Source organism: Stegodyphus dumicola, chromosome 8, assembly GCF_044657685.1.
Source record: "Stegodyphus dumicola isolate Sdum_Otavi_A_Nest chromosome 8, ASM4465768v1".
Lineage (NCBI taxonomy): Eukaryota > Metazoa > Arthropoda > Arachnida > Araneae > Eresidae > Stegodyphus > Stegodyphus dumicola.
In genome coordinates this window covers 152,640,904-153,217,619 of record NC_140775.1, presented here as the reverse complement: position 1 = coordinate 153,217,619, position 576,716 = coordinate 152,640,904, and the positions used below count along the sequence as shown (strand labels likewise).

At 32.9% G+C, this 576,716-nt stretch overlaps 2 long non-coding RNA genes across 3 annotated transcripts; both read left to right on the top strand.

The window, feature by feature from the left end:
- Window positions 1-109,977: 109,977 nt before the first annotated feature.
- On the top strand, window positions 109,978-373,848 carry LOC146996003 (uncharacterized). 2 transcript variants are annotated; one of them, XR_015042903.1, is made up of 5 exons: window positions 109,978-110,036; window positions 169,470-169,530; window positions 247,479-247,533; window positions 313,605-313,671; window positions 373,725-373,848. It is a non-coding gene; the product is annotated as an uncharacterized LOC146996003 (long non-coding RNA). The 2 variants fall into 2 exon arrangements; XR_015042902.1 differs by lacking the exon at window positions 373,725-373,848 and adding an exon at window positions 314,693-317,497.
- Window positions 373,849-392,394: 18,546 nt separating this feature from the next.
- LOC146996002 (uncharacterized) lies at window positions 392,395-513,609 on the top strand. Its single transcript, XR_015042901.1, has 3 exons — window positions 392,395-393,120; window positions 461,671-461,763; window positions 513,373-513,609. It is a non-coding gene; the product is annotated as an uncharacterized LOC146996002 (long non-coding RNA).
- The last annotated feature ends 63,107 nt before the right edge of the window (window positions 513,610-576,716 follow it).

Sequence of the window (576,716 nt, the reverse complement as noted above, 5' to 3'; positions counted from 1 at the left end):
GGTGCACCAAATGTAAAAACATCCTTGAAGTTGCCTACCTGCCAGGCGTTGTGTCAGATAAATAAAAAAATTATAACTTTTGTGCAATGGCAAAATGTGTTAGGTCATTTATCTGACAGGAAACTTAGCCAACACGGATATTTAACTGATAGGATATTTAGTCGATAAGACATTTATTCGACACGGATATTTGAATTTTTAGCCGACAGGACATTTTTTGAATGTACTGTGTGATACTTTTAGAGTTTATTATAAGAATGATATCAATAACCCGCAATATTTCGCATGTTTTAAGGATTTTCCTTATTTCTGCGTTCTTCTTGAGTTATTTACAACTATTAGATTTACTGTATACTCCTATTAATTGTAATAAATTGTTAGTTCTTGCTTATATGGGACAGTTATTTGAAGAGATCTCCAGGAACCTTTTCAGATTGTTTGGCACTGCACGTACCTATGGTTCGTGGAATCTACGCAGAATAACATTACTACCACCTACGCTTATTTAAAGCATACTTATACTTTTTAATTTTTTAGATTCTTTATGAAGAAAGATATCGTTGTTTGAAAGGCATCTGCAAAACGGTACCGATTCTTTTAAGAAACGCCCACCGTCACCATTGTTTCCCAAGGTAACAATTCTGTGACTATATTTTCCCATTTTCAATTCTCAACTACGCTATAATGTCATAATTTTGAGAAAAAAAATTAGTCTTAAAAACTTGTCGAAAAAACTCCAGAGAAATTTACCGCAAAGTAAGCATAATAAATGGTGTCAGAAGCATATTATATCAATTATGTAAGCCGACTGAACAAACCTGAGACAAATTCTTTTATTTAGAATCAAATTGTTCTGCATGTTGTGTATTTTGTTCTTCCTGTTTCAAATCTAAACCCTTCACATTAGCACTTCAGAATTTCATAAAAAAAAAAAAAATCCTAAAACTGAGACAGAACACATTTGCGATATTCTTTTTAGTGCAGCTTTTTCGCAGGGTGTTTTTCATTTCTTGATCTGATGAAAAACTCTTTTCACATAGGTACAATTTCAATGTTGAAAATGCCTAGAAATTATATGTCCCTAAATCCAGGCTATATATAGGGTGATCCAGTTTACTGGTGCGAAACTAGTGTTAATAAATTTTAATTTTGTTTTTTCTTAGCTTTTGTAGCTATGGTCGGAAATTTGTCACCTACTTGTATTCTGTTTTTTAATGAGCTACAGAGTTCAAATTTTGTACATGCACTTCTTGTTGATGATAATGCAATGCGTGAAACGATTTTTTTTTAAATTCGATTTACACTTTTTTAATTTAATATTTAAACAATTTTTTACGTGTATCTTTGTTTAACGAACGTACTGAAAATCTTAGAAACTTACTGTTTGTACCATAGCACAGAGAGAAAAAAAATCTTTCAAATGAATTTTGTATAAAATTTACATTGTTATTCTGATTTTTTAAAACTTGAGCAATATTCGATGCATAATATCAAAATTTCAGCATCTAAATATGTACTGGTTACAAAGTTTTTAACATTTCACCGATTACAAAACAAATTCTTCTCCCTCCTTTAAAGCAAGAATAATAAAGAAATATTATTTGGGCAATTATCTAGACTTTTGTAAAAAATTTGCAACAATGTGACACAGAATCGCTTCTTCCTCCGATATACTATGAAACACAGTTTCAAGGTTTTGATGCTACATCATCATAATGAAATCTACCACGTCATTTAAAAATTTTATAGGTTTATATACCCTTTTCTCAGTATTTCGAGAGTTGATTTTCTTAGTTTCATTGGAATAAGCAATATTACATTATTTTATTTAAATCAATACGGCATTGTTGCATCTAATATTGGGAAAGACAAAATAAAAAGAGTTTCAAAATTTTTCAGTCAATCCTTGTGTAATGAAATTGTATAATGATCATAAAATTATTAACAAAACATTTTATAAATTGAATGTATTTGAATATATATTAATTAAATAACTTGTTGAAAAAGAAAAAAAAAATTAAATTAAGTTAGGGAAGAAGAAGTCTCAAAAGAAAACTGTAGTAATAAATTATTTTTTCATATATATGATCATGTCAGAATGAAACTGCGTTATGCCAATACCGAATTGTGTCAAGGTTGCTTGTCTAATTTCGAGGCATTTTTTTTTTTTTTTTAAATTTTTGCGCGATGTCGTTACCTAATAATAAACAAAATTTTGATATTGTTTTTGACTCCCCATTCGTGCGAATTAGAAGCTTCTGTAGTAAAAAGATAGTAAAATTTAAACAGAGAAACTCATTAGTATATTTTCAAAATGATTTGGATATTCATTAATCACATACATTTTTAATTTACCTAATTCTTCTGTGCATGAAGATATCGGAAGGAAGGGAATGGAAGAAAAAGGAAAAACTAAAAATCCCAATTTAAAAAAAGTTTTAAATAGTAGAAAACATTCTGAATTTTAACTTCTTCAAATAGGAATCTTCCGAGTGAGTGGTTTACCAGTGGTCGGATGGATAAGACCACCAAACATAGGTAGTTTCACCTTGGTTCAAATCCTGGCAAAGAGACTGCGTAGGCATTTTCGTAGTTTTCCTTATGTACAAAATATTCATGTTTTTTTGCATGCGAACCAATTTTCTGTATAAATTCCTCCATGAAAGGTCTTTTCTTTCCTTAAGTAGGTAGCCGACTGGCCTACTGGCCACTAGTACTAGCTACTACCTACTTAAAGTAAGACTTTAAGTAGGTAGCCTACTGTAAATACTACTGGCTAACTATTAATTCTTTATCCTCTTAATTCCGCACACAAACCTATATACAGGGTATATTCTTAGATTTAATCCAGTTCCAAAACATTTTTATCGAAATTGACTCCGTGCATGTTATTTCTCATTTCAGATTTTATTATTGTGCAGGAAAAAGATGTGAATATTATATGCCTTAAGCTGAAGATCGTATTCTTCCAGATTCAAAGTAATTTATATCTGGAGAGATAATATTACCTATTTACGCTAAACTTATTCTCCCCTTAAAAATAAAAATAATTAAAACTGTTAAAGTCTAATAAAAGGAAATATATATATATATAAATTTTGAAAGAATGAGTCTATTTTTTTTCCCAAATCAGATCTTACGACTCTATAGGAGGTTTTACGCTTACTTAAACTGCGCGAACACCGTTCAAAAATTTTGCGCATGGAAACTTCGGCTTAAAATTATCACTTTAATCTATCTTTGCACAACTATTAGGGCTTTCGCTGTTATTCTAATGTCTAAAAAGGGTTCTGTAATCTCATCCGAAGTTCAACTACGAATCGCAGCACTGTCCTTAACGAAGATTTATTAAAGAATTTGTAGGCTTTATGTTTATTAACCACTTACTTTATCATGTTTTACTTTACTATCAGTTCTATTTCCGTTGACTATTCTCACCAGGATACAAATTAATAATGTATTTAAGTACAAAATTCTGGAATTTAAAAGACAGCTTCTGGCATCGCTGGCTATCGCGTTACAATTTCCCAGAGTATCTGAATAAACTTAATTATCTTTTGACTTACTAGCCATTGCTCGCGAAAGTTGAGGGCCTGATCCAAAAGTTGTAGAAGCGGTTCTTTTTTTCCCCCGTAAATGCTTTATTTTAACACTTTTAAAGTTTACTTTGTTTCTGAAATTCCCCCAAGCTTCGGAGTTTAATTTCTTCTATTAAACACGTTGCATGCTGATAGATTGACGAACTATCTCATTATTATTGTTCTCTAGACAGAAGTGAAGGATCTGTTCAAATAAATCTGAAGAAGTCTGAATAACAATTTTGGCCTTAACTGTGTCGTGAAAAAGGCCACGAAGTGTACAAGCTCTGTTGGATAACGGTACAATAATTTGCATAAAATTATGTAATATGGTGAATTCGTTTCTGTTCGTTAATTCCTTGACGATATTTTTTCATAATGCATTTCTGAATAGAGATTCAAGAGGTTCTTGCCAGTGTTATAGTTTTAAGACGATCCCTTACTGTGGCCTGTTTCTTCTTCCATTACGTATTGCCAACAACAAAGCGGCAACAATGGGAAGGAGGAGTTGCCATGGAAACAGAAAAACGCTTCTGAAGCATCATTGTCCGTATTTTTCCTCTTTCGGAAAAGTATTCTACCGTAGTGGCGCGAAATCCTACATTCGGCAGTACCTCGCCACCTAGTGAGCATTTGAGAATGCTCCCAACTGAATTTTAGATGAAGCGTGTTCTTCGCCGTACCAATGCTTTCTTTTATGGTGTTTGTACTTAGGTAGAGAGATAGCAGTTTCATAATTGGTTGTCACATGGCTTGATACGCTGCAGCAAGTGATGAGTGAATTAAAGATGAATATTTCTTAAAGGAGCCTTAGTAAGAATGTGTTTTGGAATAACTAGGGAGGGCACTTATGAAAGCATTGTTGTTTAATATGTCAAAAATATATTAAGTTCAGCTTTTTTCTTTACTACATTTTGATTTTTAACATGATTATGGGAAAAATCTAATTATTAATTTTTTCGATCTGCTTTAATCTAAAAGGATTCAAATAGCGCCTCTTAAATAGTAATTATTCTGAGAAAACTGAACTGGATTCGATTATGGGGATATTTGCCTTAAATTCTATGAGAATTCTAATTGGCAGAAACTAATGGAACAAAATTCTAAGATAATATTTTTATTTAGAAAAATGTTTCCTAATGCGTATCACAAAGATGCCACTTGCGGTCAAATTTTCAAAAGCGTTTTCCGAAATTTTGTATCCTGAGAAATCATAAACTGATGAGAGAAGATTGTTAATAAAACTTTTGCTAGTTTGAGAATCAGTCGGAAGTCTTTGATTTTTCGGAGCGTATTGTGTTAAAGCTTTTCGTTTCCTAGTATTAAGTGTAACCTACCAACGGTAGAAATTACAAAATCTCGAAACACTTATACTCCCATTCCAGGTTTAATTCCCAGCTGTAAAATAGGTTAGCTGCTAGATGGTTCTTCATTAGTATACCATCCAACGAGTTCGTTTGGTATTAATATTAAGTCTTACTGATCGTTAATTTTATTCTGATTTCTTTCTTTAAGGATTATTTCGTCAGGTGCTCGCTCACTCTAAAGGTTTATGTAGATTTCTATGGTAAGCGGCCGGCCTAGGTCAAAACTTAGAAAGAAATCACAATTCCGAGCAGATGGGAACGCCTGACGTTGTCATAGTTGGTAAGTGTTGAAAATTAGTTGCGCTTTGCTGTCTGACGCAATTAGTGTTGTAGCTTCGCGTATAGGTTCTGGGGCTGTAACCTAGGTAACGATTTCCAGCTTGTCGATTTCCAAGGAGCACTACCGAACCTCAGGTTACGAACGCTTCATTTCACGAACTATTTGGTTCACTAATAAATTCTTTAAACAATATACCCCTAGGATCCCTAATGGTATCTCGAATAACGAACTGTCAAATCGGCAAAATATGATTTTCGAAGGTGTTTTGAAATTATTTTTGTCACATAATTAATACTCGAGACTTCCAGAAGCATCATTTTAATCTTTTTCGTTGCTTATTAACAAAGCCTGGTAACAAATGACTTACATGACCATCAATGCTACCTGAAAGAAATTATGGACAGCTTGGGTTGTAGGCAAGATATTCTGACATTTCAGCCGTCCTTTTTTGTTATCTATTACGTTTTTAGACCAGCCATGTCAAATTAAGCATCGCAATGGGTCAAATATTTTCACTACTGTCACCATTTTTAGTACATTAGTGAGGGCCGGAGGAAAATCATTTTTATATTTGATGACATACTATAAAAGTGAGTAAGTATGCAAAATCTTCCATGATACTCTAATTCTTTAAAACATACAGTGAACGTAAGGAAATCCTTATGTTTGTTCTGTCTTACTGGCATCCTTCTTCCTGCGATTAGCTTTCAAATGTCTGAGGACATGCTGCTCACTTTAGCGATTTTCAGAAGTCATGTGAATGCCTGTTGACTTGGATATCGTTGATTATTTGTTCCCTTTCATAAATGAGAAAAGCTGATACGTATTTACGAAAGTAGAAATCATGTATAAAACGTGCAGCTTTCTGGAAACCACGCCTGCAGGTATAAGTAAAATTCGGGTATACTCACGTCATTGAATTTTGGCTTTACATTTGAGTCGTGCTGAATTTCCGTAAATGTACACTGACACTTTCTCAACTTGGGTTAAGAAAATATTTCTGTAAAGATGTTATCTCATGGGCCCTTTTAGCACCCGAGTTTGAATAGGGGGTGGAATTTCAATTCTCATTAATTTAGCATAATTTTATACGTTTTATTATTTTTCGAGGTTTTATTATATTTATTCGAGGTAAACCGAAGGCCGTAGAAAAATTAGTCAAGAGACATATGTGTTTCGCATGCCTGCTCTACGCAAAACGCTAAGTTAGCAAATTAACAATAAAGATGTCGAGACGTTGTTGGTAGATCGTAAAAATGAGCTAAACAAGAAGGAATTGCAGCAAGTTCAGAAGCAGCAACAAAAGGTGATTGTGAAATAAGTGCCTTTATAAGAAAACGAAGAAAGAAAAATAACAATAGTGCTCTGACCCGTTAAATTTGTGCAAAACGATGTAAAATGTAAAATTTTTAAGTAATGATACCTGCCTGATAAAGCAATAGTAAATGACAGCATAAGCATTTTCAAATGATAATAACATATCTCACTTTGAAACATTTTAAAATGTAAATAACAATAAATCCTACTTGACAAACTTTGAGTCAAACAGGGGCTCAGTGAGTCCCTGCAGAGTCGATTGGCCCTCAAATACAAAGAAAAGATGAAGGAAGATTTTCCTAAAAAGAGTTATTAGTGAGCTTGATGAAAGGAAATCTTGTCACCAAACGATGGCATCTTCATTGTCATTTTCTATGTATATCGTTTTCTCTGTTCATTTTCTTTTGTACAGATACAGTTATATTTTGTTTATATTTTTTTATTTAATGATTTACATCGGTTTTGTTATCTATTGAACAAAGTACCGTTATAAAATTTAAATGAAAGTTAATCCGTGGTCTTGGAACAAAAACATCCATTTTATATTAATTGCTGTGGGAGAAACTGTTTCGATTTATGAATATTTCAGTTGACGAACGGCCTTTAGGAACAAATTAAGTTCGTGGATCGATGTTTCATTGTATTTCCTTTTATTCTGTCTTTCCGTTTTGGGTTTGGTTTGTTCGTAGCTGCCTTTAGTATCGATAGTCGTGCATCCACATTGTTCTATTTTCTAAGATATTTAAGGAAAATTGAAAATTTTCATCCAATTGCGGTTTTTCCCTCAAAACTCTATCTTCTAATCTTCCTAGAACAAAGCATCTAGATTCAGACCGAGCGCGAGAAATTTTCGATCTTTTGAGAACATTTTAGTTTTACTCTCAACGAATAGAAAATATTTTTCTTGTAATGTTTAACTTGTTAGAATTTATAACATAGAGTATAATTGCTTGCATAAACTAACATTAAAAGACTGTGTAGGGAATTGTCCCTAAGTAATACAAAGCCCAGACAAGGATGGAATAAACCCTTTATTTACTCAAGTTAATGTTCACAGATGGCACCGACTCCCAACTTACAAAAGCCAATATTTTTGGCTTAAATCAAAAGGTAACGAATAACGTAAAATGAAATGGAGTTAAGTTTAGACTAACGGCTTGTTAGGTTACTTAACGCGTAGGCTGGCTCTGACTTGTAAATGTAGGAGTAAACAAGCCTAATAGCAAGAGGGGCTCAACGCCACGGAAATCTAATCGCTAGTATATCAAGATAGCAGCTTGGCCTTCAGGCAGGCAGAACACATTCTAAACTCACTTTTCAAAATTTTTCCTTAAATACTGACTTTTTTCTACCTCGTTTTGAATACACGCGCGTTAGATCATTTACATTCTGGCAAGAAAGCGTGGGTTGAAAGCAATAGCGATACGAAAGGTTGCTTCAAAATAAACTTAAGTGTGAAATAAATTTTAAAAAATTGATTCCTTAAATAAATAACTATTAAAAAACACGTTCTAAGCCCAATGCATTGCTCGAGAAAAAAATTATTCCAGTCGAAATCGCAAAGAATAGCAAAATTTAAAACATGGCATATATCTTGGATGAGTAAATTCTATTGCCATGTGAATTAAAGTCCGCATTTGATTCCGAAATTAAACGAAAAGTCTTCACATTTCTTTCATCATTGTTTTTGATGAATAAAAGTATTATTACATTTTACAAAATATTAAACATGCCTCAAAACAATACGTGCCGGATTTCAAAACCATCATGATAAAGTATAAAATTAAATTAAAATAAATGGACTATAAACGAATTTAAAATTTACTTTACAAAAAGCTCGACTAGGAGTTCCTACGCAGCATTCGCAAGTATGGCCATTTCTACTTAATGCATGGGAAAGATAATCGAGTTATAAGGATCTAAAACACTGATTTTTTTTTCTCCAAAATACTCACTATGTAAATGTTATGGCAGCAAATGCATTTTCCATATTTCCTTTTTTCGATGAAAGACCAAGTTTTTAGCAATTTTACCCACTGTGCATCAGCTAGATTGATATTTTTTATCTCAATATTTGAAATGTATTGAAATTTTAAGAAATTTTCTTTTGTCCTTTAATGATGAAATTAGAAACCGAAGATGATATTGGTTGTCATAATAACCTAAATTTAGATTTATTGTCGGTGTCGGCAGGAACGCAAAGGAAAGAAAATATGCTTTAAAAATGATAATGTAATCAACAGATTTGACTGTCAGTGCCATTTACTAAGTATTCAATATAAATTTTAAAATTAAAACATTCTGTTGTCCGACAGCTGTTTGCACAGTTTCTGGCTCTGATGAGAGCAATCTTAGGAATTACAAATGAAAAATACGTTGACTGAATATGACATAGGAGGAAATCAGAGAAGAGAAATACATTGAGCTCAACTCTTTAATTCACATTTGTTGTAATTAACATTATTATAATTTGAAACAAAATAAGTATTTCATTTTATTTGTTTGCATAAAAGTATTCCATTTGTTAGTGAGTACAGAAGTAGAACACTAAAAATTAGTAAGTTGTACTAGATTTAATGCGAAATGGTCATGCTATACGTGAAGCTACAGAACAGACAGACAGTTACAGTCTTAGTTTAGAATACACACTTGTAGAGACATTAGGTTATTTCGAAGCACAACATGACATGAAAAATTAGCAATGCCTTCGCCGGAACCCGAACCTCGGACCTCTCGAGTACGCGCTTCGCGTGCTGACCATCACCACGAAGGGATGCTATGAAGGCGGGAGAAATACCTTACCCCTTTTAAAGGGCGGCTGGGGATTAAGGGACTCAATCGCCAAACCTTGGTGGTGGAGAATCGTCATCCACCACCTTTCAGTTCGGGCGCCACTATAGAGTCATCACGATTTTTTGAAGCAGAAGAAATGAAAATTGCGGGACTCGAAGCTCGGAACTCTCGATACGCGCCGAGTGAGCTGACCATTACATCGCGAAGGCATGCTAAGAAGGCGGAAGAAATACCTTATACACTTCAAGGTAATTTCTCCTTTCTAGCTTGCCTCGTAACCATAGTAGATAGTCGTAGACAGTCGAGTCCTCTTATTTGCTAAAATCCCATAATCCTTTCTGTGCAGTAAAGGCGATATAATGACATTTCCATCGTAAATGAGGGGATGATCTTAAGTATGATCTTAAGATACTTATTTTTAAATAAAAGAGTATAGCATTCCATTTAATTTAAATTTCAAGTAAGTATATTCGTCGTATAGGTACATATTATTTATTAGTTAACAAATAAATAATATGCATAAATAATATACATATAAACTAACATCACAAAATTAAGGAAAGTTTCAGTTGCAATGTTGCATGTTCTTAAAGTAGAAGTCCTTCTAATAGGGGCCCACCAGCGGCCGAGCGGTAAAGGCCGCTGAACACTGGTAGTTCGGTCCGAGGTTCGAATCCCGCGAACGGGCTGGCTGCATGGGCGTTTTCGTGGTTTTCCCCATGTGTAACGTGTATACGAGCCAGTTTCCCTTAGAAAGTCCTCCACGAAAGGCACCCATCCCCTTAGGCAGATAGCCCTAGTATGCTTTGGCATAATTAAATACACCACACCACCACCACCACCTTCTAATAGACCTATCAATTAAAAGATTAAATTATTAGATAAATATAGTTTTAATTATAACATGATTTTTGCAGATGCTGGAATCTGCAGCATGCTGTTTTCTTTCGTTCAGATGGTTTTCTGTCCTTTTCATTATTAAATCTTTTTAACATTGTTACGAATTTTGCATTTAGGTAACTAATTTTAGTAGAATTATAATTAAAACTATTGTATTTTCCCGTGCAATACAGCGTGAGATAAATTTTAAGAGAAAGCTATGCCGAAAACGTTAAAAATACAGGAACACGCGCATTTCACATTGAATAAAAGTAATTGACCACTATGTTGGCTGTAACCGTAATTCCATCCTTTTATTACTTTCCAGAAATCTCGAGAAGCAGAAATTACAAGAAATATCTCGCAACAGTTTGAAAGCTATAAAAGTTGGAGAGAGAGCATTCGAGTTCAGTTGCTTAGTTATTGTTGTTGCGAGTTTAGTTCTGCGTGAATTGAGACATCTGAATTAGCTTTCTCTTTTAGGTACGCTTTGAATTGTGTTGTGTTTTAGCGTTTTTAGTAGTTAAGTATAACTACTGCTTATACAGCGCGCTATTGTGAATACTTTTATAAATATCTCTGAGGAAAATTCCAGAGTTCTGACATATTTTTTTATAAGAATAAGTTTTACTAACCTATTATCGGACTTGTGAATTCAATCTATTACGAACCCGTACGCACGCAATAATATATTTTCATGAGTTTTTCGATGTTCCACCTTCCCGGGAGAAGAGATGTGTAATGCTAATAACAAGATAAAATGAAATGCTTCTGCTCAAAAAATAATTTTTTTCTGGAAAATTATAAATTTCGTGTAAATAGTATTAACATATAAAACAGCATGTAAAAGTTCCTAATTAATTCTGAAACACCAATCATGTTCTAAGTTTGGTCTTGTAAATCTTAGAGAAAGGAATAAATTGAGACAAGATATTGGAGTTTTATTTCCAAGTACAGATCTTTCCACTGAAAAAAATTTCACAGATACTTAGTACAGAATTTATAAAAATCTGCCAAAAGTTCAAAAAAATAGAAATAATAGACTGCGAAAATCAAGTGGAAGTTTACGTAAAGAGCCACAAAGTTAAACATAATTCGCACTTAAATTAATCAGTAGTTTAATCTTCTCCTTACTACCAGACGATTTATCGTCCTCGTACTTTAACTTAATATATAAAAAAAAGAGCACTAATGAATACAAGACTAAAATCCAGGCTTAAAGATTATACTACAAAGTGTAAGCACAAACTAAAATTGGCGTTTTTTTAAAATTGACCTTAAATTTTAATTATTGCTCTTTTCGGGATCTGAAAATACAATTAAGTTTTAAAACACGCCTAGCACAAGAAGTAAATTAAATAACCAGCAACTTAATTCCGCAGTTTATGTAGGTAAATTCTATGAAAAGGCAGAATGCACTTGCAGATTTCAATTTGGATTACAAGTGGACGGAAAAGAGAGATAAACAGTAATGCTGGTTGCGTTGCCAATTTCTCTCTGCGACTTACACTTTACTATGTAAAACCCGCTCGCTAGCCTTCATTTCTGATGAAATTGATGGATGAAATAAAACAGAACAGGCTGAACTTAATTTAAATCAAACTTAACAAGCGTGTTCGAAACTTCTCTCGTTTAATGGTATTTAGCGCAGAAGACAGAAGTCAGCATGCGTTTCTTAATATATATACATATATATATTTATAATACTTTAAATCAATAATTGATACTTTGAATAAACAAAGCTTAGGCATCAGTAGTTTTAACAGAAAAATAATTCACTACTGTTAAATTTTGAAACGTAAGTCTCTCTTTTGTTTCAAATACACTTGTTGCAAAAGTTAAATCCGAAATGCAAGTTACCAATTTTTGAAAGCGTAGCTGAATTTCAGTGGCTGAATCGCCGCAGATGCACGTGGTAGTATGCAGATATCATATCATACAGGCAATCACGACTGACTCTCTAAACATATGTTAATGATGCAGTCGCCATTATTCTGAAAGGATTGAGAGGTTCATTTAAATGCTGATACAAAGTGTTTTATAACTTTCGTTTCATGATATTCGTGTTTCTATGACTGAAAGGAGATGAATGACAGGTAGTAAGATCTGACGTACTGTCGGAAGCCTTGAAGCGGGAAAGTCAATCAAAGATGTCGATCTTTTCTTTCGCACTGCGCTTCTAAAAAATGGAAATAATTCCAAACAAGTCAGACAGTCGTTCGGAAACCTATGCCCGGTCGACCAGGGGTTACCACCCTTCGAAAGACGATTTTATTGCTAAGAGGAATCGATGAGGGACCTCCACAACTGTTATATCAATATTTGACACTTAACAAGACAATATCTTGACAGTACTATGCGCCGAAGGCTTCGCATGAAGGGATTTCTCCCCAGAATACCAAGTGTTTGTATTCCATTAACCATCCTTTCCAGAGTGGCAAGAATTAAAATGATACCGTCAACATCTCTGTTGGGCTGTCTCAGATTGGCGCAAGTCCTGTTCTAAGCCGAGCCAATATTTGCCCTGGAAAGACGATAAGCTTGTAAGGGTCTGGAGAGAATAAAATGCGTGGAATCAACCTCAGAACATCGTTGAACATTACCCATTCAGAGGTGGCAGCATCGAGATGTGGGCTAGAATTTCAATGAGCTACAGCAAACAGTTCAGATCTTTAAACGATGGTTCTGTGACGGCTGCGCGATTATTGGACTGAAGTCTTACACCCCATTGTGAGACTCTGCATTGCAGCAGTTGGTCCTGATTTCCTCCTGATGTATGATAATGGCCCGTCCATCGAACAAGTATCGTTGATGAGTATCTGGGAAGTGAGGCATTTGGTATATGGAATGGCCGTCGTATTTCTTATTCCTTTGACCTTAATCCACTGAAGATCTTTGAAATCCTCTGGAGTGCTGTCTCTGAACGTTTATCTTCTTCAGGTTTATATGAAGGTCCGAGGAGGTCACATACTTTATTATGTAAGATTGACTGTTTGCTTTTAGCTTTATATCAATATGTTAGTGACCCAAATATGACATTGTAGAGTGATTACGTTTTTTTATCCTGGGGACATGAAAAATATGCAGCACCCTCGCAGAGACTCGAACACTGAAGCTCACGAATATGCGTCGAGTGTGCTTCCAGTTACACCACGAAGGCATGCAGAAATGAAGTAGAAAATACCATACCTCATAACTTCATCATATAATTCACGAAAATTAAATATTTTTTTTTTTTTTTTCATTTTTATACACGATTGTTTTCTTTCATGCAAAAGCTCATTTGTTAACTTCAGGTGCAATTTGGTGTTAATCAAAGCTTTTTTGGTTCTGGTGATTTAACTAGCGTGTGCGTAACTGTAGGAAGCCAGCGTAGCACAAATTTGAATAACACGGACTTCTTTAGAAATCCAATGAAACTACTATGCGACGATTATCTGTAATTCCCTTCTCTTTTGAAGAGAATGTGGTGAAATAAAATATTCTTGAAAACGTTAATATTAATAAACGTTTTACATGTATTCATGAATTAATTGCGTAAAATTGGCTATGTTTTAACATAATTAAGTTAACGGCTCTCTTCTAAAGATGTGTTAGCTGTCAGTAGTCGTCTTATTTCCAGGCATCTCATACTGCATTCTATTATGTAATTATTTAACGAAGTACTGGATCGTAGAAGATAGTCTCCAGATTATAAAAATAAAGTGTTTAAAATTGTTAAAGCTGATGTTTCTGTTTTACTTTGGCACAAAAAATGTATAAAAATGTTTTAAAGCAACACTACAGTGGCTCACATTTATTTTCAGGAACACTTGTGTTTTCCAGTTTTATTTGCAGTTATTAAGTACTATTTTATATTTTAGTCACATGCAATATACTACAAGAACTTTATATTTTATTCACATATATCTAAGTCGCCTTTTTTAAAGCCTGCTTGTTTTGGAATAAGTTATTCCAAACGCTTTTGGTTTAAGAAAAAACAAGCAGTTTATATAGAAGGTGTTTTTACATTTTTAGTGATTTCGCGATCGTTTAATTAAAGTTTAAAAGAGTATATATTTTAAATATTTGATCTGATAGCCTTTTTCTGGACTATAATACTGCATATATGATATAAGGGCGTTTTGTAAAATTTTCCAGGGGTATTGATTTCCATAATTCTTCCACTCCTTTCCACAATCCATCGATGGTGGGTTTGCGTTAGATCTCCTTTTACGAGATTAGAGGCACAATATCCCGTAGATGAAACATCACGGGACTTAGCAGGAATGCATTGAAAAGATAGATATATACAATACATGTGTCTATCTTCAGTTTTTCCAGGAATGCAGTGGTACTTTCCGAAGTGTGTATGACTTGTTGCTTTCTATGGATGAAGTTTCACTTTTTGAAAATAATTTTGATAATAAAATAGAATATCTTCTGTAAATATCGGACGTAAAGCTTTCCCTTGATAATACGTTGAGTTGATTACAGCATTTTTTGCCACTCTTGTTAGATTTAACTTTCTACTGTAAACGGAGTCCTCTGACAACCATAAAACCCTTAATTAAGCTTCTTTGCATTGAAGGAAACAGGTTTGTAATTTATACTTCTTTGTACGAAGTAAAGGAAGTATCGTAATCACGATATATTTCGGATGTCATACTTAAGCGAAAATACCCATTTTGACCGCTGTCGAATCCATTAGAACGATATTTCTGCGTGACATTTGTACGTACGGACGGAATAAAGGATTCTTTTTTCCAAAACGGATAGTAAAACGCATTCAGAAGCGATTTTTTTTCCGTGATGACTTTGCGTGTACATATTGTTACGAATTTGGTATTTAAAAAGCTAATATTAATTCAATTATAAATGAAATGGTTTTATTTCTCGCGCAGTGCAGCGTGTGACGAATATTAAAAGAAAGCTAAGCCGGAAAATTGAAAATACAAGAGCGCGTGCATTAAATAAATAAATATCTCTTTTTGATTTCGAGAAAGTACTGGAAAATTCTAGCGCGTGATTTTTAAAATCTTATAAAAAGAGGAAAACATCTCAGTTCGTAGTGAGTTGCTTAGTTTGTTGTTGTTTATAAAAATGCTCTTGTTAATTGTAGCGAATTCGCGGATTAGCTTTCTTTAGCTGTTTTGAATTACGTTCTATTGGACATTTGAGTAGTTAAAAGATTACTACTGGGAAATATTGTAATACTGCATGATAATTTGAGAAAATTTAAGCATTATTGTTGTGATAATAATAAATTTTTGTTCATTGTTTTTTCATCGGACTTGTGCGTTCATTTCATAACGAACCCTAACGCACGCAACAATTTTTGGTGTCAGGAGTGGGGTTTGAATGCCAATAACAAGAGCGATGGAAGAACAATTCAGGCAAATGATGACTGCATTCGCTGCTTTCCAAGAAAAGATGGAAGGAGCCGTCAACTCCGTTAAGGAAGAAATGAAATTCGGCCAAGATTCCGTTAAAGGAGAGATGAGATCCGTTAAAAAGGAAATGGAAGACGTTCACGAAAAGTTGGAAGCTGGTCAATTAACGTTTAAAGACGAAATAAAAGTTGTTAAGGAATTTGTTAAAGAAGAAATAAAAACTGTACAAGTAAAGATTGAAGAAAGTCAATACGAAATGAAAAGAGAAATTGCCTGCATAATAGAAACCAAATTCGATGCTATGGAAGGCAGAATAGATGTGGTTGAAAATAAAGTTGGGCATATTGAAGAGAAAGTTTCTTCCGTAAAAGTTCAAATTGAAGAAAGAGTTTCTTCGGTGAAAGAAGAAATAGAAGAAAGAGTTTCTTCTGTAAAAGAACATATAGAAGAGCGAGTTTCTGCCGTCGAGCAACAAATTGATGATAGGGTTTCAGCCGTTGCGAAAGAAGTCGATACTTTAAAGAAATTCGTAGCGACGGCAGGAAGCAGGAGTGATGATTTTAAATTCTTACCGATGCTTGCTCATCCATCCCTGAAGCTATCCACATATGATGGGGGAAGACATCCTGGCAAGTGTATAAGACCCAATTTTCTATAGTTGCGGATGCGAATGGATGGGATTCCCAAGCTAAGGCCTGTCATCTCGCCGCTTCTCTGCGAGTAGACGCTTCCCGAAAACCAAAGACTTGACTTCGAAGCTCTATCCGGCGCATTGGAGCTGCGCTTTGGCGAGAAATGTTTAAAAGACTACAGCAGGCTTCAATTAAAATCCCGTCAACAGAAGCCCATCGAATCACTCCAGGAATTCGCCACGGATGTTGAAAGGCTGTCCCATCTCGCCTTTACGGAGTGCCCGAGAGAAACGAGGGAAATTATGTCGCTGCAATATTTCATCGATGGCATCCGGGACCCTGAAATACAGAAAGCACTGCGAATGGCGGATGTTAAAGATTTGAAAAGCGCTTTAGTGTACGCCATGAAATTCGAGGCAGCCCAGCAAGCCACTCGTCGAGACCGCCACCCAGTCAGAGCTGCTCAAGTCCAAGAGCCAGGGGATCAAGTCAACGCTCGTCTAGACAATCTAACTAGACAACTGAACGCCTTGAGACGGAATATTGGTGACAAGAAACCGACTGTAAAGTGCTGGAACTGCGGTGCTGAAGAACACATACGACGAAACTGCAGAACACCCCAGGGTACGGATGTTAAAACCGCTCCTAACAAACAGCAGGGAAACTAATTTGTGGCCATCTCGCGGGGCGGAGGTTGCCAGATAATGAAAAGCCCCAGTTTAAAGCGCTTCACATTTCTGCAGTGAGAGGCGGCAGTAATAGACTTTTCATAATAGGATATATAATTAGAGTTCCCTGCAATATGACGACAGATACAGGAGCCAACGTTACCATCATCCGAAAAGATGTGGCTCAACAACTGGGAAGCAAACTTATCTGGACGCCGCCCTGCGTTACCCTACAGACTGTGTCCGGTCGACATCGATGGAAAAGTAAATGTTAACATCACGTTTGGGAATGCCGCTTACCATCACACGGCATATGTAGCAGAGATCACTGATTCTTGCATACTCGGATTGGACTTTCTAAGGAAATACAATTTTTCCTTGGACTTTAAAAATAACGAATTGCATTCTACATCTGAGGACTTAGCGTTATTTGGAGTTAATGATGAAGAAGTTAAATCTATTCATAAAATCATAGTACAAGACAATATCACAATACCGGCAAGAACAGAAATTTCACTTCCTGGATCCATAGCCGAAAACAGAAATTTCCGCCACGGCATCATAGAATATCCCAATAACTGTAATAGCCCAAAAGGAGTACTAGTAGCCTCAACACTCGTCGACCTATCCAGAACGGTTATCCCGGTGAGAGTCGCCAATGTAACTGAGAAGGGGAGAATTATTAAGAAAGGTGAAGTGGTTACAGCATGTACTCCAGTAACCAGCGTTGAAAGAAAGAGTAACATCCAAGAATCCGTGTCCTCAGAGAGCATTACATCAGAGTTATTGCAGAATGCGCAATTAAACGATAAAGAGAGGAATGATGCCGATCGCGTCATTAAAGATCTTCAAGTTGTTTTCTCCCGCTCGTCTTCTGACGTGGGTCGAACTAGTTTGACACAATATAGAATAGATACCGGCGATCATCCCCCTATCAAGCAACATCAATGACGTCTACCGTTTGCTAAACACGAACACTGTTAAAGGATATGGAAGAAGGCGATGTCATCGAGCCTTCAGTAAGTCCATGGGCATCTCCCATCGTCCTAGTCAGAAAGAAAGATGGCTCAACAAGATTTTGCGTTGACTATCGCCGGTTGAATGAGGTTACGAAGAAAGACAGTTACCCTCTTCCTAGAATTGACGACATTCTAGACACTCTTTCTGGAAGCAAGTGGTTCCAACACTTGATTTAAAGAGTGGGTATTGGCAGGTAGAAATACAGCCTGAAGACCGAGAAAAGACGGCATTTACTACGGGACAAGGGCTTTGGCAATTCAAGGTGATGCCGTTTGGACTGTGTAATGCGCCGGCAACATTCGAACGTCTTATGGAGACTGTTTTGAAAGGCCTTTCCTACGAAGCCTGCCTGATACACCTGGACGACATCATCATCATCGGAAAGAGTTTTGAAGAACATTTAGAAAATCTTAGGAAGGTGCTTCAGAAACTGAAAGAAGCCAATCTGAAGCTGAGTCCCGCTAAATGCAAATTGTTCCGAAAAGAAGTGACTTACCTGGGATATGTCATCTCTGCAGAAGGTGTACGCACCGATCCTGAAAAGATATCAGCGGTTAAATCCTGGGAACGTCCCGAAAATGTCCATCAGCTGAGAAGCTTTCTAGGGATTTGCACCTACTATAGGAGATTCGTGAAGGACTTTTCTTCCATCGCAAGACCCCTTCACAAGCTGACAGAGAGCAACCAAATGTTCTTGTGGACAAAAGAATGCGAAGATGCATTTAACAACTTAAAGGAGGCTTTCACATCTGCTCCAATCCTGACGTATCCTCAGCTCGACCGACCATTTATTCTCGACACTGACGCGAGCAATGAAAGTGTCGGTGCTGTTTTGTCCCAAGAAATAGACGGCCAAGAACGTGTAGTGGCGTACTGGAGCAAGTGCCTATCTAAACCGGAGAGGAATTATTGTGTCACCAGGAAAGAGTTGCTCGCCATAGTCAAAGCTGTAGAACAGTTCTATCACTATCTATACGGCAGAAAATTCCTGCTCCGCACCGATCATGCATCATTGACCTGGCTTTTTAATTTCAAGAATCCTGAGGGTCAAACAGCCAGATGGATACAGAGACTCCAAGAATATGACATCACTATCCGTCATCGCAAGGGATCATCACACGGAAACGCCGACGCCCTATCTAGAAGACCTTGCCAAGAAAGCTGCCGATATTGTTCCAGGGTGGAAGCGAAATACGAGCTGCTGTCTCCGGTCGCAACACAAATTACAACATCAACATCGGCTGATCGAGAACCGTGGAGTGATGATGAAGTCAGGAAAGACCAGCTGGAAGACCGCGACATTAAACCCATAATTGATTTAATGGAGTCATCAAACAGAAAACCTACCTGGCAGGACATTTCTATCTGTAGTCCTACAACCAAACAATATTGGGCACTCTGGGATTCACTTCACATTCGAAACGGCGTCTTATACCGGAAATTCGAATCGGATGATGGGAAGACGTTCCTATGGCAACTTATACTTCCAAGATCCCGCATTCCTGATGTCCTTAAAGAATTACATAGCAGACCTACAGGAGGTCACTTTGGAATAATGAAGACCTTACACAGAGTTCGTGAGCGCTTTTACTGGAATAATGCAAAGGATGACGTGCAAAAGTGGTGCCGATCTTGCGATACCTGTGCAGGTCGGAAAGGACCGAGGAAACGCAGCCGAGGCAAGCTGCAACGTTACAACGTAGGTGCGCCGTTTGAACGTATCGCCTTTGACATATTGGGACCTCTGCCACGAACTGCTGATGGCAACAAATACATACTCGTTGTCATTGATTACTTCACCAAGTGGCCTGAAGCGTATCCTATTCCTGATCAAGAGGCTGTTACAGTAGCTGAGGTGATGATACAGCACTGGATTCCCAGGCTCGGAGTGCCTCTTCAGTTACATTCCGATCAGGGAAGGAATTTTACCTTGGTAGTAATCAAGGAACTATGCAAACTACTCGGCATTGACAAAACCCAAACGACGCCATTACATCCCCAGTCGGACGGCATGGTAGAGAGGTTCAAGCGAACCATCCTTAATAACCTCTCATTAGTGGTTTCTAGAAACCAGCAGGACTGGGACAAGAAATTATCGCTGTTTTTACTGGCTTATCGCAGTGCTGTCCATGAGACTACCGGCTATTCCCCATCCCAGATGCTCTTCGGTCGTGACCTTCGTCTGCCTTGTGATCTATTATTTGGTCGCCCTCCGAATGCTCCTTCATCGTCTGAGGAATATATTCAAGATCTCCAGGCCCGTTTTGAAGTGATGCACAACTTTGCACGAGAGCGAGTCAACTTGGCGACGGAGAAGGTGAAGACCCGATACGACACAAGAGCTACTGAGCATCAATTCCACGAAGGAGACAAGGTGTGGTTTTGGAATCCGACTCGACGGAAAGGACTTTTTCCGAAATTACAGTCACCTTGGGATGGCCCGTACACAGTCCTAAACAGGCTGAATGACGTCGTGGTTCGGATTCGTAAGTCTTCGAACTCTAAACCTAAAGTCGTTCATTACGACAGGTTAGCTCATTACTATGGCCATAGTACATAATGTAAATTATTGTAAATAGTATAAGACCATGGTCCTTTTTGTTTTTAAATGTGTATTTGATTTGATTTGTATTTAGTATTTGATTTGCATTTGTTTTTTGATTTGTATTTGATTTATATTTGATAGCATTTGCTTTGCTTTATTTATTGCATTTATTGTTCATTTTGTTTATTATTGTAATGTAATGCTTATTATTGCATTTATACCTTTAGTTGTAAGTTTGGCTTCCTGTCCAGGGATTGTACTGCCCGGGACTTGCAATCCTTGGGAAGGGGGCAGTGTTACGAATTTGGTATTTAAAAAGCTAATATTAGTTCAATTATAAATGAAATGGTTTTATTTCTCGCGCAGTGCAGCGCGTGACGAATATTAAAAGAAAGCTAAGCCGGAAAATTGAAAATACAAGAGCGGGTGCATTAAATAAGTAAATATCTCTTTTTGATTTCGAGAAAGTACTGGAAAATTCTAGCGCGTGATTTTTAAAATCTTATAAAAGGAGGAAAACATCTCAGTTCGTAGTGAGTTGCTTAGTATGTTGTTGTTTAGAAAACTGCTCTTGTTGGTTGTAGCGAATTCGCGGATTAGCTTCCTTTAGCTGTTTTGAATTACGTTCTATTGGACATTTGAGTAGTTAAAAGATTACTACTGTGAGATATTGTAATACTACATGATAATTTGAGAAAATTTAAGCATTATTGTTGTGATAATAATAAATTTTTGTTCACTTTTTTCATCGGACTTGTGCATTCATTTCATAACGAACCCGTACGCACGCAACAATATGTATTTATGCATATACCTCGCATAACGCAAAAACGAGTAGTCGTAGAAGGTTGAAATTCTACATATGCGACTGCTATAACATCTTGTTGTGCGTCGCCCTTTTCCGTTGCAATCGACCTAACCAAAGTTATAATTTGTGTGTGTGTCTGTATATATATATATATATATATATATATAAAGCAAAATCTCGATTTGAGTATAATAGCCATTTTTAGTTAAATTTAATGCGTTTGGTTTTCGTTTAGCTTAGTGACAAAACACTTTTGTGATTAAACTCATAAAATTGACGCAGAAACACTGAAACACAGAAAATCGTACACCAAAACATTTTCATAAAATTTCATAAATAAAATCGTCTGCCCGAAGTGTGAATCACCCTTTAAATTATTGTCACCAAATATTATTCCCTTGTATTATATTTAAAGAAATTAAATAATGAAGAATATATATGGATATATGTATATTTCTCGCACTCTGAGAAAACGAAGACACCTAGAGCCATTAAATTCTGAATAACGTAATCCTCTACCCGAGCATGGCACCTGGAAGCCCGAGTTACAATTTTGAATCTGTTTTTTTTTATCTCTTTCCTATTTGTGAAACTTTAATGAATTTTTGATTAACAAACCAAACGATTTCAAAGTCAGCAATGGAAACACAGTGCGAAAAAAAAATTATCTCCAGCACGCGAGACTGTGTATCGAAATTCTAAGGAGATGCTCTTTTTTAATATTTTTTGATATTGCTGTTGAATTTTATGGTTCAAGTGCGAAGAGCATGATATTTAATAAATAAAGGTAACACACAAAATGTTAAAAAAAATGCACCTTTGGGCGTAATATAAAATCTGAAAGCTTTCAGATTTTTTTTTATTTTTGGATTTTGATGACGTTTAAAACTTTGCTTGGCTTTATTCTTTGCTTGCTTACTTCACTATATTTTATTTAATATTTGAAAATGGGTGTCGTAAGGAAACAATAAATATCATTCGAAAATTGATCATTTTTCACCATAAGAGTGGAAAATCGATCAGGGATATCGTTAAATTAGTAAATTTATCCAAATCTTTGGTGCAGTGTGTGATTAAACGATTTAAAGAAGAAAATCGGATCGAAAATGAAGTAAAAGCTGGTCGTCCGGCAAGTTAACTCAATGTGATCAGAGATTTAGAGTTAGAAAATAAATTTGTGAAAAATTCAAGTTCGAGTTCTGTCAAGATTTCTACAGAATTTACAGGAAACTTTTTTACGTAAATTTCACCTGAAATTGTTTGACCATTTCTCAGATCAGTTGGATTAGAAGGGCGGTGGGCTCGAAGAAAACATTTTGCACGTGCAAACAACAGAAAGCTTATCGTTCTTTCCTTCGCAAAATCAATGGTAAATAAGCCAGAACTGTATTGGAACCGTGTCTTATTTGCAGATGAAAGAAAATTTAACACTTTTGTTTCCGGTGGGCATATCATTGTATGGAGAATTAAAAACGAGGAACTTAATCGCAGGAACTTGACTGGAACAGTAAAATATGGCGGTGGAGTTGTCGATGTGTGGGGGTGCAATGTCAGCCCATCAGGATTAAGTAATTTAATATTTTTGATGGCATAATGTACCATACTCTTTATTTAAATATTTTAAGAGGTAATTTAAAATTATCCACCCAAAATTTGAGCATTAGAAATTTATTATTTTTATATCAATATAGCGATCCTAAGCTCATGGCCCTCAACGTTCGCCTTTGGTGCGTCTATAATTGTCCACATATTCTGAAAATATCACCTCGATCTCTAGATTAAAACCTGATAGAACGCACTAGGAGAGAATTAGAGGTTAGAGTACGAAGACACAACATAAAATCGAAAACCGAACTAGAAACAGGAATGATTGAAGAACGGAGGAAAATCCATGCAGATATTACCCCCCGCACCCCCTAAAAAAACTGGTTACCTTTTTGAACGTTTGAAAGCCATCGTACTAGATGCTGCAGGATATCGTACAATATACTACAATATTTACTAATATGCGCAGATTTCTTGAAAATGTACGAAGTCTTTTGTGAGATAACTTTTATGTTACTATTTGATTACTGATTTCCCTCCCCCCCAAAAACATTTACTGTGTTCATAAAACAATTAATGTATTTTTGCTAAGAGAAATTTATAGGTACTATTAAAAAATTCTCAAATATAAATTTTAATTAATAAAAAAAGCAATATTTCACTAAAATTGGTAAGCGTACGAACGCTTTTGGGAGCCACTCTATTTACTTTAATGAATATGATTTCTTTGTACGGAATATTAAATTATATGCATTTTTTCTTGCATTTCATTTAAACTTATTGGATTGAATTAAATTTACTTCGTCGATAGAGCATAAACCGCAATAGAATAAATTCGCTCTTTAAAATTCACTATATTTGTTTACCATAGTGACACTCTGACGCTACGCTAAGTTCCCTTAATAGCGTAACATTTTATTCATTTTATAGCTCAGAATGCACAAAATTTATATGATTTGAAGAATTGTCTAATCGTTGCCACATGTTCTATTCAAATAATATAATAAATCTAAAACGACGTATAAAAAAAATTAAACAAACCAAAAAAAAGAAAAAGAAAAGAAACAGTTTTTCACAGACGATTTAGTATTTCTCATTTAATTAATTCAGTCCTCACTTCTCTACAAGGCTAAAATATATAAAAACTCAAAATATCTATACTAAAAATTAAAAAATAAATCTTAAACACTTATTTCCTCGAATAAGAATGGATTAAGCATGATATATTTCGCAATATTAAAAGAAGGCGTTATGTAACAGAGTAGATATATATATATATATATATTTATGTACTTTTGGTGCGGCCGATTGCAACCAAAATACGAGGTGCACATCTACATGTTATAGCAGTTCTATATACAAAATTTCAACGTTCTGAGGCTACTCGTTTTTGAGTTATGGCAGATACGTACACACGTACGTATGTGCGCACAGACGCCACGAAAAATTCTCTTTAGAATTCATTTTAAATCAGTTTTATAATTTTTTGGGGGAGGAAAGAGTCCTTTATGCTGAACCTTACGTACAGAAGTCACGCAAAATCATCGTAAAAATGGATATTTGCGTTGATGCCTGAAACTTTTCGCGATTACGATACTTCCTTTTTACTTCGTATAAGGAAGTAAAAAGGAAAGAAAAATTATTTAAAAATTTAATATAACTAGTTTGGGAATTCTTTTTTTGACGTTTACTTTCTTGACATTTTGATCAAATCAAATTTCGATTTAAACAGAGTTAAAAAAGTCTTTCGTATAGTAGTTTTAATGCAGTAAGTTTCATTATATTTTACACTTTATTGCGAAGCAAGAAGCTGAGAACAGACTATTGTAATTAAATTTGATGCGATGCTCATACCGTAAGGAAAACGTCAACAAGAACATTGAGTATCCGTTGATCAACGTAACATGTGTTTATAAATCTCCCTGAATTATATTTACTTACTTGGCAGACGAATGCTTAAAATCCCAATAGCATAATCAAAACCGAACGTATTGCAGAAATTCTGCATTAATGATGCTATTCGTTTCCGGAAGATCTTTTCTTTCGTAAAGTCTTTGACGATACAATAGGCAAAAAACAGATATCATAAAGAAAAGAATAAAAATCTAACCCACTCCCCAAAATTTTAGCATAAAAGAAACGATATATGAAAAGCAAAAAAAGAAGTAATTTTCCCACTATTAATCATCTGTGTGCAGCAGACGATTAAGAGTATCATTGGCTGAGTCCATTAATAATACTATGGTTGGGGGTGGAGAGAAGAAAATGTGGGGTTACCTCTTTGTTAAATAAAAGACTACGGGGTACGTTTTCTATTTTCCCTATCTATTATTATTATTGTTATTATTTTTATTTTTATTTTTATTATTTGAGTTACCATGGTAACACAGACGACGCCGTGTCTGAGGCTTGCGCCAGCTAATTTATAAAATGAATTTTTCCTGTTTTGGAAATTGACTTTAAGCAGATGGTTTTTCGAGATCATATTCAGGTTTTTTTTTTCAAATTGCTTCCAGATGTCATAAATTTTCGAAAACGGTAGATCATATAAAAAAAAAAGAAAGATTATTCTTTAACAAGGCTATCCGATACACTTAGCGTAAGGCATTTATTGCTTGCATGCTATTTTAGAATTTCTTAAATCCTATAGGATGCATTAAAAATCTATACGTACTGAAGATTAAAATTAACTCCTATTTTACGGTGGTTCAGCTTATTTGCTATGATTTAAACTTATGCCAGTGCAGCAGTTAGACCGAAGTGAGGGAAAACGTATTTAAAGAATGAAAATCACAGAAAAATATAGTTTTTTTTTATTTTATTTCGTTTTTTAGAAAAGCGCATCTAAATCCTGTTAGCAATCAATTTTCTTTGCGCATATCTTGATATAAACTTATGAAAGATTTTAATCGACTGGCAGTAGAATTCAAAAGGCATATACGGAGGAAATCTCTCTCTATATTATTTACTGAATTACCTACCAAATAATGTCGATTTACCGATAAAAAATTAGGCTACTTTTTACGATTTAACAGAAAATGGCACTTTTTTAAAATTCCATTTAACTAAATTTAGTGTTTTAGGTTTTACTTTATTTTACAATTTTTAATGAAGAAGATGTTTTGAGTTTTTAATGTACTTTTCCCTTGCCGCGAAATGAGAACTGAGTTGGCTAAATGAGAAATATATCTCTAAAGTCGAGGAAATAAGTTTAAATGAAATGCAGCAAAAAATGTGTATAATTTAATAGGCTAAACAAGAAAATCCTCTGTTGTCCACATCAGATATTTTATAAAACGGATTGTACAATGGATGTTTGTATCTCGCATAACTCAAAAACGATTAGCCGTAGGACGGTAAAATTTTGTATATGTAACTGCTATAACATCTATTTAGAAATCTTCCTTTTTAATTGAAATCGACAGTAACTGTAGTGTGTATGTATACGTATAGCCAGCTTAAAGGCCTTTGTTTTCACAATCGTTGATCATAGTTATATACTACCAATTATAGAAGTATTTTAAATGACGAAAATATTTCTGTTCATTGTCAAATTTTAAAAAACATTTTTTTTTTGACAAACAACGAAATCTAGCTTTTAACGCGATCGCCTGGTTCCTGTGCTTATATTTTGGAAAGTTTTATACTCGTTATGAAAAGAAAATTATAAGAAGTTTGATTGCCGTCAAAAATTGATCGAGATGTTTAATTTTAAAATGCGCAATTCTCCATGGAATTTTGAACTTATTTTCAGAAATCGGTTAATTAAGTTAAAATAATTCGAGGAAATAAATTTAAATGAATTGCAACAAAAAATGTGTATAATTTAGTAGGAGTATAAGGAAGTCATGTAGTGTCAACATCAGATTTTTTTAATAAATTATGATTTTAAATTTGTAAAGAATGATAAAAGAGTTAAATTGATATGTTTCAATGCTGGGTAGCGTACAATTTTGCTTTTGCAATTTAAAGTAGTCAATTCTTAAAAACTTCTTTAAGTCTGCTGTTTCTTTTTATGATTGCTTTCATAAAATCTTAAATTTAATCTAGAATGGAAGGTTTGTAAGAAATCGAGAACTGTCTAAATGTAATGATGCAAATATGCTATTTTCAGCCTCATAACGGGAAGAAATTTATAATCGCAGAACTTAGCATTACAGACTAATATGTATGCTAACACTTACACTGGCGAGTAACGTTGCTTATGTGTTTTCAGTCTTTTTGGTAAACTTTTCTTTGACGTGTTAAAATTTTTCTTTTTTTTTACATTTTTACAAATAAATTTATATATATTTTATGTTTTTATCTCTTTATTATCCAAAATGGGTGCCAGTCCAGAAGGGCTATTAGTCTCTAAACGGCATTTAGCATCAAATCACTTTAAATGTCTGAGTCATTTTTAAAACTGTTGCCACTAAATTTTATCACCCTGTATTTCGTTTAAAGGAATTAAATAATGAAGAATCTACATGAATATAAGTATGTTTCTCACATTGTGAAAAACCAACAGTACCTAGAGTCATAAACTTTTGAATAACGTAGTCCGCAACCTAACATGGGCACCTGGAACCCGACTTTGGAATTTGTTTTGGTGTCTATTTCCTATTGTGTGAAACTTTAACGAATTATTGATAAAAAAAATTCAACCATTTCAAATCGAACAGTGGCAACATTGCAGGGAATAAAACATTTTTATCTCCAGTGCGCGAGACTGTCTATAGGAAGTTTTAAAGATATGTTGTTTTTAAATATTTTTAGCCCAATCTGGCGTTAGCCCAAACGCTCTCAAAACGTGTATGTGTCTGTGAACGAAACAAACGCTCTTTCGGGCATTCTATAAAATCTAAAAGCTTTCAGATTTTTTAATTAAAAAAAATAATTTATATTTATTTATTTATTTATACATTAAGGAAGCCAATTTCAGCTTTTAGGTTCCACAAAAAATGTTGCTATTAAAGAAAATAGGAATCTGCGCTAAAAGTCAACCGAGAAACATTTGCTTAGTGAATTCTTCCTGCTTGTTGCATAATCTGTTTCTGTGAAAGATTACATTATTGTAACTGATAACATAACATTACACGGTCTGCTAAGTCCTTTTGGTAGATAATTCAATCAGGAAATGTTATGTTTTACCGCTTTAATTGAAACGTCGATTTAAATCTTTTATAATACCTGTTTATTCTATATGTAGAATAGAATCCCTTAGGGATAATGCAGCCAATTTGAACATAATGCTATCATGCGTAGCTAATTGCTAAAACTATGACTATTATATTCCTAAAAATATGAATATACATCAATCCTAGGTTTGAAATTTAAGCCTTTCAAAATTTAATACGTAATGCTAAGTAAACATTTTCAACTCATTATGGTTCAACGGGTTCTTTACGTATAAAATATAACTTTTTGTCTTTCTCTCGTACAGCAAACAAAAGTCTACAAGTAAAGTTGTCATTAAGTTAAAATGTTTCACTAATTGGAATTTGTGTTTTATGGGGTCAACAAAAGTTAGATTTTATATTTACAGAACTTATTCAGCCATTGCATTTAAAATGTGTACAAGTTCCTCCGTGGGAAATTTTATAACTTGAAGTAAGTGTATTCAATTAACATTGCTGCATGTTACGGTTTCGTACAGATTTCTTTAATAAGTGCGCCAGATGAACAAAAATAAATTGAAAATTTATTACAATAAATAACATCTTATACATCAAAGTTAACAGATATAAATAAACCACACAGAAAACAGAAAAAAGAAAAATTCTATTTAACGCTCGAGAGATACTGCCGATCAAGAAATCACAGGCAGATCGAAATCTAAAGGAATAAACATTCATCGAAATGCTCGCTATCAAAATAGTTGTAGACTCTGAACTTCCTCACTGACTCTGAGCCTCTAAGTGACAGCTACTAACTGATTCTCAGCGCTTTTTACTTATAGGGTTTCGCAACAACAAAAAAAAGTAACCTCTTCTGGAGGCTTCAAGAGCAAATTCTTGCTAGAACTTCAAAAATACGTTTTCCAAAATCAAAATATCACCAGATCGGCAAATATATCACTAAAAATAACCAATTTTATACCTAAAACCTGTTGTCATATCTTTGCAGTAAGTATTTTTTGTCCATAAACGTGATTCTATTCAAGTAATCTTTACCGTTCAAATTTGGTGGGTACAGAATTCGAAGACCTGTAACGTTATAAAGATTTTGTACTGTATACTTCTCATTTGCAGTTGAAAGCGAAGAATCTTAAGAACTAGTACGTGAATAATCGTTTGAGTTCGTGAGATAGAAAAAAACAAGTGAGAAGGGTGAAATAACTCTTTATTATTCCAACTAAAATTTAACAGAACTCCGTCTTGGAGTTTTACAATAAAGCCGACACTCGGGCTTGAACTTAGGAAACTAAGAATTAAAACTTAACTAATCTTAACTAAAATGATATAGTCGAAGCTATCAAAATTCTAACGAAGTTGGCCCCTTAACGCTAATTGACTGCGAAGCTATCAAGTGTCTAAAGTACGGTCGAACGTAATAATAGTTTAAGAGAGAGTAGCCTGAAAATGCGAACGCGTGCTAACCAGAATCTCTGATTCTCTCTGATTAAGACAGCAGAACTTTGCGGATAAATACCGCTCTTCCTCGATTTGCATCCAAAAGGGATTTTAAAACTACGTTCTGGCCGGAAGTCGTAAGTTGAAATTAAGAAGCGATAGGAAAGAAAGTTTAACACAAAATTTAACTGTTAATAAAATTAACATAATCCTTACAACGTATAATACATGAAATAAATGCACAAGTGTATAAACACATTAAGTGGCCATAAATACCAATACTAAAAATACGCAATAAAATTATGTAAAATCTACTAAATAAATAAAAACAATACACAGTAGAAATTCGCATATAGGTATATTGGTAATGATATATGTTGTGTAAAGTACTTCACAAGATTTCGTTCATAAGAAAATAAATTGGTAAATAAATTAATGCAAACTGACATTTGCGAAAGAACATTTTAGTCTAAGAAATTAAAAAATAGATTAGATATGAAATTGTCTAGCGAATTAAGTTGGAACTGGACTAAGTTAAAAAAAATGTGTTAACACTATGCGTTAGAAATAAATGTATATCAATAAAACAAACTTTCAAGAGATGAAATGGTTGCCAATAGGTAAAATCCATTACCCATTAATCTCTGATTCAATATTGGAAATGTTTATCTTCGAAATTTCTTTTAGACCTGTAACGTCAAATTTCATCAATTTCACATGAAAGTCGTTCATGAAGGCAGAAATATCCATACTTAGTGTAGTAAAAGCTAATAAAGTAAAACTTTGTATAGTCGAGACATTTAAAGTGATGTAAAACGCATTCAATTAGTACAAATTACTGAATTAAAAGGTACTGAGCGTTCAAAATAATAAGAAAGAATTTTGTATGAGTACATGAAAGAATGAATATGGTTCTAAAATGATGGATGAAAGTTGAGATTTAATTCTAAAAATTCGGAATCTATCAAACTAGCTTAATGAGAATGAAGATTCAAAACTGAACGTCGGTAACATTGAAGAGCTTAAAAATATATATTCAGATATAAAGGGTATTAAGAATTGGAAATACAAGAATATGCAGGAAATTTTAAAGTATGAAAATGCGAATGACGTTAATAATGAAGTAAAATAGCAAGATAAGTAATGGTAAGAGTACTACAGAATGATAAATTGTAGAATTGGCAAATTAAAATAGTACTATAAAATATGGACTGAGTAAGGGCTATTCAACGAATGGGATATGAATAACAGTTAAAGATTGTAAAATAAAATGCTTAATTGAAATCTATCTGTATGTTTAAGAAATTTAACCATGTTAATTTAGCTGAAATAGTAAAATCAAAAGCGTAATTACAATCAAAAATTATAAAACAGTGTTAAACTTTAGAGTATGTTGGAAACTAGAAAGAAAACCAGTTCCAGAAAAGTATAAAAATTACATCTAATAAAACGTATGAAAGTCGTTTCAAATTAAATGAAAGTCATGTGAAAATATAACAAATTAGTTAAAATTCTTAGTATGTTGGAAACTAAAAATGATAAAAAAATAGAAAAGGAGTTAAAATTTACATCTAGAATTAAATAAGTCAGGTATATGGTAGGAAAATGTAATAAGCAAGTTCCAAATTAAGAGTACTTTAAGAATTACGAAGGTTTAAAATGTACGAACAAGTTAAAAATTACATCTAAAATTAAATAAAATTCATACATATGGTCAGAAAATATAGGAATTAAACTAAAATTAAAAGTATATTTGAAATTAAAAGTATATTTGAAAGTTAAAACGTATGAAAGTAGCTATAAATTAAATGAAATTCATGTACATAGTGTGAAAATATAGCAAATTAGTTAAAATTCAGAGTATGTTGGAAACTAAAAACGTTAAAAAATAGGAAAGAAGTTAAAATTTACACCTAAAATTAAATAAAAGTCAGGTACATGATGTGAAAATATAGGAATTATGTTAAAATTAGGACTATATTGGAAATTATGGATGTTAAAATGTATGAGAGAAATCAAGTAAAATCATGTATATAGTGTGAAAATATAAATTTGGTTAAAAATTAGAGTATATTAAATATAATGAAGGTTAAAATGTACAAAACAAGCTATAAATGTGAACCTAAACAAGCTAGAAATGTTATACCTAAAATTAAATACAAGTCATCTATATGATCAGAAAATATATGAAATAAGTTAAAATACAGAATATGTATTACGCTACGTTAAAAGAACAAAAAAAGTTAAAAATTACATCTAACATTGAATAATATAACACACAAAAACGCGAATTTTTAGTAATTACACTCATAAAATATAATAAATAAGTTAAAAGTATGGCTAACAAGTATGAAAAAACTCTGGGTAAAATGAATTTAATAATAAAAATGAGTAATGTAATTAAGATTACGGAAAGTATATCTGATATCATGAAAAGAAGATTTAAGAAATAAGGTAAAATTCTGAGTGTATAGGATCACGCAATCATTAAATTCGAAAATAATCGTCATTAAGGGTACCTAGGAAATAACCATCATATAAGTAGTAAAACAGTTGGAATACGAAGAAAAAACACAAAAGCTAAAAATTTATTAACGAAGGAAATCACCTCCGTTAAATCAATAAAATATAATTGTGATGACATGTAGCAGTTTTGTAGATATTCAGTCATAGGATAAATATAAGTAAGAACATAATTATCTTCGAAAGAGGTTATACTGCGAAGGAAACATTTTATTATATACTAATATCTGTTTCAAGAAAATTAACTGTATCAGTCACTTAAAACCCCTACTTGATATATGTTTTTAAGAATTCAATATAAATAAGCAAATTAACACATTATCATATAATTACTAAATGCCTAAATCACCAAATTAATAAAACCTAAGCACACGTCTTTTTTCTGTGACGTAGCAACTCTTTAAGCCTCCCTCCCACGGCTGACCATTTCTTCTCGGAAGCTCCCTCAACTCCCGCTCCCGCTTCCTAAGCTCCCTGACCAGAACTATCCTTTTTCCCTCTACTCTTACATTTTACCGAATGACAAATGACTCAATGAAAAGTGACTCAAAGCATTTACAGCAGACGGCATTTAAAAGAAATCAGCGCAGAGATATATTCGAGATAATATCTCGTTAGGGCTAATTTTTTTTTAAAAAAGTGTTAATAAAATAATTGTTTATTTAAAACTCATTAAGTAATTAATAAACTAAAATGAGAAAAAATAATTTATAATACAGTTTAATGAAAACAAAATGATAAATAATTCCTTTTACAAAATTCATCTACAATTTTTTGCAGCGAATAAAAAACGTGCCTTTGATAAATTTATAAGGAATAATGGCTTCAATGCAATTCGATTAACAGATTTCGTTATTTGGGCGCCCACTCTTTTATTATTCGTGATATAAAATTACAGACGAATTTTGAAAAGAGAATTATTTAATTTCTTGTTACCATTAAACTACATAATAAGTTATTTTCCTCTTTTTAGTTCATTCACTCTTTTACTTTCAAAAATTATCCTTTTCGCTCGTTCACACTTTTACTTTAAAAAATTATTCTTTCAGTTCATTCACTGTTTTACTTCAAAGAATTGTGTTATGTCAAATGGATGAAAAATAAAATAACGATTTTGCTCCAAAATAAAAATTATTTCAAAGATATCATATATGATTCCTTTAAAAGATTTTTCCCGCTCTATATGATGATGCAAACAGTAAAATTTTACGTGTTTTAGTTTATTCTTTAAATGAAGTTATGTGCGAAAAATAGCTTCAACACTGAATTTAAAACAAAAGATTTAAATCGAATTTTGAAAAAAATCGTTTCACCACATCGTATTGTCATCCAGAAATCATGTATATGCAACACTTGAGCTCCCGTAACTTACCTGGAAGTAGTATAAAAATCGATGATAATCTTCTGACCTTAACGACAAGCATCATGAGTGAGCTAAATTAAAGGTTATAATAACTAAGACTCTAGATAAAGTTCTAATTAAGTTCTGTATAATATGTGAATATAAAAATGTATAAATACATAAAATAATACATAAAGATATAAGTACACTGCGAAAAAAAATGGGGCAGTTCTATATCTCCCGTTCTACTGGACCGATCGACGAAATTCAACTTGGGTTTTTCATGCCTCGAAAGCGCAACTTAGAATATGTATTATATTTATATATAGCGTTGTTCTAATATAGGTATTTTGACACAAAATCGGACTTTTCTGGAAAGACATGCCAATTTTTTTCCATATTTCGATTCTACGACTCAAATGATGCCAAACTCCCAAGTTTTGTAAAAATCGCACGAGTAGTTGTTTTCAAAAGTTAGCTCTCAAAACTTTAGCTCCTCAATGTTAATATAATTTGGTATATATTTATTAATCTCTCTTTTTTTATTAAACTTATTTGATTCTTCCTTTGAAATTTCGAAATTAAGGTTCATTCAAATAAAACTCATCCATTTTTAGTCCAAAGGGATTTGAATCCCGAAGGACTATTAGTTTCGTTTTGGCATTTTGCGTCGGACTCATAAATGTCGGTTCACTTTTCAAACTGTTGCCACAAAATGTTAGAGTCCTGCATTATATTTGAAGAAATTAAATAATGAAAAATCTGCATAAATGTATGTATATTTCTCGTATTGTGATAAAACAACGGTACATAGAGTCATCGAATTTTGAATAACGTAATCCTCCAACGAATATGAGCATGTGGAAGACCAAATTTGAAATTTGAAATTTGTTTTATGATCGATTTCCTATTTTTTAAAACTTTGACGAATTTTTGATTAACAAACTCAAGGATTTCAAAGCGAGCAATGGCAACGTTGTGCAGAAAAAACATTTTTATCTCCAGCGCGTGAGTCTCTGCATCGGAATTTCTAAAGATATGCTCGTTTTAAAACTATTTTGCGATATTGCTGTTGCACTGGATCTTATGGTTTAAGTGCGAGGAACATGATATTTAATAAAGAAAGGTAACACACAAAATGTTAAAAAACGCCCCTTTGGACGTAATTTAAAATCTGAAACATTTCAGATTTTTTTTTTTTTTTTTTTTTTTTTTTTTTTTTTTTTTTTATGATTTATTTTTAAAATTTGTATAAAAATAACTACCATAAATTTTTCGAAAAACATTTTGAATTATAATCTATAAAATTTTTACCATGATCTTACAGTATATGTATTTTTAAGCATACCTGCAAAGAGTTTTTTATTCAAAATTTCCGAAGATATACGTGAATTTATATATAGGCGCGTTTTGAAATTTGGCATATTTGCTGTAAGCGATAATAACATCAAATGTGGTTTAGGCGCTTTGAAATTATTTTAAAGCAGTAACGATGTGACTTTTTTTCTGCTCATGCACAATCTTAAAAAGGGAAAGGATGTTTCCGTATATTCCGTATCCGTATATTAAAGGGAAAGGATATTTCCGTATATAATATGTTTCCGTATATTAAGAAGTTTGCCAAGTCAATTATTCTTGGCACAAACTGAAAGAAAATCGAGAAGATAAATTTTTGAATTTCTCCGTACATTGCGCACCAAATTTTACAAAATCTAACATTTACGCATAATTTGAGTTGTAGAATCGAAATATGGAAAAAAATTGTCATGTCATTTCAGAAAAAGTCCGATTTTGTGTCAAAATACCTATATTAGAACAATATGTAAATATAATACATATCTTAAGTCGCGTTTTCAGGACAGAAAAACGCAATTTGAATTTCGTCGGCCCAGTACAACGGTAGATATAGAACTGTACCCCCCCCCCCCCTTTTTTTTTTCACAGTGTACATAAAATATCCCATACACTGCTGTGTGCTGGAATGAGTTTGAAGTCAAAAATTATTTTTGTTTTCTGTTTCAGGTGTTCTGAGGAATCTTCTTTGACTAGGTGGATGACACTGTTTAAATACATGCTGTATTGTCAGTGTTTGAGACAGTAATTTAAAGAAAAATTACTTAATTTTGAAGACTAAATACTAAAATTCAAATCTTAAAAACATTAAAATCTGAAACAATGTTAATTTGGAAAAAATACTAAGATTTTTCCGATACTTCCTTTTTAATTCTTATTATAACTCTTATTCTTGTAGATCGCGTACGTAACAAAAGCAATAAACGGAAATGAAACAGAATATTTCTTATGTTATTTTGGTCTTTACTTTTCATTTCGAATATTAATCTAGCTAAAATATCATAGTAAGATTCAAATAAGTAAAAACTTTATAAGCATTCCAAGGAAATACTGAATTTTAATATTCTAAATAGCATTCAATAAAATACAAAAATTGGTCCGAATTTCTATTCGTTCTGTTACGTGAACTAATATTTCTCAATACATCCTCTTAACTATTCTTTTTTATCATATTCACATAAAATACATCTATTTTACATTAACGAAACATTCTCATTTACCCCATTCTTTCCCGCCATTCTCCACTTTTATTCCAAAAGAAAATGGGCAGACGGTCGCGGGAGTATTGCCACACGAACTCATACATAAATTTCTCGTTACGGACTCAGTGACTCGGGTACAAGAAAAATTTTTCCCCGAGATTAAAAAATTCTTTTTATTTTATTTTATTTCTTCCCCCCTTTCGCTGTGAGGCAGTAATATATAGAGGAAAAAGTCTGCAGGAAAATCTAGGTGCAGGGGGGTGGAGACACTTCCAATATGGGACATTTATCTGCAAGAAAGAGTGGTAGAATAAAATAGGGGAGAAAAAAGGAAAAAGAAACCTACTACAGGAATGGAGGTACCAAAGGACAGTCGTCTGCTCGGCATTGTAAATGCGACATGGTTTCTAATCATGTATTAATCATCCTTTCGGTCCTGCAGTTGGCCGGCATCCTGGTGCAGTTGGTAGGAAAGGGGGGATTGACTAGGTGTAGATGTTGAGTGGTCTAGCAGAGGTTTTCTTGATTGCAGAATATTAGGCACGAATATCGATTCATGTGATGTTTCAGCATCAATTGATAAAGTATTATCGATTTCGTCGATTCTGTTTGTTCGGAAGATTTTGATCCAGCAACGAAATAGTTATTTCGTTCATAGCAGATACTTTTTAACGATCTGTTTTATAATCTCTCAGTAATTTAGAACGAAATATCAGTAGAATGTTTTTCTTTTCACGGAAATAAAATATAATTCAGTTTCTTGAAACTTTTTTTTAACTTTTCAGCAAGACATATTCTTCTCTTTATTTTCCATCTCAATCTTTTTCAATAAAAAGCTGATCTTAAACTCATGCTTTAGATACCATATACAATGGCAATGTCGGATTTTAGATTTCATATTTTACATTAATAAAAACCTAGTTTTTGGTACCAGTTTTTAGAGCCAGTTTAATTTTTTATTAATCTCGATCCTCACTTTTTGTCCATATCATTTTCCATATAAAATGATGTTGCCCCCAAATGCTGTCGCCATGAGTTATTTTAAAAGCAATAAGATAGAAAATATTTAAAAAAATGTATGGCAACAGTTCTGTGAATAAATCTCTGTGGATGTGTATTTAGTTTTTTTAAATATAATACATAAAAGCTAACCTGCTTTTAAATATTTTGGATTTTGCTCTTGAATTTTATTGGACATATATGCGAAAACAAATGATGTTTAATAAATAAATTTAAAAAGACGAAATGTTATGTAAAACAACTTACTGAGAAACTAGATTGCTTGTGATTTTGCTGTTGAATTTTATGTAGAGTAAGTGCATAGAAAATTGTACTTAATACTAAAATTAAAAAGATAGGGAGAAAAAATTGTGTAGATCATTCTGTTTAACAAATCGAATACTGCTAGGAAGAACTGAGAAAAGGCTGGGGGGGGGGGGAAAGAAAAGAAAAATGTACGAAAACAGTTAATAGTCTATTGGGAATTATCTATTGGGAAAATATGCTGGTTTTAAAAATTTTTTCATTCTACTGTTTCATTTCCTGCGAATTAAGTGCAAAGAAAGCGAGTTGATTAAGTTAAAATTGTATTTAAAACAAACAGAATTAAAACAGAAAAAAAAATTAAAAATCTGAAAGGTTTCAGTTTTTTTATTAATCCCAAAAGTATGCTTTTTAACGTTTTGTGGGGTATTTTTATTTATTAAATATCATATTCTTCGCAGTTAACAATTCAGTTCAACAGCAATATCACAAAATATTTAAACATCGAAATAGCATTTCTTTAGAATCTCCGATACATATTGTGAAGCGCTGGAGATAAAAATGTTTTTTCCGCACAGAATTGCAGTTGCTGGTTTTGAATTGTAGTTGTTGAGTTTGTTAATAAAGAATTTGTTAAAGTTTTACAATATTTGAAACAGGTAATAAAACAAATTCAAAATTTGGGCTTCCAAATGCCCATGTTCGGTTGGAGAACTACGTTATTCAAAATTTTATGACTCTAGGTATCGTTTTTTTTTTTCACAATGCGAGATCCATTCATGCATTCATGCAGATTCTTCATTATTTTCTTTCTTTAAATATAATACATGGCGATAATATTTAGTGGCAACAGTTTGAAAAGTGAATCAACGCAGAAAGTGAAACGAATCTAAATGCCGTTTTCAGTCTAGTAGCCCTTTGTATCTAACGCCCCTTTGGGCTAAAAAAGAAAAAAAAATCAGAAAGCTTCTAGATTTTATATTATGCCCAAAAGGGTGCTTTGTTTTTCATTTATACACCTATACACGTTTCGATAGCATATGGCTAACAGTCTTTTGGGCTAAAAATATTTAAAAACAGCATACCTTTAAAATTTCTGATAGACATTCTCGCGCGAAGAAGATGAAAACGGTTTATTCCGTACAGTGTTGCCACTGCTCACTTTGAAATCGTTGCATTTTTTTAACAGAAATTCGTTAAATTTTCACAAACTATGACATAGACAATAAAACAAATTCCAAATTCGGCTTCCAGTTGCCCATATTCGGATGGAGGATTACGTTATTCAAAATTTGACGGGTCTAGGTACCGTTGTTTTTTCACAGTGATAGAAACATACATATATTCATGTAGATTCTTTACTATTTAATTTCTTCAAATATAATGCAGAGCGATAATATTTGGTCTCAACAATTTGAAAAGTGATACAACGCTTTTAGCGTTTCACTGCAAAATGCCTTTTCGAGATTAATAGCCCTTCTGGGCTAAAACAATGAGAAAACAAAGTTTTGGTAAAATTATATTTTATTAAATATTCGCAAAATAATTAGTGAACTGAAAGGTAAAATTTTGTTAGCATATAGCTTAATGGGACTAAGAAATTAAATAGTTCTCGTTTCAAAATTCGTCTACAATTCGACAGCACGAATCATAAAAAGCTTGGGTGGCTAAAGAACGAAATCGAATAATCGAATTGCATTGTCAAAAGCATAAGCCATTATCTTTATCATTTTATCAAGGGCTATGCTTTTATTACTCGTGATATGAATTAATTATTTCAAGTAAAAACTTACTTACTAACAATTGACTCTGAAAAGATACAATAATTAATAAAACTTTGATACCAAATTTGACATCATGAACAGTTTTTTCACAAAAACACAAAGCTAATAAATGGTAAAAGCGAATAATTAATAGATATAAGCAGACTAGTGCTCACACTTCTCGTGCATTCTATAAAGAAGCCACCTAAATAAATTATTCATTTCATTAGCTAAACATCCCAGGTATACGCGGAATGCAATCTCAGAAATATATTCTTCGTATAACTCGTTCTCCGCCGAGATGAAACTTTTCGTTCATAGACATTCAAATAGGATATCGAACTCTCTCGTCTCGGTCAGGTCGGATGGCGTAGAGAGTCGATAACGGTGCTTCAATGCTGTAATCAAAAACCCTTGTCGGAGCCATTTAACAACGGTAATCAAGGGCCTCTCTCCGTCCCTCCCGACATAGAAGCAACCAAATGGAAATGACGATTAATGTCTGATTAGGAGGAACTACGTTGAGTGGAGAAGTGCTGGAGATTCGGAAGCTCTTTCCGTTTTGTCAGTTTTTCTCTCTTCGCGTTCGTTCGGAAAGTTTATTTTTAGGGTAAACTATAATGCATTAGTGTTAAATAAAACATATGAATTTTGTTATTTTTAGAAGACATGTTAACATTAGATTTTATTCACTGGGCTTTACGGGACTATCTTCTAAATTTGCTTTCTAGTTTCTCTTTTCGATATGATTAGTGGGTGATTAAAAAAAAATTGCCTCGCATTGCTTTGGATACTGATATGTCATGTAATTAACACACTTAAGGCGTTTGAATACATTATTTTCTATTTAGCACAATTTTTTTAAAGAACTATAGTTAGAATAAATATGAAATCTTTATTAACAGGTTAGAGAGTTTGCATAACTCAGATAGAACACAAGTAGAAAACAAATCAAAGTTACAAACATTTAAATCGAAGTGTTGAAAAAGAACTTACAAGGGATTCATTTATAAGTAACTTCAGGCTTATCTATTAGGCAATATTATCAGGAGTATATTCTGTAAAAAGAAGGGAACACGCTGAAAAGAATGAAGCACAAGTAAAAAAAAAAAAGTCTCAAAGCTTTCAGATTTTACATTGCGCCCAAAGGGGAGTTTTTTTAACGTTTTGTGCGTTACCTTTATTTATTAAGTATCATGTTCTTCGCATTTAAACCATAAAACTCAATTCAACAGCAATATCACAAAATAATTTTAAAATTAGCATATCATTAGAATTTCCGATATAGCCTCGCGCGCTAGAGATTAAAATATTATTTTTTTTTTCATACAGAGTTGCCATTGCTCGCTTTGAAATCGTTGAGTTTGTTAATGAAAAATTTGCAAGTTTTACAAAATCTATACATATAAAGAAGAATGTCTGTTTGTGTGTTTGTTGTTTGTTCGCGTTATTGATTTCTGATTAATTATGATCCATTGTTTGCCACATTTAATCGACTAAAATTGCATATAGGTGAAAGAAATATTGGATGGAACTCGAGCTTTTACGACCATTTGATTAGAAAGACGAAAATCATGAAAACTGTAAGCCATTATTGCTGATATTATAAGAGAAAATAAGCTTATTTTTCTATCGAAAATTTTTATGTGGCTTCCATTTCGCATCAGACTGAAAAATGTAAGACTATGAATCTTAAATTTCTGCATCGTTATTAGAGAAGGATTACAGCGGTATCGTTCGCTCTGTTGTTAAATACATTATTCTTAACTGCCATCGGGTACTTTCGACAGTGATTAAATAAATATGTTAAAATTATTTGAAAAAAATGTTAATCTCAAAATTTTAAATTTAACTGTCAATATACCTATTTGAATTAAAAACTGTTGCAAACAAAAATGTCTTGCAGTTACCAAGCTTTAGATTTCAAATAGAAAATTATCGTAAATTTGAAATCTTTTACTTTACGAATTATTAACATTAATTGTTTATGTATGTTTTCGTAAATATTTAGTGAGCGAAATTTAAAATATTTTTAAATTTGTTAATGAAAAGTTTTCATTTTGTAACAAAAAGTAGTAATAATTCTTTTCCATCAGCAGCTTAGTCTATGTATTCGTCCCACATGCAATTTGGGTTTGAAACCACTGAAACGACTCTAATATATTTCTAAACGAGTTTCAGCTGTTTATCTCTATTTGGACAACGAACTTGAAAAATAGTAAGTAAACGTTTTTATCAGTTCTAACGCAAAATGTACACAAAACTCGTTAAAATTCTGCTCTTACGTGTATTTGTTAGCTTTTGCTTTGAAACAAATCGGCAATATTTAGTTTTTCTTGTAGCAACTTGATCCAAATCTCCGTCTTGTCGAAAACACAGCCGCGGTTTGGAACAACTATTGGAATAGAAATCACAATACTGAGTTGATAAAAGATTCTACCTAGGGTCAAACAAAATTTCAAGACAACCTATTTTTTCAAGGTTTTGATATCTAATTTACAAAGTTTCAACAAACAGGATTTCAACTTAAGATCTAGGAGCGATATATACTAAAAAGACTGAGATAATGTAAGCTTTTTTTCGTCTTATAATCTAAACTTATTAGAGCTGGGAACATGATGAAGGCATAGTACCTAAGCGGGAAGTAATGTATACTGTGATGCACACTGCGGGGAAAAAAAAAAAAAAAAAAAAAAAAAAAGAGAGAGACCTATATTTTCCGTTCTACCGGGCCGATTGACGAAATTCAACTTGTGTATTACATGTCTAGCACGTCTGGAAAGCGAGACATAGGATATGTATTAGATTTATATACAGGGTGTTTCATAGGTAATGGGACAAACTTGGAGGGGTGGTGGAGCGTACTAAAACATGCATTTTTTGTATAAGAATGTAGGGTCTAAAGTGACGGGTTAAAGCAGGAACGAAAAAAAAGAAAAGAAAAAAAAAAAAAAAAAAGACACGAGAGGAAAATGTGTTTATGTATAAAATCAATGCAAAGTACTTCTTTGCAGCAATACAGGTGATAGGTGACGGAGGGTGGGGACGCTTGGCGTCTAACAGAGGTAAACAGGCAGATGTCCCACGCCTTCCCCTATCCAGACGCAATAACTCCCTGGGGCCCAATAAGGGCGCACCGGGAGTTTATTGATACTTCACAAAAGGTGTACATGGCCGTAGAGGGGCTATTTCTTTTCAGTTACATTGGCTTACATGTTGGTTGGTTTACATAAGTTACATTGTTGATATGACATAAGCATAAAACTTGCATGATATATTTATGTCATATCAACAATGTAACTAATGGAAACCAACCAACATTGCAGCAATACAGTATTCAAAATAAATGTTCAAAAAAAGGGAACACTAACAGTAATAGGAACTACAGCTGTGATTGGCTGGCAATGCAGCGGTAGAGGACGGTAGTGAGCCGGACTAACCACGCAGAGGATCATTCGCAACTCTGATGTCGAGCGTGATGGGTGAGTTTACGCACAGGGAAAATGCTGACATGCATCTCATGTATGATACTGCTAATGGGAACCGCAGAGCAGCGCTACAATTGCACCAGGAACGGTTTCCGAACAGGCGTATGCCGAAGCACACAATGTTCGAGAGGTTGCATCGGTCTCTGTGTGAAAACGGACCATTTGAAGTGTACGACAACCTTGCACTGAAGAATCCATCTTGAACATTGTGTATGAATCCCCTCAGACAAGTACAAGAGCTATTACACATCGTCTGAAGCTGAGTCATTCCAACGTTTGGCATGAAAATGATTTGCACCCATACCATCAGCAGAGAGTCCAAGGCCTTGCAAGAGACATATTACCTTCTTCGAGTTCATTTCTGTCATTGGTTCTTGCAGCAGTGTGCGGCGCAGGCGGATTTCCTATCGGATTTGCTATTCACGCACGAGGCAACTTTCTCACAGGACGGCATCTTCAATAGCCACAACATGCACGTGTGGGCAACTCATAATCCACACGGCACACGTCCACATGCATTCTAAATCCGCTTCTCCGTGAATGTGTGGGCGGGTATTGTTAAGGACTACCTATTAGGCCCATACCTCTTACCAACACGTACAAATGGCTTATGTTATCACATTTTTCTGCAAGAGGTGCTACCGGAATTGCTGCAGAATGTTCCGGCTGTCGTTCGTGAGCGCATGTGGTTCCAGCATGATGGTGCACCAGCCTATAACCACGTGCAGTCCGCAATTACTTGGATGGGACATTTCCGGGCCGATGGATTGGCCGTAGTGGACCCGTTTGCCAGATTTATCCAGCTTGGATTTTTTTATGGGGCCATCTGAAAAGCATCATTTACGAGACTCCCGTTGACTCACTGGAGGATCTCGTTGCACGACTATCCATTGCGGCTGCAAGCTCGCGCGAAATGCCTGTCATTTTTCAAAATGTTCGTCAATCCCTTCTGCGACGTTACCAAGCATGTATTATTGCTGGTGGTCGCAATTTTGAAAATTTATTGTGAATACTGTATTGCTACAAAGAAGCACTTTGCGTTGATTTTCTACATAAAAACATTTTCCTCTCGTGTCCTGCTTAACCTGTCACTTTAGACCCTATATTCCTATAAAAAAATGCATATTTTAGTACGTTCCACCACCCCTCCAAGTTTGTCCCATGATCTATGAAACACCCTGTATAGCATTGTTCTAATATAGGTATTTTGACACAAAATCGGACTTTTTTTTAAACGACATGTCAATTCTTTTTCCATATCTCGATTCTACGACTCAAATTACGTCAAACTGCTGAGTAAAAATCGCACGAGAAGTTTTTAAAAAAATAGCCCTCAAAATTTTAGCTCTTCAATATTAATGGAGTTTGGTATCATATTTATAAAGATCTCTTTTTTTATTAAATTTGTTAGATTCTTCCTTTCACATTCCAAAATTTAGGTTCATTCCAAATAATATTCGCCCATTTTTTATGATTCATTTTTTAAAGTTGTATTTTTAAATAATTTTTATAAATTTTTCGAAAAATATTTTGAACTATAACCTATAAAATTTTTACCATCATCTTAAAGTAGACGTATTTCTAAGCATACCAGCAAAAAAATCAGAGTTTTTTATTGAAAATTTCCGAAGACATACGTGAATTTATATATTGGCGCGTTTTGAAATTTGTCATACTTGTTGAAAACGATAATAACATCAGATTAGGCACTTTGTTAAAATTATTTGAAAGTAAGAACGATGTAACTTTTCTTCCGCTCATCCACAATGTGAAAAGATTGGAACGATGTCACGTTTTTTCGGGTCCTGCACAATGGAAGGAAAAGGAAAATAGATTGTCATATATTAAGAAGTTCGCCAACTGAATTATTCTTGCAGCAAACTGAAAAAATACTCCAATTTTTGAATTTCTACAGAATATCTGAAGCTGAAAATCCAACCAGTTCCTTTGAAACTTGTTCCACCAACGGTCGAGTGGAATTCTTCATGGCTTTGAATCCAGGAAAATGGACGTTGACACACATGGGCATGTTTCATGTTTTTCCCATGTGTAATGTGAACACGAACCAGTATGCTTCAGAACGTCCTCCCCGAAGATACCTTTTCCCGTAAGCAGACGCTTCTGAAGTGCTTTACCATATTCAAGTAAGCCAGTCTAACCCTTCTTCGTAACTTTTTTAATTGCCATTCTCTAAGACTAAACATATCAAACAAATGAAATCCCAAAAAGGTTAATTCTTCTTCGTTGCCCCCCCCGGGAAAAAAATTATAGAGATTTTTGTCCGGGTTGTGGGTCATTTATGCGCCTGCCATCAGGTTCATTTAATCAAAGTCTGTTGCAATATTTGCAAAGATAGTGTGTTGATATATATTTTTAATGATTTGAGCAACTGGCTGCATGATTGTGAGTAACTGGCCGATGAATAGTACACTTATGCTCTAAATTCCTACTATAGTTTCCTCTGGGAATGAGGCGAATCGAGCAGATGTACCAAAGACAACACGATTTGGAAGAAATGAAAACAACAATCAGCACTATACTTTAAAATGCTTTGTTGACTTTTCTACAATCGGCAATAAGAAACGCTTAAAGGAATATGCCAGGAAGGCTGAAACTTGCGTGGAAAAGGATGAGAAATAAAACCTGAAAGGATACAGTGCATAATAACATTAGTTTAAAAAAAACAGGTTGATAAATGAAGAAACTGCAATTATTTACAAATAAGGAGTGATTTAATAGGCATCTTGTGAAACTACATATGATCGAATTTTTTGGAAAACCTCAGATATAAATGAAAAAAATTTACGCCAATTTTACACCATTCTTCTCAAATTTAAAAGCATCTTGAGAGCTTTATGTTTATACTTATTCATCAAGGGTATAGAAAATAGTCTGACTTATTATATAGCTTTCGAGTTGATATAGCGGTGCTGACTACCGCACCGTTGGATTCGGGTTCGAATTTCGAGGAATGCATGGATGTTTCTAAGAATATAGTATCTGTGCAGCAGGGAGACATTCAAAATACACGGTGAGCGGAAAGTCCTCTCAAGAGATTGATAGTAACGAAAGAGAGTTGGGAGACCTTAGGACTGCAGTCTGCAGTCTCCCTCTAAATTGGAACTGCACGGTTAGAACTACATCTGTAGAACCAGTGGTGAATTTCTTTTGTCCCACCCACTTCTACCTGTGCCTGATATTTTACATAAACAAGCCGAAAATGTAAAAAAAAAAATATTTCTTCTTATACGCGCATATCTAACTCGCGTTAGCGTGCACAATATTTCCGAAGCAACGGCCCTTCGTTTATCTTTCAAATACTAATATTAAATTCATACATTTCCAATTGTAAAGACAGCTTAGATTATGTACAGAAATCAATTACGTTACGTTCAAAAGTGTAGCAAACTTAAAATTAAAAATGCGGTGAACAATCTTTAATGCAGGTTCTTAAGAGAAAAGTTCTTTCAGCCGAAAACCTGCGTTAAAACCTGTGTAATTTGAAAAAAAAAAAAAAAAAAAAAAAAAAAAAGCAATGCGACGATTAACTGAAAAAATTTATAATGATAATTTGTTATGAAAGAATTCTTTGAAAATGAATGGCTTGTAAAAATTCAAAGAATTTTTATACTTAGTAGATGCATATTCTGTAATTTAAGTAAATTATTTCTTGCAAATTTTAAAATGACCCTTTAAGCTTTCGATATTTTCTCTAGAGAAACTCGTAAAGGTTACACATTTTTCACCTCACAGTAACCCAGAAAACTGTTGATTAGTACTTTGATTACACGAGTTTTACTTACCGTATCAGGCTCCCGTAATTTTTGACATTTCATTGTTTGGTATCAATTTCGACAATGAGGCGTTATTTAAAATGTAGCTGAATGCGCCAGACGTGAACAACTGCAAAAGACCAAGAGACTTTTTCTGTCCTTACATCATTAATATTTAAGAAAATTTTTTATAAGCTTGTAGAGTCATTAGATTGTTTTGAAGCAGGAGACAGGAAAAATGAGTAATGCCCTCGCCGGGACTCGAACCTGGATCTCTCGAATACGCGCCCATTGTGCTACCGCTACACCACGGAGGAATGTCGAAAGAAGGGAGAAAATACCTTATAAGCTTTTGTTAGTTAATTCACCTCGGTATGGTGGGAAGTATGTCGAATTTTAATTTATTTCCTGATAAGCGATCGAGTTCATATTTTGTGCACACGCTGTTAGTCTATGCCAAACCAAAGGTGGTGAAGTGATTATTTCCAAAATTCGATTTAGATTTTTTTAAATTTAAAGTTTAAATGAGAGTTTGCACATAGCTTCGTATAACAAGAAAACTAAAATAGTTCATAATTTTACTTTTTACACTATTAATAAGCATAGAGTGGAAAAAAAAAGTCTTTTAAATGAAAGTTATATGAAATACTAATGTAATTTCTGGCTTTTTGGCAAAATCGCTTAAATGTTTTCGAGTATTTGACGTAGCAGAATTGCTGGACATAAAGGAGTAAAAAAACGATTTTTCAGTTGAATAACTGGGTTGATAATATATCATTGAGAATAAAAAGTTGAAAATTCTAAAAAAAACCCCGAAAAAGAAAAGTTTTTGTAAAATATTTATATTTAAAACTCATAATTAATGAAATAAAAGAACAAAACCAATTTATCATATAGTTTAATTAGAACAAGATTCTGTGTAAAAAATTGCTCTAAAATTTTACACCACGAATAATACGAGCATGGGCCGTTAAATAACGAAACCTAATAATTGAATTGCAACAGCAAAAGTATAAGTGAATTGTAAAGAGACTTATTTAATCTCTTGTCTTGTTAAATTGTAGATGAATTGTAACGATAATTATTTAGTTTCTTGTTCTAATTAAGTTATATGATAAATTATTTTTTAACTCGTTGATTTTTCTGTGTTTTGAATGATATCATATTTTATAAAATCTTTTTAGCTCAAAGCAGCATCAGCCCAGAAGAGCTATAAGTCTCAAAACGGGAATTTGCGTTGAATCACTGTACAAGTCCGAATAACTTTTCAAATTGTTGCCACCAAATATTATTGCCCTGTATTATATTTAAAAAAATTGCATAATGAAAGAATCTTCATGAATGGATGTATGTTTTCCGCACTGTGAAAAAACAACGGTACTTAGAGACATCAAATTTTGAATAACGCAGTACTCCACTCGTATATGGGCATCTGGAAGCCCAAATTTGGAATTTGTTTTATTGTCTGTTTCATATTTTGTAAAACTTGAACGAATTTTTGATTAACAAACTCAACGATTTCAAAGCGAGCAGTGGCGACACTGTAAGGGAGGGGGATTATCTCCAGCGAGAGACTCTATCGGAAATTCTAAAAATATGCTCGTTTTGCATTATTTTGTTATATTGATGTTGAATTGAATTTTATGGTTTAAGTGGGAAGAACATGATATTTAATAAACAAAGTTAACACACAAAACGTTAAAAAAACACCCCCTTTAGACGTAATTTATAGATGAGTGTAATATGAAAGCTTTCAGATTTTTTTTTTTTGGTACTTTTTTTTAATACAATGCACTAAATGTAGCAATAGATAATCTTTACTTTTTGAAAATAATTTTACTGGTAATGGTAGAATTATGCACTGATTTTAATGCTGATGTCTGTTTTGCATTGTAATAAACTGTCATAAAATGCTGTTTTCTAACCAACTGATTTACTTGATAATTCCTTTTTATTCTGGTTGCGAGTATCATTTAGTCCGCTTGTGTAGCATAATCCGGACACTATATTTTAAACACAGATCAGAATTTGGAATAGAAATATAAACATTGAATATCAATCTTCTATTTACGTTTCCTGTTTCTGTAATTCAATACGAATAATTCAGCAAGTAAATTTTAGTTCTTAAGTAAATAAATAAATAGATAAATAAAACAAAATGCCTTCTAATTCCAAAGTAATTTTTCAATAAACGGAGTAGTATAGAAAAGATAGCAAATGAGAATTTAAAGCAGTTTTTTGCCACTAGATGGCACTCCTATAGCGCTTGAAAGCAAACCACCGCGGATCTGAAAGTGCGGTAGCAAGATGAAAGATCTTTTCCGTTGCCATGGAAACCAGCTCTTGCTCCTCTGGTTGCTACGGTGATGGCGTGTATGTGGAGACGAGCCCGAGACATTCTACGATGCTTCCAAAACACAGGCAAGAAGAGTCCAAAGAGTAGCGTCAAGGGGGGTAAGGTTAGTTCGGTGCTGCTGTACCAAGGTCTTCCGTCAATGGAAAAAACTGTAAATAATGAAAGAAGCACGTTCCATATTACACACAAAACTGTCTCAATAGAATTTCGTGTTTTATTAGTAGAAAATAACCTTAGATTTGAAAATTATACTTTACTGAATTTCTGGTCTTACGTTTATTTATTTGTTTCATATACTGATTATGCTACATACTGTTTAATAAACAAAGCATATACTTCGATTAATTATATATGCATTTTAAAAACAACTCCTTTATTTAATTCCTTAGCTTTGCTTTTATATCATTATGGATTCGAATAGCAAGAAATAGAATTAATGCGAATTTCATTTTATTTGACAAGTTGACATCAATCTTAGTGTAGCCTGCATATAATCTTTAATTTTAGATATTTAAGACTAAAATTTAAAATATTATTTTCTAAATAAAATTTTGATTTTAGATGCATATAAAAATTTTTTTAATATTTTTTCGTCGCAATTTTCATTGTTCCCTTTCTTTCTCTTTCTCTCTTTTTTTAAGCCCAAAGGGGACTATTTACACTTTTCAAGTGTTGCCACCAAATATTATCGCTTATTTTTAAGAAAATTAAATAATGAAGAATCTGGATGCATGTATTTGTGTTCTGTGAAAAAACATCGGTACTTAGCGCTATCAAATTTTGAATAACGTAGCCCAAAAATTTGCATCTTGGAGCCTGACTTTTGACTTTCGAATTTATTATATCGTTTATTTATTTAATTTTGTAAAACTTTAATGAATTTTTGATTAACAAACTCAACGATTTGAAAGCAAGCAGTGGCAACACTGTTCGAAATAAAGATATTTTTATCTCCAGCGCACAAGACTGTTGCAATTCGAAAAAAATGTAAGATGATATTTTAGTTTTAATTAACAAACTCGGCTCTATGAAGGCAATGTGTTGTCGTGGCTGGAATATACTATTTTTATCTTCTCCGCGCCAGCATGTTGCCATTCCGGGAAGTCTAAGATTGCATCTTATTGAATAATAAACTAAGCGACTTAAAAGCAACAAACACAGCTTTTAAAAAGAATTGTTGGTTCTTTTAAATATGATTGACTAAAATAAACATGTATCAAAATGAGAAGTCTAATTAGAAATATTCGATATTTTTATGAAATTACACTAACTGGACTTATCAAAATCTTTATGCACTTTTTCTTTTTTATGATAACTATTTTAGGTGGCTGGATGAGCGAGCGGCTAGGTTTTAAAAAAATAATACAATGAACATAAAAAATGTGTATGGCAACGTTTAACACTCTATGAAGGCATTCTAAAGATTTGTTGTTATTCACTATTTTCGTAATTTTGTTGTTGAATTAAATTTTGCGTGGCTTAAGTGCAAAGAACGTAATATTTAATATATATATATAATTAACACATAGAAGGTTAATAATAAAAAGACCAAAAAATGTTTTCTTAGCCATCTTACTAAGAAACCTGAATATTGGTATGGTGAACTAAAACTAAACAAATTATACACTTACTCCCACATCTAAAATTGTAAACATATGCTGTTATATAGCTTTTAAAAAATGTATTATTTGCTTTTGAACAGTATGTGGCGTTCAATGGTATGTGGAAACTGTATGTGTGTTGAACTCTATGTGGAAAATTTTGTGATTTTGTTTTTGAATTGTATACGGCAGAAAAACTATGCTTAATAATAAAGCTAAAAAGACAAAAAAAATTAGAGTGAGCGCAAGAGCAGACTGGTAGACTGCGAGCTCAGTGAGAGCGTAATTCCATAACAAACCGTTCTGAGCGACAGTTAGAATCTGAAACATTTCAGATTTCTTTTTATTGGGGGATTTTTAGATTCTCTCCAGAGACTGGTAGTAGCAGCTAAAGACACTTAAATATGAGTTTCTTTATACCTTCAACTAAAAGAGGCAGAACATTAAATTGGGAAGATTTTCCGTACAATAAATTAAGATAAGATAAATAAGAAAGAATTAAACATTTTTTTTTGAATCAAATATATATGGATAAAGCAGTTCTTTCCTGTTTAGCTTTCTAGGGGGTTCTTCCCCGTTTCCTGGCAGTTCTAGATTTATTTGTTTAAATTATGTTGGATTCGGCGACATCTGTCTGCAAGGTTCATCATTCCGTCTACGTTATCAACTGTTTCTACAACATTATCAAATATTTGTAGTTTAGCACCACATAATTGCAGGTTTTGTATTGTTTATTATCTTCTTGTCATCATTAAGTTATTTTGACGTAAGCATTCAAAGAAAACATTTATTCGATAGGGATAGTCCTTTTCTGAGCTGGTACCCTGGTGCTACACCGTTCCACTTGGCTATTTAACTTGCTTCTTGCAGAATGATAACAAACTTGAGTTTTCTGATTCCTGATTGCAGAATTTTCCGATTAAATTTAGAGTATAAATGTCTGACGGTTTGCCGGGTGGCAACACAAATCTTTCATATCGCTGAGTTTTCATCAAAAGCTCTTTAAAATTGGGTAAAATATGAAATAAATAAAAAAATAGTTAAAACAAATCTGAAAGCTTTCATCTGAAACCTTGTATTACGCTCAAAAGGGCGTTATTTTTAATGTTTTGTGTGTTACTTTTATTTATTAAATATCATGTTCTTCGCATTTAAACCACATCAAATTCAATTCAACAGAAATATCATAAAATATTTTAAAACAGCGAAACAGCATATCCCTAGAATTTCTCGTATACAGACTCGCGCTCTTGAGATCAAAGTGTTTTTTTTTTTTTTCCTTCTTCTTCTTTTCTGTACCGTGTGTTGCCATTGTTCGTTTTGAAATCATTGACATCGTTAATCAAAAATTATTTAATATTTGACAAAACATGAAAGGTAATAAAACAAATTCCAAATTTGGGCTTCTAGATACCCATATTTGAGTGGAGTTTTTTTCACAATACGAGAAACATATATACATACACAGATTCTTCATTATTTAATTTCTTTAAATATAAAGTGGGGCTCTAATATTTGGCAGCAACAATTTAAAAAGTGAAACGCCGTTTATAATGGACGTCGCAAAATGCCAAAACGAAATTAATAGCCTTTCTGAGCTGACGCTCCTTTGGGCTAAAAATTCGAAATTCAATGTATGTGTTACCGTGAAAGACCGAAATTGGAGAATGTCGACTTTCACCGGAGAATGTCAACATTCACCAAATACGTCGGTGAAAGATCGAATATTGCGTTGCATTCTTGTACTTTCGGACCCTCACCGGTGCATGTTGACAATCACAGATATGCTCTGGTGTAGGTTGAAAGAGAGGAGTATATGTACGCGCTGACATTGCAAAAGGAAGTGTTCCACAAATAAATGCAGTTGTAAAAGCAAGGGCCTCTTGTGCAATTCAAAGTGTCATAATAGTTTAAGTTGTTGCAATAAATAAGATTTGAATCACATAATTTAGTAAGTTTTTAACTTCTATTATTTTTCTTTCTCATTTTGAATGTACTGTGTGTTTTAAGTTCTTATGTTTTTAAGTTCTTATTTTTTTATATTTAAGTCTCAAGTGCGTTTTTTCGCGACTGAATGACGGAGAAAAAAATATAATATTCTTATATGTTCAACATTCACCATTAGTACATGGTGAATGTCGACATTGACCGATGTAAGTCAGAAATAAGAGTATTTGGAAAATATTTCGGACGTACACCAAGCGACTATGTGAATGTTGACATTCACCGGTTAAAGTCGACATTCTCCAGATTTCGGTGTTTCACAGTAACATATACATACATAGAGATTCTAAACTGTTTAATAACAAAGGCTGAGAGAGAGCTTTGAAAGATTGATATAGTTCATGGAATCTGAATTCATATACCAATTCGTGTATTTCTGTATTTAGTTTCTTTTTCGGGGGGGAGGGGTATATGCTTTTTTTTAATTTAAGAAATCTGATCTGTACAAATATGTAGCATTACTGTAGCTATATACAAATGTGTAGTAGGCTTTTGTTCATTAGATTTATCATTTAATGTGCTCCCTATGTCCGTTATTAGTCCAAATCAATTTCATATTTTCTAAAACTTTAAGGAATTTTTGAGTAACGAAATGAACGATTTAAAAGCGAGCAATGGCAACACTCTACGTCTGGGGGAAAAAAATTTCATCTCCAGAGGGCGCGGAACGGTTTATCGGAAATTCTAAAGATTAATTTTTTCTGTTCATTTTAAGTTGTTCATTTTCAACTGTTCATTTTAAAATTATTTTGCTACATTGCTACTGAACTGAATTTTATGGTTTAAGTGCAAAGAACATGGTATTTAATAAATAGAGGTTACACAAAACGTTAAAAAAACGCCTCTTTGGACGTAATTTAAAATCTGAAATTTTTCAGATTTTTTTTGGGGGGGCGGGGCTCGTTTTGCGATATTTCTGTTGAACTAAATTTTATGGTAAGTGCGAAGAACATGATATTTAATCAATAAAGGTAACACACAAAATGTTAAAAAAACGCTCCTTTGGACGTAATTTTTCTTTTTAATTTTTTAGATTTTCTTTTCATTAAGGATACGTACCCAGATTTTCTATTTAATTGATTTGATATTATGAAATTCATCCTGTTTTCGCATTGCATAGAAGAAAGCACAGAGATCATTTACATTCAACAAATCGAAAAATTAAGAATTTGATTGCCGGCATCATCTGATAAGTGCTATAACTTACTTCTATAAGCCTCGTGGTATACTTACATAGAAGAAAGCACAGAGATCATTTACATTCAACAAATCGAAAAATTAAGAATTTGATTGCCGCCATCATCTGATAAGTGCTATAACTTACTTCTATAAGCCTCGTGGTATACTTTAGGGAATACGAGGCGTTGAAATTAGCCTTAAAAATTAATAGGGTCATTTTGACAGAATCTTAAACTCCTCTTCACTCAGTTCTAAGGGTAGCTAGGAAATATTGATTTAGCCTGCACGTGGATTGCACCCCTTGGAAACACTCAAAAAAATTCTAACCTTTGATAAAAACTTCTAAGGAATCATATTCTGCAGAATAACACCATCCCTATCACGTAAGCTTTTAACTTCTGACGTGTGGAATATCTCAAAGTGGTCAAATACCATCTGTGGAGCTTGCAAAACCACATTTGATCGCACCGCAGAAGATACCAGGTTTTTCTCTAAGGCTTCTGTTGCTGTAAAAAAGGGGTTAAGCCTGTTTAAACACAAAGGGGAGCTGCGAAAGTACCTGTGGTCTAGACATTAAAAAAAAAAAAAAAAAAGAAAGAAAGAAAATAGAATGACCTCCAAATAGTGCTGATTTTAAATTTCAGGCTATCTTCTGGATTAGACAAAGGAATACAGTGAATAGTTTTTTCTATTTTTATTTTTTCCTTTTATAATACCTCCACTTCTTAATACTTTTACCGTAGTGTTAAAACTTTATATGGCTTCGCTCTTTTTCAATAGGCACAGAAGCACTAGGTGTGCCTACGCAGCAAGATTACGTCGTGAAGTTCTAAAAGTATTTATCCACAAATGGAAAAAAGGTAGTCAATAATAAGAAAAGTGTTACAGAAAGAAATGTGGACCAATCAGGTTGGAGTAGACAAATGTAGTGTTTTATAGAGGAGCAAGCTTGACAGGAATAATCATTTGGTTGGAAATTGTTACAGGAATAGTTGTGCTCGTAAAGGAGATGAATTGTGGAGGTAAGTTGTCGTACGTAAAACTGTTAGCTTAATTATTTGTGCATATTAAATATTTTTATTATTATTTTAAATAGTAAAACAATATTTTCTGGATTTGTTTTCTATTAAAATGTTCATTAGTAAATCAGAATTTAATCGAACTATTTAAACATCTGATAAAAATATGGATTTAAGACGTCTGATTAAAACTGGATTAACTGAAAACTGAATTGAATTTATCCAATTTTAAGATGGATTAAACAGATTATTTTTCTGAAACCTCATTAAACAGACAATTGCGTAAGTAATATTTGGACTTCCAATATTTAAAGCTTGAAATTAATTTTAAATAATTAAAGACGATCCGAAACTCAAAATAAATGATGTTTATTTCGTAAGCAGTGATTTTAAATATCAAATTATATTCTGAATAAGAAACTGTATAAGACATTTCTGTAACAAATGACGAAGTTAATCCATATTTTAATATATTGTAACCCTGTTATAAGGATTCTTGACGTATTGTAGCCTCGGCTATTATATAATTATTGCCTAAAGCTGCATGTAAACAACTTCGGCCACGATAATACGTCTAGCAATTAAATATTAGTTGCTCCGATATTAAAACTTTTTTCTACGAACAAACGCCTTCTAGATATAATGCTTTTAGGTGTCAAAATCTAAAAGAATTTGGATAGCATTAAAATTTGAGATTGAGATTTTAACTTAATATTTGCAGTCAAAAATAAAGCCAAGTATGTCTGAAAATTTCAAAATACTTTTTTTATTCTTTTTATAAAACATACTTATATAAGTTCAACCGCATTAAGAAAATACATATGTAATCAAAAGAATATGTATGAATGAAAAATATAAAATATATATATATATATATATATAATTCAAATATATTACATTATGATAATATTTACCTAGATGTTATGCGCATATTAATGTATTTGTTTGTTTTCCTGTGTAATACGGATTGTGTTCTGTATTCTTTTATTTAAAAAAATGCATAAAATTTATTTTGAAATTTCTTTATTAAATATTTAAATACTTAAATTTTTGTTACTCAATATTGCGGCTAGGATTTTTTTCCCAATGAAATGTGAATGACGTTTTAAAAAGGGGTGAATTTTAATTTGCCTTTCTTTCTTGCGTCATAGCAGAGCAATGATGAACTAGCATTTTCTCAAACTTTATTTCGAGTACACTTATATTTTTAAAACAAAACTAATTAAAATTCATTTAATTTTATATTGCATTAATTAATATTGTATATTAAGAAATCAAACTAACAGAAAAAAAAATCGCATTTGTTTTTAATGTTTAAACGCTATTGGAGTTTAGATACTATTGAATTTTTTTTAATAAAAATTAAATAAGTGTTGGTACTCAATTAAATAGCATAGATCAACAATCCTATTCTTTCAAAGCTTTTATATGTTTGGATGTATGCTGGTAAGCTTAGGCCTAACATCGGCACTTAGATCAAGTAGATTGCTAGCCTTTGTTTTTATTTGAGTGAGTGATAAAAATCCTTTCTGATGCAGATCTGTAGAAGTAAGCTGAATTATAATTTTTAGAGCGTCATTGTACAGTTCACTACATTTCGTTTTCTTTAATAATGAGGTTCAGATATTATCCATAACCATCTGGTTAAAATTTCATTATAAGTCCAGTGTCATTAGAGAGTTGAATTAACTGTTCTCTTTCATTAAGAAATTTAATTTGTTATTTACAAAATCACAAAGGAGAAAATCAGGAACTCACGAAATTTCGTTACATTTATCACTTGAAAAATCTATTAATACTATTAAAATCTGTGCGTGTATGTCTGTTTGTTTGAGGCATCATCTCCTCCGCAACGGCGAAGAGTTGAGTTTCGAGAAAGGTAACCGGATTCTAAAAATTCGTGGGAAGCCATTCGACCATTCTTATTTTCGTACGACTTATTATTTAATTAAAAACTATGAAAACGACAATTTTCTCCCTCATTTTTCCGAGTGGGAACAGTCTCGCACGCTGGAGATAAAAATCTGCTTCATTTCGAAAAGTGTTGCCACTGCTCGCTTTCAAATCGTACAGTTTATTAATTAAAAATTTCTAAGTTTTCAGAAAATATGAAATAAAAATAATATTGCCAAACATTAAGTGTATTATAATTATATAAGGTCCTGTTCTAACGTAGTGGCGAAAAGCCTAAAAATGGCTAGTGCCCGCCGTAAGAGGAAAAAATTATTCTGACGTTGAAGAAAGCACACGATTTCATGTGACGTCATTGTATGTTGAAAATGTTTCGTTAATGTCATCATTTTAAATAAATAGCTGCTGTTGGCAACTTCTTTGTTTCAGCCAGACAACTGGTACGGTGTGTTACAGCCACATTAATACTTTTATTGATCTTGAGAAAAAGTTATTATTAGTCCAAAGGGGCTTTGTCCCTGAAGAACTATTGTTTTCGTTTTGCGATTTTGCGTTGAATCGCTATAAATGTTTTCAAACTGTTGCCACCAAATGTTAGAGTCTTGCATTATATTTGAAGAAATTAAATAATGAAAAATCTGTATAAATTTATGTATATTTCTTGCATTGTGATAAAACAACGGTACATAGAGCCATCGAATTTTGAATGACGTAATCCTCATACGAATATGGGCATATGGAAGACCAAATTTGAAATTTGGAATTAGTTTTATTATCGATTTCATATTTTGTAAAACTTTAATGAATTCTTAATTAACAAATTCAAGGATTTCAAAGCGAGTAATGGCAACACTCTACGGGGGGGGGGGTGAACTATTTTTATCTCCAGCGCGTGGAACTGTGTGTATCGGAAATTCTAAAGATATGCTCATTTTAAAATTATTTTGCGACACTGCTATTGAACTGAATTTTATGGTTTAAGTGCAAAGACCATGATATTTAATAAATAAGGTAACACGCAAAATGTTAAAAAACGCCCCTTTGGAAGTAATTTAAAATCTGAAACCTTTCAGATTTTTTTTTACTACATTAAATTTAAATTCTGACCTTATATGCATACCTGAAATGTCAATTTTTTTTTTTTTTTTTTTTTTTTTTTTTGTTTCCTGGCTTCGCAACAAAAAAAAATTAATTACGAATTGGTCATTCCTTGGGAAGAATGAGCTGATTTCATTCATACTGAATGGTTTTTATGTACTTTCATTCCAAGTGAACATAGAACTCATAAATTTTGCTTTGGTTGCAGCTAGCACCTTTGTATACAATACATTAAATGAATACTTCATTTTATTTTCAATTTTTCAGTATATATAACTTATAAATATTGCTTTGGTCCGCTAGTAAGTTTTAAATTGCGACCTCAGAGATTCGAGATTTGTGTCTTTTTCAGTAACGATATAATTTTCTATTAAAAAGATTCTAAGTTTAGAAATGATTTTTACTTTACGCAACTAACCTATAAACCGAGTTTACTCTCTAGTCCCTTAAATTTTTCATGGACATAGAGAACAGTAAAAGAATTACTTTGTAGATAGACATTTAGCTCACCTAGCTTTGAGAATACATCTGAAAGATATGTCGGTTTACTTAGACACATCATTAACATGAAATGAAGTAAACTTTTGTTAAGTTTGTTTAGACATTACAGGACATTTTTGAAACTATAGGAGGCCGCAATTTTCTTAATCAAAACAAACAAATGCTTTACAAAATATGAAAGAGAATTATTATTATTATCTATTTCATATTTTGTAAAGCATTTGTTTGTTTTGATTAAGAAACTCAACGATTTCAAACCGAGCAATGGCAACACTGCACGGGGGGGGGTCATTTTTATCTCCAACGCACAAGACTGTGTAAAGTGCAAAGAACGTGATATTTAATAAATAAAAGTAACACACAAAACTTTAAAAAAGCGCTTCTTTGGGCGTAATATAAAATCTGAAAGCTTTCAAATTTTTTATTTCTTCTTCTTTTTCTTTTTAATTTTCTTTTTAATATTATCTTGGAAACCTATACACTGTTCTTACATCAGCGCTTTTCTGGCATGAGAATGATTCAAATTCTTTCTGAATTCCTCAGAACTCACACATTTTTGTTTTGATCTGATAGGAAACAATAGCATTTGTCTTTTACCAAGTGGTTACTATGGAAGACTTGAAAACCTCGGAGGTCAAATTCCAGCGCAAATTCCGAAAGGTATGGCGTTTAACACTCAGCCAGACGTGCACTGAAATGCATTGGGCTGCATAGGATTGTTCGCGCAATTAGATACGCCAGGCTTCAAGAAGGAAACATCATAAACTGATATGCAAAATGCATTTCTCAAGCGTCAGGGGCTTTTTTGTTTTACCTCTAAAAGAGAAAGAATAAAATGTCATTTTCCCGAGATCCGGGTATTCGATAAGAAATAAACGTAAAATGCCGTTCTTTAACGAGCCCGCTCCATTTGAATTCCAAATATTCTTTTCCATGTCCGGTTCGTTTACGACACGTGAAGACTAAAAAAAAAAAAAATCTTAAAAAAGAGTTAAATGAAATATTCGCTGAACCAAATCTCCGAATTAAGTCAGTGGAAGAACCAGGCGAAAGAATTTCGTGAATTTTTTGTTGAAAAAGAATCGTCTTTTCGAGCGGGTTTCGCAGACGAACGGAGTAGTGTGCAAGCGGGCGTTGGTTGTATGTAGCAGCTACGGGTCAATAGCCGTCTGACGGTCGATTCCATTCCTGGAAAAGGGGTCGGTTAGTCTTTTTCCGCGAAAGAGCGAGGGGTTTCGAACGTTTTGCACCTGGAATTCTCTGAAATAGGAACCCTCTAGAAGAGAATGCCAAGTCTACTTCTTTTTGCTTTTACGTTTTATTTATTTCCGAATGCACCGTCGTAGCTGTTACTGTAACTAATGGTTTTAAGCACCCACCGGGGTCGGCGGAGCCGGTACGCTTGTATGTGCTGGAGCATTCGAAGTTCATTGGATACAGAAAAGGAAGTTACCAGGGCCGTACGAATGTAATAATGTATTCCGTGTATTCTAAGCACTGAAGAAAAAAAATGCATATTTCAGTTATTCTAAGAATTTACATCACTCATGGTTACCTAGAATTTCGAAGAGATTCTTATGTTTTTCATTCTTTCCACTTTTTTTTTTTTTTTTTTTTTTTTTTTTTTGTTGTTGTTGTTTGTTTCATGAAAAATCTGTCACAGAAATGTTTTGCAGAATTTTTTTTTTTTTTTTTTTTTTTTTTTTTTTTAAATTCAGACGACAAGGTAGAACTGACTCATAATAATTGTGCGACCGTCTAAACGAGTTGCTCATCACAGCAATTCTTAAATACAATGTCTCACAAAAGTGATGGGACACTTGTGCTTTACAAAAGGAAACTGTAATAAAATAAATTAAAAAAACATGTAAAAATTTTTTGTGGGTGTGTTTCATACTTAAATTTAGTAACAATTATTACATAACATACATTTTCTCTAAATATTAAAATATTAATTTAATAAAAATACAATTGTTTAGAACGGAGCAAAAAATGGCTCACATAAGTGATGGGACACCATTAGATACTACTACGTACTACAATAAAAATATTGTAGTACGTACGGGGTTTTTATTTTTACTCAAAAGCAATTGGCAATAATTTATAAAATCGTCTGCAGTATTTCTCTCCAGTTTGTTTTGGAATTTTTGTGTTTTTTAGCTCTGTGCAGTCATGGATGCTAACCGAAAATTTGCCTGAAATTCGAAAATTAATTATTAATTTGCACATTGAACGTGAAAAATCTATTAAAAAAACTGTTGAAACAATTAACTTGAGTTATTCAACAGTCTTCAATATCATCAAATGATATAAAGAGAATCATATGATTCAGAATAAAAGACCTGACCGACCATCAAAGCGATCCAATGGAATAAAGCGAATTATCGTTCGAAACATTAAAAAAAAAATCCAAGAATGAGTGCTCCTAAAGTTGCTGCCTGATTTACAAGCATTATATGGAGTAATTGTTAATCCTGAGACTATTAGAAAAGTAATTCGATCTGCTGGATATCACGGTAGAGCAGACAGGAAAAAATTCTTCGTAAGTGAAAAGAATAGAACACTCAGACTGGCTTTCGCAAAATCCAGCATAAATAGGAATTCTGATTACTGGAATAAAGTTATATTTGCTGAGGGTAAATTTATTATATTTGGTTCTGACGGTAGAATCTTGGTGTGGAGAAAACCCAGGGAAGAAATTCGCAAGGAGGAGTTATGGTATGGGGGTGTGTGTCGTCCGCTGAAGTTGGTAATCTTGATTTTATTGACAGTATAATGGATCAGTACAAGTATATTGACATTTTAAATCAAAATTTGAAATCTTCAGCACGGAAATTGAACCTTCATAACGATTTTAAATTCTGCCAAGACAATGACCCCAAGCACACTGCTTTGAACGTTAGACTCTGGCTGCTGTATAACTATCCTGAAATAATAAAAACACCACCACAATCTCCTGACTTAAATCCCATAGAGAATATTTGGCAAGAATTGGAATCAAGAATTCGCAAACACACCATTTCTTCAAAACATCAATTAAAATCGGTGCTTCAAGAAGAATGGAGTAAAATCACTCCAGAAATCACAAAAAAATTAGTCGAATCCATCCCAAGAAGATTAAATCATGTTTTAAAAGTAAAAGGAAATCCAAAAAATATTAAAACCTTTAAAAAGTAAAATTTTTTGATAAATATTTGATGGAAAAGTAAATGTCCCATCACTTATGTGAGCAATTTTTTGCTCCGTTCTAAACAATTGTATTTTTATTAAATTAATATTTTAATATTTTGAGGAAATATATGCTATGTAATAATTGTTACTAGATTTAAGTATGAAACACGCCCACAAAAAATATTTACATGTTATTTTATTTTACTACAATTTCCTTTTGTAAAGCACAAGTGTCCCATCACTTTTGTGAGACACTGTACATTCAAACCTCAGAAATGCAGTGACTCTTGTGGCGATTCTAAATACAGTCACTTTCGGGATTAACTGCAAATCATGAGAACTCTGCAGCTCAATTAAAATGTGACGTATTTAAAGGAATGACTTCTAAAGTAGATTTAAGAGCAAGAACTAAATTTCTCTTTCACTTTTCTGATTTAGAAAAATAATTTTAAAAAAATGTACAATAGTACCTCGTTCTTGTAAGGAAAATTTTTGCACGTACCATTTAACATTTTTCGTTCCAAATGGATATGTTACCATTAAAGCACGAAATCTGTTATTTCGTAGAATATTAGTTATTTCATGAAATAATCAGTTATTTCATGAAATATTTAGTTATTTCATGATCAAATCAGTTAAATAAATTTAAAATTCCACACTTCCATTGGTTATTTCATAGAAGAAAAAAAAAAAAAAAACCTACACCCCTTTAAAGAGTAAAATAACACAATTCATCCCGCTTGTTAGTATTATGTACTATTATATTCCGATACAGAGGGCTATCGATTTTAATTAAATTACTAAATTTAAAAGGCTGTCAAGTCAGAACCATTTGTCGGCACCTCATTTTTAAGTCATTGTACAATGTTATATATTGGTAATGATATTAACTTTTATGTGTTATTTAAGAGTATGGAAAATATTATTTTTATTTACAAATAGCATTTTGGTAATTAACAACAATTCGTTGAACTTGTAGAGTTTTTATTTCGGGGCAGAAGATACGTTCGTTAGTTCGTAATTCTTCGAATGAATGCAATTTTGTACAATGAAAATGTATTATTGAACTATAAACTGTAAGGCAAATAACATCTTTTTTTAAAGCCATAGAAGTAAAAAGACAGATATTTGTTACATCAATGAATTTGTAATAAACATTGAGTTTTGCATTTCGAATGCTATGTTAAATGTATGCGAAGTAGCTGAGTATGTGAGAAAATAGTCTTAACGCAAATGGCTTTGAACCTTTTTCACGTCTAAGGACTGTTTTTCAATTATACTGCGATCGCTGCTTTTTGGTTAATTTTCTAATGACATATATACAATAATTGTTTTTATTTGAGACTTATGAATAAAATAACGCAAACTAGACTGAAGAAAATTCTCCAGAATGAAGTTAAATAATACTGAAAAATACATTATTGATGAACCTTTTGGTTTTATATGTAGTAGTTTAATATGGAATCTTTAAATTATATATATCTATGTATAGGTATACACAAACGGGACAAAATATAGTATAAAATATCAAAGAAAAATATCTTTATTATACAATGCTCATTACCATACGTATATTTACGTAATATCAATATATATGGTTAGTTAGGTTTCGTAAATAATAATTTAAATATATAAATTATTTTTATATTTTGTATTATACGTATCTGAAGTTTAATTTTACTTTTCTCCTTTTGGGTTACGAGTTTAAGTGGGAAAGAATTGTTAGGCCTTTCATATGGATTAAATCATATACAATCAATTACGATCCGACTTTTCCTTTCTTTTAATAATTATATATATTTATATACTATTTTAGAAGTATACATAAAATATAGCAGTTTGTTAAGCTACATATTTATATATCTATTGTTTAGTTTGGTTTGTTCGATTATTTCGACGGCTATTTGTTAATTGGTAAGGATGCCTCGTGGAGAACTTTCTAAGCAAAAACTGACTAGTATGCACGTTACACATGGGGAAAACCACAAAAACGCCAATACAGACTTCCCGTTCACCGGGATTCGAGCCCCGGATCGAACAACCAGAGTTCAATGACTTGACCTCTCAGCCGCTAGTAAGCCCCCCCACACACACACATCCACACATATACATTAAATCATATTATTTACATGTCGTTTATAAAGTATAATTGAGTGCAATATAATCATAAAGAGTTAGAAAATATTCTACGGAATTACTTCGCTTCGTAGACTTTTTGTAAGCTTCACCATATTTCTTAAAAGAGAATCTCAATGCTAGTTCCATTTCCAAGCTTTCCTATTTTGTAAAAGCCCACCAGTGGCCGAGCGGTAAAGACGCTGGACCCTGGTAGTTCGGTCCGAGGTTCGAATCCCGCGAACGGGCTGGCGTTTTCGGGGTTTTCCCCATGAGTAACGTGTATACGAGCCAGTTTCCCTTAGAAAGTCCTCCACGAAGGCATCCCTTCCTTTAGGCAGATAGCCCTAGTGTGCTTAATTAAATAATCCAATCCTATTTTGTAAAACTTTAACGAATTTTTGATTAACAAACTTAGCGATGTCAAAGCGAGCAATGGCACAGTGCACGGGATCCCCCCGCCCCCCCCGAAAAAAAATTATCTCCAGAGCTCGAGACTGTGTATGAGAAGTTCTGAAGATATGCTCTTGTAAAATTATTTTGTGATATTGTTATTGAACTGAATTTTATGGTTTAAGTGCGAAGAACACGATATGTAATAACTTAAAGTAACACAAAAACATTAAAAAAAAAAATAAAAAAAAAACGCCCCGTTTGGGTGTAATATAAAATCTGAAAGCTCTCAGATTCCCTCCCTGCTCCGTCAGACTCTTAGATTGGTGTATTGAGAATATGGCAAAGCACACTAGGGCTATCTGCCTAATGGAAGGGATGCCTTCGAGGAGGACTTTCTAAGGGAAACTGGCTCGTATACACGTTACACATGGGGAAAACCACGAAAACGCCCATGCAGCCAGCCCGTTCGCGAGATTCGAACCTCGGACCAGTTCGGTCCCCAGACTCTTAGAACCATCATCTCAGAGTATGTTAATGAGGTGCTGGTTGAAATAATAAGGCTAAATAATATATATAGTTGGCTACAAAAATGCAGTGATGTAACTCATGATCCTGCCTATATAGTATATTTAAAGAACATTACAGTTTGCAAGACAGAATGGTACAGAAGATCTGCAGGTCGTCTTTTAATGAACGGAATGCTTGTAGGGGGGGGGGACTCTACGGACTGTTTGGAAATTCAAGCTAAGGAAAGGAAATTAATGTCAGATGAATCTGTGAATCATTCTAAATTATCTGAGGCCTTAGAGTCCGCATTCTGGCGCCTGAGGATGACAAAGGAAGAGGTAACGGCAGATTTATTTAAGTTATTATCAGGAAAGTAACAGAAGAAAGATTTTGTTAATTGAGAACAAAAAACGACTGCATAAAACAGCTACGTTCCCGGTCCCAGTTTAGTACGTAGTGAAGCAAAGCTGATTACGATCGAAGAAGTGGCAGGTATAGAGAAATCGTTCTGGTCGTTTGCTACAGCTCAAAATTTGTAGGTACCGGTCTGATAATTCGAAAAATGCTCATGTAAAAATCAAGGTGTCAATGAAAAGTGTATTTGTTTTAGAAATAATGTTTCATGCTATTCCAAGGGTCGTTTTAGTAATCCTTGTTGTAACAAATAATTTTATTGTGCTTCTGTGTAAATAGTATTTTATATCCTGTATAATTTGTTCAAACTGTTTATTTTACATCTAACTGTCTATCATTAAACTATCCAATGAAATAACTAGTGTAAGTGCATTAATATTATTTCTAGCATTAATATTAATTTATTACACAATTCACAGTTACTTCTTGAAACAATTAAGTATTCTATGAAATAACTGCATTATACACTTTAATGGTAACAGATACATTCCCCCCTTCCCGGCGGGAACTTGCCTTTCTAGCATTGACCATTCCTAAGGCCGAAAGTGTGGCCATTTTATTGTGGAGGCACCTAATAAGCGGCCACCGTTAGGCGGCAAACATGAGAGGACAGACAATTTACATTCATGCCTTCTCCGGGATTCGAATCCGGACCCTTCAGTATCGCAGTCGGCTCCCCTAACCACTGCAGCGTTTGGGCGTCAAAATACATAAATAATGTTATTTATTACCTACAAAATTATTACATTACTTATTACCGCATCATAAATAAATTTATTTACCGTTCTTATTATCGTTCCTATGTAAATAACGCTATTTATTATGGCATCCATCGTTCTCCAATTTATCGTTATTAGCTCATTAAAATTGATTCACAAACGCTTTTAAATTACGTTCCAGATGTGGCATGTATTATGCCCAAATAGGCGTATTTTTCCTTTACACATACATGCAGTTTCGAGAGCATTTGGGCTAACGGCCTTTTGGGCTAAAAATATTTAAAAACAGCATATCCTCAGAATTTCCGAAAGAGACAATTTCGCGTGGTGGAGATAAAAATGATTCATTCTCCCACCGTTGCCACTGCTCGCTTTGGAATTGTTGAGTCTTTTTTTTAATCAAGAATTCGTGAAAGTTTTACAAAATATAAAGTAGCAATAAAACAAATTCGGACTTCCAGGTACCCATATTCGGGTGGAGGATGTCATTCAATATTATTAAATTATGTTTTTATAAATTAATTAAAAAATGTATTGAAAATTATATTATTCAAAATTTGATGACTCTAGGTACCGTTGTTTTTTCACAGTGCGGAAAACATACATACATTCATGCAGATTCTTCATTATATAAATGAAGGGCGATAATATTTAGTGGCAACAATTCGAAAAGTGGTACAGCCGTTTAGAGTAATTCGACGCAAAATGATGTTCCAAGACTAAAAGGCCTTCTGTACTAACACCCCTTTGGGCTGAAAATTCGAAATTCCAGTTTCAAGGTGCACATGTTCGAGTGAAAGACTGCATGTTCAAATTTGGTGTCTCTAGTTTATGCCGTTTCTCCACGATGGCATTAAATTTGAAAATTGAATTCTACGCTCTGCTGAATGGCAATATACATTTTTTTATATCACTTATTTTTCTCATTAAATTGAAAACAATTGCTAGTTCGTAACAGTTTATACAAACCGGCAAATTTAAAATAATCGTCTCCCCAGTGCTATTAAATTCGATACAGTATTGCAAAAGAAGGGTGGGAGAAGATTTAGTATTCTAAAAATGCCGCTTTCATGTTAAAGTTGCTTGGATACAACGTGCTAAAGGTAGAGAATAAAGGAATTAAGATTAGGGAAGCATTTCATGGTTTGTCAAAAGAGAGTGGTTGAATAGAGTTTAGAAACTAAATGTTTTATAAAAGAAGAATAAAAATAGCACTTGAACTGATATGGTAGGGAATATTTCTGCTGCGGAAAATGGACTCAGATATACGGATGAATGATTGAGACATTTTGGTACGTTGAAGAAATGAAGAGGTAGAGGAGGTTTATATTATTAGACTATATTTATTCACTTATAGAGTTTCGTTCTTTTGAGGATCATAAACTAGCGAGCTCTAAAAGACTGTGTGAGGAAATATCCTCAGGTCTTTGAATTACAACAGAAAGGCAGAAGAAGGGTGCGAAGAACCCTTATTTCATTCAACATAATTGCACAGACCAACACACTTGAGCTTAAACAAAGCCCAAGTGGACTTAACTCAAAACAGATATCGTTGAACTTAAAAATAGATTTTAATAAATTTAGCCTAAAGGCTCATAGGTATTTAATGTGAAGGAAGGCTCTGGCTCGTAGAAGCCGGCGGAACACGTCTAATGGCTGGAAGCCCTCAACGCCACAGACTCAAATTGCTGTTAAGCCAAGGTAACAACGTAGCCTTCAAGCAGCATAACACACTCTAAAATCAACATCCAACTGACTTGGAACTTTAGGGTTACGGTGGTTTTCAGCAGTCGATGTATTGGCCTGCTCTTGTCAGTTCCTTGATGTATCCCAAGTTGGGCCTGACGGTTGTGAATCCGTAGGGTGATTTTCTTCCGTAGAGGTACATCTGAAATGGGAAAGAAAGTGAAGCCTCTTGCTTTTGGATTTTAGCTGCCAGGATGGTGTGTTCAAAGAGGGAGGTACTCCTGAATGGTCCGTGATCTTATTATAGGAGATGGGTGTCAAAAGAGCGGCATATTTCTTCTTAAAGAGCGGCATTCTCTTATCTTCTGCTAGAATCTCGTATGCTAGGATGTCTTCAAAATTACCAGAATTATTGCAGATGGATATATTGAAGAAATTTTCATTCATTATGGAAATGAAGTCCGGAATGGTTTCCATATTCAAATCAGAGTACAGAATCTTATTTCTTACGTAGTACGGTGCATCGGTGATGATGCGTAACACCTTGTTTTGAAGTACTTGCAGTTTCTTAACGTCACTGTCACTAGCTGTTGCCCAAGCTGGGGACGCATACGTGACTATCGGGGGGGGGATGATCAAGAGATGAAGTTTCTTTTTAAGGTTGAGGGACATATGTTCTCTTTTCAACAGAAGAAATACTAATCTGAATGCTTTGCAACTGACTTAGCTTGTGATCGGCCCATGTAATATTTTTATTTAAAGGCTGACCATTAAATAAATTGCTTTGTCAGCCCTAAGGCTGAAATCATCTTCCAAAACCTCTCCAATAGCACCTCTGTCTACCTCATTTGAATACACGCGCGTTAACATTCTGGCAGGAAAGCGTAGTTGAAAACGAGACTGAAAGAAAACCTGCTTTAGCTAAAAATTAATTGTTAATCAAATTAAAAAAATTTCCATATACTGCTTATTAAATATTTAAGGCAGTTTTAAAAGTAACTACTTTGTGTGATAAATCGTCACATTGTCGCCAAGTTGCAAAAAATTTCAAAATATGATATCAGCCGGAACATTAATTTTGAACTAACACAAAACTTTGAATACACAGACAAAACAGTTTTCAATAAATTTAATAATTAATTAAATAGTTTTCAATTCGTAATATTTACGTAATAATAGCAATAGTTTAGTAAATATTTACGGAAATTTTCGACCGAGATGCCAAAAGAAAAGATCGCAATTGGTCGGTACAAAACCTCCGCCTATTCCATGTTTCAGATAGCATCGAGCTCTAAGTAAAGAATCACTTCCGACTGATCGTTTGTAAATGAAATCTAATTTTCGTTCCAATAAATAGAAAGGTTTGTAATACTAAATTTTTGATTATATTTCATTAGGCGTAATCGGCCATGCGTAAAAATTGGTTTCTCTAACTTTATACCAACATAATCAAATGTTTGATTAATTGTTTGTTTATATTATTGTTTATTTATTTGTGTACTAAAAAAAAGAAATAGTATTTGTTTTTATTAAAATTGTATTTTATTAGGCAGTTGATCAACATATAATTTAATTCGTTTTTTATTAAAGAAAATTAAATATTTATAATATATTAAAAATAAATATTTTGAAATAAACAGCATAATTTAATTGTCTTCTCTGCTATTTCTCTAAAATCAAACAAGTCTAAATAAAGTTTGATCTACTCGCATATCTCCGCGGCTTTTAGATATCAGTAAACAATGCTTGTTAGTTTTTAGAATTAAAATTATATTATTAACATATTTTTCACGAAAATCTGTTTGGAGCTCAAGTAAAGAATGACTTCTGGTTCATCAGTTATAGTCAAAATCTAACATATTGTTCCCATTGATATAAAAATCTTAAATACTGAACTTTAAACGTTTTGCATTATAGTTTAATAATGTTTTTCGTTATAAACTTATGCTCTTCAAGTAAAGTACAACTTCCGGTTGTTCCACTTTAACCAAAATCTACTCAACTCTTTATATAAATGCAGAAAATAAGAATTGGGAGGTTTGATATATGGGTTATTGTGGACAAAAGAATCGTGTCGTAGTGTTGTGACTAATCTCGCTTCTCTGAAAGACAGTTAACACCAGAACAAGGCTACGAACTATATCGTGGCAAGGAGAGCAAGATTGCATCTGCCGTTGGCAACAGCCTTGAGCACCATACAGGTCAGGAGACAGTATGACTTCTCACAGGTTCGCCTTCAGTTTTGAAGGAGACTCTGGAGAGGACGGGTCCGAGAGTCTCCTATTCTTCTTCCCATACTACCAGCCTCTCGAGAGGACTTTCGGCTCGCCGCATATTTAAAATGCTCCCATGCCGCACAGGCACTATCCATTTACAAACAGCCAGGCCTTTTCCGGAATTCAAACCTGTGCCCTTCTGTATAGCAGTAGGCTACACTAACCACTATACCATCTAAAAAATAAATCATTAGACACAAACATACAGACATCATTGTAAAAATAAAAAAACGGGTACTCACTTGTTACAGCAACCAACTTATTAGGAATCGTCAAAGCTTCGGAATACACCAAATTCTGGTAACAACGTGCATTAAAAACTATCCAGTCAACAAACGCATGATAAATATTCAGTTTTCCAACGTCGCCATTTTCGCGTGCGTTATTTTTGTTGTATTCCAAGTTCCGATAGCTTTTATAAAAAAATTACGATTATTTTTTCCCTTAAACTCGATTTAAAAACTTTTTCTTGTGGAATTTTTCTATAATAGAAGAAAGAGAGGTGAAATTTCTGCTGGAATACGTCATTTTTGCCGAAAAATTTGTAAAGTAGCAATTCTTCGAATTCTTTCTCAAAGCGATCGCTACGAAATTTCCACCACAGCAGAAACAAAAACCCATTTGTAACTAAGTTTACTGTGTGTCTTTTGGGATAAATATATAGTTGAAATGTCGTATATGTATGTATGTATGTATGTAATATATAATTTTTTTAAATAAAAGTAAATGTTCTTTTTCTTCCATAAAATTCGCCAAACAGGGCCAAGGTTGTTGCGATAATACGCAAGTACCTAAAAACGTGTCTTGCGCCCTCCAATTTGTGCTTATTCATTGAAAACTTACTATGGAATTTTTGAACTGAAAACATTATCTGTATATGTAGGTTGGGGGGAGGTAAAAACAAATATTTATACAAACATTAGTGATGATTCGTTTTCAAATTAAAATTCTTTCATCGAATCCGGTTTCTTTATCCCCCACGAACCGTTGCTCATATTTTCTCGTATAACTCTGGAGAAATTTAAAAGCGGCAATATGAAGCTGAAAGGACAGCTTGTTACCAGCTGCAGCGATTTAATAACACGAAATATCGCAGTTAAGAAAATCATGGCACAACATAAAATTTTAATAAGGAAAATATCGAAGGAATGACTATCAATAGATTGGCAAATTTAATTTAGTTTACATGGAAAATCATATGCCCGCAGTTAACGGAGAGGATTAAGAGGAATTATAACTAAGAAGATTAATTTAGTCTTCGGTTAGAATTAATTTTTTAAAAAATTGCATATAAAATACTTTCTGAAAAGATGCTCTAGTTCAATGAACATCAAGAATTGTTTTGTTTGTTTTATACTTATTAATTAAGGGATGAAACTTCACGGCTCAAATTGATTTTAAGTTCATGGGAGAAGAACTAAATATGACAAGTAAAATAACAAGCGAAAAATTAAGTAAAAGTTGGCAAATGGCATTCTTACATTATCATAGCGCATGTGTTTTATACTCACTCAGTTTTTAAAAGTAGTAACTGCTATTTATATGCGTTTGATTCATTGTTTTATTTAGAATTTTAGTGACTTTGAATAGACGTGAATAGACTTTCATTTTATATGATGCTATATTTTAGCTACTATGTTAACTAAAGTGGGAATTATGAGTAAAGGGGAAACAATTCAGCATCACATTTCGAAATGTTTGGCTCAAAATACTCAAATTTGAGAATTGACTAGAAAAAAACGAAAACAGTTAAGACAAAAGCTTATTTATTACAATGTATGTTAATGTGAACTGGCAAAATATACGGCATTTTTTAAAGAACGTCATTTCATCTGAATTGTTCAAAGTAACTGAAATTACTAAATCATCATTGGATCAATCTACAAATATTTCACATTGTAAGCATTTACTCTGCTGTGTAGATTATTGTAATAAAAAGAAACCATCGACATAGTTTTTAAGATTAGCTGAAGTTGTAGAGATTTTAAATCAGATTGTAATAACGCCAGCCTTTTAGATAGCAACAAAATTGAATTTGGTACCTATCACTCAATAAATAAGCTTGCTTAAAGTAATTTTTGTTTGTTTCGTTCTGGCAGAAAATTCGTGACGGTCACTTTAGGAATGAATTATAAGCAATTTTTCCTTTAAAAGAGTGTATGGCAAATTATATATTCCTGCAGAAATTATGGAGTAGTTTTTTCCACTTCAGGGTAATCACACAAGCGCATTTTTTAAAAGTGAGTTTAATATGAAAAAGTAACAATATTTCTATAAAAGCTTTCAAGTGCAGTTAAAAAAAGGCATCGAAAATAGCAACGTTGCTTGGCAAAACTGAAAAAGTGTTACAAGCACGATTTGTTTGGCGCATGTTGAAAATTTGGCGAGGTGATCGAGTTAATACATAAATATTCAGAAATTTAACAGTGAACGACCGTAGCAATGCTTTCTGGAAGACGAACTAAAATATGAATTATGTAGCAGAACACTAAAAGTTAAATAAAGAGGTTCCTTTTAATATTTCGATTGTAAGTAAAGTTGTACGAAAGTGTTAATGCATTAAAGTGTTAGCCTGGTCCTTCTAATCCATGACGACACACCATTGCCTATCCCCCTCTCAGAAAACATAACAGTCTTTCTCTTCGTGATAGACTAATATTTGTGAAAATTGCAAAACCATAAATAAATTATCTAATTGAACCAAACTTACAGAAAATGTAAAATTTAATGCAAATGATTGGAATTACAAAGCGACTAGACATGAGTGGAATAAGAACAGCCAATTGTTCCTTGTATATAAAAGAATGTAAAGTTGCGTTGAAATCTGTTTTGTATGTTTAATTACGGCAACAGTGGAGTGTGCCGTATTAGCAACTAACGGAGTTCGAACGAAGCTGAATCGTTAGTACGCGAGAGGATGGACTTTCGTATTGAGTAATCGCAGCCCTCGCTCAGTGTATTGCCACAACAGTGATGCGTGTTTGGATGAAATGTACAGAAGAGAACTAAATAAGGCGAAATCTTAGCAGTGGGGCAGGCAGAGACGATAGACAACTCAACCGCATGACTGTAGCGGATCGTACAGTCATGCGCATTTTCGTGTGTTAGCACAACGTTGGAGCACGGTTACAAGGATTGTGTTGTCTAGCTCCATGGTTAGTTGCCATCTGCTGCAGCATGAACTGCGTGGAAAGGTTCATCTGCTCCCTTGTCACTGTATGACGGGCGCCTCCGACTTCAAAGGGCGAGGCAACACAGTCGCAAATCGTTTTCTCCGCTGAACCTTGCTACAATCTGGAGTACAATGATGGAAGAGTTCGTTAGACGTTACAAATGGGAACGTCTGCTCCTACAGTGTGTTATCCAGCGCAAATGCCAAGCATCATGGTGTGAAGAGCTACTGGGTATAATTGTCGATCCCCCATCTAGTGCAGGTTGCCGTCAACCTCTGCAGATATCGCTACATGAGGGAAGTTGTGGAGCCAGAGGTCATTCTCATTCTTTGACGGATTCCGAGCGCTGTATTTGAGCAGGATAATGCTCATGCACATGTTTCTCAGACTGCACAAGCCTTCTTTAAACTGTGGCGCTCTCGTTTAAGAGTGCGCACCGTTTCGTGTCGCCAGAATCGAGCCATGACAAGTATATTCGTCAGTCACAGAGTCAGAGTAAGTTCCATGTGTCAAGTCGAAGCCATATGAAAAAGATGGGTTTATTTTATAAAATTGAAAATTTTATTACTAATATTTAATTATTTGGTTAACATAAGCATATATTACATACATATTAAACTAAAAATGCAATGAATTAAATTAAATATTATGCATATAAAAGTAAGAATTTAAATTCCTGCTGTGGGGTGATATACAGCGAAACAGGGTACTATATACAATGGGACTTTGCAAATCGAAACCAGTAACGCGATTCCTTCCTGATCTTACGCTTGTAGCAATGCGAACACCTTCGCGTAGGTTTTTTTTTTTTTTTTTTTTTTTTTTTTTTAAATTTCGGATGTTCCGGGTGTATAATCCGGAACCTGATTTCCACCTAATTGGCTTATGTTAGGTCTAAATGGCCGAGTTTATGTCTAGTTATTTCTTTCATTTGGATACGTCGCAAAAGTGTCTTCAATAAATTTGAGCAAAAAGGTGATGCGCGATAAGGTTCCATTATTTTTACTTCCTTGTACGAAGTAAAAAGGAAGTATTGTAATCGCGAAAAGCTTCAGGTAGCATATTTCAACGAAACTATCCATTTCGACCACTTTCGAATGCAATTTAACGATGTTTTTGCGTGATATCTGTACGTAAGAACAGAATAAAAGACTCTTTTCCTGCAAAAAAATAAAAAACTGCTTTAAAATGAATTCTGAAGAGAATTTTTCGTGGCGTGTGTACGAACGCATGTACTTACGTACGTACGTATCTCGCATAACTCAAAAACGAGTAGCCTCAGAACGTTAAAATTTTGTATATAGGACTACTATAACATGTAGATGTGCACCTCGTATTTTGGTTTCAATCGGCAGCACCAAACGTATATATATATATTTATATATATAATTTATTTCCTAAACAGTATCGATTAATTGATTATATTATCTCCTAAGTTTAATTAAAGTAGAATTATTTTAAAAGTGTGCATCCATACTGGTAAGTTATATTTTGAAAGATGTTTTGAAGTAATTTGAAAGTAAAATGTTAATAATGTTTTAACGGGGACTGGAGTTAAATCATCACGAAGAATAATATTACAATTGTAAAAGTAAAAATTAAAACATGTAATTATTGTCATTGATCGGAAATCAGTTGACTTTTCAAGGGGAGCAAACCAACTCCCGTTCAATGATCAATAATTGATAAAAATACGTAAATATGAAAGTGTTTCGTCTTTACTCGAGTTATAAGTTAAAGCCAAACCGGCAATTCTAGTCAGGCCAAATATTTCCGCGAATAGTTGTTACTCAAAGAACTTATTCTCATGAAGCATTTTAGTCAATTCAATTTGGAGTAAAAATCAATTACTGTAGAGAAATCCTGTAAAACTCGAGTAACCGCCCCCGACACTATCATCTTTATGTATTTGAGTACTATATTATTTGTAGAAATTAAACATTGGAAATTGTCATTATGAAATCGAAATCAAAGTAAAGTTGAAATAAACATAGAAGATTATAAAAAAGATAAATAATGCAAACTTTGTAAAAACAAATCAAAGAGAACATAAAAATAATATAAAAATAATATAAAAATAAAATAGAAAATAATATAAATAAGATCAGTGAATGTACATGAAGATATAAAGGCCAGAAAGGTATTAAGTAACTTACATTCTTTCTAGTGGGGGAGTTGGCAATGTGTTCTCTTCGTGTCCGACTCAGAAGTGTAGAGTGTCCGAAAATTCTTAGCGGCAGTAGGGGCTTTGAATTATATCAGTCGGTAAGACTTGGGTGAAGAAATTTATGGTAGTGGGTGGGACTTGGAATTCTTGAGGGATGTATTTTGTGGAGTTCTTATCTGAGAGAGACCGTCTGTTAAGATTTTTTTAAAAATACTAGTGAATGGAAATTAATTAATTTCTGGCTAATTGTCGTGTCGCAATGATTAAGAATTTAAGAAAGGAAAAAGGCATTTTCGCTGTCCAAGAGCTAGTAGACAGTCTAAAGGCAGGAAATAGGCCCATTTTTTTAGTAACAGTATAGTAACAGTATATGTCTGAAGACAATTAGCTTTTTACAATATATACAATTGAGTAATTACACTATACACAAATCTTTCAACTGACAGTCATCCAACTTATACCGCCTTCTCAGGTTTAGGAATAAATTATCATATCCCTATCAGTTAAATGATTTAGAGTGAGTATTTAACGCCTGCTCTTTTAAGGCAATGGTTGATAAATTGAAAGGGAATTAGATTATTTTTGAGAATTTTGATAAGGATCAAAATTTCGCGTTGTAAATCTATTGTATCTGTGCATATAGTTTTAATTCGTTGTATTTGATTAATTATAGTATTGTTAATTTTTTTTGGATATGTTGGAGTTCCAATTTATTAATTTGTTAGTATTGAAATTGAAGTTTCTTGTTTTGTCAAAAAGTAAAATTTTTTTAGTAATAATAACTTATATTCGCACTAAATGGATTTAAGTTCATACAATATTTATATATATATATCTACTCTGTTACCCGGCTCAGTGATCTCAGTTTATTTACCCTTATATGTTTGTAAATTGTACATTTTTTGCTTTAAAAATGATTGTATTATGTTGATTTTATCTTCCGGTTAAGGTTTTTATGCCTTTAGTGGATCTGTGTGCAATATTTTTAGAATTATCAACAATTTTAAAGTAGTCTAAGTGCCGCTAAGCCTTTTTTTAATGGCGACCATTGATGTTTACATTTGAAACAAGAGACTAGTGGATTTGTTGCCAATATAGAGAAACGTAGCTTCGCAACAACAAAGATAAACGCCTTCATTTATTATTGCGATTTAAATCATGCTTAATCCTCTCTGGAATTTTTGCGAGGAAATAAGTGTTTAAGATTTACTTAATTTTTAATAATTTAATTTTTAATAATTAGTAATTTAATTTTTAATAATTAGTAATTTTTAGTAGAGATATTTTGAGTTTTATGTATTTTTGTCTTGTCGCGAAGTGAGAACTGAATTAATTGAATGAGAAATATTCAATCGTCTGTGAAAAACTGTTTCTTTTTTGTTTTGTTTTCTTAATTTCTTTTATACATCGTTCTAGCTTTATTATAGTACTTGAATAGAACATGTGGCAACGATTAGATAATTCTTCAAATGATACAATTTTGTGCATTCTGAGTTATAATATGAAAGAAATATAATACTGTTAAGTAAACCTAGCGCCAGACTGTCGGTATGGTAAACAAATAGAGTGAATTTTAAAGAATGCACTTATTCTATTGTGGTTTATGCGCTGTCGGCGCAGTAGATATAATTAAATCTAATAAGTTTAAACAAAATGCAAGAAAAAATGCGTATAATTTAATATTCCGTACAAGGAAGTCATGTGGTGTGCACATCAGATTTTTTTATATAATATGAATGCATTCAGACACACAATGTCTAAGAAATGGAGAAATATTTTTTGTAGTACTTTTTGAGTCGTTTTCTTGCTGTGGAGTACGCTATGATAATTCCATCGCTCATATCCACTCCACCCATTTTTTTATTATAATCAATCACTAGCTCCGGTTTCTTTGTTATTATTTTTTTTTCTCTTTTTCTATTACGTTGTCATTATGTACAGTACTTACTAAATAAACCTTTCTCTTATCTTTCCATTTAATTAACATAAATATACGCATGACGAGTATACTCGTGAATACACAAAATCGTGTCGTTTCTCCATAACGAGTATACTCGTCAATCACAGTTAACTGGTTAAGGCACAACAGGTTTCACTTCTCCCATGGCCTGTTTATTCCCCGGATATATCGCACATTTAGCATGTCAGGAATTTCATCGGTCGGCGACTTGCAGGTATAGCTGGTAGAGCACATACTAAGACTGAACTTTGGCGTCAAGTCGAAGCCATATGGAATGCCATTCTCCATGATTGCAAGCAGAACCTGTATGATTCAGTGCCACGACTTGTACAGACTCTCATCGCTCAGCGTGGCAGACACATAAAATGCTGATTTCTGACGCAAATTTGATCGCTCATTGATTGTATTATCAATATATGTATTAAGGTGCACAATTCTGTTAAGCATTGTAATGAGTTAAGCCCGTGAAAACACCATCACTGGCGCTGAAAATTGTTTGCACCAACTTTGTAATCTCAGGCCAGATGCGAAATTCGATTTGAGCCTAAAACAATTTCTACATTTATTTGTTATAAACCTATTTTAACAGATACATCATTTTAACATATAAGCGTTTTACGATATGTTAATTTTTTTTTTTTAAATCATAAGGTGTAACAGAAGGAAACATACAGTAGCAAATATTTCCCCAAATACATCAATTTTAGTCTCAAAGTATCCTCAGCAGCAACAAATTTGCAAAAAATCGCATTATCCTACACTGTTTGACTGAACGTTTATGTGCGTTAAAAATTTGTTGGTTGTAAGTGTTGTATTTTTCCACAAGGCGAAAAGCATATATGCAATATACTAGATTATTCACTATTTAATAAATGAGATGTATTCCTTTGTTCCGTTTTTAAGGGCCTATTTTATTTCAGTGCAATTTATAGCATTTCTTATCAGCATGGTTTAAGCCAAAATTACTCTTTGAAGAATATGAATTTTAATTTAAATATGGTAAGGAAAAACAGATAATTAAATTTTATAGTCCTAATTATATTTAGTCTTTTATTCCCCCCCCCCGCCTTTTTTTAAAATTCTTATAAATAAAGTTTTTCTGAAAGATTTCGTCAGTCATCCATGATTTTAATTCCAATCTGTTTTACCCAAAGTGGTTGAAAACTTTATATAAAACTACTTATATTTTCAATACTTTTATTTCTATTTTTTCGGTAGACCTCCGCAGAATTACCTCTTCTTTTATTATTATTTATATATTTTATCGCGTGTATTTAAGTGACATGTTTTCGGCAATGGCGCATATTCTTTTTTGTCCTCTCTTCTATATAGAAAAGGAATGAATTTCAGTTTCCGTGCAAATATCTAAAGACTTTTTTTCCTTCCCTTTTTAGATAATTTTTATTTCTTAATTTTTTTTTCTGGCTTCCCCACCCCCGCAAACATTGTTTGTGTTGTGTTGGGAGTTTGACAATGTGAGGTACCTACATGATATTCTCGTAATCACGTTAGTTTTCTAAACCACTAAATATCTCCTTTGTTTCAAGACTGCATAACGTTTCTTTTTGTTCTGAATTTTTAAAGGAACCGCCATCAAACGATGAGAGAGACAGTTGTTAAATTATAAATTATGCGTCGTAATAGATGAGAGCCGGCGACCCCTCTCGGCTGCTCCAGAAATAGCCCTCCCTTGACTCCTGGATCCGAAATGATCGGGGAAAATGCAGAGAGCATGCGTATGAATCATTTCATTCCTGATTAATGATTTCACTGGGAAAGCCGGTGCGACTTCTCCGTAGTTTGAGCAAACGAAATACTGTTTCGGAGTTAAAATCGGATTCTCTGGGTTACCATTTTAAATCTAGGTATCGCATCTTTGGCAATGCATGTAAAACTTTCCGATTTATTTTTCATTTTAAAAACTGCAAAAGAATTTTGTCTATCCGAAATAACTGGGGTGATACCATTACAGATCACCTTTTCTTAACACCTTGAAAACTTTTTCGAAATGTCTATAATTTTCAGTTAGCAGATTTCTTGTTTTGAAGAAATAAAAACTATTGTCATTTGAGACAATATTTATTGCAAGTCTCTTGCACAAACGATTCAACAAAATGAGATAAATCCTCAGCTGTGTGTTGAAAAATTAACTTTTTTACTTTCTTGTACAATTGTAACTGCAAAAATTTTCGGATATCATATTTCAAACAAAATATCCATTGTGACCGTTATCGAATGCAATTTAACGATCTTTTTGAGTGACATCTGTACGTAAGGACAGAATACCCTCTCTGTTACTTGGCTCCGTGAGCAAAAAATTGTGCATTTTTTGCTTTAAAATTGATTGAATTATGTTGTTCTTATCTTTCGGTTAAGGTTTTTATGCCTTTAATTACTCTGCATGCAATAGTTGTAGAACTATCAACAATTTTAAAGTCGTTTAAGTCCAGCTAAGCCTAATTTTTTACCATAGCAGCCATATTTATTTACATTTGAAACTTAGCAGAATAGTAAATTAAGTCTGATTCTGCACCTTCCGTGTCTTTTTGCCAAGTGGTATCAAAAGTAAACTTTCAGTTTTGTACACCAAAAATTCTGTCTGAAAAATCTTGCCCTCTGGCCGAATAGTTTGTTTTTGCGTAAAAACTCTAATTTTAATTGTAAAAATTGTTTGGTTAATTGTTTTAATTGCATTTAATGTTCTATATTTTTAAATGTTTAATCAGGATAGGTTTTGTGTATTTTTGCCTTTCGCGAAGTGAGAACTGAATTAATTGAATGAGAAATCTATCTCTAATGAAATTCGATGAAATAAGTTTAAATGAAATGTAGTAAAAAATGCGTATAATTTATTATTCCTTACAAGGAAGTCCTGTGGTGTACACATCAGATTTTCTTTATTAAGTGTACAAGTCTTCAGGGATGGATTGGACTTTTTGTTTGATCATGGCAAAGCAAACAACGGTTTTTTATCTTGTTTTTGGGAAGGACTTCCTAAAGGAAAAGAATTTGTATTTAGGATACATGTAAGAAGAACTATAAAAACGCCTATATAGATAATTCTTTAGCCAGTTTTTGGATTCAACTCAAGATACCAGCTTTCAAAATGTACTACATCCATTCTGCCACTGATAGTGTATACTTAGCATTAACTTGCATAACTAATAATAAAAATAAGTAAACAAAAGTTAATAAGTAAATAAAATCATAATACATTTTTTCTCCACCATTTGGCACTGTTGGTTTTAAATTTATGTTCTTCGAACTAATTGAAACTGCTTAAATTATTTTAGGCTTTGTATAACAGCGAATTTTTTAAATTTTAAAGATTTTGATGTGTTAAACTGCAATCTAAAATTTTCCGATTAAAATTTTTCAAAAGGGGAGAGAGAGGATAATGAATGCGCAAGCTTTATTTTCGTAAAGAACTAGAAATTTCTGAACTCAATTATTTTCGCCAGTAATGTTACTTTTAAAAATATTTTGGATAAAAAAAATTTCAAAATTTTCGCTTCATGTTTATTTTATTTAAATGACATAAAGAACAGGAATCGTTTATTAAGATAAAAACATTCTTAAGATTTTATTTAACACTTCATTATTTTTGGAATCTTTATGTAATATTCCACAGACAATACAGAGAAAATTTTACATCAAAAGAAAAACCAGTTTATGAAAATCATAAAATTAAAATAGTGTTAACAATACTGTTATGTCTACAATATTGTTAACATCAGTGATTATATATTAACAAATTTCTTTGTATATTAGAAAAAAATTCATTCCAGTACTGCTGAATATTTTAATTGATATAGTTATTTTAAAAATTATTGTCTAATGTAAAAAAAGTTATAAAAAAGAAAAAAAAATTAATGATTTAAATGAATTCCAACTAGCGTAATTTCACTGATTCAGCTATTAATTAATAATTACTTTATTCCTTTTAAATCGCTTATTTTGGTAATCAATAACAAACTGATTAAATCGGAAGAAAAATTAAATAAGAGAAAAGATTTTACATCACGCTCAAAGGGGAATTTTTTTTCATTTACACACATGAAAATGTTTCGAGAGCTTTTGGACTAATGTTCCTTTGAGCTAAAAGTATTTAAAAACTGAATATCTTTAGAATTTTCAACAGACAGTCTCGCGCGCTGGAGATAAAAATATTTTTTTCTCGTACAGTGTTTGCCACTACTCAATTTGAAATCATTGAGTTTGTTAATAAAAATTCGTTAAAGTTTAACAAAATATGAAACAGGTAATAAAATAAATTCAAAATTCGGGCTTCTAGGTGCTCATGTTCGGGTGGAGGAATATGCTATTTACAATTTGACTGCTCTATGTGTCGTTGTTTCTTCACAATGCCAAAAATATACATACATTGATGCAGATTCTTCATTATTTAATTTCTTTAAATATTACACAGGACGATAATATTCGGCGGAAAGAAATTGAAAAGTGATACAGCTTTTTATAGTGATTGGATGCAAAATCCCGTTTCGAGACTAATAGCCCTTCTGAGCTAACAATTAACATTTTTCTGAATGGCAACAGCATATTGACGGATGAAAGATAAAAATACTTTATTTCGGCAACCATTTCTTTTAAATCCCTAAGTTTGTTGATTAAATTAGAAAATCAATTATCTTACTCTTTGTTGAGTGATAACACATTTCTTTTACATAACTGAGTTTTCTAATTAAATTTGAAAAACTTATATAATAAAGTTTGCCGACTGGCAACACATTGCTTTAAATCGTCGAGTTTCTGAATCAAAATTTCATTAATTTTGTACAAAATATTAAATCAAAAATTCGCTGAGTCTGTTAATCAAAAATTCAACGAATTTTTGATTAACAGACTCAGCGATTTCAAAGCGACCAGTGGCAACACTGCAAGGAAAAAAAAAAAAAACTTTTTTATCTTCAGCGGCCGAGATTGTAAATCGGAAATTCTAAAGATATGCTCATTTCAAAATTATTTTGCGACATTTCTATTGAACTGAAATTTAGGGTTTAAGTGCGAAGAACATAATATTTAATAAATAAAGCCAGCACACAAAACGTTAAAAAAAAAACGCCCCTTTGGAAGTAATTTAAAATGTGAAACTTTTCAGATTTTTTTTTTCCAAACATGAAATGCGCTCAATAATTTTCGACATCCTTTATATGAAACAGCTTTCTAATTAACATGGTTTTAAGTATATGCATTAAAATGTACTAATTGTGTAATTAGATCAGTGTTTTTGCTCATTGTGAACAAAAAATAAAGTAGCAGCATGCTAACAATTGCCGATTTTTACATCAAAATTCTAAAACAGAAATTTAAGCAAATTGATTACAGTCATGTCTGTGTATGTTTTTTTTTTTTTTTTTTTTTTTTTTTTTTTTGTCACTTCTGATATTCCTTGGAATTCTATTAAGATGCTAATATAATTTCTAAGCTGCAATCTCATGACTTTCAGTTCCATCTAATCAAAAATATTATAGATAATAGCTTTAATCAAGTGAAACAAAAATAAACTGAGAACATAAATTTAAAAGTTACTTAGAGGACGAAGGTAGCAATCCTGTGGTGAAAAATAGCAAACACAGCCACATATACACCGACTTTTTTACTCGGCTTGGTGATTTCTGTGTTTTTATTCTTATATATTGGAAAATTGTGCATCTGTCTTAAAAGAGATTGGATTATATTGTTCTTATGTCCGGGTTAAGGTTTTTAATTAATCTGCATGCAATAGCTGTAGAAATATCAACAATTTAAAATTATAAGTGAAGCTAAGCATAACGTGGCTCGAATTTGTTTACATTTGAAACTCTTAGAGGAATAGTGAATTAAGTCAGTTTGTGCACCAGCTTCAGAGTCTTTTTGTGCAATGGGACGAAAAGTAAACTTTCAGTCTTGTGCACCAAAAAATCTGTTTACCTGCCCGCTGGCCGAATTGCTTGTTTTTGAGTAGTAATTTTTATTTTAATTGTCAAATATATATTTTTCCCAACCCGTTTTTAACGGTATTCGGTGTTTTAGGCTTTTCTGTATTTTACAATTTTTTTTAACGTGTTTTGAGGTTTTTATGTATTTTTGACTTGCAACGAAGTGAGAACTAATTAAAGGAATGCGAAATATATCTCTAATGAAATTAGAAAAAATAATAAGCTAAAATGAAGTACAGCAGAATATGTGTATAATTTAATAGACAGTAGAAGGAAGTCACGTGGTACCCACATCAGATATTTTTCTTATTTTAAAGAATGAAATAATGTATTTGAATTAAGTTTTAGGGGTATCTGTTTCTGAAATCATTGATTCAATGATATTTTTTTGTACCGTTTCTGCTAAACGAGAGTTTACGGTACGGGAATAACTTTATTTATGAAATTTTTTGGAACGGACGTTTGATTTGTAAATTTAAAAAAATCTAATATTTTTCTTTAAACTTGGATTACTATAGTTTTTAACCAAAAGTAAATCCTACACACCTGATCTCTAGCTGCCTTATGGCCGGGAACGAGTAATTCTGTGTTTAAAGGATTCGTGACCAAGATTACTCCTTTCGCCATCTCTAATTCAAAGAAAAATCTGTTTTAGATCACTCTGAATTATGTCTATTGTAAATACTAATATATAACATAAAGCATTCAGCAAGCGATTGTAGAAATTCTACAAGTATTATAGTAGCAATGTTTTCGCTTCTAGTTTGGTACAACTGTCGTAAAATAACATCAGCAGGTTGAAGATTAGACACATTTGTGAGGTAAAAGCCTTGATCTTTAAAACAATCGTCCCGTTTTGGGCATTAAAAAACGAATTCTATAAATGTACTTTGGCGACTTCTTTTGGCGACCGAATTTTAGATTATGACTTTAGCAACCCTCGTAGAAAATCCCTCTCTCTTTTCCCTTTGGAATTTCTGCACATGACCCACTCCTTCCCGCCGTTTGCTTCTCACATTCTATGCACCACGATGGTGTTGATGACGGTATCCCTCTTCAGTCACCCCTCCCTCGGACGTGACCGTATTACGAAGAACTGACCACTGGTCACTTATCATTCGATAGTTCAAACGATCGATTTTCTATTATTTATGGAGATAAGAAAGGAGAAGCCGGAAATTTTTTGCATACATTTCTCCTTTTTCTTTTCCATTACTTTCGTCTTGATTTATTTACTACAATTGTGACAATGATCTCGGATTTTTCCTACCAGAAAGCGTGAAGAAAAAAACGAAAAGAAAAAAATTACTTTCTAGTCTGATTTTACCAGTTTGATGAAAGTCTTGTAATGCAGAAGTTGGAACTACACGATCTAAAACTATATAAAATCAGAAACAAATAAAAGTCGAAAACGATAACTTCAAATAAACCGGAAACTAAATCATGCTCTGAAAATTGCAGTAATTTGGTGGTAATAATTTTAAATTAAATTAAATTTCAGTGTAAATTCAAATGTAATATTCAGATATAATAAAATAAAACCAAAAGGGATGAGTATAAAATAACGCATATAATTACTACACAAAATTGATACAAGTAAAACATCTTTAAAAATTAAATAATTTTGTAGCAAAATTAAAATTAAAAACAAAAGCTATTTCGAAAAGAAAAAAAAAATTCACATGCACCAAAGCTGGACAAAAACAAAATTCGATCAAAACACTTCCAACGATCACTTAAAAAATTCTACAAACGTGAAAAACAAAACAAAATAAAAATTTATTTATTTATTTATTTGCTAAATAAAAACAGATTAGTTTTCCATCTTGCATTTAACACATCTTCGTCAGGAAAGTTGGTGTCTCGAGAAATGTAAAAGAAAATAAAGCTATTTAGGAGCTAAACGATTCAGAAATTTAATTAATATTTACAAAAATTGTAATTAGGAAAAGAAATTAAAATGCACATTAGCAACACAACCCGTACAGGCCTTAATCGGGGGAGAAAAAAACAGTTGGCTTGAATTGCTATAGTAGCAAGAAGTGAAAGATGAAAAGATTGTTGACATGTAGTAAAATATGTTAAAAATAAGAGTAATAAATCTATGAAACTATGAAAAATAAAAGTATAAAGAAATAAAACTATGAAATAAAACTACAAAAATAAACATGCGAAAACAATAAACTATGAACCAAAATTAAGATAAGCTGCTATTAGGAGTAATAAAACTATGAATTTTCAGATAACAAATACTGAGATATGTTTGCAAAGAATTTTAAACATTCTCTGATATTAGCTTTGTACTAGGCTGCCCTTGAAAGTTTTTTTTTTTTTTTCGCATAGTCCGTATCACTTATTATCTGGATCCTGAATAACATTACCAATTTATATGTAAGTAAACAAGTTACCAGAGTGTTTAGGAAGACCACTGCCACCGGATGAAAACTTAATTTCCCAAATTAAACTAACACGATAATCAGGCACAAATAATTTCATTTTCTTCCGCCCTCTAAAGCTATGCTATTACAATTGAACAAACAGGGACTTGTATGCTGGCTTGAATCGATTAAGTCTCGTATTTGCATATGCGTGACTTTTAATCGATTGAGCCCAATCGATTGTGACGTCTCATTTGAATAATATTGCGTTTCTAAGGCCCCGGAGAGAAGTTTTCTGTCGCTCGTAGGATTTATTCGCTCCTATTCTAGCGTTCTTTTCTTTAATTGATATTCTTTTTTTGATTGCTATAATTATTTTATTTTGTTCTCAGTGAGTTCTGGTTCTGAAAGTACATGAGTTTTCGCACTGCAGAAGTTATGATAAATTCGATCCAAAATCAAAAGAGACGTTATAAAGTTAATCGGAACCTTCACCATATAAGAGAACAGTTTAACTGCAAAACAAAACAGTTCAGATTGGATTATTGGATTATTTTAATTATGGCAAAGCACACAAGGGCTATCTGCCTAAAGGGAGGAACGCCTTTGTGGATGACCTTCTAAGGGAAACTGGCTCGTATACACGTTACATATGGAGAAAACCACGAAAACGCCCATGCAGCCAGCCCGTTCACGGAATTCGAACCTCGGACCGAACTACCAGTGTTCAGTGACTTTACCGCTGGGCCGCTGGTGGGCTTCAAACAGTTCGGTATTATATACGTCATAGATGACGTCAGAAACATTTCTTGATTATAACAGGACTGCAAATATTCATAAAAATATCACTTAGATATGTTACCGTGAAAGACCGAAATTGGAGAACGTCGACTTTCACCGGAGAATATCAACATTCACCAAATACGTCTGTGAAAGACCGAATATTTCACTACATTCTTGTATATTCGGACCCTCACCAGTGTATGTCGACAATCACAGATATGCTCTGGTGAAAGTCGAAAAGAGAGGTCATAAAGTGCCATAATAGTTTAAGTTGTTGCAATAAATAAGATTTGAATCACATAATTTAGTAAGTTTTTATGACTGTTATATTATTTTCTCATTTAGAACGTACTGTATAATTAAGTAAGTTTTTAACTTCTATTATTTTCCTTTCTCATTTTGAATGTATTGTGTGTTTTAGGTTCTCATGTTCTTAAGTTCTTATTTCAAGTTTCAAGTGCGTTTATTCGCGACTGAATTACGGAGAAGAAAATATAATATTGTTATATGTTCAACATTCACCATTAGTACATGGTGAATCTCGACATTGACCGGTGTAAGTCAGAAATAAGAGATTTCGGACATACACCAAGAGACTATGTGAATGTTGACATTCACCGGTGAAAGTCGACATTCTCCAGATTTCGGTATTTCACCGAAACAGATATATTATAAACCACGTATATTTCAGTTATACGAATTAGATACCTTAAATAATGAAGAATCTATATGAATGTATGTTCCTCGCATAGTTAAAAAACGGCGGCACCTAGAACTACCAAACTTTGAACACACATAGTCCTCCACCCGACATGCCCACCTCAAAGCCCGAATTCTGAATTTGTTTCTTTATTTAATTTGCATTTCAACCAATTCAATAAACTTCTGATTAAGAAATGCAGGGTTTTAAAAATGATGTGTTACAATTCATCAAAGCATTTATCTATCTATCTATCTATATATATATATATATGTGTGTAGGAAAAATAAAAAATATGTGAAAGATAAATTATAATTTAAATTAACAACGTAAATTAATTTCCCCTCTGTATTCTAAAAATAGTAATCTCTATTTGCACTGCGTCATTTCGAGATTAATCCAAGTCATATGACTCTTACATAATTCTGATGATGTAAATAGAACTAAAGCAGACAATAATAGTTTTACAGCAGAGCTAATTATCCAATCAAAATGCATTGAGAACCAAAACTAACTCAGTCTGAATTGAGATTTCACTCTCAACATGCCCGTACTTTGGTCTAGCTGGACTGCTGTCTGCTGCTTCCTTCTTGCTGCAAAGTTATCAAAACTATAAACATCTTGGAATAGGCACAAATAATATGCAAGTAGTTTGTGGTCGCAATGTGTTTATTGAAAGTAAAATGAAGATTTAATGTACCTCTGCTGCCAGTCTTCTATTCATTATGGATCAACGAAAGTCTAAAAATTTGCAGGAATGATTGGCGCAACTTTACAGATATCTCTGAAAACTTTCATGTGTTTTAACGGTAGCCGACTTTCATGGGCGACGGGATAACACGTAAGTATCAAATAATATAAACTGTCATAAGTTATAGATTTGTAAAGGACTGCACGATTGTGTTTGAAGCACTGCGAGTCTGTGCACTAATTGTATGAAATCCCTTCCAATAGTGTAATAATCTGATAAAAGAAAAATCCCATGCGAATGGCTTATATAGCAAAAAACAAAATTTAAAAATAGCTTTTTGAAAATTTAAATAATAAATAGAATATTGATGATAGAATACTTTGAAGATACTTAATACTACTATTCTTTCTAACATCAAATTGACAATAATGAAGAAGTTTAAAACATTAGGGAATTAGAAGTATATATATATATATATAATTTAATTTCTTTTTCAAAGTTTGAAATTTTGTTACTCATGATTTACTTCAAGTACCCGTAAAACATTTTTAACAATTTACATTCAAGTTACTTTAAAACAATTTTCGAAATTGAACTTACTAAGTATGGATTCACTCTTTTAAGATAATTCAACAAAATTAATCTTAGGAGATAATATAATCTATTTCTTTAGTAAATATATATATATATATATTCTTTTACAATGTGCGGGAAAATGCAAAACGAGAAATTACGATTAGTAAACTTTCACTTAAGGACTGAATCGATGCAAAATTATCACAAATCTTTCATATGTAAAAACATTCAACACCTCTGATAAAAAAATTAAATAAAATAAACTCAGGGCAGTAAAAAGAGATATATCTTCAAAAAAAAATCTGAAAGGTTTCAGATTTTAAATTACATCCAAAGAGGCGTTTTTTTAACGTTTTGTGTGTTACTTTTATTTATAAAATATCATTTCCTGCATACTCTAACTATAAAAATCAGTTCAACAGCAATATCGCAAATTAATTTTAAAATGAGCATATCTTTAGAATTTACGATACAGAGCCTAGCGCGCTGGAGATATTTTTTTTTTCTTCGTACAGTGTTGCCATTGCTCGCTTTGAAATCCTTGAGTTTGTTAATCAAAAATTCGTTGAAATGTTACAATATCTGAAATCGATAATAAAACAAATTTCAAATTCAAATTATGGTTTTCATATGCTCATATTCTATGGAAGATTTAGTTATTCAAATTTTGATGGCTCTAGGTACCGTTGTTTTATCACAATGCGAGAAACATACATACATTTATGCGGATTCTTCATTATTTAATTTCTTTAAATATAAGACAGGGTGATAATATATGGTGGCAACGATTTGAAGAGTGATACAGTGTTTTAAAGTTTTCGACGCAAAATGGCAAAACGAAATTAATAGTTCTTCAGGGCAAATTGCTCCTTTGAACAAAAAAAAAAAAAAAAAAAAAAAAAAAAAAAAAAAAAAAACTGTGCAGACTTACTGTAATTTCTTCTTTCTTAAGAACAGGAAAATTATTACTGGTATATTCTAAATTTCGATACCATCTTTTCTGCACGAAAATAATGTAGTCTTCAGGGATATACGGAATTTCATTAAAGAAAAAAAGGTGATGTTATTACTACAGATTGGCGTCATTTTAATTCTTAACGCCATATTTTGATGTCAAATGATTCGATATTCGAATAGTATTGTTGGCTTCGGGCGATGTTCAGCAATCCCGACGCACAGCAAACAATGAAGATATTAAGTGAATTGTTGAATGAAAGGGTTACTGTGTTACTCTACCGTTGCAGACATCACTTATACAATCTGATATGCTAATAGCCATCGTATTATGCCACGAACCAGGAGTTAATATGCAAACTCAGTACATAATAGATCTATTTGGCAATTCTGAGAGCCGCCACACTCTTAAGGTTACAAATGCAAATCGCCTATTCGAATGCGAATGTTTCGAAAACGAATATGAACTAAGTACCGTCAAGTTATTTTGCAAAGAACTTTTCATTTTTTATAATAGTTTAAGCCGAAGAAGCAGAACCTAATTTTAAACTATTTCAAACCATTGAATATGATAAATATAAAGTAGTAAATAAGACTTATTTCGCTCTTCTTAAGCCAAATATATGGAAATTTAAATGAATCTCATTTTAATACATATGTTTCCCGGAATTTTTTTATTTCTCTACAGTCGAGATTAATTAGTGCATTTCAGATTCGAGATTCTTATTTAGAAGTCTATAAAATGTTGATATTATTAAAAAAAGTGTTTCTGTTGAGGGGAGGGGGTATTTTTAATATTAAAAGAATGAAGCAGATGATATCATGCAAAATGTATATAAAAATATTAGGTTAAACTACATTTATTATTATTACCTGATCTTTCGATTACGATGAAAATCAAATAGCACGTGTTTTACATTTACTGGCATTCTCTTTTATTATTTAAATAAATTTTCATGAGATGTAAAGAGGCAACCGTCTTATCTGCTAAGTTCTGTATCTGTATATAAAAATTCCAGAAATGAAAAAGGTCTTCTCCTTTCTTCAGCCAATCGATGGCCAAAGAGTTAAGAGCGCTGAATAGTTCGATCAGGGTTCAAATTTTCGCGATTGGGCTAACTACCTAGGTCACTTTCACGTTTTTTCCATGTGTAACATGAATGCAAACCAATTTTACACATTGCTTAATCACTTTCAAAGTGATTATTGAAAATCAAACCTGATGAAATACTGATAACGTTTTACCCCTGTATGGGTGTTTATAAGTTGAATGCCTGTAAAAGTTGCTTATAAATTGCGTTTATGTTGAATGTCTATGAAAACCTCATGATTCTGAACTGAAACAAGTTACTTGTTTATATATATCATTTATAATAAAGACTTTATGAGACTTATTTATATATTTTTGGATTTTTTTACGTATGAAATGGCAGCCCTCATGTGACTGGCCATATCCAAATAAATAAGAAAACTATATATGGAATTTCGCATAATATAATTTGATTCAATGATTGCAAACTGTAAAGAGTTAAAGTATATTTCATATATTTTTATCGTTCATATTACGTTCTCTCGTATGATCAAAACTCATTGCAGACTTTTTTGTGCATTTCTTTGAGAAACAAACCGTACAGAAGATAAAAATTGCTGCTTCTTTTAAAGTCTTCGCATTGTGTTCCTACCAACTGTTAGGAAAAAATACATATTTTAACTGGATTTAAATTGTAGCATAATAATTCAAATTATGAATAATAAATTTATAAAATTCAATTACTTAAATTAAAGTGGAACGCCGTTAAGGAAATAGAATTTTCTGATAAGTTATATTCCAAAACTCAGTTCTCATGAACACATTTCGAGTGACAAGAATCCATTTCCATCTAAAGAATCCTTTACTCGCAAGAATTTACCTTTGTTGGGAATTAATCAAGGAAATAGTGTAAATTATCATTAAGGTATCATTTAGCACCACTTGAAGAATCCCTTTTGTCACTTTTAACATTGATTCTGGGAAAGATTAGAAAGTAGCAACTCTCTCAAAACATGTGCACTGCTTTATCTCTCGTAACATTTTCTTCTTTCTCGCTACTCGAGCGTGCTGTTATTATTGTGGACTTTTCCTGCGTTTAGCAAAGAGATCTTAAATTCTCAGAAGATTTTTAGGTGTTCTTGTATTGTTGAAAACTTCGTACTATAATAAAAAAAGAGGCACACGTACTGCTAGCAGCGACAGGTGATCGATGTCGACCATGTTGTTCCAGAACCTATCTTTTGTAATTTTTCATTTACTCCGGAAAACTTGTAATGCCGGAAACTTTACTTATTGTGAAAAAAAAAAAAAAAAAAAAAAGATGATGAAACAGAAATGTGAAACTTTTGCTCATACCGTGCCATGCATTCTTTCCTAATAAAAAGCTGCAAATTTGTCACAGTTTATATATTTTATTAAAATTATTATTCAGAGTAGTGAATCAAAGGTGGCTGACAAAATTAAGAAACATGTAGACAAGTCTGAATATAACTGTTTTCGAATAGGATTTAATCATCTTCCTTAACTAGCATATGTAACATCAGCGGACAATTTTTTTTACTAAAAAGAAAATCTTGTATTACAGGCCAACTTTTCCACAGCCTTTCAGAAATTAAAAAAATGTCAGCAACCTGTAATTCTACTAAGGTACCAAAAATGCACAAATTAAAAATGTTTTTAGTCCAAAGGAGCGTTAGCTCAGAAAGGCTATTAATTTCGCTTTGGCATTTTGCGTCAATTCACTATAAACGGCGAATCACTTTTAAAATTGTTGACACCAAATATTATCGCCCTGTATTATATCTAAAGAAATTAAATAATGAAGAAACTGCATCTCGCACTGTGATAAAACAACGGTACATAGAGCCATCAAATTTAAAATAACGTACGTCTCCACCCGAATGCGGGCATCTGCAATTTGTTTTATCATCTGCTTCATATTTTGTAAAACATTTATGAGTGTTTGATTAAGAAACTCAACGATTTCAAAGCGAGCAATGGCAACACTGTAAGGAAAAGTGAAACATTTTTATCTCCAACGCGCGATACTGTGTATCGGAAATTCTAAAGATATGCTCTTTTAAATATTTTGCGATATTCCTGTTGGATTGAATTTTATGGTTTAAGTGCGAAGATCATGATATTTAATAAATAGAGGTAACGCACAAAACGTTAAAAAAATAAATAAATAAATAAAAACCTGAAAGGTTTCAGATTTTAAATAACGTCCAAACAGGCGTTTATTTTACATTTTGTCTGTTACCTTTATTTACTAAATATCCCGTTCTTCGCACTTAAACCATAAAATTCATTTCAAGAGCAACATCACAAAATAGTTTTAGATTGAGCAGCATATCTTTGGAATTTCCAATACAGAGTCTCGAGCGCTGGAGATTAAAATGTTTTTTCTGTACAACGTTGCCATTGCTCGCTTTTAAATCCTTTAGTTTTTTAATCAAAAATTCGTTAAAGTTTTACAAAATATGAAATCGATCATAAAACAAATTCCAAATTTTAAATTTGGGCTTCCACATGCCCATACTCGCAGTAGGATTACGTCATTCAAAATTCGTGGCTCTATGTACCGTTGTTTTATCACAATGCGAGAAATATACATACATTTATGCAGATTTTTCATTATTTAATTTCTTCAAATATAATGCAGAGATCTAACATTTGGTGGCAACAGTTTGAAAAGTGAAACGGACATTTATAGTGAACCAACGCAAAAGTTAAAACGAAAACAATAGTCCTTCAGGGACAAAGCCCCTTTGGACTGAAAAACGCCTCTTTGGGGCGTAATATAAAATCTGAGAGCTTTTAGTTTTTTAAATATTTAATTTAATTTAATTTAATTTTTCATTTGCGAATTTAGCTTTAAAAATTGTTTACACGCACTTTTGGAAGAATATTTCCATCCATTTGAGACTTTAACCAATAAATCTAATTTCATCCCATTCTGAAAAAGTGGGAAAATTATTAAAATTAATTTGGTTAATAATTACAATAGGTTAACTACCAAAAGTATTAGTACATCATGAAAGAGTACAGTCAGTTTTGAAAAATTCTCTCTTTCCTTTTAGTTGAATTCATCAAAATTCTCATGCAAGGCAGCAGGATTTATTTTTTACAATTACCGAAAAGTCAATGCACCTAAATTCTGAAAAATTATCATACCTCTGTAACAGTCTTTAGTGCCCATTCAAATTAGTTCATAGAAGTATTAAAAAACAACGCAAAAAAACTTTCAGGTGTAAAATTTCGTAAGCATAGCAACTTCAAAAAGGTGGGAAAAAGCTACCATCACCAGTTTTCTAAATGACTCAAAATAAAAATTTCAAATGAAGATGTAGCAAATGTTAACGCATAAAAGTATCATCACAAAACATTAGCGCTTTATAATATGCCACAAAAAGATAATTTATGTTGATACGTTTCGTATAACCAGCTAAAGGTTTCCAAAAACAAACACTATTTTTACAAACATATATATATCACACGTGTCTCTTGCTTTTTGATTCAGCTTGTGGCAACAGCAAGAAAGCCCTTTCTACTTCGGAGTACGTAGCACGCAGTGGAAGTTTATGTGCAAGTCATCATTCCTAATGATTCGTATAACATCATTAATAATTTTTGTACCTTTCTTTTTTCTTTAAGCGACCATGAAGGGAAAAAAATATTCCGTTTTTGCGTGACGGAAAACATGCGAGAATGTGAATATAGTTATGCTTTTTATACCATTGATATAGCGAGACACGTACAAAAAAAAAAAAAAAAAAAAAATCTCATATATTTCACTTAGTATGCACTTAAGGCTAAACGCTAGTATCTCAATTAACAAACTCATCATCGAATCGTCAATAAAAAGAAATATATTTCTTTGAGCAGGGAGGAAAATATATTTTCACCTTTTAAAGGAAATAATAATACTTCTATGGAGTACTTTTATGTATACATAAATACAGGAACGTTGGAGGTGGAATTTGTGGTTTGCCTAGAAATTTGGTTGATTATTTTATATTTATAGAAAGACTGAAATTTATAGAAAGACTCTTCATAAACTTCGGAGGCGTTGTTTTGGATTAAGTTCATTAAAATGGAGACTATTTTTATTGAATTTGGCAACCCACAAATGAGAAATTGTTTGAAAAAGAACGGAAATAAGAAAAATGCAATCCATATAAAGTTTTTATTCTTAGCTGGTAAATTTTAATTAAACAAATTTTTATTTAAAAAAAAATATTTTTATTGGTTTCCAGCTTACTTTATTGTATTTGCATTCAATAGTTTAACTAGTTAGAATTTTTCAAACATTTCTTCTTCCGTTTCCTGCCCAAAGAGACAATTTTCCCAGAAAGGCTATAATTTCATTTTAACATTTTGCGTCGTCCCCGATAAATAGCGCTTCACCTTTCAAATTATTGCCTACAAATATCAAGCCCTATATTACATTTAAAGAAATTAAAAAATTGAAAATCTGCATGAATGTGTGAATGTTTCTCACATTGTGAAAAAAAAACAATGGTACCTAGAGACAAAACATTTTTAGTAACGTAGTCCTCCACTCGAATATAGGCATCTGGAATCCGAATTTAGAATTTGTTTTATTATCTATTCGTGTTTTGTAAAACTTTACCGAATTTTTAATTAACAAACTCAAATTTCAAAGCCAGCAGTGGCAACACTGTACGGAAAAAAAGGAGGGAAAAAAAAAAAAAAAAAAAAAAAAAAAAAAACACCTCCAGCGCGCGGGTTTGTGTATCGGACATTCTAAAGGTATGCTCTTTTAAAATATTTTGCAATATTACTGTTGAATTGAATTTTATGGTTTCAGTGCGAAGAGCATTATATTTAATAAATAAAGGTAACACACAAAACGTTAAAAAACGCACCTTTAGGCGTAATATAAAATTTCAAAAGCTTTCAAACTTTTTTTTATTTTTGTTTGTATTATTATTTATTAATGTTTTTAAAGCTATAGTTGTTTTGGGGAAGTGTAGAAATTTTGAAAAGTTTTTTTTAAAAAAAGTTACAACGATTTAATTAGTGTTGCATATGCTCTTATTTATTTATTTGAACATATACAATCTCCCCGTGCATCACAGATGTACAACACGGGGCTTACAGAAGTAAGGTAACTAGCATTAAATGTTGCATGCATAAATAAAACGAACAAAAGGAGAGAACAGCAGTCTGGAATTCACGAAAACAGATAGGTTCACTCGCCAAGTCACTCCGAACATTTTCAAATCGTTCTGCAAGCATAATCTAGAGCCATCAAATGCAGATCATGACAAAATGAAATGTTTCACATCTTGAGGTACACTTTTTGAACATTACCATAAATTATTTGATCTTAGACTGAAACGAAACAGCTAAGTTGCAAATTTACCGTGACCAGATAAAAACTGAGATACTTTAAAATTAATAGAAAGACTCGGAATGCAATCTATGGTAAATAGAAAGAAAGAACCTTTTGCCCTCAGCATTACAAGATGAAATATATTCCTCATTCCACTTAGCTAAAAGCTTCTTATAATAAAAGGACTTCGAATAGCTCTTGGAATGCTAATATTGATATCTATCGGTAAATTTAAGCATCTTTAACTAAGAAATCATCTCCTTTATATCCATAGGATCCGTGATAAGCACGCACATAAGTAAAGCGGATATCAATTCTCCTGTTTCTAAGCGAACTGACAGTTAATAGGATTAATTATTATTTATTGTATGACTAAATCTGTGCTAGGCTTGGTAATTTTATCAACCTAAAATTTTCAATATTGATTACAATTATGAATACAATTTTGACCTTAACTAAAACTGCCAGTTTGGCATCATTAATTTACTTGAGTAAAAGACGAAACACCTTCGCATTCATTAATTATTGTTTACTGAACCGGGGGTTGGTTTGTTTCCTTTGAAAACTCAACCAATTTCCGATCACTGACAATAATTACTTGGTTTATTAATTTTCATAGTAAAAGTTTGCATTTCTATTTTTCATGATTTAAATTCAAGATCTTTTAAAATTGGGATTAAATTTCATACTTCTGGGTTGCTTCATTTAGATACATTCTACTAAATTTATATAAAGAGATAATATAATCAATATAACTTTAGTAAATAAATTTGTTTTAATCTAGATATTTTGACACAAAATCAGACTTTTTCTGAAATTGATACCAATTTTTTTCCATATTTCGGGTCTACGACTCAAATTATGCCAAACTGCCAAGTTTTGTAAAAATCGCACGAGTAATTTTTAAAAAACTAGCTCTCAAAATTTTAGATTCACAATGTTAACTGAATTTGATATATATTTATAAATCTCTCCTTTTTTACTAAACTTACTTGATTCCTACTTCCAGAATTCGAAATTTAGGCTTAATCCAAATATATTTCGAACATTTTTTATGGTTTCTTTCTAAAATTTGTATTTTGAAATATTTTTTATAAATTTTTCGAAAAGAAATTTGCATTATAGCCTATAAAAGTTTTAACATCATCTTCAAGTAGATGTATTTCTAGGCACATCTGCAAAAAACTATAATTTTTTATTCAAAATTTTCTAAGATATACGTGAATTTACATATTGGCAAGTTTTGAAATTTGGTATCTTTTTTGAGCGATAATTATCGCTCATACTTTGCTAAAGTATGAACGATCCCATTTTTCCCGCTCGTCTGCAATGAAAAAGACGAAAGGAAAATAGGTTGCTATGAATTAAGAAGTTTGCCAAGTGAATTATTCTTGGCGCAAATTAAAAACATTGCGCCAAGATAAATTTTTGACTTTCTCCATAACTTTCGCACCAAATTTTACAAAATTTAATATTTAGGCGTAATTTGAGTCCTAGAATCCAAGATATGGCAAAACATTGGCATGTTATTCAGAAAAAGTCCGATTTTGTGTCAAAATAATTACATTAGAGCAATGCTATATATAAATCTAATATATATCCTAAGTCACGCTTTCGAGACATGAAAAACGCAGTTTGAATTTCGTTAATCGGCCCAGTAGAACGGGAGATATAGAACTGTCCCATTCCCCCCTCCCCCACAGTGTACCTCGCATTATGGAAAAACGGCGGTATCTAGCGCCTTCAGATTTCGAATAAACGTAGTCTTCTACTCAAACATGTGCTCCTTGAAGTCTGCATTTTAAAATTTATCTGCGATTTGAACGAAATGTCTTGCCATTGCTTGAATTAAATTATTGTTATCTTCCTAGGGATGTACTCCAACTGCGCGAATGAAAATCCCCCCTCGTCCTGGTATAGTTCAACTGCGCGAATCACAATTTCTTCCCCTGTTGCCTATAGGGTAACAATTTTGCTTTTCGAAGCCAATTATAGCCAAGAGGAATATAAAAATAAAGAAGTAGAATTACATATCACAATCACAAGAACAAGTAAAGAATATTTAACAAGCAGGCTAATTACTTGAATAACAGTAATAAATGCGAGAGCTAACAAAGAAAATAAAAGGTATTAGTAAACATACATATTAGCATTACAAACATCTTTCATTAAAAAGCATACAAATTGTGTTTTTTATAAATGATATCAATTATAGTCATGACGTCTGAACTAGACTGGAATATTTAGTATAGCTTACTGGCGTGCAAAAGATTTCTCCGTATCAAAGTGTGCTAGAAATATTTTTTGTTAATTAAAATAATCATGTAAATGTTTGCAAAAATTAATAGTTAAATTTAAAAAAAAAAAAAAAAAAATGCTTAGCATGAAATCTATTATAACAACACTAGAAGCCCGGCGGTCATACGAAATGATCGCTGTTCTAGCTATTATATATTGTAATTAAAATGATTTGTGCAAAGATATCTGGTAATCCAAACTGAATTATCCAGGGTAGGCGGCGAGGACGCCCCTTTGCTTACTGCCCCACGGGGTTTCCCCTTCTACTTGCTTAATTGCTTAAAGTAGAGTGCAATAAGGGAAACCACTGGCGGTACATTTCTTAAGAGCCAATGCTAGCTCAATAAATAAAGGTGATTTAAATAATAAAATGTTAATTCACATGTCAAAGATCTCTTTGGACACAACATTTCTTGCGTAGATCTTTCCATCATTTTTAAGCTCCCCTTGCAGAAGACCATCCATTATTTTTAATTTTACGTCCGTTCTTTCACGAACTCTTCTATAGGCAACATAAAGTTGACCGTGTCCAAATGCAGGCTCAGGTAAAAAAATGCCAACACGCTTAAGCGTTTGGCCCTGAGACTTATTGATGGTCATAGCAAAGGCAAGTTTTACAGGAAATTATCTCCGTCTCAATTGAAACGGCAACCCTGTGCCGTGGCAACTTCACCCCATTGGTTAGTCCAGTTACGCAAGCAACCAATAAACTATCGGCGACAAGCAGACACTTAAGCCGCATAGAATAAAGATATTTGTTTATTTCATTTTATTTGTTTTTCATCGTTGCCGGTTTTTGCCGGTTGCATATTTTCGAATTCTATTATATATGGATCTGAAATTTATTTATTAAATGTTAAATGCACGTGCTCTTGCATTTTTTATTTTTTTAGCTTAGCTTTCTCATAATATTCGTCACGCGCTGCACTGCACGGGGAATAAAAAAATTTACAGTTACGCAAGCAACCAATAAACTATCGGCGACAAGCACTTAAGCCGCATATACAGTATATAAGATTAGTATGCGTTTGGAACTCTGACGTATAAATTTTAATTATTATCATAACATACATATGAAACTGGAATACAGTGCAACAATATGTGAAAAAGGAATGGATTAAAAGGGAACCGAAAATCACAAGATATGAATATAAGGAAGTTCGATAATTTTTTTAATTATGAAAATTCTGCAGACGCTCATAATTATCAGTTTATTAATTAAATGTGCATTAGAAATTAAATGTACGCCAAAGTACATCAGGTAGAATAACCGGAAAACAAAATAAATATTTAAACGTTTCTAGTATTAAAATATGGAATTTGTAAGAAAGTTAAACTTACAATAACCATAAATAATAAACCATAAATAGTTAAATAACTTCAATGACTAAAAATGAAAAGCTAAATACGGCAATATATTGCAATAATATTAGTGTGAATTTAAAACCACTTAAGAAATCCAGTTTTTAGACTTAATAAAGAGAATTGTTTAAATTAAATTAGAACTGTTTACCTAAAATGGTAAATTTGTTAGTTAAAATCATTCTGCTATCTAAAATGATTTACTAATATTTATTTAGACAAGAAACTTACTTAAGGTGCGCTATAAATCCGATATTTGATAGGTTGACTGATATATAATATATATATATATATATCAGCGACTAAAATCTACAACTTGGAAAGTTTTTATTTCTTACAGAGAATAAAAAAAAAATCTGTCTCATCATTCTTTTAAGCATCATAAAACTTAAAAATGAGTGTAAAAGAAATTCATTTTTACTTTAGCACACGCCAGACTTTAAATTAATATTTGTTTTGTATGCACAATTTTTACAATACTGATAAATGAAAATAGAGGCTTGCAGTCTCAATAAAATGTCCCATTAATGGCGATAAATGACTTTATGTAGCACCCAATCTTCTTGGTAAAGAAAGAGGGGACAGGAAACGTCGCGAAGTTCGTGGATTAAATATTAGGCGGGAGGGAATTTTCGATCAAATTTCGCACAGTTCGTACACCACCCTTCCACGAGCCAATGTGTTGCCATTAAGCAGAAGGTAAGGTGTCAAATTGTTCTTCCGAATTTAATATACTCGTTACTGATTAACAAACTAAGCAATTAAAAGCAACAAACGCAGTTCTTCATGTCTGTTACTAATAACTGGCTGAATCCGTGAAATTACACTAAGTTGATTCGTTGTACTCATTAACCATATTTCTCATTTTTATAATAACCATTCAGGCAGTTAGCCCCACAAGCAACTAGTATATATATGTGATGTACCAGCTTTTGTCCGGAATAAATAGATTGGTGAAGAATCATATACATAGTCGAAGCTCAAAGTATCAGACGATAAATTTAAAAAACAGGATCCATTTATTATTCTTCAGTAGAAATAGCAGTTACAAAAATCAGATCTCCGGAGTAAATAAAAAAGAACTACTAATAACTTTTTGTATGAAGTTTACTGCATCGTTACATTAAAGAAAAAAGACCCCGATATTCCTTTTGGGAGTCCTTTTATAGCCTCTGGAAAGGCGGAGCTTCCAAGAAATGACGTCAGCCTCGTCAGCCATTCCAGTTCGCTTTAAATATCTCCAGAACATTCTTAACTGTACGTGTAGAAAAAGGCGGGAAAATCAACTTGACTACGGGGCTGTGGATTTAATTCCACGTACTTTCAACTAAGAGACCGTCGCCATTAAAAAAGAAAAAAAAAAAACATACAGTTAGAATTTTAAGTGTATTTTTGACTATGGAATTTTATTATTACATATATATATATATATAAGCCGCATACACAATACAGTTTTTGAAGTCATTCCAATATTTTGGTATTCAGTAGAATTTCTTAAAAACGGGGACTGTATACATAAGAAATCCTAATTCTGTCGCTTTCGCATTATCGCAAACAGAGGGCGTCGTCACCATTTATGTGATTTTGTCGAATGAAAAATAAATAAATATTTTTTAAGGTATTCTGGAATTAGGAGAAAAATACATTAATCTTGCAGATGCTTAATTACTTAAGGCTACAAACTGCTTTTCAGAAATTAATTAGTATTGCAGAGAAGAATTTTTTTATTTATTTATTTATTTTTTTTTTTTTTATCTGACGTAAAATAAAGAATCGAAAACGTTCGACTCCCATGACAATCCTATCAGTTACGCACTCCAGATTCCGGTTGTTATTTTGTTGTTAACATTATCTTCTAAAATTTTTTCCCCGCTGTTAAATATTCTTGCGATACGAATGCAGTTGCTTTTGGTTTATGACGTAAAGCGCGTAACGCCATTGAAAAGACGTTGACGCAATGAGAAAAAGTTGTTTTGTTGCAGCCTACTCTACAACGTGAAAAATGTGGTCGAATGGAAAGATAGGTTGGAAGTATTTAGCAGTCTCGAGAGGTGTTTCATTGTGCCCTTCGATGTTATTCGATGTAGCAGTTTATGTTCACCTCCCTTCCATTAAAAAAATATGCAGACTTTTTTTTCCTCTCCTAGCCTTTTTCATTAAGAAAAATACTCTTTTTAATATACATGAGGCACATAATGTAGCAACGACATTATGAGATTGGTTTTATGACTAGAAAGAAATGCCCATCGGTGGAGCACGCATGCCATCAAAATGGCCAATGGCATGATCTGTCACCATTCCATTGACATCCACTAAGCATGATGAGAAATACAAATTTCGCTTAATAGTGTGTAACCACTGTTAAATAAGCACAGTGGAACAAAAACCAATGAGTTAAGTTTGGTTAAAATTTCAGAAAAAGGCGCTAATTCAGCAGAATTTATAAGGAAAGTTACAGGGATAATTGTTTACTCCGTGCACAGATACTCAAGTGGAATGTTTAATCCCAAAATGATGTATAAACGACTAGGGTTAAGCTATGTATAGAGATCCGAACTTTGTAATTATGAACGCAAAGCAGAGAGTGGCTGCAGGAAGATGCGCAGAGATTAGCTACGTTATTTGACTGTGAGGACCATGGAAGATGAGTCTGATGCTAGTCTTAGACAATTCGTCAAATTTTGATAGCAGACTTATCCAAGAAACATTGATATCTTTGCTTGTGTCACATTCTTTTTCTAATGGTTAATAGCTTATAGTCATTCTCTGTATTCGAAGTTTCAATTATCCGCAGTTTACAACGAAGTCCTTTGAAGTTTCAAAATGCCTTCTATGTGATAAATAACCTGTGTCCAAATATCAAATACAGTTATTCATATTATAAGGTATTTTCTCCCTCCTTTCTGCATGCCTTCGTGTTGTAATAGTCAGCACACTCGGCGAGTATTCGAAAGGTCAAGGTTCGAGTCCCTGCGAGGGCACTGCTAATTTTTCACTTCTCCATCATCAAAAACTCTTAATGACTCTACAGTAAAGCCCGAACTGAAAAGGTGGTGGATGATGATTCTTCATCACCAGGATTGGGCGAATGGGTCCACTAATCCTCATTCGCTCTTTAAAAGGGGGAGTATATAGGTACCAGAAGGGGCGCAGACCGACCCACCTAACCAAACAAGTTCGTATTATGGTCATAACAGGCCACGCCCTTAGTATAGCAGGTATTTTCTCCCTCCTTTTAGCATACCTTCGTGGTGTAACAGTTAGCACACTCGGCGCGTATTCGAGAGGTCCAGGTTCGAGTCCCGGGGAGAGCATTGCTCATTTTTCATGTCACCTGCTTAAAAAAAACCTAATGACTCTACACTATAATCCCAGTACTATATTTCCATAGAAATCACTACTATATGAACGTGTATGCGCTCTACTGGAAAGTTCAACTAAATCGGTGAGAGATGAAAATGGTCATCTTCGAAATTACATCTTCGAAATATTATTAGATTACAGGTTACTCCTTAGAACTGGCTTTTCTTAATTGATCTTTCCCCCATGATGGCTATAAAAATGTTAGCACAGAACTACAGCTATCAATGGTCAAAACATCTGACTCCTCCCCCTCTCCCACATGCACAGAATTTCCGGTTAAATTTCTCTCAATTCTACTTTTAATAGTTTCTCTGTTCTCATTAACGACATTCTATAACAGGTGTAGTCGTCAGAAATTTTTTATGTACATTACAATGGTTTACAATTGTTTTCCGTAAGTATTAAAAATGTTACCAGTGCTTCTAACTACTAAAGGGAAACCGTGATGTGTTACTAAAGAAAAAAAATTAGTAAAATACATTAGCTATAAAGTATGTCAAACATTGTTTTACACCATTAGAATATTTTGCAGACCACCTTTCCTTTTTTCCCTTCAAAAGCAATATATTTAGCATATGTTACTGTACATTGGAGTTTTGAAAATTATAATTCACTTTGTTTCTGTCTGTCTGTGTTGGAAAGCAAATTATTCCTTAACTCAAAAAAAAAAAAAAAAAAAAAAAAAAAAAAAAAGCTCATCTATGTCATTAACCGAGCCAGGTAACCAATAAAGTGAGTTTATGTAATTTTTAGTTAATAAGAGAAAGAGTATCCAAGCTTTAATAGATTTGAATTATTAAAAACAAATATAATTTTTCTTCTATTAACTTAATTGATTAATACATAATTAATTAACTTAATTGATTATAATTTATTATAAATAATAATAATTTATTAACAAATTAAATTTTATTAATCGTGTTTTAAAACTATACTGATAGTTATTGTGTTATTATTAATCCTTTACGATGCTTTTCTTTGAAAATGTTTTGCCCTGGAAATCTTCGTCATATACGTATCCTTCCAACGCCATTTATGGTTTTTCAATGCGCTGATCAGTTTGCGCACGGAGAAAGGGTTTGTTACATTCGAAAATTCGAAATTTTGTCACTATCACCTTAACCGTAAAAGCTTTATTGTTGTAAATCATCACAATCTCGAGTACATATCTTTAAATAACACTATCTGAAATTTCGATTGGTTGAGGGAATTGACCGCTAGGTGTTCATATGCCGAAGATTTTATGACCACCCTATACTCCTATTTAGTGACCCAAAAGTAGAAGTAAAACGCACTAACGTTGCTTAAAAGTGTAGAAGAGATGATTTTCCTCTTTCGTCGGAAATTATGAATAGCCGCGACCGTAGTAAACAACAACTTCCTCCATTTAGAGATAAGGTTCTTGTTGTCGGAAGAACGGATGGGGAAGCATCCTGTTGTTTTAAAAGACGCGCTTATAGTAACAGAAGTTGTACGTCCGCCATTCTTCACCAAAACCACCCGCTCAGAGTGAAACCTTCGACTACTTTCATTCATAACTGCAAGAATGAATGAAAAACTCTCACTAGCTCCTTTCTTTTTCAGAGTTAGTTATTAGTACGTATTTCGGAATTTATCCTCACTTTCTTTTTCTTTTGAAAATAAGAACTGACATGCAAGATTTTTAAAATGACTATACTAACTACCGAGTTAAGATAAATTTTTTAACACGCGCATCGAGTAATTTTATCAGTTGCTTTCGTCTGGAAAAATTGTGATGCATTTAGAATATTAAATGCGCATGCGCAAAAAGTTAAAATGATACATATTGAGCTGTTTTTTAAATTCCAATACATAATGCTAGGCAGAAATTTTGTTTGACTAGCGGGCATGCATATGACGTCGATTTGAACTAATAACAACTTTTTCTCAATATCAATAAAAGAATTAACATGGCAATAACATATTGTGCCATATATTCTAACCTGAAGCAAAAAAAGTTGACAATAGCAGCTATTTATTTAAACTGCTGATATTAATGAAATATTTCTGGCATTCAGTGACGTCACATATACAATCGCGGGTTTTCTGCAACATCTGAATACGATCTTATATAATAATAATATATTTAATGTTTGGCAATATTATTTTTATTTCATATTTTGTAAAACCTCGAATTTTTATTAACAAACTCTACAGTTTGGAAGTGAGCAGTGGCAACACTTTTCGAAATAAAGCAGATTTTTATCTCCAGAGCGCCAGACTGTTGCCACTGGTAAAAATGAGTATGAAAATAAAAGCTTTTACAGATTTAATTAATATCTCGGCTGAGTCGTACGAAGATAACAATGGTAGAAATGGCTTTCTACAAATTATCGGAATCGGGAAATAATATATTGAATGTTTGACAATGCTATTTTTATTTCATATTTTGTAAAAACTTAATTCTTTTTTTATTAATAGACTCTACCATTTGAAAGCGAGCAATGGCAAGATTTTTATCTCCAGCGTGTAAGACTGTTGCCACTCGCCAAAATAAGGGCGAAAATTAAGTTTTCAGAGTTTTTAATTAATATCTCGCCTAATTAAAGTCGTACGAAGATGAGAATGGTTGAAATGGCTTCCCTCTAAATTTTGGAATCCGGGGCGTACCTCTGTCGAAACTCAACTCCCCGCGATTCCAGAGGAGATAAGGCCACAAGCAAACAAGCAGAGAGACACGCACATAGATTACAAAATATTAATCTAATTATTTGTTGATTACTAATCTTATATTATTCCATACTGTAAGTAAAGTCTGGCAGGTAAGGTGTTTACAAAAATCTTCACGCGGCCTTTATTTTCGCAGCTGTTGGTCGCAGACCCTAACATTTTAGAAAGATTTAACTAAATATTAACAGATAGAGTTAAATAATAACATTCATTTGAAGATTTAAATAATAAATGCAGCAGAAGTTATTGAACGTACAAAAGATCCTCCTGTATCTGTAATTTGATTTAAATTCGTTTTAACAATATGTGAATATATTTCGGAAATTTCGAAAAAATTATTCTCTGCACCACGCAGAGATACAGAGCCAACTAGTAACAAAATATCGTCTTTAGAATAATTCGAATACATGATTACACTGAGCATTAAGGGGTCATACCTCCCTTAAAATCCTAAAACATCGAGTAAATTGGACTATTTCAAGCTACTGTATCTCATAATATATAAACAGGAAACAAATAAATTTTTTACAGAAGACACTTAAAATACTACTCTATCTGAAAATGTGACTAAGCTTATAAAATAGAAAAAAAAATTATTTAATAATGCTGAAAACTATATGGCACTTTATGTAATCTGAAAATGTAATATCAGCTTGCGCGCAAGATTACTCTTAAATTATATGCTTTTTCAAAATATTTTCACCTGTAATATATTTATTATAGTCTTATTATAATTTTGAACCTTTAAAATTTTAAATATATATAAATTTTATATTTTTTAAAAACAGTGGTTTTATGTTACTAAAAATAGCATACTTTTTATTACTTTGAGAACCCAGTAAAATAACAAAATATAAATGAAAATTGCAAATTTTAGGTTCAGGTTGTAGCAAATTACATATTGTATCTGTGATACAACTTTCATTCGAATATATTGAATCTTTCAATTGTTATGATGCGCGCAATAATGAAAAATCATGTTTTGAGAAAAATGACTTTAAAGTTTTTTTCACCACATATTAGCTAATAACCATTATTATTGTACCTTAATTTTATATAAAATGAAAACCTTATCACCTGATATTGTTTTCTTTACTTATTTTGTGTTTGATAGAAATTTCAACTGTTTACACAACATTCACACTAACACGACAATTCATGTCATGATGTGAAATTACACCGAATAGCAAAAATGCACAAAATATATCAATACAGATTCATCATATAATAATTATACACACACTATTAGCATTAAAATGCTCCTGAAAGGTATGTTACTCCTTCAGCTTTATGAGTCTTTTTAATTTCATGCAGTTTTGCATGACGCTTAGCGCGACGAGCATCAATCGTACGAGCTATTACTCGTTTCTTCGAAGAAGTTATGTGTTTATAGTCACTCCTGAATTGTGCAGTAATGCAATTAATTCCAGGGTGTATATTCAGGTATCTCAGAGTAGATAATCTACCCTTTCTACCATCTTTAAAAAGAGTAACTGCTTCATGAACTGCTATTTCTGAGATGATTCTGCCACTACCAGATGTCTTTGGACATATTTGCGAAATCAAGGAGTTCAGTGACTCATTTGGATTTTGAGTATGAGCTCCAAAACAGCGTTTTAGGAGGTTTTGGATGCGACAGTGAGTTGAAAACTGGTTTGATCACACCCATGACTGCCAGTGGTAAGGTTTCTTTATGGCGAAAATCATTCACAACCCCTTTCGCCGAAGCAATTTGGTACTTGCACCATGAGGACTCACCAGTTGGACAAAAAGTATGTAATGGGTCACTGTCTGTAGATCGAGTATGAAAATACAAAGCCCAGATAGCATTTCGCATATCTTTCAGTGAATCTGCATGTTGGCGAATTGCGTTTCCATAATACAATGACAGTAGGCTGATTGCACTATCTGTAAGTCGACCTTTTCCAGATAGACTTTTGCCATCTGAAAGCTTTCGTCCCTTATAATCAGCTTTCAGTTTATGTAAGCGAATGCCCATCCTCTTCTGGATGTGCCCTACACACTCTAGTTTTGACACAGTCACACCTTCATATGGTTTGCTTTCTATTATGAAAAGAAATGTTTTTGAATCACCATCACCAATATAATTGATGTATCTCACACCCCTTGCACTTTGAGACCTCTGAAAATTTTTAACCATTCCGTCAGCTTCCATTTTGGCAGATGAACTGAAATGATTTCTCCTGCAAGTGCGAGAATGGGTTTTCTGCCACTCATCAAAGGCTTCACCAGATCGAGGACCCTTCCACAATTCGCATCCTTTACATGGGGCTACGGATAAAACCTCTACGTCGATAAACTTTTCCACTCTCAGCACCAATAACCGTACATACACCAATCTGAGATGTATGGCCTCTTGTTTTCCAGGTGCCATCAACACTTACACTTATGTCTGTAGAATTACTGAGTGATATTTCTTCTGCTGCTGCATTTTTCATGCTTTCAGTTGCAGTAATTTTTGTTGCACTATTGATTAAGTTACAGATTCTGTCATAAGTTTTTTGCATCACAGGAGGATCTTAATCCATTATTCCACAAAATGTTTTCAATGGTTCAAGACCTTGACCAATACAACGCATTGAATAAATAATACGACGATTAATTTCTGCAATGTTTCTTTTCTCCCCAACCAGTTTAGTGTTGCTTGTCATCACAACATTTTTGCATCCTTGACATGTCAAGATCATTCTGGAACACAGACCTGCAGATCTTTTCGCAGTAAATTTTAATTTACCATGGCATACCTTACACACAGTGTTTTCTTCCAAAAAAGAATACAGAATATTTTTATCGACAATCATGTTGCCATCAAATCGATTGCTTTCACTTGAAAAATCAATGTCTGTTACATTTAACTTTTTACAAGAAGCACTTGTATTTAGTTCATCTGAATTTCCAGGGAAACTATGTGCAGCTGTAGTTTTACAAATAACAGCTTGGTTTGGGGAAGAAATAGAAAATCCATTATTTATTTCATTTGAAACTGTCGATTTACCAGTTCTGGTGAACTGGTTTCCATGAAATCGGCGCTTTTTTGAACGCTTTCCAGAAGCACGTTTATAAGCATTTTCAGCCATTTTACGGAGCAGTGCACAGTAAGATAATAAAATGCTTTAAAAACTTACAATTATATTTAAATTCACCCACAAACTGTTCTAAAATCACAACTGAATGATCATAAGTGACGGAAATAACGAGTGATATGAAACACTACTAAAATATAATGAAATGAAAGGAAAAAAGAGCAATAAAAATAAAACGCAAGAACGGTTAAGAATGTAAACAAACTACCGAAGAATTGAGAATTAACATTGCTACTCCATAAATAGATCATTAAAAAATAAATCATTAGGCTTGCCACATAACACTTCGAGTAGAAACTGCTGACGCTTTTCGCTTGGACCTTTAAACCTTGTTTACATTAGTTCAGCTGGTACATTTTCCTTCATAACTCATGAAATTGTACGAATTTTTGCTTGGGGTTTTTTTAAACTGCGCAGAAAGAATGAGGCTATAACATATATTTTTTTTCAAAAAATCAAAAATTCTGATGGTTTAAGGGAAGTATGACCCCTTAAGTTTTAAAAATTCTGATGGTTTAAGGGAAGTATGACCCCTTAAGTTTTAAAAAATACAGTATATGCAAAACTGTGTAGAACGAATTAAGTTTGTATCAATGACCGAAAAACATTTGAAAGATGCACATATGCACATGAGTTCATCCCAAAGCTGGATCAGTAGGTTCATAAAAGCTGTCTGAAAAGCAACGACAAGTGAGAATAAATACTTGTATTTCCTGGCTTTCTCGTTAAAAAATTAACCACTTCTGATAAGAAATTTAAGGCACGATGATAAATGAGTACTTTACCATAGTATCAAACATCGAAGAACTGTGTTTTGCGTAGCAAAGCTTGATCCATCCACTCCAAAGAAGGATTTCACCCGAAAGGATTTTAAACATAGTACACGCCGTGATATATGAAGAGAAAATCCACTGCGAACTGCTATCATATAACCAACAACTCATGTTGAAATGTACTACCAACGACTGGACAGACTGAGGCAAAAACTAGAACATAAGCTGTCAGCATTTGTCATTCGCAAATGTATTATTTTTTTATATCAGAACACCAGACTTCATGTTGCTTTAAACGAAAAAAAAAAAAATATATATATATATATATACACATTTTTTGCTGAATTTCATTTAAACTTATTTCCCCGAATTTCATTAAAGATGAAATTCATTCAACTAATTCAATTCGCGGCAAAGCAAAAATACATAAAAATTCAAAACATCTTCATTGAAAATAGTAAAAATACAGAAAAACGTAAAATACCAAATACTGTGTAAACAATAAAAAAAAACTAATTTCTGTAGTTAAAATTAGAGTTTCTACACAAAAACAAGCAATTCGACTAGCGGGCGAGAAGGCAGATCCCTCGGTGCACAAAACGGAAAGTTTACTTTGGGTCCCATTCGGCCAAATGACATTGAAGGGGCAAAAACTGGCTTAATTCACTATTCTGCTGAGTTTCAAATGTAAACAAATAGAGGTTCATTAGGCGTACCTTGCTAGTTTTAAATTGTTGATAATTCTACAACAATTGCATGCAGATTAACTAAAATCATTAAAAAAACCTTAACCGTAACATAAAACTATATAATTCAATGGCTTTTAAAGCAAAAATTGCACAATTTACCAACATATAAGAATATATATATTTATATATGATTGGTGCAGCCGTTACAATGAAAAAGGGATTTGCACAACTACATGTTATAGCAATCGCATATATAAAATTTCAATTACGGCTACTCGTTCTTGATTTATGCGAGATACACACATACGTACCTACGTACATGACACAAAAACTTGTTCTGAATACATTTTAAATCCACTTTACAATTCTTTATTCTATTTGTACGTACAGATGTCATGCAAAAAGCATCGTTCAGATGGGTTCGAGAGCGGTTGAAATGGATATTTTCATTGAAATATGATACCTAAAATCTCTCGCGATTGCAATACTTCCTTCAATTCGCACAAAGAAGAAAAATCACTCTGCTTGGGATATTGTAACTCATCCGTCTTATTCCACAGACTTTTCTCCTTCATATTACAGACTGTTTCGAGCATTACTTGAATTACTTGGCTCTTCAAACCTTTGATGACGTGCCTTGTGTGAAAACAGAATTACATATATATATATATATATATATATATTTTTTTTTTTTTTTACTCTGGACTAGAGCTATTTTATCCATGAGTAATTATTTTTACTGCAAAGCAGATGGTAGGATTTCGTATCAAATTATAATCATTACACGAATGCATAAGTACTTTACATTCTATTTCCATTTTTGTTGCACCTGAAAAAGGCCTGTAGAACTTTTTCGTACACATCTAGAAATCATGGTTAGAAAAATAGAGCATGTGCAACTATACATAAAAATATGTTAAAAAATTATAAGGACTAGATAATTTGAATCATTTTATCCTTTTTTATAGGAAGGAGAGCTTCAAATATATTGGGAAATCACAGGAAACGAAGAAATATCATCTCAGGTAAGCATCATTTCATTACGATAAGATAATGCAAAAGAAAAGAAGTTTTTGAAAGTGAAAGCCGTACTGTGAAAATGCTGTGTAAACAAGCGATTATTGTTCTTTAAAAACAAAACTGCTCCCAGAAATTATTGATTCTCAAAGTTAAAAAATAAATAAAAATCTATATGTAAAAAAATAATTAAAAAATTAAAATAAATTAAATAAAAAATTTAAAAAAAAATCTGAAAGCTTTCAGATTTTAGATTATGCCCAGAAAGCATTTTTTAACGTTTTGTGTATTGCCTTTATTTATTAAATATCATGTTCCTCGCACTTAAACCATAAAATTCAATTCAACAGCAATATCGTAAAATAATTTTAAAATGACATGTCTTTAGAATTTCCGATACACAGTCTCGCGCGCTGGAGATAAAAGTGTTTTTCTTGTTCCGTATAGTGTTGTCATTGCTAGCTTTGAAATCTTCGAGTTTCTTGATGAAAATCTCATAAAGTCTTTACAGAATAGGAAACAGATAATAAAACAAATTCCAGGTTCCAAATTTGGGCTTCCATATGTCTATATTCGGTGGAGGACTGCGTTATTCAAAATTTGATGGCTCTAGGTACCGCCATTTTATCACAATGCGAGAAACATGCATATAATTACGCAGATTCTTCATTATTTAATTTCTTCAAATATAATACAGGGCTGTAATATTTGGTGGCAACAGTTTGAAAAGTAAATGAAGGCAGAATCAACGCAAAATGCCAAAACGAAATTAATAGCTCTCCTGGGCTAACGCCCTTTGAACTAAAAATAAATAAATAAAATAAGAAATTAAAATAAATCAAATTAATAGTGTAAATAAATAAATAAAAACATATTAATACTAAAAAAACATTTTTATAAAATAAGCTTTTATTTAAAACTCATAAAATAATTAGATTAAAAGTAGAAAAATAAGTTATCATATAACATATATATCATATAGCATATCTCATATGCCAACAAGAGATTAAACAATTATCTTTACAAAATCTATAATTTTTTATCATGAATTATTTTCCATCTACAATTTTATAGCACGAATAGTAAAAGCATGGGGCATCCTTAATAAATGTAAGAAGTTAATAGCTTATACTGGTGCCACCAGTGGTCAAGTTGTGAAGACCAATTCATTCTGATTCGGGCACACCAGCGGCGAGCGGTAAAGTCGCTGAACACTGGTAGTTCAGTCCAAGGTTCGAATCCCGCGAACGGGCTGGCTGCATGGGCGTTTTCGTGGTTTTCTCCGTGTGTAACGTGTATACGAGCGAATTTCCCTTATAAAGTACTCCACGAAGGCATCCCTCCCCTTAGGCAGATAGCCCTCGAGGCTTTGCCATAATCACAGACACACAATTCATTCTGATTCGACCCCAGACAAACTAGCTGGCTGCATGCTTGATTTTTGAGGTTTTCCAATACTTAACATGAATGCAAGTCAGTTTCCTTTCGATGGTACTCACTTGACGAAGACATCCCTTCCCTTGCAGAAAACCCTCATGAACTTTTTATATTCTTATAATTTTAGCGCTTATACATTTGAGAAAGGAGTTCGATTTTTAAGTTTTGTTATTCTGGCGTGAAAGCTTTGATTATATGTGTTGTAAAATTGTAGATGAATTTTGTAAAGAGAATTATTTAGTTTCTTGCTACTATTAAACCATATGATAAATTATATTTCCACTTTTAGTTCGTTAATTGTTTTACGAGTTCTAAATAAAAGCTTATTTTATAAAAATTTCTTTTTTACATTTTTATTTTCATCTTTACTTTCTACGACACGCTGTTAATCAACTTATCAAACTGAAAAATCCTTTTTCAAGTATGAATAGTCACTCTTTTACCTCTAACAAATTTTTATGTCAAATGATCGAAACATGCGGCAATTTTGCCAAAAGAATCAGAAATTATGTTGAGATTGCTTATAAACTTCGTTTAAAAGGCTTTTCTTCTGCCCAATTGGATGCTGCAAGCAGTTAAATTCTGAGATTTTTTTATTTATAAAATTTTGTAAGCGGTACAATTTTAGGTGCCGAAATTTTAAACTCGTATACGCTAAATTAAGGTCTTTAACCCGTGGCCCGTTGAAGGCATTTTCGTAGCCCCACATTTGAATTCGAAGAAACATTGAAGAATTTTAACAAATTTTGATTTCAAGAAAAATTGCTTTGTCAGCTTTTTGTCATAATTTTTTTTTCCTCTTATTCTTGATATTTAAAACATTTTATTGACATGCCTGATATTATTTGAGATAAAAGTTTCTGAAAATGATCTCAATGATTTGAACTTCCGTTTACTGGAAAAAGATCTACTTGTTCATAATCTTTATTACCTTATGAAAGCTTTTCAGACAAAATTAATCCTGACTGTAAGTTGCTAAATAAGAATTCAGTTGCTAAATGAGAATAAGTTGCTAAATAAGAATTCAGTTGCTAAATAAGAATTCCACTCACTTTCTAAAATTGATGGAGTGTGTGAAGAACTCTACAACATGGAATTCAAATAATTATGTACGATGGCATTTTAGATTTGAAAGAAGGATTCAAAAGCAGATTTTCCGATTTTCGTGAAAATGAAATTTTTATCAGAATGCTATCCTCGCCGTATTCAGTAGACGTTGGAAGTATTCCACCTGAACTTAGAATTAGAATTTATAGATTTACAGTGTAACTATGCAGTAAAATGCAAGTTACTTTAAAATCCAACATTAATTGATTTTTATTCGAAGTACGTGACCGAAGACAAATTTCCAGGAATTCGTAAACATGCACTCTCCATGTCTTCTATTTTAGAAGTACCTACATATGTGAACAGCTTTTTTATGGATTGCAACAACACAGATTAAACCGGATATTGAAGCTTTAATTAAAAACAAACAATGTCAAATTTCGCATTAAAACTAAAATAATTACCATCTCCCGCCAGTAATGTAAAATTTTTTTTTTTTTTTTTTTTTTTTTTTTTATCGTGAATGCATTTTGTAACACCGTTCTGGACAATCATCTTTATACTTTTTTCCCTTATAGTTTAAAAAAGTTGCAAAACATTTGAATTCGGTTTCCATTTGACTTTTTGGAACTTATACAAAACTGTAACACTATTATCCTCGCTTAGAATCAATTGCAGTCTTGCAAAACAAACCTCCCTTTTTTATATAAACTTTCTATTTCTATTCTATTATATAATATTCTTTTTTTTGACAGACTTGTGGCCCGCGGGTTTGAATTTATTGATATGGCCTTCGAGCATGAAAGATTGAAGACCCCTACGCTAAATAGTCGAAAAAAACATATCGACTTCCGAAAATTCGCGGAAAAATTAAAAGTGACGTTAAAAATTTGATACAAATATCATTTAAAAAAATTTTTTGCGTTCTGTCGGATAATGCCAACAGTACCGTTGCGAATTGCCCAGCTGCGGGAAAATACTTTCCCCGCAAAGCCTATTACCAAAAGGTGGAGTGTAAAGCAGGGGCTGCTAGATTTGGCGCGAAATTGCAGATTTGGTGACAAAATTGGTGATATGCCATAGACGAAGCGAGAACACTTAGAAGGCATTCTTGGCGGTTTTCTTCTGTAATGTTCTTGAAAGTAGGACAAAACTACATATATATATATATACATACATACATACATACACATGTACCCTGCCTGTACGGGGAGAGAAGCTTATGCTAAGTTCAATAGTAGTGTATTGAGTCCAGAGATTCGAGAGCGATCGACCAAGTCGGGAGCTGTACTTTAGTGCTTTGCCGTGAAGCTGGCTTCACTAAAGACTGTGTTGCTGATTATTTCAGAGTGTTTATCGTAGTTTTTTGACGACTGTAAACGTCTCCTTAGAACTGTCCTGTGCAATACTGTCGAATAAATTGCGTTTTGAATCTTCATCAGGTGTTGTCATCAGTCACCCAAATCCACAAACTCGTAGAATGCAACAGTACATTTCTGAGATTTTTAATATTTGTTAAACGCAGATATGTTCGAAAATCCGTTTCAACGTTCGGGAAAAAAAGTCTAAATCGAATTTTTAAAAAAAGGGGGGGTCCCACAAACAGCATACTTTCGAAATTTGATCTTGATAGCTTATCAGAAAATAGGTTGAAAATGATGGCAAACTTTCGACCATAGCGACAAATACAACGAGTGAATTCAATAAAAACTTATAATTGCATTTTGCTTTTTATAGTCTTCCTTGCTTTCAATATCGAGCGTGCTTTCCTAAAACCCGATTTTTAAGAAACTTTCCATCTAAAAACTTACATACAGAATCAATAGTTAAGGGAAAGAAGCTTATTTCCACCTTTTCCCAATGCCTTGTATATTTAGGTACCGAAGAATCTCCCTTCCAGAACATTATGTTTAATGGTGTACATCGAAAATAACCGAGAGAAAAGCATTATTTGCTACGGTTCCTGGAAGCAGACCCATTCTTCTACTTGAATGGAAAGCGTGTAAATATCACGGCATTTTGTTCGCGAGTAATATTTGTAATGAAGCGAATCGGAATCTTTCCAATAAGAATTTCTCAGAATCTCTAACCTCCCCCCCCCCTGCATATTAGTTGCTTCAGTTTTCATTCTTACGAAAGTTTTCTGGGAGTCATCGGTGAGTTCTGTTGTAAGAATGCATAGCTGCAGATACAAGAAAAATGATCACTTCTGCGAAGTGAAATACAGTAGAATCCCTTTTAACCGGCAGTAACGTGACCATGTCGATTCTGGATAAGAGATTTTTCCGAATAATTGAATGTATATTTCCAGAACTTATTTGCTCATGTTTTGTGATGCCCTTTGTAGATATTGCAGCATACGAAGTCCGTCTGTAGTGTTTTTGAACGATAGGTCAAAATTAAATAAATAATATTGAAAATCGTACAGATTGTTTAAAATTAAAACACATTAAATGATGTTATATTGCCAAAAGACAAAATTAAACAACATTTTAAAATTACTGTATTATTAATGAAATTTACGAATTTCTTACTATGATGGCATAGAAAGCTGATTTGTCGCCAACTCCCTTCGACGTAAAATTCTTGATCTGCATGTCGTTGTTTGTCTTCACCTTTTCTCAGATAAACAAATATGAGAAAAATATACACGAATATGATGGTACTTACTAACAACTATTTTAAGTAAGGCTATATTGTCCCCTCCTTAAGTTGCAGAGCCTTTTTTTATTAGCTGCTACACATCAGTGGTCTCTTGTTCGTCATCTTCCATCTTTCCCAGTACATGTCCGATTATTTCTACGTCATCTTGAGAGAGTGCAATGGAAATATTATTATTATTTTTGTTTAGTTTCAAAGTTATTTAATTATTTAACGATCAGTTAAACGTATTAAGATTATTATTGAAATTAATACAAATTGGGACCACTGATGTGTAGCATCTAATAACAAAAGGCCTCTGCAACTCAAGGCGGAGAAAAGATAGTCGTAATGCATTATTTGTAGAGTACTTACAAATAGTTGTTAGTAAGTACCATCATATTCGTGTATATTTTCCTCATATTCGTTTCTCGGAGATATTTTTGGAAGAAAATAACATAGAGTACTTTTGCATGAAAAGCATACATTAGAGACCATCTAAATGAATAAGTGTTGGAAGTTGTCCAAGAAGGGTGAAACGATCTGAGAGTAGAAACTGAAGGTTCATCATGAATCTTACACCTAACTGGTGTTTCAATTAATAAACATTTCAAAGATGGATTCTAAATGTTTTACACGGAGTGGATGGCCTCTTACAAAAACGCCTTATAGAATAGTGTAAAAGAATCCATTGTTAAATTTGTTTAGAAACTTTTAGAATTATGCCTCACTTTTTTAAAATTTTTGGTCAATGATTTTTAATAGAATTCTATAAAATTTTAGGTATAGTTTCTACGCAGTCATATATAGAGATTTGTGGGAATATAGAGATTTGCGTGATAGGTGATATGAAGATTCTATAAAACTTTTATACCATTTCCAAAGGTCTTACTTATGCAGTGTGTATAGAAGAAACTAATAGTAACCATTGAAAATATAAGATCCAGTTTACAGAAAATTAGACACTAATTCTACAGAATTCTAAATAAGTTTCTTGGTTTTAATTTTCTATAGAATTTCTTAAAAAAGCTTATGAGCACCTAAAAATACTACAAAATCAATAAAATGAATTAAATTTCAATTTTTAATGCAGAATTTTAACGTAAAATTTGAAGTGATCTATGACGTGGAGAGGGAGATATAAACTTTCGAAACGAATATGATTTTTTAACAAAAATTTCCAATATTGTTTAAATTTCAAAATATATTTGATAAGAAAGGAACACATCTTAAATAACTGTTAAATTTAATTGAAATAAAAAACCATTTGTTTTATCAGATTAAACATATACAATAACTAAAAGCATTTATTTCAAGAACTAAAACTGTATCAATTATTAGCATAAATTTAATCTTTTAACTAATTTTATCATTTAAATTCATTTTGTGCTTTTATAACGAATAATTTTTCGTATAGTATAAACAATTCTGAATACAAAATTGCACAAATCTTACATAAGGGAAAACGTTAAGCTGTAGAGACATTAGGTAATTTTTGGAAGCAGCAAAGATGAAAAATATGCAACGCCTTCGTCTGGAATCGAACTGCGGCCCTCTCAATTACGCGCTGAGCGTGCAGACCACTACACCACGAAGGCTCGCTAAGAAGACCTGAGAAATACCTTATAAAGCTAGAGGGAAAAAGACAAAAATTTTCATTCAAAAATTATTACACACGTATGAATAAAAAGTGTTAATTTTTGGTCTTCTATATTCCATGACAAAAAATAAAAATTCGCTTTGCTTAGACTTTGAAAACTCTGAGATTCCTGTAGGATTCCATTCTATAAATTTTCTATATTATTTTAAAGGAAAGCGAAAATTTTTATAAAAGCTTTATAAAAGTTCTACAAAATTTTATATAGAAATGATTCTGTAGGAAAAAAAAATCTGAAAGGTTTTAGATTTTAAATTACATCCAAAGGGGTATTTGTTTAACATTTTCTGTGTTACATTTATTTATTAAATATTACGTTCTTCGCACTTAAACCATAAAATTCAGTTCAACAGCAGTATCGCAAAATAATTTTAAAATGAATATAATCTTTAGAATTTCCGATACAGAGACTCACGCGCTGGGGATTTTTTTTTTTTTTTTTTTTTTTTTTTTTTTTTTTTCTGTACGACGTTGCCTGCCATTACGCGCTTTGAAATCCTTGAGTTTGCTAATCAAAAATTCGTTAAAGTTTTACAAAATAGGAAATCGATAATAAAACAAATTCCAAATTTCAAATTTGGTCTTTCACATTCCTATATTCGTAGGAGGATTACCTTATTCAAAATTTGATGGCTCTATGTATGATTGTTTTATCATAAAGCGAGAAACATACATTCGTGCAAGATTATTCATTATTTAATTTCTTTAAATATAAGATAGGGCAATAATATATCGTGGCAACGATTTGAAAAGTGATGCAGCCTTTTAAAGTTGTCGACGCAAAATGCCAAAACAAAATTAATAGTCCTCCAAATTACCCCTTTGAACTAATAATTACGGATAGTTCTATAAAAAATTCGGTAGATCTTTGTCAGTCTTTATAAATAATGTTTTACTTGGGAAAAACATCACTTAATGCCTATTGATAAAGTACAGCAGGTAATACCAGACGGAAAAATTTTATAATGGATGGAGCCATAAAAATTAATTTTATCCAAATAAATTAAGAGAGTTTTAAGAATTTCTGCATTTTCAACATCATAGATGGTTCCAGGTCCGATTAAGACCGTTGAGCTTTAAGGTACAGCAATCTTTCAAGACCTCCCACTACTCAATGTCCTTGATTTGCGCATTAAAAAAATAAAAGTATTTTGAGGAAATCCGGATGATATGAGCAACTGATTATGATTGCATTTGGCAAGACGACGTCTATGAATTCATGCTTCAGATAGTAAAACTCAAGAGCATTAAGAATTTATTAATATTTTGATTTAATATAGAAATCGGCAGAATTAATTACCCTATTTAATGATTAGCATTTACTTTTCATAGGTTCTGATCACCGATTTTAATAAATAAAGCTTATAAAAAAAATTTATACAGGCTGATAGATCTATAAAAAAATTTCAATGAAAATGTATAGACAATCTTCTGTAGAAATGCTTCTATATAAAATTCTAAAGAAATTTTATAAAGCTCTCACAGAGTCGAATTAGGCAGAAATATTGTTACGTAAAATCATTGAGTTGCGATTAATTTTCCTGATCCAGACTTAGTGGAAACCTCGTGCACAAATTCGTGGTTGCCAAGATGTTTGGTTTTACGCCTGCTCTTGGTGGAGGCTTTGGGTATGTCAGGTAAAAAAGTAAATATGATGAACTCTTTCCCAGTTTTGATGAAGAACATTGCGCGCGGAGAAAATTGATCTAAGATTCTCCTTGCCTTCTTCATCTTCCATCAGCTTCTCGAGACGACTTTCGGTTCCAAAGTATAAGTGAACCGTTTCGTACCAGTGCCATCCCTCTTGTTGCTTTTCGTACCAGAGCCATGCCTTTTCCGGGATTCTAGCTCATGCTCGACGATATAGCAGATAATTACCAAATTGAATGCTACGATTTTATTAATTTCTATTACATTTTCATTTATTTTTTCCATATTGATTATTTTTTCCATATTGAAGAAATTCATTTTATTACATTCAAAAGTGGTTCTCTAATTGCAAAGTTGTTTTATATTTTTTCTTTAGCGTTTAGCGCAGTGTTTTCCTGAGGTGTCTATATTCATGCCCTGGGAGTCGATGAAATTTTAAAGGGTCTCAGTTATGATCAAAGGGTCGACTGAAGTTTGACGTCGAATGTACACCGCATTATTGGCATAATCAAAATCCCACTGATAACATAATAATAAAATCGATAATTAATTATTTAGTGTTATATATTGTTATTTCTTTCCAGTGGCAGACTCTAGTCATTATAGGCGTTGGCCACTAGTAAGGCCTGAATCGGTGGTCAGTTTATTATGGAGGCACATAATAGGTGGGTCATCGTTGCCTCCTATGAAGGGACAGACAGTTTGTATCCATGCATTCTCCAGGATTCAAACCCGGGCCCTTCTCTTTAGTACGGTAGTCAGAATCACTCACCGCTTTCTCGTCTGGGCAGCTTGTTTATTGTCACTAAATTCACGATTATCTTCGGTTTCCGTTCTAAAACTGACTTGTTTTTATCGCACTGAATCAAAATAAATTCCATAATTTTGATAACTTAAGCGTTGATAACTTAAGGGTTGAAAAGGGTTACATTTTCTGGGACGATATATTGTTATATACAAGCCACTTTCAAAATTTAAAAGAAGATTTTAATGTTCTTTCGCTTCCAAGACATTGGGTATTTGAGTATGCTAACATGGCTCATAGAACCGCTGATATATCTGACCTGCGGTATATCTGATCTTGATATCATGATGCAAGAAGAGTTGATTGCACTAAAAGGATGTTGTATTAATCTTATTCAAAACACATGGGTATGCTATGTTTTAAGAATTAGAAGCTATTCGAGAGAAATATCCCAAAATAAAAGCTGTTACCAAACCAACATTAATGACTTTTTACTCTTCTTACATAATAGAAGCGGGCATTAGTCAAGTCAATAATTTACTAGGTAAAGAAGGAACAGGTTGAGTATTTTTGAATGAGGAGTTTAATGATAACGTTAAGCATATTCATGCCAAATATTAAGACATTGCATCCAATACATTAAGCGCAGACATTATATTCGTTAATATTGAACTCTTACGCAAATAGAAACTGTGATTTTGTTTCTGGAAACTTGTTTATATTTGTAAAATTAAAAAATAATAATAATATTACAAAAAAACATAATAATCTGAAAGCTTTCAGATTTTATATTACTCCCAAAGGGGCGTTTTTTTAACGTTTTGTGTGCCTCTTATTAAATATCATGTTCTTCGCACTTAAACCATAAAATTCAATTCAACAGCAATATCCCAAAATATTTAAACGAGCATATCTTAAGAATTTCCGATACACAGTCTCGCGCGCTGGAGATAATTCCCCCCCCCCTCTGTAGTGTGTTGCCATTGCTCGCTTTAAAATCATTGAGTTCGTTAATCAAAAATTCTTTAATGTTTGAGAAAATATAAAATGCATAATAAAACAAATTCAAAATTCGGGCTTCCAGATGCCCATATTCGAATGGAGGACTATGTTATTCAGAATATGATGCCTCTAGGTACCGTTGTGTTTTCCCAGTGCGAGAAACATACATACATTCATGAAGATTCTCTATTATTTAAATTCTTTAAATATAATACAGGGCTCTAATAGTTGGTGGCAATAATTTTAAAAGTGAACCGACGCAAAATGCCAAAACGAAATTAATATTCCTTCTGGGCAAATTTTCTCTTTGGGCTAAAATAGTAAAACATAAATCTAATAAATCAAGTTTTAAAATTGTACTTATATTCTTTACCTAATCGTTGATTTTTTTATGTGCCATTGTTTGTATTATAATTATGCTACATATATTATTATGCTTTCGTTGTGATTATCATTATGTATATTATTATGCTGTTATGGTTATTATTATGTATATTATGGAGAAACGTGTAAGGGGTCGATGAAGAAAACGTCTCTTTTAAAAGAGGTCGACGCAAAAGAAAAAAGTCTTTCTAATCGTGATTTAGGCTTACTATGTGCAAATATTCGTTCTAAAAAATTCCGTATGCGTATTTTTGGGAAGGGTGGGAAGGCATGTATTGAATATTTTGATGCTTCCAACAAACTTCTCTAGCAGTTCATAAAAAATATTTTATGAGACATTTCAAAATACATACATTTAAAAAAGAAAAGTAAAGTGGAGACGAGGTTCTGTTAACTTCTTCTTTATGTCGTCGATTCGAGAACAGCGGAGTTAAATAGATGAGTGACAGATTTTTCGCCAAAGATAACATCTTTTGGCATCGTACTGGATGGAGTCTCGTATTCAAACACGACGACAAACAACTTCAACACTACTAGTTTCTTTATTTATTTGTATATTTATTTGTAACACAAATGTATTGCGCCATTTTTTTCCTCTCACCCTTTGCTTTTGCATAAGCCAGACAGCAAAGAAGTCGTATTTGTATCGGAGAACTCTTCAAGAAAGAGATACGTAGGTCATTTATTAAGCGAAGAGGACGCAATGTGTACGTTTAAAGTTTGGTCTTCTTTGGCTCCTTATTAAATGAAAAATTTACAGTCCAACTCTTTGCGTTGCCCAAGTTTCACAATTATTTCTTTCTTCAACAAATGAAAGCTTTGTGGCAGTTCTTCACAGAATCCAACGGCACCATTTTGATAAAGGCCCTTACCACTTAAAGGTTTTTCCGTTTGCAACGGTTAATTTTTACAATATTTAAAGTGTTTCATTAGTGTTTTATCCAAATTAAGCCTATACAGACATTAGCTGTTTGGAAGCAAATAAGATGAAAAATGAGCATGTCCCCACCGGAACTCGAACCACGGACCTCTCGAATTCGCTTCGAGCGTACTGACCACTACACCACGATGACATGCCAAGAAGGCGGGAGACATACCTTGTATACTCCCCCTTTTAAAAGACTACTGGGGTTTTACGGGACCCAGTCGTCAAATCCTGGTGGTGAAGAATCATCATTCACTACCTTTTTAGTTCGGGCGCCACTGTAGAGACATTAGGTTATTTCAAAGCAGGAGAGATGAAAAAGAAGCAATGCTCTCGCCGGGACTCGAACCACGGGCCTCTCGAATACGCGTCGAGCGTGCTGACGAAGGCATGCCAAGAAGGCGGGGGGAAATACCTTATAAGCCAATTAATCATTATTCAGTGTCCTCTAAGTATAGAAGGAAATATGTATTTAAAATACCTACTTTCATTGTTATGTATTGAATATATCTTGAATTCACCTACTTTCAGGTCTTCTGTGAGTACTGTTTCTTAAATTGTCCACCTGAATTTTTTTGGCTTTGCTTTGTTTGTTTAGTATAATACAAGATTTGAATCTATGGAACAATAGAACCCAAGCAAATGTTTTCTAGAGTGAGTTATGGGAGAACGCGAGCATCGTCCTTCTACCATATGGTTAATTGGTGCAGCGCAGCGTGTAACTTTATCCTTATAACAAATACACACATATATACATACATATGATGGTTTAAATACAATGGTAGTTGACATCGATAAACATATGGCTGTTGTACCAGGTTCTACAATGACCCAAGTAGCACAGCAACGTCGTAACGACGTTGCAAACTCGTCGCGGATGTGGTTGCAATATGTCGTTTTTAAGACACCCAGATGTCCTCGAACATCCACTGTTTTGCAACCGTTGGAAAGACGTCTTTATTACGTCTTTGCAGAGGAGATTTTTGTCGCATACACCTCTTTATTGCGTCTTTCGCAAATGATATTTTGGTTGTGAAAGCATCGTATCACGACGTCTTAAAGACGCCTAAATGTTCGCAAAATTCCACCTTTTTGCAACAGTTGTGAAAATGTCGTTGTTATGTCCTTGTGTTACATATTGATTTATGCAGAAAAATAAGCTTAGTTAACTAATGTATTTTCTTCTTTTTTAAAATTTTGTATTCCTTGTATTTATCTAAAGTTTAAATATTTTATCATTTCCTGAAAACCAGAAGATAATATAATTTTTTCTCTTTAGACAAAATATGCATAATTAATAATAGCCTTAATTATTTTCAGTACTTTAAACTATAGTTTTTAAATAACTTAAATTCTAAGTTACGATTATTTAAGATTTCATCATTTTTTCCCCTTAAGTGAGAGTAGTTATGAAAATGGTTATTATAAATATATAACATTAATAGTAGGTTTTAAGTAAATAAAACTCGATTAGACATAAATAAAAGTAAAGATACATATGTGCATGTGGGTAAAAAAAAAAAGAGCGTTTCTGATAATAGCATTATCACATCTGTTAAATCTCAGAGGCATTGAAAATTGCCCCTGTAATGATAAATTCGGAAGCGGTTCTTAAGGTAACATAATCAGTATTTTACCTGAAGTATAAATTTATTCGCTTTTCACAGTAAAAAATATGACCATTAACTTTTATATCTCCAGGATATGCAAATGAAAGATACCTAAATCTAATAACCTCCCATATTCATATCTAAAATGAAATAATAACCTAACAAACAACATACATGACAGCACTATTTAAGAAAAAGCATGAACTAGTAGTGTTTGAAAGTATAAATAGCAGAAGGAAGATAACAGAACTAAAATTTCCTATTAATATAAAAATATTTGTGTTTTTTAAATAGCAAGCAATTAAAAGTGCAATAATTATGGATTGCACTATTTACTAGTAATGCGGATGTTTCTTAACACCATTTCTTTCGATCATATGTAAATGTATTTACTTATCTTTAGTTTTTACATTTTATAATAGTGATAGATTACAATGATTATTTCACTTTTTATGTACTGTTACTGTACAGAAATAATTTAAATAATATTGTATACGACAGTAAGCTAAGTACGTTAAAGTAAGATCTTCGTTAAAGAGCACACGATGAAACTTATTCTTCTATTTATTATGAATTTCTTTGCTATCACAAGCACATAAAATGTAAGCAAAGAAAATAGAATAAATATACTTAAATTTAATAAAAAATAAAACCTGATTTCCAATATTCATTTATTGAGATAATCTAATAAACATACATAACGGCATAATATTTAAAAAAACGGGGATTACACAGTGTTTGGAAGAATAGATGCCAAACGAAAAGTAATAAAACTGCAATTTGCAATCAATAAAAAATATTTAGTGTTTTTTAATATTACTCAATTAAATATCACATAATTATAGATTACAACATTTCATAGAAATGCTAATGTTTCTTTAACACTAGTTTTTCGATCATACATTTCATACACTGTATAAAATCATTAACCTTTTCTGCATACTGTACAAAAGGCAATATGCTATAGAATGTGCATTATTATTAATTTTAATAATTAATTAATTGCTTATATTATGCATATATATAATTCATCTTCAGCAGTCATATTAGGTACTGGTACCAGTCCAATAATTTCTTTGTATTTTGAAAATAATGAACATACCATAACAGCATGAATTGTTATTGCTTCTGTATTGATGGCATTTTCAGCAAAACCAGAAAGTGGCTTACCGTTGTATGTTATTTTTGGTTTTATATGAATTAATTCTAAAATCCAACAGGACGTGATAACTTGATAACGTCCAACAGGACGTTATACAAAGCTAGTAAGCTTATCCAAATATTGCACTGCTGGAACCACAGTAATTGGAGACAGATACTATTTCCACAGAGACACTATTTCACGAACCACAGAGAGACTATTTCACGAACACTATATTCCAAGACCACTATAGACCACAGAGGCACTATTTCACGAACACTAGATTCACAATTAGTATTGTGGCACTTCTTGTAGAGCACACACAAAATAAGCACAAATTCAGCATTCTCAGGAAAATTTCACTCGCTGAAGGTACTTGAAGCAAGTAGATACAGAACAATGAGAAGCTTCACAATGCTTTCTTTGATTGACAGTGCATTATATTTACTTTTAATATAAGCAATATTATTTATATCAGTCATTGCTTGATTCAATTTCAAACATGAAGTAAGTCTTTTCTTACAGATGGCATCTTTACCAAATCACTTGAAAGAACAGCTAAAATCTGAATTAATTGCGCAATTAAAAAAATTAAAGCGCGCAAATCTCGAATTGTTCGTTTATATAGTACGTAAGCATCTAGTAAATAATGTACACGTCTGCTTCTCCTTCCACCATATATATTGGACAGCAGTGAATTCGCCCTTACTTCAAAAATAAGATATTTCAGTAGTGAAGTAATTGCTAACATGTGATTTGTATTCATTTCGGAAATATGATTTTTTAAAGTATATAAAATGCATAACTTAATGACTTACTTTATAGATTAGTTTCATTTTTAAATATTTTGCTATAATATTTTTAAAAAATATTTTAAGTATTAATTACTTAAACAAAATTTTAAACAATTATTTAGCACGTATTTTTAGTATTAATTAAATTTAATAAATCAAAAGTATTTATATTAAATTTACATTTCATTAGATGAATCTACCTTAGATTAATATATTTAGATGAAATAAAGTAATGAAACATTGCAAAGTAAAACTTATGCGGATTTCAGATTCTTGAAAGGGCAGATTTAGTCTCTTTTCATTCTAAAAATAATGCTGATGAACTAAAAAAAAAAAGCTAAAACGACCACGTCTAAAAGCGGTCATATCATGACGTTTCAGCAACGTCGGCAAATTGCCAAGATGCAACGGCAAATATTTTGCGTCTTCGCAACGTTGTAAAGACGTCGTAAAAGTTACCACAGCCACTTTGCAACCTCTCGGACCACTTTTCAACGTCATGGGGGTATATAATATTGCTAAACATATTGTTGCGTGCGTACAGGTTCGTGATAGATTGAATGCACACAGGTCTGATGATAGATTAATAAAGTTTATTTTGTCAAAATAAACACATCAAAGTTCTGGAATTATCCTCAAAAATATTCGTACAGGAGTCCAGAGTATCACAGAGTACAATTAGTAGTCAAGCATCAAACTACTAAGAACGTTAAACAAAACATAATGCAAAGCTCATCTAAAGAAAAAGCTAACTCGGATTATCTCAGCTCACGCGGAACTAACACTCGCAACAACAATAACTAAGAAACTGCCTCTATTCGGTCTTAAATAGTTTTCAACCGGCCGCCGAGATATTTCTAGTACTTTCTGCTTCTCGAAGTTACTGGAAAGCAATACGAGGGCGGATTTACGGTTACAGGTAGCATAGTGGTCGATTACACTTATTCAATTTCAATACATATTACGGTGATACAGGGATCGGACCAAAATATCTCGCCAAATTAGATTTCTTGCCAATTTTAGAGATAAAACAACTCGTCAAAACAGTTGTCAGCTTGGCGATATCTCGCCAAATTACCGAGATGTTATGTTAAATGCACTTGCCCTCTTTACTGGCATAGCTTGTCTTTAGATTTTTCAGCTTACAAAAAAAAAAAAAATATAACAGTTTTAATTTTAATTTTACTAAATTTACAAAGTACAATATTCGTAAAAATATTGGTTGTATTCTATAATAAATATTTGGTCAAATACTTAATTTTAGTAAAATGTATTTGGTGATTATAGTTTAGGTGTAGTATTAATAATATTGGTATAAAAGTTTAAATATAGTTTATAATACTTAGCATGCCTTCATAGTGTAGTGGTCAGCACGCTGGGCGCGTATTTCAGAGCTCCGTGATTCGATTCCCGGCCAAGGCGTTGCTCATTTTTCATCTCTCTTGCTTCGAAAATACCTAATGTCTCTACAGTGGCGCCCGAACTAAAAGGGTTTTGGATGAAGATTCTCCTCACCCAGGATTTGGCGATTGGGTCCCCTAAAACCCCAGTCGCCCTTTAAAAGGGGGAGTATAAAAGGTATTTCTCCCGTCTTCTTAGCGAGTCTTCGTGGTGTAGTGGTCTGCACGCTCAGCTCTACACATTCATACATTCATACAATACAGATGGTATAATACAATACGCTTGATATTTTATAATATAATTTTGATCCAATGATAACAATTTAGGTACAATATTTATTGCAATACAATATTGATAATATTTACAATATAAAATACTATTCACACACAACTATTAAATAATATTATATTTTTGTTTGTAAGTATGGTTTGTATTTTTTTATCTATATACATTTAATTAATTTTAATAATTACAGTTTCTAATGCAGTTAATTAATTTTTAATTAATTTTCTCTAGAATAATAGTGACAAACTCCTCACTCCAATGAGAAAACGTGCTTTCGTTATTAACTCCTTTCGACTGTCGTAAAAGTTTGCTAAACATACAAATTTTATTTTTCTGGTTAGTTATCTGAATAAATAAAGAAAACACACACTTAGAAACTTTCAGTTTGTAATACAGTCAACATCCAATTAGCCAAGCAATACCAGAAAAGCTGTCCATGCGGAAACTCAGAATCTTGGTTAATTTGACAGCAATTAAAAAACTCCTGGAAAGAGGAGTAACCCTTATTATAATTAACAGAAGACTGCTATTAACACTTCCAGTAGTTATCATGCAGTTCCAATTGCTAAGTTCATTGTTTACTTAAATTAAAACAATATTGAAAAAGACAACAACACGTTGTAAGTAGCTTACAGGTGAAGACATTGCGGGCTAAAATGTCGCGGAGAAAACAACACAAGAGAAAACGTCGTCGTACAGAGCATTGTGGGAGAAAAGAAAGTAAGGAGAAAATACCTCAGTTCTAAAACATCGTGGAAGGAAATGAAGTGTTTCAGAAACTTCGCAAATTTAAAATAATATCGTACAGAATACCGTGGTAAAAAATGAAGCACCTACCTTTTTTTGAATGCTTAAGTTTCTTCCTCGCTTTACCAATAATAATTTAATAGTTAATTAAAAAATATGAAATATAAAGGGAAAAATAAAATTCTTGTGATGATTAGACCGAGTTAGAAGAAAATCGAATCACTAGACCGAAATTCCCGTAAAATGTGTACTATAGTTAAAAAAAAAAAAAAAAAAAAAAAAAAAAAAAAGCATTTCTTTGTTGTTATCATCATGTGATGATTTGTAGGTGTTTTATTTTTTACCACGATATTTCGTATGACGATTTTTTTAAGACTGCGAAGATTTTGCGCAGCTTTATTTTCTACTGCGATAGTTTATACCACAGTGTTTTAGAACTGCGATATTATTTCCTTCCTTTCTTTTCTCCCCCAATGATTTGCACGATGTTTTCCCCTTGATTTTTTTCCTCCAAAATATTTTCGTTCGCGATGTTTTGGACAGAAATTTGTAAATAATGGAAGAATAAGCCTCATTAGAAATGAAGTAATTAAATTATGACTGGCCATTAAATAAGAACTCTCTATTACTGTCTTTAATTTGTTCTTTTTATTACTGTATGCTGTACATTTTCTTCAGTATTCTCATTTTAATTTTCTTGTTCGCATTAGGTTGAACAACTTCCTTGAAAAGACCTAATTATAAATTTAATTGTAACATCTGATAGCATATGGGGAAAATTTGAAAAGATTTTTAACTGTTTGCAGTGTTCCTCTCTTTTATTCTACTAAACTATGTGTTGAGGAACCTGCTGAACTGCTAAGCAAATAAACGCTTAAGTCCAAGAACAGTAACGTAAACTCAAGACGCGTTAATTACCCTTTAATTGCTCCAAATAAAAACATGCAGTCGGCCCCTTTCTCAGGGCGTACAACTAAGCCCCCACTTAAGCTTTAACTCAAAAGTAGGAAATAAGAACTATCTAATGACTAACTAAAGAAATTTATCCGAAGCTAACGCAAATTCTAATGTAGTTGGTCCAGAATATAGCCAGCCGAACCTATCAAAAGGCACGTAATCCGGCCGAGTGTAGTAACAGTTAGAGAGACGTAGCCAAAAGGCAAACGCGCGTTTTTCAGGAATCCTAACTCTTTCTCTCGAAGTCAGGGGAACTTTGACTTAAATACTTTCTACTTCTACCGAAGTCCGGACGTAAAATTTTTTACAAACAGAAAATCTTTTTTTGTTTTTCAAAGCAGGTGATTCTACCTCTACGAAATTAACCTACCCTAATAAGTTACTGCAAACAAAATTCGGTATTAAACGAATTAAAACACAGAAGATAAAGTAAATAAATAAAAAAGATTTTTCAATAACTATTACCACCGAAGTGGAAAGTATTTTTAGTCTTTCTAAACTATCCCCAAACACATTTATTACAGGCAGTTAAGTTCGAATTAAACAAATACAGCGATTTTAACGCGTAAACAACGCTCATAATGCAAGCTATAAACGTAAAAGTGATCAAAAAGTAATTTCGTTGCCATCATAGAAGTAGAAACTTAATCCTCTGGAGCAATAAAAAATAAAAACGGTTCATACTTCCTATCATAAAATGGGCCGTAATGTGACGATGAATTGGAACGCGTATAAAAGTAATTTAAATCTAATTACGAGAGATATAAGTTATATTTAATTGCTTTTTTGGATTTCAGGAGGATGTTTTGTGATGTTTTGCATGTGGAAACACAGCTATTAAGGGATAAACTTTGTTGTTTGTGTTGGCATTCTCTAAAATTCTGTACTCAGTTTGGATGGTTTGAACGATTCTTGAAATGGGAGAAAGTTCTGTAGCAGTTTTTCTAAAGCTTAAAACTTCGAAACGCAAGTTAAAATTTTAAGATTAAAAGAAAATATTTTAAATAGAATAAGTACTCGTAAATACACTGATTATACACATTTTTTTCCCCTACAGAATTTTTTTAAAATAAGATTAAAAGAAAATATTTTAAATAGAATTAGTACTCGTAAATACACTGATTACATATAAACTTTTTTTTTCCTACAGAAATTTTTAAGTACCTGAAAGAAGTATTGTTTTCATTCCGCAAAATAATCCCGTTCTGAAAAGATAAGAAGTTTTTGAAGCTTTTTACATATCCTGTGAAAACTTTTCACGTGTTATACGGTTTTTCTTACTCGAAGTTTGCTAACTTTGAATTTTCGATAAACCGAAGTGAAGATTTCGACAGATAAAACTTAACAAAAAATAAATATAGTTATTTTTGGAAAGGCGAATTTCTTAATCCCAAATATTCGATTGCTCAAACTTTTTTCGAAAGACGTTGAAATTATATTTCTATCACACTTCTGGTTTACAGGGTCAAGCAGTGGATCTAATTTTTTTTCGGACACTTATTCTTTTTAGTTTTATTTGTAAATATCAGTTAAATAAATATTAGCGAAACGACATTGTTTTTCTTTTAAGTACACTAACGATAATCTTTTTTAAAACATGTTTGTTTTCGAAAATGTTATTCGAGAAATGTGTTTGGTTTAAAAAATAGATTATTCAGAAGGTTCTCAAAATGAACTCTCATACCTATACCGACACTTTGAAGAAGCAGTGATATTCAATTAAAACAAGGAAAGAAAGAAAGAAAAAGAAAATCTGAAAGGTTTTCAGATTTTAAATTACATCCAAAGGGGCGTTTTATTAACATTTTGTTTACTATCTTTATTTATTAAATATCATGTTCTTCGTTATTGAACCATAAAATTCAGTTCAATAGCAATATCGAGAATAATTTTCAACTGAGCATATCTTTAGAATTTCCGATTCACAGTCTCACGCGCTGGAGGTAAAATGTATTTTCTGTGCAACGTTGCCATTGCTCGCTTTGAAATCCTTGAGTTTGTTAATCAAAAATTCGTTAAAGTTTTTTACAAAATATGAAATGGATAATAAAACAAATTTGAAATTCCAAATTTGGGCTTCCAGATGCCCATATTCGAGCCGAAACGTATGTTATTCGAAATTGGATTGCTATAGGTTACGTTGTTTTATCACAATACGAGAAACATGCATAGATTTATGCAGATTCTTCATTATTTAATTTCTTCAACTATAATACAGGGCGATAATAATTAGTGACAAGAGTTGCAAAAGTGAAACGGACATTCAGAGTAATTCGACGCAAAATCGCAAAACAAAAATAATAGTCCCTCAGGGACAAAGACTGATAATGGGATATCCAGTATTTTGCTCGATATTTTTAAGCTAGAATTACATTTTTCCTGCAATTTCACGTGGATTTAACTTTTTTTTTTTTTTTTTTTTTTTTTTGAATAAGGATGTTCTATTTCTCCGTAAGAATGACTTAACTAGAACCTTCGAAGAAACGTCATGTATACTGATCCTTTTTTTCAACTCACTCCATGCCTATTCCAAAGATTTTAAGTCCAAAGAGTAGGGAAGAATTTTGATAACTTCAAGATATCTGTGTAATAATCACAAGCGAACATTTATGGCTGTATGTTTAAGATCGTTGTCCAGATAAAATTTGATTGTATTTTGCTTTCCCAGTTTTCCTGAAGATTATTTCAGGTTTTCAAGCAGAATATTTATGTAATTACACTCCTCATATTATTTTCTATAAAAAGTAAATTTCCCATTGCAGAGGCAGCGAAGTTTACCAGAACTATTATGCTTTCTTTACCTTCATGCTTAACAGTAGGCAATAGGTTTTTCGATTCAAGTCTTAAATTAGCTTTCACTTCAGAACAAATCGTTCATCGAACACAAATACATTAAATTTGACACGGTTTGCAAATATAGTATTATTTCAATATGATAAATCTTTGCTTATTATGGATTTTGCGTACGCTAGACGTATTTTCATTATTATCTTGGTCGATGAAGTTTTTTTTTTTTTTTTTTTTTTTTGTTGTTGTTGTTGTTGTTGGCCGGCCATTAAATCCATGTACCTTAATGACTCCTCTAACAGCTTCAGGGTTTACGTTTACTACAAGTCATTCTTCTAACCCGCTGCAAGTTTTGCAGCACTAACTTTTGAGTTTTGTTTGATTTTTTCTAGGATAAATCTCTGATTCCATTGTGTTAGCTGGAAATGTGATTCAGACTTCAATACATCACAATTTTCCTTGTGTTAAGACAACAAAGATAACTGAACACTTGACACAGTTGAAAATACACTGAAGTCTGGAGCACATTCCAGGCTACAAGGAACTGGAGACTTGTTTTATGAAAAACCAAATAAGACACAAAAAGTAGTGCTGTAAAACTTGCAGTGGATTTAGAAGAACAATTTGCAGTAGAAGTTAACGCTGACACCTTTAGAAGGGTCATTAGGGCATGTGGACACAATGCAAGCTTCGGCAAGGAAGAGATACTTCGTTAAACTAGGACAATACGCCTAGCGTTTGCAAAATATCCATGGTAAGCAAAGATTTATCATGTTGGGATAACGTTATATTTGCATACGAGTCAAAACTTTTTTTTAATCGAATGGCGGTAACATTTCAACATTGGCAACTCCTTAAGGCTATTAGTGGTGGCCATTTTGTTGTGGAGGCAGCTAACAGGTGGCCACCATTATCCTCTTGAAGATTTTTTTTTATTTTTAATAAAAACAAGGGACAAACAATTTATATTCCTGCCTTTTCCGGGACTCAAACCTGGCCTTTCGCTATGGTAGTCGGCTCGCCTCTGGGGTGAGAAATATACTTTTTATGGAAAATAACATGAATCCATACAACTATAAATATTCTTAATGAAAACCTGAAAGCATCTGCAAGGAAACTTTGAATGCAAAACACAAAATGCCAAAACGTTCAAATTCTGCCCGGATAACGATCCTAAACATATGGCCTTAAGCGTTCGCTTACAGTTATTATATATAATTATCCTGAAGTTATCAAAGATCACCCTATTATCTGAACTTAAATACTCTCGAACATATATGGAATTACTTGAAGGAAAAAATAAGGGAACATATTACTTTTCGAAAACTCTTCTAAAAGCAATTCTTACATATATTCTTACACAAAAAAATTAGTTAAATCTATGTCAAAAAGCATAGATTTATAAGATACTCAAACATGATGCTTTCAATAAATAATAATTTGTAAATTAAAAACTACCTGATCATAATCTGACTAAAGAATTTTAAATTTCAGCTCATCGTTATCCTAATCTAGTATCCTCTTTGAATGTTTTCTTAAAATGTAATGAACAAGAAAACTAAACTAGGCAATGGAATTAACTTTATAGCCAAAATTTATTAAAAGATTTCATCTTTTTATTGAGTTAAAACTTAAGAGTAAATGATATGGTGAAATATCTTATGTACAACGGTACAATAAGCAAAACAAATTCATCAGTTATAGAACATTATAAAACATATTAATGCTTGTTTTAAGATGATATCGTATTATTGATTGTGTTTTTGTTTACTTAACATACAGCTAAGTGCAACAAAGCAATTCTGAATTTTAATATGATCAACATGTTCTGTAAAAACATTAACAAGTTCTCCAACAGCACTATTTTTAATAAAATCTATGAAGTAAATTTCATTATGAAATTTGTTTAAATAAAACCCCATAATTTTTATTTTAAACATTATTTATATTGACAGACGATAAATAATTTGGATGAAGAATTATTTGCGATTCTTTTTTTTCTTCTGTCTTTTATTTTTTATCTTTCTTTATTGTTTGCCTACTTTTATTGTGCAAACAAACATCGATTAAAGATATTCGATACAAAATAATATCTCACTAGACGCATTTTCAAAACTCATTAGAGTAAAACATGTATATTTCTATATTTATTTCTTGATAAATTCTTTACTGCCTAAGAACCATTTTGGTGCTATTAAAATGACAGAACTGTCATGAGATAAATAATTTATTTTGCAAAAAAACTGAGACATCGTCCGCAGCAGAACTAACTTTACGGTGAACTAAATGAAATGAAGCCATTTTGGAGCCCCTTCGAAATCATGATATCAAGTTCATTTCGTCAAAAAATGGCAATGGTTATTTTTTGTACATATTATATGAAAATGAGCAAATGTTTGTAAGAAGAAAAAAACAGAGCTACAAAAATCAATGCAACAAAATATTTTTCTTGTTAATTCAAATAGCATTAGAGGGGGGGAAAAACTGAGCTTTCAGATTTCATGGGCGTTTTTTTACCTTCATTTATTAAATATCACGTTCTTCGCACTTAAACCACCTAAAATTCAATTCAACAGCAATATCACAAAATAATTAAAAAGAACATATCTTTAGAATTTCCGATACGCAGTCTCGTGGGCTGGAAATATATATATATATATATATTTTTTTATATAGTGTTGGCACTGCTCGCTTTGAAACCGTTGAGTTGTTAATCAAATATTCGTTAACTTTTAACAAAATATGAAACAGATAATAAAGCAAATTTGGGCTTCCAGATGCCATATTCGAGTGGAGGATTACTTTATTCCAAATATGTTGTTTCTAGGTACCGTTGCTTCTTCACAGTGCGAGAAGCATACATACATACATTCATGCAAATTCTTCATTATTTAATTTCTTTAAATATAATGCAGGGCTCTAATACTTCGTGGCAACAATTTGAAAAGTGAAACGCCATTTTATAGTGCACGACGCAAAATGCCAAAACGAAATTAATAGCCCTTCTGGGCAAATTGCCCTTTTGGGCTAAAAAAGTCGATTGATAGAATTTATCTGACAGCCGAAAAATTTCAGAACCCTTTTTCAGTTTATATGAAAATAATGTGTTTTTGTCTACAAATGAAAGATGGAACATTAAAACACGGGCGATTTGAAGGTGATCTAAAAATAGACGCAATTGAAACACACGTAATTATTGACATACTAATCTTAGGTTCCATCAAATTGCCTTTATATGTGTTGATAACTAACTTTAATAACGTGCATGAAATTCACAGTAGGGATAATTGTCTGTCTCCAACAAAATGCAGATATTTCACTTATTTTAGTACTAAAGTATCGAAGATTTTAGTTATTGAATTGTTAATAGAATTATTGAATTGCATTTTCTGTATTACTTCATTCATTTTTAAGAATAATATGACAGACTGCGGCTGCCAGAGAAAAGGACGAATTTGACTGATTTTCCTTCATTTTTTCCCCATATTTCTTTTATTAGATCAATATCCAGAGATAGAAGAAGCTCAACTAACCTGGCGCTTTCTTCTACATCCGTTCATTTCGCTGATGATGCCAAATTTTAACGTTTCCCGAAGTCGGCATTCAGCGCTGATACGATGGAATTTTGCTTTACGTGTACTGTTCTCGTGTCGAGAAAAGAATAGAGTAGACGAAAGTTTTTTCGTTGTCAGATATTCGCCCACCCGTCACTCGCTGCCTACTTCACTCTCCCCCCTACAAGGTACCGAAACGGCGCCAACTGCAGGACCTGCCTATAAATAAGCTGCCCGGCCCTTAAACATTAAGTAAACAAGTCATAAAAAACAGCAGATGAACATTTTGTAACTTAGTGTTTACTACCTTACCGATGAATGTTATTCCTGTGGAAATTTTCGGCGAGGGATTTATTTTGATGAAGGCTTCGACATTTTTTATTTGGTGGGTGGGGGGTGTTGTTATACAAGACGTGCAGCTGTTTGGCAAACGTTCGAAACTGACTTGCTTACAGTACTCTCAGATGTTACGGGATAATGTTGTCTAAATTCGATATTCTTTCATTCCATTTGGCTTATATGATACATGCCATTAAAATAAGTATAGGTATTAGGCCTTTGTATATAAAACGACAAGCCGTGCATTCAAGACGCTTTTCAAAATCGTTCTTACCAGGGTGACCGGAAAAGTGCCCACAGTAATAATGCTCACAGAATAATGCTCACAGGTATAAAAGCTCACAGGAAAAGTGCCCACGAGGAAATATGCCCTTATAGAAAAAAGCTCACATGGAAAATGCTCACATAGAAATATGCTCACATGGAAAAATGCTCACATTAACCTTCTCAGGAGCGGTAAATAAAAGCATGAAAAACTGTAGTAAAATTTTGCAGGTGCTGTAATATGTTTATATCACTGCCCCTGTACAACATTTTTTTTCCCTGTAATTGCCAATAATTAATTTTTGCTTTTTTACTCGATTTTTGCATACTTTTGATGTGTATCTATACAAATTGTTGTTTGAATATAGTTATTTAAGCTTAGAGACAAAACATTTGTAAAATTTCTGCAGAAATTTAAAATTTTAGAAATAGAGGCATTTTTAGGCACTTTGAGAATGCCTCTCAATCGAACATTATGAAGCAGCCTTCGAAAAAAATCTAAAATCACAAATTGTTGCGAAGGCTTTCATAACGTACTAAAATCATCATTTAATTATCGTATTTGACGGCACATAAGACGCACCCTTATTTAGGCCACACACAAGGAAAAAAAAGTTTCAATAGTCCGCGCTACAATAACTTAAAATGTGGTTTCTTTCTCTTTCATCCATATTTCCTATTTGAACGAGCTCAAAAGAAGATTTCTTGCGTGCATTTATAACAAACGTATGAAATGCTAGTATTTTTTCTTCATAATCTGCTGGCATTTTCTGTGCAATAGTTGTTTTTGTGCTTATTGATAAGCCTTGCCTTTTCATGAACCTGTAGCATCAGCCCTCAGGCCCTGAAAAGTTCTGATTCCCATGTTTTTCTGCAAATCCTTTGGCCTCATTGATTATCATTTTAGTTGAAACACTTATCCCAGATTTCCTCTTATCTATTACCCACATTTTTACGGCATTTTCAAGTTCAGGCCAAGATGGAGCTGGGCATCGAAGGTTATATTTTTGTTTTTTAGCAGTATTCCTTTGATCTTCCTGCAGTCGCTAATTTACGTGTCATTTTTTCGATAGGTGCCGAAATGCCTTGCTGCTGCTCTGTTTCCATGCACTTTGGCGTAGTTTATACTGAATTGTATAGCTTAATCTCTTGTTTCCTGTAGTCATATTTTCCAGGGTATTTTTTTAGACAAATAGTTTTAAGCACCGATACCGACACGTGTGTCGGTTGAGTCAAAGAAAGTCTATGTAAAGAAGGAAAGGCTCCATAGACGTAACGCGACCGTCGAACCTGTTCGAACTTCGACATCAGCTTCGAGCTTTGGCGCTTTTTGGCGAAAGATATTTCACGCATGCGCAAAATAATTATGGCAGATGTAGAAAACGTTATGTGTGCCTAGACCTTTATCCGGGCTAAAAATAGCATTCAGTATTGAAAGTCAACCTGTGTCCTTCACGTGTAAGACGCAGGTAACTTTTTTGAGTACAAATTTAGATAAAAAAGTGCGTCTTATATGCCGTCAAATACGGTATAGCCATCCTAGTATGCGGATTTTATTTAACAGACTGGAAAAAGATGTACTGAAGTAAAAAAAAAAAAAAAAAAAAAAAAAAAAAAAAAAAACGAAAACTTACATTTGGTAATCGCGAATCATGTAAGAAACTATCATGACATCGATGAAAAAAATTAACTATTTTACGTAATTTAAATAAAATTATTTCTATTTGCTTATTCTGCTAAATGATTATAAAATGTGTAACTTATATTTATTATTTTATTTTTTTAACAATTAAAATTGTAATAATTTTTTACTGTATATCTCTTTGATTTTTACTTCCTTCTTCCTCTCCTTTTCTTAATTCAAAACGGCCCGTAATTAATAGCAATCGATACATAAGTTATACAGTTTTTGAAATATATACCATATATGTTTTGGTAATTTAAATAGTTTTTCTTTAGAAAATTAGAGTAGGTGTACGATGTTCAAATCTATTAATTATTGATTCATTAATGTACGGATATTTCTACGTGAATTATTTATCAGTGGGCTTATTTCCATGTGAACATATTTCTATGTGAGCTTTTTTTCCGTGTAAGTATATTTCTAACTCAGCATTTTTCCATGTGAGCTTTTTTCTATGTGGGCATATTTCTGTGTGGGCTTTTTTCCTGTGAGCATTTATACCCTGTGAGCATTATTCCTGTGGGCTTTTTTCCGTGGGCTTTTTTCCTAGAACCTCACCTTACCAGATATATGATTCTATTTTTATGAAAAACGGAATTTATTATTTTCTTCAAATGCATTCATTTCATTGCACAACAATTAGTTTTACAAACATGTATATCATATGCATGATTTGCCTGTTTGCGGGGAGCAGCTGCCCACCTGACCACAAGTGGCTGTCTATTTTAATTAATATCGATTTTATATACTAAGTCATAGAATCGTTATTTCTCAAACGGTACTATGATTCCTTCCCTCCCCTATAGTTTTACCACTGCAAATTTTTACATTTAAACTAATCCCGCCGTGTGGAAAATGAAAACGGTTTCTAGAAAACATTTGTTAGCCATTTCTTTCAATTTTATTAAATATTAAAGTGTTAAATGCTGACATTTCTAACTGATTCGTGAGCAATCATCAACATATCATCATCTTTACCATCTATCATTAAATAATAAAGAATCTATATGTATGTGCTTGGTATTTTCTTCGCGTTGTGGAAAAAAAACGGCACATAGAACCATCAAATTGTGAACACATGTAGCCTTTCATTCAAACTTGTGTCCCTCGAAGCCCGATTTTGAATTCTGAAATTATTTTTCTCTTATTTTACATTTTATCTGAATTCACCGAATTTTCGACTTATAATACTGACGACTGAGTTTCGACCGTTAACGGGATGGCTGCATGGCGTTTTTATGTGTAACGTGTATACGAAACAGTTCCCCTCAGAAAATCCTCCATGAAGGCATCCTTTCCCTTAGGCAGATAACCCTCATGTGCTTTGCCATAATAAAATAAACCCTAAACCAAATGTCAGTGATTTAAAAGTAAGCACTGGCAAAACTGTACGTTTTATTGCTAACGCGCCAGACTGTTGCCATTTTTAAAATGCAAATTGTTTTTACTTCCAGAATTGTTAATCAGCAGTCTCATATATTTAAAAGCAATGTAATGCCGCTGCCTAAAATAAAATATTTTTACCTTCCAAGTGCCAACATATTGCCATTCGACAAAGCGTAAGATATTTAATTTTCAAATTTAATTTCTACTTTTTAATCCGTTCGATTTAAATAAAAAAAGAATTTAAATCATGAGATGTCAAGGTTAAATAATGCCATTAGTAAAATATACACAGAGTATTCACAATAATGTAACGAGGCATCACGTTCTAGTTTACTACGTTCGGGAAGATAAAAGTTGTACAGAAGGAAGGAGAAAATGCCTCCTAGTTTTAGAAGCAATGGCTCTATGTTTCAAGTGCGACTTTAATAGTTCCTATTGTAACAAATGATTTTAGAGTGTCTTTGTATGAATAATATTTGTATGCTGTGTAATTCAGTTAAATTGTTTATTTTACACTCTATGTTTATACCGTCAGTTAATTTATAGAATTAGTTAAAGAGTGGTATTATTGATTTATTATAAACTTACGATCAGTTATTTCCCAAAATAACAAGGTACTCTATGAATTAATTGAAATGATTATACGCTTTAACGTTAATGTACTTATTATTATTATATTATTTCCAATATATTAATAATCCAAATATTAGTTTCTGCAGATCGCAATTGGGGTTTCAAGTCGATATCATCGATATCATTCTAGGCCAATCCTTATTCGAATATTTTACTTCTCTATTTGAAATAAAACTAAATCCTTCTGTTTCCATAGTCTTTACCTTTCGTATAAAATTAAGGGAAAAAAAAGAAAGAAAATATGAAAAGGTTTCAGATTTTAAATTACGTCCAAAGGGGCGTTTTTTTAGCATTTTGTGAGTTACCTTTATTTATTAAATATCATGTTCTTTGCACTTAAACCATAAAATTCAGTTCAACAGCAATATCGCAAAATAATTTTAAAATGAGCGTGTCTTTAGAAATTTCCGAGATAAAAATGTCTTCCCCCCCCCATACAGTGTTCCATTGCTCGTATTGAAATAGTTGAGTTTGTTAATCAAAAATTCGTTAAAATTTTACAAAATATGAAACCGATAATAAAACAAATTCCAAATTTCAAATTTGGGCTTCCAGATGCTCATATTCGCAGGAGGATTACGTCATTCAAAATTGGATGGCTCTAGGTATGATTGTTTTATCATAAAGCGAGAAACATACATTCGTGCAAGATTATTCATTATTTAATTTCTTTAAATATAGTACAGGGCGATAATATTTTGTGGCAACAGTTTGAAAAGTGAAACGGACATTCAGAGTGATTCGACGCAAAATTGCAAAACGGCTAACCTCTTCCTTGTTTTAAAATTTTATCATTATTAATAAGTTTTATTTTGGATGCAGGCATTAGTGTTTAGATAGAAGAGTTAAATCATTGTCTAAAATCTAACATATGGCACCATAAAAGTCTTTATTAATCATATTAATGTATCATTCGGGCACTAAAATAAATAACCCTCTTTCAAAAGTCACGAGCCTATTGTAACAGCTTTAAATAATATTAAAATCTTGTAGAATAAATAATTTAAATAGATGAACATTAAGGTATTTGTGAATGGCAATATTTGAAACCAGACTCGAGTGCCTCGTGCGACTCTCGCACGAAGAATGTAATTTATTTTTAAATGATAGAATATGTTTTATCTTCTTGTTTGTATGTCGCCATTTTGGAGTGTTAAATAAAAGTTATTGCTGTGTTCCATCATTGGAGTTGCTTCATATCGCCAAAGAGCATTACACTATTTACAAGCGATAATGAAACAACTACATGGAATCAAACGTCGACGCATAGCGATATAGCTGTGCGTGGACTGTTAGAATCATGCTGCAGTCATTGTCATTACCACAATCCATTGTTATGACTGCTACGGCGTACTTCTGCCATGTTTCCTTGGAAAGATATCAAGTTGCATTGCGTTTTACTGGCTTATTTTGTTCATTTTCATAAATAATCCATTATTTTAATTTGGAAGAAAAATGAAAAAGTTCATATAACAACCTCCCATTTGTCCGGACTGAGTTTCCTTTGCAAAATGAAAACAGCGACTCCAGTAGTCATCAACATGAAAGATTCTTATGCGGCCAAAATGCGGTAAATTTCAGAAGTTTCGCATCCATCGACTGTCGAAAAATAACCGTCAACGCTCTTCAGCTGTCCATGGGAAACCGCAAAAGATGCAAAATTCTAAATTCCAGCTGAAGCAAATTTCTAAACCACAACAGATGGATCTTTCTGAAACCGCAACAGATGGATCTTTCTAAAAACCACAGCTTCTAAAATTGCTGGTAACTGTAATGAATTTGCATTTTGGAAAACCCGGTCACGTGTCTTGCCTCAATTATGTACAGTTAAGCATAACGATCTCAGGAATTTTAGAATATCACAGCATCGTAACGGAGAGGTATAGTGGGGGATAACGGAAAAAGAAATTTTTTTTTGACAATCTGAAATTTGGGTTTCTGTGCCCAGGTTTATGGCAGACAGGCGCTACTTATTTTAATTCGATTAAATATCGAGGTAACAAATTTCAAAACCTCTGCCTATCTCAGTGAGTTGCCCAACTACTGACTGCTTTGCAGCTGCCAGCAACAGACCACATCCTGTTTGGAAGCTTCAGTCACCGGACATAACATGATTTTTTGTCAGGGCTACGTTCTAAGGATCAGATGTTTGCGCAATTCTTGTTCTCAGATTAACCGGAATTGAAACACTACATTAACTGGTCTATCATGCAAGAGAACCACAGAAAACTGGGTAGGAGGGAATCCAAATATTCTGTTTCCGTGTTTTCCGGCAGTTTTTACAAATCAAAATTCAAAGCTACGTGAATTTTTTCGAGGATAAAATCCATTCTGGTAACTAAATATTACAGGTTATCTTCATTAACAGAAGCATAATTTCATATCGCAGCTTCGAGGTTTAAGAAGGAACATTAATCATCCGAGAGATGTAAAATTTTGTTCGGTAAACAACACTTAAATACTTCTAATTTTGTTTTTACATTTAGGCACGCTCTTGAAGAATATATATGCAAACATTTGTATAAAAAATGGCATTGTATCTATGGAGGGAAAGAAAATTGGCTCCAAATCTAGAAAATCCGCAAGAATAATTTTTATTTTAAATCTGAAAAAGTTCTTTTTAAGCTTATTATTTTAGTTAAACTAAATACGCAAGTAATAATATGCTAAATTTGAATTTGATATATCAACTGCTTATTGCTAGAAATGGGGTGAACATTGTGGACATTATCTTCTTTCGCCTATTAATGAAATTTTTCTGTGATTTCTTGAACAAAACCAGTATGAGTTTGCTCTGATGCTGATGCTTCACTAGTTTTACTAATGAATTCAGTTATTAATATTGCACTCGTGTTTTAACTAGGCTGTCACAAATTCTGTGCAAGAGGTTGTCAACAACTACGGTTTATGTTAGAACTTTCCAGAGAGTTCCTCATTATGTTCTTGTTCGACAAAATGATAACCCACTTTTCTGGCCGGTTTCAAGCCTTCTTTAATTAAATCTGTATTTAGAATTGGATCATTTTCTTCATTATCACAAGGAAAACCTCTAATATTTCATCTTCACTTAGGGCTTTCTCGACTAACAACTCATCAGCATCTTCAAACGATAGATCAACGAATCCTTCTCTATCAACTATGTCTGCCACTGTAGTGATGCTGTGAAATTCGGTCGTGTTAGGAATGGTGGTATCTTTGTTTTATTTTCCTCAGTTAGGAAATCTATTCGTGCGGGCCTGTAATACTATGCAACAAATGAAACCATTTTTCTTAAAATTTAAGCAAAAGAGAATTTTTTTATAAAATGGCTTGGCCCGTTTGTAATAAATCAAAATGTTTCTCGTAAAAAGACCATGAAATATTTAGTTAGAATGTGTTAAATTAAATTCGTGTAAAACTTAGTGTAAAAATATACTTTTTTGTAGTCAACTTTTGGTGTGAATAAGATAAAATTTAAAATAAATCTCAAAGCTTTTAGATTCTGTATATTATGCCCAAAGAGGCATTTTTTTTTATTTACACAAATATATACGTTTGGAGAGTCGTTTCGAGAGCATTTGGACTCATTTCCCTTTGGGCTGAAAATAACTAAAAAACAGCATAACTTTAGAATATCACAGTCGCCAGGGGGGGGGGGCTGGAGATATTAAGTGTTTTATTCCGTGCAGTGCTGTTACTGTTCACTTTGAAATCGTTGAGTTTTTTAATCAAAAACTTCTTAAAGGTTTACAAAATATTAAATAAGTAATAAAACAAATTCGAAATTCAAAATTCAGTTTTCCAGGTTCCCATATCCTGGTGAAGGACTACGTTTCTCAAAATTTGATGGCTCTAAGTACCGTTCTTTTTTTACAGTTCGAGGAACATAAATACATACATGCAGATTGTTCATGATTTAATTTCTTTAAAAATATTATAGGATGATAATATTTGGTGGCAACAATTTCAAAAGTGATTCGACGCAAAATGCCGTTTCGAGACTAAACATAGCCTTTCTGGGCTAACGCGCCTTTGGGCCAATTAAAGGAGTTAACGATTAAACAGACACGTATCTAATGGAAATCAGAACAATAGTTTCCGCTATTCTCGATTTTTAATAAATGTAATCATGAATTTTTAATTTTCTTGGTTCGTTATCTGATGCAGAGATATTATTATATTCAGCATCGTACTCGATTAAAGAATAATCCATGGCATCGGCAATTCCGCTTTTCTTAGAATTCTTTAAGTTATTATCGGTGAAACTAATTTGCATGTCAATTTGATGGATCCACAGAGTATTTTTAAAAGAAAAAAATTACAGGCATTTTATTTTATAATTAGGCTCCAAATTTTTGTATTTTACATAAGTTACCTCCAGCCATTCACTCTGCGTAAATCTTTGAATGCCATCTTTGAAACATATACTATTAATTAAAAAGTTAACTGATTCTAAGATTGAAGTTAAGCATTCAGGTATGCCTTCGTGGAGGACTTTCTAAAGGAAACTAGCCCGTATACACGTTGCACATGAGGAAAACACAGAAAAGGCCAATGCAGCCTGTCCGTTCGAGAGATTTGAACCTCGGACCAAACTATATGTTCTCAGGGACTTGACTCCTCGGCCGTTTGTGGGCCTTTCAGTAATGCAAGAAACCGCGCTCTGAAGAGAACAACGAGGACATACGTTTGGTAAATAGCCGATGTTGCCAAGAAGTGTTTGCAATTCTGTAAATTTTTTAAGCAAAAACAGATCGCCGTGTACTTTGGGAGAAGATCAGCGCCAAAAATTATAGTAAAATTTGGAGAAGAATGTAAGTGTTTTGTTTTTTAATGTATCACGTAGTTCTTATTTAATAATTAAAATTTATACATTAAGTTGCTAAGTACATTTTATTTTTATATGTTGATTATGTCTGCTGACTGACAATTAATATAGATAGTTTCCGAATTTTTTTTTAAAAAAATGTCGCGAAAATCGCCAACATGTACACTCACATTTAATTTTCTATAATAAAATATCCCCCATTTGCCCCAAGGTGGTTGCGTTAATACGCAAATGCCAAATTTGAGTCACTTTGTTACTGTTTGTAACATAACACTGCATTTATTAGGAAAATTGTTTATTCCCTCGTATTTCGTTTTCAAGATCTCTGTTAACATACCGATAGATGGCGTTCTCAAATCGCAAAACTTAAACAACCGTCCTTTTGTATGATGGATTAGATGAAGGCATCCGAAAAAACGACTGGCGAATTCACTCCCAGTTTATTGTGCAGTGAGTAAACTTTCGTTTTTTAGCGGAAATCGCGTGATTTACTTTACAATAGTTCGAGAGGGGGGAGCAGAGAAATCGAACTTTTTACTGCGTTGCCCTAACAGATGAATTTTTAAAAAAAAGTTACGGAAATGTTATTTATTCATATTACATGTTTTCCTATACGTATATATATATATATTTATATATAGGTACTCATACAAAAATACATGCATGAGAAATAGCTCGAAAAATTTTATAAGGAAGCAAAAGGATCTATTGAAAAATCGGCGATAGATTTTTTTGGGGAGGGGAGGAAGAATAAATGTTTTTGGAAAACTTTGGCCTTTTATCACATTCTGAATTTTTTTTTCAGTTTTTATTTTTTAACCTTATTCATTCATTCATTCGATGGTCGATAAAAATTGAGATTTTCCGTGGAAAAAAAGAGTCGCAAACAGCGGAGGAATTTTTTTTTTTTTTTTTTTTACCTTTTGCGGCTCGAGATGTGATCGACAGTCCTACGCATGCTCCAATATCATCGATGGTTGGAACGTCACATGATACTGTCGCCTCGAGGTAAAGGTGAATAAGATTAAGTAATGCATCGATTCTGTGGTCAGGATGTGTTGCGGAATTCGTAATAAAAATGTAAGGCATCGATTACTGTAAAAGTCGCAATAGATGCAGCATCTCTTTCCGTTACCTTATAAAACATATTAATCAAATAAAAGCTTATGTATCCTCAATAAGAAAAAAACTGTATTACTAAACTGTTAAAAATAAAAGAAAATAAATAAATATGTAAAATATGTTCTTCTCACTTGAACCATAGAATTCAGTTCAACAGCAATATCGCAAAACAATTTAAAAATGAGCATATCTTTAGAATTTCCGATACACAGTCTCTCACGTTGGAGATAATTTTTTTTCCATACAGTGTTGCCATTCCTCGTTTTGAAATCTTTGAGTTTGTTAATCAAAAATTCTTTAATGTCTGACAAAGTATGAAACAGATAATAAAACAAAGTCCAAATTCTAAATTAGGGTTTCCAGATACCCGTATTCGGTGAAGGATTACGTTATTCAAAATTTGATGTCTCCAGGTGCAGTTGTTTTATCACAATGCGAGAAACATACATATATTTATGCAGATTCATCATTATTTAATTTCTTTAAATATAATACACAGCTGAAATATTTGGTGGCAACAGTTTGAAAAGTGAATCACCACAAAATGCCAAAACGAAATTAATAGCCCTTCTAGACTAACGTCCTTTGGTCTAAAAATAATATATTACGCTGTAAAAATTTCTTATATTATAATGTAATAATATAATTTATATTAAATTGCATTAAACCTGGTATATTGGAGCTTTTCCTAAGCCCTTTGTTTCCTTTGAATAATATTTCATTGTGTCTAAAACTGAAAAATTCTTTAAATGAACCCATTTAAGCAATTTTTAATAGACTTCATTTTTTTTTATAGTTCCAGGTTAAGAACAAATTAATAAATTTGTAATCACATATGCCTTCTTCAAAAGCCATAATATAATGTTAAAATTATGTAAATTCTAAGAAAACTTTCATTGAAGAGTTCAAGCAGACGATTTTTAAGATATTGACTGCATTTGTTTCGACGCAAGCCGAATGTTTTATACTTAGGAAAAAAAATCTGTTATAAAAAGGAAGTTAAATAAACTCTTATCTTAAAGAAAATAACATTTTTGTGATTTTAATTTGATGCATTAAAAGTTTTGAAATACTAATTTGTTACCCTTTCCTTTTATTTATTTATTTATTAATTTTTTGGTAAGGCACATAAACTGCAAAGCTCATCACCTGCCAAATTATATTCTTTTCATAATTATATTAAATGGTCACATTAAGTATATTTTGTAAGGTTTTAAAAATGTGTCCTATTTCTGCACATTTTTTTTTAAACAAAAAGAGGAATAAGACAAACCCAAGAACATTCAAAACTGAACATCCTTTTTTTAATTAAGTTTCAGTTTCAAATAACAATGAAGACCTACTAGTTTCATCAACTCCCATCGTTAGATGTTCTTTTAATTTACTTAAATGCAGTATCCTTTCTGAGGTGTCCCACTATTGTCTAAAGCTTCCAGAAAGAAGTTAAACACTTTGTTTTAAGAATTTTTCTGATGTACAACTTTTCTCTGCTTTAAGCCTCGCTTTTTCCAGAATAAATATCATCAAAATATTCCGCGTAACAATAATTTCTTCAATAAGGGTTAATTAGTAATTCACATAATAATTCCGACCAGCAAAATTTTATTGACGTGTTCTGGAAGACAATGCTTCTTGTCATAAATTTTTATTCTAAATTACAATACATCACAAAAGTTATCGTCTGCGTTTGGAAGTTATTACTTGTTTAGCAAAATACTATATTAACAATTCCTTATCTGAAATGAATATGGCAAGACGCTATAACTAACATCAAGCTCTGTTAGAAATTTCATTATTCATCATTTTGAAAAAGGTAGAAGTATTCGAAATTCCCAAAAAATCCTTCTTGTAAAGCATTTAACTATTTTTGGTGCTATAAAATGAGTGAAATTGCGTAGAACTCTTGAAAATGCACTGATGTTTAGACTATATTTTAAGCTAACACCAAGGACTTCAAGATCTGCAAAACTTGCAGCAGGTTTAGAAGAAAAGCTTGTAATGAAGGTTAACACTAAAAGTGTAAAAAGAATTATTAAGGCATATGGATTTAATGGGCTACTATCAAAAAGAAAATTCTTCATCGAAAAGAAAACAATGAAAATACGTCTGGTATTCATAAAAACCCATTGTGAGTAAAGATTTATCATATTGAAATAGCGCTATATCTGCAGACGAGTCAAAATTTAATATATTTGCGTCCTATGGGCGAATTTCTGTGAGGAGAAAGCTAAATGAGAACTTGAATCGAAAAACCTATTGCCATGCATGCAACGGCAATAGGTTAAGAATGTAGGTGAAAGCATAATAGTTCTGGTATACTTCGGTGCCTCTGGAATGGGAGATTTACTTTTTATAGAAAATAATAAGGATTATAGTAATTGTATCAATTTTATTAATGAAAACCTGATGTCATCTGCAAGAAAACTTGGAATGAAAAATACATTCAAATTTTATTAGGACAAACGATCTTAAACATACAGCCCTAAATGGTCGCTATTATACAACTGTCTTGAAGTTATGGAAACGCCTCCGTATTCTTCAGACTTAAATCTTTTCGAACATGTATGGAGTGATTTGAAGAAAAGAAAACATGAGAGATTTCTTCGTAATTGCTATTCTTTGCAATTCTTATGCAGGAATGGAACAAAATAGGACATTCCTCCACGAACAATTAATTGAATCTGTGTCAAAGACTGGGAAAATTAAAACTTTAACTAAAGCAAAGATATCCAAAGAAATACTGAACGCACCATTATTTATGTATACAAAAAGTTTTTCAAAGTATCGACTACTGAGTTCCATTTTCTGAATCCTGAGTTCAATTTTCAGAATTTTTAGCCCAAAGGGGCATTAAACCGTGACCTTACCCAAAGGGCTATTAGTCTCAAAACGATATTTCGCGTCGTTTCACTTTTCACACTGTTGCCACCAAATATTATAGCCATGTATTATATTAAAAATATATGTGAAAACTAAATACTGGAGAGTCTGCATGAATATTTCTCGTATTGTAAAAAAAAAAAAAAAAAAAAGTACCTAGAGCCTTTAAAATTTGAATAATGAATAAAGTAGTCCTCCAACCGAACACGGGCACTTGAAAGTCCGAATTTTGAATTTCGAATTTGTTTTATTATGTATTTCAAATTTTGTAATGAATTTTTGATTAAAAACTCAACGATCTGAAAGCGAGCAATGGCCACCCTGAACGGAAAAAAAAATTGTCTGCAGCGCGCAAGACTGTGTATCGGAAATTCTAAAGCTATGCTCATTTTAAAATGATTTTGCAATATTGTATGTTGAATTGAATTTTATGGTTTAAGTACGAAGAACATGATATTTAATAAATAAAGGTAACACACAAAACATTAAAAAACGACCTTTCGGGAGAAATATAAAATCTGAAAGCTTTCAGGTTTTCTTTTTATTATTATTATTTTAATCGAAAACATTTTGAATAACTTTCTTGAATATAGATGATCAATATTATATGTGAAAGAAAAATTAAGTCATTTCGTTAATATTTAGAGAATATATAGAATTGCGTTATAAGTTCTACTAAGTTCCGTTATAAACGAGAGAACGGCAGTTCATATTTCAGCTGACATTTGATTTCGCTTGAATGGCAGCATCCTTCAGACTGGCGACTCAATTTGTGCTCGGTTCCCTACATCCAAATCTCGAGTCTCAGGTACGTAAGGTAGTGACGGAGCTCATAACTAACTACTTTTATGAGCCGCCCATTCATAATTTGAGCAGCGTAGAGTGTGCTAACTGGTGTATTGCCTTAGCCGATCTACTAACTTTTTGCTTTCGTTGCGTTCATTAATGGCTCATTAAAATGCCGTAAAATGTTTCGTTCCGACTTTCGTGGTAATGAGAGGCAGAAGTAAGTTCCTTTTCTATTTACCCAAGCGCAGGTTGGGTTCATCGCACGCGTCTGGGTACCTTTTCCAAATTGAAGAGGACCGAAAACGATTTAAGCGAAAGAATGCAAATCCTTCTGGAAAAGTTTAGCTAATTTACAATAAATACCTCAGTAAAGAAAGTTGCTTAATCTTCTCATTTGTATGTTACATTCCTTAAAAAATGCCTCTGTAAGTTCCATACAAAAATAAAGTCTGTTATAGCAAACAAATAATTAGTACAAAAATAATGTTATGTACGAAAAACTAACAAAGTTGCTCTACTTTCTCCATTTACATTTAATTATTTTTCAGATTAGTCGCTTGGTGACCAGTCGCCTAAAATAGTTTTTCTAAAAAGGAAGAACTACATACTGGTTTCAATGAATTCATAAGCAGGCGAGACGTGAAAAATGAGCATCGCCTTTGCCGGGAATCGAACCAAGGACCTCTGGAATACGCGCCCAGTGTGCAGGCCACTAAACTACGAAGGCATGCCAAGAAGGCGGGAGAAATGCCTTGTCAAGTTAGTAGTTAATAATAATAGAGATGAAGAACTTGCTGCTTTTAAATCGCTAAATTTGTTAATCAATAACAAAATGATTAAATTCGAAAGAAAAATTCAATATCTTATACTTTTCAAATGTCAACATACTGGCAAGTCAAAGATAAAAATGTTTTATTGCAAGAAGTGGTAGTATATGTTTGTTAAATCACAGAGTTTTTTGATTAAATCTGAAACCAATGACAATATATTTCTTTTAAATTTACAAGTTTTCTTATTAAATTCGAAGCCTAAATAATTTTATACTTGGCTACGGTCAACACTACTTTTAAATCGTCAATTTTATTAATCAAAATATCATTAAATTTGTACAAAATATGCAATAAATATATAAAAAAAATTCCGAATTAGGACTTCGAGGTGGAAATGATCAATCGCGGATTACGTATGTTCAAAATTTGTTGGGTATAGGTGCCGCCACTTTTTCACAAAGAGAGTATGATAATACTACATGCATACAGAATCTTCATTATTTAATAATAGAAAAATATAGATAATAGAAATAATATAAATATTATAAATAATAGATATAATAGAAAATAATAGAAATATTTAATAGGAATATCAGTAATTGATAAAAAAATTGTTTTGTTTTTAGGGATTTCCCATCACTGCTAAACAGTTGTAATATCATTTTATCAAAATGTTTATTATGTGTGTTCTTTCTGAAGTTTCTGAAAGATAAAAACAGCAAAAAACAGGCAAGTGCCTCTTAGAAAGTCTCCCACGAAGGCATCCTTTTCCCTTAGGAATGTATCCTCATGTGCTCTGCTGTGCCCCAGTAAACAAACAACCAAAGGCAAAAAAATCAGCTGATGTCCACTTCTAGCCGTGGATTTTGATCCAGAAAGAAAAAAGTGGATTCTTAACCACCCCACTTAAGAAAACGTGCAAGTAACCCGATTCCTATCAGCTGTGGCCTGAACAAACCGTTTCCGCTACTCCATATGCAAAACTGTACATTTGGCGATAACTTGCTAAACTTGGCTTTTATTGAGAGGTCGAATAACGGTAAAATACAATTTATATGAATTCAACCATATTTAAAATTAATTAACCAAAAACAAAAAATAAGCTTTCAAATTTTATATTACGCCTAAAGGGGAGTTTTTTTAACGTTTTCTTTGTTACCTTTATGCACTAAATATCATGTTCTCACTTAAACCATAAAACTCAATCCAACAGCAATATCGCAAAATATTTAAAACAGCGTATTTTTAGGATTTCCAATAAACAGTCTTGCGCGGTGAAGATATTCCCCCCCCCCCCCGTATACAGTGTTACCATTGCTCACTTTAAAATCGCTGAATTTGTTAATCAAAAATTCGTTAAAGTGTTACAAAATATGAAATGGATAATAAAACAAATTCCAAATTCAGGCTTCCAGATGCTTATATTTGAGTGAAGACTACGTTATTCAAAATTGGAAGTCTCCGGGTACCTTTGTTTTTTCACAGGCCTGGAAACATACATTCATTCATGCAGATTCTTCATTATTTAATTTCTTTAAATATAGCAAAGGGCTATAATATCTGGTGGCAACAATTTGAAAAGTAAAACAATGCTTATTGTGGATCGACGCAAAATGCCAAAACGGAATTTATAGCCCTTCTGAGTTAACGTTCCTTTGCGCTAATAATTTAAAACTAAAGAGGAAGATAAGAAGCAAATTTTGATCCACTTTTTCAAGCATGAAATCCCCCGCACCCGATAATGGTCAAATAAAATTCACATGGATTTGAAATTGATTAACAATAAAATGTAATTTAAACTTAAATTGAAAACAAACATCTTTCACACAGATTCACTTAAAAGTGAGATACAGAAAAGACCTTGCATAGCCTGGCTAATTGGTCCACCCTTTACCCAGACTATTTAAAATCGGAGTAATTCAAAAATTAAAACATACAGAATAGGTTAAAAAATCTTTTTCCCTTTCCTGTTTTTCAATAAATAAAACGCAATTTAAAAATTCAAATTTCTTTAATATGAGTAATTTTTAAAAACGCCTATTTATCGCAATTTCATTACCTAGAAATTTCAAGATCGATGTCTGCAGATGTTTGTCCTTTTCACTTTAGGTTATTTCTTTGTAGCAATTAATTGTATCGTTTATCGTTCAGCTTTAAAATACATTCCTATTACATGCTCTGACAAGGTTTCAATCATTCCAGTAAATTTTTATAGCTGTTCGGCTTTATAATGATAATAAGGATAGTTATTCAACGGTGGGCCATAGACAGCTGTTGGAGTTCAAGAACGAGGCCTTAGCATAGGTATACACATAAAAAACGGAGAATCGCAGAAAAAAATGTGAAGGATTACGTTATTCAAAATTTTAATGTCTCTGGGTACCGTTATTTTATCACAATGCGAGAAACAGACATACATCTATGCAGATTCTTCATTATTGAATTTTTTTTTAATATATAACAAGGCTCTAATATTGCTGGCAACAACTTAAAAAGTAATTCGTCGTTTATAGTGAATCAACGCGGTATGCCAATTCTGTATAGAGTGTTGTGTTGAATTCCAATTTGGGTTTCCGGATGCCCATATTTGATTGGAGAACAACGTTATCCAAAATGGATGCCTCTAGGTAACGTTGTTTTTCCACAGTGCGAGAAAAATATACATCATGCAGATTCATTATTATTTAATTTCTTTAAATAAAATGCAGGACTGTAATATTTAGTGGCAACAATTTGAAAAGTGAAAAGCCATTTATAGAGAACCAAGGCAAAGTGCGAAAGGGAAATTAAAAGCTCTTCTTTGTAAATTGCCGCTTTGGCCTAATTATTGGAAATAAATAACTTAAAGATAAAATTTAGGCCCAGAAAATTAATAAAGGTTTTTCAAAAAAATTGTTTATCAGATTTATATTTACTTATTATTAATTTTACAATTACAAACATGTTTTTAGAAGCAAAATTCCAGATTCTAATCGGACAAAAGTCCGATTTTAATTAATGCGATCCCTATTGCTTGAATGAAATTATTTTAATATTTGGCATAAAAGCGCTTAATTTTTAAATCATCTCGTTCAAAATTATTCGTTTCGTTTCTTGTTTTCCATTCTAGTTTTGTGTGTTTCTTTTATTGCATTTGTTATGTTCTTGTGTTCTACTTTTGTTACATTGCACTTTAAATTTATATATTTAAGGAATATTAAATTTTATGTAATTAAAAATTAATAGATTCAAAATATTGAAAAAATATTATTGATTTTAAAAATCTAAGATATTTAATTTTTCTTTTAAATTTTTTCTGTTGGTAATTAACAAACAGCGATTTAAAAGCAATCAGTGCAGGTTTTGATTTCTATTATTATTTCTTACTAGCTGCACCGGTGCAACTACACAAGCTGGATTAATTAAAATCATGATGTATATTTTTCTTTTTCATAAATACCATTTTAGGCGGTTGGCCCGCTCAAGTGGCTAGTATATAAAAAGTAAAGGCCATCCACACTCTCTATTCTTTCACGTGTCATAAGAAAATTTCACAAACACATTAATGCAAATAACATTCATGGAATTTTAATTGTTGCGAAAAAAAACAGTCAAGAATTTCGCCCAGATGTTGCTACACTGGCAAAAATATAACGCAAGATTTTTTATATAATCTTAGATTATAAATCTGTCACCAAACGCGTAATTACGGTATTGCAGATGCGGGAGGTATTTATGGACTGCGATTATTTGAATAGTTGAGTATTCAGGTATGAGAAAATAATGTATAGTAGATGGAAGACAATGCTTAGAAAGAAAGGTCTTTGTTTTGGAATATATTTCAGAATTTGAATTTTGATACTTTCTAAGAAGAAAGAAATTCTCACGCTTAGGTTGAATAAGTTTTAGTGCCGAATAAATTTATTTGAAAGCTTCGCATGGCTTCAAACAAATAAAGTATATACTTAGGATAAAGCATTTACTTACACATGGTTTAGTATGGTAAATGAAGTATATATTTACACGTACCGAGAATTTATTAAATTCTTTATCACTCTTTTTTAAAATCATTTTACACACATTTAAATATTCGTATTAATTTAAATAGTTTTAAAAAATTCAAAATTTTTAAATGTATTCCCCTCCCCAACTTGCAAATTAGTTTTTTCCTTAAAATTAAAATGTATATATATATTTTTTTAATTTAAATTCCCTCTTTTTCATTTATTTTTAAAATTGAAAATTTATTTACCCAATTTAAAACATTTAATTTTTCATTTTTAAACCATTCCATTGCTTGAATGAAATTGCGAAATCTAAGGAGGAAAAGGTTTTAATTCAATTAACATGTACAGTGATTCTACAAATAATATTCAAGGATTGAAACATATTATTAAAAATACCTAAAGAATATGCATAATTTTATATTGTTAACCTGTTTATATTTCGAATGTGTATTGGTGTACTACATGGGAAAAAAAAGAGAACCATTGAGTCTAAATATTCTGTATACCTTGGTATCTTTACAGTCCTTTTTTGATACCAATAATAATAATAAAAATAAATAAAGAAAAGAAAATCTGAAAGGTTTCAGATTTTAACTTACGTCCAAAGGGGCGTTTTTTTAACATTTTGTCTGTTACCTTTATTTATTAAATATCAAGTTCTTCACAAACCATAAAATTCAGTTCAAGAGCAATAGCGCAAAATAGTTTTAAATTGAGCATCTTTAGAATTTCCGATACAGAGTCTCGCGCGCTGGCGATAAAAATGTTTTTTATGTACAACGTTGCCATTTGCTCGCTTTGAAATCCTTGAGATTATGAATAAAAAATTCATTAAAGTTTTAGAAAATATGAAATCGATAGTAAAACAAATTCCAAATTTGGGCTTCCACATGCCTATATTCGCAGTAGGATTATGTCATTCAAAATTCGATGGCTCCGTGTACCGTTGTTTTATCACAATGCGAGAAATATACATACATTTATGCAGATTTTTCATTATTTAATTTCTTCAAATATAACGCAGGACTCTAACATTCGGTGGCAACAGTTTTAAAAGAGAATTAAACATTTATAGTAAACCAACGCAAAATTGAAAAAAAAAAAAAAAAAAAAAAAAAAAAGGGCTTTTTCAGGGAGAAAGCCTCTTTGGACTAATAAAAATCTGAAAGCTTTCAGATTTTATATTACGCTGTGTGTTACTTATTAACTATTATGTTCTTCGCACTTAGATCATAAAATTTAATTCAACAGCAATATCACAAAATATTTAAAAGAGAAGAATTTCCGATGCACAATCCCGTGTGCTGTAGACTTTTTTTTTCCGCACAGTGTTGCCATTACTCGCTTTGAAATCTTTGAATTTGTTAATCAAAATTTCTTTAATGTTTCACAAAATATGAAATAGATAATAAAACAAATTCCAAATTCCAAATTTGGGCTTCCAGATGCTACGTTATTCAAAATTTGATGTCTCTAGGTACCGTTATGTTTTTAGATTGCGAAAAACGTACATACATTCATGCTAATTCTTCATTATTTAATTCCTTTAAATATAATGCAAGGCTCTAATATTCGGTGACAACAGTTTGAAAAATGAACTGACAATTATAGAGAACCGATGCAAACTGCCAAAACGAAATTAATAGCCCTTCTGGGCAAATTTGCGCCTTTGGGCTAATAAGTTACATTATAAAAACCTCAGATTGTCATCTAACACCTCGAAAATAATTATTTTAGCATTAAAAATTTTTAATTACTTTTAAAAAATTGGAAAGCATAAAAAAATCGAACAAATTATTTCACTCCTCTTCTTGAATAAAATTACCAGCTCTTCCATTCAAAAATAATTAATCCATGATATTATTAGCGTTATTTATTTTATATTATTAAATGCTTTAATTTTATTTAAATGGTAATTTGTTCACTTAATATTCCGATTTTTTTCTGTTTATACCACTTCGCATTTAAGAAAGAAAAGCAGAAACAAATGCCAAAGTTTTAATTTTAACTTCAACAAAGATTTCGTTCTGTGAATTGGCAACAATGAATATGAATTTTAAGAAAAGAAGAAAAATGATTGCATGATTTTTTATGCTTGATCATCTTTCGCATTTTCAAAGTTAGTTAAACATTTTAGTGTCAATCTTTTTCTCGTGTTACTTGTAGTCTAAAGTTTTCAGACAGGAAATTAATTCTTTATAGCAAAAGAATAATAAAACATACTGAGCTACAGAAAATATTAAAATTTAACGGTTCGATTTTCTCCCTTTTTTGCATTCTTCCTTTACTTTCTTTCTTTTCTTTTCTTTTTTTCCATAATAATTAATGCTACACATGCTGGAACTGACGTTAAGGTTGGTATGTCATGGTGCTATGAACTTGATCCGATATACGCCCAATATCAGAATTTACCATCTGCGATTTCTAGATTTCCTGGAAAAGTGCTATGCCGATCGAATGAATATTTTGGTAATAATAAACTCTTTCCCTTTCGCGGCGCTTGGCAGCAGCAATTTTTTTGTTATCGTCTAGCTGCCGCTGCTGCTGTCTTTTGTTCGCTAAAAGCAGCTGCCGTCAATAACTAACAAAAAAAGCAAACACCAGACATAGGGTGCGGTAATTTTTTTTTTTCATTCTGGTGTCCATTTCCATTGTTTTTTACTCTTTATTCTCTTTTTTTCCAAAGCTATTTAGACTTTCTACCCCCACTTCTTTAGTTACCAACGGAAACCCACCAGACACCTCGAAATTTTTTTAGTTATTATATAAGCAATTTTTTCTTCCTTCCCCCTCAATTTTTTTTTTTTTTCATTTTTCTTCTTTCTTTTTTTCTTTTCCATTTTTTTTTTCCACTCAAAGTGCTTGTCTTATTTGTTCGTTTTCATTTATGCAGTCTATTCTCTCTCTGCCTCTGTTCCACTTTTGTTCTTTGCATCGAATTTTTTATTTGCTTTAGAAAAGTGCTTGATTCGAACATCACTACTTTTGGGAAGGCTCGGTAATTTAAAGGAATCTGAGTCCAAAATCCAAACAGTAATCTCAAAATATAATTTTTTTACCCTATCAGTAAATCATAAATTTTAATTTCACTTATGAGTTTATAAAAAACAAACTCCCTTCTGGAACGAGAATGATAAAAAAAATATTAACATATTTATAAGGTATTTCTCCCGCCTTCTTAGCATACCTTCGTGGTGTAATGGTCAGCTCACTCGGCACGTATTCGAAAGGTCCGAAGTTCGAGTCCCGACGACGGCACTGCTCATTTTTCACGTCTTCTGCTTCGAAATAACCTAATGTCTCTACAAGTTTGTTAGCAAATTAGTATTGTGTGATAACTTGATATAAACATTTGTATTTAGATTTGTTATCTCATATTTTATATAAAAATTAAATTTAAACGGGAAATATAATAATTATATCTAGCTCTATTATTAAATAAAAAGGAATCTGTGCGTATGTACGCATCTGTTGCCAGACTCGATGTGAATTTCATTCATTCAATCGGTTTTAAAGCAAAAATAAGTTAAAAAGGAATAAGTAATCAAAATTAAACAGGAAATTCACCTCAGTACGAAGACATGGCGTATTACGGCCTTTTCTTTTAATATTCTAAACATAAAACTAAAAAATATAGTGTTGCCAAGCCATGAAAAAAATAAAAAATAAAAGTTTTCAGATTTTATACTACATTCAAACGGGCGTTTTTTTCCATTTACACACACATACACGTTTCCAGAACATTTAGGCTAGCGCCACATTGGGCTAAAAACAGTAAAAAACCGCACAACTTTAGAATTTCCAATAGAGAGTCTCACGTGTTGGAGATAAAAAATTTTTATTTCCTACAGTGTTGCCACTTCCTACAGTGTTTCACTTTGAAATTGTTGATGTTTTTTTATCAAAATTCGTTAAAGTTTTACAAAATATCAAATAGACAATAAAACAAATTCCAATTTCAGTCTTCCAGGTGCCCCATGTTCGGGTAGAGGACTATGTTATTCAAAATTTGGTGACTCTAGGTACCTTTTTTTTAACAGTGCAAGAAACATACATACATTCATGTAGATTCTTCGTTATTTAGTTTTTTTAATACACCCAGCTAATATTTGGTGGCAAAAATTTAAAAAGAGACATGGCCGTTTATAGTGATTTGCTGTTCGAGAATCCATTTCGAGACTAATAGCCCTCCTGGGCTAATAACTTGTACGTTTACACAACCATTGAATTACTCCTGATAATATCGACGTATATAGGGTGTCCCGTAAATGTTGCGACAAACGAATGTAGGACACATTATAAGGTGTAAGAATTGCATAGGAACATATGCCTGGGAATATAATTTGTAAGTGGTAGCAGAGGTCGAAGATGAGAAAGGAAACAAGAGTGATTAATTTGAAGCATTTATTGGACATGAATACAAATGGTTACGACAGCTTGATATTACAACAGATGCTCGAAGTTTGAACCATCAGACGCCAAACATGCTTGACACTGATGGACCCTTAATTACTGGACATATCCAAACGCACCGGGAGTTTCTTTGATTGTAGCAGCTGCGCAGGCAAGTCTTGCCACGAGATCCATTTCAGACACAACAGAATTGTGATGCATGACTTCCCACAAAAAGAAGTCAAGGCTCGATAAATTCGGGAAGAGTGGGGGCCAGGGAATCGATTCACCACGCCCAATCCATCGAATGATCTGTTCAAATGGCCACGAACATCCAGTCCAAAATGAGCAGGCGCCTCATCATGTTGGAACCACATGTTGCGCCTCACATTTGGTGGAACATCGTGAAACAAGTCGGGAAGAACCTGCTCCAGAAAGATCAAATAGTTCATGGCATTAAACCTGGATGGTAAAAGGTACGGCCCAATTTAGCAGTTGCCGACCAAACCCACCCGCACATTAACTTTCGTGTTGTGCCGCATGGTGTCGCATACCGTGCGGGTTTTCTTGAGCCCAAAAAGGCTGATTGTGGTAATTGAATGCACCATCCCTATTGAAAGTGGCCTCATTCGTGAACAACACATAAGCTGGGAAATTATCACCACGGACACTTTCCTACAGAAACCACTGTGCGAAACGCAGACGTTCTGGATGGTCATCGGGGAGCAGTAATTGAACTCTTTAGAGACGAAAGGCGTGGAAGGACTCGGCGTTCGAGACTCGCTGAACACTGGCATGACACATTCTTAATTGAGAGGCAATTGCAAGTATGCTGGTCCTTGAATTACTCTCCACCGTATCCAACACATTTTCTTCCCTAACGACCGAGCTAGTCGATTCGTGGCCTGTCCCCACTTGTCCTGCCACTTCTTAATGACCCTTTAGTTGCACAAATTTTGATGCAGTCGTGCAAACAAACTGTGGTATGGTTGATGCCTGTCGGAGAAGGGTTCTCGATAAATGCGTGCAGCGGTTCATCCATTACTCTCAGCTATTCCATACACTAAGTGCATGTCTGCAAGCTTTCCGTTCGTATAGCGTTCCATCCTCTTCGTATGGTACCTTCCGTTCGAATTAGGCAATCCTCATTTTCCACTAGCACTCTCCTGTACAGCACCCCCTGGCGGCGTACAATGACGTTTATGAGCATGGGTTCCTATGCAATTCTTAATCCTTATGATGTGTCCTATCTCCCCCAGAAGTATGTATACCCTGTATATGTTCCCCGCATTGGTAAAGTCGGCTGCATCTAAAGCCACCAAAGTTTAAATACACGTTGTCTTCGACCATAACACTTCGAAGAAACCCGAATTTTGATTTTTTTTAAAAATTTATTTCGTATTTTGCGAATTTAATGAAATTTTTTCATTAAATACTCAGCAATTTAAAAGCTTTGTTTTGCCACACTGCAAAACGCGTAATATGTTTCAAATTTAATCAGAAAACTCAAAGATGTAAAAGAAATGTGATCCTACTGCCAGAAATAAATTATTTTCGTCTTCCACGAGCCGCTGTAATATCATTCGGTAAAACATAAGACAGTTAGTTTTCTTTCAAATTTAATCTCACATTTATTGATCAATAAACTAAGCGATTGATAATCAATAAATAAATTCTTCTTCTCTATCATTCATTATTAGCTAAACCTGTGGAATTACACTAGCTAGATGTTTTTATTTTCTTTTTTCCAGTTAAAAAAGAAAAAGATACGAAATTATTTGTATTTACAGCTTCATATTTAGCTGGTTAGAAAGCAGAATTTTCACAATTCCAATTTCTTTATAGATTGCATGTATATAAGAGTGAAACGTTTTGAAGTATAAGAAAGTGCGATTATATTTTTTAAATGGAAGTTAATTTTGTTTATTCTACTATTGTCAATTAATGACACCTATCGGTGTTAAACTAAAATATTATTTTCTGTTGGTTTTTTGGTTTGAACCTTGATTTTTAAATGCACAGCTTAATTCTTTTTTTACAAGTGTCATCTATCAATGAAGAAACAGTTTTTTCCTCTGAAAGCTAGAAGAACATTAAAATTACTTAGTCTATCTTTTTTAACTGCTAATTTTAGAAGAAATGTGAGGCTAGTAAATATTATAATTTTGCTAAACAATGTTAAAGTTTTTTTATTATTATTATTTCTATCATTAACTGAGGTATTTAGCCCTGAACGTTCAAAAAAATTTTTCAGAATAATTTCGCTCCAATTAGCTCGAATATTTTGGAAATTTACTATAAATTTACTGCTGAATTTCATACAAGTTTGTTCAGTGTTTTATAGAAAAACTGTATAATAAACAGATATATTTCCCTTTATGTATAACATCATAAAATAACTTTAAATCATTGAAACGGTGCCTCCTTGTTGCACCAAACTAATAAATACTCAAACTTTATGATCTTCCCGCCCTCATTTCAACCCATGCTTATTGTCACGTGACCTATTACAGAGCAGTGATGTGATCTTTTATGTCACAATAAAAATTGAGATGTTTGAATGAAGAGCCATCGTAAAGAAAATATAAAATCGAGTTATACATAAGGAAGAGAATAGGCACTAAATATTGAATAACAAGTGAGAAAGAACAGCAAGAAGTATATAATTCTTGCATTGTGGTGTTATAAACATGGCAAAGGAAGTTATGACTGTTGTTAAGTAGTGCGTTTTGTTGCTAAAATCATTTACAAGCATTGTATTTACCTGCGTTTTATTGATAAACGTATACAGTTGATAGAATGAAACAGAAGCAGTAAACAAAAATTGCAATACTAGTACCGGTGTAAACAAATTTAGCTGTTAAAATACATATGTTTAGAATCGAAGTACAATAAAATTTTCCGTTCGCAAATTTAATCCGTTACACTGTTCGTCAATCAAAATGCTTGCAAACCGAAAAACGTTTCTCCACAGGAATTAATGTAAAATGGATTAATTTATTTCTCGACCACAGACGATTGTTTATTTACATTTTACAATAGTACACTGTGCATAGTTTCATAAGCTAAAACCAATGGAAATCTTTAAAACTACTAAAAAAGGAAGAATCTGTTTGTATGTTCCTCGCATTTCGGAAAGAGCCACCAAATTTCGAACGCATTTAGTCTTCCACCAGAACATGTGCAGCTTGAAGATCGAATTTTGAATTTCGAATTTTCTTTTGATTTATTTCGTTTTTTATATGAATCTAATGAATTTTTTGATTAAAAAACTTAGAGATTTGAAAACGAGCAGTGGCAACACCGTTCGAAGTAAAACCAAGGAGGTTAGAATATAAGGAGGGAGGGTTCGCAGTTTCCTCCACTATCGGTGAATGAAATTCCACCGAACAAGCGGCGTCCATGTTTGTAACTTCAAAACATTGCATTACGGCAGTGAAACATACGTGTTTTTAAGCTGTTCCGTGCATGTATTTTCCACTAAAAATATGTAAAATTTATAATGAAATACATCGCTATTGTTAGTTTTTTGTTTCAAAGTTATAAAGATGATATCCGTAATTTACTACGTACAGAAAATCATTAAGAAATAGTTCGAAATCTAAATGCATGTGCATAACATTAAAGCCTTTAAAAATAGAATTTGTTTAGGTTTTATTAGCAACCTGTTGGGTGTACTTTACATTTTTTTAAAATGAAAGTTTGAGACTCTTTTCACAACTAACAACCTTATAACAAAAAGAAAATAAATATTAATAAAATAAAACAGATTTATGTGAATTCAGTGATTTCAGTTTATGAGCGTTTCATATTTATGAATCTCAAAGAAATTGCCTTGAATTAAGCTAAATTAGAGAAATATACCTATATTTTTGGATACATCTTTCCACATGTTCAGTTGTGTAAATATTTTACTTACTTTTATCGCTATACTGCCCACAAATTTGTAAATTTATGCAAAAACATTTTAACAACAGAAAAGTAAGTTTATCTTGATCAAATGCACAAATTATATTCTTAACAGTTCAAAAACTTTAAACTGAATAATAATTAATACATAAAGAAAAACATTACTTTATTTAACACCTTTAAAATTCATAAAAATATTAACAATTGGTGTCTTACTTTTCATGGAAATTATCAAACGAATTACCTAAAATGTTCAAATTATACAGTTTAAATCCTAGCATACATCATTGTATGTTAAGGAACAAAAAGATACCAGCTATAAACAGAAACGTTAAAATGTATTTAACATATTTTGATTATTATTAAGTCCCTTTTTTTACATCTGGAAAGAAAACAACATGACATTGTGATATTTTTTACCATAGTTATCAAATTACATAAAAAAAAAAAAAAAAAAAAAAAAAAAAATCAATACTGACGCGTGAAAAGTAATCCCAGGAATCTTTTTCAAAATCTGTTTGTGCATCCATATACAACAAAAGCTGACATGCTTCAAAAAAAAAAAAAAAAAAAAAAAAAAAAAAAAAATTGCAATTACAGACTTCCTTGCACAAGTCACAGCGATAACAGGAACATGGCAGCCAAACTTCACCGTTTGAGTTGAATCTTCCCTCCTTCTATTCTAACCTTCTTGAGTAAAACATTTTTATCTGCAATCATGATACTGTTGCCATTCGGCACACATTTAATGCTTCACATTTAATGAACAATTTCAGCTATTTAAAGGCAATGTGTTACCACTGCTTTTAAATATCCTAGATTGCCTGAAATACAGTATTTTTCTCTTTCCTGCATCAGCGTGTTCCATTCAGTAAAGAATAAGATCATTTTACATTCAAATTTAATAATCAGTAAAAAACCAAGCGATTTTGAAGCAATAAACTTAGGTCTTGATATTTTTTCTATATTTTATTCTGATTGGTTTAAATAAAAATGTATTGTAATCATAAAATAGGTAATTTTAAATGCTAAATATTTTTATAAAATCATACTAACCTGGAGTCATCTTTACATATTTTTTTTCTTTTTTATGATAATTACTTTAGGCCTTTTTTTATGCCTTAGCCTTATTTGCTTTAGCCTTAGCCTTATTTGCTTTATTGCTTTAGCCTTTTTTTACTTTTTTTATGATAATTTCTTTAGGTAATATAAAACAAAGAAAGATAAACACAATATTAAATTGAAAAAATACATGAACATTTAATTTAGTTTTCCTGTGTCTGAACCAAGAGTAGACTGCATACCTAGAAAATGATGAGGAATGTGTTGTTATATGGATGAAGCACCCCCTTTCCATAAAAGCATTAGGTAACTTTCTTTAAGAGATATTTTCTTTGTTTTTTCCTTAAATATCATTCGACTTAACTCATTAAGCCTCCGTTTCACTTCAACTTTTCCCATTGTAATTTGTTGTTACCTATGTTCTAAAATGTTTCTAAAGTTAGACATGGCTTTCTCATTGAAAATGCTTATGCTGTAGCTTGCTATTGCTTTATCAAGATGATAACGTTACGTGAAAACTTCGCATCTTAAACTTTTGCACAAATTTCTCGGATTAGAGGATTTGGAAATTTTTCTTTTTTTCGGATAATGGAAGATATTTCTTCCATTTTCTCTTCTGAAAGTATTTCTTCCATTTTCTCTTCTGAAGATATTTATTATATTTTCTCTTCTGAAGTTTCGGAAGTTCTTCCTTGTTGAGCACAGTGTATTATTACCTTTTATGATCCTCTCGTAACTTCTCCAAGTCTTTATTATTAACCTGTCTGTGCATGCGACCCAATCTGACCATAAATCCGTACAGGCTGAATCTGTAGTTCTCTAAATATCTTGCTGCTAGGTTTTGTTAATGATCGTTGACCAATAGAAAATATTATATTGTATTTCTAGAAGTCCTTGGCTTTAATTATGTAGTATATTTTAAGTCAAAACAATGTTGCCAGATCGTGCGATTTTTCGCAAATTAGCAACTTTTGACAATTTGCAACTACTAAACGTTTAGTATTTGTGATTTTGCGAAATTTTTGCGACATCCATCATTTTCATATACTATTTTTTGCGACTTCAAAGATTTTTTTAATATATCGTATAATACTTTTATGTTAAAATAATGTATTAATTAAAAATAATTTATATATATATATATATATATATATATATAAAAACAGTTTATTTAGGCTTGAATAGAAGAAATAGGCTTAAATAAGAGAAAGAAAAAAAAAAAAAAAAAAAACTGTTTCAGGACCTCTCACCTTCCTCCCTCCTCCCCGGTGCGTTTTGTTTTTCAGTCAGTCCCCCCTTTCCCAGTTCTATGGCGATATTGAATCGAACAAAAGAACTTGCAGCTTGCTCGGAATACATTGAATACCCAAACAGAGAAAGAAAGGAAATTCATTCTCCTGAGTATATTATTGCTAAGAACTAAGCAATGGAAATAACTTAAAATCAAAGCAACGGCATTTTTCTAAATAACAACATAAATATACTTAACAATGAAAGAACAAGGTTTTTTTAAGTAATCAGAATCTGAAATAAATCCATCACGTAGAACGGAAATCTCACTGAAAAGCATTCCTCAATTAAAATGTTCACAATTAAGCCAAAAAAAAAAAAAAAAAATTAAAGAATTAACTGCCAACTCAAAAAATTTAGTACAAAAGCGTTAACAGTCTAAACGTGAGGAATTTCTTAAGAATGAATATGCAGAAATTAATTTAAAAATAGGAACTTGAATTAAATGAGAATTAATTAAAAAAGATAGGGATATTTAAATAATTGAAAATGAGCAATATAGTTTTAAAATTTTTCGTTAAAGCTAAGATACATAGTTAAAAAGACTAAGAAGCGAATACAGTAATTTACGGAACAATAGATAGTAAATTTGTTATGACGTCAGAGGTCATGTGAGCCTGCGAAACTATGACGTCACAAAATCACGTGATCTCTAACGTTATTTGAGATTTTTTGCGACGTTTTAAGTCTGCTTTTGCTACTTTAGCTGAAAAATTACTGGTCAAAATTACATGTTATCAGCTTGAATGTTCATAAGTTGAGACTTCGTGATTCGAGGCGCTTTTCGTTCGAATAGTTGTTCGTGGCTTTCGTGATCCGAGGTTCCACTGTACAATTGTAAAAATGGTATTCTATACCTGTATAAATATTGAATGTACTTATTTATGGTAATTATAGGATCCTAAGTACAGAAATCTATGGCTACTTAAATTATTAATTATTTTCTAAAAGTAGATCACCTTGAGTTTTTTTATTGTCTTTTGAGTTTGTTTGGTTTTTGATTGTTTTTCCTGTCAGTATTTGTTATGTTTGAAGAACGTTTTTTAATATGCAGCGAACTTTACAGGAAGGTCTTTCTGTTTTTGATGTAAAATGTTTTGTTTTATGCGAGCTTCATTTTTTTAACTTGTTTTTTTCTTCTACTTTTAAATTACTTAATTCGAAGCAAAATTTTTAAAGATATAACGCCTTGATAGATTATTTCCAGAATTAGGCAATACCGGATTCTCATCCTCAGAACGCTTCCTCATTTCGCATTATAACGTTTCACGAAAAATGAGGAAATAAGTAAATAATAAAAATATACCTCCAAAAGTTTTTCAGAGCCTTTTGTATTTTTCCCACGTTGGGCATTAATGCTAGAAGCAAAATATTTGCAATAGGAGAAGAAAACAACTGTAAAGCAATTTTATATCTTATTCTTTTCAAATTTACTTCTCATTTTCCTCTCTAGAAACATTATCGGAGCAAAATAAATCGTTTTCCTCCCTCCTCTCGTCAGAGGAATTGTTAATGATAGAGAAATATCACAAAATCTGGAAACTGCTCAGATAAATCATTACGGTTATGGCCAAACATAACGAAATTGCATATCCAAACATGCTTCCGCAGTCCATTCTATTGTTACAATAAGTAGGGAATAGAGCGGAGCATCATCGAACAGGGATTTTGCACAACAAAGCCGATTTCCCACCCAAATATGCTGCCAATTATGCAGCTCCCGGTGGATTGAATCCATCGAACATCTGCCGCAGGAGCAGGTGAATACGAATATAGCTGGTGAGGGAGGTGGTGAGTGAATGGGGTCCATCCAGTGATCAATTGACGTGACTGATTTCTGTAAGAAATGCGTAAGATGGTTCTAAAATGGCAAATAACTCCTAGAGAAGAATATCGTCTCTTTTTGATTCCTATTCGTTTGCCGTATTTTTTTAGCCCAAAGGAGCGTTAGCCCAGAAGGGCTATTAGTCTCGAAACGGGACTTTGCGTTGAATCACTTTTCAAATTGTAGCCACCAAATATTATCGCCCTGTATTACATTTAAAGAAATAAAATAATGAAGAATCTCCATGAATGTATGTATGTTTCTTCCGTTGTGGAAAAGCGACTGTACCTAGAGCCATCAACTTTTGAACGTAATCCTCCACCCGAGCAATGGCACCCGAAAGCTCCAATTTCGAATTTGTTTTATGTATTTCATACTTTGCAAAACTTTAATGAATTTTTGATTAACAACTTCAGTGATTTCAAAGAGAGCAATAACAACACTGTACGTAAAAAAAAAAAAAAAAAAAAAAAAAAATTTATCTCCAGCGCGCGAAACTCTCTGTCGGATATTATACAGATATGCTGTTTTTAAATAATTTGTGATACTGGTGTTGAATTGAATTTTATGTAGTTCAAATGCAAAAAACATAATATTTAATAAATAAAGGTAGTACACAAAACGTTAAAGAAAACGCCATTGCGTGCGCAATATAAAATCTGAAAGCTTTGAGATTTAAGGAAACAACAAAGTTTAAAATGTTTTTACTCTTAAGAACGTTAATGCAATTTCATAAGTAAATACTCATATGATTCTTATATTTCTTAAATTCGTGTATCTCCTATAAATAAAGAAAATGGTTTTACAGTTTAATAATTAACAAAGAAACAAATGGTAGAAATGTAAAGTGAATTTCAATTCTGGAACAAAGGAATTCATTATACATATCTCAATGTTAGATAATCTCTTTTAAAGTGTACACTGTAAATAATTTTTAAATCTTGTTTAAAAACCGTCCATATAAGCTGACGTTATACTATCCTGGTAAGCTTTTTTTTTTTTTTTTTGTGCTGCATGAGGAGTCAGTAGATTTCCAGAGGTTGAATGGATCAGGTACGAATCCCTGCGAACAAATCGACTGAATGGGCTCTTTTGTTATTTTTCTCTAATTTAACTAGGCTATGAGACACTTCCTCCTAAAAAATCCTTCACGAAAGCATCCATCTCTTAGGCAGATAGGTCTGGGATGTATTAGCATAGTTAACTAAACAAGCAAGTTATGTAACTCATACTAGCTGGACTTTCGAATTTATATGGATTTACAGTCAGCCCCCGATTAACCGAGAGTGGATTATTCGAAATGCGGATTAACCGAACCCGCATTTCACGTAATAGTAATTTATAATCACGTAAAGTTCTTTTGTTACGGAATGATAGGAAAATTACTATCACAATTCATTAAATTTGTAACCAAATGAATTTATTCTCCGGATAAAATTGCTCAGAGACACATAAATTGTACATAAATTTTTTTTCTGTTTATTAAATATGTGTTATTAAATTTTCCTATGCTGCTTTTTAAATACCGTCGGATTAACCGCGATATTGAATTAACCGTAGAAATCGTATTTGATTATATGAGGAAGCACTCTGCCTTCTTCGGTATTCAAAATGGTGAGATAAAGACAGCATTTAATAGAAATCGCACTTCATATTTTAAATCGTGATCTTTATCGTCCAATTATTGCGCATTGCAATGGATTGCAATTTTAAATATCGCGGATTTGAATATATGCGATTAAGGCATATTCGGTTGCCATCGAATAGGCATTGTTAAAAAGAATTCCGTCTTAGAACTGCAGATTTTTTCCAATTATTAAACATTCCAAAGCAATATTTTTTAACTGCAAATTTAAATTCGAATATTATTTTTAATAAATAGAAAATAATTATATTAAAATGTTATTTGCTTTATTTTCTGCAATTTATTTCACCTATTTTATTTCTTTTAGAACCAAAGTCCTTTTTATTCCAAAAGGTGCTATTATTCTAGAAATGGGATTTTGCTCGAATCACTATTAATGCGCCGTTTCACTTTTCATGTTTTCATTCGAAACTATTGCCGTTCGGCAAAGTGTAAGATATTTATCTTTCAAATTGAATCTATCTGTTGTGGATTAACAAATTAAGTTGTTTGAAAACAACAGATGCAGTTCTTAAGAAGATTTGTTCCTTACTTTTGAATCAGATTAATTTAAATTAAAAAAAAAATTAAAGCTTTCAGATTTTACATATTTTACATTACGCTTTTTTTTAACGTTTTGTGTTATGTTCTTTGCACTTAAACCATGAAATTCAATTCAATAGCAATATCGCAAAATAATTTTAAAATGAGCCTATCTTTAGAATTTCCGATACACAGTTCCGCGGCGCTGAACATAAAAAGGTCTTTTTTTTTTCGCCATAGAGTGTTGCCATTGCTCGCTTTTAAATCGTTGAGTTTGTTACTCAAAATTCATTAATGTTTTAGAAAATATGAAATCGATAATAAAACAAATTCCAAATTTCAAATTTGGTCTTCCACATGCTCATATTCGTAGGAGAATTACGTCATTCAAAATTCGATGACTCTAAGTACCGTTGTTTTATCACAATACGAGAAATATACATAATAAATAATGCAGATTTTTCATTATTTAATTTCTTCAAATATAATGCAGGAGTCTATTATTTGGTGGCAACAGTTTGAAAAGTGAAACGGACATTTATAATGATTCAACGCAAAATCGCAAAACGAAAACAATAGTCCTTCAGGCACAAAGCCCCTTTAGACTGAAAAAAATGTTTGCGGGCCTGAGTGCAAGAAAAATCTGGTAGACTGTGAGCTTAGCGAGAACTTAAAAAACGTTAACAAACCTTTCTGTGTGACCGTTAAAATCTGAAACTTTTCAGATTTTTTTTCCTGTATTGATAGTTTAAAATTAAAGGATGTATCTTAGAATTAATAGCGTATCAGAACTAAAGATTCTTCAAATAAAGTCTTCAAGCTGACAGATATTCATAAATATGTTTGTCTCCAGAGCTGCTGCGTTGGTATTACCACTATGTGCTATATGCATATTACGTGCTCGCAAAAGAAACGCTACTGTTAAAAAATTATGTTGTTAGAAAACTGATATACTTATTAAAGGTTTAAAATGTAAACCTTTTTAGCCCAAAGGGCGTTAGCCCAGAAATGCTATTAATTTCGTTTTTTTCATTTTGCGTCGATTCACTTTCTGCGTTCATTCACTTTTCAAACTGTTACCACCAAATATTACAGCCCTGTATTATATTCAAAGAAATTAAATAATGAAGAATTTAGATAAATGTATATATGTTTCTCGTATTGTGATAAAACAAGGATACCTAGAGCCATCCAATTGTGAATGACGTAAGTCTACTGCAAATATGGGCACGTGGAAGCCCAAATTTGAAATTTGGAATTTTTTTTATGATCGATTTCATATTTTGTAAAACTTTAACGAATTTTTATGTATGTTTTAACACAAAAAAAAAGGAGCAAGGTGTTAACAATACTATTTTATTCTTTCCTTTTAGATTCCAAGTCCACTCGAGTGGAGGAAAAAAGGCTCTGAAGACGTTGTAAAGCATTGGCATGGTAAGTAATTTCATCTTCTTATGCACGAAATACACCCACCTCACACATTCGAAGAATATAAATATTTTAGCACGTCTATAGAGCATAGTTTAGAATGACGTATATTAGGAAGATTTCAGCTGATTATTGAGAAAGCACATAAGTTACTTGAGTCCCAGAAAGCAGACGCTGAAATCCTTACAAAAGTGTTTGCAGCTTTTTTTAAACATGTTGCCAACTGCAGAAAGATTTATGAAGGTAACAAAAACTAAATGTGCAGACTTAAGAGCTTCAGTAGGACTAAATTAAAGTTTTCTTTAAGTTGCGGGGTTTGCGTGATATGTGTGAAGCTGTACTGACGCTTTTGCTTCACACGCAAACGGAGGAGTACAAAATATCAGTGTGCAAAATATTTATCATCATTCAAATGTCAAGAGAACTATTTTTGCAGTTTAGTTATTAAACAAATTAAAGAGAACATCCAACATTTAGGGAAAAGGGAATCCTAGTCGAATGGAAATATTCTAATATTCTCTTCCTTATCCGCTGGCGGAAGAAAGTTTCTTATTTAAATGGCAGATTAAGTTCACAGAGATCTCCTTAAAAACTACGCCAGATGTAGAAGAATAAATTGACACTTCATTGTAAAAAAGCTCAGCTAACAAAACAAAGCAAATTAAAGAGAAAAACATAGATAAAGGGAATTCTCCTTAACACAAGAGAAATATAACACAGATTACCAAAATGTCTAAAACAGTAATCACGGCGCAGAAGCTCATCTCTGAATAACTTAGTTAACTGACTCACAACTCCAATGTAGCCGATATAGTATAAGATAATAGATATATAAGATTGGCCAAACGCTACTAGAAGCTTCGCAGAAAATTGCTCCTAGGGCTTCAAACGTGCTTTCTCGAAGCTTCCGGAATGTCACCAAACGCATCTGTCGAGAACTTCGAGACAAAGTTTCTCGCTGAAGTGCGTGAGGAGAAGTTCTAAACATATTTTAGGTTCTAACTGAGCTATCTTTACAATTCAAATGTCAACTGATTCAGAAATAAAATGTCTATAAAATAATATATACGAAACAAACATATACAAATCAAACAAGTGACCACAAATTCGAATAAGCAAACATGTGCAATAAAACCGTTATGCAAAATGCGCCAAACAAATAAATATAAATAATACATAACGCTACAAAAATAATATAAAAACCCCAAATGCAATGAAATAAAAACAAATATTTATTTACATAAATCTGTAACATTATTATAACATGGGGGTTGGCAACATTCCTTATTTTGACAGAACATGATTTTCTTCTGGGGAAGAAAATAATAATCAGCTTCCATATACTATGTAAAAATTTGATGCGGGTTCCAAAACAACTGTAGAGTGGGTACTGAATTTTATATTAATTTTTGTCCTGCTTTACCAATTATAATCATTATTATTCTTATTATTAGAAGATTATTTATACATTAGAATACTATTTTAGCGAAAAATGGTTCAATATGTACAGCACTATTTCATTTTGTTTATTTATTTATTAGATTTGGGGGGAGACAATTGTTTTTACAGTGTGCAAATATACCGGACTTTCAAACATTTGGACTCATAATAAAACATCACACCCCAAATCTGTTGGCTAGCTGAGAATCACCTGTAGATGGTAGACGCATTCAGGTTAATAAGACAGATTAATATCCTAAAAGAAGGCGGAGACTTAACGAATTATAGCTGAAAGGCTCCTTTTTGAATAAACTGTACCCATAATAGGCAGGGGAAAATAATGTATTGTAAATACGATTGTTAGCACTATCGAGGATCGTGTGTCGTGATGTTAGCATTATAGCCCTACTTCCCCCTCTTTCCTACTATTTTGAAGGGCTGATCGCTTATTATGGAAGCTATGATTTATTTTGCTGCGGGATCAGTCGTACCAGCATGTCAATAAGAGCCAGGAGATTGCAGGTTCCTCTCTTTCTGGGTCTGACATCTCGAGTAAAGATGTTATGATTTATATGGAATATTTAATATTATTCTGGTTATCTGTTCGTAGCAGGTGTTTCCTATATCAAGTTTTTGGCCCATTAAAATTTTTTTCTTAATATTTTGCAATTATTTCGAGGACCGGGAAGTTGGTGTTCCTCAGCAAATTTAGCTGTAGAATTACGGTCGGTACTTTAAATAATCTTTCTATGCAAAGAAGAGGAGTTTTGGTGCTACCGTCACATCCATACTGTCTGTGCACTGGATGGTATAAAAAACATAGAGCTATAGAATTGATTTGTTGGAGAAAGCGTGCTTTTAACAGTAAATGGTCAGATTTAATCCCAGGCAAAACTTTTCCCCACTATGGGTCTACATCAGTAATTTTATGTTTTAGCTCAACTGAATTCATATAAATATTTGTGTAAAAGTATAATTAGTACTGTAATTATATCTATACAGCTTAGTAAAGTTGAAAATCCATTTTACTCTTGAAAAAAGCAGATCTAACTAGAATTTAGAATGACGGATAATTCATCCGGTATTTTTCAACAGCTATTTCATAGTCTAAGCCCGATGTTTAATGGTAAACAAAAGATAATATATTGAAAAATGTGGTATAATATTTTTTCCCAATAGCTATAGTTACCAAAGCAGTTATGCAAAGATCGTAAACACTTCTTGTAAGGGCCATAGCATGCGACTACGTGTTCTCAGGCTTTGAGATGGAAGCGCGTTATCGATGGTTAGCAGTCAATTTGGTCTTATTGTATTTTAGAAATGTTTTAAGTTTCAGTCATGTGTTCGAATAGCGGAAGGTGGGGTCAGAGTAACTTCAGCAACGAGGCTTTAATGTACTGATCTATAATAAGTTTTACAGGAGAATTATCCTAAGTCCCATTTTTCTGCGGATAGTTTTTTAGCGACAAAACATTTTCAGTGACATTTTGGCTGCCCTTAACTGCTTCTTAACATAGTTTTTGTCTGTAAAAGGGGACATTCTCGGCGACAATCATTTGAATTTCTTCTACGATCTTTATGTACATCAGTCTCCAAAAAATTATCGACAAGAAAAATATCACCCAGGATTATCCATAAGTACCGTTTTACATTATATAGACACAAATATTAATATTTCCTTCCACCACCAATTCAGTTTCAGTTCATTCAGGCCCAGAAGAGCTATTGGTTTCGAAGCCGCATTTTGCATTGTTTCACTATAAATGCCTGTTTCACTTTTCAAGTTGTTGCTACCAAATATCATCGCCCTGTATTACATTTAAAGAAATTAAATAATGAAGACTCTGCATGAATGTATGTATGTTTCTCGCATTGTGGAAGAACGACAGTACCTAGAGTCATCGAATTCTAAATAAGTTAATCCTCCACTCCAACGTGGGCACCTGGAAGCCCGAATTTCGAATTTCGTAATTGTTTTATGGTCTATTTCATATATTCTAAAACGTTAACGAATTTTCGATTAACAAATTCAACGATTACGAAGCGAGCAGCGGCAACACGGTACAGAAAATAACATTTTTATTTCCAGCGCTCGAGACTGCCTTTCAGAAATTCTAAAGATATGCTGTTTTTAAATATTTTGTGATATTTCTGTTGAATTGAATTTTATGTGGTTTAAGTGGGAAGAACATGATAAGTTAGCATACAAAACGTCAAAAAAGTCCCTTTATGCGGAATATAAAATCCGAAAGCTTTTAGATTTTATTTATTTATTTAATTTAAAGCCCCCTTTATTCCATGGTGCGTTTGTTAGGTTCTTCAGAGTCTGCCAGCTAGGATTCTACCAGTTAGGATTCTACTAATAATATTGCTGGGATTGACTGATATGAAAGTATTATTATTATTATTATGACTTCTGCAGCTGAAGAAGCAGGATCTACACTTAACCTTTGAAACAGATTCTGCACATTTACGCTGATTATGAATTACATGCTGATTCTTCTTGCCTTAGCGCTACCAGTAACCGTTTTTCGGCATATTATTTTAACTCAAGATCTGAAAGTATTAATTATTAAAGAAGCTACCGCAGTGGTTCTTAACATATTTTACTTCAGGTGGCCCTTTCACCGTTGCTAGAAGATCATGCTTCTCCCCCTCCTTTCCAAACCTCGAAAAGCATATATTTTGGATAGACAGCCTCGTGCACTGGAGATAAATATGTTTTATTCCGTGCAGTGTTGCCACTGCTAGCTTTGAAGTCTTTGAGATTTTTAATGAAAAATACGTTAATGTTTTACAAAATATGGAATAGGTCGTAAAACAAATTTGAAATTCAAAATTCGGTCTTCCAGGTGCCCATATTCGAGTGGAGGACTATGTTATTCAGAATTGGATTGGCTCTAGGTACCGTTGTTTTTTCACAATACCGTTGCTTTATAAAATTGAATTCAATGTTTTTTACAGGCATACATTCATGCAGATTCTTCGATATTTAATTTCTTTATCTGTAATACATGGCAATAAAATTTGGTGGCAACAATGGAAGAAATGATTCAACGCTTTTAGTTATTCTACGTAAAAGGCCGTTTCGTGACTAATAACCCTTCTGGTTTGGGTCAAAAACACTTATTGAAACAGAATATCATACTTTACAGTAAAATTCGTGAGTTTAGTGAATTATAATTATCTGAAGACATATAGAAGAGTGAAGTAGGATGTTTTATTTACCCATATCTACTGGTAGAAAATTTTATCAACCTTCATATGCAGACCCCATTTTAGTTCTTTGAAAATAATGTCAAAACTAATCCATTCTTCGATTTTTCGACCGAGGCACTGATGTTATAGTTTTATCCAATTAAGGTAATGTTTCATGAAAAGTTCTTGAATTTTTCATCGAAAGTGTCAATAAAGAGATGAAATTTCTTTCAACTTCTTTCCAGTTGAATTTCGTTGAAAGGATTTTATTTTTTAACCTATAATAGAGTTTTTTTTTGTGTGTATTCTTTTATTGCATATTAAATGTACACACGTTATAGGCATGAAGTATGTGTGTACATAATATGTAAACATGTCATGCATATCTTATAGTGTCAGAACATCTGTCGCTCCAAGAATTATGTTCAAAATAGGTAAAATGGAATCCAAATTTGACAGTAATGTTTTCAAATAAAGAAACTCACATATTTTTAAGATCTAGCCTTTTTGGACCACATAAACTAATCTAGATCCTTCTAATGAACCAGGCGGATTCTCGCACAGGCATGAAATAATACGAACAAAGAGGAAGGTTGAAAATAACCCTTTATTAATTCCAACTATTCACAGAAAGGCACATACTTCGTGCTTTACAATAACACCGACTATTTGCTTTGCGGTAGCACTTAAATGTTATTACACAATCAAATTCAAGTCTAAGAAGAATAGTGCTGGATTAGCACGCTAGAGTATGGCTAACTCAGGTTGACTCAGCAAGCCTAACAGACGTGACGATTATCCAAAAGCGTACGCGCGTAACAGTGAAATAAGCAAAGAAACGTGCACTGGCTAGCGAAAACACGTTCTGAATAAACTAGAAGATTCAACCATTTAAATATTCACTTCACTTTAAATTTTCATCCTGGCGAGGAAATGCTAGGGGAAGTTGAGAAGTTCAGGAACGGTAACAAAGATTTGAATAATATGTTAGTTAACTAAAGGAAACCCTACACATTTCGTAATACATTGAAACCTCGGATAACCTGAAAAAAAACGCCTCGGGTAACGAGTGGTGTCTCGAGTAATTAATATTTAGGTCGGTATGGTTTGGAAAGTTGTTTTGAGGTAATTTGTGCCTTTCTGGAAACATTATTTTGATATTTTCTTTTGCTCGGCTCTGATTAGCAAAGCCTGGTAACAAATGACTAATAGGACCATGACTTCGGCCTGGAAGAAATCATGTCCTGACTGGGTTGCAGGCAGAGACTTTAAACGCTTTGACACTTGAGAGTTTATGCGTGATGTTGTCCCTCTAGATAAAACCATGCTCTAGGAAAATAACAAAAAAGACAGGGAAAACTTACCAAGTTACTCGAGGACCATAAAAATGAGCTCAAAGAGAGAGAATTACAATAACTTCACAAGCAGCAACAAAGGCAATTGTGGAAAAAATATATTGAGAAGATGAAGAAAGAAAAATAATTTTGTTTCTCTGACTCGGGAAATTTATGCAAAATAGGAGAAGATGAACATTTTCACGTAACGATAGCGCCTTCATAAAGGAGGAGAAAGGTACAACACAAGAATTTTCAGTGACGATACCATGCCTTATTTCTGAAATATTTTAAAATGTAGGCAACAGTCAGTCACATTGGAAAACTTTTGAGCGAAAAGAAGTGCAGTTAATCTCAAGCGGAGGGGTTCTAATAAAAAAAGAAAAAACTGAAAGAAGCTGAAGTCAAAGACAGTTACCCGACTTTATATGGGAGAAAATTTCGCATTCAAATGATAACAACTTCCTCATCGTTTTCCACTCGTATCATCTGCTTTGTACAAGCACAGTAAAATCAAGTTGTCCTCTTTTATATCTGTTTAATACTGCGTTTATCTTTTTTATATACATATTTAATGATTTCCCTCGGTTTGGGTTATGAAGCTGTGCACAAAGTACTGTCGTAAGGTTTAAGCAAACAATCGTCGTTGGTTCAGAACGAATCAAACCATTTTACATCAATTCCTAGCGATGGAATTTTTTTGATTTAAGAACACTTCGGTTGACAAACAGCTTTCAGGAAAGAATTAAATTCGTGAACCAAGGATTCACGTATTGCAGATTCAACTCGATTCAGTGTAATAAAACGAATATCTCAATGCACGAATTGCATTAAACTTTTGGCTTCCCATGCAGGCTTAAAACTGGTTTCTAATGCATATGAAAATTATGCTCTCGCCATCACACTAAGGCAATGGAACTATTTCGTATTTTTATGATTTGTACATTAGCTGGAATGACATTTTCAGATTCATTTAAGAATTCATTTGAGCTTTTATTTTGGATAAAACGTTCGACTCAAAAGGTCAAGTTTTTTTTTTTTTTTTTTTTTTAAATCTGTCTCGCCTTTTGGCCCATTTTCCTCTGTAAGTTTAATCACTTTTTATCTTACGGTTTAAAATGAGAGACATGTAGTTCTTCTTCGAGGCAACTATACGTCTATTAATAGTTCAGATATTTCAGTTAAAATGTTAACGAAAAACTTTAGCATGTTGCCAGAATTAATTATCTGTATATTAAATGTTTGGAATGCATAAAAGTAGCTGTAGTACTTGGGAAACCGACAAATCCATAAGGCGAGAAATTGTTAGCGGTAAAATAAAATTACGCCTTTAAATAAATAATAGTTCATTAAATAAATAATAAGTAAGGATTTTTTTTAAATATTATTTATTACGTACTCCGCCATTAGATGCTACACGAAACGAGAGAAATGCCCCGTAGAGGATCTTTGGTTTTTATCCACTCTACACACGAGGAAAACCACGAAAACGCCCGTTCGTCGGGACTCGAGCACCAGACCAAACTACATTGTCCAGCGGCTTTTAACACTCGGCCTCTGGTTGACTAAAAGGAATTATTGAAGGAATTTTACAGTTCAACGCGCGGCTGTTTGGCCTAATTTCAATGTTACAATAAAAATATTAGTGAGAGAAAACACACAAAATCACTGTAGCTATCACGATTGTTCGCCGAAACGACAACGTGCGAGTTCGGAATTAGTTAATCCCGAATGCTTTTAGTCTATATGCTAAAGAGTTTCGAAAAAAGGAAGAAAGAGGAAAGATTCCTTTTTCCGTAACTAGAAAAATAAAGGTTCGAGGTTTGATACTGACCGACAGAAACTAAAGAGCTTCTAGCTCTGATCGAAAGATGACGTCAGTAATGTATGTATCTCATGATGAAAAGAGCCTAGACAGGACTCGATATGAATTATTTTTCCAGGTCTCTCCCAACCAAAGAATTTTAATGCGATTGAAACAAAGGCTCCAAAACTCACACTGGCTCCAATCTTGCACACCATTTGCACTCAAGGGCTCATCTAAACTCGCATCCGCACTTTCAGAAAAAGAATAAGAATGGAGATATAGGCATTATCATTGAACATGCTTAGGTTTGTAGCTTGCTACTGCTTTATCAGGGTGGTAACTTATCCTTTTTGCACAAGGGCAAATTTCATACATGATAGAACTCTGATTACTTATCTTTCTTCCTCATATTCTAGAGGCATTTCTTCCACAGTCGCCTTTTGTTGCTTTCAGCTCTACCCTGTTCCCGAAAGACAAAAAGTTGCCATCGCCTCATCAGCACTAAGAGGACAGGCCGCGCTATGGTGGAAAAACATAGGCAAATTTTTATTAGGGGAAGTTGGAAGCCAGACATATATATTTGAAAATTTCAAAAAATCGTTAGTAAAGGCCTTCCCCATAGTGAAAGATCGCGCACGGCTGGAAGCCGAACTATATAGTTTCTATCAACGGGATACAGCAGAATTGACTGACTTTATTCTACGAAAAATCAAGCTAACGGATATGCTGTATGGAAAGAAACCCGATGCGGAGATTATTGAAATAATATTACCAAGATTGTTACCCGCTGTTCAAGACTACTTTGAAATTAGAAACCCAAGCACATTGCAGGAACTTTTCGAATTGGCGGTGAAGTTTCAAAATCGCAGAATAGCGGAAAAAGCGAGAGGGGAAACATATTCTCAAAGTACCCGAAGGAAATCTTCAAAGGAGGAAACCAGAAATGGAAATCGCTCTTATGGGGGAAAAAGCTATCAAGCTAACGCATCGAAACTCGAAGGTCAAGGCCCAAAAAGAAAATTTGAAAATAAGCATCCGCGTACCCAGAAGACACAGATTGAAAGGAAAGCTTTAAACGAGTAGAGGGGCCTGTGAAAGGGAGGGTCCAGACCCCGGAAGTTTTAAAAAAACCCTCAAATAGACATTTAAATACGGTCATCGTAAAAACTCACAGCTACCAATTATACAAGTCCTGGTTGGCGATGTACCAGTAGAAGCCCTCATCGATACAGGAGCAGAAGGAAATTTTATGAGTGAAAATTTCTTCAAAAAGAATTTTTATAGGGTACGACTATTTAAAACCAAAAATCCTGAAATTATAGCGGCGCAAGGAAAAACATGTCACTGCATCGGGAAATTATCATTAAACTTACAGGTAAAAGAGGAAAGTCTCAAAGTATTAATTTTTGTGGTGAAAGATCTGCAACACTCTCTTATTTTAGGTATGGACTTTTTAAGGGCCGCGAGGGCCAAATTAAATTTTCAAGATAGTTCCGTGGTGTTGGAGATGGACCAGACGGTGGTGGGACCTGTGGAGACACCGCAATTGGACCTTAGCCATCTGAATGACCATGAAAGGAAAGCAATACAGCAAGTGGTGAGTAATTTTTCTCATTTGTTTTCAGAAAAACCAGGAAACTGCCAAATAGTGACGCACAAGATTCAATTAAATGCCGAAAAACCTTGTAGGACTAAGCCATACCGTTATGACAAACAAAAAGACTTAATCATCGAAGAACATATTCAGGAGATGTTAAAGAATAAAATAATAACGCCCATAAATAGTGAGTACGCGAGTCCAGTCGTACTATGTAGGAAAAAGAACGAGTTTCCTCCTTCGGATAAAAGGGCTTGGAGGTTTGCTATTGATTACAGAAAACTAAATAGTATTACCAAATTTCCAGTTTACCCTTTGCCGGTTATAGACGAGATCATTAGACAGATCAAATCGACTACTTTGGACTTAACGTCTGGCTACTATCAAATAGCTATACATAAAAGAAGATATACATAAAACCGCGTTTATAACAAAATCGGGCACTTATGCATTTTTACGCAGGCCTTTTGGGTTGTGTGGGGCCCCATCAACATTCCAGAGAGCTATGGACATTGTTCTAAAGCCTGTCCTAGGAAAATCAACTTTAATTTATCTAGATGATATAATTATAACGAGTAGTACGTTGGAACAACATATGAATGATCTAGAACAAGTTTTTAAATTATTAAAAGAGGCCGGTCTTACCATTAACGCCTCAAAATGCAAGTTCGCAACTAAAGAACTTAAATATCTCGGTTATAAAATTTCGCAAAAGGGTATAGAAACGCAAGATTCAAAAATAAAAGCTATTAAGAATTTCCCACCGCCCAACACCGCCAAGAAGCTTTCTTCGTTCCTTGGGTTATGTTCTTACTATCGATCTTTCATAAAAGATTTCGCTAATATTGTTGAACCACTCTTAGTAATCAAAAGAAAAATGGGTAAGTTTACGTGGACAGCGGAAGCTAACACAGCTTTTGAAAGATTAAAAGAAGCGCTTATTAATGCCCCTGTTTTAAAATTCCCGGAGGGGGACGAAAACCTGGAAATTGCAGCAGATGCGTCAGACTATGCGGTGGGTGCGGTTCTTATGCAAAATAACCATCCTCTGGCATTTTTTAGTAAAACGTTGAATCAAACACAAAGGAATTATACAGCTACAGAAAGAGAAACATTAGCCGTATTAATGGCTGTACACAAATTTCGAGTTTATTTCGGCAAATCGCCAGTAACAGTTTTTTCGGATCATGCGGCTGTGGGTAGACTTTACTCGGGGAAAAACCTAACGCCCAGGTTAATAAGATGGGCTTTAAAACTCCAAGAATATAATATCACAATTAAATATAAACCGGGTAAGGAAAACAATGTAGCTGACGCACTTTCTCGTATAAAACTGGACGATGAAGGAAATGAACTTAAATGCACTGTGTTGACTTCAAAAATTTTAGATTCTAGAGATACGGTTATTACTGAACTGAAAGCTGATCCTGAATTTGGAAATATCTATGCTTATTTGAAAGACCCCGAAAGCTTCGAGCACACAGATATCGATGCGATAAGAAATAGAGCAAAAAACTATGAAATAATAGATAATTTATTATTCTATACGAAAACAACAAACGAAAATCTTGAGTATAAGCCAGTCATCCCAGCCTCGCTTCGATTAAGCATTTTGAAGGAGTTGCACGAAGCAAAGCGATAAGCGATAAGCGACGGAGGACGTGGGCACTGTCCCTTTACCATTTGGGTTAATCAGTACAGCACCACGTCCACCTTTATCTTACATTTCATATTACATTATATATTACGATACATGATTTACACATTGCATTATATACTACATATCAAATTAATACCTTATCCTAACATTACATTAACTTCAAATCAACTTATTACATTAAAATTCTTTTCTAATAAACCCTATATTGGTACATTATAAAAGGGTTATTTTGCACAGGATTCGCATTAGACACAGGATACGCATTATATTATCATTATACACTGGGTACACATTACATTATATACGGGGAAATTAATGATACATAGGAACATTATACGCAATAGGGGGTTATAAGCACGATACGGGTTAGATTATTCACATGAAATTAGTTATACACAGGTATTGCATTATACAGGATAATTTATTCACATGATAGGCTTCTCGATACACTGCCTACATCGTTATGCATAATACTATTATAAAGTTTGCATTCACATTTCTTCAGTTGGGCTTTGCATTCTGTGTCATGTTGCTCATTAATCAGTACATACTACATTACATATTACATTGCATATTATGATACATATGGCACTATTACGATTACATTACGTATTACATTATATATTATGATACATATAACACTATTACGACTACATTACATATTACATTATATATTATGATACATATGACAATATTACGATTACATAACATATTACATTATATATTATGATACATATGACACTATTACGATTACATTACATATTACATTATATATTATGATACATATGACACTATTACGATTACATTACATATTACATTATTTATTATGATACATATGACACTAATACGATTACATTACATATTACGATACTTGGCTTACGTATTAGATAATGTACTACATATCAAATTAACAGGATAGTTTATCAGTACATACTACACTACATATTTTATATTGCGATACATGGTTTACACATTACATTATATTCTACACATCAGATTGACAAGACAAAATAACGCCTTACCTTAACATTACATTAACTTCCAAATACTTATTACATTAATTTTCTTTCCTAATATACCGTATACTGGTAACAGATACATTATCATCAGATTGTAATAATGTTGTTTTGCACTGGCTGCGCATTCAACACAAGATGCGCATTAAATTATACACAGGGAAATTAGTGATACGTAGGAAAAACATTATGCACAGAAGGGTGTATATACATGATGCGTGTTAAGTTACACGCAGGGAAATTTGTTATGCACTGGTGAAACATTATGCAGGATAAATTATACTGACTAACTTATACGAAAGTGCATATTACATTACTCCTTATAATTAAGCCGGTAAGCTTTACAATGTTATTCTGTACCGAAGTTCTTTACACTTATAATACATTGCTTAATCATTACATTAATATATTTACCATGTACAAAAACATATAATGGATTACATTAGCATTCCTTAATATACATAGATTACTTTGCATTTACAGTTAGCATATTACTGCAGAATTTTGCATCTGTGCATTTCTCCATTACTTACATTTCGCACCTTAGAATAGGTCGCGGTATATGGATGTGATGGTATTAGTACGCGTAGTACATGAACTGTCCTGCATTGCGTAATTTGCCAGTATTGACACGTTGCTGTTCTGTTGAAGGCAGTTATACGCGCTGCAAAGTACATAGTTATATGCACGATAACTGACCTCAGTGCGTAATGTTCATTACTGACTCAGTTCATTTGCATTATTTACAGTTTTAGTTTGTGAGCTGCTCGTAGCACATCATGCCGATAGTTATATATACATGGAGTTTGTATGACATGGTTTTTAATTTACACGATACATGGCACATGGTAAATGGCGTTGCACACTCCACCTTGCATTTGCATATCATATCTTAGCACGTTTGCTTTAGATTAGACATAAGTCTGTGCCCACGTTCATGAGTTTATCAACTATCTTGTTGATTTTTCGGACAGTACGTTTGTCTTTAACCATAAATCTGCAGAAAGCCTGCGTGTTTGTAGTTGGAATTGGCAGGTGCAGATCTGCTGTAAGCAGGCATTGGGTAACATAATGATCTGGGGTGCCCATCTCACCACATATACAATGTGCATTTTGTGCGATCCCGTGTTTTTCATAGTACACGGGAAAAGGACCGTGTCCGGTAATGTATCGGACCATTTGTGCATGCACTATGAGACGGTCTGAGTCTACCGTAGGGACGTGATAGTGAGCACGGCGTCCTGTCTCACCAGTATCCCATTCCTCCTGCCAAACGGATTTTGCCTTGTGTTTCAGACTTTTCTTTAAATATGAAACTGGCCAAGGGATGGTGATATGTTCCGCATTGATGTTTCTTGCAGCCTCCTTTGCAAGTTGATCTGCTTGCTCGTTCCCCCTGTTGCCGACGTGGGCCTTGGTCCATTCTATCCTGGTGTTAAGATGGCTGTGGTCGCGCAGATGTGTCTGAATCTCTGCAATCAGTGGGGAGATATGCACAGGGTTCACAATTGCATACAGGGAGGAGAGGCTGTCTGTTATAATGAAGCTGTCTCTTTGCCGATGTTGGATTATCGTAAGTAGAGCTTGTTTGATGGCCATTACTTCACTCTGGAACACGCTGTTGTTTGTGTCCAGGTGACCTTTCCATTGTGCTATTGTGCTTTGCTGTCTGAGGGCAACATAGGCGCAACCTGTATTTTCATCTAGTTTTGACCCGTCGGTATAATAGACTAGATCATCTTCCTTTACATTGGTGTTTTGCTTGATGCTAATCTTTACTCCCTGTCCCTGCGTTGAGGGGTGATCGGCAAGGCGTATCATCTTTTGTTCAAATTCGGCTGGTGAGTATAGCTCGTCTCTGAAGGTGGTTAGATTGCCAAGTTGAGTGATCTCCTGATAGGCTGCTTCCTTTCCTACGCTCAGATGGAGCGGTAGCAATCCCGCTAGTACGCATAACGCATTTGTAGGGGATGTTCGGAAGGCCTTGGTGACATTCAGGAGAAAAGGCCTTTGTATGCTAAGTAGATGCTTGACTTTGCGGCCCTGCATAGGCGCTGACCAAACAGCCGCTCCATAAGTTATAACTTTCTCGGCTACTGTTGTGTAAAGCGTTTTCTGGATATAGGGATTGAGACCCCATTTATAGCCCTGCATATATCTTAGTTGTTGGGCTAATCTTGCAGTTTTCTTTTTCAGCTCCAGCACATGGGGGATCCAGTTTAATTTGGTGTCGAAGATAATTCCTAGATATTTCAGCACTGGAGTGATGCGGAGGTGATGTCCGTTTAAAGTTATCCTTGGCTGTCTTGCCAGCGATCCGCCTTTTTTTGGGACGAGCAAAATTTGAGATTTGGCCTCTGCTATTTGAAGTTTTAGGGCTGTGCATCTTTCCTGAAAAAGGGAGCAGGATTCGATTGCATTGGCCTGGAGCTTTTCCCTGGTTCTTCCTTTGACGATTAGGGCTGTATCGTCTGCGTAAGCGATGATCCTTGTATGGTCAGGCCATGGGTTGTTGAGGACTCCGTTGAAGGTTATGTTCCATAGGAACGGTCCGGCGCATGAGCCTTGCGGGCATCCCTGTGTCTGATCTTGTTCTATAATTCCGCTGTTATGTGGAAGGATCAGCCGGCGGTCCGCTAAATAGTTTACGATGGTGTTGTAAATATTGCTTGGGCAGTTAGCGGTTCGTAGAGATTGTAATATTGCTGGCCACCACAGCGTATCAAAAGCGCTCTTGAGATCTATTGAAATGAACGCTGTGTGGTAGCCAGAGGATCTGTTAGCCAGTATTTGGTTTTTGACTTCCATCAGAGCATGTAGTGTTGATTTACCTGGGCTAAAGCCAAATTGAATTGGACTCAGGAACCGGGTTCTGTGCAGATGGTGTCTTAGCCTTGTCATGAGTATCTTTTCGAAAACCTTACCCAGGGTAGAGAGTAAGCAGATCGGTCTGAATGACTCTGGTCTCGTAGGATCTTTGTTCTTCTTCAGGAACAAGACTACATGACCGATTTTGAAACACCTGGGAAATGTCCCGGTACGAAGAAGCTGATTAAATAGCACTTGGAAGATGTTGACATTTGTTCGCACTATTAATTTTATTATCCGGTTGTCGATGCCATCTGGTCCAGGTGCTTTACGCTGCGGAAGCTGGCGCAGGACCTGGAGTATTTCTGCAGTTGTAATATCAGGGTCATCCATGGTATTTATTTCAAGAGGCTGGTTTCGGACGATGGTATGAAAGGCTGTGTCTTCTGTCGGGTTGTCCTTGGTGAAGACTGTCCTTAGGATCTCTGATAACGTAGCCTCCGTGAGATGGTCATTAGTATTTGGCGTTGGCTGGAGGTAGAGAGTTGCCGGCTTGAAGAGTTTGCCAGCTGCGATTTTGTGGTGGATACCAAAGGTGGTCGTAGTTTCTGTGCAGAATTTTCTCCAGCTGCTTATCTTAGCTTCCAGAATCATTCGCTTATAGAGTGCTCGCTCCTGTTGGTAAATGAGCAGGGTGGAGGTTTCTAAGTTATGTCTGCGCTCTTGCTTTAGGCGTCGCCGTAGAGCACGACACCGTTGTTGTTGACTTCGAAGCGTGCCATTCCACCAATTCAGCGTTGTGATTCTTTTGGCCGTGCGCAGGGGAAGATTTTCATCACATGCCTTCTTGATTGCAGTTAAGATGTCTTGGGTGAGGTTCTGGAGGGCCTCTTTGCTGTTGGCCTGTCTTATTGCGGCTGCAAAAGGTGCCAGACGGGCTCTAATGATGGCTGTGAATGCTCGAACTTTCCGTCCAGGGAGATTGTACCGTTTAAGAGTAGAGGTGGCTGTGCTATTTGCTAGATTAAACCGTATATAATTATGGTCGGAGATACTAAGGTTTTCGACGACTGTCCAGTCTTGCAGTATGGGTGCCATCTGTTGGGTGGTGATGGTAAGGTCTGGCCAGCCGCGCGAGTGTAGTCTATTGAATGTAGGCGGTGCATCCGAACGATTGTGAATTACGAGGTTACTGCTGTGAACAAAGTCCTCGAGTATGCGGCCTTTAGGAGCTGTGATTGCATAGCCCCAGGTGGTGCTGTGTGCGTTAAAATCTCCAGCAAATAGTATGTTAGCTATTCGGTGCGATCTCATCAATCGTTGTATGCGTTCTAATGTGGGGTCTGCTTCTTCTGTTGGTGGAGAGTAGATTGAAACCAGAACCACTGTTAGATTTAGTACCTCTAATAGTATTGCTACAAAGTCCCTTTCGGCTGCTATCATTAATGGTGACCATTTGGGGTTGCAGTTTGCTATGAATGCTCTTGGTGGTTGATCGATATCTTCTTTTTGATAAATGCTCCATTGTAAGGGGAAGCCGACTACTTTACCATTCCTGCAGTATGGTTCTTGACCTAAGATTAGGTCTATTCGTTCCTCTGCAGCGTAGAGAGCTGTCTGCGATGTTGCTGCACGTGCATGCTGTAGGTTGATCTGCAGGCACCTGGTTTCTGATTGTCGTTCCGACTGCATTATGTTAAGTGCATCCTTTGTCGTTGATGGATCTTTCATCTGCTTACTGTTTTCACATAACGAGGTCGTGCAAGCTGGTCTGTCATTAATAATCCGTATTGCTGCGGATTGTATCGACTGCCCGCTGGTAGACTGGGCATTCGGTAGCATAAGTCGGGTGAAAGAAGTTGTATCTTGTGCCCCATCTACAGTTTGAGTCCCCACAGTTAATACATGAGGGCTGCTCAGCTGTGCAACATCTGGTTGGATGCGGGCCGGAGCAGAAGCCGCAGAAGATCTTCTTTGACCTGCATGCGTCTTGACTGTGCCCGAACTGCTGGCAGCGATAGCATCGCCTGATGCCAATGAATTCAGAGATGCCATGGGATTGCCATGCAGTGAAGATGCGTCGGGCTTTGGTTGCGGCGGCAAATCCTTCTGCTGCGCATTCGATAATCCACTTGACTGTCTTTGGTCGCCTTTCTTTAAGTCGGTATAGCGCCTTGTAGAGCTTAGACGATGTTCCCGTTGTTGTACTAAGCTCGGAGATGATCTCCTCCGGCTTGGTGCTCTCAGGAACGTTGTGTATGGCAATCCTCGGTCGTCGTCGTTGGCGTCTCTTGACGTCGACATCTATGTTGGCTTTTTGTATATGCTGTTGCAGTTGGTCAAGTTCCTCTGCTGTCTGGCAGAATACCTCTAATCCTCCTTGTGGCGTAGGTTGTATCTTTTCCACTGTGACTGGGATCTTTGTAAGGGGAACTTTTGCTTGTAGTTCTTTCCTTAGCTCTCCAGTGGGTTTCTTAGTGATGGGCTTGATTATGATGCTAGGTATTCTGGATTTACGCAATACCTCAGCGAACGTCGGAATGGAGGTATTGGACTGCGAAGTCAGAGCTGGTTCGCTATTGAGCTGTTGCACAAGGTGTGTGGAGGCGTGAACTGCTTGACAGCACACAAAGGTAGAAGTATTAGTGCCTGTGTCTTCAGTTACTGGCTTTGGTGCGTATGCTGGTCCTGCAAGTGCTAATTCTTGTAGGACGTCTAAAGACTTTTCCAATTGCTCCCTTAAATCTTGGGTTAATAGGAATTTATTTCTTCGAAACGTTGCAGAGATCTGCCGAATGTTTCCTGCTAGGACGGCTACACGTTCTTCGTGCGATAAGTCCGATGCCAATAAAGCTTCAGGATCTAAAATGCCTTGCGACTGGGTATTCTCTGTGTCGGTCGGTTGAAACGAGGGACGCGACATGTCAGAGCGGATACGTTGATTCTTGAAATGCACTGATTAAAAAGGCCCTTGTTATGTCGGACACTAAGGTATGCAAGGTGGGAGAATGCGTGATGTAAGCACTTAATATCACAGTGTGGCACCACCAGTCATATGCTTAATTTGTGATATCACAGGACATTAAAGTAAGTGAATTGGACAGTGAAGATGCGACATCAAGTGGTGAGGATAGCAAAGTTAGTAAATAAGAAAATGCACTTTGAATGTATGCAGGAATGTAATTTCACAAGTATGATAATAGGTAAATGGGTAATTCAATGCAGAATAACAACAGTATTTATCAATTCAATACAGAAAAGCAGCAGTATATATCTTGAAATTCCCAGGAGATACGCCAGAGGCTCGGAAATGAGGGTGGTGAGTACTGATGCGCAAGTCCTACGTTAAGATTGGAAAGTGGGGGAGAATCTACGGAATAATTAGTTAATGTGTTTTAGGGTAAGTCAGGAGGGCGCAGGGGTATAAGAGAAAAGCTGGGTTCTGTTGTGTAGTTTTGAGACTGTTACGAGTGCTGATTAGTGGAAATTAGAAGTGAAAATGAGAGACAAGAGGTTAATTAAACTCATTGAAAAAATATTAATTAGTATAGATATGAGGGGATGGTGGTAGAATGAAGGAGGGAGTTTATGTTGGTAAATAGAAGTGGTACGGTGGAGTTACTACTATTAGTTGGGAAGTTGGAAGAGAAATAAAATGCTAATAAGGAGTGATTAAAAATAGGGAGAAAATAAATTTGAAGGGAGGTTCTAAAGTGTAATATTGTTGAAAACCTGAGGCCAAGCTGAGAGAGAGAGACTGAAAGAATTACAAGACTAAGTGTATTAGGAGGGAAGATATAGGAGAAATAAAAAGTAAAAAACGGAAAATAAAAAGGTAAAAAAAATAAATAAATAAATAAATAAATAAATAAAATAAAAAATAAATATTAAAAATGAGGGAAGGGCTTGTAATTTTGAAACTATTGAGTGATAGGTTTTCAGAAAGAGGAGGAAGAGAGGATTAAGACATTTTAGGTTTGGTTAGTATCTGGGGGTTAGGGGCTGTGAAATAGGAGAAATTAAGTGAAATTAAACGAAATTAAAGCTAATGAAAAAGTATTTTTTGAGGGGTAACTAATAGGAGAGATTCAATGAAAGTTATTTATTATTGAAAGGGGAAGACTAGGGGGATCTTTTATTAGAGTTTGGTGTGTCTAGTACTATAATTAAAGAAGGGGGCTTAGGGTAAAAAGTTGAGATTTAGGCTTAGGAACCTCTGGTGATAATAATAACAAAAGTTGTCTATTTACTTTGTCCGACTCCGGACTTAGAAATTTTTGTAAATGCTGTTGCACACTATAGAATACATGATAGCAGACACAGTATATAAAAGCAAAAATTTCAATGTGAGATCAATGTTAATAGCAATTAAGTGCAATGCAGAATTTGTCCGACTCCGGACTTAGAAATTTTTGTAAATGCTGTTGCACACTATACAATACATGATAGCAGACACAGTATATAAAAGCAAAAATTTCAATGAGAGGTCAATGTTAATAGCAATTAAATACAAGGCAGAAGTTATATCCGAACTACATGGACGGACCCTGCGCAGCTACTGCTCAGATTTTGGCAGGGTTGGCAATATGGCCATCCTGTTGGGGACCTAGAATTTATCTAGATTGTGCCGGCAGTGAATTAAGACATACAACTATTACAGATGCACATAAAAGAAATATATGACTATATATATATACACATAAAAATACAATACTGATTTAAAATCTGTGCAGAAGAAAATTCTAGGATTATTTTAAGCAGAGATATTGGTTTAGGTATTTAGGCAATTTTAGCACTTTGAAAGTATCATACAGTATAACAAATAGCATTAGCGTTGCATGTATACTAAATAAACAAAACACAGAATAATGAAAAAGAATTAAAATAAACACATAATCAGATGGAGCATAAAACAAGGTAAAACTTATTTAGATGAGGATTCTACTGTAATTATTAAACAAGATATGAATGTATTAAGAATTACACATTTTAAAGCTGGTAGATTTACCGCTGAATTGAACGAAGAATTCTATGTCATATTATCAAAATTTGAGATTACACAGTTAGAGGCTATTGAAGTTTTTAGGAGGTAGATTATAAGAACCCTACCTTAATCTTCTTTAGATGGGATTCCTGCGATGATTATAATCCAAAATATTGATTTTTTAAACTTTTAAGCACTTTGTGGCACTGCTGGAAATCACTAGATTCTTATGCCTACTACGATAACCACGTGGTGGCTCCGCGGTACCCTTCCGTCGCAGTGTCGACTTAGTAGGTTGGCACGCTCACCGTAAAATTGCTGCTGCCTGTTTTCCCTTGTTGATGGCGCATAAACACTAGTAACTCAACTAATTCAAATCGCACACACACATATGAGGTATCCAAATGTACAGGGATTGCACGAAGCAAAAACAGCCGGCCACCTAGGGGTCAGAAAGACTTTAAAAAGGGTACGCGAGGCGGTATATTTCCCGCAATTATACAAAATAGTAACGGCGTATGTCAGGTCCTGCAATCAATGTCAGTTAATAAATGATATTAATTACAGCCCGGCCGGGTACTTAAATAGCATTCGCGCTACATTTCCGAATGAAATTTTAGGCGTAGATCTTCTTGGTCCCTTCCCCCAGAGCGAGTTAAATAAAAATCGTTTTCTTTTAGTAATAGTAGATCATTTTTCAAAATGGATAGAAATTGTTCCTCTTAAACGCGCGTCAGCCAAAACAGTCGCAGATGCATTCTTACACAGATACATTTTAAAATACGGTGCACCGATAAAAGTCATTAGCGATAACGGAAAACAATTCATTAGTCAAATATTTGAAAACATATGCAATGGACTTGGCATACGCCATATCAAAATGGTTCCGTATAGACCACAGGCTAACATAGCAGAAAGAGTTAATAAAAACATAGTAAAAATAATTCGCAGTTACGTGAGCACACATCACAAGCGCTGGGATGGCTACATAAATGAATTAGCTTATGCTTTAAGAACGGCACATCATGATACTACGGGAAAAACTCCAGCAGAATTATTCTTAGGCCGAAAATTAATTACGCCTTTAGATAAATTATTCTTTGTGCAACAAAGAGAGCAGGAGTTTAAACAAAAAGATGTGCAAAAGTTGATTGATCAGGCGCTTAAAACCTCGGATACGGCAAGAAATAGGCAGAAACTATATTACGATAGAAAACGCCGTGAAGCAGATTTTAAAGTTGGGGATAAAGTATTGAAGCGGAAATTTTCTTTATCAAGTGCCCCAGACAATTTTACGGCAAAGCTAGCTCCAAAGTTTGAAGGCCCCTATGTAATTCAGGAAATCAAAGGGGTAGTATTATATCTTAAGAACGAGAGAGGGGAAATCTGTAAAGCAAGTCCCGACCAGGTGAAAAAATACTATAATCCAAATGATTTTGAAATCCTTAAAAGTTTCTTGCAGGACTCAAGTCTAAACGAAATAGAAGGTCCAGAGACAACAACAACTATTCCACCACCCAAGAAACAGAGAACTGAAGAGAGACCTAGCACTTCTACAACCCGGACGTCGGTATCAAAAAGAAAAAATAATTTTCAAACTCCAGCGTTTAAGAAAAACAAAAATACAGATGCACCGCGTAAAGAAACCATGGTAAAGAGAAAAACACCACCTACAAAGGATTGCAGGAAAAATTATACATCAAGGAGAACGCGCACACGGCCACAGAGTCAGGTGCCAGCAAGGCCGCCGTTCCGGAAACTGAAACGGCAACAGGAGGCACAAAAATACGAGGAACAAAAGAAATTCAAGAAGGACTCCAGACCGGAGGACGTCAAGACCAGCCGTCCCAGGGATAAACGGAAATGCCAACAACCAGACGATTACTCCGCCAAGAGGCCAGCATGTAGAGGACGCAAAAGAAAAAGTCAGGTGGACGACACTCGGAGGGCAGTAAGGAGAAGATTAACATCCATGAAACCTCTAACTTGGTACCAATTCTGCCAAAAACGAATGACGGAGTTTCAAGCATCGAAAACTCAAAGATAAGTTAAAACCTTCTATAAATTTTTTTTCTCTTTTGTTTCGAAATGTTATGCATAAGTACGAAGTTCTATGTTTTGACGAAAGTCAATATGTCTCGGTTGAGACTTAGTTTTGTTTTACTTTATGTAGCTAAGGCAAAAGTATTATTTTCTTTAAGTGTAAAAGCTAAAAACAAGCATTTTCTGTTGGTCGAAAGATTAATTCTGTTATGTTAAAGCCAAAATTTGGCCGAAGATAAAAATAACTTCGTATTCTTGTACTAATAAGAATTTTAGTTTCAGTGCCGCCAGCTTGGCGAAGAATGAGTAAAGTAAAAATTTATTTTCTCTTATTCATTTTATGGTAAATTGTAAAAAGCATATGTATTAAAATTTTGTAAATGTATGTAAATACTTGAATGTTATGTAAAAGTAGAATTTAGTCTAGAAGCATAAAATTGTAGATGCTAAAAGTGAATGCTTAAAAGCAATGAAGTCAAAATTTAAGTAATAAATTGTAGATAAAGTCATGCTTTAGAGCGAAAGCCTGCATGTTTAAAGATGAATGAGGGGGAAGTTAGAATGAATGTGTTTTGTAGGGTTCTCCACCTACATTTGAATTTTTAAGAATATTAAAGTAGCTCATTGAGTTGTAGAATGTCGAGTAAGGTGTGTCTATTTGGTCGTTGAATTCTAACAAATCAATGTGGTTAGGGGAAGTGTTGTAAGACTAAAACACGAATATTCCCGTTTGACACCACACACGGTGGAGAGCCAGGGTAAAGTTAAATTAATGCTTGAAAAATTGAATGAATGTGAATTAAGCAATAAGTAAGAAAAACGAATCGTTAAAAACAAAAATTTATTGTGTCAAGAAAGTGTAAATTATAATGTATGTAGAAAGATACTGATACTTATTCCTTCCAGATGCTGGAAGGAAAGACCAAGATTGATTGATGAAGTCCAGGAAAAGTTGCTGTAAGAAGAGAGCTTTATAACGAGCAACAGAATTTTAGTATACAAATTGTTACATAAGATTTTTTTTTTTTTGTGTAAACGAGGTTCTCGCCAGTTAGTTCAGAATTAGAGAAACTTACAACAGGTCGTTTGTAGGACCTGCTTCCAAGTTTTCCAAATTCTGGCAGCGGCAAATGTAGGGTTTTTATTTATTTTAACTAACATTTATTTTACGTTAAACTATCTTTCCTGTCAAGCCTTACTTTCCCCTGGAACTGCCAATGCCAGAATATGTAAATTTTAGTAGAACGCGCAAGGATTCAAATTATCAGCGGAAGTATTATGATTTAAATAGGAAGGAAACAAGTTCGGTGTGTGATATTCTTACTTCACGAGCGCGGAGGTAGTTAGCGAGAAATTGAAGAACTCCGCGTTTCGGCCTATGTGCTTGGCGGGAAGTAGTGTTAATCGTTCAAGTGAGCTTCAAGTCTGCTGAATTAGCAGCGGTATTGTAAAACGCGGTGAGTTAAGTATTTTAGAGAGCCTCGTAGTTAGAGTCTTGTCTTTAGTTTCTTTTCAGGTTATTATTTTTATTTGACTGCCGAGTTGGCACAGTCTGTGAGCGTCAAGAGCACGCAATTGTAATTTTTACGTTGAATAAAAAGTTACGTTGAATAAAAAACATGGATTAGTAAAATTAATAGGAAGGACTTTGTACCAGGATCATGTGCTTGTGCGTGTATTTTGATGAACAGTTCATCATAAGAGACGAAAGCAACACGACCTAATGAGACAGTATTAACACTTGAAAGAAAAGGGCCAGTTTTATCAAAAGATGCATATCCGACTATTTTTTACGGTCAACGTAAATATTTATCTTGTCCTTTACCACAAAAGCGAAAGACACCAGAAGACAGGACTAAAGAAATAAAGGAAAGGTGTGAAATTAATTTTAAAAAAAAACTATGTGCTGCAGACAGCATTGCGCGTTTTCAGAATTTTTGAAACTTTACAGTAATAAATTATCAAATACATGGGCAATAATAAAAGCATCTGATTATGTACTTTTTTTGCGTATTGAGGTGGAATATTGCCCAGCAGTGACTGTGTCATTTAAAGTCGAGCATGATTTAACTGTTTCAGTTCTTCGTGAAGATTTAAATATAACAAATATGTTTTAATGGCTTTTGGGAAAAGATATACTATGTAATAAATGGTCAAAATTTGAAAAACCTTTCAAAATTGTGCAGTTATAAGAAAACCTCAAAAATAGTCGAAGATATGCACTTGATTTGGTAACTGAAACTCTTCAGAAGTGTTCTGAAAATACATCAGAACAGATTATGATATAGCGATTAAATTTTTTAGGGAAAAAATTTCATTATTGAAAGCTAAACGCCCAACCTACACAGCTGAAATGATGACATGAACTTGCACATTATTTTGTAAGTGCTATTCTGGAACACGAGAAACCTCGTCCTTGATTTTACGGCATCCTTCGTACTTAAAAAAAAATTAACATTAAATGCTGGGTACTTAAGAGATAAATACTTTGCAAAAAAAATAACATTAAATGCTGGGTACTTAAGAGATAAATACTTTGCAAAAAATTAACATTAAATGCTGGGTACTTGAGAGATAAATAGTACTTTGCAATTAACCCCCGACAACAGGGTTAAATGCAAAGTATTTATCTCATAAATCTTCACAACTACAAAATCATGAAAAGGATGGGAATCTTTTACTTGATGAGATTTGTATTTAACTTACTAAATGGTAAAATTGAAGGTTTGTCCCGTACAGATGTTCCTCAAAAAGCTTCTACAATTCAAACCATTATGATTTCTTCAAGCTTATCTTCAAATAAAGAAGTTGTTGCACTGTTCCCTGTCCATAATATCAAGCCAAACGATTTAAAAATTCAGACTTTAGAGGTGTTAAAATGTTTTCATGATTTTGGCTTCGAGGTTGTTTCCATAATTTCCGACAACTATGTTAACCATAAATGCTATGCAGTGGTCATTATGGTGTCTGCTACTAAAAATGAATTTTGTTTGGGAAAATCTTTTATGTACTATTTGATTTAGTTTATTTACTGAAATGTATAAGAAATAATAGGTTCAACTAAACTGAAGCCAATCAAACCATCTTTTAATGATACAGATAATAAGCTGTATTATGCAAGTCTATTCCATTTGAAAATATATATATATATATCATAGAGCAGCACCATGCTATACAAATAGCTCAAACACTTTCGAAAAAAGTATTATATTCAACCTCTTTAAAAAGGCAAAATGTTTTTACAGCAGTTAAACATTTTGATGAAAAGACTTGTAATACTGCAGAGTTTCCCTTAGTTCAATTAACCAATTATTAAAATTTTTTATGATAATGATCGTTTTAAAAAACAAGCAAAACCCTAGAAATTGAAAAATCAATTCTTATTAGTACATTAATTTAATATTAGTAATCTGGAGTATCTTGTTGAAGACATTTCGGTGAGTGTTTAAATTTATGAAACAAATGTTTGGTTAGGAAAATGAGTATTTCTTAATTGCCGTAAATTTTTACATTGAACATCTTTCTATATGTGTCTATGCATAACAAATGCAAAAAGAATCAATATATCAAAATCTATGTGTAAATCAAATAATGAAGAAACGGAATGCATTTATATCGCTATGTTCCCAGATTAATTTAAAAGTAACATATTTTTATGTTAAAATTATGATATTAACAATTAAATGTAAATATTGATCAATCTTATATCTAAGAGATGCGTAACTCTCTCTTCAATGTCAATTTGTTGAATCACGTTCAATCACCAATGTCAATTCACGTTTAACTTAACGTGAAATATCAATATTTGCAGCTCTAGAATTTCTATGAGAGAGCAAAAACAGATTTGAAAATTATATGTTGCCGACTTGAGTACTCATAACTCGAGACACTGCTTGTCATCCGAAGAGTTTCCTGTCCAGAAAATTTGTTCGTGAAGTGAGGCGTTCGTGATCCGAGGTTCTTGCATTTTCTTCAATTGGAAATAAAGAACGAAAATTTTAAACTTTATTTTATCATAATGTCTTCAAATGTATTATTATTGTTGAAAATGATGTATACGGAAATAAGCCAGTCTTTTCTTTATTTATTTCACAATTTTTTCATCTATTTATTTTTATGAAAAGGAACCGACAATAAGCTATAAAAACAAAACTGTTTGGGTTTTGGCTGTATGCGTTTCAGAATCTGCGCAAAAACTTTTATCTACTACGGTTGAATTTTTTTCTTCGGGTTAAAAAGCTTTACTTGCTTCCAAATGACATTTTGTCTAAATTGCCTTATCTTTAGAATATAGAAAATGTGTATCAAAAAGATAAACATCATTTGCTAAGCCATTTGTGTTAATGCCCTTTATCAGATTTTCTCATCAGGCTAAAAGGTTCAGAATTTTTGGCAGACCCTCACAGATTGATTTCTTTATTTCCGACCATTTTTCATGTCTTTGTCGGCAGCATTTATTAACTACCCTAAATATGTATTATCCAGTCAAAATGAATATGCAAAAGAAAATTATCTAAATTACTGCGGTTATGAATAGTTAGAACAAGGACAGGAAATCTGCAAGCATTTCGATCTTGGAACAATGTCCATCTCTAACTGAATGAAGTTGGTTACATATTATGCACATTGTGTCGGCTTTGGTTTCTGTATGTAATTTTCTTAATGCGTTTCGTTTGCCGAAGAGAGAATATGTTGTCTTTCAGTATGCATACCTAATCCAAATATCCAGGTTTTCTGGAGAAGCTTGAGCTTTCATTCGGCGTATCGATAACGTCCATCAGTGAGATTTATTTTCAAGAAATAATTTCATTATTTGAAATATCACAGAAATATTACAGTTTGTTTCTTTACTTGAAATAAACTTCAATTAAGTTAATCTATACACAAAGAATATTAAAATGATTGTTCTATTAAATATGTTGCGTGTTGCAGATTCTTAAAAGTCTCCTTGATAATTATGCAAGATGTACTGAAAGAAATTCACCTTTCGAAAAGATTTATTTAATTTTACCGGCCAGTTATTTTGTGTTAATTATTTTCACTGCCCTTCTTGCTTTCCGTTTTCTTGCCTGAATGCTAATTTCTAGTTCGCGGGCATTCCGATGAGGTAGAAAGAGACAGTATTTAAAGGGGATTTTTAGATTGTAAACTCACAGCGTGTTCTGCCTGCTGAAGGCCATGTTACTAGTTGAATCTCTTTATACACTGACTACCAATAAGTATTTGGACACCTGTGATAGAAAAGAAAAACTAACTTTATTCAAAATCAATAGTTGGTAGAGCCTCCACGAGAGGTATTTACAGCGTGGACCCTCCGGGGCATACTTTCCACAAGTCTTTGTATGACAATAGGGGTATTTTCTTCCACTCGGTTTGGAGAAGACATAGAAGTTCCTTCACCGATTTTGCAAGGGTAGTGCACCCCTGAATTCGGCGATGCAACTCGTCCCAGAGGTTCTCGATAGGGTTCAGGTCTGGACTCTGGGCAGACCAGTCCATTCGATGAACTCCATTGGCACCATACCAAGCCTTGGTTAACGTCGAAACATGACAACTGACATTGTCGTCCTGAAAGTAACAGGGGTCCAACCCGTAAAACTGCCACAACGTAGAAAGCACATTGCCATTCAAAATAGTACAGTAGGCATCGGAGTTGAGCTTACCATGAATGGGGACCAAGGGTCCAAGTCCATACCAGGAGAAACACCCCCAGACCATAATTCCACCTTCGCCGAACTTGACTGTTGGCACAATGCATTCTGGCAGGAGACGTTCTCCAGGTAGACTCCAGACCCAGACCCTGCCATCCGAACGGTAAAGGGTGAACCTTGATTCGTCACTCCAAAGAACCCGTTTCCACTGATCTACGGTCCAATTTCGATATGCTTTGCACCCCATTAACAGAGCAGCGCGGTTGGACTTTGTGATCAAAGGCTTATGGGCAGCAGCACGACCATGAAAACCAAGCAGATGTGCTTCCTTACGGATGGTATTCATTGAAACAATACTCCCGGATGCCTGTTGAAATTCCTCGCGGATGAGGGCAATCGGTTGGGTACGGTTCTTCCGAATTTCTCTGAACAGCACTCGTCGGTCTCTATCCCCCAGTTTCGTTGGTCTGCCGACTCGGGGCACATTCCGACAATCACCCCTCACCTTCCACTTCTTAATCACATAGGCCACTGTCGATATTGGGTACTTCAGATCGCTAGATATGTCCCTTAAGGATCGGCCACATTTGTGATACCCGATAATTATATTTTTCTCGAAATCAGAGAGCTCCGAACTGCGAGACATCTTACATGCGACTAAAGCCGATGCTGTTTCCTACACCATATATACCGTCGGAGTCCGTAGCGTACCTTGGGACCGCAGATATCGTCATTTGCATAGGTGTCCAAATACTTATTGGTAGTCAGTGTAGCAGTTTATCTGCTGCGTTGCGCTATTCTCGCCATTTTACTTGTCACACCGATATGAGTCTAACTTCGTGTGATCTATCTGTGTAACCTTTCGGCTAGCTCACGGTTTACTTAGTTCAGTTAATTCTTAATTTTGACATGAGCCTTAAATGCGGCTGGTTTTGTAAGCACGAGCTTTGCCTTCTGATAAATTATCTGGGTTAACTAAAAGGGTCTTTTACACCCTTTCCAAGTCTCTGTTGTAATTTCCAAGACATAGCTATAATTCGCTTTCGTCTTCCGGAGTTTCTGTTTTAGTTACGTTACCAACGATGGTGAGACTCTGTTGAAAGAAATAACAGCTCATATAACAAGCTAAACAGCTGTAAACAGTTCAAGGAGAAATTTATTCAATTTAAAACAAAGTAAATTCAAAATCATATTCACCATTGGAATAATGAATCGGGACAAAAAATAACTTTTTGTAAATTCTAAAGTACTATCGTAAAAATAATTAGGTACGTGAGATCTGTTCTGAAATCCCTAGATGATCCATGGTGTGTAAAAACAAAATTCGTACAAAAATTATTACAATAGAAAAATTGAAATAAATACTACAGGCAAAAAGAGTTTTCATTCTGATCAGTGAGTTGGTGCAATGATGAAAGAAGTATAAAAATCTGATGTGTACACCACATGACTTCCTTGTACGGAATATTAAATTATACGCATTTTTTCTTGCATTTCATTTAAACTTATTGGATTGAATTAAATCTACTTCGCCGACAGCGCATAAACCACAATGGAATAAATGCATTCTTTAAAATTCGCTCTAGTATTTTCTTACCATAGCAACACTCTGGCGCTAGATTCACTTAACAGTATTATATTTCGTTCATATTATAACTCATAATGCACAAAATTTATATCATTTAAAGAATAGAATTATCTAATCGTTGCCACATGTTCTATTCAAATACTATAATAAAGCTAGAACGATGTATAAAAGAAATTAAGCAAACAAAACAAAAAAGAAAACAGTTTTTCACAGACAATTGAATATTTCTCATTTAATTAATTTAGTTCTCACTTCACGACAAGGCAAAAATACATAAAAACTCAAAATATCTATATTAAAAATTACGAAGTAAATCTCAAACACTTATTTCCTCGAAAAAATTCCAGAAAGGATTAAGCATGATTTAACTGGCAATAATAAATGAATGCGTTATCTTTGTTGTTGCAAAGCTATGTTTCTCTAGATTGGCAACAAATCCACTAGTCTCCTGTTTCAAATGTAAACATCAATGGCCGCCATTAAAAACAGGCTTAGCGGCAATTAAACAACTTTAAAATTGCCGATAATTCTAAAAATATTGCACACAGATTTACTAAAGGCATAAAATCCTTAACCAGAAGATAAAAACCACATAATGCAATCATTTTTAAAGCAAAAAATGTACAATTTACAAACATATAAGAGTAAAGAAACTGAGATCACTGAGCCGGGTAACAGAGTGGATATATATATAATTACATTTATATACGTTTGGTGCGGCCGATTGCAACCAAAATACGAGGTGCACATCTACATGTTATAGCAGTCCTATATACAAAATTTCAACGTTCTGAGGCTACTCGTTTTTGAGTTATGCGAGATACGTACGTACGCACGTACGTACATACGTTCGTACAGACGCCACGAAAAATTCTCTTCAGAATTCATTTTAAAGCAGTTTTATAATTTTTTTAGAGGAAAACAGTCTTTTATTCTGTTCTTACGTACAGATATCACGGAAAAACATCGTTAAATTGCATTCGATAGCGGTCAAAATGGATATTTTCGTTGAAATATGCTGCCTGAAACTTTTCGCGATTACAATACTTCCTTTTTACTTCGTACAAGGAAGTAAAAAAGCGATATTTCTGAACTGACAAAATAAGATACAACAAGATACTAACAATAAGATACTAAGATGAACAAGGGTGATAACTGTTATAAAAAATCTTAATTAGGTTTAAAAAAATGTTTAAGTTAAATATTTAGAAGCAAAAATTAGGCCAAAAAGAAAAAAAAAAAAAGAAAAAAAAAAATTTAGGAAAAACTTCTGATAAAAATAAAGAAAGTTATTCGAAATGCAGGAAAAATTTTTTTATGACCCCCCCCCAAAAAAAAAAATCTAACTCTAACATGTGCAAACTGAGATGTGGAATTAATAAGTTAAGATTTAAGAAACTTAAGAATGCATCTTTAATGAAAAATATTAGGAAATAAAATTACTCAAGAAAATTTATGGTTGAAAAAAAAAATGCCCCCAAACATTCAGAATCTATCCCAAACATTTGTACAATGCATACATGCCAAACGATACAATGATTTGTTGTAAGTAGTTATAATAATTTTCATTTAAAGAAGTAGTCGTAGTTTGTATTAAAAGAAAATGAGCACGAAAACGAAATGAGTTAAATTGTTTCTTACAGACCACAGATTTCACTCAAGCAAGCTGTCTTGAGACTTTGAAAAGGAAATAGGCCCGTTTAGTTAGTAAAAGACAAGATTTTGAATATAATGTCTAATTCAACTATGATTACTAATAAAGTCTATGTGTAGCTTTTCATGAAATCAACAGTTTAAAAATGCAGTGTATATATATAGAGAGAGACAGAAAGATATTAAGTTAAATTAAACAGGTAAAATAAAAACAAGTAAGAGAATAAACAATAAAATATTAATTGAGCAAATTAATGGTACTGCAAATTATAAACGGAGTAAAATTATTTTTTTAAAATTAAAAACTAAAAAATGAAGTCAAAATAATTTTTACCATATCACATAAATTAAAATAGAGCGGTACCAAATGGAAAAAGTTTACAAATTATATTTTAGCAGCATTATACTCAGGAAATGTTTTTTAAGTCTTTATTGTGTATATATATTTTTTCCAATTTAAATATATATATAGTTTTTAGTACAAAAAGAAATTTGTTTTTAATAGTTTAACTACCTGAGGATAAATGCGAAGGGTAAATCATATATTCTTAACTGGAAGAGAAAAAAAAAAAAATAAGCCTGCTATGTAAACCAATCTTTAAATTGCTATTAAAGCTAGAAAAGGCTATTAATTTCGTTTTGTCATTTTGCGTTGAAAAATTTAAATGTCCGTTTCACTTTTCAAATTGTTGCCACCAAATATTACCGCTGCGTGTTATATTTAAAGAAATTAAATAATGAAGTATCTGCATCAATGTCTGTATGTTTCTCGCATTATGATAAAACAACGGTACCTAGAGCCATCAAATATTGGATAACGTAATCCTCCAGCGAATATTGGCATTTGGAAGCCCAAATTTGGAATTTGTTTTATTACCGATTTCATATTTTGTAACATTTCAACGAATTTTCGATTAACAAACTCAGCGATTTCAAAGCGACCAATGGCAACACTGCACGGAAAAAAAAAAAAAAAAAAAAAATCTTAAATGGCCGAGATTGTAAATCGGAAATTCTAAAGATATGCTTATTTCAAAATTATTTTGCGATATTGCTGTTGAATTGAATTTTGTAATTTTGTGGTTTAAGGGCGAAGAACATGATATTTAATAAATAAAATTAACACACAAAACGTTAAAAAAACGCCCCTTTGGGAGTAATGTAAAATCTGAAAATAATTTATTTCCTAAACAATATTGATTAATTGATCATATTATCTCCTAAGTTTAACTAAAGCAGAAATATTTTAAAAGAGTGATATATATTTCCTTTTTTAAAATATTAGACTTGTTTATAACCGATTTAATAGAATCAGTTTTCGGCCGTGTTTTCTTTGAGCTTCGCAACTAGTATGGTTATACTTCATGTGTCTGATCATCCTTTCTTCCGGCGGTTCTTAAATGTAAAGAATTCCGTGGTTTCTTTCATACTACACGCACTTTTCTCGACCCACTTCTTAACCTCTTTTTAGGTACACTTCTCATTGACCGCAACTTTCCAGGTATTTTTATTCCATTTTCTACAATGAAACTAAGTAGCGAATCAAAAGTTGAGTTTAAAATGAACTTACGGACTACTACACATCTATAGATAGTTTAAGAACCATAGAACATAGTATTGCTGCTTTGCCTTACTTCAGAATGGTTGAGCGACACACATTTCAACGTTTCGAATAACATTTCGAACCTTCGAGTAAAATTTTGCTCATAGAGCAGTACTTCAGATTGGTTCTGGAACATTTGGATCTTCGGGCAAAATGTTCCACGCAGATTGACCTTCAAATAGGTTCTGGAACCGTTAGATTTTCAGATAAAATGCTGTACGCGGCGATCAGTACAAACTGATTCTGGAACATCTCCTTTCTAGAAAAAATTGAAGCTTGACATCCCTAAAAACTTTTGATAAATGCCATAAACTCTTAATCGGAATACAAGACAATAAATTTAGTTTAAATAATCCAACACAAAGACAAAATCCTCAAGTCTTTTGCAAAGATGAACAAAACTGTTTTTTGGGGGCATTAAATCAAAACCGTCAGTCACTGAACTGAAATGCTTCTTTTTTTAATGACTTTCTGCTCACGAACAGTAAATTTTATGAAAAAGATTGGGAACGGGTAGTGAACAAAAAACAATTAGCGAGGAGGGAGCGAAGAGAGGAAAGATTCGAACGAGCAGTGGGATCGGAAGAGTAGACTCAATTGAAAAGCTAACTCTCTTTACTGATTTCTTTCAGTTGTAGTTTTAATATTCCCTAAAACTTCCTTTCTACACGGGATTGACAAGAAAATTCTAGCATTTTTATTTATTTATTTATTTATTTATTTTTCAAAAAACACGGGAATGATAAAAATTAACTCAATGTTAACATGGAAGGATAAACATCGTTTCTACCCTAAAATGGGAATCGAATATTCCTGGCCCGCTCCCAAAAAGGGATCTCCGTAAGTAAACTCTAAAAGAGCTGCCCCTCTTTTCTGAGGAATCAGTGTTCGTTCTCTCAGCAAAGTGAACCGAACGAATAGCAGATCTCTAGTGCTTTGGGGTAATAAATAACTTAACCTTATAATTTAAATACTAATCCTAATAAAGTATCCTGGATGAGCTCGTAAACTTCTTATTCATTACTTACTGATTTAAGCCTTGCGTGTTCGGGCATTGTTGACTGCTTAAGCCCACAAGAGCTAAATATGGAGTAAGATTTTAAGGTTCTCTAATATCCTCCTATTACTGCTTTATAATTTAATCTTACGAATCTAATAATTAAGCCTGCATTCACATGTAATTACTCCTTATATATATTTAATGAAAATGAAAAAGATAATGATAGTTTAAAGTCTGTTTTGTTTTGTGTCAGGATACAGATACGGTCAAGAGTGCAGAACAGTTATTGTTTTCCTTAGCAAAAGTTGCGATATCGAGCGGCGGTAATCCAAAAAGATGTCCTGTCTGTGTTCGTGGATTGTGACATTCGAGTGTATGATGATGTTATGATCTAATTAGCTACAAAGAATACATATTTACATTCGTTTAAGAAGCTAAAAGTAGGCCTTTCCTTACTCAGTTTTAAAAATAAGCGTAATCACCGATTACTCTGCATTCCACGGATACATGAATGTAAATTACATTCCAGAAATGTTTATAGCCCACAGCAAAGTCTCTTCTCCCCCCTTTGCCTTCCTTAATGCCTATGCGATATTACCTGAGAGAAGAAAGCTGATCCGTGGAGGCCACGTGACCTGCACGTGAACCCACTGCGCGAGTTTACTTCCTCCAAGAAAGAGAGGGAAGAAAGAAAAAAAAAAAAAAAAACTGACCCACGGCCTACGAGCCAGCCTAAAAACCGCGTACTCGTGTGCGGTCGTTGGTTCATTGAAGAGAAATGTTCATTCATTCTTTTCGGCCTCGGAGGAATGTAAGGTCACGGTTGCAGTGTGTGATTGGGTAAAGAAGGGTTGTTCGACCTCTACATTCCTGGTGGAACGCGAAGGACCGAAAACCGGAAGGCCTCAATGAGAGAGGCTGACACGAGGGACGGGTTACCTATTACGATGGCTGTTGTTTCTCGTATGAGATTCCATCCACAGGTGATGCAATTACTGGGTGGTTGTCGAACTTTCTTCTATTACTAAGAAAGGGGTCGCCAAAATAAAGCAAGCTGGAAAAAATATTGATGGAAGACTTCTAAGAGTCTCTTAAGACATCTCTAGGACTGAACTAAGTTAATGCTATTTTTAGCACAAGAAAACGACAGTAGAATAAATTATATTTTTTGGACGGTGGATAGCCCCTCTCCTCCCCCCCCGGAAAAAAAAAAATAGTTGGTTTTTAAAGAATCATGTCATACAGTTTATTTAAGTCCTCATTAGTTTTTAAACGCATTTTTTATTTTATGAACTAATGAAAAGGTATGAACAATGTAAATTATGCGTCACTTATTCAAGAAAACAACTCGCACAAAAGTTATACATAAAATAGATTAGAAGTTTTAAAGAAGATTAAAAGGCTGTCAGGAGATTTAAATGTCGACGGTGTAATGTAGTTTGTACTTGTATTTGTATGTTTTATTTCAGTATGAAAAAAAACACAGGAGACAAGTTAACAACGGTTCTACAGTGATGGAGAAAAGTTTCCGCCAAATGACACGTATATTTTTGGGAAATAATATAATAGCGGTAAAATATTTTTTCGCTGTGAAATATATCAGAAGTTAACACGGAAGATCTACTTCTGCTGAGTCATGTGAATATCATCGTCTGATGGATTCTTATGCATTCTTAAATACTTATATATATATTTATTAATTATATTTCATTACCTGCCAGTCTCTAATTTTAATTATTCCTTTGCCTTTTCGGCCCAAATGAAACTATAAGGTAATTCTCCCGCCTTCTCAGTATGCCTTCGTAGCGTAGTGATCAGCACGCTGGGCGCGTATTCCAGAGGTCCGTGGTTCGATTCCCGGCGAGGCCGTGGCTCATTTTTCATTTCTGCTGCTTCCAATTAACCTAATGTGTCTACAAAACACAGGAACTGAATAACTGATAACTACGAAGAAATTTCTATCTCAAAATAAATCAGAAAATGAAGAAAATAATTACATCATTTTTTGGTAGTTATCTCTGCTTTTAAATAATAAGAATCGGTACGTATGTATGAATGAATGTATGTTCCTCGCATTGTGGAAAAACGGCGGCACCTCGAGCCACCAAATTCACCAATAGAGTCTGGCCGTCCCTCTCCACTCAAATATGTGCACCTCGAAATCCGAATTTTGAACTTCGAATTTGGTTTCTATTTATTTCGTATTTTGAGCAATTTTAAGGAACTTTTGATTAAAAACACAGCGATATAAAACTTTTGTCCTGCCGCTTAGCAAAGAATAATATATTTGTGTTTCAAAACTGAATTAGAAAACTAAATGACACAAAAGGAATATATTACTCAGCAAAAACTCAGCATTTCCCTTTCGAATTGAATCGCACTTTGGGAAAATGGCGGCACCTAGATCTATCAAATTCCTCAAAGCCCGAATTCTGAGTTTCGAATCTACTTTTAGCCCAAAGGGGCGTTAGCCCAGAAGGAAGTCGTCTCGAAACGGCATTTTGCTTCGGTTCACCAAAAATGTCCCTTTCAGTTTTCAGATTGTTGCCGCCAAATATTATCACTCTGTATTACATTTAAAGAAATTAAGTAATCAAGAATCTGCATGAATGTATGTTTCTCGCATTGTGAAAAACAACATCAAATTTTGAATAACGTAGTCCTCCACCCGAATAGGGGCACCTGCAAGCCGGAATTTGAAATCCGTTTTATTGTCTATTCATATTTTGTAAAACTTTCACGAATTTTTGATTAACAAACTCAACTATTTCAAAGCAAGCAGTGGCAACAATTGTAGGGAAAAAGATATTTTCATCTCCAGCGCGTGAGTCTGTCTGTCAGAAATTCTAAAAATATGCGGTTTTGAAATATTTTCAGCCCAAACGCTCTCTAAACGTGTAGGTGTGTGTAAATGAAAAAAAAAAAAAAAACCCGCCAGTTTGGTCGTAAATATGAAATCCAAAAGCTTTCAGAATTTGTTTTTTTAATTTCATATTTTGGAAGAATTTAAGGAACTTTTAATTAAAAACTCAACTATGTAAAAGTTTGTGTTGCCATTCTGCAAAGCGTTAAATAGTTATATTTCAAACAGAATTAGAAGACTCAGCGATATAAAAATGTGTTGCCACTCGTCAAAACGCAATATTTTTGACTTTCGAATTGAATCGACCAACTCAGTGATTTAAAAGAAAATATGCTGTCAATACCTAAATTAAAATATCTTTATCCTCTACGCCACGGTGAGCTGTCTTTCAACAAATGATAACACATTTAATGTTTTTTTAAAATTTACTCTGTTATTAATTAACAAACTAAGCGATTTGAAAGTAATAAGCTCTAATTCAGCTCAATTATTATTAATTATTAGTTGGAACCATGAAATGACATAAAGCTGGATTTATTAAAACCGTTATACATTTTTTTCCTTCGTTTCTGGTGAAATATTCCCATTATGACTTGTAAGCTCCTTGGAAACTTTGCACCATCTTTCTTTTATACTTTTCTACAGAGAAAGAATCCGAGACATAAAAATTTAAGATTTTCGTATATTTATTCAAACGGAGTGCAGCTTCCTAATAGTTCATCGATTCGAGCTGTTAAGAATGCTTTTGCAATTCGTATGACTGAACACAAAATATTAATAAAAACAATAAAAAATGTACGAAAAATTTAATATTAAGTTTTTACAGTTCTTTGCTTACTATATAAAAAAATGCTGCCGAACTTTATCAGATTTTAGGCTTCTTGAAGCGCCACTTTGGAAGCACTTATTTGAAGTATTTTGAGGGTGCATTTGCACACCGCCCCTTAATAGTTCCATCTCTTATCGCAGCCCATACAGCGGATGTTCTCGTTTGGGCACTTCCGACTAAAAACTTCTTACTCTCCTCTTACGCCCATCAAGACAGAGCACCATGGAAGGCCCTGTCTCAATCGGTGGGTTATTATTGGTCCATTGTCTGAACGGTGCGTGTGTATATGGAGAGAAAATTATTTTTTTCAGTTTCCCCATTATTTTTCTTCTTTTCTATCCTTCCTTTCAGTTATCAGGCGATAATGGAAGGCGTTTCGCTAAGAGGGCACTGTGATCATTAGAGATGGTCAAACAAAGTGATAAGTTTTAGCGATGGCTTTCATAGTCAAAACTGGAAAGTTTTGAATTTTTAATTCTATTCTGTAGAACAGGCGCAGTTACAGGCACTCAGGTTCGGTTACTTATAAAGAAATGAAACATATGTATAAATACATATTTAATCTTTTGAGAATAATTGGATCTTCTGTTGTACTTGTCTATGCAAAATGGCTAGGGGTGCAAACTGGTTATGAAAGATATTTAGAAATAAACGAGAAGACACTCCAACATTTGAAAGTGCTATTTTGCATTTTTTCTGTAAGCCAAAGTCGTCGATGACATTTTAGAAATTTGTGTCACTACTTCAACACATTTCCTCTAGAACAGCGGCTCTCAATCTTTTGAGTAACGCGTACCACCTAAACAAAAATTGAAAAACTTTAGTACCACCACTACATTTCACAGCTTTTTTTTTTTTTTTTTTTCCAGTTTCTGAATAGAAATTTTTAAAAAAAATATATATTGCCATTTGCACACCCTATTGGTTATTTGTATTAAATATGCACACATAAAAAATATTAGATTAAAAATTGGTTACCATTTTGATTATCAAAATTTAAGTTATACTACTTTAATTCTAAAATTTAGTATGAATTGTGGGTCAGTTTAAGAGAGATCAATTTGTTTATGTCTGAGCTTATTTCACTTAGTTTTAACCGTAGACTAGGACGCGCTTTTAATTTTATTCTGTATTTATTTTTCAAATATAACGTCGATGAACATTCTTGTTCACACAGATAGGTTGTGAAAAATATCAATAAAAATTTTTAATAGCTTTATTTGAAATGCCTTTATTTTATTTTATTTTATTTTATTTTATTTCGTTTCGGTTAAAAGTCAATAAGTGTGTTATTTTTTAAATCTTCAGTTAGAGTTCGATCACAGAAAACTTCTATCAATCGCTTTTTTCCTTCTCGTGATTTTTGAATTTAATAGTTAAAAATACTTTGTTTCTTTGCGTACCACCTATTTTTTTCTTGCGTAGCGTACCACCGATTGAGAATCGCTGCTTTAGACAGTACAGTATTGATTAGATGCAAGATACTCATTTTTAGGCCTCGAGTGCTTCTTAACCGATTTGTATCTAGAAAAACTTCCTACAGCAATTGTGAGACAAATTCCTAGTAGTCTTACAATATTTGGAAACTGTATTTTCAATAAATTATGGAAGTTCAACGCTGTTAACCCTTCTACTTTTCGGTTTCGTCTTCCCAAGAAGTAACAGAAATGAAATTATGAACTATTTCTCGAAATCTTCCTTATTGATGTCAGTAAGATCATAATTTAATTATCTTTCAAAACTTTTAATGGAGTAAGGCATACATAAAATCGCATGTAAGAAAACCATGCAACTAAGGCATGCAAGAAAGAAAAGATACAGAAAATCTCTTTGTAATTTCTTTGAATATTCTATCCGGTAGATAATTCTCTTCTCAATTGGATTTCGTATCGTAATTTTTTTGGCCTCACCAATGATCGAGTCGATAAGGTGGCCGAATACTATAGTAGTTCGAACAACGGACTGGCTGCCTTATATGGTTTGTATTTACGCATGCATGATGTGAATACAGATATTGTCCCTTTCGTAACGTGAATGTCAAACAGTTCTCATTTTTTAAGCCTGTAACGGCGAATTATAATCTCCACACAGATAACTGTAGTGGGTTTTGGCTATAATCTAATAAACCTCAATTACACTTTCTGCTCCGAATATCCATATTGTTACGAAACACCCAGCCGTGGTAAGATAGCTTCCCCGTAAAGCGGATTTAGGGTTGCCAGAAAATGGCTAGGAAAGCTATGGTTGCCAGATTTGGCGCGCAATATCCTATTTGGCGACAAAATTGGCGGTATATTATAGACATTCTAGAATAAATTCTTATCGGTTTGCCCCAGAATGTTCTCGAGGGCGGGCCAAAAACTATATAAACCCTACTTGTACGCGGAGTAGCAATGCATCGTGTGTGTATTGTGTATCGTCGAATGTATCTTGAGTTGTATCGTGGACAGCATCGAGAGTACGTTGAGTTCAGTAGTTCAGGAGTGTCTTGAGCTCCGAGAATGACCGAACCGAGTCGGGAGCTGTACTTCAGTGCTTCGCCGTGAAGCTGGCTTCACCGTTATAGCCTGTAGGCTGTGCTGCTGATTGTTTCAGCGTAGTTTTTTTGACGTGTCTTTGGAACTCTCCTGTGGAATACTGACTAATAAATTGTGTTTTGTTTCTTCATCAAGTGGTGTTATCAATCACTTCAAATCCACGAACCCGTAGAACGCGACAATATGACTAATAGGTTTCACATGGTAAGTGCCTAGGGTAGATCATCTCTTTCTAACAGAGGAATTCGGTAAATCTCGTTATAAGTAGCGATCTAGAAAACACACTAGCAATTTAAAAATCTATTTTTATTAATTGCTTTTGGAACTACTTCGTTGGATAAACGAAATTCTATTCTACTTAATTAATGCAAAAGTTCTCAAAAACAACATATAATCGTATACCTAATAACTAGCTGATCTTCCTTTAACTCTTAAAAATAAGCTCATATGTCAAAGTCAGTGAGTCGCCGATGCATTCTATAGGATTAATTGTCAACAAATTCTGCATAATGAGCTCAGTCGTATTGCATTGCGCTTGGATGATGCGTATCGTAGGATTGTTTACATTAAAGTGTCTTTCTATTAAACTGCATCTTATGAATTTTCCTGAATGACAAATCTGGCATGGAAGTGCCGATGATACTTCGCCTCATCTTGTTAAATATTCCTACCAACTGCAAGCTCCCGAATCGTGAATGCAGGGAATTTGAAAAATCACGAATGCATGAGATATTAGAAATGTTCTCATTGAACATAAGGGATTGTTTCAGACAGGGACCAAGGTTTAGTGTAGACCACAGTGCAGACCACAGTGAAGACCACGAATCACAGCGTGGACCACATGAAAGACCACATAAACTACGCACTACATGATCATGAAATCTCTTTCAGTTCAAAGCGTACCTTGCGAATATGAAGCATATGTACTCTAATCTGCACCGCATTTTAATACACTCACCAGCTTCTCCACCTCATTCGAGGTTGTAGTTGAAGTCAGCCTGAAAAAGGAAGGAGCAAAGCTTTTCATTTTCACGAAGCCGAAACACATTAAATTAAAAGGATGAAGTGGGGGAAGGAAGCAATTAAGGAACTCTTATCACCCGCTGCAGTTTGTAATGGCGTCGTGGCTAAATAAGGCAGCATTTAACAATACGAAACAAACATTTATTAAAATAACATTCAAAGCATGATATTAAACTCAGAGCAGTACATTGCTCCTACAACATAGCAAAATCTAGTACCTTCCTCTTCCGAGGCTAACATGTAATTCTCCTAAAATACAGTAACCCTCCTTGGAGAAGAGGCTACAAGCGCCAAGCGCGCTTTGTTGATCGCCAAACGGTCGCCAGATACTACATAGCTGTCATTACCATGGTTACGAAGTAAGCCGGGTGGAATCAAATGGCAATAAAAGGTCCATTCTAAATAGCAAACTATGAGAAGGAATTGTTTACGTGAGAAATAATTGTATAAGACATATAAATTTGATTGTTAAATGTATATTAAGAATAATAATTATTACGTTATTATTAGTCCAAAGGGATTTGAATCCCGAAGGACTATTAGTTTCGTTTTGGCATTTTGCGTCGGACTCATAAATGTCGGTTCACTTTTCAAACTGTTGCCACAAAATGTTAAGAGTCCTGCATTATATTTGAAGAAATTAAATACTGAAAATCTGCGTAAATGTATGTATATTTCTCACATTGTCATAAAATAACGGTACATAGAGTCATCGAATTTTGAATAACGTAATCCTCCAACGAATATGAGCATGTGGAAGACCAAATTTGAAATTTGAAATTTGTTTTATGATCGATTTCCTATTTTTTAAAACTTTGACGAATTTTTGATTAACAAACTCAAGGATTTCAAAGCGAGCAATGGCAACGTTGTGCAGAAAAAACATTTTTATCTCCAGCGCGTGAGTCTCTGTATCGGAAATTCTAAAGATATGCTCGTTTTAAAACTATTTTGCGATATTGCTGTTGCACTGGATCTTATGGTTTAAGTGCGAGGAACATGATATTTAATAAAGAAAGGTAACACACAAAATGTTAAAAAACGCCCCTTTGGACGTAATTTAAAATCTGAAACATTTCAGATTTTTTTTTAATTAATAATATTAATAATTAAGATTTGGATGCAGACATGAGATACTTAAGTATTTATATTTTAACATTTTGTATTGCATTTTTTATGTAGCTTGTCGCTTTTCAGTTGTTTAATTTATAAACTGAAATTACGACAAAAAGAGGGGTTTTTTTTATGTTCAGTATCGAATACATTTTCCTTCCCCAATTGTATTCTACGTAAATGTATATTATTTTGATTTTTCATTAATAAACCCTTTAGTTTCATTATAACCCAGAAAACAGTGTTAAATTCTCGTTTCACCCCTACGTTATGAGAAGAAAGGAACTGACTCTTAAACATCATTGCGTATTTTATGTCCTGCGTCGCGTCGCCTGCGGCTTTTGGGAAGATGAAGTTCCATTAGCCCCAGGCAGACGACTTCCAGTCGCAAGGCTTACGTGATAAAAACCCACGTAAAATACCTCACTGGCAAAATTTCTCGGCGTGAGTAAGGGGGATGTCTCGCCATATGTGACGTCAGAGCCCGTGGTTCAAGCACCCGACGGCCTATAGCGTCATCCAACTACACCAACTCGCCAAAACCTTATTTTTAGATCCGGAAGGCGAGGCCCTCTTTTCTTATTTTATCTATTTACTTTCTTATTTACCGTCGTGCTTCGACATCGCTTTTTTCGCACCCTTCGTTTTTTTTCCTCCTTCCACCGTCTATCCATTTCCATCCGCGCCACACCGCCCTTCACCCTGTACCGTATTTAGAAAATGGCGGCTCGTGTCTTAAAGAGTCTGGGGCTTTTTTTATTTTTTACGCTAAGTTTGGTTTTAAACGTGTGATTCAGCGACTTTCCTTCCAAGCCCGTCTGTGTCGTGAGTCAGTATCATTTTCGGCACATCTGTCATAGTGAATTTTAGGGTGGGGACAGGTTCGTACGCGTGTCTGAGTAATTTCGGAAGATGTATTATTTGATTAGGTCTAACTTTTACTTGTCAGCTGCTGAATACTTTTTAAGATTTTGATAGCTTCATTAAACGAATATGAACAAGACGCAGTAAAAAGAAAGTCCTTGTCATTTTTCGTTTACATCAGAATGTTATTTAGCCTTAAACATAATTGCTCATTGAAATTTGTATACGTTTTACATTTCCTTGTAACTACTTTTGAGAATGCGCAATCATTTACCATTTTACTACAGTGATCAAAGTTATCGGAAATGATTTTATAAAGCACAAAGTTGCAATTTTATTGGTAAATATTTACTACGTCTCATTCAAAGCAATCTTCTTCGACTACAGCGCATTTTCCACTTCTCGAAACACGTTTTTCAATTTGTTTTCATGAATTTTTTCACGATTTGCACCGGATTTTTTTATAACACCCATAGTTTTCATAAGGTGACTGAGAAGCAGCAAATTTAACTATGGAAGTAAGAAGAAAGTTGCACACTGTCACTTTGGAAGAATGTGGACCTTATAAAAAGGTATTTTTGTAAACCTTCTACTCATGGCGTTTGCCGCTAAGCTCGAAAATTTACCTTACTTCCTGATAAGCTATTGAGTACAAATTTTGTACACTCACTATTTGTAAATGTCAATGCTGTGTGACGTAGTTATAAGGTATTTCTCCCGCCTTCTTAGCGTGCCTTCGTGGTGTAGCGGTCTGCATGCTGGGCGCGTATTCCAGAGGTCCGTGGTTCGATTTCGGGCGAAGGCGTTGCTCACTTTTCATCTTTCCTGCTTTCCAAAAATACCTAATATCTCTACAAAGTGACATTTTCAGAATTCGATTCAGATTTTTTTTTTTTAATTTAATGATTAAACGACTTTTCTCGTATGCCATAGTTAAAAACTAAACTAAAAACTCGGGAATTTATCGTTTGCACAACCGGATAGAGCGAATAAAAAAATCTTTTAAATGAAATTTGTATTAAATTTTTAACAAAATTTCTGATTTTTTGCCGAGTTTTCGAAAATTACTATATTATTTATGATTATTTGACGCTCGTGATTTTAACATTTTAAGGTCTAAAACTGCATCCGTCACAAAATTTTGAACTCTTCACGTATTAGAAAATAAACTCCCTTCTGGAAGAAAGAAAAAATAATGATTTAAAAAATATTAACATATTTATAAGGTATCTTTCTCGCCTTCTTAGCATGCCTTCGTGGTGTAGTGGTCAGCACGCTCGGCGCGTATTCGAGAGGTCTTTGATTCGAGTCCCGGCGAGGGTATTGCTCATTTTTCATCTCTCTTGCTTCGAAATAACCTGATGTCTCTCTCTGCATATTAATTAATCCATTTTCTAGCTTTAAAAAATAAAAAAAGAATATATACTACCATATGAAATAGAAAATATATATAGTGATATATATTTCGAAATAACATTTGCGTGCTCAACATTTTTCTGGAGAAGAAAATCGTTATTTTCAGCAGCAATCACAAAGGCTGAAAAATGTTTTCCGAATCGTTTTGCTGACCACTGGGAAGCATTTAAAATGAGCAATGGAAAAGCGCTCGACCGAGAAGATACTTCAGCTTCTCAGATACCGTATGACGTCAAGATACGGCCATCTTTGGAAATAAAAATAAATAATATACGTTGTTGACTATGTCCCCATCGCTCCACACAGCAGTTGAATCCTGGAGAAGTCTACTTTCTAAATGACCGGAGAAAATACCCAACTTCTTCCTGTTGGATCAGAGTGAAATGAGGTACTTTAGCCCTGCCCCCCTAAAAAAAAAGGGGGGCTAAGTGGAGAGAAGAAAGTAGTAGTGACATTTTCACTTAGCGAATAAAATCCTGGCCAAGCAAAATAAAAAGCTGTTGCCCATCTATAAGATATGAAATCTTTCATTTATCTTCTGAACTATTATAGGACATTGCTTATTACAGTAACAAAACCAGCTGCTTGAATAAGTAATAGATTCTTCTTAAAACTTTATGGTACTTATCGAAAGCAATAAATAAACTTAGTAACACTTGTACCATTAGTGTAATAATTAATTAATAAAAACGTTTTTTGTATTATATAATGTGCGGCGCTGATTTTATTCTAGGCACGGTCACACTGTGATTGAGAAGCAGGAAAAATCTCTTTGGTCCGTTAGATACGGCGCGCATTGCAAGAAAAGTACTTTTTTTTTTTTACTAGAGGTGCTATTAGTCACAATTTTCTCTTTTTTGGCCGCATCAGTTTTTAACTGAAGATGTGTTGCCAGCAAAAATATTATTGTCATATATTTTAAAGAAATAATATGGCAAACATAAAACATTGTATTGACGACACCTAAAACACGCAGCCGAATTCTAAAGAAAAGCTGTATTAAATTATATTTTGTGATTTAACTGTTGGGAATTTTATGTGGCGTAAGTGAAAAGAAAGAGATACTTAAGAACAAAGTTAAAAAGACAAAAAGAGTTGTGCTAGCGGAATTGAGGCCAACAGCAACTGGTAAAAGGCGAGCTCTAACAAATTCCCTGTGCGACGTCCTAATCTGAATCCTTTCAGATTTTTTCTTTCTTTCTATCTCCCCCTTTTTGTTTTTTAAATTTTTTAAATGAAAAAAATCTGTAGCTGCTTTGAGATTTTATATTAGGCCCAAAGAGGCTTTTTTTTTTTTTTTTTTTTAACATTTTGTGTGCTACTTTTATTTATTAAATATTTATTTATTAAATATTATGTTCTTCGTACTTAAACCATAAAATCAGTTCAACCGCAATATCACAAAATACAAAATAATTCAAAAAGAGCATACCTTCACAATTTCCGATACACAGTTTCGCTCGCTGGAGATAAAAAGGTTTTTTTTTTTTTTTTCCGTATAGTGTTGCCATTCCTCGCTTTGAAATCGTTGAGTTTGTTAATCAAAATTTTGTTAAAGTTTTACAAAATATGAAATAGATATTAAAACAAATTCCAAATTTGCTCTTCCAGATGCCTATATTCGAGTGGAGGACTACGTTATTCAAAATGTGATGTCTCTAGGGGCCGTTGTTTTTCACATTGCAAGAAACATACATACATTTATGCAGATTCTTCATTGTTTAGTTTCTTTAAATATAGTGCAGAGCTTTAATATTTGGTGGCAATAATTTAAAAAGTGAAACGCCGTTTATGGTGAACTAACTGAAAATGCCAAAACGAAATTAATAGCTCTTCTGAGCTAACGCCCTTTGGACTAATAAATCCGAGTTAAAATAATTTCATTGTGCGATAGGCATATATTGCAAAAATGGCATAGCATAGAACTACTCATACGTCCGCACTTTAGAATTTAAATGAGGTGAAAATGAATCTTTAGGTTTTCTGCGATCCAGAATTTCATTTCTTATTTCCTATTTATTCTCAAAACTAGATCAGTTACATTTCATCTGACACAGAAAGACAAATTAGTTGTAAATTTGATTAATTTGCTTAAATGATTAGTTAATATACATGCTTGCCGCTACTATGTAAATCGGCTTGATGTATTCCTATATGTTTTAGAAATACAGGAAATAGTAAATTATTATCTTTTTCCTTTTCGCTATGATTTAATTTATATTTATGCTAAATTTATTATCAGATTTATGAGGCATAATATAAATCATTCACAGTGAGTATCAGAATATTCTTTCACATTTCTGCAAATGTGTGATTTAAGAACACAGTAAAATATTCATCAACAAAGGAGCAGCAAATCTTAATACGTTATTATCTTCAGGAAAAGGCCCCCTTCCCCTTTACCCTCTAAAAAACACTCCATTCGTTTTATCTAAAGCCTTGCAAAAATCTGTGCATGCAAACAAAACATTTTAAGAGACTCTTTAGAATAGTTTACTTAATTGTTACAGGCGAAGAGGTGTTGCCAATTGAGCGAGTGAAACTTTACTCGTAAATCCATCATTATCTTTATTTACTAGGTGCTAAAGATAAGAAATTTCCAGGCCAGAAAATGGGATTAAATATGTTACGACCCACGTTGCTGTATTTTAGCGTTTGTGCATTGCGGTCTGTGGGGTTTACTCCCTAATATGAGCAGACGTTATTAAGAACAAAAATCAGAAACATAAACGTTGATAACATCATTCTGAGCAGCAGATAAAATATTCATCTGGGAGCGGGGTTCTTTTGAACGTAATAAATATCTCACGTAATTCTGATTACTGTTGCCTATTAAGGACGATAAGATATAAATATGCTGATCCACCGACCACTTCATTCTAATGCATTATTATTTATTCTTGGGTGTTCTTAGCAACCGCGCAAATCTATTTTAACCAATTGTTTTATACCTGGCATGCTCTCATGTGATTCTATTGTCGTTATAGGTTAAATGCATTGAACAAGGTTATTAACAAATATTTGGTATAACTTAAAAATCACTGCGATTACATTCATGTGACATACTGGTGTTGCAATTTATCATATGATACGGTGTAATAAATACATAAATAGATTCTTCTTTGTGGCATCATCTCCTCCGGAACGACGGGGAGGAGTTTCGAGAGAGGTACTCCCCCCCCCACCCCCACAGATACCAAAAATTCGTAGGAAGTGATTTCGACCATTCTTAGCTTCGTACGAGTTTAATCAGCCGTGGTATTAATTAAAAACTCTTAAAAAACTAATTTTCGCCCTCATCTTTCTGAGTGGCAACAGTCTTGCGCGTTGGAGTTAAAAATGCTTTATTTAGAAAAGTGTTGCCACTACTCGCTTTCAAAGCTTAGCCTTTGTTAATAAAAAAATCTATTAAGTTTCACAAAATGTGAAATAAAAATAGCGTTGCGAAACATTAAATTTATTCTTCCCAATTCCAAAAACTCTCGGGAAGACCATTATCAGCTTCGAACGATTTTAACCAGCCGAGATATTATTTAAAAACTCTGAAAACGCTAATTTTCGCACTGATTTTTACCGTTTGGCAACAGTATTGTGAGCTGGAGATAAAAATTTGCTTTATTTCGAAAAGTGTTGCCACTTCTCACTTCCAAATCGTAGAATTTGTTAACAAATTTTTTTTTAATTTTACAAAATATGAAATAAAAATAGAATTGCCAATCATCAAATATATTATTATTATCATATAATAATAGTCATATTCTGACTTATAACATTATATTCTGACATTGAAGAAAGCACGCGATTTTATGTGATGTCACTGTATGTCGCAAATTTTTCGTTTAAGTCAGCATTTTAAATATATAACTGTCGTTGGCAACTTCTTTGTTAGGATAATTGACACGGTATGATATTAATTCTTTTATTGATATTAAGAAAAAGCTGTTATATTACATTAAATTTAAATCATGACGTCACACGTATGCGTATTAACCCGAAATGTCCAAAGTTTTTGTTTCCTGGTTTGGCAACAACAAAATTACTTACGAATTGGTTGTTGCTTGGAAAGAATGAACTGATTTCCTTCATATTGAATGTTTTCATGCACATTCTTTTCAGGTATACATAGAACTCATAAATTTTGCTTTGGTCGTAGCAAGCAATTTTTATACAGTGCATTAAATCAATAGTTCCTTTTATTTTCCGTTTCCCAGTACATAGAACTTATAAATATTGCTTTGGCCGTAGCCCGCTAGTTACTTAATAAATTGCTTAAAACTGAATATTAGAAGAAGCCGGTTAGATTAGTATGGATTATGTGATTAAATTAAAGTACACAAGAGCTTTATGCCTAAATTTAGTTCAAGCTTCATCAGCGAGTATCCCATAGGTTGGAATCCGTGAATCTTGTGTTCCTCATGAGTTAGCATCGACCTCTAAATAGAATTTTTGGATAGACAGATTTTTCAGTACCCACAGTCTGTGGAATGAATTTTATTGTTTAATAATATTTCCGCTTCACTTGCAGTTTTCCATTAGTCGAGATTATGTTTAAGGAAAGAAAAACTGAAAACATAATTTCTAAGGAAACAAAAGAGCGGAATGTGACAAAGGTTTTCCAAAATCACATTGGTAAAATAGCTTTGGAGGTATTTTGATTTGATATCTCTAAAATGATTTTACATTTATTGAGATTTTTAATGTATAAAGTAGCAGTACTCTTATAAACTATCTTATAAACACTGCCTTTTCACTAACTACACCGGTTCCGATCTTCTTTGAGGTAGAAATAAAAAGTTTTCTTAAATCCAATTTAACGAGGTATCTAGTAACTGCAGGCTTTTCGCTTTTCAGAAATAACAAGCAAGAGAGTTCAAACTAATAGAGTTTCTAAAAATAACACATAAATCTCCGTATGCCATTACGTTACAGTGACTAGGAAGTTGAAGCCGTTTTGGTTTCGAAAATGTATTACGTAGATCATGTACTCTTCTGTCCATTCTATTTCCATCTTAATAACAATTAAATGTTTATATATGATTCCGTCTAGTAATATGTTTTGAGATCTTTAAGGTTTTTAATACCTGTATTTATCTCAAAATTATCAGGCAACATTAATGTAACTGTTGTTAACAGAACGATTGTATCCCTGTATTCTCTGATTCATAACCTGAGGTCTAACATGACCCAAAGGATTACTAAAATATTTAAGAAACATAAGGTTCATAAGTTACGAAAGCATGCCAAGCGAAAACAGCTCACAACAAATACAGCAGCTCAAATGGCCCAATGCTGTGGTAAACTTGACCATAAGCACAAATGTATACGTGCGATTCCGAAATAATAAAGCATTTTTATCCAAGGTTCCTAACTGATCTTGTTTTTATTTCCAGCAACTCTGGAGATTGTTGCTACCTAGAAAAATGAGGAAGAAAATGATCGTTTTCAGAGGTTTTAATTAATATCTCGGCTGGTTATTATAAGTCGAAGATGAGAATGGTCGAAATGGCTTCTTACGAAGTTTTGGAATTCCGGGGTACCTCTCTCAAAACTCAATTCTCCTCCGTTCCGGAGCGAATGATGTTGCACACTAACAAATAAACAGACGGACAAATGATCACAGAATTTAATAGTATAGATGCCGGGGGGGGGAATATATAAACTTACAGAAAAAATTAAAAATGACACACTAAATTTCTTTGCAAACTATTTTAAATGCTAAGCAAGCCTTAAAGTAATTTTTAGTCCAAAGGGATTTGAATCCCGAAGGACTATTAGTTTCGTTTTGGCATTTTGCGTCGGACGGATAAATGTCGGTTCACTTTTCAAACTGTTGCCATAAAATGTTAGAATCCTGCATTATATTTGAAGAAATTAAATAATGAAAATCTGCGTAAATGTATGTATATTTCTCACATTGTCATAAAATAACGGTACATAGAGTCATCGAATTTAGAATAACGTAATCCTCCAACGAATATGAGCATGTGGAAGACCAAATTTGAAATTTGAAATTTATTTTATGATCGATTTCCTATTTTTTAAAACTTTGACGAATTTTTGATTAACAAACTCAAGGATTTCAAAGCGAGCAATGGCAACGTTGTGCAGAAAAAACATTTTTATCTCCAGCGCGTGAGTCTCTGTATCGGAAATTCTAAAGATATGCTCGTTTTAAAACTATTTTGCGATATTGCTGTTGCACTGGATCTTATGGTTTAAGTGCGAGGAACATGATATTTAATAAAGAAAGGTAACACACAAAATGTTAAAAAACGCCCCTTTGGACGTAATTTAAAATCTGAAACATTTCAGATTTTTTTTTTTTTTTTTTTTCCTTAAGTCCAAAAGTGCAATTTGTACCAAAGGACTATTAATTTCGTTTTGGCATTTTGCGTCGAAAACTTTAAAAGGCTGTATCACTCTTCGTTGCCACCATATATTATCGCCTTGTCTTATATTTAAAGAAATTAAATAATGAAGGATCTGCATGAATGTATATATTTTTCTCGAATTGTGATAAAACAACTGTACATAGAGCCATCAAAATTGGGATAACGTAATATTCCATAGAATTTGGGCATGTGAAAGCCCTAATTTGAATTAGAAATTTGTTTTATTATCGATTTCATAGTTTCTAACACTTCCACGAATTTTTGATTAAAAAACTAAACGATTTCAAAGCGAGCAATGGCAACACTGTGTAGAGACATTAGGTTAATTGGAAAAGCCGAAGAGATGAAAAATGAGCAATCGCCTTCTCCGGGAATCGAACCACGGACCTCTGGAATACCGGCCCAGCGTGCAGAACCACTACACCGAGAAGGCACGCTAGGAAAGCCTTTATAACTGTACGAAAATTAAATATTTTTATCTCCAGCGTGCGAGACTCTGTATCGAAAATTCTAAAGATAGGCTCATTTTAAAATTAATCTGCGATAATTGCGATAATGAACTGAATTTTATAATTAGCTTAGTAATTAGAGTGAATAAAACAGGATATTTAATAAATAAATTTAAAATCTAAAATGTTTCAGGTTTTTTCCCCCCTTTATGTTTGCAGATTCTAGCGATAGCTTATGTATAAAAAAGGGAAGCAGAAATAGCATAAATGAAAATGGCAAAAGAAAAGCTGCAAACAATACAGAAAGGAAGTGACTTATGACTCGACAGATTCGGTTTGACGCAGTAACGTAATAACCCTGAAACTAAGTTTCCCCGCAACGCTGAAGGAAGAAACCTTTTAGTTTCATATTGTAGCATATTTTTTTTGTACGTAAAAAATCGCCTAACTAATACTTTTTTAAATCATTCTTGTTTTTAAAAGAGGGCGAAGAGTTTGTTTTATAATTTGTAAAAGTTCAATATTTTGTTACCGACACCTTTTTAGATGCTGAAATTTTAAAATTATTAATTCCAAACTGATAAAATCGAGCGACATTCGAATATTCGTCAAAAAATCTGAAATGACGTTACAAATTTGATAGACATTTCATTCAAAAGAATTTTTTTCTTCGCTCTATCCAATGGTGGAAACAGAACGTTTCTGAAAATTTTAGTTTGTTGGTTGTACGAAGATAAATGCGAAAAATCATTTAAACATTAAATTTAAAAAGGAAAAAAATCTAAATCGAATTTTGAAAAAGTCGCTTCCCCGCATTGCATTGTTATCCCTAAAAAGTCTGTGTACAAAATTTGAGCACGATAGCTTATCAGAAAATAGGTTAAAAATCGTTGATTCAATGAATTGATCTTCCGACCGTAGCGTCAAACACCACGAGTGAGTTAATGAAAGCTTATGAAAAGAATACTTGCTAGCTGGTAAAATAATAACCCTTCCGGCGTTTTTTGACTTTCTGTTTTTAGCATTATCCACATAATATTGTGTACAATTCTTCATTCTTTTTACGCCGGGAAAAGGGCTGTTAACGAACACAGTTGATAAGGCATGAACAAACTTTCATCCAAATAGACGATAAGAGCAATAACTTCTTCAAACATCTTCGTCGGAACTTCTTTCATTCATGAGTTGCGTCAAGGAAAGTACTTCAAAAGAAAAAAAATAATAATAAATGAGAATGAAAGACAAGGGGGGGACCACCCCTGGACGGGGCCTCCGAGTTAACGATGCCACAGCTATGTCAACAATCCCGCGGCCCTTGGGAAATCGGCACCAAAAATTCTTGGCGTTTCGCGTGTCTTCGGGTTCCGCCGTTTAGATAAATCTGGAATTTTCAACCTCTCTGGGAACTGGAATTTTCGTTTTCTTTGAAGCTTGTCTTCTCAATCCCACTTAGGCCGCCCCTTCCCCTCCCTTTTTCCTTGGGAACGACATGCCAATCAAGACTGCATAGCTATTTTTGAGCTTGAAATGCATCACAAGAAAACGTTGGTACTTTTTTCTCAGCAAACTACACTCTTCCAACGGAATCCATTAGCTTTGCTTAATTATTTCGGTGAGTTTAATGCATTTGGCCACACCGATGCGCTTAGCTGGTTTTTCCCAGTGTATTAAAGTCGAAAGAGTAGTTACGATTGGCAAATAATGTTGAAAATGCGGTATATAAATAAAGAAAAGGACCCATAGATTCATCACTCAATAAAAAAAGGAAATGCTACAAGCAACTTTTCTAATGGTACTAGCGGAAGTACCCGATGCCAGTTAAGTTAGATTCAGAGGAATGTATCTAACGATAGGAGGAGGGAACGGATACCGCTGTAACACTTTCTCTAATAACGATGCAAAAAATACTATTCATAATCATACATTTTTCCATCTGATGCGATATGGAACCCACATAAAAAACTTCGATAGAAAAATAAACTAATTCTCTCTCATTATATCAGCAAAAATGCCGCGCAGTTTTTAATGGCTTTAGTTTTTCTAATCAAATGGTCCTAAAAGCTCAAGTTTCATCCAATATTTCACCTATATTCAATTTTAGTCGATTAAATACGGCGACAAATGGACCATAATTGATCAAAAATTAATAACGCGGATAAATAAGCACACAAACAGGCATTCTTCTTTATATATACAGATTTTAGAAGCTTTCACATTTTTGATTAACAAACTCTGCGATTTGAAAGCGAGTAGTAGCAACACTTTTCGAAATAAAGCATTTTTACCTCCAACGCGCCAGACTGTTGCCACTCGGATAAATGAGTGCGAAAATGAGTGTTTTCAGAGTTTTTAATTAATATCTCGGTTGATTAAAGTCGTACGAAGATGGGAAAAGTCGAAATGGTTTCACGGGAATTTTTGTAATTGAGAATAATACATTTAATGTTTGGCAATGCTATTTTTATTTCATGACAAAACTTACAATTTTTTTATCAACAAACTCTACGATTTGAAAGCGAAGAGTGGCAATACATCTCGAAATAAAGCAGGTTTTTATTTCCAGAGTGAGTGACTGTTGCCACTCGGGAAAATGAGGACGAAAATTAGCGCTTTCAGAGTTTTTAATTAATATCTTGGATGTTAGCTTTTTTTTTTTTTTTTTTTTTTTGTGTGTGTGTGTGTGTGTGTGTGTGTGTGTGTGTGTTGTTGAAAAAATGGACATTGACCTTTTTCAGATCCAGAAAAAAATGGTAGAAAGTTTGGTGACGACAGCTATAGTAGTGACTGAATTAATCGCGAACAAATACACAAACACACATTCTTCTTTATATATTCTTCTAGATTACTATAGCTTAATTTTGCTCTCGTACGCCAACAGGATTGTTGACGACCCAAACACGAAACAATTTGTTGTAACCTGTAAAACGCTTCGAGAACAGGGATTCAAAATTTAGATTTGATAGCTTAAAATAGCAAACAAATTTAAATACATTTAAGAAAACTAAGTTTTACTAATATAAAAGTACAATAAATTCTTCCCATACATAACTGCCGCAAAATTTTTTTCACCCGAGAAGATTATAAAAAATACAATGTAATTTTCATTAAATATTTTTAATATGTACAATCAAAGGTTTTGGGGTTAGGTAAGGCTGCATGACACTTACTATTAAAATAATGCTCAAAAGTTCATATAAGTTGCCATTTGGACATGAAATGTCATGTAGTGTTTGCTTTAGTTCAACTAACGTATTATTCAAATTTTTGTTATCTTTCCTGATTTCCTCGTATTTTCTCGCCTCGATGTAAATTTAAAGTTAAATGAAGTCAGTGTTTTAACAGGTGAATCCTGGAGTTTATTCAGAGCGTGTTTTCGCTAACGAGCGTACGTTTCGTTTCTGACTTTGCTGTTACGCTGGTACTCTTTTTGGCTATTTGAATAATTATTATGCCTGTTAGGTTTTTGTCGAGTCAATCTAGTTTAGCTGTAACTTAAAAGTGCTTATCCAGTACTATTCTTTTTAGACTTGAATTGATCTGCGTAATAACGTTATAGGTTCCACCGAAAGTTGTCGGTGTTATTGTAAAGCATGAAGTACGTGCCCTTCTGTTTATAGTTGAAATTAATAAAGGGTTATTTTCACCTTTCTTCTGTGCTGGTATTCCTTCACACTTGTGCGAGAAGTCGTCAGCTTCATTAGTAGGATTTATATTAGTTTATGTGGACAAGGAGAGACAGATCCTATAATGTTACCTGCCAACCTGTACAAAAGTCGAAATTTTTTTTGGCATATTGTTACGTTTTTCTCTTCATTACGTACGGTATGTACGGGGTTCGTGTGAATTTGGAAAGAATAATGACAACAGCACTTAATGAAGTATCGAAACACACTTTATTGGCCAGTATTTATTCAAGACAGCTCCAATAACACGTTTACAGTCGTCGAAGAACTATTATAAACACGCTGTAACAATCAGCAACACAACCTTCAGGCAATCAGGCTATAACGGTGAAGACAGCTTCAATGCAAAGCACCAGAGTACAGCTCCCGACTCTGCTCGATCGTTCGAGGAACTTCACGTACTCTCAAGACTCTCCACGCTACAACTCGCGATGCACTCGACGATACACTAGAGTACAGCTCCCGACACCTCAGTTCCGTCGTTCCCGGAACTCAACACACTCCCTCGACGATACACTAAGAGACTCTTTCGGTGCACTCGAAGACCATCTCAGCACTCACTGATTGACTATCAACTCGATGGACTCCACGCGGACTGACTAACTTCACGTACTAACAGGGTTTATATAGCTTTTGGCTTGCGTTCGAGATCATTCTGGGCTAAATCTGTAAGAATTCGTTCCAGAAGTTTCTCCATCCGTCTATGGCATATCGCCAATTTTGTCGCCAAATATCGCCAAATGTGGCCACCCTGCCTCAACTTGCAATTTTCTGGCAACCCTACACCTGTTTTGTGGGGAAGCTATCTTACCGCGCCTGGACATTTCCTAACAATATACAACGAGCGATTTTGTGACTTTACTTTGTTTCAATTTACTCAGAACTTTACTCAGAACGCATTTATTCGATTAGAAGTAATAAATGTAAAATATAATAAATAATTTTGATTGGCATATCCAAAACAATAATAAATTGCAATAATTAACGATTTACTTCTGATTAACGCTGATTTGAGAATAAATAAATGAAGTCACTCTTCTCCACCAATCAATGTAATGGCATGTTCAGTAGAATTATTAAAAATATAATAGAAATTTAGATTATTAGTAAATGCATTTATTGCTTTAAATTTCTCAGTTTAAGCAATTGTAGACAGAAAAAATTTTAAAGACCAGCCACTTGCCGGGCTAAGCGTTTAAAATAGTTATCTCCCCAAAAAATAAAATATATATAATGATTTGAACGAGTCTAACTTGTCTCATTTCAAAAAAATATTTGATATTTCTAATCAAACATCTCATCATTGAAATGTATTTTTATTTAAACCAAGCATGCTAAAATGTAATAAAAAATATTTTAAGAACTACTACGTTCATTGCTTTTAAATTACTGGGTTTGTTACTCAGCAACAAACAAATTAAATCCGACAGTTAAATGTCTTACATTTTAATAAATGGTAACATGCCGGCATATGGGAGATAAAAGCATTTTATTACAAACAGAGGCAACACATGGCTTTTAATTTTTCGAGTTTGTTGATTAAAATGGAAAGATGAATATCTAACATTTTGCCAAATAAATGGCAACACTCATGAGAGCTGTGTATGGGCGATAAATTAAAAGAAGTGCGTAAGATAAATTAAAGACCATATGCTTCACTTAATGGCAACACCTGCAGAAGACAGTGCATAATTGCGGTGCCGTAACGTAATATAATGGTAAAAAAAATTTTCTAATGTATAAAAAAAGGAGAAAGGAGAAATATAAATTAAATTGCCTGATACCAAAAAATTCTGTACCTTACTCTGTAAATTAAGGCGCAAACCTAGCCAAATAATTCGGGTTTTAGTTTCTAAACATCGAGTTTTGTATTAAAAGTAACATAAGATTCAAGGAAGAACTTCATGATTGTTTTAAATGCTGAAAGAGGAATCTCTAAAAATTAGAAAAAGGGACCAGACTCTTTTGGTTGAATTATGTTTAGCAACTTAAAGAAAAATGAAGAAAAGAAGTTCAGTATATATTATCTATAGAAAAAAATACCAGATTTCTGTTTTTAGCTGGAACCAAAGATATGCTTTTTATAATATGCTGTATGATCTAATTTTCCGAATTTTTTCCATTTCTATAGATGCTAATTTATTTACGAATTTTTTCCTGTTATGATGCCTATCTCTTTCCTATTAAATTCGAATTTACATACTTAAAACAAAATTTTAAATGAAAATTTAACGTTATTTTTATGAATATTTTTTCAGTTACAAACAATGTGTAAAGACATTAGATCATTTCGAAACAAAAGAAATGAAAAATGAGCAATGCCATCGCCGGGACTCGAACCATGGACCTCTCGAATACGTGCCGGATGTGCTGACTACTTCACCACGAAGGCATGCTAAGAAGACGGGAGAAATACCTTATATACTTCCCCTTTTAAAGGGCTACTGGGAATTAGAGGACTCACTCGCCAAATCCTGCTTCGGGACTCGAACCTCTCTAATACTCGCCGAGCGTGCTAACAACTACACTACGAAGGCATGCTAAGAAGGCGGGGAGAAATACAATATAAATTTTAAAAAAGCCTTTGAATTTGTGTTGTTAATAGAAAAAATACAAAGCGTCAGTCAGTACCGGTATATGCAAGCCACACTTGCTGCTATGTCATATTGGCTTTCAACTATCACACACATTTTAAAGCTCTGAGTATAACAAAACTTTGAGTCACAGAGCGCTAAAGTTTGGAGAACCACGTGACGCATTCTCAACAACAGCTGGATTAGTATATTGACCGAACATCTGAGTCAAGAGATCTTAAATGTGGGTTCTAATTCAATGTTAGTATCAACGATTCATTTTGTTATTCCTGATTGCCTCTTTGAAACTAAAATTAAAGCATGGCGCAGATTACAGGACCATTGGAATTTATGATCTTACACCATCTCGATCCGTCTTTGCTGTTCGCACTCTTCTTGTCAACAGACGGTTTTTGCTGTTGGAGAACGACGGCTGTGTATTTAAGGAAGTGCAAGAGGGAAGGACTTGTCTCGGTAGAAGGCTCAGTTCAATAAATATGTCGAACTTTGTCTCCCCTCGCAATAAGAAGTTGGTTGCCAAAAGAAGGTGCTTCATCCTTCACGCAACCGGATGTGGTTCCCCATATTTATCAGAAAGATATCTCTCCAGTTGTTCACTCATCGCATTTGTGGGGAGCTTAAGACTCTGCCTTTATATCATGAAGAAGGAGGGTAAAGGAAATGCACGTTCACTCATATGGTCTGTTATTGCCTCCCCCCCCTCTTGTCGACGCCAAGAGAAATTATGCAAAGGCTAAAGCAGGTGTGAAGTCAGAAAATATTAGAGGCGTGCCTCCTGCATTTTGCAAATACTGCGCTTTTCTACGAATCAAAAGTTTCCATTATCTTACCACGACCTGCCTATTTGGGTCCTTTTGGTAACCTAATTTTTTTTTTCTTGTTTCTGGGTCATATTCTTCTAATTTTAAACAATATCTGAAATCTTTTCCTTATTAACAAGATGAAATTAGAAAAATAATATTTGCACCATGGCTTTTGTTAAAATTGTATTGTGATAAACCCAATGCCAGTTAAGTTAGATTGACAATAATGCATCTAACAGCAGAAAAAAACGATACCGCTGTAATCCTTCTCTAATAACGATGAAAAAAATACCATTCATAGTCATACATTTTTCCTTCTGATGCGATATGGAAACCACATAAAAAATTTTCATAGAAAAATAAGCTAATTCTCTCTCATTATATCAGTAACAATGCCCCCCAGTTTTTAATGATTTTCGTCTTTCTAATCAAATGGTGATGAAAGCTCATCCAATATTTTACCTATATTCAATTTTAGTCGATTAAATGTGGCAAAAAATGGATAATAATTGAAACACAAGCATACATTCTTCTTTATGAGTATAGATATTGTAAAATAAATTTTTTTGATTAACAAACTCTACGATTTGAAAGCGAGCAATAGCAATACTTTTCGAAATAAAGCATTTTTATCTCCAACGCCCCAGACTGTTGCCACATGGAAAAATGAGTGCGAAAATTAGCGCTTTCAAAGTTTTTAATTAGTATTTCGGCTGATTAAAGGCGCACGAAAATGGGAATCGTCGAAATGGCTTTCCACGAATTTTTGGACTCGGAAATAATGTATTTAATGTTTGGCAATGCTATTCTTATTTCATCGTAAACCTTAGAAATTTTTTATTAATAAACTTTAGGAATTGAAAGCGAGCAGTGGCAGCAACTTTCGAGTTAAAGCTGATTTTCGTCTCCAGCTTGCGAGACTGTTGCCACTGGGAAAAATGAGGACGAAAATTATCGTTTTTCCGAGTTTTTAGTTAATATCTCTGATTTTAGCTACTTCTTTTTTTTTTTTTTTTTTTTTTTTTTTTTTTTTTTTTTAAGTGGACGCCGAAAAAAGTGGTTCTTTCTCAGGACCCAGAAAAGAATTATTGAAAGTTTGATATAATAGAAAAGAATATTGAAGTGACGATAGCAGTGACTGAGTTATTAGAGGACAACCAAACACACAGACTCTTCTTTACGTAAATATATAGTGCTATATTTTCCTTTAAGATTATTTAATTTAAGATTATGATTTATAATAAAGATTATTCTGGTCTTCGCCAACTACCCATCTTATGAATTTCTCTCCTTTGAGAATTTTACATTACTGGATTACTAAAAATTTCTTACATTTAGTGCTTATTGAATACGTGTTTTTATACATTAATCTATATTTTTAATTCACACAAAAATATTTCAAAAATTTTCGGTAATAACGTATTAAATTTAAAATTATTAAAAATGGGCACTAGCGTCTCAGATTTAAAAAACAATCCAATGATTCTTATTTTAAGTTAAAGTTAGAAATAAATTCGTTTTGGAAAGGAAAAACATGCCAAATGCAGAGACAGTTTGAAAATTAAACATCTTGTATCAAACAGCTATGCGAGTTGCGAATGCAAAAGTAATGTCCTTGAAATAAATTTAAAATGCTGTCCAGCAAACACTCGAAGGATAAAAAAACGAAAAGACTTTACCGTATAAATATATATTGTTTAAATTGTGACTTTTAAATGCACTGGTAAATAGAGAAATTCATGTCATTTGTTTATTGTGATTCGTTTTATTCAGATTCATTAACCAAATCTATACTATTCAAAGATACGTTTAGAGAGTCTTTAAAAAGAAATGAAACCATAATAGTAAACAGATTTGTCTTTCTAATTTCCAGTCTTCTTTTCTTTCGGGGGGGGGGGAGGCTTAAAATTCTATAGGCTTTGTTTCCTTTTAATTTAAAAAGAAAAAACACGATATAATAAAAGTTCTTAGATCTTCATATTAAGTAATGAAATGCAAGAATTGAAAAATTACGTGCTTCTAGGACGGAATTTTTTATATAAACTATTTACTTCGGAAGAGAATATTTACACTGGTGCTGCCATCTAATGACAAAAAGAGATACTTTAATCTCGGTATCAGAAAATAAACAATGGAAACGTTCGAACTGCTCATACGAGGTGTGAAAGAAAGACTTTGTTGTAACAATGGTAGAAAAAGCTACCGCCGGCTAAAGAAAATTAACACGCGTTTTCTTTCTTGTACTATACTGTCAGTAAGTTAATTTAGCTCTAAAATTTCTAGGAAATTTTATAAGCATTTCGAATAAATTAGGAAAAAATAGACCCCCCTTTTTCTTTTTTTTACATAATGAACAGACCGGCGTTTTTTTATTGTATTGAATGCAGACTTTTATTTCTTAAACTTATTAAGGTCGAAATTTAATTTTATTATTTCGAAAATGGAAAGAAAAATGTTTATCGTCTGTTTTATCTGTTTCATACTGTGTTTATATTTTTCGCTTTATATTTAATTATTAATGAATTCCATTGATTCCAGTTTTTTTTTTTTTTTTTTTTTTTTTTTTTGTAATTTTCGTTCGTTCTGGAATTGTAAATTTGTGCAAGGTATTTCGAAGTATAACTAAGCAATTAATTATCTGTGGTCTAAGAATGGATGAAGCCTTTTTCATAAACTCCTACGAGGAAAACTGTTTCGGTTTATAAACATTTCGATTGACGAACTGCCTTCCGCAACGAATGAAGTCCGTGAACCGAGGTTTCATTGTAATCATAAAAATTAATTTTACCAAAAGAAAAACTTCGCAGTGCTGGAACTTTCTCCAAAAATAACGCATCTAAACAGCGAAGCTAACACGGATATCTTAGTAGAATTCAGCTCTGAACTAAGAACTGAGAGCAAATGCTCTCTCCGCTCTTACAAAGTTTTCACCCGGCCGCCGAGAAATCTCTAGTACTTCTCGAAATTATTGGAGAACGTATGAGAGCCGGATACGGTTACAGCTATATATGGAATTAATTATAGTTTTTCAGTTACAGTACACATTATGGTGATACAGAGACCGTACGAAGATATTGCCAAATGGCCGCCAAGTCTGGTGGCTTTTGGTAATGTCTCGCCAACTTTGGCGACTAAATTAGTAGCCAAAACCATCGCCAGCTTGGCGATATCTATGCCAAACTAACGACTGTTACAGCTATATATGGAATCAATTACAGTTTTTCAGTTACAATAAACATTACGATGATACAGAGACCGGACCAAAATAAAAATATATACGTAATATTAGCTTTAGATAAAAAAACTAATAATTTAAATCTGGTCGCATTTTTTTTAACCACCAAAAATTTTCAGTTCTAGTTTACATTTTTCTAAGATGGCGATATCTCATTCAGCAAGCAGGGTCGACGCTAGACATTGGTCTTTCCAGTCCAATCTCGTTAATTCTACCTCTCGGTCTCGCCCTTAAAAACCTGCCTTTATTTGTACCGGCTCTGACCCCGATCCTGTCAGCAACTGAATGTTCCACGCAGAGTTGGAGAGGGGGCAAAGAGACATGCTACTTCGAGCGCATCTCTACGAGGTTCTTTAAGTTATTTATAGCGGCATAATTCAGAATTTAATTCACAGCTTCGGTAATAAATGCGATTAGCTGATCTTCCCCTTGCTGTTAAAAGGCTGTACGATTTCGACTGCATGAAGTTCCGCAAGAACCTGCATGGAATATTTTCTATTTAGTATTGTCGAGCAGTCCCCTGCTGGCATTTTCGTATGATGGATGTCCGATGGCGCCAACCCCTGCTTCCGGTAGGTGACAAGCTTCCCCTTCTCCTAATATTTGATGGGGGAACTAAAGGGAAGTTTTCCCCCGTAAGAGAAAAGTAGCAATCTAAACACAGCTGGGAACAGTGCTCAATAATACAAGCAAATCTTTGGGAGATGTGGGGAAGTTGTAGGAAGTGCTTTTGTTCTGCAATTAAATCACCAATGCGGCATAATGTTTAAACAGCTCTTAAGTAATTAATTACGTTGTACGTTCAATTAACGAGAGCATGAACAACATCAATCACATGTATTCAGCCCTTAATAACGTAAAGTAACCTCAGCCTTCTTAGGGTGAGGAAAAAGTTACAATCATTCTCAGCTTTCAAAGACAGCTCGTGCAAAAGTTATAACTAGAGTTTTCAGCATTTGACTCATAACCAGGGCTTAATTGCTAATATTAGTAGGGCCAGAGCCATAGACCATCAGGAAAGAGGAACAAGAATAAATAAATAAATAAATAAAATGGTTAATAAAATAATTAATAATTAATAATAAAATTTGAAAACTTTTTTTACGTTTTGCGTGTTACCTTTATTTATTAAATATCATGTTCTTCGCACTTAAACCATAAAATTCAGTTCAATAGCATTATCACAAAACAGTTTAAAAAAAGCATAAATTTAGAATTTCCGATACACAGTCTCGTACGCTGAAGATAAAAGTGTTCTTTTTTTCCGTACAGTGTTGCCATTGCTCATTTTGAAATCGTTGAGTTTGTTAATAAAAAAATTCATCAAAGTTTTACAAAATAGGAAATAGATAATAAAAAAAATTCCAGTTTTGCTTATATTCGAGAGGAGGACTATATTATTCAGAATTTGATGTCTCTAGCTACCGTTTTCTCACAGTGCGAGAAACAGACATATATTCATGCAGATTCTTCATTATTTAATTTCTTTAAATATTATACAGGGCGATAAAATTTAGTGGTAACAATTTGAAAAGTGAGACGCCGTTTATAGTGAAACAACGCAAAATGCCAAAACGAATTTTATGGCCCCCTTCTGAGCAAATTGTCCCTTTGGGCTAATAATTAATTATTAAAATAATTAAATAATTAATTAATTAATGATTGAAGTTAAATAGTTAAAAGTAAAATTTGAAATTAATGTAAAGAGATAAATTGAAATTTAATAAGCGACTTAGAATATAATTTTATTACTAAAAATTAAATTTTCGAAATTAAATATCTATTGAAATTGCTGTTTGTTACATAAAAAGGGACCGGAGCCTTCTTATTTAGGACTCCGTTGTGCTCCAACTAGAATTATGATTTATCGTGAAAACTAAGAAGTTCAGGAGAAGGGCAATTAAGTTCATAACTATAGTTCACATCTGTTATTAGTTCACATTTATCATCTGTTCATAACTATAGTTCGAAGTGTAAAAGTTTACAGTTGCAGTCATAACTACAGACAAGCAGGCGATTAGCTTGTTTACAAGTTGATTTGGTGGAGAATATTTCAAGTTGCGTTTTCTCATTTCCCTTTGGTTTAGACAAAAAAAAGAACTAAAGTTTATCCTTTTTTTTTTTTTTTTCCCTCTCTACACCGTGTCCACAAAAGTCATCCGATTTTTGCTTTCGCAACCGTTGGTCCTACGCATATACATACAAAATTGTTTTAAATGACACAGTCATCCCTGTTTTGGTATTCTTAAATTTAAAGAAATCAATTTTATAAAAAATACAAAATCTGGCTTTTTATAGGTCTCTCTAGTCCCTAGTCTCAGGAGAAAATTATACTTGTTATAAAAAATTAAACTCAAATCGGTTGTCTTATGATCGAGACTTGATCTAGATATATAATGTTAAAATCGATTATCATATTTAGAGGTCGTGCACAAAGAGGAAGTAAAGGTTTTGTTCATTTGGTTATGGCAAAGCACTCGACGGTTATCTGCCTAGGAATGCCTTCGTGCAGCATTTTCTATGGGAAACTGGCTCGTATACACGTTACATATGAGGAAAACCATGGAAACGCCCGTGCAGCCAGCCCGTTCATCGGGATTCAAACTCCGGACTGAACTACCGGCGTCAAGCAACTTCGCCTTTCGGCTGCTGGCGGGCAGCAGGTGATAAAATACTTTCATTTGTACGGTGCCAAAAATAAAATATTATATTAGGAAAGGTTTCTGGTGTTAAAAGATAGAGTGACAAGCATTTCCATGCAGATTGCTCTAAAAAGTACTGATCAATATAATTTTTATCAAAACGGAAATCTTAAACACAGAATTTGATAGAATTCGGTTTCTAGGAAACAATGGCACGATTCAGTATTGGCACTCAGCCAAGTCGTAATTATATGCGTATATGATTCCAAAGTAATAAAACCAGAGCTTAAATTGCGCCGGAGCCCGGCTGCGGTACTTCTTAGTTTTTAAGATAAATCATAATTCTAGGCGGAGCGCACGGGAGACCTAAATATGAAGGCTCCGGCACTTCTTTTATGTAAATGAACAACAATTTTAGTAGAAATTTGATCTCGAAAATTTTCTTTTTTACAATAAAATTCTATTAAAAAATCACTTATTAAATTTTAGTTTTATCTCTTTACTTTTTATTTTAATTATTTATCTTTAATTATTTAATTAAATAAAAATGAATTAATTTTTATTTAATTAAATAATAATTGATAAAATTTAATTAAATAATCATAAATTAATCTCATAATTCTTAATTATTATAATTATTTTAATAGTCATTTTATTTATTTATTTACTTTTGTTCCTCTCTGTTGACTGGTCTTCCGTAGGACTCCGGCACTTCTGATTTTAGAAATTACGCCCTGAATAAAACTTCTTGAGAATATTAATAATGCAATCTTAGAATCTGAAAACATAAATTACTTACGTGAATTTTTTTTTTCAGAGTAATAGATGTAAGTAAATTAATATTAGTAAATCGCAAAAGAATATCATTTAATGACAGTTAAAGGGTATATGAACTCAAATACAAATTGAAGTCAAATATTGCAAATTTTAAAGCTGAAGAAACACCCCAGCCAGTTTTCGTTTGACGGGAGACAAACTTTAGTGTTACAGTTAGCCCAAAGGGGCAATTTACTCAGGAGGGCTATTAATTTCGTTTTGGCATTTAGCGTTGATTCACTATAAACGGCGAATCACTTTTTAAATTGTTGCCACCAAATAGTAGAGCCTTATGTTATGTCTAAGGAAATTAAATAATGAAGAATCTGCATAAATGTAAATATGTTTCCCTCATTGTGATAAAATAGCGGTATCTAGAGTTATCAAATTTTGAATAACGTACGTCTCCGCCCCAATATAGGGACTTGGAAGCCCAAATTTGGAATTTGTTTTATTATCTATTTCATATTTTGTAAAGCATTTATCAGTTTTTTTATTAAGATACTGAAAGATTTCAAAGCGAGCAATGGCAACACCGTCTATAAAAAAATATTTTGATCTCCAACGCAAAACACGTTATCATAAAATCCACGAAACATCAGCAGAAGAGACACGGGCTCAATAGACCTTGGAAATAATTTCATTTATAGACTAAAAATAAGACGATGTCTAAAAACTTTCTAGATATATTTGAGGCCTACGCAGACGTATGAGATGTTTAATGAAAGTGAAAATGGATAAAATCATATTTAATTACTTAATTTTTTAAGCATGTTTGTGCTACTAGATTCAATCAAATTGCTAGTTTCTACTAGTTTCAGTCAGCTGCTACTTTCAAATCACTCCTTTTTTCCGCATCACTTTTCAAATGTTGCCACAAAATGTTATCGCTATGAATTATTTCTAAAAATAATAATAATAATAATAATAATAATATGAGCGAATATTAAATAAAAAATATTTGGCATACCAAATAAAATGAGTTTCTGCCAAATGTTATCGTTATGTGTTATTTTTAAAGAAAGTATTAAACAAGGGGAGCACTCTTAACACTTTATTAGGAATTCTAAAGATATCTCATATAAAATATGTTTAACTTCTACTCGCCAGTTTGTTGCCATTTGGCAAAGTGTAAAATACTTGTATTTAAGCTTTCTTTTAAATTTAATCTACCTATTATTAATTAACCTATTAAGCGATTTAAAAGCAATGAAAGCCATTCTTTATTTCTTTTATTAATTACCAGTTGGATCCGATAAAAGACACTAGCTGGATTTATTAAAAGCATTATATATTTTGCTCCTTTTCATAATAGTAACTATTTTCGGCTTTTTATTTGAAAAACGAAACGGAAAAAAAAAAAAAAAAAAAAAAGTAAATCGGCGCGAAAAGGAAGCTCGAAGAATAGAACTTCTAGACTAAAAATTGTGGAGCGGCAATTAAGCTGTATCTGAAAAATCTAAATTCTTAAAAAAAAAAAAAAAAAAAAAAAAAAAAAAAATTAGAGAGAAAACTGGGATTTTACTGTTTACTTTTACGTGGCGTGATTGAGTAAAAAGTGATGTTTAATAATAAAGACCAATATATACTGATATTATTCAAAGCCCCCACTGCCGCTAAGAATTTTCGGATACACTACACTTATGAATCAGACACGAAAAGAACACTTTGCCAACTCCCCACTAGAAAGAATGTAAGTTACTTAATACCTTTTCTGGCCCTTATATCTTCGTGTACATTCACTGTTCTTATTATATTTTTTATATTGCTTTTATATTTTTTTTATATATTTTATTTGTTTTTACAAAGTTTGCATTATTTATCTTATTTTGTAATCTTCTATGTTTATTTCAACTTTACTTTGAATTCTATTTCATAATGACAATTTCCAATGTTTAATTTTTACAAATAATATAGAACTCAAATGCATAAACATGAGGGTGTCGGGGACAGTTACTCGAGTTTTTTCGGATTTCTCTACACAAATTGAATTGGCTAAAATGCTTCATAAGAATAAATTCTTTGAGTATCAGCATTGGTTCGTAATCCCTTCTATTCGCGGAAATATTTGGCTTGACTAGAATTGTCAGTTTGGCTTTACCTTATAACTCGAGTAAAGACGAAACACCTTCGTATTTACGTATTTTTATTAATTATTGTTCAATGAACGGGATTTGGTTTGTTCCCCTTGAAAAGTCAACTAATTCCCGATCAATGACAATGATTACATGTTTTTAATTTTTCCTTTTACAATTGAAATTTTGTTCTTCATGATGATTTAATTCCAGTCCCCGTTAAAACATTATTAACATTTTACTTTCAAGTTACTTCAAAACATCTTTCAAAATGTAATCTTACCAGTACGGAATCCCTCTTTTAAAATAATTCTACTTTAATTAAACTTAGGAGATAATATAATCAATTAATCAATGTTATTTAGGAAATAAATTATTATTAACTAACTTTGCAGCAATTGCGCAAGTAGTAGTAACTTGTTTTCGCACTAAATGAATTTAAGATCATACAACATTATATATATATATGTTAGCAGGAATGAGACACAAAGCAGACAGATAAATTGTGAGCTCAACGAGAACATACAAATTTTAACAAACCTTTTGGTGCGACGCTAAAATCTAAATCCTTTCAGGTTTTTCTTCCCTCCCTCCCCCCTCCCTTTAGTTCACGAAGAATTTCTTTTTCATTTCAAATGCAAATTCACTTTAATACATTTGCATTGCATATTAAGTATTTTCATTATCTTATATTGTTATTAAATTGTTCACATTTGTATATTTTGTTAATATAAAATAATTAGCTTAAAACGAATATTTTCCGAGTTCTTTAGAACATTCTTTTTGCTGATTTATTAGATCCGGAACCAATTTTAGTTTCCTCCGTAGATGTATCCTTTTTTTTTACACTTATTCTTCAGAAATGCATCTTAAACGATAAAATATAAACAAAACAGAATTAGGTATATAGACTTACTAGGATAGCATATATGAAAGACTAAAAAATAAGAAAGTTATTTCTTTAATTTTTCGATTTTGTAGGAACTTAGTACTAAAACGCTTTAATCGCATTCTTATATACTCTCTACTCAATATAAATAAAAAGCATATTATATGCATAATTAGTACATCTTTTAAGTGTTGTTAATGATTACTATCTACTTCAAATAAAACCACTGGAATATTTACTTATCCAGCGACATGATTAAAACAGTTCAAAGGCCGGAAATGTTTAGAAAAGCTGTTTGAACAGTTACCTTCACTTTCCAAGAAAATCGTACGACTGGTAACACGGTACAATTCTTTCTCTAAATACCGCGAACAACATTTAATAATCTCATTCAACAATAGGAAAAGAAACAGGAAGTTGTTAAACAGACTGACATGCTAAAAATCTTCGGTCAGATCTTGGAGATTCAGACAGCGGCACCTGAAAAAAAAAAGGGGGGCGGCTTCCTCTACGCATGCGCAATGGTGAGCCACGAGAGTGCCACGCGACTTTAAAGATTCCATCCCTTTTTCCGCCACCCTGGGTGGCCCCTTATTATTTTTCTTTGCACCTGCATTAATACAGGCACCAGGTGTCTTCCTGCAGAAGGTCGACAGCCTTCGGACTTCCCATTATTCCAAGATAAATATCCCTCCCCCCACTTTATCAATCTATGATTTAGGATGAAGATAAAGCTGATAGAGTCGAATCCAGCTATAACGAATCTCAAGATATAACGAACAAACGTTTGCGTCCTATCCAGTTTCCTATTCACTTAACGTTATTTCTATAGTGAACCTTCCAAGGTATAGAAATCGAATGCAGGAAATTATATCTTCGACTGAACAATTGTTTCCATCCATTTTTTGGCTCTAAGAGACGTTAACCCAGAAGGGCTATTAGTCTCGAAACAGCATTTCGCGTTGAATCACTTTTCAAACTGTTGCCACCAAATTTTATCGCCCTGTATAATATTTAAAGAAATTAAATAATGAAGAATCTGCTCGAATGCACCTATGTTTCTCGCATTGCGGCGTGACCTAGAGCCATCAAATTTGAATAACATACTCTTCCACATGAATATGGGCACCTGGAAGCCCGAATTTTGAATTTGTTTTATTATCTAGTATTTCATATTTTTTTAAAGCATTTACGAGTTTTTAATTAATTAACTCAACGATTTCAAAGCGAGCAATGGCAACATGGTACATTTTTTTTTTTTTTTTAAATCTCCAGCGCGTTTAAAAAACGTCCCTGTAAGTTGACGTTATAATATTCCGGTAAGTTCTTTTTGTGCTGCATGAGGAGTCAATAGATTTCCTGAGGTTGAATGGATCAGAAGCGAATCCCTGAATCGACTGAATGGACTCTTTTATTATTTTTCTCTAATTTACTAGGCTATGAGGCATTTCCTCCTGGAAAACCATTCGCGAAAGCATCCATCTCACTGTGTATCAAAAATTCCAAAGATATGTTTGTTCTTTTAAATATTTTGCGATATTGCTGTTGAATTGAATTTTATGCCTTAAGTACAAAGAACGTGGTATTTAATAAATAAAAGTAACACACAAAACGTTTTTCAGATTTTTTAGATTTTTTTTTTTTTTTCGCATTTTGTGAGATAATCCATTTCTTTTATCAGACTAGATATATATAACGAATCACCAGTTAGCGAACTAAACTTCCGGTTCCTTGAAATTGGTTATAAAAGGATTCAACTGTATTTGGAAACTCGTCTAAGAAATTCATATCGGAATTCTTTGGAAGATATTACTCACAAACTAGCAGGGTGCGACCAAAGCAAAATTTACAAGTTCTATGTGCACCTCAAAAGAAAATGTATGAAATCATTTCATTGTCAATGAAATCAGTTCTATATACGCCTGAGGAAAAAATTTAATAAGAATGAAATAAGTTTTGTATTCTCAAGCTATTTCAATTTCATATTGACTTGACTCGATCCACTTTATCTTAGTCTCGCAAAAATCTCAAATTATTTCAGCTTTATGTTGGCTTGATTCACTTCGCTTTGCAAAAATCTCATGTTTCAGGTTTATGTTGGTTTCACTAATTTTAGCTTTTTAAAAAAAAATTCACAAAAAACATTACTGTCAACAAACAGAGAAGATGTGACGGAGGAATAAAAGGGCCTCGTTACTGCCATAAAAAATTTTACTCTACCTCTGTTTAGAAAAGGTGGATGGCAATTTTAAAATTCCACTTGGTACACTGCGGGGGGGAAAAATAAGGGGCAGTTCTATTTCTCCCGTTCTACTGGGTCGATTGACGAAATTCAAATTGAGCTTTTTGTGTCTCGAAAGAGAGACTTAGGATATATATTAGATTTATATATATCATCATTGTTCTAGTATAGGTATTTTGACACAAAATCGGACTTTTTCTGAAATGACATGTCAATTTTTTTTCATATTTCGATTCTACAACTCAAATTATCTCTAAATATTAAATTTTGTAAAATTTGGTGCGAAATTTACGGAGAAATTCAAAAATTTAACTTTGCGGAATTTTTTCAGTTTGCGCCAAGAATAATTCACTTAGAGAACTTATTAATTTATAGTAACCTATTTTCCTTTCCTTTTTCCTTATCAAAGTCTTTCTAACATTTCTGGACTGCTACGTTACGTTCCATTGCGTTACCATATCTATATCATCCACTCTCATTGCCAGAATTACGAGATATCTAATTATTCTCGCCTATCGGCTCACTATCCAGCTCTCAGAGTACTGGAATTCGATAAAACGTAAAATTTTAAATTTGTATTCTAAATTTAATTGATCTATAACTGCTTATTAAGCAAACGATCGAAACCAATAAAAGCATTTCTTAGCAATTTAAATCTTCATTTTATTTTTGAGTAATTTAGCTAATTTATACAGTTTTAAATAAATTTAATGTACAATATATCCAAACATTGTTTTTTATTAACATGTCTTGCTTTATTCTGTTCAATAGAAGAAGTATCTGATGCCATCATTTGGCTCATTGTTATTTTTCTACCTTCTAACTCCATTCAAATGGTCCTAATTTGAAAAATCTATGATTGATTTCAATTACAAGAAGTGTTTTTACTACTAAATTAATAAATTAAAATTATTTTTGAAAAATTTGAAAGCTAATGTACCCACTCTGTTGCTCCGCTACTTGAGCTCAGATTTTTTATTATTATTATTATTATTCTTGTATGTCCGTAAATTGCGCATTTTCTGTTTTCAAAATGATTGAATTATGTTGTTCTTATCTTCTGGTTAAGGTTTTATGCCTTTAGTTAATCCGCATGCAATAGTTGTAGAATTATCAACAGTTTAAGAGTTGTTTAGGTGCGGCTAAGCCTAATTTTTTTTTACCTGAACAGCCTATTTGTTTACATTTGAAACTTAGCAGAATAGTGAATTCAGTTTTTGCACATTCAGTGTCTTTTTGCCGAGTGGGACCAAAAGTAAACTTTCAGTTTTGTGCCCCGAAAAATCTGCCTTCTTGCCTGCTGGCCGAATTGCTTGCTTTTCCGCAGAAAATATAATTTTGAATGTAAAAACTGCTTTTTTTATAATTTTCAATTTTTAATGAAGATATTTTGAGGCTTTTATGTGTTTTTGGCCTTACCGCGAATGAGAACTAAATTAATTGAATGAGAAATGTATCTCTAATGAATTTGGAGGAAATAATTTTAAATGAAATGCAACAAAAAATGAGTATATTTTAATTTTCCGTACAAGGAAGTCATGTGGTGTCCGCATCAGATTTATTCATTCATAGGTATGTACATGTTTCGAGAGCATTTGGGCTAACGTCACTTATGGCTAAAAGTATTCAAAAACAGCCTGTCTTTAGAATTTCCGATAGAGAGTCTTGCGCGTTGGAGATAAAAATATTCTATTCTCTACTGTGTTGCCACTGCTCGCTTTGAAATTCTTGAGTTTTTTAATCAAAAATTCGTTAAATTCTTACAAAATATGAAATAGACAACACAATGTGAGAAACATGCACACATTCATGCAGATTCTTCATTATTTAGTTCCTTTAAATTTAATACAGGGCGATAACATTTGGTGACGACATTCTGAAAAGGGATATATCGCATTTAAGTGTTTCAAAGCAAAATTTCATTTCAAGACTAATAGCACTTTGGACTAGCGCTCCTTTGGGCTATTAAATAAAAATTCAAAAATTGATAATATTAAATAAATTCTTTGGAAAAAACACCTTAATTCGATTTGTGGCAGCTTAAATGAGCTTAAAAGATTTTTATTTTCTTTTTACTGCCTTCTAACTAAAATAATTTATTACAGAGCATCAGATTTCGCAATAACTAATTTTATTTCCCTATAAGCCACTTAACTAACTTCATCTTTTATAAGAATTATTCCACATCTTTGTAACAAATTTAATTAATTCAGTATTGTTTACTATTTTAATGCAATTTTATATTAAGTTTTTGCAAATTAAGACTATTTTAATGCAGCAGAAATTTACCTGAATCTTTAATAAACAATGAGACATAATATTAAATGATTAGCTCATTTTCAGCCATTAATTTAATTAACTGTTCTGGAATTTATGCACATTATATTTGATAAGGAAGTTGCATGTCTCATCGGCCTATATTTCTTTTAAACGATTGACAGTTGTTTTTGAATGCCATTTCTCAAGTTATTTCCTGGAATGCAAAATTATTTTACAAGTTTTTGCTTTCAATAATTCCTTTCCTTTCAATACTTACCGGGTTCAAAAGGTACGTATAATGAACTTTTTGTTCCACGAAGATTGACATAGTGATTAAAGAAATTATGGTACAAAAAAATTAAGTAAAACACGAATAAAAGCAAACATCCCAAATAACCAAAAACTGCAATAAAGAACGGTGTCCCAAACTGTTGCCATTTCAGCAGTCCAATTTTTAAAAAGAAGTTGAGTGTAGAATATCTTCTTTCTACCTACTTGAATAAGCGCAGCTACTGACAACTGGCCTTCTTTTGAATTTCGAAGGGTTGTCAGTCGTCTGTCAAGTATTTACTCTAATCCTCTATTATCTGCTAATCATAAGAGAGACCATTTTTAAATATGAATAAACTGCGGCTGCTATCCAAAGGAAAGTAGCTTTTCTTATCTTTTTCTAAACTTATATTGTTAGTTTTATATATTTAATAGGTTACGTATCAACTCCGACTCTTTTCATTTCAAATTTGTTCTATTTAGATCATTTAATACACACCGCTCTTTTTTTCCCTTTAATGTGGAAGTACAGATCGTTCCATCGATAGAACACATCCCTTTCCCCCTCTTACAGCTTGAATGGGCATTTTATTCTTTCAACCTTTTTGACGGTTAAAATGGCGTATTTCGTCATCACGGTATTTTGAGTGACAAGTAATTTACGAAGTTAGATACAAAATAACGCCTTTTATGCTTTATTCTTTTCTGTGGTGGGGGGGACAAAAAATGACGTTGGGTGAAAAAAAGATAAAAATAAAAGAATGCGGAGACAAATGGCGTAAGTCGATCCGGAAAAATTTGTTTTAGAAAAGAACTTTCTAAATAAAATGATTTTTCTGTAGTAAGTGGCAACGATTTAAATAATAGGATTTTGACTAGAATAAAGAATAACTTAAATCTTACTATTTTATTCTTCTTGCTTCTTCTGTTATCAAAAGGAATATCATAGCACATTCGAACAGGGCTGGTGCTAGATATTTTTGCTGCCTGGTGCAATCTCTGCGAATCCTATATTCTGCAGCCTTGCCTATACCTAAATTCAAAACAGTTTACCGTTCTGCTGCTTTGCGCCTTGCCTAAATTCTAAAAAATTTATAATTCCTAAATTTTGTTGTGTGTTACTTTCTAAATTCTAAAAATTTTGCCTCTTCTAAATTCTGCAGCCCCGGTGCGATTGCATAGCTTGCAACGGCTCTTGAGCCGACCCTGTATTTGTGTGTTTTAACAGCATATAAGACGAAGATTATTCACACACAGCAACTAGTTTAATACAGTTGATTAAACTACAGCTGAACTTTAAGATCCAACTGTAAAGCGCCAGTTTCATGAACAAAATCACGTGCAATGGCGATATGACCATCTGTAGCTTGTCGGAAGATTAGTCCATTTAATCGCAATTAATAAATAACAAGTAGTTTTAAAATAATAAATTTAAATAACAAGTTTTGAAACATGTTATTCAGCCAACTGATGGTTTTAAAACTGATGTCTTCTTATTTTTGGTCAAAACCCTCTTCTACTGGCTTCTTAGTGCGTCCATCATCTAACGAACATTTTCATTCACCCTAATATTTATTGAAACTCTTTTAAAATAATATGACGTTATAACTGGTGATATTTTACAAAGGTACACCGTAAACTAAGCGCCCTGTTCCTTGGTCAGTACCTTGTGACATACAAGATACAGAAGGGGTCCACGCATTTTTAAAACAATTTCGAGGCCGTTTAATTACTGTTTAAAATGTAAAGATTATTTTTTAAACATTCGATTTGATAGTTTTTCTGAACTAGTCTGCAACATGATTTCCATGATTCTCGTAAAATTTCCAGAGATATTGAATTCCATTCCTTTCCAGAGTCTATCAATCGTGGTGGTTTGTGCTTAAAAAGAACTCTTTTGAAGAGACTAAGGGCACAGTAGTCCATATGTGAAACGTCAGGGAACTTCGCAGGAATACATTAAAAAGATATATATATATGCAATACTTGTATCAGTCTTTATATTTTCAAGAAATGCGGTGGTACTTTTCGAAGTATGACCTGTTGCTTTGTCTAGATGAAGTTTCGCTCTTTGAAAGTCATTCGGATAAAGAAATAGAATTTCTCCTGTAAACATGGGTTGTGAAATTTCTCTTGATAATATTTTTCCACGCCTCTTATTTTTAATTTCCTGTTGTAAAAGAACCACTTGATAGTCAAACCCTTTACCGAAACTTTCTTTGCATTAACAGAACCAAGTTTTGAACATTTATTCTCTTTGTTCTTCACAGTGTCAGCATTTAGTTGGTTTTTGTTTTCGCTTGCTCACACAGTACTTTTATGGCATACTTGTTCTGTTGCAGTACTTTTTCCAAGTAATCGCAGTCAGTATTACTTGTTTTACTCGAAGTATTTACAAAAATTGCAGCGACTATCTATACAAAGTTTAGTGCAACAAAATGTGACAATGCCAATAAAAAACATTACACTAATGCTCACAAAACAGAACAACAAAGAATTATACATTAGATTACAGTACAATAAAACATGCCCCCCCCCCAAAAAAAAATCTCTGCCATAAAAGAAATGTACAATAAGACAAAAACTAGTATGGGGGGAAAAATGCTTTTATACAAATTTACAATAATACTGAGGAAACTCCAAAACCATCATAGCATCACACCGCTATGCCTCTAACCCCTATATTATCCAATTCTCATAGAAAATAATAATAAAAAACATTATTAAACGTATCGTAAAGGGAGGGTATGAACAGGAATCAAGAAATATACATGCTTCAACGAATACATTCTACCCCACCCCTTTTTTCCACTAAACACCTTCCTAATACAGTGTTATTTGGCGGAGAATGCTGAATTTTGAAGTCTGTCTCATTTCCGTTTTGAGATGGGATAGTAGCTTATTTGTTTATTGCATATTTCCTTTTTTATATATTTTGGGGGGGTGGCTGTACTATGTAGAATGGAGGGGTGTCCTGGAGATTTCTCTGGATGCAAAGAATACGTGACAGCTGAAAATCGAGTGAGAGAACATTATTCGAGTAGATATTTTTAATAGGTAACTGCTAATGAATTTCTTTTGCCATGAAAAATGTAATCAGTAATGACATGACCTTAGTAAAGAGCTACCAGGGAAATAATTCGCTAAAATTCTGTGTTTAATTTTACCACAGTTGCAACTGTAAAATTGTGAAACCAGAACAAGAAATTTTGTTTTTACTATAAAACAGAATTTTTTTAAGGATCAAAGAAATTTTTTAAGTATGTGATTCAGTCATAACATTAAAAATGAAGCAATGTAATCGGAAAAATAGAAAAAATCACAAAATTTTGCTATTCAAACTGCATTATTTGAAGCAAGCAGAAATTTAGCTTCTAAGTCTTTATTCTTCAGAGGGGGGGGGGGGGGTAAATGGTGCAAGAAGGCGAATGACGAACCTAAAGAAAAACAAAATCTGAAAGCTTTCAAATTTTATATTACGCCCAAAGGGGCGTTTTTTTTTTTTTTTTTAACGTTTCGTGCGTTACCTTTATTTATGAAATATCATGTTCTTCGAACTTAAACCATAAAATTCAGTTCCAGAGCAATTAGGTTTTGTTGAGTCAACCTAAGTTAGCTGTAACTTAACGTGCTAATCCAGCATTATTCTATTTAGACTTGAATTGAATTATGTTACAACATTTAAGTTTCACCGCAAGTGGTCGGTCTTACTGCAAAGCACGAAGTACGTGCCTTCCTGTTCTGAAGTTGAATTAATAAAGGGTTCTTTTCACCCTTCTTCTATGCTAGTATTTAATTCACGCCTGGGCGAGAATTCGTCACGTTCATTTGTAGGATCTAGTTTAGTTTACGTGACCTAAAAAGGCTAGATCGTATCAATTTATTAGCTAATTCAAGAACATGAAATATAAAGAGACAGAAATTTTCTTCATTCTTTCTTGCGCTCATAAATAATTATGTGAACATGTATTTAAAAACGTTTCAAGTCCGAAAACACATGTCTGCGATAATCATCAGGCGATGATTTGGGTGTTTTATTTTTTGCTACGATATTTTCTTCGGCTATATTTAAAAATTGCGAAGTTTTCTGAAAAAAAGTGCTTTATTTTCTACGACGATGCTTTAGATCACAATGCTTTAGATCTACGAGGTTTTCGCCTTGCTTTCTTTTCTCTTACGATCTTTCTCCTTTACATTGTTTTCTTCGCGACGTTTAACGTTGATTGATTACATGTCTTTGAAAATGGTCTTTAAATCGAAATGGAATGCAACTTGAAATTAATTTCCTGCATCGCATAGATTAAATATAAATATCGTAATGGAACTTATAGATTACAGGAAACACATTTAAAGGAATTGCTGAAAGAAAATTTCAGATACATCTAGAATTCCTCTCACATATTTGATACAAAGAGCTTCGTTTAATTAGTTTAAAATTGGTTACTCAAGGTTACAGGTCACCTTGTTTGCATTTGCAACATACGTCATTATTTCTGCAGAAAAACGAATTTTCCCACTCCATTTAAGACAAAATTATACGAATAAACTTTTTATTCATATGCTTATTTATACGCACCCGCTTTAACCGTAACTAAAGAGGGATCTTGAATTCTGGAATTCGAATCTCTTCAGCGTGATGCGTTACCACGGTTGAGAGAGAATTTAAAAGGGGAAAACTTTTCTTTTTAGACGTCTGTTTTCAACTAATAAGTATCCACATAGAAAAAATCTGATGTGTGCACCACATGACTTCCTTGTACGGAATATTAAATTATACCCATTTTTTTCTTGCATTTCATTTAAACTTATTGGATTGAATTAAATCTACTTCGTTGATAGCGCACAAACCACAACAGAATAAATACACACTTTAAAATTCACAATATTTGTTTACCCCAGCGACACTCTGCCACTAGCTTCACTTAATAGAGTTACATTTCTTTCATATTATAAATCAGAATGCATATAAATTTATATCATTTGAAGAATTATCTAATCGTTGCCACATGTTCTATTCAAATACTATAATAAATCTAAAACGATGCATAAAAGAAGTTAAGCAAACAAACAAACAACAACAACAAAAAAGAAACAGTTTTTCACAGACGATTCAGTATTTCTCATTCAATTAATTCTGTTCTCACTTCCCGACAAGGCAAAAATACATTAAAACTCAAAATATCTGTATTAAAAATTATGAAGTAAATCTTAAACACTTATTTCTTCGAATAAATTTTACAACGGATTAAGTACAATTTAATTCTAAATAATAAAACTTGCTTACGTACAGATGTCACGCAAAAACATTGTTAAATTGCATTCGATAGTGGTGAAAATGGGTATTTGCGTTGAAATATGATGCCTGAAATTTTTTGCGTTTACAGTACTTCTTTTTTACTTCGTACAAGGAAGTAAAAAGTGATGATACCACAATATTTCCTGATGATACCACAATATTTCCTGATGCAGTTAACATTCTATCAGACTTTCTAAATCTAATTTTTTTTTTACCATTTATTATATGTATGCATTTGTAATTTTATCATGATATGTCAGTAAAGTGACTTATTTTTTGCAGGTGAAATTTGTCAAGATGAGAAGGAATCTGAAGCATAGTCTCATCCCTCTAAGCGGTAAGTTTTTAAGTTCCTCCCCTTCATTTTCTTTTGTTTTCTTTTTCACATTAGAAGGGCTACTGGTCTCGAAACGCACATTTTATCCGAATCACTTTTTTAATGGTTGTCATTAAATGTTATTGACATGTGTTATTTAAAAGCAGAAAATAACTGATGAAGAATCTTTATGTATGTATGTATTGCATGTACGTATGTTCCTCACACTGCGGGAAAACGGCAAGCTACCGAATTTTATATATGAGTATTCCTCCAACCGAACATGGGCACCTCGAAGTTCGAACTTTGAATTTCGATTTGTTTTCAAATTATTTCATATTTCGTACAAATTTAAAAAATTTTTGTGTAAAAAATTTAGCAATTTGAAAGCAAGAAGCGGCATACTGTTCGATATAAAACATTTTTACAGCCAGAGCCAGATTGTTGCCATTGAATATTTATCTTTATCAGTTTTAGGCCACAAATTCGGCTATTTGAAAGCAGTGCTCTGCTTCTGCCTCATATAAAATAATGGTAATCTCCACTCGTTTCTATTACTAAGTAATAAACCAAGAGAATGAAAAGCAATAAACGCAGTTCTTCAAAATATATTTTCTGTGTTTTAATTTGATTGATTTCAATAAAACTGCATTTAAATCAAGAAATATAAATATTAAATATTTTCATGACATGACACTAAATGGACTCATTAAAATCATTATATACTTTTTTATGATAACTCTTTTAGACGGCCGGCCACTCGAGTGGTCAGTTTTAAAAGAAATAATATCACGAAAATTTAAAAAAAAAGTATGGCAACCCTTAACACTCTGTCAGAAATTGTAAAAATATGTTATTTTTAAATATTTTGTGATTTTGCTCTTGAATGGTATGCGGCGTAAGTGCGAAGAAAGCGATGTGTAAAAATAAGGCTAAAAAAATAAAAAATTGCGTTAGCAAAATCGAATCCAAGGACAGATTGGTAACCTGCGATGCTCAGCGGGAGCATAAAAAACCTTAACAAATCCTCTGATGCAGTGTTAAAATCCGAATCTTTTAAATTTTCTTTCTTTTAACTTTTTTTACTTTTCACTTTTGTTGTTGTTTGTTTACCTTTTAATAATGCAGCGAAATTTCGATTTTTCAAGGAAAATTGTACATTTGGGAAGAAAGTTAAACCTAGAAACTCTTATGTATTGTTAAGTAATTAATATGATGTTAATAAAAAGTGTTTATTACCTTCCCTATAAGAACATTATATTAAAAAACTAGTTTTTATCTCCCTCCCCCCGAAAAAAAAGGCTGTCTGTGTCGTTGACTACTTGGCTGAATTTTGTTTCAACTGAAAATACTCGAGACTTAAAATGTGTTTACGACTCACATTGCTTGCCGTTTCACATATAAAAAAGCTTATACTTTTTGTAAAGCTTTGCCAATTTCGGCGTTTTCTTCTGCTCTTTTTTTCCTTCTACATCTTCTTCCATTTGAATTCCTTGCAAATTCAAACTGAGAACTAACTCTGAAGACCCTGAAAATAAACAGAGATAAACTTATATGCGATTGCAACGGTAAAACATTCGCAAACGAGGCTAATAACTTACACGTCGACCACATGCGAATATTTACTGTGTTGCCAGTTTTATAGACCAAAGAAAGGTAACACAGATCTTTTTTTTTTTTTTTTTTTTTTTTTTTTTTGTATAAATGCCAATTTATGAATTTAGGAGGGAAATAGTGCGCTGCAGGAAAACGATAATTCTAGGAACGGTTGATGAAGGGTTACACAATTATTATACAGAACATTATTTAGATTACATAGAACTAATTATTGCATAGAATATAGTATCATACTAGCGGGTAAGCCCGCCAGATGAGCGGGCTGCAGCCAAAGCAAAATTTATAAGTTCTAATTTACCCCTGAAAAGCAAATGTATAGAAACGTTTCGGCATGAATGAAATCAGTTCGTTCTTTACAAGAAACAACCAATTCACAAATATATTTGTTTTTTTTGTTGCCAAACCAGGAAACAAAACTTTTGACACCTCAGGTTAATACGTATGACGTCATAATTTAAATTTAATGTAATATAACAACGTTTTCTCAATATCATTAAAAGAATTAACGTGGCAATAATACGTCGTGACAGTTATACTACCCTGAAACAAAAAAGTTGTTAGCAGCTGCTATTTACTTAAAATACTAACATTAATGAAAGATTTTCGACATACGATGATGTCACATGCAATCGCGTGCTTCCTTCAAAGTCAGAATATGACCTTATACAAGTATAATAATAATATGTTTAAAGTTTGACGATGCTATTTTTAGTCCAAAGGGATTTGAATCCCGAAGGACTATTAGTTTCGTTTTGGCATTTTGCGTCGGACTCATAAATGTCGGTTCACTTTTCAAACTGTTGCCATAAAATGTTAGAGTCCTGCATTATATTTGAAGAAATTAAATAATGAAAATCTGCGTAAATGTATGTATATTTCTCACATTGTCATAAAATAACGGTACATAGAGTCATCGAATTTTGAATAACGTAATCCTCCAACGAATATGAGCATGTGGAAGACCAAATTTGAAATTTGAAATTTGTTTTATGATCGATTTCCTATTTTTTAAAACTTTGACGAATTTTTGATTAACAAACTCAAGGATTTCAAAGCGAGCAATGGCAACGTTGTGCAGAAAAAACATTTTTATCTCCAGCGCGTGAGTCTCTATATCGGAAATTCTAAAGATATGCTCGTTTTAAAACTATTTTGCGATATTGCTGTTGCACTGGATCTTATGGTTTAAGTGCGAGGAACATGATATTTAATAAAGAAAGGTAACACACAAAATGTTAAAAAACGCCCCTTTGGACGTAATTTAAAATCTGAAACATTTCAGATTTTTTTTTTTTTTCATATTTTATAAAATTTACAAATTTTTAGTCCAAAGGCCAATTTACCAAGAAGGACAATTAATTTCGTTTTGGCATTTTGCATTGATTCTCTACAAATGTCGGTTCACTTTTCAAGTTGTTGCAACCATATATTAGAGCCCTGTAACGAAGAATCTGCATGAATGTATGTATGTTTCTCGCATTGTGATAATACAACGGTACCTAGATCCATTACCTTTTGAACAACGTAGGTTTCCACCCGAATATGGGCATCTGGAAGCCCAAATTGGAAGTTTGTTGTATTATCTATTTCATATTTTGTAAAACTTTAACGACTTTTTGATTAACAAATTCAATGATTTCAAAGTGAGCAATGGAGAAACTGTACGGGGCCGAATATATATATATATATATATATTTCTAGCCAGCAAAATCTGTGTATCGGAAATTCTAAACAAATGCTCATTTTAAAATTATTTTGTGATATTGTTTTTGAACTGAATTTTATGTTTAAGGGCGAAGAACATGATATTTAATAAATAAAGGTGACACACAAAACGTTTAAAAAACGCCCCTTTGGACGTAATTTAAAATCTGAAACCTTTCAGATTTTTTTTTTCCTTTAATAACAAACTTTAAGATTTGAAAGCGAGAAGTAGCAAAACTTTTCGAAATAAAGCAGATTTTTATCTGCAGCGCACAATTTTTATCTCCAGTGATTTTTGCCAATCGGGAAAATGAGGGCGAAAATTAGCGTTTTCAGAGTTTTTTTATTAATTTCTCTTCTAATTAAAAATCGCTCGAAGATGAGAATAGTCGAAATGACTTCCCAAGAATTTTTGGGATCCGGCGGTACCTGTCTCGAAGCTCAACTTCCCGCCTTTCCGGAGGAGATAATAAAACAGATAGGCAGACAATTACAGATTTTAATAGTGTAGATTACTTAAAATATTTATTTTTATATTTTATAAATTATTTATATGGAACTTCATCGAAGACTACTTTTCCTGTGCAAAATCTTTAATAATTCTTTTTCCTGCAGTCTATTTTAAATCTCTATTGGTTTCTGACTAACACATTTCACTTGCATAATGATAACTCTGGTGTAAAATCAAGCTAAAATTTAAGGGAACCTTGTTTAAATTATATTAAAAAAATATTAGGACAATTTATCTAATTAATTAAAAAATTTCGTAAAGCTAAAGTTCCAATTGTCTGTTTCGGCGAAACGCGTAATGGAGTTAGCTTGGTTCGACGTTTAGCCAGAAATTTCTCTTGAAAAGCCAGGTTGGACCTCGAATTGAGCTAATTTACCATTTTCCGCTTTATAATTTTTATATTTTTTTATTTGTTTTATTTGTTTTTACTTGTTCCATCGATTGGTTTTTATATGTTTTAAATTGTCACATCGATAGATTTTTAATGTATTTTTTGCCTTTAACTTGTATCCAACGATTGTATTTTACTGTGTTTTATAATTTTATTTCGCGTGTAGCCTAATTTTTCACCCTTCAATGTCATTGTTTTTTAAAAAACTGTGTTGAACTTTTCCTTGGAGCCACAACTCCTGGTAACTTTTTGGCGAGCTAACTACAATTTCTCTTCTCATTTCCTTAATTTTTCAGCAAATTGCGCAAAAGTTTTTGACCAAAATTGGTCTTTTTAGTATTGTACTTACCACCTAGCTTATTAATATTATAACAATTAATATATCCTTGGCATTACAAACGCATATACAGGGTGCGACAGCGTTCATAGTAGGATATTAAAAACACACCATAAGGCAGTAACTGTAATTTATTTATTACCTCTTATGTTAATTAACAGTTAAAGGTATGCCATTCACTAATGTGTAAGTCATTGCCCATTGCGTGGATTACTTTTTGAATATGATGCCTGTCAAATGATGCCCACTCTGTACAACACATTCATCTAGGCGGCGTTGGAAGCTTGCCATAACTCGGCGTGATGTATTCTCTGGGACACTGCCGACGGCAGTTCTGATGCGATCCTTCAACTCAGGAATGGTGGCACAGCGTATTCGGAAAACTTTTTGCTTCAGGTGGCCCCAAAGGAAAAAGTCTGCACATGAAAGATCAGGTGAGCGAGGTGGCCAGGAAATGTCACCAAAACGGGGAATTACTCTACCTGGAAATGTCTGTCGCAATGGTCTGTCCATCTGGAACTTTTCCATGACGTCCCAAGTTGAAATGTTGCCGAAATAGACGCTGGGTAGCAATAACAGAGTAGTTATTCTTGAAATAACTTTCAACAGCAAAGGCACGATGATATGCGCTTCACCGATCCATATCATTATCACATTCGAAATGGCAGCTCATTAGTACACGAATTCGGCATGAGCTGTCGCGCATTCATACAGTATGTCATTGTATACGCAAGTTAAATTACGCTATGAACGCTGTCGCACACCGTATTAATGAAATATGCCCGTGTCAGTTCGGATATAATCGTATATGCCTGTGCCAGATAGGGTTAATCCCAAATGGGAATATCAAGTGGGAATGTGCCAAAAATAGAAATGGGAAAATGCCAAAATACTTCCAAATATTTATATGACTCATAATATTTTTTTTACTAATCAGATTATAATGGAAAATAAAATATAAATATAAATCAATAAAAAGCAAAAATCCAACTGTAACTGAATTTGGCATACAAATGCACAAGATAATACATACTTAGCTGTCATTTAAAAAATTCGCCTCAGTCTGCTTAAAGCAGATCTAATGCTAAAATCTTATACTTTATCTGATAATAATGCGGATGAATAAAAAAGAATATAAAACTCAGCGCATTCAAATTACGATGAAAGCTAACTGAGTCTCGCTTGAAAGCTTCAAGAAAAGAAAAATAAATGTACGTTACGAACTGATAGAAAAGTTGTAAAACATGAGGACAAACACAATTAAAAGAAAGTTACAAACTTATCCCTTCGCTTAAATTCCTTCACTCTAGCGACTACATTACATTTCAGAATCGTTAAGCACTTAATTAAGATAAATTTCTACGCATTTGTGTCTTTAGCTTTGCTAATCGATCAGAGTAAAGTAACCGTTGCCAACACATACTCGTTAAACATTACTGCGAGTTAAGCAGCAGGAAATGCTTTCACATTTTTATAAACATTTGAAAACCAACAAATTCTAAATAAGTCTGTTTACTTTAAACTTCCGTTCATCTTAAGCAATTTGGATTTTAAAGCTCTACTTCGGTAGTAATTTAAATCTGAACTCTATTTAAAACATTCTACGATTTGCACTTTCGATAATCGGCTTAAATGTCAGATAAAGTAAAGATTTCTTTTTCTAAGCATATATCGTGACTGGAATAAATAGGAACTTACGATTTAGGTATCAAAACGATCATAAAATTTACGAAGTACGAAGAAAGCCGAATCTCTTTATTAAAAAAATACCCTATTTTTCACTTTAGGAAAGATCATAGTTATCTACTCGTATTTTTTGCTTCTTATTATGTTGCTTTACTTTATCACAATAATAAAATTATTTTTGATAGTCGAATTAACCAAAATTTCTTTTATAGTCAAATTAATAAAAAATAAATTCCTCATATGATTAAATTTACACGAGGTGTACTGAGTGATTAAATGGTACTTAGTGATACATGAGGTACTGAGTGATTATAGAGGTATATTGTACGCACATATGCTCTAACATTGCAAAGTATGTTGAGTTTTCGAATGAAGATTTAAAATATATTTACATCCCCCCCCCAAAAAAAAATAAAAGCATTGATTCAAATTACCGTTTTTAATAATGTTTAAGTCTAAAATTCTATATTTGATGAAATTCAGTATTTATGCGACCTTAAAATGAAAAGTACGTTTCTTGTGTATTTTATCGAGAAAAATGACTTAACCTCTTACAAATTTGGTATTTGGTAAACGTCTCAGTAAAAGTTTTCAGAGTCTGAATTACTTAATGAATTACTGAGTAATATTTTGGGTATAAATTATTTTATTGCAAAGAATATTTTGATGACATTTGTTTTGTAATAAACGGGACTTAAAATAGAGAATTCGATTTAACAGCAAAATCGTAAAATTTAAAAACATCATATCTTTAGAATTCCCAATAGACAGTCTCGCAGGCCGGAGATAAAAGTGTTTTATTCCGTACAGCGTTGCAACTGCTCGCTTCGAGCTTCGAAATCGTTGAGTTTGTCAGTCAAAAATTCGTTAAAGTGTTACAGAATTAGAAATAGATGATAAAACTAATTCGAAATTCAAAATTCGAGCTTCTGCCCAGGTTCGCTTAGAGGACTATATTATTTAAAATTTGATAGATTGTGTTTTATTAATGCGAGAAACATACATACACACATGCCGATTCTTCATTATTTAATTTCTTTAAATTAAATATCGTTTCGTGACTATTATTTCATTCGAGAATAACGTCCTTTTGGACTATTAAAAAAAGAAAAAAAAAAGAGGTTGGGTTCAAAATTCTCTTAATTTTATTAAGTTAATAATACACCCACTTTGTTAACGAGAGGTCAGAGACTTCGGAAATATTACCTTTCTAGATGTGTACTCACCTGCGGAAACCAAAAAAGCAGGAATTTTTCAAAGGTGTAAATAAAGTTTCATATTTATTTTTTGGAAAGGGGTTTGGCTTTCCCTCGCCTCTTTACAGGAAATATTGTTTAAAAGAACGTTCATAGCCTGGTGAGAAAACAGTTCAATTCTGAGTATTACGCTCTGTTTGAAGGCATTCTTCGTCCTTGATTTTTAGTCCTTGCTTGTTATTTTCATAGTGAACTTTTTATGTGTAACCTTAACGGTAGGCACAGCAAACACTCTACTTTTCAGTGCTGCTTGTTATTGAGAAGGATTCAGGAATAAGTTAATGTAATTACTAAGCATCTAAATAGAGTAATGTACACTGCGTAAAAAAAAAAAAAAAAAAAAAAAAAAAGTGGTTCTATATCTCCTGTTTTACTGGGCCGATTGATGAAATTCAACTTGCGTTTTTCATGTCCCGAAAGTGCAACTTAGGATATGTATTACATTTATATACAGCATTCTTCTAACATACGTATTTAACACAAAATCGGACTTTTTCTGAAATCACATGGCAATTTTTTCCATATTTCGATTCTAAGACTCAAATTACGCCAACCTACCAAATTTTGTAAAAATCGCACGAGTAGTTTTTAAAAAATTAGCTTTCAAAATTTTAGCTACTCAATGTTTATATATATATATTTATTAATCTCTCTTTTTTTATTAAACTTATTTGATTCTTCTTTTCACATTTCGAAATTCAGGTTCATTCCAAATTAAATTTGCCCATTTTTTATGATTTAATTTTAAAATTTGTAATTTTAAATAATTCTTATAAATTTTTTCAAACAAAATTTGAATTATAATCTATAAAAATTTTCCTATCATCTTAAAGTAGACGTATTTCTAAGCATACCTGCAAAATTAAAAATTTCCGAAGATATACGCGAATTTATATATTGGTGCGTTTTGAAATTTGGCATATTTGTTGAAAGCGATAAAACATCAAATGTGGTAGGCACATTTGATCTTCACTCACGCGCAATGTAAAAAGGTAGGAGCGAGGTGCCTTTTTCTTCCGCCTTCTGGAAGGGAAAGGAAAATAGGTTGCCATATATTAAGAAGTTCGCCAAGTGAATTGTTCTCGGCACAAATTGAAAAAAATGCGCCAAGATAAATGCCTGAATTCCTCCATAAATTTCGCACCAAATTTTACAAAATTTAATATCTTGGCATGATTTTAGTCAAACGCGAGATCTTATTCCAATAAATTCATGCAATACTTGTTATAGAAAATACTGCAGGCCTTTATCGCTTAGCTGTTCACTGGATTCCTCAACACTCAGTTATTAGACAAAAGGGAGGAACACTACAAAACTTCTAAATCCATTACATCTAACTTCCAATTCGGAACGGTGAAGGTAAAGTGAAATTCATGCCCTTTCTTTTTTCTTCCTTCTTTGATGATCTGGGGAAACATTATAACTTATTGAACATGCATACAAAACACAACATTCATTGACAAGTATTAATATTATACTACCCCCAAACAAAATGAGGGAAGGGATATGTATTTTACACTTCTTAAACTTCTGCAAAGTCTACTAGAAAAACCAAATAAACATTAACACTAACGCCACGTATCAGGACAGTTCTTATCAATCAATCTGCTTCAGCTAATAACGCAAGAATCTAGTATTGTATTTTGGACTATCTGCACATGTACAAATATTTCTGGTTTAATATATTGTCCTAAGAAACGACTTGAGGTCCAGAAATAATAGAAAATAAAGAGTTCATTTGGCAACAGTAGAATTCGAGACCTACTTAACTCTTCTGATGTGTTAACTGTTACATCATAAGAACGAGTTTCGTTCTGTCAAGGAAAATAAACCTTCTCTACTCAGCTTATTATACAGTTATTCCTTATTCAGTATCAGTCAATACTACTAGTTTAATTCTTGAAAATTTACCTTTTTCTGGGGTGTATCAGTGTTATATGAAGTATTTTTTATGCTGTCTGCCTTCAATTAAACTGAACGAGAAGGGAAGAAGTGTTTATGTCTGTTTTACATAAAACTAGTAAATAGAAGTTTAATATGCAAGCTTTTGATAAAATTTGGAAAAGTCCTCTTGTTGGGAGACATGAGGTGTGAAAATGATTCTGTTTTCAAGTATGTATGTGTGTATGTGTGTGATTATGGCAAAGCCTCGAGGGCTATCTGCCTAAGAGGAGGGATGCCTTCGTGGAGGACTTTCTAAGGGAAACTGGCTCGTATACACGTTACACGTGGGGAAAACCGCGAAAACGTCCATGCAGCCAGCCCGTTCGCGGGATTCGAACCTCGGAACGAACTACCAGTGTTCAGCGACTTTACCGCTCGGCCGCTGGTGGGCTGATTCTGTTTTCAAGAGAAATGGTGAAGTTTCTCTGCAGTGCCAGAAAAGAGTTTGGAATTTTACTTTAAATAAAATAATGTATTGGTAACATTTTTATTTGTTAAGCGCTTAAGGACATTTGGACATTTTTAAAAAGTTCTTTAAAGAAAAAAAAAGTCCTAAAAGCAATGATGCACATTTTTATCAGAATTCATTAAAATCTACTATGCGATGATTTTATTCGACCGTACACTTTGAACTCGAAGCAACATATAAGCTAAATTTACAAAGTACTGCTCAATGAAATTCAATAGATGGATATAAGGATAAATTAGGAAAAGTATATTTCCTGTACCAATCAAATCCAACACTGACCATTCTTTTAAAGATTTTTTTAATATAGAAGAAAATGCATTAAATATTGGGAAACAACAAACTTATCAAATGTTTTCATTTCTAGATTAATTTTTATATCAGCATTTCATTAAAAAAAAACACTATATGCGTTTCTGCTAAACTTGATTATAGTATGTAAACTGATTGAAAAAGTTTGGTCTACCTGCATAATTTTTAAGGAGTTTTAAAGGAAATACTGCAGGAAAAAGAAACTCTTTGTACTACAATTTCATAGATTTCTATAGAATAGCTACACATATCTCTATAAAATCTCTTTACGTAACTCTAAAGAAACTACATCTAAAATTTTATTGAATTCCATAGAGATCTTTGATCCAGCTATAAAATACTGGCCATAATTCTAAAGAATTCTGAAGAGGTTCGATATTGGACACTTTACATTTATATAGATATAGATATATAGATATATAGAATTCTATAAAGCAATTTAGAGAAGAGCCCGAAAGCTCCCATGTAGCTTGCTCGTTTGCGAGGATTTGAAGTCGCTCGATCTTACTGCTTTGTCCCTTGTGATCACGATTAATAAAAGATTTTAAGCCGAAGTGATTAACGTTTTTCCCAGGATACATTTTAAGAAATTTAAAAAATAAATACATAAATAAATAAATAAAATAAAATAGTACGTCCTGAGACTTCGTTTTAAAGGAAAAGTGGTGGCTAACAATTTATATATGTACCCTTTATCCTCCGCCTATTTAAAACAATCGAGTTGTTGCGGAATTCTCTCTTCCCGAGGTCAAATCTCGGGATGATTTGCTGTCCTCCTCTTGGGCGAACATCCAAGTGTTCCAAAGTGGAGGGGAGGAGAGAAAAAAAAGTGCTATTTGACAATAGCTCTAAATAGATGGTGAGGAGTTTATTGCCTTTTGGATCGGGACGGCGCTCTTGGATCCAAGGTCGCGACAACGGAATGCCAGCTTCCCAGGCAAACATCTTTCTTTTTCGTCTTTAACTTCTCTCTTACTCCAACTAAAGATTAATTAAAGAAACAATGCTTAAGAAAGCTACAGAGTATCAACACTGATATCAGTGAAAGGGTACGTTGTGGTCTCCAGGTAAGTTCAGATAGATTTCTTAAACAGTCGCAGAATTAATTGGTTGATCTTTGCTTGTATTGTTTTTAAAGTGATTAAATATTTCTAGAGCAAGAATTAGGAACTCAGTTAATGCATTTCCAATTCTTTGTTTTCATGATATCTAGTTTTCAGGTTGACCAAAACGCGTGGTGAAAAAAAGAAGTAATATCGCATGGGAAGAACGAAAGCAATGGTTGCGAGCGTGAAACTCTATGCAAATTATAAGATTTTGCCAAACAAATTACCTAAAAATCTTTAGTTTAATCTTCCTTTTTTATTCATACCAGTAGCCAGGTCGACCAGCTGCCTGAAACAGCTATTGTAAAAAGAATAAATATACATGATGGTTTTAATGATTCAAGCAAATGTAGTGTCATGTTTTCAGCTCGTAATAAATAAGAATAGACACGAAAAGCTGGGTTGATTACTTTTAAATCCCTCAGTTTGTTAATCATTTGTAGGGACATTAGGTCATTTTGAGGTTGGAGACAGGAAAAATGAGTAATCCCCTCGAACCTGGGACCTCTCAAATAAGCACCAAGTGTGCTAACCGTTACAAACCACGAAGGAAGGTAGAAAGGAGGGAGAAAATACCTTATATACTCCCCCTTCTAAGGACGACTCAAGATTAGGAGAACCAATCACCAAATCATGTTGGTGATGAATTGTTGTCCACCACCTTTTAGTTCGGGCGCCACTGTACATTCATCTTTCTTTTTTTTTTTTTTTTTTTTGTAAGTAGGAATTACTAAATATGAGCCGGGACTCGAACCTGGACCTCTCAAATACGCGCCGAATGTGCTACCATTACATTGCGAAGGCATACCGAAAGAAGGGAGAAAAATGGTACTTGCTAGGCGTTCAAACCGACCTTATACAGTGACAGACAGATAATTTTGTAAGAAAAATTAAATACCTTATGCTTTGCCAAATGATAACACACAGGCAACAAATAAAACAAATAAAAATATTTTATTTGGGACAGTGGCAACACATTGCATTTAAATAGATGAGTTCGTTGATTAAATTTGAAAGACAAATACTGGTAACGGGAAATTGCTTTTTATATCTGTGAGTTTGTTAATCAAAGCCTTGTTGAATTCGCACAAAATAGGAAATAAATTTAAAAAGGAATTCGAAATTTGAAAGATACACATTTTTAAAATTCAGTAGCTCTCATTACCTTTTCTGCAATACCAGGAGCATACATTTATCCATGCATATTTACAGATTCTTAATGATTTAATAATACAGATATATGCTTTATTTATTTCATTAGAAATATCTTTTTTTTTAATTTTTAGATAAATTCAATTACTCCATTATTTTAATTAACTTGCATGATTTTTTTCCTTCTTGATTAAATATATTGAAAAAATTTAATCAATCTAATAAATGCTTATATCGCCGTCACTTCGAAGCGACATTCCAAAAGAACAGAAGTATTTCAGCTTCTTTAAAGCATATTCGAAGTAAAATTATCTTTCGAATATATGCTGAAGCCTTCTTCTGCATTCTTACATCTGGAATTTTCCAACAAAACTTCTGAATTCGTATGCCATAAAACTACCCATAATGCACTGATGGATACCAAAATACTTCACCAAAATCGAACTTTGCGTCGGGCTAAAAGTAAATAAATAAATACATAAAATCCAACATTTCGGGAAGCAATAAAGACGGAAATCCTTTGCTATAAATGAATATATATATATATATATATATATATATATAAAGCAAGGCGCTGCTGTGTATATATATATATATGCTGAACCTCTAGAATCTATTTAATAAAGCACATATTTCTGTGGTATAAAAATAAGTCTGTGACGCGGGTTCATTCTGCTTGAGACTCAGCTTTGAGCTCGTAAATGACCAAGAAGCAGTTTATAACCAGAAATTTTTCATTAATTTATTTTATTAAAAAATTCTCCGACCTTTGTATAACACTGTGTTCCTGCCTCAAGAGCCACTGCTGGTTCGGCCATTTTTTAGGTTTTTTATTAATATTAATTTTTTCTTAATATGTGCCCTTGATGTGTTTTAATTTTGAAAAGAGGGGAAGTGCGAATAGAGCGAACGGGAGTATTTCAAATGGGCTATAAATTACCCCGTTTATGGCCCCAGAAGGGGGAATATTTTCTAAATGCTTTGCTCTTTTATTTTATTTTGTGTGGAGATTTTTTAAATTTTTTTAATACCTGCAGATTAAATACTAACTTCCTTTAGGCAGGTGCTTCTATTCTTAATGTTATTAATTAGTGAAAGAGAATAGATCCAAATGTTTATGCAATTTACATATGCCATAAATAAGATACTCTCAGTATTATCTTGTATACGTACTGCAAAAAAGTGTTCAAAGAATAGTATTGCAAATACGGTAAAATCTGCATTGTTTGAGGTACTATAAAAAAATCCTATTTCGGTAGGAAAAAAAAAATCTAGGATCTTTTCAGATTTTATATTACGACCAAAGAGGCGTTTTTAACGTTTTGTGTGTTACCTTTATATATTAAATATTATGTTCTTCCCATATAAACCATACAATTCAATTTAAAAACAATATCCCAAAATATTTAAAAAGAGCATATCTTTAGAATTTCCGATACACAGTCTCGCGCGCTGGAGGTAAAAACGCTTTTTTTTCCTCCACACAGTGTTGCTATTGCTCGCTTTGAAATCGTTGAATTTGTTAATAAAAAAATTCGTTAAAGTTTTGAAAAACGGGAAATAGGTAATAAAATAAATTCCTAATTCCAAATTTGGGCTTCCAGATGCCCATATTCGAGTGGAGGACTACGTCATTCATAATTTGTTGTCTCTAGTTACCGTTGTCTTTTCACAATGCAAGAAGCATACATGCATTCATGCAGACTCTTCATTATTTAATTTTTTTAATATAATGCAGCGCTCTAATATTTGTTGGCAACGATTTGAAAAGTGAAACGCCGTTTTATAGCAAATGCCAAAACGAAGTTAATAGCCTTTCTGGGTAAATTGCCCCTATGCGCTAAAAAAAACTTATTTACAATTAAAAATTAGGAACTGAGACACAATTTTGTCGATATAATTACAAGTGAATATAATATGGTTTTAAATTACATACACATATATACATAGGACATCACGTATTTACATAATGCATTTATACATTCTATATTTCCGCTCTGTTGTTGTTAATTTTTTGCCTACATAGTATGAATGTGATACGTAAAAATGGTTTATTCGATTTTTTTCTCTGTTCCTAAACCTTTCCTTTGAACATAAGACTAGCGGCTTTATAACCCATGTTTAATACTGGCCACGCAGCCGGCGTTATAACAGGGAACACTGTTCGTCCTGGAGCCGTGACTGTAATTTTTAATTAATTTGACTGTTTGTTTTAGTTAATTACACATAGAAAGTTGACGGAAAAATTACTTATATCTTGATTTATGGAACGAAAGGGGACTGATTTGTTGCGTTTGAGAGAATGTACGATGAGGCAAACAAGTATCGTTAAAACTCAATTTATACCACATCTGACTCACTCTGATGACGTCACTGCAAGTAGTCCAGCACCGCACACTGTGACCAAGCTTGCAATCTCTTTAGCATTAGCTCAATTAAAGAGGCAGGTAATGAGGAAGGACGGAATCAACTCTTCCTAATGGCCATCACACTATATCAATTAAGGAAAGAAGGGGGGATCTCGCTCTCTATATAATATATAGGGGCAGCTTATAATAATACTCTAAAAGGGAGTGCACGCCCCTTTACCCCCGAAGAAGATGCACTAGGTTGACTTCTTGATTGAGATAAATGGTTATCGGTGCTTGAAGCCTGATTTATGAGATACCGTATGGAAATGATATTCGTTAGAGGGGTGGTTCTGGGGTTGAATCTCTGTATGAATAGGCCCCCTTTACTGGAGGGGAAATTTAGGTCAGTTTTTATTCCTTGACCTTGTTATCGAAATTATCAATTAGTAAAAGAAATTGGTAAAGAATAGAGAAATAAAGCTCCATAGAATGGTAGTCAGATTTCTCATTTCCGAGCTCATATAACTCGAAAATTATTGATGATTTTTTTAAGCTTTTGACACTGAAAATTCAAAGAGAGAGAGATATCCTTGAAAAATTTAGGGTTTATTCTGCAGTGAACTGCTATAATCGTGTCTCGTAAAATCAGTCTGATTCTGCGAATTTCAGCTTAACACATAAAAGATACGATAAACATATATTTGAGCTTTACCCTTGTACAGAATAAATGCGATTCACTAAAAAACTAAATCCATCTGTGGCTAAGTACCGTTGAATATAGATAGTTCGATCTAACTTCGGATTCCCGCGGCTGAGAAATGAAACATGATTGAACCACGTAGCGGACACACGAGGAAAACCACCTTGGCTGTTTTCGTGGTTTTACCCATCTGTAATGTAAATACTAACCAATTAATTTTAGGCACCCCTTCCCTTAGACAAATATTCTGTAAAAGGAAAATATGTAAAGCAAATTTCTAATTTTAATTGACAATAGTCCCTTTTATTCTTCGTTTTATTTTGGTTGCTCCTTCTTTCTGTATTATTCCTTCGTTCTGTATTTATTTTGGGTACTTCTTTCTTCTAAACATACTAGTAACTATTTATAACATATCAATCTGAACTGCGTCATTTCAGAATTAATCTGCACCCTAGTATCTTACGTAACGCTGAAATGCAGACACATTTTATCCAAAATTGTGGTATCACATGCAGTAAATCCTTTCTGACAACCACACATATTTATAGATGAGTTTGATTACTTTAGAGGGGTAACTTTGGATATTGGTCTTCATCTGGATGTGTTTATTCTTTGATACAACGAACTTCTCTATATTTATGAAAAGTAGTACCATTTTAAAGCTCAAAAATATTTTTGAGATTATTATTAAGATCTACTATATCAGACATTTATTCCATTCTAATATATCTGAGGATTTATTCTTAAAAAAAAGATTTTAAAAAATTGATTGTGCCGTGAAATTTATTCATACGAAATTTATGATACCAAATATTTTTAGAAAATAATCCTACTGGAAAGTTCAGACGCGTTTTTGAGATTATTTATGACATTTTGATACATCTGATAGTTTTTTTCTGAAACTTTCTGAAGAAAAGTTTGTAAATAAAGCGAATAATGTGCTGCAAACAGCGCCATTTCTGTTTCTTTTTTTTTTTTATTCTGAAGCAACAAAGCATAAACAAGAATTACAATTCAAAGTATGGAATTTATCTAATTTCCCATAAAATAGTGCAGAAAAAATGGATCTATATATATTTCTAGCTTTTGAACCTGTAAACAAATTGCTTGTGATAAACTGGAAACGTGTTCTTGACGTGCTAGCGCAGATGAATTTTCAATAGGATTTGATAAATAAAAGTGTGTATGAAATATATTTTGTGCTATTACAGATTATCTCATTTCTTGGGAAAGTAGTGATCTGGTATCTGCGAATAACTCGTTCCAAGATCTATAGCGATTAAATGAAACCACAAATAATACTGAATCGTATGTATTTAATGATTAAAAAAATAGCACTTTGTCATACCTTTCTAACAACTGGTTTATCTAGCAAAATCCTATTTGTGAACCAGCGAAGTTCTAATTGATCGCAGGATGAGTATAGGCCCGAAAACTTTATATTTTGGATTATAACTTGAAAATTATGTATTTTAGTTGCAAGTATGGTAAGTATCGAGTTTTAAAGAAAGTTTCCCGCCACCGCAAATATCATCTGCGCAAACAGTTGGCGTTGACGTCGATTTTTGGCATTTGAAAGAAGGAGACTTGCTTTAGAACACTGTGATGTGAGTTTTGCATAACAATATCGTTATTATTAAGTACAAGATGTCCGAAATGGAACTAGCATGCTACCAGATTAGAACCATCATTTGCTTCCAGTTCTATTGCAAAAAGTCAACCACAGAATGTCATCAAATCATGTGTACATCTTTAGGTACTAATGTTGTGTCATATGACACTGTGAAGGTTTGGTACCAAAAGTTCAAAAACAAGGACTATGACATTCAAGAAGCAGAGCGTTCTGGCCAGACTACTGATGTTGATGAGGCTCGCTTGCAAGAACTTATAGAAGAAGATAGATCAGTATGCAAGCACTCGAGAACTTGCTAAGGAGTTAGTCGTTAGCGCCATGCCCATTAGTCGCGCTACGCATCGCATAAACTTGACGTGCAAGTTCAATCGCTGGGTGCCGCATGAGCTGACTCAAGCAGATAAGAACAGACGTGTTCGGGCCTGCATTAATCTGCTCAAATATCAAAGGCAAGTACCAAATTGTGGACCGGGTCGTCAATTGTGATGAAAAGTGGATTTACTTCAACAACACAGACCGAAAAGAGGGTTGATCTGCGCCCAGCGAGCCCGATGGTAGCATCACGAAGCGGAATTTGACTAACAAAATGATCATGCTTTTTATGGCGGTATCTGGAAAAAGGTAAAAGCCTCGACAGTAAGGTGTACAGAGAGATCTTAGTCCGTGTTGACGCTGCTATCAAGGAAAGTCTTCGAAAAGAGTTCAGGCGCAAAAAGGTAATGTTCCATCAATATAATGCAAGATGACATGTGTCTGCATTCACCGGCTGGACTCTGTGCAGACTCGAATGGGATCTTTTGCCATATCCACCATATATAACCCGACATCGCTCCTTTCGGACTTCTTCGTTTTTTCATACCCGCAGCTACATCTTTACTATCTTCCGTTCTGCACAGGACGTAAAACTACCAAAACGTTGGCAGAAAATCATAGACATGGGTGGTGATTACTACCAGCACTAAAGGTACTGTTTTCCGTTTTTTTTTTTTTTTTTCTAACTTTATTAAGAACTGTTTTTGGCGGAAAACTTCCGTTGCAACCAGATATATTCCGTCAGATTGCACAACTTTGATTTGAAACGTCTTTATAATATACTAAATATTTTATTTGCGGTAGGGACAGTAAAACATCCAAGAAAAAACGCTAATAAATCACTTAATAAGATAAAAAAATGTTATCTCATTCGATCTTATATAACTCAATAAATATGAACAAAACTGTTTTTTTGTATCTTCAAGTGTTTTGCCGAGAAAATAATCACTTAACCTGGAAATCCAACGACGAATCTTTTCACGATGGTAAATGCTAGTTGGTTATGCACAAATTTTCTAATTTATTTTCTCCATCATAGAAGCAAATAAAGAAACTGGTAAAAATTTTGAAATTAATAAAACTTACTGCTGCTCCCCCCCCCGAAAAAAAGGTATCGTTTCCTATAAACTTGATGACAGAAGCTCAACATACATTTAAAATAAAAAAGTTGTACTTAAAAGCAGCAGATGTTACAAAGTTAAGTTTGGGAAAAAACTCATCAATAAATAATACATCGAATGAATATTTAATTTGAACTGGAGTGCTATTTATACTTTTTTTTTTTTTTTTACTGAAATAAACAAAACTGTGCAGAAAATTTACTAAGCGTAAAGAGAGCGATGAATTTTTCATCTGGCTCTTCAGTTTGGCTTCTCTGACAGCTAATATGCGTGAGAGGTGACTTCTGATTCCAGCCGCTTGAAGTAAAAGGTGTTCTTTTAGGAGTTAAATCTACACCGAAATTTTTTATACAAACTCATTGGTATGCGTTCATCATAACATATGTATGAATATCGTACGTTTGGATATCTCGTAAGAAAGGTTTCGTGACAGTTGCGACAGTGATTAATGCATTAAAGATGATGGCAACGATTAGTAGTGTCTCCGCAATCGATTTAAAATATTGATTATTGTAAGACATATCGATGTGCAGGACTAAGCTCCACTTTTTCCATTCTCTCGTATCCACTAATCGTTGCAGAAAAAAACCCAGACATCCGGACTTAATCCAGACTTTAGGTATCCGGATAGCTTGTTCTGCTTTGTAAGCCAGCTGAAATTAAAACTGTTGTTAATTATTCAGTTTTTTAGCTTCTACACTGATTTAAATGATTTTTACATTAAGATTCTAAATTTATCACAACTCATAAATGCAAAACTTAACAGTATCATATTTTATTTCTAATTGTATTATTTCACTTTAATTTCGAAAAAGCATAACTGTAAGTTTGTAACAGCAAAAAATTTTGGTTATCAAATTTCAAGGAAAATATACGTTTTCACCGTTCCTGAATCCACTGGACGATTTTTTTTTTTTTTTTTTTCCCCCATGCGTGATGCCTGTATGTACGGACAGAATAAAGGGCCTTTTTTTTTCGAAACGGGTTGTAAAAGGGATTTGAAATGGATTCAAAAAGGATTTTGGGGGACGTCTGTCGGTAGGTACGTACGTACGTATGTACTCGTAAGTATCTCGCATAACTCAAAAACGACTAATCGCAGAACGTTGAAATCTTATGTATGGGACTGCTATAACATCTAGTTGTGCACCTCCCTTTTTTATTTCAGTTGGCAGTACCAAATATGTATACATATATCCACCCCTTATCTGACTTAGTCTTTACCTGACCTTTTATCTTCGCAATCGTCGGTCGTAGTCGTTTACTTCCAGTTACAGAAATGTTTTAAATGACGATATTTATGTTTTGGCAATATAAATTAAAATAATAATAATAATTGTAGACAAATAGCGAAATCTAACTTTGAATACGGTCTCCCAGTTCCTATCCTTATATTTTGGAAAATGTTGTACTCGTTATAAAAAAATTAAAATGCGAGAAATTTGACTCCCGTACGACAAAAATTGACCGAGATACCGGGATAGTATTTAATTTCAAAATTTGCTATTTTTGAGGTCATTTTCAGTTTGCATTGAGGGATCTGTTAATTAAAATAGAATAATTCGAGGAAATAAGTTTAAATGAAGTGCAGCAAAAGTCTGTATAATTTAATAGGTTGTACAAGGTAGTTGTGTGCCGCCAACCGGTATAGTGGTTAGCGTCGCTGACTGCCGTGCCGAAGGGCCCGGATGCGAATCCCAGAGAAGGTACAGCTGTTTGTTAATGTATAGTGTTAATGTGTAGTTGTTAATGTGTAGTGCGGCATGGCAGTACTCTAAATAGGCGGCCAGCCGAAAGTCCCCACGTGTGGTTTGGTCATGGAGGTAAGAAAGGATATGGTCATGGGGGTTACTTCCTACCTCCATAGATTTGGTGAAGCGGGAGAGGAGTAGGAGACCTTCGGATCTGTCCCTCCTCGGGGTGCTCTCCATCAAAATTGGGGGCGGAACTCAGCTAACTCCATGGAGGACTTCCATGGCTAAATCACACTGTCATCAGTAAGGTACTCAAGGCTGTTGTCAACGGCAGGCGTAATCTTGCGCTCCTTGTTACGAGGAATTTCGTGGGCTCTCAGACAAGTGAGCGTAAGTAACAACAACAGGAAGTCATGTGGTGTCTACGTCAGATTTGTGGTTTTAATACTAAATAAAAAGTAATGTGTCTGTTTAATATTAGTACAGTAAAAATAAAAGTAATGCTTTGGGTTCTGGGAGATGTTTAAATAAAAGTTAACTTCGATGACATTATCTTGAATGAAATTATTGATAGGCTGCATACTTAGAAAGTAAAATATAATTTGTTTGCTTAACTACGTCGAAAAAGAATGCTTTGCATTTTTTCCTCCAAAATGAATATTTTACTTTTTGAATTATACAATTTGTGGCGAAATGAAATTTATGCGCAAAATAAATAATTAAATAAAGACACGTATTTAGAGAAATTCCAAAAATTTAGAATACCAAAACAATATCCGAATAAGATACAGCCGCAGTTATACTTAGAATTCTTCCGCACTTCCACAAGGCGATGAAAAATTCTAATTTAAATCTGATTACATTAATATTTATCATAACTTTTGACGATCTTTAATAAGATCTTTTTAAGATTTAATCTCTTATAAAATACTTATTTGTATAAAATTTTCCGGGGAAAGCATTGGTAGAAAAATTTTCTAAAATCATTTCATCGTTCGAGTTCTAATGTTCATTTGAAGTTGTTGTTCGAGCAGCCATGAAGCTCATTAACTATTTTTCAAGCTCATTAACTATTTTTTATTTGTAACTAATCAAGCTCATTAACTATTTTTCATGCAAGCTGAATTATTCTAAACTTATGATTTCACTTACAAATGATATCTCATTCTGTAAGAACATTCAGAAGCACGTGTCTTTTTCAGATAAGAAACAAATTATACGAAGTGGAACTTTATCCTATTTGTCGGCATCACTTTTCCAAGAGTATTCTATCTTGTGACTCTACAGTCATGACTTTGGTTGATTTGCGTAAAAGATTCCCTTGAGAAATCTTGTGATACCACATGGAAAGTATATTGCTTGCAAAAATCGATGGCTCGTGACAAAGAATTGTTACAAAATCATCTATAATCTAGCAATACAAGATCACCGATAATGCTGGAACCCCGTGCATATTTTAGATAGATAGATAAGGCTTGCAGGCGTCAACATAAACAAAAGCTTGCTCTTTGCAAAGCAAAGTCCAACAAGAAACAGCTGATTAATTGTCTCAAACTAGTTCACGAGAAGCTGAAGAACAATAAGTGTAACATTTTATCTCTGCTTTTATTTATAAATTCTTTAGGAAATGAATGATCACGTTCCGATGAAATATTTATTAAGAACGCATTATTGAACAGATACAAGGTCATGATCAAATATTCTGAATTGCTTTAACAGTTTTTATTCGTGCGTATACGCAGGGCCATTATATCCGTAAATAATACAGACGTAACAGACATTATACTATAAAGCAGAAGGTAACATTGAACTAAAATCTGATTACTGCTTAGGTCCCAAATCATTACATAAATTCTCCATAACCTTCTTGTTCCATTGTAAAAATAACGAAAGTGGATGTTGAGGACACAAGAAAGAACGCATTATAAATTTTAGTTAAATATAAAAAGAGACAAGAGTCCTAAAATAAATTTTTTTTTTTTTTTTCCTTATGCATCTCCATAGTACGCTTTATTAGCACAAAGGGACAATTCGCTTAGAAGAGCTATTAATTTCATTTTGGCATTTTGAGTTGGTTCACTATAAACGGTGTTCCACTTTTCAAATTGTTACCACCACCACCAAATATCAGAGCCCGGAATTATAGTTAAAGAAATTAAATAATGAAGAATCTGCATGAAAGCATGTTATGTTTCTCGCACTGTATAAAAAAAAAAAAAAAAAAAAAAAAAAAAAAAAAAAAAGTATCTAGAGACATCAAATTTCGAATAACATAGTTCTCCACCCGAACATGTATACCTACCTGGAAGTCCGAACTTTGAATTTGGAGTTTATGAGCCAGCGCGCGAGACTGTATATCGGAAATTCGAAACATACGCTGTTTCAAAATATTTTTAGCCCAAATGCTCTTGAAACGTATATGTGTATGTAAATGGGGGGAAAAAAATCACACCTACTTTTTGGGCGTAACATAAACTCTGAAAGCATTCAGATTCCACCCCCCCCCCCCGTTATCATTGCTTATCTTTTTTAAAATTACATTTGAATGTGTCCAAGAGTTTCGCCTAGAGAAATGTTACTCCCGTCGCGTTACAAAGAAATAGTTAAAGTGTATTCTAATTAAATATTTCCATTTTAAAAATCCATGTAGTTATTTTAAATTGAGTGTTACTATTTAGTATATTTATTACTACTTTTGCAAATAATGTTCTTGATTGACTATCTGTTAGAATTCAAGTACTTTTATTTCTGAAATTAGGTCCTGGTTGCATTGATTTTTACTGCAACATTCCTTCGTTTCCAGACATTGATTTTTCCAGACACCTCTAGTTCGTCACCCCCTAAATCTTCGCACCTTCCTCACGACAGCTGTCCTTACCCTCTGCAACCCTCCCGACAGGTCTCTTCAACCCCTTTCTACGCCCTCTTCTTAAGACTGACGTTATATGCTGTCTGTCGTGAGAATTTCTTTTCACGCGGGTTTTAATGCATCACTAATGTGGTCGTCTGCCAACCCCCCGTCAACCTAACTGTCCGTCCAACTGTCTCGCATGCCAAAAAGAATGTTTCCTTCTAATAAGATTTTCCTCACTCCTTCGCCGCATTTCGTAGCCATCTCGTGGTTCGTGTCACGTGATCGAGGTAAAGATTATCACGTGTGGGAGGAGTAAAGCTCACGGGATTTCTCGACCTTCACAAAATCTGTTTGCCATTTACCTCTATCTTCAAGAAACTAATGATAAAATAATGCATCGTATGTTCTTGAAAAGCATGATCTAGAATCGAAGTACACGTTTTTGAACGAACTTGAGTACTAGGGAGATAGATTAATTATTACCTTACTCTTTGATCAGCTGATGGAATTATGTCTTGCAAATTAGCGTTAGAAAGCCTTGTTTATGTAAAACAAATCTATATCTGTATTTATATATAGATACAGAAATACACACCTATATATAATGAATACATGTTGAACTTAATACTTTAGACTCGCCATTTCCATGTTTTAAAAAGCGACGATCTTAAGTATTGCGTTCCGTTGATCTTTGTACACAGAAACTAATTTCTTGTAGTAATAATTTCCAAACTAACTTTACAACAAACAAATGTTGTACTAATGATTTCCAGTAAATATAAAGGTCAGTCATACAAAAGTTTGGATAATATTTTTAGCCCAAAGCGCGTAGGGCTACTAATTTCGTTTTGGCATTTTGTGGCGTTTCACTTTTCAAATTGTTGCCAGCAAATATTAGAGCCCTGTATTTTATTAAAAGAAATTAAATAATGAAGAATCTACATGAATGTATGAATGTTTCTCGCATTTTGATAAAACAACGGTACCTAGAACCATCCAATTTTGCATAACGTAAACTTTCACCGAACATGGGCATCTGGAAACCCAAATTTTGAATTTGTTTTATTACCTATTTTATATTTTGGAAAGCATTTATGAATTTTTGTTTAAGAAACTCAACGATTTCAAAGCGAACAACGCCAATACTGTGCAGGGGAAAAATAAATAAATAAATAAAACGCTCCAGCGCGCGAGACTGTGTATCAGAAATTATAAAGATATGCTCTTTTAAATATTTTGTGATATTGATGTTGAATTGAATTTTAAGTACATTATATTTAATAAATAAAGGTAACGCAGAAAACGTTAAAAAATGCCAGGTTCTTACAATGTACCTAAATGATGTTTATTTAAAAGAACTGAAGTATCTTATGAACATAAATTTTCATTATCGGATAACATGAAAAGTTCGTCATGTTCGTCTTCCGTTACACCTTCAGGCACATCATCGAAGTCTGTTTGATATTCACCTTCACTATCACTCTGATCCACAAATAAATAATCATCCTCAGTTCCATCTTTCACCAACACCAAACATCGTTACTGCAGCAGGATTTCCATTTTCATTCGCAGACTCAATGACTTAGCATTTGAAACCAACACTGTACAGTTTGATTTGGCAGAAGCCATATTTAGTAGTAAGCAATACTACATCAACTGTATTTTAGTTAAAGCAAATTCGATTTACTAAACTTTCGATCTTCACTTCAGTATCGCTGTTTCAAATGACTACATGGAGAAAGAGATATGATTTCAATATCACGGTTTCAAATGAAATAGAAAACATCTGACTCCTGATTCTGCGAATTCATTCGAGTCAGAAGGGTATTCTGTCCCCCTTTTCTGAGAACCCTAGAATAACATTCCTGTGTACACTTGCGTTCAATACAACTCATCCTCTTTGCAGAATTATTTACTCCCTCAAACATTTCTCCCCTTATCGCTTGCTGTATATATTGTACGTATTATTCCCCTTATCGCTTGTTGTATATATTTTTTCATTAAAAACTGTTACGGGTTTCAAGTAGAGTACTTCTTCTGGATGTCCATTAAAAATTCAAGCAAAATATCACTTCCGCTTGTCCAATTTTACCAAAAATCTAATCAACTCTTGATTTGAATGCAGAAACTATCAACAGGGAAAGCAGAAATTTTTGGAAGTCTGATAAAAGAGCTATCGGGCACAATATATATATATATATATATATATATATATAATTAATAAATAAATAAAATAATAATAAAAAAATCTGAAAGGTTTCAGATTTTAAATTACGTCCAAACGGGCGTTTTTTTAGCGTTTTGTGTGTTATCTTTATTTATTAAATATCATATTCTTCGCACTTAAACCATAAATTTCAGTTCAATAGCAATGTCGCAAAATAATTTTAAAATGAGCCTATCTTTAGAATTTCCGATACACAGTTCCGCGCGCTGGAGATAAAAAGGTCTTTTTTTGCCCGTAGAGTGTTGAGTTTGTTACTCAAAAATTCGTTGAAGCTTTAGAAAATATGAAATCGATAATAAAACAAATTCCAAATTTCAAATTTGGGCTTCCACATGCTCATATTCGCAGTAAGATTACGTCATTCAAAATTCGAGGGCTCTATGTACCGTTGTTTTATCACAATGCGAGAAATATATGTAGATTTATGCAGATTTTTCATTATTTAATATCTTCAAATATAATGCAGGACTCTAACATTTGGTGGCAACAGTTTGAATAGTGAAACGGTCATTTATAGTGATTCAACTTAAACCGAAAACAATAGTCCTTCAACGAGAAAGCCCCTTTGGAATTTTAAAAAAAAAAAAAAAAAAAATCATCACACATAAACAGACAAACATTATTGTAAAAATAGTAAACACTACTTGTGGAGACGCTAATTCTTTGCTTATTCACTGATCGAATTTTTGGAACGAAAACAGTACCTCCGTTTCCTATATATAAGTTAGCGGGAGGTAAAAATTATTCAATCAATAAAAAGCATTGACGCAATGATATCTAATTTGTCTAGGAAAATTTACGTTTGCTAATTTTGAAAACTGGATCTTGAATTTCCGATACGATGCTCATGAAGAAGAATGTTTTTTCCGGAATATATTTGTCAGGAGACTTGTTTCCGTTACAGAAACACGAACGAACGCATTTTGTAAGTTTCCTATGTAGTCTCAGTTCGCTTAAGATTATCTAAGCAGTCCTCGCACATTTGTCACGTGAATTCTCAGTTTCAGGAGTCACTGTTTCCATCACGCAATTTCTAAAAGATTCACGGGTCAAACACGCAAAACCGCTGTATTTCTCCAAAAGGTCTCTCGAACATTCTTTGGAATTCTGTGTTCGAAAATTCGTTAATACTAATATTCCTGGCTATTTCGTGATAACTGGAGGCATCTTGCACGCCATTGAAATGAATTCATTTTTCTTAGTATATGGTGCGTTTCTTTCGAAATCATAGCGCAAATTAGTTTAAATCTCAACCGAATATAACTGCAGATTATGCGTCTTCCGAAAAGGCAGTAGTGTAGTTCAGAAAGTCTATTGAGCTTTTAAAAAAAAAAAAAAAAAAAAAAAAAAAAAAAAACTGAAAGCTTTCAGATTTTACATTACTCCTAAAGGGGCATTTTTCAAACTTTTTGTGTGTTACCTCTTTTTATTAAATATCATGTTCTTCGCACTTAAACCATAAAATTCAATTCAACAGCAATATCGCAAAATAATTTTAAAATGACCATATCATTAGAATTTGCAATTCGCAGTCTCGCAAGATAGAGATTCCCCCCCCCCCGTACAGTGTTTCCATTGCTTCGTTCATTGCTTGAAATTCCCATTGCTTGAAATCGTTCAGTTTGTTAATCAAAAATTCTTTCGTGTGAGACAAAATATGAAATACATAATAAAACAAATTCCAAATTAGGGCTTCCAGATTCCCATATTCGGTGGATGATTACGTTATTTAAAACTGGATGGCTCTAGGCTTTATCACAATGCGAGAAACATACATACATTTTTGCAGATTCTTCATTGTTTAATTTTTTTAATATAATGCTTTAATATTTGGTGGCAACAGTTTGAAAAGTGAATCAATGTAAAACGCCCAAACGAAATTAATAGCCCTTCTGGGCTAACGCCCTTTGGGCTAAAAAAGGAGGACGAATGTTAAGAAATATTCAAATTGCCTGAGTACAAGAACATTGCAGTTTAAAACATAATAGAGGATTAGACCTATTAATACCGTATTTCTTGGCGTATTCCTCCCCCCTTTTTTTTAGTCCAAAGGAGCTTTGTCCCTGAAGGATTATTGTTTTCGTTTTGCGATTTTGCGTGGGAACCTTATAAACGGCGTATTACTTTTCAAATCTTTGCCACCAAATACTATCGCCCTGTATTATATTTGAAGAAATTAAATAATGAAGAATTTGCATAAATATATATATGTTATATATGTTTCTCGCATTGTGATAAAACGATGGTACCTAGAGCCATCCAATTTTGGATGACGTAAACCTACTGCGAATATGGGAATCTGAAAGCCCAAATTTGGAATTTGTTTTATTATCGATTTAATATTTTTTAAAACTTTAAAAAGTTTTTAGTTAACAAATTTAACGATTTAAAAACGAGGAATGGCAACACTCTATGAGGGGGATCCTTTTTATCTCCAGCGCGCGGAACTGTGTATCGGAAATTCTAAATATATGGTCATCTTAAAATTATTTTGCGACATTGCTGTTGAACTGAATTTTATGACTTACGTGCAAAGAACATGACATTTAGTAAATAAAGGTAACGCACAAGACGTTGAAAAAAAGACCCCTTTGGACGTAATTTAAAATCTGAAACCCTTCAGATTTTTTTATTTTTTTAGCTAATTTTATCATCTGAAAAATCGCGAAAAAAAATTTATGCCGGTCATTTAATTTCCGAAGAACGTGGTTGTAGCAAGAACATAACAAATAAAAAGTAATCATGGATAAACTAGTGGTAATTGTCCCAATATTATTTCCTTAAAAAAAACCTACATTCTGCTAAGAATATTTAATGATATTAACATTACAATATTTGATAAACTTTGAGCCGGCACCTGACGGTAACTCTGCTCAGTTACCTTGTAAAGCCCTAAGAGCACCGCTTGTGAATGAGTGTTGACCATTCATGAGTTCCCAGGACGGGTATCAGATGAAAGGACAAGGGGGATGAACAAAAGAATTAGCAATAGATGAGGCTACAATCAACTGGAACGTAAATAATAGAAATAAATTAAAATCCCATGTTTGGGAAGTTTCTTAAGTCTGAGATCACCTGCCACGTCTAGGTAGCGTCCGGGTGCACATTTCAATAATAAGTGGAAAGGAAAATAAAATGGATGAAATGCTAATTGAAAAAATGCACATCCGAAATTAATATACTGACTAAAATGAAAACAATCAAGGGAACACAATTTACCAATAAACTAGCCCACAGAAGAAACAAATATGTACAGTATAAGAAGAGAAAAATTGTGCGAATAATTCTAAAATTTTCATAACCTAGCGCTAAAAGACTAGGAGGAAAAATACGCGTGGATCTACGATAAATACGTTTTTTTAACGTTTTGAGTGTTACCTTTATTTATTAAATGTCACGGTCTTCGCACTTAAACCGTAAAATTCAATTTATCAGCAATATCATAAAATATTTAAAAACGACATATCTTTAGAATTTCCAATACACAGTCTCTCGAGCTGGAGATAAAAATGTATTTTTCCGTGCAGTGTTGCCATTGCTCGCTTTGAAATCGTTGAGTTTCTTAATCAAAAATTCATTAAAGTGTTACAACATATGAACTCGATTATAAAACAAATTCAAAATTCGGGCTTCCAGATGCCCATATTCGGGTGAAGGATTATATTAGTCAAAATTTGATGGCCCTAGTTACCAACATTTTTTTTTTTTTTTTTACAAAGCGAGAAACATACATACATTCATGCAGATTCTTCATTATTGAATATTTTTAAATATAATACAGGGCGATAATATTTATTTGGTATCAACAATTTAAAAAGTGATTCAGAGTCTATAATGAAACACCACAAAATGCGTTTTGAGTCTAATAGCTCTTCTGTGCTTTCCCCCCTTTAGGCTGAAAAAAAAAATCTAATTATCTGCGCTTTCCACACTATGGCTGAAAAGCTCAAAAAACTGGAAATTACACATGGTAATCATCTACCACTTCTTCTCTTAATGCTCTCATTTTATAAATAAAAATGGACTCGGATGAAAATATGCCGAAACCGATTTGATGTACCAGCCGAATCTCAGAGTGAAGCTTTCTGGCATGCGTCCAAGCACAGAAGAGCTATGCAGGAAATCGGCAGGCTCAATCATGTTATTAACATTAATTAGTACCAACATTTATTTAAATTTTAGTTAATGAGATAAAGCTTAACCATTTTGTAAAGGTTTTGAATTATTATAAACGAATATTTTTTCTTTTATTTTAATTACTCAATATCAATATAAAATTAAATGAATTTTAACAAACTGCATTTAAAAACGGAAACGCACTGAAAGTAACATATGCTAAAATATTCCTTTCGAAGCAAACAAGAGTAAGGCGGTCGGTCCATAAGAGCATTCTAATTTATAAAAGTGACCCCCATCTTGAAAAACGTTTAAGGAACTCTGTATTATTTAACAATAATAACAAAACATCTTGCATATTTCTTAAGAATTAAAATCTGAAACAGGGTCTTTAAGAATTAAATAAAGACTTTGCTAACCGAATAACAAATAACTTAGAAGTTAGACTTCTGCAGAATCCAAACAATTCTGTAGCTATTGGAAAGAAAATGCGATGACAATGAAATTATAGTGATTGTTTATTATGGGCTAATCATAACAAAAAAAAATGAGCTTCAGAAGATATATCAGTAAGAGAAGGCGAAACTCTTCCTCCATTCATAAAAGCTTTCAGATAACATCTGTATACTGGGAACATTAAATTACTTTTACATGGAAGTTCAAATTCCCATTCCCGCACCCAATTATATTCGAATACACCAATGAAATCTCTCCCGGTACCCCATTTCTAATCTCTCTGCGTTATTAGACCAAATCCTACACTGTTCCAGGAACTGCCTTGTAGATTGGCATTGCAGTTTACTGCCATCGGAGCACCTATCTTTCCTGTCAGAATAAAATATGGCTATGTGATCGCTGAGGGAAAGGACACAGTAATCTCCTTGAATCCTCTAAGAGGGATTTCCTTTTCCGTACTAGCCAGAGAAAGCAGGAGGAAATACCTGTAATTGTAACGTAATCGTACATTTGTCCATCTAAAAGCGTAATATTTAAACCCATATATCTTCTCAGTACCAATATATTCGACAGCATTTATTTCAATATCGGTAGGTAAGGTCTTTCCATGCTGCTTAGCAAGGACCTGCTTATTTGCTTGTGGAAATGCTTAACTGCTTACTAACTGCTTATTTTTCAAGGGAAAGACAGCATTTTAAGATATCACAGTAAGTCACACTTAATTTATCTCTGCCTTCTGAAACGAAACAAATATAAACGATTTTTGTGCAAATGATGTTTTCGAGAATTTTGTTGCCTAGTTCCAAACTTTTAAAAGCAGCTGGTTACAGGAGAAGGATTGCATACGCCAAGGATGATGTGGATTAGCACTGAGTGAAATTTAGACAGGTGGCACTCATGGCTTTGACGTAATCGTATAATCGAGTCAATATTCGTTACAGGCTTACCAGTGCATGAATGTCAACTGAAGATCCTTCTGCAGACCACTTCCGTGAGTCATCTTTCACGATCTCCACGATGACATTTTACCCCTTAAGTACTTTGACCCTAACTAACTAGTTAAATGAATTAATTAAAGTTTATGAAAGAAGGCATAGGCCTAACTTTAATTAAGCCGCTACAATATGAGTATTATCTCATATTAACGAAGCAGAATATGTTTGCTTGGAGTTTCGGCAAGCGATTCTTTGCTGAAAAGAAATAAAGAAACTCCTTTTTTGAAATGGCTCATTACTGGAGATGAGAAGTGGATATTGATACAATAATGTTATAAGGAAAAGATTATGAGGTAAGCCAAAAGGCTGTCCTTTAGTAATATCGAGAGGGGTTTGCATTCCAAAAAGGTAATGCTTTGTTATTGTGGGACTATAAAAGAATTCTATACGGGGAATTTTTGCCACAAAATCAGATAATAAATTTTAAAAAAATACTTTTCCCAAATAACATTTTTAAAAGCAGAAATCGAAACAATGCACCCAAAACTGACTACTTGTCAAGGTATTGTCTCCCTTATGACGACACTCCCTAGATTTCGACGAATGTAAGAAAAATAATTACTGAGTATTGAGATGTTTTGAGTGGGCTCCCACACCATATTCACTAGACAATGACCTCTCTAAAAAGGCCTGGAATTTACTTCTTTGAAAATTATAAAATAGCGTCGATAACATTTTTGCGAATTTTTGCTCCATTTTTAGAAAAGAAATTTTGTAGCTACCTGAGAGTTGGCAAAAAGTTACAGAATGAAATGATACTGATGCGAATCAAAGTTTTTTTATATTTTTATGCTGCTTCGTCAAAAAACCGCAGAAGTTTCCGAATGTTCCAATGTTTTGAAGAGTGAACCGCAGCATCACTTTCTTTCAAAATGCATAAAATATTTTAAATTCAACCCTAACCTGAAACGGAATTTGGTTAAGTTTAAATACATGCTTCTAAGACATCTAAATGGATGCTTCTGGGAAATCTAATATTCTACTCATTTCTCGACAGGCAATTTTATTAGTAGAATGGTTTTGATTGTGTCCTCAAAGGAACGTGCAAAAGGTTCCGAAAGTTCTTCCCCTCAAATGGAGGTAAAAATGGCTCTTCAAACCTTTTTTCTCCTTATACCTGCTTATTACTTCTATTCCTTTAGCTGTTGTAATACCATCTAGGAAGAATTGGTTTGTGCTTCTGTTTACCTTGAACCTTGTTTTTTTTTCCGGACGCATATCCAGTTTTACATCAAAAATAAAAATCGAGATAATCCTTTTAAGGGCCTTCTTTTTCTGACTCTGCCGCAATATATGCTATCGACTGCGAAACTGGGAATAGAGCAACCAACATGAATGTGCAGTCGGAAAAAAAGAAAAACGAACGGAAAAAATTGATAAAAAAGTGGTAAACATACTTTCTTCTGATGTGTGTATTTTTGTAGTAGGGTTACTAGTGCCTGCAAAGGAGTTGAAGCATTGTTAAATTCTTCATAAGGGAAGATCTCCAAAATTCACCAAAATAATTTATAAGCTCTGTTATATTAAAGCTAAGAGGAAATTTGTAAGCTGATAAAATAGAGGCGCATACTCTCAAATCTTTCTCGTAGCTAAGGAACAAACTTACCTAAGTTATTTCTGTTCGGTGAAATAATCGCACATCATAAAAGAATGTTATATAGACAATTTCGTATAAATTCGTACTTTCTATTTTATTGTGATACCTTTAAAGTGTGAAATTCGTTATTTCATAGAATATCCGGTTATTTCAAGAAATATCTGATCAAGTTGTAAGGTATTTTATGCTAATGAACCAACTTTTATCATCTTGATCTTTTCCTTTCCGTTAGCCTCCAAACAGGATGCAAATTAGCTTGAGACTATTCAAGACGAGATTTCAATATTTTACATATAGAGCTTTTGGTAATAACGCTTGTAGGCTTATTTACTACCACTCAGCTCTGCCTGTTAATGTTCGGCATTAGCCATTTTGCTGGCAGAAGTTAAAACGCGTCATTAAAATTTTGAGCCTGCTTAGTTTGGCCAAATTTGTGTAGTCTCCAGCAACGCTACTTTTAATTTGTAATTTCAAATTTATTATTTTCCTACCTGCAAGTGGCGGCGTTTTGTTTGTACGCTCAAATGGTACCTCGTATTTCAATTAAATTAAAAAAAAAAAAAAGATTAAGATCTTCTTAGGACTTCGTAGTATTCACGTTAGACAAAGCGATAACTCGCTAGTCAGTTTTCTAGTGTCTGAAGGCCATTTGGAACAATATTACACCATTAAAACCCTATAAAGTCAGTTGTAGTATGCAATGAATTGTAATTCCACAATTCAATCAGTTGTTTCATAAAATAACGATCTGCACACAGTTTAAATGTGAAATAATCAACACGATTCATCGTGCTTGTCAGTATTAGATAATATATTGCATATGCAGGCTAATTTTAATTAAAATTCTGAATTCTAAATGTCTGCAAAGTGAGATTCACTAGTATAACAAAACAGTATACCATTTTCAACCGACCTTAAAATGATAATATGTTTCTTTTAAGCATATAGAAAGTATTATTTTTATTTATGCCCAGTAGTTCCATACTTAACGATAATTTATTAAACTTAATACATGGAGATTATTATATGTTTAGCGTGAATATGTTTTGCGTCAGACTCTCAGCATAATATTCATCATTCTCCGTCTCAGAATATAATAATGAGGTGTTGGTTGAAAAAAGTGTTAAATAATGTTATTAGCAAACTCCGTTTAATTTGTTCACATGAATGCAACGGTGTACCGAACCTGTCAATATATACTGTTTAGAATATTGTTGCGTTTTTCTTTTCTGGCACCAGTTGTTATGTTATTTTCTTCCTTCAACTTCGTGCGGGCTTCGTGAGGATTTAAAGTGAATAATGACAATACTACTTGATGAAGTATCGAAACACACTTTATTGGCCAGTATTGTCAGGATAGCTCCAAAATACGTTTTTACAGTCGTCGATGAACTACTATAAACTCGCTGACACGATCAGCGACACAGCCTCCAGGTTATCAGGCTATCACGGTGGAGACAGTTTCACTGCAAAGCACCAAAGTACAGCTCCCGACTCTGCTCGGTCGTTCCAGGAACTCCACGTACTCTCGAGACTCTCCACGCTACTCTTTCGATGCACTCGACGACCAACTCGCTGCCCGGCTGTCAACTCGATCGACTCCGCAGGGATTGACTCGCTAGACGAGACACCAACTCGATGCTAACTAACTCGCACTCCAGACGAGGCACTCTGACTCGCCATCTCGATGAGGCACACACACAGTGACTGAGGACCAGCAGGGTTTATATAACTTTCGGCTTGTGCTCTAGAAAATTCTGGGCTAAACCGGTAAGAATTCGTTCCAGAAGGTTCTCCATCCGTCCATGGTATATCGCCAATTTTCTCGCCAAATGTACGATTTCTCGCCGAATGCGGCAACTTTGCCTTCCCTTGTCATTTTATGGCAATCCTAAAACTGCTTTGCGGGGAAGCTATCTCACCACTCCTGTACATTTTGTAATAGAATATGATGTTTTGGAGCACAAACTTGTACATTGGTTTGCAAACTGTGTTTTAATGAACTCAGTATTCTTATGGAGCCGCCCACACGGGATAGTGGTTAGTGACTCTGACTGCCATATCTAAGACACCATTCAGACGGTGGTATAAATGTCATATTTGGTGTAACCCAAGCTTCGTTGCTAGATAACGAGACCTTTCTGCGTCACGAAAATTATTTATATTATTAATTATAAAATTGTATGTGTACCCCTGACTAGAGAAAGGTTTTTTTAATTTTAATTAAATTTGATAATCATTTAAAATTTACTTTTTTATTAAAATTATTTTTGAAGTCAAAACCATATTAAATCCTTCAATTAGGAAAAATTACATTTGTTCCAAGTTTTTATTCTCCCTTCCTCTATGTCATTCATTATTTGGAAATTCAGATTAGAAAATTTTAGGGTCAACAGCGACCGAATGGTAAAGTTACTGGATACTGGTAGTTTCGTCCGGGTTCGAGTCTCGGCGAACGGACTGGCTGCATGTGCGTTTACTTGGTTTCCCTCCGTATGTAATATGCATACGAGCCAAGTCCTCCACGAAGGTATCCCTTCCGTCAGGCAGATAGTCCTCGTATGCTTTTAATGGAGAATCTCCCGGTAGACTGGTCTGAAGGTATCTTATACTTCTTTCTCTGCCACCAGCCTTTCAAAAGGCCTTTTGGCTGGACATTACTTGAAACTCCACCACGCCACAAAGACAAAATTATTCATCTTTCTTCGAGGTTCGAACACAGACCAAGGACTATAGCAGCCGGCTTTCCTAGCAGCATGCGTACAAGGTGGCATTCCTTCTGTTAGGCAGCCATAATTTAATAGCTCAAAATTCAGAATCCTTACAGAGAGTCTTGGGAGTCTATATAGAATGTTTAAGTCAAACGCCCGTCACCGCTGAGTGTTGATTCAACTAATTATCAATTATCTCTAATTTGATGAAAATTACTATCAATCCGCAACCACAATGTCTTTATCTTTTAAAAAAAGTCTAGAAAAAGCGGGAGGCAGAAGTCCTCCTCACTCTTTATTACGATAGGGCCCCTTTTATCATTTGCTCTTGTTTATCAGTTGGCCCACATAAATCTGCCGGGGATTGGTCTCTCAAGATGAAGTTGTTTAACCACCAAAATGTTTACTTAGATAAACCCCTCGCTTCCGGGCGATAAGATTACCACAATCTGTATCAAGATCGTCTGGTTCTTCTCAGCCACGGTGGTTCCAAGAATATGCGACTCTGTCACCAATACCCGTAAACCTTGTTCGGTACAAAGCGATTACCACAGCTTGGAACTTTACTTTCTTTTTTTTCTGTGTGTGTGTGTGGGGGGGGGAATGGGGAATATTGCAGGTGGAAGATTTCTCGATTAGTTCTATCTCGGATTCTGTTTCAAAGATACATTTAATTTTCAAAGAATTCTTCCGAACTTGCAGATTCTGTTACGGTTTTGCTCTCTGGCAGTGTTTGCAACTGAGAAGAATCCTCCCCCCTTATCTCAAACGTATCTGTTACTCACTGCAGGACTTCATGGAAACGTTTCAACATGTAACTAGATAACACCTGCTATGGCAGCCGAAAGTATTCAAATTCTGACCTAGTAAAATCTGTCAGGAATAAGGCCTGAATCTTAATCAGAATGAAATTTTGTCTGTTCCGCATTGAAAAACAGTGCAAGCCTGTTTCAATATAAAATAACAATGTACCTAAGCAACAATTTTAAACTGTATAAATTATACTTCTTTTCAGCTGGTTAATCTATCTTAAATTTTTGATTAACGACAGTTAAACTTTTACTGAAAAATATACAACACACTAGCCACCTAAAATAGTTATTGTAAAAAAGAAAAAAAAATATATAATGATATTTATGAATCCAGCTGATTTAATTTCTCGGATCCAGCTAACGATTAATAATAGGTTAAATAAATAGGCATTTATTATTTTTAAATAGCTTAGTTTTTTTAATTACTAATAGAATAAATTTGAAAGAAAAATTAAATGTTATTTTAACGCTTTTGCTGAACGACCACATTCTCCCGCGTGGAAAATAAAAATATTTTTATTTCGGCAGTTCCTGAGTTTACTGATTCAGTTCGAAAGTCAAATATATAATGATTGTTGATAATAATATAATGATAAGTGTTGCCAAGAAGCAACACATTTCTTTTATGTGGCTGAGTTTTTAATGAAAGCTCCTTATGTGAAATAAATAATAAATAAATTCCACATTCGGGTTTCGAGGTATATATTTGGGTGAGGACAATGCGTGTTCAAAAGGTAGTCGATTGGGTGCTGCCGTTTTTGCAGAATACCAGAAACATATACGTACATACAGATTCTGTATTAGCCCCAGAAGACTATTTGTCACGAAATTCGATTTTTGTGTTGTTTCACTTTTTATTCGAATCGGTTGCCATTCTTAAGACCTTCTTTCATATTTGATATGTCTGTTGTTAATTAACGAACTAAACTATTTAAAAGCAACATATGCAGTTCTTAGAAATATTATTTTTTTACTTTATAATCTGATTGATGTTTAGTAAAAATGCATTTAATTTATGATATATATAATTAAAAGCATAAAATATTTTTATAGAATTACATTACACATTTCTTCACGTTTTAAACATGATGATGTATTATACCGTTCCCATGATAGTCTAACGCATAGTCATCTAATATCGTATAAAATGTTTCGCTGTTCACCTGTACTCTTTCTACCGATAATCTCTACTGATAAACCATAGTAAGCTTTAAAAGAGCCGTTTTGTTCAGCCGTAAAAATCTGAATCCTTTCAGACTTTTTAAATTTAATAATGGAGGTTTTAGAAATATCATAAGATTAAACATAATAATGGAGATTTCTTAAATATCATGTTCTTCCACCTAAAACACATAAAATTCAATTCAACAGCAATACCACAAAATAATTTAAAAAGAACATATATTTAGAATTTCCGATACACAATCACGCGCGCTGGAGATATTTTTTTTTCGCCATTTCTCGCTTTGAAATCGTTGAGTTTCTTAATCATATATTCGTTAAAGTGTTACAAAATATCAAATCGGTAATAAAACAAATTCCAGATTCCGAATTTGGGTTTCTAGATGGCTATATTTGGAGTAGGATTACATTATTCAAAATATGATGGCTTCTAGGTACCGTTGTTTTATCACAGTGTGAGAAACATACATACATATGTGCAGATTCTTCATTATTTAATGTCTTTAAATATAGTACAGGGCTGTAATATTTGATGGCAACAGTTTGAGAAGTGAATCGACGCAAAATGCCAAGCCCTTCCGGGCTAACGCTCCTTTGGGCTAAATAAATAAATAAATAAATAAATAAATAAAATTTAAAAAAATAAACGTACAAATTAAGAAATTTCTCTATAATTGAGTTATAACACAAATCATCAGCACAGCTATCTATGGGCGTAGTTAGCTAGAATGTGAGCTACTGGTTAGTAAATTGCCTTCTTTGTGTTCTATGAAAAGAAAATCGGAAGTGAGATGGGTCCATAATAACTTCTAAAGGAATTCCTACGCCCAGAAACAACGAAACTTTCACAGTCTTGAAAAATATGAAGAATTTTAACTGCACTCACAGAAAAAAGTTTTGAAAGTGTCTACGGCAGCCGTTCTCAACCTTTTGACTAACGCGTACCATCCAAACAAAAATTGAAAAGCGTTACCATCACTACATTTTGCAATGATTCTTTTTCTATTTCTCAATTAATATATTTGTAATAATAAAATTCCATAGTCAAGAATACACTTAAAATTCTAACTGTATGTTCTTTTCATTTTTAATGGCGACGTCCTCTTATTTGAAAGTACGTGGAATTAAATTCACAGCCCCGTAGTCACGTTGTTTTTCCCGCCTTTTCTACACGTACAGTTATAGAATGTTCTGGAAATATTTAAAGCGAACTGGATTGGCTGACGAGGCTAACGTCATTTCTTGGAAGCTCCGCCTTTTCAGAGGCTATAAAAGGACTCGCAAAGGAATATCGGGGGCTTTTTCTTAAATATAACGATGCAGTAAACTTCATACAAAAAGTTATTTATAGTTCTTTTTTATTTACTCCGGAAATATGATTTTGTAACTGCTATTTCTCCTGACCAATAATAAAAGGATCCTATTTTATCTATAATAAAAATATTAGATTAAGAATTGATTACCATTTTGATTATCAAAATTTAAATTATAATACTTTAATTCTAAAATTTAGTATGAAATGTGGACATGTTTAAGAGAGATCAATTTCTTTATGTCTAGTCTTATTTCACTTAGCTTTAACCGTAAAATAGGCTCCACTTTTAATTTTGTTCTGTGTTTATTTTTCAAATATAACGTGGAACAAAATCCTTATTCACACAAATAGATTGTGCAAAAAGGCAATAAAAATTGAATAGCTTTATTTTAAATGGCTTTAAACTCTCTTTTTTTGGCGCAGCCAAAAGTTAACGAGTGTGTTATTTTTGAAATCTTCAGTTAGAGTTCGATCACAGGAAATTTCTTTCAATTGCTATTTTTCTTCACAAGATTTTTGAATTTAATAGTTAAAAATACTTTGTTTCTTTGCATACCACCTACTTTTCTTTTCCGTACCACCAGTGGAGCGCTTACCACCGATTTAGAATCACTGGTCTACAGTAAATATGTAAGTTTATATATCTTTCTCTTTAGAGAAAAGCAGATTTATTTTAAGGCCGTTTTTTGGAATATTCCAGATCAAGAATTCTGGAACGGAGGTTAAAAGGATTACGTAGTTGGCTCGGATCCAAATTGCAAATTTCGTGTATGTGTCTCGATGAAAAATGACAGGTATGTTTCTATAACGAATGGCTAAGAACGGAGAAATCGAACGAATGAAAGCTAAAGTACAATAAATAAAGAACTGAAAGGATGCCTTTGCTGATGCTGGTTTTTTTAACTTTAAGTATCTACTCTGAAACTGAATAAATACTTTCTTTCGAGTGTATTTATATAAGTATTCGGTAACATAGCTTCTTTTTCTACTTGTTTCCAGCAATAACTTAAAAAAAAAAAAAATGCTTTATGTTTGTGTGAGATGTAGCATATTTCGTATTCTTCATACAACTCTTCGGAACCATTTCATACTTTCAAAGAATACAAGGTTATTATTATTATTATTTTTTGCTTGAACGAAGCACGTGCTTTCGCATAGTATTATTACACGTGAGAAAAATTCAGTTTTACGTCAGTGATAAAAATACAGAGAGAAAAGGGTTTGGTATTACTTTCTCGTCTAACTTTTCGACATTTTATGTGGTGTTTTTCTAGTTATTTCGAATTAGTATATGAGAAAGATAGAAGATGGTTCTTAATCAGAATAACAGTTAGTAAAAGTTTCAAAATTTCAATAATGTTTTTAAATCGATTGTATATATATATATATATATTGTTATGAATTTTGTATAATGTAATACGAACGACCTTAGAAAGCTAAGCTTTGCTGGAAAAATAAGACTAAAGGGGCAAGTCTATTTAATTCAGAGTTGATTTCGGATGACTGAGAAACTTCCGTGCGAGCTTCGTTCTTTAGATGCGGTTGCATTGCGTTGTGTTTAACATTCTTAATAGTTTGAAGTGATAACTACAGATTGTGCTCTGTGATACTGAGAAGAGCTGTACGAGTACTTTTGTGAAAAGTTAGAACTGTAAGGTGTTTCTTTCGGAAAATTAAATTTTATCAAGCTATCATGTGCACATTCAATCCATTACGAAACTGTACGCACGCAGCAATATATATATATATAGTGTATTTACTAAAGAAATATTGATTATATTATCTCCTAAGATTAATTTTAGTAGAATTATCTAAAAAGAGTGAATCCACAGTTAGTAAGTTTAATTCCGAAAATTGTTTTAAAGTAACTTGAATGTAAATTGTTAAAAATGTTTAACGGGGACTCGAATTAAATCATGAATAACAAGTGATATAATATAATTTGATCTGAAATATCTTGGTAATTGGAAGAGAGCTGTAATAAAACTGGAGGGATTTATTGCATAGATATAATAATGATGCTGCAAACAGATGTGGCCGAAGAGGAGGCATAATTTATTGCTAGACAACTAATTCTACAGGCACGTACTTCTTCACACATCATCATGGGCTCAGTAGACAAAACTACAATCTTTGGAAGCTAACGTTTCCAGACAATGGACGATAATTAATATTAATTAAACAACATTTTAAAATGTCCTTATTTATAATCACGCGAAAATAATGAATTTTTTAGTATGATGGAATACAATGTAAGGCTTCGAATGTCTGCTTTCTTACAAGTCTACTATTGCTACTGTCGCCATAATTTAAAAAAAATTCTGTGTATTAATTTTTTCTGTGTATCTCTGTGTACATCGCGAAGCTTCATAACATCATGTATTGACATAAATGGACATTTCTCAGCAAACCTTACGAAATGTTTGCGATCCATCGTCAGTTTTCGTCCACGTAACTTTCTTGCTCTTCATATCATCTTTACCTTCATCCTCCCCATCCTTTTCATCATCGTTTCCTTTCCCAGTACATGTACCATTATTTCATTGTCATCTTGAGGGGGGAGCATAATTGTCTACATCCATCTAAACCTGCACTTCATCTTTACTAACACTATTTTTTTAACATGCAAATCAATCCAAGATGTCGGATACAAGCAGTTGACATATTTTAAAACTAACTCGACTCGTCATCTTCGAACATGATCACAGACACAACTTGCCCTTGCACCGTCGGCGACGTAAGGTAATGTTTTTTACATCTTTCCAGACAAGAGCCAAATCGAATATGGCGTCTTTCAATGTGAATTGTTTCTGAAAATCATGGACACAATGTTTAGAGTTCACACATGTGAGTGAGCGGCAGAAACATAACCAAATATTTTCTACATTTAAATATTAAGATTTTTAGCCCATTACGTACTTTTTTATCATATAGGCCTAAATTTCGTTTTACATTTAAACTTTCAAAAGTACAGTTATTTTGATATTATAGATTAACTGGGCGCCGATTATGAGGTATTTTACTGTACCGCAATTCCAATTCCAAATAAAAGTAATAGTGATATGTGTGGCTAGCAAATCTAGAGAAGAAATATTAAAATACTCCAATAAAAAATTTAGGGAATTATCACATCCATGCATGTATTATATGGCTACGAATTTTGTACATATGTAATTAATTTTAGGGATATTATATGCGAATATCCTTTGTGTAATGTAGCATGAAATCCTTGAAAGAGACGAAGCTTTTCCATAAAAATAAATATTCAGTAGCAAGTCTATTAAAAACTGAGTAAATGGCGCTAAATTAGTGATATTTTGCCCTGCTGGGGACGATTTTGGCAACTAATTTTTGGCGAAAAATCGCCACTCTAAACTTGACGACCATTTGGCGATATTTTGGTCCAGTCCCTGAATAACTGTAATTGGTGTCGTGATTGAATAAATGTAATTGATCCCTATATGTAACTGTAACCGTATCTTCCAAAATAATATCGCCATTTCGGAAAAAGGGGACTAAAACACAATTTCCAAAAAACAATACATAAATGACAGGGAAGGAAAATAAAAAAAAAATAGAATTAATTTTACCTCCTACTTTCTGAAAGACAAAGTAACAGAAAGATGGAGGGTGACGTGATAATGCTTGGAATGCAGCGAAAATTTGAAGGCACAAGTTGAGTAGTGTGAATACTGCTCAATAAAAGTGGAAAGCATAATACAACTATTGTTTAATTTAAGCTAATTAAATTTTAAATTATGAAAAATGATGCGTCGTATAAAAGGATACTCAAGTTTATTTAAAATTAAAGAGAGAATAAATTTTGAAAACAAAAGAGACGACGAAAATTTAAACGAAAGAGAGAATAAAATTTGCTTTCTAGAGAAACAAAGTTCTATAAAAGAATTTATGTAAAGTGAAGACATTTCGAGTGTCTGTAATACCAGAAAGCCATAAATCGAGTAATCTGAGCGCTGTTTAGTAAAAGTGAAAAAAATAATAATAATTGTGTATAAATTAAGATAACACAGTTTTAACTATTGTTTTAAGTTGGAAATAAATGAAAATTAAGGCGCGGTACGAAAATATGTAAAAATTATCGTTGTCTAATTAAAATAAAAAAAATCTGATGTATACACCACATGACTTCCTTCCACGGAATATTAAATTATACGTATTTTTTCTTGCATTTCATTTAAACGTATTGGATTGAATTAAATCTACTTCGTCGATAGCGCATAAACCACAATAGAATAAACGCATTCTTTAAAATTCACTCTATTTGTTTACCACAGCGACACTCTGGCACTAGCTTCACTTAATAGCATTACATTTCGTCCATATTATAAATCAGTATGCATATAAATTTATATAATTTAAAGAATTATCTAATCGTTGCCACATGTTCTATTCAAATACTATAATAAAGCTAGAACGATGTATAAAAGAAATTAATCAAATAAAACAAAAAAAAAGAAACAGTTTTTTACAGACGATTCAGCATTTCTCATTCAATTAATTCAGTTCTCACTTCCCGACAAGGCAAAAATACATAAAAAGACAAAATATCTATATTAAAATTAACGAAGTAAATCTTAAACACTTATTTCCTCGAATAAATTCCAGAATGGATTAAACATGATTTAATTCGGAATAATAAAAGAAGGCGTTATCTTTGTTGTTGCGAAGCTAAGTTTCTCTAGATTGGCAACAAATCCACTAGTCTGCTGTTTCAAATGTAAACAATAAATGGCCGCCATAAAAAAGGCTTAGCGGCACTTAAACAACTTTAAAATTGTTGATAATTCTAAAAATATTGCATACAGATTTACTAAAGGCATAAAAACCTTAACCGGAAGATAAAAACAACATAATTTAATCATTTTTAAAGCAAAAAATGCACAACTTACAAACATATAGGAGTAAAGAAACTGAGATCACTAAGCCGGTTAACAGAGTAGATATATATATACATATATTTACACACGTTTGGTGCCGCCGATTGCAACCAAAATACGAGGTGCACATCTGCATGTTATAGCAACCCTAGTATATACGAAATTTCAACGTTCTTGAGGCTACTTGTTTTTGAGTTATGCGAGATACGTACGTACGTACAGACACCACGAAAAATTCATTTTAAATCAGTTTATTAATGTTTTTGTGGGAAAAGAGGCCTTTCTCCTGTCCTTACGTACAGATGTCAGGCAAAAACGTCGTTAAATTGCATTCGATAGCGGTCAAAATGGATATTTTCGTTGAAATATCATAATTTTACAATACTTCCTTTTTACTTCGTACAAGGAAGTAGAAAAGTAATGTTGTATAAATTACTTAGCACATTTTTTTAGATTTTGAATTGGAACTGATTATAATTGGAACTGAACACATGTGAGAACTTTTGTTTTATTAAAAAGGGCAAAATTAATTGGTTGGGTCTTTTTTTACAAAGCTTTGAGTTATACTGTTTAACTGATTATTTTAGTTGTAATTTGAAAGATTCGTATGCTATAGTTATTATTCGAGATGTCTGCGAATAACGCAAAGATTCGAATTTTTTCGTGATTCGTTATATTTAAGTATTTGAATGTCCTATCTCCATAAAAAATAAACGAATTTTTACCTTACATTATATGAAATGTAAACTAATTTTTTTTTATTATTTTAAATCCAAAAGAAATTCCTTATTTCCTACTTTTGTAATTTTTTTAAAAATAAATGTTTCCTAAAAGTTAAAAATGTTAATCAAAAATAAAATTTAAAAAAATATATATAAGTCAAACACCAAGGCATAACAAAAGCTAAGTCTATCCCATCGAATAGCTAATCAGTCGCGAAATAATTTTTTACAAGCCATAGGAAAAAGGAAAAAAATTATACAGCTCGCTTCTTTGTGAAATTCATTTTTTTTGTGAGGAAGAATGAAAGCAGAATTCACACTATATAGCGTTATGTCTGCCAAAGATAGCAGCGCTCCGATGCAGTTAGCAGATCTTTGAAAGATTTTAATCTTTGCAAAACGGTTTCTATTTTATCGAAGACCGCCCCCTGAGAACATTTATAAAAACAAGACCATACCACAGAGAAAGAAAGAAGGGAAAAAAAAGAAAAAAGACCACTTCCGTCTTGGTGGTTAGACAGCTCCAGGAATAAAAGAAAGTTCCACCTCTCTACACCGCCATCACCCTTTCTGCAGAATGAAACAGAAGAAAAGAAAGTGCAGTGTGGGGTGGTCTCAACAAGGAGGAGGAGGGAAAAAAAAAGTTGAGAAAAAAAGAGTTAAAAAGGGGAGTTGTTGGAAGTGGGAAAAGTTCTCCCGTTCGGAACTGCTTAAAAAGAAACAGGTTGTTTCTTTCTCACGGCTTGCCACTGACCTGGGGAAGAGCAGCGTTTCGAGTTTATTACTGGAGACGCAGACGAAAACCATACTTTTCGAAATACGATTTTACTTCTTATGGCACGTGCATTATTTGAATTAGCCAAAACACCTGCACATTGACAGGGCCACACTGGGCATGTTTGTGCCTGACAGTGTGCCGCTCCAGTGGCATCGCATACCCTCCCCTTCCGTCGAGGGAAATAACTGAAATTGTTTATGGCTCCAAAAACACATTCCTGGAATGTAATACTATTTCAGCATTTGGCATTGAATTTCATACTGTCATAAGTCCCAGAAAAAGAGATTGGAGATTTGATATCAATCGTAAACGGGAGGGTAGAGAAATGCAGGTATGGAAATGGGCATAATAATCCATACCTGCATTTCTATTACCATTTCTATTTCTATTTTCTGAATTTAACCTTTGCTGTCTTAATCCGTGTCAACCCTAGGGTGAATCCCCATTGACATTCAGGATTTGGCTATAGGGATTTGACGAATGGAGCTATAGGGAATTCGGGAAATTTCCATAGGCGCCGCCTAGCCAATTGAAATGGGGGATTTAAAAGTAGGCGAAATATTAATCACTATCGCAGGAGAAAATAGTAAACTGTTTGGAAGAAGAATGTTTAATGTCCACTCTCAAAAATAAATAAAACTAATCGTAAACGTCATCTTAACCCCATCGTCGTTAGCTCGTTGCAAATTCATAAACTGTGAATCTAATTATTTACTCCATAACATAAAAACAATTTCATAAAGATGCCGGTACCTTCATGCAAGTTAGTGACTATTCGCAAAGTTATAAACCTTCACATGGGTGTCCTGACATCTAGATGAAGGATGAATTCTTCGTGAAGTAAGCTTAATTTCATAAATGATGCCGTGTACTTTTAAGTGTTTATATGGGGGGTCCACTTGTGTCTTGGCGAACGACGGCGAACGACGGGAAATTTGCAGTAGGGTGCTGGTACCTTTTTGCTAATTGACCAGCCCCATCAGCCCTGGTACTATGGAGAAGAATCTTGTTAAATCGACATCGGGGAATGCACGCGCCTAAGCCAACATAAACTAGCCACTTTTTTAATGAAACCTCCATTAGCCACCATTTCTAGCAGGCGAACGTGGTTGGCATTGATTTGAGGAACGGAGATTTGGAATACAAGTGGTATCTAAGTGGTGGTGGATAACCTTGCTAGTGCTGGAAAATTAAAATGATAACAGCTTTTAGTACTCGTATAATAATAACACTCGCATAATACGTATAATACTCGTTTAATTGTAATACTCGTATAATAAGTATAATACTCATTTAGTGTACGAATACTCTGGATAAAGTAGATTATTCATACAACGGATATGATACTCTGGTCTAGAAAAACAATAAATATGAACACATTTCGATCCATAAAAGAAATCTGTCTCAAATAATTTCTCCTCTGACCTTACAGTCACTCCCAAAAGTGTTCGTACACTTACGAGTTTCAGTGAAACACTGCTTTATTCATTAATAAAAATTAATATTTGAGAATGAGAATTTTTAATAATATCTATAAATTTCTGTTAGCAAAAATACATTAGTTATTTTATGAACATAATAAAAATTTTTTTGGAAAAATCAAGTATCAAAAAGTAACAGAAAATTTACCTCGCAAAAGTCTTCGTACACTTTAAAGAAATCTGTACATATTAGTAAATGTTGTAGTATTTCTGTTAGTATTTTGTAGGATACCTTGCAGCATTCGTAATAGCTTTCGAACATCGGAGCATACAGTTCACCAGTTTTTTGTTTTTTTTTTTTTAAGCCCAAAGGGGAAATTTGCCCAAAAGAGCTATTAATTTCGTTTTGGCATTTTGCATCGTCCACTATAAAACAGGGTTTCACTTTTTAAATCGTTGCCATCAAACCTTAGTGCATTATAGTGGCCATTAAAGAAATTTAAAAATGAAGAGTCTGCATGAAAATACTTAAGTTTCTTGCACTGTGAAAAAGCTGCGACACCTAGAGACATTAAATTTTGAATAACGTAGTCCTCCACTCGAACATGGGCATCTGGAAGCCCAAATACGGGGAAAAAAATTACTTTCAGTGCCCGAGACTGTGTATTCGAAATTCTAAAGATATGCTCTTTTTTAAATATTTTGTGATATTGCTATGGAATTGAATTTTATGGTTTAAATGTGAAGAACATTATATTTAATAAATAAAGGTAACACGCAAAACATTAAAAAACTCCCCTTTGGGGGCAATATAAAATCTAGAAGCTTTCTGATTTTTGTTTTTATTTTATTTAGTTTATATATATAAACCCTTTAATCTCCTTAACTGGATTAAACTCAACTTACAAGTTTGGCTTAACTTACCAGTATGGCATCCTACTTTTTACTTGAGTAAAAGACGAAACCCTTTCACATTTATTAATTATTGTTAATTGAACGGGAGTTAGTTTGAAAGTCCACCAATTTCCAATCAATGACGATATTACTTAGTTTATTGATTAATTTTAAATTTAGAAGTTTCCATGTCTGTTTTTCATTATTAAAATTAAAATTTCCTTTAAAAATTTTTTTTCGGGGTTCAATTTTAAATGCTACTGGGTTAATTCAAATACAGTTCTACTAACTTCATATAAGGAGATAATATACTCAATATTACATTGATCAATAAATAATTTATTTTATTACTTTGCAGCTATTTACTGCTATTACTAAGCTAGCTATTACTGCAGTGTTCTTCCATTCTTCCAGCATTCCTATTACTAGCTCAGTTTTCTTTTTTATGCTGTGTCTTCGTACTCTAACCTCTAATTCTTTCCAAATGCATTTTGTCGGGTTTTAATCTAGTGACTGAGGTGATGTTTTCAGAATTTGTGGACGAACGTTGAGGGCGTAGGCTTAGGATTGTTATCATGATACAAAATAAAGCTCTTTTCAGTACCGAAATTTTGGGCCGCTAATTTGAATCATATTTTAAGATATTTAAATAAAAAGCATGATTCATTATGCCGTCAATAAATACTAAATTACCTAATCTTGATGTGCTGACATGCACCACCGCACAAGGACATTTCCACCAAAGAATATGTATTGTACATAGACTTTCTTTGCTTCCACCGCCATGCTTTACTGTTTCAACCAAATTCTTGTGATTAAGTTCCTTACTTTTTCTTCTCCATACAATTGCATGTCTATCGGAATCCAAATTCCCATTCATTCAAGACTTGAAACCATATGAGAGGTGTAATGCTTCTACATACATATTCCCACTAGTTGCAACCGTCACTGAGTAACGAATATGAGAGGATCCATTTTACGGAAATGTCCTAAGCATTTTTATTTGAAACTAATGCCAAAAAGACTTGATATTCGTTAATATGTATGATTAGTTATATAATTTCTAAGACGCATCGCAGTGTTAATCAAAGACAATTTTTTTTTCCTTGCAGTGAAATTCTAGTTCTGAAGATACTTTGCCATTTTTTCATCGGCCTTATTCTGTTTTGATGGACTTCAGTAAGACTGATCGCGTACTAAGATGGAGGGCCTCCACGCAATTATAGTAGCTTCTACATCCATACACACGCAACAATTAAAGTGGTCACGAAACGACTCATTCATATTACATTTCGTCATCGCGGGACACTCGGAGAGTTATTGACTTGAAAAGTTCTTTAATGGAAAGGTTAAAAAAAAAAAAAAAAAAAAAAGAAGTGGGCACAATGGGCGCATAAAACACGAGATGGATTTAAAAAGGGGGTTTCTTCCTTGATGTGAATAAGGAACTGTACAGATGGTAATCAACAAAGCGAAGATCACGAGTGCATAATTTTTGCGTAAGTTTTTATTCATAATTACCTCGGATTATGAGCTTTGCAAAATGGAGTTTTGTTTGATGAATACTGGAAATTAATATTTCATACTTCATTAGTATTTTACAAAATGAAAAATGAATGATGCATGGTTTATGGTCTGAGCATAGTATCCAGCGTTTGACTTCCGATATTCACAATCGCTGGATTAGCATTTCAGTGCAATTTTCTTCGTAAAATGTACAACTTATTGATTTCCCGAGTTGCATTGTTTTACTATAGAAATGTATAGTTGTTCCAAATTTGATAGCTGTAGGTACCGTTGTTTTATCACAGTGCCAGAAACATACATACATTTATGCGAATTCATCATTATTTAATTTCCTTAAATATAATAGGACGATAATATTTGGTGGCAACAGTTTGAAAAGTGAATCGACGCAAAGTGCCAAAACGAAATTAATAGCCCTTCTGAGCGAACGCTCCTTTGGGCTAATAATAATAATAATAATAATAATAATAATAATAATAATAATAATTAAGCACTTAAAGTAGATTATTTAATAAAATGCTTCCTTTAATAAACAATTGTTTTAAATCAATTCCATTTACCAGAAGAAATTTCAACAAGAAACGTTTACGCGACTTGCTTCGCAATGAAAAACAAGCAACTACCTTTAAAGGCTCGTATAATACTGGCTCAGGATTTCGGTCACTTCCTAAAGCTATCAATGGGCTGCCCACCAAAGTATATCATTGCAAGCAGTTCGACAAGAAAGTGCTTGCGAACGACACAATATATCGAGAGAAACACGGGCATTTTTAAGTCCAGAGTCAACGACCTCCGAGATGGCGATAACAAAGCAATCTCAGTGGCGCTCTATCTATCTCTAGATGATAAGTAATATTTCCAGAACGAACGGTGCAAAGTGTAACAAGGATGATGATACGGAAATGGGAGACAACAGATTGTAGACTCCACTTTGGATTCCGATGGAGGGAAAAAACTGAACTTTATTAGTTAAATGTTTATTGTGTATAATTGTGTTTGCCAATTTATGGACAGTGCTCCCAAAACTTCTTTGAACAATTCTGATACATATAAAACATTTATAAGGTATTTCTCCCGCCTTGTTAGCATGCCTTCGTGATATAACGGTCAGCACACTCGGCGCATATTCGAGAGGTCTCTGGTTCGAGTCCCAGCAAGGGCATTGCTCCTTTTTCATATCTCCTGCTTTCAAAAATACCTAGTGTCTCTACAGTGCCTTCCAAACTAAAAAAAGGTGGTGGATGATGATTCGCCACCAAGAGGATTTGGCAATTGGATCCCGTAATCCCCAGTCGCCCTTTTAAAAAGGGTAATATATAAAGTATTTCTCCCACCTTCTTAGCATGCCTTCGTAGTGTAACTGTCAGCGCGCTCGGCGCGTATTCCAGAGGTCGGAGGTTCGAGTCCCGGCGAGGGCATTGCACATTTTTCACATATCCTGCTTCGAATTAACCTAACGACACTACACATTATTCTCGAAAAATAAAACGAGCATATTTCTGAAACTGCCAAATAAGAAGAAACCACTGACTCTAAGGAAATTAGCCCTTCAAAAATCTTGCCTCTGAGCGAAATGTAAGATTTTTAATTTATCATACATGTGGCTTCACGCACAACTGATTCTCAAAATGCCATTCGTCAAGGCATAAAATCTTTAATTTATCTTTTAAGTATAATCAGTCTGCTGTTAACTAATAAAATAAATTACCTGAAAGAAGTAAATACACTTCTTAATAATCTAAATTTTTATTTTACTTATTAGTTACTAGTCGCCTAACATAGTAATTATAAAAAAGAAAAATATATATCTATAATGATTTTAATGAATCTCGCTAATGTTATTCCACGCCTCGAGCTAGTAATTAATAATAACTGAAATGAATCTACGTTTATTGCTTTAAAATCGATTAGTTTGTTAATTAATAATACGTAGAATAAATTTGAAAGAAATATTAAATATCTTACGCTTTGTTAAAAAACAGTGCAGCGTGAAAGGTAAAAATTTTTATTTCTTGGGGGGGGGGAAGGGTATGAATACATTTCTTCTGAACTGCCGATTTTGTTAATTAAATTCTGAAGACAAATACATTGCGTTTTGGTCGAGTGGCAACATACTTCCTCTACATCGTGAATTTTTTTTATTAAATTTTAACAGTAAATATCTTACGCTTTGCCGTGTGTCAACACAAAGCACTTAAATCGCTGCGTTTTACATCAGAAATTCCCTAAATTCACACAGAATATGAAATAAATAAAAAACCAATTAGAAATTCAAAATTAAAATTTAGCCTTTGATATGTACACGTTCGGGTGGAAGATTATGTGTTTTCAGAACTGGATGGCTGTAGGTGCCGCCATTTTTAATTAATATAATTAAATTAATATTAATTAAAGGGGAATACTCCTACTAAAATTTTTTTTTATTTCAAATTAAATTAAGAAAGCTAAGAAAGTAAAAGAACTACAATCTGAAGTCTAAATGAATTCCAATTTACAAATTCGTAATTTTTAAGTAATATTAATAATTTTAATAATTTTTTTTAAAAAGTTTAGAACAGTTTTGACAGGTATAAATAGTAAAAGTTAATGTGCATATATACTTACATAACATATTTCTGATTATTTAATATCAGAGATGTGTCTAATTTATATAAGTAAAAATGCATTTAATTGGGATATATTCAGCTCACAAATTTATGAATACTGGAAGTTTTATTGTAAATAAAAGTTAATTTTAGCGTCATATGTTACATAACTGGTACAGAATCTATTATATTTTTAACTTTTGTGTGAAGTCTTAAGATTGCAGTTATCTTTTTCTTGCTCCTCCCCCCCCCGTTTTTAAAGGAAAATGCTGCATTAATACAACATTCACCAGTGCAACTGGTTTAGTTAAATTATGTTTGCATTTGTTAAATTATTACGAATTGCATATTTGCATTTGTTGAATTTGTTAATTATTACCAATGTTTGTAATAATGCATAATTCAGACGTTTACAGTTGGACTATAGTTGTCTTCCCCCCCCCCCTCAGAAATGAGAAATAAAGAAATTGTATTGATTTCAAACGATAGGTAGTTTTATTTGAGGATAACTTTTATATGTGCTGAGGGGGGGGGGGATACAAAGGATTTTTTTTTTTTTTTTTTGGTGCCATATATTTTTTTTTTTTTTTTTTTTTTTTCGGTAGACTGGAATCGAACCCACGACGGTATTATTTCTCTCTTCGTCAAGAGTCGGAAAGCCCTGCCGATTCTTTTATCATTTTCTGACGTCACGGAATTGTACCTTTGAATGAATTTTCCAAATTAGGCACATTCTACAAACACTATCTTCGGCCTTTCAGCTGTTTCAATCGATAAATATGGTTTAAAGAAAAAAGGCAATTTTCCGGCTCCACTTGTCTCTTTTCCAATAACAACAACTACAACGTAGAATCTTAAAATAGAAACGTGCAGGTGTTACGTCACGGATGAGCGTGGGAGGCTGCTTTAATTGTTGCCAGGTTACGGAATTCTTCAAGATTGGATAGACGAAATACGCTGCGCACAACTTTTCTGGAAGAATTGATACATTTTATTCTACTTTACACGTAACTATGTTGAAATTATTTATTTTCATTCCTCCCAAAATGTTTTATATATAGTAGCAATTCCGAAAAAACAGAAGGAAGCTATAAATAAAATTTTTATATAGTTAATGAAAAATGATTTCAAATTACTGAGATGGAAATCTAAAGTAATAGTACAGTGTTCAAGAGTATTACTAAGCAGTTCTATTCTTGTGAAATCAAATTAATACTTATTAGTTTTGTTGTTACTATTATTGCTATTACCAGCCACTTGCTTAGCCTCCTAAAGTAATTATTATAAAAAAGAAAGCATGTTTAACAATGTTAATGAATGTAGTTAAAGTAATTTCACGGGTCCAGTTAGCAATTAAAAATATTTAAATCTGCATTTATTGCTTTTAAATCGATTACTTTGTTAATTAATAATAGAAGAAATTTAAAAGGAAGATTAAATATATACTGCACTGTAAATTATTATAAAAAAGAAAGCATGTATAACAATGTTAATGAATATAGTTAAAATAATTTCACGAGTCCAGTTAGCAATTAATAATATTTAAATCTGCATTTATTGCTTTTAAATCGATTACTTTGTTAATTAATAATAGATAATTAATATTAGTGTTAATATTAGCGTAAGATAAAATAAATTTTATTCGGACGGTGGCCACACATTCCTTTGAAATCGCTGAGTTTGTTCATGAAATTCGAAATACATATGTACTGCATGATCCTATGTATTATTTTAAAAGAAATTAAATAAAAGAGAATGTGCATGAATGTAGGAATGTTTCTCGCATTGTGAAAAAACGACGATACTTAGAGCCATCAAATTTTGAATAACGTAATCCTCCACCCGAACACGGGTGACCGGGCGCCCGAATTTTTTAATTTTGAGTCTGTTTTATTATTTTGTAAAATTTTAACGAATTCTTGATTGACAAAATGGGAAATTCTAAAGATATGCTTTTTTGAAATATTTTTTTATATTGCTGTTGAATTGAACTTTATGTGGTATGAGTGCGAAGAATAAATAAAGGTAAAACACAAAACTTAAAAAAAAAAAAAAAAAAAAAAAAAAAAAAAAAAAAAAAAAAAAAAAAAGCGCTTTTAGATTTATTAATTAATTAATTTATTAATTTTGGTTATTACACATGTATCTGAATGTATACGCAGAAAGTCTAGCTGTTTAGATTTCTGTTGCCGGAGTTCTGTGAATCCTTCCCTCCTCTTTGGAAAGTTGGCATCTGTGCAGCTCGTAAATCGAAAGTTCGTAAACGGAGAACTATTCGTAGCTGTCTTTTCTAAGGAGAATTAATTCAGGAAGTGACAAAGATTGAGGACAGAGAAATGCATCCGTTTCTTTGAAAAACTAAGAAACAAAAATAATCATCTCTGGAGAGAAAAATAAAGAACTCTTAACAATAAGCAGATAAACAATTGCTTCTTACACTGAAATGAAATCTGTCATCACATTCGCTTCATATTCAACGCCCCTTTCCGTTCTCCACTTTGTTGGGGCCATTGGTTTTCCTAGCTATCAAAATGCAATGGGCTGTAAGTGTGCGGGAAAAGAAATAAAGGTGAAGGAACATCCGAGATCTTTGTATGTGTCATTATCGCGGTTTATCGTCCATTAAAAAAGACAAAAATACATCCAATGAGTATATCTGTGGAGTCACGGCAGGGGGTAACGGAATATAATGGTCACAGGGGTGGACGCAATGAATTATGGGGGAGGGGACTCGCACGGAAAAATTATTGTCTGCTTCGGGTGTTAGGTTCCGGTCGATTTCAGACGCCAAAAATGGCCGCCGTTCCGTCGTCATGGTAACAGCCTAGCTACTACACAAACTTAGCAAAGTTGTTCAGGCAATTTAAAGGGTTTTTTGTGCAGGGAAAACGTATCCTTAAAACAAAACTTCCACTTTAGAATTTATTCAATATTAATATTTTAGTTTATTTAATTTTTTATTTATTTCTTTACTTTTTTTAAACAAATATGCGTGATGAATGCAGCAATATTGCAAGAATGTAAAATTAATATTTTGGAGATGATAATAATTTTTTGTCAAATAAGAAAAATGCTAGTCATAGCTCTGTAGTTCTTCCAGCTTATGTTTTAGTTAGTGTCAGTTTATAGTTTATGGGGCGACTTAAATTAATATTTCATCGATATTATACATAGAGTACACGCCGCATATTAAACTCACTAGTTAATAAAATTAGCCGCTTCATGCATTTAAATTTCGAGGAATCGAAGCAAATATATGCTAATCAGTAGAAAAACTGGCTTTGTTGAAGTTATCGCTGCTGCTTATAAAACTCACATTCGCAAAAGACAGATTCTTCAGTACCAGAATATCTAATCTATACATATTAAAACTGTTTGTAGTTCATCCATTAAACTTATTGTGGACCATATCTTATCTTTCATTCAGATACGTAGCACAGCGATAAAATAATCCTTGACGATAATTTTCCTATTCCCTTCCCTGACTCCTCTATCTGAGAGATACTGTTTTCAGAGCTGGTTGCCCACACTGTACTTCAGAGGGTCAGAATTTTCTTAACTTAAAATTAACAAAAACAATAATCTGAATCCCTAATCCCACAGGCGGGGAAGGGGAGCTGGGAAGGGGAATCCCCCCACACCTGTGGGGATATATCATAGTTTCAGGGGGGGGTAATGTCAACAGACACTTCTTTTATTCTAATTTTGGTATTTATCAACATTTTCTATGTTTCTTGTTGTATAATTTAAAAAAAAAAAATGTTAAAATTTAATCTGTATCTAAAACATATATGTATTTTTCGAAATTTGTAATGTAGGGGGGATAATCTTTTCACTTGGAGAAAAAACAAGTTGAGAACCATTGCTGTAGAGGCATTCTAAATGCGTGAAGATCCTACTCGAATGCCAGCTAATAGATGGTAGAAGGGCGATTTCTGCATTCCATCTTTTAAGGTTTCCACATTCAAAATCACCCGTTTGGGACTTTATGTTCACAGACAGTCGTAGAGAAGGTCCATGAAATGTTTTCTTGTATTATCATATACTGAATGGAGAATGAGAGGTAGGCTGCAGGAAAAGCAGAGAGCACTAGTCATGCCTTTAAACATGAAGTGGTAGATCAGTTAAATAAAATATTATCTTTTTTACTAACCAAAGACCTGAGTTTTGAAATTGAATAAATCACTGGAAGAACTTTTTATTTTATTTATTTATTTATTTATTTATTTATTGTGTGTGGGGGGGATAAAAAAAGGGTGGGATATCGAGAGACGTTAGAACTGCTCTTCTAGAATTGTTTCAAGCTATCCTATCACTAGCTGTGGAATTTCTAAAATGCTGGGAGAAATTTTATCAACAGACAGACGAGTCACAAGTTGGAAAAAGAGAATTCTACATTATTTATCGGAACATACATGGTGAGAATAAAGAGATAGATTATCATGCGGCTGATAACTACATAAATGAACTTTTACGGGGATTGCTAAATTAACACAAGCCACACGAAACTCGATTGGATTAGAATATTACTAGAAAATGTATTTATATTTAAAAATGAAGCAGCAACTGGTTCAAATACCTGAAAGAACAAATTACTGAGTTATTAAGATGCAATATTGAATAAAGTACATCGACTATTATATGGTACCGGTTATTGAAAAAAAAAAAGCAGAAAGCCTCGATGTAAGAAAAGAATCAAGCTTCTACCTCTAATTTACCGCAGCAAGAAAAAGTGGAGATGAGTTGTATTTTTACCGATTTTCCTTTAAAATAGGTCAGAGAATTAAAATTTAAAAAAAAAAAAAAAAAAAAAAAAAAAAATTGCTTACTACTTAGGTGATTGTACAGAACACACTTCTGATCTCTGTGCAGAACACACCTCTGATCTCTTTCGAAAAAGCAACTTCATACATTAACTATTCATAATTCAAATATTCAACTTTCAGAGTAGGGTTCTATGGGTACTATAAAAGATTTCAAATGTCATTACATAAAAGATGCTCAGAAAATGATAAACAGAACTGAATCTTGTGAAAATGCAAGCATATGTTGGAGATAAGGATACAAATAAGTCCATATCTCTGTTAAAAGCCATGCATATTGTTTTCAAAACAAGCAATCAATATTTTAAAATACTATTAAAAACTGCTTTCGAATATACGGCGTTTATTTAGAAGAAGCTTCCAGAGGAATTTCAAGCTGTAAGTAATGTTTTCAAACATGAGTGAGGGAAATTGGGAAAATTCTTTTCTGGAATATCTGTCAGTTGACGATACAGCTGCAGATCCTGAAAGTGGTATAGAAAAAAGGCGATGATATTTTGGCATCATCTAGAACAGCTATTCCCAACCGGTGGTATGTGTACCACTGGTAACACGCAAGAGAAAAATAAATGGTACGCAAAGAAACAAAGTAAGGTGAAGAAGTATTTTCAAAGATTAAATTCAAAAGTCTTGTGAAGAAAAAGAACAATTAATAGAAATTTTCCGTGATGGAACTCTAACTGACTTAAATTTTGGCTGAAACGAAAAAAAGAATTTAGAAGCATTTCAAATAAAACTATTAAATTTTTATTCCCTTTTTGCGCAACCTATATGTGTGAATAAGAATTTTCTTCCATGTTATATTTGGTGTGGGGGGGATACAGAAAAAAATTAAAAGTGGATCCTAATTTACGATTAAAGCTAAGTGAAATATGACCAGACAGAAAGAAACTGATCTCTCTTAAGCAGGCCCAAATTTCGCAATAAATTTTAGAGTTAGCGTATTATAACTTAAATTTTGATAATTAAGATGGTAACCAATTTTTAATCTAATATTTTTGTGTGTGCATATTTAATACAAATAGCCAACATATTGCGCAAATGGCAAAATATATTTGTTTTAATATTTCTATTGAGAAATTGAAAAATAATCATTGTAAAATGTAGTAATTATACTAAAGTTTTTCAATTTTTGTTTAGATGTTTCGCGTTAGTCAAAAGGTTGAGAACCGCTGATCTGGAATTATTTGGGCAAATGTAATAGAAAAGCATTGCAAATTCTAAAAAAACTCTTGAACTGAAAGATGCTGATTAAAAAACTGCCAGCGAGTCTTAGAAAATTCTGAATGAAATTAAAAACAATTGATAAACAATACGAAACAAACACGGATAGAATAATTTTTTGTAAAAGATAAAATTTCATCAAGAACGTCGATAAAAATACTTTTTTTTTTTTAATTTTAAAAATAAATTTAGAAATTGAGTAAATGATTTCATTTTAGCATTAATTTTTAGCTCAAAGAGCGTTAGCCCAGAAGGGCTATTAATATTGTTTTGGTATATTTTCAAGCTGTTGCAACCAAATATGAATTTTTAATTAACAAGCTCAGCGATTTGAAAACAAGCAGTGGCAACACTGTTCGAAATAAAACATTTTAATCTTCAACGTGCGAAAGTACTGCCATTCGAAAAAATGCAAGATGCCTATCTTTTAATTGTAATTAAAAAAATTCTGCTCTATGAAAGCAATTTATTACTGTAGACAGAAATAAAATAATTTTATTTTCTACGCGCTAGATTGTTGCCATTCAGTATAGCCTAAGGTAATTTAAAATTTAATCTCGAAGGCTACTGAGTAACAAACTAAGCGGTTTAAAAGAGTAAATATTTAAATAAACATGTATTAAATATAAGTATTCAATATTATGAAATTACCCTAGCTGAACTTCTTAAAATCATTATATACTTTTTCTTTTTCATAATAACAATTATAGACTGCTGACCGCAAAATCGTCTGGTTTTTAAAGAAATAATATAATGAATATAAAAATATGCATGGCAACCTTTGACATTCCGTGGAAATTCTAAAGATATGCTGTTTTTATATATTTTGTGATTTTGATGTTGAATCGAATATTCTGCGGCGTAAGTGCGAAGAACGTGATATTTTATTAAAATGTTATTAATAAAAAGACAAAAAATCTATTTGCCATCTTACTAAGAAAACTGAATACTTATGAAACCGAGAAAAGACTGAATATATATATATATATATATTAGATTTTAAAGATTTTGAGAGTGTGATATAAAAGCTAAAAAGACAAGGGCTAAGATTAGCAGAGTGGTAGTCTACTAGCCCAGACAGAGCGTACAAAACTTAACAAGCCCTTTCGGGCGACCATTATAAATCTGAACCCTTGCCGATTTTTCTTTCAAATTTTTTAAGGTCATTTTTTTTTCATTAACTTTTTATTTTTTTACTTCATTTGTTAAGCATCACTTTCTTCGCACTTACGAAGTATACAATTCAACGGCGAAATCGCGTAATATTTAAAAATAAGCATACTTTTAGAATTACCGATTAAGTGTTAAGCGTTGCATACATTTCTTTTTTAATATTCTCTGTTAATGTTCTCTGTAATTCTGCGGTTACAATTCTATTTATTTAAAAAAAATACGTGACTTAATAATACGTTGCTGGTAACATTCTTTTATTTGTGTTGCCATAATTTTTTTAATAATCGCTATATTATTTCTTTAAAATTAATACATTGCGATGACATTTGATATCCACATCCTTTTATTTGAAAAGTGAGACAGGCACGAAAGTGAGGATAAAGCTTAATAGCAGCTCTGTTACTAAAACTGCAGAATTAATACTATGAGCCAACGTAACATATTTTTAAATGAGGTTCCTTATTTCAGTTCTTTATTTATTTATATCTTCGTATAAAAACAGAGTTGCATAACTTGGATATTATATTTTGCATTATTTGAGTCCAAGCTTTTTACATATTTTCAGTGTTCAAGAAATGCCACAAGAAAGTGACTTGTTATCGTCCGTCATAAATTTGAGAGACAAATATTATTACTTCCGTGATTTTGCAGTTTTAAAATAGCTTAGCTTTATATTTCTTGTTCTTCGAAGTTAGAATCTCGGGAAAATGTTCATCTGGGAAAGCCAAATTAAGTTCATTGAAACCGCATTCTAGAAAATTCAAATGATTCGCAATGCAATAACACAAATAATAATAGATTATTTTGTTTTGTATATGATTCGCAATGCAGATTATTTTGTAAAAGTCTAACCATTGAAAAATAATTTTAAAAAATGGAAAATTTCAGTTTTTTTTTTTTTTTTTTTTTTTTTCCGAAATTGAGTTTAAGAACAACAAATATACGAATTGACTTTATTGACCCATTTCATTGAACCTTCTTTTTCTCTTTTTATACTTTAAATACTCTAAGAATTTCAAATGTGGTTGCTTAAAATCTGCTAATCTGCTACCAAATTTCGTACTCAGCAAAATTCAAATAGGAGGATTACGGATTAAGTTACAAATCACGTGATTGTTTCTAGATATAAAAACGTAGACTCCATAAATCTATATAATTTAAATTTTTACTAAAATGAAAGTATTTTCTTGTTTTTACTAAAAGAAAAGTTCGGAATAAGGTTTAAGAACATATCTGTTTCAGACACAGTTGGAAATAAATTTGTCAGGGCTGAGTTGGGAAAGGGCTGCATCGGAAGTCATCTTTTAACGTCATCCTCCATTAAAGTAGGTTACTCTGCAATAACACAGATCCTCCAGTGACCTGGTAGCTATTGCTATTGCCTGAGACAAAAGATCTTTATTTTGTCTTGCAGTTCCCACAGTGTTGCTACTGTATGCGACCGAAAATATTTAATTTATCATTCAAATTACAGTTATTGTCCGACAAACTGATAAATTTAAAATGCAGCTCTAAATAATTTATAACACTGCTTTATTTTTCCGCAATATATATAGTTGTTATAGTTGAAAATGCATTTAATTTATCATTCATCGAATTGATAACTTTAAACACTATTGTAATTAAGAAACTTTCGTATGCGTTCCTGTACAAAATTCACCCTTAAGAAATTACCTCATAAAATTCAGTTGCATTTAAATAAATTTGGGTTACAGCCCTGCCCTCAAATCTCATTAATTCTTCAACTCTTTTTGCTTCACGTTTAATTTTAAAAATATTATTTTTCAATAAATCATTAAATTCTTGAATTAAAATATTTAGTTTCATGAAACAAATCTAATTTTATTATAGAGGCTTTAAATCAGTTTTTAATTTTGTTTTAAATAACGTCAACCATGCGGATAACTAAGCTTATTATTATGTTAGGTTAATGGCATATGTTATGATGATGATTATGTTCGGTAACATCATTTGGTGAAAATTTGGAATGTTATTAAAAATGGGGTAAAGAAAAATGAATTTTTTATCCATTCTCTTTGCTCATAAAAATCTTAATCTCTATTAAATATTACATATATGTATTTATAATGACACATATATATATATTAAATATTATACATAAATATTTAATAATAAATAAATATTAAATACTATATATAAGTATTTAACAATAAATAAATATTATATATAATTTTTAATAATATTGAATACATAATATTGAATATTATATATAATTATTAGCCCAAAGCGGCGTTAGCTCAGAAGGGCTATTAATTTCGTTCTGGGATTTTACGTTCTGGGATTTGATCACTTTCTGCATTGATTCACTTTTCAAACTGTTGCCACCAAATATGACAGACCTTATTATATTTCAATAAATTAAATAATGAAGAATCTGCTTACATGTATGTATGTTTCTCGCACTGTGATAAAATAACGTATTCTTTTATTGGAATATGGGCATCTGGAAGCCCTAATTTGGAATTTGTTTTATTAATTTCATATTTTGTCAGACATTAAAGAATTTTTGATTAACAAACTCAATGATTTCAAAGCGAAAAGTGGCAACACTGTACGAAAAAAAAAAAATTATATCCATCTCGCGAGACTATATATCGGAAATTCTAAAGGTATGCTCATTTTAAAATTATTTTGCGATATTGCGGTTGAATTGAATTTTATGGTTTAAGTGCGAAGAACATAATATTTAATAAATAAAGGTAATGCACAAATCGTTAAAGAAACGCCCGTTTGGGCATAACGTAATATTTGAAAACTTTCAGATTATTATTGATTTTTTTTAATTAATTTATATTTTAAAAATAAAGAAAAAAGCTGTATATATGTATGTATGTTCTTCTCATTGTGGAAAAATGGTGGAAATAAGACCCACTAAATTTTGAACATATACAAGCCTCCTGACGAACATGTGCATCTGGAAACCCGAATTTTGAATTTCGATTTTTTTTTTTTTTTAATTTCATATTCTGTGTGAATTTAAGGAGCTTTTGATTAACAAAATGAAAAAAAAAAAGCTGGCGTTGTTACTTTGCAAAGCGTAAGATATTTGTGTTTCAAATTTAGTCAGAAATCTCTGTGATATAAAAGAAGTTTGCTGCTATTCAGTTAAATAATAAATTGGTCTTTCGAATTCGAATTTAATCAACAAACCCACCGATTTAAAAGAAATATGTAGTCACTGCTCGAATTAAAATGTTTTTGTCTTTATTACGGAAGTGTCGGTTTCGCAAAAGTGCAAGATATTTAATTTTTATTTCAAATTTATACTGTTGTTAATTAACAAATTAAGTGATTTAAAAGCAAAAATTCAGACTCAGTTCAATTGTTATTAATTACTACCTGGACCTCGGAAATGAGATGAGATGAATATATTTTTAGTCCAAAGGGGCATTGTCCCTGAGGAACTGATGTTTTCTTTTTGAGATTTTGCGTCGAATCACCCTGAATGTCTGTTTCAATTTTCAAACTGTTGCCACTAAATATGATCACCTTGTATTATATTTAAAGAAATTAAATAGGGAAGAATCTGCATAAAGGTATGTATGTTTCTCTCATTGTGATAAAACAACGGTACCTAGAGCCGTCGAATTTTGAATGACGTAATCCTCCCACGAATATGGGCTTGCGGAAGATCGAATTTGAAATTTGGAATTCATTTTATTATCGATTTTATATTTGTAAAACTTTAACGAATTTTTGAGTAACAAACTCAACGATTTAAAAGCGAGTAATGGCAACACTGTACGGATGAAAAAAATACCTTTTTATCTCCAGCGCGCGGAACTGTGTATCGGAAATACTAAAGATATGCTCAATTTAAAATTATTTTGCGACATTGCTATTGAACTGAATTTCATGGTTTAAGTGCAAAGAACACGATACTTAATAAATAAAGGTAACACACAAAACGTTAAAAAAACGCCCCTTTAAACGTAAATTAAAATCTAAATTTCAATTTTTTTTTTTTTTTTTTTTTTTTTAATTTTGTTATTATTTGCCAAAAAAAAAAGCAATTTGCTCGAAGAGTTATTAATTTCTTTTTGACATTTTGCTTTTGTTCACTTTAGACGGCGTTCCCCTTTTCAAATTGTAGCTACCAAATATTAGAGCCCTGCATTTATTTAAAGAAATTAAATAATGAAGAATCTGAATAAATGTATGTATGTTTCTCGCATTGTAATAAAACAACGGTATCTAGAACCATCAAAATTTGAATAACGTAATCTTCCACAGAATATGGGCATGTGGAAGCCCTAATTTGAATTTGAAATTTGTTTTATTACCGATTTCAGAATTTGTAACACTTCAACGAAGTTTTGATTAAAAAACTAAAAGATTTCAAAGCGAGCAATGGCAACACTGTACGAAAAAAAAAAATTATCTCCAGCGCGCGAGACTTTGTATCGGAAATTCTAAAGATATGCTTATTTTAAAATTATTTTGCGATATTGCTCTTGAACTGAATTTTATGGTTTAAAGTGCGAAGAACATGATAGTTAATAAATAAAGGTAACACACAAAATGTTAAAAAAAGCCCCTTTGGACGTAATTTAAAATCTGAAACATTTCAGATTTTTAAATTTTTATTATTGTTACTGCTAAACAATATACTGGTATAATTTTGAATGCAAATAACAGGTCTTACATCGTTGTGATCAAAGTTGGCTACAAATTTTCTTAACTTTCATCGCAATGGAAGTATAACAGCCATAAAGTCTGGAAGATTTTTCAACTTATTCCCTTGTGATTCACCCCCTTCCGCTAATATTTTATTCATAAATAAGATTATCATAAAAATTTACCAAAGCATCTCTTGCAAATAAAAGAAGTGCGCTTTGCTATTTTTACAGCAAAATTATCAGTTTCATTTGGAATATTTTTACTACTTACCGCGTATTGATTGTACAAAATACTCTGTATCAACAGAGACAATTTATTGCGAAGGGAAAGGGTACAGCATCAGGGATTTCTTCTATTTCGCTTTGGTGTTTAAAGTTCTTTAAAATGAAAACGAATTTAGTAATGGGTAAAATGAAAATAATATTTTATGTGGGATACTCTAATATGAAATATTCCATGGAAATCCCGCCGCCCAGAAAACAAATATTTAAAGTCATGAGCGTTTATAAAAAAAATGTAGAGCAAGAATTTAGTCTCGTTCCCTTTGCACTAGAGTGCTGAATTTAACCATATTGGAACTGTGGCTAAGTTTACAAGCAATAAAACGCATTCTCATTTTTCAGAGATATATGCGTTGTGCGCCATTTTGTTTTTGCCTGAAATCTGAAATTAAAATTTCTTTTTCAATAAGACGTTTCATAAACAAAGAAGTGTGGGTGAATATTTTCTATGCACGTCACTCTTTCATCGTTTTCTAACGTGCGTTTTGGATACGCATGGGAAGAGAACCTTAAAAATTTGAATCACGTTTGTTCAGTTAGTTTTGTGGAACGAGAGAGAGATTCCAGTTAATCACGTGCTCTTCCATGCGTGGATTTTGAGTAGCCCCGCCTACTTACAGGAGTCCGATTGGCAGGCATTTAGACTTTTGACACGCCCATTTTAGTACTGACGCAATCCGTGCGAAGCAAATGAACTGAATGATTTATATTTTTTGAAACGTTCGCTCTCCAAATATATCCTGACATTTAGCCGAGTAGTCTAGACTAAGGCACTAAAAGAAGAACTCGTGCCTAAAATAAAATTGAAATGTGATGAGTTTTTTCCTCCCCTAAACTTCGTTACCAACTTCTTTTTTCCCCCTATTCACTTTTCTAGATCTCTCTGAAGTTTTCTAAATTAGTTTCTAGAAGCTAAAGTAAATAATTATTTTAACGATTTTTTTTTTCTTCGCACGTTTCATTCACAATGCACAATGCTTAGATGAGAAATGTTTTGAGAAACATCTCCTAAGAATTTCATAATATTAATTCATAATAAATTTCTTAACAATTATTATTAATTATATATGCTAATTAATCTCATCATTAACCGATGAACTGCAATAAATAATTAATTTCATATTTATATTTGACATTTTTAATACTTTGTTACCTTTATTTTTATTAATAAATAATGAAGAACCTATATGGATATGCTTATGTTCTTCGCACTATGGGGGGGGGGGAAACTGCCTCACTTAGGGCCTTTGAATGCATGCAGTCCTCTGAACACGTGTTCTTCGAGGACCAAACTTTTAATTTCGAATTGGTTTTATTTATTGTATATTTTGTGCGCATTTAATGACATTTTGACTAACCAAATGGATGATTTAAAAGCAATGTGTTGCCACTAGGCAAAGCTTAAAATATTTGTGTTTTAAATTTAATCAGAAGGCTCACCAATTTAAATGAAATGTAAGGCTACTGCCCGAAATAAAATATTTTTATCTTCGTACTGGTGTGTTGCGGTTCGAAAAAGTAAAGGATACTTAATTTTTCTTTCAAATTTAATCAGTTTGTTATTGATAAATGAACTAAGCGATTTAATATATCCCAATTCTGCATATCAGTTAATATTAATTGCTAGCTGGATTCGTGATATTACATAAGGTGAATTCATAAATCATTATATATATTTTCTATTTTTAATAATTACTAATTTAAGCGCTTAGCTGCATAAATGGACTAGTATTATTAAAAAATAAAATTAATAAATGCGTTTATTATTTTAAATTACTCAATATGTTAAACAATTAAATTAGAAGAAAAAAATGAAAGATTTCAAGTTTTGCTAAATGGCAGCACTGTAAGATATATGAAGCCGAAAGCTTTTTACTCTTACTTGTCAGGCTAGTGGATGATATATATATATACATGTATATCATCCACTAGCCTTAATAGTCCAAAAATTTAGGAAAAACTAATTTAAAGGATTACATTCAGGAAAAATGGCAGCGTAATGTCCTAAAATTTAGGAAAGACGTTTCTAAACGGACTAAATAGAATTTGTACTGAACAATTTTCATGACTTCTCATTCATTCCAAATCTACTCTCTAACATATTTTTATGTATATATATATATATATATATATTAATAAGCTAGGTGGTAAGTACAATACTAAAAAGACTAATTTGGTCAAAAACTTTTGCGCAATATGCTGCAAAATTAAGGAAATGAGAAGAGAAATTGTAGTTAACTCGCCAAAACGTTACCAGGAGCTGTGGCTCCAAGAAACAGTTCAACACAGTGGACCTGTTTCAAAAAGAAGAAATAATAAAAAATAATTTAAAACAGTGGCTGTAATACAATAAATAAAATACAGTTTTTCGAAATAAAAGCAAATTTTTTTTTTCTTTTTGGAGTGGTAAATCTAAATTATAGATCGGATAGTGAAAATACAAAAGTATTCGCTTGCAATTCCTTTTGAGTTGTTTGAAACTGCTTAAATAAAAAATGTAGAAATTTGTATTTTGTAGAGTGTAAGATATAAAAATGACTTTTTTTCTTTTTCTTTTTTCTTTTCAGATGCTTTGTTTTTACTTAAAATTTTACTGTTGGAAATAGTGAAAAAAGAAGAACTGTGCATCAAAAGGTAAAAAATCTTTTACTTTTCCTTTAAGCTCTTTCTGTCGTCCTTTCTACATTTAAATTTATTTTAAAGGAGCAACGGAAATTTAAATCCAAATTCTGCTTTATAATTATGAATATAATATTAGTTAACCAAAATAATGCATTTTTATTATAATGTTCTGGTTCCAAAAATTAACTAAACTGCAATATTTTTTTTTTTTTTTTTTTTGTTCCTTATAAGAATTAATAACTGATCAACGGTATTATTACAGATTATTATCAAAAAATTCTGACTCTTTTTTCTTAATTTTTTCATTAATAAGCAACATTCTATGATTTTTTCCCCGGCAAAATACTGCATTTTCTAAGCTTTCTGCTACAACATCTTGATTTCGAATCTCTACTTTTCCAATAAATTATTTGTTTGAGGCTTCTTGATGGATCTTTATAAATTTGCAGCACAGTGAAATCGCTGTTCGCGAATTTTATTAATTCCTGAAAATAATTCGTTAACTGAAATGTTCGTAAACGGAAACAATTCCCCCCCTTAGGAATTAATATAAGATGAGTTAATTCGCTTCAGTACAGAAGATTACTTATTTAAACTTTACAACACTTTATGCACAAGTTCATAACCCCAAATCAAGGCAAATTACTAAAGGTAAAATAAATAAATAATTAAACACATTATTAAACAGATAAAATAGAAGAAAACTTAATTTGGTTTTCCTGTAAAATTTCATACGAAGAAGGGTGGACGGCATAAGTGCAAAACGATGAGGAATATGTGATTGTTTGAATCCGAAAGTCCCTTCTTATACTAGAGCTGTCTGAAAAGTTTCCGACCTCACTATGTAAATCGCAACTAAAATCAACCGAAGAAGGGGTGGGACTTGTTTGGGGATCACTTGGTGACTACCAGTCAAAATTTCAGCTATTTTGAACACAAATGCTTTGTTTGTCAATTACTTTTGTAAGTTGATGTGACCGTTTTTGCAAAAATTGAAAAAATCGAGTAACATTAGATATCTTTTTTTTGAAAGGTAATACAGCTACTCAGATTAAAGAGGAGTTGGACACAGTGTACGGAACTCTACACCATCATTTAATACTGTTTTGGGCAGCTAAATTTAAACGTGGGCGTACCAGCTTGGATGACGATGAACGTTCGGGACGGTCAAAAACTGCAACCACTGAAGAAAACATCGCTAAAATCCACCAAATGGTGCTGACGACCATCGAATCAAGGTTAGAGAGATAGCAGAGGTTATTAGCATATCCAAAGAACGTGTTTACCACATATGGAACCAAGATTCATACATGCGCAAGCTGGGTGCACATTGGGTGCCGCGTTTGCTCATTTTGGACCGAAAATGTGTCCGAATGGAACATTTATACCCCGTTCTGTTGGAGCATTAAATCGGAGTTTTTTCTACTATTAACCACTCTAGATGAAACCTGAATTCACCATTACAGCCCAGAAATAAAAACTCAGTCAAAACAGTGGACTGCAAAGGCAGAATCAAGCTCCAAAAATGGCAAAAATTGAAGATTCTGGGAAAGTGATAGCGACATCTTTCTTTGTGACAGCCATGGGATTGTCTCAATAGATTATCTTGAAAAGGGAAAACCACTGCCGGAGCGTACTAGCAGCTTGCTAACGTTACTTCAAGTTGTCAACTTTACTTGACGAGCTGTAAGCAGAAATTACGGAAAACTGTCACATTTGCAAAAGAAAAAGAAAAAAAAAAAAAAAATGTTTCACCAAGACAATGCTCCATCTCGCACACCTCAACGGTTGCAATAGCAAAAGTCCATGAATTACGATTTGAACTGCTTGGTCACCCGCCCTATTCGCCAGATCCGGTAACAAGTAACTTTTTTTTTGTTCCCTTCCTAAGCTTAAAAGAAGCACTTAGAGGACAAAGATTTTAGTCAAATGAGTAGACATTACAGAGAATGATTCTTCCACATATTATTTGGGCGGGTTAAAAGGATGGCAGCATCGCTGATAGAAATGTATAGACTTATAAGGAGACTATGTGGTAAAAAAAAGGTAATTTTGGAGAAAAAATATCTTTTTTCTTTGTTAGGTCAGAAACTTTTCAGATAGCCTACGTAAAAACATCAGGTAACTCTAAATCCATTCTGTCTAGACATCACTCGATTCTGCTTGAGATTTAATGGGCTCTGTTCCACTCAAAATTTTTGCAATCCGATTTATTGTTATAAAATATAGAGGTAAAAATATCCTTTTCTCACGAATCGTTCGTTACACGAGCATGCATTTAAAGTTTTTAAAATCTGAAAACACATGGACGCGCTGATTTGAGAGTGTTTTATTTTTCGCCAGGATATTTTCTACGACGTTTGAAAACTGCGGAATTTTTTAACTGCTTTATTTTTCTATTAAGCTATTCTGCCTTGTTTTCCTGCCTTGTTTTCCTTCTTGCTTTCTTTCTCCCAAGCTGTTTTATATGATGACTTTTTCCTCTTGCATTGTTTTCTCTGTGCAGTTTTCGCTTACAACTGTCCAAATTTAGATGAAGATAGAGTTTCATTGATAATTATTCAAAGATGGCCATATTTAGGTGAAGAAAAAAATTCTAATTGTTATTTTCACATGACTATTAATACCTGAGGTAAACAAAGGCCGATTAAGACAGTCTGGCCCATCCCACCGGTAAAATGTTTGAGGACCCTAAGAAAATATTTACGTACCTTCGCGCTTGAAACGCAAAGTCTATTAAAGTGCACAAAATTATTAAATACACATAATTACACAATATTTATTATTATTATTATTATTATTATAACGGCAGATTGGGAACAGTTACAGTGTATCCCAGTCCATTAATCTATACAAGGCCAGATGTGGTGGTTTCTTTATTATGGAGGCACCTAATAGTGGGCCACCATTGCCTCCTATGAAGTGACGGACAGTTACGACCATGCCTTCTCCGGGATTCGAACCTAGGGCCTTCGGCATCGCAGTCAGGTTTCCCTAACCACTATACTGTCTGGGCGGCCATTACATAATATTATTAATATTTTAATAAGTTTAAACAAGACTAAAACAGATAAAAACTAAAATTCTATTAAAAAAATTCAATATTCTGTAGGAAAGAAAGCTAAAGCATCAAACTGCTAAAACATTTTAATGAATATTTTAAAATTAAAATAGCTGATTATTAAATTAAGTAACTATTAAGTAGAAGGTTTAATAATTTTTTCTTCGATTTATTTCTCGCAAATTCAGCGCTCATTTAACACCCGCTATTATATATGTAATAGAAGTTTATAGTTTAATCTTTTTCTCTGACATCGCACTTCTTAAATAGTTTCTCACCATTTTTGGGATAAAGCGAGATCTTCCCCGCCCCCACCGTCATGCGCTGGTGATTAGAATAGTCAAAAAGGTTTTTAAATCATTTCTACATGATGAAATTTCTCTGACAGTAAAATATATTTGAGTGACCGAACTAAATCTGTCCTCATTTTCTATTTAAAATAATAAAAACTGTTTCACTACATCATCAAAATGCAATATCTATTTGATTTTTTTTAAATAATTTTAAAGTTTTCTACATAGACTTTTCTCTCGGTTCAACAAATTTTAATTAAAGAATATTTTACAATTTCTATATTATTTTTATAAACTCTACGAGAAAATTTTGGAATTATACTTTCACAAATAATATTAAAAGAATTTTAAAATAAAAATCGCCCGTTGAAAACGATTTAGTAGATCATTCATTACTTTCATTAAAAGTGGCCTAGAACTTACTTCTTCAAATGTCAAAGATGTCATAGCAATCGCTTTTCTCTGTTTTAATGTGTAATGTGTATGGCGGAATAATGCAATAAAATTACCAAGTATTTTAATAAATAAATTCTTTCAACTAAAGTGCTGTCGATTGTAGAGATTCTCTGGTGGCATTCTTTCTCTGGGAAATGTTTTCGAAATTATTGTCACGAGTATCGTTCGTATCTTTATATTTTTTTGAAGAAAGATGTACTTTCCACTAACTTGAAACACAGATGCCAACATGGATAACGTGAAACTAATTTTTAATTCCAGTTCGGCATCTGCTCTTGTCGCTTATCTAACATTGGGGACTTTTACCTTTAAATTATTTTCACTTATTTTCAGCTTTCTACTTAAAATTTGCTTGTGATGAGACAGTGAAGAAAAAAGAACAAATAACTTTTGTACAAGCATAAAATATTGGACAGTTGTACTATAACTTTTTGCAGCAAAATTATACACTAAATTTAAAGAATCATTAGTCAGTATGTAATTCGCCACTTAGATAGTAGTATTTAATATCAGCCTACAAACAACCTAATATTTTTTTTTTTTTTTTTTTCGTTGTCATATATTTGCCCTCGATAAATTTAACTAATTTTTATGACCAATTTTGTTAAACAGAGCAGTACGTGGTGTTATATATGCTTCAGTCAGTATAAGCCCTAGAAATCTTTCTTTTATATCATCGCTTGGCATTAGGTACACTGTGGGGGGAAGGGGGAAGCCGACAGTTCTATATCTCCCTTTCTACTGGGTCGATTAACGCTATTCAAATTGCGTTTTTCATGTCTCGAAAGCTCGACTTAGGATATAACATTTATATATAGCATTGTTCTAATATAGGTATTTTGACACAAAATCGTGCTTTTTCTAAAACGGCATGCCAATAGTTTTCAATATTTCGATTTTACAAGTCAAATTATGCCTAAATATTTAATTTTGTAAAATTTGGTGCGAAATATAAGGAGAAATTCAAAAATTTATCTTGGCGCACTTTTTTGAGTTTGCGCCAATAATAATTTACTTGGCGAACTTCTTAATTTAGATCAACCTATTTTTCTTTCCTTTTTTACTTCCTTGTACGAAGTAAAGAGGAAGTATTTTTTCATTGGACACGAGCGGGGAAAAAAATCATCGTTCATACTTTCATATAATTTTAACAAATTGCGTAAACCACATTTGGCATTATTATCGCTTACAATGAATATGACAAACTTCAGAAGGCTCTAAAATGTAAATTCACATATATTGTAGGAAATTTTGAATAAAAAAACTCTAATTTTTGCAGGTATGCTTAGAAATACATCTACTTTAAGATAATGTTAAAAATTTTATAGGTTATAATACAAAAATTTTTTGAAAAATTTATAAAAAGTATTTAAAAGTACAAATTTTAAAAATAAATCATAAAAAATGTGCGAATTATATTTCTGAAATATATTCCTGGAAGAAGGAATTAAGTAAGTTTAATAAAAAAAGAGATATTAATAAATATATATCAAATTCAATTAACATTCAGGAGCTAAAATTTTGAGAAATATTTTTTTTAAAAGCTGCTCGTGCGATTTTTACAAAACATGGCAGTTTGGCATCATTTGAGTCGTAGAATCGAAATATGAAAAAAAAAAAAAAAAAATGCATGTCATTTCAGAAAAAGCCCGATTTTGTGTCAAAATACCTATATTAGAACAATGCTGTATATAAATCTAATACATATCCTAAGTAGCGGTTTCGAGACATGAAAAACGCATGTGCGAAATATCAGTTTTAAGTTCTCTTACATACGCTATTAAATATTTGTTAATTATTCTAACGATTTCCTTAAAATATTATGTGACAAATCACTTACATTACCGATTTTTCTAAATGCGATTTAACTGAAATACTTCAAAGCATGTGAAATAGTTTCCTTTCCGGGTTAAGCTTTGACTTTCATCATGTCTTCTAAATGCTAATACTAATCGACTTGATAATTTTTAGCTGAAATAATTCTTACAAATCTTCTTTCCAATAATTTCTTCGTCTTCTGTCTGTTGAAAAAAATCAGAACATAAGATTCTGTTTGAGACTTAAAGATCTTTTTCGCAAACTACATATTTAAATTTTTATATGTGAAATTTAGTAAGAGCAGAATATCTTCGCGAAAGGAAGCTTCAAAATTAATGTTATTATTCGTAGTCTAAATTCGAAAAAAATTGGATATATTTGTTCTAAATCAATTGTTGACAATCAATCAAGTATTTAAAGAACAACTCTAGATTTTAATGGTTGAAATGCTAATTTTAATACGTTCCTTCCAGTTTAAGGTTGAGGATAAAAAATTAGATCAGAATGTGTATCTAATAACAGTGTATGTCGCAATGTTATTTCGTTACACAAGTGAGGAGATTGTGCAATGTTTTAAATCAACTTCTGTTTAGTAAAATAATCAGAATTAAGATTAAAACCATTTCTCATAAGATGAAATCGCACTTGATGACGGTGTTGATACTTTTATTAAAGTTTACCGACTAAAGCTAATAACTGGTCTTAAAAACGCCGGATACTTTACACCAAAGTGCCATTAAGAATGTCTTTGTCTTTTTAGATAGTGGGAAACCTATATAGAGATAGCAGTTCTTTGGAAGCTTTTTAAGTGAATAGCCATTAGACTTACAAGAGAATGCAAAGAATAACTCACTTTCAACATTCATGCGTCTGTCAATACATTTCAACATAACGAATAAATTGGTTTGGTTTATTTGTTTATAGCAAAGCACTCGTGGGCCTGCTTAAGGGAAGGACGTCATCGTGGAGGACTTTCTAAGGTAAACTGGCTTGTATACACATTACACATGGGAAAAATCGAGAAAACGCTCATGCAGTAAGCCAGTTTCGCGATTTTGCGGGATTCGAACCTCGGATCGAACTATAAGTGTTCAGCGACTTTACTATTCGGTCGCTGGTAGGCCAAGTAAATTGATGCATTGTAAAAATAGCTTCCACGAATGTATACATATGTAAGTATGTATGCTTTCATTTGCAGTTAAAAATTTGCAATCTAACGTTTTCTATTCTGTTTTATACGCCAGGTTTTTACTATAGCTAATTTTCTTGCAATGTGAAACGATCGAGTCCATCAAAATATTCAGATTAATATTTTTATATTAGAAATGTTAACTTAACCCCTTCATATGTTATGCATAAATAAATAAATATATATATATAAAAATAATCTGAAAGCTTTCAGATTTTATATTACGCCAAAGGGGAATTTGTTTAACGTTTTGTGTGTTACCTTTATTTATCAACTATCATGTTCTTCGCACTTAACCCATAAAATTCAATTCAACAGCAATATCACAAAGTAATTTAAGAAGAGCATATCTTTAGAATTTCCCATACACAGTCTCGCGTGCTGCTGATAATTTTTTCTTTTCGTACAGTATTGCCATTGCTGGCTTTGAAATCATCAGTCTGTTAATCTAAAATTCTTTAAAGTTTTATAAAACATGAAATTGGTAATAAAAGAAATTCCAAATTTGTTCTTCCAAAATACCCACATTCGATATTCGAGTGGAGGACTACGTTATTCAAAATTTGATGTCTCTAGGTACCGTTATTTTTTCACAATGCGAGAAACATGCGTATATTCTTGTAGATTCTTTATTATTTTATTTCTTTAAATACAATGCAGGGCTCTTGTATTTGGTGGCAACAATTTGAAAAGTGAAACATCGTTTTATAGTGGACGACGCAAAATGCCAAAACGAAATTAATAGCCTTTCTGGGCAAATTGCCTTTTTGGGCTAATAAACAGTAATAAAACGATAATTTTGTAGTAGAAATATATATTAAATTCGTATATGTGCGTAGTATATGAACTAAATAAGTTTTGCTAAGATTCTTAATTCTTAGCAGTTAACTTTGTTAAATTTTAAACTAACAGAAAAATCATCGAAATATTTCTTTTCCCTTTAAACAAGTTTTAAGATGCCGTTATTGTCAAAGTGTAATTAAAAAAGTAAAGATACACATGAAGTAGTTATTGCTAAATTGTTTTCCACTGATTCCAAAGGTAAAGCCTTCCAAAGATACATTAAAATAAAAATATTTACAGTTACTTTAAGATTATGTGCCCCGAACAATATTACAGTCGCTTTTTTTTTTATTATACGCATGCCATGTGTATTAAAATGGCTTCATATTCCATAATTAACACATCTTATATTCTGATTACACATTAGCACTCAGATAAGTGCTAAGAAAAAAAAAAAAAATGGCGATGAGGAAATTTACACTGACTAGTTAAAATGTTGTGTTATTGCTTTTTGCACTTTTGAATACTATAGAAATATAAAATATAAAATCATCATCATAATTTAATAAGATTAAAACTTACATTTCATATTTAAGACAATTTTATTTAATTATATGCCAGTTATGTGCAAAAAAGATTTAAATGGTAGCTGAATTTCCCTCGGAATGATTAAACATTTTAACGCCATTTAATGTATAAATACATTTTGACACCATTTAATGTACAAATACATTTTGACACAGAACCACAAGCATTTCTCCTACACAATGCACACACTTCTATATAACCTCAATAGTTATTTCTACCGGACCAAGTTTCACATTACTAAATAGAGAAGTATGAGAGCTAATAGTATCTCTCTTTAAAAACTCAGCAATTGGAATGTTTTATGTTGCCACTTGGCAGAGAATAAGCTATTTATTTCAGATTTAACCAAAAAAAGTCTCTGCAATATAAAAGAAAAGTGTTGCCACTTGGCAAAACGCAATATGATTGTCTTTCGAATTTAGTCAACAAAGTTAGCGATTTAAATGAAATGCGCTGCCACTGTCCGAATTAAAATATTTTTATATTCCATGCTGAAGTGTATTGTCGTTCAGCAAAGAATTAGAGAATGTTTCACTTTTCTAAAACACTTTTTTCTGTTATTTAATTAACAAACCAAGCGATATAATAGCAATAAACGGAAATTCGTTTGCTGTACTATTTATTAATTACTAGTTGGACTGAAATTACATTAGGTGGATTCAATAAAAGCAATGTATATGTAAGAAAAATAACGAATATTTAATCTTTTAGATATTCTTTATTTTTCTTACATATATACATATACGTATTGTAATAACTGTAATATCACTAATAAATGAGCACTTTAAAGCTGTTCTGTCAATGCTGTTGCTTTCAAAATGTATTTTCAAATAACCCGAACGCTTTTTTTTTTTAAACCAGTTGATTGAAAACTCTCATGAATGGGTTCTATTTTCAACTTTTCGATTAATAACCATTTTTTATCAGGATATAGACTTCAGTTCTTTACGCAATTTTTTGCTAATTTTAGACATTAAGCAGTTAATCGTATCTCTAAGAGGGCAAAGTTCTAAATCTAGAATTTTGCAATAGATTGTAATAATAATTTACTGCAATTATTATGAAAGGGGTTGGAGGTTCAGAAATAAATTGCGTAATTCTCCATTCAATTTATCGCATCTTATTATCATTGCCATATTGTTATTCTACGTAAGAAATGATAAAAATTTTGTTATGGGAAACTACATAACGGTACTCGTTTTATTGTGCAATCAACATTGACTGAGGTTATAATGCTACTGATTTTGTAAAACTGTGTAATAGTTCTCTTTTGTAAATTAAATTAAAATTTGTATTAAAAGAAGAAGAAGCTGTTTTCAGCTTTGAAAAATCCGCTACTTTCATTTTCAGGCTACAGTGTCGCCAATAATGAAAGCTCTGTAATTCCACAACCAATCAGCTGAGTTCGAATCATTATTAAAAAAAAAAAAAAAAAAAAAAAAACACTTAAAAAGTTTCAGATTTTATATTACGCCCAAAGGGACCTTTTTTAACGTTTTGTGTGTTACCGTTATTTATTAAATATCATGTTCTTCGCACTTAACCCATAAAATTCAATTCAACAGCAATATCACAAAGTAATTTAAGAAGAGCTCATCTTTAGAATTCTTAATACACAGTCTCGCGCGCTGGTGATAATTTTTTCTTTTCGTACAATCAATGAGCTTCGCTGGCTTTGAAATCACCGAGTTTGTTAATGAAAAATTCATTAACATTTTACAAAATATGAAATAGATAATAAAGAAAATTCCAGATTCCAAATTTGGGCTTTCAGATGCTCATATTTGGGTGGAAACGTACGTTATTCAAAATGTGATGGCTCTAGGTACCGTTCTTTTATCACAATGCGAGAAACATGCATACATCTACACAGATTGTTCATTATTTAATTTCTTTAAATGTAATACTGGGCGGTTTCTTTAAATATAATACAGGTAATTAATTATAAATAATAATAAATTTTTATTTACATTTAAATAATAATTTAAATGTAATACATAATATTTGGTGGCAACAGTTTGAAGAGGCCTCAAATGCCGTTTTGAAATTAATAGCCTTTCTGGGGTAGCGTTCTTTGGAATAAAAAAAAAATAAATAAATAATTTTAAAAAAATAATAAAAAAACAACCTGAGATCAGAGTACTTTCGTACAATAGAGGAACTTAAAATCTGCAAATCAGAAAAGTGTTATTGAGAAGCTGATAGTGAAGAAGCTGATAGTGAAGAAGCTGTTATTGAGAAGCTGTACGTGTTCATTCTCTCCAGATGCTGATGGTCAGAATTGAATTGGAATGTTAAATGCAGATAACATCCACGGGTTTTGTCCAGGTTGTAAGATCATGATAAAATAATATTATCTCGCGTACAATAGAGCAGTCGTCAGATTTTGATGACTCAAGATATTCCTAAAAACTATAATTTCTTTTGTTTCTTTTCTGGATCTTCTAAACTTATAATTTTTGCCGCTATGTCTATAACTATAACTTTCATTCTCCTCCCCCCCCCGGAATTCTAAAACTGTAATTCTTTGCGGTGCCTCTAAAATTTTTGTGGATCTTTAAAATTATAGTTATTTCGAAACTTTCAAACCTATCATTTTCTTTTATAGAACTTCTAAACCTCTAAACTACACCTCTGAAAGTCCTATAAACTATCTTTGTGGAATCACTAAATTCTTGTGAACCAAATTTCTGTTGAAACTCTGAAACTATAATTCTTGCCGAACCTTTTAAAATATCATTTTCTTTTGTGTGACTTCTAAAGTTATATGTGGAAATTTCTAAATTATATTTTTTCATCGAGAATCTTATAAAACTGTAATTCTTGCGGAACCTTTTAAAATACAATTTTCTTTTGTGTTCTTTAAATGTGAAAATATCTAAATTATAATTTTTCTTCGAGAATCTTGTAAAACTGTTATAAGGTATTTCTCCTGCCTTCCTAGCCTGCCTTCGTAGTGTAGTAGTCAGCACACTCAGCTCGTAATTGAGAGGTCCGCGGTTCGATTCCCGGCCAAGGCGTTTGCTCATTTTTCAATCTCTCTTGCTTCCAAAATACCTAATGTCTCAACAGTGGCGCCCGAACTAAAAGGGTGGTGGATGATGATTTCTCCCCACCCAGGATTTAGCGATTGGGTCCCTAAAACTCCAGTCGCCTTTTAAAAGGGTGGAATATATAATGTATTTCTCCCGCCTTCCTAGCGTGCCTTCGTGGTGTAGTGGTTCTGCACGCTGGGCCGGTATTCCAGAGGTCCGGGGTTCGATATACGGCGAAGGCGATTGCTCATTTTTCATCTTGACTGCTTCGAAAAATATACCTAATGTCTCTACATTGTAATTCTTGTGGTACCCCTAAAACTATAATTTTATTTTGCGGAACTTCTAAACCTATAATTCTTGTAAAACTCGTAAAAATAAAACTTCCTTTTGAGGAATTTTTTAAAAATAATATGCAACCCTAAAATTAGCACTTTTTTTGAGAAGTAATATTTAAAATATTAGTTTTTTGGAACTTCCAAAACTATAATTTTCTTTAGCGGAACATCTAAAACTATAATTTTCTTTTGTAGAACTTCTAAAATTTTAATTCTTGTGGTACTACTAAAACTATAGTTTTCTTTCATAGAAGAATTTCATCTTTTTTTCTTAGAGCCCCTAAAACTTTACTTTTTTCTTTTGTGCAGGTACAAAACTATAGTTAATTCTTGTGGAACCCCTTAAAGCTATAATTTTACTTTGTGGAACTTCTAAAACTATTATGCTCGTGAAAATACTAAAAGTATAATTTTCTTTTGAGAAAATTTTTTAAACTAAATTCTTCAGGAACCCTTAAAATCATAATTTTCTTTTGAGAAACTTCTCAAACTATAATTTTCTTTAATGGGACATCTAACTTTATCGTTGAAAAAACCTAATAGCCCTAGAAAAATAAATATAGAAAAAATTTAAAATATATCAATGTTACGCGTACGTTATGTGAAACAGAGAGGAGGGGAATCATTATTTCATTGCAGATTTACCCATAAAAACAAATTTACTTCATATTATTTTAGGTGACAATAACGACAGAAATAAAAAAATATCTATATTTAAATAATTACTTTACGTGGTTAGTTTTTCGGTCCACATAGTATCTGAGAATTATTTTACTTTTTGCTTTTGATTTGCGGAACTCCTCCAGGAATCGTTTGGAATTTCCAAATTCAAAACAATTTCAAAACACATTTTGAAATTAACTGTATTAGAGTTAATAAGTATTTGTCACTCTATGAGGAAAAAAAAAAAAAAAGTTTTTCGAGCCTTCAGATAGGCTGTGGCTTTAGTTTTTTCCGTTAAATGGAGTTGTAATATGTGTCTCAAATATAAAAAAAGGCTGACTGCAAACCTGCGAATACGTGTGCGTTTACCAGCCTACTACAGAGATCTCAAACTCAAACTACATGCGGAGCAAATAAAAAAATATCTATATCTATCTATCGATGTGAAAGAGATGAGCCAAAGAATTTTTTTTAACAAAATAAAAAAAAAATAAAGCTTTCAGATTTTAAATTACGTCCAAAGCGGCGTTTTTTTAACGTCTTGTGTGTTATCTTTATTTATTCAATATCAAGTTCTTTGCACTTAAACCATAAAATTCAGTTCAACAGCAATGTCGCAAAATAATTTTAAAATGAGCATATCTTTAGAATTTCCAATACAGAGTCTCCCGCGCTAGAGATAAATCCCCCCCCACACACACACCACCACCACCATTGCTGGCTTTGAAATCGTTTAGTTTTTAAATTAAACATTCTTTGAAGTATTACAAAGTATGAAATCTATAATAAAACAAATTTCAAATTCAGATTATGGCTTCCACATGCCCGTATATCATGAAAGATTACGTTATTCAAATTTTGATGGTTCTAGGTACCGTTGTTTTGTCACAATGCGAGAAACATTCCTACATTCATGCAGATGCTTCATTATTTAATTTCTTTAAATATAATACAGGGCGATAACATTTGGTGGCAACAATTTGAAAAGTGATTCGCCGTTAATAGTTTTCAACGCAAAATGCCAAAACGAAATTTAAAAGTCCTTCAGGTGAAGTTGTCCCTTTGGACTAAAAACTACGGTGATAACATTTGGTGGCAACAGTCTTTACTTGAACTGCGATACGGACAAAAAGTGAAAATAGAAGCTAATAGCACTTCTAGTACTAATAAGTAAATAAATAAAAGAAAGGAGTCACTTTTTTTTTTTTAAACTGAAAAGGATAAAGAGAATTCTGCTTAGTAAATACTTTTTTTTTTTTTTTTTTTTTTTTTTTTTTTTTTTTTAATCTCTGATAAAGAAAAAAGTTATGACTAACAAGCCTATCTTCCAATTTGGTCCGCTAGACGATACTGACAACGTAACAGAGAATGTAGGCGTTTAGGTATGTCGTAATGATTATACACATCGGTTCTCCTTTGAAATGTTATCATAATAGGAAAGTAAACACCGTATTAGATTATTATCTCTACTTCTTCTGTAAATCTTCCTTCTCTGCGAAGGGTTATCGACAGCTAAGCCACTAAAGGAAGCCGTCGCTGTCTTCTTTGCTCAATTTACCCACCCTCCTTCTGTATCTGTACCCTCTTCCTGCTTTAAACTAAACGCCATTGTGTGGGTGAGAGACGTCCGTCTAGACAGGTATTCATTACCTATGGTCCAATTAAGATTTTTGCACTCCCAAGAACCGACACGCTCAATTTCCCACCACTCTTTTGTGCCTTCTCCATTCCCAGTGCCTTGCAATCGAGCACACATTCTCTGTCCTTTTTTCCTCCCTTAACCTCTTTTAGATTCAGCACCTCCAGCAACCTCCTAATCATTATTTTGTGTCTTACCCCTTGGGAGTTGCGGATAGGGAGTCCCGTAGCTGTATTGTATGATAATGATCGCATTTCGGAGATATTCTTTGAGGACAAGCAGAACTGGATTGTCACTTGTCCGTCTGTTGCATCGTGGATGTCAAAATTGGACAGATCCGTTCTCCAATTCGCATTTTAACAATGGGACATACTTGGGTAATGACTTCATCTTCTGTCTGGTGGAGATATTGAAGCCTTTTGTTTCCTGCGTAAATGATGGACAAGGATGATTGATTCCATTAGTGGATTTTCTAGCTCAAAAAATGCTGCGTCCAGACTGCGTGGCAAGGGGAACTTCCATTAAAATTAATTGAGTTTTTGGAACTGGAATCTTACAGTGAAAGTCATCATGCAGTAATAATATTTATATTAAAAGTTAAAATTTTATTTATTTATTTATTTTTATTTTAAGCTTTTTCTCTTAAAATAAAATTTGTCTTGTAATATTATTAAATTAAAGTTTCCTTCTAACATGAAAACTGTTATTTAAGAGAGAAGTTTTACTATTAGTGTACATACAATAAATATTTTTTCTCCATATAGGATTATTAATTAAAAAAGAAATTATATTTAAAGAACTTTACTTTAAAACATTTTTTCAAAAATTTCATCTTTAGAGTAAAATTTATTTTAGAACAAAATTAACATTTTAGATTCAAAATTTTATTCTCAAAACGCACAGATCATCGTCTAGAGCAGAGTTTCTTAAACTGTGGGTCACGACCCCATTTGGGATCGCAGGGCCTGCAGTAGGGGGTCGCCAAAAATTTTAACAATTTTGATATCTCTTTAACTTATTATAATAATTTTACAATTACCAAATATTTTTACATAATGTATCTGAAACTAGGAGATAAGACAATACAGACACACACACACACAGAAAAAAGAAAACGTTTTGAAGCATTTTTTTTTTTTATTTTTTTATTTTTATAATAGAAACATTCATTTTACTTTAAAAATTAAACAGTACAGGTGAAGAAACTGTTAGTTTTACTCACACGTGTGTCGGATTCGCGCAATGCTTATGGGGTCCCACAAAATTTTCGTAAACATTATGGGGTCCCCACACCAAAAAGTTTAAGGAACCCTGGTCTAGAGTAATTTTTTACTGTTAAATGAAATTTATAAACGAGTAAGAGCGCTAGTTTAGAATAACAATTTTTTTAAAACTATAACCTTACGGCAAAGAATTCTTGAAATAAAATTTACTTAAAAGCACTTATCTTAAATTAAAATTCGTCCTTCAATAAAAGTATTTGTTTTACGGTGTAATTCTACTTTTCAAACCCTTGCGTTGCTAGCAAATTAAAATAGCTATTATATAAGAAAAAGTTTATAATTATTCGAATAAATCAACCTAATGTAATTTCACAAGCTCTGATATTAATTAATAATACGAGTAATTGCGTTTAGTCTACGTTTATTGCTTTCAAATCGCAAAGTTTGTTAATGAATGACAGGCAGAATAAATTTGAAAGCAAAATTAAATATTATCGCACGCTATGCCAAACAAGAACGTTATAGAAAATAAAAATATTTTGAATCGGGCAGTGGTAACACAGTTCTTTTTAAATCGCCGATTTTGCCGATTAAATTCGAAAGTTAAATATACTACATTTTGGAGAGTAGCAAAATCTTTCAGTTTTCTGATCAAATTTGAAACATGAATATCATACTCTTTGCCGAGTGGCAACACAAAGCTTTTATACCGCCGAGTTTTTAATCAGTTTTCTTTAAATTCACATAAAATATGAAGAAAAAAAAAAAAAAATCGAAATTCAAAATTTGGAATGCTAGGTGCCTATGTTCGGGTGGATGACTATGTGCATTTAAAATTCGGTGGCTTTAGGGTCCGGCGTTTTTCCACAATAAGTAATATACATATATACAGACATACAGATTTTCTTCATTTAATAATCTGGGGCAATAGGACAATGAAGTGTGTTACAAAAATATTGTACGCACTATACTTGTCTTTCGAACTTAATCAACAAACTCAAAAAGTTTTTAAAAAAATGTGTGATCATCGCCCCAATAAAATATTTTAATCATCCAAGCGGCAGTGTGCTGTGATTCAGCAAACCGGAAGATTACACTTAATTTTTTCCCAACTGTTATTGATCAACAGACTAAGCGATTTAAAACCAATAAATGCAGATTTATTTCAATAATTATTAATTAATAGATGAACGAATTAATACGACGATTTTTTATTGGTACTTGAAAATATACTTCCCCTTATACTGTAACTGTAAGTAAACAATCCTTGAAAAACCTGAAAATACTCATTTTTATTACCTTTAGGAACAAAAGAGCTTAAACTTTAATTATGTCTCGAATTTTTTAATAAAATAAAAGACAAATAAATAAACCGGATGTTTGAGCGTCACTGTACGAATAATATTAATCTGTAACAAAGTGTTGCCACTAAATAAAGGTTATACAACGAAATTTATTTACTGTGGTGGGAAAAAAAGAAATCGACGATCTCGTGACGTAAAAGAAAGAAAGCAAACCACTCCTTAATAATAACTTGCGCTAGCTTTAACTGCTCGTCTCACCTTAAAAAGGAAAGATAAAAAAGAATTAATTTTTTCTGCGAGAGAAAGAGGTGATAGGAAAGTGATACATCGTAGCGTAGTCTGTCTGGCTTTTTCGCATCGGTGACTATGAAGGTAAGACGAACAATGAGCGGGAATTTCCGAGCAAAGTATCGTCTGCAACTGAAGAGCCGCGAAATTCAACAAAGAGATACCCATCGGAGGAAAGGTTTAATTTTTGGTTTTATGATAAGCTGCCATCCATCAACGTTTTTGGCAGGTCATGTGACTTATCAGTTTTTTTCCCTTCTTTTTTATCTATGATGTGTTAGTACTAACGTGAGCAGAATTTTAACATTGCTCTTCAATGTTTTGGTGAGGTACAATGTGTTGTATTCTATTCGTTTTGGCGTTCATGGACCCCTCCAAAAAATTCATCGCTGAAAATGTTAACTTTATAGAGTTTCATTTTTTCCTCACAATTATAGAACAATACTTTTTCAGAACCTTATTGAAAACAAAGCAGAAAAAAAAGGCCTAATTTTTTAGCACATCTGTTGCAAATTCGTTTAGCTTCAGAGCTGAAATTGAAAAGTCTTTCTTTGTATCGAGATAGATTTGACCCCTCTCTCCCCACACAATCACAAGACAAATTTCGTAAATTTCATGGAAATTATATCAGTACTTTTATAACTTATTGAGAGTTTTTTTAATCTTAGTTCAAATTTAAAATTCAAAAGATACACAGAGTAAAATAAAAACTAAAAACATTCTTTTGGTTCTAAAACATCAAACATTCTAAAAACATTTTTTTAAAAATTATTTTCTATCAGTTTAATTAAAGAATCGTCTCAAAATATTGGAACTTTCTGAATAAATTTGAAAGATAGAACTGAAACACAAGGAGCTTAACTTTTCTATATAATTTTTAGCACACATTATAAATTTGTGTCATTACTGCGTTCTTAAAATAGTGAATTCACGATTGTCGCCTTCTTTGTTCGAATTCTAACTATGTTACTAATTAAAAATTAATTTGTTTAAGTTTAGAAAACTGAATTGAATGCATGACAGACTCTTAAATTACAAAATATTTATTTTTAAATTAAGATTAAAGATGCAAATCAGCTAATTTTTTACCATTCCATTAGTTGGTTGATTAAATTTCTGCCGTTAAGTTTTAATTTTAAATTGATGCTAAGCTTTTTATAAAATTTTGATGAAAAATTTTCTTATATATATTAATGAATATGCCTCATGTCATAATTAGAGTCCATCCGCGGCCTAACGGTAAAGTCGCTGAACACTAGTAGTTCGGTCCAAGACTCGAATTACGTCGAACGACCTGGTTGCATGGGCGTTTTCATAGTTTTTCCCATGTATAATGTGCATTCGAGCCAGTTTTCCTTAGAAAATCCTCTGTGAAGGTATCCCTCCAAATAGCACTGGAGTGATTTGCCATACTCAAATAATCCAAACGTGTTATAATTAGATAGGTAGATATATTTTTGTTTGTAAATTTCATATTGATATAAAGACGATTAGAACTCACATTAGGTATGATTTGTGCATTTAAAATGCTGTTACATTGTCAATTTTGTCAATTTTGAATGCTACATTCTCTTTTCTTTAGTTTAAGCTGTTACTGAGGAGATGAAATTTTGTAATATATTTGCAATAATGAATATTAAAAAACTTATTTTGGACATGGTTAATAAATTATTGATTTTTTTAGTCCAAAAGGGGTTATTAGCCTCGAAACAGGAATTTGCGTTTCTTCATTATAAATGGTGCATCACTTTTAAACACTTTTCACTTATTTTTAAAGAAATTAAATCATGAATAATGTTTCATGTATGTATGTTCTTGGCATTGTAAAGAAACGACGGTACCTACAGCCATCAAATTTTGAATAATGTACTCCCGAACACCTGGAAGCCCGAGTTTTGAATTTGTTTTTGTCATTTATTTCATATTTTGTAAAACTTTTGATTTACAAACTTAACAATTTGAATGTGAGCGAGCAGTGACAATGCTATTTAAAATAAAACATTTTTATCTCTAGTGTGCTATTCGCAAAAATGTAAGATATTTGTCTTTCAGTTTTAATTAACAAATTTGGGGGTATGAAAGCAATGTGTTGCTGCGGTAGGAAATAAAATAATTTTACCTTTCACGCGCTAGCGTGCTGCCATTCGGTAAAGTCTAAGATACCTTCAAATTTAATCTGGAAGATTACTGAAGAATAAATTGCGATTGTTTGATTTTGTTGTTAAACTGTATAGGTGACATAAATGCGAAGTAAACGATGCTTAGTAATAAAGCTAAAAAAACACACGCAAAAAAAAAAAAAAAAAAAAAAAAATGTTAGCCGGGTTGAGTGCAAGAGCAGAGTGTTAGACTGCAAGCTTAGCGAGAGCGTGAAAAAAAAAAAAAAAAAAAAAAAAGAAAAAAAGAAAAAAGAAAAAAATCTTAACAAACCCCTTTAAACGACCATTAAAATCTAAAACCTTTCAGTTTATTTATTTATTTATTTTTACGAAATATGGGAAATTTAAATTATCTAAATCATGTAAAACAGAGGTTGAAATTAAGCAAAAAATAAATAAAAATATTAATTAGAATTAAGTCAAAAATTTTTTCACATTAGCCGTAAAAAAGATATTAAGCAAATACTTAGTACTACATATTATGAATTTTATCCATTTTAAGTTCCTTTTTTTAATGCCAAAAAAAGTTAATCACTGTTGCCACTGAATCACACGAAAAAGTGAAACCCTCACTATTTGTTAACTTGTTACTAAGATACTTTTCTTTAAACTATAACACTCAATAAGAAAGTTTTACAACAAAGAATCAGAACCAAAAGTTAAGAGAGAACTTACGCATAGGTGACGATCAGTAATTTATTTTTGCAACATGCAGTATAAACAAATGATATTCTCTCGAGGTGGACGATTTTGAGTTTTGTACCCAGATGCGGAAAAGAATTCCAAAATTAGAAATTTTGCACAATTTACTCTCAAAATAGTGTTCCATAATTAATGCACCTGAAGAAAAGTACACATAAAATACGTATAAGACGGTCACTCTAAAATTTTTTAGATATTCCTTAATGGCATAGGTGATCTTCAAAGAACCGTACTTTTTCTGGATGCGTTGGAATGTCAAAAAAAAAAAAAAAAAAAAAAAAAAGGTGGGTGGCAGTTCTATATTTCCCGTTCTACTGGGCCGATTGACGAAATTCAAATTGCGTTTTGAATGTCTCGAAAGCACAGCTTAGGATATATATTACAATTATATATATCCTAATAATTCTAACATAGGTATTTTGACACAAAATCTGACTTTTTCTGAAATGACATGCCAATGTTTTACCATATTTTGATTCTACAACTCAGATTATGTCTAAATATAAATTTTGTAAAATGTGGTGCGAAATTTATGGAGAAATTAAAAAATTTATCTTGGCGTATTTTTTTTCAGTTTTCGCCAAGAATAATTCACTTGGCGAACTTCTTATTTTATAGCAATCCACTTTCCTTTTCTTTTTTTCATTGTAAACAAGAGGAAAAATCTTATCCTTCATACTTTCATATTTTAACAAAGAGTGTATTATCGTTTGGCGTTATTATCGCTAAAAAAAAGTAAATAAATAAATAAAAGATGCCAAATTTCAAAACTCTACGTATGTAAATTCAGGTATATCTAAGAAAATGTTGAATAAAAAATTTTTTCCAGGTGTCTAGAAATACATTTGCTTTAATATGATGTTAAAAATTTTGTAGATTATTATACAAATTGTTTTCGAAAAAATTATAAGAAATATTTAAAAATACAAATATTAACAATAAATAATTAAAAATGTGCGAATTATATTTGGATTAAGCTTAAATTTCGAATTCTGGAAGAATAAATAAAGTAAGTTTGATAAAAAAAAAAGAGACATTAATAAATATATATCAGATTCAGTTAATACTGAGGAGCTAAAATTTTGAGAGCTAATTTTTTAAAAAGTACTCGTGCGATTTTTACAAAACTTGGCAGTTTGTCATAATTTGAGTAGTAGAATCGAAATATGGAAAAAAAATAACATGCCATCTCAGAAACAGTCCGATTTTGTGTCAAAATACCTATATTAGAACAACGCTATATATAAATCTAATACATATACTAAGTCGCGCTTTCGAGACACGAAACACGCAATTTAAATTTCGTCAATCGGCCATGTAGAATGGGAGATATAGAACTGTCCCGTTTTTTTCTTTTTTTCGCAGTGTACATTTCATCACCAGTTGTGTTTTAGAAGCAATACAGTGTCCATCAGCTTTAAGTAGGTTTTTTATTGATTCTGACAAGTTCCGGTTTTCGGCGTTTTGTTAATTTCTGGAACAACCGATGACAAACAAATTTTTTCGTATGTATTAGTTCTTCATGATTAACTTTATACATCTCCAATGTCAAGTTCCTTTTATGTAATTTGATTATCACTGAATAACATTTTTCATATGACCGACATATTTTCTCAAGCTGACAAGGGCATCCTGTGCGTTCTTCATCCAGGAGATAATTTCGATCTTTACAGAGTTTTGTAAATCATCTGAATTCAGTAGCACGAGATGGAGCTTCGTTTCCCTGTGCTTATTGTAGAAGTCATATTTCTTGATTTAAATTCATACTTTAAAATCACATCGCGATAATGCTATCCCCTCGCTTCCATTTTCCTTTCTTTCAAGTTATTCTGCGGTAGATAAATTGCAATGATTGCCACAGTAATCGTCTGCGGGCATAAAACAGTTCAAATTTACGTATTTAACAAATAATTGTGTTTTTGCGCATATTATCCCCTGTCTCGAAAATCAGACAGAAATTTCAGAGTTACCTGACATGTCTTACTCCGTATCAAGATCATGCCTGACTATAAATTCAAAGAAGTTCCAACTATTATATTCAGCTTCAAAGAAGTTTGTATGTAATAGTTAGATTGCTGAATGATAAATATTTAAAGACAAGGTTATAGCTCTGTGCTATATCAAAAATACATCTCAATGATTATGGTATTCTTGAAATAGAAAAATAGCATAATCATGTAATTATTCGTCAGATAATACCAATCATTTTGATTTTTTCCTGGTTATAGTTCTCATCTTCGTAATAGTTAATACAAAAGCTAGTTTGGGAAGCGAAAACATTGCAGGCTTTATTACTCCAGATATCATCTCAAATCCTTTGCATAGAATACCATATCTTTATTCTAATTTATTTCATTAAATTCCAACCTATTGTTCAAAAAGTCATTTCTTCCATTCTTGCGATATTTTATTGTATGAATTTAATACACTCATGTCCATAAATTAAGGATAATTCGGAGTCACGCGGAAATCGAACTCTAAAATAAATATATCACCTGTAAAATCACTACACACATCTTCAAGAATGATATGCAAATTTCAGGAGGTAACCAGATGACACCGATGAGACGTCACAATGACGAGAGTGTAAGAGAGTGATATATAAGGAATACAGGCAAAGAAGTAAAATTGTTCGCAGGCGCTTTATAAGCATTTCAGTGCAATAACCGAATAGTTATGATACAAAGGACGCATTTGGATGATTTTTTACGTGGTAGAATTATCAACCGTCTGGAATGTGGGCGTACCCAACTGGAAGTATCAGACAAACTTGGAATTGCCCAGAGTGTCATATCCAGGCTTTGGCAACGATTCCAAGATGATGGTAATGTGAGTAGACGTTACAGCACAGGTCGCCCCAGAGTTACAACGCCTGAGGACCGGTATTTGGCAGTTACTGCCAAAAGAAACAGGCGGAGTACAGCCTCAGACCTGTCTCGTCAGCTCTCTTCAGCCTCTGGTACGACAATTTCAAGGGAGACCGTATACATACGCTTAGGGCAGATTGGTCTATATGCTCGTAGACCTGTCAGATGCGTTCCACTTACTGCAACTCACTGTCGCCTGCAGTTAGCCTGGAGTAGAGAGCATGCATTGTGGACACCGCAACAGTGGGCTTGTGTGATGTTTTCCGACGAGTCCAGGTTTAGCTTGCAGTCTGATTCTCGCCGGACTTTCATATGGAGAGCTCCAGGTACCCGTTACCACCAAGAAAATATCATTGAACGACACCGTTACGGTGGTGCAGGAGTGCTCGTTTGGGGTGGAATTATTCTGGGTTCCAGAACTGACCTGCATGTTGAAATTGGAACCATGACAAGCCAAATCTATCGGGACGTCATTCTGGAACAATATGTACGCTTGTTTTGGGGCGCCATGGGCGCACAATTTGTGTTTATGGATGAGAACACCCGTCCTCACCGTGCAAACATCGTAAGCGAATGCCTTCAATCGGAGGATATCACCCGTATAGGCTGGCCAGCATTCTCACCGGACTTGAATCCAGTAGAGCACGTGTGGGACATACTTGGCCGACGAGTTGCAGCCCGCATTGCTTTCTGAGTGGTGTAATATCCCCCAAGATCAGATCGATAATTTGATACTCAGCATACATAGGCGTTGTACGGACTGTATCGCATCGTCTGGGAGACATACAATGTAATAACAATCATATCAACCATGTAATATTGGTTTTTTGCAAATAGGTTTTTTTTTCGTAATTTGCTCCAGGGAGAAAAACTGGCTAATTTTTTTAATAATGTCAAACATATAGCCTCTTTTTTTGCTCTTTACCTTTTGTTTAATAAATAAGCTTTACAAATAAGTCAAATTTGTTTTGCTTCTAACTCTTCCTTTGCCTGATTTTGCATTATCCTTAATTTATGGACATGAGTGTATGTGCATGATAAGTGCAATTGCCTTTCATTTTATGCAGTTCTTAATTAAGCAAAATATAAGCATTGTCATTTTAGGGTTGATAGCCGCTTGATATATATATATATATATATATATATATATATATATATTACAGACTTTAAAGAGTTCAGTTTGTGTAATTCTGGTCCACATGACTTCCTTGCATTATATGAATTCCTTGTAAACTCTATTTAATCACACAATTTTTTTTTGTTGCACTTCATTTAAATTTATTTTCTCGGTTTATTCTAATTTAATAGAACGAATCCTCAAGGCAAGTTGAAAATGACATCAAAAACTGCAGATTTTGAAATTACGCACCCAGTTAATGTTTCTCGTACGGGAATCAACTATTTTGTACTTTTATTTTTTTCCATAACGCGTATAAAAATTTCCCAAATATAAGTATATTAACCGGGAGACCGTATTAAAAGTTGTATTTCGTTATCTGACCAAAAACATTTTTTTTTTTTTTTTTTTTTAAATACGGCACTGCCACTTTCGTCATTTAAACACTTCTGCATTTTTGTTGCGCTTCATTTAAACTTGTTTGCTCGAATAAAATGTGAAATAGATAATGAAACAAATTCGAAATTCCAAATTCGGGCTTCCAGGTGCCCATGTTTGGGTGTACGATTACGTTTTTCAAAATTTATGGCTGTAGGTACCGTTTTTTTCATAATGCAAGAAATAACATACCTATATTCATGCACATTAGGTACCGTCATTTTTTCACAATGCAAGAAACATTCCTACATTCATGCACATTGTCTTTAATTTCTTTTAAAATAATACAGGGCGAAAATATTTTGTGGCAACCATTTGAAAAGTGATTATGCCTTTTACAGTCATTTAACACAAAATTCCGTTTCGAGACTTGAACCCGTTGGGACCCCTTCTGGGTTAACGCTGCTTTGGGCTTTAAAAAAAATCCGAAGGCTTTCAGATTTTATATTACGAACAAAGGGGCGTTTGTTTAACGTTTTATGTCGTACCTTTATTTAATAAATATGATGTTCCTTGCACTTAAACCATAAAATTCAATTTAGCAGCAATATCACAAAATAATTAAGAGCATATCTTTAGAATTTCCGATACACAATTTCGCGTGCTGGACATAATTTCCGCCCCCCGTACAGTGTTGCTATTGCTCGTTTTGAAATAGTTGAGTTTCTTAATCAAAAACTCTTAAGTGCTTTACAAAATATAAAATAGATAATCAAAAACTCATAAATGCTTTACAGAATATGAAATAGATAATAAACCAAATTCAAAATTATAAATTTGGGTTTCCAGATGCCCATATTCGGAGGAGGATTACGTTATTCAAGATTGAATGGCTATGGGTAACGTTGTTTTTATAACAGTGCGAGAAATGCACATACATTTATGCAGATTCTTCATTATTTAATTCCTTTAAATATAGGGCAGTAAGAGTTGATGGCAACAGTTTGAAAAATGAATCAACGCAGAAAGTGAATTGACGCGAAACAAAATTAATAGTCCTTCTGTGGGCTAACGCCGTTTGAACTAATTATGATATATTAATAAAATAGGAATTGGATTAAGTATCCAGGCGCATATTCATCAACGAGTGCTAAAAGGAATCTCTAGACAGTCTCTTTAGAAAATTATTTTCTCAATGGACGCTGAGAAAATTATTTTCTCAATGGACGCTGAGAAAATACCAGCCATTTCAAATGGAATTAACAGAAATTCTGTCTAAGAACTTTCAGCAAAATCTCAGTGAAGCGTGTATGCCCGGCTTTTACAAATACGTGTACACTGTTCTCAGAAAGTAGTGAAATCGCATCGCATGTGATTTCTACATTCGGTGGTACATACCTGTGTGATTAGCTTTTTCAGTTATGAAAAGGAAAAAGTCTCCATCAAGATCTATGTTAAGAGACATTTATCTGATCTCTACTGTTGAAACGGCTAGTGTGAACAGTATGCCTCCAGACATCCGAAAGATGCATGATAAGTGGGGCGGGATAGAGCTAGGTGTCGGTAACGGATTAATATCCATTCTTTGTGTTCCATCGGCATTTCCTTATGTTTCTCTTTATTTCTTAAAAAATTGCAGTCCTAAGTATAAGATTTTATGTATTTATGCACTTTTTCATCCAATACATCATTAATCATGGAACTGGCTCTTTGCTTCCTGCGGCCCGCACTTTTGTATACTGATGATTACTTGGATTTCTTGAGATACTGAATTTGACAGACATGCTCTAGTCCAGGGGTTCTCAACCAGTGGTACGCGTGCCACTGGTGGTAGGCAAGAGAAAAATAGGTTGGTAAGCAAAGGAGCGAAGTATTTTTAAATATTAAATTCAAAAATTAAATCCCCAACATCCTGATTGAGTTTTTTCTCTAACACTCGTAAATTTATACGATCTGAGCTTTGTTCAAGAGTGGTGGTGGTAGTAGTACTTTGTAGTGGTGGTACTAAAGGTTTTCAATTTTTGCTTAGATGGTACGCGCTAGTCAAAAGGTTGAGAACTGCTGCTGTAGTCTGTAGTATGCAGCAACACACGACGTTTACTTCGAACGTTTCTGATTTAACCTGCACGAAATGTAACTATCTTTTCCGTTTTCCTATTTATGATACTTAAAAACCTTATCTTTCCACCTGGCTTTTAAACGGTCTTGGTATCCAAACGGAAAAGTACAGACTTTTAACTAACACAAATACACCTGTGAGAAAACTTTCCTACTCTGATGACAAAATAATGGCATGGATTGACATAGAACTCCCTGGGTAGAACGACAGGAAGTGAATGCATCACCAGCCGATGAAATCAGCGCTTTGCTTTGATCCTTAGTAACAGGAACTGATAAGGCTGGTTTGATCCGACGTGGCCAGTTTACAAAAAAGGTTCCGGCACTTTTTTTTTTTGCACGTTGGCCATTGTTCGCTATGATGTGTGGTGCCCAACACTCTTATGAAATTCAGTTTATGCCGAGAAGTTACATCTCCATCATGATGTTGATGTATCGCCACCTTTTTCAAACTGGTCACAGAAGCATCCGTCATACGAAAGTCAATTTATATCATGAAGAATGCAGTCTTCTTTGAGATGCCGGGTGCCCGTGTGAAGATGTTTGTGTAAGTCAATAGTTGCTGGCTTCCATAAAGGTGTCTACATTGTTATCAAATCCTCTTGGTGGAAGGACAATGAAAACTTCCACTATCTATTTGCTCGCCTTTGCGATTAAATTTGGTATGCTAAATTTTCTGCATTAACTAAAATCAGACTTCTTAAATTTAAAATGCTTATGTGCCATAAGGCTAAAAGTTTATGTGTTTAGAAAATGTTTTCGCAGTTGGCAAATAGATATTTGGTAAAATTCAGAGAAATTTTTCAAGACAGTTTTGAACGAAATTTGCTTTTTTGTTGGCAGTTCGTTTCGTGACGCGGAAAATGTCACTAAGATATTGTTTTTCAACAAGAAACTTAGGGCCCAAGCGACTTTAAAGGCTCACTATTAAGTTCTGCATTTAGGTCAAAAAAATTTAAGATTACAAACAGCAACTGGCGGCTTAGATTAGAATCCTTGTTCCTACTATGATTCCCAAGTCGTATGCTACTCAAGCATTTTCTAGTTAGACGATCACATTTCCAGACCTTAATTTTCTTCACTAGGCTCTAGGTAATGTAATAATTCCAGCACCAGATGTATAAGCTGAGCCGAAAAAAAGTGAATATCAGAATAATAATAAAATGCCATAAATTCTCACAAGTAAACACAGATTCCCTAAACATGCGATCACCAAGCGAAACGCCCACACCTGTATCCGTCATGCCACAAAGTTCGGGGAAGGCAACTATTTTAAGCCTAGCTTTCTCAAATCACGCACACATATGCACACGTGTGCGCTACCTCCAGGTACTACTACGGTCCTCATATTTCTTCATTCTCCAAACGATGGGGGGGGGGTCTATAAAGGGGGTCGCCGATACCACTCAGTGATTAAGCACAGCACGTGCGCTTGTGCGGCGGGATAGAGCGAAGTGGGCAGGGGCACCCGTTATGGGCTTAAATCACTTTCTACGACTTAATGGCGGTAACTTTATTACCAGACGACTTACCTGAAGATGTAGGGGATGGAGCTGTGGGAAGGGGGAGTCCCTACCTCGTGGAGTACAGAGGAGGAACCGTGCTTAACATGAGCTCGTTCCACGCTTGATTATGAAATCAATAATGCTTTATGGCACGCTGCCCCAAGGGTGGATTTCTCCGATCTTGTTTATCTTGTGTTCGTTTTCTCCTCCTTTCTCCTCCTCTTTATTCGGCATTTTATTATTTTTTCTTTTCTTCCCCCTCCCCCCACTTTGCCTTCGCTGTCGGTTAATCTTGTGACAAGTCTGGTTTTGCAGTTTTCTTTTCACCTTTCTTCTTACTTTTCTCTTCACTGGTAGTCGAAAGCTTATAGAAAAGTTAGCTGGTTCTCTCAGTGGGGGGTCATTTAACCCTTCGACTCCGAGGGGGCATGGGGTAGGAAGGTAAGGGCAATTTCCCTCTCCAGGTTTAATGGGTTATGAACATTCAAGTAAGTGCACAAGTCTTCTACTTACTCAAAGGGAAGATGAGAGTCTTGAAAGTATCTAGAAAAAATCGAAATCGATAACAAAAATGTCCCTTACGAAAATACCTCAGAGAATTCACTAAAAAGGAAAAAAAAGTCCAGTGTTAAACTTCTTTAGAATTCTTTGCAGTTATGGCCTAATTTTCTATAAACTAAATAAAAGCTCTATTTTAGAATTCTGTAAAATTGTAGGTATAGCTTCTATAGAGTTATGTATTGGATACGATATGTATACGTCCCCAGACATTCAAGCAGATGTTCTTTAAAAAATTGTACACTTTATGGAAGGCTCCACATATAGAACCTTATATAATGTGTATAGAATCAAGTAATAGAATTCAACTGGAAATATCAGATTCAAGTTTATAGAAAACTAGTTCATATTTGTAAACAAATTTACTTACTTTATTTTTCTATAAAAGATGTTATTGAATTTAAAAGCATTATAAAATCAACGAATTTTCTTGTGGAAATAAAAGAATTAATTATGTTTTTATTTAGGAATAGAATTTTTTAACCTAAAGTTTAAGATGCTCTATGACAAACGCGAGGAGGAATAAAACTTTCAAAAGAGATGGTGATTTTTTTTCTTTATAAAACTTTTCAGTATCATTTTGATTTCAAAAATTTAAAAATCAATTAACTTGAATGTCGAAACCCTTTCTTTTATCAGGAGTAAATATATAATAATTAAAAATTAGTTCTAGGAATTAAAATTTTATAATAGACAATATAAATTTAATCTTTTAACTAATTTTTTCATAATTTAAATTGGTTTTATACTTTTACTAAATTTAATATTTTTTATTATGTAAGTAATGCTATATACAAAATTAAATAATATGTTACATAAATTTGGCGGCTTAAAAGCATTGAATTAAAGAAAGAAAGACATTGCTTTGATTGCAATTTGAAAACTTATCAAATTTCTATAGAATATCATTCTATAAAGGCCTTTAACATACTACATAATTTTGATAAAGCAGCATCTGCATAAAATTCTGCTCCGTAAAAATCTTATAAAAATATATATATAATAAGATAATTTGTGATAAAATTACCACAAAATTTTGTACAGAAGCATTTCTATAGGTAATAAATTATAAGTTCTGTAAGAATTCCCGAAACTTTCTATCAGACTCTATAAAAATTTTCGTAAGATCTGCAAGATGCCTTTTTTTAGATGAGTATCAGGCAACCAGTATTTCGCCCTCTGCCTAAAATTGTTAAGAAATAAGATACGAAATTACTGAGCTGTTAATTTATTTTATATATATGTTAAAAAGTGCTAAATTTTCTTGTGTTGTTTTTGATGCTACTAATTCCATGTATATGCGTTCAAAATTCATCTTATGTAATCATTTTACTAATTTTAAAGGTAACGTTTTCCTAATGTGTTAAACTCATAGAAATTGCAAGTGCTGTGCAGAATTATTAAACAGAGAAAAGTCTTTATAAACATATACTGTTCTGAAATGTGCTTATAGATTGGGGATTGAATATAGAACTTTCCAGTTCAGGCGATTTGACTGCTCTTACCGAGCCCTGAGCTATATAAATCAGCAGGCGGCTTCATATAACTTTTATATAAAGCGTCAGGTACAGGTAATTTGACCTTGAAGACGTCTGTTGAGCGGAGTAAGCGTTTCTTTTCAATTAGTCTGACCAAATAAATCTTTTACATTGCTGCTGCTCAACGGTGGCTAAGTGGCTAAGATTACGGAACAATAGTTGTCGCCTCGGTTCGGTTCCCAATGACTGAAATGCTTGCTGCATATATATATATTTTTTTAAATGGCGGGCACTAGCGATTTTTAGGCTTTCCCCACTACTAAGGTCAGAAGTGGTAGTCATTTTATTATGCAGATTCCTAATAGGTGGCCACCGCTACTTTCTGTGAGGGAACAGACATTTACAAGCATGCCTTCTCCGAGATTCGAACCCGGTCCCTTAGATACCGCAGTCGGCTTTCCTAACCACTATACCATCTGGGCGGCTTGTTCCTATCAAAACGTAATTAGGGAGAATATGAAGATTCATTATTTCTTTACTTCTTTATAGTTATTACATTCTGTAAACCCAGTTCATACGATAGTTTTTCGGTCATAAAAAGTGCAAGTAGAGCTGCGTTGCTAGGTCATAAAAATAAGTTTAAGGATTTTGCATAAATGTTCTAACATTTCAGCTTTATGCCAACTTATATAAACCGAGCCATCACAGTGAAACAAACATGAAGTGGCATCAACAGCTTCGCAGAGTCAGCGGCACATTTACTCATACGTAACTTCAACTTATTGGCTACGGTTTAAACCCTGTTAAACATTTGTGAACGAACTTATGAACTTTTTGCCTTAAACAACAAATCCTTTGTCTGAATGAAACCTAACATTAGATATATTAGTTAAGGCACTCACTTTTACACCAGTACATTCCACATTTGCCTGGCCTTTCGTTTCAGAACGTGCGACAAGAGAACTGCATGAAAGAGCACTTTGGATGAAATTCAGCTATTCCCACAGTGGTTAACTACAGAGCTATTAATATTTTTTCTTTGTTTAACAGAATTTCGCTACACAGCAATCAGCCGTAATGACACTGGCTCAAAGTAGAGTGCCAAGATTATTTCCGAATAACACACTTGCAAAATTAGAAGAGCCAATGTAAAATATTAATTTAAGCAAAAAAGCAACCTTATATTGGTGTAAGATTTTCAATAAAATTCTATAGATTTCAAAGGCGTTCGTTTAGATTCATCTTAAGATCTATCTCATCCTTCTTATTCGCCCACCAGCGGCCGAGCGGTAAAGTCGCTGAACACTGGTAGTTCGGTCTGAGGTTCGAATCCCGCGAACGGGCTGGCTGCATGGGTGTTTTCGTGGTTTTCCCCATGTGTAACGTGTATACGAGCAAGTTTCCCTTAGAAAGTCCTCCACGAAGGCATCCCTCCCTTAGGCAGATAGACTAGTGTGCTTTGCCATAATTAAATACACACACACATCCTTCTTGTTTAGATCATAAATCCACCTTATTCATGTGGTCTTTAAGTCCGTTTCATCCTTTTTCAGGTCATAGATCTATTCCTTTGGAGCAAATAATTTCTGCTTCTGTAGAAGATGGACCTATGTCGGAACACCCTCGAAATCGATTGAGTTTTATTGGAAATTTACACAAATCTAAGGTTGCTTTGCACCTGGTAATTGAGCGTATCGAACCCGCTGGATGCCGGATTATGAGACTTTATTTCAGCGAATCTGAAATCAACATTCTGAGGTGTAAGCAAAGGGGTAGTGATGTAAGTTTTTACTTCATTTGGCTATTTTGCATCAAAATTTATAGTGGAATTTATTTCGACATGAATTCCTGGTTTTTCGTAAGAAAAAAAAACGGTTTGAATAAATACTGCCTAAGACTGTGTTCTCACGCAAGGTCAGTGTCAAGGTTAAAAATCCCCACTAATAAGTACAGTGATCCATAAATAGGTTCAAAATACATTATGCAAGACCCAACTGTGTGATTAAAAAGACACGAGTTCCTACAAACATAAGATAATTTTCTCCGCGCTCAGCAGTGCCTCGACTCCACTCCACTCCACACCGCCCTTTTGCAAATAGACTATCAGTATTACAGAGACGAAATCTCTCCAGAAATTGCGTCTCCTTCTTCGGCAGGATGGCGCCAGATCCCGGAAAAATTTTAAAGAATTTCAAAGAATTCGAAAGCAGGAGGGAATGTTAATAACGTCCGTCGGCAGCAGCAACTAACTCCAAGGGCCGGAGATAGAGGGAATTTTCATGGCTTGCGTGTATGAATTTTTTTCCCCTGTTTTTCTCCCTTCCTTCCCCGTGTCTGTCACTTAACAGCTGAAACCCAAAGAAGGCAATTAAAGTTCGCGTTGGAAATATTTTGCGTTGGATGAATTTTGGCATTTTGTGCCCCCTCGTCTTTTCCCAACATCTCTTCCATTAATTTGAAATTCTAGTTTCGATGCAAGGAAGTCGTCGGATATCCCCGCAGTGACAAGATAGGGAATTTTTTTTTTTTTTTTTCATGTCGAGGGTGTGATTTATTTTTTATTTGAGGAGTTCATTTAATTGCTTGAATGTTAGATAAGATGTAAGAAAAATTTACCTTAAAAAATAGCGATCTGAAAACTTCAGCCTGATACCTGAAAAACTTTAACGTTAATGTTTTAAAAATCATAAAAATATCTATCTTATAAAATGATATAATTGGAGTTCGATTTAATATGCACATTTCGATTTAATATCTGGAACGATCTGAAACTAAGCGGTTACTGTAGGTCTATTAGTTTACGAATGAGTCCATCAGAAATTAAAGATGTAGAGCATAAAATCTTATACCGGATTTAATCGCGATTTTTTTTTTTCTTTTAGCTAGCTTTTTTAGTTAAGGTTCTGAAAATTTTAGAAATATTCCCGCAGTTTTCCCCTTTTCTAAAGAACGGGTTACCCTAAATTCTAAAATGCATTCGTTCACGTAGTGATTGTTTCATCTTACTAATAAAGACATATACTCAAAAACTACCTGTGAAAATCACGCCGAACCTTTCCCTTCCATCTGTCGAACCTTATGTCAGCATAATACAAGAAACGGCCAATCACAGGGAAGCAAACACAAACTGACATTCCCGCTACAATTTCGTTGAGCCAGCTGCAGATTCACCTTCTCTAATTATTTATGAATGATTCGAGGTCTAATGAGTAGCCGAGACAACAATAAGAACGAGCGAGATTCAAATTACACGCAAGTAAAAATGAAGATATCTTATTAAATAAGTTAACTTTAATATTACTAGGTATTCTTATTGAAATGCAGGTTTCTTTTAAAGAAATAATAATGGATAGTTATCTGTAGTTTGTCCATAACTACTTTTTATTTGTTATGTTTTTTTGTTATGTAAAAAAAAAAAAAAAAAAAAAAAAAAAAAAAAAAAAAAAAAACTTTCCCAATCGCCGAACGTGTCTTAGTCTCTCTGTATTTCTTATTATTTTTTTTTTTTTTTATTTTCTTTATTTCATTTATTCTCTGTTTTTTTTTCTTCTCTGTATTTCTTTTAAAAGCTTCGTTTTATTACTTTTACAAGATGAGAAACGGATACACCGCTAAGGGGGGTGTCTTTAACAAGTCATTCTTGATTACTTTCACCGGCCCCACGGTGGATAGTGAGGTTCGTTTCCAAGACAACGGGAAGTTCTCTAAGGACACTTTCATGTTGTTACACATAGCTCTTTTCCTTCCCCAATTTTGAAGCAGAGCACGTCGAGGAAACACGTCTAAGGATTTCCCACCCATCTTTCCTTACCACCAACCTCTCGAGAGGACTTCAGGCTCGCCGCTTATTTTGAGTGCCCCCATGCCGCACAGACATTCTAGACTTACAAACTTCCATACTTTCTCCGTGATTCGAACCCGAGCTCTTCGGTAAGGAGTCACTAATTACTATCTCGGCTGGACGGTAGACAAGTGATTTCCGCTGTGACCTCAGCTGATCATTTTACGTGACAGTCCAGAGCTCTGCGACTAGCAGACTGTCGGTTAAAACGTGAGTTATTAAAACTTCGCCTCGAGTGAGAATTTATTAAAGCTACATTTGTTAGAGCAGTGGTTGCCAAACATTTTGCAATTGCATCGTTCTTAATTTATCAGCTTCTTTTATGCGACAGTCAAAGGCAGAATATTAAGCATATCTAACTGTTACAGCTGTTTGTTGGTTATAGCTGTTTTTTGGTTGTTTAAAGTATGAAATAAATGAAGCACTTATATTTAAAACACAGAAACAATTCATATAAAATGCGTTAAATAAGTACCTATATTGAACAATCATATTGCAGTGTTTGACTTTCTTTGGGAGCATGAAATAGTGTCCAACTCCTAACAGACGTTTAGCCAATTATCGCAATGTCTGAAATGAAAAACAAAGCCTTGAGAAGATTTAAAGCAAACCCTTTTATTTAACAGAACTTAGATCCCCCAAACGTGCTTCTCGTGCTTGCCACGATCAACCACCACTTGTGGCGTTAAGTAATAGTCAAATTCAAATTTAAAACTTAATAGTCAAAGACTGCACAATTTAATTTAAATCTAAGTTGGCTCAGAACTTCTCACTGGCATAACAGTTTAAATAGTGGCATCTATAATGCAAAGCCGAATAATTGCTATCTTATCAGAGCTGGCAAAGTTAAATAACTGGGCCTCGAGAGGCAGAGGCACGCTGTGTCTTGCAACCCAGGAACCTCAGCTTAAATACCCTCAAACTCATTTACATTACTGGTGAGGAAACGGAAAGGAGAAGTTACAGTAAACGCTGAAATTATAAATAACTGTTTAATTCATATAATAACCTTATAATGACATTGAATAAACGAATGGCAGTTGGTAGGTAAAGGTGAGAGAATTTATTCACCGCCCATTTTTTGAAATTTTGGAATATAACTAGAATATAAATGTAGAGGCCTCATTTAATATTTGATGCTTAGTTTTTCTCGTGATGTTTATTTTTTGCCACGATAACCTCTGAAAACCCAGGTTTGTGCAAACATGATGTTGCATGTGGTATATTTATCTTTTTAATAACATCCCCGCTGTCAATTATTTCCCTGTTCTTCTTTTAATTTTGTTCTCAGTGTATTGTCTCAGAGCAGCCAGCTAAATAAGACTTCCTTTCATGAAAGTAAATTCAGATGGAGATTTAAGCAAAAGAGCCTTGAATCCATGCGAACTTCATGGTAATATCTCCTTGAAAATGATTTTAAAATCAATAAAAATGACAAAAAAGAAAATCCTTGAAAATTCTTCTCAAATAACTACCAAATCAAGTTAGCTGATTGGTGTTTTTTCAGAAACAATGCATTTTGGTCAAAGACTATTACATACAGTCTCTCACGAAAGTGTTCGCACAATTTAAGAATTTGCAGGAAAAGTACTGTAACCCGGATCTGAATTCGAATATAAAACCCATTATTTTTTTCATATCATCTCCATGTGATTTTGAATAAAATTAAACTTTTCAATTTTTAATACTGACTTATTTTCTTTTTCTAAACTGAAAAATGGAAGGAGTCGTGGCATAGATAAGACACATCCCAAAAGTGCTCGTGCACTGAAACATTTTCGTAAATAAAATTATCGTCTACCACATTTTTTTTTTTTATTTTTGCATTTCGATGGCTTTTAAAAAAATGTTTGGGTTTATTTTTTGCTTGCTTACTTCGTTATATTTTATTGGATGTTTAAAGATGGCTCGCTGTCGTAAGGAAACAACGAACACCATTCGAAAATTCATCATTTTTTATCAGAAGGATGGAAATTTGATTCGAGATATCGCTAAATAAGTAAATTTATCTCTTTCTATGGTGCAGTATGCGATGAAATGCTTTAAAGAAGAAATTCGGTTCCAAAATAAAGTAAGGAGAGGTTGCCCGACAGAAAGGACGCGACGTGACTCAGTGTTATCAGTGCGTTTATAGTTAGAAAATCTGTGAAATATCTATGTTCGAGTATCTTAAATATTTCTACAGAATTTACTGAAAAATTTTCTACTTCAGTTTCACTTAAAACTGTTCGACGAGTGCTTAGATCATCTGGATTACATGGGTGTTCTGCTCGAAGAAAAATTTTTGGAAGTTCCAAAAATAGTAAGCTTACGTTTTTCTCCTCAAAATAAATGGTAAATAAGCTCGAAGCGTATTACAATCATTTCTTATTTGCAGATGAAAGCAAATTTAACATTTTTGATTCCGATGGAAGTATAATTGTAAAGAGGATAAAAAATGACCCAAGACCTTGTCTGGTACAGTAAAGCATGCCGGTGGAGGTGTTCTTGTGTGAGGGTGCATATCAGCAACAGGATTAAATAATTTAGCTTTTGTTGTTGGCACAGTGAACCATGCTCTTTACTTAAATATTTTAAAAGATAATATAAAATTATCTACTCAAAATTTGGATCCTCAAGATAACGATTCTAAGCACACGACGCTCAACTGTTCGCCTTTGAGGTGTCTATAATTGTCCATAAGCTCTGAAAACACCACCTCAGTCACCGGATTTAAACCCAACAGAACACATCCGGACAGAATTAGAGATTAGAGTACGCATACACAATATTAAAAGGAAAAAACGAACTAAAAAATATTAATGATGAAAGAATGGGGAAGGATCATTGATGCAGATATTACAAAAAAATTGGTGAACTCTATGCCCAGACGTTTGAAAGCTGTCATAAATACTATAGACTGTACTACAAAATACTAATTGACAGAAATACTACAATATTTACCAATATGAGCAGATTTCTTTAAAGCGTAGGAAGACTTTTGTGAGGTAACCTTTCTGTTACTTTTTTATTATTGATTTTCCAAGAAAAAAAGCTTTATTATGCTCATAAAATAATGAATGTAGTTTTGCTAAGAGAAATTTATAGCTTAAAAGGTTTTCATTTTAAAATATTAACTTTTGTTAATGTATAAAGCAATATTTCACTGAAACTCGTACGTGTACGAACATTTTTGTGAGCCCACTGTATTCTTCGTATCATGGCACTAGCACGAAGATAATACCCTCAAACCATGGTAACGAACTATCTTCTCTCTAAATGCAATGGAATATTTCACAAAGCTCTTATAAGCTAGCTCTTGGAATTTTTTTTATAAAGTTTGGTACAGCTCTATAGAAATTCCTATAGAGCTCCACAGAAATATAACTATTTATATAAAATATAAAATTCTATACAAATTTTGCAAAGATTTCACGAATCAGAATTCTATAGAAATTTTGGTTTGGAAAACCATACAGAAATTTTTATAAATCTTTTATAGACTACAGAAATTTTGCAAAATTTTCACACTGTAATCAAAACAAAGTTTCAGTTTTTGACGATATGACATGTACATGAGATATAGAAGAGCAAAAATAAAGACTTTTTTTTTAATAACTGTTAAGTCCGTTTTGAATGGAAGTTTTATCTAATTGAGTTTTTTTAAGCTTCTAAATTTACACAGCATTTGCTGCAAATGTTTTTTAAATCTTGCTTATTTGATAAAAAAATTCATATAATTAACTAAAATACTAAATTTATGGTGTTAATTAATAAATTTCAACATGCCATGAATTTTTTAATTATATGTATCGATGTAAGAGAAATAATTTCTTAGTCTTAACTAAACTATTATTCAAAATGTATTTTTTTTTTATTAACTTACCATCTGTTCCTGAAGATTTTACTCCTCTCCATGTCATAAATCATTTCAAAATTTAGACAAGATTATAAAATTCAGGTTTAAAAGTGATTTAATACATTCTTATTAAAGAAAATTTGAAAGAAAGTTTTTAAACTATTTTTACACGCTCAAAAGTATCTGTTGCATCTTTGATTAAAAAAAAAAAAAAAAAAAAAAATTAAAGAAAGGACACTTGTTTAGAATTCTTCCTCAGTTTTCTATAAACTGGATCTTCTATTTTCAGTAACATTGTATTAATTGATTCCATACACATTATATAAGATTCTACACATGGTATTTTTGAAAACTGTACAGACTTTTATAGAAACTCTGCACAAATCTCTACTTAATATCTACGCAGAACTCTGTAGAGTCATTAGGTAATTTTGAAAGCAAAGGAGATGAAAAATAAGCAATGCCTTCGAAACGCGGGCTTCTCGAATACGCGCCGAGCTTGCTGACCACTACACCACGAAGGCTTGCTAAGAAGGCGGAAGAAATACATTATAACTCTACAGAAACTATACCTAAAATTTTAGAGGATTCTATAGAAGATCTCTAATCTACAATAGATGGGCCATAGATTTAAGGGATTCTAAACAAGTTTAATATTGCATTTTTTTCATAGAATTCTATAATACGTTTTCGTAAGGGTCTCATGGGGCTCCAGTGTTCACTGGTTGTGAATCATTGCTTCAGAGCCTTCGGGTGTTCTTAAGTTAAGTTGTGTTCTTAAGTTGTGAATCATTGCTTCAGAGCCTTCGGGTGTTCTTAAGTTAAGTTGTGAATCATTGCTTCAGAGCCTTCGGGTGTTCTTAAGTTAAGTTGTGTTCTTAAGTTGTGAATCATTGCTTCAGAGCCTTCGGGTATTTATTGTTATTATTAGTTAGATAGCTGTTTGTGTTTAGCTAGATTGCAAGCTGAGTTTGCTAAATTTCGAATACCGGAAATGTTTTAAACAGTTATATTTCGAGCTTGCACCGCAGCCAGAATGTATAGGGTTGTTTGTCAGGGTGTAGTTATCATTAGATATCTTATCTATCTCTTTGTTCATTTAGGAGATTTTCCAATTTGAGTCAGCGACAATTTAATTTTTAATCATTCTCATTCAAATCCCATCATGCGATTTTGCTATTCTGTAGCTCTTGTTTCAAGAAAGCCTCGCTTCTGGATGATTCGGAAGGAGGTGTGATAAATATAAAACACTACTGCTATTTTCCCATAATGTTAAAAAAAATTCATTGATGTTTGAAATAGCTTTGTTTATTCAGTTTTTATAAGTTTCCTCGAGAACACAGTTCAAATTCAGGTGATTAGGATGATTCATTATTAATTATTGATAAGAATTTATTGATTATTATTAAGATTATTCATTGATAACTTACGTCTAGATCTAATCCATTGCTGAGATGTTCATGTATCCCAATACCAAAGTTACCACTATTTCAGTCTTAAGGGTTTAATAGTAAATTATTTACAATTAATTCTCACAACACACTAATTCACCTATTTATTGTTATTATTAGAAGCAGAGTTGACCCAGAGCAGGTGAAGCCACACTGGTTGCAAAATTTAGAGATGGTTATAAAAAATAGGATTTAGAGAAGCATCCAACAGAAAAAATTTAGAGAGAGTAAAACTTTTAGAATTTAGAACGGGCACTCGGCAACAGAATAGTTACATAAAAAATTCTAGAATTTAGAGAAGCATCATGCAGTAGAATTTAAGACACGCAGAAATTGCACAGAGCGGCAAAATGCCTAGCGCCGGTCTTGTAGACGTAATGCTCAGGATAGCATATCACGTGGCATGAATTAACTGTAAATAATTTTCATCAATGAACCAATTCGTTGATTTATTTATTCATTATTAAAGATATATAGAATATAATATCAACAATTACTAACTCTCCTTTGAGCACCAATGTATTTATTTATTACTGAAGCTGGATAGGGTTATAATGTTAAAAATATGTTGAAAAAAAGCACACCAGTTTGAAATTTAAAATTAGACAAAACGTGGCTTAGATTAAAATTGGTTTATAAGAAACCTTTTTGAGGGACTTCAAAAAGCACGGTACTGAATTGTATCCAGTTTTAAATGCCTATAAACAATTCCGACCAGGTATAATAATTTATTTAGTTTCGCACTACATCAGCCCATATATGTGGCACTTTATCCCTTTCAACTTGCTCTTCTGAAAACCATATCTTTCACTTTCTTAGCCTTTACAGACCTAGTACGTTAATTTAGCAAGTCTTCCTTAAATTGTATGTTGAAAGAAAGTATAATTATTGAATATTTAACTCAAAGTATTCTAGTCATACTACTTAAATTTCTTTACAGAACATCTTTATAGAGCAAGACCGTGTTATATGATAAACCTTTAATACCTTCAAGTATCTTGAATAGTAAGTAAACTAATATGCAGTGTCCTCTTATTTGGAAGTCTTATATTCGGGTCAAAATGGTGTTTATTTATTTACTATTAATGATTTAGTTAATAGCGTCTCATTTTTAATTTAAGTTCTGTCTTTTCTCGGGGATTTCCTCAGCTCGTTTTCTAGCCATCCACCCACTCCTGGTGAAGTCCATTATGCAAAAGGTAATCCTATTTCCGACTTTAATGGTCTTCAGCTGGTTGACTTGACGTAATGATGTCCACTTAACGAACCGTGTCTGCATTCCAGGGTAGCGGAAAATAAATAAACAAAATAAAATAATGAAATGAAAAATAAAGGTGCAGACGGATCGAGACCCGTCTCGAGCATTAGTTCGTTTATCTCCACGCAATGCGGTGGCACATAATCTGCAGCATGGAGTCTGCGGTCATTATGCCCGTAACAATATACGTCTGGAATTCACGATTCAGTGATTTCTCTCATCGAACGCCTTGCGGTTATGGGCAATGATGTATTGGAACCGACTCCAGAAAGACCCTTATTAAATATTGTCATGTCCAGAAAGATGAGGCACAATGGGACCGGTATTGGCATTGCTTTCGCGTCTTGCTTCGTAAGTCTTGCATTTTACTTTGGAAGCACTTGAAACTGCCCGACAAAAGAGCACTTGTAACAAAAGTTCTTAAAGTATTCTATAAAAAATTAGCGTTGAACGTCTTTAGAACCCGTTAGAATTACGGCCCAATTTTCTATAAGCTATGTCCATAATCTTCTATACAATTCTGTAAAATTTTAGATATAGGTTCTGTAGAGTTATGCACAGAGATTCTATACAAATATATGTGTAGGTATTCTAACTGCACAGAAATTCTGTAAGATATTCGCGTATTCCAGAGGGCTGCGGTTCGATTCCCGGCGAAGGCGTTGCTCATTTTTCATTACTCCTGTTTCCAATTAACCTAATGTCTCTATAGTGGCGTCCGAACTAAAAAGGGTGTTGGATGATCATTCTCCACACCCAGGATTTGGCGATTGGGTCTTCTAAAAACCCCAGTCGTCTGTAAAAGGGGGAGTATATAAGGTATTTCTCCCGCCTTCTTGGCATACCTTCGTGGGGGGGGGTGATCTGCACGCTGGGAGCGATTCCAGAGGTTCGCGATTCGATTCCAGCGTTGCTCATTTTTCAAGTCTCTTGCTTCCAAAAAATACCTAATGCCTTTAAACCATAAATATCAGATACAGTTTATGGAAAACTCAGTCATAATTCTAACGAATTCTAAACAATTTTTTAATCTAAATTTTGAAGGCACCTATAGCAAGAAAAAGGGAGGAATAAATTCGTTCTGAACAGATGGGTTTTTAATAAAAAATTTTAATACTGTTTTGATTTCAAAAAATAATTAAACACAAATAAATAACTTTTAAATAAGAGTTAAGTTTATTTTAAGTTAGGGAACCATTTCTCTTATCAAGGATACATGTGCATTAAAAGCATTCATTTCAGGAATTAAAATTTTATAACTAAAAGTATAAACTTAATCATTTAACTAATTTTATTATTTATATTTTAATTTTATATTGTGTAAGTAATATTGCACCAAAAATTGTACAAAATGTTACATAAACATAAAAAGCATTAAGCTGGAGTTAAAAATGAAAAATTTGAAGTTAAAAAAAGATTCAACACTTAATGAATAAAAAGGCGTTATTTTTGTTGCTTTATATCCCATCACAAACTGAAAATTTGCTTCGATTGCAGCTTCCAAATATTGCAGATTTCTTTATAGAAAATTTCTGTGCGATTTTGTAAAGCAACGTTTCTATAGAATTATATTCTGTGAAAACTTTAAAAAATTTGCGTAGAATTTTATAGGGAAGTATTTCTATTGAGGATTACATATAAAGTTCTATACGAATTTCTAAAGACCTCTCTAAACCTCTATAAATGTCATCGTAAGGAAGGCAACAAAGAAATATAAGTAGTTGAATTTGTAGCGCTTACGAGATGGAATAAGAATTTGTATTCACAACTTCTCTCTGAAAATTATAGGATGGCACATAAAGTAATGTTTTAATTTAAGTAATGGAAAAAAAAATCTGAAAGCTTTCAGATTTTATATTGCGCCCAAAAGGGTTTTTTTTTTTTTTTTGTATTACATTTATTTATTAAATATCATGTTCTTTGTACTTAAAATATAAAATTCAACTCAAATGTAATATCGCAAAATAATTTTAAAATGAGCATATCTTTAGAATTTCCGGTACGGAATCTCGCTCGATGGAGATAAAAATTTCTTCCCCCCCCCATACAGTGTTGACATTGCTCGCTTTGAAATCGTTTAGTTTGTTAGTCGAAAATTCGTTGAAATATTACAAATATGAAATCGATAATAGAAGAAATTTCAAATTCCAAATTAGGGCTTCCAGATGCCTATATTTGATGGAAGATTACGTTATTCAAATTTTGATGGCTCTAGGTGCCGTTGCTTTGTTATAATGCGAGAAACATACATACATCTATGCAGATTCTTCATTATTTAAGGCTATTTTTAATATTAAATATAATTATAGTAAATATGCTTACTTTATATTCTAAAATATAGTATCTGAAAAATGATAACTGTTAGGCTCAATTTGGTGTTCTGTATCCAGAGCATTCTTGTTAGAATTACGGGTTTTAATTCTTTAACTGGTAGTTCGGTCCGAGGTTCGAATCCCGCGAACGGGCTGGCTGCATGGGCCTTTTCGTGGTTTTCCCCATGTGTAACGTGTATACGAGCCAGTTTCCCTTAGAAAGTCCTCCACGAAAGGCATCCCTCCCCTTAGGCAGATAGCCCTAGTGTGCTTTGCCATAATTAAATACACACACATTTAATTCTTTAATTACTTGTATTGGTTTTAACCTGTTAATGGTTCGTGGCATATTTGAAGACATGTTTCCTTTTAAATAACTTCGGAAAAAAAATGTCTGCTACTATTAAATCTGGTGATCGCGATAGCCAAATAAAATTTAAATATCGGGATATTATGAATTATCAAAAAAATTCCCATGTTTGTCCCGAAGATCTTGAACCAGTGGCGTAGCGAAGGGGGGCAGCAAGGGGGTGTATGATGCTCCGGGCGCAGCTCGCAGAGGGGCGCCATGTGGTCTCCAAACAAGATTTTCATCATATTACTGTTTTTCGGGAGAGAGGGGAGGCGCCAAAAAGGTATTTTGCCCCAGGCGCCAGTTATGCTCGCTATGCCACTGTCTTGAACCAATCGGTAAATTGTTTCAGCACTTGGGTACGAACAGTAATGAAGTTGCGGAATACTTGTCGAATAAAAATAATAAACTATTGATTTTCATAAAATCTAATAGTTTTCTTCCTTTACTTGATGAAGAATCTGCCTGTCATAAAACCTCCAAGTATTGGTAATATAGATTTGAATAATAATAATAATAATAATAATAATAATAATAATAATAATAATAATAATAATAATAATAATAATAATAATAATAATAATAATAATAATAATAATAATAATAAATAAATAAAATACAAGCATTTTTTTTTGCTATTTAAGTCACTAATTAGGCACATTAAAATCATTATATATATATATATATATTTAAATAATCATCATAGGCGCTCACAGCACAAGTGACTAAATAAAAAAAAAGAGACATATAATAATTTTAATGTATTCAAATAGTGTAATTTCACAGGTTTAACTAGACATTATTTACAATATAGATGAAGAACTACGCTATTTAAAACTACTTACTATTTTTTTAAATAAACGGGTATGGATGCACACTGCGGAAAAAAAAAAAAAAAAAAGACAGTTCTATATCTCTCTTTCTACTGGGCCGATTGACGAAATTCAAATTGCATTTTTCATGTCTCGAAAGCGCGACTTAGGATATAAATTAGATTTATATATAGCGTTGTTCTAATTATAGGTATTTTGACACAAAATCAGACTTTTTATGAACTAACATGCCATTTTTTTCCATATTTCGATTCTACGACTCAAATTAATTTTAGATATTAAATTTTGTAATTTTTGGCGAGAAATTGAAAAATTTATCTTGGCGCATTTTTTTCAATTTGGGCCAAGAATAGTTCACTTGGCGAACTTCTTAATTTATAGCAACCTATTTTTCTTTCCTTTTTTTCTTTGTATACGAGCGAAAAAATGGTCATCGTTCATTCTTTCAAATAATTTTGACAAAGTGCGTAAACCACATTTGGCGTTATTATGGCTTATAACAAATATGCCAAATTTCAAAACTCGCCAATATGTACATTCACGTATATCTGAGGAAATTTGGAATAAAAAAACTCTAATTTTTTTGCAGATGTGCCTAGAAATATATCTACTTTTAGGATGATGTTACAAATTTTATAGGTTATAAAATAAAAAAAATTTCGAAAAATTTATAAAAAGTATTTAAAAATACAAACTTTAAAAGCAAATTACAAAAAATGTGCGAATTATATTTGGATTAAGCCACTATTTCAAATTCTGGGAGAAGGAATCAAGTAAGTTTAATAAAAAAAAAAAAAAAGAGATACTATTAAATATATATAAAATTTAATTAACACTAAGGAGCTAAAATTTTTAGAACTAATTTTTTAAAAACTACTCTTGCGATGTTTACAAAACTTGGCAGTTTGGCATAATTTGAGTCGTAGAACCGAAGTATGGAAAAAGTATTGGCATGTCATTTCAGAAAGAAGTCCAATTTTGCGTCAAAATACCTGTATTAGAACAATGATATATATAAATCTAATGCATAACTCAAGTCGGGCTTTTGAGACATGAAAAACGCAAGTTGAATTTCTTCAATCGTCTCAGTAGAAAGGGGGATATAGAAGTGTCTTTTTTTTTTTTTTTTTTTTTTTTTCTCTGTGTACGTTTGTCAAAAAACACAAGTGGTTTTCAGCAAGCGTGAGATAAAAATAAAAAATTGTAGCTGATATTTAAATTCTTTGAGATTTTTCACAAAAATCTTCTTTCTTAGGTCATCAAACCTCTTTCTTGAAAGGTAAAGAATAATAATCCACGAGAAGAAATGGATAAAACTGGAAAAATTTGTCAGAAATAAAAATTAATTACCGTCGTATTCACCTCTTCCGAGTTCTTCCTTATAAACGTGCGTGCGCGCTAAACAGAGAATCTTTTTTTCTAAGTATATCCGCAAGAGACATTAAAAAAGATGGCATGAACTGGTATCTGCTCCTGCGCTTTGTATTCAAATAAGACACTCTTCCCAGCCAGAATGCAATTTCAGAAATTCCTCCCGAATTTGAGCTCACCTGTGAATAAAAGATGGGGATTTTGCAAGGAAGTGCGAGCAGAGATGACCTTTTCTTGAAACATCCCTCCGGTCTGCTTGCTTGCCCTTCTCCTGTACATAGCAGGTGGGACGAAGAAAGCGTAAAAGAAACGTTGAGGGTGACAGAAAAGTACTAAATTTTATCGCTTCTTTTATAGTTTTTCTCCCACTTTTTTGAAGCGCTTTCTTGTTGCTGTTCTTTTATGGGAGAGCATGTTGAGTGCGTGTGCGTGAGCAAACGGGAGTGTCAAAAATTTTTTTTACAACATTTCTTGGTTATTGAAGGAATTTTAAAATCTGCAATTTCTACCATCGGCAGCAAGATTCTGAGAGCTGTTGATGGTGGTGAGAAAGTGATTCTTAGAAGATCTCGCAGAGATTTTTGTTCTGAACAGACACTTTGGGAAAATGGTAGTTATTGGAAGACCTGCGAGAAACAAGAATGCTTCTGTTACCATCTCAGTTGCAAGACTATCTGTGTTTCTCTTGACTTGCTACTCGTCTGTTCTCAAACCTGATCTTGTCCAGCTCTAAGATTTAAAATTTAGATTTCGTTGCTACGTTCAACGAAATAAAATGATTATCGCATAAAATGGTATTTTTAGTTCAAAGGGGAAATTTGCCCAGAAGAACTATTAATTTCGTTTTGGCATTTTGCGCTGGTTCACGATAATTGTCGGTTCCCTTTTTCAAACTGTTGCCACCAAATATTAGAGCTCTGTATCATATTTAAAGAAATTAAATAATTAAAAATCTACATAAATGTATCTATGTTCCTCGCATTGTGATAAGGGCCATCCAACGAATATGAGCATCCTCCAACGAATATGAGCATCTGGAAGCCCTAATTTGGAATTTGAAATTTGATCGATTTCATAGTTTGTAATACTTTAAAGAATTTTTGATTAACAAACTCAACGATTTCAAAGCCAGCAATGGCAATACTGTAGGGCGTAATGTAAAATCGGAATGCTTTCAGATCTTTTTTTTTTTTTTTTTTCATTTTGCATTAAAATTATGTTTACCTCTTTTTAGACTATAAGATAATAAAGAAATTCGCATTTTTATCATTTACATAATCGGTAGATTAATATTTTTCAATATTTTTATTTTCTTCAATAATTTTACTTCTGCATTTACAGATGGACTATTTGACGCATTTTTTTGCCCGGTCAAAGTGTCAAGATAATTTTTTTTCCTAAGAAGCATTTATTTTTATCATTTGATTAAAGAAAAAGAGATGTACCGGCCTTTCTCTTAGCTTGAGCATTCGAACTTGAGCGTTTGTTAAGATTCTTAATTTCAGTGTGTCAAGTTCTAGTGGAAAAGTTTGAAATGTTACGTGACATAGAATTTTGTTTATTAAATACGATTCACAAAATACATTTTGTAATACTTGTTCTGCGCAATGTTAATAAATTCCCTCAGTAAATGATCAATAATAAAATAGTAAATAATCAATAATTAATAATAAATAATCAATTTTTAATTTTAAATAATTAGTGTTGAAAATAAACCTATTTAATTAATTTTAATAACTGAAAAGGTTTTATTAACTAATAATTCTAGCGAATCAAATAACTATATGACATCTAATCTTTGTTATTTAATCTTTACCTAAGTATGCACGTATGTATGTATGTATGTGTTAATCGCACTGTGAAAAACCGTATCTCCTAGACTCACTAAATTTTTAATACACGTAATCTTGCAACAGAACATGCGTACCTCGAAGACAGAATTTTGAATTTGAATTTGTTTCTGATTTATTCCATATTCTGCGCGAATTTAAGGAACCTTCGATTAAAAACTAGGTTTTTAAAAAGTTTGAGTTGATACTTGGCGAAGCATTAAATATTGGAGTTCCAAATTTAATCAGAAAATTCGACAATATAAAAGAAGTGTGTTGGCGCTAGGCAAAGCGCAATATATTTACATTTTGAATTTGGTCATCAAACTAGAGGATTTAAGAGCAATGTATTGCGACTGCCTGATTTAAAATACTCTTATCTTTCACGCGGCTGTGTATTGTGGTTCAGAAAAGCGCAATATGTTAAATTTTTCTTTTAAATGAATTTTGTTATTAATTAGCAAACTAAGAGATTTAAAAGCAATATGAGCAGATTTATTTAACTATTATTTAATTAATAGGTAGACCACCCGTGAAATTGCATTATCCGGATCCATTAAAATCTTTATATATTTTTGTTAACAATTTTAGACGGCTGGCCGTTCTAGCGGCTAATGTAGGAACAAATTAATTTTTTTTCATTGATTAAAATATCATCAATTATAAAAATCGAAAAATTTTATCGATTCCTGTATTTTATGCTACAAGTATGCAAGCTTAGGTCAGCTTTTAAACCTCAATTTTGAATACGATAACAAGTTTTCATTATTTAAAATTCTATTTCAGTTTGTATATGTATTAACTTTAATTGGAAACTAGGGAACTGCATTACAAATATTACCTTAACTAATCTCTAAGAAATTTGAATGCAATTTATAGTTAAGGTGATTTTACCGTATAATATTTGTTTCGTACTACAATTACCTTTGGTATGATAATGTTTTAGGTGTGACAATAGTCAGACAAAGCAACAATATCTATCCCAATATCATTGCATAAAAATGGAAAAATTAATCTCTTGATGCCCTTTTTTCTTGCAGTATTGGAAAACTATATTATACATACTTCCTCTTAATCTGGATGAACGTGAATTTTCTGAAGGAAGATAGATGATTGTTGAATTATTTTTCTACTATATGTAAATGAAGAATAACGAAATCAAATCCAGAATTTACAATGCTAATAAATTTCGTGCAATCGTCTCATAATTGCGGAATCTTTCCATTGTCGACACGTGAGAAAGCTAGTGATGGGTAAATTTAAATGCGTTCTTCCTCCTATTGTTTGACATCGCGATGGTATTGCACGGCATCTTGCGTAAAATTCATTTTATTAAATGAAATTTAAGTTCCACAAGACTTGGAGGACCTTTACTCCCATTATATTAACATCGACTACTCCGAGGATTGTAGTCTCGGCTCGAAAAGCAAAACTTATTTCAAAACGTAGCTAATTATCTATATAAAGGAGAATGTCTGTTTGTTTGGTCGCGATTAACTCAGTCACTACTATAGCTATCATAACCAAACTTTCCACAGTTCTTTTTTGCGTCCTGGAAAAAGTCAACGTTCACTAAAAAAAAAAAAAAAAAAAAAAAAAAAAAAAAAAAAAAAACGAAAGGTTTTAAATTTAAAATAACGTACAAAGGGGCGTTTTTAGTCCAAAGGGATTTGAATCCCGAAGAACTATTAGTTTCGTTTTGGCATTTTGCGTCGGACTCATAAATGTCGGTTCACTTTTCAAACTGTTGCCACAAAATGTTAGAGTCCTGCATTATATTTGAAGAAATTAAATAATGAAAAATCTGCATAAATGTATGTATAATTCTCGTATTGTGATAAAACAACGGTACATAGAGTCATCGAATTTTGAATAACGTATTCCTCCAACGAATATGAGCATGTGGAAGACCAAATTTGAAATTTGAAATTTGTTTTATGATCGATTTCCTATTTTTTAAAACTTTGACGAATTTTTGATTAACAAACTCAAGGATTTCAAAGCGAGCAATGGCAACGTTGTGCAGAAAAAACATTTTTATCTCCGGCGCGTGAGTTTTTGTATCGGAAATTCTAAAGATATGCTCATTTTAAAACTATTTTGCGATATTGATGTTGAATTGAATTTTATGGTTTAAGTACGAAGAACATGATGTTTAACAAATAAAGATAACGCACAAAACGTTAAAAAAACGTAATTTAATTTGGACGTAATTTAAAATCTGAAACATTTCAGATTTTTTTTTTTTTTTCTAAAATTTTGTCTGTTACCTTTATTTATTAATATCACATTCTTCGCACTGAAACCCTAAAATTCAGTTTAACAGCAATATCGCAAAATAGTTTTAAATTGAGCATATCTTTAGAATTTCCGATACACAGTCTCACGAGCTGGAGATAAAAATGTTTTTTCTGCACAACGTTGCCATTGCTCGCTTGAGTTTATTAGTCAACAATTCGTTAAAGTTTTACAAAATATGAAATCGATAATAAAACAAACTCCAAATTTGGGCTTCCAGATGTCCATATTCGAGTGGAAACCTACGTTGTTCAAAATTTGATGGATCTAGGTACCGTTGTTTTATCACAATGCGAGAAATATTACATACATTTGTGCAGATTTTTCATTATTTAATTTCTTCAAATATAATGCAGGACTCTAACATTTGGTGGCAACAGTTTGAAAAGTGAAACGGACATTTATAGTGAACGAACGCAAAATCGCAAAACGAAAACAGTACTCCTTCAGGGACAAACCCCTTTGTTTCTAAAATCAGAGATATTAATTAAAAACTCTGAAAACGCTAATTTTCCCCCTTTTTTTCCGAGTGGCAACAGTCTTGCACGCTCGGGTTAAAAATATGCTTTATTTCGAAAAGTGTTGCTACTGCTAGCTTTCAAATCGTAGAGTTTGTTAAGGGGACTCATACACCTTAAAACCCATAAGATGTACGAATAGGTGACTGTTGCAAGAATTGGGATAGCTTATTAATTTTAAAAGCAATTTCTACCAACTTTTCACAGCTGACTACATAATATAGCTGCTTTCTGAAATAGTAAGCAGAAAGTTTGTGTTGCCACAAATTTTGTTTTAATTTAATCCGCTTTGTGACAACATTTTTCGTCATGTTTCCAACTTGCGCGCACAGTTTAAAACATTCTGTTTCATAATTTAATTCCATGTTTAATATATAGCTTTTATAACATTTGGAAACTACTGTGAACCTAAAATTCTAAAATTTTCATGTTAAATTTTTATTTTATTTTTAGTTGAGTTTATAAAATGTATTTCATTAACAAAATTTGTAATAATATTTGTAATAATATTTGGTCCATAAAATTTTTCAATATTAAAATATTCATCAGATTGTTGGTTCAGTTAAAAAATAGTGCCCATATAAAGAATACCATCTAATTTCAAGTGTGTACCATTAGCCATTTTTAAAATATCATGCGCGCAAGGTGGAAACATGGCGAATTGTTTTGTCACAAAGAGGATTAAATTACAAAACTATTTGTGGCAACACAAACTTTCTGGTTACTAGATTCCAAAGCAGTTATATTATGTATAACTGCTTTGGAATAGTATAACTGCAAGTAGTCAGCTGTAAAATATTGGAGGCAATTGCTTTTAAAATAAATAAAATATCCCAATTCTTGCAACAGTCACATATTCGAAGATCATGAGGGGTTTAAGGTGTATGAGTCCCCTTAATAAAAAATTTGTAATTTTTACAAATCTCTCCCTCTGTTTACATAAAGAAGAATTTCTGTTTGTGTGTTTGTTTGTTTGTTCGCGTTATTGATTTATGAACAATCACGATTAATTTTTTGCCACACTTAATCGACTAAAATTGAATGTAGGTGAAATATTGGATGGAACTTGAGCTTTTACGACCATTTGATTAGAAAGACGAAAATCATTAAAAACTGCGTGCCATTGTTGCTGATATAATGAGAGAGAATTAGCGTATTTTCCTATCGAAATTTTTTATGTGGGTTCTCTATCGCATCAAACAGAAAAATGTATGACTATGAATCGTATTTTTTTGCATCGTTATTAGAGAAGGATTTCAGCGGTATCGTTCTCTTTGTTGTTAGACACATTACTCTCTATCTAACTTAACTGGCATCGGGTACTTCCGCTAGTTATTTATAAAAAAGAAATATAGAAGTTGTTTGCATATTTTTAGACGATTTTCACTGTATTTACATAAATATGTTACCTAAAATTTTTTGTTTTTAGATGTTCCATTTGATAACCCTTTTTCTTCACTACCTTTCTATACCGTAATTTCAAATACAATAAAACCATTTTTAGCATCGAAAGAGGTATTTTACCCCAATCCTTTTGAACAGCTTTAAAAAGTCCAAGCAGGGTTGTAAGTCGACTGTTGGACAATTCGCTTTTTAAAAGTCCAAAAGCCCAAAAATCCGTGGATGATACATCAGCAGACTAGTAGGAATACGAGTGAAGTGTACGACCTTAATACATGTTTCTGTTTCCTTTTTTCCAGGAAATTAACAGTGGATTTTGACGTGCGGCTGTTTGTTTTGATTCGATGTACTTCTACTGATTAATGGCACTGTAGGTAAAGAGAAGGTACTTCATACTTGAAAATTGGTTATAAATTTGTTCCTGTTGACCTTAACAGTTTTCTGCACTCTCTTTAATTTTTATTTATCATTGTATAAAAAGCCAGCAACAATCATAAATCCTTTGAAAAACTTTCTAAATTTCTTTACATTCTTTGAACCATGCTCTAAAATTTTTTTCTTCTCTTTAATGGCAATAAATGTATCTCTTTTATTGCGATCATTTAAGCATACCAAGTTTCATCGTGACATCATTTTCCATTTTTATCAAAATGATTGTTTCTCGTAGAGAATTCTGCAGCGCGTTCTGCTTTCGGGGATATGGTCGTGGAGAAAGATACTATTCTCTAGTTTAATTTTTTTTAATGTGTTAACAAAATGCCTAAATATTAATAAAATATATCTATTAAAATTAATTTATTAAGAAAAGTAATATTTTTTTAGTCTTAAATAAAAGTGGGCAACTGGCAATTGTAATAAAATTCCTGCGATCGTAGCCCATGAATGTACGTGTACTTAATTTTCAACACTATTCCTTGATGTTTCCACGTGTCTCGTTAATTGCTTTCTTTAATATTTTGATGATGTGTGAGAAAGATTCCAAAGTTTAAGTTGCATTGTAGAGACATTAGGTAAATTTAAAGCTGGAAGAAGTGAAAAATGAGCAATGTCCTCGCCGAGCGTGCTGACCACTACACCACGAAGGCGGTAAAAATACCTTATATACTCCCCCTTTTAAAGGGCGACTGGGGATTAGGGGGCCAAATCGCCAAATCCTGGTGGTGGAGAATCATCAACCACCATCTTTTTTTTTTAGTTCGGGAGTCACTGTAGAGACATGAGGTTATTTGGAAGCAGGAAGACGTGAAAATAAGCAGTGTCTTCGCCGAAATTCGAACCACAGACTTCTCGAATACGCACCGAGCGTGCTGACCACTACACCACGAAGGCATGCTAAGAAGGCGGGAGAAATACATTATAGTATTATAATTTCATTGACTAAAGAGTGAATAACGAGCATCGGGGATAAAATTTAGCAGCATCTTTCAAATGCTTGGCTTAACATACCTATGCTTGAGAAATAATAATAATTTTTTTTAAAATTAAAACAGACAAGACAAAAACTTATGTAATGTAAATGTGAATGGAAGCACACAAAACTATTTTAACGAACTACAGTACTCTTTAAAGCGTAAATAAAATTTGACATTTTCAAATATATTTTTGAAGGGAATATCCACTATGTTTATTTTTGATATGTTTTATTCTAAATCTACTGGAGTAATTTAAAAATGAAAAATGTTTAGAATAATCAGTACATACAGTCTAAACTAAACAGAGTTAAAATTTTAGAAGCTCAGACATAAATGTGTGTTCATAATTGAAATAACTATCTTGTTACAAAAATAAAATACTTTTTGACAGAATAAAAAAGAAAATAAACCATCATCTCAAAGAACTAATAAAATAATGCTAACGATACAAAAGTGAAAGAGCACCTAACAACGAATATAAATAAATTAACTGAAAAATAATAGCCCAAAATTAAATGAGAATTAATTGAAAAAAGAAATTCAGATTCAAACAACAGAAAATAGCAGTCTGGTCCTAAGATTTTTCGTCTAAACATATATACGTAATCAAATGGCCAAGAATCGAATTACAGTCCGTAACTTACCAAACCTACGTTGACTGAATTTATGATGACGTCAGAAACACCGTGAGCTACGTTCTTATCACATCGTAAAGAAATTGCTTCGATTTGTTTATGTTTTCTACTCCAAAAAATCTTAGAGGGGTCTATTTGTTTTAAAAAAAAAGGTCAACTTAATTTTTTTTTAAATTAAATAATTATTTCAGATCTGTTTCCTTGCTATTGCTCTAGTACTGAATCTAGGTACAAATTCACCGAAAAACTATACAGCTTATAATGAAGTCTATAGTCTTTTAGTTAAGAATAGGCATTTCAAGGTTATTTCTCCCCCGTAAACTACGAGTATTATTCATAACCATGGCAACGACTGTCGCAAGAAAAAGCCGAATGTTATAATTCGCTAAATCCTCCAATTTTCTTTGTGAGATGATAATGACACACATTACGAAAGTAAATGAGGGAGGATCGCTATGACCTTGAAGTGCCTATTTTTAAAATGACAAATTAGAATGAGTTCCATAAAGCTTCAGAAATCTCTTCCGGTCGGCAACCACACGTGTAATGATAAATCTTTAAGAAAAGGAGCTGGAAATTTAAATTTTAAAATGATGTTAAACAAAATCTAAAATAATAGAATGTTCATTATTTTTAAGTACTTTCAACAGAATTGGCTGACAATTAATGAAATTAAATAAATTACATTTATTTAGAGATAAAAAGTGGCTGAGTGATGCGAGCCAATGACAAATTTCACGCAAATGCAATTTTTTATATGCATATCAACCATTTAAGGATTCTAATGCGCTAGCAGAATAATGCATTTTTCGTCCCATTTTGCAAAAGCTCTCTCTCCTCTCAGAAGCGTGTTTTTACTAGCTCCGGCTTTTATGGCCCCACGATGATGAGAAGTACGTGGACGTCGTAAAAGCAGGCTATCATACTTGACTTGCTCCCTCTGATCGTAAAAGTGCATTACCTGGCATAACTCGGTAATCATGATATTCGCATACTATTCAGCTTTCAATCAATCATATTTTCTGAGTTGGTATCAGGCATTCTGTGATGCTATTTCTTTAAAGCAGGCCTTTCATAGTCTTTCACGTGTTCTTCACAATTGACGCCCAACTATTTAATCTACGACAAGTGTCAAAGATATTACACTCCGCACTTATACGTGTACACTTATACTTACACGTGTACATACATATATGGCCAACATATTTGGATCGAAGCCAAAATTTTTATTTTTATTTTTATAACAGATACAAAATTTTCGTAATCTGTATAAAGAAGAAAGTCTGTGTGTTTGTTCGCTAATAACTCAATCACTACTATAGCTATCGTCACCAGACTTTACACAGTTCTTTTCTGCGTCCTAGAAAAGGTCGATGTCCACTTTTTTCCAAAAACAAGTAGCTAAAATAAGAGATATTAATTAAAAACTCGGAAAAACGATACTTTTCTCCTTCATTTTTCTGAGTGGCAACAGTCTCGCAAGCCAGAGATGAAAATCTGCTTTATTTTAAAAGTTGTTGCCACTGCTCGCTTTCAAATCCTGAAGCTTGTTAATAAAAAGTTTTACGATGAAATAAAAATTGTATTGCCAAACATTAAATACATAATTCCCGATTACAAAAATTCGTGGGAAGTCATTTCAACTATTCCCATCTTCGTACGACATTAATCAGGCGAAATATTAATTAAAAACTCTGAAAGATTTTCGCACACGGGTGGCAACACTCTCGGACGTTAGAGATAAAAATGCTTTATTCCGAAACGTTTTGCTACTGCTCGCTTTCAATCGTAGAGTTTATTAATCAAAAATTTGTAAATTTTACAAAATCTGTACATATAAAGAAGAATATCTGTTTGTGTGTTTGTTTTTTCACTTTACTGATTTCTGATCAATTATGATAATTTTTTTGCCATATTTAATCGCCTAAAATTGAGGATAGGTGAAATATTGGATGGAACTTGAGCTTTTACGACCATTTGATTATAAAGACGAAAATCGTTAAAAATTGCGTGCCATTGTTGCTGATATAATGAGAGAGAATTAGCTTATTTTTCTATCGAAATTTTTTATATGGGTTCCATATAGCATCAGACTGAAAAATGTATGACTATGAATCGTACTTTTTGCATCGTTATTAGAGAAAAATTACAGCGGTATCGTTCTCTCTGTTGTTAGATGCATTACTCTCAATCTAACTTAACTGGCATCGAGTACTTCTACTAGTTATAAGTATAAGGACCAGAGGTATATGAAAAGTTAGATTTCATAATTTTGCACAAAATTGATTTCTTTAAATTTAAAATTACCAAAACATGAATATTTGTATCATTTTAAACATTTTTGTATTGAAAATATAGGTCTACGATAGGCGGTTGGGAAAATAAAGGTAGGGTAATGTCTTTTGTGGACACGACATATACTAAATGAGAACATATATTTTTGAAAATACCGAAAAAATAAACCTCGTATGGAAAGGCCTTTCTTTTACTCAAAGTCATTTCACTCTTCGACGTTTACCTTTTTAAGCTTTATCCTACGTTTGTTAGAGTATGGGGGTATTAAATATTTAACCCCCTTTTACTTTTCTATCAGTCGTTCCTTTTGTGAAGTTGCAAAGTAAAAAGAAGAAGAAGAAATCTACCTTAAGTCGGAGACAGATTTGCTGACATCGGTAAGGCCAGAAGAAGCTTAAGGCTTTGCCCCAGTTGGTTTATGAGAGTTAATACCCTACTCAATGTTTACTGAAAAAAGATGAAACCATTGATACCGTGTAGCTGAATGCAACTTGGTCAGTAACCCTGGCTTGAGCTTCAGAGAAAAGACGGTAGCCACAGCAACGGGTATTACGTTCTTGCCCTCGAAGACCAAACTGCGTAACAGAAGTAAACTTCTAGCCAACTGATACTAAGAAGATGGTGATGACTCTGTCCACTGAAGTCCACCAAGATGTTGCCTGGAGGAGATATTTGGTGAATAACTGAACGAATTTTAGTCTCTTTTGTTAGAAGGGACGAGGGAGATTTTTCTACAACTGTTGTACTCCTACACAATCTGTAAACATTTTTTTCTTATACTATTACTTTTATCGAACATTGAATTCTAAAATGATTAAATAGCCAGCTAGAAAGACTAAGAAAGAGAAGATTTATTTCAGCATCTGCATTTAATAAATTTTTATTTAAATCGCTTTAAAAATTGGTCTAACAAAGATATTTAATATAGTTATATTAAATTGCTTTTATATCTTGAGCGAGCCGCATTGTTTGTACTTAACACGGTATTTCTCAAATTGTTTTCGTCTGAGGATCGCTTTTATAAATCAGAACGGTACCATCTTACTCTTGTTCACTTCGAAGGTAATTTTTTAGACTGTTTTTTTTCAGTTTATTTATATTTTTAAAATACAATTAATTATAATTTCTTTAATTTGACACTGGTATTAAGCCGCTCGCGATACCAAAGGGCCCGGATTCGAATCCCGAAGACGGCATAGTTGTAACTGTCCGTCCTTTCGTAGGAAGCAAAGGTGGCCCACTTTAAGGGGCCTCCATAATAAAGTGACCACCACTTACCGCCTTAGTAAAGACCAACGTCTGTGACGACTTGTACCCGCCATGGGGAAAAAAGGCTTTTAATAATTCCAGTCTATTACAGTTTGGATAATTTTTATCTTACTAACTAAAATGTAAATAAATGTTGCTACTAACATTAATGACTTTGTTTGAACCTGTCGTTTCTTACACAGGTCTTCTATGTTTGAATAGATGTTGATAAGCTTAAATCTAAGATCGCCTCATAAGTTGATTTCTGCCTTTTGTTTTTAAGTGAGTAATGAAAACATTTTCTTACACAGATATGGAGAAGCAAACCGAATAATAATTTTTCAAGCACCATTGTATAGTTCAGTATACTCAGCTTTCACTCGTAACGATGTCTAGTAGTTTAAAATATCTTCTACTTGGAATTTCATTTTGAAAACCGGTATCATTACAGAATTCAGTTAACTGTTCGTCATTATGACAGTTTTTTTTTTTTTTCGAAACCGCAACGGATCAAGAACCCTTAAAAATTCGTTATATTTATCACTTGAAAAATGAGTTTCAAATACGAGATGCAAACTAATGCATTGCATTATTCTTTTCCAGCAACGGTATAATTTTCTACTAAAAAAGATTTTAAGCTTGGAAATGGTGGAGAAACATTTCTCTGTTTTACAAAACTAACCCACAAATCTAGTTTGCTCTCAGACACCTTTAATTTCTCATAGGCAAAGAATTAGCTTACATACAGAGATTAATTTCCTTTAGTTTTGAAATTATATCTGAAAGATTCACCAATATATTTAGCCACATGCCATCAGCCAGAAATGGTGAAAAATCTAGTTAATTTCGTTCATAAATAACAGGATATTTTTACAAATCCAGGAGGACCGTGTGATCAAGCTTCGAGAACCACTTGTGGACAACGGGCCACAGTTTGAGGAAAGCTGACTTAACTCATAGAATTTTGTCCGAGTAGAAGTTGGCGAATGAGAACTGATGAAATTTAGAAACTGACGTTGCGCCTGCGCAAAACATAAAACCTTCAATTTATATCCATATGCCCTTTGGGATTTTTTCGTAAATTTGCAACTTTACTGTAATTAATGAAAGATATTTGTGAGCCACATAACATGCAACGGATACAAAACCATTTTTTTAAAAATTTATAATGTTACAATTTTTCAATTACAAATTTTTTAATTTTTAATGGTACCGCGTATGTTAACGAATTTTTGAGAATTTTTTTTTTTGAAATTTTTGCGATATTCTGCATTTTAATTTTTTTAATATGTAAAAGATATTTTTAATGATAAGCTCTTTTTTGAGATATTAGACTGTAATTTGTATGAATGTTGAACTATTTAATCTATAAAATAAGAATTCAAATATATAACCAATATAAAAATGAGACTTTCCTGGAAAGTATGTTATTCATTGAAGGTTTTCTTCTTCAATAAAAAGTCTCCAGATTGCAATTTTCATGTTTCTTCATTGTTTTGATAAAAATTACGCTAAATTCACTTAACTCCACAAGGCAACAGCTACTCGAGATACCTACGTATTTGCGGAAATGGTTGAAGCAGCAAGAAATCAACGAATTATCTACCACATCTTTTAACAGTGATATTTTGCTTTATTTTATATTATTTCATTTTTTGAACTCTGGTAATGTGATTCAGAAAGATCAAAGACCTAGCCTTAGAGTTACGACATTTATAAAACCTTATAAAAACTGTGTCCCTCTACGGATGATAAAGAGGGAGAAAGTGATTCTGAAGAATAAAATCTAACTTTCTGTATGGGTTTTATAAAGTAAACATTTCATCTCATAAAACATTATCATTTAATTAATTAGAAATCACTGAAATTCTTTTTGTATCAAACTCAGGAAGCCGTTCGAGAACAATTATACAGATTACCGAAGTACAGTAGGAAATCTTTTAACTGGCAGCAACGAACGGGACCTCGCCGATTGCGGATAAGAGATTTTTCCGGATAATTAAATATATTTTCTAGAACTTGCATGTTTTGTGATGCCACCTATATAAAAATTGTATCATGCGAAGCTCATTGGGCGCATGTTTTGATCTATCGATTAATTAAATCAATAATACAAAAAATCGAATTTTTAAAATTAAAATGCTTGTGCATAATTTTTACATATTAGGAAAAAATAAGCAACATTTAAAAAATCATCATAAATATGCTATCACAATTTACGAATCACAAGTTATAGAAAGTTACGAATTTCTCAGTGTGAAGGCATATAACTTCGAATGTATGCCTGCTTACGAGAAAATGTATGCCTGCTTCGCCGGACTTTTAAAAAATCGCTGTATATATAGTGAAGCTTTATAGCATCATGCGCTGACAGAGATGAACATTGCTCGTCAATGAAAATCTACAATCCTTTTTCAGCTTTCTCAAAAGGAGCATTCTTGTTCTGAGTGCCGTCTTCGTCTTCATCCTCCCCTCATCATCATCTTTCTTATTTCGCAGAATACGTTCGACTATTTTATTGTCATCTTGAAAGAGTGCGACGAGAAAAAAATTCCTTACACCCACCTAATTCGAACATTCTCTTCACTAACTTCTCCAAGCATGTCACTAAATTCAACATGTCGGCCACACACAGTGACCCGTTCTAAAAACTAAAAGAATCTTCGTCACTCGACTCATCTTCCGCAAATATCATCACATGACTGAATTTACGTCAACAGCCACGTAAAGTAATGTTCTTTACCTCTTTCCGAGCAAAGGACAAAGTAAATCTGATCCCATTCAATGTGAAATATTTCTGAAAATTAATGCACTATACCTTCAAGGCTAAGTCGTATAAAAAGGAATCAGTAGTTCCTTATATTCTAGGTGATTCCTTGGTATGTTGCTTGAATAAGGTCCTTATGTTGGGCGGTAGATGCATAACACAAATGCTTCGCACATTTAAGTCTTCAGATTGCCAGTCCATACATTTTTTTTTCAGTCGCATAAGCCTAAATTTTGGATTTAAATTTAGATCTTCAAACGTTCCCTTAGTTTATACCAGTTAACTGAGTGCCGATTAAGAGAGATTATACTAATGACTCTACAAAGCATTGAAGTTAAATTTTGAATTAAATAAGCACAATAAATCTTTTTATCAATCAAAGTTTTATTCTATGAAAAGAATACAAAAATTTAAATTTTATTATTCACTTGTCCCTGCTTGTAATGCTAATCTAAATTTTTGTACTTATGAAACTTTGTTAGGAAGTAAATATCTAGTATCATATTTAAGCAACTGAAGCAAGCGGTTACTTTTTTTGAGCAGCATTTTTAATTAAAATCTACGGAGTCGAACTATATTTTTATCAGCATCTTCAGTTTTTCTTTATTGATGAGATTGGAAGAACAGTAAAAAAATATTTTTCAGAAGATTAAAATGATTATTATCCTCCTGCACACAAAAATATCATCATTCCTTTGAATCTCGTTTCCTGGCTCTCTTGTTGTTGCCCATTCTCAGTGCTTAAATTCCTGATATCCAAATGGACCGGAAGCCATTTTAGTAATCATATAAATATCCAGCTATTCTTTTCAAAATGAATAGTTTTTTGTTCACTTTTTTTTTCAGGACCTGAAATGGAAGAAGTAAGGAGGCAATGGCACGGAAATAAACAAAAGATAGCCCCAAATCGTCTGCTAGAGATCGTCATCAAATAACAGACCCGGCGTGTGGTGAAGCAGAAAAGCATTTTCTTTTGGTAAGCCATCAAGACTCTTTTACTCATCACCAAACTTCCCTAAAAATGAGCATCACTAATAATCTCAAATTTTGTATCAGTATATCTTGCATATAATTCTTCGTATATGTAAACTGATTATGAATAAAGATTACTAGTTGATAGAAGTAATCAGTATGCATGGGATCGGAGTTCTAATCGAAGAACTTCTTCGATATTCCAATAGTCTTGACTGATAGCATCTAAACCTTTCCTGTTATGTATGCATGAAAGAAAAAGGCGTTTTCGTATTTTTTAACCTTATTTTCCGTTAGCTGAAAGCATGTTTAAATTATACGATCGTAAAATGCATTCGTTGCTTCTAGAATGAGCTAGACAATACCAATTATGTTTTTTATTCTCTGGTTTTAAATATTTATTCGCTCAGCTGGAAAAAAAATCTTTTAAGGGTTTCTGATTTCTCAACATTTAAATTTTTGAGAGAAGCTGTTTTCTCAGGATTTCTCGAGAAATTGTTGATAGTGGGGTATAATTAAGCTCAGCATGATTTTGTCTCAAGTGTCTGTTAAAATAATCAAACATCAGTTATAAGGTTTTTTCTCCCTCCTTCCAGCATGGCTTCATGGTGAAACGATAGCGCACTCGACGTGTATTCGAGACGTTCAAGGCTCGTGTCACGGCGAGGGGAATGCACATTTTTCACCCTAATGCTTAAAGAAAATCCTTACGAATCTACAGTGGCGCCCGAACTAAAAAAAGTGGGACATAATAATTCGTCACCACCACGATTTGGCAATGGGGTTCCTTAATCCCCGGCTTCCTTTTAAAAGCGGGAATTTATAATGTGCTTTTCCCTCCTTCCAGCATGCCTTTGTGGTGTAACAGTGGCACATTCGGCGCGTATTCGAAAGGTCCAGAATTCGAGTCCCGACAAGGGCACTGCGTATTTCTTTAGTTTCCTGACATGGAAAAAATCCTAAATGGCTCTACAATGGCATCCTAACTAAAAAAGATGGTGGACTATAATTCGTCACCACCAGAATTTTGCGACTGCGTCCTCTAATCCCCAGTCGCCCTTTAAAACGGGAAGCATATTAGGTATTGTATCCCTCATTCCAGCATGCCTTTGTGATGTAATGGTGTAACGGTAGCATACTTGATGCGTATTCGAGAGGTCCAGGTTCGAATCCGAACGAGGACATTGCTCATTTTTCATGTCTCCTACTTCCAAATAGCCTAATGATTTTACAATTTTACTCTTCCTTTCTATTTCTTAAAGCATTTAGATCATTAAAGACTATAGGGAAAAAATAATTTAAAATAATAGGAGTATAAATGTTTACTAAGAGATAATAATTTAAAATAATAGGAGTATAAATGTTTACTAAGAGATTTTGCTGGTCATGAACCGTTGGTTCATGACCAGCAAAAGCGCTCTTGCCATCCAGAAGACCATTCTGTTATACACATTCTTAACTGTCTTTGAACAAATAATTCCTCTCTTGCAGTATATGGAATTTTTTTAACATCATTTTCATTGGCATCAAAATCGGAATTATTTTGGCTATTTCGAAAGAGCATATTTAATATTTATTTTCCTACGTTTTTGATTTAGTTTTTGGAAACACTTAAAAAAAATACCCTTTTCTCAATAACCTGGTTTTAGTTACTTTTAATAAGCAAGTTACTTTCTTAAATATTTATATTGAGTAATAATAATAATTTTTGCATTGATTCTTTCTTGCGCTTCTACTGTTTCGTCTTCTCCACAAGCACATGCAAATGAAATGCTTTTCAGAAAACAAGTTTAGGAGAAAGAGTTGACAATTTCAGGCTGCAATGAGGAACTGATACAGATTGCTTGCTCTATTACTGTTTTCTTTTAGAGCTGGTGAGTTTACCTTTGAAATGACTTCAGAAGTTGAGGGATAATGGAATCCGGTTGTTAGGCTTTTACGTTTAAACTTAGACCTATAAATAACGTAAATTGCTGCTGTCTGTCCAACCCCAAACAGCATTTAATTTGTGAATGTTTCGGTTTTTGTATCTACAAGATGTTTTAGTTGTTTTCAAATGAGTTTTTTAGCTGCAAATGAATGTTTTAGTTGTTTTCTACACATTGTTGTCATTCTTTAGTGTTCTGATATTGAAAGCTAAAGTTGGGACGGAAATTTATGAGCAATCTAAGAAAATTAGACGGATGTCTACACCAAGTCAAACTGAGTTTAACGGGTTTTTTTTTTTTTTTTTTTTTTTTTTTTTTTTATGAATTTGTGAGCAAAACATTTAAGCACTTCTTTACACTGATTATTCTTAAATATTCCCGTTTAAATATTTTAAGATTTATCATAATAATCTTTAAGGTCACCGATGATAGTTCAGCCGTTTTTGGGAAATCTTCTTTTCATAAAATTTCTGTATTGAGATTAGTGCTCATTGAGCGATGTTCTTTGCCCTAATAAATAGTTTATTCATTTTATTCAAAATGCTTGGTTTCGAGACTTACGAATCCTGATATCTTCAAGATTATCATTTAGACTTGTCATAATCTTACATCCCAAAACGCGCAGGATGTGAAAGATCTTTGTATTATACTGTCAAGTTCTATGTTGCCCATATTCCAATTTACGACGGATTTTCAAGTACCTGTAATCTGAAGGATCAGACTGAAAATGTCATTATAAATAATTTTAAAAAAACCTATCATGTATATTAGAAAGTGTTAGGAATAGCAGTTTTAGTTCCGTTGGTTTTTCTTCCACCCCCCTCCCCTATGCGCAACTTCAGTTGCTATTTTCACAGGGTTGTTACTGAAGTTGGAATCTATTGCAAAACAGTGATTATGTCTCAAACGTTTCGCTTTGGCAATACTGTTTCTCGTAGCCGAAGTGACTAAACTGATAAAACTGAAGTTCAAAGTCTAGTAAAAGATAAAGCGAAGAATTCCGTGAGATAAAGCAAAGAAAGATAAGACCAAAGTTTCCGGGACAAGAATTTAGTCCCTAGTAATCACAATGTAACAAACCATTCGGATTTGATTAAGATAAAATCAAACCTAGTTAAACAGGCCAACAGACTATGTAAAAGAAGAATAATATCTAAACGTTCTTTTACTGAAACTGCTTGCAGTACTTGATGTAAGTCCCATTAAGTTATAAGATGAATTTTCTGCGGTCATAAATTAACATTTTCCATAAGCAGTACTTTTTCTCTTGTAGAGACATTAGGTATTTGGAAGCAGGAAAGATGAAAATTCGTATTTTGTAAAACTTTAATGAATTTTGATTAACAAACTCAAGGATTTCAGAGCGAGCAATGGCAACGATGTACAGAAAAAAAAAACATTTTTATCCCCATCTCGTGAGACTCTGCATCGGAAATTCTAAAGATCTGCTCAATTTAAAGCTATTTTGCCATATTGCTCTTGAACAGAATTTTATGGTTTAAAGCACGAAGAACATGATAGTTAATAAATAAAAGTAACACACAAAATGTTAAAAAAAAAAAGCCCCTTTAGACATTTAAAATCTGAAACATTTCAGATTCCCCTCTTTTTTTCCTTTTTAGTTTTTATTTTATTTTATTTTTCAAATCCATCAGTGGCAGATCGGGTAAGATTACTGAACTCTTTGACACAGATTTGGATACCAGCTTGCTCAAAATATTTTCTGGTCCTTTCGTACATGAGCATTTCTATGGTTTCCTTCATGTGTAATGTGAATACGAGCCAGTTTACCTTAGAAACTACTCCACTGGGCATACGCAGTGCTTTTACAACATACCAGAATTGATTTTACTTCCAACTAATCCAAAAAGCAGAGTGAATCGATGATGGGGAAAATGATTACTTGTGCGGTGCAATTATACTTTCCTTTAGAATATCATATACTAGGGGAAAAAAAAAACTTTAAATGAAACTTAGGTTTATTGATTTTACCCAAACCACATTTTATTAGCATTACGTTAATAAATTGCATGTCAAAAATATTCATTTTGTTTCCGCTAAGACGGCATTCAAGTGGACATGCATGGAAATAACGCCTTCTGAAGAACAACTTTTTAGAACAGGAAAATGGCAGAGTGAATACGAGTATTTCTCATGCTGGCTATAAACTTTACAAACATTGTTCCATTTTCGTGTCAACTGCAAAATAAATTTACAATTGCAAACGATCAGTCTAAATTCCAATAGAATTATAAAAAGACGAAATTAAATAATTTCATTGTGTATTTTTGCTTCTTAATTCACGTCAAACAGGTTAATGAACAACCAGCTCGTCAAATTATACAAGAAACTGTAAATTCTTTCTCTTGATGTAATCTACCATTTTCAAAAATCAGATAAATGTCTAGAATTTAAAAAGCGAAGTCTGAAATTCTACATATTAGTTCTAAATATAATAAATTCGAAATGGTCTTTATTTTGCAAGTGCAACTTTTTCAGCCTCCAGACATAAAATAAATCTAATCTGAAACATAAAAATGGGAAATTACCTCAAATTTGCATAAAATTTGCAAACATATTCTATTTTTTTTTCCTTCCTCTCCCAGAGAACTTTCCTTTTTCGACGTGAGACTTGTTGTAGCAACAACGATGATGGGTTTTAATTGACTAACAAGCAACCAGAAGGAATCAAGTTTCTTTCGCATCTCTATGCAAGCAGTAGAAATTTATTGGAAAGAAACGTGTAACTGTTATAAATGATCATGATTTGGCTAGCACCTGCGCACTACTTTCAGTTTCCTTAAAGAGTGAAATCATACCTCAAAAGGCACAGTTTGAGTAGTGTTTCAAATACTAAACAAAGTAAAAAGAAAAGGTTATGGCAGAATTAAAAGTATAAAACTACTATGTAATTTTAACTAAGAGCTCAGTGGAATTGGTTCCGCAATTCTGCCATCCAGATGCAAAAGTTACTTGCAGAGTAGAAATTCTGCGACTATCGAAGGTCAGCAGAATTTTGTAAGTGTTAGAAAGTTAACTAGTTTAGTTCAGATGTAATTGTGTTGTTGATGCGAGAAGAATTTTTTTATTGTAATCGTATCTTTTTTTTTAATAATGGCCGGGCACTTTATTTAATAGCCATTAGCCTTGCGCCACTTCGAGCCCGGAAGTGGTTGCCATTTCATTATGCAAGTACCTAATAGGTGGCTTCCGTTGCCTGCTATGAACAGTTACAAACTGCCTGCCGCCCAACCGGTATAGTGGGTAGCGTCGCTGACTGCCATGCCGAAGGGCCCGGGTTCGAATCCCGGAGAAGACGTGTTTGCAAATGTATAGTGTCCTTGCGGCATGGAGGCACTCTAAATATACGGCGAGCCGAAAGTTGTCTCGAGAGGTCGCTGGTAGGGCAAGAGGGGTGGGAGATCCTCGCGCCCGTTCCTCTCCATTAAAATTGGGGTCGGAACTGAGCTAAATCGCACTGTCACCTGTAAAGAGGTTACATCTAACGACGGTCCCTGCTAGACGGGACGTTTTTGAGAAACGAGTTTCTGGTAACACTGGTTTAAACGGGAGGATTCCTAGAAAAAACAGCTTGACTGGAAACGAAATCCCGCCTAGTTAAGGAAACGATGTACAAGCTACGCGGGATTTTTTAAAACCTAGCCGAAACTGCTTCGGCTGCAGCTCTGTCCCGGGTAGAGATCAACCAATCAGACGAAAGTTCTACTTCTGAAGTATCACGTCATCGCAATCTGAAGAGATAATCGATTACCGTTTGGCGTTCAAGTCTTTGTAGTAAGTGAAAATGTTAACCTAGCTACGTAGGTTTCGTGGATATGTGCGGGTTCTGAGAACTGTCCCTTTCGACGTCCGCAGCGGAAACATATGTGATTGGCACTTAAGCTGCTCAACGCTGTTGCCAACAACAGGCGTAATCTTGCGCTCCTTGACACGAGGAATTTCGTGGACTTGAGTTGATTATACGTCAGACAAATCAGCAACAACAAAAACAACCTGCCTTTTCCGGTATTCGAGCCCGGGCTCATCGCTACGGCAGTCAGAGTCACTAACCACTATACCAGCTGGGAGGCTTGTAATCGTGTTTTAAAGTTAGCATATCAACTAGTAGCTGTGGTTCCTTATTTATACGAAATCGTATATTTTAAGAAGTTCCTATTTTTAGTTATATTAATCACGAGTCGCGACTGTTAAAATTTGTGTTAGTTTTTACTTTTAGTCTTATCTTTTAAATTAAAAGCGAGCAGTAACTTGCCAAGCATGAGACATATGAGCTTCTTAGGATGCGCCACAGCACCATGCAAGATGTCTTCGACCTCTGATAGTAATTAAGGCTGTGGGCACTTATTGAGAAGTAATAAAATCAGCTTAACACGTAATTTTCTTATTCAGTAACCAACTTACCAGTAATCAGCTTAACCAGCAACCAACAAAATGTACATTTGCTTAAAATTAAAGATGCGTTAATTAAAAAAAAAATAGAAAAGTAAATAAAAATTGACGAAATAAATTTCCATACAAGATAGATTTCATTACAGAAGCAAATACTTTAGAGTAAAAAAGTTTTCTTAATTATTTTAACTTACCTTTTTAGTTTTCTTACTAGTTAATTAGTTCAACTTGTAAATTTTACGTATGAAAAGAGATGGTGCTCAAGTCAACCTTCTTAAGGTTCATTTTAGAAAACAGAAAGCCCAAAGTTGGCCCTTTCAGAGGACCGGACCCCATTAGTTTGTAATCATTGTACCGCCTTTTCTACGATGCTTTTCTATGAAAAATTTTTACACAGGCTGATAAAGCTTTACAGAAATTCCTTTAGAACTTCACAGGTAATCCTCAATAGCAGAGGTTCTCAACCAAAGGAGAATTTCATAGCATTCATCAGCATTTACTATACTTTCTCTTGTTTAATTTATAAAACACATTAACAAATAATCTAAATTTAGCAAATGTCTATATACTTTTTGGAAAGGAGGGGTAGGTAAATGTCATCTAGCAGTGGTGAAATGGCTGCATAGGGCTAAAACGGTTGACAAGCATTAGACATATGACATACCACAATTCATATTAGACACATACCACAATTCACATTAGACATACCACAATTCTATAAAGCTTTCACAATATAGAATTCTATAGAAATGCTGATTTGCAAAATCTTATAGAAATTTTATAAATCTTACCTAGAATGGCATTCAATAGAAATCTGGAAAATTTGCAAACTGTGATAAAAGAAAATTTTAAATCAATTTAAATCCTAAAATTAGTCAAAAGATTAAATTTATGCTGTTAATTATAAAATTTTAATTCTTGAAATGAATGCCCTTTATTATTATATATATAATATACTATATATACCAGTGATTAGAGAAATGGTACCTTAAATTTATTTGAACATAGCTGTTATTTAAAATATACTTATTTTTACTTGAATATTTTTGAAATCCAAACAATATTGAAGTTTTTTTAATTTTTTTTTCTTTCTTTATAATACCCTATAATGTTCCTCAGTACTTTGTCTAAGTTAAAAAGTAGAGGAACCTAGGGAACTAAGTATAGACGTGATTGCTGAGTTTAAGTATTTACGGCAGAGTCTGGAGAAGGGTTAAAATATCCTTTTATTCACTCAAATAAAAACAGATGGTTCTTCTTGGGCTTACAGGAAAGCCTCCACTCGGCCTTTTAAATCAGGATAAGAAAATAAGAAACTAATCTAATCCTAAACTAACAGACTTAGTCGAAGCCAGTCTCGCATACCTAACGTAGCTCGCCCTTAATTTAACCTAGTCGGCGATTATTAACAGGCACGTACAATACAGTCGAGAGTAGTAGATTTATGAACGAAGTAGCGAGTCGGCAAACACAGAACACTAGCTAAGCTCTCTCTCTCTCTCGAAGTAAGTTGAACCTTCCTTAAATATTCCTTCTAACTCATTTGCATAAAACGTGATACTAAAAGCTCATTCTGGTAGATGGGAAACAAGAATAGAGAGTAAAGCATGTTTAAACTTAAAAATAACTGTTAGAAATTTAAAGTCCCCAACACATTTTGTTTATTTTCTAATGTATATTTAAATATCTAAAAGCTTCTGTTGCAGAAAATTAAGCAAAGAAAGTTGCTTAGAATTATTCAGAATTATAGCTCAGTTTTCGAATCTGATATTTTCAATAGAATTCTGTTAGTTGATTCTGTATACATAACATAAATTTCTGTTCATGGAATTTTTTGAAAATGTGCAGATTTCAATAGAATCTCTGAACAAATCATTATACTGCTAGAATATCTAACGTCCTTATGCAGCTTCTATAGAAACTATATCTAAATTTTATAGAATTCTAAATAAATTCTCTGATTTAGTTTATAGAAAATTAGGTCATAATTCCAAAGGATTCTAAATAAGTTTAACGTTTAATTTTTGATAGAATTTTATAAGACATTTTCTTAGGAGTACTCAGTTATTAGCTTGAGAACTAGCAGTCCAAGGTGGTTTAAAGCCTTAGGTATAAGTTACGTTAACATAATTTTATTTGTAATTTGTTTTGACCGTTTTGGAGGGAAAAAAAAATCACTATGGCATATTTTAGTTGATTCACTAAGGAGTTTTGATGTCAAAGGATGACGATGCCAGCTCCCATTCTGGGAACAAAATCATTGTGGAAGTCCCAAACAACGATTACTCATGGCAGAAGTCAATGTAGGCAAGCAGGTGCGAGAAAGACTTTTTTTTTCCTTTCCTTCTTGAAGGGAAAGGATCCCTCCCTTCCTATATACAGTTTCTCTTTGCGTGTTCTGTTCAGTTTTTCCTTCCTTTTCTTCCACCTACTTGTACAAAGCAAAAGTCGAAACCACCCAGTTTTTGCTTATTTGTTTCATTGCCTTCTGAGTTATGTTTTTGTACCATGCTTCCGGTTATATAGATATTTTTTTATAAATGAATTTGATACCGCTTTCATCGCGTTTAAAGTACGCCCCTTTAAGTAGGTCCTTTGGTACGTCGTAATAACGGTTTTGATGTCGGTGAGTCCAAATAGTCTGTTCTTTCAGTGTTTATCGCAGAGAAAATATCGCGTTCCGAGCTATAATTACTGTTTATTGTCCAAAACATCATTACCAAAGTCATCAGACGCCCTAATCTCTTCATATTTGCTTTTGGAGTATAAATAAATACAATAGAAAGTGAAAGAGAGGAGTTGGAAGTTCAGCAGAATTTATTGAGACACTCCCCCCTCCTTTCTTGTAGAACGCATTCAGATCTAAATAAAGTGATCCTTCCCTCCTCCGTGGGTCCTTCTTTTTTGTCAAGCTTGGAGGGTAGGGCCGAACAAATTATGTAACTAAAAAGCGAGTATAAAATGTGTATGATAATACACCTGATATGGTTTTGACACAATAAATACGTCCTTGAAGGATACGTGTAAAAAATATTCATGTAAAAAAGAGGAGATATTGTGTCTGTGAGAGGAAAGAAGATTGGTTCCAGATCTTGAAAATGACTGGAATATCACTAGAAATGCTGTGGACATCGTCTTTGTGGACAATAATGAAATTCTTTCTATGATCTCTTGAGCAAAATCAGAACGAGTCTTCTCTGATTCTGATATTTCATCAGTTTTATGACGAATTCCGTCGTTAATTATTGTGTTGGTGTTTTGGTTAGGCCTTTACATAATTATCTGTAAGAGGCTGTCAACAACTTCATTTCGCGTTGAAACTTTAGGTTTACTTTTAGAAAAATGATTATCGAAATTTCTGTCCTCCCTAGTTCCAAACTTACTTTTAGTATACCTGCGTTTATGTATTGTATCAGTTTCTTCATCACCACTACGTTCTGTGGGATTAAGAGTCTCATTGACAATGTCTAATGTTTCATCTTCGCTTAGGGCTTTTGTAGGCTAACAATTCTTCAATATCCTCAAACGATTGATCATAGAATCCTTCTTCACATGTCGTTGTAACAATAATGTAGGAAGTTCGATCGTATTTAGGGATGACGAAATCTTTGCTTTGTACACACTGTAGCCAAATTGCATTCAAAGAAGCTGGTTTTAATTCAATTGATTCTAATCCAACGCGATTGGTACAGTCCACAGAATTTCTTAGGAATTGCCTTACCCGCTCATGTTAAATCAAACGAGCGTAAAAAGAAAACGAAATATTTATTTTGAATTCGCGTTAAATCAAATTTGTGTAAAAATAGTATTAGGTATATATGTTTGTATAGAATGTCTAAATCTTATTATGCATATACGTTCTGCACGATTAGTAAAACAAAAACTGAAATTGAAAATTATTAGAAAAACGGAAAATTTTGCTTGGTAATTTTTTCACCAAGTTAATGGAATGTTCGTTTTAACATTAGAAATATCCTTAACTGATTTTTTCCCTCCAAAACATTAATTCTACGTTAGGTTAGGCTACTGCCCGTACAACATCCATTCTTTTTAACAAGAGTTGCCCTAGTGCTCAATACGTAAATCTCTGACTTATACGTATACTACTGGGTTTCGGTCTCAGAGTGTTGCCATTATAATTATTTGCAGTATTACTGTAATTCGTAAAAACTGTTTCAAACGCCATATTTAACACATCTGATTAAAAAATATTTGAGTTTCGAACCCTGCCTCAAAGAATTCTGAACGAAACCAAAAGCAGTTGCTGATTATTGGTTTAAAGGGCTGTTACATTTTTCATCATCTTGATCTTCTTTTCTGTTCTCGATTTTATTAAACTGTAAATATTACCTGTATTTTTTTTTTTTTTTTGCCTGGGACCTGTATTTATTTGCTATGTGAATTAGTGTTACAATATACTCGCTTTATTTGCACTTGGTTTCATGCGATACCTGCTTATAGTCTAATACCTTATAATAGTCACTACAAGGTTCTACCGGCCCTCCCTTATTTATTATCATAAAGTTTGTCGTCATCATCGCAAAGAGGTAATTACGGGATTCTAGCAAATTAGAAGATTTGACTTTTTAGTCCAAAGGGATTTGAATCCCGAAGGACTATTAGTTTCGTTTTGGCATTTTGCGTCGGACTCATAAATGTCGGTTCACTTTTCAAACTGTTGCCACAAAATGTTAGAGTCCTGCACTATATTTGAAGAAATTAAATAATGAAAAATCTGCATAAATGTATGTATATTTCTCGTATTGTGATAAAACAACGGTACATAGAGTCATCGAATTTTGAATAACGTAATCCTCCAACGAATATGAGCATGTGGAAGACCAAATTTGAAATTTGAAATTTGTTTTATGATCGATTTCCTATTTTTTAAAACTTTGACGAATTTTTGATTAACAAACTCAAGGATTTCAAAGCGAGCAATGGCAACGTTGTGCAGAAAAAACATTTTTATCTCCAGCGCGTGAGTCTCTGTATCGGAAATTCTAAAGATATGCTCGTTTTAAAACTATTTTGCGATATTGCTGTTGCACTGGATCTTATGGTTTAAGTGCGAGGAACATGATATTTAATAAAGAAAGGTACACACAAAATGTTAAAAAACGCCCCTTTGGACGTAATTTAAAATCTAAAACATTTCAGATTTTTTTTTTTTTTTTTTTTTTTTTTTTTTTTTTTTTTTTAAAGCGCAGCAGTCGTTGCCCTGGTTATGACTCACGATTTGGAGAAAAGAAGTGATCTTGAAGTATCTATTTGAAAGCAACAGACTAAAATATCCAAATCTGTAGTATATTAAGACACGTTTCAAAGAAACGCGTCATAGTATTGATTCTACATAAATCGACAGCCTCTTAACCGGCGTAAGATCGACAAGGCTGCTTCTTAGAAACCGGCCGGCGTCGATCTTTGTCGACGCTATGCAGTGTCGATACACTATGCCATCTCGATTGTACGGGAAGCTCAAAACATGATGGAGGAAACAACACAAGGGATAAACATAGTCGTGCAAAATATCGTGGAAGAAAAGAAAGCAAGGATAAAATATCCCAGTTCTAAAACATCGCGGTAAGGAGAGGGGGGAGAGGGGCAAAAGCTTCGCATCTATAAAATGTTGTCATGCAGAATACTGTAATAAAAAATAAAGTACCAACACATTAGCATGGCAGATCATTGAAGACATGTGCCTTCTGACTATAAAAACTTAATTTCTGATATACTAATCTAATCTGATCTAATGTAATATATGATACATAATTCTAATATAATATATAATATAGAATACATAATAATATAATATAGAATATAAAATACATAATAATATAATATATAATATATAATACATAATAATATACTATATTATATATAATATAATATATAATGTATAATACATAATAATATACTATATACAATATAATATATAATGTAATATAATATAATATAATAATTTGATATACTAATATCTAAAACCTTAATTTCCTGGTTATAAAACGTTTCTGCCTGTAAACCCTAAAAAACCTAAATAAATTATTACTGCTAAAGAAAAAATCTGATGTGTACACCACATGACTTCCTTGTACGGAATATTAAATTATACGCATTTTTCCTGCCTTTCATTTAAACTTATTTCCTCCAATTTCATTAGAGATATATTTCTCATTCAATTCATTCAGTTCTCACTTCGCGAGGAGGCAAAAATATATATAAAAACTCAAAATATCTATATTAAAAATTAAAAGATATCAAAAACATAAAACGCCAAATTTTTTTACAATTAAAATTACAGTTTCTATGCAAAAACAAGCAATTCGGCCAGCGGGCAAGAAGGCAGATATTTTGGTGCACAAAACTGGAAGTTTACATTTCTTCTCACTCGGCAAAAAGACACTGAAGGCATAGAAACTGAACGCTGACTTACGCTGAATCAATATAGGGGATAACTTAATAACACAAATGATAATTCCAGGATGGATTAAACATAATTTAATTCGCAAGAATAAAACAAGACGTTATTTTGTTGTTGCGAAGCTTAGTTTCGCTAGATTAGCAACAAATCCACTATTCTGCTAAGTTTCAAATGTGAACAAATATGGCTGCTAAGGTAAAAATAAATAGGCTTAGCCGCACTTAAACAACTTTTAAATTGTTGATAATTCTAAAAATATTGTGCGCAGATTTACGAAAGGAATAAGAATAAAAAAACTGAACTCGCTGAGCCGAGTAACAGAATAGGTATATGTATAATTTTGGTATGGTCGATTGCAACCAAAACGGGAGGTGCACATCTATATGTTATAGCAATCCTGTGCAAAATTTCAAAGTTCTGAGGCTACTCGTTTTTGAATTATGCGAGATATATACATATTTAAGTACGTATGTACAGACACCATGAAAAAAATCTTTTTTGAATATATTTTAAATTAGTTTTATAATTCTTTTGGGTAAATATAGTCCTTTATTCTGTCCTTACGTACAGATGTCACTCAAAAACATCGTTAAATTGCATTCGATAATGGTCGAAATGGATAGTTTCGTTGAATTATGGTACCCGGAATTTTTCGCGATTACAATACTTCCTTTGTACTTCGTACAAGGAGGTAAACAGAAAATTTAAGCATTCAAAGTCTAGAAATTAGTAAAACTTAATGCCATTTATGGTAAATCAATCAAATTTTAAACTTATATAGCTAACTATTAAAATTCATTACTTAATAATTAATCGTTCTTTTTAGGAAGAGGAAGTTACAGAAATTTCTATTACAGAAAGTTCTATTAACTACTATTAGTAGCATTAATTTTTACTATATTCCAGGTTTTTTTCCAGGTCTTAGATTTTCTTGTCACTTCGTCAGTAAAAATTTATTAGTTAATATAAAAATAGGAATTTGAGATTAAATTATTGTTTATGTCTTCTCATGTTCATAAATCATTACGCGAAAATTCAGTTAAAATCTTTTTAGTGGGAAAAAAAAATCAGATCTGTGATGATTTGTAGCTGTTTTGTTTTTATCACAATATTTTGTATGACGATGTTTAAAACTAGCGGGTTTTTGCACCGCTATATTTCCTATCACCGATGATATACAACTGCGATATTTTCTGTTTTTTTTTCTTTTCTTGCATAATGTTCTGTAGAAGAGATTTTTCTGCATAAATTTCTTTTCTTGCGTAATTTTCTATAGGAGAGCTTTTTGTTTTTTCTAAACGACATTTTTTCCGTAACGTTTTTGCCGTGATGTTTACATTTATAATTGTAGTGTCGAGCTAAGAATGTAATACGTGTCAATGGGGGAAATACTACACGTCAAATAGTTAGTGACAAGTAAAATCCATCTTTATTTTGTTTCTGTCAGGGGCATTCGTTAAATAACTGTAGTAATGTACTTAACTAATATCCAGTTTTAAATACTGAGTTTCCTCATTTCTCTATACAATTAAAAAGCACTAACAAAGTAATTATTCATTTGTGGTACCAGTGTCTCTCACGACGCTTAGCCACCGAATAGGAGCTTTAAAAGCAGCACGTGTTTTATGGAAAGTTGTCATTTTACCTCTTCGTGTATATTTGTTGGTGTCGAAGTTATGTTTTGCTTATACTTTCAGATTAATATATATAAAAGCCTTAACTAATGATTTCTGCGTTTGAAAGCAAGAAATGGCGGTTCTCTTTTGTAATTGCCAAGCTGGCGATTTTTCATTATTATACGACTGCATAGTCTTCCATTTTTAAAAAATTTCTCTCTCTTTTTAGCGCAAAGGAGCGTTAATTCAGAAGGGCTAGCAGTCTCGTACCGGGTGATATCTATGTCGACTCATCCATATATGTGGGACCGTGTAGGCAGCGATGTATCTCATTGTGCTAATGAGATGGAACCCTTATCTTGATGGAATATGAAATTTTCTCAATCATCTTTCGTTTGAGGAAATAAAAACATCTGCAACATATGAAAATATGGCATACTCTTCGCAGTATTGTTGAAGCGGGAAAACGGCATATAACTTTGTCTGTAAACTTGTGCATGGTGTACAGCTAGAACTAATTTCGACGAATCTTGTTTCTGTTCTCGATGGCATGACAGTTTTCCATACCCATACCCCGGATATTGTGTCATTTCATCTTTGCAACCGTCGTCCAATCATCGCCTTGCAGTCGTTCTGGCATGAAACTGTAAAATTTATGTTCCTTGATATAATCATCTGGCGCTGGAAACCTATTTTTGTGGCCTATTTACGAAACTCTAGCTTTCTGTATTATTTCATATTATATGCTTTGCCATCTAAGTCTTTTTCCTTCTCACAGTCAACTAGTATTCTTGAACTGTCTGCAGATTCCCAAAATACCTGGTAACTTTCAATCATTGCCTTCGAAGACACGTTGTGTTGAGTAACTGTAAAAGGCTGAATTACTTTTCATTTGTTGCCACCAAATATTAGAGCCCTGTATTATATTCAAAGAAATTAAATAATAAAGAGTCTGCCTGAATCTATGTATGTTTTACGCATTGTGAAAAAACGACGGAACCTAAAGCCATCGGATTTTGAATTACGTAATCCTTCACCCGAACATGGGCAAATAGAAGCCCGAATTTTGCATTTCGAATTAGTTTTATTATCTATTTCATATTTTGCAAAACTTTAACGAATTTTTGATTAACAAACTCAACGATTTCAAAGCGAACAATGGCAACACTGTACGCGGAAAAAACATTTCTATCACCAGCTCGCGAAACTATTGTCTATTGGAAATTCTAAGGGCATGCTATTTTTACATATTTTGAGGTATTGCTGTTGAACTGAATTTTATGCGTTTTGAGTGCAAAGAACATGATATTTAACAAATAAAGGTAACACACAAAACTTTAAAAAACGCCCCTTTGGGTGTAATATAAAATCCAGAAACTTTCAGACTTTTTCTAAACTTTTTTAATCCATTCCTTGAGCGATATCTATAGAATTTTGAAGAACATGATATTTAACAAATAAAGGTAACACACAAAACTTTAAAAAACGCCCCTTTGGGTGTAATATAAAATCCAGAAACTTTCAGACTTTTTCTAAACTTTTTTAATCCATTCCTTGAGCGATATCTATAGAATTTTAATAATTTCTTATCGATAACTATCACCAATGAAGACTTCTACTGCGCAAGCTTGGTCTTTCTCTCTTGTAGATATATGTATATATCTAAGCTTGAACTTATTTTATATAATTAATATAAAGAATGTATCTATTTTTTGCCTAGTGTGAATGTTTTCTACGAAAATTTTGTGCAAAAGGCTTATATCTATATGAAATATCAATAAATTTATTTCAAAGCTTAAGAGTTCATCTCTACATTAGATGCAAAATAATATTCCCTTATTTTTTGTAATTCGTAAAGTAATATAAATAAAAAAAATGTGTACTTCATGAAATGGTGTAAAAATTTCTTTAATGGCAACACTAAAATGTTCGATGTGGGCATCTTGTTACACGACTAATGTTCCATTGCTAGGCCAATTCTGTTCACTCGAGTTGTGACATATGTCCGCCAAAGAAGCTGAAATCGGTTTTAAGCTTCTTTGACTTCTGGACTTCTTCTTGACTTCTTTGACAGAGAAGAAACACAAACACTGGGCTTAAACTCTTTAGAATTTGATCATCATGTGTACAACAATAAGTGATATCTATGTCGACTCATCCATATATGTGGGACCGTGTAGGCAGCGATGTATCTCATTGTGCTAATGAGATGGAACCCTTATCTTGATGGAATATGAAATTTTCTCAATCATCTTTCGTTTGAGGAAATAAAAACATCTGCAACATATGAAAATATGGCATACTCTTCGCAGTATTGTTGAAGCGGGAAAACGGCATATAACTTTGTCTGTAAACTTGTGCATGGTGTACAGCTAGAACTATTTTCGACGAATCTTGTTTCTGTTCTCGATGGCATGACAGTTTTCCATACCCATACCCCGGATATTGTGTCATTTCATCTTTGCAACCGTCGTCCAATCATCGCCTTGCAGTCGTTCTGGCATGAAACTGTAAAATTTATGTTCCTTGATATAATCATCTGGCGCTGGAAACCTATTTTTGTGGCCTATTTACGAAACTCTAGCTTTCTGTATTATTTCATATTATATGCTTTGCCATCTAAGTCTTTTTCCTTCTCACAGTCAACTAGTATTCTTGAACTGTCTGCAGATTCCCAAAATACCTGGTAACTTTCAATCATTGCCTTCGAAGACACGTTGCATTGTAAAAATTGATAATCATTTTGCATATTCTAAAACACAAAATACTCTCTGCTATAAAATGGCTCTCTAGAAAATGGAATTGGTATTTGCTTCTCGATGTGTTGCAAATACGTTTGCACGGGTGTATTAAAAAATGTAAGATCTTTTACTTCGTTACGTAAACATCAAAAACACGTGTAATCCATTATTTGGAAACTATAGGACTTCGAAATCTGGTGAATCATTTATAATAATCCTTTATATATTAGGAAAGTAAAACATGTATACGTATGAAGACCAACTTACGATGTGTTTTGATGACATGGAACCAACGGTGTGTTTTAGGATTACATTTTAGTTTTATTTTTTTTTCAATAAATAGCAGTTAATTTAATATATTAACCATTTTTTTTAAATTTATCTCTATGAAACATTTTTCTAATAGAATGAAACTGTGACTAAATCTAAAATTATACTCATAAGTTAATGAAAATATTACTCTGTATGCACTTCGTTTCGTAAAATGTCTATGTCTTTAAATTTTAAACCTTAAACTGTTACAAACTAAGAGCATTTCAGAAGTTCCTGCAAAGCAAAGGGCTCAACGAAGTTAATTTTTAGCTGTTCACTATGGACAACTTTTTCTTGATATCTCTATGGGCACAGTGAAAAAAAGGTAAAAATACGCCTATATTAGGAAATCCGCTGTTAGTAATAACAAGAGGACAAAAAATGTATTACAGTTTACTAATTTTATAAGGTATTTCTCCCACTTTCCTAGCGTGCCTTCGTGGGGTAGTGGTTCTGCACGCTGGGCCGGTGTACTAGAGGTACGATTCCCGGCGAAGGCGGTTGCTAATTTTTCATCTCTCCAACTTCCTTCCCCCCAAAAAAAAAAGTCCTAATGCCTCTACATTTTACTACGTACTAAATAGTTTAAAATTAAACAGCGACAATATTTTACCAGTTCATGAAATAACTTTTGTATTTACTTCATTCAATCAGGTCGTAATTGTGTATTTCTTTTTCCCTAAATCGCTTGCGCACGACGTTCGCAAAGAATATTTGTGAAACAAAAGCTTTATTGAACATTTATTTGCAAGTTGTGTTGCAATCTTGCGCCTTACCACATTTTGAGAACTTGCTCACTGTTGAGACCTGAGAATACAATGACGTCACTGATCTTACATTTTCTGTAATTTCTTCAAGACAGACAAAAAGGTTAAAATCTTAAATAAACAGTGCGTCAGCAATCGAAAATTTCAAGGGCCCCGCGAAATTATGACTCAGATTGCGGTGCCAATGAGAACCTTCTCTAAAAAACGGTACCACGAGCTGTCAGATTACTAACGAATCCCAATTTATCCCTATCTTAGGGAATTTTGATCCACCTTCAGGGAAAAACGCTGGGAGATTGTTTTCCAACCTCTGTACTTGAGCAAACAGACCTTGTCAGCGACGCAAGCGGTTCGCAAACGCATATCAACGTTCTTCTCTTCCAATATATTCGGCTATCAGACCTTTCCAACTGCGCAATAATACAGCAAACAATGTCTAAAGAAGTAACCCGGTGTGAAAAATCGTCTGCACAATCACATGTTATTTTGTTCCGCGAAGGCGAGAAAATGATTCTTTCATCGTCAACAAAATAATCTGCTTTTGAAATACGTCTTGGTGTACCCACAAGCTGCGTAATCGAGAATTGCCATCTTCGGTAGGAAGATTTCGAATTTTTCAGCATTTCAGATTGTTATCGAGTTAGGTGTTCGAAATGCCTCGTCCGCGATTTCTCGGTGGTAATTTTCGAAAGTGCCAAAATTCGGTCGGAGGGAACTTCGTTGTCTGTAACTGCGTATCCTTAACAACATTCGTCAAGCGATCGATAGAGACTGAATTCTTTAGTGTCGCTTCTATTATTCCACCTCGATTAAGTCTGGTATTCTGAAAGACTAGTGGAAGTATACAACGATTTAATAGAAATATTAAGCTCAAAATAGTTGGTTATCTATTTCTTTGGATGATATATCTAACTACTGATTGTGTTCGTGGATTTTTTTGTATTCTTCCGAAAATTTCGTATTGCGTAGTGAAATTGAAGTGGAAATATTTTCATTTATTGGCAAACAAACTGACTTGATGATTTTTAAAATGATGAAATCTCAAGTGAAATGTAGCGAAAATGAAACAGCAAAGGTAAGTTTATTTCTAATTGCTTTTTACTGCATCAAAGATTTAGATACTTTCTTACTTTAATGTTTCTTCATAGAACTTTGCATGTGAATATATTTATTTATGTTTGATGTATCAAAGCATCTGCAGTGTCTATCTGCAACTAAACATAATTTTTGAATTTGCACTTTTCTTTTCAAATTTCTGTTTGATTTTTTATGTTTTACATTAGATAAACGAAGTTATTATTTTACGTTAATGCTATATGTGTATTAGATAAATTATTCGTCATCAGGTTTTCATTTAAACAGTAACTTGGTCAGTTCTTAATTTTTGTAATTAAGTATTAACTTTGTAGTTTTTATTATCTTCCAAGTGAGTATATAGTTTTGCGTATTATTGTTATTTTTATTATACATTACACCTGGAAAGTTCTGAAATTTTAAAGCTAATATTTCGTCAAAGAAACATTATCGTTTAAAATACAAATTCTTGACTATATCAGTTCAAAAGGGGAGATCTAAAAGCTGTAAATATCTTAGTTCAAAAGGGGAGATCTAAAAGCTGTAAATATCTTGTATTTAGCATAATAAAAGCTTCCAAACCGATATTATGTAAAACATTTGCCCCTTTGGAAAGCTGAAAGAACATACGGTAAAGCATATAACGTACTGCAAAACGTTTTTTACATATTTGAGCTGCATTTGCGTATAAAATTTGCATTCATAACTATGGTAATATTGTATAGCTATCTCCTCTGACTCATGTTAAGTAGTAAACTAACTTTTTTTTGGTATATAAATATTTGACAGACTGTACATTTTTACTCAAGTCATATTTTAATTTACAGAATATGTAAGTGAATATTATAACAGTTTGCTACACGTACAATATCTATAACGAATTAGCTCCATCATCTTAAAGGAAAGTCATTGTACCTGCGCAGAAGTTTCAGGAAAACTGACTTTATTGAGTGAAAAAGTAAAAAATATACCTACAGTTATAAAAGAGTAAAATCTTTAACGTTTCATAACAGGAGATCACTCATTATTTTCATTTTATCTATGAAGTATTTCCGGAAAAAATCTGGATTATCCGACTTAAAAATAAATGAATACTACTCGAATAACCGAGAATGTCGGATAACACAGAATAACCGAAGATCGGTTGTTAAAGTGGGTGATCCACTGGATAAAAAATAATACTTGCTTGCTATACAAGATAGACATTACTGAATATATAATGTTATAGTCAAATAATACCTGAAATAAAAAATATTACTTTTCTAAAAATAATGATAATGTATTATTATTACGCTGTTTAAAAATTGCGTAATAGGAAAGTGCATTTTAATTGGGATATTAGAGGAAATAGTTATAAACTTCACTAAATCAATGAAGTCCAATGAATTGTTTTGAGCGGGGCGAGAGGGTGATTAACCAGTGTTATGATCATGACTGCTGGTCTGAGATGTGTGACTCACAAATTTGAAAGCTACACGGAAGATACATTTAAAATAAATTAAATGTAGCAGAGTAATAATAACTGTACTGGTATGAACGTGACTTTAATGGTACATGGGATAAAATGAGAGTTTGGCTAACCGTAGTTCGGATAATTGGCATTCTGCTGTATTTAATTACATCCGTAACTGTTACCGACGATGTTATTAGAGACTCTTACAAAGTGAATGAAAAGTAATCGTATCCCCTTATATCATCTATTATCACATGTAATCCCTACAAGAGATTACAAAAGAATCTTGCAAGATACTGTAAGAAAATATGAAAGCGCAAGTGAAAATATTATCTTCTATTCTTTCTTCTGTTAACTCTCTTTTCTACAAGAATGAGCTTTATAAGATGACTATTGCTAAGGGGTAATTCATATAACCTGCTGGGCTTGGTTTGAATTATCTTAAATTCTCTCTTGGTAATTAAATTCTGTCTTGATTTTAAATCTTTATTACGTGGATGTGTAAGGTAACAAAATCATTTCAATCAAATCGAAATCAGATTCAATGAGATTTTCAGCGCACCATGATGCAAAATTTAAAATTTGGATAGAAAACGCTAAAGTGAGTGTATCCGTTGTCGGACGCAATAGCGTAGTGGTACGCTTTTGGAATGGGTTTTGCTAAGTGCGTCAGCGTTTCAAAAGTATTCTTTTTTTGGGAGGAGGGGAGATCTTTTATTGATTACTTTTACTGAATCTTTCTTATACGTAAAATTCTGGGATAAATTACATAAAAGTGCTTTTTTTGTTGCCTTACGTAGGCATTAGAATAGAAATTGTGTGGCAATCCTACGTCAAGTTTCTTATGATACGTACTAGCTGCATGTGCAGCCTGTCACCTAAAAGAGTTTTCATAAAAAAGAAAGAAAATACGATGATTTTAATGAGTCCAGCTAGTGTAATTTCATAAAATTATTCATTATTTCTTAGTAGACATGATTTAAATGCATTTTTATTTAAATAAATCAAGTTGCAAAGTTAAAAAAAAATAGTGTTACGAAATGCGTTTATTACTTTTAAATCGCTTTGTTTGTTATGCTGTAATGGACAGATCAAATTTGGAAGCTAAATATTTTAGGCTTTATTGAATGGCAACACGCTGCGAAGTAGAAGGAAAATGTATTATAAAGATATTTTATTTTCAGGCAATGGCTAATCTTTGCTTTTAAATAGCCGAGTTTGTTGATTAAAATTAAAAGATAGATAAATATCTTATATTTTGCCGGAAGGCAACAGTCTGGCTGGCTGCCGATCAAAATATTTTATTTCGAACAGTGTTGCCACTGCTCGCTTTCAGATCTCTGAATTTGTTAATCAAAACTTTATTGAAATAAATAAATTAGAAATTCAGAATTCGAGCTTCGAAGTACATGTTCGATTGGAAGTCTGTTTTGTGTTCAAAATCTGGAGGCTCTACGTCCCGTCATTTATCCACAATGCGAGGAACATACATATTCTTCATCGTTTAATAAGAGACTACATTTTTCTGCATCGTGTTCATTCTCACCACATTCTGTTAATCCCTGCAAAATTGCAAATATTGTCTTTATTATTATATTGAAATAAGCTGAAATAATATTCGTATGATGGCCTCTTAATGTTCACCACAGTGTATTTATTTTTAATGTCTTCGAAATATTTTTTACCGAGATTGCTCGCTCATTCGTAGTAAAATTTTGTAAGAAAACACTGGAATTAATTAAGTATAAATAGTTGGCAACAGCTTTTATCTGCTGGAACGAAATCTTCTACTGCAGACAAAACGTTTATAAGTGTAAAATGGCTCCGAAGCAAGCTATCTCAACGCATAGTGTCCATTATCATTCATAATGAAGAATAAATAGATAATCTATTATTTCTACGCAATACAGAATGTCATATGCTTATCCTTCAAAAGGTAATGCACCAGGATCTCTCAAACTACGGTATCTTTCATTATTTTTAGTTGCACAGGTTCTACAGAAAAGTTTCAAATGAATGTAAAATGGCGGCCCTTTTAAAATTTTGCTTTAATCTTAATTTATTCAGATACATTACATACATTTTTCCACATTTGGCAACCTTAAAATATTGCATAGGACCTGTTAACAATTTTCGGTCACACTTTTCTGAAAATATAGAAAATGAAAGTTGGTTGAAAGATCCGTTTTTTCCACTTCGAATATTACGCTATATAATGTTTCAGTTATAGAAAGAGACCAGCCTTTAAGTATTTGAAATGACAGAATCTCACGAATAAATTAAAAAATTATGGCTCTTGCAGTTTTGGGTTAAAAAGAAGAGATAAATGTAAGCATATTTCTGACAAAGCGGGGGGTAAGCTTAAGAACTCCTGTTCTAGACCGTTTCATAAATTTAACTCTTTGTTCTAAAAGAGGAACTATCGTCATGTCATCTGTTAAAAAGGCCTGTCTGCACTGTAAATGAAAGAGTAAACACATATTTGTAATAAAATAAATAATATTTATCTTATTAAATGCGACAGACATAAGAACAGATGCGAAATTCTTTACAAACAATCATTTATAGCTAAAAAAAAAAAAAAAAATGGAAATTTGCCGTGACTGTTGAAGAAGCATATTTCCTATATATGACTATATAGGAAATACTGTAACCAAAAGTGATCATTTTGCTGTCATACTTAAGAAGAGAAGGACCAGAAAAGTTGTTTTCAGGAGTCTAAAATGAGCTTTATTATAGCTGACTTTTCAATAGTGGAAGACTTTCAGGAATCTAAAGGGATCTTCAGTAAACGTTTTATATTCATAACTGGTTTTTAAACAACGGAAAACCACGAGCATACATACATATATGCAGATTTTTATTATTTAATAACAGACTATTAACTGACCTATGCTTCCAACATTTTCAGCACTATTTTACTGAAACTAGCCAAATCCTGAACGCAACGCTCTCGGGAGTAATTGAAAGCTCTGTTCTAGCAAAAACACTGATGATAAGAAAAAGAAACGGCCTTATTATTTAATATTCTTGATGTAACATTTAATATGCATTGGGAAATCCAAATAGTTCTGTTGGTGCATTGGCTTGAAATGGAATTCGAAGTAGCTCAAGTTATACCTATAGCTGAGGTAAATGAAATACGTTTAAAAAGCGGAAAATATACGGTAGGATACCACTTCTTATTTAACTTAAATTTGGTCTCTCTTGAGACTAAATGTAGATTTAATCGTCTCGTCCAGTAAAGTAACGCCGACTTAGAAGAAGGTTTAAACTGCCTTTTTATTTAAGGCTTGAAAAATGCACAGCTTGTTGGTTACACAACAATTTCCGCTGCTTGCAGGATTTATCAAACATATAATGTAAATGAAAATTTTCCCTTGTTTTAAGTAACTTAAAGCTGGAGATTCATAAAGCAAAAGCCTGTCAAGCGTTGGCTCAAACCAATCTAACTGCCCGAGCAAACTCGGCTAGCAAAAGCCTAACGCCAGTCTAATGTAGTTCTCAGACCTGGGCAAAGGTATCACAATGGACAGCGTTGCTGTCAAAACCCTATAACAGACTTTCAAGATTATCCAGCTCGCTAATTTGCATCTGGCGAGAGCTGACGAAAAATGGAAGTAACGTAACAGATAAAATAGTAAGATAATAGATTAATTAAGCTAAATATGACAAACCCAACAATTAATTGCATCTAATAAAATGAGGTACATAATTCATCGTAAAAAAAGGTTTTCAAGTAGATGTTTGCTGTCTTAATAACATGAAAGTTTTTTTCAGAAATTACTTTTTGAAGCGGATTTTTCACGCATCTTTTCTTCTTCCCCTTTTTTCTCCCCCTTTATTGTGATAGGACGTCTATTAACTGAAGTGGTATTAAAGATATTTTTCAACTGACAGCAACAGAAAGCTCAAGTTAGAATTCTTCGCGATCGTTATTTTTTAACAATGCCGATTTGCGTTTGTTAAAGCAGATCGCATAAGTAGAAAGCCTCCCGAAAAATTTCGTTCCTTGCTTTTTTTTCCTTAAATGCTGATCCTAGATTTGTACTTCGAATTGCAAAAGCTAATCAGCGTTTCTCTAGCTTTTTCAGCGTCGCCGCCCTCATGCATGTGATTACGATTCACCACGGCCTGCTTGCAGATAATTGCAATTTATCGCAATCTGTACGGATCAGATAATTGCAATTTATCGCAATCTGTACGGATAAAGTCGCGTTCGTGGCTCATATACGTAGATCTGTTTTAAAAGAAAGAAAAGAATGTAATAATTGTATAATAAAAAATTACCGTATGTAATTATTAACAAGCAATTTCTAACTATCAGTAAGTGCGTAATTATAGGTAAATATGCATAATTACCCGACAAACAAAGCAATGCTTCGAAACATTTCGCGACCCGCCGAAAATGGTCATCCGGTTTGCTGGTGGGTCGGACCCTTAAGAACCATTGCACTGAATAGTTTAAGAAAGCGTTTTCATGACTGGGCATATATAGCAAGGCTGTGTAAGTGCAAAATTAACATTTTGTGCGTTCCTTCGTAGATCATAAAATCCAGTTGCTAAATTTTTCAGTATTCTTTAGAAAGTTAAATACAAAACTCTCCATGCTTTCACTTATTTAAAAGGAGTTTACAGTTGAAAGTACCGGTATAGAATGAATATTTAACGAAACTACTATTGCCACTTTCCATCAGTATCATCTACATGTAAATCATTTAGCGTTCAAAGTAGGCCGTGACGTCCTAGTTCACTGCAGTTCATTATTTAACAGAGTGCTGAAAATTTTATAATGTTCATGTTTCAGTATGAATGTAAATTCAAGTTTCATGAGTTTAATGGAAGAGCAGATTTTACCTTTGCAGCACAAAAAATATATTAAAATCACCTGACAGAGAAGAGAATAAAATTTATTGTGTTAAAATTCCATCCCATTTTTCAACAGGTATTGTTGTTGCGATAACTAGTAGATCAATAAGATGGCGTTCAATTACAGTTTTCAATCAAATTCTTGCTTTTTTACAGCAATTAATATGAGCATTTGGTGGTATTTCAACACGTGAAAATTCATCTTACGAAAAGCATTAAGTTTGAATGTCATAATTTGAAATTTCAGCGGTGAAATTGCGTGTATTTTTTTCCCCTTGTTTTAAAATCCTCGAGTTTTCTAAGAATTTCTCTCAAGCTCTCGAAATATGAACAACAAAAATTCTCTAAAATCAAAACTTGAGATTTTCTGATAAATCTGGAAATATCTCGCGGCAAGATTCTCGAACATAATCATTTCCAACACCGTTTTAAACGCAAAATTGGTGCGTATCATGCAGAGCTGTTTTGCATTCTATAACTGTTGCGCGGATGGAACGTGTGGTACGAAATTGACCGTTGCTTTGGAGCATGTCAGTTTACTGGAGATGAACATAGAAAATATCTGGCACGCCAGACTTTCACTTTTCTCTTATCAGGTGCTATATAACGCTTTTTTATATTCTAAGAAATTTCTACAAGTAAATAAAATCTGTTTCTCTTCTTTGGAACACATTGTATATTTAATATATTTTAAAACAGCAAATACTCCTATCGAATTTGTCATTAAATGTATTCAGTTCTTTTTCTTTTGTGCTATTTAAAGATAGAACGTTCTAATATTAACCTAAAAATAATTAAACTTTTAACTCAAAACTTCGGAACGTTTAATATTATCGATATTCACTAGAATCATTCTTCAGCAAAAGTGATTTAATGGGATTTCTGCAATTTTCGTATACCTGGATCAGAGATATCATCTTGTCGAGTCCCTCAGTGTCACGCTAAAATTTCTGGAAGAAATTTCCAAGTTTTTTTTTTAATCCGTGTTAATTTTTAAAACAATTATACTGAGAAAATGGATCTCAAGTTTCAAAAGTTTCATTACATTCTTGTTTGGCTATAAACAGTTTTATCACTTTTCAAATTGTTGCCACCAAATATTATCGCCCTGTCTTATATTTAAAGAAATTAAATAATAAACAATCTGCATGAATGTATGTATGTTTCTCGCACTGTCAAAAAACAACGATACCTAGAGACATCAAATTTTGAATAACGTAGTCCTCCAGTCGAATATGGGCATCTGGAAGCCAAGATTTTTAATTCTGAATTTGTTTTATTGTGTATTTCATATTTTGTAAAATTTAGAGGAATTTTTGATTAATAAATTCAACGATTTCAAAGGAAATTTTAGCTCCAGCGCGAGAGACTGTGTATAGGTAATTCTAAAGATATGTTTTTTAAAAAATATTTTGTGATAGTGCTGTTAAATTGAATTTTATGGCTTAAGTGCGAAGAACGTGATATTTTAATAAATAAAGGTAACACACAAAACGTTAAAAAAGCACCCCTTTGAGCGTAATATAAAATGTAAAAGCTTTCAGACGCAGAAACCATGAGTTTTATGCATCATCTATTTTTCTGCATCATCTATTTTTGCGTATATGAAAGACATTTTTCTATGTTTTAAATTATGTGAATGCATCATGTGAAATGCGTATTATTTACGATTCTTCTTAGATAGAACTTTAAAATAAGAAAAAGAAAAAAAAATACGAAAATGCATGTCAAAACTTTGAATGAAATGTTTTTGTTAATTTCGTACATTCATTTTTTAGCATTGGGTCAACAATTTGTTTTCCTTCGATATAAGATGTTGGATATGGTTTTAATTGCCGTCAATTATCTAAAAATTCGTGTTAACGAGCTAAATGTATAATAAATAATCTTTTATTTCTTAACTGTAAAATAAGATGAGTAATCATGTATAATGGCGAAGAAATTCCTTTCCGAATCTAGTTATTCCGATTGCATGTTTCTGTTGCAAAAGTGGCACTTTTGTAAACACATTTTTAGTGTATAACAGTTTTCCATTGTATGGAAACATAGCCATACATTTTGCTTAACCGTCAGCTGGAGTTGGTATTATACTAATTCCACTGGCCTAAGCACTCTATACATTTAAAGTTGCATAAATTAAATTCATTTTAAATTATTTTAAATTTAAAATACTTCTATTTTTCCACACCCCTTATTTACTACAGAACAAGAAATGTATAACGAGTTTTTGCTATAGCAAAACTTAATTTAGTATAGTCCCAGCAGTTGAGGACTTTTTGTATTGGCCGGTTGTAAACAAGTGGTCACTGTAAGAAGGAATCGTTATAAACATCGATTGTGTAAGAAAAGTGTTGATAAAATATAATTTTTGGTTGTAAAGGACCAGACAGTACAAAATATTCACAAATTTGTCACTCTAGCATTTAAAGGCTAAATTGAATAAGGCTTATGATTCGTTATAATGGTGGTGTATTTATTTTACAGTGCCATATAAAATAGTTGTCGTAAAAGCGAAAAATTTAATAATGATTTTAATCAGTCAGACTAGTATAATTTCATAAAAATATTTCATAAAGATATTTTATATTCATAATATAAAAATAATATTTAGACTAGTATAATTTCAAAAAATATGTAGTATAAAATTAGACATCTCGTCATTTAAATGATTTTTTATTTAAATCAGATAGATGAAAAATATTCTTAAGAACTGCGTTTATTGTTTTTAAATAGCTTTCTGAATGGCAACACGCGTTCGCATGAAAGATAAAAATATTTTATATCAAGCAATGGCAGCGCATTGCTTTGATAGAGCAGATTGTTTTATAAAAATTGAAAGATAGATATTTTACATTTTTACTTTAGCAACAATTCTAGCGCTTTTAAGATAAAGAAATGTTTTACTGGCACTGCGTTCTTTCAGATCGCTGAGTTTGTTAATAATAAATTCGTTAAATTCGCGCAGCCTATGAAATAAGTGAAAAAAAAACGAATTTCAAACGAAATTCAAAATTCGGGCTTCGAGATGCACATAATCAGATGGAGGAGTACGTTTATTCAAAATATGGTGGCTCGTTTTTTCACAATGTGGGAACATAATGTGGGAACATAACAATGCGCACAAGCATACATTCCTAGATACAAACACGGAGATTGTTTATTATTTTATAACAGAGATTATAAAATTCTGCTCCAACGTTCTCCATTCAGACGTAAAAAAGATTCAAATCGTCATTTGAGGCTCATAAAAATTGTTTAAAAAGTGAACAAACATATAAAATGAATACATCTATATCGCGTTTGCCAAAGTGAAATATAAATTCGTGCTTTCGGTAAAATTGCATAGTTAAAAGAGATTCTAAAACTTGATCAAACTGCAATAGGCTTTTGTTTGTTAGGTAATTTTAGACTTTACCAGTTTTAACGCGTAACCCAAATTTTTAAGTTGTCTGTATTTATTACTGAGAATAATTAATTAATTAATTAATTAATTATTGTCAGATTGGTTTTATTACTATTTTAAACAGCATATGAATTTAACGTTGTTGAAATAAACTGAATCGATATTTACTCTTGTCTCCGTACATTGTTAGTAGGATTTCTGCCTGTGTTTTAATTATTATTTAAAATACTAGTTTTCAGAATATTTTCAATTATATATGAGACTTTATTTACCTCAAAAAATCTTTCGCATTTACGTTTATCATCCGTGTACAATGCAAGGCACCTTAAAAAGTTGTAACCAGTTTTAATTATTTAACTTTTTATCTAAAACTAACCAACTTTCTTTCCTATGTCTGTTTTAGAAGATGCTTTTAAGTTTATGTAAGAAATACAGTACAACCAGCGGATATTGCTGTTAAAGCTGAGAGTGACTTTTATTTGTTTTCGGACACATATAGTTTTCTGTTTCATTTTCAAATATCAGTTACTGAATATTATCGAAATGACTTTATGTTTCTTTCACATATACTATTGAAAGCCTATTTTTACAACCTGTTTCAACCGTTTTCTAAAACCGTCTGAAAAAACGAATTTGCTAAAGGAACTTACATAAATATGGGGACACTTTGAACAGAGAGTTTATATTTAAACATGAAAACAACAAAGCATTTAATATTTCTTTGGAAATCTTTCGGTTAAAATTAACATTTTTCACGCTCTTTGGCATGAGCAATTAATTTTTTGTATACGAAAGTTTTATTTTCTGTTCCGCTTTTAGAAGACATTTCGAAGAAATGTCATATTTCCTTATTCTTTTCTTCAGCTCACTCCGTATGTGTTCGATAGGATTCGATGGAGGTTTTGATATCTTCAGGTCATCATCATATTTTAAGGCTCAATTGGATCGTTATCCTCATAGAACTTGAATTTATTTTCATTCCAAATTTTCTTGCAGTTGCTTTCTAATTTTCATTAAGAATATTTATATATTTATATTGTTCCAATATTTATATATTTATATTTTCTCTAAAAACTAAATTCGTATCCCCGAGGCAACAAAACATCTCCAAACCAATATGCAGCCCCTCCCCCCCCGTGCGTAATAGTAGACAATAGGTTTTTTAAATTCTTCATTCGGCTTTCGTCACTCCCTAATTCATCAATCGAACGCAAATATATTAAATTTTCAATTTTCACTTTTTCACAAATATAACGCTATTCTAGTAAATCCATGGTTACCATGGGTTTTGCGAACGCCAAGCATATTTTCCTGGTTTTCTTTTTGACGAAGAATTTCCTTCTTGCTGATCGCTCATTGTAACCATATGCCCTGATGATTCTTCTAACAGTTTCAGAGTTAAATTTTATTGCAAACCTTTCTTCTAAGTCTGCTGCAAGTTTTTCAGCATTAAGTTTTGGATCTTGTTTGATTTTTCTTGGTCTAAATCTTCGATTCCTTGGTGTTAATTTGGAATGCGGTACAGACTTCAGAGCATTTTTCAACTATTCTACGCAATTTCTATCTTTTCAGTACATCAAAGATAGTTGAACGCTTTACATTAAGTATTATTTGGATACTTCAGACACTTTTGCCATCTTTAGAATGAATTATAATTAATTAAATTTTTAACAGAACTTGTCTTTAATTTGTAGTACCTTTCCATGTTACTTTAGCTACGGAACTGCTAATGTATTTTATTAAATAAGTAATAATTTCCAAATGCAGACGATAATTTTTGTGATGTATTTTCATTTAAAACAAAAAATTGTGACAAGAAATGTCGGCTTCCAAAAGATCTCGGCAAAAGTTTCGAGTGTCCGAATTATTATGCGAGTTATTGATTAACACGTTTTGAATAAGTTATTTATTACAAGAAATATTTTGATATTTATTTTGCAACAGGCAAGGCTAAGAGTAGAGAAAAAATAATACTGTAGTGAAATAACTGAGATATATGTTTCATTATTTAATACCAAATCTATGCAATAATACAAGTGTCTGAAATGAAATGTCAGCCACTATAAGTTAAAAGGTTTTACAAAACAGGCAGGTGACATACTCAGTCGTTACTGTGCCGTAATCAAACTAACTAAAATATTTACAAAAACACTTTCGAATGCCAAAGAAGATTGCAAACAGGTTCCCAAGGTCTCCCACTCCTTTTCCCTTCCACCACCACTATACATTTACAAACATCCTTGCCTACTCCGGGATTCGAGCCCGGGCTCTTCAGCAGGGTGGTCAGCGATGCCAACCACTGTACCGGTTGGGCGACGCATTTGAGTTTTTTGATTGAGGTTTCACACTGCACTCTGTTTTAAGGATGATGCTTGTTTATAAATATCTATGTGCATATTTTAAATCAGCGCTTCTTAAACATTTTTCATTCATGATCCCTTTTTATCATCGAATTTTTCCGCGACTCCAGGTTTTAATTATAAAATAAAGGTATAAAAATAAGCATTTTGCCATAAATAATTTATTCCTTTAGTAAGCAATATCGGTGAAATATATAACCACCAGTAAACCTTATACAAAAAATCATTTAGCATAAAATATCACTTTTATGCTAAATGATTTTTTTTTTGTATAAGGTTATTAACGTATGGTAAATTTGAAAACAAAGAAAAGAAAATTTAGTAATCGCAATCAACTTTTAATACTTTTTAATATTAAAGTTGCTTATGAACATCTTTTAGGAGATGTGACTAAGGTCACTCTTTTTGTGTGATTTATCAACAAATTTTTACACTATTTTGTGGCATGATCCGTATTTTTTTCTCATTAAAACAGATATGACGAACCAAATTTTCGGTCCCTTGGATTCGAAATTCTTTTATTTATATTAGTTGAAGGTCCTAAAGAAAAGAAACATATGACACGACAGTAGATTTTGAACTTTTTTTATTGATAAAGCAGATTACCTTGTCATTTTTATATTAAAAATGTGTTACCACAGTGGTATGCATTATTTATCTGAAGATAATGAAGATAAATAATTAATTGTACCCGGATACCTGTCATGAAAAAGAAGCCCGCGCAACAGATGTCTGTACCGTTAAGAGTCACTGCTTTTAATTAACCAATCAATTGAAGTATCCAACTGTTTACTATGGTTTGCAATACGGAAGTGATAAGTGTCAAAGGTCGTATGTCTTCCGAAGAAGATACAAAACTAAGTGATAATAAAAGAATTCGTTATGAACTAAATGATTATGATAAAGAAGATGTAAATTTCAAGGCGAAAGGATATGGGCAAAACATATGCTATGAAGCTCTGATAAGCTAAAGGAAATAGAAATAATGCTATTGTACTGGAAAAAGGTATTTTAATAGATCCTTATTATCAGTTGAAGTCTTATAAATGAACATCTTTTGACTAACGACATATTTGAGAGATATTTAAAAAGTTCTGTTAGATAACAGATGTCGCATGTAGGCCTTCATGTGATGCAGAGAGGTTTTTAACAATTATTGAAGCGGTTCACTGATGTTAATTAAATTATAATACATCGAAAAGCATTTTAGTAGTGCATGGAATTCTAGTAAAATGGTAAAATGCTAGTAAGAACTGTGTAGAAAAGGAATGAATAAGCTATAAACGGATTTGTAGGAGCGAATTGTGCTTCTATATCACAGGTTTCGCTGATGAATTGCAGGTACAGGTAGAAGCTAGGCCAGCACCTCCCTAGTACCACTGATGATTGAGGTATTGCTGAACCTAGCTAACTGTTAAATTTTCCACCCCAATTTTGGGAAGAACACCTCGGGGGGGGGGTCCGAGGATCTCTCGCCCCTCTTTTTTTACCATCAACCCCTTGAGAGGACTTTCTGAGATCACTGATTTCTGGTATTATTAGTGTACACAAATCATACTGAGGAAAGACTGTCCTTGAAAAGTTCAACAACTGATGTTTCCAAATGTCTAAATGTATAAACAAATGTCCTTTCTAAGGCGGAAAGTGTAATAAGAAAGTCTTTGGAGCTCCCGTCCATCAGCATTACGTATAGAAAAATGAAGTTGTTGGAACATTAAATTAAAAAATTTAAATAGAAAAAAAAAAAAAAAAAAAAAAAAAAAAAGTCAACGAGGTAAGAAGAAAGTGGGCTTGTTCTAAAAGCAATAAATTAGCGCAATGTGCTGCTAAATTTAATGAAGTTTAAAAGTAATGTTAGATCCAACTCATCAGCAAGAAGACATGAATTTTACCCAGGAAATTAATACACGAGCTGCTTAAAAGTAAAAATTTAAGATACTAAGACATTGATCTGAATGCAGAAATTAATTAAGAAGAAAGTAATTTTGCTAAAATTAACCTCCCTTGTTTGGAGCTTCATAACAGAACTTGTCAAGGGAAATGTGCTTTGAAGCTCCATACCTGGTCGGTTAAAAAGAGAGCCAGTTTCGACTAATTCACTGAGACTCGGAAGTACTTAATCAATTAGTCAACTAATTAGTAAAATTACTACTATAGTAATATATGGAGATGCATAAGCATATTCTTAAGATTTTACAACGGGAAGTTGGTTAATTTATTTATTAGGCTAATTAATATTTTTATTAAGGGATATTGCTTATTTCATTGTCATTTTTTATATGTAATACAATTTTATTGAAATTTGTGTTTTTCTTATTTTGATAAAGCTGTTCTGCAGAGTAAAATTCTGTGCAGTTTTTAAATTTAATGTTTGGTGTAGGCCCTTTAGGCATTTTTCCGGTACGTTTAAAAGCCAGACTAAGGCTGGCCGTATAGGCGGCTAGTCCCATGTTTATTTTTGTTGTACTTCCCTAATGATAGATAGGACAAGATTTGTAAACGTGTCTGATCTCCATTTCTGCGACGAACGATTGGCTACATAAAATTTTCTGCATACATAAATTTGAGTACGAACCAGCCAATAGACTTCAGTGCTTTGCAGTCAATATTAATTAGCCATACCCTTTTCTCTCGTAAAATTATGACATCCTGCCTCTCAGCTATTCCATTTTTTACCTGGTTGCAGCCTTTCACTATGTTTACAACATTCACTTTATTTGCAACATGAAATGTAATTACGGGAAAAACAAAATGATGGTTTCAAATGTGTAGTATGTGAAAAACATATGTTAACAAAGCTGTGTTAATTGTGTGTTCCTCTTTGCGTGCACTTGGGTCTGTTTAATTTGGAGTATTATTTGTAAATATTGACATGTACCGTGATTGAAGTTTAGTTATGTCACTAAAAATATCTGAAAATAGTTACAACGCGAGTGCAAATGCAAAATTTGTATCAGAAAGTTTAGCAGTAACATTCAAATGTCACGAATGTCGTCGCTAAACTGCCGAATAAAAATATGATTTCCGCCGTTTGCTAAAATTTTTAGATAAAAACCGTGTTAGATCGTGTGTAACTGGACATATCTCAATCGAATGAACAAAATGCGACGTTAAAAAATAAAGCTTAATTTTTTAACTAAGAGAAATTTATGTGTTTGGAAGTCACGAAATGAAAGTATTGGAATTTATTTATGGTTGCTTTTCAGTTTTGAGTTATTCAAAATGGCATTAGTCTATATTTCTTTGAACGATCGGAGTCTCTATACTTTTCAGGATATAAATATTTGTACTATTCCATGTGCGTGGTATATTTTTATTCGCATCGGAAGAATGTTGCTACTTTTATTTCAACGACAACTCATTGTTAGAACTAACGTCCTAATAAACATTTGTAAAAAAAAAAAAAAAAAAAAAAATCTGAAATGTTTTAGATTTTAAATTACGTCCAAAGGGGCGTTTTTTTAACATTTTGTGTGTTACCTTTCTTTATTAAATATCATGTTCCTCGCACTTAAACCATAAGATTCAGTGCAACAGCAATATCGCAAAATAGTTTTAAAACGAGCATATCTTTAGAATTTCCGATACAGAGACTCACGCGCTGGAGATAAAAATGTTTTTTCTGCACAACGTTGCCATTGCTCGCTTTGAAATCCTTGAGTTTGTTAATCAAAAATTCGTCAAAGTTTTAAAAAATAGGAAATCGATCATAAAACAAATTTCAAATTTCAAATTTGGTCTTCCACATGCTCATATTCGTTGGAGGATTACGTTATTCAAAATTCGATGACTCTATGTACCGTTATTTTATGACAATGTGAGAAATATACATACATTTACGCAGATTTTCATTATTTAATTTCTTCAAATATAATGCAGGACTCTAACATTTTATGTCAACAGTTTGAAAAGTGAACCGACATTTATCCGTCCGACGCAAAATGCCAAAACGAAAGTAATAGTCCTTCGAGACTCAAGTCCCTTTGGACTAAAAAAAAAAAAAAACAAAATCTGAAATGTTTCAGATTTTAAATTACGTCCAAAGGAGCGTTTTTTAACATTTTGTGTGTTACCTTTCTTTATTAAATATCATGTTCCTCGCACTTAAACCATAAGATCCAGTGCAACAGCAATATCGCAAAATAGTTTTAAAACGAGCATATCTTTAGAATTTCCGATACAGAGACTCACGCGCTGGAGATAAAAATGTTTTTTCTGCACAACGTTGCCATTGCTCGCTTTGAAATCCTTGAGTTTGTTAATCAAAAATTCCTCAAAGTTTTAAAAAATAGGAAATCGATCATAAAACAAATTTTAAATTTCAAATTTGGTCTTCCACATGCTCATATTCGTTGGAGGATTACGCTATTCAAAATTCGATGACTCTATGTACCGTTGTTTTATCACAATACGAGAAATATACATACATTTATGCAGATTTTTCATTATTTAATTTCTTCAAATATAATGCAGGACTCTGGCAGGGAAACGAAACGGGGCTTGATAGGAAAGGCTATTAACATGAAGTAACTGGTCAGAAAATTAAAATGAGACCTTATAACTTAAAAACAGATATTGAGGGAAAAAAGTAGTTAATCAATTATTACTGTTTTTTAGACAAATCCATAAGAAATACGGATGCCATTAGAGACTTTTAGATACGTAATACGATTTTCCCAATACACCATTCACAATTTTGACCAAATTATTTTAAAGGCCCAATAACATAGAAATATATTCTGCCCATTTACTATAAGCAATATTTAATATAAAGTTATTAAACAACAAAATTAGGTTCCAATTTTTTTATTATTAATTATTTAACGAATAAAATAAAATCATCCTATTTATCCTCAAAGTGATTTGCTGTCATTGCCGAGATATTGAAATTTTGGCATTAATTCGGAGTTTTCGCGATTTATGAGGTAGTATTAGAAAATACTTAAATTAATTTATTAGAAAACGTTAGGGAATGACTTTCAAATGTCATCTGATATCAGAATAATATAGTCTGATAGTTTCGAGAATATTTCGCCGGCTCTAAGTAACATTATGTTTCCCAATTGAGCTGTCAGGCAAATTGCTTATATATTCATTCGGATTCTTGTTAGGTTAATAACCCTATAATAACCGTGTAAAACTATATTTAACAATTCCAGCCTTATTTAATAAATACTTACTGTTAATAGCTTTTCCAAAAATGGTTTATTTCGTTGTTTAATCGCACTGGGGACTTCCGTTAACTGAATGCTAATGTTTATCGTATGCTTAAAAATTCTTCGTGTGGTGTAGTAATCAATCTGTAAGTTAACGAATTTGCTGGTTAGTTTTGTGCTTAATTAAATCTAAGAGGCAATAGTAGCATAATTACTGTTAAAGTGTTATGTTACTAGTTAAATAATACATCAATGTATGTACATGTTAAATAATACATCAAGGTACTATATCATATTGTTTTTTGACTGCTCAAATAAATATGAGGAATAAAATGTTACGTAAGACAAGGAAAAGTACCTAACTAACAAGGATCATCTGCAATATTCTGCGCTTTTTCGGTGATAAAGCATTACGAGAACATAAGAAAATTTAGTTAAATCACGTAAGTACCGTTTGTTCCATGACATTTTGTTCTCTTTCTGGTAGTTGGAAAATTTCCCTTTTAAGAAAGTCATTAAGTTTATTCGTAAAGAAATTCTTGATGTGTTGTTTGGCAGTCTTCGAAGAAAGGAACTGTAGGCCATTCAGAGAATTTTAAAGAGGATTAACACGAAACATCTCAGCTATATTCAATTAACTTTTTGTCTGACATTCATCAAAATTTGGAACCGAGCAATGTCATGATAGAAACGAGAGTGAACACCTCGAAAATTGGTCAGATTTTGGCGCTTTGCTTCGATTTCTGCTTTTAAAATGGCCATTTGGGAAGAGTATTTTTCCTAATTAATTGTCTGATGTGGAGGCAAGAATAGTATACAATTCCTTTGTATACTATAAATCCTTCCTTAGTAGTCCTGTGCAGGCCCCTTTTGCTTACCGCATGATCGTTTTAGTAAATTTATTGTATAAGTTTCGTCTCCAGTAACGAGCCTTTGCAAAAAAAAAAAAAAAAAAGGAGATTCTTAATTTCTTTCCACCAAAGAATCACTTGCCAAAACTCGAGCAAGTATATTTTATTCTTTTAAAATATGAGACACCCATACATAGTAGCAGCTTACATACCCATTCTTCTTCGAATGATCATGTAACTGAATTTTTTGAAATATTTAGTCAGGCTTAACGTTCATGATTTGTACGACGTGGATTTTTAACGATAGCTTCTTTTAAAACGTCCTTGTTTACAGAGGATGGATTTCTCAAACCACCTTCGAACTGTATCATCAGAAACAGCATACTGACCATATACAGCAGAAATTTTAAAAGCTGTCTGACTAGCATTTCTCTCCCCCTTTTTTTAATGAAAGGGTATAATATGACGAAAATGAACTTGAGAGAATGAGGTTCTCCGTTCTTAGCGCTGCACCTGGAACAGTTATGCCATAATACATGCTAGGATTGCTCAACACCATCAGAAAAGACTATGTTTAAAATTGCGTTTCGATCAAAGTCATTCCATACCAGCAGTAACAAAATAATTAGAGAAAAACGGGCTACGATTTGAAAAACCGTGGAACTTTTCGGATGTCCCAATATTAAAAACTATTTATTTAGGTGTATCTGCAAATTTCTATAACTGATTATGTCGCATGTTGTTTTGCAGTGATATTCTACTTAACCGAAACCGGATTAAACTGCAAAATGCTTGAGAAAAAATGACACTGCATCAGTAAGTTCGAAAACCTGTTATTTGAAGTTTTTAAGTCAACTGTTTTCTTTTCTTTTTCTTTTTATTCTTAGAAGTAAACTCAGGTTTTATAAAGGGAAGAAATGACCTGATTATGTTTTAATGTCATAAAATTTCTTCCCCCAAAACGACTTTCAATTATCTACATTTATTTGTAAGGTAAAATCTTAAGGCTCTTCAGACGGTGGTTTAAATGTCATATCTGGTTTAAGCTAAGCTTCGTTGCTACATGTTCAGACCTTGCTACGTCACAAAACCTGGTTTAGGGGTTTTGGCATAAAGTTTGAAGATTTCAACTCCATGCCAAGTTGGCATAAGAGTCGACCAATCGGAACAAACACGCGAAACCACGGAAAGCTGTAGACACATCAACGCATGCGCAAATTTAGCTTCTCTGACTGGTTACACCTTAGACCCTGTCTCGCAGGTATGAACTCCCGCATTTTATGCCTTATGACTATGCCTCTATGACACTGATACCACCGTCTAAGCGCTTTAATATCACTGCTCGTTTAATCATCTACCTGTACTTCCGACGACTTTTTGTCTTTGCACTTAACTAGAACTGAAAAATTACTAAAGCAACATGTTGTAGTTATAACTAAAAGTAACGAAACTAATTATACCATTGGTTTGATTTTTATGAATATGCACATTTAAATATTCAAAAACAGCAGATAAATTCAGTACCAACTCGACTCCAGGCACATTTGCGATTGAAGTGCTAGCGGTAACAAATAAAGGAAAACACGCATCAAAACATACATCGGCATGCACGTAGGCGGCTTATGAAATAACTGCTTTCCTGGTGCGTTGCTAAAGCTCTCTCTCTCTTTATCTAAATTACACATTCACTCGCTGGTTAAAAGTCTACCTAATTTGTATTCTAATGAGGTTGATGGAATAAATAGAAGTTATGAAAAAGTAAAACTTACTTAAAGTAGTATCTAAAACAAACGTTATGGATTAAGTTAATTGAAATGCGCATTTGACTTAAACATCTCTCTAAAAATGAATAAATTCTTAAAATAGAGCGTCACATGTAATTCTAAGAGCGTTCTGCAGTTCATTCCAAATGAATTTTTGCCATTAAATGAGGAAATATTTTGGTGGAATCCCAGCAATACTAACGATACTCTAAAAAAAGATTTCTGAAAATAGAAACTTACGGTTTTATGTGGGATATTTAATGGCTTGAATAAATGTGAATTTTTGTGATGCTTTATTTACAGTTTTGTATATAAATATTAGATTGGTATTTTTTTAAAAAAAGACATGAACTTCAAACAAATTTAAAAAAAAAATCGGAAATATTTTTAGTAACCAATTCCCAGTACCTCCGTTATACAGTTGATGCTTGTTATAGCGACCTTTTGCGTCCTGCAGGAAGAAAAACGGTGTAACGAAAATCTCTCATCAGTTCTTAATGCATATATAGACCGAACGGGAGAAATAATTACCTTTTTCGCCCAAACCAATCGAGATTTTATGTATACATTGTATGTGTTTCAGAACTTGGTTGACAGGGTATTAGAATTTTTGAAGCCTTATGTTAGACTGTTTTCCAAAAAGATTTGGAAACATTATTTAGATGAAATAATTTTATTGTGAGTACATAAATTTTTGTCTTTATACTTAATGAAAACCCCCTCTTTCCTACAGTTTTTTCTAAGTTCTAAATAAATATTTTTTATTTCCCAAACATCGGTATTTTAAACCAAGCGGTGTTGGATTTTTCCCACTCATAATTAGAATTGTAATTAACAAATCTAAAATGTGATTTTGAAACTATACTAACACATCACCAAATATTAAATAAAAAATTAATGAAACACCTGAAAACACCAGCGAATAGTGTTGAAAATTGACTAGCGACACGATGATCACACGAACTTTGCCAGTTACCTGTAATATAAATTTTAATGGATCCATTAGATTAACTTTGTCGCATTTTATGACAGATCAGAATTATTTTAAAGTAACGAAAAGTAGTACAAGTAAATGATGGGGTAATAAAAATTTACGAAATCTCATAGATATAAATTTAGTAGTATAGATTTATAAAGAGCAGCAAATTTGCGAAAAATCGCAGTTTGGTAATACTGGACATAGAATTGATTTTAAATGCCATTTGGCCATAGAAACACTCCAGCCATAGATATTCTTGCCGTACTTGGGGTTCGAACTTTTACTGAGGTCCGAACCTATACTGCCGTACTGAGGTAGATCCGAACTTGAGAGCAGCCTCCGGTGCGCCAGGCTGTATGGTACTCAGAGGAGACTGCAGACGGCCAAGTCCTTGAACCTTGAGGTTGAATTCAAGGTTACAGGATTAGGCATGAGTATTTGTAACTATAGTGTGCATCTTCTTAAATGTAGGGTATTATGCCAGAGTCAAGTAATCCAATCAATTTTATGAAAAAATAACTCAAGTTTGATAGATTAAGCGAAAGTGGACACGGTGCTGCTGCCAAAGATTAAAAAAGAACATAATGTGAACCCATGCCAAAGATCCTTGCTTATTTTCCCTGATTATATCCTATGCTAAAGATCCCTGATTGTACCACTGATTCCTAAAAGCACTATGAATTGTAATCTTTAACCGTCGATTGCAATGCATTATGGTTCGACACGGATTCAAATCTTGGCGAACGGGCTGCCTGCATGGGAGGTTTCGTAGTTTTCCCTGTGTGTGACATGAATACAAGCCAGTTCACCTTAAAAAGTCTTTAATGGGGGCTTTGGCGTATTCAGTTAATTTAATGTATGGGTTATGCGAAATACAAATGCTAACTGAAGTATCTACCTTTCCCCTTTCAATTCGGATAAACAGAGATCCGCAGTATTGTAACTGATAAATTTGCAGTGGAAAGATGTGTGCAAGTAATAAGTTTGGTTCCTTGCAGTAAAATATTGTTAGTCTCATTTTTTCCTGCACATACTGACAGAAACTGGAAAGAACGTCAACTGATAGGTCAAACTGATAGATGTACCTTGATTAAAACGAGACGTACTTCTGCTTTAAACTTCCAAATAGAATTTTGCGCCAGTTGAATATTTGTTCCGTGCGCCACTTTCCGCGCATAAACCGGGGCTGCCGGGGCGTCGATTTGCATACAGCTGATTCCTCCCGGCGTAGGTTCGCTGTCAATCCTTTTCTACGACGATGAGCGAGCGGCCTGGCAAACACAGCTAGCTCCTACGCGCCTCGTCCACTGCGCAACTGTTCCCTTTTTCTCTCGCTGGTGACCTTTCCGGCCACTCTGCGCACCCTCCAAGATGGAACGAGGTGAAACTTTCTTCCCCTCCCCCCACTGCATTTTTATTATTATCACACTCCTTCCTTTACCCTTTTCTTCAAAGAATCGATTCCTTGGGTTTTACGCCAGGGCTTTGGCTACACAGATATCAGTTTGGAAGAAATTTCCGAAGTTTACGCCGTTCGAGAGTAGTTTCTGTTTCTGTTTTGACGTTAGAAGCGTTTTTAGCGGTCTTTCCGAAATTTTTGTCCGTTACGTAATGTTAAGCTACTGCATAATATTTATCCTCCATGTGACTCAACTAGTGTTTCCGACTAGAAGCATACGATATAGAGCTTGCCTTGCACATGACCTCGCAAATAGCCTCTCCACAATTGGCAAAGCATAAGTTTATGGAACGGAGTGGCATAAAACTGATAAACGTAGCTCTTAATAATTAACATATTTATTTTAATTTATATACCTAACTCATATTATTTTTAAAAAATTGATAATGTCCCCAACTAATGTTGTTAATGGTCACTTGTCCATATCACATGGAACAATGGTTGCTAGAGCCTACTCTGAAGAGAGGTTGGACTTCTATTTTCCATCCATTCCAAGTTTGAGCCCACCCCTCTTCCCTTCCACCAAGCCACACGAGAGGACTTTCGGCTCGCCGCATATTTAGAGTGCCGCCATGCCGCACCGACACTATACATTTACAAACATCCATGTTTTATTCGGGATTCGGACTCCGGCGCTTCGGTACCGTAGCAGGCTCTCCGAACCACTGTACCATTTGGGCGACTTGCCCAACTAATAACGTTTATTTATGAACAACTTCAGCATTCTTGTAATTTTAATAAAAAAATGTTATTAACGTCATGAGTTACATACTCATTGTAGAACTGCTTTCTCTTACGGAAATGTCTTACAGAATTATTTAAGAAAATACAGTACTTAACTTCTTCTTTAGAATCCTTTAGAATTATGGGCGTTTTTCAATAAATATGTCAGATATCTTCTGTAGAATTCTTTAAAACTTTAGATATAATTTCTATAAAGTTATGTACAAAGATTTTACACCAGGGTTCTTAATAAGTGAATTCTCTATTGGGGGAACTTAATAGTTTCATGGGGAAATACTGCCAGCCCTTTATTTAGCTGTTGTTAGTAATTAGCTTTAGTTTATGAATCTAAAAAATTACTTTCATTCAAGTGTTGGTATATATCAACATTTTCTATACTTTTTGTTGTTTAATGTATAAAAACATGTTAAAAATTAATCTAAATCGTAATAAATGTATACGCATTTTTCGCGTTTAAGAAAGGGGAAATGATCTTCTAATAACAGTGAAAGGGATATATGGGGCAAAATAGGTTGAGAACCCTCCTTTATACACATACGTCTAGATATTCTGTTGAAATTCGTGCAAACATTCTATGAACATTTATATGATTACTAAAGGTCTCACAATAGAAGTTTATAGAATGTTTTTAAAATCAACTAATAGAAGTCCCCTGATAATATCAGTTCCAGTTTATAGAAAATTATACAATAATTCTAAGGAACTCTAAACAATTTCCCTTGCTTTAATTTTTTATAAAAGGTCTTATAAAAGCTTTTGACCATTTAAAAGCATAATAAAATTAAAATTTTCTTTTGGAATTAAAAAAAATAATTTGACATCCATTTTTCAATAGAATTTTTTAACCTAAATTTTGAAATGTTCTGTGGTATGAAAGGGGGGGAATAAGCATTTCGAAAATACTGTAATTTATTTTTTAATTAAAAAAATCAATATTGCTTTGATTTAAAAATATTTAAAAAGTAAAAGTTAAGCAACAAGAAAAAAGGCAAAAACATCTATTCAAAAATTTCCATTCAATATTTGGTAATAAAAATTATTTGTTTTTGCTTTTCTTTACTCCACGCACTGCATCAGAAACTAAAAATTTGTTCGAGGTTACAGGCGAAAACATCGTGGCAAAAACATAGCAGACGGAAAGTCGCAGAGAAAACAACACAAGGAGAAAATATCGTCATACAAAACTTCGTGGGAGAAAAGAAAGTCAGGAGAAAACATAGCTGTTCTAAAACATAGTCGTCGAAAATAAAGCGGTGCGAAAACATCGCAGTTTTGAAACATCGTAATAGAAAATATCGTGGTAAAAAAGTACGTACAGATACAGAAAATATCGCGGTAAAAAAGTGTGTACCGATCATCGCATGATGATTACATCGCAGACAAATAACATTCAGTCCTCTTAGTGACTGTCTTCTTGACACGACCAAAGTTTCTGAGAACATAAAAGAGATTAATTAAATAATGACCTTTAATATTAACTAAATTAAGAGTCAAGTTTAAAATTTTATTAAAAGTTATGCGTATTTTCTACTTATTTTCAGTTTTGAATGCTTAAATTTCCTTCTCGACTTTTATCATAAAATTATTAATTAATTCAAAAATATAAAATATGGTGGTAAAAATATTTCTCATTCTTTCTTTCGTTCACAAATCATTATACGAATACGCATTTACAAATTTTAAACCTTGAAAAACGCATGTCTGTGGTGGTGTTATAGTCATGTGATGATTTGTAGGTGCTTAAATTTTTCACCGTGATTATTTTCTACGATGATGCTTTTGAGCTGCATTATTTTTGAGGCCAATGTTTTATACCACGATGTTTTAAAAAGAACTGGAATTTTTTTCTCTTTGCTTTCTTTTCTTTCCACGATGTTTTTTGCCACTGCTTTTTCGCCTTGCGTTGTTTTCTCCGCCTAGCGGCGTTTTCGTTCATGATGCTTTGCCGCGATATTTTCGGCGGACCTGTTTCGAAACTGGGCAGATCTCTAAAAACGATTTTTTAAAGTAAAATTTCTGTAGAATTCTTTTCTGTTAAAGCTTTATGAGATTTATATAAAATTTTACAAAGAAGTATTTCTATAGTAGGTTACGAATAAAATTATATAGGAATTTCTATGGTGCTCTCTTTACTTGTTTACTTCTATAAAATTTTTTCATAAGAGTTATTTATGTTCATTGCATTCAAAAAAGGTTATATGGTATTTTCTCTCTTCTTTCTGCATGTCTTCATAGTGCAATTGGAAGCATACTCGACGCGTATTCGAGAGGTTCAGGATTCGAGTCTTCGAGAGTCCTCATTGCACATGTTCTACGTCTCCTGATCCCCCCCGAAAATACGTCTAATGACTCTACAAGGTGTCTAAAGGCTTGATTTCCTTTGATATTGAATTTAGATACATTCCCCCCCCCCGAAAATACGTCTAATGACTCTACAAGGTGTCTAAAGGCTTGATTTCCTTTGATATTGAATTTAGATACATCCATCCATTATATGAACCTTCTTGAAATAAAGTATAGAATCTTATTACCCTGCATGCGGGAAGGTCCTGTAAAAAAAGACTGTGACTTCGTATTTTATCGCAGCAGAATAGAAACACTAATTAGTAAAGCAATCAATATCCTCTCTCATCACCCCATAACCTAAAATTCTTTCATGCGAAAGTTGCGGAGGTATTCCAAAACGAATTTTCTCATCGACATTATTTTATTGCCTCTTAATTGCGAAACATATAAAAATACAGCAGGAAAATAATGTAACAAAATGTTTGCTTTTAAGCTGTTTAAACATGGAGAGCAGCGAATGGCACAAACATACTAGGATCTTAAATGAATAAAAATGTCTGTTAAAAAATTACGACAACTTATTTCAGTAGTGTCTGAAATATTCCATTCGCGTATTTTTTGCTATTCTTTTGAATTTTTACTCTTTTAACCTCAGTGGGCAAATAAAATAAAAAAATGGGACATTCTTAAAGCGTTCTGTTTAGCTTGGGAATTGGCAATCATAGCGTTGATTCCACACAGCTGTGTTTAGAAGTTATGTGTGCGATGGCTTCCGCGTATTAAGGATTCCGCAGCTTGGGATGCAGGTCTACGACCGAGTTATATATTCGTATCTGTTGTCTGAGACACCACCTGGAATTGAGTGTCATATTGAGATGGATACACCAGACGTGCGTCGTAAAATGCAGCGCAATTCTGGTAATTTCATCGTGGCAGAAATTCTGTAGTCTGTTGTGCAATCCTTTAAGAGAATGTTACTTTTTTTTGCGTTCATTCGGGTAGTGGAATGAATGATGGTTCATGTTTATGTCGTCGAACTTTACTTTGATGTAAGTCATATAAATTTTATCTTTTGGTTCCCAACTGGTTGTAATATCAGTTTTTGAGATTTGGGGTAAATGTACCAGAAATCGGTTATGCAGAGATATGCGCAGTTGATGAAAAAAATTGTTTGAATACTGATTAAAAATAAATCACAGTGAATAACCTAAAACTGCAATGTTGACAATGTCCTCTGTGACCAGAAACATGAAACTTTAGTCTCTGAATATCGAAAAACGGGCATAATAATTACCAAACTGCATGTTAATTTTCACAGAATTCAATCTTTCCTCATATAGTTTACCTTCTCCTCTGTTGTGTTGTTCTAAATGTGAAAATAATCATGTATTTTTAAGGGTTTTCATAAGGTTAAAAAAAGGCTGCAGTATGCAAAGCTTCTGATGCATGATTTTTGTCTATCTAAATGTATTTTAGAATAAAGAACACAGATTCCGTATTTCGAGGTGAAATAAACTGACGATTTTTTTAAAAGAAAAAAAAATAAAAGATAAATAATACAGTAAAATCGTGTACGTTAAGAATTTAATTCGCTCCTGAGGACTATTTGTCAGCAAAAGAGAGCGTATAAAGAAGATGGCATAAGTGACAGTTGATGACAATGATGTTCTTTTGCAAAATTTCTTTCCAAAACATCAAGTAACTGTCTTTAGGAGGCATCTTATTTACCTTTTCTTTGTCTTTATGCGCCACTTGACTCTGCTTGAGACTCATTGGGTCTCGTTTTCACTCATAATCTGCTCAATATGATTTATCGTTGCCTACGTTGGAACATGTTATTATTATAGCTTATATTATAGCTTATATTCGCAATATAATATATATTTCAATCGAAGTTCTTCGTTCCTAAATTCAGAATTTTATATTATCCTAAGAAGCTAGATTTAATTGTATTTAATTAGATTAATTTCGTTCGAAACCCAGAAGATTTATTTTCTTCAAAGGGAGATTGACGTTATTCATTAAAGCAAGGCACTCGAGGGTATCTGCTTCTGGAAGGCTGACTTCATGAAAGACTTTCTAACTGAAAACTGATTTGCGTCCATGTTTCACATGAGAAATATATCAGAGGAGAATATAGAAGTTATTACAGCCACCCCTTTCAGTTTTTATGAATGCAGCCTGATGCGAAAAATTTTTGTTTAATGATCTTAGCTGCTGGAGCATTTCTACATTTTTCTTTGGAAAAATACTATTACCGCAGACATTCAATCTTCATGATCTTTCTCTGTAAATAACATAAATGATAGTTTGTACTTAAGATATGGAAGCTTATAATTCATCTTTTTGATGTGCATCATTCTTGCATTGATGGTTTCATTTATCATTTACACATGACGTTGTTGGAGAGCACATGTTTATATAACAGTGGCAAAATCCTATCTTATGATTTTCATTCCAAAACTCGTTATAACCGGCAATGGTTAAAAGAATCTGTTCTTCTTTCTGTTGAAAAATAAAAGAATTTCGTCGTTTTAAATATATCCCATGAACACAGCTCTTTCACTTCAAGAATATATGTAGATTGGATTGGTGTTTTTTTTTTTTTTTTTTTTTTTTTTTTCTTTTGATTATGGAAAAGCACATTAGGGCTACTTACCTTAAGTGGAGAGATGCCTCTGTGAAGGATTTTTTAAGGGAAGCTGATTCGTATTCGCGCTACACATGGGAAAATCCACGAACATGCCTTTGTAGCCAGCCTATTTTCCGGGATTTGAATCCGACCAATATTCAGAGGTTTTACCAATCAATGACTGATAAGCCCAAGACTATGTGTGATCTAAATGTAGGGATTCCAGAACAGATTTAATAAATTACTTAGATATGGCAAAGCACATGCCGGCTACGTGGCGTAAGGGAAGACGTGCCTTTATGGAGAGCTTTGTGAACGAAATTGCTTCATGTTCACGGCTACATTCATAGGCTACAGAAATCATGAGGAAAATCATGAACCGTCTTTTTTTTTTTTTTTTTTTTTTTTTTTTCCTAACAAATTATATTTTCGCCAAAAAAGATTTATTATTTATTGTGGTGAAGAATACTAGGATTAAGAACCTGAATGTGCTAAGAAACTAGAGCTGTGGTAAAAAATACTAAAATTAATAACCTGATTGTGGTAACACTAGAGCTGTGGTAAAGAACACTAGAATTAAGAACCTGATTGTCGTAAGGAACACTAGAGCTGTGGTAAAGAATACTAGGATTAAGAACCTGATTGTGGTAAGGAACACTAGAGCTGTGGTAAAGAATACTAGGATTAAGAACCTGATTGTGGTAAGGAACACTAGAGCTGTGGTAAGGAATACTAGGATTAAGAACCTGATTGTAGTAAGGAACTCTAAGAGCTGTGGTAAAGAACAGAAGGGCGAGGGATGCCCTCGCGATTCCTTTGACAGCACGTAGAAACATGAAGACTTTTATGTTTAAAATTTTAATGGGGTTTACCACTTACAGTTTCGTACAGTTTTCATCTATGCCGCGGATTATTATTAAATGTTTTATTGATATATCTGTACTGAAAATTAAAGATGATATTTTCAAATATTAAAATTTCATCTGCGTGCAGGTAGAAGCAAACAAACGCAGACACTCGCGTACTATAAGTACCTGTTGATATATTGTTACAGATTTAGTGCTGTTTTCTCATCGGGTATTTTATTAATACAGTAATAATCAGAGCGTACGTATTATTGGCCATTAATCCGACGCGTTTGATGGAATGTTGTTAATAAATTTTTCTTGCAGAGACAAAATCCTCGGAGGAAGTGAATCACCATCGCTTTTGCCCAGATAGAAATAGCTGTATAGAGAAGACTTGAAATGTTATACTTAAAATTGTTTCATCCTTTTAAAAATCTACCCTCCATCCCCCCAGATTGCATTTATTATTTACTTTATGAAAACCCTTTTCTAAACCTCTTTTTATCTTCTTTCATTTGGAAAAGAATATTTTCTTCCATTTTTAAGAGAGGTTTATTTTTTTTTTTTTTTTATTATTATTCATTTTTCGGAAGCTTTTTTTTCTCCCCTTCCCCACGCAAGATCTACCTTGAAAAATAGTGTGTGTTTTTCAAAAAATAAGTTTTTTGTATTTCTGTAGCCTTTTCCTGTTGCATCTACTCATTACAGAGAGAAAGTAACCGAAACCTTCTCCGCCCTGCGCAGGAACACATACATCTATTTCTCGAAATGCACGACTTATGCCTCTGAAAGAAACACTCAGTCGAAAGCAACCAATTGAACAAAGAGTTTTCTGTATACAGCGATAGCAGCTAATGGCATATTAATGGCTTTATTTGTAGCCTAGTATGTTGTTATGTTAATCCTGCGGTTGTGGTTTTAAGGAAACAATAACTGTTATTTTTCTGCTGTTCCTCCCCTGTCAGTATTGTTTGGGCGGGGGAATATTTTGCAAAAACGCCAACAGGGCGTTTTCGCAAAATAGGCCCTTAAAAACTGTTGCTTTTTCGTTTAACCAATTCATATTCTGTCGATTTTGCAAACCAAAACAAATCTAAATTGAATCTATCTTTGCATGAACTTTGGTATTACGATTAAAACTGTATTTTCTTGTAATTTTTGAAAGAATAATACAAGAGCCAAAAAATAAGCAAGTACGAGGCAGATGGGGTTGGTGTGATCGGCGCAGCTAATTCGCATAAATGTGCCGGACATTTTCCATTTCGTAACAGGAGTGCCAGCATTGGCGTGGCGGTCAGGTAAGGAAGTGAACAATTCAGTCTTCAATAAGGTGCCGGGACACTCACGTGAAAACTCTTTTACAAGCGAAGAATCGCTGACTAGCATAAAGGTGCTGGCATCTTTATGAAGGATATTTTATACTATGAGGAATGCAATCGTCTTCCGTATGCTGGGACGCTTGTGTGAAGAACTTTATCTAAGTGAATAGTTGCTGACTTGCATAGAAGTTCCGGCATCGTTAAGAAATTGTCGGGATTGCGGAACACGAGAATTCCCTGCTTTTAAGCTATACAGTAAAGAATTAAGCCAAGAAAATATGAATTTCCAACGAGCCCACGAGGGCAGAGTTAACACGATTAGTTAAATGCGGCGATGATTAGTTGATCTTTACATTCTTTTAGGCGGGCATTATTAAATCGTTTTCTTTCTATGAATTTATTGTCTTTTGTTGCATGAATTTCGTGGTCATGATTAATGTTTCAACTGTTTTTAAACCATCGATATCAGGCTACAAAATTGACCTGCGACTACCGGCTCCACGGGAATTCTACCAAATTAAAAGCGAAGGCCACCATTCGTTCCTCGGTATCCAGTTCTAATGTTCATAATATCTAAGTCAGATTAGTGTCATTTTTCTGTTTCTTGCTAATTTAAAAAGTTTGGGTTAGGATATTTATTGCTGCCAAAGCTTAGTAGAACTGTCTGCCTAAAGAAATATACTTTCTTAGAAGATTACATGAAGAGAAGTAGCAAATATTCATGTTACACACAACAGGAAATTCTTACCAATAAGCCGACAATATGCCAAAGCATTTAGGTGATTAATGAAGCATCTTATGGTTTGCAGAATGGCAACCCTTATCAGACTGCTTTAGTTATAAATGCCGTGGTAGCGTAATGTAAGGCAGTGGTCTGAAATTCAAATTACACGCGGGTCAAATGCACGATGTGAAAGTAGCTGACAGGCAGGCCGGGGGGATATTTTTTTCTTTTTCTTTCTTTCTCTCTCTCTCTTTTTTTTTTTTTTTTTTTTTTTTTTTTTTTTGTTAACAAAGCAAAATTTGTTCACTAAATTTAAAAATCTTTTACTACGTATTTTCCAAAACGTACATATAAAAATAAAGCAAAGAAAAATTCAAATTTATACTTGTTTTCTGCACAAAATCTAAAAGTTGGTATCTGCATGACATTTTTGTTGTTCTAGCAAGTTGTAACTCAAACTCGTTGACAGATAAGTATTAAAATTTTCTGACTGACATTTATTCAAATAAATTGTAATAATTAGAAGTAACTACTAAATAACTTTCACCTTAAACTAAAAAAAAAAAAAAAAAAAAAAAAAAAAAAAAAAAAATACGAAAACTTCCCAAGATGGACAGAACTTGGGAATAAATAATGAAACCTATTCTCTTTCTTTTATCTATTAGATTTTTCTATGACGCATACAGAAAAAATAATGTTTGTATGTAAATGATTATAGACTCCTTTGTTTATTGCTACACTATTCATCTACAACATTTCACGGCGTTTCGACTTTCATAAGGTTTGCAATCTTTCAGGAGAATTACTAGAAAGTATCTTCAAACTTCTTCAACAAATCTTCAAACAAATTTTGAATATTTATTGGCAGTTCTTTTCGTAGACTAATTAATTTTTAGTTAAAAAAACCCTATTTGCATGCAAATGTGCTCCCAAACAAAACGATTATTCCTATTACAAAAATTCGTAACTGAGAATATTTAACTTTTGACAAGTATTCATAAAAGTTTATCAAATTTGAATCTTTAAGTCTTTGAGTTAAATTTGAAAATTAATGCGACACTGAAAATTAATAAGTTCTATTTCTAGATTTCTAGACTTTCTATTTTCCGGAGAGTTGCTCTCGTTTTTGGTAATGAACATAATGTAAAATTGGACATCAAACTATTAGAATCCTAGACTTCTTCTGAAACTCTTATCATAATAATGCTGTGAATGCCAAGAAATGTACTCAAAGACCACACAAAATTGCTTCGGGGGACATATGCGGCCTGCAGGCCGCCAGTTAAGACCACTGATATAAGATAATGTAATAGTGGCAAAAGAAATGGAATGGAGTGACTAATCTATAGACATTTTCAACTTCAAAATATGCATTTTCTGTAAGGAATAATACATTTCAATGGTAATTAATATGCTCGAAAACTTTGGCAGAAACTTTTAGAGACCGATTTTGCAACCAGAAAATTTCTCATTGGGAGCATTATAACACAGGTAAAAGTCGAAGAATCATTGCGTTACATTGTAAAGAAAAACTCTTCAGGAATAAGTAGTTTTTTTTTACAAATTTTATTATAAATATTCGATATTTTCGTAATAAATGAAAAAAGCGCTGTAATAATTTTTTTACTCAGTTTTGAACGTAACGTTGAATCTCTTAGCAGTTGTTGAAATTAGTAACTTTCAAAATTTAAAACAGAAATAATAAAATCCATTTAGTGCAAATCAGTGATGGAAAATGTTTTAGTGATATCAAGTCAGTATCAATAATAAAAATAACATTAAATTTATTTAGAAAAATAATGAGGTTTTTATTTTTTGGGAAAATGACAAAGATTAAGTTTTACATAAAATTTAAAGATTTAAAAAAGGAGAATTTTAAAGGCTATATATATATATATAATTAATAATAATTAATAATATATAATTATATATATATATAATTAATAAGCTAGGTGGTTAGTACAATACTAAAAAAGACCAATTTGGTCAAAAACTTTTGCGCAATATGCTGCAAAATTAGGGAAATGAGATGAGAAATTGTAGTTAGCTCGCCAAAAAGTTACCAGGAGCTGTGGCTCCAAGAAAAAGTTCAACACAGTTTTTTAAAAAAACAATGACATTGAAAGGTGAAAAATTAGGCTACACGCGAAATAAAATGTAAATTATAAAACACAGTAAAATACAATCGTTGGAGACATGTTAAAGGCAAAAAATACATTAAGTACCTATCGATGTGACAATTTAAGACGTATAAAAAACCAATCGAAGGAACAAGTAAAAACAAATAAAACAAACAAAAAAAAGTAAAAACAAATAAAACAAACAAAAAAATATAAAAATTATAAAGCGGAAAATGGTAAATTAGCTCAATTCGAGGTCCAACCTGGCTTTTCAAGGGAAATTTCTGGTTAAACGTCGAACCAAGCTAACTCCATTACGCGTTTCGCCGAAACAGACAATTGAAACTTTAGCGTTACGAAATTGTTTTTAATATATTTATATTTATTATATTGTTTTAATAATATATTATATTATTTTTAATATATTTATATGCGTTTGCCATGATATAAGGATATATATATATAATCTATTATATTTTTTTTAATACATTGCGCATCCTTTTTTTTTTAATGATTTGATCGTATGATGCATTTACGATTTATATTTTTTCCTATTACTGTTTTATTTACAAGTTTTGATGAAAAATGTTCGTTAGTTAATCGGAAAATTACATATTAACTATTTTTACCTTTTCAGCGCAATTTTAAAATTAAATCGTGTTAGAAAGAAGCAAATGTAATTTTTGCGTTACATTTTTGAGTAACTATAAAAATAACTAGTAATGTCCTTTTTGAAATATAAAAATGAAGTTTTGTATGTATGTTGGTTATTCTATCACGCAAATACCATTTAATGGAGCAGCTCGAAGTATTGCATGTAGATAGACAATGAGTTGGATTTGGACACAAGCTATCAAAAAAGCTATCAATTAGAGAAGTTCGAAAATCTGGACATCCAGAATTACTTAAAATATCGATAATTTTGTTCAATAATGAGAGCAAATGCGATATGTTTCTTACATTAACCATACGTGTTTGGCATTTACAGTTACGTGGGAACCACGGATGCGTTACTGAAATGGAAAATTCGCGAAATTCGTGAATTTTTATGGAAACGGAAAATGTTTAAAATTACTCACGAAGAGCAATTATCTGTAACTCTGAAAGCTTTAGAAAGAATTTTAAGGCTTTTTTGACTTTCCCTCCCCTTTTTCGTTTTTTAAAATTCTTGAAGTTGCAAGTGTGTCCGAATATAAAGACCTATTTAGCGTACTTGAGATGTTCTTGTTATTGCTTATATTAGAATTATAAAATTATTTGTACTTGGTCAGAAAATCTGATTTGCTTATAGTAGCATTTCTTAAAACTTTTTTCAAGAGAGGACCAAATTAGAATGTTCTGCGAAGCACCTTAGTCTTCTTCTTCGAAAGTAGTCTTTTAGTATATGTTCTATTAGTATGATCTTAAATTCACTTAGTGCGAAATCGAGTAGTTCTACTACTTGCGCAATTGCTGCAAAGTAAGTTAATAATAATTTATTTCAAAATATAATCAATAAAATTAATTTAACTCTATCTTGTTATTAAGTTAATAGAAGAAAATTTTAAATTCCAATAAAATAATACAAGTTTATTAGTGTTTGGATGATCTTTATCTTATTAACTAAAAATTAATTAAATAAATGCTGATACGCACATTAGCTAGATGGATGAGCCAGTCGATTCCTGCATCGTTATTCTATGTTTGCATACGGGCTTGTAATAAGCATTACAGTCATAGTGCTTTAAATCCGTCTTTTGTTGCTAAGATTTGAATAGGAAGTCAGTAAGTAGGATAGCTGGGAGTAAATTTCATAAACTGAAGACTTGGGAGAAAAACTGATAGATGACTGCCATGTACAGTTTACAAACTTTGAGATTTTCAGCTGTAGTGCAATTCGCAGTTAATTTGAATTTTATTTTTTGTCTCTTTTTGGACATCTGCAAGGACCACAGGGGCAAGATTCGAGGACCACAGATAAAGAAGCTCTGGCTTATAGTTTTTCCGATCAAGTCCAAAATACTGCAGAGTGCATATTCGCTGTATAATACGTTTTAAAAAGGATAAAAACAGTTATATCGAAGTTGTTTGAAGGCTCGATGATACTTCTGGCAACATGATAACTACCCGTTAACTAATACCTCAATGGGCTTATTGACCAACTGAGTGATTTTGGCTAAATTCTTGATGACACCAGTAGCTTTCCATTTTGAAATTAAACTATTAAATTTTCTTATAGATGCCATTATAAATGAAATTTCTAAAATTTGTTATCTCCCTTCAGGCCTTCCTTCTTAATCCTCCCCCTAAAAAATTGCAGTTCTCTGTCAGAAAAATATTCGTATATTCCCCTTCTCTGGAAATGTGGATTGGCGACGTGAGAGATGTGGCTGGAGTGTTACGTCACTTCCGCTTGTCATATCGGATTTACCTGCCGCCTGTGCCGGAAAACATTATCCACGTATCAACCCATTTTCCCGATCGCATTCGCCTATTTACACCCATGACGGGCCTGAAGGTGATGTCAAATTTCTCTCTCCGGATCGCCTAGCAACAGACGAAGAGAAAGAACACGGGCAACACCCTGCTGCATCTCTTCCCTCCCCGGTGCGTACATTTGGGGACATTCTTCGAGGGTCGGAACATCATTTACCTTATCATTCGTAAGCGGATACAAGAGCCATATTGTCAATGCATGGCTGGCCACAGCTATCATAAAAAAAAAGGTTTGGTACTTCCCTCTTTTATATTAAACCGTTCTTTAACGCGCTGGAGTATGAAGATTATTTTACTCTTTCTCTTATTCCATTCCCTCTCCACCCGCTTTTTCATTCTTTTATTTTAGATTTCTGAATATTCTCTCTTTCTCCATGACGTTTACCCTTTATTTATTTTTTTTTTTATATCCATTTTGTGCGACAAATTATTTGGCATTTCTCGTTGCTTCCAGGCGTGAATGCGTAATTTTGTTTTCCTGTCTGGTAGTGTGCGTTGGAATGGGTATGCTTGGAGTTACGTCCATTTTTATGGGCTCACCGAAAGTTAAAAGCGTGGCTACTCGCTTAAAACACTGAGTATCACAGCCCGCGTTAAGTATGTTCAGAAGGAAGCTGGGCGACATAACTGAATGTAAAGCCTATTTTATATTGGAGGTTTTAAATGTATTACATAATTCATTGATTATTGTTGTGAATGCAAAACCTCTTAATTGTTCTGGTAATTGCCATTAATGTACTACATTTCCAAAAGTACGCTGGGCTTAATATCTGAAACAATGAACTCAAATTGATTGCTGGACAACATAGAAAGCAAGTTCGTTAATTTCATTTGCTTCAGGGCCACCAGCGGCGGAGTGGTAAAATTGTTGAATACAGATTGTTTTACCTGGATTCAAATCATGGCGACCAAGTTGGTTTCTTGGGAGTTTTCAGGATTTTCTTTTTTCTGTGTGTATTTGTATATGAAACAGTTTTCCTAAAGATGTCCTTTATGGTTATATGTCTTAGACGACACAGACCTCGCATGCTGTGCCATAATCCGGAGGATAACAGTAAACTTTCTTCTTCTGAAGCTTTAATAAGCCGATCGTATGCGTATGGAATCAACATTTAGAGCAGTTAATTAATTTTGGCTGCATTATTCGTTTCTTATTTTCGTTATGAATTTCCGTGTAACAAGCAGTGCTTCCTGTATTTGTTACTCAGCATCCTCACAAGTAAGACACTCAAGGTTAGGCCTTTTCCAGTGCTGACGTCACTTACTTATATGGATAGGAGAAACGAAGCCGTAAAGAGAGTAGTTGCTTTTTAGCAGGCTAGGAGTCAGTGACGTCACACAAGAGCACGCGTTGTAGAGTACTAACCTTGGATCATACCTACTGTATACGTCTAGCCTAGAAAAATAAGCAAAGCTCCAACTCAAAGTGCAGTCCAATTCACTGCACTTGATGCTCAACACTTTCGGATTGTCATAAAGTCGAGCCATCGTAAGATGGGAACTATCTATATAAAAATATCAGTTAACGATTATCTTTTATCTCTGTTTAATAATATTTACACAACTTATACATGTATCATTTTAATGTGTTAAAAATCTCTTAATCTTTATATAGAGGATGGGACAACCGAGTCCCCGAATCTGTGAATCTTAAAAAAAAGTGCAAGATAATGAAAACTGGAATTTTCCTTTCGATTTTTTATTCTCGTTTGCCATTCTAATGTTTTGAATCCTAATCTAAAAGCTAGATAAAGATTTCAACCCAAAAATTTGGAAAGGTTTGTTTAGTTGACCGTAATTGTTGCAATTTCAGTAGACGTGAAACATCATTTTTACCACGTGGCTGTAAATGCAGTAATCTTAATTTTTTGGAGCGTTCCATATGTAATGCGTACTATGTTAACTCTTGAAATAATCCTCTAACTTCTGTATTTGCTTTAATTTTAAAAAAAATATTTTTCAAAAGTAAAAAAAATTTTTTTTTTTTTTTTACTCAAATACGTTTTGTCAAATTATATCACCGAAACGAACCTAAAGATTCAGGAATTTCTTGAATAGTTTTTTTAATAAATTTTCATTTATATCTTCTTAATCAATACATTTCAAATTTTCATGATTAAAAATTTGCAATATTAAGTAATGTTTTTATCTTATCAGCTGTTTGCACGGCCAGCCGGTTGAAGTAGTTATTAATAGCAAAAAATGTGTAATGATTAATTATAATGAATCTAGCTAATGTATTTTCATGGATCCAGCAACGTATTAATAATAATTGAAATTTATTGCTTTTAAATCATTTATTTTGTTAAGAAATAACGAAATAAATTTGGAAGAAAAATTATCTTATATTTTGTTGCACGATAAGACATTGCCGGGTGAAAGATAAAAGTGTTTTAATTTGGACAGTGGCAACATATTTGTTTTTTAAATCGCTGAGTTTTCTGATTAAATTTGGAACATATATATATTATGCTTTGGAGTGGCAACACAAAGCTTTTAAATCGCTGAGTTTTTAATCAAAAGTTCATTAAACACGCACAAAATACAAAATAAATAGAAAACAAACTCGGAATTCAAAATTTAGTCATAAAGGGTGTGTGAAAGATATTAAAGGTGCTGTGATTTGTTGCTTAGCTTATCCAGCTAGGAACTGAAGAAGTCCGGCTCGATTCCCGGCTTGAATACGAGTGACTTTTTAAAATTTTCTGGTTTAGAAAGCCTCAGAATTCGATAGTTTAAAGCATAATGGCATGCATGTCACATTCGTGAAATATTTTTGGTATTTTGCATCGTAAATATAAAATTTCTTCATTTTACGGTTGTTCAAAACCGTTAAACTCCTTATTTTACTGTTTTTCTGTTCGATATTATACATTCTATTTTATCTAATAAAATATCCAGAAAAATGTCATTTTGAAAAAGAAAAATATACCTAAAGGTGACAAAGACCAAAACAGTTGCGCTTTAGAAGCCACGCACACTTAAGACATCCCAAACGATTTTCTAGTTAGTGATCTCTTATACGATAACCCGTAAATATATTTAGTGCATTCTTTGAGCGCGCCATTATCTCTTAATTCGTTTTATTTCCTCTGTCGAGAGAAGATAATCTCTAGTGTGTGCTTTGAACAGATCGAAGGGGGGATTGGAATTGGGCGATAAGACTCTGTGGAACCGCTTCTAAAAGTTGAAAGGGCCGTTCACGTTTTCGAGTCGTAAGTTTCACCTCGCCCGATTGAGAGTGATCTCATTCAGAAAATTTCCCTACGCATTAACTTGATGACGTCATCAGAGAAAGGCTGAGGTGGTTAAAGTTCATTCTGATTGGGTTTTAAACGAAGGCTATAGCTACAACTGAGTCGTTCCGAGTTTCGCTAACGGGATTTTTGCGATGATGACTGCAGTGTGAAGTTGCGCTTTTCTGAATTGCTGATTTCAAGTGAATGGTTTTTGAAAGGTAATATTATTTTGTAATATTGTTTTAATTATTTTTTTTAATCTTTTATCTTTTTTTCTTTCTCCCTTCCTCTTTTCGTTTTTTTTCAAAATGTGCATAAGAATTAATCAAAATAATAATAATTAATATATTTAAACAACAGACATTCGGACTTCACTTATTCGAATGAATTATACTTATCCCTTCGTTAAATCAAGCTTGTTAGCCCAGAAGAGCTATTAGTCTCGAAACGGAATTTTGCGTCGAAACACTATAAACTGTTTTATCACTTTTCAAATTGTTGCCACCAAATATTATCGCCCTGTATTATATTTAAAGAAATTAAATAATAAACAATCTGCATGAATGTATGTTTGTGTCTCGCATTGTGAAGAAACAAGGATACCTAGAGCCATCAAATTTTGAATAAAGTAGTCCTCCACCCGAATGTGGACATCTGGAAGCCCAAATCTTGAATTTTGAATTTGTTTTATTATCTACTTTATAGTTTTTAAACTTCAACGAATTTTTGATTAAGAAACAACGATTTTAAAGCGAGCAGTGGCAACACACTGTACGAAATAAAATCTTTTTATCTCCAGCGCGCGGGACTACTTGTCGGAAATTCTAAAGATAAGCTGTTTTTAAATATTTATACCCCAAAGGGACGTTAGCCCAAATGCTTTGAAAATGTGCATGTATGTGTAAATGAAAAAAAAAAAAAAAAAAAAAAGCCTTTTTGAGAGTAATATAAATCTGAAACCTTTCAGAATTTTTTGTTAATTTATTTATGTATTTTAAATATTTTGATTTAAATAGCATAAAAATATAATACGATGATTATAGATTTTTTTGTTAATTTAGTTATGTATTTTAATTATTTTCTGTGATTTAAATAACATAAAAAGTTAACACAATATTTTTTAAAAAAGCTGTTAATGTAATTTAGACTAATGTGTACGGCGTAATAAATCGTATTGCCGTCCTCGGCAAATGTATGAACAATAAGCTTAATGGAAACTAACTGCATGGATATTACATAGCAGCGGCAAGTGTTCCTTCCAAAAAATACGCTTTATATTGTTTGTACTTTAGCATTGTTTTGCATTAACTAGTTATTTATAGTTTCAAAAAAAGCCTTTACTATTACTTCTCGTTTTCCATTTCCTCGCCGAAAATGTAAATTAGTTTGAGATTATTTAAATCGAGGTTTTCGGATAGTGCGTGTTTCTGCCTCTCGAGGCCATGTTACTAGGTTTTGACAGCTCTGATAAAATTGAAATTATTCGGCTTTGCTCATAGCGGCCATCATTTAAATTTTTACGTCAGTTGAGGTTCTGAGCCAACTTAGATTAAAGCTAAATGTGTTGTCTTTGACTACAAGCGTACGTTTTAACTTTGAATTTGTTACTTTAAGTTAATATCGACAAATGGTGGTCGATTTTGTCAAGCACGAGAAGTGTGTTTATATGTCCAAGTTCGGATTTTAATAAAAAAGTTATTTTAACCTTTCCAAGACTCTGTAATTCATTTCAGACATAGCGATAATTCCCTTAACGTCTCTGAGGAGTTTAATGCCTCAGAGTCAAAGAAGGAACTAATTTGACTTTCCAAACAGACTCAAACTCTGTAAGTTAATTTTGCATTAAATTTTTTTTTCGGATTAATTATAATTAAATTTTCTTTTACACACGCGAAACGTATTTTCTTTGTTTAATTTTGGTTTAATAAGAATAAAAACAAAATTGCATGTTTCGTTTTTGGCCTACTTGGATAAAAGATTAGTTTCTCTGTTTTACGTTTTGTTTTAATTGAATATTTTTGAACTGTGTATTTAGTCAAATAAAAGAAACTTCATTGTTTACTTTTCCAGAAAACGTGTTTCATATTCTAGTTTATAGAAATGAAATATTTCTTATTAACTGTGCATTTTTATAGTTTGGTTTGGTTTATGTGATTAAAACAGAGCCTCAAGGGTTATCTTCGTAAGGGGAGGGATGCCTTCGTGGAGAACTCAAGGGAAACTGGCTCGTATACACGTTACACATGGGAAAAAACCACGAAAATGTCCATGCAGCCACCCTGTTTGCGGGATTCAAACCTCGGACCGAACTACCAGTATTCAGCGACTTTACTACTCGGCCGCTGGTGGGCAGCACTTTTGTGGAAAATGATAAATGAAAAAATTTCATTATAATAAATATGTGCTTGTCGAGGGAAGGAGGGACCTAATTATTCAGATTTTTGGAATATCCGCATAAGCAGTGCTTAAGTTACCCAGATGTTCAGAATTTTTTTTTTTTCTGCGAGACATTTTGTCAAGGAATTTGCGAAATGAATTTTGGAAATAAAATTAAAATTTCATTTTTTCTTCGATAAAAATAGTATGTAATTCATTATAAATCCTTTGGGAATATTTCTGAATTCTTCAAAATTTTTTGATTTGAAAACAGCTACAACTAAGTCAAATAAAATTAAATGTCCAAAATAATTATTTTGTAATTATTTAAGGACATTTTTGACGTGAGTATGTGAAGCAGCACATATTGTGTGTGGGAGGTAGATGTTTCTTCTCAATGGGAAAGCTCCAAAAGTACTAGACGGGATTCCTTTCCTTCATCCTAGTTATACGTGTGCAAGAATTTAATGGTAATCTCTGTTATTAAATAATGAAGAATCTGTATGTATGTATGTCTGTAATGTATGGTCCTTCGCACTATGAAACACGAGGACACCTAGAGCCATTCAGTTTTGAATTTAAGTAGTCCTTCAGTCGAATATGATCACCTCGAGGCCATAGTTTTGAAATTCGATTTTAAAGAATAAATAAATATTATTTATTTCATATTTCACACGAATTTAATGAATCTAATTCACTTAGCGATTTTAAACAATGTGTTGCCATCCATTCTGCAAAGTATAAGATTATATTTAAAATTTAATCGAAAACTCTTCGATATATAAGGAGTGCAAAACGCAATAAATTTGTTTTTCGAATTTAATCAACATACTCCGCCATTGAAAAAAATGCGTTGCTACTGCCCGAATTAAAATACTTTTATTTTTGACGCGACAGTGGGCTGCTGTTCAGGAAAGCGAAAAATATTTAAAATTATTAATTAACAAATTAATGGGGTTTAAAAACAGTAAATGCAGATTAAGTTCAATTATTATTGATTGCTATTACCTGAATTGTTTAAAATCATAATATATTTTATTCTTTTATGTAATAATTATTTCAGGCGGCTGGTCGCGCAAGCGGCCTGTACAAAATGTCAAAATGTGTACATGATTTTGTCATTATGCTATTTCGATAAGGCAGAGAAATTTAATGTAAGTAACGAAAGAAGTAATATCATAGGAGCTCCCGCTCCCTCTTGCTGTACATGTGTATGTTCGTACTTCTTTTGGGGGGGGGTTATAAAAAATAGACAATTTTCATGATGATTATATCTTATATTAGTTTATGAGTAAATATCAATATAAAGTTCCTTTTTGTCGAATGCTTACATCGCATGCTGGGAAAAAAAAAAAAAAAAAAAAACCACCATGGGAACAACATGCGTGAGAATGATTAAATCCGGATCAATATAATATCAGAGAAATCAAGATAAAGATCTTTTCGTTACGGCTGTCATTGTACGTTCTATTGTGATGAAAAAAAAGTGCGTAGAAAAATATAGCATTCAACTTCTTGAAATATAAAAACTGTAATTTGCTTTAATCTTTTCACGAATTCTAACTGCAAAAATAAAATCGCATGTATTTTAAGATGTAGAGTGCAACACAGCTCGGACACTGTGTCATGTAATTTTTAAAATAACAGCCAAATGACATAATGTGTGTGACAAGCGCTGCTTTTTAATTTAGAGTATTTTTACTTAATGTTCGCTAACGTCTGAACTCTAATATATATATTAAAATAAGGTTTGATTCTGATTTATTATTTATGTACCAATAAATGTGTACCGTAAACAGAATCATGACTAATGCTGTGTTCTTTTAAGAATTGTGATAGTCACGAAAATTTTCTTTTGATACATGTAAAAAACGTAAATTTTAAATTTAGATATTCTTCTATTTGTATGAAATTCAATGCAGAATATTAAAGATATACGCAGTGTACATAAATGTTATAAAATTTTTAATTTGATGAAGCAGAACGCGATGATGGAACATAAAGTAATAACTGAGAGGATGGGCGGTTAAATTTCTTTAGTCTTAAGAAAATGCATTTGAATGAAAAGTTACACAGCTGATTTGATGCAAATAATACGGCAAAGCTCATCAATAACTGCATTTGTCGTCGTTTCCAGATATTATTAACCATTTGTTTGAAATTATAGCGGTTGGCCACCTAAAATAGAAATTGTAAAAAAAAAAAAAAAAAAAAAAAAAAAATCTGAAAGATTTCAGGTTTTAAATTACGTCCAAACGGGCTTTTTTTAACATTTTGTGTGTTACCTTTATTTATTAAATATCATATTCTTCGCATTTAAACCATAAACTTCAGTTCAACAGCAATGTCGCAAAATAATTTTAAATTGAGCATATCTTTAGAATTTTCGATACACAGTCTACAACGTTGCCATGGCTCGCTTTGAAATCATTGAGTTTGTTAATCAAAAATTCGTTAAAGTTTTACAAAATATTAAAGCGATAATAAAACAAATTCCAAATTTCAAATTTGGGCTTCCACATGCCCACATTCTGCGGAAGATTACGTTATTCAAACCTCGATGGCTCTAAGTACCGTTGTTTTATTACAATGCGAGAAATATACATACATTTATGCAGATTCTTCATTATTTAAATATAAGATAATATATGGTGGCAACGATTTGAAAAGTAATTCAGCCTTTCACAAAAATTTTCGACGCAAAATGCCAAAACGAAATTAATAGTCCTTCAGGGCAATTCGTACGGACAAAAAATAGCATTGCCAAATATTAAATATGTTATTATTATATAAGGTCACATATTCTGACGTTGAAGAAAACACGCGATTGCATGTGACGTCACTGTATGTTGAAAACCTTTCGTTAATGTTATCCTTTCGAATAAATAGCTTTTGGGAACTTTTTTGTTTCAGGTTAGGATATTAACAAGATATTTTATTGCCACCTTGATTCTTTTATTGATATTGAAAAATGTTGTTATATAACATTAAATTTAAAGCATGACGTCATACGTATTAACCTAAAGTTGTAATTTTTTGTTTCCTAGTTTCGAAACAAAATATTATTTACGAATTGGTTGCTGCTTGAAAAGAATTAACTGATTTTTGCTCCAAAAAGGCCGTTTGCCCAAAAGGACTGTTAATTTTGTTTTGGCATTTTGCGTTGATTCACTTTCTGCGTTGTTTCACTTTTCAAATTGTTGCCACCCAATACTGTCGCTCTGTATTATATTTAAAGAAATTAAATAATGAAGAATCTGCATAAACGTATGTATGTTTCTCGCATTGGGATAAAACAACGGTATCTAGAGCCATCCAATTTTGAATAATGTAATTTTTCACCGAATAAAGGCATCTGGTAGCTCTAATTTAGAATTTGTTTTATTATCGATTTCTTATTTTGTAAAGCTTTAACGAATTTTTGATTAAGAAACTCAAGGATTTCAAAGCGAGCAATGGCAACGTTGTACAGAAAAAACAATTTTATCTCCAGCGAGTGAGTCTCTGTATCGAAAATTCTAAAGATATGCTCATTTAAAAATTCTTTTGCGATATAGCTGTTGAACTGAATTTTATGGTTTAAGTGCGAAGAACGTGATGTTTAATAAATAAAGGTAACACACAAAACGTTAAACAAATAGGCGTAATTTAAAATCTGAAACCTTTCAGATTTTTTAATTCTTTTATTCATATTGAAATGTTTTTATGGATTTTCTTTTCAGATGTCTATAAAACTTATAAATTTAATTTTGGCCGCAGCCCTCGATTTGTATAGTTTCTTTATATTAGGCGTGGATTTTTATACATATTTTATACAATAATACGAAACTGCGAAATATTTTTGAATAATGGTTATTGAATTTCAGATTTACTGCATATGAAATGGTGACGTAATGTGGCGACTTAAGAGCGTTGCGGAAAAGCCACTACTCAAAAGATCATTCATTATTACGCGGTTTTATTTAAATTCTGTGCTTGTTTGGGTCAAATCTGGAAACTGATCTTTGAACACCATCTAGAAATTTTGTACACATGTGTGTTTGCAATGAAAATACATCATTTCGTACGAACTTTTAGAAAATTCCTTTCTAATATTTTATTTAATAATGTATTTTTCAACAACTTGAGGTTAAAATTAGAGGGAGATAGGGGGAATGCGTTGGTTTGCCTCCTATTTAATATGTCACTCGAAAAAGCTATTAGAGATTTTAGGATCAATACTAGAGGAAATATTTTTATTAAGACTGCTCAATTACTGGTTTATGTGTATGATATTTGCGTAATTGCCAGTGCTGTTCCTACACTTAACACACATTCATGGCATTAGAAAAAAGTGCAAAAAAGATTTAACCTATCTGTTAACGAAAATAAAACTAAATATATTCCTTGTTTAAAATCTGATTTACCACTTAGTCATGTAGAAATTAGTAGCTATAGATTTGAAAAGTCTACAGTTTCACTTGGAAGCGGAAATGCATTGTAAAATTGAGATAACTTCTGAAATATTTAAAAGAATCTCTGTTGCAAATAGATGTTTTCATGGCCTGAGGAGCTAGTTTTCTCATGTTAAAGATTAAATTACCTCTTTACAAGTGTCTTATAAAATCTGTCCCGATTTATGCGTCGGTAGCTTGGACGCTGACTTTACGTGATTTTTGAGAGCAGAATTTTGCGTTGGATATTTAGTGGGGTCCGTGTGAATGGATCGTGAAGAACTAATATAGAGCTATACGAGATCCATACACAGCCTGATGTAAAAATTCTTCAAACTGCAGAGACTTGAGTGGGATGGTCATGTGGCCAGAGTGCATTAAGATCAGTGTTGTAAGAAAACCTTTCTGGCAAAGCCCATGGGAACCAGACCTCGGGGTAGACCCCGGTGAGATGGATCGATTGGGTTGAAAGTGATCTAAGTATTCTAAAGGTCAAAATCTGGAAAACTGTTGCTAAAAGCGGAGATGCCTGGAGAAGACTTCTACGGAAGGCCAGGCCCACCCTGGGCTGTCGAGCCAATGAGGAAGAAGAATGTATTTTGCTGACACTTTTCCCTAGCAGAATATGTACTTAATGAAAAACAAATAGTTGTAGTTAAGAATAGTTAAGAATAACTACATAGTTCTAGTTAAGAACAGTTAAGAATAACTACATAGTTGTAGTTAAGAATTGCAGTTTGGTATATCTGTTTACATAAAAAAACTTTACCATTTTTTATTCTTAGAGTTTTTACAAGGGAGTGACACATAGTTGAACAAATCTGTGCAAACAGGGTTATTTTTGTTGGTTCTGCTCTGTAAAAAATTTGCAGCAAATATGAATAAAAATTTAAAAAACTTCCTAAAGTATATGTAAAAGTCATGAATGAAGACGTTCTTTCAATGCAAGCAGCCGCAGTGTGCTTGGTTTTATTTGATATTTTAATTTATTTTCAATTTGAGATTTTAATTTATTTTTAGAGTTATTCTTTAAATATTATACATTTAGCTCAAATAATCCATTTTATGCAGTTGGGTTCTTTCATGCTTCTCTGCATCAAAATTCTCGAGACAACAAAGAAACATTCTCGGTGGCAGTTACAAAATTATATTATGAAAAGAATACTCAATTTATATTTCATGAATGTATTTATTATGAGATTATTTTTCGTTTTCTGTTATTTGCAAACAGACTTCTGTAGCTATACATATGTAAATTAAGTTCGTCGTCGCCTGAGGGACAACTTTGCAGCGCGTTACGGAAGAATTATTCCTCGATTAATCGATATAGCCCCACGTCTCCAAATCGATTCCGCGCGTGGAAGAAGAAGAACAAGAAGGAAATTCCTCGAGAAAACTCCGCTTTGATTGAAAGCGCGCATCACCCCTGCCTCTTCTCCCTCCTATCCCTCACCCGAGGGACGTGCTCAGACTTCCCAAAAAGCCCATTCCCCAAATGGATGTGTCCGTCAGTACGTCCGTCTTGCTCCAGGATGCCTGTGCGCATAGGCATCTCCTGATAAGGAAAAATGCTGATAATACTTGAGCCCACCTGATTTTTTTTGGCAACAGCTGCTTTTATTGCATCTTCAGAACCGCAAGGTATTCCTTTCTTTGGTTATATATATATATATATATATATATATATATACATAACAAAAAATAAACAAATAAATAAAAGGAAAGGAAACTTTCTTCAGACTAAATAAAGAATGGAAAAGAACGTCTGGAAATATTTTTGGAAGCAGTCGTCCTTCTTTTACTGTTGTCTTGTCTGCGATGTGCATCTTGGCTACTGCCAGGGGCATATGAAGAATTTTATTTGGAAAAAAGCCCAAAGTCGTTTGACAACGCTGTGGCGAACAGCATCTTTGTGGATTTTGATTTGAATTTCATTCGCGGTTTTACACTGTTGATACTTGTAATAAATACCATCTGTTTTAGTTTCGATGCTAATAAGACAACTGCTGCTGACATTATCGAATTTTAACTTTGTATTCTAACACTTGACTAGGATTCATTATTCAGGCTGAATTTTCGTCATAACAGATTTCAGATTCAGCAGTGTGATAGTGACTACTTCAGCAGTGCAATATTGGCTTTCTTTTTTTTACATCTGCATCTTAAGCGACCAGCCTGCTAAAATAGGTATTATAAAAAATAATTTTAATGAATCCAGCTACTTTAATTTCACGAGACTACCTAATCTATATACCTGTATATAAAGTAGAAACTCTGTGTGTTTGTCTTCTAATAACTCAGCCACTACTATAGCTATCGTCATCGAACTTTCTATAATTCTTCTCTGCGTCCTGAAAAGATCGACGTCCAGTTTTTTCCAAAATAAAAGTAGCTAAAATCAGAGATATTAATTAAAAACTCGGAAAACGATCATTTTCGCCCTTATTTTTTCGAGTGGCAACAATCTCGCAAGCTGGAGATAAAAATAGTTTTTTGTATGCTTTCTTAGTTTTATGCTAATCAGGAAACCTGGGTATGGGGTGTGTACGTTGCATGGTACAACTAGTAGAATAATTTACAAATTTAACAAAGCTTATAAGGTATTTCTTCCGCTTTCCTAGCGTGCCTTTGTGATGGAGTGGTTCTGCACGCTAGGCCTGTATTCCAGAGGTCTGTGGTTTGATTCCCGGCGAATTTCTTAACCATATAACAGATTAAGATTAAACGTATAATGGACAATCCTGGGTCGTCACCCACATTGGCGTTGCGAATATTTGTAAAAAAGGTCGCTAAGGATTTCTATCAAGTGTTTATTTTTATTTTACTAAATATCCTAATAATACAGGTACTGTTGTTGTTGAGTGATGCTCACTTGTCTGAGCTAAAGTCAGCCCAAGCCCACGAAAATCCTCGTGGCAAGGAACGCAAGATACGCCTGTCATTAGCAACAGACTTAAGCACCTTACAGGTGACAGTGCATTTTAACTCAGTTCCACCCCGAATTTTGATGAAGAGCACCCTGGGGTTACGAGTCCGAGGGTCTCCCACACCCTCTTCCGCTGCCACCAACCTCTCGAGAGGACGTTCGGCTCGCTGCATGTTTAGAGTGTCCCCATGCTGCATGGACACTATACGTTTACCAATATCAGTGCCTTCTCCGAGATTCAAACACGGGCCCTTCGGCAGTGCAGTCAGCGACGCTAACCACTATACTGGTTGGGTGGCACAAGTACTGTACGCTGCCAGATGAAATATTACTAAATATGACTAATATTTACGAATGTAAAATAAATACTTTTTAAAAAGATTTATAAATTAACTTTATTTTATTTACACTGAAACTAAGGTCTCCATAATAAATTAAATCTTTATTGGGATCGGACTCATATGTGATGAATACACTAGCTACTATTAACGCACACTGAATTAAAGTAGTATATTAAAACAGTTGGTAAACGAGAAAGTTTAGTATTTACTAGCCCAACATTAAATTTTACTCCACAAAACGACGGACACAAGGAAGAAATCTTAGTAGACAGGTTACACTAAAGGCCTGAATGCCTTGTAACAACCCTTTCTACCACTTCTGTTTCTTTTATATTAATTTACATCTTCTAGAGAGAATGGATGGTGCAGAGAAATTCGATAATAGATAAGAAAATTTAAATTGAAAAAAACTAGTCAAAGTTATAGTGAACCTTACAGCATTGACTAACTCAACATCGGTTTGCGAGTTTAATTCGTTCCTGAAATCCGCTCGTCAACCGAAGTTATAAAATTTATTTAAGTTTTGCAAGAGAACTTTGTGTTTAAGTAAATTAAGCTCTACCCCTTCAAAAGAGATGACATAGATGGAATATGATGCGGAAGATGTTACTGTTTGAATGCTGAATTTTCTTCCATAAAACTGTCTTTGGGATGCATCTTCTTTTATTGTTTACGTGTCTCTAAGCGTCTCTCGGATATGCTTGGAACTCACTGGTGCTCTGTTACACTCAAAATTTGTGCCATGTGATTTGTTATTGCCTACGTTTTAAAATAGGGCATGGCATCGTCATTGGAAATGCTTATACTGTAGCTTGCTGCCACGGTACCACTACGTGAAAGTTTTGCACCTTACCTCATTTTGCACAAATTCCGCGGATCAGAGAACTAGAGTCATTTTTCTTTCCTTCTGTTTTAAAGACATGTTTTCTACCTAACTTCGTAGCCCGTAGTTCGTACCTAAAGACAGTATCAGAAATAACAAGAAATGTCCTAAGCGTCAACACAATACAATGTGGCCATAATTTCCTCCAGGTTGAATTCATGGTCCTGTAAATCATTGCTGTCAGGTTTTCCTAATAGAATCTAAGCAACTGAATTATCAAAATGATGTTTTCAGAAAGCTCTGGGTGTTAATTATATTGTATAGATTATCTCAAAACATCTTTAAAAATTATATGTTGCCAACTTGGATATTCGTAAGTCGAGGCATCGTTCGTCATTCGAGACGTTTTTTGTTTAGATAATTTGTTCCTAAAATGAGATGTTCGTGATCGTTGGATCACTAACGTTATACAGCGGTAATTGTTTTTTCTTTGCAGTGTGATCTGTTTTTGCCACTCACTCTGTTTTCATCTTTTATATACAAAAATGATGAGTTTGGGAGCCTCGCAGACGGAATAAAGGTGGGAGCCTACTGTGGTACCGAATTGTCCAGGTTCGAATATCTGAGAAGGCATGGATGTTTATAAATGTATGGTGTCTTTGCAGCATAGGGGCACTCTAAATATATGGAGAGACGAATGTTCTCTCGTGTGGTTTGGTCATAGGGAAGAGGGGTGGGAGACCACCGGACCAACTTTGCAGTATGCTCACCCTCAAAACTGGGGTAGAAGTAGAAGCCCAGCCTCCATGAGTCTGCGGCAGATATTACATTAACAAGACAACACGAGTTTTTGAGCTTTTGTTTGTTGTAATGTTAGAATTTGTTCCACGACTAATATATTCTTCATAAAGCATTTAATGCATTAAATCATTGCATTTTGCATTTGCATATTGCATATTATGAAGTGTAAATGAAATTTTTTGACTAAATGAAGAATCGCTGTGAAGCTCAGATTTTCTAACCCAAATAAGGAAAACGTAATCTTTTTTGGAATTATAAACATAATGTAAAGCTATATCCATATTAGAAACATAATAAAAAGATATATTGCCTGTAAGGAATTGTGTCACAGCGCCTAATTCCTTTTGAATGACCGAAAATTCTAGGCTAGGTGAATGTTTTAACAACTAAGAAACATAAAGTTCCATCGAATATAGATGTAACATTTCGAACACACGTACATTTGGCAATTTACAGTTGATAGAAAAAGAAAGAACTAGTTGATATGCGTTATGATCATCTATTTTCTTTGTCCTTCAACAATAAGTAATAATTTCTTATTAGCTGTGGTGCATTTTTTTATTATAAGCAGTTACTATGCATCTATATTACCCCTTTATGTTTACTCATTTCCTGTGTATAATGGCTTGTCATTTGCTGTACCTCTGGTTCTTTCGGAAACAGTTGTTTCTCTTGAATCTGGCTATGTTTCCCTATTCTATTAACGAACCTGCATTATTCTGTTTTTCCGTCCTTTTCTGAATTCGAACAGGTCTTCATATTTTATTGGATATTTTTATTTCTTGTCTTATCTACGTCGTTTAGGTGTTTCTCGTAGTTATTTATAATTATTTTAAAACCATTGTTATCTTTATAGTTATCTTATTTGTTTTGAAAATATTTCTTTTCCGATTCATTATTTCCATTTTCTGATTGATGAACACATATTTCAATCTTTTCCTGTTTTTTTTTAATCATTTTACTAGTTCTTTATGATGTATAAGTTAAATTTATGATGTATAAGCATTTCCTCTATTAATTCATAGATTACGGTAAGAACATTAAGGGCCTTAGAAGCAATATCTTCATCAAATAACTGTCATGTATTCTTGTTACACTACGAATGCGAACTACGAAAGTGCGGTGGCCTTTTGTCGGAAACACGACTTAGGACCATTCTTGACCAAGGTCAACCAGCATGATGACGTCGACGTCTTTCCCCCAAGCATTAAATTATAAATAAAAATTCAATTTGTCAATTGACTCATAAAAATTCTCCTATTTTTATGAGTCAATTGACATCATTGAGCAGATGTATAAGGTACGTCACTGTCTCTAGAGTCGCGAAGAGAAAGGTTTGACCCTGAGGGTTATACGCTTGTCTGTTTACTAACTTTGCTAGCATCAATGCTGCCAGATCATGAGCACTAGTCGCTCGTGTTTTCTTTAACTTGATTGATTAATTTATTTAATCCTTTGGTGGTCTGTGGTTTTATGGTTTTGGATTATGTATTATGGCAAAGCTTCGAGGGCTATCTCCTTAAGGGGAAGGATGCCTTCATGGAGGACTTTCTAAGGGAACTGGCTCGTATACACGTTGCATATGAAAAAAAACACGAAAACGTCCATGTAGCCAGCCCGTTCGTGGGATTCGAACTGAACACTGGTCGAAATACCAGTGTTCAGTGACTTTACTGATCTGCCGCTCGTGGACCCTTTGGTGGTCTGTGAGTTGGCTTGTAGATTATATTATGTTATATTATGGTTGCTGTGTTAACTAAAGTTTGAATTAAGAGTAACGTGAAAAAAATTCAGGACCAAATTTTAAAGTGCTTGCTTAAAATTCCGATATTTGAGAACTGGGTACAGAGGATAAAAACATACAAGCCAAAAGCTTATTGCAAGCTATATAAATATATGACGGCATATAAAAATGATTTAATGAACTCCAAGTTGCTCTTTAAAACCTAAGTAAAATTCTCAAGAAATCCTTCGACAGAATAATATTAAAAGTACATCTGAAAAAGTGAACAGTATAAATAAATTTGACTTGCAACTTTCTGTATTTGTTGCTTCCAGTGCATTCACATGGTCATCGACCATTTGAGCGAAATTTACAAGAAAGAAGTATCATTAAATTAATCATCTGAGATCTCACGTTTTCACAAAGCAGCATTTATGAAATTTCACCTGAATCGCTGAAAGTAACTGAAATCAATAAATCATCATTTTCTCTAATATTGATTGAGTCTACAGATCTTTCATATTGTAAGCATCTGCGCTCGTGTATACGTTATTGTCATGGAAAAGAAAAGAAAATATACCCACATAGTTTTTAAGATTAGTTAAAATCATAGAGACTTAAAGTAGCATAAGATTTCTAAATAACAACACAAACAAATTTAGCAGAAAATAATCACTGCTTTCATTAGTAATCAGAACCTAAAGAAGAGGTAAGTGAAACGCTCAGTACTAAAAATTAACCGAGAATCACTAACAGTTAAAGTGAAGCAAGAAAAAATTAATTAAAAAAATAAAATGCCAAAAGTCAAAAGAATTAGTACAACAGCATTAACAATCCAAACTTGAGGAAGCATCTGCAACTTAACTAAAAAACAATAACCTGTAATTAACCGAGAAATAACTAACAGAAGAAATGAAAATTTTAACAGTGGAAAAATAATAATCTGCTTTTATAATTTTCGTTAAAAGTAATATGCACAATGAAACCACCAAGGCCACCGCCCAGACGGTATAGTGGTTAGGTGAGGCTAATGCGGTATTGAAGGTTTCGAGTACCGAGGGTTCGAATTTTGGATGTTCGTAAACGTATAGTGTCTTTGCGGCATAGAGGCGCTCTAAATGTATGTTTGTGATGACGCCCAGGATCACGTGAGAAACTTACTAATGACGTCACAGAAAATCACGTGATCACTGATGTTACGCGCTTCTGTTTGGTATTTTTCGATTCTTCTCCTGATACTTTAGGTAAAAAATTTCAGGCAAGCTTAGTTGGAACATTACTTTATAAAGAAAATTTATTGACAGAGATCAAAGTGAATTTTAAAATCGTAAATAATTGTCATAAGCAACATAGTTCCGAAAAGCAGGTGTTATATATAGTGTTGTTCTCTTTTATCATTAATTCCTAACCTCATTTTAATTCCTTACCGTAAGCGGATGGGAATTTTAAGTGAATTAAATCGAGTTTTTTCAGTTAATGCCATGTTTGTCTTTCGACTTTTTTTTGGTGGTGGTGGGGGAATTTGTTTTGATTCATTGCACCTTATTCTTCTCCAAGCACCAAAGAATATTCCTAGAAATATTTTCAACCGAGAGATCTTTGTCGGAAATTAGTCCAGTGGTCGCTATTTTCTTCTGAGCCTCCAAAATCAAAGCTAACTTCATGATCATCGAGCAGAACCGAGAGTGAGTTCTAGAAAAACCGGAGAGGGCGAATAAAAACTCTTCTGACGATCGTCTGCACCGCATTCCCACTGGCGTTCGTTCTCCTCTTTTAAGTGCGTTACACATATTCTTGAAATGAAAAAAATAAATAAAATGAACAAATGAATAAAAGAAAAAATAAGAAAAGAGGCAACCGCATTCTGAACACGTTTCTTATTATGCAAGTATCTCCCCAGAGGGAGGTTTGGAGGGGGAGAGAATAGCGGGGGGGGCAATGGAGCGTGTTCGCGAAAAGAACCTGTGGGGGAAGAATGAAGAATGAGAAAGATGCGCAAGTTCTTGCGGAATGTGTGAGTGTAGAGAAAGTTGGAAAGTAAATTTATGGAAGATTACTCGTGCGCGTTGTTGAGTTGAGAAGTAGTTGTGCTTAACTGTGTTGTTTATTAAAAAATGAATGCGAATTCTTGGTGAGAAAAGATCAGCAGTATAAGTCCACGAGCTCAAGCAGAATATGTCCGTCATTTTAAAGCTCTGTTAATTCAAAATCCCCAAATCTTCCGTAAATTTTTTAGGAGCTTTCATAATTTTGCTGCTTGTATGAATTTTATATTCGAATTATTTTTATTTTAATTAATATAATTTTAATTTTTATACAGCGTTATTCACAATAATTAATCCGATTACAAATAACGCTATTTTTTAAGTTTACCAATAGAGAATGTCTATAACTGTAACTGATCATTCTAGCAGGCTCAGCTGTAATAGTAGGAATGACGGTATGGTGAGTTGTTCGCATTGGAATGATGGAAGTTATAAATGATTGCCTTATAGCAGAAAAAGGATTTATATTGGATTTCTTCACAAGACTATTTTGCTAACCGAAGGAATGACTTTGTGAAAGAATTTCTAAGAGGAATTTGCTCGTATTATAGATGGGGCAGACAATGAAAATCCAATGAAAGCAGCACTTCGAATTCAGTGTTTCGCGACTATAGGCATTGGAATGCTAATTTATTGCACAAAATGATAATGCCTTTTATCGTAGTGTTACGTTTTTACATTTTTTATTTTTTGGAATGAAAATAAAACCGATAAGAAATTCATTGTTTCAGTTCTAATTTTTGGTTCCAATGGAAGCCAGAAAGTGCAGTCATTTACGAAGATTTGCAAATAATATCAGAGGCGTACCTAGGGTTTTCAGCGCCCAGGGACAATTGAAGATTTTGCGCCCCCTTCCGTGTGCCAAGAATGGAAAACATTTCATTCTAAAATTTCTTAATTACAATTTGGCGCCCTCCCGATGCTGCGCCTGGGGACAGATGTTCCCCCTTGTCCCATGCTAGCTACGCCACTGAATAATATGTATAGTGTAAATAGTTAACTTTAAAATTGTTAAAAATGATCACATTCCGTCGTGCGTGCTGGTGCTGTGTGAGTGGTTAATCTATCTAATTAACAACTAGATATGTATATTTGGGCGCACATGTTCCATCAGACTAAACGATACTACGCAGCCAGTTCAGCCGCAGCGCCAGGCCCACAACCCTTGTCTTCGTACCTTGGAGAAGATTGACGCCATCGCCATAAGGTGACACAGGTGGTCACAATTGCCATGTACCAGTCACACGGGCTGCCCGTCGCCCAAGGACATTACCTAGCATAAACAGGGAGCCACCCCGGGCTACTAGAACCATAAGTTCTAGGACCTGCCAAAATCCACGGGCCGACCGATAAGCCATCTTTCCGGGGCCTTTGGAACCATCAGGTTCGTTATTTGTATATCCTCGTGGTCAAGACTGCCTGGGTACAGATCCCAGCCAGTATCTTCGCAGAGTACTCTAGGTCGACCCCCCCGGGGGGATCTAATTAGCAATTGGAAGATTTGTGGCTCGTATCTTGCCGAAAGTAGTTTTCACTTTCCTCGCTTTTCGCTTCGAAAATATTAATAATCTTTATAGTGGCGTTCTAACTAAAACTATGGTGGTCTTATAATCTGCCCCCGCATGGATTTTGTTGACTGGGTCTCGTGATTCTTCTCAGTCGCTCTTTAAGCGGAGAAAAGTCTAAATTGTAACCGCATGTCCTTATGCATGTTTTTGTTGTGTAAATTGCTACCGCACTCAGCTAGCAGTTGGAATATCGACCACGGATCCAAATATAAAATAGCAGTTAGAATATTCGAGTTCCAAAGAAAGCTCGTTTTTCATGTTTCTTGCATCAAGAAAGCGTAATAGTCTGTGCAAGATTTTATCGAAAAATAGGTATCTTTGTACCCGAATGTATGAAATTCTTTGTTCGTGAGTCTAATAGAAACTTGAGGTAATTTCGTTAGTTATATAGGTGAGTACATTGCATTGCTGTTACTACAATTTATTCAGTGGAAATTTATTCACCAGGAGATATTAATAGTTCAAGGGAATGAATGCTATTTATTCGAAAATAAATAATATTCTTTCCCTTCCAATAAGTTCCTCTTGCTGAAATGAACATTAAGGAGCTCAGACTTAAATCCCATCGAACACCTTTTGAATACTGTAGAAAAATATATTCAAGCATACATCCCTCACTAGTGGATTTAACTGATTTATGAGAAATTGTAGAAAATATTTGGTAAGCCATACTTTTGTAGACTTGTTGAATCCAAGCCTCGCCGCGTAGCAGCCGGTATCAAAGCCACAGGAGCCGGTAATTCTGTAGACTTGTTGAATCCAAGCCTCGCCGCGTAGCAACCGGTATCAAAGTCACAGAAGCCGGTAATTTTGTAAACTTGTTGAATCCAAGCCTCGCCGCGTAGCAGCCGGTATCAAAGCCACAGGAGCAGCAACTCGTTACTAATTAGGTATCACTAATTCAGTGACACGGGGAGTTTATTCGCAGAATGAAAAGTTGAAAATACGTATATTATGGATCTTATTACATTGCTGGGGTAAGCCAAAAAGGTACATTTTTAATAATCACTGCGAGCATCCAAGAGAAAATAAATAATCTTCATAGAAATCGTCTTTATAATTTCTGATGGACAGTCTAGCACGCTGGAGATAAAAATGGTTTATTTTGTTAAAGTTGTACAAAATATGAAACAGATAATAAAAAGAATTCGAATTTTAAAATCCGGGCTTCCAGGTGCCTATATTCGGGTGAAAGACTAAGTTATTTAAAATTTGATGGTTGTAGGTGCCTTGGTTTTTCCACAGTGCGAGAAACATACATGCATTCATGCAGATTCTTCATTATTTAATTTCTTTAATTACAGTACAGGGCGATAATATTTGGTGGCAACAATTTGAAAAGTGATTCAACGTTTTTAGTTATTCGACCCAAAATGCCGTTTCAAGACTAATTGGTGAGTTACGCTCTTTGGGCTAAAAATATTTTAAGCAAATTTTAACTTCCTCTTACTAAATATTTATTAAAACATACATAAACGATAATAATAATATCGCAGAAGGAAAAAAATAATTTAATTTTCTTACTGAAATCTTAACTTTGTTATCTGCAAAACATTTTTGTTGATTAGATATCGTAAGTGAAATTACAAAAATGTGCATGTTTGTATGTAAATGATTATTAACATTTTTATTTCTTACTACAGCTGGACATTTCAACTCTTAGATTCTGATAAAGTTTATAGCCTTGGAAAGAAATTATCTGTATCGCCAAATATAGATGGTATCGGTCAATTGAGTTTTTTATTTTTTTCTAAAAGTTTGCAATTGAGTGCCCCTTGTTTTTGGCGATTCTTTTTTGACGCCAAGATCGGCACCAAGAAGGCACACTTTTAAAATAGCCGCTACACAAAAACAAAATTCAAATAATTGCAAAAACTCGGTGTGCATGTACACATCGATCTATTTTCGCTTGACAAAAACATCAGCGATTTGTACAAACTCGACATTGCGCACTGCCCTGACTTTGTCCAGGTACACATCGATCTATTTTCACTTAAAAAATGTCAGGAAACTAAAACTATCATGGTAACCAGAAATAGAGCCTTCTTCTTCTTCCTTTTTTTTTTTTTTTTTTTTTTTTTTTTTTTTTAACTTTTCATGTAGAACTGTATTCCCAACCAGAGTAGTTATTCCTAGTGTAAAAATGACTGTATTTAATTTTTGACGAGTACGAACAAAAGTTAATAAAATCTGTATCTACAAATCTTCAAATGAGATTTGTAACACATTGTAGTTAATTAGCTCCATTTATAGAATTTTTTTGGTGCGTTATTGATGTTCATTTTTAATGGTAAACTCGGATTTCAAGTAACTAAAACCGTAAAATCTTTGCAACATCGTAATTGCAACAAACACATAATTGAAATGCATTCACTGGCGGCTAAAATTGCTTAGGGGGGCTCTCCAGTTTGAGACCACTCTCCTAACGTATATTTATTCTGGGTCCTGGTTTTCCAAAAATTGAGTGCTACACTAGGTGCGCATAGCCTTTTTTTTAAACATAGAGAAAGATAAAGATAAAAGTGCAGTAACCTGAAGGTGTGTCGTTATTCTTATACACTAAACAGAATGAATTTAGGTGCTTACGTATTAACACAACCACCTTTGTAGAAGTCGCCAGATTTTTCAGAATGTGCCAAACTCTGGTAACCATGCGCATGACCATTCTTCCGGCAACCATTCTGAGAACAGTTCTTCAGTCAAGCTATGCCGCCGTTTTCGTATGCGTTCTTTTTTGTTGTACTTCAAATTCCAACGGCTTTTATAAACAAATCATCATATTTTTTTAACCTTAAACTTATTTTTAAAATATGAGCTGGTGGAATTTTCCGACAATGGAAGAAACTGCGATCAAATTCCTGTAGGAATACAAATTATGCACAAATATTTTTAGCACAAAGAGCTAGGGAATTTTGCGATAAATTTTCTAAAGGAAACAAAGAAGAAATGCGTTTCCTAGATAGCCGCTATTGCCGAGGATTGCATGAAGCCCAGTCTTCGCAATTCTCTGATATTTTTAAGGGGAAAAGAGATCGCTGTGTACTTCGGCAGAAGAAAAGCGAAAAAAAATTACACACAAATTTGAAGGAGAATGTAAATGTCTTATTTTTTTTTATGTATCACATATCCTTATTCATAATTCAGATTTTTGCTTTAAATTGCTGAAGTGTGTTTTCTTTTCATATGTTGATAATGTTTACCGAGGTACGGTAAATAATGATAGTTTGGTGAATCTTTCTAAGAAAAAAATTACGAAACCACCAACTTGAACCCGATAAGGTTGTTGCGTTAATAGGTCAACATCTGAATTTAAAGGTTAATAATTTTTCAGCCGCAGAAATTCTGGACAAATTTTTGAAAAAAAAATATTAATCCAAGATATCCTCAAATTTCGTTATATCCGATTTTTATACATTTGGAATTTCATTATAGCCATATAAAGTAACACCAAGGGGACGGGACCGAAAAGTTCGTTTATTATAAAGCCGGGTTTGCTGTAGCGGGTTTGACTGTAGAATTTTAGACAGCCACGACTTTCAGAGTGTTTGTCGATTTTTTATAAAGAAAGCTTGACGAACTAATAATAAGGACAGCAATAAAAAATTCTGCTTGATTTCACTTCTACGAAAATTAATATATTACTGTCCAGCATGTATCCTGAATTGTAACTGTGTCAGTACTTTCTCGATTTCGCTCGAATAGGTGTTCGCTGGAATATGATTTAGGTGCTTCCCACCACTTCCTGTTGTTGTACACTTCCCCTTCCGCCCCAATTACGCGTCGTTTGCCCACGAATGTGTTTATTACGAACGTCGAAAAACATTATTCGAGAAATAACGCCAAAAACGTCGCCAACTTGCCCACCCCTACGTTCTTTTCTACCCACCCTCAAGGCCGGACGGACTCCAACATAAACGCTTAATTCTTGCTCACCCCTATTTTTCTTTTCCTTCGCCCACTTGTTTAAAAGAAGATGCTGACTCATTTTACGCTGAAAAAGGCGCATTCCCGCAAAACACGACTCACTTCGTCATTTTTAGAAGACAACGAAAAAAACATTTTTTTAATGTCAGGATTTTTGTCTTTCGTGCTTTCTTTTATACGTCATTTATTTTTTGTGGAAGCTGAAAAATTCCTTAATCGCTCGGAGTTTTTTTAAAATTTAATTCATTTATTTTGTATCTTCTGAATACCGAAAGGTTTAAACGGGTATTTGTGACGTATTAGGAGTGAAAGTGTTCTTTCCCTCATTATGCTCGCTCTCAAGAAACTGCGTGTTTAAGAGGTGAAGTATTTTGGCTTAAGTGAACTTGATTTATACTTTCGCGGGTGTTTTTTGGAATAAAAAAGAAAATGAAATGAGCGTTAGCGCGCCTTGCACACCAAAGCGAACTTTCTGTTACAGAATTTTTGGTAAGTTGGGAACTCACTAAAAAAAAAAAAAAAAAAAAGGAAGTTCGAAGCAACGAATAAAAAACATACCTGGCTTTCGTATTATTTTAAACATTTCTAAGAGATGTTACTTCTTTTAGTTAGTTGTAAAACCTGCCTATTACAAACAGATTAGAAATAGTACAGCATATTGTTGCCAATCGACGACATGTAAAACCTTTTATATTTTACGTATTACTTTTATTCGATTCTTAAAATGGCGTTTATTGCTCATTAACTTGAGAAAGTGACACATTTAAAAAGTTATTTCATTGGTACTTCTTTTATTTGTATCACTTCACTACAAAATGGTATTATTTTACTGTATCATAACTATGATTAAAATACGTTTCAAAATCAATCACTTGTAAAGTTCCTGACTTGTTTGTTCTATAAATTATCGTCTGCATTCAAACTAAAGCCTAATCCTTACTTTTTCCCCTTTTTCTTTTTCTTTTTTTTTTTTTTTAACAAACGATTAGATTGCAGCTCTCTCTCTCTATATATATATTAATTTTGTACAAATGGTAAATGACATATCTCTTTATTTACATTCTGCGGGGGCAAAAGTGCAGAAACAAACATTGTAGATTTTAAAATTAAAATTCTTTTCCAGTTGAAGTTAACGATCTTCCAAAACTAAAGATTTAGTTTTATGAGCTGGAATCTTGCTACTGGAATCTCCACCTTTTTTTTATTGGGATGTTAGCCGCTAGTTCTGTAGGATGGGCAAATTTCTGGCCAGTGTTTGATTAAATATTCATACGTTATAGTATATAACTGATAGGATGGTTGGTATGCTTTTAGTTGCTATTGCGTTTCCTGCAAACACAGGAAGGTTTCTTGCCTTGGAATGCATGCCCTCAGGAAGGTCTTTCATTTTGAAACACGTAATGCAGATTACCCAATACACGAATAGCCAATTCATTCCGGTTATCGGGAAGATAAGAGATGAAATCTTGGCGAAATATCGATAATATGCGGTAGTGTTATATATTGGGTTCTCTATCTATGATCACGGAACGTCTTGTTGTCTGAGAGAAAGGGGGACATTGTGGTGGAAAGCAACTTTCTTCATTTAGTAGGTAATCCGATTATGATTAATCTGTAGACGATTTACATTCACATTTGTAAAAGTTGCTTCGCTTGAAATTTGTATTGGTTAGTTTGAAGTTACGAAGACAGCTCAATTAGGACTTGAGAAAAATGATATCTTTTGCAAGTGTTTAATCTCCAGAAGCTAAACTTTACTTCCCATTTTTCCAATTTGCAATATTTCCTTTAAACTGTGCAGGGTCTATTCGATGCTTCGGATCAGGAAACAGGAAAATTTAACTGTGCTCTTGCCAAGAATCGAACCACCGCGAATTTTTCTGACACTAGATGCACGTATTGACCACTTACACCGCAAGACTTTGCAGGGGTAAATGTGACAATTCCATACATTTTATCCATATGAAACTGGGAAGATGACTTGTGCTCTTAATTCTTCACAGCAGGAAACATGTATGGGACAGAAATTGGAAATTTCTTTTATAAGCAATTCATTTAGTTGATTGCTCAACTTCTGTGAAAAGTACATTTACGAATGCGTAATTAGTTGATTGTTGAGTACATTTTTATTTTGATATTTTGAAACTGAAAAAAAAAAAAAAAAAAAAAAAAAAAAAAATACGCTATAAGTACATGGAGCGACACAGCTTTCCAAGAATTTTCCCCAGGCATACCCTGAAGTAAGACACTGGTCTCGAATCACGGTTTGTCCCTCACTCTGAATCTTCAGCGCAACAAACAACTGCGTCAATTAAACGAAAAAAGAGTACTTAAACTGCGGTTGTGTTCACTACGCCAAAATTTTTTATGACTAAAGACCGGTTTTTTGAATATCAATTCTTTCTGAATGATGAGGTAATAAAAAAGAAAGGTAATAACTTTATTTATTTATAAGCTAAGCATGAATCGTTGTGTTTTTATTTTTTTAATGCAGAATTCCACAAATTCACTTATGTATTCTTATCGTTTCGTTTAAGCCGCACCGCGTCAAATAGTTTTTAATAAAATAAATAAATAATAATAATAATGGTGTGGTGGTGTATTTAATTACGGCAAAGCACACTTGGGCTATCTGCCAAAATAATAATGATTTTAATGAATCAGGCTGATGTAATTCAATCGGTCCAGCTAGCAAATAACAATAATTCCTGTTACATAACTTAGTTTGTTAATTAAAAATAGGAAAAAAAAATCTGACAGAGAATAATTAACACTTTGCTGAACGATAACACACTGGCGCGTGGAAGATAAAATATTTTAATGTGGGCAGTGGCAACATGTTTCTTTTAAGTCGCTGAGTTTGTTTACTAAATTCGAAAGACGGGCATGTTGCGTTTTGCTATGTGGCAACAAACTTCTTTTATATCTCCGAGTTTTCTGATTACATTTGAAACATAAACATCTTTGCCGAGTGGCACCGCAAAGCTTTTAAATCGCTGAGTTTTTAACTTTTTTTTTAAATTTTTTTTTTATTTGCTCTAAATGAGAAAAAAAGGTAAAGCAAATTCGAAATTCAAAATTCGAGCTTCGGGGTGCCCATGTTTGAGTGGAGGATTACGTGTCTTCAAAACTTGATGGCTATAGATGCCGCCGCTTTTTCACAATGCGAGGAGCATAATAGCAAATGCGTATTGTTTTTCCTTACACTATTTAAGTTAAAAAAAATAGAGATAGAGAGAGAAGGAAAAAAAAAAGAAAATTTGAAAGCTTGCAGATTTTATATTACGGCTAAAAGAGCCCTTTTTTTTAATACATTTTGTGTGTTATCTTTATTTATTAAATATCATGTTCTCCGTACTTAAACCACATAAAATTCAATTCAACAGCATTATCACAAAATATTTAAAAACAGAAAATCTTTAGAATTTCCGATACTGAGTTTCGCGCGCTTGAGATAAAAATGCTTTTTTTTTTTTTTTCGTACAATGTTGCCATTGCTCGCTTTGAAATAGTTAAAAAATTCGTTAAAGTTTTACAAAATATGAAATCAATAATAAACAAATTCCAAATTTGGGCTTCCAGATGCTCATATTCGAGCGGAGGCCTACGTTATTCAAAATTTGATATCTCTAGTCAATCAAAATTCATATCAAATATCAATAAATCAAAATATATCAATATTTGATATCTGAATCTACCGTTGTTTTTTACAGTGCGAGAAACATGCATATATTCATGCAGATTCGTCATTATTTAATTTCTTTAAATATAATACAGGGTTGTAATATTAGGTGTCAACAATCTGAAAAGTGAAACATTGTTTTACCGTGGACGACGCGAAATGCCAAAACGAAATTAATAGTCCTTCTGGACAAACTGTCCCTTTGGGTTAAAAAAAAGTGTTCATTTTATGCAAAACGGAATCAAAAGTAGTCTTACTGTGGAAAGTGGTGTGTGCAAAAATGAGGCATTCTCGCTTCGTTTTTGTATGTCTGCCTGCCCTTCAGCTGTCTCCCCCCCGCAAGAAATTGTTATCCGAAATGTCTTCGGTAAACTTCAAAACTAATTATTTAAAATAAACAGAGTTCTGCTTTATTTGCTACGCGCCTTTCCCTTTTTTTCTCCTTTTAAATACGATTTAAAATTATGAAGAACTTTAAAGAAATGCAGAAAAAGGTGCAAGACGAAAAACCAAAGTTTCGCACCTCATTAACTTCTTACAAAGTATTCTTTTCAACTTTTTCCTGCAAGTAGGGAAACAAAGGATTGGGAGGGAGGAAGGTGGATGCTAATTTGTGTTATTCTCCTTAGAAGGCACTTTTTACATCATTTTATCTCAAATATTTCCATATTTTTTTAGTCCAACACGGTAGAAAATTGTAAAGGGAGTGCGTGATTATTCTTATTTTGTGTATCTTAATTTAGAAAACACACAAATACCCCCCCCCCGCTTGAAAAATAATTTTTAACAAAATACTGTATTTTTCGTAAAGACTTCCCATGTGTATTTTCATTTCTCTTTAGGATACAATAAAAGTCCTTTGTATCGTATTTCCACTATAAATCAAGTAATGTTTTTCCTCTGCTATGTATTGCTTTGTTGTGGTTAAGGTATAAAACAATTTTTCCCCGCATTGATTGATTCCCAGGTGCATCCTTGTAAAAGATGTGCACTTGATTATCCAGTTTGCGGATTATCCATGCGTGGCGATGCCCACGCACACATAATCGACACGTTCAAGTGTGACAATTATTTAAGTTTTGCCTACAGTTTATGAGGTATTTCTCCCACCTTCTTAGCATGCCTTCGTAGTGTATTGGTCAGCACGCTGGGCGCGTATTCCAGAGGTCCGTGGTTCGAGTCCCAACAAAGGCGTTGCTCATTTTTCACATCTCCTGCTTTCAAAAAATCCTAATGTCTCTACAGTGGCGCCCAGACTAAAAGGGTGGTGGATGAGGATTCTCCACACTCAGGATTTGGCGATTGGGTCCCAGTCGCCCTTTAAAAGGGGGGAGTATATAAGGTATTTCTTCCGCCTTTTTAGCATGCCTTCGTAGTGTGGTGGTCAGCACGCCATGCGCGTATTCCAGAGGTCCGTGGTTCGATTCCCGCGGAGGGCGTTGCTCATTTTTTATCTTTCCTGCTTTCTGAAATACCCAGTGTCTCTACAAGTTAACCATAATAGAAGCATACCCTTTGATCTCCCCTTTGATTTACGTCTTATATACTCACTAGGACTAAGGTTACGTAAATTAAAAACACTCGAAAGCATGTTTAAAAGCTAATTAGATTAACCGCATCTGAGACTGTGTAGGTAGATTAATGAGAATAAGTGCATGTGCGGAAAGTAGCAGTACATGTCGGATGCTAACGCGATACCTGTTTGCCGCTCGAGGTTGATAAGTGCTTTTTATAGTGATTAGTTGAAAGAACAACCGTAGTATTATTTTTAAGGATTAGATTTTTTGATCATTGCAAATCTCAAGCCAAGTCGCATGAAGTGTTAAAAATTGTTGTAGATTAGAAATCGATCTTTTAATTGTAACCCACCAGGGTAGTCACCGAAAAAATCGCGCACCAAAACGCGGCAGAGAAAACAATATAGGGGAAAACGTCCTCTTACAAAAGAAAAGAAAGCAAGGAGAAAACATCGAAGTTCTAAAACTACGGTCCGCGGCTTATAATATTGTTAATATTGTTTCTTACGTGTAACCATTTTAAGCAAATCAAATTATGAGTTCTAAAGCAACTGTCGATAGTCGAGTTAAGAAGTTGTAAATTGCACCACTGCATGTGGTGTTTTTTTATAGCATTGCAAATTCGCATTTGCTTGTCTGCTCTTACCGTCAAGGAGGCTAGAATAAATGCAAAATGTTTAAAGAAATGCATCCAATCCAATTCTATAAATATCTTTCGAAAAATAAATACGGTCAATTAAAATTATATGAATGGGATTTATGTCTGTATTTGAAAATATTTGCCGATGTGAAAGGACATTTGCGAAAATGAAGTACGTAGAGTCTGAATACAGATCATCCACATATTTTATGGATGAATGGCTGCCAGAGCCTCAAGGAGGTTGGACTTCTGCTTACATCCTGTGAGGAAGAGCACCTCGGGGGGGGGGTCCGAGGGTTCCGTCTGCCCTACCACCAAACCACACGAGAGGACTTTCAGCTCGCCATATATTTAGAGTGCCTCCATGTCGCAAAGACACTATACATTTACAAACATCCATGCTTTCTCCGGGATTCGAACCCGGCACTTCGGTACTGCAGTAGCTCTCCTAACCACTGCACCGTCTGACGTCACAACCAACGTAAATGATAGGAAGTACAATACCTAAATTGCAATGTCAGACTCCAGTGAGATGAAATGTTATCTCAGCAGGAAAAAAAATGCATTCATCGCATTAGTACAAAACTGAATTTGTTCTGTAATACATTTATTAATAAATTAAAATATTTTATTAATTTTTGGTCGGCAGGGATAGTAAAATATGTGTATTATATAAAAGCAGCAGTTTCTAAAAATATTTTTTAATTTTTAATTTTTTTTATTGTTGGCCCGCGGAATATGAAATTTTCACTATCTGGTCCTTTTCAAAAGAAGTTTGCCAATCCCTGTTCTAAAACGCGGTAAAAAATAAAGCGTTGCAAAACTTAACAGATTTAAAATTTCGCCATAGAAAATATCGTGGTAAAAAATAAAGCGTCTGCAAGCGCTCGCATGATGATAAACATCACAGACGTGCATTTTCTGAGTGAAAAGATTTGAAGTGAATTTTCGCTTATGTGAAGCACAAGAAGAAATAAATAATATTTTTACAACTATATTTCATATTTTTGTCTTGACTAATATATTTTTACCTAAAAGGCGAGTAGAAAATAAGTATTCAAAATGTTGAAATTAGTAAATAGAATTTTAAACATACGTATCTTTCTGATCCTTTCTATTTTACTATATATAGCCTATTTCCGTCTTTAAAAGAGATTAATTAAATAACTGCTTAAGAAATAGCAAAATAATTTAAAAATTTTCTTAACTGTTACATGTAACATTAATTTTTAGTATGTACAGGTTTTGAGTGCTTAAGGTTTCTTCTTGAATTTCGTGTGTATTCGTTAGTGAATTTTCAGACTGCTGCAAACACGAATAGAACATATAAAATATACGTATAGAACATATATGTACAGAACATATAAAATGTTATGTAAAGAACTATATATAAATTATATTTAATAGTTACAAAACAATTCTTTTGAAAACAAAACGCAAACTTGCCTTGTATTTTCGCGCATTAAGCTGCAGAAAAATTATTACTAAAGACATTAAGTAAAAAATTTAGAACTAATATTTCACAAAGGCCGGAAATTGAAATTCATAGGTAATAAATTTCAAATAATTATATAAATGCAACATAGAATTTAAAAATTTTAAAACCTAAACATTTCAAACAAATTCAAATTCATTTTAAATTTTAAAATGTTAAAACCTAAACATTTCAAACATTCAAATTCATTTTTAAAATTTTTAAATATTAATTTTATATGTTTATTTGAAATTTATTACTTATGAATTTCAATTTCTGGTCTTTGTGAAATACTAGTTCTAAATTTTTTACTTTATGTTTTTAATGATAAATTATATTTAATCAACAAATACACTTACTTTTCTTTTTAATTACTCCTATGTATTTTCAAATCTTTAATGATTCTTAAATATTCTATTTTAATTGGTGTTATATATTTTACTTTAATTATTCATGTGTTCATTGTATTATTTTACTTTAATCATTTTGCTTTAATTGTCCTTCTATATTTTACTTATTCTTGTCTATTTTGATTATGCGTTGAATTTGCGATGAGAGGGGGGGGGAATTACGCTTTTACTTTCTTAGTGAGTGCCCTAAATGATTATGCAGATAAATTAAAATAGTTGTTATGTACTAAAGTTCTGTTCCTTCCAATTTGTAAATGTCGCTTTGTAATGTTTATTAACTGTTATTGTCTACCGAAAGAAATTAAATGCTGGGTAGGGGGAAATTAAAAATGGTATCAGAAGCTAACGCATTGCACTGTCTTTTTATTGTATGAATGGAACTGGGGAAAAACCGGTATTTGTCTGCACAAAAAGGGAAAAACCGGGGAAAATGTTCCATTCCCTTGTCAGCATCTTCACCTTGCCACTTTCACTCACCACATACGATCGTTTTGTCGTATTGGCAGGGGCGGAAAACCTTTTTCCCCATGTGACGTACGCGCAACGCCGTCGAAAAGTCAGCGGGGAAAAAAATCTGCTTGGTTAAAAAAAAATATCAATAATAATAATAATAAAAAGTGCAGGATAAAACCGACGGCTGGAATGCCGAGAGTCGTCGACCCTTCCTCAGAGCGCACAGCGCCGCATAGTGGCAGTCTAATAAAAGTCGGAGAGACAATCGCTACGGGAACGCGTTTGCTGTAATTTGGCACTATTTCATCGAATTGGCGTGTATTTTTTTTTTATTTCGTAATTGAGAATTAGTAATTACCATTTATGTGTAAATTTGAGGAAATTTACGATTCCCTAATTAACAGAACCTGTTTTAGTATATTCTTTTTCAAAATTTATAATTCTCTTTTTATTATTGTCCATGTCTTAAAACTTTTGCTATTCTACATTACTTAATTATCTAGTATTTTTTATTATTTTTAGTACAATAAATAAACAACTAAGAGTTTAATATCAAAACAATAAATTAATTATTTGAGAAGAATAAATTGCAGGAAATATATTCACGTGAAAAAAAAAAAAATATTTATTTGGGAAAGAGGGGCGAACTGTTTTCTGATAATAATCTTAAGTGAAATATTTATGTCTTTTTGAAAGTCATATAGGCGAATAAAATTTTTTTTACTTTTTTTTCAGATTGTATTTATGGGATTCTTACTATGTCTGAAAGACCTAAGAGAAAGAAAGGAAAGATTATGTTTGCGTTCAAAGTGGATATCCATTGACGTAGTAAGTGCTATCTCTTTTATTTATAAAATTTGCTAATTTCGCTAAAAATTAGGAGCTCACAATAATAATATATAGTATTTTACATTTAAGTTGCAGTATCTGGTCGCTATAATGTGAGAATAAAATTTTATCGGCCTTCTAAATATGTGTATGCTGTTTCTTGATAAATGCTAATAATTAAAATTTAAATTGGAAAAATTTTATTCTTCAGAATTCTTCAAACCTATTGGGGTCAACACACTCTGTTGTTAAGTTAATATAAACAACTAACTATATCACTTCGTTTCTCGGAAAACAACCGAAAATTTTTCAAAGGTTATGTTATTTTTGGCGATGCTTTTCTTTCCCTTGGCGACATATTGGCGTCGTACGGCAAACCTGCCTTCGCTTTCGGTAGTTGAATTGGAAACAGCCAGTAGCAGAACTACGACGCATACGGAGAGAGCTGAAATTTGTATTCTTCTCTCTGGCTAAATTCTTTTTCTAATTACGTGTATTTAAATTTATCGTTTACATATTGAAATGATTTTATTCCGGGATTGATCTGTCTTGGTGCTATGCTTTCAAGTGACGGAGTGATTCCATCGAAATTTGAATAATTGCGCTGGAAGAATTCCCGGATGTCGCTGGGCGTGTTGGATGTATGAGTGCTGTGTGGTGGATGTTACTATGTTCACAGTTCCTTGACATTCCTGAGCCACGAAATTCCTGAGAGTGCGCCCGGTTATTGTGTTCCAGGCCCACGTCACCGGCAGATAAGTATTCTTCGTTCTCGGTGAAAATTTTTTTCTTCCTTTCTGCGCTCTTTATGTAGTCTTTTTTCCATCTATTAAGCGTGTAATGTTTATTAAAAGTTGTTCTGTATGCTTGTAAATCGTCTGCATCTAAACAAATACGTTTTTTTTTTAATTTTGGCATTATTGGGATTTTTTCAAAGTCCGAATTTTATAAATCTGTGTCCTGAAATACTATGTTTGTAAGAATAAATTGAAATTAAGCTTTTATTTAATTTATAAAATTAAGCTTTATAAATAAAATTAAATAATTGTTAAATTAAAAAGTTTTTCTTCAATGACTTTTTAAATTTTTATGAAGAAAAATGCTTTTTGTGTAATTTTTCAGCAGTTTATAACAAAATCTCGCGTCATGCAATTTATTGTGTGAAAAAGTATTTTACACAAGTAATAGTAGTAAATTCTAGAATTTTTTTTTTTTTTTTTTTTTTTTTTTTTTTTTTTTTAGTATAAAGTTTATTAGAAAAAAGTTTTCAAATTTTATTAGAACTTGTATTTTTGATTTAAAAAAATGAATATCTGCCATTCAGCTGTTAATAATATGAGCCTAAAAATTGAGATTTTTCGTAGTTTAAGAAAACGTAATTAATTATTCAGAATTTAAGTACGAAGGCGGACTATTATTGGTTGTTGAGGTTATAAATAATTTATTTAAATCATTAATATTAACTTCCATTCTCAAAATTTTCATGTAATTATTTCCGTATTTATATTGTAAAAAATAAGAAATTATATTTTGGTTAACCAACAGTTATTTTTCATCTTAAAAATGTGTATTAGATGTTTCAGTTCATCTTAAAAATGTGTATTAGATGTAACAAAGTAAATCTGTTTAATTTATTTTGTGATAAGAGAAAATTTGGTGATAAAAAAAAGTAAGATTTTACACGTGATTAGTTATTTTGAATAAGTAGATACAAAGTAAAGATTTTATTGTTTTTAAATAACTAGCCTCCTGAAACCCAAAATATTTACTGTAAGAAAACATATAATACTTTTCATTAATCTAGCTGGTGTAAAATCACGTGTCCAGCTAGTAAATAATAATAATTTAAATGAAATTACGTTTATTGTTTTTAAATCGCTTAGTTGGTTAACCTGTATCTGTAAGAGACGTTAAATTTGAAAGAAAAATCAAAATATCTTTCGTTTTGCAAAATAGCTTTAAACAGGCGCGGGGAAGATAAAAGTATTTTGTATCGGACAATGGCAACACATTTCTTATTTTAAATCGCTGAGTTTATTTATGTAACTCGCGAGACATTCGAAACGCAAATATATTGCGTTTTGTTGAGTGGCAACTCTTTCAAGTCGCTGAGTTTTCTGATTAAATTTGAAACAGAAAATTTTGAAGTGGCAAGACATTCCGCTTTAATACCCTAGTCCCTTGAATTCATTAAATCAGCATAAAATATGAAGTAAATTAAAAACAAATTCAAAATTCCCTCTTCGAGTTGCACATGCTCGGTTGGAGGACTACTTGTGTTCTAAGTCTCTCGGCACCAGTTACCACCGTTTTTGTGTGAGGAACATACATACATACATATTCTTCATTATTTAATTAAAGAGGTGAAAATTGAGACTATGTGCAAGACAATTTCTGTTAACTGAAAATTTTAGTCTGTTATTTAAATACTTTTTGTCATTAATTTGATATTCTTGGAAATACATTTTTAATTATGGTAACACCATTTACTGAAATGAGATTTCCCTCCAATTCGACACCCACTTTTTTAACTATCCCAATGAAATATTAAAAAATTAATGTGAAGATAAATTGCTAGGAAAAAGTAGAAATTATTCTAAAACTATCGAAGTATTTCCAGACTTTTTTTTTTGAGCTGCCCTCATTCTCCACAATCGTTAATTGTAGTAAATGATTTTAGATGTAATCCAGCAGCTCCCGCTCCCTAGTAAATGATTTTAGATGTAATCCAGCTCCCGCCCCCTTCCTCCCCCAAAAAGTGTTGAGAAGTCCTATTTAATAATTTTGTATTTTTTTCATATCGGATTTGTTCGATAGATGGCACTATAACCAATGCGATAATTTAGTTTTCGTTCGGCTACTTAAATGATGTATTTTCGGCAAATGTTGTGAAATATTTTTTCCTCTGCAAAGAAAAAAAAAAAAAAAGAAAAGCGTTATTTTTCCCCCTCGATTTCCCTATAATTGTTCGTTAAACCCACCATCAACATACGATTTAAGGTTGCTTTGAGTAAGATTATGTATACTTTTCCCCTCGAATTCCCTAAAATTGTTCGTTAAACCCAGCATCAACATAATTTAAGGTTGCTTTGAAAAAGATTATGTGCATCGCCAAGTTAAAATTTTACATTTCAAAATGGCGAGCTATTTTTGCAAATATTATTAAATAGCTGATAATTAAAAAAATAATTATAATAATAATAGTTAATATTTGGAGATTTAATCTAGCAATTTATTTCGTATCAGTTTGTTATTGTGATTATTATTATTATTATTATTTTACTTTTTCTTTTTTTATAATATGTGTACTTTATAGAATGTATAAGGTAATTCTTAATTACATTTCTATTTCTCTGCGTATTGCGTTACCCTCTCAACCTGAGAGCTCTAGAAACACTGCACTTGACATCACTGCGCTGCAATAGTTGGCTGAGATTAATTGAAAGTTGTGGTTTGTGTTATATGGATAATATTAAATTCCAACGAATTTTTTATCTGAATCACCTCAAGGAAAAAAAAATCCATTGTAATTGCAAAGTAATTTTTTTAATCCAGTTATTTATTAGCCCAAAGGGGCAATTTGCCCAGAAGAGCTATTAATTTCATTTTTGCATTTTGCAGCATGCACTATAAAACGGCGTGTCAATTTTCATGTTATTGCCACCAAATATTAGAGCCTTGCATTGTATTTGAAGAAATTAAATAATGAAGAATCTACATAAATGTATGTATGTTTCTCGCACCGTGAAAAAACAACGGTATTTAGAGACATCAAATTATTTTGAACAACATAGTCCTCCACTCGAATATGGGCATTTGGAAACTCAAATTTGGAATTTAGAATTTCTTTTATTATCCTTTTTATATTTTGTAAAATTTTAGAGAATTCTTGATTAACAAACCCAACGATTTCAAAACGAGCAATGGCAACACTGTACGAGGGAGGATATTATCTTCAGCGCGCGAGACTGTGTATCGGAAATTCTAAAGGTAGCCTTTTTTAAAAAAATATTTTGTAATATTGCTGTTGAACTTAATTGTATGGTTTAAGTGCGAAGAGCAGGATATTTAATAAATAAAGGTAACACAGAAGACGTTAAAAAAATGCCACTTTGGGTGTAATCTGAGGGCTCTGAGATTTTATTTTATCAGAATTATTGAAAACATAACGATATTTTTTTATCTTTTTAGTTAGTTATCTTTTTAAAGATATTGTGCCAGGGGACCTCAACCTATTTCGCTCTATGCACCTATTTCACAGTCGCTAGATCATGCCCCCCCCCTCTTTTTTCCCAAGCTCGGAAAGTATACACATGCATTAATTTGATAGGTTTAGATTAGGTTTGAATGTGTTTTATGTACTAAACATCAGAAAGTGTAGGTAAATATCAGAACTTGAATAAAAGTAATAATGTATTAACAGATTGACCGCAACCCTTCTTGAAACTGTGAACCCCCTCCTTGTTGGGAATCCCAAAATTATATTAACGTTGCGTCGAGGAATAGGAAAAATGCATAATGAAAGTTAAAGTAGCGCAGTTTAAATGCGTGAGAATTTACCTACTTACTTACCTTCAGTTAAAAAAATATGAATAAAAAACTCAAAATAAACAGTAAATAACCGAAAGTTTTCTGAATTAAGCATCCTCGTTTTGAATATCGTTAATATCTGTGTTATTAAATTAGTTCAGTGACAGATACATAACAGAAAGGTAAAAATTCGCTTGAAATGCACCGGGGAAAAATTGCAGGATTTTTTTTTTTTTTTTTTTTTTTTCTTTTTCCATTTTTTGGTAAAGTTATGATAATTTGGTAATTTTTAATTAATAATTATCAGAACATTTTTTTACCTCTTTTTTAATAATCTATTGCAATTTGGTAATTTATAATTAATAATTATCAGAACCTTTTTATGTTTCCTTATTCGATAATTTATTGTGATTTGGTAATTTTTAATTAGTAATTATCAGAACCTTTTTATGTTTCCTTATTCGATAATTTATTGTGATTTGGTAATTTTTAATTAATAATTATCAGAAATCTTTCATGCTTCCTTTTTTGGTAATTTATAATTTTTTGATTTTTTTTTTTTTTTGTTTCCGTTCAGTTTTTTAAAAAAAGTTTTTTATGTATTGAAATTTCAAAAATTGAAAAATTATCATCGAATGTTAATTACTCGGAATATTATTTTAGATATATCCCAGTTTGCTGTGTGGAATATCGCCATTTGGCTTCTTTGTAAAATGTATACTTAAAGGAAACATGCCTTTTTGAAAACAATTCGTGAAAAAAAGGTAGTGTTTTAAATCGTCTTGTGGGTAAAGGGACCTCAGTTTTTCTATGAATTTCTCATAGAAGAACTAAGGTGCATGATTTGGAGTTCATAGATTCAATACAATTTTTTAACTTCCTTCGGTTGAGCAAGATTCTAAATAAACTTTCAGAAATATAACGAATGTAAATAGGCGTAATGTGCTAGGTTAATCAAATGGATTGATCTAATTTCAGGTAAACATAATTAATTCTCTACCTGCTATCCGTGTCTTCATTGGATACATCTCTTATTATTAAGTAATGAAGAATCTGTATGTATGTATGCGTGCATGCATGTTCCTCACATTGTGGGAAAAGGCGACACCTAGAGCCATCTGATTTTGAACAAACGTAGTCCACATCGAAGCCCTAATTTTGAATTTCGAATTTGTTTCTCATTCATTTCGCATTCTGTGTGAGTTTAAGGAACTTTTAATCAAAAACTTAGCGATTTAATAAACTTGTGGGGCTACCTGGCAAAATGTAAGATGTAAGTTTCAATATTAATAAGAAAACTCAGCGATGTAAGAAACTTGTGTTGCCGCTCGGCAAAACACACCATATTTGTGTTTCAAATTGAATCAGCAAACTCTTAGATTTGAAGGAAATTTGTTGCCACTTACCGAATTAAAATACATTTATCTTTCACTCGATAGTGTGTTACCGTTCAGCAAAGCGTAATATAATTTTTCAAATTTTTTAAATTTAATTTCTCAAATTTTTTCGAGAAAGTAAGCGATTTAAAAGTAGTAAATATAGGATTAGTTCGGTTGTTGTTAAATTACTAAGTGATTCCCGTGAAACTACATTAACTATATTCATTAAAACCATTATATATTTTGTTTTTTTAAAGTAACTATTGGAAAAAGGAATCTACGAGGTTTAAGAATGTGACTTGGATATTTGTGTAGAATGAATATTAAGTTTGTTTAATGGAATTCCAACTCTACAGACAATGTCGTCTGAACGTATAAGCCATGATTGGAGGGAGGAGAGGTTGGAACGATAGAATCCATATTGCCAAATACATTGTTATTTGCAGAGTATTAAATTTCTTTAACGAAATATTTCCGCAGATACTGGGAATGTCGTCTGAATGTTTTCCGGCAAATTTATTACCATTTACCTGGTGAAAGTAAGAACCATCGAAATCTACAAAAACTCGGAGGCTGTGACTATAAACCAAATGAAAACGAATGCAGTGATTTTGATGTCCCATAACTGGTCTTTTAAGTCATTGGATCTTCTTCCTTCGGCGATATGTTAAAAAGATACGCTCAAGCCTACCTTCACAATATAGCTTTGAAAGTAACAGCGCAACGGTTATGCTCGAACAAATATTTTAAGAATATAATTACTGGCCTTGTGCTGTTCTTGTAGATTCATATCGTATTTGTTAGTAAAACTGACCGTAGCTCCCGATGCAATATTACTGCACCTTAGGTATCCTAATTACACATTGAATTTGTTTTTGTTGTTGTTAATTTACTTTCTTTCATCCAACTTAATCAAAAGTTCTTGATTCCATTATTAGCTCCTCCCCCATCAAATGGCTGTTTTGCTTGTTAATACACTCCTCTTTCCAGCCTCTCATAAGCTTTTTCGGCTGCACACGACTGATAGCCACGCCTTCCTGTCTGCTGTTACACCCTTTACAAACTTTTGTCCTAAAGTCTAATCCAGGAAGCCTTACATGATGTTGGATTTCCGTCACGCTGCCATGTGTTCTTCTCTTCTACTTGCTTTTTCATACATTAATTGTTTATCATATTTAACGTACTCACCATATGAAGTGCTATTTTTGATCAACCAAACATCACTCTAGAGGTATATCTTCGTTTGGATGACTTTTCGGATTGAGAAATGGCTTTTGCCTTTTCCATCACTTCCACACCATCATGTCAGCCATAATTCTACGCTTTAGGTTATAACTTAGAATTATGCTGGTCAACCGCCCAGGCTCTTAACTTAGGTGAACTCGGGTCACATGGTCAACCGCCCAGGCGCTTGACCATGTGACCCGAGTTCATTTAAGTCATTTGCAAGTAAAACTGAACATAGTTATCCTTTTCCATAGTTTCCTTTGTATAATCTGTTTGTATATTTGTATGCAAATTTCAAAACTAATTCTATCTGAAATTGGGTAAATCTGTTTTGCAATCGTTTTTTCTCGGGGGGGGGGATGCAATCAGCATATTAACCAGTTTCTTACCTGACTCATTTTCACGTAGCGTTTTTATTATTTTATTTAGCTATTAGGCTATCCATTATGCAACTCGGAAAAGTTGGTAGCATATGGTCTGTTTCGTAACCCAAAATTGGTTTGAAGACGCCATTCATTGTCAAACTTAGTTGGACGACGGAATACTCAATCGATTTGTGTGCCCATTCTTTTAATAAACAAGGTTAACTTTTAAAGGTGTTCCTATTATTTCGCCCTTTCCAGTCTGAGTTGTCCCGAAATCCGTACAATGCATTGTAGATAATTCTTCAATTTCAAATTGGCAACGCCCACGTATCGTCTTCTTGAGATTGCGTAGAGGTTATTCTTTTTTATTTCATTCAGAATGGTGAAAACTTTTAAATTTGGTTTGAGATAGACATTTCTAAGTTTAAACGAAAATTGGGAAATAAGATTTAACTTTATTTCAGAAAATTTAACTATAAAACGCGTTGTTTCCTTCCACGCAATTAACTAAGACAATGTACTTCTGTCTTAAAACTGTCAAGAGGTGAAACATAAAAACATTCTTTCCTGAAGCGTGTGCAATGGGAATATTTTTCTTGAGGTATGTAGATTATTTTTACATTATAAAAGTTAGATCTGGTTTTGCTGTGTATTTATTATATCTAAGTGAATTTTGTTATTGTTTAAAATCAGCTCAGCTTGAAGTTGAATTGTGGTTATTTTAAAACGTACAATCATGTGTTTTTGATTTGTTTGAATCAATAAAAGTATGCTAATGCTATCAAGAATTACTCTACAAAATGTTATGTGTTAACAGAAAACAAAGACTTTTAGATTCAGTTTATGCTCCTACAGTATTATTAAAATAATGTATAGAACCCTTTTTTTTTAAAAATTGTTTAGAATTAAATGTGGATTATAGAGCTTACTTTTTATAGATTTAGCAAATGACAGTACTTTTAAGAGAAAATATTCCTTAGTTCTAAAACATGTGGCAGCTTTTAACTGTTTGGTGAATTGGAATACGACTCAATTCCTCCGGAAAGACTTTATTATTATTATTTTGATGAAACAAGTGTCATTCTGAGGTTGAAAAGTGGAATTTTATATCTTTCTCTTAGATGTAGTGTTATACCTAACTTTTTAAAAATTTTTATTGTTTATTTATTTATTTTATCTTTTGCAAATCTGGAACAAATATTTAGCAAATAAAAGCCTTCAGTCACTTTTCGAAAACCCTGCATATGTTTCTCTTAACTAAATTTCAAGTCAGCCCCTTTACCACATCCCGAATCCAGATAATAAATGTGGCGGGAAGGCATCTAACTCCCCGTGGCGTGTAATGGTCTCATCAGGAGCCCCATTTAAATCATCACCATTTTTTCCCCCTTCCCATTTCTAAACTCTTCTTCGAATAATAACAACAATAAAAAATAATCAAAAAAGTAAAATATTCCCTCCAGTGCGATCTTCCCCGGACAAAACGTTTGAATTCTTCCCCCTCGGTCCCCATCTCGCATTAAAAAAAAAGTAAATAGAATTAAAAAAAAAAAAAAATTGAAGAAGAATAAAGCACTTGACTACCGAATTTAGAATTCCCCTTTTGGCAACGGTCCAGAGGCATATTTTAAAGTGGAAGCTCTGTGCGCGTGTGTTACACTGTGTGCAGTTTATGAGCTTTAATCTAGTCGGTCTGGTTATATTGTTGTACATTCGTTGTCGTTGGCGTGAGTCATTGTTCTTTCATGTGTTGCCACCTCCCCATCTAGAAATTGATATCTCGTTTTAAAGTATTTAATGGGATTAAAGGAAACTGTCGTTTTTTGTTGTATTATTTTTAACTTCTCGACGTCAAAGGCGTTTTGTCACGGGATCGTCTCGTTCGTTGATTTTGTTTAATATTTGTTTGTTTATCTGTTTATTTTGGAATTTCCGACTTTTCACACCCGCCTGTAGAGAAAAATTTTATTCCTAGCATCTGAATATACAAAATCCATATTTTAATAGGTAAATAGAAAAGATGTTTGACAATTGACATTTTGCTGTGAATGAAATATGAACATAAACTTATGTATCACAGTTATACTCACATAATTCATAAACCTTCATTTAATACAGCTTTGCTGCGTAAATAAAAAATGTGCAGTTTAAGGCAACAAATTATTAAGGATTGGACGAAGTTCTTAAAAAAAGATGCGGGGAGTTCCAAATACTTATTGCTAAATATTATTTACATAATTAGAATTCATAATGAAGATATTTTTATGAATATGTGTCTGTATTTAGAGACGGCTAAATTGAAAGCTTTAAATTCATTTTTCTCAGATTTGTGTTGCTTAAAAATGTTTAAATTTTAATCACTGAAAAAATAACCAATGAATTTTTTTAAAATAATATATGCTTAAATTTTATTGCGAGTTTTGAATTTATGTTGTAAGTTACTAAATTTTTGATTAAGTAACGAAACTTTAAGCGTTATTAGTTATGTAAAGAGTCAACATAAGAAGAGTGTTCGAAATAAAATTAAATCCAAAATAGTATTAAAGGTATCGTATTTCAAAGGAAATACCCATTTTGACCGTTCGAATCCATTTGAGCTATTTTTTTGTATGACGTATGTACGTATAGACAGAATAAAGGATTCTTTTTCTCAAACGGATTGTAAAAGGGATTTAAATTGGAGTTTTTCGTAACGTCTGTACGTACGTATGCATGTGTTCCCCGTAACTCAAAAATGATTAGCCGTAGCACGAGAAATTTTTGCACGTGGGTCTGCTATCACATTTGCCTCTTTTTTATTGCAATCGGCAATACCAAATTTGTAAGAAGTTTGACTCCCTTATGGCAAAAATTGACCGATATGTTTAATTTCAAAATTTCCAGTTTTTGATGTCATTTTCAACTTGCCTTGAAAGATTGGTTAATTAGATTAGAATAATTCGAGGAAATCAGTTTAAATGATGGGTAAATACAAGGAAGTTCATATGGTCATGTGATATAGGCCATACAAGGAAGTCATGTGGTGTCCGCATCATATTTTTTATAAGTAAATTTCAATACTTTAATTTTCATTTTATATTATAGCTTTATTATTGAATTTTATGTAGGTGAAATAAAATATTTGAGAAGAAAGAAAATGAAAAAAAAAAAAAAAAAGGGGGGAGACAATACATTATTATTATTATTTCTGTTTTATTTATTTATTTTTTCCCCAAACGGGAAAAGAATATGATAGGTTTTTCATAAAAATTTTAATTGTTTGTGTGAGAATAATGAATGATTGCTCATGTTATCTTAATTCATTCTTGCTGTAAGATTGCTTAAATATAATACAACAGTGATTGCTATTTCTATGAATAAATTAAAAAAATAAAAAAGAATAAAATATTTTAGATTTACAATTTTAAATTTGGTAGAAAATTTTAATTGCTTAATGCAACTAAATTCGGTAACATCTATAATGCGTACAGAATTATATTGTATTTGATAACAAAATAAGTATTTTTTTATTTAACTGCTTTGTGATGGCTAGCAAATAGAAATTTTAATTATTAACATTTATGACTGAATTTAATAATAAGAATTGTTACGAGTTTGAAATATTTCTTTCTTTGAACTTTTGTGGCAACGCTGCTTTCGCGTGAGTGGAGATTCTAGGCAACGATGAAGCGAGATTTACTCTCGACCTACGTACGTAATCATTAAGAAACGATACTTCTATTCTCGGTACGAAACAATGAAACTGTAATTAGTGCAATTATAAATAATCCTGTTCATTAAAGTTTGTGTTGCTAAACTAACTTACAGTCTATTAATTCGACGGATACAAAACAATAATATATACCGAACTCTTGTTTTTTCCTCCTTTCATTGTTGTATTGTATTATAGCAACGTTTAGATGGTTTTTTAGCAGGGAAAATAAAATCATTTTGATTGATTGTATGCGATTCCTTGTGCCATTTTTTCTTACCTTCGATTTCGAAATGGATCCTTCTCGGTAAAAATCTTTTATGTATGTTTGTATACTAGGGAAGTTTTCCCTGTGATAAGGTGGGGTGTTTGGAATTTTCTGCACAGGTTAAAAAATAATGCAGTATTTTCCGTTCCAAGACTGTACCGGAAGCGGAAACTGCACCTTATGTGCCCCCTCTTCTTCCCGGCATTTAGGAAAATTTCCCCAAGGGGATGCTTTGAAATCGCTAACATCATTAGAGTGCTTATTTTTCACATCGTTACGGCATGCTTGTGTGACTTATCTCGCTTTAGCAGTCACAAGAGAACTTCGCGAATTTCATCAAGGCATGAAGGATCGCATCTGTCGCTGACATGGATCTTGGACGCTCTACAGGTGACAGTACGGCTTTGTCCAGTTTTGATGAAGAACCCTTCCGAAAAACGGGTCCAAGAAATTCCTTTTTTGTTTTTTGTTGTTATTGTACATTTTCTTTTGCAATCTCTCCCCCCCCCATTTGCGTGCGTATTGTATTTATCCAATAAAACGTTCTTATACTGAGCTTCCAGAACCCAGGGATTCCACCCAAGCAAGATCAGAATTGGAAGAAAAGTTCTTTGAAACTTCCTGCGGAACAATTTCAAATTCAGCAAGTTAGAAAAAAACTGTTTATATGTGCGTAAAAGTTTTTTAGAACAAAGAGAAGTAAACAATAACAACAAAAAAAAATCATGTTAAAAAAACTCCTCCGATTTAGAGGTCAGTAGTAAGCTCGGGTACTATGAGGCGTCATATTATGTGACCGGAAACGACGTTTGCTAGGAGTGTATGCGTTTCCCCGCATATTGTCAAGCAACCCTTCTGTTCTGCGTATTTTCGTGCCCTTCGAGAAAGCCACGGTATTTTGCGTATCCGTCGACATTGTGACTTTTCCAACTATGAGTATCTGCGCTTACTACCAAGTCTTTTTAGTTATAACTTGCAAGAAAGCGTTTCTTTTAGAACCTTGCACGGCTAGTTGCTTAAATAATTATAAAAAACAAGAAAAATACAGTGATTTAAAATAAGTCCAGCTAGTGTAATTTCACAGGTCTGGCGAGTAATTGATACGTAATAATAAAGAACGGCATCTATTGCTTTTTAATTGCTTAGTTTGTTAACCAATACCACGCAGGTTAAATTTCAAAGAAAATTTAAATATCTAACGCTTTAGAGAAATGATAGGAAGTTAAAAATATTTTTTTCGGGCAGTTGCGAGACATTGGATTAAGCACATTTAAAATTGATGAGATCTTTTATTAAATTTGAAAAACAAATATCTTACGCTTTATCCAGTGGCAACACGTTTCTTTTATACCGCTAATTAAATTTGAAGCACAAATATTACTTTTTACAGAGGGGCAACACAAAGCTTTTAAATCGCTAAGTTTTTAATCGAAAGTTAATTGAATTCCTACAGAATATGAAAGCAAATTCGAAATTAAAAATTCGAGGTACGTATGTCCGGGTGGAAGATCATGTTCAAAATTGTGTGGCCCTGGGTGCTGCCATTTTCCCATAATGCGAAGAACATACAAGCATGCATCCATACAGGCATGCATATATAGTTTTCATTATTTAATAATAGAGATTATCAGTTGCATAATGCCTTTTAGCATCTTCTTTCTGATACGCTGTCTTTTTTTTTTTTTTTTCCCTCCTGTCGAATGAGAATCTAAGAAATGACTGACTAACTAAAATCGGTAGATCGCATACAACATCATTTTTTTTTTATGCATCAGATATGATTCATGAAATATTGTACAGTTCGTGCATTAAATACTAGTTCTGAGAATAAAAAAATAAGAGATAACGCAAGTAAATTATTTGATAATATAGACTTACGTTCCTCATACTTTTGAATAGGCTTTGTATCAAAATATCAGTAGTATACTCCTCGGCATTACAATATTATTGTGTCGATTGTATATTAATCATTTGTAGTAAAATAGTCAAAACGAAGTTTTTTATAAGAAATTTTTTAAACAACAACAAAAAAAAAAAAAAAAAAAAAAGCTTCCTGTTTATCTTTTATAATTCGTAATATCCGCTTTATCTCTGTTTTACTGTACTTACAATAATGATAAATTTTGGTCCCAAAATGGAAGCTTGCTTTTCATTGAAAAAAATGTAAGGTACTTGGAGTTGACGAAAAAAGTGTTATCTTACAGAATTCGTATATTCATTGGCTTCGTATTACACTATCATTGCTGTAAATGTCAAAGCAAATATGAACTTTACATGGTGAAGAAAATAATTTTCTCTCCGGTGGAATTTGGAACGAACCAGTTGAACTTAAAATGTTTATCTAAATGTCCCCCCGCCACGTCTTCCCTTGTTGATGCCGTTGCTTCCGCTACACTTTTCTCACCTGTAGGCTCTATCTTTTCTTCAGATTTCTCCCCCCTCTTCTCTGGCCCCTTTTTATGGCCATAAACGTCAAGGAGACTGAAATTTTGAGAGATACGATAACGGAAGTCGCATCACAATAAAATAAATGTTCTGCTTCCGCGCAGGATTGAATAGTTCCGCGCGGAAAGATACCTAATTTAATACATTTGTAACTCAGTGTCGTTATCTTTCACTACCTTTTTTCGGCAAAAATATAATGGAACTATATCAGACTAACTTTCACAGCACATCCCGATATAAGGAAGATCCGGATAATTGGGTTGATTATTTTGTAGACCGTATTAGCACATACTTACGAGGAATGTATGATTATATACGAGACAACTTTTTCCCCTTTGTTGTAAAGTAGTAAACAGAAATATAATTTATTTTCATTACGTAAAAACACAAAATACTCTGTTTTGATAAAAGTAAAAAATAAAATTATTTTTATTTGGTTAAAAACGTAGTAACTTCTGCTAGAACTGGAAGAAAAAACATGCAATTTAATTTTTGCTGAAACTAAAATAAAACAATAAAATTATGTTTTATCATCATGGGTTTTAAAACTGAGCAAGATCATCTGAATATTTATTTTCGCTTTCTAAAATTAAATAAATTAATTACTTTTTACTTCCATTAAAACAAAACGCTTAACTTATTCCTGTAAAGTAAAAATTAATGCATTAATTAGGTAAAATGGTAAAATCAGTAAAATTAAATGCAAAGGAAAAATACTTAGCGTCTCCAAAAATCATATTTTTAATTGATGCAGAAGTCGGCAGAGAATCGAAGGACGATTGTTCGACTTAGTTGTTTTTTTTTTTTTTTCTTTTTTAGCCGAAAGAGGCAATTTGCCCAGAAGGATAATTAATTTCATTTTGACATTTTGCGTCGTCCACTATAAAACGGAGTTTCACTTTTCAGATTGTTGCCACCAAACATTAGAGCTGTGCATAATATTTAAAGAAATTAAATAATGAAGAATCTGCGTGAATGTATGTATGTTTCTCGCATTGTGGAAAAAAAAAAAAAAAATACCTAGAGACATCAAATTTTGAATAACGTAATCCTCCGCTTGAATATGGGCATCTGAAAGCTCGAATTTGGAATTGTTTTATTATTTATTTCATATTTTGTAAAACGGTAACAAATTTTTAATTAACAAATTCAAAGCAGGCAATGGCAACACTGTACGGAAAAAAGAACATTTTTATCTCCCGCGCGCGAGTCTGTGGACCGAAAATTCTAAAGATATGCTCTTTTTAAATATTTTCTGATATTGCTGTTGAATTACATTTTATGGTTTAAATGTAAAAAACATGATATATAATTAATAAATGTAACATACAAAACATTAAAGAAACGCCCTTTTGGCCGTAATAAAACGTGAAAGCTTTCAAATGTTTTACTTTTTTATTTTTTTATACAATACTAACTAGTACTGAAATTACTAAATGTTATTTATTTATAGTGTATTGCTTATTTAAAAGGTGTAACAGTTTCCTGGCTTAATCATTTTCCAGCATTCATAACTTCCCTCCCCCCTTCGTCCCTTTGAAAAACAATTGATCGAACCTGTGGATCTCGAAATCCAAATTTTGAGTTTCGAATTTGTTTTTGATTTTTTATGCGAATTTAATGAATTTTTGATTAGCAAATTCAGCGATTTATAAGGAGTATGTCACCATTCTGCAAAGTTTAAGATATTTGCTTTTCAAATTTAATAATGGTGATAATAAATAATAATAACGCAGCAGTTTAAAAGAACTGACACTGTGCGTTATATATTTTTTGTCTTCCTCTCGCCAGTTTGTTGCCATTCGACGAAACGTAAAATATTTAATTTTTGAGTCAAATTTCCGATAGTCTTATTCGCCCATGATGTCAACTACTCTGGGATACGTACTTCACTAGCACAGAGTCGTCGGAAGACACAACATAAGGTCGATACCGGCTTACATTTGACTTTGGCATAGCGTAGACTAGGCGATAATTAGTAAAGGCGTATAATCAAGAAGGAAGTATTTGATTATTTTTAGAGTACATATGATCGACACCGGCGTAGAATAGATTTTGAAGTTGCCGTCTCGACGACGTAACTCAATATCTACGTTGCATTGCTTTAAGAGCAAGTGGTCCGGATAATTGATATTGCAGATGCGTACGGATAAATGGAGATGTAGTACCGAAATTTTCTTTTGACTATATGCTTTCGTGCTGTGGGGCCGTTATTCCCACACCTCCTGCCTAATAAGCCTTGTTAAGGCAGAAGAGGCGAGGAAAATTCTACGCTTCTCATCCGTCTTCCCGTAGCATCATCTGAATGCAGATTCGGAGAAGAGTCTTCCTAAGAAAAGCATTTTAAGTGCCTGTAAACACGAAAGAAAGTAATTTCTTTCTGTTCTTTTTTTCGTGATCCTGTTTCCGCGAACGACCGAAAAGCACGGAAAAAGTGTGAAACTTCTGAAAGCTCTCTTCTTTTGTGTTGTTCTAGTAAATTAACTTCTTTCGGGGAAGAAGGAGAAGAGGTTGGAGAGCGATTAATTAAATCTTGCTGGCTCGGTGCATTAGTCGGGCGCCTTTTCTTTTTGCTTTTTGAATTAGTTTTGCATTTAGCCCAGGGAGTGATTATTTCGTTTTCTTTCTCCTCCACTACTACTGCTGGCCCGATTTAAGTAACCATGCGAAGGAAAAAAGTAACTTGTTAAAGCTTAATTTTTGTTAGTTTTAGTGGGACTTTTTGGGGGCATCTCTGGGTAGTCTACGCATTTCGTTATCAAGTTCATGCTTGGTAAGTGTGCATTTGGCTACTTGTATGTCTGTGGCTTGTTGTTGCAATGCGCTTGTTTAACCTTTTAACTGTCATGCCCGAGATTATCTCGGGCACAGCACTGGTGTTCGAAAATGTCACGCCCAAGTATTTCTCGGGGTAATTTTTTTTTTTTTTTTTTTTTTTTGAGTGCATCGTATTGTCATACCCGATTATATATCGGGAGATGTTTATTTCGGCTACATTTGGTTTTTCCAATAAAAAAATTTGACAATTTGTGTACCCAAATCATCAAAATAACTTGACAGTTAAAGGGTTAAAGATTTGGCTTATTTTGACTTTTAGACCTATCTATAGTCTTATATCCATGCTTCCAGTGCTTTCCAGGATCACGACTTGATGCTTATAGTTGATTTGAAAATAAAAAAATGGAGTATATGTAATTTTTATATGTAATCTCTATGTAATTTTTATAATTAAAACTTCACAGCACATCAAAAATGGTTTCCTCATGTGTAACATGATCACAGCCCAATTTCCTTTCGAAAATCCTGAATGAAAGCTTTCCTCCTCTTAGGCATATAACCTTCATTGGCTTTGTTAGATTCCATTAAACAAAAAGTAATTGATAGTAGTTTTGTGGGAGAACGTCTTACTTATCTTTCAAATTGTAATAGTATTCAAAATTGGAAGTTAATATGCAGAGGAAAAGATCATGCATGAATGATATAAGCCCATCACGTTTCTCTTGCATTCTATCAGAATGCGATCAGAATATCACAGTTCATATGCTTATAGATCGTAAGCTGCAAAAATATGATTTGAGATCTTTTAATTCTCTTTAAGCAGATAGCACTTGCGTACTTTTTCATTATTAAAATGATTAACTTCTATCCATTCAGTTCGAGATCTTAAAAATTCAAAAATATTGACAACTTAAAAAAATAGCTATTATTTCTTCTTCAAGATGCTTTTAAGGATGATGTTTGCCGAGCTTAGCTTTTCGAACCGTTCAAACCAACCTTGTCCTTGCGTCCTAATCGTATCAAATGGGTAATCCCTAAGTCCATTGATGTCCCCGACATTCCTGTAACATGACCATCGCTGCGTGAAAAACTATGTTGTAGCTAGTGCGGTTTATCTTCCACTAAATAAAAAAGACTAAGGTTTCTGAAAGACTGACAGAAATTGTGCCATTTTGTGTTTTGGACGTTTTTAGGAATGCTGTTTGTTGAGCTGATAATCCAAGGCTACGAACAGAGGCGTCCAGTTTCTTTCCTGCATGTCCTTGCACAATGATCGAAGCAGAATTCCATTTAGAAAAGAAGCGATAACACACCTCGGAGAGAAACAACTGCTATCTCTCACTTTTAGTGGAAACAAATAAAAAAAAGACAAGGCTGTTTGTTTTTCAGCTGTTGTAGTCTGTGCCACATAAAAGCTAGATAAGACCCATTCATTGCTGCGTCAAAAAATTCTTCCTCGGTTTCCGTCCATCTTCAGAATCTATTCTACCTTCGAGTAAATCAAATAGAATTTCTTTGGTCTTTCTTCTTTTATATATATATATATATATATAAAGAGAGCGTTGTTTTAAAAAAATTTCGCCTGTGAAAAAAAAATTCCAGTTTTTTATCTTGTTTTTCTCATAACCTCATAATTGTTTTTAAATTTCGTAATCAATAACTTGTCTGGTAGGTAGTTTCTTTATGTAATTATTTATTATTTCTTATCTGGTAGATGGTTTTCTTTATGTTATTCTATTTGATAGCATTATTTATGTTGATTGGTCCAAAATTCTTGCAACTATCTGCTTGTCTGATATTATTTGATGGTGATGTTCTACGCAGAAAAAAGTACTTAATGCAGTGCTGTACGTGGGAAAATATCTTGCTTTAATGATAACGTTACTCATTTTAAGACTGAGCCAGAATTTTAAACAAATGTCTGTTTTAATGGAGCGACTGGTTGGATTTGCAGTTCCCGTGGAAAATCCTGTTAGATAGTGGTAATTTACGCCCGCCAAAGTAGATGTCGACTTCTCCAAGTAGATTTTCCGCGTACTCTTAAGTCGATTTTCTCGGAGAAACATTACGCAATTATCACAAGTGTTCCCTCTTTTCGTTGTAGAACAAACATTCTTACTTTTTGCGTTCTTCTGATTTTGCTTAAGTAAGCATTGCAAGTCTTAACCATTATTAGGTCTTCGTTTTCCTTGAAGGTAGAATGGCCGTAAAGCGATTTTATAGTATCCTTCTTTTATGCTTGTCTGAGACGAGAGAAATATGAGGTTTTTATATCAAGAGTCGCAAAATTAAAACGCAAGTCAAGTGCTATGAAAACGGTTACGAAATACTTAGGCCGCGCAATTCTGAGATTTGATTTGAATGTTAAAAGTCTGTCATCACACTTGTTGCATATAATAGGTATTTGCGATTTGCTGATAATTGCCGATGTAATGAGATTCTTCATGAAGGGTTCTTCTTCCTCCTTCATGAAGGATTATGCTATTTTACCTTGTTTGTATAGCTTATTTTCTTCATTTACTTTCTGCACTCGTAACTGTCGGGAAAAAAATCATTGAAAAATTTACTGTCGAGTTGACAGATCGATCAATTAATTACGGCAAAGTAACTGATAATAGGAATAATTACGGCAAACTGAGAATAGGAATAATTACGGCAAAGTAACTGAGAATCATTGAGTCCAGATTTCTAGTGAGTTTGTTGTTTCTAGTTGTTTGTATAGCTTATTTTCTTTTCTGTTTCTAGTTGTATAGTTTATTTTCTAGTTGTTGTTTCTAGTTGTTTGTATAGCTTATTTAATAACAGTGATACTCCAGTTGTATGCAAACGTATGCGTCAGAAAGTGAAGATGAGTAAAATCTTATTATGTGTAAAAGAGACTTTTTTTAATCCTTTGCTCATGACAATTCTTCGTTTCAAATGCAAGTTTGCTTTTATATAGTTTTCGTTACACATTATTAGCTATATGCCATTTTGTTTAAATAAAATGTTAAGCTTAAACGGATATTTTCAAATGGTTTCTTAAAATTATTTTTGCTGAAATTTAGATAGGGAGCCAATTTTCTTTTCTTTCATAGACATAATTTCTTTTTAGCCCAAAGGGGCTTTAGACCCAAGGGGCTATTGGTCTCAAAACTGCATTTTGCGTTAATTTACTTTTCAAACTGTTTCTGCCAAATGTTATCACCATGTATTATATTTAAAGAAACTAAATAATGAAGCATTTGCATGAAATGTTTTTCGCATTGTAAAAAAGCAACGGTACCTAGAGCCACCAAATTCTGAATAACGTAGTGCTCCAACCGAAAATGCGCACTTGGAAGCCCGAATTTTGAATTTCGAAATTGTTTTTTTTATTTATTTAGTATTTTGTAACACTTAACGAATTTTTTATTAACAAATTTAACGTTTTCAAAGCGAGCAATGGAAATATTGTATGAAAGAAAAAAAAAAAAAAAAAAATGTCTCCAGCGCGCTAGACTGTAGCGGAAATTCTAAAAATATGCTCTACTTAAAATTATTTTGCGATATTGCTCTTGAACTGAATTTTTATGGTTTAGGTGCGAAGAACATGATATTTAAGAAATAAAAGAACATACAAAACGTTAAAAACGTCCCTTTGGGCGTAGCTTTTTTGGGGGGGAGGGGGAGGATGTTTTGAATTCTGATTTAATTTACGTAACCAAATCAGTTTATGCTCTGCTTGAAAATACATGAAATTGTTATTTAATTCAATTTATTTGTTTTTAAATTATAGCATGGTGTATTCCGCTTATCCTTTTTGCTTCCTTGTACGAAGTAAAAAGGAAGTATTTTTAATCTGTCCTCAGATTAACCGCGATTTTGTGTTAGCTATGGATGTTGTACCCGTAATTACTCCATTAAATTAGAAATTGGCTATAAATATATTAATATTGATTATAATAATATTGGCCAACTTTGAATATCTATAATGTTGTAATATAGTTACGTATATGTAATATTAGATACATTTATATAACGTAAACTAAGCTTAAGAAAAGCAACCGGGCAGCTGCGTGCAATTGCGTAGGACATTTTTAGAATTTAATGTTGAATTTCTTCTAGTTTTCCACATGAGACAGAAATAATTCTTAAAATATTGTGAGATTTATTTACTGTTGCTAAACCACGTTATACTTATATCGATATTGTTTTGTAGTGTGCCTTTATTTTTGTTAAGTTAGTAATATTTTCATAATGGAGTTTTAAACTTAAACTGTGAAGATTTTTTAATACATATATATTCTATACTTTATACTTCCTTGCAAATACATAATGTACTCTTTCGGCTGTTGCACTGGACGAACTCCTTTGGGATTTTATTCATTTTCTCTTCATACAAATCATCCTACACATTGACCCAAGCCGCTTTGGGATTCTGAAATGGCAGTAAAACCAGCTTAACTCTCTGTGAACTGTGTAGGATGCATGTGTATTTTACGCACCAGATGTAAAACTTGACATTTAAGCGAAATAAAGCATTATCTTCTTTTTAACCGACAGTGAGCTAGGCTCGGCTAAACCCTAAAAGAAGGTCAGAGCATTATCACGTTTTGGGAAATGCTAATATTCGTACACGCAAAAGTAAAGAAGGAAAATTTAGAATAACTCGAGTGTATAAAGGCAGGTTAACTGCGTTAAACTGAAATTCAATGTTTTTAGGTAAAAAAATTTGCGGTAAGCTAGGCTTAGAGATTATAGGCGGCTTTCAATTTCAACGAAGATCTCCCTCGAAAGACGGAATTGTCACAATGCAAACAGGCTATTGTAAGTTTGGGAATTCCTGAAAATGAATTCATTTGGATCGATGTACCGGTTCGATTTTCTTTCTTTATTGAGTACAGATAAATCGGAGGGGGAGAGGTAACATTTTTATTGGAAAAATTAACGTTTGTTATTTATTTAATTGCACGTGAACGAGGCATAACTTCTTTCCTCATTTTATATATTATACAACTGCTTTATTTATCGATGTAATAAATATATCTGTTACAAGTAATAATGCTTTTTGATAATATTTTGTCGCAAATTTTATTAACCGTTATTTCATTGCTGTGATTGTTAGTGAAGTTATAGTTTTACCTTTATTTCTATTGGTTAATACAGGTTTCGGTTTAGAAAATTTAACATTATTACTGGATAATAAAACCATTTGCCTTTATGTCAGTACGTGCATTATGAGTTTTGTATAAGAATCATATGACAAAGATTCGTTTTTGAAATGACGCTTTGCCTTTATGTCAGTACGTGCTTTATGAGCTTTGTATAAGAATCATATGACAAAGATTCGTTTTTGAAATGACGCAGTTCAGCGAAATTAACTGTAATCTTGTTACTATTTTTTGGATATTAAGGGGAAGTAGCTAAAACGAATTGGAAACATAAGGGAAAATTGCAGATTAAACTTGCATATATGCATGTGTGTATTCACCTCATTTGCCAAAATTTCTGACTCTGTTTCTTGTATACACTGATCTGCATCAAAAGGCAATAATGAAATCGTTAAAATTTTAATAACTAGGCGCTTGCGTGACTAGTATCCTAAAATTCTTATTATAAAGAAAAAAAAAAAAAAAAAGAATATATATTTATAATAAAATGAAAGAAAGCAACTAATATAGTTTCACGAATCCATCTAGTAATTAATGGTAACTGAATTCAGCCTACGTTTACTGCTTTCAAATCGCTTATCGCTTATTTGGTTAGTTAATAAGTGAAAAAATTTGAAGGATAAATTAAATATTGTCTTATTTTTTGCGGAACGGCAACACACTGCTGTGTGGAAGACGAAAAATATTTTATTCGAAAAATATATATTTCATTCGAGAAGCGGCATCCAAACTCAGATTTCAAGGTGCACATGTTCAGGTGAACAACTGCGTATGTTCAAAATTTAGTGGTTCTATATGCCGCATTGTTTTCCACAATGCGAGAAAAATGTATACATGCATCCAAATCCTATTTAATAAATAGGAATAACGCGAATTCAGTTTACGTCTCCTTCCCCTGCATTACTATCCTATTTTAAAAGAAATTTCTTTCTTAAATTACATTCATAAAATTCACTAAATTTACATTCATAAAATTCATTAAAAGAAATTTCATTCATAAAGAAATGTAATTCATTTAAAAGAAATTTCATTCATAAAGAAATGTCATTCATTTAAAAGAAATTTCGTTCATAAATTATGTGCTACTAGGTGATTGACGTTGATGGATGTCCGAAATTTTCAGGCTGCGGTGCCGAAATGCATCTCATTTGGAACAAAGAACCTAAGCTTCGTTCCATTTTCCGCAGAAGATTATACCGGTCGCCTCCCATACTAGTTTCATCATTACTTAACACCGCCAGATGACTTTAATCAAAACGGAACGCTCATCTGATTACCACCCCATTTCGAATATTATCTTTCGGAAACATCCAGCAGAGTCTGCCTCGACTTAGCTATTCTCTCCCCCCCCCCCCCCAGTTTACGTCTTTTATTACCTGATTGGCGAGCCGGAGCCAGGCGCGTACCGTCGTTTGATCCTTCTTCAGCTGGATTGTTGTTTGGTCTGGACATACATATACTGGATGTGCGGGGGTGGTGTGCTTAATGCAGGTGGTAGTGTTTTACTTTTCTGGGTAGGCATGACGGGTACAAGAGTTGGCCTGTGTACACGAAACCGATCGTGGGTGATTCGGGGTAAAAGGTTGACACGATCTGCTCGCTGTGTTTTGATCTTCTTTAGTCTTCTTTGGAAAGACTAGAATAGTTTCGGAACGGTGTCCTCCCTTGAGGTCGATGAAATTTCAGAAGGATCAATGATGCTAAGGGGTCGGTAACCGAGTAATGCACCGGCAATTGATCGGCATAATCAAAAGCTGATTGATGAAAAAAAAAAAATATTATTGTGATAGAATACCATTATAGAATTTTCCCTTTAAGTTGACAAATCCATGGAGATACATTTAATAAAATTAAAAAAGCTTGCCTTTTACTTGGCTGATACATATTTACGCCACTCGACATAAACTGCAAAGTAAGAGACATCAATCTCATTGAAGCTGGAGAGGTTGGATTATCTTCGGTGTTCGTTCTAAAATTGATTTCTTTATATTGACAATAAATAAATCAAAAGGAATTTCATTGCTTTGATAACTTAAAGCGATTTTCCGTTATTCAAAAGGATTTTTAGTTTCTAGATATATATATTATTATGCACAAATAATTTGCAAAATTTAAAGAAAATTTTAATGTTCGCTACGAAGAGATTGAAAATTTGAATGTGCCAGCATGGCGCACAAAACTGGCGAATTGAGATGTTATCTGATCTGGATTTTAAGATGCGAGTAGAGTTGATTCCATTGAAGGGGGATCTTCATGCACAAATCTTATTCAAAACTCATGGATACGCTAAGTTATGGACTTTAAAAGTCATCGGAGAGCAATACTTCAAAATGAGAGTTTTACCGATGCAACATTATATATTGACTTTTCTGTCTGACTACTACTGATATTCGTACTGTCTTCTTACCTAATGACAGCCTTTAGTTAAAGCAATATATTACGATGGGAAACAAGAAACAGTTTGAATATGTCTGAATAAAGTGATTTAAGAAATCGGTAAAGCAGTTCTATGTCATATACTATTAAAAAACTTGTATCAATACACGAAAGTGCAGCATTAATTAAAATTGAAATCTTGTGCAATTAGAAGTGATTTTTCTTTCCGAAAACTTGTTTATATTTGTAAAATTAAATATAATAATAAAAAAGTATATTATGCCCAAAGGGGCGTTTTTTTTAACGTCTTTTGTGTTACCTTTACTTATTAAATATCACGTTCTTCGCAGTTAAGCCACATAAAATTCAATTCAGCGGCAGTATCACAAAATATTTAAAAAACAGCTAGAATTTCCGATACACAGTCTCGCGCGCTGGAGTTAAAAATGTATTTTTCCGTGTAGTGTTTGCATTACTCGCTTTGAAATCGTTGAGTTTGTTATTCAGAAATTCGCTTAAGTTTTACAAAAAGTGAAATAGATAATAAAACAAATTCAAAATTCGGTGTTCAAGTGGAAGAATACGTTATTCAAAATGTGGTGGTTTTCGGTACCGTAGTGTTTTACAGTGCGAGAAGCATACATGCAGATGCTTCTTTATTTAATTTCTTTAAATATAATACAGGGCGATAAAATTTCGCGGAAATAATTTAAAGAAAGATTTGCCGTTTATAGTGAAGCGTCACAAAATGGCATTTTGAGACTAATAGCCTTTCTGAGTTAACACTTCTTTGGCTACTATTCAAAAATTACGCTACAAAAATTAATAAAGCATAAATCTGTAATAAGCCATTTTTTTCCAAAACTTTTGTGATGTAATTGTTAGTTTTATGTGGTCTTTTTATTATGATCTTATATTATTATTTTGTTGTAGGCAGTAAATTTTGGGAAAAAATACAAGAAAGTCGAAGAACAAAACCCTTCTTTTAAAGGGGCGACGGGGTCGATGCAAGGAAAGGCTTAGGAATCACAATTTTTAAGGATTTAAACTCTCACATTTTAGCGTAATTAATCTCACCTAAAAGGCATTTTATGTTAAAAGAGCTTCTTTTGTCTTTAGATGCAAATCCCACCGTGATACAGGAATTTGCTGATTTTACATGATTTTTTAAAATGTTTACGGAGCATGCTGCATCAGAAATGCTGATTAAGGTTATTCCTCCGAAATCCTAAGAATCGGAGTAGGTTCCCCCCTTCCCATATAAAAGTAATCGCACCTCACTGACGAACTCGAGCAGTTTGTCCTTGCATTTAACTATGATTGTTCCTTTCCTTACGTTTTAAGTAGCTTAGTCAGGTACAGTTACAGTCGAATGTGAAAAGATTTTACACCTTCTTTTGCAATTAAAAACGTTTTAAGACGGTGCTATGCTTTTGTGGAATACTCATGAATGTTAATAAAAGTTTTAATGAAATTGAGAAAGTTATTTTGGTCAATTCTGATGCAAGTGAGTTACGCGCAAGAAGAGATTGTTGCTTCTTTTCAGACTAATCCCCCCCCCAGATCTGTTCCGTTTGAATGAAAAATAGATTGCAAAATAACTATCGTAATCAACGAAGCATGCACGACATGGTAGAAGAAAGTAAATCCATGTGCTGAGATTAGATTATTCTAGGTCCCTCAGAAACATTTGCCGGAACGGCCAGTCACCTAAAATAGTTATTAAGAAAAAAAATTATATAAAAATATTTTAATAAATACTTCTAGTTAATTTCACGGCCTCAACTAGTTATTAATAATAATTTAGGTGAAGAAATGCGTTTATTGCTGTTAAATCGCATAGAGTGTTAATTAGAAAAGTATAGACTAAATTCAAAAGAAAAATCGAGTATCTTACGCTCTTCCATATGGCAATATATTGATGCATGGAAGATAAAAAATATTCTAGTTCGGGTGATGGCAACACTTTTTTTTTTTTTTTTTTTTTGAACTGCTGAGTTTGATGATTAAACTCGAAAGACAAATATAGTCAATTTTGCGGCGTGGCAAAATAACATATTTAACCCAAAGGGCGTTAACCCAGAAAGGCTATTAATTTCGTTTTGGCATTTTGCGTCGAAAACTTTAAAAGTCTGAATCAATTTTCAAATTGTTGCCACTAAATATTATCCCTCTATATTATATTTAAAGAAATTAAATGATGAAGAATCTCCATAATCGTGTGTATGTTTCTCGCATTGTGATAAAACAACGGTACCTAGAGCCATCAAATTTTGAATAACGTATGTCGTCCCCCCCAAATATGGGCATCTGGAAGCCCAAATTTAAGATTTGGAATTTGTTTTATTATCTACTTCATATTTTGCAAAGCATGTGCAGATTTTGATTAAGAAACTCAACGATTTCAAAGCGAGCAAACACTGTACGAAAAAAACACATTTTTATCACCAGCGGCGAGACCTGTGTATCGGAAATTCTAAAGATATTCTCTTTTTAAATTATTTTGCGATACTGCTTTGAACTAAATTTTATGGTTTACGTGCGAAGATCATCATACTTAATAAATAAAGGTAATACGCAAAAAGTTAAATAAAACACCCCTTTAGGCGCAATGTAAAATCTCGTTTCAGATTTTATTTATTTATTTATTAATAAACTTGAATTTTTCGTATGAAACCTTTCACAAACTAATCATCGCTGAATTTCGATCTGTGCACTATGGGATAGATGAAACCTGCTCAAAGTTCATTCGAATCTTTCAAGAATTTCTCAAGTTATATTTGTATTTTAATTACTTTATTTTGATTAGAAGAAGAAAGAACAAAAAAAAAAAAAAAAAAAAAAAAAAAAAACCCGCTAACGCCAGTTTATTCGATTTTTTATTTTAGAGTGTGTTTCTTTTATATATATATATATATATATATATATATAAACAAAAAATTCCACCTCCTATAATAAAATTGGTTGCAACCTTATTAGATCGAAATGTTATTTAATATACATCTCAAAATACAGAAATGAATAAAAATTTAAAAATTTACTTCAAGAAGAAAAATTAATGCTACTTCGAACTTATTTTATAAAGCTGTTGAAATATTTTTATCATAATATGTTACTTAAAATAAAGTCTTAAGACGCCTTTCTGTTAATGGCCCGTATAAGAATTGCATTGGTATATTAACAGACTTTAAAAGAACCGTAGAACTGATAGTATAGAAATGATGGGGGATACTTTTTTGAGATGTTTACGATTTTTGATGTTTTTATAGTTTTCTTAAATTTTTAACTTTTTGGGGGGAGATAACATTATAATTTGAAGTTTACAATTTAGAAGATCCTCTTCGTCATTTATATGTGCAATTGTTTCTTGATAAATACCTGGATTAGGCACTTGTCACTTTTCTGGATTAAAAGGAAATAGTTTTTTTATCTTTTTAAAGTGCGCGTAAGAGCCAAAGATAGCAAACCCGGTTCGCCAAGCTCGTTAGCCATCATTGACAGCTTTTCATTGAAGCGGTAGACAGAAGTATTGTGGCCTATCACTGCGTTGCAAATTGTACATTTTTCTGAGACATTATCAAGACGGTAAAATATTGCTCTGGTCTTTGATTTCTTCGCACCTATTCGCTGGGAGAAAACGTTTACTCTCACAGTAATTATTGCAGTGGGTGTTGCTTGTTCTTGCTTCATTTTTCAATCTCTCTTTCCTGCGCAGAATTTGTGCCATGGTTGGCAGACTTATAGTATTAGTTTCAGTTTTATGAAGGTTACTGTGTTATGGTTAAAGAATTTTACTACTCTATAACCTTTGCGTTCTTAATTTTTAATCATAGAATATTACTTTAAATGGTATTAAACGATGTTAGTGAGGTTTGTTGCTTCATCTTCATTCCCATAGTGTAGGGAAATTAATCTTTTTGCTCTTTATTAAAATAAAGTGAAAACTAGGCTCTTCTTATATAAAAAAAAAAATCCATCTTGGATAAAACTAATAAGTTTTACTTAGACTCTTGAGAGTGCAAAGGTATTTCACCTTAAACAAAATTACAAACATAATTTATATCAAATTCTTAAGAACATTCTTTTGAAGTTGCCATTCCGGCAAAGCATAACTGTGTTTTCTTTATATGTGGCTGACGCTTATTATTTTCTTTTTAGTTTATGAAAGGCTTTTTTATTTTCATTTAACAGTGTCAGTTCCGTGGAGGTTGCTGTATGGTTAAAGAATTTTAGGATAAGTCATTTATGGATTTTTAGAGAATGCTACTTTTAGATGTTATTATTAAATAATGTTAATTAAAAAATCAAAATATATAAAACTTTATAAAAAATAAAGAATAGAGAAGATGTCTTATAACTGAAAGTTAATTTTCTCTTTCATATTATTTCATTTGAAATTAAAAAAAAAAAAAAAAAAAAAGGTTTATTCCATCCTCGTTTGTTTTATTCCATTTGATTCTTTTACAGTGTTAAATAAAGTTATTTTTATTTAAAAAGAATTCTTTAAAAAAGGGGGAGAAATAACGCCAAAATTGTTACGTTAAGTTTGCGATAAAATTTAGAACAATGGCAAAGAGGATTTTTGTTCTTTTCAAGCGGGGGATCCCCTGTAGTGCAAATAGGATTTCTTCAAACGTAAACAATATACTAAGACTGAATTTTGCTTAATGTTCGAATTAGCATGCTTCTCTTGTTGCTTCGATTAAATTGTAGCCAGTTAATGCTCAAGTTTGGAAAAATTTCCAGTCAAGTAAAAAATAAACACCACAATTGAATTTTTTATTTTTTTCTCTCTGAGTATGGATTTTTTTTTCCATGATACATGGCTTAATTCATGCTTTTAAACTTAAAACAGTCACAATTAATTTTAAAACACAAACTTAATAGTAAAAACATTATAAATACAAAAAAATTCACATTATAAATATATTTTTGTGTTTGTTTTATGATAATTTTAATATTGATGAATGTTTGAAACCATGCTGCTTATTTGATATTTTAATAATTATTAATTATTATGTGTTGTATTGCTTATTTATGTTTCTATTTATTATGCAAGTATTTCAGAATAAATTGTATAATTCTTATAGCCATTAATTTATTTTATATATTTCAAAATAACAAGATTTAAAATTCCTTAATATATTAACAGTATTAATGATATAGCTTTTAAAGAAGTTAGAAAGGGGGTTTGAAATTCCAACAAAATGCTATTGCAGGATTTCATATTTCCTTTGGCACTATTGTGCAAATTCTTATGTAGTTACTGTTACGTAAGTTTACTTTTAAAAACACTCTATTATCGTTAAAATTTCATTAGTAATATTCAAAATTTAGTACACTATTTTCTTTTTCAGCATAACCGTAATTTGGAAAGAATGTTCGGTCATACTGAAATACTACATCATTCGCTCAAAAGCCGCCGACGAACGGGTAAGATAGAAAACCACGCTGTGACCTTTTCGTTTACATCAGCATGTGGGCGGAGTTCCGTTGCCTCGGTAACAGACGTCATCTATCCGCCTTACGTAGCGCGCTGACGTATTGTGATCACGTGCTACTAGTAAAAGATTATACAATATTGCAAGATTCTGTACTTGCTTTTTATTGTGTCTACATTCCGACGCAGACCTGCGGCGCCTAGCAACGGTGGCGTATAAAATTTTTACGTCGTTGATCAATTTTTTTTTTTTTTTTACTTTCTCCTCAAGCTGAGTTGAGTTGAATGTTTATTTAATAAGTTTTTATTTGCAATTGAAATGTGAGATTTTTTTTTTCCCATTTTCCTTTTTGTTCGTTTGTCCGTTCGCCGACTGGGAGTGTATTATATTCGCGTTGATGTCAATTGTTATGACGATCAGTTATGAGTTCTAGAAGTTCATATTTTATTTATTTGTTAAAATAGAGTTAATTATGTGATCGTTTTGTTCTAACTAGATTTACCTAATCTACATTAAAAAACTATAAATAGATTAAAATTTTATTCTTAATATTCCTACACATTTTATATGAATGGAGTTTATAAAACTAAAATACGATTTTCAGAAACCATGCATAGAAGCCCTTATGTCAGAAGCTCAAGGTCCAGGTTTTGTGGAATCATTCTCGTTTGCAGGGAGATTTTTTTTCGGGGGGGGGGGAGTATTGTTGCCACCGCGGAATCGAATCCGAAGGTTTGGTAGCCCTGTCTTCCTACAGTTTACCTCTAGGAGGACTTTTGACTCCACAGATTTTTTTAAATACTGTGTACAGACACCATTTACGTTTTTAAAACGAATTAACTTGAATAAAAATTTAATTTAAATGAGCTAATTTTAATTGCGTAATAATTAAATACAATTATTTTAGGCTGAATACTCATTTATACATTGTATAATATGCATTTTATCTTATAGTATTTATTTATTTAATATTTATCAGTAAGTAAGTAATCCGAACGCTAGTTATTTGGTTGAATATTCCCTTTCCCTCTAAATAAGCATGTATTAAATGCAGTAATAATGAATTTTACGTCTTTCTTTTCTATTAAAAAAAAAAAAAAAAAAAAAAAAAACCTTTGTTTTTTTGGAACGCGACATGATTAATTTTTGCACAAATTACTGCCCACCCTTAAAAAAATGAGAAAAAAAAAAAAAAAAAAAAAAAAAAAAAGAAAGAAAGAAAGAGAGGAAAGCATCGTATTTAATAGTTTTATGGACTTTAAAAGACCGTTAATTTTTCATATGCACGCAGTGACGCAGATGGAAAGTTGTTTTGGGAAATAATAATAATAATAAATTAATTAAATCATAGAAGATCCTGCACATGCTTAAAATTTAGATATTTAAATTAGCTTGGTGATGCCTCAGATTTAATCTCTTAATTACAAACACAAAGGAAAAATAAGAACACTGTCCAAAAGGGACTTGGGAAAAGAACTGTAAGCGTTAATTTTGCTGATTTTTTATTTGTAACTTTTGTTTCCTGAATCTCTTACCTGGGGAAAAAAGAGGGTATTGATAAATTTAACAAATTTTCGAAATACTTAGAAAGAAAGAGGGAAAAAAAAAATAAATTTTCATGCGGAAATTGATCTTTTTGCTGTTTTGCGACTGTAAATGGGAAATGTTCTATATATTTCTGCAGCAATTGCGGACAAATGCTTAGAATCAAAAGCCTAAATTTTTCGAAATCGATTCCGATCACCCTTCAAAAATTCACCAGGGTTCGGGTATTGGTTTTTGGTTTTCGGGTGCCTCCTTTATATCTCCTTAAACACTTTCCTTTCAGAATAGCCTGAGTTTCTCTCTCTCCCCCTCTTTCATTCGATGCGCCTTTTGTGTTTCGGGTTTCCGGTTTTGTCGGCGTCAGATCAAAGGACGCTGGAGAGGAAAAGGGGGCGGGCATTGTTTCCTTGCCTCCACTCTCCCACCCCCCAACCATCCTGCATTCGGTGTGAGTCGGGGGACGTTGACATATTGAGCGGCATGACGAGGTCCTTTTCAGTTATTTTGCTGCCAATGAAGTAGTTTCAAAATGGATGCTTCGTTGCCATCAGACGTTTCCAAAGACTTTTACGATATAATTTTTTTAAAGAAAAAAATTGAATTTAAAATTTATGACTAGCCATTATTATTTATTATTTGAAGATTCATATATTCTTTTTTATTTTTAACTTCGCCTTTCATAAGTTAGATCTATCCTGAAGTTAGTTTTACAGAAAAGATGTATGCATTTCAAGAGAATCTCTATTCTTTATGGAACAAAAATGTTTCGCAACCATTCTCAAAGAAACTGGAGTTATGAAATTCATCTCAAGCTTATGAAGAATTTTAGACTATAATTAGTTTTCTCTTCAAGGATCAGCATATTTATATTAAACGAAAATTTAGCGAAATTGTTCTTATTAGTTGCTTTAAATATTAAAACGTCTGTTGCTTATTGTATGATTTTGCTTATCTGTTACATAATGTTCCTTTCCGCCCATTTTCATTTCCAGTGGGGAATGAAAATGAACGACCGCTAAACATTGGTAGTTCGACCCGCATTCAGATTCAGGTGAATAGGCTGACTTAGCTGCATATATGTTTTTCATGTCTTTCTATCCTGAATACGGACACTTTCTTTTAGAAAGTCTCCCATGAAAGCATTTTTTTCTTTGACAGATAGCCCTTGTGTGCATTCCCATAAACCAGTAAACCTAATCTCTGACTGATGTTCATTTTCAGCGAAACATGTAAAATTATCTATTATTATATTATCAGATGCACTGTTATTGATAATAATAATGATAATAATAATAATAATAATAATAATAATAATAAAAAGGTTGCAGTTGCTCCAGAACGTAATATCCTGAATTTATTTTCCAGTCAGTCTCCCTTTTTCGACCAGTTCTCAGAATGCTGCCATTCCGCAAAATATAAAATGCTTTATTTGTGTTTTTAATCTATAAGTGATATTACATACATAACAATTTAAAAGCAATAAACTCATTTCTCGTTAATTTAAATATTTATTTTTTAATGATATGTTTAATTGATAAAAATTAAAATACATACAATATTTTTTATTATTAAAAGATGTTTCTGACACTGTATATTACGTGTTTTGTACAGAATCGTCTGGTAATTTTTATCTTTAACTCTGCGTCACAGTAATTTAAAAAAAAAAAGAAAGAAAAGAAAATCTGAAATGTTTATTTTAAATTACGTCCAAAGGGGCTTTTGTTTATCATTTTCTGTGTTACATTTATTTATTAAATATTACGTTCTTCGCACTTAAACCATAAAATTCAGTTCAAGAGCAATATCACAAAATAATTTTAAATATTTATTTTATAATATATATTTTTAGAATTTCCAAAACACACTCTCACGCGCTGGAGATATAAAGGTTTTTTTCAGTACAACGTTGCCATTGCTCGCTTTGAAATCCTTGAGTTTGTTAATCAAAAATTCGTTAAAGTTTTACAAAATAGGAAATCGATCATAAAACAAGTTCCAAATTTCAAATTTGGTCTTCCACATGCCCATATTCGTAGGAGGATTACGTCATTCAAAATTCGATGGCTCTATGTTCCGTTGTTTTATCACAAAGGGAGAAATAAACATACATTTATGCAGATTTTTCATTATTTAATTTTTTTTAAATATAAGACGAGGCAATAATATTTTCTGGCAACAGTTTGAAAATTGATTCGCCGTTTGTAGTGAATCGACGCAAAATCGCAAAATGAAAACAATAGTCCTTCAGGGATAAATCCCTTTGTCCCTGAAGAAATTTACTGTCTCGTTAGCAGAAGAGGGATCAGAATTAAACCATGTTATACTGAAAATTTATTTAAAAATCGAATAATTTCATAATATATGTTAAAACTGTAGATACATGTGCAATAGTGAATTTTAAGACATTTTTATGCAGTTCTGTCAGTGCATTTTGTAATGAAAAGACAGCAAACAAAACATGGAAGTGCAAAATGCGATGCATTCAGAAAGTTAATGTTTATATGTATGTAAGTGCATAAAATAATAATAATAAAAAAAAAAAAGTGGTATATATTTTGTGCATATATATATATACTTTGTGCGCGTTTCAAGTATGTATGTGTTTGCCATAAAATTATTTTGTTCAGTATCTTTCTAAAGTTTCTTCTGTTGTTTGGATTTCGAGTTTTCCTAATTCTAATCCTGAATAATTTGGAAGTTAATGAACTTAGAAGGAGCTAAGCATTTTTTCTCCTCAGTCACGTGACTTGTAGGGAGAAATTATAATAAGTCGGGGAGAATTTATTTTATGCACATCGTTTGCACAAATCGTAGTCAATACCCGTTTAATATCTATAATTGCAGTATATGGAGCAGCGTGAAAAATTGCACAGTTACGTCTTGAATAGTTTTGTAAAATTAGTTGAAAGGTCTGCACAGGGCATTAATTTAGTATAGCATAATATCACAAGTTATCTTCCCTTCTCGATGTAAAACCTCGCCCAGAGATTTATTAATTTAACTTTATAATAAAAAATCGCAATAGGAATAAATTGAAACTGTTGGCAAATGACGATGCATACAGTATTTAATTTATCTTCAATGCTAATAGAAGAGCATTACTGAATATGATGCAGTTTAATCATTTAAAAAGTGGCGGCATTTTGGAACAAATATTATTTTCTACCGCCAGCTTCACAAATAGAATAGGTTTTTAATATTTTATAATTCTACGATTGCAAAATTTCCGACTCTGTTTGATGTGTTTACTATCTAGAGTAAAATTTATTCGTTATGCTAAACTTTTGCAGTGACGATTAGAAGCCTTCTAAATATTTCTTTTGTTTTTAAATTTTGTTTTAATGTTAGGCATAATATTTTAATATTTTTCTCTTTTTTTTTTTCTGTTTACAGGAATAAACGGCGATTTCAAAATTTAAATTCTTTTTGAATTAAGTGTAAATTTTATTAAGTAGTTAGTAATATTTAAGTTGGTTAAAGTTAATGAGCAAAATATCTATCTTTTTAATTGAGAGTTTTCTTTAAATATTTTTACGATTAATTTTTTTTTTATGTATTATTCTGTAAACCGATGTTTTCTACTTGCAGTTCTTTTTAAAACACTACTTTCATATGGCTTGCAAACTGATGTGGCTAGTATCTATGTTTTTAAATGTTTCCCTTACTAGTGAGTAGTAATAACGTGATTAAATTCTTCTGTTTGCCCTTTTGTATCACGTGATACCACATGATTCATGTGTTTCATGAATGGACAGTTATTGGATTGTATGTAACATAATAGCAGCTGTTCATATCACGCATTCGTATTAGTAGTTGTGTTTATTGTTCGCTGACTCGTACGCGAATAAGAAAAGTAAAGAAACTCAATAGAGAAAGTACCTGCAAAATGAATGTATGCATCTATCTGTTTAGTATGCGTAAACATTCATTTTCTTAGTATACTATTTAAATTTTATTTAATGTTTTGCTTTTTTATGAGGATTATGAGATCGAAGATTTACCGATCTTTATTTCAGATAACACACAACGGTCTTATGATTTCACATAAATGAATGGGATTCTTTTTTCATTCAGAGGTCCAACTTGTAATTAATAATGATGAAAAAAAAATGCGCTTGTTGCTTTTAAATTGTTTAGTTTTTTTAATCAGATAACAGACAGAATCAATGTAAAAAAAAATCTGATATGTGTACATCACATGACTTCTTTTTATGGAATTTTAAATTATACGCATTTTTTCCTGCATTTCATTTCAACTTATTGCATTGAATTAAATCTGCTTCGTCGATAGCGGATAAACCACGATAGAATAAATGCACTGTTTAAAGTTCACTATATTTATTTACCATAGCGACACTCTGGTGCTCAGTTCACTTAACAGCGTTACATCTCATTCATTTTATAACTCAGAATGCGCAAAAATTATATCATCTGAAGAATTATCTAATCTGCGCCACATGTTCTATTCAAATGCTATATTAAGTCTAAAACGATGTATAAAAGTAATCAGGCAAATAAAAAAGAAACACTTGTTGTTGCGAGGCTTAGTTTTTTAGATTGACAACAAATCCTCTATTCTGCTAAGTTTCGATTTATATGTTTTCGATTTGTATGTAAGTTTCGATATGGCTGCCATGCTTAAAAAAAAAAAAAAAAAAAATTAGGCTTAGCTGCGCTTAAACAACTTTTAAATTGTTGATAATTTTACCAATATTGCATGCAGGTTAACTAAAGGCATAAAAACCTTAACCGGAAGATAAAAACAACGTAATTCAATCACTTTTAAAGCAAAAAATGCTCAGTTTACCAACATATAAGGATAAAAAAAAACTGAGCTCACGGAGCCGAGTAACAGAGTGGGTTACTTATGGTGCGGCCGATTGCCACCAAAAAGGGAGGTGCACAAGCACGTCCTATAGCTGTTTTTTTTTTTTTTTTTTTTTTTTTTTTACGAAATCTCAACGTACTGAGGTTTCAACGTTTAGGCTACTCGTTTTTGAGTTATGCGAGATACATACATACATACGCGCGTACGTACGTACAGAAGCCAAGAAAGAAATCTCTTCTGAATCTATTTTAAATCAGTTTTATAATTTTTTTTGGGGGGTGGGGTGAAAGAATCCTTTATCCTATCCATACCGACAGATGGCACGCAAAAACATCGTTAAATTGCATTCGATAGCGGTTAAAATGGATATTTTCGTTGAAATATGGTACCTGGAATTTTTCGTGATTACAATACTTTACTTCGTACAAGGAAGTAAAAATTAAATATCTTACGCTTTGTCGAAGGTAACACATTAGCTCGTGGAAGGTAAAAAATATTTTATTTCGGGCAGTGACAACACATTTCTTTTGAATCGTTGAATTTGTTGATTAAATTTGAAAGACAAATATCTTAAACCATCCCAAGTGGGAACAACATCGCCGAGCCTTTTTTATGAAATTTGAAACATAACTATCTTGCGCTTGCCAAGTGGCAACATATTGATTTTAAATCATAACTGAATTTGTTTGCGAATATGTCATATTCAACATTCGGCATGGAGGTGCACATATTCAGTTGGAAAACAATGTGTGTTCAAAATCTAGTCGAGTATACTGCCTGTTTTCGAAGCCCTCCAGGATAAACATATCTGAAATTTTCTTTAATTTTTGTATCTTTTTACTTCCTCTCCTGAAGGCCAGATACGCATTTGGTGTAATACAAGCTGAGGAAATTTTAATTTTTCATTCATTCTATTTTACTTCAACAAATATTAAGCAGTTAGCAAAATTTTTATTACTTTTGAACAAAATATAACTTTATATTATATTATTATATTTTGTCAAAGCACACTTTTTTTTGACAAAATAAAATAATTAAAATCCGAAAAATAAAATTAAATATTCGACAGAACCATGACAGAAATTATTTTTTCATATGCGTAAAATTCACAGCTTATTTGTATAATTTACGTTCCTGTAACTCCGTAAAACTGAACTGTTTTCATGTAACGAAGCACATAAACGATTTCTGTTCTTCGCTTAAAATTTCAATTAACTCAATTAAAATTTTTGTTCAATTCAGGCATCATTAAGCATGTTAAATAATGTTATGCTTTATTCTCAAAGAAAACTCTTTTTACTCAAGGTAAAAAATGTTTAATACTTTGTAATCAAGAACAGGAAACGCTCTTTCGGAAGATAAAAACTCGCATACGCCCCATACAATCTAAGAGCATACTTTAAGAGAAAAATTCCATGTTCGGTTACTATCCTCACTACGATGTTTATTCTGTTTTTGAAAAGACAAATTTGTTTTATGAGTAAACAATGATTCGTAAACAACAATTAAAGAATAAGAAGGACAGCTTCTGCGAAACTATCCACCTTGGTTCCAGGCGATTCCGGTCATCAGTGGAGGTGGTCATCATAGAGATGTGATATGCATTTGTGTTATGTAGTCACTTTTCGAAGTGGTCATAGGGAGGTGGTCGCCACGAGAAAGTTATATATATGTAAAAAAATGTGCCGCATAACGCGAATCTGTCACTTATTGGCTAAAATAATTGGCTAATATATTTTGCAAGGGGCGATGAGTGGTTATTTTAACCTTTTCACTCAAAAACTGTTTATGATATGGTATTATTAACTCCGCTACAATTTTGTAGCACCGTTTTTAGCTTTAATTGAAATATATACCTTTGAAAATATCTTCATTATTAGTATAATACAATAATCATTCATTCTCAAAGATGATAAGTGTCCAAGGGGTAGAACCATTAAACACTGATAATTTCTTTCCTAGCTGTTCGCCGGACTGTGCATCTTCGAATTATTTTCTGTTTCGTAGATACTTTTGTCTCTGAAAACAAAAACTTTAAAGCGAAAACTTCTGGGCACCATGTTATTTCTGTTCCCTAAATGCAAAACTGGAGAATTTCTGTATACTGTCAAGAGTAACCTATCAAAACGAGGATATAAAAGGATAGTAAGAAAAGTAGGGTAGACTTTTAGTGTCTAGGATCTATACCATTTGTAAGAGCGACCATATATCCTGCTCATGCTGATCACATTTCTTGATGCTAAAAGGATACCACCAGAAGAAAATGAATAATCCCCCCCCCTGGTCTGTTTAGAAGTGGAAGGTTAAATAGTGTGTGTATCATTGAATTATCTGTCTCAAATTCTTTAATTTAATGTTACTGTTTAAAACATCCTTGTCGAGATTTAGAAGATGCTTAAGTTGTCTGTTTAAAAATCATAGTTTTTCATGCATTCAGCCCCAAAATTCGTAGATATGTATTTAATGTCTACATCGAATTCGTATTAATTATATATATACAACTAAAAAGGGAGTACCATCACCGGATGACACACCATCTTTATCTGCCATTTTTCCAACATTATCTTCACTTCCATTCCACCTAATGGGAAACAGTCTGAAACAATGCATGGCATTTGTTTAAAGACTGGATTTATTTTTGTGTTCGGAGCCACTGAAGCGCGATCCGGTCATCGGAACCTTAACTGCAACCGACTTAAGTCTCCCAAATTGCCATTCCATGGAATTCTTTTCCAGGATGGTTCCCGTGTCTTCGAGCCAACAGAAAACAATGGAGCGGACTCGGTTAACACACAAAGAAAACCTTTTCGGTAGCACGTCTTTTAGAAAGATGGCTTCTTAAAATAAATGAAATAAAATAACGGCTTCCATTTTGTCTCACAGAAAATGGTCCTCGAGACAATATGTTCGCCATTCTTACAAATCGAAGGTAATCATTACCGCCAAAGAAACAATGTCCGTGAGTGTCGTTTTAAAGGTATTTTTCTGGTCGGTCCTTGTGATTAGCGCACTCTGCGCTGTGTATGTTTCTTTGCTTTTTAAATCAATTATCCCAACCTTTCGTACCATCCACGCATTAAAAAAAGTAAGCTGTCCCGAATTGTTTCGAGAGCGGGTGATTGTGGGAGGATTTTCTCTTGAAATCGCTGGAGATTTTGTGTCGTTAAGTTCTAAAATTGATTTTCTTGTATTCTCCCCCCCTCCTGCTTCAAAGGTCTTTGTTTTCTATTTTGAAATTGTATATGCAGGTATTTGTTTTTCATTCTTTTTTAAAAATACTCTATGTTCAGGTGATATATTTTTTTCCCCACCGTAATGATAGAGAAAAAAGTTTCTATTCATGTCTTGTTATTATTGCTTTTCGATAATACAAATACTTTGTAGAAATTTTATACATGAGCTCTCTCTTAGTAATAAATGTTAATCTCTTAGTAAATAATGTAATTAGTGCGGTAAATCTAGACTTTTTTTGGCTCATATGGGTAATTTCTCTTCTAAATCTCTATGTATTTTTGGTGATCATAAAGTGGAAAATGAGTGATTTTGCTAATAAGGCGTATTCTTAACATTCTTTTGCAAGCGAACTCAGCTCATAATAAAATGAAAAAATCCACTTGCTCCTTGAAAAACATGGAAATGAAACTTGTTGACCAGCCATGCTATCGAAAATCTGTGTTAAACATTTGACTTTTCAAACTAATGGCCTATTATTACTGTTCTATGCAACTAACAACCTTTTATTAACTGCAGTTTGGAAAGCAGAACAGCCGTTAATACGAGGTTATTTTTGATGAGTTACGTATTGTATAATGCTGCTTCGAATTTATTTTTATTTGTGGCTTATGGTTATTAATGTATGGCAAAATGCGTAAAGGCTGTCTGCATAGGAGAAGGAATGTCTTCTCCTATGCAAACGTGGAAGACACTGTAAGAGAAACTGGATGCTCATATTCATGTATGCCATCGAGAAAGCCACGAAAATGAACCGTTCGCCTGGGATCGAACCCGGGTTGAACTCAGAATATTTAGCGGTCTTTGCTTTGCAGGGTATTTCATCCATACGACTAAGCAATAGCACCTCCTTTCAAGTATCAATAATGCGGTTATAGAAAGTTAGCATCACCGTTGCTGTCTTGTGATGCCAGTCACCGCCACAGAAGATAAAAATCGTTTCGAATCATGGGTAATGCCTGTATTAGGGAGATTTCTTTGCATTTTGTTATGTACAGTAGATACTTTATTTTTGCAGTCAAACATGAGAAATTCTTTTTTTAAATATATATATTTACAGTACTGTACTGCATTTACTGATAGCGAAGATATGTCTTGTATTTTCAGTATGAAATAAATATCTGTCTCCGAGCGCTTCCATCAGTATCATTTTTGTAAGATACAAAACAATGAACACATTACAAGACTAGACAGTAGAAATGTTAAATTTTTGTGGCAGATTTGTTCGTACTGTATGGTGGTATATAATAAAACAGGTTAATGTCAAATATCTTAAATTTTCTACGAATTTTAAACGTTTCTTTCCGTTTGAAATTCCAAAGAATTAAGAATTTTTATTCGGTTTTTTGTTCCTAGAATAAGTCTCTATTACTGCCAATTTTTATGGTGCTTCGCTTTCATTACAGCAATTTTTCCAGTCAACAATTCAAATAATACGCAGCATTCCACTTCCCGCATATTTCGTGGGATTTTTGCGAAACGACTGGTTCTGGGAAAGGCCAGGCCAGCCTCGCGATTGCTCAATTGAAAGCGATTTATTTTTTGTTTACGTTATTCCATGAGTAAAGAATGCTCGTTAACCCCGTAAAATAAAAGCATTGTCCACGCAAGAGACGAATTTAACTAACTTTTCCTTTCGAAACTATGGCTTTGGATCGTGGGATCATTTGCATTTCAGAGTTTCTGGACCTCACTTTTTATTCGTATGTCCCGACATCCCGTCCCGGTATTGCGTTGGAATGCACGATGACAATTATATTATGTGGACCTGATCCCGGCTGTCACAGCAATTCCTTTATGGCTTTCGAGTTGCTGCTTGATTACGCATGCGCTCTCAATCCCTTTGCTTCCCTGGGAAGATTGCTGAGACCCTACCAAATCTGGACTGAATATTTGAGAGAAGCACTTGTTATGTGGGGTATAATTAGTATGATCAGTTCTTGAAGTAGCAGCCGAAATAAGACGTTCATTGATTGCTGTGGGATCATCTTCTGTGTGCGCTGCTGAACTCCGGAAGTAGTTATGCACTCTTCTGATTTAATATTTCGGATTCTTCACCCACATTAATTTAACTACGTAATATATCGTGTTTTAACTTAGTTTCGGATATTATCTAGCTTTGCCTAAGTTCTCGTGTAAATAACGCTAACCAGGAATAACGGGCATAGGAACAAAACAATGATTGTATGGATGAGACTCATGGGAATATAAAATGCCTCTTCCCTCCCCCCCCAAAAAAAAAAGGAAAAAGGAAAAAAAAAAAAAAAAAAAAAAGAAAAGAAAAAAGAACGGATAGATTTTAAGTAAAATTCTGTCGAATTAGAAGACGACTGGCATGTGTTCCTTAAAATTAACCTGCACTCAAATATCGGATTTTTCATTGGAGAAATCTTCACTTCCGGTTAGATTTACATTTGATTCTGCCGCTTACTTTATAATAATATGGTAATGTTAAGTGTATTAAAGTAACGTTTTATAACGTTTTCTTCAAAAATCAATAAATTTATATTTTACCTCTAAATTTGTATTGTTGGTATTTCTTACGGAATGGTATGGGTTGCGATTACGTAACTGAACAATGAATATTAATCAACAGATGGAAATAGTGACGACAGCGTAAAAACTGTGTCTTTTGTTAGGTGAGTGTGTTTTACATTTTAGGATGTTACAAATTTATTTACAGATTCTATGGGCTGTTTTACAATAAATGAAAATAGCTGCTGACGCTGTTATTATTATTTTTGTCAATGAAGTCTGTGCTAAGTTTCGTCCAAATTTGAATTAAGTATACTTCTGAAGGTCTCGTGCCCGTTCCTTTATTACGAGTTTCTGGAGAGGGCTTTCGAAATGACAGATGTTTCAGTACCATTTTTGCAAAGACATTACAGTTAAAATACCAATGTCTCATTTGATATAGCCTTAATTTGACGTTGGGTTTATTGGGGGGAAAAAAATGTATGCATTACGAGAAAGAGAAACATGCGAAAAAACTTTCTTCTTCAATGAGCACACGTATTCTTCAGAGCTTTAATAGGCCTTTTTCGAAGTGAATGGAATTTTTTTGTAAAACCCAACATAAATCTAGGATTGGATAAAATTATACCTGAGATTTGAACCCGCTCCCGTTGATGACGTAATTCGTCAATCACCAGTGCCAGTGTGTAGTTTTAAAAAACACACTTAAATAATTTATTATTTTGAAAGTTCTCTTTTTAATTTTTAAGTGTTTTGTTGTTGTTCTGAATGTTATCTTACTCTCCAGGTGATTCTATTTACTTATAACGGGTACCCAAACGTCCTCTAAGTCGTGTGCATTAATTTACATCAAAGTTGAGTTTCAGCTAAGTAATCAAGCACTATGAGCAAGTTCTCCGTGCCGTGTTTGATGTTCTTAAGCACCAAAATTATGTCTATGATCCTTCCGGAAGTTCAAGTATATTTCGAGACAATACGTCAGAAACTGTGGGGACACTTGCTGAAGAGTATATTTGACGCCCAGCTGCGATAAGTTGTGTTGTCTTTCCTAGATATCATTTTATAGCTATTTGCTTAGTTATATACGTCTTCTTCGCATATGTATGTATTACAGTTGATTGTGAAACTTCAGGATGTATTTGTAGCGTGCTATTCAGCCTGCCGTTGGGCAAATCGTAAATATTTCGTCACGTATGGTGGAGAATGAAACTTGGTAGAAAAGAAGCTAAAACAGAAATGACGCGTGACAGGTAGCACACAGATTTAGAGTTTAACAACGAGACATTCTTGCAACTCGTAAATTTCAAAAGTAGAAAAGTATGACTTTGTATCTTATTTTGATGTTCATTTTGTCTTCGAGAGCTGTAATTTGATTGCGACTACCATTTTGTCTCGCTTGTCGGTGTCTTTGGAAAGGCTCTTTTTTTGTTTTTAATTTTATGATAAAATATTACCAGTTTTTAATATGTTTAATTATTTATTTTACAACTTTTTTGGAGTCTTTTAAATTTCTATCAACGGCTTGTGGAAAGCATTAAAATTTTTAAAATTTTTTATAAAATTTCAGAAATTATTAATTTTGCCATTTGTTAATACCTTTAAATATCTATTTTAATAATTTATTTCCAGGGTTTTCAAGCTTCTATTTAGGAAATTAGACAGCATTAAATAGTTAAAACAAACTGCTCTTCAAAAGTTTTTAATTAATTGGTAATCTCTCAAAATGATTTAATTATTATTTTTAGAATTATTAGGAGCTTTTTTCGAAGTCAGGAAACCAAAGAAATGTGCAGTACCCTAGCCGAGATCGAACTCCGAACCGCGTCGAGCGCACTTCCAGTTACACACGAAGGCAGGCGAAAAGGAGAGAGAAAATACTTTTTATATAATATAATTGCAAACTACAATATATATGAGAGTAACAACATTCGTGCTGTTTCTAAAGATCGGTTGCCCTCCTTAAAAGTCTACATGTCGAACGTTATCAATGAAGAATATTTTTACAATAATATTAAAAATTGACAAAGTCGCACGACTGAACGGCGTGTTGCAGGAAAGAAAAATCTAAACACGCGTTTTATTTTGCTTCCCTCCGCAGCCATATTTTCTTTTTACAATATATCTGATTACATCAGTTTCGATTAACTTGCGATTTTAAAAAATCATTCTTCGTAAAACTATTTAGCGTATTTACAATTTTTTTTTTTTTTTCCTGAGAGACTATTGTTTCCGTTTCGCGATCTTGCGTCGAATCATTCTGAATAACCGTTTCACTTTTCAAACTGTTGCCAAAGAATGTTATCGCCCTGTATTATATTTGAAGAAATTAAATGATGAAAATTCTGCATAAATGTACGTAAGTTTCTCGCATTGTGATAAAACAACGGTACCTAAATCCATCCACTTTTGAATGACGTAATCCTACTGCGAAAAAGGGCATGCGGAAGCCTAAATTTGAAATTTGGAATTTGTTTTATGAACGATTTTCTATTTTGTAAAACTTTAACGAATTTTTGATTAACAAACTCAAGGATTTCAAAGCGAGCAATGGCAACGTTGTACAGAAAAAAAAAAAAAAAAAAAAAAAAAAAAAAAAAACCTTTTTATCTCCAGCGCGTGAGACTGTGTATAGGAAATTCTATTTAAAATTGTTTTGCGATATTGCTCTTGAACTGAATTTTTATGGTTTCGGTGCGAAGAACATGATATTTAATAAATAAAAGTAACAGACAAAATGTTAAAAAAAACGCCCCTTTGGACGTAATTTAAAATCTGAAACCGTTCAGCTTTTATTTATTTTTTTTTTTTTTTAAATCCATCGGTTTGCGGGATGGGCGCAATTTCCGTTTTTGGAAATTTATATGTACTCTTGGTTGATTTTTTGCTTTAAAAGGCAAATATTTCCGCAATTTTCAAAATTTTTTGAAAATTTTACTCCATTTCTAAGGTGGGTTGCTGCAATAATTCCTTGTTTTTAGCATACCGGTGTCTACCGGAAGAGAACTCCTATTAGCAAGATTTCGCCAGGTGATTGTAAACAGTGCCTGTATTGCTTAAACAATAAAAGTGAAGTATTCACTAATATCTTGCAAAATGATTTCGGATATTTTATTTAAGTTTTGCCTACTAGTATATGATATGATATGAGGGACGCAGCCCGACCCTTCTGGCAGACTTTACGTCGCCCTATGGCCTTTTTGCGGGCTGCGCCAGATGCCTTCTAGTATTTCCATTTGAGAGCATTTGTAAAAAAAAAAAAAAAAAAAAAAAAGTTTAAATTAATTCTTTTTTGTGTTTTGTGGAATATTTCATTAATGACTACGTAAGCGAAGCAATTTTTAGATGTTATTTTTATTTTTTGAAATTCACTCTAAATGCATATTTTTTTGCATTCCCTAATCCTAAATCTCTTGGCGTGAAAAATTATGTAAAATTTAGTTATTACAGTTAATTTAAAACACAAAATTCAAAATTATTAATTTAATGAGATTTTAAAGATTAAATGTATGTATGATTAAATACATGTTCACAAATGATTTCATTAATAAAAGGTTTGAGCTAAATTGCTTAATGGCAGTATGCACACACAGAAGAGTGGGAAAAGAAGAGGATGAAAAGGGAGAGAAAGGGGGAAAAAATTAAAATCTTCTCCTTTATAATAATTACATTTTTGCTGTGACAAATTTGACAATGGCGGGAAAAAAGTCAAATTTCAACTGTAGCTGTAATTGGCTAGTTAATGGTTAATAACTATCTGTGCGATGGAAAGAAAAGTCACAATTTAACGTCTTTTTTTTAACTCTTAATGGTAGTGTACCCCCAAACTAAGAACTCGAATATTTTTCCCATCCTTTTTTTTTTTTCTATCCGACCATCGAAAACTCCTTGGGAAAATTCACGAGCCAGCAGAAGAGAGGGGAGGAAAAAAAGAATAGAAGGGGTGAAAAATCTGAACCTTTTCCCCGCGTCTCACCGGGCGTTCACTGCGTCTCTGCCGCGTCTAGACGCGAGGTTGGAAGGGGGAGGGTTTTGAATTCGAGTTTCCAGCACGCGAGGCCGTTCTCGCTTGCGCTGCGGCAATCCCTGGTAGACGTACAAATAGCTGGTTTCCTCGCCAAGTTACTACGCCAAGGAGGGCGATCAACTCGATTCTGAAGTTAAATAACTGCGTGTGTGCTGCATGTTGACACTAGATGGCAGCACCAGTCGTATGGATTGGAATAGAAGGGTATGGGGTTCCCACTGTCGTGTAGGTGTTGACGAACGTGACAGTTTACATGTGTTGGGGAGCGATTTAAACGGTATCGATTGGAAAACCGCTTGAGTTGCCGTAAGGATTATTCATAAGTTCGGTTGTAAAGTTTTAGAAATAGCAAATTTTTATCGGGTTTCTTTTTAACATAAAGACATATGTTATATTATTAGTAATTGCGTAATTTTATGCATTTTAGAAATATACATTTTGACCATTGTTAAGATTGCTTCTAGCAATGTGATCGTTCTCTCTTTTTGAGTTGCCGAAGCTATCTACTGCCTTTGAAAAATCCAAGCAAAGGTCAACGCCCTAAATGCATTGGTTACATGGCTTGATTTTTCTTTTTTATTTCCGTTTTTCTAACCGGTTAATTATATTCCTCAGAAATGAAGTATACTTCCCCCTTTAAATTGCATTATTTTTTTTACAATAAGTTCTGGTTTAGTTATAATATTTTAGAATAAGCACTCCTCACTATGCTAAAATAACTTAAGTTCTTAAAATCTTTTGATTGATTAACCTTTCTTCCCAAATTACACTGCGTCTATGTATTTTTGGAACTTAGAGACTTCACATTCTTGAGAATAATAATTTAACTAATTAAAAAAAGGGTAAATTTGTAGACATGATTAAGCTTTCGTATATTTTTTTTATATTAGAAACGCTCGTGAATTGTTCTTTGAAATTACAATTGTGGGTTACTTATATGTGTTATAAAATTAGTGATTTGAAACATGAAAGCTATTTCTCTAAGGCGAGCGAGGAATGTTTCATAAAGGATTTTAAAAGAAAGCACATCGTAACGACGTTACACATGAAGAAAACCACAACTACCAATAAATAAATACTGATAAATATTTCTGACAGCAGTATAAGTTTGTTTTTTTATCATCATTTGCTCAATCAGTGTATTAATCAAAGATATCTCTAATAGCATGTATTATGTACATTTATACAGAACTAACCGCCTAAATTAATGACTATAAAAAAGGAAAATGTATAATGCTTTTAATAAATCCACCTAGTGTCATTTAACAGATCAAGCCAGTAATCATTAATAACGGAGATGAAGACCTGCGTTTATTGCGTTTAAATCGCGTAGTTTGTTAGCCAATAACAGAATGAATTTGAAAGAAAATATCATACGCTTAGCCGAATGGCAACAAACTGCCGCGTTGAAGATGCAAATATTTTATATCAGGCAGTGGCATCACATATATTTTAAATAGCTAAGTTCTTTTATGGAATTTGAAAGACAAATAGCTTATGCTTTGCCGAGTAGCAACACATTTCTTGTCGAGTTTCTAATTAAATTTAAAATATAAATGTCTTAATTCTTTGCAGAGTAGCAATAGATTGCTTTCAAACCGCCGAGTATTTTACTCAAGAATTCATTAAATTCACAGAAATATGAAAAAAAAAAAAAAAAAAAAAAAAAAAGTAAATTGTAAACATATTAAAAAAAAAAAAAAAAAAACTGAAAGCTTTCAGATTTTACATTACGCCCAAAGGGACGCTTTTTTTAACGTTTTGTGTGTTACCTTTACTTATTGAATATCATGTTCTTCGCACTTAAACCATAAAATTCAATTCAATAGCAATATCGCAAGATAATTTTAAAACGAGCATATCTTTAGAACTTCCAATACACAGTCTCGCGCGCTGGAGATAATTCCACCCCCCCATACAATGTTGCCAGTGCTCGCTTTGAAATCGTTGACTTTGTTAATCAAAAATTCTTTCAAATGTTACAAAATATGAAATCGATAATAAAACAAATTTCAAATTCCAGATCAGATGCCCATATTCGGTGGAGGATTACGTTATTCAAAATTGGATGGCTCTAGGTGCCGTTGTTTTATCACAATGCGAGAAATATACATACATTTAATGCAGATTCTTCATTATTTAATTTATTAACAATTTGAAAAGAGAAACATTTATTTAAAGTTTTCAACGCAAAATGCCAAAACGAAATTAATATGCCTTCTGGGCTAACGCCCTTTGGGCTAATAAATTTAAAAAGAAGTCCGAAATTCGGGCTTCGGGAGAAGGACTAAGTGGCTCTAGGTGCCGCCATTTTTCCACAATACGAGGAAACATACATACACATATATTCTTTATTATTTTAATCATTATGATGATAATCGTCTGCTTACATAAGTAGTGCATGTATTTATTATCGTATTTAAAAGATTACAGGAAGCAATTATTCTATCCGTGCGTCTTATTCCGCTGTTCTATAATGTTTAGTATAACAACTCGAACATCTCAGAACGTCGTTTTTACAACATTTCAAAGCATCTGCGGATTCATCTTTCAGAGTTTTTTCCCCTCCACAGTTTTCCTTCATCTATAATAACAATAATAATAATGTCAAAAATAGTATCTTTCTGAAATATTACAACTTTAAAAAGATGATTTTCTTTTCGTTTTCTAATCTCCAATTTTCTTTTCGGTTTGTAAATCTTCTCACGGTGTCGTCTGAAAGTGACAGAAATAGCTTTTTGTTCTTCCTTTTGCCGTGTTTCAAAATTATTATACGCTGGACAATTTCATTTATCAGTGTCCTTTTTCTTATAACTCTTCATCATTTTCGAATCTTTACAAACTCGCCTGTAGTTCTGTGGCTCTGTACCTCGTTGTGCAGACACTGCGGTGAAATTGCTTACATACAGAATTTATTACAAAGTTTCTTTACCTTTAACGATTTTTTTTTTTTTTTTTTAAGATACTGAAACATTTGTTTTTGTTTATCAGCTAATTTTAGAATTTATGAAGTTCTATTTTAGTTTTTTTTTTTTGGAGGGTAACGAGAAATTTTCTGCTTCTTTTTTTTCTATAATTAGTCTTTGTAACGTTATAGAAAGTTTTTAAGTTGTATTGAGCATTTTATTTTATTCTACCTATTTTATGCATTGTCTCCGTTAAATTATACCGAATATTTACTATTTACTGTAATCTGTTACTTTAAAATAGGAACTTCAAGGTTATTTTTGCCTTGTAACCATCGGAACAACAATTGACTTCACTACAATCTCAAGTGAGGTGGAAAATGCTGTGCGGTTACGAAGACACGCGATACGATCGCAAATAAAGAGGGCGGGCAATAACTTTGAAATGCCTATTATAAAGAAACAAACTATATTTTGTTACAGTACAGAATGTAGTAATATTCCATAGCTGCGCGAAAAGGAATGTAAGTAGTTAGGACCGATAAAAAGCGTATTTAGTCGAGATTTAATTTTGCATATAAATACATATAAACTTTAGTTTAAAATAAGACCAGTGGCTAAAAAACGCTTATTTAAAAGAAAAGTTTATAGTAAAGAACGTAGAAAACATACTACGTATTAATAGAAAGCACTATTAAAATAAATATGCTACATGAATTTACACCATAAGACCGAACAAATTCGTCTGATGATTGATTGATTTTTTTTTTTTTTTTTTTTTTTTTTTTTTTTTTTTTTTATTGTTCTATAAGGTTTTTTTCCCCAGGAAGCTAATAGGTTTTTTTTTGTTCCTAACCTTGTAGAGACGGGTGCCTTGTCTCTACAAGTTTAACTACTTGTCTCTACTATGTTTTCTAAAATTTGTACCTCAGTTATTGAATTATTATTAATAAATTTTGTTATGCTATTTAGTGGAATATTCCTGCACCATTCCACCCACTGAATCATCGTATGCAAAAGCATTTTCGTTTTTTCGCCCATGTGTAATGGGTATACGAGCCAGTTCCCCTTAAAAAGTCCTCCACAAAGGCATCAATAACTTAGTCAGGTAGCCCTAGTGTGCTTTGCCATAGTTAAATAAACGAAACTCATATTCTGTCAGGTTTGAAATTGTCGTATGCCTCCCCCCCCGGTGGATCTGGAACAACTTAACTTCGAGTTCACGTAAGGTATTACTGTACTTTCAAATATCGGACCTAAGCTCTTCGCAATCGCAACCTCTTCATTTCCATGGAGATATTTTGGTGGGTCGAGTCGTTGTTGATGTTTGGTCGATCAAGAGACACATTACATTTGCTGATGATATAATTACAATCTTAACAAAATGTAATTCATTGTACATTTAGAAATAGATGGAGCTTCCCAAATACTGGCATATGAGTTGTTCATGTGGAGCGGAATCGTATTCTTTTGACATAATATCAAAATACCGAACGACGATCAGTGCATGACGTATTCAGTTATAGTCATTCGATATAAGTAATTCGAATTTGAATGCAGAGAAATACGTGAAGAGAAAAATCAGTGACCTTCGAAATGTCTCTAATCGATACTTTTGTTCGATATAATCCATCAAAATTTTGTTGTTTCTACTTCCTGAGTATTTTTCATCAGTTGTCTGAATCATATTCAAATTTAAGTTTAAAAATAGGAGCTGCATAATCAGAATTTAATGAAACAATCGACTTTTCCTTCCTTTCTAGTCCCGCGGTAAAAATTGGCCGAGAAAGGAACTGGATTTGCATAATATGGATATTTTACATTAAGGATTGTCCCAATTTGGGATAAGAGGGTGGCCCAATTTGGGTTTTAGTTTGGGATAACAGCCAAAACGTTAGAGCGAAAATAATAATATTTGGGGCCGTGAAATGTTTTGTATGAGACTGTGAGAAATTTATATTGATATCATTATCCGTACAGTTAGAATTTTGGATTCATTTTAAAACTGAAACTTCTAATTGCTCATTTAATTTTAAAACAATTTTTATTTAACCCTTTTCCATTTTGCATATTTCATACGGTACAAAAGTACATTTTGCCAGATAATGGACTTAGAGCATTAACTTCAACACGTTACATCGTCAAGATTACGCTTTCGGGTTTCATCATTAAATTGGTCCGAATCAGTTATTAGCAACCGAAAACTCAGTATAGCAGATAGCAGCTTTGCGGCGACTGTTCCAAGATTCAAATCCTGGCCTAAAATATGCAGCTTTTGTGTGCTTGTCTGTTCAAACAAAGCTGTAAATTATAAGTTCTGTACGAAAGATTACTTATGTTAAAAGTAAACACAGTGGAGCATCTAAATGTAAAACAAAGGTATAAAAATAATTACACAAACCTATATTATGTAATACCAAACAAGTATACTAAAATTTAATTCCCACTGGATGTCACTAACTGGATGTGTAATTACTGGTATGTCAGTGCTCTTTTTTTTTTTGGGGGGGGGAGGCTCAGTGGAAATCACTTTTCATTAACTTGAGTCTAAATGTGCACACTAATATGGCTTTAAAAAATCTTTTTTTTATTATATTTTTTATTAACGGTTTTGTGTGTTTAGTTTATTAATTAAAAATTACGTTCTTGGTACTTACGCCACATAAAATTCGCTTTAACAGCAAAATCATAAAATATTTAAAAACAGCATATCTTTAGAATTTCCGATAGACAGTCTTCCGCTCTAGAGGTAATTCCCCCCCCTCCCCTCCTGACAGTGTTGCAACTGCTTCTTAAAATCGTTCACTTCGTCAATCAAAAATTCTTTAAAATTTTACAAAATAATATGAAAACAATAATAAATTAAAAATTTGCTGGCTCTAAGTACCGTTGTTTTTTTCACAATACGAGAAACATACATACATTCATGCAAATTCTTCATTATTTAATTTCTTTAATTATATTACAGGGCGATAATATTTGGTGGCAACAATTTGGAAAGTGATACGTCATTTATAGTGAATCATGCGGTTTCGAGACTAATGTCCTATTCGGGACGAACGCCCCTTCTGGACTAAAAATTAAGAAAAGATAACTGAAGATGTTATGAATGCATAACGTATGCAGATAGCAGTCTGCTTAAACTCATTTATTGCATACTACCGTATGATATGTATAGATGTTTAAATAAACGATTCATCTTTGATGTGTTGTGTTAGTATTTGGTATTATTTAATGGAGTTATTTATTGTGTAAGATAGCTTTGATCCAGGTGCTGACAGATGGACGAATCTACAGCTAGAAGTAAATTTAATTATTGGTACAGTCAAGTATTTTAAATGAATTAATTCTTTCCTAAAGTTTTAAAATATTGCACTAGCCGCTAGCTCATTATAAAATATTTTACATTTCTAATAAGTTATCTGATGATTAAAATGCATTTTTATTTGAATCAATCAGTTTAGAAAGTAGAAAAAAGTTTCTTAAGGACTGCGTTTATTGCTTTTAAATCGCGTAGTTTGTTAAAATAAAACTTCAAAGTTATGCTGTACTGAATGGCAATACGCTCATGCATGAAAAATAAAAGTGTTTTATTTCAGCCGGTGGCAACACGTAGCTTTTAAACAGGTTTTAAAACAGCTTTTGTTGATGAAATTTGAAAGACTGATATCTAACATTTTACCGAATGGCAACAGTCTCATGTATTTGCGATAAATTTTTTTTTTTTTTTTTTTTTCCCTTCGATCCGAGTTGCCACTGGTCGCTTTCAAATCACTGAGTTTATTAAAATAAAATCCATAAAAGTTCATAAGAAAAGAAAATATGAAATGAATCAAAAGCCAATTCGGAATACTAAATTCTGGCTTCGAAGTGCACATAATCGAGTAGAAGACTACGTATGTAGAAAATTTGGTTGCTTAGGTGCCGCCGTTTTTCTACAGCGCGAACAACAGACATACATGCATACATATTCTTCATTATTTAATGACTGAGGTAATCGTCTGCTTCTATAAGTAGTGCATGTATTTATTACTTAACACAAGAAGCGATTACTCTATCCGTGCGTCTTATTCTACATAATAATAATGTTTTTAACATAACAATTAGAACATCTCAGAACGTCGCTTTTACAATATATTAAAGCATCTGCGGTTTTAACGTCTCAAAGTCAATTACATAATTATGCAGCAAAAATAACATACATATAGATTCTTCATTATTTAATTGTAGAAATTACTACAATTAAATTCTAAAGCGCGAAGAACATACAAACATACATACAGATTCTTCATTATTTAATTGTAGATATTATTTTATTGTTAGAATGGAGCATTAAATGCCAAAAATGTGCATAATATACACATAAAAATGCTTTTCGAGTGTCACGGGAAATGCACTAGAGTAACAAAATAATTTCTCTGCCATCATAATAATTTTGACCATATGTGACAAAATAAAATCGCGGAGCTGAAAAAAATGGCTGCTTTTAAATGAAAATTGTCAAAAAGAAATTTCAACGAACTGAATGGTATATTTTTATAACTCTTCATTTCATTTCTTCTATCATTTTCTTCTTTTCATTTCGGTGTTGTCTTTTTTGAAATTCTATTAATGCGCTAAAAAAATATGTATCTTACCCCACGATTTCAGTTTTAGCCCCGCATGATAATTTGATCGCTAAAAACGTTTTGCTTTAGTGCATTTAGTTAAAACTTTATAACTTAAAAAGGTTAGTTATGTATTTTATTTTCTACTTTATAGTCCATAGTATGCGAAAAAAGAGTAGGTAAATTATTCCTTATAATCAGCCGCAGCAGCGAAATATACGGATAACATCTTCGTCCTCCCTTCCCAAGGTCTTCCGTTCTATTCGATGGTATAAATTTACATTCATTTAAATTTTTGTTTCGTTTAGTAAACCGATCTCGTCATCACTGAAAAATCCTGGTGCTAGTAGCAATTACAAATAAATTTCTTGATTTAATAACAGCTTTTTTTTATCAACTGCCACCGTAACTGGTAAAAACTAAAGCATTTTTAAGAGTTCGTCAAAATTCGATAAATTCCGTTGGATATTCTGAAAAATCTCCTTTAAAAGACTATTTTTTGATTAATCTGATGGTGTAAAAATCGAAATTCTACGATGAGCAGGTCTGACTTTTATATAAGGATTTGTAAAAATAAAATATGACACAAAATAAAAAGAATTTTCTACCCAGTTTGTTAACATTTCTGCTCAATACTTTTGTCATTGCGGCTGCTTGTATCTGAAGAATTTCATTGAAGGGGCCGTCAGTGAAAGAAAGCTAAATGTTAATTTATTGTTTTGTCAGAAAAAGAGAAACAAAAACCTTGTAAAATTGTGCTTTTTAAGTTATTGATAAGGCTTCGAATTAAATCTTAATATTTAAGATTTTGTGAAGTTAAAAATTCACCGAGCCTAAACTTGCACTACACTAAATAAATTATGCACTAATTTTGTGTTAGTCATCAAACAGATTAATTAATTTTGCTAATCAATTTAATTTTTTAATTTATTTATTTTAGGTATAAATTTAATTAATTAAATTTATTAATCTACTTAATTTATTTAAATTTGAGTGATCAATTAATTTTCTTAATTAAAATTATTTTGTTATTTAAATTAAGTGATCAATTTATTTTATTAATTCATTTAATTAATTTAAAATTAGAAATATATTCTTTGATAGCAACAGCTTTTATTTTCTGTCATCTTTTTGTAACGTAATGGGTCATGGATCACTGTTTTATCAATGCGCATCTTTCAAAGATTTCATGTCCCAGCTTCAGCCACCGACTGATCCTAAGTGACAGCACTGTGAAGACGTCGTCTGTTCCTGGATAAGGGTTGCATTTACAGTAGTTGCTGGACGCAGCACAAGACTACCTTTTGACAGATCTTGTGCGTGTGACAGCGGCTATCGTGATATGCGCAAAGCAGCTCTTCTATCTGGAAGCATCACTCGTTCTCCCGTGGCATGAAGTCATCGAGTGGGATTAATCCATCAGGTAAAATTCTAATTTTTTTTAAAGCTCTATGTAACCATCTATATTTTTATCCAATGTCTATTTATTAGATTCTTATTTATATTATTTGTATAAAATATTTACTTTAGAAACACATCTGTTGCCTGTAAAAATACAGAGTCCGCAAAAAATATGTTACCGTTAAATTTTATAATTTAGTTATTTCGTAGAATAAAAAAACATGAATATAAAACAATTTCATGAATGTAAAATTTCATAGAATGTAAAACTATTTCATGAACCAACTGATCAAATGCGTTGCAGTGTGTAAAAATTAATAATACCACTACTTATGTTATAACTAGTTATTTCATAGAAAAAATAGTCATTCTCTGACAGAAAGTTTATAAGGTATTTCTCCAGCCTTCTTGGCATGCCTTCGTGGTGTGGTGGTCTGCACGCTGGGCGCGTATTCAGAGGTCTTCGACTACTTACGGGACATATATGTACGCGGCTGTGCTCCTTGTACCCAAATGAATATAGAGAAAAGAACAAATATGAGTTGCCCAATGTGTAATGTTGAGTTATGCAACGAATGCTTTTTGCCGTGTACCATACGATGCAAATCTATTTCACATAAAAAGTTTTCTAGAATAATAAGTGTGCTTATAGTAAATTTATCGCTACATGTTATGGAACATGTATTTCACCATTAACTTGGGCTGGGACTTATGTGTCCCAGCCTTTGGCTTGAAAACCGTTTGCCCCCCCCCCCAAAAAAAGATTCAGAATTTACCTTATTTATGTCTTACTTTTTTCACTTGGATAGATAACGGAGTTTAAAAAAAAATAAAATATATAATTCGTAGTCAAAGGGTTAAACAAATTATACAGCATGCGAAATGTCAGTTACGCAAAAAAAAAAAAAAAAAAAAAAAAAAAAAAAAAAATTATTACAAGAGGGAGGGCATTTTTTAAATCCCTGACCGGTACCTAAACTTTAACCTGTAGCAAATGACCGGAACGATTTTTCGATATACCGCACTACTTCAATTGTAATTAATTTTCTTTCGCAGACGCTGAACTAGAATCGGGAATATAGCTGTTTATGCGGCCGATTGTCATTTTCAATTGGGGGAAAAAAAAAAAGGAAAAAAAAAAAAAAAAAAGTTTAGGGTTATTTTCATGATAATAGCTGAAGTAGACCTACTGTCACCTATTCTTCTGTCAACTTCAATTTATACAACAGTTGTAAAACAGTCGTTTTCATATAAATGTATCTTCAATGTATAAAGTTATACGTGAGCAGGAAATACACTCTGGTAATTTATGTTTAATTTGTTAATTATGTTATTAACACAAATAGCGTTGGCCCAGAAGGGCTATTAATTTCGTTTTGGCATTCTGCGTTGGTTCACTATAAATGTCGGTTCACTTTTCAGATTGTTGCCACCAAATATTAGAAGCCCGTGTTGTATTTAAAGAAATTAAATAATGAAGAATCTGCATAAACATATTCGCATTCTGATAAAATAGCTGTACGTAGATCCATCAAATTTTGAATAACGTAATCTTCCACCGAATATGGGCATCTGGAAGACTGAATTTGGAATGTGAAATTTGTTCTGTTATCGATTTCATGTTTTGTAACACTTTAACTAATTTTCGATTAACAAACTCAACGATTTCAAAGCGAGCAATGGCAATACTGTACGAAAAAAAAAAAAAAAAAAAAAGATAGTTTTATCTCCAGCGGGCGAGATTGTGTATCGGAAATTCTAAAGATAGGCTCATTTTAAAATTATTTTGCGATATTGAATTGAATTTTATGGTTTAAGTGCGAAGAAGATATTTAATAAATAAAGGTTACAAGCGTTGTGCATTTTTTGCCTTAAAAATGATTGAATTATGTTGTTTTTATCTTCTGATTAAGGGTTTTATGCCTTTAGGAAATCTGCAAGCAATATTTATAGAATTATCAGCAATTTAAAAGCTGTTTAAATGCGGTTAAGCCTAATTTTTAAATAACATGGCGGACATATTTGTTTACATTTGAAACAGCAGAATAGTAGATTTGTTGCCAATCTAGAGAGACTAAGCTTCGCAACAACAAAGATAACGCCTTCATTTATTATTGCGAATTTAATCATGCTTAATCCTTTCTGGAATTTTTCGAGGAAATCAAGTGTTTAAGATTTACTTCATAATTTGTAATATAGATATTTTGAGTTTTCATGTATTGTTGCCTTGTCGCGAAGTGAGAACTGAATTAATTGAATGAGAAATACTGAATCGTCTGTGAAAAACTGTTTCTTTCTTGTTTTGTTTTCTTAATTTATTTTATGCATCGTTGTAGATTTATTATAGTATTTGAATAGAGCATGTGGCAACGATTAGATAATTCTTCAAATGATATAAATTTTGTGCATTCTGAGTTATAATATGAACGAAATATATTATTTCGCTGTTAAGTGAACCTAGCGCCAGAGTGTCGCTATGGTAAACAAATAAAGTGAATTTTAAAGAGTGCATTTATTCTATTGTGGTTTATGCGCTATCGACAAAGTAGATTTAATTCAGTCCAATAAGTTTAAATGAAATCCAACAAAAAATGCGCATAATTTAATATTCCGTACAAGGAAGTCGTGTGGTGTACACATCATATTTTTTACTATTAAATTCAAAAATTAAATATCTTGACATCTCGTTTAAGTTTTTTTCTCTAACACTCCTAAATTTATGTGATCTGAGCTTTTTTCAAGGTCAATAGCCTCTCATAGACTTTAGCAAAGTTATCCTTTTTTATTTTCACAAATATTCATTTAGCCATAGACATAAAATTTGTCATCAACGATGTTTTTCAAAGGAGAAATAGAAATGGATGTTGTATCTAATAGGAAATAAAAGTAAGTTCGTATAAAAAGATAAGTATCTCATTTATTCTTTTAAAGTTGATCGATTTATTAGCGTGTCTACACTTTATGTCGCCACCATTTCCGGGCTTATTACTCTGTTTTCAATTAGAATAATTTTTCTTTACGTCGATTTGCTATCTCCAACAACAGGTATTTTGTCTTCTTGTTCCCTTGTATTCCTTTACGCGATTTGAGAATATTGTCGTTTGTGCATTTAAATATTTGTGAAAAAGTAATAAAACAAACCTAGATTTTCAAAATGGTAAGATGGCTAGGACTGACTAAGAGGAAAAGTGATTATTCACAGGTGATGGATCCAGGACAATCTTCTAGCACTAAGAATATTGAAAAGAAATATTTATCATTTGGGTTTTATTTGCAATAGAGATGAAATGGACCCTCAAACTGAATATGTTCTTTTGTGGGTGAACTATTACCCAGTCAAAGTATAAAACTATCGTTTCTTAAAAGACATCTTGAATTAAAGCTTGCTAATTTACAGGATAAATCTGAAGAACATTTTAAGAGGAAATTATTGGAATTCAAAAATAGTAAAGAAGTAAAAGGTTTCGTTACTTGTAAAAAAGCGAAAAAGCTTTGGAAGTCAGTTGCCCAGTAATAAGAATTATCAAGACTGAGCAGGCTTACACTATTGGAGAAAATCTTATATTACCAGAGGTAAAGATATTATTTTAATATTATTAAACGAAAAAGCAGTTAATGAAATTACCAATATTCCGTTATCAAATGATACAGTAAGTCGACGTATTCATGAAAGGGCTACTTCCATAAAAGAGACATTCAAAAAATAAAACACAGTGAGTATTTCGCACTGCAGTTGCATGAAAGTACTGATATAACAAATTTTGTTCAATAATTTGCAGTGGAGGATCTCAGACATTAACAGGAAAATATTCCGGTGTTATTTCTCATGTGAAGTCTCACCTGAAATTAAATTTAACCACTGCTTCATTCATCGTGAAGCTATAATAACCAAAACAATTCACGGAAACCTGAAAATTGTTTTGAATCAAGCTGTGAAAATTGTTAATTTTATTAAAAGCCGTGTAGGTTTTCACAGTATCACAGAGTACAATCAGTAGTTACCCTTCAAACTACTAAGAACGTTAAACACAACGAAATGCAAAGCGCGCCTAAAGAGAAAGCTAACCCGGAAATATCTCCTATCACATGCTGAATTAATAACTCGCAACAAAAGCTGAGAGCAGATGCCCTCTTCGGCCTTGTATAGTTTTCAACCATCTGCCGAGATATTTCTAGTACTTTCCGTTTTTCGAAATTACTGGAAAGCAATATGAGGTTCGAATCGCGATTGCAGCTGATATATTGATCAATTGCATTTAGGAACCGGACCCAAATGTCGCCAAGTTTGGCTACTTTTGGGGACAAAATAAGTCGCCAAAACCGTTGTCGTCTTGGTAATATCTCTCCAAATTGCTGAGATAACCGTTTACCCATTGTTAAACGGATTTGCCCCTGTATTCTACTTTTCCGGCGTAGCTTCACGCTTCAGATTTTTCGGGTTACATTACATAGAAAAATACAAAAATTTTACGTATAATTGCACTAAAATCATCTATCTATGCACAAAATACGTATCATTAAGATTATATGCAAAGAGATGGGCAGTGAACAAACACAAAACGCTTTTGCTACATTCCGAAATAAGGTGTTATCCAGAGGTAAAGTTTTAAATCGTCTTTTTGAACTTTCTCAAAATTGAATCACAGAGAAAACTTGAATTTCTGAAGAAATTCAAGTTTTCTCTGTGATTCAATTTTGAATTGCAAAAATGTTTATTTAGTGAATTACTGTTGGCGTGTTTAGCATTTTTATCTGATATTTTTGGAAGTTAAATGAATTAAATTTAGGATTCCAAGGACAAAGGGCTAATTTGTTTACAATTAGAAATAAAATAAATGCAATGATAAAAAGACTTGAGGTAATAATCAAAGGATTGGAAAGTAATATTTTAAGCTTTTTATTACTTTTAGAAAGCTCTGTAACCAAAAATAATTTGAAAATAAAAGAAGAATTAACATCCGACATTTAATATAATTGTTTTTCTTTGATAAATAATTTCAACATGTATTTTCCCTAGTATTATGAAAAAAATTGGATTAGAAATCCATTTTGTTCAAATGTACCTGAAATTTTATGTCGTGAACAAAATGAACAATTAACAGAAATTTTCTGTGATCGAACCCTAACTGAAGATTTAAAAAATAACACACTTTTTAACTGTTGGCTTAACAGAAAAAAAAAAAAAAATTTAAAGGCATTTCAAATAAAGCTATTAAATTTTTATTGCCTTTTGTACAACCTATTTGTGTGAACAAGGGTTTTCTTCCATGTATTATTTCAAAAATAAATACAGAACAAAATTAAAGTGGATCCGAATTTACGGTTAAAACCAAGTGAAATAATACCAGACAAAAATGAATTGTTCTCTATTAAACGGGCGCCAATAGGTTGTGCAAATGGCAATATACGAGCCAGTTCCCCTTGGAAAGTCCTCTACGAAGGCTTCCCTTCTCTTAGGCAGTTAGCCTTTGACGCTTTGCCATAATCACACAAATTAGTAAACCTTCACCCGAACAGGAGACTTCGAAGCCTGAATTTTGAATTTAGAATTTGTTTTATTATTTAATTCACATTTTGTAAACATTTAACGAATTTTTTATTAACAAATTCAACGATTTAAAAGTGAGCAATGGCGATACTGTACAGGGAAAAACACTTTTATCTCGAATGCCGGAGACAGCCTATCGGAAATTATAAAGATATGCTGTTTTTAAATATTTTGTGATATTGCGTTGAATTGAATTTTATGTGGTTAGAACATGATATTTAATAAATAAAGTAACACATAAAACGGTATTAAAATCTGAAAGGTCTCAGATTTTATTTTCAAATGTCTTTTATTCTCATAGAATTTTGAAATACCTGAAGAGATAAAAATTCGAGAGGGCGAGAATCTAGTAAATATGGTTACAAGGTTTAATAAATATATCAGCAAAAAACATTGTAGACGAAAACATCGCGGAGAAAGCAAAACAAGCCGAAAACGTCGTCATACAAAACATCTTGGCAGAAAAGAAAGCAAGGAGGAAATATGGCAGTTGTTAAAAAACATCGTTGTCGAAAATAAAGCGATTAAAAAACTTTGCAGTTTAAAAATATCGTCGTCGATAATAACGTGGTAAAAAATAAGGCCCTTACAAATCATCCCGTGACGATAACATTGCACACATGCGTTTTTCAGGCTTTTTAAAAGTTGTAAATGCAAATTCGCGTAATGATTTCGGGAGCGCAAGAAGGAATGAGGAATATTTTTACTTTTATATTTTTGAATTAACTAATAAGTTTTTGCTAAAAAATTCAGAAGGAAACTTAAGAATTCAAAAACTGAAAATGAGTAGAAAATTAATGCACTTTATAACATTTAACACGATTTTATAATTTGATAATTAATTAAACAATTTTGATAGAAGTAACTACGTGCAGATCCTCATCTTTCTTTTTCAATCTTTCTTAGACTAAGTTTTTCATGAAAAATCCCCAATAAAACTTTATAAAAAAGGATTAATTAATTATTGGCCTTTATAAGTTAACTATAGAAGTTTAATATTCTTTTAACCGCTATACTTAGAATTATTTTTCTACTCATTTTCATTATTTGAATGCTTAAATTTCTTTCTTATTTTTCCAACAAAAATTTATTAGTTAATTGAAAAATGCGAAATGACACAAAGCATACCAGCTGTGCTCGGTAAGTTTTTGTCAGACATTTATCTAAATGTTGTGTCGAACATTGACAACACCTCGAAAATCTGTCAGTTATAAGCATTTTGCTTCGATTTCTGTTTTTAAATATGCCATTTGGGAATAGTATTTAATTGTATGATTTTATTTATTGCCTGATTTGGTGAAAAAAGTTCATAGCGTACAGTTCCTGTGAAGTCCCACCATACACAAAGCAGTACTTTGTTGGATTACAGCTCGCCTCTCGATGTTACTTCTCATATCCAAATAATGAGCCGTTTTCAAATTTCTTTTCAGCAAAGAATCTCATGCCGAAATTCAAGCAAGTGACTCATGAATCTAGCAGCTTGCATACCCAAACTGGACTGAAATGATTGTGTACTATACTGTATGGAATACTTATTCCTGAACTGATAGTGCCTGAACTGTGTTACTGAAATTTTCAGCAACAGTTTCTTTTAATAGGTCCTTGTTTACAGAAGATGGTCATCCAGAGCGGGCATTATCTTCGCTGCTGAAATTTCCACGCTTAAAATTCTCAAATCACTTTCGAACTGGGCCATCAAAATCAACGCTTTTCCATATATAGTACAAAGTTTATTTAATTATGTCAAAGCACTGGAGGACGCCTTCATGGAGGAATTTCTAAGGAAATCTGTCTCGTATACACGTTATACATCTCAAGAATTTCGGTATGCCACAGTTTACAAAGTAAATTATGATTTCTGCCTAGGATTACCAAGGAATTATTACGAAATATAAGATTTCCAGACGGGAAAAGAAATGCGATGGTAGCATATTACGCTGAAGGCAGAAACGTAGCACAAATGTTTTCCACAATTAATTCTTCAATTTGGTAGCCCATTACGTATTTTTTATCTCCTAGGTCTAAATTTTGAATTAAATTTACATCTTCGAAATTGCCGTTATTTTAATATTGCCGATTATAATTGGATCTCCCGTTCCTTTTATCCTACCACCAACTTCTCGAATGAATTTCAGCTCGCCGTGTATTTTAAGTGCCCCTTTGCCGCACAGGGCGGTTATGAATATCTTAACTGTATTAAGTACCCCATACAGAATCTTGAATTCGTTACTCTTTCAGTTTGGATTGAAGTTCAGTATATTCCTTATTTTCATAGCTATAAGAGAAAGAATGTGCCTGCATCTTATGAATTGTAACTTTTAATGATCTCTTTTGACATTAGAAACATCTGTACCTTATTATTTTCTTTTTTTATTATCATTACGTTACGCTACTAGAACATTTATCATCCATATTGGATGATAAATTATTACATAATGCATAAGATTTCATTTATTATCCACATAAACTGGGGAATGAGAGTTCCGATAGGTGTTGCTATTTAGTATGGCGTAAGTTGTTTAACTTGTCTATCTAATTATAACTACTCATTGTAACTTAATAGTTAATTTACATAATTCAATGTAATTTATATCTTCGGTTCATTTTTAATACTGTCATCTTCTGATTAATTTCATCCTATCTAAAAAATAAAGTTTTCTTATTGCGGAACGATGGAAAAATTACGATCACGAACCATCAGCGTAAAACAAAACTGTCTATGAAGATGTCAAAGTCGAAAAAGAAAATCGGTGGGGTAGATAGCACTACCAATAACAAATTTTGTCATAGCGTTTAGGAGCTTTTTTTTAAAGAAAAATATATGAGGTATTTATGCTTCATTTTCTGTGTATATCCCATTTTCTGTATTTAGCTAAAGATAAAATATCTGATGTTAAAAACAAAAATTATTTTAACCTCAGTGATACTATGCTGCTTAGAAAAGAATGTTGCGTGAAATTTTCAACTCAAGAGTAAAATTAGCCTTAATTCAGAAAGATTTTACTATCACGGCCAAACAAAAAGAATCTTTGTCGGATTTAATTGCGCGTATTTTAATTATATGTAATCCAGATTATATGTAAACATTGTACCGTAAAAGAACGAAAGGTTTTAACCAACTGTTTTACGTGTATTTTAACTCAGTGATACTATTTCTAAGCTGTGTCGTAAATAAATGTTGTTCTTTTAATGACATTAAGATAACGTAGTTTATTTCTAATGTTGTTTACTCTTCAGCTGCTTACAGTGCGTTCTTTTTATTTTGAATACTGGTTTAATTAATGTGTCCAAGATAAATTTACTTTCCAAGTTGATGTTTTTGGATTAATTATGAATATGGGTTATTCCTTTTCCTAAGTTCTTTTCAGTTGCTCTTGGAACTTGCAATTTAGAGTTAACTGGGGGGTATCATGCCCGGTATTTCCGGGGTTAATAGGGAGTTAACTGATTTATGTAATCATCTGATTCGTGGGATTTATCTAACTGATTATTTTTATAAAAATTTGCGACATTATTGTAACAGTTAAAAGATGTTTCTAACACCATATATTGAATAAAAATATTTAATCTTATATTTTGTCTCAGACAGCTGTCGCAGACTCAAATCATATGCGAGTCGAAAGCACAATCTGAAAGCAGCTCCAATAAATCAATTTACAGTATTTTCCCAGGATATATATAGTCTATTTCTTCTAATTCATACATTTTAAGTTTTGATATGTATATATATATATATATATGTGCTAATTTAATGCGTAGTCGTGATGGCAGAGTAGAAAGACGAACAGATGACTCCGACACAAATGAATTTCGAATCTTTATTTTAACGCATATGAAGCCATCTTAATAGACATTTATCCAATCATAATGAGTTACTGTAAATCCTATGTACCGTAATTTTAAAAGTAAGACGTAAGCATTTTGGAAAAGACAGCATAAGCGGCGCAGGGCTGTTTGTAGGTTGGAAGCTACGGAAAGGAATGACGTAATCGAACCGAACCGAACAATTATAGCCGAATTATCGCGCGAAGCGCGATGTTACCGGCTCAGCGAAATATAACCAGAGGGCTCCTGATGTTAAAAGTCTGGACGTGGAATTGCGAAGGACTAACTCACTTACTACAAAGACTTGACGCCAAACACTAATCGATTATCGCTCAGATTGGGATCATGCGAGGCTTCAGAAGCAGAACTTTCGTCTGATTGGTTGCCTCTACCCGGGACTGAGGTCCAGCCGAGACATTTTTGGTGAAGTTTGAAAAAATCCCGCGTAGCTGCAACATTTTTTCCGTAGCTAGGAGGGACTTCGCTTCAGTCGGGGCTCTATTTTCTAGGAATTCTCCCGTTTAAACCAGTGTTACCAGAATCTCGTTTCTTAGAAAAAGTTAGTTCCTTAAAGCATTCCAAACGTGCTCGATAGGATTCAAGTCTGGGGATCGAGCTGGCCACTCCATGCGCATAATTGCTTCCTGTTGAAGATAATCATCTAATCATCTACGATGCGAGCCCTGTGTGGTCTTGCGTTGTCGTCCTGTAACAAGAAAGCATCACCTATTGCCCCGGCATATGGGCACACATAAACATCAAGGATGTCATCTCTATAAATCTGAGCATTCACGGTTCCTCTTGAAAAGACATGGAGGTCTGTGCGTCCACTCAAAAAGATGCCACCCCAAACACAGACACTGCCCCTTCCGTATGCATCTCTTTCACGGATGTTTGACGGTTGATAACGAATTCTAGGTTCTCTCCATATCAAATAATGCCTACTATCGCTTTCTAGACTAAACCTGGACTCATCCGTAAAGAGAACCGCAATCCATTGATCAGGCGTTCAGTGGACATGTTGTCGTGCCCACTGAAAACGGTCCCTCTTATGGCGTGACTTGAGCAGCACGCAAATGGTTGTTCGCCTCGCATACAGACCACCTTCGTGAAGCCTTCTACGCACAGTTGACGTTGACACGAACCTTCCGGTGGCTGCAGCAAGGGAGGATCTAAGAAGAGTCGGAGTAGCGGTTCTATTCCTGCATGCACATAATGTCAAATATCGGTCGTCGGCGCTCGCCGTAGCAGTTGGCCGTCCTTGGCTGAACCTCCTTAGATGCCGAATCTGTGGTTTGAAATTGTCTCCAAAGTCCATGAACTACAGAAGGACTCACATTTAGCCATCTGGCCACTTCTGTTTGACTTTGTCCTGCCTCTAGTCTCCCAATGGCTCTCGATCGCAGTTCTGCAGGCAAATGATGCCTGGAGGTCATTGTTACGAATTGGCTAACTCAGATTTCTGATATCACTGTCACAGTGAAATATGTGGGCTTGCTCTCAAACATGGACTTTTATGCTCCTCGCAGATGACGTATTCCGAAAACAGTGCCACTAATTTGCATATCGCAGTTTTACTCAGCTACTCTTACTTGGCAACATATGCAAACTTTACACGGTTTGGCTTATTTTTGAGGGAGTTGTCGCTATTTTTGTGATTTTTCCTTAATTTATGATAACCAGTGTACTATAATTTGTACAATCCCTGCAGGCTGGAATGTTAAAGGTATCTTGCCTAAATTCATACAAAACATAATCCGTTTAATTTGTAAAATCAGTAGCAAAACCAATTATTTTATTTTAAAAACTTAATAAAAATCAAATAAAGCTGAATAATTGTATAAATAAAAATGCTAAAATTGGTAAAAATAATATTACTGTAATCTGAAACAAATGAGCTCGTCATAAATTAAGTCTTTATAGACTAGAAGACAAAGTTATACTGAAATCAGAACTTGGGTGAATAATTAATAATTAGAATGAATTAAATTAGAAACTCTGCAGCTGTACAAAAATCTATAAACAAAATAGTGCAATGCAACTGCATTCGAAGAACTGGAATATGCATAGATAATTACCGCACAATAAAAACACATAAAACAAAACTCTGAACTAAAATACATAGGTAATTACCTTATATACGGTCAGCGTAATTATTCCGTATAGTAGGATAATTAAATTTTTTTCTTTTATTCTGGAATTTCAATTATTAAAACGCCCGATTATAAGAACCTGCCAAATTTTAGGGGGGGGAAGGAAATTTTTGCTGAGTTTATTTGCAGAAAAACCAAAGTCCATTTTGGCTAAAATAAGTTAAACATATCAGATACGTTTTTTAAAGTACTAAGACTAGACTTACAAAGAGCAAAGGAAACACACAATATTAAATTTTCACCACTACTGAGTTTTTAATTAATTTTCTTTTCTGAGCTGCGTTATCTAATAAATCATTTTTAATTTTATATGAGGAGGAAATTTTTTGCATATTTCATATTTAATTAGCAGGGAGTTCAGGCGGAACTCGATGTAAGGCTTGCGCGCATTGAAACTAACCAGGAGGGAATTAGAAAAAGTGAAATGACATTTCGTCTCTCTGTGCTACTGTATTCCACCAGAAATGATATATTCTGAGAAGAGTAGCGACTATTCAAAACAGTAAACTTATGACAAGAAAGATTTTTTTCCTAAGTATAAAATATTAATTTGGTTTGGGGAGAGAAAATATCGCTTATTTTAAGCATTTGAAAAGAACGGTATCATTCTAATTATCAGTCTAATTCAATGCATCAATTCCAATGGGTAATTAAGAAAAAATTGAAAGAGGCTTCGATCGCCAAACACTTACTGTCTGAAAGATTTATCTTTCTAAGGGGTAGTCTTACGATAATCTCCAGTGAACTTGTAGGGTTTCCTTAATTTGCATAACAAATTATTTTAAGTTTTGGTACCTTTCCTGAACTTTTCATATTCCCCTTGCCAGGATGCAAATTTAAAGTTAAGTGAAGTGAACGGAACTACTCTTATATGCGCCTCAAGTCGCCAAATTTCTCGCCAAACGTTTTTGGCGAGAAACTCTACGGTGCCATATTACTATCTAATTTTTTTTGTTTGCATTTCGAACTACTAAGCCTAAAATGTCTCCAAAAACGCGGTTTTCGCACTTGCAAAAACTAGGTTTTGAACACACAATTTAAGCTAAAAATCCGAAACAAAAACAAAAAATTTAGATAGCAAAAACGTAAAGTTTCTAACCAAAAATATTTGACAAGAATCCATGTACACAGCGATATGTTTTAACTAAAAAAAAAAAAAAAAACTAAACATCTACGAATTGCACAATCTAGGCAGCGAAAGAATTTACGAACTACACACACCTCGCTTTAATAAATTAACATAACAACAATAAATATCAAAGAATACCATTTACACAGCGTTCTGCTTCAACTTTAAAAAACATCTACGAATTGCACAATCTAGGTACTACGCACTAATCAACAAAATAAACTAAAATAACTAAAATAAATTTCAAACAATTAAAAAAAACAACAATAACGACAGAAATTCATGCTACAAAAACAATGAGCATAACATTCTACAAAATAAGGACAAGAATTAACTAAAGTGCATTTACCATGAATGAATGCTTTTTCTAACAGCAGAAATACCAACTTCATGTCGCCTTTAACATGCCGCCACGTAATCACTATCGTATTTATATGACAGCCAGACACACTATCTAGAAAATTCATACTATTGTTCACAAATAAATGTTAAAAACCTTCTTTTCCTAAATCCTTCTAAGATATCCGGCCATCCGAAAAAATAGTTGTACAAGGCTCAATCCACTCTTTAATACACTGCATCAGCGTTTCCTTACTTCTATCATGCACAGCCACTAAAATAATTTCCCAGACCCTCTTGCAATCACGTCTCTCATTGCAACATAGGTCATTTCAAAACACGCACGACACAAACCAACGAGGAATCAAAACACTCCGTCAAAAGAGTAATCAACGTCAAAAGGGTTGCCATATAACGTGCAATCGCGCCAAAAACCAGCGCAGAACATGTATCGCCACATTTGGTGATCTTAGGGCGCATATAAGAGTAGAGCCAAGTGAACATTTAAACGGACGAATCTTGTAGTTTATTCAGAGCGTGATTTCGTTAGCCAGCGCACGTTACTAGTCTGTCCTTGCTGTTACGCGGAATTCTGATACAACTTTTGGCTATTTAATAAGTACATCGCCGGATAGGTTATTAAGTCAGCCTCGTTAGCCTTAAAATTAAATTCTTAGTTCAGCACTACTCTTTAGATTTGAATTTATTGTGAACTTAAGTTCCACAGCAAGTCGTCAGTGTTTTTGTAAGCACAAAGTACGTGCATTTTATGTTAAGAGTTTGACGACTAATAGAGGGTTATTTTACCCTTCTTCTGTGGTGGTATTCTTTTATGTCTCTGCGAGAATTTGGATTTTATTACTGTTAAGCACTGTTTTAGAAATCGGTACAGCACATTTTATATCGTCCTCTACGCATGGCAGATGTTTTACTCACCTTTTTACCCTCCCAACCCCAATAACAATCAGTATCCAGGACTTTGGGAAAGGTGTTATTCTTTTCAATGCGCAAATTTCGTTTTCTGTCAAAATAGAAATTTTGGCACTTTCCTCGCAGGAAATATTTCTTTCCAGACTGGTATGCAGGCGAGCCTGTTGAGGGATATGCAGAAATGCATATTAAATAATTCTTTTCTTTATTAAATAAATGCAGAAATCTCCATGTGGTGTTAATTTGCCATGGAATAAAACCGTAGCAAAAAAGTTCCCCCTGCTATTTGGCAATGCTATTTTGAACGACGCGTTTTAAATATACGTGATTTTTTATATTCGATATCTCGAGTCATGTAGGATTTATTCTTAAACTAGTAGACCTGTTAATAACTACTTAGATTGAACAATTTAAGTGATTAAACTTAAATCTAAACGCCAGGATCAGATAGTAATTTTTTTATAATTCTATATTGTTTATATTTTTTATTTGAAAAACACTTTGAAATATTTATTGAAAAATTATTTTTTGATGCATAAGACTATAATAACACCTTTTCATATTCCTCTTTTTACTTCCTTGTACAAAGCAAATATGTGTTCGCGAAACATTTCGGGTATCATCTTTCAACGAAAATATCCATGTTGACCGCTCTAGAATCCATTTGAACGATGTTTTTGCGTGACACCTATACGTACGAACAGAATAAATGACTCTTTTTTTCCCAAATGAATTGTAAAATTGGTTTAAAATGCATTCAGAAGATAGTTTTTCGTGACGTCTGTACGTATACACGAATGTATGAACCTACCATAACTCAAAAATGAGCAGCCGTAAAACGTTGAAATTTTGTATATGGGACTGCTATAACATGTAGTTGTGCACTCCCTTTTTCGTTGCTATCGGCAGCACCAAAGATATACATATATATGTATATATAATCCCAGCCTGTTACCCGTCTCCGTGAGCTGAGTACTTTTTTTCATATTTGTTGGTAAATTGGGCATTTTTTCTTTAAAAATGGTTGAATTATGCTGTTTTTATATTCTGGTTAAGAATTTTATGCTCTTATTTAACGTTTAGTAGAACAGTGAATTAAGTCAATCGGCGCACCAACTTCAGTGTCTTTTTGCCCAAAAGTTATTTTTCAGTTTTGGCACCGGAAAAATTGTCTTCCTGCCCGTTGGCCGAATTGCTTCTTTTGTCATAAGAAGTCTTATTTTAATTGTAAATATTTTTTAAAACTGTTTTTTAACTGTATTTGATGTTTAAGATTTTTCTGCATTTTACAGTTTTGAATGAAGATGTTTTGAGTTTATATGTATTTTTGCCTTGCCTCGGAAGGAGACCTGAATTGATTGAATGAGAAAATGAAATTCGAGGAATAAGTTTAAACGAAGTGCAGCAAAAAATGCGTATAATTTAATGGGCCATACGAGGAAGTCATGTGGTTTATTTTCAAGTGAGTTATGTGTTAATTCTAAGAGACTAGTGTGCTAACAAGATTCTAAAGTAATTCCGTTAATTAATTAAGATTTAATTAAGATTAATAATTAAGGTTTCATAAAAATGTGAAGCTCTTGCTTGCATGAGGGATTTCTATGAACTAGCTAATTACGATTTCAAGAAATTTTGACGAATTGTGTAAACATTGTATCTGCATCATTTTAGAAAAGGTAATATACACTGGTGTGCAAAAATTAAGGACGACAACGAAAAATTAGCATATCAGCTGAACGAAGAGGCAGAGCGGACAGAAAGACCAATCAGGAGATTAAGTAAGGTGCTGTACGGTAGCACATGCGCAGATATGCACGTAGACGTAATGGAGTGTCTGAGTAGTATAAAGCATGTTGTCGGTGTAAGATCAGTATTTCTGGCAAAGAGATTGCACGCCGTATAGCAGTTAAAATCACACCGAGTTGCTGCCTCAGCGAGAAATGGCGAAGAATCAATCTGTTAGACGACATCTGGATGCTTTTATGCGAGGTCGAATCATTGGGAAGTTGGAGGAAGGCCGCAGTGTGACAAGTGTGGCTGCAGAGTTCGGAATTGCTCACAGCATCATTTCACGACTTTGGAGACAATTTCAAACTACAGGAACAGCTATCCGGAGGTTTAGTAGTGGTCGTCCACGAGGAACCACACCCGCAGATGACCGGTATATTGCCTTACAGGCCAGAAGAAACAGGCGGCAGACAGCGGGAGAAATCGCTAGACACACGACACAGGCGACTGGACGACCGATATCGCGTTTTACCGTGACCAGAAGACTGCACGGTGGTGGTCTGTTTGCACGACGCCCTGTACGGTGTGTACCTCTAACGCCTGCCCATCGGAGAAGGCGTTCTCTGTGGTGCCGGGAACACCGGAATTGGAGAGACAATGAATGGGGACGAGTACTTTTTACAGATGAGAGCAGATTCAGTCTGAGTAGCGATTCTCATCGCATACTCATCTGGAGAGAGCGGGGAAGTCGCAATCATCCCTCGAACATCATTGAAAGGGACAGGCATGGAGGTGGCGGTGTTCTCGTTTGGGGAGGCATCATGCTTGGTAGTCGTACAGACCTTCACATCTTCGACGCAGGTTCAGTCAACGGGACCCGTTTTGTAACGAGATTCTTCTTCCATATGTGCGTCTTTTTAGAGGCGCTATGGGTCCGCAGTTCCTTTTCATGGACGACAATGCACCATGTCATCGCACAGTAGCTGCCGAACAGCTCTTAGAGAGTGAGGATATTGAACGTATGGATTGGCCGGCACGATCTCCGGATCTCAATCCCCTCGAGCATGTATGGGATTTTCTAGGCAGACGCTTGGCAGCTCGTACCTTACCACCAGTAACGATTCCGGAGCTTCGATTGGCGCTGCAAGACGAATGGGCAGCAATGCCTCAACAACTCATTGACACCCTCATTCTCAGTATGGGCAGACGCTGTGAAACCTGCCTAGCAGTCAGGGGAGATCATATCCCCTATTAAAGACCGGATGTTTCTTGCTGGACACCCATCACAGGGATGTTTCGGCCTTCAGTCGCATTGCGCTCCATGCCACTTTTTCAATAAAGCTTCTTTTTATCCCTCTGATTTCTCTTTTAAGTGTTGCTTACATTACTCATGTCCTTACGTATTGGGGATCTTACGGTATTAAATGCGTTGATTTGGAAAGCTTTTGTACAAAGTTATATTGAAAAAACCGTCTCGTCCTTAATTTTTGCACACCAGTGTAGCAGGATGTCTCAGATGTTTAAGCCGTAATTATGAAATGCGATAATTTTGTTGTATTTGATATTAACATAATTTTCGAACTAAACATGCGTAATTTCTTTATATTCCATGTACGTAAACAAGTAATTATAACCTTATTACACAACTTTTATTACGTATTTCATTTGTACTTATGGCATTGACGAATTGTGTAAACATTGTATCTGCATAATTTTGATGAATCGTGTAAACATTGCGTTTGCATAATTTTGATGAATTGTGTAAACATCGTAAATTTTAGAAAAGGTAACATAGCAGGATATCTCCGATGTTTAACCGGTAATTATGAAATGCGGTAATTTTGTTGCATTTGATAATGACATGATTTTTCTAACTAAACATGTGTAATTTCTTTATATTCCATATATGTAAACAAGTAATTATATATATTGTAAACAACCTTTATAACGTATTTCGTTTCTACTTATGGCGAAATGGCCCTCGGCCAGTTAGCTGCCGGACGCTTGTCCAGTCGGCGAAAGGACGATTTACGTAACGGCGACGGCTATTAAGTCCTAGATCCACTTCGCAGATTGTCGTAAAAAATCCGTTCTTTTAATATATGGTTTAACATTCCTTTCTACAATAAAAGTTATCTTTTTAAAAGTCGTTAAAGCAATAAATCTATTTTATAAAAAACTACGACAGTAGTCCCACCAGTAGTCCCACTCACGATTTTCGTGATTCTTCAGAACATTATGCAATTAAATTTTGATACAAATTTAACGCTAGACAAATCCTCAAAATTTACCTTTTCCTGTTTCGATGTGACTTCCTTACTTTTACTGTTTCAGCTGTCAAGATTTAGAATGCCTTCGCCGAGAATCGAACCACGGACCTCTGGAATACCGGCCCAGCGTGCAGATGAACAACTGCACTACGAAAGCACACTTGGAAAATGGGAGAAATACGTTATAGTGTTACAAAATATGAAATCGATAATAAAACGCATTCTAAATTCAGGCTTCCAGATGCCCATATTTGGTGAAGGATTACGTTATTCAAAATTTGATGGATGTAGGTACCGTTGATTTATCACAATGCTAGAAACTTACATATATTTATGCAAATTCTTCATTATGTAATTTCTTTAAATCTAACACTGGGCGGTAATATTTGATAGCAACAATGTGAAAAGTGAAACGGACATTTAAAGTTTTCGACGCAAAATGGCAAAACGAAATTAATAGCCCTTCTGGGCAAACGCCATTTGGGCTAAAAAAAAAATACTTGTTTTCTGTATTAAACATAGTTGCTAGTGTCATTAATATTTTATTTAAATAGCGTTTGAAGTTTAAAGAGTGAAGAATTATCTTGAGATCACTTTACTTATACATCATAGTCAAATAATCTATCCCGTTTCGAATTTTGCGCTGACTCTGAATGAAAAGATTGAAATGGGAACCATGTTATCTCACTCAATCAAGAGAGGATGAAATGGCATGATTTTTAAAAACGGCCTCTATTGGGAAAGCCTGATGTGGGGCATAATCTCACCTAGGTCAACAATATATTAAACACGCATAGTCTTCCACTCAAACAGAAATCATAATTTTGAATTTCGAATTTGAGTTTATTTATTTCATATTTTGTGCGAATTTGGGGAACTTTTGATTAATAACTCAGGCATGAAAGCTTTTTATGCCACTCGGGAAAGCTCAAGATATTTATGTTTCAAAATTAATCAGAAAACTCACCGATTTAAAAGAAATATGTTATCACTGCCCGAATGAAAATATTTTTATCTTCCTCGCCGGTTAGCAGAATGAAAGGTAATAATTAATTTTTTTCTAAAAATTATTCTTTTATTAATTAACAAACCAAGAGATTTAAAAGCAATAAATTTAGATTTATTTCAGTTATTATTAATTAATAATTAGAGTCATTACCTAGGTTTATTAAATCATTATACATATTTTTCGTTTTTATAATAACTATTTGAGGCGGCTGTCCGACCAGTCGGCTATTGAAATTGAAATTACCCTTTTCTTCCATAGAAATATTCATTTATGAAACTGAAATAAATTTGTTTAACCTGTTTATTCATTGTTTCCTCTACTAACAGTTCTTTAAACAATTACCAGAAGACAGAAATATCAGTAAGATAACAGTAACATAGTTTACATATGTACTTTTTCCCTTGTGCTTTCAGTTTACCTTTGCCTCTAGTCTAGATGGCCTCTGAAAATACTTCCACGAAATATCTAGTTTAGCCCAGACAGCAGTAAAATGCTTGCTGCTGAGATTCCCTGTCGAGGATTAGTTTTAGGAATATTGACTTAGGAATACAACCCGTGAATTTTACTTCCCGGGTCACTGCGGGGATTATTCTAGCCTGGAAAGAATTCGATCCAGATGAGTCTGAAGTCTACAGCGTTTCCACCCAATTTTCCACATTTCCATTTCTCGACAGCGTAATTGGTAGTCATCCATTACCATAGATAGATGGGATCGAAACAGAGAGAGAGAGAGAGTCTTCGGTTTCCTTTTCTTTATCTCCCCCATTTTCACTCCCCCTCCGAATTTCCATTCCATTGAGTTCATCCATTGTTAAACTTTGCATCTTTCTTAATTGATGTTTTACGACTGAACAGAATATTGATGTCCAGAACATTAATTGTGTGTAAGATCGAAACATGCTTCAATTGACCTTAGGAGTAAATTGTCTTCGACACTGCAAGCACTTGGAGGGAGTTGGTGGGGACACGTGTCTCCACACTTCTGGTTGAAGATTTCGGTGAACTAAAAACGGTAATTTTCTTTTATAGCCATTTGGTGTTCGACCGGTAATTTTTGTTCTGTTTTCTTCAGATTCTAACAAGAATGTGATTTATTCTTTGAGTCATCCCCTTTGATGTTATTGTTGGACTATAAATCTCTTTGTTTTTCATGCTGTACAGTACTTCCTCGTTATAACGTCGCTGTATATAACGCTATTTCTTTTATTGCAAGACTGTTGCTTATGGAAGTAATCTCTGAATGTACACCGCGGGAAAAGAAAAAAAAAAAAAAAAAAAAAAAAAAGGACAGTTCTATATCTCCTGTTCTACTGGGCCGATTGACGAAATTCAACTTGCGTTTTTCATGTCTCGAAAGCGCGGCTTAGGATATGTATTAGATTTATATATAACATTTTTCTAATATAGGTATTTTGACACAAAATCGGACTTTTTATGAAATGACACGCCATTTGTTTTTCCATATTTCGATTCTACGACTCAAATTATGCCAAACTGCCAAGTTTCGTAAAAATGGCACGAGTAGTTTTTAAAAAATTAGCTCTCGAAATTTTAGCTCCTCAAAGTTTATTGAATTTGGTATATATTTATTAAAATCTCCTTTTTATTGAAACTTATTTGATTCTTTGTTTCACATTTCAAAATTTAAGTTTATTCCAAATAAAATTCGCCCATTTTTTATGATTTTTTTAAAAATTTGTATTTTTAAATTTTTTTGTAAAATTTTCGAAAACATTTTTGTATTACAACGTATAAAAGTTTTACCATCAGCTTAAAGTAGATGTATTTATAAGCATACCTGAAAAATATTAGAGTTTTTTATTCAAAATTTCTTAAGATATTAGTGAATTTACATATTGGCGCGTTTTGAAATTTGGTGTATTTGTTATAAGAGATAATAACGCCAAATGTGGTTTAGGCACTTTGTTAAAATTATTTGAAAGTATGAACGATGACGTTTTTTCCGCTGGTGTACAATGAGAAAAGAAAGAAAAATAGGTTGCTATAAATTAAGAATTTCGCCAAGTGAATTATTCGTGGCGCAAACTGAAAAAAATGCGCCAAGATAAATTTTTGGATTTCACCGTAAATTTCCCACCGATTTTCACAAAATTTAATATTTAGGTATAATTTGAGTCGTAGAATCGAAACATGGAAAAAAATGGGCATGTCATTTCAGAAAAGGTCTTTTGTGTGAAAATACGTATATTAGAATAATGCTATATATAAAGCTAATATATATCCTGAGTTGCGCTGTCGAGGCATAAAAAACGCAATTTGAATTTCGTCAGTCGGCCCTGTAGAACGGGAGATATAGAACTGACCCATTTTTTTGGGGGGGCAGTGTATATCTTATTTTTCTGTTAAGTTACTTAGCCATAACTGGTTGTAAATTGTGAGCACCGAGTGAGTGCATTTTTGTTAAGATCAAATAAAAAAGGTTATTTAAACCTCCTCCTATAGTCATCTGTTATTCCAAGACCTAGCGAAAATTCGCTACTTAGTCTTTTCATATAGGGTCTACAGTGTAAGATTCCAAAATACACTAGAAGACTCTACAGTATAATCGACGTTCGTTATAATGACTTTTCACGTTCAGTACAGTAGAATCCTTTTTTAAACCGGCAGCACCGAGATCTTGCGGATTCCGAATAAGAAATGTTTAAGAATAAAATTTGAATAGTTGAATATATTTCGAGAACTTAATGTCAAATCCGTCGGTCGTGTTTTTTAACCTGTTGGCAACAATTAAATAAATAATATTGAAAATGGTACATGTTATTTAAAATTAAAATGCATACATATGATTTTACATTTCAGAAAAGCAAAATATTTTAGAAATTTTAGAAAAGCGAAATATTGATCAATACTTTGTCGCTATAATCTGCACGGAAATGCTCGTCACTTCATGCCTTAATATCAGAAATCTTTTTTTCTAAACTCATATTTTATTTTTCGTTACCTGCACATGCAAACATTTTGCTGTTCAATTTCTTTGCGGCTCCTCAATACGATCCTCAATTTTAATAGCAGATATCTTGGTCAAGTGTTGTCGTACCTGAGTAAAAACTTTTGTGTTCTGTTTCGTATAACGAATTCAAAATTTCCTAACTGTAAGTGTAGGAATCAGAGAAACAAATAAAAAGTTAAACTCCATATTTTACGCAAAATTAATTTAAAATTAGAAATAATGAATTGTTGCGTTATTTACAACATTTTTGTAAGTGCAGGTATAACCAATTGGTTGCGAAAATAAAGACAGGGTAAGGACTTTTGTTGATGCTTGTGTTTATGTATCATATTCTGTAATTTAAAAAAATTTCTCGTTTCTCATTTTAACTTTCATTTAACGATTCCTTTTTTGAAAGTTTCATTAATTTGCTTTTATTCAGTTTGGTAACTTTTACCCGGAGAGGAAAAGTTAGACCTTCATATTTCAGAAAGAGAATTTTATTCATTTTCGTTCCAATCTTTACTTTTAGATTTTAATGTATATAACACACATACACATATTTTAATGTATATATACACCCACCGACACACACACACACATATATATATGTAATGATGATGATGATGTAAAAATGTTGGAAAGCCGATTACGTAGATATTTATCTATGATGCTGTCGAACTCGCTTATAACAAGCTTGAAGGGTATGTGTATATGTATGTGTGATTATGGCAAAGCCTCGAGGGCTATCTGCCTAAAGGGAGGGATGCCTTCGTGGAGGACTTTCTAAGGGTAACTGGCTCGTATACACGTTACACATGGGGAAAACCACGAAAACGCCCATGCAGCCAGCCCGTTCGCGGGATTCGAACCTCGGACCGAACTACCAGAGTTCAGCGACTTTACCGCTCGGCCGCTGGTGGGCACAAGCTTGAAGGGATCGCGATAGTTGCTCATTATAACCGAGTGCTCGTAAAAAACGGATTAGTGAAAAAAATCATAAAAATTTATACATACTTACTATATATGTACTTACTTCATTTATTTTTTATTTTTGTACAGTACAAAAGTTGGTTAATATTCTTTGAACTGCTTGTAGAGACATTAGGTTAATTGGAAGCAGAAAAGCTGAAAAATATGCAACCGCCTTCGCCGGGAATCGAACCACGGATCTCTGAAATACCGGCTCAATGTGCAGAACCACTACACCACGAAGGCACGCTAGGGAAGTGGGAGAAATACCTTATATACTTCCCTTTTTAAAGGGCGACTAGGGTTTAGGGGACCTAGTCGCGAAATCCTGGGTGCGGATAATCATCATCCACAACCCTTTTAGTTCGGGCGTCACTTGTAGAGACATTAGGTATTTTTTGGAGGCCGGAGAGATGAAAAATTAGCAACCGCCTTCGCCGGGAATCGAACCACGGACCTCTGGAATACCGGCCCAACGTGCTGCCGTTACACCACGAAGGCACGCTAGGGAAGTGGGAGAAATACCTTATATGCTTCATTGTCTCTTTCTTTTGTTACTGTACTTCGGAGAAAACTCGTGGCTTAAAACATCGTCGTTTGCATCCATGGCTTCTAAAAATGTGAAGTTTTTCTGCGCACTCATAAGCCGTTGAGTATGTTGGGGGCAGTTCCGCTTGAAATTCGTCGTTATCATCGTCCATTATCTTTCTCATCTGCTTGAATTTCAGCTACAATATTCTCGGAAGTAGGTACCTCGGAAGTGATAACTTTAGCGTCAACAGATACATAATTTTGAAATTCCTCTTTACTTATTTCCAAATTTTCCAAGACATTTACTTCTTCTTCTTCCTCCTCCTCCTCAGTGATCTGCTCTTTTGAGAAATGTCCAGTCCAGCTTAACGGCAGCAATTGGTAATGCATGTTGATGTAGAAAACGTTTTCCCATGCATCGTTTATTAAACGTATCGCTTTCAGTATGTTTACAATAACATTTGAGTTTGTTCCCATTTTTTCTTTTCTGTCGAAAAGCATCAAAATCAAGTGCTTACAAAAGTTTGATTTAGAGCTTTTGATGGTCCCTTGGTCCATAGGCTGGATAGCATTTGCAGAATTCGGTGGTAAAAATTCAGTGCTGATCACTTCTCAACGTAGAAAGTAAGGTGTTCGCAGGATTTATGACTCATCACTAATTTCCGGTTGACTTCGGAATGCCACAGAAATTTTTCCAAAAAAAGATTAACTAAGCTGGAGAGGAAGTTAATAGAAATTTTATGAATTACAAAAATATTGCTCGCTATAACCGGGGTTTGGTCGTTAAAAGCGAGTTTTGCTTCCATAGACTGAACATTGTACCCACCAAGTATTTTCGACTTCCTCGTTAAACCCACGCTCTCGTTAAATCAGGCTTCATTATAAGCGAGCTGTACTGTAGCAGCAAACTTGGTTGCCGAAAAAGATTAAATATTAATTTTTATTTCAATTGAGATTCGCAGCCACAATTCACTTGGCACTCCAATCGTGCCTATTCAAGAGCATTTACATGTTTCAGATATTGCGATAGGAAGACAGCAGCTAGTAGCGTCTTAGCGAGAACAGAGATAAAAATAAAGTGCACAGTTATTTCACTGTTTGCTAATTTAAATTATAGTTTTAATTTACATATTTTTTATCTTGTATATATATATTACACATTGTCAAAAATCTTGGCCACTTGGCATCTTTGTTGTTGTAGACGATCTTGAGAAAAGGACAATTTGTTACCTTTTGTCTCTCACTGTTTCTTCGGCAAGATAATGCACCGTCAAACAATTCTATTCTCGTCAGACAGTTTCTAACAAAGAAAAGTGTCATAGTTCTCAATCCTCCTTATTCACCAGATTTGTGACCTTCAGACAACTTTCCCTTATTTTAATTAAGGATTTTAAGTCTTACCTCAAAAGTCATTATTTTAATAACAATGAAGACATTCAGAACAATGAAATCAGAGCCACGAACAACATTCTAAAAGACGAGTTCTATCAGGGAATACTAGAAAATAAGAATATTTTTTTCTCCAGTTTTCGATTTTGTCCGAACTTAGTCCACAATTCTCGTAGACACTCTGTGTATGTGCAGAAGATTTGAATTAGCAAGGTTTCATGAAATAGCAACATTACTAATTCAACTTTTCCAAGTTTTATCGTCTTCAGATGGCAGATATTAATTTCCATTTGCCTAATTTTACTGTCCTTGCTCAGTTATCTGTCTACTTATTTCTGCAGTTTTCCTCATTAACTTTTACTTTAAGCACCAGCGATTGTTTTGTTGTTCTTTCTCAGTTAACAGCCCGGTGTGGATGTCGTCCAGCTCGCTGCCGTAATCGATAAGCGGGGGGGGGAGAGGTTCATTCATTAGTTATTTTGGTCTCTTATTTTAATATGGGAACGTGATTTATCGCTCAGTTACTCTTGATTAATTCGGTTTGCCTCTAAATTTGGAAAACATCCAAAACAGCTTGGAGCCAATTCGTGGACAAGTTTTATGCTTGTTTCTTGGAGCCAATTCGTGGACAAGTTTTATGCTTGTTTCTAAAGTTGCGCTCATTGCAGTTTGTGAAGATGGTTTGCTGCTGTTACTGGGTTTTTTTATACAATGCCACCTTATAATAAATACGAAGGCTGAGACCTGAAATAAATATATCCTATACATAAAGTTAATTCCCAATGAAGAAATTCATATATTTACGCAATGTAAGTTAAAAATTATGTGCTTGTACTATACAATCGAATTTCAATGAACCAAAACCGAACAGATAAAGGAAACTAGTCTGAAATTTCATATTTTACTGCAACGTTTCAAAGAAGGGTTAACCATTAAAATTTACACTGAAGCTTTGGTTCGAGGATTTAATACATTTCTGAAGGCCGGTAAAGGTTTGAAAACCAAAATAATTGTCCCCATATGAATTAACGTAAAATGCATTAATTCGTTCCTGAACCATATATTTTTACCTGATTAAACTTAGTTTGCAACAGTACTTTATGAGCAAAACCAGTGGAACCCCAAACCGATGGAAGTCATCTCTACATATAATAAAAGAAAGAGTTTATGCGTGTTCGTGCTGCGCGTAAGCTAATAGACCCAGGGCTACGAAATTTGGTACATAGGTGCATGTATACAAGAGTCAGTTTCCTTCTTTTAGAAATGTGGTTTTGGCAACAGTTTTTCATTCAATGCTTTGTTTACTAAACTGCTGACTGTTGAAAATATGATATAAAATATCATTAATTATACTTTCCTTTACAGAATTTATTTTTGTGCGTGTTTCTTTCATGTTATTTATTGCTTATACTGTGTATGCACAGAAGATAAGCAATAACATGAAAGAAATAACTATATACTTATTTCATTATTTAACTATTATATTATTTATTGCTGTTTTTAAGATATTGAAAAGTTTAACATGATTTGTTTTTGCAACAGGAAGTTAGTTCATTTATTTGTTAGATAATTAATATTTGTATTAAGGGATATCGCTTATTTCATACTGCTTATTTTCTTTTGATTTTTCAACACGCAACACGCACATCGCAATCTTCTTATTCTGACGCGCATATGTCTCGCGAGACACAACAGAAAGAATTTCTTTTTTTCCCTCTCTCTTTATTAGCTAATGGTAAAGAGGTTCGTATATTTTGAATTATAATATTTATGTCATCCATAAAGCACAAATTTTATTAGTTATTGCTTTCTGACGATAGTTCCATTCTTTTAGAAATGTGGTTTTGGAACAGTTTTTCATTCATGGCTTTGGATACTGGACTGCTGACTGTTTTCTCTTGAAAAGTTTTCATGATTTTTTTTTAGGAAAAAAAGTTTTTAGCTTCCTTTATACCATTTAAATTCTTAAGATTTTCCGACGGGAAATTGGTTAATTTATTTATTAGGATAATTAATGTTTGTATTAAGGGATACTGCTTATTTCATTGTAATATTTTTATATATAATACATTTTTATCGAATTTTATTTTTTTATTTTTATTTTGATAAGGTCGTTCTGCAGCGTAAAACTGTACGGTTTTTAAATTTAATGTTTGGCGTTCCCTTTCGGCGTTTTTCCGGTACATTTAAAAGCCAAACGAAAGCTGGCCGCATAGCGACTATTTAAATATGAAACAACAATGCAACAAATATAAACAACAAATATACAAGTAATAAATATGTCAAACAGATAAAATAAACGAAAACTTGATTTAATTTTATTACATATATCTATATGAAGGAGAATGGATGGGGTAAATGGAAAATGAGGAGGAAGAAGTTATTGTTTAAAAATGACGCGTCTTCTTTCATAAAATTATCAATTAACTCTCTGTATATCGGGCGTCTTCTTTTCTATTTTATTTCTCTCTAAGCGCTACACTACTCTGTTTACGACTCGCTGGGCCTCCGTTTCGCTCAAAATTTGTTCAGTATGATTTGTTGTTGCTTGTTTTAAAATGTTTGTAAAGTGAGACATGCCATTGTGACTGGAAATGCTTTACTTTATCAGGATGGCACCGTTAAGTTAAAACTTTACAGTTTACCTTATTGTTCACGAAGTTTGCGTTATTAGAGAACTCAGGTAATTTTTTTTCTTCCTCTTCTTTTGAAGACATTTCTTCTACAATTGCTTTTTGTTCAGGTTCTCGTTAGTTCTCTCTTTGTGAGTTCATTCTCATGATCCTCTAGTAACTTCTTTCCGTTTACATTGTTCACTTTGTAGAGACATTAGGTTAATTGGAAGCAGGAAACGTGAAAAATGAGAAACGCCTTCGTCGGGAATCGAACCATGGACCTCTCGGATATGCGCCCAGCGTGCAGACCACTACACCACGAAGGCACGCTAAGAAGGCGGAGAAATATCTTATAACTTCTTAGGACATGATTTTACGAAAGGACATAATATCAAAAATAACGCAAAAGTTCTAAATTGCAAAGGGCTTAAAATCTGTATCTGCAACCCGTCTTGGTTATAATTTCCTTCTGGTCGAATTAAGTATTGGTGTAATGCGCAAGTCCGATAATAGGTAAATAAAATTTATTTTTATCAAAAGAAATATATCATAAGTCTGGAATTCTCCTCAGAGATATTCGTACAAGTGTTCACAATATCACGCAATATATTCAGTAGTTATACTTCAAACTATTTTAATATAAAACGCAAAGCAAAGCGTCTCTAAAAAGAAAGCTAACTTGGATTTTTGAATTCACGGGGAAGCAACAACTCGCAACAACAGTAACTAAGCAACTGCGCCCCAAACACTCGCTCTCCGGCCTTTTATAGTTTTCAACCGGCGCGAGAAATTTCTATCAGTTTCTGCTTCTCGAAATTACTAGAAAGCAATAAGAGGATGGAATTACGGTTACAGCTAACATAGCAGTCAACTACATTTATTCAATTTCAATACAAATTGCCGAGATATGCACGTACTCCTGTATTTTTACTTTTCCGGCAAAGCTTTTTATTAAAATTGGTCTCGCTCTGCATTGCACGAGGAAATACAATAATTTTAATTTTTCAGAAATAACCTACCCAAATACAAAATTAGTATTCGTAACATATAAGGCTGGCAGGCTTTCCTAGTGAGATTTAAGCAATGGAGTCATAATGGTGTAAACCCGCGAGTAATCATCGAAGACTTTTTTGTTCGTGATCCGAGGTGCCACTGAATAAACGCTCCTCATCTTACGAACAAGTTACGTTCCAAATGATCTTCGTACAATGAATTTATCCATAAAAATATTTGTAGGTTTGCTAGGCATATCTCTTAAGGATGTTCATGATATAAGGGCTATAAATTACTATCAAGCAAACAATTAAAAATACTAAACCAAAAATATAATACTAAGTTTTAAATACAATAATTTGTAAACAAATTAAAAATTATTTTATTATACAGTGCGGACCTTGATACCTTCCTTGAGAAAACGCTTATTTGTATCTGCTAAAGCTCGTCAAGTGGAGAGCGTCTGTATAATGTGTAAGGTTATTGTTGTTTTAATTAACCAGTTATTATGATTTAGATCTTTACTGTTTCTTCTCCTTTCCGTTTTCTCAAAATGAATGCAAATGAGTTACAATAGTATTTAAAGCTGAAGGTTTGGAGGTGTGAGACAGAGAGCGTATTTCTGTCCCTGAATGCCACGTTATTAAGTTTCCGAACTCTGATAAGACTGTAATGCTTTGGTTTTGTGTTACTACTACAGGCATTTGAAGTCTTAAGCCGGTGAGAAGTACTGAGTCAATGTCCGTTAAATTAGTTATGTAGTTTTTTACTACTAGATTTAGTTTAACTTTTGAATGTTATTTAAACTTACATCGCCGATATTGTCAAGCACGAGACGTGCATTTATGTTAGAGTTCCGTTTTAATAAAAAGGTTGTTTTAAACCTTTTCAAGACGACTCTGTTGTTACTTCAGACCAAGCGATAATTCGCAAAGCAAGTCAAACTCTATACTGAACTCTCGATCAATCGTGGACGAATTAATCTTCTACCGAATAAACCGGAGACTGTCTAAAATAAAAGCCAAGTTTGTCTTTAAAATGTTTGTAGAGTCATTAGGTTATTTCGGAGCAGGAGAAATGAAAAATGAGCAACGCCTTCGCCGGGACTCGAACCACGGACCCCTCGAATACGCGCCGAGCGTGCTGACCACTGCACCACGAAGGCATGCTAAGAAGGCGGAAGAACTACCTTACAAGTTCACCTCTATATGGCAGAAAGTTATTTCGAAAGTGATGGAAAAATCTGCAGCAGCGTAAAACAAAATTGTCTGCAGAAATGATAATATGAATAGAAAAAATAATTAAGATAAGAGCAGTACTATGAAAGATATTTAAACAATATGGAGGCTATTGCTTGGAGCTTTATTATAGATATTTTGACTTATTTTTAGAGCTTTCCCCTGTTTTTCAGTCATGTATTTGTTTTAAGAGCCTCTATAATAATAAAGAATTTAGTGGGAGCTGATGGGACAACTATCACGATATTTTCCGAAGTTCTAAGCTTTTATAATCTTTTATGTGTTTCAATTTAATATGCGAATATGTGAAGATGCGCCGTGATTTCTGTGAAATTTCGCAGATGCATTTAGCTCTCTTGGCTATGCACTTAACACATACATGGCAGAATTTTATCATAGCTAGACATTATTTATACTTATTAGTTAAAACTGCGTCAATTTAAACATTTTTCACAAGTATTTTATTCATTTTCCGAGTCAAAACTTAATTAGCAATTTCAAGAGAGACAGCTTCAAAATCTCCCATTGTTTTGTTCATATTTTCCAAACAATTTTAAATGCCAGCTAGATTTACGAGACAGAATTCCATGGATATATTCTTAAAAAACAATTAAATCGCACAATTCTATAGCTGTTCAAACTAAGTCTATCAAGATTATAAGATTTCTTGTACAAACTTAATCTACAGAATTGCAAGTAGCATAAATATACACCAGGATAATAACAAACGTTTTCATTGTGCAGCTGTTTTAAATCTCCAAACTTTAAATAAATAGGTGTCTGCTTTTAAACCACTTAAGCTCCACATTTCTGTGGATAGCCTGCCGCCAACAAACCACAACGGACAAATAGCTTCCACGTATTTTATTTGATTACTGTTTCTTTACCATCCATTTGTTAACCTATCGAACGTTAAATCCCAGACAAATTTCGATAAGCATTCTTCAGGGATTTCCAACACCTAAATTGTCTGATTAAAGTCTAGACCCCCTCCAGAGTATTCAAATCGTTTCATTTCGATTTTACGCCGGTGGTTCTGCTTGCTTTGTTCTTCTATTAAAGTTTCGTAATTAATCCAGAAAATGTTGGAGATTTTAAGAAAACTACCGAAATTTGTTAATACGCAGCGGAGCACTTCTTCTTTTTATCTTTTTATGTTTTTTTTTTCCTAATGAGAAGGAAGTGCTTAAATTAAGAGATTGAGCGGAAGTGAAGAAGATTGCAGACGATTTTAAATGTCTGTCTAGACGGTCGACGTGAATAATAGAACGAACAGATCTTGACAGTGGGTAGGTTGTGTCTCGGCTTTGGAATGGAGGTTAAAGTCCTCACGAGTAAACCTCTCATACCTGTGAAGAATGATCTTTTTGGCTGATACCATCACCTAGTATTTTTTTTTTTTTTTTTTTTTTCTTTCGACACTGCTCTGTTTCTTGATTTTTTCCCCGCATTTTATCTTCAACGAGACGTCGGGATCTTTGAAAGGATTTTTTTTTTCTTTTTTTAACCGCTGCTCAACCATCAATTTCCTCGGATTGCTTTTGTTCTAGTGGCGGAAGCGCTATGCGTTTGTTTGTTGATTATTTACTTTAGGGAGTTATTTCTGTAGTTTTCGTATAGCACAGTGGGTTTCAAATCGCGTTCCTCGGAGCCGTGGGGAACAACTAAAGAACCCGAGCATTGCTAGGAATTCCGTAAGTGAAAATCAGTATTCGAAAGAACTTCTGAATATCACACGGACTGCAAAATTAAATGTGTAAAATTATTATTAAATGTATTTTTAGCCCAAAGGTCATAATCTTAATTTCGTTTTGGCAATTTGCGTTGAAAACTTTAAATGTCCGTTTCACTTTTTAAATTGTTGCTACCAAATATTATTGCCCTGTGTTATATTTAAATAAAATAAACAATGAAGAATCTGCATAAATGTATGTCTGTTTCTCGCATTGTGATAAAACAACGGTACATAGAACCGTTCAGGTTCGAATAATATAATCCTCCTATGGGCATCTGGAAGTCCTAATTTGGAATTTGTTTTATTATCGCTTTCACATTTTGTAACACTTCAACGAGTTTTTGATTAACAAACTCAACGATTTCAAATCGAGCAATAGCAACACTGTACAGGGGGGAAAACATTTTTATCTCCAGCGCGCAAGACTGTGTATCGGAAATTCTAAAGATAGGCTCATTTTAAAATTATTTTGCGATATTGCTGCTGAATTGAGTTTTATGGTTTAAGTGCGAAGAGCATGATATTTAATTAATAAAGGTAACACAGAAACCGTCAAAAAACAGCCTTTTGAGCGTAATTTAAAATCTGAAACCTTTCATATTTTTTATTTATTTATTTATTTTTAAATACAAAGAGCGAAAGAATGGGATTATTTTCATAATCATTAGAGTCAATTCAACAATCTCTACTTCAAACTAATCACAATATCAAATATATAAATAAGATAACAATAAATGAATGATATACATTATAAGATAAAAATGTTACTTGATTTTTAATAATATTATAGTTATTCAGTAATAATTACTGTACTGCGAATTAAATGCATAAAAATAGTCTTAAATCAATCATATGATTTAAATAAAAAACACTAAAAACTAAAAAATTTTATTTAACTATTGTAACATTTTTAACCAAGCATGACAAAACTTTCAATAGCAGATTGCAAATAATGGTTGATTTTAAATCAAACCTATCACAGAGAAATTTAAACGTTAAATTTTAAAGGAAAATTACAGATGTAGCATATTTCTATGTTATTATTTATATATAACCTATCGATGATTTTATTTTTAATGACATATGACTCAATATTTTGGTACCTGAGAAGCCAATTTTTATCTTATAACGGGTAAAGTTTTTATGTTAACTAACAAGTTATGATTTTGAACTTTAACCCTTTCTTTTCGTGTTCCTCACCAGATTTCAAGTTAGTTTTTAGTGTATTTAAGCTGAGGCCTTTTGGATCTTAGTCAGAGGAAAGAGTTTCCGGCACTCGCGCTGCTCACTTAGATTCTGCCAGATCTATTTAGATTAATTATCTCGGCTTTCCATTTTCTTTTAGCCGATAATTATGCGCCGGTAAATTATCTGAGCCAGCTTATAGCTTATTTATATTGACTGTGTAGTCTTATAGTATTTTAACAGCGTTCAAATTTTAGCTAATGTTTAATTCACATCACCATAAGTTTTATGGTTATATATAGCAAATGCTTTATTTGTAGCACGAGTTGTGCGTGTTTTGTTCAATTCCGTTTAATAAAAAGGCTGTTTAAACCTTTTGAGTTCTTTGTCGTATTATTTCAACTATAGCGAAAACTCGCTACGTGTCCAGTAGAAGTATAGGATTTAAGTCCAAGTATCAAACTAAATACATCCTCATACGTACATTTAATTAAAACAATGCAATTTAAAGAAGTTCTTCTGAAAGTTTTCAGATTTTATATTATCCCCAAAGGGGCCCTTTTTTTTAACATTTTGTGTGTTACCTTTATTTATTAAATATCATGTTCTTCGCATGTAAAATTCAGTTCAACATCAATATCACAAAATAATCTAAAAAGAGCATATCTTTAGAATTTCCGATACACATTCTCGAGCTCTGGATATAAAAAATACTTGTTTTTTCCGTACAGTGTTGCCATTGCTCGCTTTCAAATCGTTGCGTTTGTAAATCAAAATTTCTTTAATGTTTGACAAAATATGAAATAGATAATAAAACAAATTCCAAATTCCAAATTTGGGCGTCCAGATGCCCATATTCGGGTGGAGACGTTAGTGGAAACTGGAGGGCTCTAGGTACCGTTGTTTTATCACAATGCGAGAAACATACATACATTAATGCAGATTCTTCATTATTTAATTTATTTAAATATAATACAGGGCTGTAATATTTGGTGGCAACAGTTTGAAAAGTGAAACTCCACAGAATGCCAAAACGAATTTAATAGCGCTTCTAACTTTTATTTAATAGTACTTCTAAAGCTAACAACCTTTGGGCTAGTTATTGTCTTTAAAAGTGGGAAAATTATTCATTCAAATCCGGCATAAGATTAATTAATTTGTTTCAATATTTATTTAATTTAGAAAGCTGAATTCATCTTTACCTAAATTTGAGGGTTGATAGAGCATTTGATAATAAAATTCATCGCTAATTTCAAATGCGTGATAACTAAAAGTATAGACAAGTGTTTGAAAAGATACCAAAATTTATGTTAGAAAATGTATGTTAAAAAGTTATGATAGAAATTCCGAAGACATTCATTAGAACAACTATTTCTCAAGCCAAATTGGCAAGTTATGATAGAAATTCCGAAAACATTCATTTGGAAAAATTATTTCTCTTTCTATCTGATATTATGAAGACCAATATTCTGCAATAATTGATTTGTCAATTAGTCAAGGATTTTTGAAAAAAAATTTAAACACAAAAAATTCGCAAAGAATTCAAAATTAAGTAGAAAAAAATATATATCCAAATTCTGAAAGCAGTGCAGTGGACGGGGTGGAAAATTTAAAGAAAATCAAATTGACAGGAAGAGATGAATTAATTTCAAAATTTTGTCCAGATAGAGATGTCAAATCGTGTAAAAGGCTTTCATCATAGCCAGCTGTATAATGGGTTGTTATTAATGAAATGACCATTGAATGACGTCAGATTGCGACTAAGAACGGAAAAAAGAAAATGCAAATTTATTATGTTATGTAACACTGACGCATGTAGGTGATGCAATTGTAGTATATGTTTCGTTCAGCAAGCATTAAATTTTAAATACTACCGACACCAAGTTAGTCACGGAAACTAGTCAATTAAGCATGCTAGTTTTACGAGTCCAAATTAGGAAATTTTGCAATGGAAAACATAAATAAAACATTTGCTGTAGGAAAGACAAAAAAAAAAAAAAAGAGATCCATTCGCCGTTGGTTTGCAGATTTGAATGTACAAAACCAATCTTTTGGCTATCGTTATCTTTCTATTTATTTCAAACGGATAAAGGATTTATTCGAATTAGATCCGTGAGAATCTGTACGAAAGATCATCCAGGCACTACCCAACTGGCAGCAGAATTTTCAGAGAACGTTCAATTCAAGTATTTCACTCAAACCAAATCCAGCTTATTTAAAATTTTTATTTTGTTAAGATTAATTTTAAATATTTAAATTAGCACACTTTGCTAAAAAATTAGCAGACATTTTAAATAAATAAATAGAACGAAATAGAAAACTTTGCTTGTTTGAAAAATTGTCGCACAAAATATCATGGGAAAAAACAAAACATCTAAAAATCCTCGCATGATGACATATATTTTCTGACAAAATAATTTTAAGCGAGTTTCCGTGTAATGATTTCAGAGTTCAAGAAGAAATTAGCAATATTTTTACCTCTATATTTCATATTTTTATATCAAGTCCCGGCAAGGGCATTGCATATTTTGGCCCACCAGCGGTCGAGCGGTAAAGTCGCTGAACACAAGTAGTTCGGTACGAGGTTTGAATCCCACGAAAGGGTTGGTTGCATGGGCGTTTTCGTGGTTTTCCCCCATGTGTAACGTGTATACGTGACAATTTCCCTTATAAAGTCCTCCATGAAGGCATCCACCCCTTAGACAGATAGCCTTCGAGCCGTAATCATATGAAACAAAAACCTTTATATCAACAGTTAAATTTTTACTGAAAAAGAAACAAGGAAATTTAAGAATTAAAAATCTGAAAATTAGCTAATAAAAATTAATGCTACTTAAGCAGGTAATAAAATTTTAAACTTAATTGCGAGTTTTCACACTGTTGTAATTCTACCACAGTATTTTAGAACTGTGATGTTTTCTCTTTGTTCTCGTTTCTCGCATGGATTTTTGTACGGCGACGTTTTCGCTAAGCGTTGTTTTCTCCGCGATATTTTCTCCACGATATTTTCTCCGCAACGTTTTCGGCAGATACCTTTTAAGAGAGCTCTTATTGGAACATGGCAGTGCATTCGAGGACTATCTGCCTAATGGATGGATGATAATCCTAATGGATAGTTATCAAAACACGCAATACAACAATAATGATAATAATGGAAAGAAAAAACTCAAATTTATACCTACTTTGTATCTTAAATGTAAGGGTTGATATCTGCAAGAAATTTTAGTTACAGTTTGTGGTTCAAACGAACTGACCGTTAAATATTAAATTTTCAGACTTACTGATTCAGATAATTCTAATATACCGGATTTACTAATTTTTATATACCGGATTTACTAAATAACTAATTTTTAACTTAAAATAAAACGAAAACGTAAGAATGAAAACGTAAGAATGTAATTTGAAGTGCGGTAAAACGTAAGAATAAATAATGTCAAGTTTCTCTTTCTTTTACTTATTAAAAGCTTCTTGAACGTATACGGAAGAAATGCAAATTTGTATGTAAACTTCTGTATTTCTTACTTAAACTTTCAGCTGCAACACCACATAAGAAACTATTTTAATCATGGATTGTAGATACTTATTAGTCAATCGAGCCTTAATAAATTTCTTAGACTCTTTCTTAAATTTCTTAATTCTTAAAATGTCTTGGACTCTTTCTTAGACTTCTTAATTCTTAAAATTTCTTTGGCTCTTTCTTCTAAAATTTCTTAGACTTCTTAGTGATTATCCTTATTACAAAAGTTCGTAACTGAGGGTGTTTATCTAGTCAAGTATGAAAAAAATTAATCAGATTTCTATCTTTAAATCTAAGTTTTATATCACTGAGTAAATGAATTAGTTCCATTCTTAGATTTTCTGGGTTGTTATTCCCGATTTTGTTTTTTAAGGAAAATAGTGTGAAACTGAACTTCAAATTATTGGAAATCTCAAACACTTTCTTCAAGTTCTTGCCATAATAACGTATTGTTGTTGTTGTGACTAATCTTGCTTGTCTGAAATCAGAGCACTCACGAAATTCATGGTGGCAAGGAGTCAAGATTGCGGCTATTGATAGCAAAAGCCTTGGGTCACAGTGCGACTTTGCTCAGTTCTGCACCCAATTTTGTAGGTATGGGTACCCTGGGGATACGGGTTCGAGGGTCTCCTACGCCCTTTTCCCCTATCATCAACCTATCGAGAGAACTATCGAGTCTTGCTGCATATTTTCTGTGCCCTCTTGACGCACAGACTTTACATATTTACAAACATCCACGTCTTCTCCGGGATTTGAGCCCGGGTCCTTCGGTGCGGTAGTCAGAGTCACTCCGGTTGGGGGTGGCATAATGATGTTAATTTATTTACCGGAGATGTATTTGTGGACCATGCAAAATTGCTTCATGGGTTGCCACTGAATTAACCACTGGTACCCATCGTCGTTTGAAAATTTCATCAAAATGTATGAACAGCGGCAAAAATTTGGTACAGTTAGGTTAATGTTAATTTTGTTTGTAAAATATTTCTTATATAATGGCTAAGCTTTTTGTAAGAATTTTCTTTTGTTCTTTTTGCATTATCTATTAAAAAAAAAAAAAAAAAAAACCCACTTTCAGATTTTATATTACGTCCAAAGGGGCGTTTTTTTTTTAACGTTTTGTGTGTTACTTTATTTATTAAACATCATGTTCTTCGCACTTAAACCATAAAATTCAATTCAACAGCAATATCACAAAATATTTAAAAGAGCATATCTTTAGAATTTCTGATACACAGTCTCGCGCGCTGAAGATTAAAATAATTTTTTCCCTCGTACAGTGTTGCTATTGCTCGTTTTGAAATCGTTGAATTTCTTAATCAAAAACGCATAAATGCTTTACAAAATATGAAACAGTTAATTAAACGAATTCCAAATTTCAAATTTGGGCCTCCAGATGCCCATATTCAAAATTTGATGGCTCTAGGTACAACTGTTTTATCACAATGCGAGTAACATATATACATTTATTAAAATATATTCGGGTGAAAACGTTCAATATTCAAAATTTGATGGCTCTAGGTACAACTGTTTTATCACAATGCGAGTAACATATATACATTTATTAAAATATATTCGGGTGGAAACGTTCAATATTCAAAATTTGATGGCTCTAAGTAGAACTGTTTTATCACAATGCGAGTAACATATATACATTTATTAAAATATATTCGGGTGGAAACGTTCAATACTCAAAATTTGATGGCTTTAGGTACAACTGTTTTATCACAATGCGAGTAACATATATACATTTATTAAAATATATTCGGGTGGAAACGTTCAATATTCAAAATTTGATGGCTCTAAGTAGAACTGTTTTATCACAATGCGAGTAACATATATACATTTATTAAAATTCTTCATTATTTAATTTCTTTAAATATAATACAAGGCTCTGACATTTGGTGGCAACATTTAAAAAGTGATTCGCCGCTTATAGTGAATGAGCGCGAAATGCCGAAACGAAATTAATAGTGTCTCTTTGAGCTAAAATAAGAGAAAGAAAAAGCACAACTGTTTGGTATTGCTGTCAGTATGCAAAGCTACAGTTGTTCGATAAGACAAGTAAAGAAGATTAAAAAAAAGAATAAAGCTATAGCCTATTATCCTCAATGCGAGTTTTTACGAAGAATTAAAACCGTTTTCCGGAATCGCGTAGCCGTGATAAACCTATTCAGCTTACAACGATTTCTCCGTCGACATCTTCCACGTTGCCACTCATTTCCGGTTTCCAGATCATCTCAATCAATCCTTGCGTAGGAAAATAATTATTTTCTTCTCAGTATGTATGTCAATAATGATAAACGCTGGCACCGTCTGCCAGAGTCGTATCTGCTTATCTTCACTACTTGAAATATGACACTAACAACTATTTTCTTACTAACAGAATTTATCTTTTTTAATGTGACGCTGTTTCAGAAGTCTGATAAACATATTATTGTAACTTCCAAAGGGAATGAATAAATGTTTGTTTAAAGACATCTGAAATTACTGTAAAATCCCATTTAACCGAACTTCGTTCAATTCAAGTTCGGTTTGAATGAAGCGATGGAGAGAATTAACTTTGAATCTTGGACTTGGAAGATAGTTCTATCCAATTATTATTATTATTATTATTATTTTGTTCAAAACGTATCCCCACACACATTACCTAATTAGTGGACACCTCTCCCACCCCTCTCTCCTAGCACCAGTTTTGAGGGAAAGATCCCTGGGTGCTTTCCCTCAAAATTGAGGAGGAAAGTAGACGTCCAACCTCTTTGAGGCTCCGGCATCCATTCTTCCATGAAGTCCATGGATAAGATAACAAGAACAGCCACAACAACATTTATCTAATTTAGGTTAAAATAACGCGCCGAAAAATGATTATTGGAGAAGTCAAACAACATGATCAGCGGAATATTTGTAAATTTTGTAGGACTAATTTCGATGGTTTAACTACAGAACCACCTTCCTCAGCTGCCTAAGTGCAAATGAGAAAGATAAGATATGGTGATAAGATAAGCTAAGAATGGCTAGACAGAAGTTAAGATACTAGCCTCATCTATTGATGAAACAAGAAAACTAAAGCATAACTTCCTTAAAGGCTTCGAAGATGGATTAGAATTAAGGCCGTTAACTAGAACAGAAAGATTTTTTTTAATGTGAAATGCTAGAAAATCTAATTTACCAATGGAAGATGTTTTCTGAATAATTTTATCTGCAGAAAAATGGAAAGTGTGATTTTCGGACCAACAGTGCTGGGCAACAAAGGATTTCTTTTTGTTCTTTATCCTAACATATGCCTCATGTTCTTTAACACGAAATATTTAAGGCTTTCTTAGTCTGACCAATGTAAATTAAGCCACATTGGCAAGGAATCCAGTAAATACCCCAGGAATTCATATCCGAAATGGGGTACTTAATTATGAAACTGGGAATTTTATTCACTGGAGAAAAAACGACCTCAAAGTTAAATTTCTGTAAAATACGTGCAATTTTATAGCTAATCGATTGACAGAAAGGAAGGAAAAAAGAATTTTTATAATCTCCTGAAACGAGAGTGGGACTTTTGATATGTTGAAATGAGAAATTTTTGACTGCTTGGCTAATAACGTTGGGTGAAAAACCCTTATCAATAGCAACTAATTTTAAAGAATTCTTAATCAAGAGCCAATTTGAAAGAGAAAACTTGAAGTGCACAGAAAACAAAGGAATAAAATGAAGCTAACTTCTGTTTAGACGGATGATATGATTTGAAGTGTGGTGGACGGCAAGCCGATGAAGGTTTACGGTAAACAGCTGCGCTAAAGTTGGATAGGTTACATGTGGCCAAAGAGTCGAGAAACGGAAGAGAACTGGATGGCTGAAGTTCAAAAATTAACTGAATGCCAGGATCAATGGAATTCATTATTGAAAGAACTTTATTTAAATCCTCTTTATTACCGTCAAACAGGGTAAAAGTACCATCTACGTAGCGGAACCATACTGGGTAGTTTAAATTTGTTAATAATTTTGATTCATAATAATGCAACAAGGATGGGACTAAGAGGGATTCCCGTGCCTAATCCCTGAGTTTGCTTGTAATACATATTTTGGGAACAACATGTGCTTGTTTCAGGATTTGTGAAAATTTGACCGCAGTTTTTATCTTTGGGAGGTTCGAAAGGGAAGAGTCCTTAGGGATCGGATTATACGGCTATTCGTTTAAGAGTTTAGTGACACCATCAGTGTAAGTGTTCTTGTCCATGACGACTATTTGGCCACCTTTATCGCCCTTGAGGGGTAATAAAATAATTATACAGACTGGTAACCGTTTATTTCTCTCCAATGCAGAAATGTGCCAAATAAAAATTCTCACCAAGGCCGCTGCAGAAGACAAGTTACAAGAATATTTCACAGGATTCCAGATGAATATACATTTAGACTAACGTGGGAACGTTATATGTCCTCTGTATATTTGAAAGGTGAAAATATATCCTCTGTATATTAAAACATTAAATATTTTTATAGAATGACGATATATTAATTTTATAAAAATCTATGTAAATGAAGAAGAATGTCCGTGTGATTGTCTTTCATACAAATCTACGGTTTTATTCCGATCTTGATGAAATTTGGCGCATTTGACCTTTACAATAAAAGGTCACTGTCATCACAAAATTTCTCAAAAACCATTCCACGGGGCTCTCACTCTTTATATACGTATATTTTACGCTAATTAAATGAACTATTGATTAAAAGCTAGGTGATTTTTTTAATGGCCGGGCGCTTTATTAATAGTCATTTAGCCTTGCGCCATTACAAGGACCGGAAGTGATGGCCATTTCACTATGGAAGCACCTAATAGGTGACCACCGTTGCCTCCTATGAAGCAACAAACAGTTACAACCATGCCTTCTCCGGGATTCGAACCCGGGCCTACCGTTAAGGCAGCCATAGCCATTTTATAAGCACAATTAGATACATGTAATGGAATTTTTGGAATATGTGCTTATGAATATTGTTGTAATACCTGTCAATTTGTACGAGTATAAACTGGAATGGTATAACAAATCTGTCGTTTTGCACAATTTAGAATTGTATTGAAAAAATTTAAGAATTAGTTTCCTTTTTTTTTTTTTTTTCTTCTTTTGTTTGTTTTTATCTGGGAGTGGGACACACATAATGAGGTGTGCAAACTACTAAGGACAAGAAGTTATGATGTATCGAAATGGGCAAGCGTTTACGTGAAAATTGAACTTAACAAAAGTGTACTTCGAATTTATCAAAAGTTAACTTAGAATCCAGTTTATATGAACATAGAATAGTCTACACAACATCATAAACTTTGGACTATGGAACTATCAACTGCCTGCACTGATGTGACTGGCCTACTCTGTGGATAACTGCAACAATAGTACGGACACACATCATTTGCGTGTGTAACTGATAAGAACACGAAGTTATGACGTATTGAAGTAGACATAGGTTTAGAAGACTTGTTAATATAAAATACAAGTTCCAGTCTCCACAGCATAGATCCTATCCATGACAATGTAATGATTAATTGATTGTATATATTTTTTTCATACGGATTATTATTTAACAATTATTGTAAAGGTGATATTGCCAATTTAGCATTGTAATATTATTATCGTTGATTAAATGAAGGCCGCCGACGGTGGTTGGTAGAATCTTTTTCCGTCACATGAACATAACTTTGATTGGTGTATAACCTTAGGTCGGTGGTCCATGCGATGACGTTTCGGTCATTAACCACTTTACCGGCTGGGCGGCTACTAGGTGATTTAAAAGCTTTGTGTTGCCGCTCGGCAAAGCGTAAGACATTTATCTTTCAAATTTAATCAGAAAACTCATTGCTATTAAAGAAGTGTGCTGCCATTCGGGGAAAGGCAAAATGTTTATTTGTCTTTCAAATTTAATAAACAAACCCATTTCAGCAAAGCGTAAGCTATTTAATTTTTCTTTTAAATTTATTATGAAAAACGTCTGTTTGTTTGTGCGGGTGTCATTTATACCAGTCTACAGTTTTACTCCGATCTTGATAAAATTTTGCCCAGTTGACCTTCAAAGGAAAGACGCTTTCTACACACCATTTTGGAAAATCACTCCACGAGGTCCACATTTGGGGCGTTTATATAAGAACAGTGCAAGCACAACAGCCCTTTTGGTTATACATTATCAGTTTCAAGCTCATATCCCCGTTGTTACGTACCCGCTATCAGTAGAAGTCATACATGCTAAGCAAGGAATTTATAATTTTTTTTTACAAAAAATGAACATTAATATTTCTACTCTTTCAATTTTGAAATAAACTCCCCCCCCCCAATCTTAGGTTTCTGTCGCCGTTATTGCTTCCCCGCTATTAGCTCTTATTCGAACCATCAGATGGCACACTATTCGTTTACTCTTTAAAACTGTGTAGAACTATAGTGTCCCAGAAGATCTTCTAGTACACTATAGTATAACTATTCAGAACAGTGTAGAACCCTTAAAGCAGAATTTATGAGCGCTCTCTATCAATATTTCGAGAGTATTTAGAAAACCATTAAAACGGTGAACAAATCGGCTAAAGTGAATTACCATTTAGATGGCGCCATAATAGATATCTCTATAGAAGAGCGTAGAGCGTTTTAGAACAATGTAGAACATTTAAAGCTGAATTTAAGTGCTTTCGCTATAAATTTTCACGAATATTTCGAAAAAATTTATCCTCATCCCTTTAAATGAAGCCTCTTCCATCTGCGTAAAGCTCGGAAAAGACTGGTACATCTCTTAAAACTTAACGCTTTTAATTAGATATATCATGAATTAAATACATTTTTATTTTAATCAATCTAATTAAAAAAGTTAAAATAAAATTTCTGAAAGCTTCTAGATTTTATATTACGTCCAAAGAAGCGTTTCTTCATTTACACATACATACACGTTTCAAGAGCATTTGGGCTAAAAATATTTCAAAGCAGCATATTTTTAGAATTTCCGACAGAGAGTTTCGCGCGCTGGAGATAAAAAAAAAGTATTTTATTCCGCAGAGTGTGTTGCCACTGCTCGCTTTGAAATCGTTGAGTTTCCTAATCAAAAATTCGTTAAAGTTTAAACATTATTAAATAGATAATAAAATAATTTCGAAATTCAAGATTCGGGATTCCAGATGCATTCGGGTGGAAAACTAAGTTATACAAAATTCGACGACTCTAGGTGTCGTTGCTTTTTCACAGTGCGAGAAATATACATTCATGAATATACTTTATTGTTTAATTTCCTTAACTGTAATATAGGGCTGTAATATTTGGTGGCAACAATTTGAAAAGTGATAGAACCGTTTATAGTTATTTGACACAAAATGCCGTTTCGAGCCCTTCTTAGGAACCGCATATGTTGGTTTTAAGTTGCTTAGTGTGTTAATCAGTAACAGATAAATTAAATTTGAAAGATAAATATCTACATCTTTTCGAATGGCAGCAGATTCAAATTAAAAGTGACACAACGTATTTTAAGTGAATCAACTCAAATTCAGTTTCGACACTAATAACCCTTTTGGGTTAAAAATACATGCTTTTCATGAAGTGCTGTAGAGGAGAATGGGACTATTCTCCGTGACTATTCGTTTTGCCGTCTGGGACATTTAACCGTCAGTACGTTTCGCCGTTTATACATATTTTTCTTTACATGATTGTATTATATTTTGCCGTATTATATTAAGTTGATTTAGTTTAATAATTCTGTTGTGCTATCGTATATTTAAGAGATATTTTTCTTTGCCTATATTATATCTTGCCATATTATATTATTAAATTTATTTAATTTAATTATTAAATTATTAAATTTAATAATTTAATAATTTTTGTTTACCTATTGTGTAACCTCTGGCTGTCTTGAACTTTAAACAAACAACAAAACAAACAAACAAAACAAACAAAAAAAAATTTTGCACTTAAACACATTTTTTAGCAGTAGTATAAAAATGACAGTTCTGCGGCAGGAGGGTCAGAGGGTCAGGGGGCGTGGTCAATGACGTCACACAGAGGGCGGGGCCAAAGGCAACGTCATCACACTAGGAGGCGTGGTTGCGAGTGGAGTTGAGTTGTTTGTAGACTGCTGGTTGAGTTGTAGACCTCCTGCTTTTCATTTAAAGTTAGTTTTTTTAATTTGGCAACGGAGAAATTTCTATTTTTTTTAAAAATAATACTCTATTATTCAAAATATAGAATTGAACACTCAAACAAAATATCTCACCAGCTCAGTTGTTTGAAGATTTTAACCACTAAGCTGATGTGATACATTCAGATTCAGGTAAAAAAGCCTATTTAAGAAAATGGAATTTGAATCGACTCATCAATTTATTCTGATACTTTTATCCTTTCTAGTTTTTCATGAAACTTTAACTTATTTCTCAGGTTTTCTGTTTCATAATAACATATTCATTTACTGTCATTTTTTTTAATACTTAACGTTTCTAATTTGTAATATTTTATTTAATTTCCGCATACTATTTTTTTTCATACCTTTCATAAATTTCAGAATAACTGATTTTTAACTTATACGTTATATTTCACAAACGTTCCCGCACATGCTGTTTATTTGTTACATTACTTAATTTTAGATGCAATTTCACACTTTTTTTAACGTTATAATGTTCAATATATTCTGAATTTTAACTTCATTTACTTTTTTTAAACCATTCTAGTATTCTATACACACTTTAACTTAGTGGTATGAAATTGTATTTAAAAAGAAACGTTTATTTTTCATGATCTTAGTTCTTTTACTAAATTTTCTACAGAATTTCTAATTTCTTTCACGTGTTTAACAATATCTTCCTTACATTACCGAATATTTTTTAAAAAAACTCAAGTCTATAACTGTTAATTGCTTTTCTTACGTTCATGATTTCCCTTCTGTGTTTATATTTCTTAATTCTAGCTTAACTTATTTATTATAATGTTTTTATTTCTGTCTCATCACTCGTAATTCCAACATTTTATCCCTTTTTATTCATTTTAACGATATGGATTGTTTTCATTTACTCCATATTCAAATATTTCCTTACAATTTTTATAATACTTGTTTTATTCCTAGATCATAATAGAACATCTACAGGTTTTACTCAGAAATTTCCATTCACAACTTTACAGTTTAATACCATTTATATCTAAATGTATTTCTTTCTCATATAGTTTTATGGTCTTCAAAGTTTCTAACATCATATTTAGTTTTAAATCCCGATTACCTTTAAGTGTGTTGATAATTTTCATTTCTAATTTTACAACCACGTTCAGTGTTTCATCCACGCATACCAAAATATTTCTTACATTTTCTGATATTTAGTCTATGTCATATTTCAGTACTTCAAATGAATTTACACTGCTCACACTATTATTTTTTCATGTTTTAGAGACACTAACTATACTAATTTTACTATTTTTCCTGCACTAATTGCATCTATGTCAGCACTCATGATAAACTAGCAATTGTTTTGCATCACATGCATAAAGAAATTCTTAAATCCAACTTTTTCAATATCGTACTCAAATTACTGTTTTCTAGATAGGAATTACCAGTATTCTTTGGTTTTACTCTGTTACATCTTTTTAAATTTTAACATCTAACTTTTAATTCTAACATACATCTTTTAAACAGTTTTTTCTTTTAATGATAGCCTTACCTTATTTGTTCAAATTAATTCTTTCATTCACCTTCTTTACTACCTTTCAGTACCTTCATAATTCACTATGCAAACGCAATGTCTTTCACTGACATTCTGTTTAATAATACCACAAGTTTCCTTAATTGACAAAAAGCGAATTATTTCTCATTTCAAAATAGAACTACTATATTTTTGCACAAACATTTCCTTTATCCATTCAAGCCACCCCTTAACCTGTAACTGATGTAGCGATAGGAAAGGAGATTCTTATCATATGCTCTTTCGACATTTGAGGTTTCTAGAACTTCTTTGACAAGTATATCAATACCATCAGAAAATATACTTAACACTTTTACCCAGTTTAAAGGCAACATACTGTTATAAGAATGGTTTTAGTTAAATTTATAACACAAATAAACGCATTTTGTGCTAAATAGGCATAAACATTTAGATTCAGAGTATTTCTTTTTAATCCGATGTAAGACTTGAATTTCATTCATGATACGGATTGTCTCTTGATTTTTTTTTTTTTTTTTTGTTTACCTTACACTAATAGAAAATTTTTATTTTACAAGTTCAGCTTTTAATGAAATAGAAATAAAAACTACGATACACCTGCTGATTTTAAGAAAAGGAACTTTGATATATTTCTGGAAATGTAAATGCTTTTAGAGTTTTCTTTCAATAACGTTGATTTTCATTACTTTACTAACTTCAATAATTCTCCTATTAGCTAATATGAATGAAAGAAGATTGTCAAAAATATGACACAGTATAATTCTTACGAACATATGTACCTTTACCAGCATACAGATATTACTGATTGAAATGAAGAAAGATACAGATATTTTACTCCAATCTACATTAAATTAAAAAAAAAAATATTTAAACTTTCATACATTCCAAAGAATAAACGAAAACTCAATAGATATTGTCATGTTTGTATATATGAGATAAAAGTTTTATGAATGGTATTTAAAGTAATGCTTAGAACTTCAGAAAAGCGAACATTCACTATGTTAATACACATATTATCAGTTATTTACATTAATCAATGTAATATTAATCATTACATGTACTATATGCATATATATTTAAAGTTTAATTGTCTTACAATTGAATAATTAACTATTGAGAGAAAGAGGTTCATATCTTACACTATTTAATTCACATGGACCAAATTTTTCCATCAACCACATTGAACCAAGTTTATTAAATTCACCAAAGCTCTTTTATTTCTGCATTTTCACACTCACGACACATTTTAAATGTAACTATTGATTACCATTTCAAACACCGATATCATAACTCAGTGTAAAACTACATCATAACTCATTTTTTCCCTACTAACTACAATTTTATATATTCAAGAAGTACATCTAAGACATGATCATTTTCTATGTTCTAGCAAATCGATTCAATTGCGAACATACTATTAAGACTTGCGATTTTAGAAGACTTGCATGTATTAACGATGTCAACGTTTCTTCGTTTTTATAAGATTCACATCAAATCATGTTGCATTCGAATGTGGTGTAAGAGATCACTTTTTCTTTTAAACACTTGTAAACAATGGATGCAATTTATAAGAAGAGAAGTATCATGCTGTTTCAAAACATCATCATCAGCATATTTCTGTTTCTTTTGACACCGGCAAAATTTAAAAAAAAAAAAAAAAAAAAAAAAAAGGTTCGTGAGATTTTCTTCAAATTCTGTTTTACTTGAAAAAATGTCCGAACATTCAATACGATGTAAAGATTCATATTGTTTTAAATTCTTATGCTCACCAAATATTTTTTATCACGATTTACTCTTAAAAGTAACTTTATAAGTTTTCATATCCTTTTTACGTGAAAAGAACTTGTGATTATTCACTACAAAATTCTAAGACGAGAAGCTTCGCGACTTTTCAAACTACAAACTTAAATTTCTTAGGACATACACTACATCTGATGTTTCTTTCATGAGATTTCAAATATCTCTTCAGATTACTCGTATTCAAGAAACCTTACAAATATATCACATAAGTTCAGCGAATAATCGCTTCATAAACTCTTAAATTTTCAACACGAGTGAATCACTTGAAGCATATACTGCACTGTAAACATACAATACTTAAAAAAATTGTTATAAAAAATAAAAATACATTCATTTCACCAAGAAGCTTTTCTATTTAAATACATTTATTTATTTCCAAAGAACAAGTTTCTGTATTATACATAAAATATACTTAGAATTTTCTTTCATTAGTTAATATCAAATTAACAACAATATCCATTTACTGATATTTGATATACATGTTTGCTTTAAAATTAAAACTAAAATTTCAATATATTTCTATTAAAAAAAACATAAGGAAAAAAAAATACTCATAACATCAACCAAAGACAGAAATTTAAATAGAATAGCTGTACTTATATTAGTGCATTTTTATAATCTTCATAACATTTCGATTCAAAAAACCTATTACAAAATAAATGAAACATTTTTTTCTGCCTTAAAGAAGCTCTTATATTTTTAAAATTAATACATAAAAATATATCTTCCCCAATATATTTAATTCTATCCTCAACACTTATTATAATGCAATCATGTCTTGTTTGTGAAGGATGATTTACAATACAACCTTCGCATTAAAATAGTTTTTTAATCACTGAATTTAATTCAGTTTTGATAGAGTTTATGAGTTCTTTAAAAAGTTCATCATCATCACTTACCATATCCGAACAATTGTTTTTACATTTGATTTGCAACGGTAAAATAATTTCAAAAATACTTTTATATAAAGTATTAGATACATCAGGAATAATTTCTTTCAATTTTTTTAAAATATCACAGTTTACTTTTAGGTATGTAGGTTTTAGTTTAAAAGAATTTTCATCTTGTTTAAAAACTTGTTGAAAAATACACTCACCTTCTTTGTTGAAAACTACCAACTCATTATTGCAAATGATGCTGGCAGTCGTATAGACAAGATTAAATTCATATATTTTTGAGGAAAATTCTTGCCATGTTGCAGGAGTTATAACAACACCGCGTGTAGTAGGGTATAATATTTTATTTTGTTCCACACATTCACGTAGATGAATGTTCATTCTGTTTTCAAACTGATTTATGGACACAAAATATCCCCAACCAAGAGTCCACTGTGCAATCAACTTCGAACTTTCTTTTTTCTGTTCTCGATTATTCGGCATGAAGATATTTTCAGGAACAGACTTCATGTAGTGGACAAACCAGTCATCCTCTGGAAGTTCATCCTTATTATCTTCCAAGCGTCGTTTTTTAATTTTCGAAATTTTTATGTTTCGGAATGTGATACTAATTCTAGGATCTTTAACGTCAGGTTGAGAGGGTATTCCGTGCATCCAAAATTGATTCGTTGGGGGTTTCATTACAAGGAGAGTTCCATGAGTTAAGTCCACGCTTCGAGATGTGAAATTTCGCCTGGTAAATACCATTTGACGTTTTGCACCTAAACTGATGATAGGTATATCACTTTCAGGTTCGAGACAAGTTTCATTGTCTTTATGCGTTGAAATTTTCGCCACTCCGTCAGGATAATAGTTCAATAAAGCAAAATTATATTTTTTGCCAGTTATCGTTTCAACATAATCTTTTACATTTAGAAGAGTTTGAGTCCATGGTTCTGCACAAATGCTCGTTCCAGAGAATTCGTAACTAAGTCCTTCATCACCAAAACCGAGTACTTTTCTTCGTGGAACATACTGAGTCCCATTAATTTCAAAACTAATATTTTTAAAATCATAATTTGATAGTTCATCTAGCAAAATATCAGCTTCATTTCGTGAATAAAATTCTTCGTATAATTCCACATTTAACTCTGTATCACATATATTCCTCATATTCGCTTCTGAATCTAACGACAATTCTGAATGATATAGAAATACGTAGCATTCTTAAATAGCAAAAATTATCTAAAACATACATTAAGGAAATGATTTCATCAACACTTATCGTAATACATTCTTGTCATGTCTTGTTTGTGAAGCCAGTCTTTCCGGCGTCATATGTGTAAAAATAATCATGATAGGATAGTGGGAAAGAGTTATAGTGTCCTAATGTTGTTATTCTGAACCTCGATATTACATATATGCATAAGGAGAATCTTAAAAGCATCATCCACTTATCATGATAGAGTAATGGAAAATTTCTAAAACTCTTTTAAACATACGCGAAAGCATGTATTATTTAAGGTTATTGTTGCTATTCCAAATTTGACAGTACATACAGAAGTGAAGGAAGATCCTTGATAAGCGCTGTAGACTTCACGTTATCATCATAACGTGCAGCACTTATCAAGGGTCTTCCTTCACTTCTGTATGTATTGTCAAACTTGGAATAGCAACAACAACCTTAAGATAATACATTCTTTCGCGTATGATTAAAAGAGTTTTAGAAATTTTCCATTACTCTATCATGATAAGTGGATGATGCTTTTAAGATTCTCCTTATGCATATATGTAATATCGAGGTTCAGAATAACAACATTAGGACACTATAACTCTTTCCCACTATCCTATCATGATTATTTTTACACATATGACGCCGGAAAGACTGGCTTCACAAACAAGACATGACAAGAATGTATTACGATAAGTGTTGATGAAATCATTTCCTTAATGTATGTTTTAGATAATTTTTGCTATTTAAGAATGCTACGTATTTCTATATCATTCAGAATTGTCGTTAGATTCAGAAGCGAATATGAGGAATATATGTGATACAGAGTTAAATGTGGAATTATACGAAGAATTTTATTCACGAAATGAAGCTGATATTTTGCTAGATGAACTATCAAATTATGATTTTAAAAATATTAGTTTTGAAATTAATGGGACTCAGTATGTTCCACGAAGAAAAGTACTCGGTTTTGGTGATGAAGGACTTAGTTACGAATTCTCTGGAACGAGCATTTGTGCAGAACCATGGACTCAAACTCTTCTAAATGTAAAAGATTATGTTGAAACGATAACTGGCAAAAAATATAATTTTGCTTTATTGAACTATTATCCTGACGGAGTGGCGAAAATTTCAACGCATAAAGACAATGAAACTTGTCTCGAACCTGAAAGTGATATACCTATCATCAGTTTAGGTGCAAAACGTCAAATGGTATTTACCAGGCGAAATTTCACATCTCGAAGCGTGGACTTAACTCATGGAACTCTCCTTGTAATGAAACCCCCAACGAATCAATTTTGGATGCACGGAATACCCTCTCAACCTGACGTTAAAGATCCTAGAATTAGTATCACATTCCGAAACATAAAAATTTCGAAAATTAAAAAACGACGCTTGGAAGATAATAAGGATGAACTTCCAGAGGATGACTGGTTTGTCCACTACATGAAGTCTGTTCCTGAAAATATCTTCATGCCGAATAATCGAGAACAGAAAAAAGAAAGTTCGAAGTTGATTGCACAGTGGACTCTTGGTTGGGGATATTTTGTGTCCATAAATCAGTTTGAAAACAGAATGAACATTCATCTACGTGAATGTGTGGAACAAAATAAAATATTATACCCTACTACACGCGGTGTTGTTATAACTCCTGCAACATGGCAAGAATTTTCCTCAAAAATATATGAATTTAATCTTGTCTATACGACTGCCAGCATCATTTGCAATAATGAGTTGGTAGTTTTCAACAAAGAAGGTGAGTGTATTTTTCAACAAGTTTTTAAACAAGATGAAAATTCTTTTAAACTAAAACCTACATACCTAAAAGTAAACTGTGATATTTTAAAAAAATTGAAAGAAATTATTCCTGATGTATCTAATACTTTATATAAAAGTATTTTTGAAATTATTTTACCGTTGCAAATCAAATGTAAAAACAATTGTTCGGATATGGTAAGTGATGATGATGAACTTTTTAAAGAACTCATAAACTCTATCAAAACTGAATTAAATTCAGTGATTAAAAAACTATTTTAATGCGAAGGTTGTATTGTAAATCATCCTTCACAAACAAGACATGATTGCATTATAATAAGTGTTGAGGATAGAATTAAATATATTGGGGAAGATATATTTTTATGTATTAATTTTAAAAATATAAGAGCTTCTTTAAGGCAGAAAAAAATGTTTCATTTATTTTGTAATAGGTTTTTTGAATCGAAATGTTATGAAGATTATAAAAATGCACTAATATAAGTACAGCTATTCTATTTAAATTTCTGTCTTTGGTTGATGTTATGAGTATTTTTTTTTCCTTATGTTTTTTTTAATAGAAATATATTGAAATTTTAGTTTTAATTTTAAAGCAAACATGTATATCAAATATCAGTAAATGGATATTGTTGTTAATTTGATATTAACTAATGAAAGAAAATTCTAAGTATATTTTATGTATAATACAGAAACTTGTTCTTTGGAAATAAATAAATGTATTTAAATAGAAAAGCTTCTTGGTGAAATGAATGTATTTTTATTTTTTATAACAATTTTTTTAAGTATTGTATGTTTACAGTGCAGTATATGCTTCAAGTGATTCACTCGTGTTGAAAATTTAAGAGTTTATGAAGCGATTATTCGCTGAACTTATGTGATATATTTGTAAGGTTTCTTGAATACGAGTAATCTGAAGAGATATTTGAAATCTCATGAAAGAAACATCAGATGTAGTGTATGTCCTAAGAAATTTAAGTTTGTAGTTTGAAAAGTCGCGAAGCTTCTCGTCTTAGAATTTTGTAGTGAATAATCACAAGTTCTTTTCACGTAAAAAGGATATGAAAACTTATAAAGTTACTTTTAAGAGTAAATCGTGATAAAAAATATTTGGTGAGCATAAGAATTTAAAACAATATGAATCTTTACATCGTATTGAATGTTCGGACATTTTTTCAAGTAAAACAGAATTTGAAGAAAATCTCACGAACCTTTTTTTTTTTTTTTTTTTTTTTTTTAAATTTTGCCGGTGTCAAAAGAAACAGAAATATGCTGATGATGATGTTTTGAAACAGCATGATACTTCTCTTCTTATAAATTGCATCCATTGTTTACAAGTGTTTAAAAGAAAAAGTGATCTCTTACACCACATTCGAATGCAACATGATTTGATGTGAATCTTATAAAAACGAAGAAACGTTGACATCGTTAATACATGCAAGTCTTCTAAAATCGCAAGTCTTAATAGTATGTTCGCAATTGAATCGATTTGCTAGAACATAGAAAATGATCATGTCTTAGATGTACTTCTTGAATATATAAAATTGTAGTTAGTAGGGAAAAAATGAGTTATGATGTAGTTTTACACTGAGTTATGATATCGGTGTTTGAAATGGTAATCAATAGTTACATTTAAAATGTGTCGTGAGTGTGAAAATGCAGAAATAAAAGAGCTTTGGTGAATTTAATAAACTTGGTTCAATGTGGTTGATGGAAAAATTTGGTCCATGTGAATTAAATAGTGTAAGATATGAACCTCTTTCTCTCAATAGTTAATTATTCAATTGTAAGACAATTAAACTTTAAATATATATGCATATAGTACATGTAATGATTAATATTACATTGATTAATGTAAATAACTGATGATATGTGTATTAACATAGTGAATGTTCGCTTTTCTGAAGTTCTAAGCATTACTTTAAATACCATTCATAAAACTTTTATCTCATATATACAAACATGACAATATCTATTGAGTTTTCGTTTATTCTTTGGAATGTATGAAAGTTTAAATATTTTTTTTTTTTAATTTAATGTAGATTGGAGTAAAATATCTGTATCTTTCTTCATTTCAATCAGTAATATCTGTATGCTGGTAAAGGTACATATGTTCGTAAGAATTATACTGTGTCATATTTTTGACAATCTTCTTTCATTCATATTAGCTAATAGGAGAATTATTGAAGTTAGTAAAGTAATGAAAATCAACGTTATTGAAAGAAAACTCTAAAAGCATTTACATTTCCAGAAATATATCAAAGTTCCTTTTCTTAAAATCAGCAGGTGTATCGTAGTTTTTATTTCTATTTCATTAAAAGCTGAACTTGTAAAATAAAAATTTTCTATTAGTGTAAGGTAAACAAAAAAAAAAAAAAAAAAAAAAAAAAAAAAAAAATCAAGAGACAATCCGTATCATGAATGAAATTCAAGTCTTACATCGGATTAAAAAGAAATACTCTGAATCTAAATGTTTATGCCTATTTAGCACAAAATGCGTTTATTTGTGTTATAAATTTAACTAAAACCATTCTTATAACAGTATGTTGCCTTTAAACTGGGTAAAAGTGTTAAGTATATTTTCTGATGGTATTGATATACTTGTCAAAGAAGTTCTAGAAACCTCAAATGTCGAAAGAGCATATGATAAGAATCTCCTTTCCTATCGCTACATCAGTTACAGGTTAAGGGGTGGCTTGAATGGATAAAGGAAATGTTTGTGCAAAAATATAGTAGTTCTATTTTGAAATGAGAAATAATTCGCTTTTTGTCAATTAAGGAAACTTGTGGTATTATTAAACAGAATGTCAGTGAAAGACATTGCGTTTGCATAGTGAATTATGAAGGTACTGAAAGGTAGTAAAGAAGGTGAATGAAAGAATTAATTTGAACAAATAAGGTAAGGCTATCATTAAAAGAAAAAACTGTTTAAAAGATGTATGTTAGAATTAAAAGTTAGATGTTAAAATTTAAAAAGATGTAACAGAGTAAAACCAAAGAATACTGGTAATTCCTATCTAGAAAACAGTAATTTGAGTACGATATTGAAAAAGTTGGATTTAAGAATTTCTTTATGCATGTGATGCAAAACAATTGCTAGTTTATCATGAGTGCTGACATAGATGCAATTAGTGCAGGAAAAATAGTAAAATTAGTATAGTTAGTGTCTCTAAAACATGAAAAAATAATAGTGTGAGCAGTGTAAATTCATTTGAAGTACTGAAATATGACATAGACTAAATATCAGAAAATGTAAGAAATATTTTGGTATGCGTGGATGAAACACTGAACGTGGTTGTAAAATTAGAAATGAAAATTATCAACACACTTAAAGGTAATCGGGATTTAAAACTAAATATGATGTTAGAAACTTTGAAGACCATAAAACTATATGAGAAAGAAATACATTTAGATATAAATGGTATTAAACTGTAAAGTTGTGAATGGAAATTTCTGAGTAAAACCTGTAGATGTTCTATTATGATCTAGGAATAAAACAAGTATTATAAAAATTGTAAGGAAATATTTGAATATGGAGTAAATGAAAACAATCCATATCGTTAAAATGAATAAAAAGGGATAAAATGTTGGAATTACGAGTGATGAGACAGAAATAAAAACATTATAATAAATAAGTTAAGCTAGAATTAAGAAATATAAACACAGAAGGGAAATCATGAACGTAAGAAAAGCAATTAACAGTTATAGACTTGAGTTTTTTTAAAAAATATTCGGTAATGTAAGGAAGATACGTGAAAGAAATTAGAAATTCTGTAGAAAATTTAGTAAAAGAACTAAGATCATGAAAAATAAACGTTTCTTTTTAAATACAATTTCATACCACTAAGTTAAAGTGTGTATAGAATACTAGAATTGTTTAGAAAAAGTAAATGAAGTTAAAATTCAGAATATATTGAACATTATAACGTTAAAAAAAGTGTGAAATTGCATCTAAAATTAAGTAATGTAACAAATAAACAGCATGTGCGGGAACGTTTGTGAAATATAACGTATAAGTTAAAAATCAGGTATTCTGAAATTTATGAAAGGTATGAAAAAAAAATAGTATGTGGAAATTAAATAAAATATTACAAATTAGAAACGTTAAGTATTAAAAAAATATGACAGTAAATGAATATGTTATTATGAAACAGAAAACCTGAGAAATAAGTTAAAGTTTCATGAAAAACTAGAAAGGATAAAAGTATCAGAATAAATTGATGAGTCGATTCAAATTCCATTTTCTTAAATAGGCTTTTTTACCTGAATCTGAATGTATCACATCAGCTTAGTGGTTAAAATCTTCAAACTACTGAGCTGGTGAGATATTTTGTTTGAGAGTTCAATTCTATATTTTGAATAATAGAGTATTTTTTTTTTAAATAGAAATTTCTAAAATAAATTATTTTCTTTTTTCATCCCTAGAGGACGCCATGAGCAATTCCTAAACAGATTATTTTCATTTTTCATCCCTAGAGGACGCCAATACTCCGTTGCCAAATTAAAAAAACTAACTTTAAATGAAAAGCAGGAGGTCTACAACTCAACCAGCAGTCTACCAACAACTCAACTCCACTCGAAACCACGCCTCCTAGTGTGCTGACGTTGCATTTGGCCCCGCCCTCTGTGTGACGTCATTGACCACGCCCCCTGACCCTCTGACCCTCCTGCCGCAGAACTGTCATTTTTATACTACTTTTAGCATTACCAAAATATAAAATGTTTTTGTATGCAATTTTGTATAAATATATCGTTACGCATGAAATATTAATTTTAAGAGAGTAATGCTCTGACAAGTTCCTTCCGTTTTCGATTAAGATTTCATAAAAATATGAATTTCCTGTTTGCATGAGGAATTTCTGTGAAATAGCCGATTAAAATTTCAAGAAATTTTGACGAATCATGTAAATATTGTACCTGTATCATTTTAAAATTGATAATATAACTTCTGTCATACCAGAGGTTTAGCCCCAGTTCTCTTTGATATTGACATAATTTCCTAACTATGTTTAATTTCTTTCTATCTCATATTTGTATACAACTATATATATTATAAGCAACCTTCATTATGCATACAAAAGGTAAACAGATTAATTAAACTAAATAAATTTAATATACGGCAATATAATGCTCCAAGATATAATATACAGTCATGTAATGAAAGATGTTTTGACGGCGAAACGCCTCAACAACGAAACGGCCACGGTGAAATGACGACGTCGAAAAGAGACTCGCTGTAAAGCCTTTGCACGATGCTGTTGACTGCAAGCCTCTTGTTTGTATATTTGTTTATTTTGTTGAAACGGTAATTTATTTTTTAATATACTGCGAATTGCTATGTAAATATTTTTGTTCAATACTATATATTTTTCATTTTTTAGCACTTTATGTTCAAAAATGAAATTTAGACAAAAACACCGCATCTTCTGAATTCTATTCCAGCTGAATTTTAACACCATTCATCATAACGATATAATTTTTGTTGAGTTGGTAACAGTAGAGATTATTTTTATTTAACACAGTGATAAAAATCTTTAGCGTTTAAATAAAATTGAAAAAGAACCGTACAAAATGTTTGGATATAAAATGACTGGGATGTATGCATTGCTATACATATTTATCATTATAAAGTTTTGTTTCTATCGCAAGTCATGATGTACACTGCGAAAAAAAGGGGGGCAGTGCTATATCTCTCGTTCTACTGGGCCTACTGACGAAATTCAACTTACGTTTTTCATGCCTCGAAAGCGGGACTTAACACATATATTAGATTCATATATAGCATTGTTCTAATATAGGTATTTTGACATAAAATAGGACTTTTCCTGAAATGACATGCTAATTTTTCCCATATTTCAATTCTACGATTTTCTACGATAAATTTGGGGCGAAATTTACGGAGAAATTCAAAAATTTATCTTGGCACATATTTTTCAGTTTGCGCTAAGAATAATTCACTTGGCAAATTTCTTAACTTATGGCAACCTCTGTTCTTTTTTCTTATACATTGAGCATGAGCGGAAAAAAAGTGACATCGTTCCTATTTTCAAATAATTTTTAAAAAGTGCGTAAACAAGGTTTCATATTATTACCGCTTTCAACAAATATGCAAAATTTCAAAATGCACAAATATTAAAACTCACGTACATGTTCAGAAATTTTGAATAAAAAGCTCTAATTTTTTGCAGGTATGCTTAGAAATAGATCTACTTTAAAATGATGGTAAAATTTTATAGTTTATAATTCAAAATGTTTTTCGAAACATTTATAAAAATTATTTAAGAATACAAATTTTAAATATAAATCATAAAAAATGGGTGAAATTTATTTGGAATGAACCTAAATTTCGAGCCGTGAAGGAAGGAATCAAGTAAGGGTAATAAAAAAGCTATATTAATAAATGCATACTAAATTGGAGATCTAATTTCTTAAAAAGTACTCAAATTATGGCAAACTGCCAAGTTTTACAAAACTTGGCAGTTTGCCATAATTTGAGTCGTTGAATCGAAATATGGAAAGCATTTGGCATGTCGTTTCAGAAAATGTCCAATTTTGTGTTAAAATACCTATATAAGAACACTGCTATATATAAATCTAATATATTATATCCGCTTTCGGGTCGCGCTTTCGGGACATGAAAAATGTAAGTTGAACTTCGTCAATCGGCCCAGTAGAACAGGAGATATAGAACAGTCCCATTTTTTTTCGCAGTTTTCATCTGAAAAGTCGTTTTAGATATTTATAACATAAAGAATGTTGAAATATTTGAAACCATTCAAATTTTTAAAATATTTTAATTGTGTTATCTTATTACACATTTTATGAATAATGTTTAAATTCATTTATCACATTATGATATATATTAAGAAAACCTGCCACGAGTTTTAGCAAAAGATTAAATATGTTAATTGCCTCGTACCTTTTATATTAAGATTCCAAGCAATTTATCACGCTGAATTTAATCTTAAAATAGAATACTAATATTCTTAATTAAGGTACTTACTAAGGGAACTTAACTGTTAAGTATTATAAATAATGAAATGTTCTCGAGTGTTGCAATTTATAGTTATTTTAAAGTATGTTCTGAATTAATGAGAAGCTCTGCTGATATCTCGCATTTTATCATTTCTTTAATGATTTCTTTGTCTGAGTTTGTAAACACGATCTTCATTTTATTTTTATTACCTGAAAGGATACAATTTGCTAAGAAGTTGATTATCTCTGCTTTATTTAATTACATTCAGTTTGCGTGCGATGATGTATTATTATTTATGATTTTTCGTTTGCTGTTTTTTTATGGAATGGTAATGAAAGGTATGTTCATTTGTAAGCTATTTCTAACTAAGAATTTAATAATTCAGAAGTCAAACAACAAAAATCAGCGTTATATTTACAAAATTTTCACAGGACTAGTTTCGATGGTTTTACCGAACCACCATCTTCAGCTGCAAAACCGCAAATGAACAAGATAGGAAATAATGATTAGATCGAAACTAGTCCTGGAATTAGTATTTATTCGGCGTGTTATTGTGTCTTAATTAAGAATTTAATGTTTTTAATGCAAGCATAGGTTTTAATTTATTTTCAAATTAAAGTATTATAGCCTGGCATGCCCCAACGCTTGAATATTCCGGAACATTTAATGTGTGTGTGTATTTAATTATGGCAAAGCACACGAGGGCTATCTGCCTAAGGGGAGGGATGCCTTTCGTGGAGGACTTTCTAAGGGAAACTGGCTCGTATACACGTTACACATAGGGAAAACCACGAAAACGCCCATGCAGCCAGCCCGTTCGCGGGATTCGAACCTCGGACCGAACTACCAGTGTTCAGCGACTTTACCGCTCGGCCGCTGGTGGGCCCCGGAACATTTAAAGAGTAGTTGTTAGATATTTATATCGTTTTAAAAATGATAAAAAAAACTTTTTATGATATTTTGCCATAAAATTTCTACAAAAATATGCTGCAAACAGTGCTGTGTATTAGTTTTACGAATGAGAATGGGTACGAAGAAAAATAATTTTCCTCTTTTAAGATGACCACATATGAACAGTGGTGGTGATGGTCTTAGAGATGTGAAATGCAGCATTAATCCTCAGAATGCTGGTCACTTTCGGAAGTGGTCATTTTAGAAAGGTGATAGTCACGACAAGTTTTATTGTATTTTGAATACAAGGACTAATCAGTATAGTAATGTTGAATATGCTCTGATAAACGTAGGAAAATTAGGTAAAGAAGGGACGTCAGAGTAATAACACCATAATAAATAAATGATTTTTCTTAATTTGATGGACTTTACAAAATAAATAATTGTTTCGAATTAACTCAAAAACAACAAAACAGATTACGTCTTAGTTCGCGCATGACTCATTAATTTGAAAATATTCCACTTTGAAATAACAGGTATAGTATTTCATACTTTTAGAAATGAGAACATGTGGAGTAAGTCTAACTTTGTCATAGTTTTTGTGCCTTTTGAAAATATATTACTCCTCCCCCCCCAAGAGGGAAAAAAAAAAAAAAAAAAAAAAAGATGGTTAAGCGATCGAGACCACAGTTTTGTGAATCTGACAGCTCAGGAGAGCATGGTCATAAAACGGCATCAGAGGTTTCTGTATGATCTCTTGACTAGCGTTTCGCACTCTTTTCTCTTTATAGTTTAATCTGGAATTTCTGCATCAATATTTACTTCGCAATATTAATAGCCATAAAAACACTTTCAAGAAGATGAACTAAAATATAGCACTAAAGGTTCACATTAATTTCACTTATAACAATCACGAGAAAATTAAAATTTTTTATGACCTATCGCCAGTAGTTAACAGTAGATTTCTTTGCGAAGTTTCTTTTATCTGTTCGATTATGTTGAATTATTCGAAATTCCAAAGGCAATTTCAATTTTAGAAAAAAGGAGAACTGTGTGGGA